This window comes from Mustela lutreola, chromosome X, assembly GCF_030435805.1.
Source record: "Mustela lutreola isolate mMusLut2 chromosome X, mMusLut2.pri, whole genome shotgun sequence".
In the NCBI taxonomy this organism is placed as follows: domain Eukaryota; kingdom Metazoa; phylum Chordata; class Mammalia; order Carnivora; family Mustelidae; genus Mustela; species Mustela lutreola.
This window is the reverse complement of record NC_081308.1, coordinates 95,173,336-95,728,080: the sequence shown is the minus strand read 5'-3', so window position 1 is coordinate 95,728,080 and position 554,745 is coordinate 95,173,336. Positions and strand designations below refer to the sequence as shown.

At 42.0% G+C, this 554,745-nt stretch overlaps 4 protein-coding genes and 2 non-coding genes across 19 annotated transcripts; 4 read left to right on the top strand and 2 right to left on the bottom strand.

The window, feature by feature from the left end:
* Positions 1-28,046: 28,046 nt before the first annotated feature.
* On the top strand, positions 28,047-136,498 carry DCX (doublecortin). Of its 2 annotated transcripts, XM_059158161.1 has the most exons (7): positions 28,047-28,133; positions 29,959-30,344; positions 38,443-38,783; positions 101,554-101,656; positions 103,657-103,794; positions 118,674-118,768; positions 128,431-136,498. In XM_059158161.1, the coding sequence occupies exons 2-7, from the start codon at positions 29,981-29,983 to the stop codon at positions 128,485-128,487; spliced, it is 1,098 nt and encodes a 365-aa protein (XP_059014144.1). In that variant the 5' UTR covers positions 28,047-28,133; positions 29,959-29,980; the 3' UTR covers positions 128,488-136,498. The 2 variants fall into 2 exon arrangements, with proteins under 2 accessions (XP_059014144.1, XP_059014145.1); XM_059158162.1 differs by lacking the exon at positions 28,047-28,133 and having other exon boundaries at positions 29,817-30,344; positions 103,657-103,779.
* On the top strand, positions 81,131-81,274 carry LOC131822260 (U4 spliceosomal RNA). The gene has a single exon (XR_009350144.1). It is a non-coding gene; the product is annotated as a U4 spliceosomal RNA (small nuclear RNA).
* A 24,330-nt stretch (positions 136,499-160,828) lies between the features above and the next one.
* CAPN6 (calpain 6) lies at positions 160,829-183,957 on the top strand. 3 transcript variants are annotated; one of them, XM_059158088.1, is made up of 13 exons: positions 160,829-160,960; positions 167,163-167,342; positions 175,029-175,160; positions 176,149-176,357; positions 176,880-177,072; positions 177,838-178,031; positions 178,252-178,329; positions 178,437-178,623; positions 180,208-180,330; positions 180,492-180,694; positions 181,285-181,406; positions 181,751-181,887; positions 182,269-183,957. In XM_059158088.1, exons 2-13 carry the CDS (start codon positions 167,178-167,180, stop codon positions 182,449-182,451), a joined length of 1,926 nt encoding a protein of 641 aa, XP_059014071.1. In that variant the 5' UTR covers positions 160,829-160,960; positions 167,163-167,177; the 3' UTR covers positions 182,452-183,957. The 3 variants fall into 3 exon arrangements, with proteins under 3 accessions (XP_059014071.1, XP_059014073.1, XP_059014072.1); XM_059158090.1 differs by lacking the exons at positions 160,829-160,960; positions 167,163-167,342 and adding an exon at positions 168,219-168,366; XM_059158089.1 differs by lacking the exons at positions 160,829-160,960; positions 167,163-167,342 and adding an exon at positions 168,219-168,378.
* On the bottom strand, positions 163,183-163,290 carry LOC131822384 (U6 spliceosomal RNA). Its single transcript, XR_009350247.1, has one exon. It is a non-coding gene; the product is annotated as a U6 spliceosomal RNA (small nuclear RNA).
* Positions 183,958-197,236: 13,279 nt separating the features above from the next.
* Positions 197,237-453,844, bottom strand: PAK3 (p21 (RAC1) activated kinase 3). 11 transcript variants are annotated; one of them, XM_059157364.1, is made up of 20 exons: positions 322,775-323,025; positions 321,579-321,688; positions 316,254-316,412; positions 299,427-299,549; positions 296,182-296,383; positions 276,900-277,000; positions 272,620-272,664; positions 271,338-271,491; positions 269,509-269,546; positions 259,935-260,066; positions 258,889-259,054; positions 243,665-243,728; positions 226,942-226,990; positions 226,444-226,556; positions 224,631-224,748; positions 223,078-223,177; positions 222,373-222,569; positions 207,574-207,711; positions 207,112-207,239; positions 203,898-203,977 (listed from the first exon to the last, which is right to left on the bottom strand). In XM_059157364.1, exons 5-19 carry the CDS (start codon positions 296,354-296,356, stop codon positions 207,141-207,143), a joined length of 1,689 nt encoding a protein of 562 aa, XP_059013347.1. In that variant the 5' UTR covers positions 296,357-296,383; positions 299,427-299,549; positions 316,254-316,412; positions 321,579-321,688; positions 322,775-323,025; the 3' UTR covers positions 203,898-203,977; positions 207,112-207,140. The 11 variants fall into 11 exon arrangements, with proteins under 11 accessions (XP_059013354.1, XP_059013356.1, XP_059013347.1 ...); XM_059157366.1 differs by having other exon boundaries at positions 299,427-299,499; positions 316,265-316,412; XM_059157363.1 differs by lacking the exon at positions 299,427-299,549 and having other exon boundaries at positions 316,265-316,412.
* LOC131821337 (small ribosomal subunit protein eS24-like) lies at positions 307,290-307,839 on the top strand. Its single transcript, XM_059157374.1, has one exon. The coding sequence runs from the start codon at positions 307,324-307,326 to the stop codon at positions 307,717-307,719; it is 396 nt and encodes a 131-aa protein (XP_059013357.1). The 5' UTR covers positions 307,290-307,323; the 3' UTR covers positions 307,720-307,839.
* Positions 453,845-554,745: the final 100,901 nt, after the last annotated feature.

Below are 554,745 nucleotides of genomic sequence, written 5' to 3'. Positions count from 1 at the left end.
ACTCCTGAGGTGGCACTCTCTCCTTCCCCTGCTGGAATGGTGTCAGAAAAAGTCCACTAAAACAGAAGGTTTAAATAAGATCCCGAGACTCGGGACATAATGTGAAAATGCACAGGTTTTGAAAAAAAGCCTTCATCCTTCCAAGAACCAGGAAAATGTCGGAGGGAAAAAAGACAGTCAATAGATTTCAATACTGAGATTACAGGGATGTCAGGATTATTTGACAAAGATTTTAAAGAGGTCATTATGGAATTCTCCAAAACAAATTATGAACCCTCATGAGTTAAAAAAAAAAAAAGAAGGGAATACCTCAACAGTGAAACAGAAAATCTACACAAATAAATAGAAGATAAAAGGAAAAAGCAAATGGATATCAACAGCAGAAAGGTGTGGATAGAAGAAAGACTCAGTGAATTGGGAAGTAACACAATAGCAATTACTGTCTGAATAAGGGAGAGAAGGTGACCTGAAAAAAAGTGCCTGAGGGACATGTGTGACTATAACAAATGATCTTACATTTGTGTTGTTGGAGTACCAGAAAAAAAGCATGGCTGGAAAAGTACTTTAAAAAATAACGGCTGAGAACTTCTTAATTTTAGCAAAAAATGTTGACCTACTGATTCAAGAAGTGAACCCCAAGCAGGATAAACTGAAAGTAATCTATGCCAAGATGCATAATAATTAAACTAAAAAATATAGAAACAGAGAGCAGATTAATGATTGTCAGAGGTTAAGTGGGTAGAGGTATGAAGGAAACCCATGAGGCTATAAATGAGCAACGGGAGGAATTCTTGCTGCAGAATCTTACACTGACCTACCTGTTCTGTATCTTGATTGTATCAATGTCAATGTCCCTGTGGTGATAACTGTATGTTAGTTTTGCAGCATGATACCATGGGGGAAAATCTGGATAATGGTTATATGGAAACTTTCAGCATTGTTTCCTATTGAAACAATATCATGTGAATCTCCAGTTAGCTCAAAATAAAAATACAATTTAGAAAATCAGAATGCACACGAAGAAAAAAAGTTATGAATGGAAATATACTATCTCAGGGTGATCGGATCATTGCTGGCTCCCCCCACTCCCTTTGAGCTTTAAATGATTTTTGTGGTTGTCTAATAGGAACTTCAGTATTTGTGTGTTTATTTGTGTTGTTTTGCAGAAGTGTGGGGAATCATCAAAATGGTCTTTGCATCCTCCCTCTTCTCTGCCCTATCCCTGCAAGGCTCCCTCCCTTCCTACCCCACAAGGTCCCTATCTGCATTTAAATCTTGCATTTTTGCTTTAGCTTTCGTGTACCTAGCTGGTATCAAAGCCTTACCTCAAGGCTAGGATCTGTAAGTGGATTTGGGATTTAGATCTAGGGAAAAGGACAAGAATAGGATTTGAAGGGTTAAGAAAGGGAGCAGGAGGGCCTTTGCTACATCCCTGATAAAATACGCAGTACATAACCCAGGAAATGAGAGAAGGACTCCTGGATATTGTGCTTGTTTTTCTGTTCTTTTTTTCTTTGCACTTGCCCACGCAGCTTTACAAATGAATCAGGAAATAGGCACCTGGATCACTTTTTCTTTCCTAGAAATGCTGATTCTTGTCTTCTGAGGAATAAGCCCCCCTCCCCCACACACACAATAAATCAAAGCCCTGAAACTCATTTGAAAAGCACCAAGGTTTACCCTTGATTAATTTCTCATTTCACCTTGCTCTTACCCAGTGCTGAAAGCATGTGGTACAATTCAGTTTTAAATGAAAGCTGCTGACTTGGATTCATGAAGGATCTTCTTTCTTTTCTTCTCTCTCTCTCTTTCCCACTCTCCCTCTGAGGGGAAGATTCCGGTTAAAAATTTTTTTTAACATTTTATTGTGAAGCTTTCAAAGATACAGAGAAGTGGAAAGAATGTTTCAGTGAACACCTGTATACTCACCACCTATTCTACATTTTACAGAACTCCCTTCATAATACACCTTTCCATCTAGCTGTCTTATCTATATATTCATTAAACTTAAGTTGCAGGCTTTGTTACACTTCCCCTAAGCATTTCAGTATGCATGTCATTACCTAGAGTTCCATAACTGACTAACGTTCTTTTCCCTTTTGTTGTGAAATTTACATACGGCAAGGTGTACGCATCTTAAGAGGTACATTGGCTGGGTTTTGACATATACATATAAGTGAGTAATTCAAGCCCCTGTCAAGGTACAGAATGTGATCATCAGAAGTTTCCCTCATGTCCCTTCACGGTCCATATTCACATACAACATACCTTACAGGTAACTAGTGTTCTGGAATCATACAGAATGTACTCTTCATGGAAGGCTTCTTTCACCCAGAATAAAGCATCTGAGAGTCTACCATGTTGGTACATATCATCAGTTCACCTATTTTTATTGCTGAGTAGTATTTCATTGTTTGAGCATACCACCACTTACCCGTTTTTCTACTTGCTCTATTTCTTTCTTTCTTTTTTTTTTTTTTTTTTTTACTATTACCAATTAAGCTGTTGTCCTTGCTTTTTTGTGTTAATAAATGTGTTTCATTTGAGGAAATAACCTATGGTATTTCCATTGTTGGAGTTGGGGTGGGGACTGTCTCCCATATGGTGACTTGGTAAACCGGACCATAGCTTAGGGGTTGGTTCCCAAAGGCCACCCATGTCCCTAGTTCGATTTCCTCTCAACTCATTTTTTTAAAGATTTTGTTTATTTATTTTGAAAGAGAGAGAGTGTGAGCACACACAAGAGGAGGGTAGGGACAGAGGGAGAAGGAGAGGCAGACTCCCCACTGAGCATGAAATCTGACTTGGAGGCTTGATCCCAGGACCCTGGGATCATGACCTGAGCCAAAGGCAGATGCTTCACCCACTGAGCCACTCAGGTGCCCCTCCTCTCAACTCCTAAATTGCTCTGCTAGATTAGGCAGGGCTGCTTTCAAAAATAACTTTCAATGTGTGTCTTCACTGTCAGAAATGCATATCAGTTGGTTTTTCTCATTGTCCATAGGTTCCTCCCTAATACTAATTTCCCCGGTGTTCAGTGTATTCAACTGCAACAGGCTTTTTGGGTCCTCCATTTTCATTCTGGTCACCTATTATTACAAAGTCACCATGGAACAATTCTAATTTTAAAAAAAAATTATGTAATTATTTGAGAGAGAGAGAGAGCATGAGCTGGAACAATTCTAATTTTTAAAAAAATTAAAAATGATCACAAAGTAAAATTGACTTGGGAAGTGTACAGTTCTATGAATTTTAACATATTTGTAGAAAAAATGTGAATCTTAATGGAAAACTATGCATTATCTATAGCACACTGTTCCAGGCTCTCTGATTCAGGCCTATTCATGGTCTTTGAGCAATTTTGCAAAGAGCAAAGTTGTTTTGTAAATTGTAGGTAATTGTTAGACATGCTAACTCTGTCTTACCTAGTTGAGTTTTGATTGGCTTCCCTCCTTACTGTGGGAAAACAAATTTTGCCTGTATTTGCAATTGAATTCTTCTATACAAATTTGTGCTTTTTCCACTTTTCCTTTATACTGGTTTAATATCTGTCTGTGTTCCTCTTTTGAGTAAAATAAATCTTTAAAAAAAATTTTAAAAATATTTTATTTATTTATTTGAGAGAGCGAGAGCATGCGTGCGTACTCACAAGCATGATGGGGAGGAGGAGAGAGGGAGGGGCAGAGGGAGAAGCAGACTTCCCACTGATCAGGGAGCCAGACTCAGGGCTCCATCCTAGGACCCTGAGATCATGACCCGAGCCAAAGGCAGACACTTAACCAAACAAGCCACCTAGGTGCCCCTAAATCTTTGTTTTTAATCTGAAGAAGAACGGACAATGTTGTTAATCAGTTTCAGCTGTACGATATAGTGATTGGATATTCATATACATCACAAAGTGGTCAATACAATAAGCCTAGTTACCATCTATCACTACACAAGGTGGTTTCAATATTACTGACCATATTCCCTATATTGTATGTTGTATCCTCATGTTTTATTTATTTTATAACTGAAAGATTATACCTCTTAATCGCCTTTACCTATTTGGTACATCTTCCTGCCTTTGGCAACCACCAGTTTGTTCTCTGTATTACTGAATTTGTTTCAGTTTTGTTTTGTTTATTTGTTTTGTTTTTCAGATTGCATATGATGTTTGTCTTTTTCTGACTTATCTGACTCAGTGTAATACACTCTAGGTTCATCCATGTTGTTGTAAATGGTCCGAATTCATTCTTTTTTAAAAATATATTTTTTGAAGACTTTATTTTTGAGAGAGAGTGCTCACGCACACAGGAACAGAGGGAGAAGCAGACTCCCCACTGAGCACAGACCACCCCCTCCGCGCCCCGCATCTTCCCCAAGGCAGAACTTGATCCCAGGACCCTGGGATCATGACCTGAGCCAAAGGCAGATGCTTAACTGACTAAGCCACCCAGGTGCCCTCTGAATTCAATCTTTATTATGGCTGGATAATAGTCCACTCTAGATATATGTTGCATCTTCTTTATCCATTCATCTAGTGATGGACATTTAGGTTGTTTCTGTATCTTGGCTAGTGTCCATTAATGCTCTGATGACCATGGGAGTTCATACACCTTTTCAAAGTAGCATTTTCCTTTTCTTCAGATAAATACCTAGAAGTAGGTATCATATAGTAATTCTGTGTTTGATTTATTTTGTGGAAACTCCATATCGATTTCCAGAGTAACTGCACCAATTGATTGTCAAATGTACCAATAGTACACGAGGAGCTCCTTTTTCTCCACATCCTCACCAATACTCTTTATTTCTTGTCTTTTTAATAAAAGTCATTCTGACAGATGGGAGGTGATAGCTCATTGTTATTTTGCTTTGCATTTCCCTGATGGTTAGTGATGTTGAGCATCTTTTCATGTGTCTGTTGGCCATCTGTATGTCTTTGGAAAAACGCCTATTCAGGTCCTCTGCCATTTTTTAATCAGATTATTTATTTTTGTTATATGGAGTTGTATGGGTTCTTGGGTTCTATGGGTTCACAGATTTTGGATGTTTATTCCTTATCAGACATATCATTTGCACACCTCGCTTCCTGCTCAGTAGGTTGCCTTTTCATTTTGTTGATGGTCTCCTTTGCAGTGCAAAACATTTTCAGTCTGATGTAGTCCCATTCGGTTATTTTTGCTTCCTTTGCCTGAAGGAAACTGATCCAAAAAATACAGCTAAGACCAATGTCAAAGAGCTTACTGCCTATGTTTTCTCTGAGGAGTTTTATGGTTTCAGGTCTTACCCTTAAGTCTTTAATAGGTTTCGGGTTTATATGTGTATATGGTGTAAGGAAGTGATCCAGTTTTATTCTTTCTCATATAGCTGTCCAGTTTTCCCAGAACCATGTATTGAAGAAACTGTCTTTTCCCCATTTTATATTCTTGCCTCCTTTGCTGTAGATTAATTGACCATATAATCATAGGTTTATTTCTGGGCTCTCTGTTCTGTTCCATTGATCTATGTGTCTGTTTTTGTGCCAATACCATACTGTTTTGATTACCCTAGCTACGTAGTATAGTTTGAAATCTGGAAGCCTGGCACTTCCACCTTTGTTCTTCTTTCTCAAGATAGCTTTGGCACTTCAGAGTCTTCTGTGGTTCCAAACAAATTTTCAAATTATTTGTTCTAGTTCTGTGAAAGACGCCATTGGTATTTTGATAGGAATTGCGTTGAGTCTGCAGGTTGCTTTGGATAGTGTGGACATGGATAAAATAAATCTTTAACATATGTTCATTTTTATATCTGTATCAGAACCATGATTTTATTTTTTTTGAAAATTGTGGTTTTTTTTTTCTCATTCTTAAACTGAAATACAGGTCTCATACCATAAAATTGATCTTCTTAAAGTATGCAGTTTAGTGGCTTTTTTGTAATTTTGGTATGTTCATGAAGTGCAGCAATTATCCCTAGTTCTACAACATTGACATTTATATTTTAACATACCACTGAGGTTTATCAAAGTTGTCATATGTATCCATAGTTCATTCTTTTATAGTGATGAGCAGTCTTCCACTGTATAGATGTACCATTTAATTTATCCACCACTCATTGGAGGACATTTGTGTTCTTTCCAGGTTTTGGCATTTTTGAAGAGCACTGCCATAAACATTCATGAACAAGAATTTTTTTCCCGGTACTATTATTTAATATTTTATCTCTCAGTTTTAGCATTGCAAAATGTAATTTTTGTTGGATTTTATAATCGATGGTTATTTAGAGTTATACATAGATTAATTCGTTTGTTCCCTGTGGCAGGTCACCTTTTCCAAAGATGGAGGCAATCATATCTCCAATTGCACATGTTCTGCAGTGAGAACTTGCCACACCCCCTTCAAGAGTTAGGGCATAAGTCTTCTGATCTTGAATCTGAGATGGCCTTAGCGACTTATAATCCTCAGTAGAAGGTGGTGGGAGTGACACCATGTGACTTCTGAAATGAGGTCAGAGAAGGTCACACAGCTGCCACCTGGTTCTCTTGGAACGCTCACTCTCTGGACACTCCACTGGAGTGGCCATTTGTAGGTGCTCTAACTATATTCTCCCCTAAGCAATCTTTGACATATCCCAGCTCACATGCCAGATAGATGGGTAAAGAAACCACTAGACACTTCCAGTCCTCAGGCATCTGAGTCATGCGCAGACATTCGAGACTTGCCAGCTAAGGCCTCAGACAACAGAAAACAGAGACAAGCCATTCTTGTCGCGTACACAGGTTTTTGTGTGGACAGAAGTTTTCATTTCTCTAGGGTAAGTATCTGTGAGTGGGTTCTTCAGTTACATAGTAAGGACATGCTCAACTTTATAAGAAGCCACCGAACTCTTTTCAAGAGTGACTGCTTAGTTTTGCATTTCCACTAGTAATATATGAGATTTCCAGTTGCTTGCAATCTTCCCCAGCCTTTGGGCTTGTCATCATTTTTTATTTTAGCCATTCTAATAAGCGTGCAGTGATATCTCCTTGTGGCTTTAATTTGCATTTCCCTAATGGAAAATGATGCAGAACGTTTTTTCATGTTCTTATTTGCCATCTGCATACCCTTTTTAGTAAAATGCTCGAGATTTTTGCTGGTTTTTCTTTTAATCAGTAGCTTCAGACTGACATTAAAAAAAAATCAACTCTGATAATATCCCATGTCTCTCCTTCCTTCCAACATCACTCTTATTTCTCTTTATTTTCCTATCGGTTTTTCTTCTTGGTGAGCCTGTAGCAGGGTTTGACAAATGCCTTCACCTGTGGAAATTAAACTCCTATGAAGTGATACAATATAATCCTCACCCCAGAAATTTCCCTCATGCCCCTTCCAGTTATTCCCTACTCTTCCACCCGCACAAAGTAATCAGTGCTCTGTTTTTTTTTTTTTTCCACCACTGATTTTTGCATGATATAAATGGAATCACACAGAATGTATTCTTTCATGTAGCCCTTCTTTATTTAACGTGGTTTGGAGATTCGTCTATCTTGCCTGTATCAGGACTTCCTCCCTGTTTATTCCCGGGTAGTATTCCATTGTCTGAATAGGACCACAGTTTATTAATCCAGTCCTCTACGGATGAACACCTGGGCTGTTCATTGTGGGCTATTATGAGTATAGCGGCTGCGAATCATCTTGTACAAGTCTTTTACCAGATACCCATTTGCACTTCTCGTGGCTACACACCCAGTCGTTCAATTGCTGGGTCGTAAAGACTGATATGTACGTAACGTATAAACAGCTGCCATATCTTTTTCCAAATGCAGAGAAATCCTTCTGCGGAAGATGCCTTAGGCGCCTCCGAGTCCTGGGTTTCCCAGGAATAGAAGTGCCCTTTGTTGTGGAAATTGTGGAGGTGGAATATTCCCACCCCCTTCCTGGATCCGAATTGATTCAAGACTATATGTGCCTCTCCTCACAGCTCTGCTCTCACAGCTGTCAGCCCTGGTCAGGGGGAGGTTTAATTATAATGCTTCTGACAGTTTCTGAGCAGAAAGCCCAGTGCCTGCTGCACCAACAGCTGAGCTCAGCCTGAAGCTGCCGTGCTGAAAACTCACCTCCCCGTTCCTGGCTCTTCTTCAATAGGGCCGCTTAATGGGCCAAGAATTTCGTGTCTCCACATGCTCCTTACGCCGGTCAGGTGCAGGTTGCCAGCGCTCTCCAGCCCAGGAGGCTCAGATCACTTTCCTCCTCTCACCACTGGGTTAGTTGCCCTGTGGGCAAAAGCTCAACACAGCTCAAGTTCTTGGAGTTCATCACATTGGAACAGGCACCTCCTGGCTGGCTCTGCTCATGTGCCTGTAGGATCCATTTCTGCGGACTCGGACATCTTTCTCCCATGGTCAATTTTAGAGCAGGAGCCCCTAGATGCTGTGGGAGTGGGCGGGGCGGGCGGGGGAGGCACTCCCCCCCCTTCCAGAAATTCTTTTTACTTCCTCTCAGAGCACTTCAGGAGTGTCTCCTTTAGGGCACTGACCTCTTTCGACCCTTTATCATCACATCTTTGAAGTCATTTGTTCACTTAATGCCCCAACTTGTTCCAGCAAGAATTTGAACTGATTTTGAAAGAAAAAATCAATTACAATTAGATATAAATTAAAGTGGAATGGAAGAAAAATGAAGGTGGGGACATAAATGGAACCAGGATTGCTAGTTTTGTATAGTTCTTAACCTTCCTGACAAATAGTGAGTGACATAAGGAAAGTACTATTTCATTCTTCTTTATATTTCTTTTTAAAAATTATTTATTTTTTCTTTTTAAAAAATTATTTATTTTTTCAAAGATTTTTAAAAATTTTATTTGACAGAGGGAGAGAGCGAGAGAGAGTGAATGAGCAGGGGGAGGGACGGAAGGAGAGGGAGCAGCAGGCTTCCTGCTGAAGCCTGATGCAGGGCTCCATCCCAGGACCCCGGGATCATGAACTGAGCTGAAGGCAGATGCTTAACTGACTGAGTGACCCAGGCATCCCCATATTTCTTCTTCTTTTTAAAAAATATTTGTTTATTTATTTGAGAGAGGGAGAGAGAGAGAGAGTGTGCACATGAGTGTTGGGGGTGGGAGTTGCAGAGGGAGAGGGAGAAGCAGACTTCTTGCTGAGCGCAGAGCCTGACATGGGGCTCGATCCCACAACCCTGAGATCATGACCTGAGCTGAAACCAAGAGGCAACTGTCCACCTGACTGAGCCACTAAGGCACCCCTCATCTTTGTATTTCTAACAAGGCTTGACACATTCTTTTTTCTTTAAAAAAAAAAAACAACTTTATTGAGATAAATTTATGTGTTATGAAATTCACCCATTTAAGTGTAAAATTCGACAGATTTTAGTATATCCACAGAGCTGTGCAATTGTCATCCCAATCCATTTTGGAACATTTTAACCACCCCACAAAGAAACCCCATATCCATTAGGAGTCCCTCCCTATTCCCCCTACCCCTAACTCCCGGCAACCGTTAACTTGTTTTCTGTTTCTATGGATTTGCCTATTCTTGATTTTTAATGTAAATGGACACATAAAACATATGGCCTTTTGTGTCCTCCTTGACTTTAGCATAATATTTTCATGGTTTATCCATGTAGAAACATGTCTCAGTACTTGATTTCTTTATGGCCATGTAATATTCCATCATATGGATAGAACACATGTGATTCGTCCATTCACTTGTTGATAAGGATTTAGGTTTTCTCCACCATTTGGCTGTTATGAGTAATGCTGCTATGCACATTTGTGTACAAACGTCTCTGTGTATGTATGTTTTCACTTTTCTTGAGCATATACTTGGAATGTATTCCAGGTATATACCAGGATTATACCTGGTATAATCCAGCAGTGGAATTGCTGGATTATCTAGTAATTCTATGTTTAATTATTTGAGGAACTGCTGGACTGTTTTCCATGTTGGCTGCACCATTTTACATCACCAGTGCATGAGGGTTCCAATTTCTCCACATTTTGGCCAATACTTGTCATTGTCTCTCTTGATGATTCTTCCATCTTAGTGGGCTTGAAGCAGTATCTCATTTTGGTTTTGATTTGCATTTCCCTAATAACCAGTGATGCTGACCGTCTTTTCATGTGCTTATTGGCCATTACTTTATCTTATTTGGAGAAACGTCTATTAGTTCCTTGGCTCACTTTTAACTGGGTTATTTGTTGATTTACTTTTGAGGTGCGAGAGTCATTATACATCCTATCATACCAGTCCCTTGTCAGCTGTATGATTTGCCAATATTTTCTCTTATTCTGCAGGTTGTCTTTTTTTAAAATTTTTATTTTATTTTTATTTTTTTTTAAGATTTTATTTATTTGACAGACAGAGACCACAAGTAGACAGAGAGTTAGGCAGAGAGAGGAGGAAGCAGGCTCCCTACTGAGCAGAGAGCCTGACGCGGGGCTCAATCCCAGGACCCTGAGATCATGACCTGAGCAAAGGCAGAGGCTTAACCCACTGAGCCACCCAGGCGCCCCTGCAGGTTGTCTTTTTACTTGCTCTTCAAATGATGCTGTCATTTGAAGCTTAAATGTTTTTAATTTTGATGAAATCCAAGGTGTATATTTTTTTTCTTTGTCATTTCTGTTTCCAATGTTGCTTATAAGGTTTTGCTTAGGGGTGTCTGGGTGGCTCAGTCAATTAAGTGGCCAACTCTTGATTTTGGGCTCTTGGGGTGGTAAGATGGAGCCTTGCATTACACTCCATGCTCAGTGGGGAGTCAGAACATTCATGCCTGAGATTCTCTCCCTCTCCTTCTGCCCCTCCCTCTGCTTGTGTGTGCTTTTGTTCTAAAATAAATAAATATATCTTTTTTAAGAAAAGGTTTTGTTTAACCAAGATTCACGAAACATCCAACCCTTTCTTTGACAGACCGGACATGCAAATTTTTATTTACAACAACAGCTACCATTTGTTTCGTTCTTGATTTATACTTCACGTTATGCCAGACACTGTCCACAGGGTACTGATGTCAGTAATGGCAACAGTAGTAGCTGACTTCATTGAGCTCATGTGTGAATGGTGTCATTTAATCCTCGCACCAAATCTTTGAGGTAAATAGAAATATGTCTATTTTGCAGATTGAGAAAATGAGGATTATAAACATTATTTGCATATGATGCCTAGAGTTGCTGTATCCATCTTCTGGCCATAAATGAGGCATTGACGTCAAGCTGTGAGGGACAGGAGAATATGGAAAGGACCAGCTCTTGAGGAGATACCAAATTAAAAGCCAAATAACACCAACCACCATATTAATAGCTGACATTTATTGAGCACTTAACAAGAGTTATCTCGTTTACTATCACAGCAGTTCTGGGGCACCTGGGTGGCTCAGTCAGTTAAGCATCTGCCTTCTGCTCAGGTCATGATCCCAGGGTCCTGGGATTGAGTTCTACATTGGGGCTTCTTGCTCAGTGGGGAGTCTGCTTCTCTCTCTACCTCTGCCCCCTGCTCATGATCTCTCTCTCTCTCTCTCAAATAGATAAATGAGTTTTTTTAAAAAATCACAACATTTCTTTGAAGAAAAATGTACTATGACCCCGCTGGAAGGCTCAGAAATGTTAAGTACTAAAGCAAACCTTATTGGTCCTTTCCACACTTCCTCACTAATAGAACCTTGATTTTTTTCCTTAGGGTCGTCACGATTTTTCGGGGGAAGAAGAACTCTTTCCAATCTTGAGGAGGTGAATCATGATTAATTTTAGTCAACCAGGGATCTCATTCCCAATGCCAGTAATTGGTTTCTGCATGGAAATGGAGTTAATCCTAGCCAATGGGACTTGAACAGAGGTCCTCTGAGGAGCTTCTAGGAGAGATTTTCGCTGAGGATAAAAAGACATTCATGGGAAGAATGGTCTTTCCTGTTGCTTAAAGTAGATGCTTCACATGATGCCTAGAACATCTGTAACCTCATGGCTCGTACAAGCGGACATTGAGACAAACTAGGGAATACAGAGGGAATAAATGGAAAACACCAGTTTCCTGATGAGCCACTGAGTTGAGAACACTGTAATTGTCCCCAGATTTGTTGTTTAGATCACTTTTCATCAATTATTCTTTCACTGGCAGCTAAATTCATCCTGTGTATTTATCCAAATATGTAGGTAGTTAATGATAAAACCAGGAATCATACCAAGGTCTGTCTGACTCCAACATTCATGAGCTTACTCACTATATAACATGTCTCTGTTTGAATTTGTAAATTTGCAATGCAGGACTAACAGCCAGTCATATTATATCATATAAGATTCTGTAGAATAGAAATTATTTTGTATTGGCAAAGAGTGTATGCATAAATTTAGAAGAGAAACATAAAATCTTAGATGTCCTGATCCAAACTCCCACTTGGTGTAGGACTTCCCTCTCCAGCATCTCTAACTGATAATCCTTCCAGTCTACTTAAATAGAGGTTATGATTGTAATGGGGAAAAGTTAGACTTTGTAATCTGAGCTGGACCTGAATCTTGATGACTACTACCTTGGCCTTTGGGAGTCTAAATTGTAAAATGGACACAATAATAGTCCATCAAGGTTGTGGTGATGGTCAGTACAATAATACATTCAAAACTTCTGACACAAAATAGATTACAGAGAGGTCATTATCTCCAAAGAAGACATTCTGCTGCTTATTTCTAATGAAAGCAAGTTGAGCTCCTATCCAAATACCTGGGAAGAAGAAAACAAAATCTTTTTTGAGATCTAAAGAATTTTGAAAGGTGCTAGCCAATCCTAAGTGTAGCAATTTTACCTTTCTACGGGCAGAAGAAGCCTTGAGATCCCATCTGACATTTGCTCTTTGAATTTCCAAATTTAGATTAATTGGAAGATTGTAGTTTCCTAGAAAATTGCAACAGAGTCTCTCACCTCATGTGTTCTTAAACTATGATCTCAATACTCCTCCCACTGACGAGGTGGGCTTTATGCCTCTTTCCCTCAAGTCTGGATAAGGGCTTATGACCTCTCCAATCAATTCCATGCAATAGAAGTGAGGTTATGTTATTTCTGAAACTATTTCATCATAAAGATATAGTACATCATAAAGATACAAAAGATCATCATAAAGATACGTCATAAAGATACATCACTGACACAGTTGCAATGCCCAACTAGCCCACATAGGGAGACCACATAGGCTCAATATGGAGGGGACCCGAGGCCCTTAGGTGACAGGCAGCATCGACTACCAGACATGTGTGAGTGAATGAACTTGTCTCAAGTTTGGCTCTGGCTCCTAGCCTCTGGGATTCCAGGGGAGGCCCCAGGTATTATGGAGCATCTCGGCTGGGCCTTGTCCAAATTCCCAACCCATAGAATTCATGGCCATAATACATGGCTGCTTTATGCTTCTAAGTTTTCAGGTAATTAGTTATGTAGCCATAGCAACTGTACTAGGTGACATATACACATAAATTCAATAACATATCTGTAGGGTAATTTTTAACTGTAGCTTTATAAATCGTAGTTAGTATTTAATATCACCACCTATGGGCTCTGAACTTTGTATCTATTATTTCATTTAATTCTTGCAAAATTCCTACAGGGTTGGCCTTATTCGTATTTACATTTTGTAGCTGAGTAAACCAAAGCTCAGTGAGATTCAATAACTTGCTTGGAGTCATGCAGCTAAAGTCTATACTCTTTCCACTATGCCACATGGCTTCTTAAGAGAGAACTGTATTTTAAATATGCAACAAAAGGTAGAATCTCTAGGGTTTGATTACAGAAACCTTACTCTGATTTTCCATGCTTGTCCCTCCCAGCTGCCACAAAGCCACTTTCACTAAATGTCTGTAATGACTGCCTTAGCTTCTTGGTTTCTCTGCTTTCAGATTTTTGGGGTACAATGTCCTCCTGTACTACTGCACTGAGCTTTCTAAAATGCCAATGTGGGTCTGTCCCTCACCTATGTCTTTCACTTACTAGCTTCATCTGAAAGCCCCCTTCTTTTCTGAAGGATTCCATCAGGAATGCCAGATCTTCGAAGACAAGGATTTTCCTTTTCCTTTTTGTTTTTTCTCTTTTTATCCCCCAAAGATTTTACTTATTTATTTGAGAGAGGGAGAGAGAGAGCACAAGCAGGGGAAAGGTCAGAGGGAGAAGAAGAAGCAGACTCCCTGATGAGCAGGGAGCCTGATTTGGGACTTGATTCCAGAACCCCAGGATCCTGACCTGAACTGAAGGCAACGTTTAACCGACTGAGCTACCCCCATCTTTGTCTTTTCAGTGTTTCTCCCTTCAGTGCCTACATAGCCTGGCACAGAGCAGAGGCTCAGGAACTATTTTGTGAAATGAAATCTTTTGGGAAGTGATCTATCATATAGGTCAGTTTTCTGTTTCCTTTCCTTTTGTACCACACAAGGATATTTTAGAGCAGGAATGGATCTCTTTCTAGAATTTGTTTCTTGGAATTTAAATTAGGCCGGTGACCACAGACATCCCTCTTGCCCTTCTAAACTTCTGGAAAAATGACGTAAGCATTCACATTCTCTTTGTTGATGTAGAATGAGAACAAAATGTTTTGCTTGGTTTGAGCAAAATTTGTGCGCAATACCTTTTACTGACCTTACACTTGCCATACTTTCTCCCATGTTGGACATAGGTTACATCTCATATTTTTTACAATAATTTTGTAATTCTATAATGTATACAAATGATTTTGCATTGTTTCCTTAACACCATTACTTTCCACAAATTAAGTTTCTTTTTGCTGACGTATATTCTCTAATAATTATTTCTAAGAGTTTCTGTGGTCGGTAAGTGTTCTGGATTCAACTGTGTCCAAAATGGGAGAGAACTCTCCCAATTATATAATAGTTTGACATGATATTAAATCCAAGGTTCAACATTATTTTCACTCAGCAATTTGAAGATAAATGCTCTATTGCTTTCATGTCTGATGTTGCTAATGGCAAGTCTGATGTCACACTTCTATGTCCCATTGTAGGTGATCTTCATCTTTCAAAGTTTCTAGTATTTTCCTGTTATCCTTGATGCTCCAAAATTACACTGTGATGTGTCTAGGTTTAACGTTTTTGTTTTTTAATTACCACTCTTGTTTTTATAAGTCCTCCTCTTTGTTACTTAAAGGGTCCTTTCAATCTGAGTATTCATGGCTTCAATTCTAGGAAGTGTTTTTGGTTTTTTGTTTGTTTTGTTGTTTATTCTTAAGATACTGATTCCCATCTATCCTCTTAATTTTTATTCAGTGGAACTCCTATTAGACAAATGTGGAAATTTCTTGATTGTTCTGTCCTTCATGCATCTTACCTTTTCTTTACTACTTTCTACCATCCTATCCTTTATCCTATGCTTTAGGAGAATGCATGAGTGCAATTTTCCAGTTCTTTGATTTGATCTCTACTTGTATCTCTTACAAATCTTTATTTAGTCCTTTATTTAAATTTTAATTCTATCCATGATATCTATTTATTTATTTAAGATTTATTTATTTATTTGACACACAGAGATCACAAGTAGGCAGAGAGGCAGGCAGAGAGGAGGAAGCAGGCTCCCCACTGAGCAGAGAGCCTGATGTGGGGTTTCATCCCAGGTCACTGGGATCATGACCTGAGCTGAAGGCAGAGGCTTTAACCCACTGAACCACCCAGACACCCCTCCATGATATTTATTTTTAAAATTTCTTATTTTTTAATATTTACCCATTATTGTTTCAAAAATACTTGTTCTTTTATAGATGTGATACCTTTTTTTACCATTCTAAAATTATGATCATTTTATGCTTACGTTTTGAACAATTTTTCTCTCAAGACCATTTGTCTGATGAAAGTCTTTTTATTTGTTGAGTTTATTGTCTATATTTCATGTTATTTTCTTTAAGTGTTTGATGACTCTCTTATTATATGCTTCTCTCTATAGTTGAGATTTCTTTTTAGACTACCTGTTCCTTCTGTTTGGGCAACCTATTTCAAAGAATGAACAGAATAGATAGAGCTTCTGTTTCCAATCAGAGTGGATGAGCTGGAGAACATACCATGAAAAGCGCACCTTGATAAATCTGTGTGCCTCTCTATTTTTCATAAATGCTGTTTGGCCATTGTCCATCACCCAACATATTATATACTAAGTGTCCATACTCATTGGTTTCACTTGAAGAGAGATCCCTCTGTTACTGCATGTGGTGGCAAAAGTGATGGGCAAAATTCAAGTCTTTTGGCTTTTCTTCCTGGGATACTGAGTAGTTGCTTTAAAGACAACTCTTTCACCTAGTTTTTATCTTTTGGCATGGAGAGCTCATGTGGTGATTTCTTCATCTATAAGAATATTCTAACATTCTCTCCCATGTGTGTCCTAGGCTATGGCTTCCTCCTTTTATCAGAAACCCACCTACTCCCCATCTTTCACACATCCCTCTCAGTTTTTGGCCCATCAAGAGTGATTTCAAACATGACTATGTGTTGAATCATTTTTATTGTTGTATCAGGCAGAATAGAAAAAGGGAAGAAACAGTAAACATCAGTGGCTCAAAAAGATAGAAGCTTTTTTCTCTATTACATAAACAAAGTTTGTAAAGAAGTTTCTCAGGGCTGATATGGTTGCCCCATGATCACCAGGCTCCAGTCTGTCTTGTCATTCTGCTATTCTCAAAACCTGCCTTCCACTTCCAGGTGCAACATGGCTGCTTGCACACAAATGATATTCACATTTCAGCAAGTAGGGAGGAGGAAAGGCAAAGAAGGGTGTCATCCCTCCCTCTATGGATACTTCTTATACATTGTATGTGATATTTCTATATTCTGGGAGTCTGATAAATGTATTTTTACACACACCATGCATACTGCAAGGAACCTTACATATGATGTTTCATTTATTCCTTAAAACAACCCTTATATTATCCCTATTTTATAGATAGACTCCACTAATTTGCTCAAGGTCATACAAGGATTACCTGGATCCCAAGTCAGATATGACTCCAAAGTTTACCTTATTGGGTTCTTTCTGCTCTGCCTGTGATTCTCAACTTTGGCTATACATTAGAATTACTAGGGCAAATTTAGAAAGTACTAATGCTTGGGAACAGTACCAGATCAATTAAATCATAGTCAAGAAGAGTTTCTAAAAGCCTCCCATTTGATTCTATTGTGAAGGCAGAGTTGAGTACCACTGTATTTTCTAACTAGTTTTTTTTTCTTCTTGTCTCTGCCTGTGTATGCTTTTTGTCAAATATTTTGATTACCTGATTGCTAACTCTGCTTATTTTTTTACTTGTCTGTGTAATTTTTCATTATTTTGAAGAAATATTGACAATTCATATTTGATTCAAACTAAAAATCAGTGAGAAATATATCGAATATGTAAAAGTATACAGATTTTGAAAATCTATGTACTCAATCATATTAACAGATTACAGAAGAAAAAATCACATGATCAAATCAATACATGCAGAAAAAATATTTGACAAAATTCAACATTCATTCATAATTTTTTTCAAAGCCTCAGAAAATTCTAGGAATAAAGGAGACATTGCTCTACTTGATACAGAACATCTACAAGAAGAAGAAGAAGGAGGAGGAGGAGGAGGAGGAGGAGGAAAAGAAGGAGGAGAAGAAGAAGAGCTTATAGTTAATATCACACTTAATAATGAGAGGCTAAATGTTTTCCAGCTAAGAATGGGGAACAAGTTAAGGATCTGGCACACAGATTTATCAAGGTGCCCTTTTCATGGTATGTTCTCCAGCTCATCCACTCTGATTGGAAACAGAAGCCCTATCTATTCTGCTCTTCAAAATAGAACCATAGAAGACTTGGTCCCCAGCAATAAGGCAAATAATGAAATAAAAGGTATTCTGTTTGGAAAGGAATAAAGCCATCTTCTTTTTGCAGATGACATGATCTATATAGAAAATCACAAGATAATTACAAAAAAACTTATGGAGCTGGTAAGGGAATTCAGCACATTTGCAAAGTGTCAGGTCAATATACAAAAATCAATTCTATTTCTATTTACTAACAATGAACATGCAGAAAGCAAAATTTTAAGTACAATAGCATATACAATCTTAAAAAAATCCTTAGGTATATATCTAACAAGACATGTATAGGATGTGTATGCTGAAAATTATAAAACACTGAGGAAAGAAATCACAGAAAATATAAATAAATGGAGAGACATATCATGTACATGGATTAGAAAACTGAACGTAGAAATAGAAAAACGTCAATTCTCTTCTAATCGGTAGATAGGTTTAACATAATTCCTATAAAAAATGAGATATTTGATAGATACAGACAAGATTATTATAAAATTTCTATGGAAAGGCAGAGGACCTAGAATAGCCAAAGCAAATCTGAGAAAGCAGAATAAAATGGGGGAAATCAGTTTACCTGATTTCAAAACTTTTTTATAGCTTTGGTAATCAGGATGGTTTGGTATTGGAGAAGGAATAGACACACAAATCCATGGGCTAGAATAGAGAACACAGAAATAGATTCACATAAATATATTCAATTGACTTTTGATGAAGGTGAAAAAGCAACTCAATGGAGGAAAGATAATCTTTTTAACAAATGGTGCTGGAGCAACTACCTATCCACAGACCAAAAAAAAAAAAAAAAAAAAAAAAAAATACCAACTACAATCGAAACTTCACAGTTTAAACAAAAAGGAACACAAAATGGAGCATAGATTTAAATGTAAAGCATACATCTATCAAACTTTTAGAATATAACACAGGAGAAAATTTCAGTACCTAGGCTTCTTGAAGAGTTCTTAGACATGACACCAAAAGCAGAATCCATAAAAAAACAAAAGACTCCAAATAGCCAAAGCAATCTTGAGAAATTGCTGGAGATAAGGATAAAGCTGGAGATAGCATGGTCCTGGATTTTAAACTATATCACATAGCTACCATAATCAAAAGAGTATGGTACTGGCACAAAAACACATAGACTAATGGAACAGAATACGGAGCCCAGAAAGAAACCCATGCTTATATGGTCAATAATCCATGACAAAGGAGGCAAGAATATATGATGGGGAAAAGACAGTCTCTTCAGTATATGGTGCTGGGAAAACAGACAGCTATACGCAAAGGAATGGAACTGGCCCATTTTCTAATACCACACACAAAAGTAAAATCAAAATGGATTAAAGACCTAAATGTGAGATCTGAACCATAAAAATCCTAGAAGAAAACACAGGTAGTAACTTCTCTGACATCGGTAATGTTTTTCTAGATAGGTCTCCTAAAGGCAAGGGAAATAATAATAATAATAAACAAATGAGACTACATCAAAATTAAAAGCTTCTGCACAACAAGGGAAACCATCAACAAGACAAAAAGGCAATCTAATGAATGGGAGAAGATATTTGCAAATGATATATCCAGTGAAGGGGTTAAAATCCAAAATATATAAAGAATTAATGCAACTCAACACCAAACAAAACAAAACAAAACAAAAAAATCCCAAACAAAGAGCTGGAACAAATAATCCAAAAATTTGTATGGAATCAAAAATGACCCTGAATCACTAAGGAAATGTTGAAAAACAAAAATAAAACTGGGGGCATCACGTTACCTGATTTCAAGCTTTATTACAAAGCTGTGATCAACAAGACAGCATGGTACTGGCATAAAAACAGACACATAGACCAGTGGAGCAGAGTAGAGAACTCAGATATGGACCCTCATCTCTATGGTCAATTAATATTCGACAAAACAGAAAAAAATATACAGTGGAAAAAAGACAGTCTCTTCAATAAATGGTGCTGGGAAAACTGGGCAGCTATATGTAGAAGAATGAAACTCGACCATTCTCTTACACTGTACTCAAAGATAAACTCAAAATGGATAAAAGACCTCAATGTGAGACAGGAATCAATCAGACTCCTAGAGGAGAACATAGGCAGTAATCTCTTCGATATCAGCCACAGCAACTTCTTTCAAGATATGTCTCCAAAGGCAAAGGAAACAAAAGTGAAAATAAACTTTTGGGACTTCATCAAAATCAAAAGCTTCTGCACAGCCAAGGAAACAGTCAAAAAACCAAAGAGGCAACCCATGGAATGGGAGAAGATATTTGCAAATGACAGTACAGACAAAAGGTTGATATCCAGGATCTATAATGAACTCCTCAATCTCAACACACATGAAACAGGCGAACATATCAAAAAATGGGCAAAAGATATGAACAGACACTTCTCCAATCAAGACATACAAATGGCTATCAGACACATGAAAAAATGTTCATCATCACTAACCCTCAGGGAGATTCAAATTAAAACGACATTGAGATATCACCTTACACCAGTTAGAATGGCCAAAATTAACAAAACAGGAAACAACATGTGTTGGAGAGGTTGTGGAGAAAGGAGAAGCCTCTTACACTGTTGGTGGGAATGCAAGTTGGTGCAGCCTCTTTGGAGAACAGTGTGGAGATTCCTCAAGAAATTAAAAATAGACCTTCCCTATGACCATGCAATTGCACTACTGGGTATTTACCCCAAAGATACAGATGTCATGAAAAGAAGGGCCATCTGTACCCCAATGTTTATAGCAGCAATGGCCACGGTCACCAAACTATGGAAAGAACCAAGATGCCCTTCAAAAGACGAATGGATAAGGAAGATGTGGTCCATATACACTATGGAGTATTATGCCTCCATCAGAAAGGATGAATACCCAACTTTTGTAGCAACATGGATGGAACTGGAAGAGATTATGCTGAGTGAAATAAGTCAAGCAGAGAGAGTCAATTATCCTATGGTTTCACTTATTTTTAGAGCATAACAAATATCATGGAGGACAAGGGGTGTTAGAGAGGAGAAGGGAGTTGGGGTAAATTGGAAGGGGAGGTGAATCATGAGAGAGTGTGGACTCTGAAAAACAATCTGAGGGGTTTGAAGTGGCAGGGGGGTGGGAGGTCGGGGTACCAGGTGGTGGGTATTATAGAGGGCACGAATTGCATGGAGCACTGGATGTGGTGAAAAAATATGAATACTGTTTTTCTGACAATAAATAAATCAATTTAATAAAACAAAACAAAACAAAAAAACCCAAAACAAACAAACAAAAAAACCCCAAACAATCCCATTAAAAGAAAGGACAGAGGACCTGAATAGAGCTTTTTCCAAAGAAGACATCTAGATGGCCAAAAGACACATGAAAATATGCTCAATGTCACTAACTGTCAAATAAATTCTTTTTTTTTTAAAGGCTTTATTTATTTATTTGAAAGACAGAGATCACAAGTAGGCAGAGAGGCAGAGAGAGAGAGAGGAGGAAGCAGGCTCCCTGCTGAGCAGAGAGCCTGATGCAGGACTCGATCCCGGGACCCCGAGAGCATGACCTGAGCCAAAGACAGCAGCTTAACCCACTGAGTCACCCAGGCGCCCCTGTCAAAGAAATTCAAAGCAAAACCACAGTGAGGTATCACCTTACACCTGTCAGAATGGTTAGAATAAAACAAGCAAACAGGAAATTACAAATTTTGGTGAGGATGTGAAGAAAAAGGAACACTCATGCACTGTTTGTGGGAATGTAAGTTAGTGCAGCCACTGTGGAAAACAGTATGGAGGGACACTTAGGTGGCTCAGTTTGTTAAGCATCTGCCTTCAGCTCAGGTCATGATCCTGGAGTCCCAACAGGATGGAGCAAAACAGGCTCCCTGCTTCTCCCTCTGCCTTTCACCCAGCTTGTGTTCTCTCTCACTCACTCTCACACACACTCTCTCTCAGATAAATAAATAAAATCTTTAAAAAAGAAAACAGTATGGAGTTGCCTCAAAAAATTAAAAATAGATAGAACATATAATCCAGTAATTCTACTACTGGGTATTAACACAAAGAAAATGAAAAGATTTATCTGAAAAAATAGAGGCACCCTTATGTTTATTGCAGCATTATTTATAGTAGCCAAGACGTGGAAACAACCCAAGTGTCCATTGATAGGTGAATGAATGAGGAAGATGTGGTATACACATACACACACACATACACACACACACACACACACCCCTACAAAAAAGGATGAGATCTTGCCATTTACAACAACATGGATAGACCTAGAGGCCAAACTGATGGTTCCCAGAGGGAGGGAGATGGGCAGCTGGACAAAATGGGTAAAGGAGAATGAGAGATAGAGGCTTCCAGTTATGGAATGAATTAGTCATGGGACTAAAAGGCACAGCATAGGGAATACAGTCAGTGACATTGTAATAGGGTTGTATAGTGGCAAATGGTAGCTATACATGTGGTGAGCAGAGCATAACGTATAGAGGTGTTGGATCACTGTATCATACACCTGAAACTAATGTAACCTTGTGTGTGTCAATTATACTCAAATACAACAATCTTTTTAAAAGCACAATCCTTAAAATGAAAAATAAATTAATACTATTGCTCTACGGAAGACCACGTCAAGAGGATGAAAAAGCAAGAAACAGTCGGAGATAATATATTTGCAAACCATGTATTTGACAAAGGGCTTATATCTAAAATATACAAAAAACTCTCAAAACTCGACATTACAAAAATTGGGATGCCTGGCTAGTTCTGTTGGTGGAGCAGAAGACTCTTGATCTCAAAGGTTCTAAGTTTGAGTCCCATGCTGGGTTTAGAGATCACGTAAAAATAAAATCTTAAAACAAACTCGAACAATTCAATTAGAAAATGAGCAAAAGGCAGAGTCATCTCCCTGAACAAGATGCACAGTTGGAAAATGAGCACATGAAAGATACTCAGAACCGTGACACATTGGGGAAAATGCAAATTAAAACCATAGAGCGATATCACGACACATCTATTAGAATGACTAAAATAAAAATCCTGAACACTGGTGAGGATGTACAGGAACTGGATCTCTCATTCACTGCTGGTGAGAAAATAAGATTTTAAGCCATTCGGGAAGAAAATTCAGCAGTTTCTCATAAAATTCAACATACAAGTATCATATGACTCTGAAATTGCTCTCCTGGGCATTTCATTAGCAATGAAATGAAAACTTAGGGCTACACTAGTTTGTGCACCACCAGTTATACTTAACACTCATTTATTCTATTTCACTGTGTATAACATTCCATGTATGAATGACCACTAATCAAATTAGTATGCTGATGATGGGCGTTTGGGTTGTTTCCATTTTTTCACAGATTTCAAATAACACCTTTATAAATATCCTTGTAGTAGTCTCTTTGAACCCATGTGCGAGCATTCTCCTAGCATGGACATCTAGAAATGAAATTTCTGGATTATAGATTGATACACATTTTCTACTTTACTAGCTACTGCCCAAAACTGCTCTACAAAATTGTACCAATTTGTTTCCTCCAACATTGTATGGGAGTTCCAGCTGTTTTTCGTCTTTGTCTATACCCGCTATGCCATATTTTAAAAATTTCTACCAATCTAATGGTTATAAAATATGTAATTTCTGTTTTAACTAGGATTTCCTTAGAGGTTGAGCATATTTTCACAGGTTTACTGGCCATCAAGGTTTCCTCTCCTGTGAACAACCTGGACTAATCCTTTGCTCATTTTTTTTTCTATTGGAGTTTTGCCTTTGCCTTATTGATATAACTTTATATTATATATTTCAGGACATTATTCCTTGTTAGTTACATAAGATTCAAATATCTTTTCTCAATTTGTTACTTATCTTTTAATGTTTGAATGCTTTCTTTCACCTTCAGAAGCTTTACATTTTCATGTAATTAAATTTACAAATATTTCCCTCTGAGATTTCTGCTTTTTGTCTTGGTTTAAAAAAATCTTTTTTTTTTTTTTTTAAACCACAAGGATTTAAAGAGAATCTCCCATATTTTAGTCTAATAATTGTAAAGTTCTGTTCTTTATATTCAGGTCTTTAAGACATCTGGAGTTTATTTTTATGTATGGTGTGAAGCGTGGATCTAATTTATTTTTTTTTCATATGAAAGCTAATTGTCCCAATACTACCTTTTGACTATTCCATGCTTCCCTTACTGAATCCAATTTAAAAATACCCAGACCTACTATGTATTAGACATTGTTCTAGGCATTGAATATAGTATTAAGTGGTGTCTGGGTGGCTAAGTTAGGTGACTATTTTCATTTGGGCCATGATCTCAGAGTCTTGGGATTGAGTCCTGTGTCAGGCTCCCTCCTTCGCAGGAGAGCCTGCTTCTTCTTCTCCCCACCCCCTTTTTGTGATATATCTTTCTCCCTCTCTGTCAAATAAATAAATAATAATAATTTTTAAAAAGAATTATTGAATACAGTATTAAAAATAAAGAGGGGTGCCTTAGTGGCTCAGTTGGTTAAGTACCCGACTCTTGATTTCAGTTCAGGTCATGATCTCAGGTTCCTAAGACTGAGCCCCACATTGGGCTATTCACTCAGCAGGGAGTCTGCTTGAGTCACTCTCCCCCTCCCTCTGCCCTTCCCTCTTCTCATACACACATTCTCTCTCTCAAATAAATAAATAAATCCTAAAAAATAAAAACAAACAAAGATGTTACTACCAGTGTAATCAATTATATTTCATTTAAGCTAATAGAATATTTCTGGCCTTGTGGAACTTATATTCTATTTGGCAAGATAGATAATAAACATAATAAAGAGGTATATTATGTAGTATGTTGGAAGATGATAAATGTTATGGAAAAAATAGAGCAGGATAAAGGAAATTAGGAGTGCTTCCTCAAGAGAGAAAGTTGTGACTTTAAATAGGGTGGTCTGGGTGGGTCTTGTTGAGAAGTTGTTCAGGCAAAGATTTGAAAAAAATGAAGGAGATGCCCTGTGAATATTTTAGGGAAAATAAAAACTAATCCCTGTATCATATATACTATGTGCCAGGGTTTGTTCTGAGCACTTTACATATATTTACTCATTTAAATCTTACAATAACAGGTATTTCATCACAACAGATATTTATGAATTTCACAAAAAATTTCTCTTGCGTTTTTTTTTTAAGATTTTATTTATTTGTTTGAGAGTGAGAGAGGGAGTGAGAGAGAGCGTGAGAGGGGAAAAGGTCAGAGGGAGAAGCAGACTCCCCATAGAGCCGGGAGCCCGACCTGGGACTCGATGCCGGGACTCCAGGATCCTGACTCAAGCCAAAGGCAATGGCTTAGCCGACTGAGCCACCCAGGCGCCCTCTCTTGGGGTTTTTATTTGAATTTCTTCATATATAGATATAGATTACTTTAAGGAGTGTTGATACCTTTACAACATTTCTTCTTGCCATCCATAAACATGGTCTGGTTTTACATTTATTTACAATGTCTGTTATATTCTTCAATCATTTTAGGATTTTCTCAATAAAGGTTTTATACATATTTGTTGGATTTATTCTTATGTACTTTATACTTTTGTGGTTCCTGTAAACAGTTTGTATATATTTTCAGCTTCACTTCCTGTTGCTTACACTGTCCTACTCCAGATCCTACTTTCTGTGTTTTTGATAGGTAATGTACTCTAATTATTGTGTGTGTGTGTGTGTGTGTGTGTGTGTATGATGAATGGTCGTGCTACTTGATCCTGATCTTTAAGCTGAATTTGATTAACCAAGACCATAACATATCAAGAGTGATCTAAGTCTTTCCCCTCATGATTTTTGTCCTGTCTAAATGAGTCTTTAATCTCTCCAGGGACAGTGAGTGTGAGCACATGGGAATTACTCAAAAAGGTCTCACCGCTACTTTTCCCACAATCTTTTCCCTTCAATCTCTTCACTCCATTGAGACCTCAAACATGACCCTCCCTTGATGTCAAAGTTAACTCCCATATATAATGATATACTCTATCCCTGGACTCATGCCTAAGTTCTTCTTTTCTGGCACTGATTCTCCTTTTTTGAGGAAGTGAGAGAAAAATCCTGATGAGTAGCTGAGAGCTCTTTGAGAGGAAGCATATTTGTGAAATGATCTAGCTCATTTTTTGCAAAACATTGATCCACAAAACATTAGTCTATGAGATGCTCTGGAAAAAGGGGTTCTGAGGATTTTTTTAATCATTTTATTTATTTATTTGAGAGATTGAGAGAGAGAGAGCGCGCACAAGCAGGGGGAGTGTCAGAGGGAGATGGAGCTGAGCAGGGAGCCTGATATGGGGCTTGATCCCAGGACCCCGGGAAACTGACCTAAGCCGAAGGCAGATGGTTAACGGACTGAGCTACCCAGGCGCCCCTGAGCTTGCTGGCTTTCGTTCTTTCTTTCTTTCTTTAAAGCAGGAAGCCCTTTATACTGAATTCCTTTTTGGAGACACGTGCCATATTTTATGCATATTAAAGGAGAAATTTTATGGTAAAGAAAACAAATTTAGTTTATCCCCTCACTTAAACATTTTTGACCAAAGAACCATTTTTGTCTGTTTTTAAAGACCACCCATTAACATCCACATACCTCACAAGGGGAAACCTTGATCTTGTTCACCTGTCTGCTCTTTGATGGATATAAACACAAAATCATCTACCTCAGATGGTCTCCTAAAGACAACCTGCAGCTTCCACAGTAATGTTGCAAAGTCTAGATCATGAGGAAATCCCTTCTAAAATCTATTCTAAACCTTTTATGTTTAAGTTTTATCATCGCATCCATTCCTCTATCCTCCCCAGGAAATAAAAAAATATATATATTTGAGTCCTGATACAATACCAATCACCCTATATTTATGAAACACTTATGATGTACAATTTTAAAAAAAATTAAGACATTGACCTTGCTGGACCAGAAAGCTACAACTATTGTCCAGAATTTCCATATTTTCCTGCCCTTATACCTTGTGTCTGCCCTTGACCTGAATAATCCTGATCTTTCTGGAGATGGCCACAATGTAAGGCAGAGACAAATGGAAGAGAACACATCAGACACAGGCGGTTCCCTGAGCTAGATATTTGGCAGCCAGAAGAGCAACAGCAAGGTGGACAACCTTGACTAGGCAGGTTGCACATGGGGGCTGTCTACCCCCTGACATGGACAGCTTAGGCTTCCTTTGCCAACACCTTCCCGAAAAGGAATGTCATTTTTTTTTAATCCTGCTTTGAGGCATCTTATAGTAAAACACATGCATCAAAAAATGCTTACCTAGTCATCAACAGCTATATCTAAAGAGGAGGGTGAATTGTATTAGGAATCATATAGAAGATCATTAAGTAGCCTGCTATTAGCTCTGAGCTTTCTGGAAGCCAAGCAACAATGGAGTCATGGTGTTTCAAGACTCTGCCTGTTAATACACATAGCCTCTGTTAGTGAAGATGATAGCCCGCCCCTCCTTTACTCTCTCACCTTTCCCTTCTTTTTCTTATAGTTTGATTTGATTTAATACATTTAATGTGGTTGCTTCCATCCCTTTTCTAACATATTTGATATAAAGAAGACACTTCATAACCAACAGGAAATTTGAGGAGCCATTAATGTTTATCTTGTAGCCATGGAAAGGTCTCTGGGTTGGATTTGAACTCACAAACTCTCATAGGTAAATGCCACAGATCCTATTAACCAGGTTATTGCAGCAAGCTAAAAGGTCTTTGGGGTTTTTTGCCAACATCATCCCCCATGAAATTCTGGAAATCTTTTCCCTTGTCTTGTCTTTTTTGTTCTTCCTTGTAGTCTACACCACTGACCTTATTTAAAAAAAAAAAAAAACAAAAAAAAAAAAACAAAAAAAAAACAGTTGTTGGATGAACTAAAGATGTCTTCAATCTAACCTTCTAACGAAGGTTAGATTGTTTTGTCTCAAGAAGGTGAGAGGCAGAGAGCTACAATTTCTAAGATGCCTGGTTTGACTGCCTGAGTCTGGTCCCCAGGCAGATTAGGACAAGGTTTTGGCCAAATGAAATTGCCAATTCTCTTTAAAAAAGAGGGTGTGGGGGGGGGGGGTGGGGGGCTAGCACATTGCTCATTAGAACATTCTGCACTTGCCTGTGCAATCTTTTTGCCACCCTGCAATTTCCTGTTGGTTATAAATGAAACCTTTCTAGCTGTTAATGCAGCCTGTGAATTGAAAAAAAAAAAGCATGTAATTAATCATAGGAGTTGGGGGGATTCACTAAGCCTGAGTTATAGGGGAGAAGCTGGACAAGGCACTAGGACCTAGAAGGCATCTATCCACCCTGGCAGGAATTTCTTGCTTGGAGCTCAGACAACAAAGGCATAGAGAGATTGGTTTTCTTTCTCTCAGCATCTCCACCCAACCAGCAGAAAACCGGTGAGTGGGGCTTTCCAGTGATTTTCAGGCAGAATGTAACAGATGCCAAGCGGTAAAAGCACAAGGCAAAGGGCTCGCTCTAGCTCTCTCTCTTTCTCTCCTTCTCCTTTTTTTTTTTCTTCTTAAATTTTATTTTGCCTTATTCTATCGGATTTTTTCCTCAGCCTCTACCTGGGATTTTCCTTTGGAAAAGTGAGTTCGATGTTCATTTGTTTTCACTGTGATGTTGATTTAGAATAATACCACCCGTGATTCTAAAGCAAAGCCAAGTGTTACTGGCATGCCCGGGGAAATGCTTGCTACTTGTCTTGAGGAGGTGGGGTCTCTCACCACTGCAGGTTGTCTGACAGAGACAATGCTGAGCTCAGCACAGGTCATGGTGACATTGGAAGAAAAGGGGGATCAAGCCTGGCAAACCTCCTAGGCACCAGTCCTCCTTTATCTCCTGTCCTCCTGGTCCCTTGCAAATATCTTGATGTGGCAGTGTGTAGCAGCTGAGCCCTGCTTGCTCTGTGAGTCCTTTTATCCCCATCTGTGAGATGCATGTTAATAGTTGGGTTCCTAGGCTGTGGTCACTACCTTTGCTAATGCTCGAGGCTTCTGTTGTGTTTGGTTTCATGTTTGGATTTCTCTCCCTTTTTCTCTGATTCTTTCTCCCTTTCTCTGTTTCTCTCTCGCCCTTTCTCTCTCTCTCTCTTTCTTTTTTTTTTCTTTCTCTCTCTCTCTCTTTCTGGCTCAGCAGAAGGGGATAAAGCAAATCTGACAAATGACCATCTTTTGCCTCAGCTAAAGCACCTGGGCAATAGGCAAGTTTGGAGGTGAATTGCTTCCTTGAGGGGCAAATGCCCCATCGGTCAGCGTAGAAAACCAGAACAATGAAAGGTGTGCTTGTTTCGAAAGGTCCCATATGCTTCCCAGGGACTCACTTGGGAATCTTTCAACGATTGAATTATTCCATTAAGAGGTGCGGCTGCCTTGTTGGGGAGGGATAGAACACATGTTAAAAAAAAATTAAAAAGAAAGGAAAGGATTTTGTGACCAAATGGTACCAGGGAGAAAGCAGAGCTAATAACTTCTTAAATAACTGATTTTTCTAATCCTTTTTTTTCCCCATCTTATTTCTTATGAATGTTGGATAGCTGCCCCAGCTTGGTGGGGAAAGGGTTCGATGAATAGTACAAAGACACCAGCTATTCCCTGGAGGCTGTCCCTTTAAAGGAGAATCCTGGTTTATTCTGGGGGGTCGAGTGGGGAGGGATGCACACATTAGAGTAGGCAAGGGGGTTTGGAATAAAAGAAAAACCTCCCCTTCCGTAGTCCTTTTACTGAGGCACAAAGATTGCTTCCTAAACTGGAGATGTGAACGTCAGCCAGCGCCTTCTATTCTCTTCAAGGGGATTTTGTCGGGCTATGGATTCATTTACAACTGTTAGTCATGTGGGCATGTGTGAGGAAACAGATGCCAGTTTTAATGTATTTAGCCCGAAGTTACAATTTGATAGGAGCCACTGTCAATAAGTCCCAGGATTTCAAGCGATTTCAAAATCCCTCCCTCTCCCCTGTTTGGAACAGCGCCCAGAGTGCCTCCCTCCCTATCTCTCACCCCAACCCCCCACCACAGCAGCACCCCCCAGCCCCTCCTTCTTGTCTATTAAGATCAATATTCCTGCAGGTCAGGGGCAAGCAGCAGATGGGTCACGGGCTTTTTTCAACCAGTTCTTTTTACAAGCAGCAGATTGCAAAATTGGATCTGGCTAATATTTGAATTCTCCCCCTCTTCCCCTTTTTCCTTGCCTCTTTTCACCCCCCTTTGTCCAACACTCAGGTGTCTGAGGTTCCACCGAAATATGGAACTTGATTTTGGACATTTTGATGAAAGAGATAAGACATCCAGGAACATGCGAGGCTCACGAATGAATGGGCTGCCCAGCCCCACTCACAGTGCCCATTGTAGCTTCTACCGAACCAGAACCTTGCAGGCGCTGAGCAATGAGAAGAAAGCCAAGAAGGTACGTTTCTACCGCAATGGGGACCGCTACTTCAAGGGGATTGTGTACGCTGTGTCCTCTGACCGTTTTCGCAGCTTTGACGCTTTGCTGGCTGACCTGACTCGATCTCTGTCTGACAACATCAACCTGCCTCAGGGAGTGCGTTACATTTACACCATTGATGGATCCAGGAAGATCGGAAGCATGGATGAACTGGAGGAAGGTAAAACAAGGGTGGTGGCTTTTGGTGGGGGGTGGGGGTGGCATCCTTGGCCATGCTGACATTTCTTGGAGTGCGCTGAAAAAACGGGGATAGATTTGTTAGAACGCCAAGTTGATGCTGCTACTGCTGAGTCTGTAGGCATTGACAGGGCCATTAGCCATTAGCCTTCCCAGCCTTCGGTCTCTGCTGGCATTGGATAGTGGATGGTGGTAACAATGCATTGTGCTTCTCTGTCGGGGTACAAAGGGAAATCTGAATTGTGTCATTTACTCTAGATCTTGCTCATAATTAATTCTAAGTAGCATTATTGAGGCAGACCACGACTCATTAGGGCTGTAAAAGGAGGAAGGAACCTCGGCTGGGTTCACAGAAAGATAGCCAAATATCCTTTGGACTGCTGAGAGGCTATTTGCACATTGCAACACATGGAAACCTGCCTCCTAAAAACAGGACTTCTTGGTCACATTCACAAAGGATTATACTTTTAGGTAAGTGGTCACTGCTCAGCTGTCGCTTCTAAAAAGCCCACTCTGGGGTGTGTCCCTGAGGCTGAGGTCATTGAGAGAAATACCAAAGAAAGCAGGAGGTATGTCTGGTATTTTAATAAAGACTCTTTCTATTAGAATAGGAACTGACTCACTGTACCTAAATTCCTTTCAAGCGTCTCTAGACTTTGGTTTTACAATTGAATGTTATGATAAGGTTGCTGAGAACTTAGAAATGAGAGAAGTCTCTGCTCTTACCAGAGCCTGCTCACTCACAACACCTTTTTTTTTTTTTTTTTGGTGGTTATTTAGAAAATATTTAGATCTTGGGACACGTGCTTAATATTTTACTTCTTCGAGTCTTTCATATTGTGGATGCCTCCCTATGCCCGCTTTTAAATGGCTATAACATGTAAGCAACTGATCATGCAAATAACCCTCCCCAGACCTCTCTCCGACTCTCTAGCCCTCCCTCCTCCCCCACCCCTTGCTTCCATTCCCCGGCACAGGTGAGCTTAGAGCAGGCAGATCTCTTGGGAAACCAAATTATGAAACAGCCAACAGGGAATAGGAATCAGCACATTAAATGACTTGGTGTGGGAATACCCCGCCTCCTCTTCTCTGCTTCTAGGTTTCTTGTGCTCTCAGACAAAGGAGCGTGAGGGCTTCCGTTGCACGAGACCATGTTCTTACACATAGCTGCTGTTTCTCAAGTCAGGTCAAGTGATTTGGGGCCAGTTACTTCTATACGACAGTGTCCCTACAGCTACTGGATCTGGGTCTCAGGATTCAAGTCTGAGGTTTTGCCACATAGCTGACTTTGAAAAACATTGCTGAGAAGACTTAGACCATGTGGACGGTGTGCTGGATGGCCAGGCAGAGGTTAATCCTAGGATTTTTCTGCACATCCAAGGATTGACTATCCTAGCCCTTGCCTTGAAGGAGAGTCAGGGCAAACTGGGAGAACTCAGAGTGAGGTTAAGGGAGCTGTCCAACATAGTATTGATAGGGTGTGTGTATTGTTACCGTGAGATCCATATCTCGGGTGAATTTGAGGGGTGTCTCTGTAATAATTGTCACAAAGCACTTTGAATCACCCAGTGTGTCCTCATTTTCCCTAGCTGTGATTTTTTAAAGACCATGACAGATGCCAGGGCAGAATTCTGAACCCAGGGACATTGTATTCAGAGTAGGAATTAGAATGTTCTTGTGTCTGATATATGAGAAGTATCATGCACACATCTCCCCCCACAAATCCATTTTTTTAAACATACCTTGCTCAGGGACAAGTCCTTGATACTGCTTTTTCTTCCTGGATGTGTGTGTGTGTGTGTGTGTGTGTGTGTTGTGATAATCTCAGTTCAGTATAGATAATAAATGTAATTTTGAAGACTGCACCATTTCTTCTGACACTTTGGAGTCCTGCTACATTGGATTCCTCCCTTGGATGCATGGTAGTACATCCTGGGTTATATAGAATGTAAATAAGGTTCAGTTGGATTTATTCATATAGCATTTACAACCACAAGCTGTAGTGGCCCTCAACCCCCTCCCAATCCTGAGTACTGCCCATGCAGTCAAGGAAATTCTGAGGTATCCCTAGGCTAGTGTTGAGAAATGTGACCCATTTTCCCACTGTTGCAGAGTCAGATGGGAAAGGGTACTTGGATAAGCAAGGTAAAGAGGGAAGGGTCGTTTCTCTCCTGTTTTGTCCTTTCGAACTTCCCTTCTAGGAAGTGGAGGAGAAAAGTCCCTCGCCTTGTTCACCATTGGAAGAGGTTGAATGAAAGATTAAAGACATTCATACACACTGCTCCCCAAGAGACTTCACACTAGAAAAGTTTGGAAAGATTCCTGATGAAAAGTCTGAGTTAGTTGGTTCAGTCATAGAGGCAGAAGGTTATCACAGGAAAAGAAATCCTTGGAATCAAATTGTCAATCCAAGATCTGCCACTTGCTAGCTCGTGTGATTTTGGGGAAACCATTTAGACTCCTCGAGCCTCAGTTTTTCATCTGTAAAGTGGAAATAACTAATTGAGTATTAAATAAGACTATGAGCATGAAGTGTACTATTATTCCTGGCATAGAGTAACACTCAGTAAAGGGTATCTATGACTGTTGAGTTGTCCTTGTTTATAGCTTGCTAACGACATGACCATAGGTCTGTCCTTTTCATCACTGTGAATAACCTTCTCTTTTTCAAAACAGCATTTTTGAAGAAAACAACCATTTTAAGGTATAATTTGTGTAACATAAAAATCACCAATTGAAGTGTACAATTCAATGATTTTTAGAAAATTTACCAAGTGGTACAACTATCATTGTAATCTAATTTTAGATCATTTTATTCACCCAGATTTTACCAATTAGCTGTCACTGCCCATTTCCCTCATTGTCTCCAACCCTAGGCAATAACCTACCTATTTTATGTCTCTATAGATTTGCCTATTATGGACATTTTATATAAACTGAATTATACATCATGTGGTCTTTTGTGATTGGCTTCCTTCCCTTAGAAAAATGTTTTCAAGGGTTATCTGTGTTGTGCCTTGTATCAGCACTTTTTTCCCTTTTATGGAGGAATAACATTCCATTGCATGTATAGGCCACATCTTGTGTCCCTGTTGTAATACTCTTATATGTAGAAAGAGATTAGTAACACCTGCCTTCATTATCTATCAGGGTGGTTGAGAGGATATAATGAGAAATAGATAGAAAAACATACTGACAAGGTAAAACTATAGCTACAAGGTATTGTTACGATAACTACATTGTAACTATAGCTACAAGGTATTGTTGTTAGTGATGTAAAAAAAAAAAAAGTAATGATGATGCTAGTGAAGGGTTGGAATGGCCAGAGGTTCCCAAACCTGGCTTCCTTTCACAAACTTTCAGAGACTTGGAAAAATACCAATTCCTGGGTCACACCCCAGATCTACTGAATCAAAATCTCCAGGGTTAGGGCTCCCAAATCTGTCTTTTTATAAATGTTCCCAGATGATTCTTATGAGCACTTAAACTTGAGAAATACTGGATTAGGTGATCTTGAGGTTCCTTTCAGATAACTACAGTGGTAGGAGTTCCTAGGAGTACAGAAGGCCTTGTTTTTGTTTTGCTTTTTTGTTTTCTAGATCTTAAAGGAATGATGGAGCATAGAACATACTGTTTTCAAATGGCCGCTTTGTTAAATATTTAGACTAAAATAAAATGAAATAAAAAACAATGGGTTAATAATCACTCTGGCCTGTGATACTCCTTGTCTAATACCTCTAGTCTACTGTCTGTTAGATACTGAAAGTCAAAAGGGGAAAGTTTGGGGCCCAAATCAGGTTATTTACATCAGCTTTTCCACAGCTCCTTGGGTACACAAAGAGTCAGTGAAGCCATGAAGGCTGTGATCATATATGTATTAGTCATATTCCCAGTGGGTCAATGAATGAAACCCACCAGTGACTTTCCCTTTTGTGTTGCTTAGTCTTCCATCTCTAAGTCATTCTCCTTCCTTTCCTGACCAATTCTTTCCCCAGTTCCTTGTTTGTGAGTACCCATATCAATCTTAGGGGTACTGTTTTGAGCATTATTACATGGACCATGGGACAGAATATTTCCAACTGGGACTGTCTTGTTGGAAAATCTGAGTTGAATGGTGACACTAGTTATGATCCAGTTCCTTTGCCATATCTCATTTGAAAAGAGATGAGATGAGATGAAACCACCCTCCCACTAATTTATCCTTTAGCTACTAAAGCAGGCACATCGCCAAGGAGAAGGATTTAAAGATACCTGGGAGAGAGACACATCATTAATAGATATGAGGATACAATAAAGTATCATTTAATATTTTCCTTCTTGAGTGAGGAAACCCTGGCAAAGAGGAGAAAGCCCAGTCAGAAGTGTTTCTGCACTGAGGAAACATGAATGCATTAAATGTTTTTGAAAATGGGGCCTACTGAAAGTGAATGGAGGTAGATATTAGATCATCTTGAGCCCACAGCTTGCTCCCTTCCTGCACTTTCAGCTGTACTTCCATGACTTCATTTCCTTACCCCCTCATCCTGAAGCAGATTGTCAATTCTAGCCAATTGTCGCCTTGCTTGCCTCTGAAGCTAGCTTGCCTTCTAGGCTTTCTATGGGTGGGAAGTGGCCCTTGGATGCTGTGGCAGGATGGGAACCCAGCTGTGTAATGTTGAAACACACCTCATCCAGCTCCAAGTGCCAGGGAGCTGGGCGTGTAGGAAGCATGGAGCTCTGGCAGCAGACATTGCAGATGTTTGCAAAATCAGAACAAGGAGGCCTTGGTCTAGAGAAGGAGTGCCTTTGATGTTTTTCTAGTAGTAGAAGTGGAGAGTCCTCAGTAGTAGACACCTATTTCTTTAACATTTAATGACCGTAATAACTTTACCTTCTACTGCCTTCTGGGGTTGGAAAAGAGAAGAAAATTCCTTCTTATAGACCTTTAGGGCTGGAAGGGGACTGAGATGTCACTTAGTGTAATACCTTCAATTTGATGATGGAAAAGCTGGGACTCAGATATTAAGTGATTTCCCTGAGGTCACATTGCTCATAAAGACCTGATTGGGACCAGAATTCAGGTCTGTCTGATTCTCCAAGATGCTGCCCTCAACTGCCATAAATATCCCGCCCTCTGGTAGGGGCTGCTTGATTACAGGGCAGGCTATGCGTGTGTGAGGACAGGGGTCATGTGGGAAATCTCTGCCCCTTCCCCTTAATTTTGCTGTGAACCTAGAATGGCCCTAAAAAAAATAAAGTCTTACAAAATATCCTGCCCTCAGTGTGCATCGGCAGTGGCAGCAAGTGGCTTCTCTGGGGTTAACCATTGAGCTCCTGGGTATGGCATTTTCAGCAACCAGACACTTCCTCTTAACCAGAAGGAAATCCTTATCTTTAAGGCCTGGGCAGTGGTCATACTATGTAACCATCATAGCTCAGTTCCAAGATGGCTGCCTTTGCTTCTTTCTCTTTTCTTTCCTTGGGCTTTTGCTCCTCCTCTTTTAATTTCCTTTCTCTCAGCCCCTTCTTCCTCCTTTCCTCCTTGCTCTTTCTTTCTTGTTCTCTCTCCATTCCTTCAGATTAGGGGTTTAATGATAACGAGAGGTGGGTCTTATCAAGTGCTTACCGTGCACCAGGCTCTGGGATCAGCACTTGCTAGCCACCATCTGATTTGGGCCTCGCTCCCACCTTGTGAGGTAGGTACTGTTATTATCATTCCCACTTTGCAGACTAGCAACTGAAGCCAGGGGAAGTTAGGTAACTTGCCCAAGGACACACAACTGTGTATTGGAGACCCCATTCCTACTGACATCACATCAGCTGTTCTTTTTCCATTATTCCATATTGGGGCCAAAAGGAGAGAATGGAGAGACTAAAATGTACTGTTGGAAGGACTGCAACATAGATTTGGCTGAGAGCTGGGCCTTCCGGAAAGTTCCTGGTGCCATATGATACTATAGCTGTCTGCCATCATGTTCATTTTCATCTGGGGGTGGTTAATCATACTCATAGTTCAGAGGCTTAAGAGGTTTAAGAGATGGGAGCAAAATACGTCCGGAGTCCCAATAGGGCTACACAGCTGACTCTCTAGAGGAGACTGTAGATGAGTGAAATCATAAATATATAGCCTCACACATTTCTACACTACCAGTTGTCAGAGTCTTAAAGTACTTGACAAGTTATGGAAAACATCTGACTCAAAGGCACTGGCCTCTTGGAAGGTACCTGTGAATCTGGTGGCATGCTAATGTGAGGGGCCATTTCTAGGGTGTAGGGGATATTGGCTGTGAATAGATGAAATTTAAAGGCCCCCTTCACCCTTTTAAGTCACAAACTAAAGACCCTAGCCTCTAATCACTTGGGTTAGGTTGGATTAGCCAGCAAGGGAGCCAGAGAAATTAGGGTTTCTTTTGGCTGAGTTCTTTGACTACTCCATCCCAGAGGGGTGTGTGTGTCTGTGTGTGTGCGTGCACGCGCATGTGCACCAAGTGGGAGAGGATGCCCATGTTCACCTATAAACCATCCCTTGATCCTGTCAAGACAGAAGACTAATAGCCTCTGGGACTCAAGGCGGTGTTGGAAGCCCCTCACCCTTCCCCTTCACACATACACATAAATGTCCACAAAAGTGCCCTAGAGAATCTGACTGAATCTTCTCTCCTCACTAACTGAGAAATTTATTAATTAACACAACTTAAAGGATTTGGTGCTACAGCAAAGCAATCGATATTTGCAAAAGGAGTAAATTATCAACCCAGTGCTTCTGAATGTCCCTGTGTGGTTCTCCTGCTGAGACCAAAGGAAGAGCCATCAGATTATAATTGTATTTAATGCTTTCTTTGCCCTGGCCAGGGTTCTCTTACTTATTTATTTAGAGTTATTACTGATGAGTTAAGCCTGATTAACTCACACTAGTTTTCTGCAGCTCAACCTCTGGATGAACTTCTGTATACCTTGAGGCTAATGTGTTTTACGAAACATTTTCCAATACTCTCTCTCCCCCAGGCTGAGCCTACCTCTCTTCCTCTTTTCTATAGCTTCTAGTTCCAGGTGTCTAATCCCCCGCTCCTGCCCCTTGCCTCTGGCCCCTGTGTTTCTTCCGCTGTATTAGTCATTTCCTCCAGCCCAAGGTAAATGTGAAAATTATACTAGATTCCTCCAATCCATAAATCTGGCTGTATAATGTATCCTCACATCTCCACCTCATTACTTGTGGCAGTCAAGGGTGAGCCCTGGTGAAGATGGCCTTGAACACACAGATTGAGGGTGTAGTGTTTAGGAAAATGGAAAGATGAGGGTTGGGTGGTGGAAACAGAGGAAAGTATTTCTCAAGCAATGACTAGATTTGCAAACACAAGCAGCGGTGTGTATGTGTGTGTGTGTACATGTTGTTATTTAAACAGTTTTTCCACTTGGGTTTGGAGGTGAGCAGTAAAGGACACAACTATACACACATACATAATCACCACACACACATACACACACACATTTCACATTTCAGTATTCTACTACTTAGCCATATACTCTGTGCAAAGGACAACCTGGCTTCTTGACAAATATGAACTCTATGCCCAATATGCAAGGACACTTGGGTCACTTTAACTTGGAATAAACTGTATTCATTCTGAGAGTTCTCTTTGGTTTATACTATAACCATGGAATGGGGCTGTGAGTTCAGAAACAGGACAGGAACATTAAGAAATAGAGACATGTTAAAAACACTCCAGTAATGCCTCCTAGATATTAACAAACATCTGAGAAACTGACATAGGCATTTCAACTGCAATAAAATCCTACAAAGCTTAAGAACCTGGTTTATTCAATTATATTTAGATGTGTTCATTGTCCTTGAAACCCTTAGCTTTATAGCATTTGTCAACTTAGGTATGCCATTGTAATGAAGAATGTTTTGCTGATGACTTGCCCTTGAATTTGAAACGAGGTGAGTTGTTAGAGAGACAGTCCAATTAGAAATTTTGCCTACGGTTGGTTACTATCACCATATATCCAAAAGTCCTACTCCAAGGTCAGTGTGCATTAGTTTGGTTATAATAGTCCAAGTATCTGCTATTCAACTAATTACCACTTATTTCTTCCCTTAGGGGAAAGCTACGTTTGTTCCTCAGACAACTTCTTTAAAAAGGTGGAGTACACCAAGAATGTCAATCCCAACTGGTCTGTCAACGTGAAGACTTCTGCCAATATGAAAGCCCCCCAGTCCTTGGCTAGCAGCAATAGTGCCCAGGCCAGAGAGAACAAGGACTTTGTGCGCCCCAAGCTGGTGACCATCATCCGCAGTGGGGTGAAGCCTCGGAAGGCTGTACGTGTGCTTCTGAACAAGAAGACAGCCCACTCTTTTGAGCAAGTCCTCACTGATATCACTGAAGCCATCAAGCTGGAGACTGGGGTTGTCAAAAAACTCTACACACTGGATGGAAAACAGGTAAGCACTTTTTTTCAAAGTACTCTTCTTCTCAGTTGTGCCAGATACCTGGATGCCCACCCTGTACCTGAGGCATCATTTTTGGGTGGGTTGGGGGGGGGGTCTCTTCCTCCATCTCCATTATCGCTACCTGATATTTTAAATCTCCCTGGGAAGAAAGGTCTTTTCAGCAGACCAAGCAATGGACCATATGTCTGAGCCTTTGAAATTCATTCTGCTTCTGTTTTTTCAAGTTGAATGGTCACTTAACCTCAAATTTCTGGTCTGCTAAGCAGAGGACCTAGAATCTAGGTCCTACACATTCTTATGAATAGTAATGTAGCTATTATGCAATGCAACCTTGATCATCCGATGCATATGATTCAAAATAAGATTTGTTGGCTCCTTTCTTCTGAGGCAGTCTCTTGTTTGTGTCCATTCTGGTGAAAAGAGGTTGAAATAACCCCTCATAGTTGATGAAAGGACTCAGATACAGGGGGAGCACTGAAGTGTTGGGTTCGTTGTCTTTGCCTCACACTAGGCCACGTTTTTTCTTTCTCCCTTTTCCATGTGACATAGCTGTCTTAATTTGGTTCCACTGATGGTTTTGTGTGAGAAAGGGACTATTTCAGGATCCTAAAATTAGCCCAAGAAAGATGCTGCCATCTGTTCTTCTCCAAATCAGGTTCTTCATGTCATTGGTTATGCTACTAAAGTGCCACCTATATTAATATCTGGGAAAGAATGCAGCCAGGCGTCTCCATCAGACAGATGCACCATTCTCTTGAGCATAGGGAGCTGTAATTGTATGACAAAATACGTTCCAAAGGAATTGGAACAGTGGCTGGTTCTGGTGGCTCCAAAGGGAATCCTGGTCTCCCATCAGAGAAGACAACTGTGGATTATTATCAGTCCATACTTTCTACCCCTTAAAATATCTTTGGTGTTTGAACAACTAGATAGATTCTAAAGAAGCAGACTCTATGCATCAGTGTGACTGATGAGTGTTCAAATGCAGAACTATGGCTCCTCCGAAAATTTCTGACATAGACCGTGGTGTTTCAAGATTTTACATTTCTGGTAAAACTCAAACTCAGGTATGTGAGAACATTTCTAAATTTGGGACCTCTATCTGTTCCTCATTTTGTGATCTGAGCAACACCTGGAATCATTGGTTGTATGTAATTTGTGTGTGTTGTACCAAAGCAATGAATTTACCCACAGTGGGAAAAGTCTGAACTCCTCAGCATCTCTCAAAGAGTATCTCTTTCCTGAGGACCAGGTATATAATAAATAGGAGCTTCCCAGGAATAGGTTTAATCACTGGAAACCTCATCTTGGAGAAATAGAACCTAGGAATTTTAGGATCACTGGATATTAGCATTGACAGGGACCTGAGAAGCCATGATATTTAATCTCTTGCTTATGGCAAGGGTATACTCTATAACCATTTCAGCTTAGTCCACTGTTGTAAAGCTGTGAGTTTTAGAAAGATTCACCTTATATTGAGCATAAGTTTACTTCTCTATACTTTCAGTCTCTTGAAGTAATGTATGACAAACACAAATCAAGGACATAAGACTGGGAATCTGAAGACTTGGTTTCTAGTATTAATATTGCAACTTACTGTGTGACCTTGGGCTAATCACTTAACTATCCGAAGCCTTCTGCTTCTCTGTGCAAAGGGGCTGGTCACACCTGCACCACTCAAGCTCGCAGAATTCTCCTGGAGATCAAAAGAAATAATGAATGTGAAAGCACTCTGTAAATTAAAACACAAGATGTAAATATGTATGCATACAATTAATTCATCATTAAATGATACAAAATATGTAAGTTGATAAAGAATTTACATATATATCAATAAACAATATTTCTTTCCCCTCCACTCTACCACTGTCATTCTTAGAATGAATTTCCAATACTTTGTAGCAATATACCACATCTTGGCGTTCTGGGGTTGCTCTCAAGGTTAAATGAAGCAACATCCCTCTCTCCCAGGTGAGCGAGCTCCAGTCCAGTGATGGGTGGATTTTCATCCTACAGCAAGCCACACAGAACAGCACGTTTTCTCCAACTCCTTCAAGCACTGACTCCCATTTCTTTGGGGAGCACATTACAAAATGTCAATGTATGACATAATGTGTGTCTAGAAACATTGTGAAACAGTGCTCAGGGGAGCAGAACAATGTCTTGGCAGGCATCCTTGCCTCTCTATATAGTTCATTCTCATTAAAATATTTCCCTCTGGGGGTGCTTGGGTGTCTCAGTTGGTTAAGAGTCTAACTACTGATTTTTGGGTCAGGTCATGATCTCAGATCGAGCCTTATGTTGGCCTCTGCACTGGGCGTGGAGCCTGCTTAAGATTCTCCCTCTTTCTTTCCCTCTGCCCCTCACCCCTCCCTGAAAAAAAAAGTCTCCCTCTGCCTACTTGGACCCCTGGGGTTATCTTTTAAGGCCTGTTTTTAATATCTTATTATCTCTGTAAGCTCTGTCTTCACTGTGCAAAGTTAAAGCAGTCTCAAACTTTTTTTTTCTTTTTTTTTTTTTTAATGCTCAGCTGCTGGTATGTTGTGGAATCTCTATATGTGATTTTTAAAAAATGTATTTATTTGACAGAGAGAGATCACAAGTAGGCAGAGAGGCAGGCAGAGAGAGAGGGGGAAAGCAGTCTCCCTGCCGAGCAGAGAGCCCCTTGCGGGGTTCGATCCCAGGACCCTGAGATCATGACCTGAGCTGAAGGCAGAGGCTTAACCCACTGAGCCACCCAGGTGCCCCTTGGAATCTCTATATGTGATTGTTGATTGAATGGACTGACAAAGAGTTTCTCATATGGCTCAGATAGATGTTCTGAGATGTCCTGAGAAGCCCTCTGTTCCCAAACACTATCCTTTGTCCATCAGAAAAGATAGGAGACTTCCAAAGGAGTGTGTATTGCCCCTGGGGAGCTCCTTCCTATTTGTTACTTACTTGGAAATCATGGAGGGCAGACCTTTAAGACAACATTTTCCAGAGTATATTCTAAAAATTGTCCCCATCTCCTGCTCCCCAGCAGCTTTTCATAAAACAGTTCTGTGGTCAAATAATGTGGTGAAATGCTGCAAATTATATGCCTTTCTTAGAGATTCACAGTGCTCGTTGGCACATTAAATGTTCTGAGAAGTCCTGCAGGAAGGAAACCCATTTAATTTAGACCCAGGATTTCCCAATTTTATTTAACCACAAACCTTTTTTATAGAATATATATATTATACATATATATATGTGTAATATATATATTCTGCAGAGTACATGAGGAAATGCTGTTTACAGAAGATGCTGAATGATTAGGAACTAACTACCCTAACCTCACTGGTAAGATTGGTATGCATGGGGTAACCCACAAATCAAACATCGTTGTGCGGTTACAGCAAGGACATTAAATAACAAAATTTGGGGGTACAGGGACAAACCTACTAATTACAAAATAGGTGCTGAATATACTGAAAGTTAGCCAAACTCAAAATTTTGGAGCCCAGCCCATTCCCCAATACTGGTAATGACATCTCTAATGTTAACACCTGTCAGTCACTTTGATTACTGGTGGGTATTCTTGCTGCTTGGGAATAAGATCTTCCTCCATGCAGGCTGAAGGCCCATGTGTTGCAATGGCTTGGACTTGCTTGGATAGTCCATGTCTGTATTTGGCTAAATGTGGCACTAGGCAGAAAGGACAATGCACAGTCAAGGCTCTTTGTTATGGAACATTTTAATCATGAAATCAAGACCATCACTTCATTTTGGCCTTGTTCTGATCGGATCCCCAGTAGACAAAAATCACGTGGTTTTCTGCCTCATTGTTTAAATAATGATCAGTTAAAACAGCCCAGTTGATGATTCCAGATTTACTGTTGCTTCTGTCCTTGTGTGTGCCATTTGATTGATGGGCTTACGAGGATTGATGGGGAATCTGAAGACAGGACTGTCATCTCTTTCTCTCTGTTTTTATTTTGTCTGGATGGCTTTTGGAGCCCTTGATCTTTTTAGGGCTTAAGTTTTGTCAGTATGGAAAACAGATTTCCTTACCCATTGCCTCTGAGATATTTGGGTTCTGTGTAGACAGGGAAACTAACCATCATTAATACAAAGGGGTCTCAATTTATTCCTCACCTAAAGGAGTTGCTAATGAAATGAGTAATTGGCAACACCCTTGCTACTCCCGTGGGCTGTAATGGATTTCCAGGAGATCAGGGAAGATATGAAGGTCTAGATGATGATGCATATTTTTAATTCTCTGGTGAGGTTGCTCTTTTATTCTTTGGCAGCTGGAGTGGTTGTTGCAGTGTGTTGACAAAATTATCCAAATATTAATTTCTATAAGCAGGCCACATGTTTATGCTTAAAGGTCATGGGTGCATAAAAACTAGAACCCAAATTCCTGGTTTACTTGATAGCAGTAGCTCTGTAGTCTAACCTTAAATTCATTTCTGTGAAGCACAGAGCATGGTGCTTCCATTAGAGATGCAGAGCTTTAATAATAGACTCTGAGCTTTTTGGTATCTTAAACAGGGGTGCAGCTGGTCCGCACCCCATCCATATTCATGCTACACTTATTGACATCTCTGGTCTCAGTTTTGTCCACATCCAAGGTCTGCGCAGTCAAAGATTTATCATTGCCTCAAGACGCATGCCCAAGTGATAAATATGGCCGTTAGTATGTGTGTTAGCTTTGTTAGGCCAGTTTTAAATTGGGTGAATTTATTTTATGTCTCTGTCTCTGTCTTTCTAGTACCAACTACTTGGATGGGGAATTGTAGGTCTCAGAATAATGTGAAAGGGTTTTAAGCCGATTCCAAGATTACCCATAGCCTTGGAAGCTAGAACAGGAGTTTTACGAAATGTTTTGAACCATAAGATGATGAAAGAGGAAAAATGAGAGCACAGAGGATGTTTGAGTGGCTATTAAGTATTCCAGAAAAAAACTTGCTCCATCTTGCTTAACTAAATAACTGAGTGCTGCAAGCACAAAGGCAATCACAGAAAATACAGGAAGACAAGTTGGATTTAACCTTGAAAATGTTGAGTGCATTTCTCAAGGTGAATATGTCTTTATTTTGCTTGTGTAGCCAATCCCCCATCATCTCTGCCCCCTCCAGCCACATATGGTCTTACTTAGATTCCCTGGCCTCCAACTCCCCCAAAGCCAACCTCTCCCTCCTCCTAGTGTTATGACTTTCAGCCAACATTGGGCTCAATCTAAAAGGCCATGTGGCCATAAATTATGCCCCAAGATGGAGGTCATTTACCCTTGACTTTCTCTTGAGCCAGTGAAGGCTGGAAAGATGATGTTTGTCTTATCAAAAGATCCCCCCTTTCCCAACCTTCCACAGATTCAATTCCTGGAGACAGACTTTGAGAAGACTGGCCTGAGCATGAAGTATAAAAGAGCAAATATGGGAAGCCAGGCTGGGCTCTTTGAAAGGAGACAGTTTGCAAACTACCTTGCCATATGTAGTGTATACATCAAGGTGTCTCACACTGAGGTAGATTCTGTGCTTTAAAAGAGAGCCTGTGATGGTGGTAGCCAAACAACAAATATGCCATCCTTCAGGAAAGAAAGGACTAAGTGTAGCTTGGCAATTGGTTATTTCTTCAGTAATTTATCCTCTTTGAATTTTATTGTTGGTGAGATGCTCTTGGCTCTGAGGAGTGAAGTGGGGCTTGGACATTTCCTTCAAAAGCTTTGGCATAAAATTCCAGTCTCCCACACTGACTAGTCTGTTGATATCCAACATTCAGCTTATGGAAGGAGCCCTAAACTTAGATTCAGAGACCTGAGTTCTCGTAATCACTCAGCTCTCCACTAACCATGTGATATGGGGCCAATCACATCTCTTTTCCAGGTCTTAGGTTTTGAGATATGTACATGACCTTTAAGAGTACTTCTAGCTTCATGAGAACAGAGTATTTATCTCACGGTGTTGTTTCCATCTAGATATTTTTCATCAAGACACTAGTCTTCTCAATGACCTTCAATTCTCTGTGCTCCCAGGATCTCCGATGTGATGTACTACTCACTTGGGTGGGTATGTTGTGTCCTAGGATGATCCCTACAGTATTTGTGCCATTCTCAATTTCAGATCTTTCTTGCAATTTCTGTGATAGCTTGACCAAAGAATATTTTCAAACTTAAAATTTTTGCTTTGACCTCTTTTTCTTTCCAGTGGATGACATGAGGTGTAGAGGGTGGAGGAATCATAAAACAATACAAGCTAAAAGCCAGCCTGCCAAAATTGTGACAGGCATTTGACAGTGCCATGATTAAGGTGTCTCCACCATCGTGGTGCCATTTTCAGTGCTGGATCACTGCTGTTAGGGAAAGTTAACATCAGAGCTATTTCTTGAGTAAACTGAAGAGGATCATCAAGTGGAGATTGACCCAGGGATGAAGATTTTTCTATGGCCAGCCATTGAAGTAACTAGCCTCTTATCATTCATGGCTAGTTTTCATCCTTTTCATCCTTTTCATCCTTTTCATCCTTCTCACTGTTGTCATTTCCTTAAAGTGGGAAGAAAAGCATTGTCTCCAAATGCAGCTTTGAAAATACGCTTACTGAGATAAAATTCCAATACCATACAATTTACCCATTTTAAGTGTACAATCCAGTGGTCTTTAGCATATTCACAGACTTGTGCATTCATTATTACAGTCAGTTTTAGAACAGTTTCATCTCATCACCACACACACACACACACACACACACACACACACAGTACTCCCTGTGGACATCATGCTTCAATCCCCAATTGTCCCATCCCTAGTAAATCTCTTATCTACTTTCTGTCTCTGCAGTTTTGCCCATTCTGGACATTCATTATAAATGGAATCATAAAATAAAGTGATTTATTGTGGTTTACTCCTTAGCATGTTTTCAAGTTTCATCATGTCGTATCATAGCAGTACTCCATTACTTGTTAGGGATGAATAATATTCCATTGTATGAAAATATCTTGTTTTATTTATTAATTCATTAGTTGATGGCCATTTGGGCTGTTTCCGCCTTCTGGTTATTATGAATGATGCTGCTGTGAACATTCATGTTCAGCTTTTTATGTGGACTTCATTTATCTTGGGTAAACATCTAGAAGTGTTATTGCTGGTTTGTATGTTTAGAACTTTAAGGAACTGCCAAAATGTTTTCTAAAGAAGCATCACAATTTTAAATCCTTATCAGCAATGAATGAGAATTCTGTTTTCTCCACATCCTTGCCAACAACACTGTTTATTGTCTGCCTCTATTGGTGTCACCCTAGTGGGTGTGAAGTGGTATCTCATTGTGGTTTTCTTTTGTATTTCCCTAATAACTAATGATACCAAATATGTTTTCACATGCTTATTGGACATTTGTACATCTTCTTTTGAAAAATGTCTATTTAGATCTTTTGACCATTTTTACATTGAGTTATCTGTTTCCTTATTATTGGATTATAAGAATTCTTTATATATTCTGGATACAAGTCCCTTATCACATATGCAATTTGCAAATGTTTTCTCCCAGTCTGTAGCATGTCTTTTTATCTTTTGAATGACTCTCTTAACTTTTCAAGAGCATTTGTTTCATTTTGATGAAGTCTAATTTATAATTTTTTATTAATTTTTCTTTTATGCAGTATGCATTGGTATCATAGCTAATAACTCAAGGTGCTCAAAATTTTCTACCATGTTTTCTTCTAGAAGTTTTACAGTTTTATCTCTTATATTTAGGTATGTGATCCATTTTGAGTTCAGTTTTGTGTATGGTGTGAGGTAAGGGTCAAGGTTCATTTTTGGTGTGTATGTTAGGGGCATTTGTTTATTAATTTGTTTATTAATTAGTATAACTAATTTTTCCAGCATGATCTATTGAAAATAGAAGACAGTTTTTAAAAAACAATTTTGAATTTAATATGATGCCTAGAAATAGCAATAGCCCATATTCTCCTATCTGGGTGGGGGGAGGTGTCCTGTCATCAAAACTTAGCAGCCAACTACTCTGAAGTTTTCTAGAACTTCCAGGAGCTGTGGATGTAAACTAACAGCATGGAAGCTTCTCCTGTACAGATGCTCTGAAATACTAACTCACTCCAAGGCCCCTGCTATAGCAATGAGGCTGACTAAGCCTCATTAAGTAGAAAAAGAAGATAAAAGGAACCATTGTTCTTTGGCAGTGTCTCCTGTCAGTGCTCTAGACTACTGACTTTCACATCCCAGACCCAACCAGACTTACTTTGCCCATGTCCTATTCCTTTAGAGTGGTGCTAAGCAGGATTGGAACAGGAGATGTAGGGAAAGGCCCTGAACTGCTTGGGTTACTTTTTCAGTAATAGATTAATTGAGATATAATTTACATACCATATACTTCACCCATTCAACATGTACAATTCATAAGTTTTAATATATTCATAGATATGTGCAAGCATCACCAGTTAATTTTATTTTATTTTATTTTTTTTTTAAAGATTTTATTTATTTTATTTGACAGAGAGAGATCACAAGTAGGCAGAGAGGCAGGCAGAGACAGAGGGGGAAGCAGGCTCCCTGCTGAGCAGAGAGCCCGATGCGGGGCTCGATCCCAGGACTCTGAGATCATGACCTGAGCCGAAGGCAGCGGCTTAATCCACTGAGCCACCCAGGCGCCCCATCACCAGTTAATTTTAAAACATTTTTATCATCTGGGGCACCTGGGTGGCTCAGTGGGTTAAGCCTTCGGCTCAGGTCATGATCCTGGTCAAGCCCCACATCAGGCTCTCTGCTCAGTGGGAAGCCTGCTTCCTCCTCTCTCTCTCTGCCTGCCTCTCTGCCTACTGTAATCTCTGTCTGTCAAATTAAAAAAAAAAACAACAACATTTTTATCATCTGAAAAAAAATCCTGTACCTTTTAGCTACCCACCCCGTACCCCATAGCCCCACCAGCCCTAAGCAACCTCTAATCTATTTTCTGTATCTCTAGATTTTCCTTTTCTGGACATTTAATATAAATAAGTCATGCAACATGTAGTTTCTTTGGTGACTGGCTTCTTTCACTTAGCATACATTTTCAGGGCCCAGCCATATTGTAGCATGTATCCGGATTTCATTCCTTTTTATGAATGAATAATATTCCATTGCATGGATTTACTGCATTTTATTTATCCATTCACTGGTTGATGAATATTTGAGTTATTTCCATCTTTGGGCTATTTTAATAATGCTGCTATGAACATTTGTGTATAACTTTTTGTGTGGACCTATATCTTCATTTCTTTAAAATACATACCTAGTAATGGAATTATTGGTGCTGGGGTTTCTCCTGTCCCCTAAAAGCCCATGTTCCTAAAACATGTTCTGCAAGGGGTGCTTCAAACAATTCACTCTTCTTTCTGTGTAGAGATTTGGCCCACAGTTCTTGCCTAAACAATATAGAAGGAAACATGAATGTCCCTTTCATAAGTTTTCTTAAAGCTAGAGTAAATACGAAGAAGTCATTTCCATTTATCTTAGTCCCTTCCTAGCCCTTCTAATTCTCCAGAATCAAAGATGTCTTCTAAATAGAAGGGAGTCCTAGTAGCAAGAGTCACAGACTACCCTCAAACCACCAAAATTACTTAACTTTTAAAAGGGTGGTTGGGTGATGGACATTGGGGAGGGTATGTGCTATGATGAGTGCTGTGAAGTGTGTAAGCCTGACAATTCACAGACATGTACCCCTGGGGCTAATAATACATTATATGTTAACAAATATAATTAATAAAAAAATTTAAAAAATAAAAAAAGTATATCAAATGGGATTCCAGAATCCTGGTATATTTTTCCTAGATTTAGAATACTTTTATTCTCCGATATCATAAACCATACCCTTTCCAGCTATTGTGATACCAATCAGTCCCTGAAAAAATACCCAGCTGTGTAGGGAACCACAGCATGTCCCTCATGATCTTCAACCAGGGCAGTTTTCACCCCAGGAGCCATTCAGCAATGTCTAGAGACATTTTTGGTTGTCATGAATTGGTGTTGGGGGCTATTGGCAACTAGTTGGTGGGGGGCAGGGATGCTGCTAAGCATCTTACTTACAATGTACGGAACAGCTCTCCATAGCAAAGAATGATCTGACCCAAAATCTCAGTAGCGTTATGGTTGAGAAACCCTGTGTTGCAGGATAAACAGCAAGGTATGTGTGGCAGAAGATGCAGCTGAGAGGATGTCAAGGTCAAGGTATAAAAACAACCTTGTAAACCATGATACAGAGCTTGGAAGTTATCCTGTAGGGCGAGGAGCCACTGAAGGATTTTATTTATTCATTCATTCATTCATAGATTTTGCTTATTTATTTATTTGAGAGAGACAGAGAACAGGAGTTGGGGGAAGTAACAAAGGGAGAGGGAGAAGCAGACTCTCTGCTAAGTGGGAGCAAGACCCTGGGCTCTATCCCAGGACCCTGAGATCATGACCTGAGCTAGAAGTCAGACACTTAACCAGTTGAGCCACACAGGGGTCCTGCCACTGAAGGATTTTAAGCAAAAGAATGACATAATCAGATTAGCAGTTTGGGTAAATAACTCTTTTGCTTTGGATTTGAGGAAGACAAGGCCAGTAGGGAGGCCAAGTAGGAGGCTGTGTTGCATGGTACAGGAAGGAGAATAGAAGAATCCAAACTCAGGCAGTAGTAATGGACATAGAAAAAGAGAGAACAGATTCAAGAAATATTTGGGAGGTAGTAACTGGAAAGCTTTGTGATTAATTGAATTTGGATACGTATTAATTTTCTACTGCTACGTAATAAATTACCACAAACATAGTAGCTGAGAACAGCATCCATTTATTACTTCACAGTTCTATAGGTCAGAGTTAAAACAGACCTGGTTGGGTTCTCTGATTAGGGTTTCACAGACCTGAAGTCAAGATGTCAGATAGGCTAAGCTTTCATCTGGAGGTTCTTGGGTGAATCCAGTTCCAGGCTCATTCAGTTTTTTATGTCAGAATTAAGTTCCTTGGATCTGTTGGTCTGAGGTCCCCTTTTCCCTGCTGGTTGTTAGCTGGGAGCCATTTCCAGCTTGTAGAAGCTACTCACATCCTTCTCACATAGCTCTCTCCATCTTCAAGCCAGCAAGTATATAGCAAATCCTTCTCATTCTTATAATCTAACTTCCCCTTTTGCACTAGACGATGGGAATATTTACGTTAAAGGGATGGGTAGGAGGAAAAGCCTAGGAACTGTTAGAGCCATGGAGAGCTAGATGAAGATAGGTCCAGAGAAGTTAAGAATTTATGGTAAGAGTGTGCAGCTGTTTTAAACGTGGCAGACAAGGTCTGTTTCAGGTGAATATTTAGGCCATGAAGCCAATCAAATCCAGGTTATCTGATTGTCAGTGATTATTGCCAGAAACAGATCAGAGGGCAGGGCCTGGCTCAGGAAGACCTCAGAGGCAACCAAGCAGATAGTTATGACTGGGTCAGGCTGTGGGATATGATGATTCTTGGTCACTTCCCATGCTTCAGATCTATCATAACTTGCCTGTCCAGTATCCTATCTTCCTAGGGCATTACTCTCTGCTAGCTCTTGTGTTAGACATGGTTGCTAAAATGCCATTCTGAAATAGCTTATGTCATATACGCATTTTACTAGGCAAAGCTAGTCATTTGTCCAATTGTGCTCCAACCTACAGTATAACTTAAAGCTCCATACCCAGATAAATCAGTTCTTTTTTGGAGTCTGATTTTTCTCAGAGCCTTGATCTCAGTTTATGGATTCAATTGGCAAAGCTCTCATAAATCAATCCTCACTATCATGTTAGATCCTATCAGTTTAGAACACATTTCCCAAAACTGTGTCACATGTAATACTAGTCCAATCAAAAGTTCTTTGATCAAATAAGTTTAGTAACATTGCATAGTATATTCCCCTCCTAGGAAAAAACCTCCCATAAACCCTCTGTAAAGAAACCCAATTGATTTTGTGTAGTCCAGTGTTCCCCAAACCTGTCTGAACACCAGACCTTTAAAACAAAAAACCAAACCAAAACAAAAAACAGTGACCATATGGTAGAATGCACTTTGGGAATCATTGCCCTCTGCCTTGGGTATTTATTTGCATTTTAATTAGAAAATCTTGAAAAGAAAAAAAAATCCCTTCAAGGCCCAGAGGGATAATTAAATGGAAAGAAAACAGGCACCATTATATTTTGACAGGGGTGATAAACTGGGCAAGAGGAGCTTTATTGCTAAAGTATCCACAATCACCACCAAAGTAACACCTATTCATTTGTGGTGGTGGCAGGGGGAGGGGTGCCTGTTTGAGAGCAGCTATCCTGATACAGACTTTAGAGAGAAAAGGGGAAACGGATCAGAAGGGGAGATTTCTCTAGCAGATGTTATAAGAGCTGCCCCACCCTCACCCAAGTTGTAAGAGGTTAAGAGAATCCTTTTGACTACAGGCATTAAATTTGGGCTTCTCCAACCACAGTGGTAAGGGTGCAGGAAGGCGAGATGCATTGCCCGTTTAGATCCTTCACAGTAGATTTAGTCCTATGGAAACCAGCACCCCTCCCACTACCCCATGTTGTGCTGTCTCACTGGAGGAATCAGAGACAGGTTTACTAATTAGACTCAACTGCCATAAGTAGTGTTTTCCATAGATGTACACTTCATACTTTCTTTTGCACCAAGTCCAAGCTTCTCCACCTGGTAACAATTTGGTAGACCCTAGGGGTCTGAATGGCTCACCCAGCATGATAATATCCTTTGCAAGAAGTTTTGGGCCAGAGACTAGTACCTATTGAAATCTCATTGTGTCTGCATATGCATGCCTGTGCCCCTGTTTCTTTTAAGTATTGACTGTCTCATCTGATGAAGTCGTATATAAATATTTATATGTCAGGACATTTCTGGTCTTACTCACCAGAGACATTACAGCCTTGATAAAAAGCTTCCCTCTGGCAGTCTTTGACTCCACAGTTTATTTAATATGGCAGTTGATAGGTGAATTTCCTCTTGCTGTTTGCAAAAAGGATGGAGCCTTGCCTTGCTTGGAGTTCCAAGTGTTTGGCTTGTGGACTGCTGGGAATTGATATTTGTGCTTTCCCAGGGGCTCCCCTGATTAAAAGAAGTATGGGTTCTCAAATGGACCATCCTGCCCTATAGATTTTGGATCTTAAGGAATAATTGATATACTTACAGATGCATCATGACTTCTGTTGGCTCTAGGTACTTTTGCCTTTGTGGACCCATTCCTCCACTAAAATAATAATAATAATAATAATAGTAATAATAATAATTTTCTACTGTGTTGGTATAAAGAAGAATATATTAATTTATACATGTAAATGCTTTCTTCGACCTAAGTGTTTTTTTTCTGATTTTAAAAGAAATGAAATCATTTTTATAGGTCCATAGAAGTATGGTGGGCCCCAGACTCTGTGCCACTGTGCATAATGGATAATCTGCAGTGGATATACTGGGTTGTTTCCTGGGCTGGTCATGAGCTCATGGGAGCCAATCAGTGAATAAGAATGCCGTGACTCAGGATTCAGATCAAGAGAGCAGTAGTTACTTAGACTTCACAACGATTAGTTGAGAAGTAGCAAGTAGGACCCTGAATTGGGTTCCAACCAAATTTCATCTCCAGTACAAAGCATGATAAAATGCTGTCAGTAGTTAGGATTTCACCTGGCTTGATGGACTCAGAATTGGGAAGTGGGGTCCGCTTCCTCATCGTCTTCGAGGAGAGACTTCTGGGACTAATGAATGGTATTCATTTCCAGGCTGAAGTTGCAGTTGAGGAAAAAGGGGTATGAAAGCTGATTAGCAATGAGATATATTACTACAGCTCATCCAGAGGAATCAGGGTGGGGGCTTGTTTTAATTCATGTCTGTTTTTAGTGGCAGTTAATATAGACACCTCTACCACAATCTTCTTTAGCAACAGCTAAATGGGGTTCTGAATGCTCCTGTTGCTGTTATGTTGGCTGCTAAAGAGTATGTTGGCTAAAGGTCTACCAATAAGCCTCACCTGGAAGTTGGTAGTGGCTGGAATTGGGGATGAACTGACATAGAAGGTAAAAATACAGAGGGGTCCCCCCCTCATGGGGTTTACTTTACATAGCTACCCTGGTTTTCTGATTTTCCTCCAGCTGAGTCTAGGGCTAGGGCTAGGGCTCTGACTCGAGGGGAAATAGCTGTCACTGGACAGGCTAAAACATTCCCAGACTCCCCCGCCACACCACTTGGCTTAACAGTCCTGGCTTTTGCTCAGTTCACTGAGTGGTATGGGGTTTGGTTACTCCTCAGGGACCTGGTTGAGACCTTGAGGTCAGATTGAGCAATCTTTTTCCCTCCCTTCTTGTAAAGCAAAAAATCTGTTTAAATCAATATGTTTCCTTCCCCCCAGCTGAATGTGGCTTTCAAGGATGACAATATTTGCTCCATACTGCCCTTGCCCTTGTCAAGACCTAGCCTGAAGTAGAACAGAATGGTGTAGGGTAGCTGGGTTTGTGTATGTAACACATACAGCATAAATGCAAAGATACAGACTCTGGAAATCTTCACACAAGGGAGAACTAGTGGGGATACAAAGCAAGAGTGAAATAGCATTAGAATTAAGGCTGATCAGAGTTTGCAGTCTCTAAGAAACTTTCCTTCAGAATACAAAGGAGAACTTGATTTTTTATTACTCAAAATAAAATAGATCAAGGGCCAGAAAACTATGTATATGTCTAAAAAAGAAGAAAAATAAGCAACAGAGACCATTGGGGACCATAAAGCCCAATATATTTATTATATGGCCTGTGTTAGCCAGTGTTTTTTAAAGAAACAGAAGAAAAAGGAGATATATATATAGATCTAGATCTAGATCTATATATCTAGAGAAATATAAAGGAGATATATAAATATAGATATCGATATAGATATATATCAATATATATATATAATATATATATCAATATATAGATATCGATATAAATCTATATCGATATCTATATATCTATATCGATATCTATATATGTATCTCCTTTATATTTCTCTAGATATATAGATATATAGATATCTATATATGTATCTCCTTTATATTTCTCTCTCTATATATATATATCTACATATCTATATACACACACACATACATACACATATATGTATGTATGTGTGTATGTATGTGTATATATATGGGCCCAGGTGATTGTGGGGCCTGTAAAATCTGAACTATGCAGGCAGGCTGGTAGGCAAGAAACCGAAAGGAAGGTTAATGTTTCAGTCTGGAGTCTGAAGGCGTGGTCCTTTATAGAAAATATTTGCTAACTCCTGAAATAAAGGCAGGAATAATGGAGAAGACCTTTGGGCAAGGGACCTAGAGACTCCTTCTCTGCCACTAAATAGCTGGGTAATTTAGAGTAAACCACTGCCCCTCACTGGGTTTTGGTTTCTACTTTTATAGAGCATATTAAGGGTTCCTTTCCACACAGCAAACACTGTATGCACTTTAGTCCTGTCTATATGTAAAGTTCTATGATTCCATAACTCAAATCTGGAAGTTCCCAAATAGGCTAGCTTAAACTGCTTCCTGTTGATGTCTAGAAATAACTCTCCATTAATAAGAATCTCAGATATCAGTAAGTTTTCATAATAACGTATGGAATAAACAAAATGCCCCATCTTTATGATTTATCAGTGTTTCTTAATTGTAGTTTCTGTTAAGGATAACTGACTCTGAGAGTTCTTTATAATCATTAGAGACATTTGTTATTGGTATTATACAAGGCACTTTGGGGCAGAAAACGGAGTATCTAGTCTTGAGGTGCTTATAATCTAGTTAAGAAGACATATGCCATACCTAGAATAAACTCTTTAATCTTGCAGAGAAACATACAAACATCTGTTGGGAGCAGAGGCATTGGCTTGTTTATGGATGTGTCCTCAGGACCTAGAACAGTGCCTAGGATATGTTATGTATCCAATACAGATGTTGAATGAATGGATGAATGAGTGAAGGATAGCTTAGTGAGTAGTAAGTACTAAAAGAAGGCATGCATACTTAGATTAGGGCCATGTTGAGGCTAATTTGGAAAGATCTTCTAATGGACGAGAGTGTATGGTGAACTCAACAGAAGAAGCCCAATAGCTTGAGAGTGATATTTCTGAAATGCTGGATTTCTGAACATAAAGATACACAGGGCAAAGTCTGGGTTAAGGACCATACAGGTTTGGACATTAAACAGACTCAAAGTTGCCTGAAACAGAGGTCTGAGCTGTGGAGTAGAAAGACATAGGCTCTATCTACTACCTTACAACTGACTTAGCATTTCCCATTAAGTTATTAACCTCTCTGTGCCTCTGTTCCCTTATCTGTAAAGTACAAATGACATCTGGATTCAGAATTTGAGGGATGGGAGAGACCTTACACCTCATTTGGTCTGCTGGGTTTCAGTCCTGGATGCCCATTAGAAACACCTGGAGAACTTTTAGAGGGCCCAGTGTTCAGGCCTGACCCCATACCAATTACGTGAAAAATCTTTGAAACTGGACTCCGGCATCCTTTTCAGCATTTACAAAATCTCCCCAGGAAAGTCAGTGTTCAGCCAAGGTTGAAAACCAATGTTATATCACAGCCCTTTCATTTTATAGTGAATTTTATAGACAGATAAACTGAGGCCCAGAGTGGGTTGAGGAACTTTGTTCAACCTATTTCATGGGACCATTAGAAGGATAATACGTGACCACAAAATTTTAGAGGTAAAGGGACCTTAGGTATCAAAATATCTGTGAAAGTGCTTTGTATAACATAGAACATCATTCATTTGTAAGAGATTATCATACCAACAGAACAAGAAAGTATTAATTGGCAACTGGGCAAAACATCCTCTTCATCATGAAATTACGCTAAGAAGGACAATGGATGAAACTTGCATTCTCTTTTATTTTCCAAGTCTCCCCAAGTTAGCAAACAAGTAAGTGTTCCATTCTGAAAGCTAAGATATGGATTATTGGTTTGCATTCTTGGTAAATAAAGGGGGGCCTACATTGCCCTAAAAATTCACATTTTCTTGAGAAGAAACATAAGTGTTTTGTAAATGTGGAGCCATAGCAGGAAGTGTTGTTTAGCATAGTTCTAGCATCTTTCTAGCTACATTATCTATTTGGAGTGTGGTCATGCCTGGAAGCAGATGGATGAGGTTTGGAAATTTCAGTGTGCTACCAGGCATTTTTGCTTACAAGGGTCTTCACTTGCTCCTGGCTTGAGGGACTTTGGCTTGCATTGAACTTAAAGGTGCTTCGCTTTGCAGAGGATGAAAAGCCAGGGTGATTTCGTGATTTCTATTCAAGGCATATTTCCCCAATCCTACCTTTTCGTTATTTATCAGATCCACTCTTTGTCATTGGGCCTTCCAAACAAGCCTGTGAGGTTGGGTATAAAGTGCATATTCTAATTCCCCCATTTACCCTCTATTTTTGACATATGTTTGCTCTTTGTCTGAGAGACAAAAATGCTAGATCATTTTATTATGCAGGCCCACTGCCCACCCCTGTTGTAGGGAAGCTTTCTGGACTACTCCAATTCACATACCTTATTTCAATATTTATTATACTGAGAATACGAGAGTGTTTATTGTTCACTGTTTTGTGATTCTTTTAATGTGTTAGATCTATCTCCCCAGTAGATCCTGTCTGACACTCCTTAGATCTTTTGGCCTACCCCAGGATCTAGAATATTATTTTTTTCAAAAGCAATGCTTGAGTCATGTATCTGAGAAACTACCCATTTCTAAAGGCTTTTTGGAAGCTCAGTAAAATGCTTCTCTCCTGGGTTCATTTGCCCCTTGGGGAAATTGCTGGGAAGATAAGATGTGGGGGTGAGTGTAGAGAAGATGGGGCAGTTGTAATAAAAAATATGTTGGGATAGGGACTCCTGGGTGGCTCAGTTAGTTTAGCACTGGAGTCTTGATTTCAGCCCAGGTCATGATCTGGGGGTTATGAGATTGAGACCCACATCAGGCCCCATGCTGGGTATAGAGGCTGCTTGGGATTCTCTTTCTCCCTCTGCCCCCACCCCCTGTCCATCTCTAAAAAACAAATAAAACAAAACAAAACAAAAACCAAATATGTAAGAATATCAGTAGTCGAGAGCAATGTTTCCCAAAATTGCCTGTGAATCAGAATCACCTGGGAAGTGGAATTTTCAGGGTGAAGGGCCTGAGACTATTTCGAAGCTCCCCCTAATGATTCTGATGAACAACCAGGTCATGAAACAACTAGACTCATTGTTCTCTGGTTCTCCTCAAACTTTATTCAAGATTTTACATTTCTGACAAGCTCACAAGTGGTATTGATGCTGCTGGCCAGAAGACCAAACCAAGCTATAAGGTAGTGGTTCTAAGCATGCAGTCCCTGGGCCACCAATATTGGTATTACCTGGGAACTTGGTAGAAATACAGATTCCTGGTTCACACCCTGAATCTACCAAATCCAAAGCAATCTGGGTCCCAACAATCTTTGTGATCTTTGTCAGGTTCTGAGAACCATTGCTATAAATAACACTAGTAATAAGGTTCAGGAGAGTGGTTCAGTGGATTTGAAAAAGTTCAAATCTCAGCTCTGTCACTGAACCTTAGTTTTTACATCTATAAAATGAGAATAGAAATCATATACATCAATTCAACAAACACTTGTTCTGCCAGACATTTTATTAGGTGTTGGAAATACATTAAGGTGAATAAGATATATAAGGCTATTATAGATCTTAAACAAGATAGTGTGTGTGAAAGTGCTCTGTGAACTATGAGATACGTTTCAAATATGAGTTATGGTTCTAATCAAATCTGCACCCTCCTTTTTTTTAACATCTTGCATTCATAATAGTTCTCAGTGGTCCTTGCGCTTTAGCAGATATTCCACTGGTAAAAGCTGAAAGAAGTGAGTTGAGTAGTAATAAAAATATTTGCTTAGAAGAAAACATGTGTTTTCTAATATTTAATTTTTAATATTTCAATTTATTTAAATAAAATATTTTACACATGCATTTGAAAGCTTTTAGAAGCTTTTAGAACTTCTTTAACTTCTTTTTTATTTTTTTTTATTTTTTATTTTTTATTTTTTTTAGATTTTATTTATTTTGACAGAGAGAAATCACAAGTAGACAGAGAGGCAGCCAGAGAGAGAGAGAGGGAAGCAGGCTCTCTGCCGAGCAGAGAGCCCGATGCGGGACTCGATCCCAGGACTCGGAGACCATGACCCGAGCCGAAGGCAGCAGCTTAACCCACTGAGCCACCCAGGTGCCCCTAACTTCTTTTTTAAAAAGATTTTATTTATTTGAGAGAGAGAGAGAGAGCCTAGCAGGAGATGAGTAGAGGTAGAGGGAGAAATAAATTCCCTACTGAGAAGGGAACGTGATGCGTAGCTCAATCCTGGAACTCTGGGATCATGACCTGAGCTGAAGGCAGACACCTAACTGACCGAGCTACACAGGTGCCCTGAAAAGTTCTTTCACTTTTATTACCCATTTTAATCGTCACCATAACCCTATAAGATAACGTAGATGGATATGATTATCTCCATTTGACAGATGCAGAATCTGGTATTCAGTAAAGTGAAGGGACTCACCCAAGGTCATAGGTCAATGCTCTCTCTCCCATTCCATGCTGACTAATCAACTAAAAGTCCTTTTAGATATTCCCTACAGGCTAATAAGTTTACTGCAAGCATGGATGTGAAACCAGCCGAAGCCCTCTTTCAAAATCTTAAACCTGTCCAGCTTTTACTCATCTGCTTGAGTTAAAGCATACAGCTCCTATCTGAGAAACATAGCTAAACTCCTCTTTTGAATTTCTATCTATCAGGAGCCTTATCAACTGCTGGCAGGCAGTTGGATTACATGTACGTTTCAGGAATCAAAGGCTTGTATTAGATAACTACATTAGGAAACCAGAATAATATTCTTGCATTGCCAAAAGCCCTTTAGAATGGATTATAAACAAGAACTTCTATCTTTTTGTGCAAGCTGAAACTGGAGGCCTCCTCTTTGCTGTTGAGTTTTGTTTTTTTTGACACAGAGCCTAATTTTGGGAGTTAAGTAGATGTTGGGGAGCTTCACCTTTGGACAACCATAGCTACTAGGACTTACATTTAAACATAGACATTTCCTATTGACAAATCAATGCTAGAGCATGAAATATTTTGCTTGAGCAGATAAAACTGAAGGATCAAATATGCTTGTTTTCTTTTTATTATTATTATGTTCAGTTAGCCAACATACAGTACATCATTAGTTGTTTTTTTTTTAAGAATTTATTTATTTAACAGAGAGAGATCACAAGTAGGCAGAGAGGCAGGCAGAGAGAGAGGAGGAAGCAGGCTCCCTGCCGAGCAGAGAGCCCGATGTGGGACTCGATCCCAGGACCCTGGGATCATGACCTGAGCCGAAGGCAGAGGCTTAACCCACTGAGCCACCCAGGCGCCCCCATCATTAGTTTTTGATGTAGTGTTCATTAGTGATTCGTTAGTCGTGTGTAACACCATGTGTTCATCACCACACGTGCCCTCCTTAATACCCAACACTGAACTACCCCATCACCTCACCCCCTCCCTTCCGTAATCCTCAGTTTTTTTCCCAAGTCCACAGGGAAAACTGAATGGGCAGAAATCAGAGAGGGAGACAAACCATGAGAGACTCTGGACTCTGGGAAATATGCTTGTTTTCTAAAGGAGATGGCTGCCTGCTGGTATCTTGAAGGCATTTCTGCATTCTTCCCCAACACCTCCATAAAACCTTACTAAAAGAATGGGGTTTCTTTTAGGGATGATGAGAATGTTCTAAAATTGCTCTGGTGATAGTTGCATACCTCTGTGAATATACTAAAAATTCAATGAATTGGTCACTTTAAATGTTTAAATAATTATTTAAATTTAAATAATTTCAATAATTATATGAAATGTGAATTATAGCTACACAAAGCTTTTTAAAAAATTTCTATTTAAGAAAAATTTAAACTTTTTTTGGGGGGGAGGGGCAAAGAGAGAGAGAGAGAGAAAGAACCTTAAGCAGTCTCTACACCCAGCATGGAGCCTGACACAGGGCTCTATCTCATGACCCCAAAATCATGACCTGAGCTGAGATCAAGAGTCAGATGCTTAACTGATTGAGCCCCCAAGAACCCCTAAAGTTTCTATTTGAAAGATATTCAAATTCAGTAATATAGGTAATGTATGAATTATAATGTACACCTATCAACCAAAAAATTGTATATCACAGCTTGCGATGCTTCCTTGTTTTAAATTTTAAACATGAAGTCTCCAGATGGTCACATAGAATAACCAAATTGGAGAAAAAACTATTACGTAGGGCCGGGGATCAGAGATATGAGAAATCAAAAAGTTTTCTCCTGCTTGTGAGGTTGGGTGTAGAGTGTTGTATGAAGGTGCCTGTTAGTGGGTGGCTTCTAAGTGTTGAGAGTGTCCCTCAGCTGACAGTCAGCAAGAAAATGAGGACCTCAGTCATTTTTTTTTTTTAAGATATTATTTATTTCAATCTCAAGTAGGTGGAGAGGCAGGCAGAGAGAGAGAGAGAGAGGAGGAAGCAGGCTCCCCACTGAGCAGAGAGCCTGATGCAGGGCTCCATCTCAGGACCCTAAGATCATGACCTGAGCCGAAGGCAGAGGTTTAACCCACTGAGCCATCCAGGTGTCCCAAGGACCTCAGTCTTATAAGGAAATGAATTCAGATGACAACCTGAATAAGCTTGGAAGAGAATCCAGAGCCCAAGTGAGAACAGCTTTATAGTTGATACCTTGATTGCTGCCATGTGCAATCTACATCTCTGGAAACCATGAGATAATGATGGATGTTGTTTTAAGCTGTTCAATTTGTTATACCACAGTAGAAAACTTCTACACAAACTTTCTGTGAGAATGGGATGGGGCAGCCACGATGGAGTTAGAGGTTGAGCTCTTTGTTTTGCATCTGAATTTGTGCATTTGTTATAGCTTAAAGGGCTGCAGACTGAATAACCCAAGTGTAACTAACATGAAGTCTCTAAATGAGCAGTGCAGTCAGATATAATCTTTCACCTTTTGCAACATTGGGAAGTGCTTAACACCTGGGATATAAAAAAAAAATACAGATGATAGGTACCTTCATCTGTATTTTTAAAAGTGAGAGAAAGAGGGACATAGATAGATATCTATAGATAGATACATAGAAAAGAAGCAGAAGAAGTAGCAGAATAATAACAAGAGGAAGAAGGAGAAGAGGTGGAGGAGGAGAGGGAAGAGAGAGGAGGGGGAGGGAATGGGTAGAAAGAGGGAGAAAAGAAATACTCAATTATTGAATACGTGTATTGAAGATTAAAGATAAGCTCCATTATCAAAGAATGAAAACCATATGCATCACAGAATATTTGACATCTCTGGGAAGCATCTTCATTCAAACTCCTCCCTCAACCCTACCATTTACACACCAGAGGTGACTGCTAGAGCAGGTGGAGGTGACAGGAAGCTGAGCCCAACCAGCCTGATTTGGCAATTGAATCAAAACAGGAAGGAGGCTTCAATTCCTGCTTATCATCTCTTACTGGAATATAGTATTAGACCTCAAGACAAAGCTCATATTGATGCAGTCCCCACCCCACCCTTCTTCTCCTGGCTTCTTTTCTATAAGTCATGCTTTCAGTGTTTGGAATCTGGCAGCTGCAAGGCTTGGTTGCTAGGTAACAATTTCCCAACACAAAGAACCCTCAGCTGGGTAGGTCAGGTCTGTCAGTGTGAAACAGCTGTACAGAATTTTTATTTGTCTTCCTCTTGTTTTGGTTAATCACAGGGCATGGAACCAGAATCAAACTTTTCATAGAAATGAGAAATGCTGGAGGATACTAGCTCAGCTGCTGCTGCTTTTTTGCTGCTCTTCAAATCACAGCCTTTCTACTCTGGCTCAATAGAGCCACAACAACAAGCCTGGCAGGCTGCAGGTGGAGGAGGGTGGTAAAGGGGTCAGGTGTTTATTAGCCTCTTTAGTATCTGGGTGGTGGAGGGCATAGCTGAACCATGAACTAAGTAGTTAACTCCTGTTCTTCACATTGACCAGCAGGTTCCTAGGATTAGAATTACAGGACTAAGTATAGGACACCCAGTTAAATTTGAGTTGCAGTTAAATGATGAGAAATTGAAATGGAACCAGGCATCTGAACTGGGCATTTGTGTTTGCAAAATCTGGCAACCCTACTTAGTTTGCAACCAATTTGCTGTGAATTTTGTGTGGGGTGGATATGAGTAGTAGAAATAGGGATGGAACCAATTCTGGTGCTGTCATGGAGGATTAAACATCAGCCTTGGCTTGGTATGCTAGAAGTTAAAGTTGGAGGCAGTTTTGTATAGAGTCACACAAAGAAAAGGCTAAACCCATTTCTATTGTTGTCAGCTTTCATTATTATTATCCATCAGATGCTAGTCTAGTGTCTAAACCTGGGTGTTGTGCTATAGGATGGAAAAACACGATTGGAAATCAGGAGGCTTGGGATGTAGGACCTGATGGATGGATGGATTATTAGCCAGCTGTGTGATCTTGAACAAGTCATTGCTAGTTTGGGCCATTGTTGACTTTTCTATAGCCCAAACACGTTGTATTAGAGCATGGTTTTCAAAATGTGCCTCCTCCTCCATCAGCAGCATCAGTATCGCCTGGGATTGTGTTAGAGATGCAGATTACCAGGCCCACACACAACTTCTGAAGCAGAAACTCTGGGGACAGGGCATTGCAATCAGTTTTCTCAAACCCTCCAGGTGATTTTTTCTTAAAACCCTGTTTCCAAGAGGCCCTCTCTTGCCTCATTCCTGTTCTTCCTATAGAACAGTAGAGAACCTCACCGAATTGTCTTCATAAATCTCTGATTACAAAGGGAGGGAAGCAGAATGAAGAGGAGAAACTCAGGGAGCTAATGTAACCTGTAGCCGGTTTCTCGCAATAACTGGCATCCTGTGGTGTTGTCCATGGTGCTGAATGTGGTCATTGAAACTAACCTTGGAAGTCTTGGTGGGAAATGTCCACAAAAGGAGAGGAAGTTGGATTGTTGTAGTAGTCTGACCTCTATTTCATCTCTCACCAGAGACAACCTAATGAATTTGGTAATCCACATTATGCAGTCTGGTTAAGGTGACCAGGGCAGTTATGTTTTATAAGCTAGTGTCTTTCCTCCGGTGTTTTCCTAGTGAACTAGAAAAGAAAGGAGCTTGTAGCTTGGGTAATTATATTTTATTCTAACACAGAGGGCTGTATGTAAAGTGTGTGTTTACTTAAAAGCAATTAATCATTCCCCACATGCGACCCTGTAATTATGAATGAGTGAGGAGAACACTAAGATATGACAGATGTCAATCAAGGGCCTGCAGTAGGACTCACAAATCATTTAACCATCAAGCAACCATAAGGGTAAGAAAACCCAAGAGTGCTGCCTAGGCTAGTCACAGAAAGCTTTTTAAATTTACTCTGGGCTATGCTCAAGTGGATGGATAGCAGGACCCAGATAATTAGAAGGGATTAGCTTAACTCTGACACTCCTTCCAACCTTGCATACTGAGCCTCGGTTTTCTTGATCTCCTTTGGGGTTCTCATTATGGCATGAGATCTACTTTAATAACTTTTGGAGCAAGCTTTTATGCGTTCATTTGCAAGGATGCCTATTCTCAAATTTCAGTTACAGATGGCCTCAAATTACAATGGTTTGACTTCTGATTTTTTGACTTTACAACTGTAAGTGGTATGTGTTCAGTAGAAACTGTACTTCCTGTTTCAAATTTTGATCTTTTCCCAGGCTAGCAATATGTGGTACAATACTCTCTTGTGATGCTCCTAGTCAGCCATATGAATCATGGGGGTACTACCAATATGATTATAATTGTTCTGTTTTTCAGTTTGGTACAGAACTCAGTAAATTACATGAAATATTCAATACTTTATTATTAAATAAGGCTTGTATTAGATGATTTTCCCAACAGTAGGCTAATTTAAGAGTTCTGATCACATTTAAGGTAGGTTAGGGTAAATTATGCTGTTCAGTAGGTTAAATGTATTAACTGCATTTTTTTTTAACTTACAATAGATATTTTCAGCTTATAATAGTCTTACCAAAACATACCTAACCCCACTCTAAGTTAAGGAAGGCCTGTAATTTTATGGACTCTACAATCACTTAGGGAATCAAAGTAGGAAAAGGATAGATGGAGGGAGCCCATAGTTATCACTTTAAGAAGTCTGGGTTTGCCTAGAAGAGATCAAGGCAGGAATGTATCCAATTCCAGATCACTTTAAACTGTCACATGTAATTATAGATTGTGACTCATGTAGGTTAATCTGTCTCTTGGAGCCTTAGTTTTATCATCTATAACATGGATATAGTGATAGTTAATAGGCACTATTTATTGAGTAGTTACTATATGCCAGACACTCTCTACTTCACAAAGTTCTTGTGATAATTAGATATAGTTATAAAGTGCCTAGTAGAGAGTAGGCACTCAAAAAGGACATCAAGTAAAATTATTAATCATTTTTTAAAAGATTTTACTCCACTTCTTAGGGGACCTGGATTCATTTGGGCCATGCATGGTAAATCAGACTCTTTTTGGCCAGGAGTTGATGCTATATAATATTATGTCTTAGCATATCTGACAGATGTGTCCCAGGAACTGCAATTATTCTTAGAAACAAGAATAAATACAACCAATTCTTCCCATTTCTTGTTCAGCAAGCACCATTTTTTTTGTGCATATACCAATAACCCTAAATGAGGACCAGAGCAATCCTTATGATATTTGACTCCTTAGGTTGAGAGTCAAAGTATCCACATGGGAAAAAATTTCCTAAAGGTCTAGGCAAGTCATTGCTGGTTAATATTCACACAATTGTCTTGTGTCTTCTGTGGAATCAGGAACCAAGGAAGGGATTTCTCGTGACTTGAACTTGTTCCCTCTGTTCCTACAGCTCAATACCTAAATGGGATGCTCTGAGGCTAGAAGGATAATGATAGAAAGGCCAACCTTTCTTTGTTTTGTCCATAAGTCCAGTAGCTGATAGCATCAAATAGTAGTGATTACTCTGGTGACATTAACTCCGTGGATGTTGTAATAATGGAGCATTGACCTTCCCAACAGAGAAACTCATTTCATTGCAGGGTATTATCAACTTTCCTCTACTGGAAAGAATCCCTTGATTACTGACTCCATCATAACCCCAGGCTCTTGTTGAGCTGAATTGCCAGCTCGTTCCTTTTCCTGGTGGAAGAGTCCCTAATAGCCTTCACAGGATTTTTAGAAAACCTGGCAGTCTGAGATTCCAAAGGAACTTCAAGGCTCAGCAGCCCTCCCCAACTTGTTCCTACTCTCTTTGCTGCCTGCCTGCTGAACTGAGCTTCCAAAGCTTTGAAATTGATTTACCAGCCATTTGCAGGTTTCCTTATGGTGATAAAAGAAGTACTGTTCTGTTTTCAGCTGTCACCAACACTTCCTCTTAAGGCTCAGCTAGAGAGTTTACTACTAGACACCCATCTGCTGCCCTGCCTAGAGCTTGCCACTTTCTTTCCTTTGCCAACCATCTAGTGTCATCTTTCCTTTGAGGGAAGGCTGTTTGAAATGAGTGGTCCAATAGGGGAGACAGAAGGGTAAGATGGCTCTGTGTGATTGTACCTTACTTAGGAAGAAAATGAACTCTGATGTGCATAAAGAATTACCTCGAAGGGGGTGGTGGTGGATAATTGTCCAATTTAATGGGATTATCATTAGGGGGAAGAGTAACATAATGTAGTTTGAGTGAGCCTTGCCCATTCTCTGGTTCTGTGGCGATGTTAATCATGCTGCTCCTGGCAAATCTGTCAGAGCTGAAGCCCATGATGTAACTGATTTTCCAGCAGGCCCTTTGTCTGAGTGACTGCAGCACAGCTGCTGAACAGAGCACCAGGGAGCTGAATGTGTTAATGGGGAAAATGCGCTTCCCATGGTTTTTTCTTCCAAAGGGATGCTGTCAATGGGAGCTTTGTGTGTTGGTCAGCAAGGTGACTCATCTTACTTCTGGTGTTTCTCAAAGTCAGGGTGGAAGGGGCATTGATAGGAAAGCAATAGACATATATGCTCACGCCAAGGTGTAGACTAGCAACGTTGGACTCTTGTGATTTCAAAGCTTTGTGTCAGAGGTCCCATGGCTTCATTTGGACTTTGTAACCAAATAAGTTATACAAATAACAGGTATACTAATATATATTATCATATATGTTACATATATAATACTATGTATAATACAACATGCATGTAGTAAATGTATGGCATTTTTTAAAGGAACAACAAGTTTTATTTTATTTTTTAGAAAGAGAGAGGGTGAGGGGAGAGGCAGAGGGAGAGAATCTTAAGCTACATGCTCAGCTTGTGAGCCTGACTTGAGGCTAGATCTCACGACCCTGAGATCACAACCTGAGCTGAAATTGAGTCGGATGCTTAACCAACTGAGCCAACCAGGCACCCCAATATATGACATTTTAGAGCTCTTACCATGTGTGTCAGGCACAGAAAAGGAAGTGTGGTAGCAGTATGGATCTTTAGACTCAAACCACCTGGGGATTATATTCTAGTTCTTCCAATTATTAGCTGTGTGATTTGGGGCAAGGTACTTACCCTTTTTAAGCCACTTTCCTTATCTGTCACAGGGATCATTATGGTAGTGTGGATTAGATGAGATAATTCATGTGATTAGCTTAGCACCTAGAATATTGTAAGCACTTACTAAACTTTATCACTAAGTTATTTCTGTCCTCTCATTTAAGTCTCCCAATCAATCTGGTGTGACAGGTACTATTATGATCCCTCTTTTTTAGGTGAGGAACCTGGGGTACATAGATGTTAACTTGCCCTAAATCACATGAATAGCAATTGTTTCAGAATGTTGGGTTCATAGATGTTAACTAGCCCTAAATAATATGAATAGCAATTGTTTCAGCTGGACTTGGCCTAAGGTAGCTGACTCCAGAGCTGTTAACCAACAAGCTCTACAGCCTCAATTACAAAGGGCTGGCAAGTTCAAATTTGTCTCTACCTCTCTTTAAGGGGTTCTTCACCCTGGCTGCAAATTGGAATCATCTGGAAAAAATCAGAACAGAACACTGATTGCCTCTCAGGGGGTGGAGGTTGGTGTTTACTGGGAAGATGCATGAGGGGATTTTTAAATACCTTGATAAGTGTTTGTATTATACAGGTGTATGCACTTGTCAAAACTCATCAAATGGTACACTTAAAATTTATGCATTTCATTATATGTGTTATCTAAAAAAAGAAACCTTAAACAAATATTGAACTCTAATAATATGCCTGCAGAAATGTTTAAAGGCGAAATGTGCAGATGTCTACAACCTATTTTGAAATGTATCAAAAAGAATGTGGGTGGATAGACGGATAGATATGTCATAAACAATATAGCAAATGTTAATTGTAGAATTTGAGTGATACAGACTTAACTGCATGTCTGATAATGTTTAGAATAAAATGTTAGGGAAAGAAATTAGTATCAGTTGGGGAGCTTTTTAAAAATACTGAAGCCTGGGATCCCCTCAGCATTTCAGAAACAAATTAGTCTGGAATAGGGTCCAGGTATGCGTTTTTTTTTTTTTTAAATTTCTTTTTAGTATAACAGAATTCATTGTTTATGCCTCACACCCAGTTCTCCATGCAATACGTGCCCTCCATAATACCCACCACCAGGCCCCCCCACTCTCCCACCCCCCGCCCCTTCAAAACCTTCAGCAGGTATGCGTTTTAAAAATATATATATTTTCAGGTGATTCTAAAGGGTCTTTAAAACAACATAGTATATTCTGGGCTCTCAAAGCCAGTTCACAATTAATGTCCCTAGGTCCCAAACTAAAATGTCCTGATGACATGTCAGACAATGGTAGGCCATCCCTCCTTCTCACCCATACATCTCTATTTCCTACATTTCACCTCTAGCCTCAAACATGTCCTCTAGCTGAAAGCGCGCTAGGAAGAATTGCAATAAACAGTGTCAGCTAAATTATAGGTGGAAGCCACCTCCCTCTCTCACCCAATCCCAGCCAACAGATCATGGCCCCCAGTTCTGACCCACCCAGGCCTCCACTTTGCAGCTCCTGGAGAGGCACACACTCATCTTTTGGCTGAGTGGTTGACCAGATAGCTAGAGCTAAATACACGGAGAGGATCATGGAAGAGAGAGCTCAAGTTTGCCTGGATTTTAGCTTCTGTCTTGTTGCCTCTTGTTTATCAGGAGCAGGTCTGGGATTGTGTTATCAAACAAGCATTATTTAGGTTTCTCCAAGGGGAGCAGAAGCTCCAGGATCCAAGTTTCAGCTTATGGGATCTCCTAAGGGCACTTACCATGCATTTTTTTCCCAACATTACTTAGGATTTCATTCTCTCTCTCTCTCTCCTTCTCTCTATCATTCCTAGTAGATTGCCATAGATCTGTAATGGCTCATATGCAGGAAATAACTCATGCTGTAAATGACCCATAAGTTAAAGTCACATAGAAATTGTTTCTTCTACAATCAATGTGCCAGGGGTCACAGGCTATTGATTCAGCTGATTCATCATCTTTTTATCACTGATGTAACTCATACAAGAGATTGTTTCTTCCCTACATTTGGAAGGCAGCTCTGCCAGGAGAACCAGGGACTCCTTAATTAGACTGACATATGGCCGAAAGAGGGGTTATGTGAGATTTGTGTCAGACTATAGTGGAATCATTTTGGGAATCAGTGCCGTCATCAGCAGTTCAGACTGAGGGGGAAGAAATTAGAGTCATATGCTGGATTAAATTAAAAGGGCTACTCCTGGAGTCTCCAAAATGCAGGTAGTTGCATTGCCCCAATACCCAAACCTACTAACTTGGCCTGGCCAGAAATGAAGTTGGGAGGGAAACTAAAGTTGCTTTTAATGGCTCTATTCCTTTTTAAAAAGGATTATTTATTTGAGAGAGAAGGAGAGAGTATGAATAGGGAGAAGGGCAGAAGAAGAGGGAGAAGCAGACTTCCTGCTGAGCAGGAAGCCCAGTGCTGGGCTGGATCCTAGGACCCTGGGATCATGACCTAAGCCTAAGGCAGATGCTTAACTAACTGAGCCACCCAGGCACCCCTTAATGGCTTTATTCTATTTCCAAGCATCACATATTCAGTTAACATTCCTGACAACCCAGATTCTCTCTGTGGCTTAGGCCTGTCCTGCTCCAGAGCTATACTTTGGGCCAGGGTTCTCGAAAATGTGGTAGATATTCCACCTGTGGCACAAAATTTTTTAAATGAGCTTCCTAGATAAGCGTTTTAAAGGTGTATTTATTTATTTATTTGTGTGTGAGAGAGAGAGCAGGGGAGAGGGAGAGAGAATTACAATCACCCCAATGTGGGGCTCTATCTCACGACCCTGAGATCACAACCTGAGTGGAAACCAAGAGAGGGACACTTAACTGACTGTACCACCCAGGCGTCCCAAGTGTTTCAAGTTCCAATAGTTATGGTTGCTTTTATGTATTGGGAAAAAAGGGCACATCAATCCTATTATTTCATCAATATTACTGCCTAGGATGAGGCTAATTTCTGTAGGTGAAAAGAAAAAAATGATCATTTTTAAAACAAGTATATGAGGTGATGGCAAAAATCATGAAGGTAATACCCAAATGACTAAAAATTAGTAAAGACTGGCCTAGTCTGGTAGTTTTCAATCCAGAGTGATTCCCCCATGCCAGGGAACATTTGGCAGCTTCTGGAGACATTTTGTCATATGTCAAGTTGTCATAGCTTGTGGAGACGGGTGCTACTGACATCCAGTAGGTAAAGGCCAGGAGGCTAATAAACATGTTACATCGCACAGGAGAATTCACCCAACACTCGTGAAGAAAGAATTCTCCATCCCCAAATGTCAGTAGTGCCAAAGTCGAGAAAGCCTGCTATAGACCAACGTATCTCTGAAGCGTGTATGAATCATGTGGGTATCTCATGAAAGCACAGCTTCTGATGCAGGAAGTCTGAGGTGAGGTCTGAGCTCCTGCATTTCTTTTTTTTTTTTTTTTTAAGATTTTATTTATTTACTTGACAGAGACAGAGAGATCACAAGTAGTCAGAGAGGCAGGCAGAGAGAGAGGAAGCAGGCTCCCCGCTGAGCAGAGAGCCAGATGCGGGGCTCCATCCCAGGACCCGGAGATCATGACCCGAGCTGAAGGCAGAGGCTTTAACCCACTGAGCCACCCAGGTGCCCCTGAGCTCCTGCATTTCTGACAGCGATGCCCATGCTGCTGGTCCACGGACCACACACTGAGTAACAAGGACCTATATCTTCCCTCTTTATCTCGTGCCAGATCCTGCCTATCTAGAGTTCCAACCTCTCCAGGCTTTGCCTAAGGTTTGGGTTTTCTGAAAAACTACTAAACAGTGATGATTGAAAAGAGATTAATGTGTTTCTTGCAATTATCTAGGGCCATTGAAGCCTTAAAACAAAGATGAACTTGGATGAGAATTTCAGGAGCTGAACAAAGCCGGGGGAGAGGTGCATTTTTATCTGGGATTCCTTCTGGGGACAAGGCAGAGTTCTCAGTAAAAGCCAGGTGCACCTAGGTTGGGTTTGGAGAAGCTATCTTGTATATTTTCTTATGCCTGGTACCCGGTACAGTGCCTAGTTCAAAGCAGATGCCTAAAACATGTCTGTTGAGCCAACTAATATGTTATCTATAGGGGCACCTGGGAGGCTCTATCAGTTGAGCGTCTGCCTTCACCTCAGGTCATGATCCCAGGGTCCTGGGGTCAATCCCCACGTTGGGCCCCTTGCTCAGCAGGAAGCCTGCTTCTCCCTCTCCCTTTGCCCTTCCACCCTGCTTATGCTGTTTCTCTCTTTCAAATAAATAAATAAATAAAATCTTAAAAAAAATTATCTATAGCCCTTTAGATAGCTGCTAGGGTAGCAAAGCAAGTTGTCTCCTAGGGCAGAACACTGTTATCAACCCCATCAGAGGATAGAAAACAAATGCACTTCTGCAGCTTTCCATTTGAATGGCTAGTACTGAAAGGGTTGCACCTTCCCAGAGTGTTTTGCCCACCGTGGGGTGGCAGCAAGGTCACCAAATAGTTGTGTGTTTTCACTCTTTGTTCAAAGTGAGAAATTGCTGAACTCTACCTCTGAAACTAGTAATACACTCTGTTAATTAACTGCATTTAAATTAAAAAAAAAGAAATCTACAGAGCACGGTGAGTTTGGTACAGTATGTTGGGGCAGGGGGTGATGCTTTAGCTGTTCCTTTATCAGAAAGGAAACTTCGTGGTCAGGATTGAAGACTTCGGCCCTAGAAGGAACTGGGTGGAAGAGGGGAATCATCAGGTGAATACGCTTGGCAGTGTACCTCTTCCCACTACTTCTGACTCATGGAAATGTGTGCTAATAGACTGTGTGATTTGAGGTCTGCCAGTCCTGCCACTGCTCCACATGTTCCCTTTCCTGGGCCTACCACAGAACATGAAAGCATGCCTTCGAGGACTATCATCTTGGATAAGGCACATTTTCTAAAGATTCTTGTTAAAATATATTACTGTAAAAATAATTACTGGGGAACCTGGGTGACTCAGTCAGTTGGGCATCCACCTCTTGGTTTTGGCTCAGGTCGTGATCTCAGGGTTAAGAGACTGAGCCCTGCATCAGGCTCCACGGTCAGTGCAAAATCTGGTTGAAATGCTCTTCCTCTCTTCCGCTTCCACCCTTCCCTCTTCTTGAACACACTCTTGTTGGGTCTCTTTCTTTCTCTCTCTCTCTCTGATAAATAAAATCTCTAGAATATATGGATTACTGTGTGTAGAGAGGATAGATTGGTTGGTTGCCCAGGTCTGGGGAGATAGGAGGGAAATGGGGAGTGACTGCCAATAAGTATGAGATTTCTTTTTGGAGTAATAAAAGTGTCCTGAAATGGATTGTGGTGATGGTCGCACAACTCTGAGAATATATTAAAACCCATTAAATTGTACAATTTAAATGAGTGAATTAGATAGCTTGTGAGTTATATCTCCATAGAGCTATTATAAAAATATATAGGGGCACTGGGTGGCTCAGTTGGTTAAGTGTCTGACTCTTGGTTTCAGCTTAGGTCATGATCTCAAGGTCATGAGATCGAACCCCACCTATGGGGTTAGATGCTCTATGCTCAGTGGGAGTCAGATTGAGATTCTCTCCTTCTCCCTCTGCCCCCTCCTCCCCACTTGCACTCTCTCTCTAAAATAAAATAAATAAATAAAATCTGAAAAACCATAAAAATTAAAGTAAAATAAATATATGGATTAAATTAGGAGATATAAGGTTAATTTTAGAGCTAACTAGAGAAACTCTGGAGTACCACATGGGTGGGGAAAGAGATGGTCCCACCAACAGGGAAGGAAACATTAAAGCAAGAAATACAGAGCAGGAATTGGTAATTGTCCTTAATTTTTCAACTCCCCATAAACCCATTTCTGCTCTTTTGGAATCCAACTGCCAGTGATCCCAGCTGTTATCAAGTTCTTCAACATTAGATTCATTGCCAGGAAATATTTGGATGTCATGAACAAAGAAAGCCAGGTCCCCTAAGATAAAATACCCATGGCATCATTGATAAAGTCTAGGGTTTTGCACTGTCCCCATGGTTCTGGAAGCTCTTTAAATTAGATCAAGCCACTGGGACCATTGCTGCCTCCTACAAAGAGCTGTAAGACCTGAGACTGGAGAAAAATGCCTCTCTTATTCATTGAAATGGAGACATGGTTTTGGTTTTGGAAGAGATGATGTGAAAACCACAATTATCTCATATAGCCTTGTGGCCAAAGGCTCCAAAGCCACAGAGGGAGAACTCTTGTCTCTCCACTGTGGCTTTCTATGAACCCGCTGTAATTTCAGTAGTTTCGAATGGCACATTTGGAAGTTAAATGGCAGGGTGGCAGGGCTACTTCAATAAATCTATTTAACAATCGGAAGTGGCAGGGCCTAGGATCTGGAGCCCCTGTTCCCAGGGCTGAGCTCATGCTTGCTGAACATTCAAGGGGTACAATTTCAAACATAGTAATGCCATCTTTGCCCGCCCTCCAACTTGTGGCTTGAGATGCCTTTTGGGTAGAAAAATGGCGTGTTTAGCTATTGGTCATGTTTATATCTTACTGTGAATGAAGGTCTAAGGAGTGGGACATGGATGGTTTGGTCAACTTGGGAAAAAAAGAGCCCACCACTGGGGGATGGGAGTACCAGCTAGGAGACTGGGGCTAACGAAACAACCTGGTCTTTTTTTTAAAAAGATTTTATCTATTCATTTATTTATTTGAGAGAGACACAGAGAGATAGTGAGAAAGAGCATGAACAAGGGTGGAGGGGAGAGGCAGAAGCAGACTCCATGCTGAGCAGGGAGCCTAATGGGGGCTCCCTCCCAGAACCTTGGGATTGTGACCTGAGCCGAAGGCAGATGCTTAACTAACTGAGCCACCCAGGTGTCCCAAACTGGTCTTTTTTTTCTTTTTTTCAGTTTTGCTCTAGGTTTTCTCTGACGGCAACTATGACCAGCAAGTCCTGGGCTTGCAAATACAAATTGAGATGGGGTTGTCACTGGGACCCAGAATTGTGAATCTTCCCCAAAGGGCCACTGACTATGCTACTACTCAGTGCATCATTTGTGATTTGTCACTCCCTTGGGCACTATTAGTGCCAGAGAAACCCAGGAAAAAGGAAATTCTACAGGAAGACAAAGAGAATAGGTATTCGGTAGAATATTGAATACATATGTATTTCAGAGGGGGTATTATCTCTATTGGATGCCAATTGAAGCCAGTCCAGCATTTGGCCAGTGACTGACCTGGTTGTTAAAACAAAACAAAACAAAACAAAACTCAATTTTCAAGAAAGCATTGTGGAAATTCCTCTGATTGGACTCATCTCATTTTTTAGAGAACAGTGGGTTATTTATAAGGTATAATGATATCCTGCAATGCTCCCTTTCCTGCTAAGAAGAGATTTTATCATCTCCCTAGATTTCACACCAGGGTTTGTCTTACTTGGCTCCACTTTCCTTGTGTCTGCAGATCTCAAATTGTCACGGAACATCTTGTCAGGAAGAGGCCAGATGGGCAGGCGGGGAAGTGATCCAGTCCCCCTCGCTAATTCCCAACCCCCGGCCCTCTGCCCCTGGGAAATAGAGTGCTCAACTTATCTCCACCCCTCAGGGCACTGGGGAGTGAGGGGCCAGAAAGTGATGCACAAGACGGTACCTCCAACTTAGCTTAGAGCTGCAAAAACCGGGGCCAGATGAGCATTTTTGGAGATTAGGGAGCAGGAAATTCAGATTCCCATATTGTAAGTTCACATGATGAAATCTGATACCACCACCTCTGCTGCTCTGGAAATGAACTCAGTCCTTTCCCTGAATCTGGGGTCTCCAAGCCAGGGAAGGTCACGGTGCACTCCAGATTCATGACACATGGTCTAAGCAATCACAGTGTGTGAGTGTGGATCATGATACATGGTCTACGTGTTCAAAATTAGGGGTGTTCTCAATGCATTTAGGTTTTGATTCCCTATAAATGTTCTTCTCTGGCAAATTTTGTGGTAAAGAGATTTTAGATGAAGTCATTCCAGAATCACCTTGGCATCCTCAGCACCTAGCGCAGAGTTCAATAGGTAGTGCTCAGTAAATGTTTCCTTAAAGAGTAAGCCTGATATCCGTCATTAACCTGTCCTTGTCACTTTGGAATTTGAGCAGTAGGGTCTCTGGTCTCTTGATATCCTCAGGCAGATGCTATCCCTTCTGTGGCCTTTGTCTGTCCTCTGGATTAATTATGCCCTGGGAGCCTAGACAATGTCTATGTAAAGCAGTCAGGGAAGAGAGAAGCATTGTTAGCCAAGCGACCATGCTTTGGATTCTTCTGCGAGCTGATCTAGGGTGAGATCTAGTTGGCTTCTTCTTCTTGGCCTTGGCCTTTAGCTTTGTGGCTTTGACCCACAGCTGGACTGATAACTTTCTATAGCCTTATTAGCTTTCCTGATTATTATCCCTCTTCCCTGACCCATGATGTGAACACTAGTCCACAGATGCCAAGGGAAGAGGCTTGGCTCTTACTGTATATTTGCTTTACTGGTGATAAGTCAGAGTCGGAGTATAGCTCTGGGTTGAGGAATTCCAAACCAACTAATCTAGAAAAGGATCAATAAGAAAGCAAGCTCAGGTTATCAAGGCTGGAGTTGAGATACACAGGCCAGGATCTGAAAGTAAAATGGAGACAACATGCTGGCTTACATTTGGAAGCATGGGATAGGTTATGAAGATTCATATTGTAACATTATGCTAACGATGTCTTCAAACAATGGTCCTCAACCAGGGGCAATTTTGCTAGAGGACATTTAACAATGTCCAGAGATATTTTTAATTGTCATAATTGTGAGAATGCTGCTGTCATTTAGTGGGTAGTGACCAGGGATGTTGATAAACATCCTATGATGCACAGAACAGCTCCCCACCCCCGCAAAGAATTACTCAACCCAAAACATCAGTAGTACCAATGTTGAATAATCTTGTATTAAAGACAGATACAAATTATAGATCACAACTATGTAAAATATACAGATGAGAAAAGACTAGAAGGATATACACCACAGTTATAATGGAGAGTGTCTGGGTAGCAGGATAATGCATCTTTTTTTTTCCTCTGGTTTGCAAATTTTCTAATATAAAATCATGTTGCCTTTAATTTAAATTATTTTTCACCTAAAGATATGAACATATTTTGCTGGTCAAGTATTACAGTACTGCAACTAGAGACCTCCTTGACCAATGCAGCTTCTCCCACCTCAGTTCCCTTTCCCAGAGGTAACTAGTTTGTGAACGTTCAGAGCTCTATCTGCACATTTGCATGTAGATTATGTGCAGCTATAGAAAACATATTTTATCTCATTATTTTACAGCTTCATAGTATTTTGCAGTTTATTTTTTTCTCTGCCAATGGACATGTGGCTGCTTCTGATCCAGGGTTATCACAGCAAATGCTGCATTGTACATGCCTCCTTGAGCATACTTGCCAGGGATTTCCAAAAGTAGGTAAGGGAATGAAAATTTCTGGGTTATGGAAAACACACATTTAAAATTTTATCACCAGAGCACCTGGGTGGCTCTGTTGGTTAAGTGGCTGCCTTTGGCTCAGGTCATGACCTCAGGGTCCTGAGATGGAGCTCTGAGTAGGGCTCTCTGCTCAGTACAGAATCTGCTTCTCCTTCTCCCTCTGCCATTCCCTCTTCTTGTTCTCTCTCTTTCTCTCTCTCAAATAAATAAATAACATCTTTAAAAGAAATTTAAAAAAAATTTTTAAAAAATGTTATCACCTACTACCAATTTCCCTCCAAAGAACCCACGTTTTTAATTTTCTGACATCCTTATCAACACTCAATAACTTACTTTGTTTTTCACATTTGCCAATCAGATGTTTATAAAACAATACCTTGTTTTTGTTTTAATCTACATTTCCCTTGTTACAGATGAGGCTGAGCACCTCTCCATATAATTGTTGAACCTGTCACATTTTCTCTTCTGTGAACAGTGGTGTCCATACCCCTTCCTGACTTTTGTATTACAAGACCTTTCCAAAGGTTTTTAAGAACAAAGGAGAGCAGGATTCGGTTGTGTAAAAACAAGGAAGTCATCCTACCCAGCGTCGTGCTTGTCCTTTCTACCTAAGATAGAGCCTGAATCCCACCCAGGCCATAATAACCCTTTCTTGCCATTCCTGAGAACCCAAGAGAGCAGCTGTATTAGGAAACATATTACCCAGGCCCATTCTCACCACTGTTCCCCACTGCCCTGCGCTGTGAGCCTTTGCTCTGCCAGCATCTTGACACTGAGTAACCAGCAGGTACTGCCAATCAGATTCACTCTGGTCAAATACAAATCTGATATGTGATGAGGCATAAAGGACCATGAAAGGCAGCATGTGAATTGAGTGGTATCTGCTGTCCGTGCAAATGGCAATTAGGACCATTAAATTTCAGTTAATCTTCATTAAGAACATCTGTTGTCTAGCCCACATGAAGAAACCAAAGATGGGGTTGGGTAATTGTGACTACTGCAAGTATGTAGTTGCATCAACTAGTTTCCCACCCTGCAAGAATAAACTGAAAGAGATGTGGCAGGAAAATTATAATATGTGATATGTAGTGGCTAAGGAATAAAGCTAGAGAGAAGTCTTCTTCAAGACTCTTAGGCATTATTCAAAACTGGGGTACCTGTAAGCCATGTCCCTTTTTGGTGAAAAACATGATTGATTTCATCCTGGTGAATTTCAAGATCAGAAGAAGGGGCCCCAGAGACCCAACCAGAACTGGCCAGATTGGGTACGGTCAAGTTGGACCTTACCCAATCTGGCCTTTCTGGTCCCATCTGTTTATTTTGGTTGCCCTATCCCACATACCCTCCTGCTCTGTCCCCTTGGGGCTCTGCTCTCTGCTGGGGGACTGTTGATATTAAGCACTTCTTTTTGAAGTGAGTGCAGGGTCAGGTATGACACCTTGGTAGCTTGACCACAGTTACAATTTTACATTTGTTTGGGTGATTATTTTGTCAATATCAGTCTCCGGGGCCAGTCTGTAAGCAACACGGAAGCAAGAACCAGGCCTACTTTTGTTCATCACTGTATCCCCAGCACCTAACCGTGTTTGCCACATAAGTGTGAAATAGAATTTGTTGACTAAAAACACAAATGGTTGTGGCTCTGATGTTCTTAGAATGAAAGACAGCCAGGTGTTCAGGCAAGCGGGTGGGGAGCGGCATTTGTGAGGGGTAGGGAATCTCTCTACCTCTCTTCTGTCACCCCAGGGAGACATCTCACCCTGGGAGTCCACAGTTGATCTTTATATAAGGCTGTCCCCAGCCACAGCCATCCTCTGAATCTGCCAACAGTGCTCTCATCAAGGGAGGTTGGGAATGATTGAGAATGAAGCTTGCCTTTGATAGTTAACTATTTCCTGTGTTCTCAGAGACACTGTCTTTTCCTGGACAGATGCTTATTAGTAGGCACAGGCTCATCTTACTCCTTGGAGCCTAGGGATAAAACTGTTCCAGCAAGCTGTGGAGCTGGGATGATGCTGGGCAACTGAATAGCTCAGGGACAGTGTTTCCACTGAATTTGAAACAAGGACATACTGGTGCATTTCTTGAATCCTCACTACTGCAGGAATCAACCAATGTATCACTCTCTTGCCTCTCAAAGAGAATTGACATGGAAGGAGGAAAGGATGGAGGGTGTTGCAAAGATGCTGGAAATGGAGAAGAGGTAGTGTTGTGAACAAATTTTGACTCAAGCCTTGATTCAATAGAATTCTTATGAACAGAACTAGTGATTCTTTCTCCACCTCTTCTCAGCCATCCCATTTAACCTCTTCAAACCCTGTTCTTTTCCCACAGCCCTTCTCTTGACCTTTTATCTATTGCCCAGAATTCATGCAATGTCTTAATAACCTCTGTTCGTCCACAGCAAAAATAAGAGTTAAACTGAATCCCCAGCCTCTCCTCTATGACTCAGGTCCTTGATGCAGAAATGAGGGGCAAGTGAGGTGTATGAGTACTTTTTCTGCATCAGCTCCTCAGTTGCTAATTTTAAGAGCTCTTGTTCATAAAACTCAGAGATTTCCAGGGAGACCATTGCAAATCCCATAAACTCAAGACATAGATAGAGCAGTTAGCTTGAGTATCACTAATTTCATTTTCATGCTTATGTTTGCCATCATTCATTCAGGGACAAGAACAAGTCAGCTATGATAAGGGTAAACTGTGGATTGGCATTGTGTATCATAGCTGTAAATTTTACTGTAAATGAAACAGACAGATGATTTAAAAACAGTTTTAGAAAAAATAAGAAGGGATAGATGATCCTTTGATGGAACATAACTTCGTCATTTGCTTATCTGGGTATTTGGATTTGTTTATTTTTCACATTTTACAAGGAGGTAGCTCCCAATAGGCCTGAGGATTGGATTTATGATAACAGTTTAGGAGCTTAGGTGAAATTAATAAAACCAAACTTCAAAATATGTTGAAATGAAAGAGTTTGAAGTCTAGATATTTTTTAAAAGATTTATTTACTATTAGAGAGAGAGAGAGAGAGAGCACATGAGCAATGGAAGGGGCAGAGGGAGAGGGAGAATCTCTAGAAGGTTCCCTGCTGAGCTGTGGAACACAATGTAGGGCTCCATCTCACAACCCTGAGATCATGATGTGAGCGTCTGACAAGAGTCAGACATTTAACCAACTGAGCCATCCAGGCACCCTTGAAGTCTAGCTCTTTTAAAGATATTGACAATTTCCCTTTAGAAAGTGATCCTTTCAAATCTGAATATCTCAGAGACATGAAGCTCATTGCTTCTTAGAGTCTTATGAAAATGCGTACGCATAACCTATTCATCTATCATCATTTTTATGTGAGTCAGGCAATCCAAAAGTATAAAGAGAATGTGTGAAAGTCCTTTCTCTTTATGACAAAGAATACAGACCACATATTCAACAAAGGATTACTTTCTAAAATATATCATATCAACGTTTCTTAAAAAGAACAAAGAATCCACTAGGAAAATGGGCAAAGTAAATAAACAGGTAATTAACTGATTAATTAAAAATGGCCAAAATTCTCATTCACTGAATCTTTATAGTCTCAGGGCAATGCAAATTAAAGCAGCAATTATATATTATTTTTACCCATCAGACTAGTAAAAATCTAAAGGACTCATGAACATGTTACAGAAAGTATAAGAAAACAACACTCTTAAAACAGTGGATGGGAGTAAACATTTACAAAGCCTTTTGGGTATGAACAATTGGCAGAATATATCAAAACAGAAAATACATATAATCAAAGACCCAGTGATTATCCTTCTAAGAATCTAATGATATATATACAAAGATGCTTATTATAGTATTGTATGTAACTGCAAAAATTTGAGGCAATGAAACTATCCACCAATAAATGACTATTTCGAAAACTATAATATACCCATACTAGAGAATACCATGCAGCTATTAAAAAGGAATGCAGTGGCAATGTATAGACCCACACAGAAAAACCTCCAAATGGTGCAAAAGCAGACTGTGGAAAAATGGAGATTATGTGAACTTATTTAAGAATAGATTTATTTCAGGACACCTGGGTGGCTCAGTGGGTTAAGGCCTCTGCCTTCAGCTCAGGTCATGATCCCAGGATCCTGGGATCAAGCCCCGCATGGGGCTTTTTGCTCAGCAGGGAGCCTGCTTCCCCCCCTCTCTCTCTGCCTGCCTCTCTGCCTACTTGTGATCTCTGTCTGTCAAATAAATAAATAAATTTTTTTTTAAAAGAATAGATATATTTCTTTCTGCCTCCATCTCTACATGTAAATCAAGGTTTCTCAACCTTGGTACTGTTGACATTTGGGGTCAGATGATTGTTTTTTGTGTTTCTGTTTTTAGATTTTATTTATTCATTTTAAAGAGAGAGTGGGAATGCATGAGTATGCGAGTGGGGAGGGGCAAAGGGTGAGAGAGAAAGAATCTGAGACAAAATCTTGTTGAAGAAGGCCTTCCTTACCTGAAGATGATCAAAACATTCTTCTCTATTTATTCAAACATTCTTATTATTTTTTCCTTTTATCTTCATCTCTATTTTGTGAGTTAGTTGTGAGCTACAGTAAAGTATCTATATTTTTTTGAAAGGGATAGGCAAGGTCTCATCCCAATGTATAAAATAATTAATTCTTTCCTCATTGATTAGAAGTGTCATTTTGACTCTCAATTCATCTATGATCTGTGTTCCATGGATTTATTTCTGCCTGGCATAATACCATTCTTGGCATAATACTACTATGTTTTAAATGTTATAGTTTATTTTGATGTCTGATGTTGTAAATCTCCACTGTCCCCCCCCCAAGATATCATGCACTATTCTTCTTATATATTTTGTCTTTAGAAACAGACTGTCAATTTTCATAAAAGTGCTACTGAGAATATGTGAAAATTCAAGGCATTTGGACTGCCTTGAATTATATCTCTACATTTAAGGAGAAATGACATTTTAAAAACATTTTGAAAATGAAAATATCTTTTATTTTCTTCAGGAAAGACTTATATAGTTTTCACCAACTAGGTCCAAGACATTTTTTATAGATTTATTTCTAGATATCTCATAATTTTTCTTGCTCTTATGAATAGAATATTTTTTCTCTAAATTTTTAATATTAATTTGATTATTGCTAGAGTATAAGAACACTATTATTTTGTATGTTGATTTTGTATGTGGCCATCTTGCTAAACTATCTTATTGGAGCACATGGATTTTTGTTCATTTTCTGCAATTTTCTGAGTAGGCAATCATCCATTATGAGAATAGCAATGATTTAGCCCTGTGAGGGTCAGTATTGCAGCCAATGAGGTTTATCCAAGGCACAATTATTGCTAATTGAAAATGGTGATAATTTTTTCTTCTATTTTGCAAAATTTATACCTCATTTTTTGTTCTTACTGTGAGCTCATTACTTTGTAATGCTGCATGATTAAAAGTTCCTTTGAGTCAAAACCTGTTCTAGATTCCAGCTCAGTGTTCTAGAGCTAAACAGAAAAAGGTAAATCATTTTCTATAAGACAAGCCTTCAAATATTTAAATATGTTTATCACATCCTCTCTTTTCCAGGATAAGCACCTCTATCATCTTCAATATATATGCTTTTCCCATCCTGACTCATCTCTTTCCAAATGCACTCTCTTTTGTAGATGTCCCTCTCAAAACATGGTGCCCAGAGTGGAAGGGAGTTCAGATGTTGTCTGACCAATGCAGAGTACATATAGAGAAACTAATTTTTACTAATTTGCATATAAAACTCCTCTCGATGTCCTGTAAAATTACAATGTTAGAGCTACATGGTTTTAACATATTATTTTTTGCAATGGAATCCTTTTTTTTTTAATTTGAGGGAGAGCATAAGAAAGGAGAGAGGCAGAGGGAGAAGCAGACTCCCCCCTGAGCATGGAGCCCAATGTGGGGCTCAATCCCAGGACCCCAGGATCATGACCCAAGGTGAAGGCAGAAGCATGATTAACTGAGTCACACAGGTGCCCCTGTAATGATTTCTTTTGCAAATGAAATCTTAGCCAGAATCCTAATTCTTAAAACACTTAAAAGTGGAGTTTCCCTTATGGAAAGGAGGGTGGGAGGTCATAGAAACTTCATGTCAGCTTTCTTCTTATTCCCCAAGGTAGCCCAAGAAGCATCCCAAGGATCTGAAAAGTATAGTTGGAAAACCATGAATTGAGTCTGATTTCTTCAGAGGGCAGTGTGGCCTAGAGAGGCAAAGTGACTTGCTGAGGTCACACAGTGACTTAGTGAAATAGATAGAACTAAACTCAGGTCTCTTAACTCCCATTCCAGAGATCTTTTCACTATGTCACTCTATTCCTCACTATTAACTCTCACACCTTAATGACTCATATTAGCCTTGGGATCAACGAAAATCCTAGGGCTGCTGTTAATACTCATCTTGCTCCATCATATATAATTGATTTTCAAAAATCTAAATGTGGAACTTGACATTTATTAAGTGCATTAAATATAATCTCTCCTGGAACACAAAGGAACATTAGAAATCTTTGCTTTTGGCCCATAAGTCCTGCCTTTATAAAAAAAAAAAAAAAAAAAAAAAAAAAAAAAAAAAAAAAAAAACTTTCTAAAACTTTTTTTAAAGATTTTATTTTCAAGTAATCTCTACACCCAACATGGCACTTGAGCTCACAACCCCAGATCGAGTCACATGGTCTACCGACTGAACCATCCAGGTGCCCCAGAAAACTTTCTAAAATCTTGATTCTGTTATTTAACATCATTTGATTTCGTTTGGCATGGCTAGTCAAGTAAAGCTACAATTCATTTCACTGACATTAAACTCCCAGTTCTTCAATTTGGCAATAAATGCATAATCAAAACCTAACTTCAAAAACTTCAGCCTTATATTTTATGGCATTTCTGCTCCTTTACCTGGAGAACTCATGCTCATCCATTGAGACCCAATTTTTGAGGCCATTTCTAATGTCACCTTCTCTGTGAAGTGTTATTATGCCCTCATATCCTCCTCTTAGAAACAGAATTGATGGGTCCCATGTTTATAATATACTAGAATTTTAATGACTAGCATACTTCAGTATTTTATGAATTCTTAAAGGGTCTTATGTATTACCTGCATCTCCAGACAGTGAGCCTGGGATGGCTGGACTACGGTGACTGCCTACTGAGAAGGATTGCACAGCAGGGAGGAACTCAGCACTAGTGTGTTGTGAGGGGTCAATGAGTTCTGCCATGGCCTCAGAAAGGAAGTATTTTGCTAACCCTGGCCCAGGGCATAGTCAGTACACAAAATATGTTTTTGAAACTATATTTTTATATCCCCCACAGATATCTAGATGTTTTATCAAAAGAAAAGGTAGCTGGGCATTTGTGTCTAGTGAACCTAATTTCTCCTGAGTGCTCACAAACAATATTCTAATAGTCCTTTTGCAGTATTTTTCTGGGTATCAGCATCAAGTTAATTATTGGTTTATATTTTCTGAGATAAACTTCTTTTCCTTTTCAAAAAGTAGGACAACATTTTCTTGTCTTTAGCCTTCTGGCGCCTCTTCCATTTTCCAAGAACTTTCCAGGTGGTGGTGACTCATTTGGAGAAAACGGCCCCATTCACTCGGACCTTTCAACAGCATTGTTTGTCATGGTCAGGGGCCATGACTAGGAGAGCTGTTTCTTGGAAAAAGTATATTTGAATTGGGCAAATCAGAGGCTTAAGTCAGGATGGCCAATAAATGTGTTATTGACAGAGGCCTGGCCTAGAACGACAGCCAAGTCTAGGGAGGCAGTTTTCTCTGAACTATGGCCCAGCAAGCATTTCAGATGGCTCTCCCTGTCTCTCTTCCCTTCCCCTTCTTTTGGCTTCATGTTCTCCTCTTGCTGTAGTTTGTCTACTCTGAGCTGAAGTTGGATGGCTAAAGCATAACCTCAGCACAAAAATGACCAGAAGAATGCACATCTGCCCTTGAGTTCCAGATGAGGGCCTAGGTCAGTAACTGTTAATGACAGAGATAATAAGCAAAATAGGAAACAATTTCAAGAAATTGAAGATATTAGGTTAATCACAGATGTACCTTAAGCTGTATGTATGTGAAAGAGAGAGATCAGCTTTGGAGACACACACACACACACACACACACACACAAATACAGTAAAATGGCGATTCGTTAGCATGCTAAAAAGAAATAAATGTTCTGTGAACCTCCTAGATGCCCAGTCCTGTGCTAGCCTGGGAGGGTGCAAAAACACGATCCTAAAGATGTTGCAATAACATGATGATTTTTTTCTACCTTGATAGGGGAATAGCAAACAGTCAGGGGTTGATGTTTAGCTGTTTTTTCCCCCAAATCTTTGCTTGAACGAAATTTGGAACCAAAGTACAAGTGAATTTTTGAAAAGGTTAACCTTTAGTGACTGGAAAATGAAATTCATCCAAATGCTGTGTTCCAACCATGTACTAAATGACCCTTGATCCACTGTAAATGTGGAAAAAATGGGATTCAAGTGACCGTAGCTTGTCTCCCGAACCCCATGCTGGAGCTTGCTTTGTGGAAGCTGCAACAAGCCTGGTCTTCATTGGGTTCTTGTCCCCTCTGTGTGGATCTTACCACTTATTTGAGTAAGAGGGACAGTGAGAAGTGGACCCTCAGCCCTCCAAGGGGTTGTCCTGTTGCTGTCAACCATTGAAAGTCTGATTCCTGAACCCAGCAGCCCATGCAAGGGATGACTGTAAACAGGGGCTGCTTTGCTCTCAGTGGAAAGGTTTGAGTTGAGCTCCTTCCAGGCGATCACACTGGCTGCCATTTTATACAGTCTATTTCTGTCTTCCTGTACACATCCCTCAATTTGCATTCCTGCTTAAACTTGCCACTAGTCCTGCCTCTCTGTGTGGGAGGTGGAATGGATTTAAGAGGGGGAAAAAAAAGGACTTTTTGTGAGGAGGGGGAGAATATAGAAGTTTCACTAGCTGTTCCTCCTGGATGTCTTCAGAGAACGATTTTGTCTCCTGGCCTCCTTGAGAGTTGCCAGAGAAGCTCTCTTTCTCACAGGAATCATCCTAACTTCCTTGTGTATTTGACTTTTAGATGCATTTGAACCAATTTGGCTCATTAAACAAAGTGATTTGAATAATGGGAAGGTGAACTAAAAGAAAGTGGAAATGGAATGTTAAAGATGGTTTACATGAAGAGAGTACTTTGAAAAGATCATCAAAGGCTCTCAGGCATCCTTTATCAAATGTTAAGGGATAGGAGATGTCTGCTATTAGAGCTTTATTTCTTAGGGTTCAGTTATAGTCATCTCTAGGCATTACCTACAACCTTGGGCAGGATGCAGATTAAGCTATGAATACTCTAGCATCTAGAAATTAGTTTTCAGAAATGGGCAATCAACTCATCCTTTCCCAGCAACCAGTTGGACTGGTTGTCAGTATATTGGACTTGGATTATTTCCCCCATTCTTAAGGGAAACTAATTTAATTGTGTAAGTTTTCAATCTTAACAGGCTCAAAAAACAATTGCTGTGATTCAAAACTTGGAACTGTGAGGCAGTTTAGAAGCTTGTGTAAACAAGGTCCCAAAGTCAACTTTTCAGACCATTAAATGTAGGTCAGAGGCAAGAAAAGAATTAAACTGTGACAGAAGGAACTCAACCAAGGAGTTTCCACCAGACTGACAGCTCCTCGAGGACAAGAGCTGTGTCTTATTCCCTGTTACCCAACGGTTACCATGGTGGCTAAATTCTCATAACCACTCAGTGAATGCTGTTCAATGAGTAATTGATTGAGAAAAACTTTGTGACTAAAAGATCGATTCTGGAATTCATTACCAAATCATGTTAGGGAGTCCTTTGCTGTAGAGATTTTATAAAAGGAGATAGGTACAGCTACGCTTAGGATGTAGAAGTAAAGTGTTTTGTAGGAACAGAGAAAAACAGTAGACTTTCCTTTTAGTCCTTGGGTGCTATGAAACACAATGAAGATAGTTCACATGAGATTCTCTGTCTCTCTCTCTATCTCTGGCTCTTTCTCCCTCACTCCTGTGCATCTCTACCTCTTTGTCCTTGTCTTTGTCAAAACCCGATTTACTTTACCACCTTTGTATGGTCCCTCCTTACCCACCTCCATTTCCCCTTAGGTCACACATCTTTTGGAAAATAATTATAATAATTTGCATTCACAGAACACTAATGCTTTTCAACACACTTTTATATGCACTATTGTTTTGTTCCAAGTTGAAAAAAAAATACAGCTATAGTAATATGAGTTCCATTTAAAAGAGGAATAAAGTGTGGGTGACTTGTGCATGATCACATAGCAATGTGTGACTGAACCAGGACAAGGAGCTAGTCCCTTTGCACCAATATCACCCTGAGTCTCAAAATTCAGAAGTAAAAGTTTGTTAGCAATACAGCAGTTACTCCTACTTGCCTCCATGGCTATAATCCTCATACTTTGTGTTGTTGTTCCAAATTCTTTTCTTGTACTCCTTTGTATGCATATGAGACTGACACTTGGGAAAGGACCAAATCAGACATTATCTCAACTATGGGTCTCAGTTTATCCTCAGTGTTTATTGTTTTTTTTTTCCCCCAACATGAAGTACATGCTTGATGAGATTAAAAACAACATTGTGTAGTACGTCTTTCTGTCTCTCCTTAAGCCAACTGACACAGAAGTCTTCTGAAATATGCTTCATCAGAAAGCACCTTCTCCATCTTTTTCTTACAGCTTTTTTTGACAGTCACAGAAGGAGTACCTCTTATACTAGTTGATAGTTCATTGAGTCTTTCCCTTCCTGGGACTGGCAACTTTCTCACACAGATTTAAGAGGCAACTGGTCTAGGGTAATTACCAGCCCAAACTCCATTTGGTGTCCCAGAATGGAATGAGTAAAGCAGTGTTGTACTGAGTACTGAAACCATGGATGAAGTTGGACCTCAGAGCCTGGGAAAGATGCCAGGACTAGAAGAGCCAAGGGCTTTGCAAAACCCAGAGGTCTAGGAAGGCTGTGAGTCATTAACCAGCCAAGCAGTTAGGAACCAGGAAATAAGCTTCTTAGTGGGGTTAAAGTAAGGTGAAAGGTCAAAAACTCAATAGCAATGGACAATGGTAACAACAATAAACCATCCTGAGAAATGAGATGAATTCTGCTTTAGCCCAATAGCCTGCTGACATTGAGCTGGCTCTAGAGAGTTGCCAGTCTACCATCCACAGGTGGAAGCAAGGGGATCATATTTACAGCTGGGGAGCGGAGAATGTTATGGTTGTAGCAAAGGTAACATCTTGACAGTTGACAGATGCCCTAGAGCAGGGTTTCTCCAGCCTGGTGCTATTGATGTTTTGGCCCAGATCTTTCTTTAGTTCTTTGTTGTGTGGCTCTGTTCTGTGCATTGTAAGACATTTAGCAGCAAGTCTGGTCTCTACCCACCAGATGTCAGTAATACCTCCACCACCAGGTTGTGGCAACCCAAAATGTCTCCAGATATTACCCAATGTCTTTAGGGGAGTTAGAGGGAGGCAAAATGGCCCTGGGCTGAGAACTGCTCTGGAATCTATGGATTGTGAAAGCTCATTGGTCTTGAACTTTCTAGGATTCACTGGCTTCTAATTATACTTAGAACAAGGAATTTAAGGTTGCAGGCAGAGGCATCTACAATTCCATCCTTCCCCAATGTCCTTTCACATCTAATGCCTGACTCAGCTCTTCCATTAAGCACTATGTAGTTCCTAAGAACCCTGAACCCTCAGAATTTTCCTCTAGTCTTATTTAATTGCAAACTTAAGGATAGACAGCTCCTGGTTTTCCTTCTTGGTTTGCATGCAAATTGGGATAAGTTTGAAAACACGTTTTTATTTTTTGCAATAGAATTCAAAAGGCATGGTACGTTTCTGTTTTCTTATTTGCCTTGGGCTTTTACTTCTTCATTTCCATTTGTTTCTGACTTTCAAGCTATGGCATCCTCTTCAGTTAAAGTCCGTAGCTGATGAGGTAGGACACCCAGAGGCTAGAAACAAAGGAGAGAGGATGGGGGAAGAACTGAGTCTAGGAATCTCTGCTCTGGATAATAGTTGCGAGAATATTGTACCCACTTATTTATCTTCCAACTCAGCCTGTTTTCTTACCACCACATCATACTGACCCTTTTTTCAAAATGTGAAGAAGCAGTCCATGAAGTTTTGTTCCTCATTGTATCCCTTGTGGTGGATTTTCACATCTATCAGTAGTAGGAGTCTTATAAAGGCCTGTCAGAGCATCTTTGTGGACTGAAACATGACACAGAAAAGACCAAAGGGCATAGTGCAAATAACCATAGATCAGGAGTCCAAATCCACGTTCTATTCCCTGTCTTCCTCTTTATTGACATTTGAGCTTGCAAATTACCTTGCCTTGGCTGAGCTTCAGGTTCCTCATATGTAGGCTGGAACCACCCATTTGCTTACATGGTAATTTTACAGTTCAGATGAGACAGTGAGGTGAAAGCAGCATGAAACATGTAAAAGCTTTTACATATGCAAAATGGTTTCATCATTGCTTAATTGCAGTTCACACCTCTTCATTTATTCTTGCCCAGATGTTACAGGAACCCACTGGGTGGATGGCACATTCAAGGCCATGATAACAGTTCCTTTCTCTTGCCTGCAGTGAGATACCTCCTCCCCAGGCCTTTCTCTTCAGATTTGCTCTCTACTTTCTACCCTGCCCTGTCCTGCTCCATGCCCTAGGAAGCTGACCCATGTCAACAGGCTCCCTTGTCTTCTGAATTCCAGTTGTGTTTAGCTCATGGGGAACACTGGCAGATAGGAGAAAAATAACATTAAGCTATTTATTCCCTGGCCCCTTGCCTAAAAAGTTGTTGGGCGTCTTTTGACTGAAGGTCATAGCTCCAATCAGGGAGTTCTTTTCATATCATTTTTATGCTCTCTCCTTTCTCTGGGTTCTGGTAACTTCCACCTCCCCCCTCTCTCTCAGGAATAAGGGTGATAATGGACCCCACTGTTACTAATCCTGGGATACTGCTGTATCCCCTGTGGCTTCTTTGTACCCTGCCCATACTTTTGTAAGCAATTCCCTTTGTTAAACTACTCGGTTTATCCACTCTGAATGTGACATGGATTTCTTACTGGGACCCTGCCTGGGACACCCAACCAATCTCTTTCTTTTCTTCTCCCCTGATTTTTTTTTTTTTTTAGTACTAAAATCTAGTCTGATAAAGGAGGGACATTATATAAGGAGTGCAGTAGGTTTATGGCCATTAGCATTCGGGGCAGCCATATTGAGAATCAGCTCCTAAGTCACCAGGTTAGAACATTTGCAACTGAGCTATATATTCCTTACCAGTTGGGTAGTCCATGCTCTTGTTCTTGCTCCAACCAACCACTGAGGCACATTTAGAGGCCATGACTCTTATGTCTACTCTCTCCCACAAAGTTCATATCCTTGCTAAATTCCAGCATCCTGGGAGGCAACCATCTGATGCACACTCCAGTCCCTGGTTTGCTGTAAATCAGTTTGCACCCCTTTGCTTCCCTTGGACTTAGTTTGCAGAGAATGAGCTTACATCCTTTTGCTTCCCTTGGACTGGAGTCTCAGGAAGCCTGGGAAGGGGGGGTACAGTTAAGCCTCTGGGATTCCACCACAGCTGCCAGCATTCGGGCCCTGGTGTCTCTGCTCATTAACTGTGTCCAACTTGGAATGTTGCAGAAACTGTCAGAGCTAGAAGAGACCTCGGAAATCAACTAGTCCAGGGGTTCTTAGGATCTATAGATGGGCTTCAGGGAAATATTTAAGCCCTGAAATGATATGAAAAATTAGCTATCTATCTACATATATGCATTTTTCTGAGAAGATCCATAGCTTTTATCAAATTCTCCAAAGGGCTTGTAACACAAAAAAGAAGTCACAGACCTCAAAAGGTTCCAGAGCAGCACCCTCACCTTAACAGCAGGGGAAACTCGGACCCAGAGAGAAAGCAAATTATCTGATTCCACAGTGAGTCAAAGGCAGGATTTCACCCAGGATCTAATAAGATATTAACTTCCTTTTTGAAACAAACTTTTCCTTTCTCTACTGAATTCCAAAGCCATATTCCCACTGTACTTCATGCATAGCAGACACCAGATAACTTGTTAAATGCAACTGATCATTGCAATGGGCTCTACAAGTAAACTCTCTTATTTTAATTGACCCTGCTGAACAGAATCTGGACTTGTGTGGGGCTCAGGGCCAACCTTAGAGCTTAGTGGTGCCAAGGGATCAAGCAGGGTTTTTCCACCCCAGTTCTCTCTGATGAATGGAGTTCTGTCTCGTCCCTGTTTCTCTGAGCCAACTTGTCCCCAGGGCCCTGTGGAAGGGCAGGTGTTGGTCCTGGGCATGGACTCAGCAGCCCAACTCCAGTGCCTCTGCAGCTGTTCTCATCCCTACGAGGCCCCCAGTGGGAGCTGACACAGAGACTCTTGGAAAATGGCAAAGAAAAGCTAAGGAAAAAACACCCTTGAGCATTGAGGGGTTGCCAGGCTTCCAGGGGAGCTGGCACTGCCTAGCTCAGGTTATTAAATCACAACCATCTTCTGGAAAATAGAATAGAAAGTCTTGCTCCTTCCCATCCCCCCTTCTATGCTCTCCCCTCCCCAGGGCATAGATATTTTCATACTACCCAGAGTGCCCTACTGGATTTCCCTACCCAGGTCTCCTCACCTAGGAAATAAATGTTTTTGCTGTGTAACTTAGGTAACCCATGTGTCAGAGTGAAAGAAGGAGTCCTGAGGCCTAGTATCAACTCTGTACTAACCAGCCCTGAGGTCTTGCGCAAGTCATTTAACCTTGATGGGCTTTCATGCTTCGTTAATTAAAAAAAAAATGGGGCTAATGAACCAAATGAGGTAATGGAGGTGAGATCATTTGACAAATGCAAAACAACAAAAGGTCATTATGACCTTTGGCCATTCAGAGATAAGTTGTTTTTAAAGGCAGAAAGAATCATCTGGAGAACTGATAGCCCAGCGGAGATCTGGATTTCAGTTTTGCCAGGGAAATTCCAGAAGGAAGGTGGAAGGAGAGTCACCTTCCAATGGCTCTGCGAAATCTGTTGACAGAAACTCAATCTATTCCTGAAGTTTTACGTGCTATTATACATTCCAGAGACCGATGAGAAGAGCTTCTAAGGACCAGTCACTCTTCACCAGACGAGGAAAAGAATAGCCAAGTCAGGTCTAGTGCTAGGGGATCAGAGGGAGTTAGCCTCACTGTGACGTGACATAGAAATAGGTAGACCAGCTTGCAGAGGGGCATAGAATTCCCAGAGGGTGGTGCAAGACAGTGGGAACAGAATATCCATCTCTCCCCCCACAAGCATCCAGTGGACACTGTTTCCTAAGGCCCTCGGGATGGGTCACATGTTAAAGCTAAGCAAGACAAAGGAAATCAGAGATATGGTCAGTGGCTTCAAGAAGTAGATGCTTTGAAGGATGAAAGAGTGAGATAGGACAAAACTCATAGGGCAACTAAAGTGCTTAATAAATTGTCTTTAGTTGGGGCAGCAGCTTGACAGCTCATTGTTTTATACATATAACTAGAAAGCATTCAGGGATTTTTGGGTGTATTACATTACTAAGGGTTTTTAATTGTGGTAAAATATAGATTACAAAGATTCACCATTTAACCATTTTATATGTGTAATTCAGTGGGATGAATTATACTCACAGTGTTGTTCAACAATCACTACTCACCAGTTCAAGAACTTTTTCATCACCCTTGACAAAAATTATGTAAGTATGAAGTAATAACTACCCAGTCACCCTTTCCCTTAGCTTCTGGGAACTTCTAGTTTACTTTGCATCTCAATGATTTTGTCTCTTCTAGATATCTCATGTAAGTAGAATCAAACAGTGTTTGTCCTTTTGTGTCTGGGTTATTTCATTTGGCATAATGTTTGCAAGGTCCAGGCCACATGTATCAGAGGCATTCCTTTTGTGGTTGGATTGTATGAGTACTGTGTGATTCCTTTGTAAGTATTTAGTTTATCCATCCCTCCATTGCTGGACACTTGGATTGTTTCTACCTTTGGGCTATTGTAAATAATGCTCTAATGAACATGGCATACAAGGATCTATTCAGTTCACTACTTTAAATTTTTTTTTTTTGTATATACCTAGAAGTGGAAGTGCTGGGTCTTATGTTGTGATAATGCTATTTATACGAAATATATATATTTGGTCTTTGTCCTGTTTCTCTCAAAGAGTGCCTAAAAATTACTTTAGATATTAAATATAATATAATATTAGATACCGTAAATATCCTAAGGGATGAGTGACAAATGTGTCTTTTCTTATGTTAATGAGGAGACTTTGGGAAACCACCTAAGGATATGGGCTGGTTGAGGAGAGAATCAACCCAGTGATTTGTAGTGGAAATTTTAGTCCCACCTCCGATCTCTGGAGAGGGGAGAGGGGCTGGATATTGAATGGATCACCAATGGCCAATGATGTAATCAATCATGCCTGTGTAAAGAAGCCTCCATAAAAAAACAAAAAAAGAAAATTTTAGGAGAGCTTCTCCCTTGGTGAACACACAGAGAGGCAGGGAGAGCGACACACTCAGAAGGCTTGGAAGCTATGTGTCCTTTCCCCATTCCTTGCCCTAAGCATCTCTAAGGAAGTGCAAGCTAATAAGAGAAGGCAAAATATTCAGTCCCTTGGCTATGACTATATATAATAGATAAACTAAAAGTAAAAGACGAAAGTGTGTCACACCATGATGCTTGGCCAAATGCAGATTTCTGTGAGTCTGAGCTTGGGCCACTAGCCTCAAAGCTGCTGCCACCCCTGCAAAGTAAACATTGTGCAGGGGCCACAGAAAGTCCTTTTAAGATCTCTGATCACCAAGAAGGTAGTCAATGTGGGGGAAGGACCAAACAAATAAACTACTGGAACCAGGGAGTGTAGTGTGAAGGAATTGTTTCATTTTGTGGATCATTCATTTTGTCTCATCAGCTTCATTGAGGAGCTTTTATTGAAATGGATTATGAGAGTGACTAATTTAGGGTCTGTGTCTTTGGGTGTGAATGCTGCAGAGTGGAACAGCCTTCCTTTGAGAGTTTGCAGCACAAAGCTTGTTCTAACACAGGTCTGGAGTTCAAATCTATGGTCTTCATGTCACGAGGGAAAGCACTACTGAGAAAGGTGGCCCCATATTGTTAGTGCCTCTTGGCACCTGGCAGAAGCAAATTTACATCTTTTTTGGAGGAAAGCAACCCAAATCTAGACCCCTCAATATTCCTTAAGACCTAGTTCAACCAAATAGCTCACGATAAGAAAAAAAAAAAAATGTATCTATCAAACATATAAGAAAACAAGCCACCACAAGGGAGAGTTAGCTCAAACAACAGTTTTGGATTCCCAAGGACTTTAGATACTAGAATTAATCAGATAGAGGACATAAAACAACTCCAGATGGATTGTTTCAAGAAACAAAACATGTAATCAAAATGGGATAAGAAAGAGATTATCAGCTATGACCAGGCAAATTTTGGGGAAAAATTAAATAGAATTCAGTGAGTGGGCCAAACAGCAAATTAAACACATCTGAAGAGAGAAAGAGTGAACTGGCAGATATGAAGATTTTTTTTTTCCAGAATGAAATACTGAGAGATAAGAAGGTGGAAAATATAAAGGTGAGGTTGAGGCATGAAAGAAAGACTAGGAGGGCCTACCACATGCTGGATTTGGACATGACCCTGGGGGATGATCTAATATGTAACAAGGAATGGTGAGCAAATAAACTGGTAAATATGTAGGTAAATCTGAACAGTATTAACTGTATAAAGTCACACAATAATGACTAATTTGTGGAGTGAAATAAAAGAACTAAGAGTGGGCGCCTGTGTGGCTGAGTGGGTTAAGCCTGGGATCGAGTCCCACATCAGGCTCTCTGCTCAGCGGGGAGCCTGCTTCCCTTCCTCTCTCTCTGCCTGCCTCTCTGCCTACTTGTGATCTCTCTCTGTCAAATAAATAAATAAAATCTTAAAAAAAAATAAAAGAACTAAGAGTCTAAGCAACAACAGCACATAAATTGAGGGTTGCACAGACTTATATACGTGATTCTTTAGATCTGATTGTCAAGAGGCAGCTAGCTCTGTGAACATCCTGGAAGATATTCCATTCTCCAGGTACAGGGAGCTTTCAGAGTGAAGGCCCAGGAGGAGGAAAGGTCTTGATATGTTTGAGTGGCAGAAAGCAGGTAGTCTGACTGGAGCTGGCCAGCATGTTTGGTATAAGACATAGGTATAAAAGTATAGGTATAAATGTATAAAAGTAGAGCCAAGGCCAAAAGCTCAGAGTTTATTCTCTCTAAAATGGACAGGCTGAAGGATTTTAAACAGAAGAGTGATATGACTGATTAAAATTATGAAGTACAGGGGTGCCTGGGTGGCTTAGTCTTTAAGTGTCTGTCTTCGTCTTAGGTCATGGTCCCAGAACCCTGGGATCAAACCCCACATTGGGCTCCCTCTTCAGTGGGGAAGCCTGCCTGCTTCTCCCTCTCCCACTCTCCCTGCTTGTGTTCCTTCTCTCGCTGTCTCTCTCTCTCTCTCTCTCACTCTGTGTCAAATAAATAAATAAGTAATCTTTTTTAAATGAATTTTTTAAAAGTTTTTTTTTTATTATTTATTTGACAGATCACAAGTAGGCAGAGAGGCAGGCAGAGAGAGAGGAGGAAGCAGGCTCCCCGCTGAGCAGAGAGCCCGATGTGGGGCTCGACCCCAGGACCCTGGGATCACGACCTGAGCCGAAGGCATAGGCTTTAACCCACTGAGCCACCCAGGCGCCCCAAATAATCTTTTTTAAAAAGTATTTAAAATTTGTCAGAGAGAGAGAGAGAGAGAGGAGCACAGGCAGACAGAATGGCAGACAGAGGCAGAAGGAGAAGCAGGCTCCCTGCTGAACAAGGAGCTCGATGTGGGACTCGATCCCAGGATGCTGGGATCATGACCTGAGCCAAAGTCAGTCTCTTAACCAACTGAGCCACCCAGATGTCCCAATAAATAATCTTTTAAAAAATAAGAGCAAAATAAAATTGTGAAGTACAGTCTTGGCCATGGTAGGGAGAGCCATATGAGTGTATGTGTTTGGGGTTGTGAGGATGTGCTGCTAAGACACCAGTTATGAGGCTATTGTACTAGGCTATTGTACTGGCTATTGTACCAGTTATGGGGCTATTGTACTTAACCCGCTGGACTAGGCCAGTGACAACACGGAGGGGGAAATATAACCACTAGTAACAAATGACTTTTAAGTTTTAGATTTGGGCAACTGGAGGAATTGTGGTACCATTTAGAGGAGGAGGAGAAATGAGTTTAGTCTTGGACAGATTTAAATTTGGGATGCCCATTCCTCCATCTTGGTTAAGTGGAGCTCTCAAGAAGGCAGTTGAATATGAGTCTTGAGTTCAATGATAAGAAGGGCCTAGTGATATTAATGTGTGAGTCATCAGTATATAGATAGTATGTAAAGCCTCGGGGGCTGGACATGATGACCTAGTAAATAAACGGAAATAAAGAAGAGAGGGGAAGAAAAAGAAGAAAGGATATCTGAGAACTGAGTACTGGGGCTTTCAAAAATGGAGCAGTCTGGAAGAAAAAGAGAATCCAGCAAAGGTGGTTGAGGTGGGAGAAAACCCAGAACGCTGTGGGATCACAGAAGTGGAGAGAGGTAAGTATTTAAGGATGAGGACTTGCTCAACTTATGCCCGGTATTGCTAGGAGGTTGAGTAAGATGAATCCAGAGATGTGACTGTGGGCTCTGACAACATGGAAATCATTGTTGACTTTGACAAGAGCAGCCTTGTAGAGTGAGGGAGATGGAAGCCTGGTCGGATTGGGTCAAGGGGAGAACTGGAAGTGTGGAAGAGAACATAAGATACTATAAATATAGAGGTAATTTGAAAATGGTAAAAATATTTTACAAATGCAAGTGGCATTGTTATTTTGTCACCAGAGATTTTAGGGAAGTTCAAGGCATTGAATAAACATATCTGTGCCAATGGAGGTCCTGCAGAACCAAGGAGCTGTTTACCAAGGCAAAAATGCTGTCATGAGAAACCACAAGTAAGACTTCAAGATAACTATAGGAAAACAACGTTGATAAAAAAGCCACCGTGGTCTCAGAAACATTGTCTCAGCTCACCAAGCCAACCCTATGCCAACCTCTGGAGCCCCACCAGGGCTGCAGGCAGGAAATGTTCCAGAATAAGAATGGTGGTAACTTTTAGAAAAAGCTGCATCTGTAATGTTTACTGAATATTTCATTAACTCATTTTGCAAAGCTTGCCAGCCACTCTCTCCATGCACTGGGCACACTGTTGGCAAGACTGGAGAATCAGTGTGGTTTGTCTTCCTTGCCACAAGATTCCCTCTTCTTCACCACTGAGGCCACACCTCTTCCCATAGGCACTCTCTGCCCTTCCCTTCACTCTGCATCTCACCAGTAGGCAACTGTATGCTTTGTTTGCAAGGCTGGTGGATGGGTCCAGGCACTTGTGCTTTGGAGAGTTAAAATCTCTGGGACCATAGCTGATGAGATGCAGGTCTTCTTTTCTAGGGCTATTGAGAAAAGACCAGTTCCTGCCTTGATGAAGTTACCTAGAATATCCTTTACTCCTATCTCCATCCACCTGTATTCTACACATCCCTCAAGACTCAGATTCTTTGGAATCTTCTCCTCTGTCACCTTCTTTCCAACTTCTCATGATTAGAATTGTTTTCTTTGTCTTCTGTGCTCCCCTTGATCTTCATGTCTCTGTAATAGGGCTAACAGCCTACCTCATATTCCAATTATTTGTGTGGTTCTGACTTGCTTATTATGCTGGTGACTCCAAAAGCAGGGTACTTTTATTGTCCATGTGTGTATCTCTCACAGAGTTCTTTGCCATAGTAAGAACTTCATGAATGAATATTAGTGGACTTGAACTTTCAGTGAAAATATTTGGCATGTTGAAAGTGAGTTGCATACATATATAAGACCTTACTTCCTGAGATAGCATTTCTTGCTGCATACTTAGATCATGAAATAGAGAATCTACTCTAGAAGACCTAACTTCCAGGGGCACCTGTATGGCTCAGCCAGTTAAGGTGTCCAACTCTTGGTTTCAGCTCAGGTGGTAAGCTCAGGGTCGTGATCTCTGGATCATGAGATTGAGTCCTGTGTTTGGTTCTGTGCTCAGTGGAGAGTCTGCTTAAGATTCTCTCTCTCCCTCTCTCCCTCTGTCCCACACCCCAACCTCAAAATAAATAAATTTGTCTTTAAGAACTAACTGCCAGTATCTGGATATGTGGAGAGTCTAATCAAGCTGAAAATTGAGTTACAGAGTGAATTTGTCTTTTGCAGCTAATATGCCTGCCAGTCTTTCTTTCTTTTTTTTTTCTTTAAATGAAGAACACTTGAATTAATGGTTCCATGTTAGTATGGGTTGATTTTATTGATTTTGTGCTGACAGTTGATTAATTACAAATACAGGCATCATGCTTTTTTGTTCTTGTCCCTGACTTAAAAACGCAGGTGTGACTCATACAAAAGCTGATGTCACAAAGACCCTTGATTTCTGAGGATGCTGTAAGTGGTATCATAATGATTATTAGATTTACCACTTCTTTTGCCACCTCATGACAGAAATGTTATCTCAAAAAACTCAGTTGCAAAATTTTTCATTTGCCACGTAAGTGAAGCTGGACTTTCTGTCACCTTACCTCCATGGAATTTTACAAAGCAGGTGTGAGTGTGAGTTTCATTTGGAAATTATTTCTTACACTCCATTCTTCTCCTTATCCTCCTTTTTCTCCTTGTCATCCTTCCCTGCCACATACTCGGTTGCCAGTTACAGCACTGAATAGGAATCTTCTTATCTTGGGACCCTTGGGTGGCTCAGTCAGTTGAGCATCTGCCTTCAGCTCAGATCATGATCCTAGGGTCCTGGGATTGAGTCCTTCATCTGGCTCCCTGCTCAGTGTGGAACCTGCTTCTTTCTCTGTCTGCCATTCTCTCTCTCTCTCTCTCTGACAAATAAATAAAATTTTAAAAAGGGAATCTCCTTGTCTGTAGACTCATACAGTACATATAGATGCTTTCTCTTTTCTATCTAGTAAAGTGTTCTATTGAGTATCCAGCACTGATTAGGACAAAGGGGGACTCTCCTGTTTTAGGCTCTGTGTAAGCATTTGACATCAGGGCTTTAGGAAAAGCACCCCCTCTCAGGCAATTGAATTGCTTTGTCCTGAATTGACTCAAGACAGCCTGAGCACTAGTCTCGACTCTGCCATGAGCCATCTCTGTACCCTTGGGCCACTTTGACTCTTTGTGTTTTGGGTTCCTCATATTTAGGATGGAGAGCCTTCTATTTCCTCAACTTTGTAACAAAGGCAGGGAGAGCTGTTGTGTCTCAGCATCCAAGGCCTTTGGAAAAGCTGGGTATTCACAGGCACACTGTGAACTTGTCTACATTTGGGAGCCGGTAAAATGTAGGGAGGGATCACACAAGAAACCTGATGCTGAACAGCTGGATTGCAAAATACATGTTTTAGAAGCCAGCCACACCATTATGAGTTTGTCAGAAGCATAGGGGGCTTTGCCTTTCTTAGAATCTCCCCAAAGGAGGGGTTATCCAAAAGCCTTTCCCAGAGCCTGGGTGGGGGCAAAAAGGCTTGGGGTTTAAGGAGGGTGGGTCATGGTAACAGCAATGCCCAGAGCAATCTGTGAGGGCTTTGTTGTCTTACAGTAGGATATCATGGCGTGTCACTGCAATGACTGCTTTTTGAGCTTTTGGATTTTCTTCTTGGGAAGGAATTTCCACAAACACCTCCAAAATGAATGTTCTGGTGCCTTTTTGGGGCAGGGTGGACTTTTGAAGCGTTTGCTCAATTCTTTTCATGGCTAGGTGTTGGTTGAAATTTTTTCTAGTTCTTCTGGAGTCACTCTCATTATTTACATTTTCCTTTAAAATCATTCATTTCATCTAAATTTTCAAGCTAATTAGCATATTTCTGCAAAGAAGAACTTCTGAATGTATAATCATTATTCCTTTCTTATTCCTAAATTTGTGTATTAGTGTTACCTTTCAAAACCTTTCAATGTTAGCTCCTGTTGTCTGCCAACAAAAAATTTCTTTTTTTGTTCCAACATTTTTTGCCTTTGTATGTCCTTACAAAGTCTGCCTCTTATTTTCTTTACATTTGGTTGAGGCAAAAACAGCCCTTGCTAAATTCTCACTATGTGATAAGCACTCCACCAGGAACCATGGAGAGATATAGAAAAAGGGATAAACTTGATTGTTAGATTCAGGAAACTTGGGAAGGATGAGGGGAATACTCATAAGAATATAGGCAGGTCTTGAAACAAAGTGCTACTTCCTGGAGGCTACTACCAGAGTGATACTCAAGGATGAGGTTTCCCTAAACCCATAACTAAAACTTAAGTCAGGTCCAGGGCCAACCGTGAGCACGGGGACTTTGCAGAGATCTTCAGGGTCAAGGAGGCACCAGGCGGTAAACAGTTTGGAGACACACAATGTATCAGAATTAGGGGCTTCAGATTTTCTTGAGCCAAGGTCCAAGATATCAGCTGGAGTCGGCAGCAGGGTGCAAAGCCATGTAACTTCTGTCATTGGCTTTGCCACCAGGGCAATTTGGAGGATGCTGACTGAACTAACAGTGCCAGCCAATAACTGTGTCGTTTGGATATGGTACTAAGAAGTTCCCACTGTACCTACAGATACTCCTATCCTAGTATTCATGACACTACATTGAGATGCTACATCCTAGCATTCATGGCACTCTGTTGAGTATCTCACTCCATCAGACTGTGAACTCCATGAAGTCATGGACTGAGGCTTACACATCTGTGTCTCCCCAGTGCCTGAAATATGCATGAGTACTTTGTATTACTGCATGGCCCAAAGCACAGTCTTTGGAGTTGGATGGATCTGCTTTTGTTCAGCTTCATTACTTTCCACCTGAGTCATCCATGTATTGTCTCTGGGCCTCAGTTTTCTCATCTGTGAGACAGCGATGACAATAATATCAACCTCTAGAATTTGGGGTGGGAGTAAAATGAGATGAAAGATTTGGAAGTACTTAGCAGACTGCCTGTCACAGAATAAATATTCAGTTAGTGGTAGCTCTTAATTGTCATTATGTGATCACAGGATGAATGGGTGAGGGACAAGTGGGTTGAAGAGGGATGTTGGCCTGTTTGATGAGGTCAGGACTCAGGGCTGGGAAGAGGCTTAATGGTAGCAACACTGGCAATCCTCCAAGTCTCCCTCCCTTATCTTGGCATCTCCTGGATGATTGGGAGGCTGAGATAATGGGGATAATCTAAGCATCTCTCACTTTGTGTAAATCTTGCAATCATCTTGGCTGGGTGGGCAAGGATAGAATAGACCCTGGGTGGGGGATGATGTTACTAATATAAACATTTTTTCAAATGTGAAATATTGCTCTCTGCCCCGAGAAAGCTGTTATTAGTTTGTGAGCACTGTGCCTTTGGAAAGCCATTGCTGGCAGCTTGAATGGGCAGCTTAGAACAATTAGGAGCTTTGAACACTTTTAAGTTAAGGATTGGGATAAGAATGTTTTGACTCTATGGTTTCTCCTGGGATTTCCCTGGTGTGCTGGACTAATTATCAGATGTAATTAGGAAGCTGAGAAGTGGAGAAACTGCAGGGAGGAGCATACTTTCCCAGGGACCCTCATTTCTTTGTACAGAAAACGGGTTAGGGAGACTATCACTCTGTTGTGGAGAAGCAGCAATGCATAGGGCACTAGAGGGCAGGAAGGATCCTGGGAACATGGCTTTACCAGCAGAGCCTCAAACCTATGGTGACTCATTGCTCTTGATTAATTTTTAAGTGGTCAGGGCAGCTTTCCCAATTGTTCTTGAGGGAGGAATGGTGTTCTGGGCCACATCCATGTTCTTGATCTATTTTTAGCAAAATTCCAATTTCCTGGGTCCAAATCAGTAAGGAAATGGTACCCTTCTTTCAAAACTCATGGAGATGAAGAGAGGAACTTCCACATTTTGGTCAGCCAGAGGGTCTGTCTATGTGGCTCAGAAGAACTTTCTCATCTGACTTGGCTTACACCTTTGGCCCCAGAGTTGGGCTAGGAGCTATGTCTTTGAAGCTCTGAGAAAAGTAACATTTGCAGGTCCAGATACTTGTGAACCTTTATTCAAAAACAGAGACATTCCCTTTGGACATGGTCTTGAAATTTTTGTTGTTGTTGTTTTTCTTCTTCAGTGGAGACACATGAGTGGGGAAGGACAGAAGGAGAGGGAGAGAGAACCTTAAACAGGCCCAGTGCCCAACATGGAGCCCGACTTGGGGTTCAATCTCATGAACCTGAGATCATGACCAGAGCTGAAACCAAGAATCAGATGCTTAAATGACTGAGCCACCCAGGAACCCTAGTCTTGAAGTTATTCTTAAGGCAGTGGAAACAAGACTACCACATATGAAACATGGAAAGACAATAGCATTCCTCTGTATCTTTATTCACTGGGGGTTATAATGGAGACCGTGAGCCTGGTAGTTTGAAAAATGAAGATCCCTGGGGCTTAATATGATGGCCCAGATGTGAAGCTTCTCCCCCACCCCGCCCCACCAAAATGATATTAAGTTTATTGTCACAAGATTATACATATAAATCCAATGTCTCTGCTCTCTCCACAGGTAACCTGTCTCCATGATTTCTTTGGTGATGACGATGTGTTTATTGCCTGTGGTCCTGAAAAGTTTCGCTATGCTCAGGATGACTTTTCTCTGGATGAAAATGGTAAGCACAACCACTGGACTTTGTTGCTCCATTGTTCACCCTCCTTCTATCCCTTAGTATTTCCATGGGTTCATATGGCCCAGAGAACATTCATGCACAGACCCTCAAGGGCAAATATTGTTATTCATTCTCCTGTATGTTGGGCTACATGAGTCACTAAGTGAAATGTTGACTAAATGTCCCAGATTCCCAGCCTCCAAACTCAATAAAACTCACTCTCAGCCCCAATAGTGACCATATTTCTCAAACCATATATTGTGTCACATGGGCTGACAGGTGCAATCAAACTATGGGAAGGAACATTTGGAGTCAGAACTTGGATATTATATGTATAACTTTTTTCTAGTCAACATCCTCCAGTGACTTGGCTCATATCGATGGTTCCATTTTAGAAAGATTTTCCACTGTGTTCTTAGTGTCAGTCTTTCCCCTCTTCCTGCTTTCTGGCTTGCTGCCCCATTCCCCCTGCTTTGTGACTCAAGATTCCAGAGGTTGTTAATCTCAGGAAGGAGGTAAACATCTGCCCACCTCCCTTTGCTTGAGTCCAAGTTCCATGTGGAAGTTAATGGTGAATTAGCTCATACAGCAACAAGGTTAGGATATGATCCTGATGGGAAGACACATCCAAAACATCTTCCCAATTATGAGGGTAACATGTGAGAAAAACAAACTGAATTGTATTAATATAGACTTTACCAACAGCTTGAGTGACAAGGACCCTGACCGAGGTGGCATTTCTGCTGTGTTCACTTTGAGAAGAGACAAATAGCCATAAAACAGCTAAGCAAATCCCAGGATATCTCCCATTTCCTATACCTTTTATATCTGCAGCTCTGGACAGTGATCCCTGAAGTTCATCAACCAAAACAAGAAGTAAAACAAACAAAAATGAGCTTTCTACTTAACTTAGTTTCCCCCAAAAAACTCAGTTTGTCAGAAAGGATTCCCTAATCTTTGTGGGTAATTGATATTTCAATATATCTTCAAGTAGGAAGTGACAAGGAAGTGTCCAAAGAAAAGACTGCCCTCTACCTAGCCGTGTGGTTCCATGTTGAGCATCATGGCACAAGGCTGGAAAAACTACACTGTAAAGAACACTAGATTGGGACTTAGGAGACTTGGTTGCTAGTCCTAGTTCTGCTGTTTCCTTGCTTCGTGGCCCTAAGCAAGAGGCTTACACTCTTTACAGTCTCATCAGCAAAGCAAGTATGATAATTATCCTAATGCATTAGCACGATCAGTGTCCCCAAATTACCACAGTAGGGACTCTGAGTGACCTGCATAGGAAAGGTACCCCAAGCATGGCAGACTGAAGTTGAGGCAAGTAGCAGAAACATTTGGCAGATGCCCCTATACACCCAAGAGCTTTCTATAAGCTCTGAGCGACAGAGTCACTGCTGAATCTTTGATTTATTAAACCAACACAGGGATTTATGATCATGCACATTGAAAATCAAAAAAAGATCTGCAAATGCATGGTGGTAGTGGTGTTAGTGCCTAGTTATAAAGTGACATGACATCCCTAATATGCCTATTACAATAGATGGCATGTAATAAACAGTAAATGGCAACTCCCTCTTCTTCCTTTAAATTACTCATGAATGTTTCATCTGTGTGGCTGCAGCCTCAGAGCTGTCAATCTCTTCTTCAAGGAAATTAATTCATTATGTCAACAGGTGCTATTCTAAGACGTGGCCTGGGTGCCCACTAATGATCGAGTTGACTATTTAATAACCCACCCAACCTGCTTTTCAACTTCTTCCCTTGTTTCCATAATCCAGGGATTTAAACACCTGGCTTGGCCCAGATGAATTCTGAAAGTTTCTCCCATGCCTCCTCGCTCAGGGCCATCATTCCTACCAACAATGAGGACCACCTCATAGTCCTGAACCATTGGGTACTTTGGCCCATGCTGGTTATTCTAGTTTCTAGAAGTTGGTAATATGCCAAAGGCTCATTTCTCCCCTGGCTTTACTGCACCGTCTGTTCTTTTCTACCAGAATGCCGAGTCATGAAGGGAAACCCATCGGCCACAGCGGGCCCAAAGGCATCTCCAACACCTCAGAAGAGTTCAGCTAAGAGCCCCGGCCCTATGCGCCGGAGCAAGTCTCCAGCTGACTCAGGTAACGACCAAGACGGTGAGTGCTCTTCTCCTAACTGTGCACGCTAACTTCATTTACGGAGGCCCACACCCTCTGCATGCAGGGGAATGAGTTCCTCATGAACACCATTGTGTCTCCATGATACCAGCTCTCTCAGTTCAGAGACTATCCAGCCAAATTTGTTTGGAGTCATGGAGACACAGCTATGACCCCCAATTCTACTCAGATGGGTTCAGACCAGAAATCTGGCCTTTTTGTCATGCTTGCTGTAATGCTTATTGTCATGTTTGTTTTCATAGTCATCATCTTCAACATCATCCCACAAAAGCAGAGTCAAGGAAATAATCAAGTCAAGCATAAACTTGAAATAGAAAATCAAAATCGGGGGCGCCTGGGTGGCTCAGTGGGTTAAGCCGCTGCCTTCGGCTCAGGTCATGATCTCAGGGTCCTGGGATCGAGTCCCGCATCGGGCTTTCTGCTCAGCAGGGAGCCTGCTTCCTCCTCTCTCTCTGCCTGCCTCTCTGCCTACTTGTGATCTCTCTCTGTCAAATAAATAAATAAAATCTTTTAAAAAAAAAAAAGAAAAAAGAAAATCAAAATCGAAAACAAAAATGTAAAAAAAATATTGCCACCCTGAAGTGTCAACAGAGTTGACACGCTTGAGCTTCAAATTTGACTTTGAACTTTGTAGAAGTCAAAACAGAAAGAGAAAAGAAATCATTTGCATCATTCTCACAATGAGAAAAAAAAATTACATAGGCCAGGTTCTGAAAGGAAACACAGAGATTTGTCACACAGGATTTTAATTAGTGGATAGTGAGTGATCAAAAAAAAAAAATGTGGTCTATGGATCACTGCCAATGCATGAACTATTTATCAGTCTGTGACAAGACTAGAAGCTTGTGCCAAATGCAAATTATGCCACTAAGCAAACATTTACTTCAGCTGACTTTTTTTTTTTTTTTTTTTTAAGAAAAGCAGCAGTGTGTTCTTTTAAGTTTGGGTGCAAAAGCTTGCACCCACAGTTTGAGTGACACTGATCTGAAAGGTAAAAGGACACAGAAGTTGAAGTTTAGAAACTTAGTAAAGTCAGGGGCAGACAGTGTGAATTCTTCATGGGAAGGCAATTGTACAGTCCAGAGGACTCACATTCTTCACCCCAAGCCTCAACTGACCATGAAAATTCTTCTAGCCTGGGAGTCTGGGAGCTTTGGGGCAAAGAGCACAAATGCCCTTTCTCTCTTCTTCGGTTTGAGGCAGCTTGAGCAGCCTGTTCGCTTTGAAATGCTCATGGCCTAGAAAAACAGCCTGTCCTGCTGGCCTCATGCTGCCAGGAACATGCACAGCACCAGCCATATTTTTTTCCACTCGGGCAGAAGGAACTAAACTGTGAAGAGGAGGCAGCTTGAGATTTTCATACTTCCATGTCTTTGCTCATCCCATTTCCCTGCTCCTTGAATGCTGTCCCTAGAGCCGACCACTCCTCTCTGCTTGAAAATGTCTGTTCATCATTCAACACATCAAATAGAAATAGTTCCCATTCTGTGCACTATCAGAGCATGTTCTTCATGTATCTGGGGTAGTATTAACCACACTGTGTTGTAAAGTCTGTATTTACCTGTCTACTATCCCCTCCCCCGACTAAATACTGGGCCCCTCAAGGGCAAGATGTCATGTTCATTTTGTATCCTCAGTGCTGTGTACAGTGCCTGGGTCCTAGCCGATGCTCAAATAATGTTGTGAATGAGGAGATGTGTAAGAGTGCCTAATTCACCCAGTGTGGTGCTAGAGACTTAGTTGGCTTTTAGGGAATATTTGCTAGAGGAACAAAAGTGCATGTGTTTGGTGATATTTTGGTGAAGTGTACAAAACAACAAATGAATCTATTTAAGTTAATTTATATGGGTTACACTATGAAGACCTAGGTTTTAACACTTGGGTTAAAAATGAAATTATTTGTACAAATTCTAGGCAGGGCTTTGAAAAAAAAATAGACTTTAAACACTTGGTCAAGATTCATAAACTCTGACAATAACTGCTTAACCAATCATTTTTTTCAGAAATATCACTGACCACTTCTGCGATTTCTAATCTATATTATTTATCTCTTGCTATGAAACAAATTACCCCCAAACTTAATGGCTTAAGACAACAAACACTTATTATTTTATCATTTCTGTGGGTTAGGAATTTTGGATTGCTTAACTTTGCAGTTCCCTCTGGCTCAGGATCTGTCATAAGTTGAGGTCAAAGTGTCAGTGGGGGCCGCAGTCATCTGAAGGTTCAATGGGGACTGTGGGATCTGCTTCCAAGATAGCCGTGAACAGGATCTTCTCCCAGAGAGTGATTCAGGAGAGTGAACAAGGAATATGTAGTGCCTTTCATGATCTAGTTTCCAAGGCCACATACTATCACTTTTGTTTTAGTCTATTCATTAAAAGCAGTCATTAAGTCTGGCCCATAGTCAAGGAAAGAATAATCAGTCTTCACCTCTTGAGGGAAGGTGGACTTGTTTTTAGACTGCCAACAATTTGTGGACCTATTTTTAAACCACCACGTAACTTATTAGTTAAAAATGCTGAGACGGCAGCAGCTTGAAGTCAGTAGATTCTCTGCAGACTGTATCCAGGTGGGTTATCCAGCACATGTGAACACAACCACCTGTAATTAAACACAGCTTAAACATATGTCAAGTTATTGATCATCAGCACTGCCTGCAGAATTTCCCTTCTAGAAACTATGTACCTCACTGACTCTAAGATACTAGAGACCAAGAAAGAATACATTAGGACTCAATGGATAATTGTCAAATTAAAAGGAGTTATAATAGATTCCAACCCAGACAAAGGCAAGCAAGATCTGCTTTTGCTCCTCAGAACTCCCTTGCCGAAAAGAAGGAATGAGTAGAGATTTACATATACAAGATAAAAAGAGTAACCCAATTTGAGGCAGGGAAAGGAGACTTGACTTGGTGGATACCAAAACCACAAACAGCTCTTGCTCCCTATCAGCAAAAAATCCAAAGTGGTATTCTCATGAGAGAGAATATAAATCTTTATTTCAGATAGTTCATGAACAGAAATGAAGCCAAACTCTAGTCTAGCCAGCCTTAATGGAAATTTCCAGAATGTTTGAGCTCATCACAGATGATGTGTCCAGATCTTCTGCATGATTTGAGGCCCAATGCATAAAAGGATCTTTATAACATGACCTTGTCCATTCCATGGCAGTTTAGAGCCATGTCCAGGCCATCCATTTAGTGAACATTCCACAGGGCCAAAGCTGATCTCAGGCAAAACAGTACTTTAGGTAAGGTTTGGATTTGACATACCCATTTTCCCCTTCCCACCTCCATGTCACTCAGGACCATTTCAAGCTTCAAAATGGAGGGGGAGAGGATATGGAAGAGGAGAGAGAGGCCTCTGTGTAGAAAGGCCCAATGACATCATTTCCCAGCTTTTTTACTTGGGACAAATTTCTCACCTTGTCTAAGACTTGGTTTCCCATTTGGTTAAGACAGAATTCACATGTCTAATAGGCAAAAATCATTTTCCAGTATTATCAATTATTTCCAATTTATAGAGTTGTGCAATAGCTTCCACGGAATCAGAATTGAATAGCTAGAAGGATGAGCTATAGACAATGCATAATTTTGCATCAGGAAGTGTAAGGTATTCCTGAGCTCTCAGCAAGGGATGTAGGCAGGTTAATACACATTTAACTGAAGAATAATGGTGTGGAGTGGGGCTGAAATTCTCTGTTCTTTTCTAGGACATGGCAATGCTGCCCTGTTTCCATCCTGGGTTTGTCTGTCTTGGATCTGGGACTTGTGGGATGGATTCACATTTTTTTCATTCAACCTGAGTAACCCAAGGTTAAGGAAGATAGGCCATTTCCAGGGAATTTTAACTACCTTCCTTTGAAGGCAAACAACAGCCAAAAATGTTCCACTGCAGCAGGGACTCAAACCAAACGAAACATTGGCTCAGTTCAGGTTCAGCTAAAGGAATGTTTTGATGTTCTAGTTCATTAGAAAATATATAGGTTTGAACAAGTTTGCTAGATTTTCAAATATTTTTTAAGAAGAACAGAGCAATGGAATTGGGAGAAAGCAAATATTTATTTAAAGCTATAAAATAAAACAAATCTTTCAGAAGAGAATACTAGTGAGTGAATAAGAGCAATGAGTCGATTACACATCCATCCATATATATGTGTGTACATTTGGTCCAATTCATGGTTCAGTTAATATCTGGGTTCGGTTTGTCTTGAGGTTTAGTAAATTGATGTGATCTGGTCTGTAATTTGCATCATAATTTGATTCCTTGGTTCTTAAGTTATCTTTTTTTTCTGCTCTTCCCATGAATAAATCAAACTCTGTATACTTTATTCCCTTTGAGTTCAATTCCCACTCCTGCCAATACTGAGGGCACCCCAAATGGAATCTGTCTGCTGCTAAGCCTTACACGTCAGTTAAGGAAGGATTTGGTTGTCTATACAATATTGCTAGAAGGAGCTCTCATTCTCCCTGGGCAGAGCTGATGGACTTTTAGAATCCAAGTCCCATTAGCCATTTCTGCCTTTAAAGTAGGACAGGGAACTGTGGTAAGCAGATCAAATCTGAGCCCAGAGGTCTCCTTTGGGGGGTTTGAAGAAAGCTTGTATAGTACCCCCATTTGGATTAACTCAGGAGTTGCCATTTTGGTGGGCAAAAAGACAAGCCCAGCCTGAGAGCTGCAGGAAGACCTTTCTGGGCCATCTCTTGCTGTTTCCATTTCAGCCATGAACATGTTAACTTTTCCTTTTTTGCAACTACCCCCAATTGAACTGAATTGAATTAAAAGGACAAAGTAGCTAGTTGCTGGGAAGGAATCTTTTCTTTTTCTTTCTCTCTCCCCACCACACCCCCCTTCCTTTTTTTTTTTTTTTTTTTTTTTTTTATTCCGAAGGAGCCTCCAAGGAAGCTAATTACCAACCCTGGTAGGCTGAGAGAATTGTAATGTGATAATTAGTTCGCTGTTGTTCAGCAGTAAGTCATTGTTGTAGCAATTCAATATTCCCCACCCTCCTTCCCCCAACCTATGCATACCTAGTCCTGAAAGTCAAATCTTCCCTATTCCCAAAGCCCCAAGGAAGAATGGATTCACTACCAAAATATACAGCCTTTGTAAGGGGAGGTCAAGGGACACAAAACAGCGGTGAAGCAGGGGGGGGGGCGGTGTCCATGGGAGAATTGTATCCAGGAGTATTTCTCTTCTGAACCCAGGAGGCTGCTTTGAGTTGCCTAAAGAAGGACCTGGCTGTTCTGCCCTTCCTGAATGTGTCCATCTGGATCAACTCTGTCCAGTAGAAATATAATGTGAGCCTTGTAGATCATTTTCAATTTTCTAATAGCCAGAGTTAAAAAGGTCAAAAGAACAGGTGAAACCTGTTTTGATAATATATTTTATTCAACTCAATATATCCAAAATATTATCATTTCAACATGCAATCGAACTAAAAAAAAAAAAACTAAGGAGATTATTTTCCATTCTTTAAAATCAGGTTGTATCTTATACTGAGCGCACATCTCAATTCTGGCTAGTCCTGCTTCAGATGCTCAAAAGCAACATGTGACTAGTAGTTAGTGTAATGGACAGCACAATAAATTTCCTCTCCGTCTCAGAGAGGCCCAAGGTAACAATCTTCGACATAGATGAGATGCTTTGCACTTTGCAAAATACTTCTGAGTCTATCACCTTCGCTGTCACGCATAATAGCACCATGAATGAGGTTGGGAAAGGAAAATTAGACTGGGAGACTAAGATGTAAAGATGTTCAGTATCTTGTAGTCTTCTCAATGCCATGCAGCCACTTGGTGACCAAGAGCTAGAGTCCAGCGGTCCTGACTTCCAGGCAGGCAATCCTCACACTGTCCTTAAGGCAAGGAATGGAAACTCCAGAGTAGTAAATAGAAAGATCTCTGTTGGCTAGTCCTTGCTTCTCTGCTTCCTTCACCTCCGGGCAAGGGATGTGGGGAAGCTGGGGAGTGGAGTGGGCTCGGTGTCACTCTTTTTGCTGTATCGAGCATAGCTATAAGGAATTAGGCAGCTCTGTTTCCAGTGCCTGGTCCTAGATTTCCATCACCTCCCCTATTGTCACTCTAAGGGGAAGTGGTGCCCTTGGCAAAACTGTGGGAAGAGAAAAGTGTCCCTTGCCTTTCACCCACTCTGATTCTTTCTAAAACCACAGTTTATGTCTAGCTCCAGTGAAAGAACTGCCTTACGTCTAAGGCAACATTTCCGTCATCGCTGGAGAACCACTTAAGAAATTGTTGAAGCAAGCAATATAATGGGGGTCTCTGAGCACACTGTGGGGCATGGTATGTGGTGGTGTCGACCCATCTCCCTATAGTAGGGGTTCTATCAACCTGCTACAGTCTGGAACTTGTGTTTAAATACGACTGAATCTCTAGAGTTTGGGTGCGATACCTAGTAGTGCTAGATGCTACAGAGAAAAGGAGTAAGACAAATTTTCACTAAGAATTGGGGAACCAGGAGATATATAAATTTGATAAAAAAAATTTACTTACAAATATTTATATAGTTCTTATGAGCCAAGCAACTGTTCTCATCACTTTATATGTATTAGCCAATTTAATCTTTACAACAACCTTGCGAGGTAAGCACAATTACCCCCATTTTGCAGCTGAAAAAGCTAGAGCACATGAAAGCTAAGTGACCTGCCCAAGACCATACAGCTAATTGGTGGGAGAGCTGGGGTTTGAACCCAGGCAATTTGGCTCCACAGTCCACAGTTTAACCATCGCACCACAGTGCTGAATGGGAATTAATAGTAATGGTTTGTTTAAGTGCCCAGTGAATGGGAGATGAGACCAGTAAGTGCTAAGGGAAGTCTTCCTGGAAATACTGGGGCTTGTAGGAGGGTTATTTCAATTGATAAGGAAATTGATTATTTCTGACAGGTGGGAAAAGCATGAACAAAAGAGCAGGGAAGATGATAAATATAGCATATGATGGCATAGGGAGGCGGCTGTTAAATCTACATCTTTAACCCCAACCTTCCTTCCGTATGTTAATCCCATGAATGCCTTCCAGACAATCCTACTTACACTACCAAATACAATGTGTCTAAAAACCAAAAACATTTCCTCCCCCAACTCCCTGCCTGACAATAGAATCAATTCTATTCTGTTCCCCGGGTCCAACATCTTCACGTTATCTTAATTCTTCCTATGTTTTTACTCCTTCAAGTCCACCATACGCTCCTGTTGTGGAACCTTTGAAACATCACCACATCACTCACACAGGAATTCCTTCCTTTCCCTCATCACCTGACACGAGGGTTGCTCCACAGACTCCGAAGTAGCATCTCTATTTCAAATCTCGGTCCCTTGATGCATCTGGTGTGGTGCCACCATATTCTCACCCTAAAATGCATTCCCATCATGTGACACCTCCCCCTCCCCCCACTGCTTCAGAGCCTTCAGTGGCTGCACACAGTATGCATGGATCACCTCCATGGTAATGGCGGAGAGAGTAAAAAAGAGAAATGCAGGGGGCTGAGTGCAAAGACAATGTTTTTGGGATAATTAAAATGCAACAAAATGCAGAAACTAAAAAGCAATGGGCTTCACTTGGAAAAACTTCAGTCCTCTAATGCCTGACTTGCCAGCCAAAGAAAGTCCTCTGTCCGTGGAGATTGATAAATCATCCCTTGTAAAAGGGGGTTTCCTTACTCAGTGCCTATAGGTTGCATAGTTATTCATGTCCTTCCATTTCTAGTTGTGGCAGTATTAAGATGTCATTATGAAGCCTTTTCTATGCGCTAAGGCACTTAGCTAAGGATTTCATGTATAGACTGCCGTGTAATCCTCAAAACAACAACGATTGAGTTAAGCAGTCTTTTCATTCAAATGTTACGGATATGGCAGTGGGGACCTACAGAGGTTAGGGAACACCCGAGATCACACATATCCACGCTGAGCCATGATTTAGAACCTTGACTGACTCCGAAAGCATGTGTTCTTTTTGCAGATTAAGAACTGTGCTGTGTTTTCTAGTTTCTACCCTATGAAAACAGTAGTGAGCATAGACAGCAGGCTCGCTCCACCAAATACATGCTCTCAGCAAAACCACCTTCAACAGGAAACAAATGTTGTCAGCATTATCAACTCAGAGAAAACAATCCTGGCACTCCAGCAGCCTCCTTACAGATGTCCTCTTCTTGTGGGACATTGATCTGTGTCAAAATATTGCAGGAATGGGTGTCCATATTTGTTTTGCAAATTCTTCTCTCCTGATTTAGAAGATTCAAAGCTGCATGCTGCCCAAGACTCTATAGGAAATAGATTTAGAATTCCACTTCCAGCTCCCGAAGTGACGGTATCTCACAATCTGTGACTTAATTTGGCCTGGGAATCAGCCCTCTGCTGGGATCCGTGAGGAACTATTCCTGTGCCCTCAGTTCTGGGCATCTCTTGTGGATGGGTCTGGGGATAGAGACACAATTTTTCCACTGAGAAGGAACAATTAGCTAAACCAGTCCAGACACCCATACCAAGGGTGTTTTTGGAATGAATGTGTAAAAACCACAGGCTCTGTCTCTTGGCCTTGTTCGAAGTAAGTTGAAACCACCTTGGTTCTACTTGAATGGCTTTCCAGAAAAACTCCCTGTATATGTAGGGAGAAAAGAGGGTATGTTTGAACTGGAATGAAAGAACATTTAGAGCATCTCAATATGAGGAAAATAAGGAAGTGGCTGAGTTATGTATTGAAATCTCCTGCAAGGCATTAGGGTATGAGAGCAGACAAGACAGAGAACCAATCACTACAAGGTTGCAGTGGGAGGCATATGATGTGGAAACCCCAGAGGCCATCATCCATTAAAGATAAGCAATTTTTCCCCTTTAATCAAGTCCTACTCTCTCTGAACCTCTATATTCTTGTGATTAAAAGGAGACCACTAATTCCTGGCCATCATTTCTTGGGTTTATCAGGAGAATCATGTGAACTCATATATGGTAAAATGGTTTGAAAACAATTGTAGAAATACAACTGCAATTGTTAAGACAGCTCTTAAATTATTGTCATGGCTTTTTTTTTCTCTTTTTTTTTTAGACTGGGGTTATTTTTAGTGAGCAATGTTTCAAAATTACATCCAACCAAAACCAATAGGCTTGATTTTGAGTTGAGGTCAAGTGTTGAGATTAGAATGGGAGAAAAAGCCAGAGCTAAGTGAATGAGCATTATTAATTTGGTCTCCTGGAAAAGGTTGGGTAAAAAGTAGATGCCAAGCCCCTCCCCCACCCGCCTTTCTTTTCTGTGCCACTCTGGCCATCCAAACTTGAATCCATAAAGTATAATGACTTGTCTAACTCACTGCCCAGACAGTTTTATAATTGCCACACCTGGACTACTTAAACCCACCTTACACACAGCTGCATCCCAATTTCCAGGGATCAATTCAGCCTCCAGACAAGGGAATCCATAGTCTAGGAGCTCAGGATCAACGCTGCTTGCCTGGTGACCATACTCTGTCCTTGGCTGCCCATGCCAGAAATTAGACTCTCTCCTTATTCTTTGGGAACTAACTCAACCTGTCTTATTCCTCACTCCTGGGAACCCATTTTCTACCATACACGTAAATCCCTGTGAATAGGTATGTCAGCCTAGTTACCTGACCAGCCATCTTTTGTTTGGGTTCGTCCTGCTCCATTCTGACAGAGCCAAGGTTTTGAAGATGAGCACTGGGGCAAGGGCAGGCATAATGATTCAGAGAAGCTAGGGAGACAAGACTGTATGCCAAGCCAAGCCTGGCCATCGTGCTGCATAGTTGAGGGACAGCAGCTGAAGGGAGTAATGGTGTGACGTGTGGTGTGACAGAAGTTACATGCCATGCTGGCTGCTCTGTCTGCTAGTGTTTCATGACATTGTCTATCATACCCAGTCATTTTGGCAAATAAAAGAAGTTTCTTGCTAAATACTTTCTAATCTTTTTTTTTTTATTATGTTATGTCGGTTACCATACAGTACACCAATGAATTTTGATGTAGTGTTCCATGATTCATTGTTTGCATATAACACCCAGTGATCCATGCAATATGTGCCCTCCTTAATACCCATCACCAGGCTCACCCATCCCCCCACCCCCCTCCTCTAAAACCCTCAGTTTGATTCCCAAAGTCTATAGTCTCTCATGGTTTGTCTCCCCCTTTGATTCCCCACCCCCACTTCATTTTTCCCTTCCTTCTCCTAATGTCCTCCTTTCTAATCTAAACTAGTAAGTAGAATAAAATCTGGTACATGTATGTAAGTTCTGGTGTCTATTTCTACCTTGTCCTATTCCTCTCTTTTTTCTCTACCACAACTTTCCTGCCCCCTTCTTTCCTCCATCAGAAGAGTTGTCATAGGACATAGGAAGGAGTCCCAGAAGCAATTAATTTATAAAAGCAAGAGTGGTGGAGCAAAAACCAAAAACAAACCGAAACACACATAGGATTTGGAATCAGAGGGATGTGTGTTCAAATCCTGACTTTACTATCTCCAGCTGGAACAAGCCTCTCTTTCCTCATTGGAAATGAAAATACAACTAAAAGAGACTGTATTTGGGGGGGTTGGGTAGGTGGGTGTGTGCATGCACAGTGAGTGCTGGCCTATCAGACACTGAATAAGTGCTAAATATTATCTTGTGTTTTATTGATAACATTGATAAGATGGCCTAGGAGACTGAGAAGTCCTCAATGTACCTTGTTATATAGAGAAAAAACTGCCCTGTACAATGAGGAAAAAAGGAATGAAAGGATTTGGACTCTGAGGAAATAAAAGTAACCATAGTGAGAGAAGACAGTAGTTCTGAGCAGGGAAAGGAGAAAGATAATTCAAAGGGGGTAAAGTCTCCTTGCGTGCATCCCCAAATTGCAGCTGAGAATTAGAAGCTCAGAGACAAGATCTGAGGGTATTTAGTAAAGAAAAATGAAGGACAATAACAGATGTCAAGGAGTGGTGTTATTTCTGGCCACTGTCTCAATGAACTGTCATGGCCGTCCACATGGATTGGCCAGTGTCAGACCATGCACAGTTTTTCAGACCCTATTTGCACTTTTTTCCTGCTCCTTCTCTTACTTGACATTTATATGAATTGGCTTTAGAGTCCATATCAAATAGCACCCTCCCAGGTATATTTTCCCACGTGTGAATGTATTTTTAATCTAGTCTGTAAACATAGGGACTCTTTCAGCTTGTGAAGACTTGACATCTGCTTGTGTGTGTCTACATTCTCTCATGTCTTCATGTCCATCTTTGGGTTTTAGTCCATCAGGACATCTGGTGGGGGGAAAGAAGTCTGGGCAAGTGTTTGCATTTTCCAACACTGAAGTGAGTGGCAGTTAAGGTATTAAGAAACTGATTTTCAAAATGCTTGGTGAATGTGGATGACAAAATAAAGACTTTTATTATAGGTAGCTTAAGATTAATTAGTCGGGGAGTGGCAGAGAATCAACATAGACACATACACAGAGACTAGACAGAGAGGTATTGATAACATATGGGTTTATGTATTACCTCTAAAGTGTTTGAGGGAGAGCGTTTCCAAAAATATTGAGAAAAGTACTGGAAGTTGCACAAGAACCTGTCTGTGCAGGTCTATGGCCAACAAGTGGGTGGAAACTCCCTTACAGACATGCTTGTGGTTCACAATTTTCTCCATTTTGGCAAGACCAGTGGGCTCACCCTCAGTTCGATAAGAGTGTAGGTGAAAAATATCATTTTTACACGGGGAGTATGGCCACCACCACTGTGTAGCATGGCTGACAAATGCTGGGGAACTACAATCCGTTGTTGCCAAAGGATGCATCGATCCCACGGAACAAAATGCCAGAACTTACCTGGGGATGCCCACATCTGTGAGACCATGGTTGAGGTCAGGGCTCTTTGGGAAGACTTGCATTATTATGTCAGCTCAGACCCACCTCCAAGATTGTTCTTTAGCTTGTATACTACAGGTCAGGTCCTGCTAGGGAGGCCTTCGGGCACTGTAGGTGGCCTTGCAACTCCTTCCTTTTCCTGTAATGGACTACTGTACCCCACTGTAGCTCCACACACTCTTGCCTTTTCCACAGTGCTTCTTCCTTCATTCACCAGAAAGCCTAGTGCCCTGGCCAAGCCAGCACCCAACATCTCCATGATGGTTGGCACAGATCACCTTCTTCTTGGCATGGCTTATCAGTTCATGGACATAACACTCTAAGCTTATTTCTCTAGGTCTCTATCTTCTGCCTTGTCCCTTCTCTCTCTCTCCATTGCTTTAAGTCATCATCCCCTCTCACCTGGACTCATGCAATGTCTTCTTTAAAAAAAAATTATTTTAAATAAGAATTTAAAGAGAGTGGGGGAGGGGCAGAGCGAGAGAGAGAATCCCAAGCACGTTACACGCCCAGTGTGGAGCCCAATGCTAAAATCAAGAGAAAGACACTTAACTGACTGAGCCACTCAGATGCCCCTGGACTAGTGCATTGTCTTCTAACCGGTCTCTTTGTTTCTACCCTTACCTCAGCCCATCCCACTCGACCCCAACTTTATCACAGTAACCGGAGTATTAATTTTAAAATGCAAAATTGGGAGTATCACTCTCAGATTTCTTTCACAAGTGAAATTCAAACAGCCCCACAAAAGGCCCCCACAGCCCAAGTCATCTCTCATCTCATGTCCTGGAACTCAGTATTGGCACCTTGTTTTTGAGCCATTTTAAGCTATTTGTACTCTATAAATGTACAGTATTCTTTTACACTCGCATGTCCTTTCCCCTACTGGTACAATCTTAAAGGCTAGAATACCCTTTCTAGAAAAAAATGGAATACCCTTTCTGCCCTCTGCCTAAGGAGTTCCAATTCATCTTTTCATAATGGCTTTATTGAGATACAATTCACATGAGAAGTGACTCCTTTAGAATGTACAGTTCAATGAATTTTAGTTTAGCCATAGAGTTGTGCAGTGGTCACCACAATTGCCAAAACACCTTTATCCCTCTAAAAGGAACTCTGTACTTAGTAGCAGACACTTTTAATTTCTCCCCAACTACCCACTTCAACCCTGGCCAGGCCCTGGCATCCATTAATCTACTTTCTGTCTCCACAGATTTTTCTCCCATTATTCCAGAGTCATCTTTCAAGGTTTTTTTTTTTTGTTTGTTTTGTTTTTCAGGCATTACCTCCTCCTGTGTGCCTCCCAGTCCCCTGATTTCAAAGCCTCTTCCCTGGGGTCTAATAATCCCCCTGTGTGGGTCTGCTGTAGTACTTAGCCCACCATATTCTTGCTTGGGTCACTACAGGAAGTGAGTTACTCATCTCTAAAACCCCAGTGTCTAATACTTGGCCTGGTTTAGAGAAAGCACACTGTTACTACTGGCTAAATGAATGAATGACTTTCAGGAAGCCTTGACAGGGAGAAAGACCTCTCCGTAAGTGGGTGAGAGAGACATTCACTAATACACAACTCAAGCCAGTGGATACCTATGTGCCCAGTTTTCAGCTTACTTGCACTTGGATAGACTTAGCAAACTCCCCACTGGTGTGTCTTCCATCTCTACAGTTGATACACAGGTTCCAGAGCCCAAGGAAAACATTATCCTATGTGGAGGAGAGGAACTATATATCCTCAGGAAATATTCACGATACAATAGTTTAAGCAACATTCTCAGGCCATCCTGCTGCTTAACTTTCAGTATTTTCTGTTCTCTCTCTCTCTCTCTTTCTGCCCTTCCTTCTTGTTTCTCTACTCCTCTCCCTCTGCCCCCACATGCTTTGGGATATTTTTTAAAAATCCCTTTATTTTTAAAGCATGTTTCAGAATATCTCTGCTTAACAATGTTGGTCTTTAGATTTTTAAAAAAATTAACTTTAACATGAGATGTCTAAACACAAATCCATTCAAAAGCTGTTTAATTGTTTCATTTCCATGCACAGCATTTTTTTCACATGATTAGATCTTGAAAAGCTCATTAACAAAGGGAATATAAAAACAACTTGCAAACACAATGGAATATCAAAATGTTACATACTTAACCATCTCTCTTCCAGCCTTTTGTTGGCCTAGAGAGAAATGGGGGTGCACCCTGACTCTGGCCATGGCTGTCTGCCTTCCTCAGTCTCTGTGCCTTTCTCCTGGTTTCAAACTTCCTCATTCTTTTCTTCTCCTAACCTCTTATCCCCCTCTTCCTCGTCTCCCCTCTCGACTCCTGATCTCTTTCTCTCCCTCATTTTTGATTCCCTCCTCTGCCCATCTTGGTCTACAGGCCTTTAGTGTCTCACACAATTTCTTTTTTATTCTTCTTCCTGAGTAGTTCCCTTTCTTTTTCCTTTCCTTCCCTTCTTTTCAGCCAGGATGAGGCAGGGAAGAGAGAGTGGGGCCTGGTGGGTGGGGGAGTGGGGAGAAACTGACCATGGGGCTGTCTTGTACCTGCCACATCAGCTGCCCAGAGGGGATGTATCCCTGGTCTCAGTCACCCATTGTCCCTTCCCCTTTAAGGTAAGGCACAGAACCTCTTTTGCCTCACTTTTTTCCCTGCCTTGTAACATTGAAACAAAATCATATGTTCCCAGACTACCTCCTGGAGATGGTGTTAGGGTCAAATTTGGGAATGAATATATGAGAAAGATTTGAAAAGTACCAGAGCCCTGTAATTGGAAGCACTCGGGGGAGAGGTGGGAGGATTACTGCTCCAGGATCTAATTAACTGAGGATTGTAGTTCTGGCCTTTCTGAGGAATGTGTTTCTTCTCACCTTTGTTCCGTTCATCAAATCACTTGGTTGTCTGTGTGCCTTGCCTGAATGTTCTTAGTGTCTTTGGAGGGGAAGGAAAACTGGTTCCTTTGTATGCTGTTGATTCTTATCCCTTCCTTTTCTCTTGCCTTGGGCTAGCAAACGGGACCTCCAGCAGCCAGCTCTCTACCCCCAAGTCTAAACAGTCACCCATCTCCACGCCCACCAGTCCTGGCAGCCTCCGGAAGCACAAGGTATTATGTCTCTTATACCTTACTAAACCCCTTTGCACTCCAACTTCTTTGAGTGGCTGGGTGAGGGTCTGCTCAGCCAGCTACTTCAGCAATGCATCAAGGCCGAAATTTCCCTTCCTCTGGTCCTTGAGCTTGAAGCCCTGGGAATCACAGCAGGGCCCAAATTTCCAGTCACTTTCATTTATTCCTCTGACTGCCCACCCCTCACATTTACCTATTTCCAGTTACACTTACCCAAAAGGAAGAGGTAATGAAGGTCCCAAATACCCATTCTGAGTTCATGGAGTCCCCAAATGATGTCTCGAAGGATGAGCTAAATGCTTTTCACTCCAATTCAGAGGCACAGCAAAGAGGAGATTGAGGGCAATTTATTTCCCCAGGCACCAGTCGGTAGAAGGGACAAAGACAGCAGTTAAAGAAAGTTAGCACTGAGTGACTTCCTTTAGATTTGCTGGACATCAAGATATGAACAGACCCAAGTTTCCCCCTGTATGCTTCATTCCCAGGCAGACTCTGGATCAGTGCCGAGGAGAGGGAACGTATACACCGTGTTGGCCCTGCCTGGGCACAGTTGACACTTCCAAGTCATCCCAAATCAATATCCTGCTAAAATAGGGGAAATTTGTAAACTCATTAGCCCCACTTTTCAAGCAGATTCCCACCCAGCAATCTCTTCTGTATAGAAAATCTGGAGTGGGAGTGGTCACAGCCTTGAACCTCATCCCTGAGGCCACGTGAACGTGGTTTCTGCTCCGACAGCCACACTCTGGAGCAGCTTCCTCTAGAATTCTTTTGTCTTCTCCCTGCTCCTAAGACTCAAAATGAGATGGAAAAAGGCAAAAGGCCATGAGTGTGGCCAGTTCCATCATGGAACCACTGATGTTCAAGCTGAAAGAGGTTTTAGATAAAGATAAATTACTGTCATTTGATTCTCTCGATCATCTTGTGAGGTTGACCTTTTGCAGGTGAGGAAATGAAGCTCCAGGAGGGTTAAGTGACAAGGGTGACATTGCTAGGTGGTGGTAGACATAGGACTGGTGCCCAGGTTACCGCCACCAGTATGCCCGAGCCAGTTCATGTTAGCTCATGAGAGCTGATTGTGCACATCCCTTCCCTGCTCTGTGTTCAGTGACGCCATGTTGGTACCTAGAACTCAGCCATGATGGGAATATTTGCATCACAGAAATCAGCACACACTACACATCAAGGCTGTTGTTTTTTCCCCCAGAAAATCAACTGTTAAACATGTAATAGGACACTACTGCCCCACATCCATTTTCATTTCTCTACATTAGGATTTTATTTCCTGGTTAATCCAACCATTACCTCTTCCACTGTCCCTACTTCCTGTTCCATTCCTGTAATGTTTCAGTTTCTGGCACTGACCCTGACCAGAACCTTCCTGCTCAGCTATTTGGTTTCCCCAGAGGACGATATGCTGCACTGTTTGTATGGCTAGTGTTGCCTAGAGGTTGTAGCATGGATGAAAACTACTCAGTTATTCTTCTGGGAAAATCTTGTTAAGATGGACACTCCAAGATGGAGAGTAGCCTACTTCGGCTGTTCCACTCTCTAGCAGAAGCTGCTGGGTCTTCGCCCTATGCATTTATGTCCTTGCTGTTTTTCTGAGAAGACTGATCTTCCCCAGCACCTTCCATTGGCACCTTCCTAAAAGAATGGGGCAGTTGGGCCTTTATTTGGCCTGCTGTCTTGAGTCGTTCAGCTTAACGATTGACATGTTCAGTTCATTTAGGCTGAGGACCCATTGTCCATAAGCCTGTTGAGGTGAGTGCTGGCATTGTTAAACTGTTTCTCCTGGTTGGGTTTGCAAACTTTGTGTGGGTGTTTCATTTTCTTTTGACTCAATTCTACAAACCAATTTAACCACTGAAGAACAAGCTATAGGTGGCAGCACCGTCAGAGACTCACTGTGGGATTTTCAGTGTATACTTTTATTTTTTAAAGGACTCTTTTTTATGACAGTGAAGCAAGTAAACATTATATGATTTCCTATGATTTAAAGCAAATAAGCAAATAAACATTATATAATTTCCTATATGATTTAAAAGCAAACTTTTAAAAACTATTTGGATTTTGGTACACTTTTTACTAATTTTTTAACTTCTTCCTCTGCTATCATTTTAAATTTATGTAAGATTTGCAGGAAAAATATAAAGAAGTCCTGTATACTCTTGGCAAATATTGACCAGTTGTTTAGATTTTTGCCCCATTTACTTTATTTTTTTGTGTTCTCTCTCACACCACACACACACAGACTTCAACATTTTTTTTAACCATTTGAGACTAAGTTGAAGACATCATACACTTTTACCTCTAAAAGCTTGCATGTATTTCCTAACAATAAGGATATTTTCAGTCCTGACAATAGCACGATGATCAAAATCAGGAAATTTGCACTGTTAAGACACTATTATATGCTCCAAAGCCCATACTCAAACTTTATCAATTGCCCCAGCAACATCCTTTTTCTGGTCCAGGATCCAATCCAGAACCACACATCATCTGTGGCTTTTATGTCTTTTTGGTCTTCTTTAATCTAGAAAAGTTCTTCAGTCTTTCATTTTGATGGTGCATTATAGAAATGGAGAGTACAGCCCAGTTCTTTAGTAGAATGTCCTTTGATTTAGATGTGTCTGATGTTTCCTTGTGATTAAGTCCATATGACACCTTTGGAGCAGAATTGTCATAGAAGTAATGTCGTGTCTCTCTTAGTGTATCCAATCCAGAGGCAACAGCCTCATACTTAACCCTACTAATGATGCAGGGTGAACTGTTTTTTCTGAATAAGCTAAAAATGTCATGACCTTGGCTTAGTCCTCCTGGGCCTCAGGACTCAGCTTCTTGCTCTTCTTTTTACATAGTTACCTGAGCCTTAGTTAGCACCGTCAAGGTCCTTGGGCAGTGGGCCCAAGCAGTTCTCATTTGAACTCCAATCCAAGTGGACCTGAAAGGTGTGAGTCATGGTGGAGACAGGAAGCAGGTGGCTGAGGCCATGACTTTCCTCCTGCGCAGTTGGAAACAAACTTGAAGTCCCAGCATCCCTTTGGTAACTTTTGATGGCTGTGGCAGGGCCCTAAGCTGTAATCAGCCTCTTGGCTTCCCCTCTTAAGCAGCTCATGGAGAATCTTCTTTAATGCAGCTGTGAGGGGGTTAGCCAAAGTCCGCATACTCAAGTGCTACAATATGGACACAAAGTAAGTCCTTGGATAGTTAATGAGAACAACATTGTGCATTCCCATACTGCTTTATCCTTTTGCACATTTTCCTATTTACCCTTGTGATAACACTGTGACAGAGATAAGGAGGTGGCATTTCCATTTTAGAAATGAGGAAAAGGGGGTGCCGAGGGCAAAGACAACCCTAGTATGGTTCAACAATTTGGAGAAGGCAGCACATTAAAGATGTTTGAAAAGCCTAGAAATATAGGGAAACCCTTTTGTTTATTTAAAAATGTTTTCTAGATCAGTGATTGCACTCATGCCTTTAATGTGGAGGCATTTGGCTTGCAAAGTTATCCAGAGATCGGAGGGATATACATTGGACATATTATTTGAAAATATAACTAACATTATTTAAATACACATTTTCCTCTATGTTTCTAGACCTTCTCTCTGTTGTCCTGTAAGTGCTTGGAGAGATAGTTTGATGAATAAAGCAGGGTACTGATCCTTAAATCACAGACACCACTCTAAGTGGATTTTGGTAGTGTAATCAAGAACGGACAAAAGGGTGGGAAAGTCCTCTGCCTGGGAGACAGTGGGAGATGGGGAAAGTTTTGCAGACTAGGTGACATTTAAGTGGGGCATTGAAGCCTGGGTAGGCTTTTGATGGCTGGTGAAGAAAATGGGCATGCCATCATTAAAAAACTAATAATAATAAATCAACAAGAACAAAGCCACACCATCAGAAAAGTGCAGGGCACATTTGGGAAAAAGCAAACCCAAACCAGAAGCCAGGTTTCTCAAAACTCCTCTCTGACTTCCTTTGGACTATAAGCTCCTTGGACCAGAAACCAAGATTTTGTTTTCTCTAACGCAATAGTATCGCCAGCACAGCTGTATTTGTTACAAACATTTTGTTCTGTAGGGCTCCAGGGGACTCAGCAAATGAATTTCAGGTGCAAATTATTTGTATTGTTAAGCAATATGTGTGTTTCTGTATTTCTACATATCGATCAACAAAAACACAGAGTTGAGATAATTCCTTTTCCTGAACATTGTTCTACCCACACAAGAAAATATCTTTTGAATATCAAATAAGTGGATGGAGGACAGACTTACAGAAGTTCATTCCCAAGCCTAATCCTATGGATTCCCTCCACAGCCTGACTCTCACTGTATCCATCCCAAGTCATAGCGGCTACAAGAGCAGTTTCCTTCTGATTCTAACCCTAGGCCTTCCTCTGAAATATAAGTCTGAAATAATCTTCTCCTATAATTATTTCCACCAGCCAACCAACCACAATGAAGGTTCTGTTACATGAATAATCAAGAGCAAGGGTGAATGCTGAAACCCAGGGTTCCGTGTGGTAGGACTCAAAGTGGCCTCCATAATGAAAAGACCCTTAAAATTCCCAAGGAGTTCATGAACTTGGCAGTGTCTAGCTCATTTCTCTTGCTTTGGTCTAACTAATAAAAAACAAAATGCAATGATCTGACCTAGAGAATTTTAGAACCAGAAGGAAACTGAAAGATCTTCTAGTCTGCATCTTCCCCAACTTACAGATAGAGAAGCAAAGACCCTGTAAGGGGAAGTTAAATAGCCAGGATAGGCCTGGGATATAGGTCTCCCATACTACATTGCTTCTTGTTGTGTCTTTGTCCTATGCATTTCTGCCCTTATCCGTCCTTCTGAGAATTTTGACCTGCCCCAGCACCTTCCACTGGTACCTTCCCAAATGAATGGGGCAGCTTGGGAATTTATTTGGCCTGCTCTCTTGAGTTGTTCAGCTTTTTCTCCCCCTGTTATTAGTATAGCCTGTCCAGCTCTCTTTTGATTACTATTTGTATGATAAGTCTTTTTCCATCCTTTTGTGTTCAACCTATGTGTGTCTTTGAATTATGTCTCTTTCAGGCAGCAGAGAGCTAGATCATGGTTTTTGTTTGTTTGTTTGTTTGCTTTTTGTTTTAAAAATTCATTCTGCTAACCTCTACCTTTTAATTTGGTTGCTTATTCTATTTATGTTTAATGTAATTACTGATAAGGTAGAAATTACATCTGCCATTTTGTTATTTTCTACATGTCTTATGTTTTTTGGTTCCCTTATTCTTCAATTTTTGCTCTTTTTTGTGTTAGATGTTTTTTCTAATGTACAATTTTAATCTCCTTGTTTGTTTGTTTTTTTTAACTAATTTTGAGTTATGTTTGTGGCTACCCTGGAGAGTACGATTGACATCTTAGTGCAATCTATTTTGAAATAATATCAACTTAATTTCAATTGAATATAAAAATAGTTACCATAGTATGGACTTGACCCTCCTCCCTTCCCCTCCTTTTGGGCTCCTATTAACATACAAATTACCTCTTTATGCATAATAAGTCCATCAGCACCCATATATAATTACCATTCCACGCAGTTGTCTTTTGAACTGGATAATAGAAGAGAAGAGTTACAAAAATAAACTTGTGTCTTTTGTATTTACCTCTGTATTTACCTTTACCAAGTGTTCTTTCTTTATGTGGATTTGAATTACTGTCCATTGTCCTTTCATTTCCCCCCTGAAAGCTTCTCTTTAGTATTTCTTGGATATGTCTGCTAGCAATGAATGCCCTGTCTTTGTTTATCTGAGAATGTCTTGTTTCCTCCTTCATTCTTGAAAGAAAATTTTACTAGATTTCCTTAAATGCCTTGATCCAATAAGGCTCCCTGCCTTGGCTTAGATGCTGTGTGTGTGTGTGTGTGTGTGTGTGTGTGTGTGTTGGGGCATGATTTCAATGCTCTTTCAGGCAGTTTATAATTTTGCCTTAGCCTTCGTTTGCTGCTTGTGCAGGGCCTCAAGGCCAACCAGAGATGAGAGATTAGGACCGTCTTAGGTCTTTTCTCAGAATACACCCAGTTTTGAAAATGTGCCATGTCACAGAGATTCCTGGGAGCATGCGAATATGTTGGAACTTTTCAAACTCTCCTATGGACACTAATTCTCTAGCTTTTCCTTTTAATGTTTGGAGCAGCTTCATTTGCCCTAACAGTTTCCTCTTCTTTAGGCAGCTGTGATTTTAAACATCTGAAAAGGCGGCTCACAGTGAGTGTGCTCTGCATTAGGTCAAATAAAGAGTGTATGAATGGGAGTTTCCAAGGACTACCAAACAGGCCAAATAGTGACAATTCTCTGTGAATGGGGCTTTATTTTTGTGGGCGGGGGGGGGGGGGGCTCTTAATTCATTCTGCACCATCTCACTACTAGTTTGCTGTTTTCCAGATACTGGAATTGGGAGGCTGTTGGCTTTCAAGGCTACCTTGAAGTTGGGGAGAGGGAGAAGGGAAAGAGAATAAGCTAAAGCACTACAAATTTTGGTATTCTTATATTCAGCCATTTTTCTTGAATAAACACTCTTCGGATTACTGAAAACTTTTTGTTAATTTCCAGAGTTCTGAAAATGTTGGTTTTAACAATTTTTCCAGTGTCACTGTTGGAGCAGATTTTCAAAGAGTCTTTCTTTGCCATTCTGGAAGTCTAGAGCTCGAAGATACTTTTGACTACATTCAATTTTCACTTTATTCAAGTACAAGAGAGGCAAAATCCCTTCAGAGATGTGACCAGATTGTATACCACTTTGCCCGAGTTCGATTTTACAAATTTTTGTTAAACTTCTATTGTTTCCTCAGCCTTCTACTTCCTGTTTATCAGTTTTATAAGAGATTGTGTTTGGTAGTTTAGAACAAGGGTGCCAAATACTGCCTATGACCTCGTTGTTTGGGGATGGCCCCCCAATATGAAAAAAGAAATGTTTTTTAATATCTTTAAAGAGTTGTAAAACAAAGTGCAAACAAACAAGACTGCATGACAGAGACCATATGTGACCAGCAAAGAAAGCACAAAATATTTATTATCTAGCCTTTTACAAAAAAGTTTGTAAGCCCCTGATTTACCATGAAGGGAAGCCGGGTTGGTGAGAAGTGAGTCTATTGCTATACTTGCCTTTCTTTTGTTTTTTAATGATTGTAGTCCCTTGAGGGTCCTAAATAACAGTCAAAGAGGTGAGAGACTTTACATATCGCCTTTCCAATACTGAATTTTCTTGATGAAGACACCAAGGTTCAAAGACTTGTTCAAAGTCATAGTAGTACTAATTCCAGGACTAAAAGCTCAGGTTTCTGAATATACTTTGTTCCTCTTTCCATTGAAGTTGCCTAAAAATTTTCTTTTTTCTTACCCCTTCCTTCTAAGCAAAAAAAAAAAAAAAAAAAAAAAAAAAAAATCTTTTTTAAAACATCAAGAAGGATCTCTTGAATATCCAGAGTTGACCCTAAATGTTTTGGTTCCCTTTAGTATCTTGCTGATAATGCAAATGATAACAGTGGTTTTCAAACTGCTTCATTTGGAGATGGGTGAGATTCTGCCCCCCCAATGTCTGAATCAACTACAACAGCTACACTTGTATTTATTTTATGTATTGGGCTCCCGAACAAAATCTCATTTAACTAGAGGACTTAGAAGAAGAAGAAGAGAGAGAGATATTAAGAGAGAGACAGAGACAGAGATTTGAAAATTGCTGATTTAGATTATGGGTGAAGTATGTCCAAGAAGAATCACAAGTATCTCCAACACTACATTGGAAAAACCAATGCCATGTCCTCTTTCCATCTCCTCCTCCTGCTCCTTCACCTCAAGATGCAGACAAGTCTTGGGCAGTACTGGAGCCATGGACTGTAATTCCTGGTGCAAGTAGGCAGATGGGGTACATTTTCTCGGTTAAGCATTTGTTCAGGACCTGGCAGTTCTCTGGGAGCCTGAGATGAACTGACATATATATTCACAACTGATTTTTGACAAGGGCACAGATTCAATCAAAAGAGGAAAGATAGCCTTTTCAATAAGTGGTGCTGGAACATTGAATATTCATAGAACAAAAAAATGACCCCTAACTTAAACCTCATGTCTTATGCAGAAATTAACTCTAAAAAGAAAAAAAGAAATTAACTTAAAAATGGACAATAGATATAAGTGTAAAAGAGGTAAAAAGGAAACCTAGGAGAAGATCTTGTGATCTTTGGCTAAGCAGAGAGTTCTCAGGTTTGACAACAAAACTATCATCTATAAAGTAAAAAGAATAATAAACTGGACCTCATCAAAATTAAAAACTTTTGCTTTGTCAAAGACCACGCAAAAGGTATGGAAAGACAAGCAACAGAATGGGAGAAAATAGTTGTAAGCCACATAGCTAGCCAAAGACATACATAAAAGATAAAAACATCTTAAAACTCAACAGTAAGAAAGAAAAAAAGAAAAAAAAAACAAGTTAGAAAATGAACAAAAGATCTGAAGAGGGGTGCCTGGGTGACCCAGCTGGTTAAGTGTCTGACTCTTGATTTTAGCTCAGGTCGGGTCTTGGGATGGTGAGATCGAGCTCCTTGTCATGCTCCCTCCTCAGCGTGGAGTCTGCTTGAGATTCTCTCCTTCTCCCTGTCCCATCCCCTGCTCATACTCTGAGAAATAAGCAAATAAACAGACAATATGAGAAGTTGTTCAATACCAGTAACCACCAGGAAAATTCAAATTAAAACCGTAATGAGATACCACTTAAAACCCCCAAAATTAGATAAATAAAAAGGAGAGAAAACACCAAATACTGGCGAAGATGTAGACAAACTGGATCCCTAATACTTGTCTGATGAAAAAGTAAAGAGTACCCCCACTCTGGAAAACAATACTGCAGTCTTTACAAACTTAATGTGCAATGGCCGTACGACTCAGCAGTAGTACTCTTGAGCATTTATCCCAGAGAAACGTAAACTTATGTTAATACAAAAACCCGTATAAGAATTTTTAGAGCAAGCTTAAGTTGTAATAGCCCGCAATGCCCTTCAATGGGTGAATAGTTAACCAAACTGTGGCATAATGGCACCATGGAATGCTGTCAGCAATCTAAAGGAGTGAACCTGCTGACATGTGCAACAGCTTGCATGAATCCCTAGAGAATTATGCTAAATGGGAAAGGCCAGTCCTGAAAGGTTACATACCGTATGGTTCCATTTATATAATAGTCTTGGTATGACAAAACTGTAGAGATGGGAAACAGATCATTGGTTGCCATGGGGGGTTTAGATGTGGGACACAGGGTTTTATAGCTCTGACTGGGGCAGTGTAAGGGAGCCCACTGATGAGGGTACAGGTCTGTATCTCAGCTGTGGTGATGGGCACACGAATACACACATGGTAAAATTGCATAGAACTATGCACACATTTGTGCAACACAAGTGCATGGAAAATGGCAAGATGTTACCACTGGGGGAAGTTGAGTGAAGGGTACATCATCACAAATATTCCTCCTGATACTTCAGCTTCCTCTGAATCTGTCACTAGTTCAAAATAAGAATTAGATAAAATACTAATTAAAACAACCCAGTCATCTGATGTTGCCCATTTCAGAGCCCAGTATGTCAAGAAAAGGAGTTAACTTTACCTCTTATCTTCTTACAGGATCTGTACCTGCCTCTGTCCTTGGATGACTCGGACTCACTTGGTGATTCCATGTGAAGAAGAGAATGCTCGGAGTCCAGAGTACAAATCCAAACTCACCGTTACAATAGGGTACTTCTGCTCAAGGGTCCAACAGGGCTATTGGTGCTTTCAAATTTTAATTTTTCATTGTTTTACTTTTAAAAACACACTGTAATATGTTGGGTTTATGTTCCTGTGATTTCTCCTCTGGGCCACTGATCCACAGTTACCAATTATAAGAGATAGATCGATTAACCATTCTTCGGGGTGACTTTCCGGGGATGCAAAATGTGCTAGTCCATGACCTTTCTATTGAAAACTTAGGCGCCTGCGTTATTTCTCCCCCATCTCACTTTGCCCATACAGGACAGTCTTCCTTCTGTAGAGGGTTGTTTACATACATAGCCCTTAAAATGCGTATGTGGGAAAGAAACTCATTGGCAAATCCAAGAGTGACAAACACAAGTGCCCCTTGTCTCCTGATCTCAAGAATGCTGGAAGATCCTGGGAGGGCGGCAAGGCAGCTCCCCAGCCTTGCTCTTCCCTCCCGACGGAGCCCCCAGTTTGTCGTCTAGCACCAGTTCTGGCTGTCAAGGGGGAGAAACACCAGCAATTTGTAATTCTGACAGCAGATGCTTAGGACCCCGGTGCAGGGCAAGTGAAAATGAGACTAGGCAGAATTGAGAAACGCTGTCGTCGTTTCGGTAGCATTTCTAAAGCACAGCAAATTTCTTGTCGAGCTCTCCAGTGGGGCAATTTGGAATCAATAAGCAATTAAGGGTTGGCGGTGAGGGACTTCGTATGCCCGATTCCTCTAGGAGGCTGTCTAACATAGCGAGTTATTACACAAACTGTATGGTATCCATCTGTCTCTGTTCTATTGAATGCCTTGTAAACAGCCAACACTGAAAACACTGTGAGAATTTGTTTTCAGGTCTGACACCTTTTGGTCGCTTTTTATAGCAAGAAAACCAATATCCTTTTTATAAAACTTCGTGTCTGTACTTCGGGAGCAAACTCTTCAGGCTCCTTTTTTATAAACTGGTGATTTTTCTTTTGTCTAAAAAACACATACAGAAAATTTACCAAAAAAAAAAAAATGCAGAAGAATAACATAGTTTAGAAATCATGCTGTCACTGCCAAACAGAAACCTCCGGGAGGAAAAAAAAAATGAGTAGCAGAGGCCAATTCAATAGAATCAGTCTTTTGATAACTTTATAACAGTTATGCTTACATTAATAATTTCAACGTGGACCAGACATTCTAATTATATTTTAAGGGAAATGTTACGGCATATTTTCAGCAAGTCTTTTTTATCTGCGATCCTGATATTTCATACTGAAGACACAGAGACCTTTCACTTGTCTTTCACGCTAGAAAGGATTTCTCTTTACTAAGGACTGATCATTCGAAATAGCTCTCAGTCTTTGAGGTACCGGTTCATAACACTGCTTTTTGTCTGTAACCATAGCCCATAATGGCAAAGATGACTAAATTTAAGGGAAAGCCATGCATGCCAGTTCTGTGTTTGCTTTTAGCAGATAAGAAGTTTTTTTTCCCCCTTATTTCTTTGTAAATGTTCGGATAGTGTGTGAGGGGCAGCACTCAAAGCCAAGCTGTTGGTTGTTCAAGAGTTGTCCAAGAGTTGCAGTTGTTCCTCCTCTTGAACTGGAATGAGCTTGGGAGGTGTGTGCGTATGTGTGTGTATACCCTCAGTGGCTTCAGAACTGGGAGATACTGCAGGATACCCCAGATCCGTGGCAACTTGGTGGCATTGCTGATGTGGAAGGGAACTTGGTGGCGTAAGGGGTAGCTCAGATACCTCTAGACAAGCTTCAGAGGACCTTAGCTACAAGAAATATCTTTGGCTCAAGAAAAGTCCTGATGATAATAATACTGATTCCTGGTTCAATGGGTCTCCAAAGAACCCCAAATCATGAGAATATTTCTTTGTCTCTCTCCTTTATGTGTAGGCCTCTTGGAAACCATGACAGAGACCATTTTCTTTACTCCCTACTTTCTTCTGGAAGCTCAAGGTTTTTCCTTAGTGCCTCCCAGAACAATTTGTAGTTAATTGGGAAAAACTGGTACTTGGGATGGTGAGGAGGGGGGAGGGGGCAGTGTAGAGAGAGTAGCAGGTCTATTTTTAATCTTCAGGCCAGACCCCCAAAGATTCCACTCTCTCCGGATCTCATTTAGCCCAGTTCCTTCCATTTAAGATGAGACGGAGGCTGAGGCCACTAACGGACAGGCTGGTGAGGAGCAAGACCAGAGGAGTTTAGATTCTCTCCTATCCTGGGCCCTGTGCTACCTTCTTGAGCATTTCCTCGCTGGTGGCAGGTGTACTAAATGGACACATTCTCCTGAGAGTGACCTTTGATCCAACAGTCTTCAATCATAAAAGTAGATTTTCCATCTTTCTTTTAATCAATTATAAGAGAACATGTCTGTACTGCCACTTCAGGGGGCTTGGTCTTGTTCCAAAATCTAAGCCTTTAACGATGGCATTTTAAATTAGCCTATTTTCAAAGCAGAAGAAAAAATCATAACTGTGCGCCTTCACCCTTGTCATTCATGCCAGATTTTGCCCAATCCGGTTTTACCACTAAAGTCCCATTGTATTACCTTCTGCACACTCAGCAAATATCAAGTCATTCAGCAAACATCTACCACCACTCCCCTATCCTCCCTTCCTCTTTTACGCACGTGCATGCCCACGCGCACGCATGCACACACACACACAATCCATCTGTTGCTTGTTCCTACCTCCTGATTTTTCTCCCTTACAGAAATAGAAATAGGGACAAAGAAGGGGAAAATGTATATATGGGGCTGGGCTGAACAACTTCTTAAGTAGTGTTAACTAGGGGTAAATTGAGAGAAAATTTCCTTTTCTCTTCACTGTTTTGGAAAGGATAGCCATTAGCATGACTGCTTTGTGTCCTTAAGGACTTTAGTATTAGCCTAGATTGAATCATAGAGCTTTCTAGCTGGAAGGAACCTTAGGATCACATGACCTACTCCAAATTCCTCCTTTTCAGGCCAGGAACGAGATGCAGAGGTAATTTCCCCAAGGTCACACAGCTGGCTAGGGGCAGAGCTGGGATTAGAACCCACATCTATTGGCTCTTATTCCAGGGCCTTTTCCCACTGAACTGTATTGCCTTCCATGAGACTCCTGAGAATTCTTTCCCAGGGTCATGTTGCATCTTGGAGCCATATGCTGCTGCCCTGAGCTCAGTGGGGAATCCACACAGCAATCTCATACGGCTCTTTCTCCCTGTGTTCACATGGTTCCCATCCACATGGACTGCAGATGTCCCCAAAGGAGGAGGAGGCATTGAGGACCCACAGGAACAATGAGGTGCCTGACCTTGTCCACCCAACACAGAGAATCACTGTCCCACCTTGAGGAGCCCTTGGCTCTCTGAGCTCCTGCCCTGTCCAGCTGAAATGGGGGAAGGCTGATTTTTCCCTGTCAGCTCACCTCATCACGTCTCCTATTGGCTGGGTCTTCAGAGGCTGAGGGAAATGATTCCTGTCCCTAGAGCAGGGAAAGGAAGGAAGAAATAGAACCATAGCTTTGTTCCCCATAAATTTCCGAGATGGCTTTTCAGTATTTTTTGAATGACTGTGGCTGCCACTCACTGGCAATGATTTCTTTTAAAATATGGGAGAGAGGCTAGCTAGAGAGAATAACCTGGTCTTGCTGTGGTGGTTCTCATCCACAATGCTCCCATACCCATCCTGCCCCAATGGGGATAATTTCCAGATATAAGCAAGGGGCTTCATAACTAAAATTCACCTCAGCTGGTGGTAAACATTGGCTCCTAGCGTTTGCACTAAAAAGCAAGCTCTGTGCTCTACATGCCATACTCACCTTCTTGTGTGTGCTGCTTGCTCCTGTGGCCTTCCATGGCAGAAACCAGGGCAACAAGGTCTGAACCCATGGTTTGGCTCCTAGTAAGTCTCCTTCTGGGATTGAAGGGTTATTCATTAGTTCAGGTCCAAGAGACTTCCTTCTGGGCTTACCCTGCTTCTCAGGAAGTTCTCTCTTCTTCCTGTTTCTCCTCCCCAATTGGAAGGATCCAAGGAACCTTAAAGTGTATGTATAGTTCTAAGAAGAAGGAAAATATAAGGGGTCTGAGCCCCCTTGATCCTTCTTTGAATCAACCAGCCCAAGTCTTAGAGCAGCAATGCAGTGCTTGCCTTGGACAAAATGACATCTACTTCTTTAGTCCCTTTAATAATGGCAGGACATGTCCTCAATCCCCCTCAGATATGGTTCTAAGTAGCTTTTCTTTTTTTAAAAAAACACATCTCCCTGGGACAAGGGAATAAGCATGCCCATGTACCTCAGAGGAGCTCTAGCACACTGATGAGAGTGTTTTCAGAGATCAGCCTACCTCCAAAACATCTTTGCCAACATACATCTCTGGATAGCTGCCCCAGGACAGTGGGGTTTGAATGACCTCTTTTGCTACCCAAGTCACTATGGAGACTAAAAGGCATTGGAGATTAATTTTTTGAAGCAGGTCTTTGGAACCTCTCCTTGGCCGCAAAGGGCCACTTGAATCTCCAAGGCCAGGCCACAATCATGCATTGTCCTTATGGCATCCAGGGATTTGGCTCTTAGGCCTAGGCTGGTTTCATCAGTAAACTGTAAGTATTTTGAAGCTCATATGAAATGAGGGGACATCAAGGGTCCTATGTTTTGGGACCTGGAATCCAGAGAGAATGAAGTCCCAGACATTGATATGCCAGAAGTGATCTGAGACCTCTTACGTAGCAAGAGAGCTGTCACACTTCTGCCATTGCCCTAGGAAGGAAACCTCTTATGTAGTATTGTCCAATGGAACATTCAGTGATTCCATATGGTGTTTCCTCTTCCTTATCTGTGTGGCCACGTGGAGCAAGAATACTGCATTGATTCCCCATGCCTACCTTCTGGCGGGGGAGAGATATCTCCAACAGACTCTTTGGCTCTTGGTGCCCTAGACCCAGTGTAGTGCTGTTAATATTCAGTGGATTGCCCTAAAGGCTGTGATTATGGACCAAGACAACACAGGCCATTCATTTCTTAAAAGTGAATTCCCAATTTTATTCTTCTATTTCTTCAGGAAAAAGAGACTTTTTCCTCTGTCTCTCCCATCCTGGTTCCCAGAGCTTATCTCCATCCTCAAAGATGTAGTGTGGCCTTGACATTCAACCACTTGGTGTTGCTATTGTTTCCTGCTTGTTTCTCATTAAAGATCCATGCAGACCTCCCACTTTGGCCCAGGTGGTGTGACGCTGGCTATCACAGGACAAGACTCTGGAACCTGCTTCTAACTGCCTACACTTTGACATCTTCTGGAATCAGATGCAATCTCGTCTTACCTTAGATGCCTGGGTTTGGGGTGGGGGGATATAGAATTCATCTTGGGAATTAAAGCATCTTCTTGCTCCTGATTAGAAGGGACAGCCTAGTGGGGAGAGTAGGTGGCACAGTGGAAGTCAGAGCAAACACCTTGTGAACTAAGGCACACGTGGGGACCTGGAAACTTCTCATTTCTGGGTTAATAATAACCTGAGGAAGCAATGTCTTTTTGCCAATGTCTACCTCCCCTGTGTATTTCTTTGTCTTGTCTTTCTCTCTCTAGTTCATTATAATTGCTCTCATTTTTATACTCTCTTATCACTCTCTTCTTTCAGAGTACAAATGCCCATCTCTTGTCCTCTGCAATTCCCTCTCTTGTTTGTTGTCTCCCATTTTATTCCTTCCTTCCTCCATGTCTAAGTATTGGGCACATACCTCTTCTTAGCCCTGAAGTTTTGCCTTGGTGATGTGAAGTTATTTCTGGACTTGACCAGCGCTGATCGTACCCCAGTCCAGTCAGAAGTATGGTGGTTGAAATCAATCTGATCCTGGCTCTTTGTTCTCCATTTTCAGTTGCCCTTCCCCAAAGCAGATCTTTATAAGCAGTTTCCTTACAGCTCATGTATCTTTGGGTCTTTGCCTTCCATGCACTGTACAGAGCACTCTGTGGTTCTTTTTTAGTCTGCCATTTTGTGGAGCAGTGAAGTGTGCTCAGAGAAATAATCAGCTGAACAGAAAAGTCCACCCATGGATTCTTATCAGCTAAATACTATTAACTGATTTCATTTGCTTTGCTCATAGTTTTAAAAGCTGCAATATAATATCATGAGAGACCATAGGTCATCTCTGCTGTCATTTGGTTTGGCCGGCTGGGGGCGTTGGGTGTCGGGTGGAGCAACTGGGTTCAAGTTCTACCCCCTGATACATTAAATTGTCTGTAACAACCTTATATTTGGGGTTTGCCAGCTGTTGAACTGTTTTAGCTAAACTGATAGGCAGTTGTGGTTGATTTAATGGAAAGGGTAATGAACAAACCCCTACCACAGAACAAAACATTCACTCAATTAATATCTATTTGTCCTTCTATTACTAAATTCACCTAAATGTTTATTCTTAACTCCAGCTGTTCGCATCCCTGTGCAGGCAGTCCACATAGAGTAATCAGTGGGCCTCAAGAAGTCAGCTTGTAGGTGCTAATTTATTCCACAGGGTACACAGCCCTTGGGGACGTCATGGCTTGGCAATGCCATATGGAATGCCCTTTCTGATGGCTTTTCTTTATAACTTCTCTTAAAGGGATTTGAACAAGTAAGAAGTTATACCAAAACGTCTCCCATGTATGGTCCTGCAATATATTGCAGCTTGAAGCCAATGATCCCTTATGACTTGTATACAACTAATGCATGTTTTGATTGAAGTTTGCATTTCTCATGTGTGGTAAGTTCTTTAAAAAAATAAAAAAAGGTTCGGGTCACCTTTTTGTGCCATTAAACTTGTACAGAAAATGCTTTTATGGCCATTTTCAAAGGGAGAAAGTTAAAAATGGAAACAGCCTACCCTTTCTGCCCTGTTGCTGTAGTTAGAACTCAGTAAGTGTAGCAAAAACAGCTGTAATTGGTGGTTGTAGTATTAGAGGCGTTAGCTTGCTAGTGACTAGCTTTGGAGAGTAAATGCATGGTATTATACATCCCGTTTCTTAAATAACTCATTTTAACCTCTGAAAAGAATATATTCTTCCCTGTGGTCCCTCTTCCCTGCCCGCTCCCTTCCCCTGCTCCCAGGTGTCTCATAGTTGTAAAGAACTGATTTGGGGGCCGACGTCTTTTGCCAAGTCAAGTCAGCAAGAAACAAGCAGGCCAAAAAGGGGGGAAAGGCATTTCTCAACATTCTCTTCAGCAGCTAGTGACCATTTCTCAAGGAATGACGTTATGATCAAACACTCAACTTCCCTTTGCATGAAAAAAAAAAAAAATCGGTGGCAGCTCGAGAATGTGTTTGACCGTTTGCTTACATAGTGGAGTTGAAGAGTTCTCAGAATCGTGTGCAATTGAAAGACATTGGACAATGATGTTCCTTTACCCCTGCAGCAGTTTTGAGGTATTTGGAAACCTCACAAGGCTCTGCTTGACTGAGCCATACTTATTAAGAAAGAATGAAAAAAAAAAACAAAACAGAAAATGACAATAGATAACTTAGGGACTTTTTAGCTGCCCCTGTAGAAGAGTTGTAGCCGTAAAAGATGAGGACATGCACAGAGAAGCATTGCCCCTGGTTGCCCAGGCAATGTCCAGCTTTGCTTTCTGACTGTGTTTCTAAAGTACTGTTCCATGAAAGCACTCTCTCCTTTTTGGTTTGCTGTTCCCACTTGGACTGGTAGGTTTGATGAGGCTTATGTAAAACCAGCTGGAGCAGACCTTTTTCATCTCCTGTGCCTGTTAATATCCCTCTCCCTCCCTCCATGATTTCATGAGGGCTTTCTTTGGTTAGAGGACTTCAAAGTCTAGAGAAGTTCCCCATGTGTGTAATGTGTTGTGAACTGTGAATGCTGCAGCTTCACGGCATTCGATACCAGGAGGCTGGAGAGCTGCTCTTGCAATCATTTTGGCTCTCGAGCTCTGTTCTTCATCTCATTCTCATTTCTGTGTACATTTGCAAGATGTGTGTAATGCCATTTTCCAAAAATAAAATTCAATTTCAATATTTTTGGCTGACAGTGTCTTTCTTTCTTTCTTTCTTTCTTTTTTTTTTTTTTTTTAACATTGAACCAATGCTCATATAACCCCAAAATGTCCGAGCTGGAAGAAAACTTCGATGTTCATCAGTCTGATCCCTTAATTATATAGATGGGGAAGCTGATTATCGATATATGATGGAAATGCCATAATTAAGAGCACAGCACATTTTTACACCATATAAGATCCCAATCTCCCAGAGTGAGCGGGAATCAAACGGCCTCTTTTTATGTATAAGATGCTTTGACCAAGGTCAGTCTTGATCATCAGAATAGGAGGTTGCTTCTAGTCCTGTGTTTGCAGAAAAAAGACTCCACGTGGGTTCTGGCAAATACTTCTACCTACAGTCTCTACCTGCAAATTTCCAATCCCTTTAAGGTTGCCGCTGCTCCTGGGAGAAGGGACACCTAAAAATCTTACTCACCCTCAAACATAAATGACTAAATATTGTTCTCAGATAAGACTTTATTAATAGTGAGAATGCAAGGCGCTGGGCTTGTGAAGAGGTTGATTGAAAGGGAGGAAGGAAAGTTTACAGAAAGAGGAGGCTGAGTTCTCGGAAAACAGCATGAACAGTCTTATGGTGAGAGCCAAGCCTGAAGCTCCCACCTGAGCTGTGTTTAAAGAAGCAAAGCCTTGAGATGGTTAGGAATTTTCCTTTCTTCTGCACGGCATTTCATCAACTAGCCCCATGCCATTACACTGGTTGAGACAAAAAAAAATAAGAAAGTAAATGGAGATGGGAATTCTTAGTGTTCCTAATCCATAATTTATATATATATATATATATATATATATATATATATGTGTGTGTGTGTGTGTATACATATATATATATACACACACACACATATTCTCTCTCTCTCTCTCTCTATATATATATATATATATATATATATATAAACAATCAGACTGGCCAGGTTAACCTTCCTGATCACTATGGCCAGACTCTCTTTCTCACTGATCTTTAAGGTGTCGCTTTCTCCCAACTTAGTCTCCCCTGGTCTCCACTACAAGCAGATTCTTTCTAAAAGATCGTTTTGATGTTGTCATTTCTCTGACTGGGCATTTATGACAGTTGTCTATTGCCCATCAGATCAAGTCCAACTCGTCCATGTGGTTTTCATTAAGACATCTCTGGAGTGCTATGTTCCAGGTACTCTGCCAATTCTTGGGCCTTGGGTTTCAGAGTTTCAGTCCAGGGAAGGCAGACCTGTAAATAAATGAGTCCGGTGCCAAGGAGCAAGTACTACAGGAACACCAATGATGGGATAATTAATATTTTGGGATGGTGAAGGTCAGGAAAACTTCACAGAACTGCCTGCATTTGAGAGCAGACTCAAGAGTTTTCGAGGTGGGTAGGGAGTGTTCCCAGCAGAGGGAAGAGCACGAGGAATGGCAAAAAAAAGCAAGACCCTTTCTGAGAACTGAAAATTACCTGAGGCAGAAAGGCTATAGGTCCAGTATATAGAGTTCTGGGAGGCAAATACAAGGGCATAGTCTGGAATTACAGTTTGGGCAGTTGACCAGTGGTTCCCAAGTGTTGGTATAACAACCAATGACAGTCTGTAATAAGGGTTTTTTTTTTTTTTTTTTTTTTTAACCAGATCGTGATGAAAAGAGAGAACTGAGGAAAATATAGTGTGAGTTGGTTTTTTTTTTTTTCGTAGAAATAAATTACTCCATGTAGAGGACAAGAAGACAGGTGCGTGCTGCATTTTAATGTCCTCGCAAGGTGGAGTAAAAAGTGAGTAAAACCGGGAGGGGCTCAAATCCAGTCTAGCTCTCTTTATTTCATTTCTTTTATAATTTTGATCATCTGTGAAATTTGGCAGTATGGCAGCCATTGGTTTAGACTAAAAGAATGGACAAACAGAGAAACCAGTGGGAGCTGAGTTGTAAGGAAAAGGGCGTGTTGCATTTGAAGCAAGTTCTTTCTTGGAGCCTAAATATTCTCTCCTGTTCGCCCTCCACCCTCCCCACCCTCCCTTCCTCCCTCTCCCTTCTTCCCTCAGTCCTCCCCACCTCCCTCTCTTTTTCCTCTTTTTAGGATTCCCTTCTTTCAGCTCTGCAGATGCAGAGATGAAACAGGCTTTTCTGGGCCATTTGAATTCAAGTTTGCATCATGCCCAGAAGAACAAAGACTCGAGAGGCTAGTAATTCTGGTCAGATCTCTGTATGTTCAGTTTTTGGATGAAAGACATCCTTTTCAAGCTTGAGAAAAATCTTACATAGGTAAAGACATGCTGAGAATGAGTCTTTGCAGCTGTTGCAAGAGTCTGGATGGAGATAGGAGACCCAGAACTAAGGCCAGATCAGGGATGGGGTGGGGAGTATGGAGCCAATGTGCTATTGATGCAGGAGTGTCAGGAGGTGGTGGGCCGGCTGGATACATTGAGATGTGAGAGCAGGAAAGCCCCAGCTTGACTTGAGTAATTCTCTTCCATCTTCCCCTGTTCCTAGACATGGTCCTGCACTCCAGACAGCTTAGTAGCCTCCCTCTTACCCACCTCCTCCCCTGACTTGGGCCCTGGCTACACCATGCTCATTCACACTTCACTCTAGCTGACAGAGTCTACCCCTTCTCTCTCTGCCCAGAAAAATACCCTCTGACTGCCCTTCCACATTCTCTCCACCTGTCTAAATCTCAGAGGTAGCCAAAACCTACCAGCAACGGAACTTAAGGCATATTTATAAGAAAAACAAACCCAAACATGGAGGGAAACTGGCAACTTTTCTCTCCTGAACTTTCCAGGGCAGTCCTGATCTTATGTAATTTTTTTTTCCTTTTTCAAATAAAGGTGATTTGTTAAACATGTAACTACATGTGATTTTATTTTTTAGAACTTTCTTTAAAAATTTATATAAATACACTCGCAAATTGGAAAACATCCCTTGTCAGGACACATCCGCACTGAGGGTTTGGAAATTCTGATTCCTTTCTGGGAGAGGCTTTTCCTAGGCTTCCTTGTCAACTTGTCTGGCCCTCCTCGCCTCCATTCTCTTGCCAGTTAGAAGAGACACTGCTCTTCCATCTTTAATCTTTGCTTTTCCATACTCCAAAAGGGTCTTTCAGATCCTCTGATTATATCAAGCTTGATTGCATCAAGGAGACAGTCTTGAGTAAGCAGATAATTTTTCTTTGAACCCCGGAGACTGCTGATTTTTTCCAATCAAGAAGATTTGGCTTGAGTTGTTGTAATTCCTTTTCCTTTCCCCCCACCTGCATGATTCTGAAAATACTTTGCCCAATTTAGAGAGGGAAAAGTCCTGGAGGTCTGTATTATGTACCACTCTTTACTCTCGCCAGTAATGAACAAGATACGCACAGAATTGCAGAATGTCAAAGGTGGAAGGGCCTGCAGAAACCACTTTTCCAATGTTTCCCAAACTTCCCTAGGGATTTGAGTCAATTGGGCTACTTGGTACAAATACGAGTTCTGGGACCCCATCCCACTCCCACTTCATTAGCCTCTCCAGGACAGCAGCCAGGCAAATTGTACGTTTAACAAGAACTTTAATGATTCTTTCATCTGGGAAGTTCACAGCGCTCCCCCAGACTTTACAGTCGATGGAATCACCTGAAGATCTTGTTAAAATGCAGCTTCTGATTTACAAGGTTTGGGGTGGGACTCTGATTCTGCATTTCCAGGAAGCCACCTGCTAATGCCCCATGCTCCTAGCCCACAGACCATGTTTTCAGTAGCAAAACCTTGTGTTCATCATTCAGAAGAGGAGGAAACTGAGGCCCAGGGCAAGAAAGAAAGTTGTGCACATGCAGATACTGAACCAAGGTCGACTAGCTCTGAGGGCTCCAGACTCCTAGGCCAGTGCTTTTTCCCTCTGACCAGGCTGCCTATCTCCAGCAGCCACTAAAAGCAGCCCAGCTGCAGTAATACTGTTTCCAATCAAAGGCTAATTGGAAAAATGATGTTTCCTGAAAGGGGGGCAGCCCTGGCTTGTCTCAGTAATGAGTGGGCACACTGGCAGGGTGTGGGGGAAGACAAAGGGTGGGGGAGGGGAGAGAATTTACGTCTCATTATAATTGAAGAAATGAGCAAAGTTCCCCTCCCGAGGAGCCCAAGGGTTTAAGGTCACACAATGTCCTCCACCGGCCTTCAGGAAAAGTACTAAACTTAACTAAACTACACCGAACCACCCAACCAAGCAAAAACCTATCATCTAGAGCCTCGGGAAAGGGCCATAACGGAGGTCCGGCAAGGAGTCGGGAGAGCCCAGAGGAGGGGCAGTCTGAATGCTGGGCTGGAGTGATGAAGGCTGCTAGATATTAGAGTTAGTATAATAAAGCATTAATGATGAAAAATGAGCTAAGAATTACCCTGCCTGGAATAAATCTTCATTTTAATGGTCCCCTTCAGGCACAGGCTTCACTGAGGGGATGTAACATGAGCTGGAGCTTAAACAAGTTGGAGTTTGTTAGGTGAGGAGTGGGGGAGGGGAGGACGGGGACATGGCAGCCAGAAAGGCCAGTCTGAACAAAAGCAATGAGGTGTGAGCCCTGTCCACTGTGTCCGGAATCAGAAAGTCCTCCAAGGAGGTGGACGGACCCTTGAGGCGCAGAGGCCAGGGTTGAGAGTGGATGACGACCATGTTGGGAAGGTGAAGTGGGGTTGGGTCTTTTGACAGCCACACCAAGTGGTCTCTGCCAGCCACCATCCTGGGCTCCGGTGGGGAAGTAGACAGGGTCCCCAACCTCCCAGAGCTCCAAGGCTATAACTGAGGAAGGCGGTAATTCTAACAGGGCACAAAGTGCTGTGACCTGAGGAGGAACAAAATGGCAGAGGAAGAATGTGGTCACCTAATTCAGCCTGGGAAGGTGGGGTAGGGGTCGTTGAGGAGAATCTTCCCGGAGGAAGTAACATCTTCACTGAGGCTTAAAGTGAGGGGGGAGGAATATTGCAGGTCAGAGGAAGAGCATATGTTAAGGGCCCCGAGAGGAAACACTGTTTTGTGGAGTAACAAAAAGAAAGCCGATATGGCGCAAGTGTGGAGTGTGATGGAGGAGAGGTGGTGAGAGATGACACCTGAGGGGCAGGCAGAGGCCAGACTGCGTGGGGCCTGTAAGCCACATTAAGGAGTTTGAGCTTTCCTCCTGAAGAGCACCAGGGAGTCATTAAAGAGTTTTAAGCAGGAGAGTGAGATGACCAGATAAAGTTGTGGCTGGACAAGAGGGACGCAAGAGCAAGAGATGAGGAGAGTGTGGGGGTGGGGGTGGCAGGCAGGGTTATCCCGATCCATGCAAGAACTGATGGCAGCTTGGACAGGGGCAGGTGGCATTATAGACTAGAAGGAGGGAAAAACTGGCTCTCTCAAGAGGTCTACAGGCTTGGTGAAGGATTCCATCTGTGGGAAGGATTTAGGGAGAAAGGTTTTAGTTCTGGACAGAAGGAGGTGAGTAGGAGAATGGGAAGAACTCTGGGCCAGGAGGAGCTAAGGGTTTCTGAAAGGAGTCCCTGAGGGAGGCACATTTGGGGAGGTCCTGGCTCCTTCTTTGGGCACAGGTCTACAGAGGTCAGGGGCCAGGGAACGACTTTTGTTTTTGAAGCCCCTCAGTGCTGTGTGGCCTCTGAGTAGAATGGGCCCCTGCTGGGCATGCCTCCTTCTGGCTGAAAAGTCTGGGCCCAGAGTTAGGAACCACCACCCATCGCCGGCCTCTCCCATGGTGTGTCAGTCTTGGCACCATGCATACTTTAGTCCAAACAAGGTTCACCAAAACCCAGTAGGGTCGGGGGGGTGCTCTCCTCATGTTTACAGATAGGAAGCTGGCTCAGAGAGGTTAAGTGACTTGTCAACAATCACACAGCTGGGAAGTGGTGCTCTGACTGTCTTTCCATTAGACCAAATTGCTTCCAGTGGACTGTATGCTCAGTCCTGCCACTGTGGCTACTCCAGAAGTAGGGTTTAAATGTATCTCTGCTCAGGACAGCAAAGGGGTTGCAAGTGGATTTGAGGCTGCCGTATCACAATACCCAAGGCGGGCGATGCTGTGGGCTGAAAAGTCAGACCTCACAGGCATGAAGAAAACAGCAAGAAAGTTGTGGGGTGTTAGAGATGGATGCCGCTTAGGGTAGAACATGTTCTCTGTAGAAGCATCCTGGAGCAAATAAGGTAAAGACCGCGCAGTGGACACAAAGCTTGGATGCTTAAGAGCATCGCTGGGAGGGTGGGAACCATGTGATGTGGCCCCCAACCTATTAGCATCATTTTTGCTGGGTCCTTTCTCCGTTTCAGCACATTTTTCTTGTCTTTCAAAATGTGAGCTGGAGCACTGAAGGACACAACCTAGAGCATGGGAGAAAATATTCGCAAGTGATGTATGTGATAAAGGGTTAATATCTGGGACACATAAAGAACTCCTACACCTTGAGGATGGCCACAACAGAATGATCCAGCAATGGGGCGCCTGGGTGGCTCGGTGGGTTAAAGCCTCTGCCTTTGGCTCAGGTCATGATCCCAGGGTCCTGGGATCGAGCCCTACGTTGGGCTCTCTGCTCAGCAGGGAGCCTGCTTCCCTTCCTCTTTCTCTGCCTGCCTCTCTGCCTACTTGTGATCTCTGTCAAATAAATAAATTTTTTTTTTTAAAAAAAGAATGATCCAGCAAAAAATGGGGAAAGGACGTGAATACACACTTCTCTAAGAAGATATATTAATAGCCAATGAGCATGTGAAAAGCTGTTTGACTTCACTCATCAGGGAAATGCAAATGCAAAATGCAATGAGCTATCCTTTCACACCTATTAGGATGGCTACTCTCAAAACACCCCAGCTAGTAACAAACTGTGACAAGGATGTGAGGAAATTAGACCCCTTGTGTGTTGCTGGAGGGCATGGAAAATGGTGTGGCTTCTACGGAACATGGACAGGCAGTTCCTCAAAAATTAAAAATAGAATGACCACGTGATGCAGCAATACCATTTATGGGTATGTACCCCAAAGAATTGAAAGCAGAGTCTCCACAAGATATTTGCACACCCATGTCCACAGCAGCAGTATTTACAAGAGCCAAGAAGGTGGAGCAACCCAAGTGCCCACTGACAGACAAATGGATAAACAAAATATGGGATCTAGGGGAAATGGAATATTATTCAGCCTTTAAAAAGAAGAGGGCGCCTGGGTGGCTCAGTGGGTTAAGCAGCTGCCTTCGGCTCAGGTCATGATCTCGGGGTCCTGGGATCGAGTTCTGCATCGGGATCTCTGCTCAGCAGGGAGCCTGCTTCCTCCCCTCTCTCTCTCTCTCTCTCTGCCTGCCTCTCTGCCTACTTGTGATGTCTCTCTGTCAGATAAATAAATAAATAAATAAATGAATGAATAAAAAGAAGAAAATCCTGGTGCATGCTACAAAAATGGATATGCCAGGAGGACATTACGCTAAATGAAAGAAGCCAGCCATAAAAAGGCAAATACGGCATGATTCCATTTATATGACATATCTAAAGTTGTCGAATTCACAGAAGCAGAAAGGAGCACGGCGGTTACCAGGGGCTGGGGGAGTTGTTGTTTATGGGTGCAGAGTTTCAGATAGGCATGATGAAAAATTGCTGGTGACCTGTTTCACAACAGTGTGAATATACTGAGCATTGTCAAACTGCAGGCTTAAAAATGGCGAAGATGATAAATCTGATGTGTATGTGATCACAATTCTAATTTTAAAAAGATTTTAAATGCAAGCTGGGAGACCAATACCTCTGGGACTTGCTTCTCTGTCTAGAAACCTCAGCTCCCCTCTCTTCTAAGTTTTTCAGAGCTCTCCCCTCAACCACCTCCAGAAAACTTTTTCAGACAGTTGGAAGAGTGGAAGTGATTCTCAGACCAGGCCACTTTCAAACTTCCTCCTCCATCCCTCCCCAGCCTACAGGATCCCTCCTCCTTTGCTTATACCCATTGGTTGTCCTTAGCCTATTTCCAGCCTGTTCATGGAACATGTGTTCTCAGAGTTCTGGGATGAAGGCTATTGACGAGAAGGAGAAAGGTGAGGACAGCTTGTTCCAGCCCTTTAAGTTACAAGGAGCTGTGCGCCTGTCCAGCAATAGCATAACTTCGTAGATTTCAAGCAAGCCTATGCTTCCTCTGAAGTGTTCTTTCACTACAGGTACAACAACACAGCAAACCGCCATCCAAAAAAACCCTGTCCACCCGTGAATGGCGCTTTGTAAGCCGGTTAATGTATAACACTTTAGAAAGCCGGGCAGGGAGCATGTTTGCTTTTCCAACAGGAACCACATCAGGGGTGTCAGATGCCAATAATCCCAGGATTCTGTGGTCATAGGCTTTGATTCTGCAGCCAAACTTTGGCATCCAGACGTGGAGGCCAGTGATTTCCAACCTTTTCACCACCAAGGATCCCTTTTATTACTTTTTCCCCTGTGGGCCCCATGTTTGGAAAGATTTTTATCTAGCAAAGCTATTTTATTATGGAATAATTCATTTTCCCAATTTTTTACTCCGTCGGAGCTTCTGATCCACATGAGATAACCACACTGAGCTAATAGCATTTCAATCAAAAGCAAAGAAACATGATATTGTACTTAGCTCTTTGTGGCTTTGTCTTGGCTGAATGTATAGTTTCTATTAGCTTTTTCTTAATATTGAAATACATTTTAAGGGCACCAGTCACTACTTTTAAAGTCCTCTGGATTGAGAACTGCCAGTACTAGTTAGTGGAGGTACTGACAAGAGAACTATCAGCTTAAGAAGCTATGAAGCCTATGAACCACAAATAGGACAGAATCTGTTCATCAGAAAGCCTCCCTGCATTATTTCACTCATATTTCACTAGCTTAAGTGGGTTTTTTTGTTTGTTTGTTTGTTTGTTTTTGTTTTTTTGCCATGTAAGTAGAATGATGAGATTGTTCCCCAAACAGAAATAACAAATATTTGCGAAGCCCCTACCTAGGTACCTGGCATTGTGATGGGATAAGTCCCAGACACAAGAATCTGCCTCCCTGCCAGGCCCTCTGCTTCCCAATTCCAGTCACGCTCCCTCCAGATCAAAGATCTTTGGTGATAGGGTGTGTTAGAGGCTCATCTAAGCCAAATGTCTCTTACCACACTGAATACAAATGGACGTATCTACGTGTCTGTCTACGCTACTATATGGAATGCTCTTAAGGTCACGGATCTTGTCCTATTTTTCTCTGTATCTCTGTGTCTCTGCCAAACAGTGAAATGCAGTGCCTGGCAATTAACAGGTGCTAGGGGAATGAATGACAAGTTCTAGGCTGGATGAATAGTTGAACAACTGAGAATGGAAATGAGACCATGAACTCCTTAAGGGCAGGCACTGCGTCACATTTACTTCTGTGTCCCCACTGCCTGAAGCAGTGAATGGCACAGTGTGGCCACCCAACAAATACCTGAGTAAATGAATGAATGAATGGGTGGGTGGATTCCATAAGGTGAGAGCTGGTCCCCTGGGCCTGGACACTATGTAATGATGCATAGACCAGTTATTACAACACACAAGTAGAAGCCTCTTCACACCATTGATTTTTTTTTAAGCCGTTGCCCAGTGCCTCCATGCCTCTGGCTAATTCTTGGCTACCACACTCCCTCCTGCAAGGCTCAGTACCTCTCCCCTGCTCCCTCCTACCTCCCTACCCTCCCACCTTGCTGTTGATCGCCTATATAAATCCACACACACTCATCTGATAAAGGAAATGGTTCAGAACCCTGGCACCCCATTTGGAAAGGGCAATGACTCCCGCTATAAAAAAAATCTCAGAAAAGACAGAGAATGAATGCAGCCGAGACATGTCTCTCCCTGTGGTGTCACTGGGTGTAATTTAAGCAGAGGCATTCCTGCAGTTGTTACACCCAGGCAAGTGTGGGGAATGAAGCAGTTGTCTGTGACTGATTTAAACTGTGGTTTTTGACAACTGTGCCCTGGATTGAAGTGTCCCATCTGTTAAATTTAGTGTCCAAGGGAGCTGTGAACATGAGCTCTAAGAGGAGCAGCCTCAGTTCTATGGGGTCCTTGACAACTCAGGAAGAGTTTCTATCCCCAAACCAAATTGGGCATTTTCTCTGCATCTCAGGGCTGTTTAATTAATACAGTTATTCCTGGCAGGATCCTGGAATGCAGGAATAAGGTGGGCAGAACATGAAGGGGCTAGTGAGGGAATGGCGGAGGGGGCTGAGTGGGGAAGAAGCCTCTTTTCAGATATTTAAGAAATAACCAGGACTATTCTCAGGCAAAGGTCACTGAAAATGCTCCCTTCTCAAATTCCCACCTCTACCCCCATCTTCACTCTTCCCCTGTTACCCTGTTCTCTAAGCCCGAAGTCCCCTGATAGCCCCTGCTTCTAACAAAGCCATTGTAGGCTCCCATTCCAATTTAAACATTATTAAGATTTGCCTATCAGATTTATACTAGTGACATGATAGAGCCTTGAGAAAAAGCCATGTGGTTTGGATGGGGGAAGGAAAAGGGAATGGTAGGAGAGGAAAAGATGCCTCCTGGTTCAGACTTTGCTAGTAATGCAAGGTGCATGCTTCAGGCAGGACGGAGCTGTTGAAGTCAAGGAGAAGAGAGGATGGAAGCGGCAGGTGAAGAGACTCAAGATGCACAGTTTTGCTGTTGGGCGGGCCCTGGCTCACCATCTCCATTCCAGAGGAGCTTGATATGAAAGAACTTTCAATGATATTACCCATCCCCGGGGGCGGCCTTCCCAGCTGCCCCAGTCAACTAATCCATGACTGTCTCTACCGCTATATTTGGCCAGGCAGACTCCTGTGTCTACACATACCAGCTTTCGGAACTCACGTAAACTCCTAACTCCTCCAGATTTAGGCTCTACGCGGTCTGCTCTCTCACTGCTTGCTAACATGAACTCGGAAACCTAGCCCCACCAGTCCTCTTCCTTGTTCTTCCCTAAAGCACATTCCCAGCACACACATTTCCACTGGACTGACCCGAGTTCTTAAATCTCTGTGGATCGCTTCCCCGCTCCCGACCCCAAATGCCGACTTGCTCTCAGAGTGTCATTATTCTTCCAGGCCTAGCCAGTCTCACCGATGGCACAAAGAAGTTCTTGACAACTCGAAATTCTACAAAACAGAAACAGAAATGCAAAGTGCAACATCTAATGGAGGATATGAACAAAAAAGATAGGCAATTAATATAAAATTATGATCAGTGGAGGACCTGGGCTCAAAGCCTGGTCCTGCTACTTCTTAGCTGTAAAAGTAGAAAGACATCATTCAACTTTTTTGAACCTGTATCCTCATCTGTAAAATGGGGCAGTTAGCAGTACTTACATCACTGGGCTAATGGAAAAATTCAATGAAATAATGCATGTGAAGCATCTGGCATAGCTCTACTCCCTTCTGCTCTGGGGCCTTAGACATGATCCAAAGGGCAATAAGGGATTATGGAGGGAGGGTTTATCTCTGTTTGGTGAGGGTGAATATTCTTCTCAGACAAGCTTTGACAGAGAAGCAAAAATACAACTCCTAAGCAAAGCACCTCTGAGGTGGAGGAGAAGAGAGAGTGTCCATAGGAATTTGAGGGAAAGGAAGAGTGCTGACTTCCTGGTGGAGATGAGACCACGGGGTCTCTTTGCAAAGGAACAGTGGGAGCATGATATTGGTTGAAGGCCAAGCAGGGTGAAGTACCAATTGGTAGACAGCAATAACTCTCAGCTTTTGGAAAGGGGGAGGGAGCGGGGGAGAGAGAGAGGGAGAGAGACAGAGAGGAAGAGAGAGAGAGATACCCCAACTTCTCCTCCTCCACACTCATTCTGTAAGGCACAGACTACAGAGGGCTTTTAAGGGTATTTCCTACTGAGGGACAAGAACTACCAGTCACCACAAGGAAAGCAAGAAACTCATTGTAGACCCTCATGAGAAGAGAGTCCCCAGAATACATTTTCTCCTGGACTGTTCCACTGGGAAGCCCTTGGTGCCCCCTTTCACTCCTGCCAGCCTCACCACCTCGTCCCAGGAATTGATGTGTTCAATCATATTAAAAGTCAGCACGTAGAAGAGCAATTTAAGTCCAGGACCACAGAAAGTAGCAAGCTCCTTAGCTGCCTTCAAAAACTGATAATCCCCACTATAAGGACTTGTCTTCTCAAATGCTCTTGTTTCTTGGCGACCTATCTTCTCCTCGTGGTTCCCTGGCTTCAGAAGGTTTAATTCTCCAAGTTGCATTCTAGTTAAATAGGAACAACTCTGCCAAGAATCTTTTAGTCAGAGGAAGTGGTAACATCACCTATCCTTGAAACCTACAACTTGACCTCTTTCATGGCCCCTGTCCTTGGGCACAGCCACGGAGCAGCACCAAGGCACCAAGAAAACCTCCCTGGCATAGAACTTCACCTGACACCACACAACTGAGCTTCACTTGGCTCCTGAGTGGTGAGCACCAGCTGGTTGCAGCCAGTTCCCTGGCAGCCCTCTGGAGGAGTCCTTGTATCTGGGTAAAATTATCTCACCAATCTTGGAAGTGTTTGTGGATGCCCCATTCTTGGGGGTTGTCTGTGCTCTTCTCAGTGCAACATCTCAGGAGCAGACATCTACAGAGGAAAGAAGGGAAGAAAGGAAGAAGCTCACTAAGAATGCTTCTGGTCCCAAAACTTGGGCCCAGTCAGACATGGCACATAAGACAGAATTGACATGGCCAGGCCTATGCTGTCAGAAAGCTTGGATTTGGATCTCAGCTCTGCTGCAGAAAGGCCCATCTTACTGTTATGAAAGCAAAACATGACACTATATAGGAAGTACATTGCACATACTAGGTGCTCCATCAAGGGTAGCTGAATTGGAGGTGTTGAGGGAAAATTTGCCTCCCGCGTTTGGAATATCAGCTCATTTGGCGTGTAGTGTGCCAGCGTTCATTCTCTAAACCCACTAATACTTCCTCTCTCTAGTAGTCCATCACTTGTACTCCTTTCCCTTTACTACCTTTATTTATTTATTTAGTATCTATTTATTTATTTACTATTATGTTCAGTTAGCCAACATACAGTACATCAGTAGTTCTTGATGTAGTGTTCAGTGATTCATTTGTTATGCATAACACCCAGTGCTCATCACCACACTTGCCCTCAATACCCATCACCCAGTTACCCAATCCCCCACTCCTTTCTGTGATGCTCTGTTTATTTACCAGAGTACAGAGTTTCTCATCGTTCATCTTCTTCTCTGATTTCTCCCTCTTCAGTTTTCCCTCCCTTCCTCTGTGGTCCTCTGCATTATTCCTTATGTTCCAAATATGAGAGAAACCATATGATATTTGTCTCTCTCTGCTTGACTTATTTCACTCAGCGTAATCCCCTCCAGTTCCATCTGTGTCAATGCAAATGGTGGGTATTCATCCTTCCTGATGGCAGAGTAATATTCCACTGTTTACAGGAACGGCATCTTCTTTATCCATTCATCTGTTGAAGGGCATCTCGGCTCCATTCACAGTTCAGCTCTTGTGGAAATTGCCGCTATGAACACTGGGAGGCATGCCCAGCAACTGCACTACTAGGTATTTACCCCTTTGCTACCTTCTTAAAGGAGCCAAGATCCAGCCCAACCTCAGACAGAGTGGGAGCAGACCTCTGTTCACCATGAGGCAGGTCTCAGGTCTACACTCTTTGGGCTTCGGTTTTGTCACTGCCTAATGAGTGTACTTTGCTCCCCTATCTTTTTTCCATCTCCCTTCACTCCTCTTAGCCACTCCTCTCCCCCTGTTATTTTCAAGCCAGGCTTATTTTTCAAGGCCCAATGCAAACTCCTCATCCCATAAATCCTCCCGCCATGCACTTTCATTAATGTGGCCCGCACTTAACAAACCAGTTGTAGGAAATGTCTGTTTCATTTCTGTTTGGCTTGCACCCCTCCCCCGGCAGAATGAAGACAATCCGAGAGCTAGAGCCAGTCATTCTTTCTCTCTTCTTTTCTTCTTTTTTCCCCCCAAATTTTATTTATTTATTTCAGAGAGACAGAATGTGCATGCTCAATCATGAGGCACGAGTTGCGGGGGTGGTCCAGAGGGAGAAGCAGACTTCCTGCTGAGCAGGGAGCCCAATGTGAGGCTCAATCCCAGGAACCTGAGATCATGACCTGAGCCAAAGGCAGAGGCCCAACGACTGAGCCACCCAGGCGCCCCTTACCTTCTCTCTTCTTCTGTATTGTTGCATTCCTTCCAGAAGGAAGCATTATGCTAGATGCTGGTGCTACAGAGATCAACTTGACACAGTCCCTCTTCTCAAAGCAAGGAAGCACCGTGAAGAAAGATTTGAGAGGAATGCTATGCCGTTTGAAGTAGTTGGGCAGGGGAAAGTGAGCAAGGTAAAGAAAAGAGCCCGTGGAAGGGTCTGGGGAAAAGACAAAGACGTGTCTTGTTTTGGAATGATCTGAATGCTGTATAGTGAGAGTTTGGATATACAGCTGGAAGTGGAGAGTGAAGTCCCCTCTGAAGGGCCTGGTTTTTTTTGTTTGTTTGTTTAAGATTTTATTTATTTATTGGACTGAGAGAGATCACAAGTAGGCAGAGAGGTAGGCAGAGAGAGAGGAGGAAGAAGGCTCCCCACTGAGCCACCCAGGTGCCCCAAGGGCCTGGTTTTTGAAAGGAGTCTTAAACTCCTTAAATGGAAAGGAGTCTTAATGCTATAACGGGAGCCGAGGGCGCTTTCCCCATCTTCGCAGTGAACACATGTCATATCAACTCTGTCCACTCGTCCATTTATGTTACAACAGTGTTTATCAACCTGGGTGCTTTTGCCTCCTAGAAAGTATTTGGCCATGTCTGGATATTTTTGGTTGTTGTGACTTGGAGGATGCTCCTGGCATCCAGTCAGGAGAAGCCAGGGATGTTGCTAAACATGGTACAATGTCCAGACCAAGCCTCCACAACAAGGAATTATCCAGCCCCAAATGCCACTAGTGCCACGGATGAGAAATCCTGTCCTATAAGAATGACTATTGTCTGTATGTCTAAGGCCCAGCAGGTTCTCAGACATCATGAGTGCTTGAGCGCTTAATAAATATTGAATGAATGAATGCACGGCTGATGTAAGATCCTTTTCTGGGACAAGTATGTATCTAAATAGATACTGGTCTATTTAATTACTCTCTTTCCCAGCACATTCGGTGTGTGTCTGTCTCTGTCTATCAGAGAAGGTACCCCTCAGGGACTCTGGCTTGTCCACTGTCGTCTCCCCAGCAGGTAGCCGAATGCCTGGCAAATATTAAGTGCTCATAAATGTCAAGTCCACAAATGGTAGCTTTATGTCTTTTGACAAATTTGGAAAGACTCTCAGCCATTCTTTCTTCAAATATTTTTTTCAGTCCCATTCTCTTACTGCGTCCTTCTGGAACCCCAAGGATATGCGTATTAACTCTCCTGTTGTTTTGTTTCCACGAACAATTTTTTAATTAACTCTCCTGTAATTGTTTCACAGGGCCCTGAGGCCCTGTCAGCTTACTTTTTTCAGGCTATCTTGTCTCTGTTACTCAGGTTGGGTAATTTCTATTGATCTGTCTTCCCGATTCACTGAGTCTATCCTACCTCCACTCTACTGTTGAGCCCATCCGTGGAGTATTTATTTTTTTTTCAATGACTCCTTCTCAGTTTTGTAACTTCCTAATGGTTCTTCTTTACATTTTCTGTGTCCTTGCTAAGATTTTCCTTTTTTTTTTTTTTTTCTGGTTTCACGAGAACACGGAATTGCTGGTTGAAGCTGAGGAGCCTCGCCTTGCATTGCCTTGTTCAGTGTCCTTGAGGCAGTCTGAGGGTGGCGTCTCAGCACACCACTGCCCTGCTCTGATGAGGCCATTGGAGCACTCACTGTCTCTGCCAGGCAGAGCATGGAAGATCAGCTCCCCACTCAGCCTCTCAGAAGCCCCAGGGGAGTGGTGTTGTATAGTGTGGTTCTGTTGATGTTTCATGGCAGTAGGGTGGGTACTGCCCCGCCCCCAAATGTGTTCTATTGTTAGGTGACCATTTTCTTAGTTCTTTGGCTAGGGGGAACGGGTTTCCTTGAAACTTTTTTTTTTGTCTGTTCCTGTTGGATGTTCTGGGTTGCGGGTTTCTGCAGTGAGATACTAAGAGAACCCAGAGAACACAGGCAATGTTGTTCCTCAGATGCCAAGGTGCTTAGTTTGTCTGCCTTCTTCCCGCCTTTCAGTCTTTCTATGACTGTTTATTGTGTCAAGGCTAGGGTTTATTAGTTGTAGGAGGGAGGATCTGGGAGGGAAGAATGGGACTTCCCTATCTTGGCCAGAATTGGAGGTCTGAGGCATGATTTTTAAAGATTTTGTTTATTTATTTGTCAGAAAGAGAGAAAGAGAGAGTGCAAATACAAGCAGGGGAGTGGCAGGCAGATGGAGAATCAGGCTCCCTGCTGAGTGACAAGCCTGACACAGGATTCTATCCTGGGACCCTGGGATCATGATCTGAACGGAAGGCAGATGCTTAACCGACTGAGCCACCCAGATGTCCCTGGGGCATGAATTTTACCCTTATTTCTTATTCGGGGCATTAGATTAAGTCAGTCACCACCAGTTAGGAGAAACTTTGGGCTGTGTGTGTCATGATCATGTCTTACACTTCTGGAACTCAAAAGAGCTTTCAGAGTGTGTTCACAGCCACAATTTCATCTGGCCCTCACAATTCAGTGAGATAAGTACTGCTGCTACGAGGTCCATTTTATAGATGAGGAAACAGACACACATAGAGGTTCATTCATTGCTCCAAGAATAGCAGATCTGGTGTTTGCACCCAGGCCTCCAGGCCATAGTTTAGCATTCCCTTCACCGCACACAGCCACCAGCCTGATCTGCTTCTCACTGGCTGGCCTCCCTGGGGCTGCTGGCACCCAGGGCTTTCCAACCCACCTTCTGCTTCTGGACTCCCTTGCTCTATCTAGTCTAAGCCACAGCAATGCAAGCAACCAGATCAGTGGGGATTTTCCAAGTGTGCAGTTCTGTGACTTTATGATGAATTAGTCCCCAAAGGCTACTTGAGCCTCAGTCATCTCCGTCAGTCCAGGCCAGCAGTGAGGTGGCAGAAGGGGGTGTTGTCTGAATTTTCTAGATGTTGAAAGTGTGAAGATTTAGCAGCAATGTTTCCTGGGGCCAGGACATGGACACCCCACCCTCTACCCCCGCCGAGGGAGGCCCAGTGCCTGGTTTCATGTTTTGCAGTCACTGCCTCAAAATTTCTTGTAGGTTTTGAACAAGAGGCCCCTCATTTTCACAAATTATGTGGCCATTTCTAGCTGAGGTCCTTCGTTGGCAGGTCTCTGGGAGCAGGGTTCAGTCTCCCAGAAAAGAGCAGAGGAACCTGCAAAGTTATGGCCTTGAATGAAAGGCCTCCAAGCGTGAGATCTGTTCCTTCAAATTTCCCACCACACTCCCACTCTTTTGCACTTGGTCAGGCTCAGCGACCTGTGTGAACTTTCTCCCTGAGCTGAGAGTCTCACCACCTCCAAATCTTAGCTGCACTTCTCTGATCTCCCGGGGTCACTGCAACTTCATTTCCAAAGCAGTTCCTGTGTGATTAGAGAGAATATATTTGATGGGCCTACCAACATTCCTGCTACACATACTTCTTTTTTATATTGAAATATTTGAGATCATTGTTGATTCTCCTGTAGTTGTAAGAAGTAGTACAGAGACATCCTGCTGATCACTACCCGGTCTTCCCCAAAAGGAACATTTTGCAAAATTCTAGTATAGCCCAACTAGGATATTGATGTGGATCCAACCCACCCATCTTATTCAGACTTCCTGTTTTACTCATGCTCATCGGTGTGTAGGTTCATGCAGTCACCATCACGATCAAAATTATGAACAGTACTGTCACCTCGAGGAAACTTTGTGGTAGGAGCCTTTCACACCCACCTCCCTCCTGTGACCCCTCTTCCCCACCTGTGACCCACATCAGTCTGGTCTCCATTCTGAACTTAGGGTATCTGGGCTGGTTGCAGGTCTTCCTATCACAAAATCACCTGTTTTGGCCACTTGTGTTCTTCCCACGAATCCATGGTCATTTAAATGAGTTAACAAGGCAAGACATATTAAGAAAATTCTTCACAGCCCCTATCAGTCAATGGTTCTTTTCAATTTGAGAGGCAACACCATCCAAGAGAAAGCTGGAGGACTTTACGGTTGGAAGAACTGTTGTTGCAAAACCAAACAAAACCAAACAACAAAACAGGGATCTGTTATTTCCTTCCTGTGTGGCTTGAGGCTGGATACTTAACAGCCCCCCACCATCACCCATGCTCCACCCAGCATCTCCCTTACCTCCACTATCCCGGAAGAACAATCTTTTGCTTTTGTGAAGATTAAATGAGATAGCCCATGAAAGCTCTCAGTCCCTTCTTCTTTGGCACCAGTTGAGGAGGGGGAATGGTTCTATAATAGTGAGAAGTCAAAATGGTTGTTTTTCTAAATGCAGTTTTAATACTTAAAAACTTTTATTTACAACAAGGGAAAAACAGGACAAGAATGACTATACAGCTGGGACTTATAATTAGCTTAATGAGACTTCTAAAGAGCTCTCAGAGGGAACTGGGAAAACTCTTTTTAACTAAGTCAAACAAGACTTCATCCCATCCCCCACTCCCTCTTCCAACATCGAGGAGGGCTTAATTAGTTTAGCAGCTCTTTTCTTTCAAGATCTGCCTATAACAAGCTACAGCCTCCCTTAGTTCAATTTTTTTTTTTTTTTCAAAAATCCTAAATTAGCGGAGGCCAGATGAATGACATTTTCCTGGGATTGAAAAAGATTCCTTTCCCCCATTTTGGAAATGCTTCATAGTTGTTTATTTCCAACCCCCCTCTCAATCTTTTACTTCACTCTCAGGCTCAGTGACAGTTCGAGGCTGTCTCTGCCCTTTTTGTTCTAATTCTATAAGCCTTCCCAGCACTTAAAAGGCTGTTTATGGATGTGTAGCTCTGACAAAGAGATACTATCATTTCCTTCAGACCTCCCCTGTGTCTCAAATTTTGAAATCCCAGAAGACAGTTCTGCTTGCTTCTCTAAGCACTTTGTGTGAGTGGGGGATAGATCCAGCTCGGGGTCTCTTGGTAAGATGTGACTGACTTCCATTCGGAACACCTCTGGAATCCACTGACAAGTGTTTCCCGCACTGTGTTTTACACCAGCAAGTGTGCAAAAGCCAGAGTGGCTGCCCTCAAGGAGTTCGCAATTTGAGAAAACTTAAGTGTACACATGAAACAATTGGCTTGTGATCAACTAGAGTCCCGTGTGATAGGACGCTCAGTCCAAATGAGATGATTGTTTGGTGGTTGCAGACCAATCCATGAGGGAGGAAGGAGGTGTCACAGAGAAAGTAGGGGCTGGAGAATCAAAGGATAAGCAAGACTTGGATGGATGGAGGGGCTGGAAAAGATAGTCCCTCGATTTGGAAGACATTTTGAGTAAAAACATGGGTGTAGAATTGAATCATTCCAGGCATCCAACACCCCTTTAGAGTGAGTAGCTGATCTCTGGCTTGGCTTTCAGCCTTTGCCTTGCATTATTTGGCTGCATTCACCTTATACAATGCTCCCCGGTTTGTGAGCTCTGGATCACCTCAGTTCCTGACCCCTTGCCTTGCCTCCTGTCCGAAACCTTGTCTACTCTCACTTTGGTACCCAATGCTCAGTTCTCTGGGGGCTTAAGTCTTGGATGGTGTCTATATCCAAAGCATCATCCCAAGCCAAACTTCCCCCGCCCCAACTTTCCTATCCCAGCACCAACAAGTTGTGGTTGCGTTCCTGAAAATTTTGTCCAGCCCTAGGAAATGGAGCACAGAGGCCAACTAGACCAGCGCCAAGGAGTAGTGGTGAAACTAATCATGGTAAATGGCTAAAATGATGTCCCTCGGTGGAGGAAGGGCCTCGGGGACCAAGCAGACGAGTATAGATTTGATATAGTCAGAGATTAGGAACCACTGTAATCATTTATTTAGGGACAGAGGTTTCCTTTGACTAATATTGAGAAACTAGAGCCTTTTAGTTGACAAGGAAAATGAGTTGCTTCCTTTAATTAAAGGAAGTTCTGCCGACAGCCCAGTGAAACATATTTTTGTGTTTACCAGGCCAACAGGGAAGATGTCCAATTTACCCGCCCCCCCCCAAAGTCTTGGTTGAACTCCACCCCACACTGGCCCAAGGCTATTTGGTTTGGAAGCTGCTGGTCCATCCACTTCCGTGGCTTCTGTTCACACTCTCACTGGCCTTGGGGGATTGTAATGTCAGAATAGGCAAGGGCTGCAGTTAACTGGCCAAAACCAAATGGTGCTGCCCTGTACTGCTGCCCTATGCCACACTAATGGGCAGCACCCACCTCCTCACCCCCTACCCTCCACTACTACATACACACACACACTGGGTGCCACTGACTTTTCCCCTCAATGGAACCCAATTTTACAATCTAGGGTTGGAAAATGCCCAAGACGAGAGAAATTATTAGGCTGGGAATGTGGTCGGAGGATAAAAAAGGCAGAACCCAAGACTTATGTGAACACTGAGATGGAATTAGTCAGAATCTATAGCATTTTGGAGAGAGTAGCCAGCAGCTTGTTCCACAAATCCTGGGCTCATGGATCAAAGGCTTCTTATCACTGTCCCCACAAACTTTTGAAGGAGGTCAAAACTTCTGAAGAAGTAAAATGTACCACTTTACCCAGAATAGGAACCCCCCCGCAAAATAGCACAAACAGAAAACTTTCACAATGTCTACAGATGGCAGACTTCTAACTCACTGAGGGCTGAGATCATGTTTCTTATTGTTCACCATTATGTCCCAGGACCTAACATCCTATCCAGCACACAGTAGGAGCTCAGTTGATGAAAAATGAATCTCAGTAATAATGATAATGAAAATAATATTAATAATAATAATAATAACAGCATTAAGTATTCCTTGAGTCTTAACTATACACCAGGCGGTATTCTAAGTACTTTACACATGTTAACTAGTTGATGGAATCTTCACGACAACCCTCTGAAGTAGGCCTACCATTATTCCTATTTTCTGGAGCAGGAAAGCAAGGCTCAGGGGGACTGGGCCTTGCCCAAGGGTACACAACTAGTAAGCACAGAGCTTGAAGGAACGGCTATTTACTCAGGGAAAGAAGGAACATCTTGGCTATCTCTTGACCTTTTGTGGTCTCTTACTGTTTATAACGATCAACCAAGTGCACTATGATACAAGACCCTAAGTAACTATTCTTTATTATTTATTATTTATTATCCTGGGATGCTCTCCTCAATCTCCTCTTCTCATCCTACCACAAATGCTTGCATCACTCCCTTCTTCCTATTCAAATCCTACTCATTCTTCAAGATCCTGCTCAAATCTCACCTCTTTTCCTAAGCTTGTGCTGAGGACAGGCTTGCTAGAAGAGCTCTCTCCCACTTTGGAACACATATAACACCCATGGGCCACACCACTCATTTGGTCCTTGAAAGATCTGTAGCATGCTGGTTAAGAGCCAGACTTTAGAATCAGACAGAGCAGGATTTAAATTCCAGCTCAGCCAATTTACTAGGTGTGCGACTGTGGGCAAGTTACTTAACCTCTCCATCCAGGAGCATGATCTTTGAACTGGAAAGAGAATTACAGCCGAGATAGATGAGGAGATAATAAGGGAGTACTTAGCTGCCTTCAATGAGTTCAAGTTTCCAGGCCCAGACAAATTACCTCCGAGGCTACTGAGAGAATGTGCAGATGTGATCACAGAGCCAGTCTTACTAACCTTTGAGAAATTATGGCAAAAGGAAGAGGTGAGAGATGCAAAGGGGCAGGCAAAGTTTCCGATTTTCAGCGAAGAGGGGAGCAGTGCTTCGGGGCTCAAGATGTAGATCCTGGAAACTGCAGATCAGTGAGCATGGCATTGGTCTTTGGTGCAAGTATAGAATGCACTATTAAGCAGGTGACTTTTTAAGGCTTTAGAAAGGGAGCGGAAATCATCAGGGGGTAAGCATGAACTCACTAAAAGCAAGTCATGCTTCACTAAACCCATTTCCTTTTTTGAATGGTTATCTAAAAGGGTAGACGAAGGGCATACTGTAGCGTAATGTATTTGAATTTCAGTGAGACATTTGAGAAAGTCTTATGATATCCTCATGGAGAATATGAGAAAATAGTATGTCTGGACAATCTTACTAAAAGTGCTTGTTAAGAAGGGGAAGAGGCCAAGGTGCAGTGTTCTGTCCTGGACCCGACCTCATTCAGTAATTGTATTAGTGGTTGATCAAATATGTTGATAAAAGATTCTTAGTGCTATAGAGTGTGTACTCGCAGTGGGGGTGATAGTGCCCATAAGAGGACAAAAATTCCTTCTTGGGGAGTGAAAAAATTTTTTATATATAGAGCACAGATATGCATAAAGTAAGTACATAAATACATGTACAGCATATCTGTGCTATGAAAATCCCATGGGAAAATATTAAGAAAATAATGTCTTGAAAAGTTCTTTAGAGATGTGATTATGAAAAAAAGGTTTGAGGAACAGTGATAAAGAGAATATGTTTTACTTGAAAGACTCAAGATCTAAAAAAATTCCAAGGGATACACTGAAATAAAAAGTAAACAAGGCGATGGTTCTTGGAAAGGCATGTAAACCCCAGCATCTAGGTTAAAATAAAAGTCAGTTGTGTAAGCACAGAATCAGGCAAATAATAGGAGTGCATTCAAGGAACAGAAGTCAGACTTAATTGAGCTGCAGGATCTGCTTAGAAGACAACCAGATTGGCAAAGATCTGGAAACTGTGTCCGATTAAGCATGCTTTAAGTAAACTATTTAGCCTGGAAGACAGAAGGCTTGGGGTGATATGACAAATATGGCAGGAGTCGGTCATGTGAGAGAGGAATTCGAAAAGGTTTGTGCGAAGCTGAGTTTTGCTCAACCGAGGGAATACGTTTTAAATGATTAGGGGTGCTCAAATGCGGAACAAGCTGCTTTACAGAGCTTCTCAGATGCTCTGATTCCCTACTTAAAAATTATGGTGGAAACGAAGCGGAAGAAGATGACCCCAAACAAAACACTGCCACCCCCCACCCCCTGCTTGGTTTCAAAGCTCAAATCCTACAACGTGGGGGCATACTTGCTTGAGAATTCTGTCACTCAGGAACCAAATTGGGTTAGGACTTCGGTGTTTTGTATTGCCCCCTACCTCTGGCTCAGGTTCCATCTTGGCATAAAGGAGGAGCAGGCGCAGAGGGCATTATGGGGAAATGCCAAGAGGAAGTTCTCAGAGACCAGAGTCACAGAATTGCTCTGATCCGTTTCCAGGGAGTAGAGAGTACACTTTCTTTCCCTCTTGGAGTCCTCGCTCACTTGTTTTCTCTCTCTCTCTTTCCCTTCTCCCGTCTCTCTCTCTCCCTCTTCCTCTGTCTCCCTCCCTCCCTTCAACTAGCCAGGGGGAGAGTCGGTCTAGGGACAGGGGCAGAGAGTGATAATTTAAGGTTAAAAGTTGACACCCCATCGGTTAGGCAAGCTGGGGAAGGAAAGAGATGATGAGTCTTCACTGGTTGTGAACATCGAAACAAACAAACACAACTGGGGAATGGCGTCCCAGGGACTGGGTCCCAGTGAATGTCTCAGGGAACAGGGCCTTGACTGGACACAGCAGAGGCTTTTACAGGCATTGCCCTGAAGTAGCCCCCTGAAGCCTCTTGGTTTGGCCCTTCAGAGCAGACACTTATTTGCTCTGCTTTTTGCCTCACAGGGCCAGGCATAATCACCAGGGCCTCCTTGCTTGAAATCAGGCTTCCTAAACTAACTGCCTTGGAATCAAACTCCACTCCTTTCCCTCTACACACTCCCTTCTCTCTGCCTCCGGCCAAAAGTAACCTGTGGCTTCACAAAGCAATCTTTTTCTTCCCTGTGTCCCATCAGCTCCGCTTTCTCTCCCACTCACTTGCAGGAGCCCTCTCCACCCTCCGAGATCCGTACACAAGGGCCATGTCTGCAGCCTGGCCCCTAAGAACTTTGTCGACGCTTCCCGATTATTGTCTCCATGTCCCCTCTCAAGTCATCTGCACTCTTCACCCCAGGACAGAAAAGTCCGAAATCTATCAGACCCCTCCCTGAAAGTCCTCTTTCTCCTTGGAACAGAGAGAGCTTTCAAACGTGGCTTCCTGAGTTTTCCAGTTTGCTGGTGGGTGGATCTGGAGTGGGCATCCCGTCTGCACATCTGGCAGGGGGAGCTTTCCAGATTTTCCTCATGACTCAGGATCAGTTTCTGACTGCGAGGCGGGGCAAAGGCTCCTGAAGTTTCTGCGAGGCACCTCCCCCTGTGAGCAGAGCTTGGTACAGCCCAAATAGTTTTCAGGTTAAGAAAGCCAGAATCTTTGTTCAGCTGCACTGACTGGACAGACTTTGTAGGGGTTACCTGGCCAAGAGCGGCGGCGCCAGCAGCAGCAAAGCTCCTGGGATAACTCAGGTGAGCAGAGAGGACATTTGCACATTTTTCTTTGCTGGATAACTTGGAGGCTAGAGGAGGTGAAGCAACTTGAACTTTATAGTTGATCAAACTCTGCAGCTGTAATTTTTATGAGTTGTCGGAATCCAATAGGCGTGAGGAATAGTTTGAAAACTTCAAAGTGGATGGGACACTCTCTGATCGGGGGGGATTGTGGTTGTCTGGCAATGAGATTTTTCCGGTGATATCTGGTCAGTTGTGTGTGGGGTTGTTCTTTTTTGTTGTTGTTTTTGTCTTCTTGTGACCCAAAGTACCTGATAAGGAAGAACGAACCTGGACGGGAGGTGTGGAGGGAGAAACCCTCTCAAGGCTGACAGGGCTTCCTTCTGGCATCTGCTGACCCACAGCTGTGGGCAAATTATTGAAATGCAGGCATGATCGTGGATCTACACTGTGTACAAAAGGTCTTTAAAAACCCTGGAATTGGGGTGCGTGTGCCCTGCGCTCTTGCACAAGACGGAGTGGCAGCGAAGGCTGTCCCGTCTGCTTGGTTGGGGGTAGGGGGGTCCTCCTGCCCCGGTGACAGGTTGATCTTCTTCTCTGATTTTCCCTCTAGCTTAAACTTTGATTTGCAGCCGGGGCTCTATCCCCTTCCTCCCCACTCTGCTGCCACTCACGGTCCAGGAGCTACTTGGCCAGAGTGGGGTGGAGGGGGGGAGGGCAATGAAAGGATCCACGTAATGCAATTGAAAATTGAAAATTGGTTCTGAGGATTTGGAGCCTGCGGTTCAGGGAGAATCTTCTCAGAAAATGAAACAAATTCTAGCATCCCAACAGTCTCCTCTGGCTTCAGGATAGAGCATTGTGGTTTGTATACATGTTTTACTGAAATATGGCTAACGTCTCATTTGTTAATCTCGGTTGTGAAATTAAGGACATTGTATAGTGTGGGGGAATTTAAAAAAAGATTCTTCGGTTGAGGGGGTGGGGGGCTGCTAATTAACTCCCCTACCAGTTTGTCTACATGTGCGCGTGTACGCGTGTGATACTGGGTATTTGAATACTGTTCTTTATTTATCCTTACAGAATCCCTAGCAGGCCAGGGATAAGGCTAAACACTTGTGTTGTGAGGAATAGGTTTAAAAAAAAAAAATCTTACCCACATCCTTGGGTGTTTTCAGTTCCTAAATTAAAAGCAGGAAAAAAAAAACCCTTTGTGACCCGCAGACAGTGTTTCTTTGATTAGCCTTGATTTGAAATCATCTCACCTTCTGACAGCTTGCAATTCAAGCGCAAACTCTTGCATGCATTCTTGTGAGAAGAAGACAATGAGAATTCTCACAAGCAGGAGGTCTGAGTTTTTGGGCCAGCTCTGTCATTAACTGTGTATGTCACCTTGGACCCGGGCTTTCACCTTCCTGTGAAAGCCAGGAGCTGGGTGTCATGATTTCTAAGGGTCCTTCCAGGTTAACATTCTATGAAAATTGGAAGCGGATTCTCTCAAGGCTGTAAAATGCGAGTTATAGGATGGGCTTATTCATCCAAGAGGGGGAAAACGTGTAGTGGGGCAAGCCGGTCAAGAAGAAGAGGTGGAAGAGAGAGGAGGTATCGAATGGCAGAGGGGCCATTTTATATCGGTCTTTTAAAGGTCACTGAGTATCTTAGTTAAGGCAGGTGATTACATCTCATTTTCCCCTAAGGACAGAGATGAGATTTAATGTGCTAAAAATGAATGTTTTCTAATACCGCTGCTGGACATTGGTCTTATGTTTAACAGTTAAAAGTATGTTTGCATGCTTAATTTTATTAGATTCCTCCCCCCACCCCCACCAGCGTGATACCCTGAGGTATACGAAAGAGCCACAGTATTTCCGTTGTGCTGCTGACGGTGAAACTGAGGGACAGAGCTGTTATCTACACTAAACGGTGGTATTTGGGACTTGATCCTGAATCCTCTGACCACTTGTGCTCTTTTTATGATTCCAAATTGTTTTGTATTCTTTGATAAATTTCTTCAATAATGGAATTAAAGGGAATTGTGCACTCTTTTTTTTTCCTTCCAATTTCTTTGAACAGTCTTCTCTCTGGATGGAGTAGATGTGTCCCAGATAAGGCTGGATCCGAGGACATTTATGTTCCCATTCCAACCCCAGGATATCTGGCCAACCATTGGAATCTGGTCAGCCATATGTTCCCTGGTAGAGGCGGGTGCATAGATGTGGGCTATGACTGCCTGTGAAGCCATGGGAAGCACTATTCTCTGGGGAGCATGCCTGTCATCCTTGCGTGGGGGCCACACTAATCTTCTCAGTATCATCCCATTTTAGTGTCTGTGCTGCTGAAGCCAGCACTCTGTGGAACGTGCATGCTGAGTTTTTATTGCTTCTGCCTCTCCACAGCACCCCTGCCTGTGAGGCTAAAGTGCTGCCTACTTCATGCCTGGACAGAGTTACGTCTCCTGCATTTGGTTTGCTCTGAAAACTCCTAATAGCTGTTCCCTCCTATCTGCTTTGAGTACAGCACAGAGGGGGAAACTGGGGGTGGCGCGGGGAGGAGGGAAGCCAGCCGAGGACGCCACCTCGGGAGCCATGCTTTCCCGCTCTCTCCCCCCTAAATGCCTGCCCTTCCTCTCCCACTCACCCTGGGCAAAAGCAGCCTGTAGCCTGCAGACCAGATTTCCTCTATCAGAGAACAGTCCTCTTTAAGAAACTGAGGCAGATTTCCCGTTTTAGAGCAAAATCTGGTTTCTGTGTTAAGGCTGACCCACAGGTGAGGAACGAGTGATTTTCTTCTTAGGAGTTTGCCCAGTACCGCACCCCCCGCGATTTCCAGTCCAGTATGTAGCAAAAACTCCATCCTCCAACTACAGTCCTTGTATTATTCTACGTGGCAAGCTCCCCCAACTTCCCCTGGCAATTTCTCACTTTCCATCCTCTGGACCCACCCCTCCCACTTGCCTGCATCCACACAGCCTTCCTCATGCTCTATCTCTAGACAGTACATCCTCATTGAAATCGTACTGCTTGCCACCGTCGTCTCAATGCAAAAGCCCACACTCGGCTTCACCCAATCACCCATGATATGTACGACCCTCAGGACACGGGGTCCCTTTGTTAGCCAGAGGCTGTGTTTGGTTGCTACCCTAAGCCCTAGCTTTGTTTCTGTTTACTGACTTTCTGAATATGCCATCTTTAACTTAAAGGCCCTCCTGTTTTCGCAGTTGGGTGCAGTAAGATAACCAAGAAGGAGCGCTCCCTTCCCCACTATCCTGCGCTCTGGCAGGGCAAATTGTTTGCGACAAACTTGACAAACCCGACTTACAAATTTCTGGGTTTCCAGAAGTTTTTTTTTTTTTTTTTCCTCCAGACTTCTCTAATGAACCCTCCGAGGTGAAGGGTTCTGATTCTCCCATGATCATCAGACCGAGGACATAAAGAATCTTTTCAATATTCACCATGGCAATAAATTCTAGGCAGAATGCCTCCAAGTTAGGTATCATGTTTGCTTTGGAGGGTTTCCCTCATTTGAGCTTAAAAAAAAAAAAAAAAGTCCCTTTGGTGACCAAAAGAAGCAGTGTGGTGTGAGGGAACGCTGCACGCTGAATCTGACATTACACAGACCTGGGCTAGAGTCAGTTTTACGTTTCTAGCTGTCCCTTCTGTAAGTTGCCATTTCTGCAGATACAAAATAAAGGGCTCAGATAATGCCTCCTAAACATGGCTGCTGGGAAGAGAACATGAACTAAAATGCATGTTTCAGATGATACATGCAAACATTAATTGTCTGTGTAAGACCATTTGTCCATTCAACATATATTTCCTGGACAGCGGGTTGTGCGCCCAGCTCCGTGCCAGGCCATGAGAGCACTGATGATGTGTATCTTGCCTTTCCGGAGCCCTTTCCACTTGTTCAAAGCACTTTTACTCTAACCATCTCATTAGGTACAGCCACAGGGTAAGGAGGGCAAGAGAGATAACCCCACTACCCTGATGAGAAAACAGAGGCACAGAGGAACCAAGCCAGAAATGGCTTGGTCTGATGGTCCAACGGGACTTGAGGCTACGATTTTATTCAAATGAAAGCCTGTCAAATTTCAGGCTGATAGCCTGCTATTCCATATTTACTGTGCACCCCCCCAAATGCAAGTGCCCGCACCTGAAGCCTTGCCCTATACACATCAGCTGGATATTGTACTTCTGAAAGGGTCTACTGGGATCATACTGGTTTTTCAAATCAAACCTGATTTCCTTTTCAATTGATGTGGTTTCTGTCTGTGGACAAGCCTTCCTTATATAACAGGGACTCGCCCGTTGACTAAGCAGCAAGGGAGGCATGGGGGCAGAGGGCCTTCGTAAGAACAGGAAATACCCAGTTATCCAAAATGTTCAAGGACTAGGAGGTTCTGGAAAACTAAATACCCTAATTGCCCCAGACTATCCCCCATTTACAATCCCCAGCTTCTGGCAGTCCACCAAACCTTCCAGGGAAAGCCAGAGGCACAGTAGCGTTTGCTATAAGTTAGAGCACACATGAAAATTGGGGTCCAGTTGTAACGGGCCCCAAAAAGGAAACTGAGTATACATTCAGTTGGCTCTGATGCTACTTAACAGAAAATTATTACTGATACCACCCATGCCTCCAAATACAATGAGATACACTTTAATATTTAAAATATGTGAACAGAATTGAATCTAATGACTAAAGACATTTTGGTATTTTGCAGTGTCCTGTATGTAACCTTCAATTTGAAAAACAATGGTCAATAAATAAGGCTATATATTAGTTTAAAAAAAAAAAAAAACTATGGTTCTTTTCAGCTTCTTATTCTTTGAATTCAGAGAAGGGATAAGTTTGTTTTTATATATTGTAGTTTGCAACTAACGTCAAATTCATTTTTTTTTAATGGTTTTCAAATAGGAAGTCTTCCTTACCAGTAAGACATCTCAATGTAATACTGAAAGGACATGAAATAAGATCGTAGAGAGGTCTGATTATTATTTCACTTTTCATAAAATAGTGGCTCCCTCTTTATTAATTGGATTTTGAGCTGTGTGACCTACACAGACACTCTTTAAAGTGCTAATTAGTTTTTTTTTTCAAACTTCGCCAACTTTTCAGCAGATACTTGGACCTTAGATTTGCCTGCTCTGACCCTCATGCAATCACGAAATATAGACATTTATCCTTAAAATGTATTTTTAAAATAATTGGCACCATGTAAATTTCACAGCCCTCCTCTTACTAACCATTGAACATCGAGAATCATTAAAATCATTACAAATTTATCTTTGTAAATCAAGAAAGGGGATTGAGAACCTTATTATCACCCCAAAACTACTTAAAATCAAAGTTGTCTTTCAAATTATCCCCTAAAAAATCAGTTGTGAAGGACATTTGAGTGTGGGGCACTCAGACCATTGCTTGAAGAGCCACTATATTAATTCTCTATATAACCATGTGAGATTTTTTTTTAAAGCAAAGAAAACAACAATGTATTGCCATGGGATAAAAATATATAGTCCATCAAATTAGTGTAATTGAATTTCAGAGTCTTGCTTTTAAAGCGGGCAGATGATTGCATGTTAGACTTTGAAGAAGAAAGTCACAAACAATCTTTCTATCTTCCCTTGTATTTGGAGGCCATCTGCTGAGCTCTACTGCCTGCATTAGCCTTATTGGCCAGTAATAAAAAAATGCAAAGCTCTTTAAATGATAAAAGGGAAGGAATTGTGTAAAGGGGCTCCGTAAAAGTGAAAGGGTCTGCTTCTCCCCGGAAGCACAAAGTGTGTGGCCCTCAGGGCACCAACTTATTCCGAATCTAATAAAATGACTTTTTTCTTTTATCTTTGAATTTAACATTGTCCTTTGTTTGAAAGCCTCTCTATGTAAAATGGAAGATAGCCCTTTAAATGTTAATGACTCACATTTAATGAGCAATCTTGACATTTATTTTATATTTTTTCGATAATATTGTTCAGGCCTATATTGCCCCATTTGGCAGAGGAAGAAACTGAGGCCCCCAAATGTCTTAGGCACCTTAGGCAAAGCCCCATGCTGAGCCTGGACCCTACTTTCCCTGAATATCTTCACTTTTCTTCTTCTAAAGCCAAGCTCCACATTCCTAGCTCCAGGAATAAGTCACTGGGGTGACTACTCTTTGTCTAATTTCAGGTAATCTTCAAAAGAATTCTTCCTCCAATGACCACAATTTTTCTCATTCTAGACATAGTTCAGCAGTATGGGTCCTCCTCTGAAGGTCTTCAAAAACCAGAAGTACCAGGAACTGAAGCAGGAATGCATTAAGGATGGCAGACTGTTCTGTGACCCGACCTTTCTGCCTGAGAATGACTCACTTTTCTACAACCGGCTGCTTCCTGGGAAGGTGGTGTGGAAACGTCCCCAGGTAACTTTGTCCTTAGTTTGTTGGTTGCTTTGCTTTTTACTTTCTGTCTCCTTCTCGATCTCTTTCATCATAACTCTGCCTGGTGCCCTGTTTCTCTCACACAGCCTACCACATGCAAAGGGGTTTAGGAGACAGCTTTAATATGGCAAGGGTTACGGATCGGTGCTTCTGACTCTAGCTTGAGGTATCTTCAATTTCAGTCATATTTGGTCAGACAGCAAATTTAAAAGAAGAACAACAAAACTCTTGATAGGACCAGCATAAATGAAATGAACTCTACAAGGACAAGATGGAGTTTGCATGGGGGGGAGGAAGGGAGACTTCTCGGTTACTCTTTGGATACTGTCACCTGGATGCCCCCCCCCGCCCCCGCCCGCCATCAGCCAGGTGGGATCTAAGTAGGAGTGTAGCTCTTTTTACCACCTATCAATAGTTATTATGGTTCTCTGTGAAACAGCTGTATATTATGTCTCTAAAGCAAATCTCAGGACCACTTCACCAGCCCTGTGTGAGAGGGAGCTCAGTGTATACAATGATAGAATGATGGACTCCGTAGAATAAATGGCCGGCAACCTCGCCCTCTCTAAAGCGTGTAACTGGAGGAAGGATATTACACCTGAGCTCCTTCCCGAAGTGGCTTCCCAAAGGCCATAGAGGGCTGTTAGGAAATGTACAGGCTTTTTGGTTGCAACTTTTTAGTTGGAATTTCCAGGGCTTGCGCTCCAAAATGGACTTCTCACGAGAGCCATTGCAGTTGCCGTAGGTTGCCAGCAGGTGGTGCCAAGATACATTGGTCCCTTTAAGGCTCTTGCGTCTCCTATATGACTGGAAGGACAGGTCTCAGTGTTTGCCTGCAAAGTATGATAGTCATTGAGAGTATGAGACTGGGAGAAGTCCTCTCCATCGGAAGGAAGATGACAGTCCTCCTGACTTTCTGCGCCTGCAGTTGTTGACATCCCTACAGATCACTGACCTGCAATAAAAATCCGGGAAATGTGAGCAGAATTCACTAGCCACTAAATCGGTATGCAGAGGGGTAAGTTTTATTTTGTTTTGTTTGGGCAGAAATGCACGGAGCAAATAAAGATATGTAGTCTCAGTGCCACTCTTGTGAATGGCTGATGATAGATATCGATAGGGCAGAAATAGCTGAAAAGGAGGCAGGAAATTGAGGAAGGTTTTTTTGTGGGGGTGGGGGTGGAGAGGATATCTTTTTAAAATAGGACAGACTTGAATGTATTTCTAGGCCAAAGAGTAAAAAGTAAAGAAGAAGAGTTTGAAGACACAGGAGAGGGAAGGAATGATTGATGAGGAAGAGGTCCTGGGGGAGATAGGAGGAGACCCAACCAACGGGTGGCAAAGTTGAAAGCCAACTCGAAGCCATTTCCCAGATGTGAACCAAGCTGAAAATGCTTTCTGTACTGGCTGGGTCTTGAGACACATGCTCCCTCCTCTCTCTTGGCTCAGTCCTTTGTCCTTTGCCGCCTTCTTCCAAATTCTGTGGACTGAATCCTAGATCGATTAGCAGGGAAGGGAAAAACTTGATAACCAGGGCAAGAATCCATCTCGCCTCTGAAGCAAGCAATATCCCTTCCAGGGTCAGGGGTATCAGAAAGAGGTGAATTGGGGTGGGTAGGAAAAAGAATCAGCTTTATGTCATGCCTACCACGGGCCTAGAGACTCTGTTTAGACTTTTCTGTACATTTTTTTTTTTTCATTTCCTCTTCATTCGCCATGGCTTGGCAAGGTAGGTATTATATACATTTCTCCAATGTGATTCTTTTTTCTGGTTTGAAAACTAGAGGTAGTTGTCCATTTTACTGATGATGATACTGGGTCTCAGAGACAAGGTAAGAATTTGCCTGGGGTCCAACTGCTGACACCCTGGGATTTGAATCCAGGTTTGACCCCAAAGTCCACACTGCCTTGCTGTGTGGCATGGGACACAGAGCTAATTGGGTCCCCTCCTTTGCTAAGATTTGTAATTTTCCCCCAGTCGGTTCCCACATTCCTCCTCCCTGGGTCGATGCTGTACATCTGTTAAATTACCCATACTCTCCCTTCTGAGAACATACTGTGAGCTTAGTCTTAAGCCCAAAGGGAGCGTCTTGAAAAACATTTATGGAGCACCTACTCTGTGTACCCTCTGTGCAATTAACAAACACAACCTGGGATGAGGTGCTCCCATTCTAGTGGGAGAGATGGCTATTGAGCTATCAAAGAGTTAAATAATAAATGAATGCCTGATATAAGGAATGTTATCTTCAGACATACAGACAGTAAATCCTGAAGGGTTTTGAAGAAGGGGGAGATCAGTGGTTGGGGAAGGGGCCTCTTGTGGGAAGGAGGGAAAAACAAGGTTCTGGACCACCATCTGAGTCTCCTCAAAAGGCTCTGGATTCCTTTCCAGCCAGAGTGGAGGCCAAGCCTGTGGTCAAGAACCACGTCAAAGTTCTCTGGCCTCCCATCAGGAAAGCAGAGAGACAGCCCTGGGCCTCTCTGAATTGGCTCAGGAAGACCAGATGGGTCGCTGGCCTCACCCGCTTCGTTGGCAAGGTTGAGAGCCCGGTTTGTAGGAAAGCTCACAGACATCTTGTCCCTTGGCATGCCACACAGCCTCATCCTGAAACAGGGCTGTTTTCTGAAGTCTCTAAAATGGAAGACGCATGATTAAACTGATAGTCTCTGTTTCTTTCCTTTCCCATGTTTGAAAGCTTCCGCCTTTATAAGCCTTCATGCCTGTAAACCCCACTGCTAGTTGAACCAAATGACTTCAGTTAAGCCCCCAGTATCCTCGGGCAGGATTAAGTGTCCCCTTCTTCCCAACTGCCCCTCCCTTGCTGTGTCCTAAGGAGCCACTTTAGATAGGCAGGGATTATGGGAATGTTTTGCAGTTACTCAGGGCTGGCTTATCTGCCATACCCTCCAGAGAAAAATTTTTCTCTTTAACTCCTCCAGGGGTCTGCTGGCCCCAGCTTTTGGCTCAGCTTCCTGGGTACACTGGTTTATGGCTTGAGACCTGTGTTCCTGAACTTTCCTGTCCTTCTGGAGCTTCATCGTATACAGTCAAAGTAAATTCTAAACTATGCCGATTTATACTGACTAACAGTGTGATTGTCAGGCTTCAGGTAGAATCTTTAGGGCTGAAATCTGGCTGCCAAATTCCCATTAAAAAAAAATCTCTTCTCCAGCCACTTTCCCCTTCTACCCCACTCTGGCTTTTTTTCCTGACTGACTCATACCCAGCTACAGTAGTGTCTAAGAGTCAGACACATCTAATCCCGGACTAAAGAGGTTCAAACCCTCATGGGGATTTGTGCCGCAGCTGTGGGGGAAGGGAGGGCCACCTGCACAAGATCTTCTGTCCGCTCTGGTAGAGTTTTGAGCTCTGTCCCTACTTATCATTTCCTTTGCTCAGGCTCTTCCATGAGGAATACCTTCCCCAGGGGCCATTTCACTACCCCAGTTCATTGAGGGGCAACATCAGAAGCAGAATACACAGCCCTCAGTGACAGATTGCCTGGCAGGAAAGAGTAAACGGGAAACACTTTCCTCTGTGCTAATAGACACTTCCAGCTCCCTGCTGAAGGCGGCACCTCCATGCAGTAGTTTTGGCCTAGGCTGGTCATAAAGTTCTTATCCTTCCCAGAGATCATGTCCCCCCAACCTGACTTGTCCTCATGTTTCCACCGGTGACACAGTCGAAGAGAGTTGGATGGGTCAATCCCACTTATCTCCATTGGTCCTGCTTATGTTCAATTGTGCCATTGGCCAGCTTTCCCACAGCACAATTTAGAGACTGTAAAATTTACCTGCTGGAAGAGTACGAGGCAATGATTTTTAGTGAATTCACCAAGTTGCAAAAACTTCACAGTAGAACAGTCACATCATCCCCATGAGACCCTTTGGACCCATTTGCAGTGAGTAACACCCCTCACCCCCATCACAGGCACTCACTCATCTGCTTTGGGTTTCTATCTAGATTTGCCTGGCTCTGGAGACTTTACTTGGAACTGAAAAGTAGCTTCTTTGGCTTAGCATAACATTTTCAAGGCTCATTCATGGGACAGCATGTAATCAGTTTGTCCCTCCGATGGCTGAACAGTATTTCATTTCATGGATGTGTACATTTTTCCCAATTAAAGCAGTTTGAGACTTATACTTGGAGTCTTCTAAGCCAAAGCCTGAAGGCTCAAATAAGATAATTATGTTGTGACTTGGGTGTCTGGACCCGTAGCCCCTCAGCATGGCAAGCCTGGAGCTCTCTTGGAAATGCTCCAAGCCTGATAATCCTATGTCTCCCTCCCTAGTCTTCCAGAGGTCTCTGGGGACAATGGCAAGGACTCTCAGTGCTCAGCTAAGAGAACATATTTCCTAGAGAAGCTGTTTTGCTTATAGAGGGCTTTGACTCAGGGATGGGGATATGCAGGGACCATTCCTGGCTTTACTCTTGGTGTCCAGCTTTCTAGTTGTGTGTGTTTCCTCCTAAGAAATTATTTTGCCTTGACAAACGATCCAGTTCAAGGAACACAGCAACTGTGCCAACACAGCTGGGAGCCATTAGGGGCCCAGCATCACCCTCCCTCTCAAGCCACCCAAATATGCGAATATGTGAGCTGTGACCTCTCCCCAACTCCATTCCTTACCAGTCCAGCAGAGCTCAGGCCACAATAGCCCCCTCTTCACTCTCCCATCTTACTTCCTTACTTCCAACATGAAGACACCCCATTGTCCGAGACTAGGGAAAAAAATCAATAAACAGCCATTTCATTATTTTCAAATGTGTCACCAAAAAAGTCCATTTGTCCGTTAAGTTTGCACTGGCTTATTACCCTTTACCTTCCTGAAAGAGGTAGAGGTTGTAGCATAATAAAGACTTTCTCCTTTTCGTGTCACGTTGCTGACATACACCAGAGATTGATTCCCATTGAGTGAATTAAATTGAAGAGTTTAAAGCTGATTGGTGATATTTAGCCTGGAACCAAAAGCTGAAATATAACTTAAGTAATTCTTTCCAGAACAATGAAGAGCTACTAGGCGAGTGTTCAGCAGAGAGGCATGAAGCATATTCGCTAACTATATGTCTTATTGAAGAATCTAAAACTTTAGTCCTAGTTTTCCTACTAACTAGCTGCCTGCCTGGAAGGGCAAGTTGCTGCCTTTTCCTGCCTTTCCTGCCTTTTCCTGAGCCTTTTTCTCCTTTGCAAAATAAACAAGTTGAGTAAATAATCCCTAAGATTTTTTTTTAGCTTTGACAATCTATGGCTGTTAATTTATCATATTTTAAAATCCATTATTAAGTGGCCATCCATCATGCATGAAGAGTGGTAAAGGAAAACTGGGCCATGGGCCAGTTTATAAGAGGAAATAGAAAATAAAAGATTTGGGTGGGGCCCAAATTTATATTCTTTCATGATTTTACACACACACACACACACACACACACACACACACACAATAACCACATTCAGCTTGGATCTACAGGAGAATAATTACCCAGTTTCTCAATTTGAGTTCTGTTTACAGGTATTTGTTCATTTATGTGACCCTTTAAGTCTTGAATAAAAGCTGGCATGACAAGAGTGTTGGCTGAGCCTGGATCCCTGTTGTGAAATGAGAGCTTCGTGGCAATCCAAGACACTGTAATGTAACCCAAACCACTAACAACTTTATGTGAAATCAGCAAATAATTTGCCTTAATAATCTAAAAGCACACTTTTCTATACATCAGTGTTCACTTTATTGTTTTTCCATGCTAGGCAACAATTATTTGCATAATCTAAACCCAAGAAATCATTATATAAGTTTATGTCTTGCTCCAAATAAAATGATAACACCTGGCCCACAAGAAAAAGCTGTGTTTAGTTTCATCTTAGAAAGGGCAAAGAAACAATTGGGAGAAAAAGAATATCAGGGCCTAATTCACCCAAAATACCTACTCTATAATCAATAAGTGAAAAAACAGACAAGTCCCAAACCATAAAAAGATATTAAGATAGAAGTATTCTTCTAAGACAAAACAAGTAATGTCGAGACACTAGGTATGCATCTTAAATAAATAAATAAATAAATAAAAGACCAGAAAATCTCAAACTGAAAACCCTCCTAACCCTCTCTTTTTGGCAGAGGGATGCCCAATTAATTTTTATTTTGGATTTGTCCCTGCCTAGGACGTTTATTCCTTTCCAGAGTGATTTTGGCTTTTAAAGAATACATGGAATGTTTCATTCTGTAGACCAGACCCTTCATCAAGGAGAATTATGTCCATTTAAAAAAAAAGAGGTTTGAGAACCAGAAAAATATAGCTGTCTCTATTTAATAAATTTTAAAAAGATATATGTCTATATTTTCTTTCCATTTGAGACTAAGATTTATTTCTGCTGGGTAAGCAGAATCTCAAGGTACCGGCCAACGGCTTCCTCCATGAAGCTTTCTCCAGCTACTCAAGACTTCATTGGTATTTCCTGCTTTTGAACTCTGCAAGTGCTGATTCTCTGAGTCACACAATCATGTCTTCAATTATGGGATATTATGGAGGCAGCGATGTTTTTGTCTATGCCTCTCTACCCATTGTGCCTCCATACCTCTCTCTTGTCAAACTGCCTCATGCTAGTAATCCCTAAAGCTTCAACTCAAGTGTCACTACGGCTATTCAGTCTTTTCTATCTACCACCAGGGAAACTTTGGGGATCCTTCCTCTAGACACTGATTATACTTTGAAAATAACTTTAGTGTGCCCTCAAACATTGTGTTGTCATTGTATAATTTGGGTCTCATTTTCCTACTTGCCGTGGGAATAGCACAGCTGTTGACATATTGGGAAAACATAAATAGTGCCCCTCACCTCTGTCTGGTTTCTCTCAGAGCAACCTCTGTGGGAAAAGAGTGTGTTGAAGTGCTTCTGTGAGTGGTCAATTACCACCTGCTATTAGTACTGCCACCATCTATATTCATCCAAAGATGTGGAAAAATCTAGTTGCCATGGAGACTGCTCTTGCCTTTGCTTTTTGTTGGGGAAAGGGCTTTCTGTATAAGGTCTTCTAACTCATTTTCCCAGGGAGGGAGAAGCATTCACCACTATCCAGCCTTGTCTTTTGAAATGCAATTACCCTTCCAGGCACAGGTGCTTCAGAAAATCTCCTCGTGACCAACAGGACCAGAATGCAATGTGCTAATCTCTAGTTCCCTTCAAAAGCTCACTGCTCCCTCCCAATCCGGGGTTGGGGAGAAGGGGGTGGGATTATGGACATTGGGGAGGGTATGTGATTTGGTGAGTGCTGTGAAGTGTGTAAACCTGGTGATTCACAGACCTGGGGATAAAAATATATGTATATAAAAAATATATGTTTATAAAAAATAAAAAAAAAAAAAAAAAAAAAAAACTCACTGCTTAAGGGAAAACTCTTCTGAACCACAATGCTAATTCTAAGCGCCACCACCAGCCTATCTCGACCTGTCTCATTGGATCCTTTCCTCTCATTTCTCCTGCCACTTCCCCTCATAACCCTATCTCTGCTCCAGATGATTGACTGCTTTGTATTTGTCCTCACAAACCCCCCCACCCCCAACCTTCTCTTTATCCCTTTTATGGAAGTCCTAGTCACTATCTTTGTCCTGCCTACCTCAGCTCACGCTGACTCTTGGGAAACACTTTCCACCCCTTAGAACCAATTGTTGTATCCATAGGACATCTGTGACGACCCCCGTCTGATTGTGGGCAACATCAGCAACCACCAGCTGATCCAAGGGAGACTGGGGCACAAGCCGATGGTCTCCGCGTTTTCCTGTTTGGCTGTTCAGGAGTCTCACTGGACAAAGGTATCCCCCCCTCTTGTGAGACCTCACTCAATTTCCACCTTTTTGTCTTCCTTAGTAATTTGGGAAAAATCAGGTTGTAAGGTTTTTAGATTGTTCAATTCTTGAATTATGAGGATTTTTTTTTAACCAATACAGAAAGTTGAAAGAATTTTACAGGGAGAACCTCTATGTTCACCTAGATTCTTACCATAAACATTTTATTCTGTTGGCTTTGTCACACATTAGTTGACCTTTTGTCACTTGTAGCCCTTTGATGTAGTAGCTCTGCGTACTGGTGTTCTCTGCACCGATTGGAGGATCGAGCCAGCAGGGGCCAGGAAGTCATAGATAAGAATAACAGAAAAGACAAGAAAGATGGAAATAGTTCTTTGAGAAGGTTCTAATAAATTCTCAAGTAAAAAAATTCCTTCAGCATTTAGGTCAAGTTGAAGGCATTGAAATGTTGACTTGATTTGACTTTTCTTCAGAAAAAGAATTTTCAAAGAGCAATTTGTAACTGAATATATAAAGAGGGTTTCTTCAACATAATTTTGTTCAAGGTGTGAATCAAATCCATATAGAATCTACATGAAATCTCTAGGACAGAACTTGGAAACCCGAAAGTACAGGGGTCTTGTATTTTCAGTGATTTTGTCTTTTAAAATGCCTTATTTAGGTGGTTAAACACACAACTGTGAATGTTTAGATAGTTTCTCATGATCAAGTTTGTAAATTATCTGTGGGAAATAACTGAATCCCTAACTGGCTTCCCCTCAGTCACCCCATGTATATTCGGGGCCTGCACAGTAATATTATCCTCAACAAAACTGACCTAGGGAAGCAAAATTTGAGCAAAAAATGCCCACATTAAGACTTCCCAACCTAGACCCAAACCAAGTTATTTGGTGTGCTTCCTACTGCCATATATCTTTGCTGGAAGTCAAATGCAACTCAGTATTCGGGTGTAGTCTGGCAAATAACACTTGTACGACTGTTCTTATATTTCCAGACAATTCCCAACCATAAGGAACAGGAATGGGACCCTCGAAAACTCGATAAATATGCTGGGATATTTCGCTTCCGTTTCTGGCATTTTGGAGAATGGACTGAGGTGGTGATCGATGACTTGCTGCCCACCATCAATGGAGATCTGGTTTTTTCCTTCTCCACCTCCATGAATGAGTTTTGGAATGCTCTACTGGAAAAAGCTTATGCAAAGTAAGGAGCAGGGTTGACCGGTCAGTGTTCGTGGTCAGGATAGACGAGGGAGGGAAGGCCATATTTATCCTTGGAAGATCATTCTCACCCAGCCGAGCTCTTGAGTTTAAATGGGGTAGGATACCAGTCAGATCTAAGGCATTGCTTTGGGCCTAGGCTTGGTCCTCAAAAATCCTGGAAGATAAAGAAATGAGCTCTTCTGGACTCCATTAAACCCCCTCCCTACTCCTAGGTGCTCCTTCCTGCTGCTAATCAGTGGATCACATAGAGTGATGGCCTCACTTTTTCTCCTTCCCTAATATTTACCTAGACAAGGAAGCTTCTTCATGGACTATCTTTGATCAACATAACCTAAGCTTAGAAATCTCTGACTATAATCTCAGAATATTTCTCATTTCATACCTTGAGAAAAGCCAGCTGGTAAATGCTGGCTGGGTGAGAACTGTTCTAGTTTTGGGGAACAAGATGTTATCGACCTGGAAAAATCAGCTTACTGAGATAACCTTGCATATTTGTGCCCAGGCTGCTTGGTTGCTATGAAGCCCTTGATGGTTTGACCACCACTGATATCATCGTGGACTTCACTGGCACACTGGCTGAGACTGTTGACATGCAGAAGGGAAGATACACTGAGCTGGTTGAGGAGAAGTACAAGCTGTTCGGGGAGTTGTACAAAACATTTACCAAAGGAGGACTGATCTGTTGCACCATTGAGGTTTGTTGTCTCTCCAAAACAACTATTCTTTGCTCACACTACAAAATTAGTAGGGAATGTCACTCTTCCCCAGAAATTCAGGAGAAGGCATTATGGTGTCCAGAAAATTAATAATATACATTGAGTCCTCGATCAGAGGCCACAGAGTTTTAACTTTCTTTATTTTTTAAGAATTTATTTCAGACAGAGAGTAAGAGAGAGAGAGCATGAGCCAGGGGTTGGGGAGGGGCAGAAGGAGAAGCAGACTCCCCGCTGAACAGGGAGCCTGATGCAGGACTCGATCCCAGGACCCTGGGATCATGACTTGAGCCGAGGCCAGGCACTCAACAGACTGAGCCACCCAGGTGCCCCAGATCTTTAACTTTTTATCCTTCTGTACCAACTATCAAACTGGGGGCCAGTGTAGTGTTTGAACTGGTATAAGTAACCTCTGCTAAATTATTCTTCCTGCCTCTGCCCCTGGTGGTAGAAGTTATAGCTGTTTGTTCACACAATAAACCAGGCCCACCAAATTTTTAAGCTGCTTGTATCAGTATAAAATTGTGGGTAGTTTCAATCTGAACTGTTTAAGTGGGTTATTATATTAAATTCTTTATTTCCTTTCTTTCGTTTGCTTTGTGTCCAGTCAGGTGTCTGGATAAAATTTCTATCGGCTCAGGGAGAACTGGCTTCGACCATACTGGGATAAACCGATCAAGGAAGAGTTGGAACCAGGCCTTGGGTCTTTCAATTCTTGTGGCTTTATGTATTTTCCTTTATTCTCAGTCTCCCAATCAGGAGGAGCAAGAAGTTGAAACTGACTGGGGTCTCCTGAAGGGCCATACATACACCATGACTGATATTCGCAAGATCCGTCTTGGAGAGAGACTGCTGGAAGTCTTCAGTACTGAGAAGCTCTATATGGTTCGCCTGAGGAACCCCCTGGGGCGTCAGGAATGGAGTGGTCCCTGGAGCGAGATGTGAGTGACATTTCACTTGGACAGCCCTGTAGTTCTCTCAATGCATCCCTCCAGATTGCTAGCAGGCTATCATTGCTTAGTGACATCTGTGGGGTCTATCACCCAGCCAGAGGTGAAATAAAGCAGGCCCAATCCCCACCACTTCCGGTCCTTTGGTGTGCTTCCTGTAGGAAGTCAATGGTAAACCTAAGTGCTTATCTCTTCATTTGATCGCTTTTAGTTCTGAAGAGTGGCAGCAGCTGACTGTGGCAGACCGCAAGAACCTGGGGCTTGTTATGTCTGATGATGGAGAGTTCTGGTGAGTGGCTGGTTTCTGTGCTGAGGGCACTGGGGTTCCCTACATGGAACTACCACGGTAGGTTTTCAGCACCATGTTCATTTCTTTTGGGCCCTCCTTCTGTTCAGGATGAGCCTGGAGGACTTTTGCCGCAACTTTCACGAACTGAATGTCTGCCGCAATGTGAACAACCCTCTTTTTGGCCGCAAGGAGCTGGAATCAGTGGTCGGATGCTGGACTGTGGATGATGACCCCCTGATGAACCGGTCAGGAGGCTGCTATAACAATCGTGATACCTTCCTGCAGAATCCCCAGGTTTGAATTAATTTGCTTTACCTCCAACTTCTCAAGGCCATAGGAACTCAGGTCTCACCTTGCAGTATTTCCTTGATATCGGTTTTTCAGTTTGCAGCTATTGTGTAATATTCATCAACCGAGGCGTCTAGGGATTGGCTCAGATGCTGTAAGTCACTGCAGATTGTGTCTACTGCAGCGATGTATGTGGGCAATACTATTAAATCAGAGCCATCTCCTCTGGCTGCCTCTCTCTTGGCACCATATTGCTTGACGTGGCTCTTTGTGATGGTCTCTCATCAGACAAAAGGGATCTGCTTCCAGACACTCTCTCAATACTTGTTCATTTCTTGACTTTTCTCTGAATTCCATCATTATGCCTCCCTTTTCTCACCCAGAGATCTAAGGTCATTCTGCCCAGGATCCGAAGCACTTCCCCATCAGTAACCCCATCCCATCCATCCTCCATTTCAATGCTCTTCCACATGATCCATTGGAGTCAAGCCCTGGCACGCCCCAAAGCACAGAATCCAAACATCCAAAAGCCTGAAACTATAATAATCTTGATGGTATTGCCCCCAGATGTGTTGATGAGATACCCATACGGGAGGCCAGAATTCTGACTGACCTTATGTGGGTCTTTTCTATCCATGGGCCTCATTGGCAAGGCATTTAGAAGGACACTAAGATGAGTAGGAAGATTTTTTTTAACTCATACTGCCCCTTGCCCATTCTTTCCATCTTAATTGTCCTTAAAGAAAGGAAAGCTCTCATTACCGCCCTGCTCCCTACCTGACATCATCCCCATGTACAACCCTGGAAATGTTTCAAGTATCAGGCACATCGAGCTAGAGAAATGGGCTTTTGGCTTCAATCTTAACTGTCCGTACAAGATTGATCTTTATGGGTCTTGCAAACCTATGGTTCTGAATTTGTTTTCTGTTTCTTGCTGGAGGGAGAGAAAAAGCAGAGAGAGAGGGAGAGAGGGAGAGAGGAAGAGAGAGAGAGAGAGAGAGACTGGCACTGAGGGAACAATCAGATACCTTTTAGTTTTACTGCCCAATGGCACGATGATGCCCTGAGATGATGTTTCCAAGTCTCAGGCACAGGTCTGCAGCTTTCCTGCAGAGGGTGGCAAAGAATCAATCAGTTCTCCAAGGAAGTGGATCCAGCCCCACCCCAAGCCACATATCTGGGCTGGCTGTAGGAGGCTAGCTGAGGGGGATGCTATAGTATCAGGCTAAGCCAAACAAAAGTGCCTCTTGCCTTTATGGATTCTGGAATTTTTTAGTGGGCAGCTTTTTGAAGCAAGGGAAAATTTAAAATAAACCCAATATCTTACCAAGAAGAATAATCCCTTTGGCATCAAAGACCCAGGCATGAAGTTGTCTCTCAATCCATGCCAAATGCCATAGGGAAGAATGATATATAATCTGCACTTAGCAAGCCCATGAGTTAGCCAAGGCCTCAGAGTCTGATCCATAGCAAAGCCCAGAAAATAATCGGAGTCTCTGCTCCTCAATGTAGTTACCTTCCCTGAAATCTGAGCTGGCTTAGCTGAAACGGAAGTGCTAACTAAAGTCCTTGGTGGCCTCTTTCCCTTAGTACATCTTCACTGTGCCCGAGGATGGGCACAAGGTCATTATGTCACTGCAGCAGAAGGACCTGCGTACTTACCGCCGCATGGGAAGACCTGACAATTACATCATTGGCTTTGAGCTCTTCAAGGTAAGATTGGGCATGTGGAGCAGAGAGAATAATGACAGAGTCACAGCGGGGAGAGGAATGAAGATAGGTCCAAGGATAAAGAAAACAGAGGACCTAGGATCTCCTAACACAAACACTGTGATTCGAGTGGGATGGAGAATTTTGTCCTGTCTCATTTCCAGGTAGAGGTGAACCGCAAGTTCCGTCTCCACCATCTCTACATCCAAGAGCGTGCTGGAACTTCCACCTACATTGACACCCGCACCGTGTTTCTGAGCAAGTACCTGAAGAAAGGCAACTACGTGCTTGTCCCAACCATGTTCCAACATGGCCGCACCAGCGAGTTTCTCCTGAGAATCTTCTCTGAAGTGCCTGTCCAGCTCAGGTTCAGCTCCTGTGGCCAGCCCTGCAAACTCCTAGTCTCCGCTTTGCCTCCAGTTCTGACCCCCCACCAACCTCCCTTGACCCTGTTCCTCCTATGCAGACATGCAAAAGGACAACCTGTCTGAGTCAGACTTCACTGACATGACAGTGGTAGAACTGTTTCTCAAAATGGTTATTTTTGTAACCATGAAAAATTCCCCGGGAGAGGTCTGAGCTTCAGAGCTCTGGGCTGCCATTTCAGGGGAATAGGCCTATAGCCCAAGCTTTTCGAGGTACATCTTTTCTTCCATTTTCTGGCTGGCTCTATTCTTCTCTTAAGTAGCTGACATTCCTCACTGCTCCTTTATTATATTCTGAGTGCTGGGTCACCAAAGCTACCTTTTCGCCCCAACCCTTTCTACTCTGATCTTTATCTGTTGGTCCTTAATGCCAAGGGAAAAGAAAACAGACTCATAAAATATAAGCCATGTCTGAGGAATGAGCTGGGTCACTCAACATTTCATGCTTTTCAGCAACAATGGCTGCCTTAGCAGGCTGATCTCATCAGAGGGCATTCATCATCAGTAACGTGTCTTCTCTTCGATGTTCCAGGGAACTGACTCTGGACATGCCCAAGATGTCCTGCTGGAACCTGGCTCGTGGCTACCCAAAGGTGGTGACCCAGATCACTGTTCATAGTGCAGAGGGCCTGGAGAAGAAGTATGCCAATGAAAGTAAGAACTGCAGAGGTGTCTTGGAAAGCAAACTTCAGTTTCATTTATTGCACATATGTTTAGAAAAGGTGGTCATGAACGATTCTCTCCAGGGGTATTTTCAGCCTTGGAAAGTCAGGATGGCTGTTGAACTCGACAGAGAATGGGATGTGAACTTCCTTGGGCAAGGCCTACATACTCTTCATTTTTATAAAGGATGGGGAAGAAAAGGGAATTGGGAACCAGGGTTCGAGGTCACCTGGTACCCAGGTGTTAGGCTGAAAAGTCCCTGTGAACTAGTTTCTCGACTGTCTAGAAAGGGTACTGTAATCATTTGGCTAAATGCAACTGTCGCTTTGTTCCAGCCGTAAATCCATATTTGATCATCAAGTGTGGCAAGGAGGAAGTCCGTTCTCCTATCCAGAAGAATACTGTTCATGCCATTTTTGACACCCAGGCTATCTTCTATAGAAGGACCACTGACATTCCTATTATAGTGCAGGTAAGACTGTGAACAAGTAACAACCCCCCCCACCCCCCCACCCACAAACACGCCCTGCCTCCTGGATGGCTCCCATTCCATTCCAGGTGCTAGATTATCCCAAGTATCTAGGATACTTTGCTGTTTTTCTGACTTAGCGCCTCTGCCCAGCTGCCTTTACAAAGCCTTCACATAGCTTGATGCTGACCTTGAGCCCTCCTGGCTGGCTTGTCACCACTCCTCTTTGAGGTAGCTTTCTGTTAGCCAGAGCCCATTATCAGGAGAGTTTCTCAGTTTTAAAGCTGAGCTTTCCAAGTTCAGCACTGGGTTCTAGATGCCATTGGGCCAAGTCTGGTCTCACAGAGGGTGGTTCATATTTGCTTTCTTGATTTGTCTCTCCAGGTGTGGAACAGCCGGAAATTCTGTGATCAGTTCCTGGGTCAAGTTACTCTGGATGCTGACCCCAGCGACTGCCGTGATCTGAAGTCTCTGTACCTGCGTAAGAAGGGTGGCCCTACTGCCAAAGTCAAGCAGGGCCACATCAGCTTCAAGGTCATTTCCAGCGATGATCTCACTGAGCTCTAAATCTTCAGCTCTAGGGAATCCTGACAGAGCTTTCCAGCCTTCCCTTTTCTGTCAGGTGCCAGATCTTACCTAATCCATATTCCTTTCAAAGAAAGAAACTCACAGTAACTAACTTTCCCTTTCCTCTGATAAATTCCCCATACCTCCCGATCCAGGTAGCATCAGTAGCTACATAACCTATATACCTCCAGCAGCTGGACAGGGGGAGGTGACAGTCCTATGTGGAGATCATACAGATGTTTTCCAACAAAAAGATCTCTGGGGCTTCCGGGGGTGTGATCTAAGCAGGACAACAACGGCCTGGATACCCTACAGAAGGCTTTGCTGCTTTCAGGCACCCAACGTTCTCTCCCCTGTAGGGCGTGTTGAGGAGGGAGGAGGGGTGATCAAGGCCAAGCTGGTCTAGCCTGATATCCCAGCTCCTGACTGAACACTACAGACTTGCCAGCAGCATTTTAGTCAGTGGCCAGAGCCTGCTTCTGAGTCCCCAGCCCTTATCACCACCAGCATTCATTGCCACCTCCGCCGCCACCACCATCAAACACCACCCAACATCACCACCCCCGGAAAGTGTTGTCCTGCCCTCACCCAAGTCACCCCCCACAGTAGGTTTTACCTTCATGTTGAGGAAGCTTCCTAGGTGCTTAATGACGAGCTGGAGTTCAGTGAGGTTGAGACAGTGAGTAGGAAGGGCCTGAGCTCCAGCTCGATGGAAGCCAGCTGTGTGCCCCAAAGAGGGAAACGTGGAAGAAGCTGCAGTGGGAGACAAAGCCTCGGTCCCCCACCCATCCACACACACCTACACTCACACACGCGCATGTGGGCGCGCACGAACTACCATTCAGGCAGTCAGCGGGCAAGAGGAAGGACGAATAAGTATCACACACCCCCGAAAAGATGAGAAAACCCACCCAGGCATATTGTACAGCCAATCTGGGGCCCCTGACTGCAATGTGAAACCTCCTGCTGCTGCTAGGTTTACAAACAAGCCCATTGTCCTGTGCCTCCTAATATCATTGGGACTGAAGACCCCACCTGGGGGCTTGAGATTTTGGGTCCCAACCCTAGGCCTCCCGGTTGGGAAGGTTTGCTCCCTGGGGGCATTTTTTTTGCCCTCTTGTTTTTTTCAGTATTTCTAAGGAATTTTCTCTAGAGTCAGTCCTTCTGAAATGTTCTTCCCTCCGTCTCATCTATCAACATTCTACTCTTCTTTCAAGGTCCAGCATAGATATCGCCTCCTCCATGAAGCCTTCCCTAACCTCTCCCAACCCCCACTTCTGACAATATTTCAATGCTTCTGCAATTATGAAGAAAGAACATAGTTGTAGTACTTAGTCTAGTCCAGCACGCACTCATTTAAAAATATATTTTGTAGGTTTCTTTTTTTTTTTTTTAGCTCACTCATTTCTTACCATGTTTTCCAGTCTGTGTAACTTCTGCAGTGCCTTCCCACCACACTGCCTTACATAATCCAAACCACAATAAAGTTCACATTCAATAAACTGACCGGTCTTGACTTGATTTGTTGGCCCAGGAAAGATGGCAGGAGAGACCATCTCTTGAGACTCATTTTGGAGCCATTAGAGTTGGTAGTGGGGATAGGGGAATCTGTGCGACCTGATGCTAATCGGGGGGGAGGTTGGGAGAACAGAGGGGGAGCTCTTCCATTCCACATTTAAGGATATTTACATGGTATTTGGGATTACATGATTTTTGAAACCCCTATGGGATTGGACTCCAGGCCAAAGATCTTTCAAGTGCAGACTTCCCAACAGAAGAAAATACCATCTCCTTTCTCCATCAGCCAAATGGATGAGAAGACTTCATGTACTTGTTTCCACACTCAATATGTCATCTGCCCATCTCAGGGTAATGTATGGGGAAGCTCCTCTCTGTTTTCCTTGATCCCTGCCTCTTGACAGGCAAGGCTATCTAGGCAAGGGAGGGGTCTCCAAGCTAAGCAGAACAGTCCTTCCTTTAATAAAGCCCTCAATCCCCATCCCTACAGCACTAGTTCTGACCACACTGGAGAGGACATTTTAACTACAGGTGTCCAGACGTGGTAGGGCTTTGTCAGAAATGAACTCTACAGTACAAGTAATGTAATAGTTCTATATGGTCCACAGATGGCACTATGATATTACAATTAAGCTCAAAGAAGCTATTACCTTTTTTTTTTTTTTTTCCCCAGCAGGGTGAGAATTTCTTTTCCTCCTACAAATCCAATGGTAAAAAGGAAAAGGAACGGACACTGTTTTTGATTGTTTGCTATGTGTCAATTTCCATGCCCAGTGTTTTACACTATTCACCTCATTTTAAAGCCCATAACAACCTTATAATGTGCGATCATTATCCCCTTTTACTCAAAAACAAGGAATTTCAGTCACTGAGAGGCTAAATACCCTACTCAAGATGGTTCAGTTAATAATCATACCATGATTATTAGTTAGGCAATCATATCTATTGACTCCTAGACCTCAACCTTTTCCAGGAAAATATGCCATCCCTCAGAAAGTGGAAATATCTTCCCTACATTTATAATACCAGCTGTATATCCACAGTGCTATACCAGGCATACATACAAAATGTGTCTCTCTGAATCTTTACCTCTCTCACTTAGTCACGCACATTAGTACTTACACTCACACATGTATAATTTGTCAGTACACTTGGATTTCCCAAAGGGAATCCAATGCACTAATACACACCACTACGTATTTGACCACACCAACACGAGTCTATCTCAATATCATTATGCTGAGTGAAAGAAGCCAGAAAAGAGGATACAACCTGCCTGGTTCCATTCATAGGAAATCCTGAAAATGCAAAAGCCTCTCCAATAACATGAAACTTACCACTGATTGCCTAGGGAAGTGTGGAGGGGAGAAATAAAAATAGTACGACGTGGCCTGAGTCAACTTTGGGGAGTAATGACCACATTCATTATTTTCGAACTACTCTGTGTTGTGACCATTATATTGGTTCCACAACTGTGTGAATTTTTCAAAACACAATTGGCTTTTGCTGTAAATAAATTTTTTAAAGATTTATTGGAGACAGAGAAAGAGAGAGAGAGAGAGAGTGTGTGTGTGTGTGTGTGTGTGTGTGAGCAGGGGGAAGGGCAGAGGGAGAGGGATAGAGAGAATCTCAAGCCGACTCCCGGTTGAGTGTGAAGCCTGATGCAGGGCTCAATCCCAAACCCTGAGATCATGACCTGAGCCAAAATCAGGAGTCAGACACGTAATCGACTGAGCCACCCAGGTGTGCCACTATAAATACATTTTTAAAAAGTAAAGTCCTTACAATCACTTCACCCCAAAACTGATCCTTTAAATTTTTGTAGGTATTATATCTAAATACATTAGAAACTCCTCCAGACAATATTATAATTTTTTTGTTTCAATGGTCATACATATTTTTTTTTAAAGCTAAGAGGAGGAAAACAGTCTTTTATATTTGCCATTTCTGTTTCTCTTTATTCCCAAAGTTCCAAGATTCTCCCTGGTATGATTTTATGTTTAGCCTGAAGAACTTCCTTTGGTATTTCTTAAAGAGTTGTTGGCAAATTCTCTTTGTTTTTCTTCATCCGAGCATGTCTTTATTTTGCCTTCATTCCTGAAGGGTACTTTCAATGGATATAGAATTCTGGTTTGGCTGTTCCTTCAGCAATTTATTTTTTTAAAGTAAACTCTACTCCCAAAGGGGGCTTGAACTCATGGTCCCAAGATCAAGAGTCACATGTCGGTAGACTGAGCCAGCTAGGTGCCCCACTCTCTCGGCAATTTAAAGTGATTCCTTCATCTTCTGCCTTTCATGGTTTCTGATGAGAAATCTGCAGTATTTCAAATTTATGTCATTTTTTTTCTCTAGCTGCTCTCAAGATTTTTGTCTATGTGATTTTCTTTAAGTTTATACAGTTTGGAGTTCACAGAGTTCTTAAATCTATAAATTGATGTCTTTGATCAAATTTTGGGAAATTTGAGGTGATTATTCATTCAAAAGTTACTTTCTGCACCAATCTCTTTTCTGCTCCTTCTGTGCCTTTAATGTCATGAATTTTGGACCTTCTGATATTGTCCCAGAGATCATGAAAGTCTCTTTCGTATTTATTTCCTTTTTCAGTTGGTATATATGTTTTTAATTTAAATTTTTCATCTTAGAAATGTACATAGTGTAAATGATTTGATACACCTTATCTTCTGGGGCCAGGAAAAGATGGTGGAAGTGATGTCTAAGCCAATCCTAATGGGTGAAAACAACCCAATGAAGAAAAGAGGTACCAACAATCACAGACAGGAGAATGATGTGTGTATGTCACTTGCAAGAGAACATGGAATGTTTGGAGAAAAACAGTTTGTTACAGTTGACACATATGGAATCAACTTGTGAATGATGAAAGATGGTGCTGGAGAAGTAAATGGAATGAATCATGGAAGATCTTATACTTCAGGATAAGCACCTTTGACTCAATCAACCCTAAGAAAACTCTAAGGAGTCAGGATTGTCCTGAGGACAATTGGAAAATGGAAAGATTTTTTTAAATGTGAATTGAGTTTCTTTTTCTTCTTTTTGATTTTCTGATGTTTTCCCATTTTAATGAAAATGTATCACTTTTGTATTATAATGGTTTTAAGTGAATTCCCTTATCATATGATTCATCAATTTGAAATGTGCAATCCAATGGCTTTTAGTGTATTTACAGAGTTGAGCAACCATCACTGCAAGTAATTTTAGAACATGTTTATCCATTCCAAAAAGAAACCCTGTACACTTCAGCAGTCACTTCTGACTTCCTCCCAATCCTCTTCCCTTCCACTCTAGGAAACCACTAATCTACTTTCTGTCTATGGATTTGCCTATTCTAGACATTTCATATAAATGGGATCATACATGTGGCGTTTTTTGGTCTGACTTCTTTCATTCAGCACAATATTTTTAAGTTTCATCCATATTGTAGCATGAATCAATACTTCATTTATTTTTATTGCCAGATAATATTCCATTGTATGCCTATACCATGTGTTGTTTATTCACTCACCAATTGATGGAAACTTGAGTTGTTTCCACTTTTTGCCTATTATGAATAATGCTGTTGTGAACATTCATGTACAAGTTTTTGTGCAGACATATGTTTTTAATCTTCTTGGGTATATATAAGTAGGAGTGGAATCACTGGATCACATGGTAACTCTATGCTTAACTGAGTAGATTATTTTCCAGAGCAGCTGCACCATTTTGAATTCATACCAGCAATATATAAGGGTTCCAGTGTCTCTACTTCCTTGCCAATACTTGTTATCTCTCTTCTTTTTTTCCAGTTTATCCAGAAATAATGGACATACTTTACTGTATATGTTTAAGGTATATAGCTTGATGATTTCATAATGTTTAAGATATACAGTGTGATTGATTTCCACCTACTGTGAAATTATTAGCACAATAGGTTCAGTTAACAACCATAGTCACATATAGATACAGTAAAAAGAAAAAAATTATTTCTCTTTGTGATGAGAACTCCTAGAAACTACTCTTTAAACAACTTTCCTATATATTATATAGCAGAAATTAACTATAGTCTCTGTATTGTACATCCCATCCCTTAGTTCTCTCATAACTGGAAATCTGTACCTTTTGACCACCTTCATCTGATGCCCTCTCCTCCACCCATTGTCTCTGGTAACCATAATCTGATTTATTTTTCTTTTCTTTCTTTTTTTTTTTTTTAATTCATGACAGATAGACAAACGTAGAATATGTGTTGTTGAAGCGAGCAGCAGATAGACAAACATAGAGAGAAAGAGGCAGAAGAAGAAACAGGTTCCTCATGGAGCAGGGAGTCTGATGCAGGACTCGATCCCAGGATCCTGGGGTCATGACCTGAGCTGAAGGCAGATACCTAATCAACTGAACCACACAGGCGCCCTACTATTCTTTTTTTTTTTTTTTTAAGATTTTATTTATTCATTGGAGAGAGAGAAAGAGAAAGAGAGAGGTGGGGTGGGGGGAGGAGCAGAAGGAGAGGGAGAGGGATTCTCAAGCAGACTATGCTGAATGCAGGGGGATTGATCTCATGACCCTGAGATCATGACTTGAGCCAAAACCAAGAGTCAGACACCTAACTGACTGAGCCACCTAGGCGTCCCTTATCTATTTTTCTATGAGTTTTGTTTTCTTGATAATTTGCACCCTGTGTGAAGTGATGTCCCATTATAGTTTTGATTTGCATTTCTCAGATGGACAATAATGCTGAACATCTTTCTATGTGCTTATGGGACTTTGTACATCTTTTTTTTTTTTTTTTTTGGAAAAAAAATGTCTATTTAGATCTGAGACTTCCAATTCCATTCTTCCCTTTCAAAATTGTTTTGGCTATTCAGGGCCACTTACACTTCCATATATATTTTAGAATAAGCTTGCAATTTCTGTAAAGAAGCCTTCTGGGATTTTGCTAAGGACTGCATTTGCATTGCATTTATACATCAGTTTAGGGAATATTGCCATCATATTATTAAATAGCACTTAATTTATCATAATGAGCACAGGACATATATTAATTTTTAGATAAAAGTAACACTAATATTATTTATTTACAATATGGTACACTACCCCCTTTGAAGGTCCCCTCTCTCAATGAGAACCCCATATCTCCTTATTGTATTGCTTCTAGTTGGTCCATTAGAAAAGGAAATTAGAACTGGGCCATATCAAAAAAGGGTAGCTCCAATCCTAAGGATTCTTGGTTTTGCAGACTCATTTTTCATGCAGTCTCAAGCTGGACCAGAGTAGAGTAAAACTATCTTTGATTAGGAAGATACTGTTCACCCAGTCTTACACCCTGCATTTCTTCACAACATGGTCTCAATCAATCCTCATAAAAACATTTTACAGGGGTATAACTATTTCAGTTTAATAGATAAAGAAGTGGAATCCTGGGGGTTTCACAGAATTGGATCAAACTCACAGGACAGTTAGGTGTCAGAAGTGGGATTGGAATCAAAGTTGTCATAACTTCGAAGCCTTTGATATGCTCACTGCTCTCATGACCCCAGACCACCAACAGTAAGAAAGCATCTGTCCAAATACTTTTCTAACCCTGCTGCCCAGAGCTGGAACAGGGTTTCTTCTTTCTCTGGACTCTCTTGGAATATTGAGTTGTTGCCAGATGCTCTTTAGAGATGTTGAGAGTCACAAGAAAAGTTCATAGTCTGTGCCAGGGTCCTCATCCAAGTTGACCTGGTCCCTGGCACACTCCATCTTTCTGCAGGAGCTCTACCCAGAGAAGGGCATTACTTATTATTCAGGACTGAACTTATTACCCAGCAACCTTCCTACTTTGGGATTTCTGCACAGACCTTCTCATCTGGTAAATCATTTAGGATGAAGCTCTCAGTGATAATTGTGTAAGAAGATTTTAAATTGTGTAAAAACATTTTACTACCTAGTAGAATATTTCTGTGTTTATGTAGTTTATGTAGACCACTACAGAGTTATTTCCCCAAAATTCTGAACATATCAAACCCATCCAGAAGGCTCATGCCTTCTCAGAGCATCAAAATAAGGGGAGAGTCAGCTTACTTTTGGGGAGGAAGGTTAACCTGCAGCAACAAGAAGGATAAATCCAAACACTGTGGAATGGGGAACTGTATGATTCCCCTGAATGATGCCCACTGTAAAAATGTCTTCCCTTCTTCCTAATCAATTTCTGAGTTCTCAGACACAGAACTAATGACATTCTCGGGCTTATATACGCTTCCTATGGGATTATAGCAAGGAAGAGTTTACTTACAGTCACAAACTATACCAATGCTCTTAGCCATTTTTTTTTTTACTTCCTAGTGGCTTAGGGATCAATAATATTGATGTCTTGATGTGAATTTCATATGTGGTTCTCATATCTCTCCAGGGATTTTTGATCCAAGATCATGGTTTCTGTTCAGGAAGTATTAGACAAGCTCTTGAACTTTTTTTAAATAAATGATTTTATTTATATATTTGAGAGAAAGAGAGAGGGAATGACTGCGGGATAGGGGCAGTAAAGGGAAAATCAGACTCCCCACTGAGCAGGGAGCCCAATGCAGGGTTCAATCCCAGGACTGTGGGATCATGACCCAAGCTGAAGAAGGATGTTTAACCAATGAGCCACCCAGGTGCCCTGACAAGCTCTTGAACTTTGAATAAGGATCCACATAAAGGGGTTACCCTGAAGAGCAAGAGTTCCATCCTGATGATGGCAGAGAGTCCATGGAAAGGATTTAAAATGGGTTATGACCTAGTCAGATTTACTTGTTAGGAAAAAACCTTTTAGCCACAACATGAATTAGAAGAATGCCAAGAGTGGAAGCTGACTGACCAGTTCCTAAGGGCTTCATTATTTATTTTCCTGGATTGTTGCAATAGTTCCCAGAGGTTGTGAGGGTAAAAAGTAAGGGAGAGTTTAGAATATACTTAACAGAAAGAATCAAGAGAACTTCATAACTGAGAAAAATAGCAGGGATAAATAAGAAGAGGAGAAATTTAAGGATGATGCCTAGGTTTCTGACATGGGTGGTGATGAGAAAGAGAAGGTAAGGAGAGGATCTGACATGATGAATATGTGATAATGCATTCAATTTGATGCACATTGAGTATCGAATGCTTTTGGGACAAATCAGTACAGATTTCAAGTAGGCAGATGGATTTATTATTAGGGTATGAAGTTAAGAGGAGACATATGGATTAGAGATAATTATTTGGGAGTTATGGTATAGGTGAGAGCTGGAGACATGGGTGTGAATTTTTTTTAAAAGATTTTATTTATTTAGGGACACCTGGGTGGCTGAGTGGGTTACGCCTCTGCCTTCAGCTCAGGTCATGATCTCAGGGTCCTGGGATTGAGCCCCGCATCGGGCTCTCTGTTCAACAGGGAGCCTGCTTCCCCCTCTCTCTCTGCCTACCTCTCTGCCTACTTGTGCTCTCTCTCTGCCCAATAAATAAACAAAAAATTTTTAAAAATATATTTTATTTATTTATTTGACAGAGAGAGAGAGAGAGAGATCACAAGTAGGCAGAGAGGCGGGCGGGAAGCAGGCTCTCTGCTCAGAGAGCCTGATCCTGATGTAGGGCACCATCCCAGAACCTGGGATCACGACCTGAGCCGAAGGCAGAGGCTTTAACCCACTGAGCCAGCCAGGCGCCCTATGGGTGTGAATTTTAAAAGACCATGAAAGGGGCACCTGGGTGGCTCAGTGGGTTAAGCCTCTGCCCTTGGCTCAGGTGATGATCTCAGGGTCCTGGGATCGAGCCCCACATCGGGCTCTGCTTGGTGGGGAACCTGCTTCCCCCTTCCTCTCTGCCTGCTGCTCTGCCTACTTGTGATCTCTCTCTCTTTCAAATACATAAATAAAGTTTTAAAAAAAGAAAAGACCATGAAGGAATCCTGGGGGACACATACATGTAAAAATGGCTAAAAAGAGGATTCTGGAAAAGGAACTGGAAATTTCGCAAACAGGTGAGAGAATGATGAGTAGAGAGCAGTTACAGAACCAAGAAAAGATAAGAGTTCCAAGAAGAGAGGAACAGCCAGCCACATGGGTGGCTCAAGTCAGTTGAGCCTCCAACTCTTTGCTTTGGCACAGGTCATGATCTCAGGATACCATAATCAAGCCCCATGTTGGGCTCTGCACACAGACAGAGTCTGCTTGTCCCTTTCCCTCCCCCTCAGCTCCTCCTCTGACTCACAGACACACGTGCACATGTTCTCATTCTCTCTCAAATAAATAAATAAAATCTTAAAAAAAAAGAAGAAAGGAAAAGCCAACATTCGCTGAGTCAACTGAAGTTTCTTCAGTGCCTATTCTGTGCCTGGAGATGTTTCAAGGAATCAAAAAAAGGATACTTGCCCCGGTGGAGTTTACATTCAACTGGGAAGAATTAGACAATGGACAAAATAAACAAACAAGTGGTAAAGTGTGAAAGAATTTGATTGATATTAAGGAAGAAAGGACTAGAGAAAGCATATCAGGAGTTCTGGTCAGGGAAGTGTGGTTGAAATGGGTTAATCAGGGTAGGCGTCATTGAAAAAGAAATATTTGAGAAAATACTTGAAGGAAGTGAGACGTGAGACACGTGGATATCTGAAGGAAGAGTTTTTCAGTTCGAGAGCAGCCATCACAGAGACTCTGCTTGAAATATTTGTGGAATAGTGAGAAACCACTGTGTGTGGAGCTGAATGAGTGAAGGAGAGAATAGGATGGGATAAAAAGGTAAGAGGGTGGTCCACGCCCTGAAAGTAATTAGAAGGATCTTGTCTCTAAGAGGAATGTGGAGCCATTAGAAAGTGTTGATTTATGTTGAATCTCATGTCAAGACTCTAGTTAGGCATGCAAGAGGGTAGAAACAAAAAGACTGGTTGAGAGGCTATTGCAACAATCCAAGAAAGAGATAAAGATGACTTGAATCTGATTGGTAGCAATGAAATTAGTGGGAAGTGATCTGATTTTGTATACATACATACACACACACATGCTCACTCACAGTCATGTAGTTTCTTTTTTTTTTTTATAGAAAGAGAGAGATAGTAGGGGGAGGGGCAGAGGGGGAAAGAGAGAGAGAAAGAGAGAATCTTAAGCAGGCTCCATGCCCAGTGCAGAGCCAGACTTGGGGCTCGACCTCATGACCTCATGACCCTGAGATCATGACTTGAAACAAAATCAAGAGACAGACACTTAACAGACTGAGCCATCCAGGCGCCCCAATGTAGTTTCTTTTTAATCAGCTTCATTGAAGTATAATTTAGACACAATAAAATTGCCTGATTTTAATTGCACAATTCAATTACGGGTCAACCATGTCTTAGATGGGTGCTATAATGTCTCCTGCTAAAATAAGTTTAAATAGCTGGGTTTTCCCCAAGAGTACTGTCCTAAGGTTTTAAGAGTATTACACAAACTCTTTGGCAATATAAGAAGGGACTTGGTAATTATAAAAACAAAAACTGGTTATTTCAGCCAAAGATGGATGAGGGCTTGAAATACAAATGTCAGGCATGGGCTTGCTTTGCACAGCACAAAACTTCAGCAATACAGAGAGCATAACTGGCTGCTATACCCAGATACAAGCTACTGGTGTTAGTGAGCAAAGATGTCTTGCTTTTGGATATAGATTGGAGAAAAATTGGAATGCATAGTCACTGTCTGCACACTTCAACTAGAACCTGCTCAATCCTATCCTCCACAGGACCAGAAGGTCTCTCATAAAGGCTACGGTGTTATGGAAGAAACATTTCTCTGCGTTTGAATGGCCAACGAAAATTCACTCGGAGTAGTGGCTCCTATTGAAGGTTTTCTGGTTGGCCAGAATTTGTTTTGAAGGCTAATGTTAAGAGCTACCATTTATTGAGCACCTGCTCTATGACCAAATAAACATTTTGATAAGTTAACTTTTTTATTCTTCACCACTTTGTGATGTATTTTTGTCTTCTTTAAAAAAACATGTATTTATTTATCTGAGGTGGGGGGCAGGGTGCAGATAGAATCCCAAGCTGACGCCCCACTGAGTGAGACTCCAAAGCAGGGCTTAATTTCAGGACCCTGAGATCATGGCCTGAGTCAAAATCAAGAGTCAGTCATTGAACTGACTGAGCCACACAAGTACCCTTATTTTTGTCCTCTTTTCATAATTGAACTTAATGCTTAGAGAGAAGTGAAATATAGTTCTAGCTCTGAAACCTAATCCCCTATGAGCCTAAGGGGGATCCATCATTTAAAAGATTCACATGACTTAACAGCACATGACTGATTTCTTGCTGAGGCAAGAGCAAGAGAGGTGGTGGGAGCCAGGATGGAACTTTTTGGGTACAGGGTTATGATTCTACTAAGAATGATGATTTTACTCTCATTATTTTATTTTTGGTGGGAAAACCTGCTGCCCAGAGACTTCTTCTATGGGGGCAGGAAGTAGGAGGTCTGAAGATTTAGGAAGCTGATATAATATGTAGCTAGATTGAAATGGGAACTATTAAAAGCACAACTTGGTATCCCAAGTCATTTTGCAGCAAACTTGAATGGAACCAGCACCAACGCAATGTTAGGGAGTGATGACGGGAGCTTCATGAAGGGGCTCTGAGTGGTGCTGAGGAATGGGGGCAGTGCTGGTGAGCCCAAAATGACTACCCTGTCTATGGACAGGGAGACAAATGGGGTAAACCTATCAGAGAGGGCCACCATGTATACTCTAGTCAATAGGTAATTAAGGGAAAGTCCCTGGACCTGTGTCCATATGTTGGCAGACAGAAGTAAATATCATCTTGGGCAGGGCTTATTCTTTTACTCGATAGACACTTAGAGGCTGAAAAGCCGAACCTGTACTTGGCCTGGATCCTACAGCTGTCTCAGGGGTAACCAAGTACCATGAGGTTGACAAGGTACCAACCAGGAATCCTGGTTGACTAGGAGCAACAGGATTTGGAAGTTATTCATTACAAGGTGGTGGGGGGGGCAGGGCAGAAGGCTCCTTCAATTGTGATGCCCAAATGGTGAAGGAAAAGTTGGTGGTAAACCCGAGGATCTGAGAAAGTGAGGAAAACTGAAATGTGTCTATGCCATCTTAATAAATCATTAAGCCTATGACCATGTGCCGAGCCTTGCTTTTACCATCAGAGGAATAGTGATTCCTGAAAGGTCTAGTACAACCGACATTGTGCCTCGCATAGTGTAGATATTAGTGCAGATGACATCAAACCTAAGGTTTCTTTAATAACTTATAAAAAGCTATCGTTGAGATACCATTTGATGGAGGGCCTAAGGTAGGTGTTAATAACGCTCACACTTATACAGATAATGAGTTAGGAAAGATCACAGGAATGTACCATGGAGCTAAAAAAAAAGGGGTTTCATTGACCCTGGAATCGATGCTTTTGCTACTCCTATGAACACTAATAAAAGGGGAATGTTCTAGATTACAGAACCAGAGGCTAACTCTGGTATCCATCCACATGCCTATGACATTGGTAAACACATGAGTCCAAGTAGAATCCATGTAACTCTGCCATGGGAGAGGCATCATTCACAGAATTGAAAAATTCATAAACATAGCTTCTGGCATGAACCTCTTGAGACTGTCTTCTAATTTGGGAAACCAAAGCTTTTACTGTTCAGGATTTGGCAATATGGGTCTGCACACTATGCTGTATTTATATTGTTTTGATGTTCGATGGGTTAGTGTTGGTAAGACTGGTGGTCACACACAGGATCCAGATAGTATTTATCCAAGAGGGTTAGAAGACTCCAAATTATAAACGAACAAGATTGGACAAGATCATTTTTTCCAGTCAGGTACTATGAAAGAAATATCCTGAAAGCAGATTATGACATATGCACTTTTGCTTCAGGTAAAAAAATTACCAAACACGACACACCTAATATCAGAAAAGAAACATTGCTGAAGGCAGCAATGGACCAGTAACACTGGGGATAAAAATCTTCCTGAATGGGAACAGTTCAGTAATTCCGGCTCTCTACTTGAATGCTAGGGGAGTGACTGTATCATTTTAAGTGATTAAAAATTTTTTTGAATTATGTCATACAACCACTTAAACATGAATGGGATTTTAACTGCCATTGCTAATGTCTGCTCAAAAATTTAGAAAAAGGATGTGGAAAGTGCAGTGGAGTTAATCATTTGTGCCCTATTGCAGGGTTTCAGGACACAATGTCAAGAGCCTTTTTCTGTACTGTAGCATGGTAAGAACATGGCACCCCCTCCTGTATTTTAAAGTACAGCAATTCAGTTTTGTCTGCTGTAAAGTTAAAAGTTGTTTCTTGTCAAGTATTTTATTCTCATGTGACACCATAGGCTGATGAGCCAACTGACACCCTATGGGGAAGAACTCATAAGCAATGACAGTTGAGTTCCCAGCATTCCCAGTGAGGCCTCAGAAGTACCTAGAAGAGAGAGTGGGCAGTCTTACTACCCAAATTGAAATGAAGTTGGGGAGCAACTTCTTGATACCAAAGCGATTGATAGCTGGTGGTGGAGGTGGGTTAGGGTACAATATCCCTCCCACATCCTACCTCCTTGCCATGACCTCTGAAATGTGACGATGGAGGTATCATGTAGTCCATTGTTTTTCTTATTGGAAATTTTATCAAGATCATCGAAGAGCCACATGCAGTTGTAAGAACTAACATAGAGAGATCCTGTGCACATTTTATCCATCTCTCCCGCTAATGGTAGCAGAGTCTGTTACTTTTAACTTTGTGGGAATGTATATCCTTTGGAAGGATATACAAGTAAGACGAGACTCCTCTAGTTAAAACATTCACTCCAAGCTGAGCCACTTGGGAGAACACAGGAACTTACAAGCGCGATTCCAAGTAAAAACCATGTTCTGAGCTATTCCATGGGACACCCTATGGAACCCCCCTGAGTTACTTAGTGGCAGAATCCACAGGATGTTTCCTGCTTGGCTTATGAAGGCTGGGCATTTCCCCATGAGCTTGTAAAGCAGCCAGTGCCAAGGGTGTGGGCAGGATGGTGAAAGAACAGAGAAGCACCAGTTTGTTGATGTTTGTCATTTTTATTTGCAATACTTTAGGTCCAAGTTTCAAACTGCAATATTTTTACACTCAAGACACAGTCATGCACAATCCATATTTCAATTTTCTATTGCTTCAACCACAATTTAAAATAACGATATTGGAAACAAAAGTCCTTAAAAAAAGTCAGAAGCTGAGGTCAGAAGGATGGGACCACACCATCAGCAGGTCTACAAAAGAAATAACTTTCTGAAAAAAATCAAACAAACAAAAAGACCATAAATACCTTTAATTCAAAGTTACAGAAGAATTTCACTACACATGGGTTTACAGGGAACACATTTGAACAAAAGTAATACACAACCAAATGAGATACAACTCTGATAAAAAATGAAAATATAGATCCTCCTCAACTTGTTTTGTCTGGATATCATGAATATAATCCCAGTAGACATCAGTTCCCTGTGATCAGACTCCTCCCAGCTGATGCCCCGAGATTTAAAACTCAACCCACACTAATGGTTATAGGATTCTGTGAAAGGTCTTATCATCACTAATGAATATAGTATATGCGGGTCCATAAAGCACACCACACACAAGCACACACACTGAACTTGAATTTCGCACTCAGGGCTGGTTGGCACTCTGCTAGCAGGCATGGCATTGGGACTAACTGACTTCCAGTGTACCCTCTCTCCAGCAATGTAGTCCTACAACTGGCCGATCACCATGGAGTTGTCATCAGAAACGCTATCTTTGGTTCCCAACAAGTGGATTTGTCAACACTCCTCAATGCTAATAACATGCACTTCTATTTTCATTTCTTTCTCTGCAACCTGCAAGTGCTTATGTTCGCTCTCAATAGTCCCAGCCGTTTAAATGCATGAGTTCTGCCATCTTGTGCCATTCACAAAGTAAAGTCTACAAAGCCCAGCATCACTTCATAGGAAAAGAGAGGCCCAAACATAGTTTCGTTCTAGCAAGTGTGACAGTGTATTTCTGTTCTAGTAGCAAATACTGGCCACAGTTTAATGAAAACCAGACTACATACAGAGCATATGGAAAATAGAAACTGGGAACACACCACAGAAAAAAGACATTAAAACAACAACAAAACAAAAGAACTGTGAGGATTGGGAAGGCTGCCACAAGTTTTATCAACATTCCCTAGTGTTATGTTCATTTACTTGAGGGTTATTTCCACCCCCCTCATCATCTTACATGTTTCTATTATTTAGCGGCAACACAAGAAACCCAGGCTTAAGCATGCGATATTTGCCATCCATCACTATAGCAGGCTGGATTTGCAAGGCAAGCTTCGGTACCAGAAAAGGATAGAACTTGTGGAAAGACCTCAAATGTCATCTTGCCCAATACCCTTATTTTACAGATGAAGGAACAGCTATGAAAAGTGAGCAAAAAAATAATTAAATAATAAAATTAAATAAACATATAAATATATTTCATTACTTAAAAAAAGAAATGGAAGTGACATTACAAACAAACTCAGTGTCAATTTTAGTGGAGTTCTGGTTCAGAAAAACAGCTATCCATGACATTTTGGAGGCAATTAGGATAATTTCAATATGTATCAGACATTGCAAGTTATTATGAAATTTTTATTAATTTTCTTGGGTATAGTAATAGTATTGTGATTATATAGAGAACATTCCTTGAATTCTCAAATATTTGTTGAAGGAAGATTGAAGGATGAAGTGTCATGATGTCTACCACTGAGTATCATATGTTTTAGCAAGACAATGTATCCATGTGTGGAAATAAATTGAGAAAAGTGTTTTAATGTAAAAAAAAAAAAAAAGTGAGCAACAGACCCTATATTAGAATCCAGGTCTCCTTGTTCCTAGTCTCATACTCCTTCCACTTTGTCTGCCAGCTTCTTTATAATTGTTGATTTCCTCTCAGGTACTAAACCGCGTGAACACGGTACCTCCCTCACTGCTGGTTGCAGTCACCTGATGGCAGCTTCCAAGGAAACTCTGAGAGCACTAACCAGTTTCTATCAGTTTATCCCGCAAGTCTGACTGTACTACATGGCAGGAAATGCTACTTGTAACGTAGGCTTGCACATGGAAGTATGCACATGGAGATGCTAGCTACATTCCCGCATTTGCAGATTCAGTGAGATATTGTGTAATATCAAGCAGACATCCCAATGCATGAGGAGTTGGGTAATATTCATTTGGTCAGTAAAGGGTCAGAAAAGGAGTGAGACAATTAAAGCTAACCAACAGAAAGGATTATATTGGAACCAAATCTCTTATGAAAAATTCTTTCTTAGGAAAAATATTTCCATTTCTTCCAAGGTACCATGTCTTTCCTTCCCAAGCCACATGCAAATATATGTTCAGAATTGCATGTAAAGTTCACTTGAAATCCCAGGCCTATTAGATCATCCATTTACAAATGCTGAGTTTCAGTCCTCTTGCTCTTGCTCAGAGACTGGGAGAAGCTTGTATCACTGGCCATGCCTGTGTATACCTGAATATCAACTGTAAGTAGCTCAGAAAAGGACCATGAAGATTTGAGTGGGGAAGGCAGGGATCAGAACTCCTGGAAGCATTTTTATGTTGAGGATGGTCAATGAAAAGTGGGTTCTCCAGGTATAAAGTCGGCTCTTGGGGAAAGTGAGTAACATCTGAGACCGCTATCTCATTATAAAACTCATCACCTACAATTACTTTGGTGAGTTAGAGAAAAATTCCTCTCTTGGGATAGATGGTCTCCCTCTTGCTCTTTAAAAACGACAGTAGTCACTGCTCACAACCTATAAATCAGATGACATGAAAAGCACATGGAGGCCATCTCCGGCCAAAGCTAACAGGTACTGAGGCCCAACAGACAAAGGTGGCTCAAAATATTTGTCTTCATGTTTTCACAGTTAGCTTTTAATTGCAAGTCATAACTTCTATTGAAATCAAAGGGACTTGCCCACTGGTCACTAACAGGAGAACCCTACCTGAATGATACAAGACAAGGACATGGTGGGAGCTAGGGGATACATCCTTCTCTGCTTCTAAAATTCAACCTGAAAATCTGCTAACATGAGCCAGAGGGGGGATGCCCGAACCAGATGTTTTCAAGGGGGTGAATAAAATGTCATCCCACCCAATCTACAGTAACCTAAACAGAAATCTCCTTGCCACGCCCAAGTGAAAGGCGGCCACTTTTAAAGCAGAAGGATGTGTCGGGAGTTCGAAAAGCAACATCTCCCTAGGTTCCACTTAGAGATAAGAGTCCCCTAAGAAAGCATGTGCCATACCTGAGTGTGTGCCAACCTCAGCACCCAGGCAAATATGAAGGCTATGGAATTAATTGTAACTAGCAAATATCTGTGCCCTGCATGCTCTGGGCTCTGGCCAGAAGACATCTGCTTCTGGCGTCTTCTCTATGTCTCTATAGCCCCCTTTCTGCTGTTTATTTATTATAAAGCAATATGATAACAACACCAAATGAAATTTTAAGAGGAAAAAAAATGTTTTTGCATAATTCCACCACCCTAACACAACTGATTTCAACAACCTGTGTTCCCAGTCTTTGTCCGTTATGCGCACTTAGTTTGACAAAGTTGTAATCCCTGTTTATGTTATTTAAAAGTGATCTGATAGATTCTGAGAACTGGCAGCCTCATTAGAAATAACCCACTGAGCAAAGGAATATAGTTATTTACACGATCTTTGAGCTGAGAAATAACCTTTATAGACAAACATCTCAAACTATCAAAAACAGTTATACAGAAGACAGGAAGCAATTTCATATTTCTTTTTCTTTTAGCAATGGAATGTGCTTCATAGGGGAGGGATAGATGTGGGGGATCAGGTGGTTAAAACTCAACATTGGGGGTGCAATCCACAAGCCTGAAGAAATCTGAGTAACACAATTAAAGAATAAATACTTGAGTTAAATCTTCTTACATGACTTGGCCAACCAGTAGCCAAAACGGAACATGGACACACAAATATTTACAGTGACACATAGACGAGATCAGCAAGAACGAAGTCATTACCCAGCATGGTGACTGATTTGAGGGGATTGTGTCATCCAAAAAAATCCTTGTGGGATTATGACAACGTACCGGATCCTTGCTACAACATGAATGTTCTTTCTTAAATAAATAATCTCTACTGTGCTTCTCACCCTTCCCTGACTTTCCCACTGCCCTATCCCTATCTCAGGACATTTTGGAATCAACATTCCACAAAGTGCCCTCATTATCTCTGGGCACCCTAGCAACTTTAAAGATCTGGAGAGACTCATCTGTGTCAAGATGAGCTTAAAAAAAAAATCCAGAGAAAGGGAATAAACGATTAACCACCTGGAGTCCAAGTTGTTCAAGTGTACCCAATATGAATCCTTCACCACCATTTTGGCAGGAGAAACAGCTTCTCACTAATACTTATTAGAAATATACAAAACTCTCCAACATGGGGGAGGGGCTTTAGAAGCTGTTCTCATTTAAAAATTACATAGATACAAATCTTTAAGGATAAATCCTACTGCACTATATTACCATAGAATCTTGGTACAATGGGGATATGGTGAAGAAGTCTCTGGCTCCTCATTGTTAATATGCAAAACTGAAGGCATCAAAGAGCAACCATTTTTCTGGAACACTGCTCCAGGTCTCTCCCTGCCAAAAAGGCCTTTTTGACATAAGGGTCACTAATCAAAAACTAGGTTCTCCTGACAAGCTTTGTGGTTATCTCCACTGGCAAGGTGGAGTTAGTGTACTGAATTCTATTCACACCCCAGGTATTATTTCATCGAATTCCCTGGCACTAGGAATGAAACATTAAAAAAATATTTAACTTTAAATGAAATAAAAACTAAGGCCTCTCTCTCTCTCTCTCTCTCATTAGAACAGTGAGGCATTAAAAATTTCAGGCCCAACTACCTTTTTGCAAAGTAGAACACAGCATGCTTCAAATGAATGTTGCCATTTAATTTTTTTTCCCATCTGTTTTCTTTCACTGTGGATGTTTTCTGGGGGGGGGGGGGTCAAGTTCCTCTCAACTTTTATCATCAAAAAAAAGAAAATAGGAAATCCACCAGTGGTGCCATTTCCTAAACATAAACACGTGTACTGTATGGTTAGCAGAAACTCTTTAAAGAAACTGCTTGCATTTTAAGGAATGGATGGATGGTTAGATGGACAGATGTACCTTAGCAGAGAAGAAGAGAGGCCCAGGCCATTGATCTCTTTCTCTCTCTTGCTGAATGTAGATATGTTCTTATTCAGATTCTTGTATGTTACAAATCAAGAAGCCTTCTATCGCATCAACTGTCAGCTTCTCCAAGGCTTAGAGAGGCTACTTTGCAGAATTTACAAAAGTGAAAATACATTTAAAGAGAAGCTTATCCTTTTTCTATGCAGCCACCCTCCAGATATTTTTCTGCTCTCAGAAGATTCAGGAAGTGCCAACCATTAGATTTTTAATAAGTATATACATGGTTGGACTGCTACTTCTTGAGATCTATGAGTACAAACCCTAATTATTTTTTACTGGAGAATTTCCAGATCTGTCTGAACATGTTTTTGAAATTCAAAAGCTCAGAGGATGATGGCTGACCATGCTATATCCTGAAATAGAAATCAGTGAGACAGAGGGAAAATGGGAGCAAATACTTGGAGCCAAATGTTGACTGGGATATAGTTTTCACAGACCTCTCATTCCTGACAGGGCCGAATACTTACAAAATCTCTGTTCTCCAGGTCTTTTAAGATATTTAAAAAATGTTATAACATGTCACATGATTCTGATCATAAGCAAATGTTGGCTAATGGGTCTATGTCTTCCTAATGTGCCTATTTGACAATGCCTATGTCCCACAAGCACAAGAGAGGACTAAATTAGGTCTCTTGATTTTTGTTTCTTTCTGTCCAACAAAGATCTCAGTATTGCACACTCCTCTTGCATTCCTTTTAGTTCCCAGAGAAAGTCCCAGCTTTAAGAATGGTTTCTCCTATCAGGGTTTCCAAGGTTGAGGACCTGGACTCACCCAATAGGAAGGCCATAAGTTTTAGTGTGTCCTTTGTCAGGCATCACAAAGATGAACAAGCTGGTTTACAGAAATGATACGTCAACTATCTTAAGCATCGTCATGAAAATGTGACAGGATCTCACCATTTGAGCATTATTTGGGTGGACAGTTTTTAAAAGCCCTTCCTGAACATACATATTCCTCTCTGCTTTTGGAAAAATGCCTGAAAAGAAACCTTTTCCAATACAAATGCAGAAAAACAGGTACACAAACCAAGCCACCACTATAGAAGAAGAATAAAAAATTGCAACTCTATTAGGGGCATGGACTTCCACATGTTCACACAGTACTTGCTCTGGGGTATTTTTTGTTTGTTTGTTTCATTTTGTTTTTTGTGGGTTTTTTTTGGTTTTGTTTTTGCTTTTTGCTTTTTGCTTTCTTTTAAAAAAAAAAGTTTTGACATTTTTTTTTCTGGACATCTAATGACAATGCAAGTGAAAAACATCACATTAGGTAAGGAGTTTTGAAGGAGGTTCAAATGCAAGAGGGACTACTCTCTAACTTAAAAACGAACACGACACTATGAAGAGGGAGTGTGCATCTTTGAGAAACCCTTTTTTTCTTCAAAGTGAATGCACAAAATGAAGGGATTCACTACTGGCTCTTTCGCTTCACGGTAGAAGGGACCACTTGACGGCCACTTCGACATTGCTGCCCTGGTCGGGCTGCGATTCAGGCTTACAAATAAATTACATAATCTGAGGGAGTAGGAAAAAGGGTTATAAGAAGTTTCTATTCATTTGAAAGTTAAAGATCCCCGCCCCCCACCCCAGTTGACTGTCTTTTCTTCCATCTTTTCCTGCAGCAGAGTTTCAGTTCAGTCTTACTCAAGAGGGAGATGGTGTGGGGTAAGGCTCGCAGTCCTAGCGGCTGCTGTTCTTAATTGCTTCTTTTGCAGCGATAATCAGAGGAGTCAGGCTGGAGAGAGGCTTGGCTAATTTTAAAAATGGATGCTACAAAAGGAAAAAAAAAAAGAAGAGGAGGAATTACTGGGATCCTTTCCTCCAACAAGTATATTACTTTACATTGTCAAGCAACCCTTTTTTCACTCAGATAAATGTATCTTGAGCATCTGATTAAACATGATTTTATTAAAAACAGTGCCAGCTTTTGACCTTCAGATGTTCTTGTCATTCAGGGTCATGAAATCCTATGGCAGCTGATTGGCAGAGCCAGAAACTCAGAGTCGAGGGTCTTATGAAAAGTCCACTATGTTTGCAACCATCTCATTTGCTGATTGTCTCAAACCGAGACATTTAACTGGGGCAGCTCTCATGCTTTGGGGGCCCTTGACCCTGAAGCCAATGGCTTCTCAAATGCTAAAACCCAGAGCTGTGCTTCCACCATTTCTCTTTTGGCCCCTCTGTAGTATGTAATACAAATGAATACCCCTTCCTTTTTGGAAAAGTTTTCCTCGTTGGGAACCTGTGACATTCTACAGCTTGGTTCTCTTGCCCATGCACACTCACTGACTCCTCTCCTTCTAGCTTCTTCCCTGCTTACCCTTCCTTCTCCCACCTTCCAGAGCTCAGTGCTCATCCTGTTCTTTTTCCAACTTAATTCCTCTGAGTGCTCACTTTGATTCATGGTTTTTTTTTTTTTTAAGATTTTTATTTATTTATTTGATAGAGAGAGATCACAAGTAGGCAGAGAGGCAGGCAGAGGGAGAGGGGGAAGCAGGCTCCCCGCTGAGCGGAGAGCCCGACGTGGGGCTCGATCCCAGGACCCTGAGATCATGACCTGAGCCGAAGGCAGAGGCTTAAACCACTGAGCCACCCAGGTGCCCCATGATTCATGGTTTTGATCTCTCATCAGCTTTACAGGGATGACTCCCAAATCAATATGGTGTGACCTAATCCCTTTCCTGGAGTCTGGTCCTAGTTCTCCATTTGCCTAGTGGGTATCTCCTTCCCAAATGTCCTTCTGTCCTCTTGAAGTCAACATTTAAAAAAGGTATGTTAAAAAGGCTCCCAAACAGGGCACTCGTGTGATGTAAGCTACAGAGGCTTCGGAACCTATATTTAAATCTCTCTTCTGCTTATGACAATGGTTAGATGAGGTAAGTGACAGTTCCTTATAAGCTATACAGAGGCCAAGAAATATTAGCCATGGTAGTTATCCTTCATCATTTTTGCTTCTACTGCATGCTACCATTGGTTTGATATTCTGAAGTCACTTTTGTCTTCTTCTCCCTTAGGTTCTACATGTAATCACCTATCGAGTACCTTCTTCTCAATGCTTTCTACCATTATCTCTTGCCTTCCCTAGGTCAGCCCAAATCACTTGAACCCTTGACTACAACCATAAGTCCTTCTTGATCTTTCTGCCGCCATTTTGTCCTGTTGTTAATTCTTATTGTATTCCACCAGATTCACCTTCCTAAACAAAGCTGTTGCCAGGTCGTCCCTCAGATATGTTCAGGGTTTCCCACTGGCTACAGCCCCTCCAGTTCTATAGCCTGGTGTTCAAGACCCTCTATGGCCCTATCTCTTACAGTCTCCTGACTGCACCTCTTTGCTTTGGCTGTCTGCTTTATTTTCTGTGACCTTCAACCTTGCCTCAACCTATGCCTTAGGTCACACTATAATCCTTCCATCTGAAATCTCTTCCCTTGTTTACCTCAACCAGTTAAAGCTGCTTTGTCCTTCAAGACTAAGCAGAACTCTTCCCCATTTGTAGACACTTTCTGATCACCATCACCTATAGAAGTATTTCTCTAATCAACCATGGTCTTTATTGTAGGATTAGCCCCTGGGTTTGAAGAATCTTTAAAAAACCTTGTGTTGTTTTTTTCATATACCCAAGGACATTGTGAACTTCCAGAGAGTAGGAATCATGCCTCTAGGGTTTGTATTGTCCACTGCAGTGAGCCTTGCTCATTGAAGTTGCTCAAAAAACGTCAGTTGATGGACAGAGACTTGACTTAGGCCATACAGAAAGGCACATGAACACTCAAGACCTGTGTCTTTTCTCAGTTCTTCTAGGGAGGGCAGAGGAATGTCATGCATTCCTCTGTTTTCTAGCCCCTGAAATGGGCAGTGATAGGCTGGAGTCAGTTCTATGGACTTTGGGCAATACACAGGTTATTGTTAACATGTAAATGGAAAGAGGCAACAAACAAACTATTCAATTTAGACTCAGAATATAGTTTTGCCCATTACTTAGCTGACTGTTTCAGATCAAAGTGCTGCTGGGAAAGGAACCAACTCAATGATCTATATAACTGTGTAACTGCATTGAGAGAACCCATCTCATCACTTCTCCTTGGAACGTGTACCAGGGTGTGTCTCTGGTGGTGGGAGCGGTGAAGAGGTGGGAGTGAGGCACTCTGAAGTTCAGGTTTTTTCATTTGAGATTTGAAGCTGGCTTAAAGAGAGGATCAATGAAGGGCCATTGCAGATTTGAAATTCAAGCCCCTGGAACAGCCTGTGAAATGCTCACAGCAGAAAAGTGAAGGTGTAGCCCTTTTGATTCCTGGAACTCAGTTTATCCCAGGTGTGATTTGGGTTGGGATGGGTTATTTTTGACCTGGGGGTTGGCTTTCCATCTCTGGAGGGGTTTCAGAAGCAGTAAGAATGATTTTTTTTTCTCTTTTTTGCCTGGAACAGACTGAGCTTGGGGTTAATACCCTAAGTAACCAAATAGCTCCTTGTGTTTAACTGGATTAAGTGTTCAAAGTCACAGAGAGAATATGCAGTCTTGGAGGGTCCAGGGCTTGACACATGTTCCGAAGAATGGTCCCCAGCACTGGAGTTCTATGTGTCATCCTGGGCATGTGTTAATTTATCCATGTAAGTATATATTTTTTTCTCTAAATCAGTTTGCGGGTTTGTGCGGGGGTGAGTCAGACAATCCGGGGCTCAAATTCCAGTTTTGCCACTCGATGGCTGTGTAAGCCTCAATTTCTACATCTGTAACACTGGATAATCCCACCTACCCTACAGAGTTGTTTTCAGAATTCGAGGAGATAATGTGTGTAAGGAATTTGACACACAATTGGTACTCATGATCATCAGCTAGACGAATCCCTGAGAGCCATGAAAAGGACAAATGGTTACAGAGGCACTCACCACTGGATGGTACTCACCCAGGCAAGCAGGTGCCTGCCATTTGGCATCACAAGCAAAGGGGCTTTGACCAGTAAAGCATTAGAGTAGCAAATGCCATGGAAATAATTGCATAGTTATGTAGAGAATTACCTCCGGCCAAGAACACCTGCACACAACATCCAGGGGCACAAGTAAAGTTTAGAACAAAACAGCAACACCAGAGGTTTCATAGTTTTCTTTTTTCCTTGCAAAATAAGACTCCAGGAAGAACAAAAAAGATTTATAGATTAAACCGCCAGCTTCTCAGAAGAAGGGCAACATGCCAATCAATCATGTCTTAGACGCATGCCCCTACTTAGGTGCCTGTGGCCTAAAATCAAATGGGTACAGCCCAACTCAAACTAGACATCTCTTGGCACAGCTCTCTTACTGTCACACGCTGAGATGGAAAAGCTCAATATAATCGCTCTGTCTTTGTAATTGTCCTATTTTATTTTCACCTGCAAAAGCTCCTTGGCAGATCCTCGCCTGTCCACATCCATCTCAAGACAACGATTTAAAAAGTCACGGAACACAGCTGACAGTCTCTCGGGATTCTGGAGCTCTGGGGTTCCATTAGTGGCTATCAGATATAATGCCTACAGGAAAGAAAAAAAAGAGGAAAAAGAAAAAACAGAAAAATCCATTCAGCACACACAAATTAGGATCGTGAGTTGGCACAGAAGGTACAAATCCAGTTTCTTCCAGTTTAGACTCTGGGTCTTAAAAGTTCCATTTTAGAGAATGACACTGGCATATATTTCAAAGTGTCTATAACATTTAGAAATCATTCATTTTGGCAGTAACTGAGGTGACATTGAGGGGCCCCACCATGAAAATGTTGGAAATAAAGTTATAAGGTTGTCCTTTTGAGAGTTAAGGCAGTACAAAGCCACTTATAATGAATGAGTGATTAACCACCTAGGAAATTAAGCCTAGGGATTGCCTGTGCATCTGTGACTCTGAAGATTTGGGGAACATGGGTACACCCAATCATGTTGACCTGCGTACAACCTCCAGAGGGCATGGTGACGAAAGTGATTGTAATTTACTAAGTGTTTATCTTGTTTGAAGAATGCCGGTGAGCCGACCAGGGATGAACAGAGTACATTACAGAATTAGAGAAGCACAAAGAACCAGAGGATCGTAGGGCCTGGATGAAAAGTAACCTGTGAGACCCAAGGACTCAAGTACTTTTGTCCTGTGGCAGATGTATCCCTATAGATTAGAAGTAGATTTCTCATGAAAGTCTACCTATACTAAGAGAAAACATGAGAAAAGTTGATATTAGGAGTCTTGAAACCTGACAAGTATGCATCCTCTGTAAAAATAACCAGTTGCTAATAGATCTCTGAGATTTTTGTTCTGTAGGGCTGGCCCCTGAGAGACTAATGGACTCACTGCGTGCTGATGGAATCCAGGGTCCTTGCCTTCAGGGGCGAGAGAGGGATCCAGGTCCCTGATTAATTCACAAAGGTAAACCCATCTTTTGAAGGCTCATGATGGCCAAAATAAGATAGATACCCAAAGATGAGTAAGAGGATGCCCTGCTTTCAAAGAGCACACAATTGAGTGAGGGAGCGAGACATAAGTAGCTATAATACAGTGAGACAAGAGCTAATGGAAGGATAGAGTAAGTGTTCAATACAAGGAGGAAGCCATTTACCCTAGAGCTCAGAGGAAGCTTCACAGAGGAGGTTGGCATCTGAAAAGGGTTTTGAAGGATAAGTAAGAGTTTTCCCTACAGGTACTGCCACCAGGGTTATGTCTGCCTAGATGAACAGTGCCTTAACTGTTATGAAGCCATGCTCCCTCCTGAATTTGCCTGGGTTTTGTAGCCAATTATTCTGCCCCCTACCCCAACCCTTTTCCCCTTTGCCCACAATGGCTCCTACTATTATTATTATAAGTATTTCTATCAAAGTCCTTTCCTGGACCAGTTTTCATCAGCTGATACAGACTTGTCTCCTCCCTCCTGGGAATTTCCACAGGTGTACGTTAGAAAAGGTTAGGAAGGGCTGTTTTGTCCAGTGGCTGTCAACCTCTAGGATGAATCAGAATCATCTAGAAGGCTTGTTAAAACAAATTCCTAGGTCACCCATAGAATTTCTGAGTCTGTAAATTTGAAGAGGGGCCCAAAGGATTTGTATTCAAGCAAATTCCCTGTTAATGTGGAAGCTGCTGGTTCCAGGACCACACTTGAGAACCGGTTTAATCCACCTAGGTAATTAAAACAATGGACCAAACTAAAGGTCCTCAGAATTGCTTGCACATAGGAATCACCTGGGGAAATTTAAAAGACCCATGTGCCCAGTTTCTCACCCTAAACCAATGAAGTGGAAACCTTTGAGGATGGAAGGCAGGCATCGGTGATTTTTAAGTTCTCCAGGAGATTCCAATTCATAGCCAACATTGAGAACCACTATCCCAGGACTTGGGGCCCACTTAACCCAGAATCTCTGCATTGTAAGCTCACCAGACACAAGAGCCCCAGAATCTCATAGAGGGAGATTCTCTAATGTGGTGATGGCTGAGAACTCCAATGTCGTAGGTTTCTATAGAGTACGATGAAACTTTCTGGTTTTTCCCCCAGCACATTAAAAACAAAACAAAACAAAACAAAAAAACCCAACACATGTAAACACAGCCTCCTCCAAACCAATACCTTCTTCCTTCTACCCCTCCTTTGTGATTTTTCAATTCCTTTGCTGATGTACAGCAAATGTACAGGGTGGCTATTGGGACTTCCAAGCCAAGATATAAGTCAGTTGTGCATCTAGTCTTGACTTTAAAAAACAAAAACAAAAACAAAACCAGAACAGTATGAAATAGGAATGCATTTATAAACTGCTTTTAGGAAATCATCGATTAGGCTGAAGTCAAGTGGTGCATGATCATAGCAGATATATTACATTAAGTTCAAACAGGGTGTTTCTGTTCTTGGACGATTAGCATGCGAAGCACCTGTCCTCACAAACCATCTTTGTTTCCTTATTTAAAAGAAAATCACTTGATGTGCTTATTACATTTGTTGCCTCCTGCTGAAACTGTCTTATTTCCACTGGCCACAATTCCACCATGTTCACTGTCCTTCACTTGCTTTTTTTTTTTTTTTTCTGCTCTGTAGCTGTGCCCAGTCCTAAGCACCCACACCCACAGCCACATCCCCTTCTTTTCTCCTTCTCCACGCTCCCTGGGTCCGCCTGCATGCTTACGTGCTTTCATTTCCCTACCTTCCTTTCAGCATTGTGGCTCAATACATTCTCCTCCACGTAATCTCATTCCTCATGAGTACGCATAGTCCTCCTCACCTTTCTTCAGCTCATGCCTCATTACCTCAGGAAATGCATGCCCCTCTTTCCATTCCATTTAGGAATTTACAAATGACCTTCGTCAGAGTTGTGCAGCCTGAGTAGGGCTGGGGCCACACGGGAGCACGGGAGCAGAAAGCTCTGTGATCTGAAGGGGAATCAGCATATGGAGCCAATGCCATGAACCTCTATAGTGCTTCACAGAGAACGCATGTCCTCTTCTGAATTTCTACCAAAAGAATGACTCTGGTGTTTGCTGGGCTTGATATTTTCCCAGGGGTTCTCTCTGGGTGGAAGGATTACTTGTGACTTTAGGTTTCAAACATATTTTTTGATTTTCCAAATTTTCTACAATGGACGTGATAGCATTTATTATTATTAAAAAAAAAAAAAGCCCTCCAAAACATTACTGAAAAAATAAATGTAAGAAGCTATGCCAGCCAAACTTGACACAGAACTCCTCATCTATGTTTTTTGTCTTCCAAGGATTAAACCTGCTTTTCATCAAGTTCTACCCCTTGAGGGAAACAAAAACCCAGACGATTTTTTTTCCAGCTATTGTTTTCGTTTTAATTGCAACAGTATTATTTCCAACTAATTTCCATTGCAAAAAATCCACACTTTCAGTTATATTAGGGGCTAAACTGGCCTTTGTGGAATCGCCTGGGAATATACTCACCACGCATAATGCCGCTTCTATGGGAAAATGAACTCTGAGTTCCAAATGATTAACTGAAAAATGAACTTTTGGAACAAGGCCTGTGCGTAAGCTGGGTACTATCTTTGTAAAAAGAAAATTGCTACCCACTGCCTTGCTAATGGGAGACAAACACAGTTGTGGCTACTACAACAGTCACAGCAGAAAGGGTTTTCCTAACAAAGTCAAGTCGTACAGAAGGGAAGATTGAGGGAAAAGAGAGGCTTGAGGGATCACGTTTGGGTTTTATCTGAGTTAGGGAAAACACTCAAAGAAAATGAGCTGGCTGTTATAAGAGCTCTTTGTTGGCTACCCCTCCCCAACTGGGATCCACACATGTGGTTTTCCAACTCGACTCCCCCAAAATTCCCCTTGAGAACAGCTGAGAAGGAAAAGAGGCAGGACGGGGAGATACACTGTAAAGACATTGAGAGTCTGTGCCCCCACGTATAGGTTTCAATCTAGACAGTTTTCTTTTTTTCTCTATTTCTTTAGGCTTCCAAGCAAGGCTTTATTTGAACCTAGGGCTTGCTGCTGTTGTCCGAAAACCAGCAGTCCACAGGACATAGTAAGGATCTTGCGGCGTGGCGTGCACGGTCCTCCATGATTGGGCCCCTTGCCACCTTTGTCGCCCTCAGTGTGTGCCCTTCTTTCCTCGAACTCACCTAGGTACACACATTGGCCAAAGCTCACATACCATGCAAGGCAGTTTCACTGTCCTATTAAATCTGCCTACGACACTGGCCCCATTTCCCTGAAATGCCTGGTGAAATTCTCTTTGCCCTTTAAGCTCTAGTTCACATGGCATTTCCTCTTTAAAGGAAAGGCTTCTCCCTCTCTCCCAGACCCAGAGGGTGACCAACACCTTGGTTTTCTGGGGACTGTTCTGGGCTGTAGTAGTGAACCCAAGCAAACCAGGAGCGTGGGTAACCCTGCAGATAGAGTTAGCCATTTGTCCCCTCCTTTCAGCCACCATAGCTGTTCAGACATCCATTTTCCCATTGTATTGTAAACACCTGTTGCTTGTTCCCAGGCCTGCCTTCCTGGACTGTGAAAGAAGGAATTGTGTCATGGGTATCTCTGGATTTTATGGCTGCTAGCTCCCAAACGGATGCCCAGTAAATGTTTTTGTTGCTGAACGAAATGAGAGCCAAAATATTTGAATCAATTTCACCGAGCTGGGAATGTCCCAGACTTGGCTACACAGCGTATTATAGCTCAGAGCCTAAAGGGAACTATTAAACATATAAGAAGACACACAGGAAAAAAAACAAAACAAAACAAAACAAAAAAAGAAGATACACAGAGAATGAGCAAAGGCACCTTTTCTGAGTCGCACAGGCCTGGCACGTGGTAACTTCTGATGACCTGCCCCTCAGTGTGGCAGAAGGAAAAGAGCTCCAGGAGCAGAGTATGGAAGGGGATGGCATCAAAGGGAGGGAAAACTGGAAAAAGATGGCCACAACATGGTAATCTGTGGGGCGGGTAAACCCAGAGAGAAAGGGGAGAGAATTATGGTCTCTGGAACTTGAAACATAGTTCAGAACTGAAGTCTTCTCTGACTGATCTTGCACAGAGATAGTGCTCTTGATTAATCTTTTGCTACATCATTAAACAAGATCTGCCTGATTCCCTCAGTGAGGCAATGCAGGCCTTGTGACCTACTGACCTTTTTTGATAATGTGACAAAGTCCACCTTAGGGCCAAAAATGGTGACTTTCTTCATGGTGATATCTATGTTACCTGTAAGTTTCTGATGTTTTGGAATTTTTTTTTAAAGATATATTTATCTATTTATTTGAGAGAGAGAAAGAGCATGTGCACATGAACAGGAGGGGCAGAGGGAGATGGAGAGAGACAATCTCCAGCAGACTCCCCGTTGAGCATGGAGCCCGACACAAGGCTCGAACTCACAATCCTGAGAACATGACCTGAGCCCTAAACCAAGAGTTAGGCGCTCAACCGACTGAGCCACCCAGGCATCCCTGATGTTCTAGAATTCTTAATAACTCTAAATCTCTTGGCAATCACACACAAACATCACAATTTTCACTGACCCCTATGTGCAACTAAAATTTACCTAAGTCTTCAGAGAAAACTACCCTACCCAGTTGAAGGAATAATTCAATTGACTTTGTTGGCAATCTCCTCAGTTAAAAAAGATCAATGCTGTCATCTTAGAAGTTACCACATTTCTCCAAAGAGGACCCCAAACAAACCATATGTACCCAATAAATTTTCATTAAGGCAGTTTGCAACAGGACTAACCATTTAATTAAAAAGCTTCAGTTTGTGACTTAAGTTCATTATAACACTTTATAAAGTTTGGATTAAGATGCTAGAAAACAAACCAGAGGACTTAACATGGCAATGTGTTAGTAACCATGAGAGTCTCCGGCACTGATCTAAAGAATCAATTTACAAAGACGACGGGGTGTGGTACAAACATTTCTTTCTAAGTTCAACATTTGGGACCCAAAACACATTTTCCCATGGAAATTATGTTATGCGTGGTGAAAGGCTCCCAGCCTAGCTGACAAAAATCTAACAAAACACTCTAACTGAACTATAAGACCAAGAGGGCTTTTCATCTGTGTCTCAGTATCTCTATAAATACTATGTCCATCTAAAGTATTAAAAGGTAACATTTATTCAGTGATTCCTATCAGGTGATTTAATCCACACAACAATCCCCTGAGATAGACTTGATTATGACTCCTAATAGACAGATGAAGGGACTGAGGGCTGTGGGATTATTATAACTTGTCCAGTATCGCACAACTACCAATGAGGGAGCCAATATTTGAATCCAGGGAATATGAGCTCAGAGTCTGTGCTTTTGCCACTGCAAATACCACCTCACACTGTTCCCAGTCTCTGAGGAAAGAATTCTCCTAGCAGAGGCAGACAAGGGCTCTTCAAGAAATGAGGCATGGTCAGCAACTTCACCTCTACCTCTACAGAGGAAATGGACTCTCTTGAGGTCATTCTTCACTTGTTTGGAAATGGGGAGAAAGGGCAGGTCCCCACTTAGAAGGTTTCACACTATATTCCCCGGGGTCTATAGCCATGTTGAGAGTTTATAAGCAGCTCGTACTCTTGTTGTTGCCTAGAGCCTCCTGTTATCCTGGTTCCTTTCTCATTTTAGAATTTCCAACTACCTTTGAGTGTTTTACGAGAGTGATTTAGCAATGAGTGACTTGACAGCTTATGGCTTAGTTTACTCATGACCTGGGATTTCAGAGGTCAAAGGCCAGAGCATACTGCTGCTTCTGATGTGTTTATGGATTTCATGAAAGGTCCTGACACTTCCTTCTCTTTCTTTTCTTCCATTTCCTTCTCTCCTTCCTTTCTTCCTTGCTTTCTCTCTTCCTTCCTTATGTTTTCTTCTTTCTAAGAAGAAAGTGAATGGGACCAAATGTGTAAAAAGAAGTGATTACTTTATAACTGATGTTTTCTTCCATAGGTTGACTTATTTATCCCAACAGTCCAGTGTGATAACTGAATAAGCATTATGCCATAATTTTGTTACCTACTTGTCTTGCATAGTAGTTCTAATCTGTCACCAAAATACAGTGGTGGTGGTGATGGTGGTGGGGCTTGTTGTTGTTTAATCCTTAAAAAGTCCTTTAAAATCAACCTATTAAAGACCTTTTCCCTTACAGGTTGATGGCAAAAAGTAATTGGGTAACACTGACTGATTAGGTGTCGGCCTTGCTTTAGAGCTCTCCCTTCAAACATCAAGGACTGACTATGGCCAGAAAATAAAGACCAGATGACTCTGACAATGGGTGTGCTCGTTCTAATCTCTCAGGATTAATAGTGCTTATCAAGAAACACGGAGCAAGCAATGTGTGCTCAGGATGAAACCCTGGGCAGCCTGAGTGGCAACCCGAGGTTGAGAACCAGAGGGGATCTGGAAGTGGGGATGGGGGTAAGTATAAACACAGACAAGAAGTGAAGCAAAATGGAGCTAGACATGGAGAAGAAAAGCTGCAAGAAGCAGAAGGAGGAGACGAACAGAGGGCAAGTACAGGGGCCAAATGACAATGGGCAGAGAAGGTGGCTGGTGGGACACTGGGGAAGGGAAATGAAGACAAAGCCTAAAGAACTGGGGAGGCCCAGGGCACCTGATCCTCACTCTGCTGCTATTGCCCCACTTCTCTGGTCTTTCCAGATAAAATTTCTCAAAGCATTATATACAGTTTTGCTGTACCAACTTTCCCACCTCCTATTTTCTCTTCAACCCACATTGAATTTCTGGTTCTAAGGTACCACTGAACACTATAAATTTGCTCACATTTCATTTCAGAACATGAGAGCTGGTAGGGACCAACTCCCCATTTCTTTGGGGCTTTTCCAAATGACCGTATTAGGATCAAAATGGCTCGAATGTGGCATGATCTGTGAGCCAAACATTAGATTGCTCACATAAACTGGTTTCAACTGCTACTTCATATGCAGTTCGTCAGCTGAACAGCCCTTCACCCAATAGAATGGGATTGATTCTTCCCCTGTCACACCCAAGAGTACAGTGTAGATCATGGATCGCTGGAGCATTTCTATCACCATGATGCTTTTTCCAGGTTTCTCACCCAAGAGTCCTGTCAGAGTGGGGCAGCCTGGTTTCCTCTACAGTAGATTTCATTCCCATCCTGATCAAGTGTCTTCACTTAGTAGGAAAAGGGGGATCTTCCTTCTTTATGGGACACATATTTATTCAGGAGGTGATGAAACACCTCTGAGCTCTTTCCTGGAGATCACTTCCCTGAAAGCACTCCTAAAGACAATACCCACTCAAACCACAGCTCTTCTGACAGTCAAGGAAGGCTGGAGTTTATCTATAGCCTAAGAACACAGAGTTAAGAGACCCGTGAATTTCTCCTTTCCATTTAAGTCATGCTTATGTGGAAGACTAATACGGAAAACAAATGAAAGAGGACCTGTGTTGGTGGAATCAAGAGCCACATGACCTCCCCCTTGGGCCCTTTAAACCCAAGGAGCTCCACAGAATTCTAGGGCCTTGTGAAGTCCACTGGTGACCAATAATTTCATCAACTTCCACTTGTTTGGAGTGCTGAGGAGATGGAGGTCCAACAGGAAGTAACCCATGCAAGATCATGGAGCTCCTGACTGGCAGACCAGGGAATAGGATTCACTCTTCAAGTCACATAATGTGTACAGCTGGTAGAGACAACAGAAAGATCTTTGTCTCATCCTGTCACATTTATCGGCCACTCCTGGATGAAAAGTGATGCTGAGGGGCGCCTGGGTGGCTCAGTGGGTTAAGCCGCTGCCTTCGGCTCAGGTCATGATCTCAGGGTCCTGGGATTGAGTCCCACATCGGGCTCTCTGCTCAGCAGGGAGCCTGCTTCCTTCTCTCTCTGCCTGCCTCTCAGTGTACTTGTAATTTCTCTCTGTCAAATAAATAAATAAAATCTTTAAAAAAAAAAGTGATGCTGAATTTTGCCATCTAAGCACTGAGGCAATTCCTTATGGAAGGAGAAGGAGAAGGAGAGGAGGGTCAAGAAGAAGAAGAGGAGTTGGAAGAAAAGGGAGGAAGGAGCAAGAAGCACCAAAAAGATCAGGCTGGTTGGGATGATGTTAGCACTTTGCTTCTCCCAGCTACAGAGGTAAGACTGGCTTTGTCAAGTTAAACTTTCTCTGCTGAGAGGTTTGGATAAGATACCTCAGAGTATCCTTTTACCAGAATGCAAAAGGTCTTCTAAAATGATGCTGAAGCCAGGTTAGAAAAAGTCAGAAATGCTCTTTAGTTATGAAGAAAACTCAGATTTTTCTGGGGGAAGTAATTTTCCCTTGGCAAAAACACAGATTTAAAAGGCCATAGAATCAGGTATGCCAATGTACATTTCACTAGGCAGATGCCCAACATCACACTCCATGATTCGTCTATTTAGAAGGGACTTTGATTTCAAGGGACCTAACTAATTTGTTCAAGGTCTGGTACCTATTAGGGCAAAAGGCATATGCATCCTTGGCTTATTCCCAAGTTATGCTTTGAGGATACTGAGGAATGATAAGATGATATTAGGATAAGGGCATATCAGTCTTGGCCAATAGTAGGCCCCGGTCACCCGATTTTTTAATCTTTGTTTCCCTCCCCTTTGCCTGGCCAGAGTCTCAGGTTTTAGCTTGCTGTGGAATCAATTTCTTCTTTGGCTGTCTTCTAGGTCGTAACTCACCAGTTTGAGCTGTCTGCTTCTGAATTACAATCTAAATGAGACTTGCAGCTTTCCTATGGCTAGGTCCCATTTTCCTATGCTAAATTCCTGACAACCAGTGATTCTTAAGAGCTGTCTATCCTTTGACAGGCAATATTTTTTTATGATTAAAAAGAAACCCTGTTACTGTTCTATAATTATTTTAGTTGCAGTTGTCCCAACTGCCCCCTCCTCTCAGGCATAGGTTTGTCCTCAAAGTAGGAGGAGTGTCAACAAACCATCAATAAACCTTGCTGTTCCATAGTGGTTTACGGAAAAAGAAGGGAATGCTCCCAGCTCTTCCTGAAATACATTCAAAACAATATTGACTGAGTGTTAGCAAAGTATGCTTGCTTCCCTGGTGCTCAGGAAGTTTATGTCTGACTTTAATTCCAAATGAGCACGCGCCATCAAACCCAGACATTCCAATCCACAACACAGGTTCCAGTGGTTGGAGGAGCTAGAAGCACTTTGGCCCTTAGTTGCTGTTTTTTAGTTGCTAGAGATTCCCTTTTGCTTAACTCCCTTCTCTAGACATATAAACGAACCAGAATTTCCTTAGCTCTATAGTAAAAGAAATAACGAATATTTGTGTAGTGCTTTAAGTGTGCGGAAAGTGAGACTAAGAAGTCTCGCAGTGAAGACAACAGGGCTGATTTTAGATTGCCTTCTCTCTGGCCACACAGGTAATTCACTCCTGATCATGGGTAGTCAGACTGATAGCTTTATCATCACCAATATGTGCTATATACTCAGCAGCTAGCACATTTTAAAGATAAACTCCACATTTTAGGAGAAGTAAAACTGAAAAAGAAATGGCATATCATGAATGTACCTGCTGAGCTAATGCCATTTCTTTTTTTAATAGTGTTCCTGGACTGGTAAGCCAGAAAATGCCAGAGTGCACCAGGATTTCAACAAGGCTTTGACAGAGTAATATTGATATAAATATAGATACAGATATCAATATATAGATGTACCTATATATCTATATCTATACTAGGGTAAATGGAAACATGTAGACAAAGTAAGAGTGTGTTCTTTTTTGGTTAGACAACCATGTTCAAAGAGGGTTGATGAAGAAGAATTGTTTTCCAGCTTAGACGGGATTCTAGAAAGTGCTTGCCACAGAGCTTTGTTTCTGGTTCAGTCCTTGGTGGGAGAAGCTGATACCATTTGTTCTTAAAGCTCCATAAGTGATTCCAATGCACAACCAAGGAGTAGACCAACTGTTACAAGGTCAGTGGTTCACATCATACACTACTGGTTTGAACATTCAGATGTTTCTTAACACCAGGAACTGTCTTCCAAATAGCCAATGCTTGCTACCATTTCATCGATGCTTAAAGCAAGGGCTGAAAGACAAGCCTGAATGTTCATTTCAAGTAGGGTGAAGGTTTGGAAAAGTACACATAGTAAAGGGATCCACCCACAGTCCAGTAGGGACTTCAACTGGATGTCACTGAGACATTTCACAAAAGTCAGATTCCATTAAAATCCATTGACAGGAACAGCCCAATTACCTGTGAATACAAAGTTCATAAAGAGACACTCTTTTGGTGCTGAAAAAAACAAATCAAAGATTTGTTTTATCTAGATGATTGTTTCTCTTTACTTAGAATCAGGTCATTATAAGCACAGGTTTTAGAGTACATATCTCCAATCGACAAAAAAAGTTGGGAAGATGAGCAGAATGCTAACACTGATTTGTATATCCACAGGGGACTTTTGATTTCAACCCTGATCACTTTGGCAAACAGAAAGAACAAGGCACTTTATTATTGGAGACCACTCTAAAAATGTCCATGGGTCACAGAACAACATGTTCAAGGCCAATTATGTCGAATGCAAAGACTTCAGGCAGTGGGGAACGGTAAGAAGCTTGTCTCCTTTCTGTCTCTGGAAGGGTACCAACCTCATAACATCAGTACAGTTAATAACTCTATGACCTTTAAAAGGCATTTTATGAGCAAATTAGGTCAATTAGCACTGAACAATTTACATTAAAAAAATCCCAACCACTTTGTAACTAGGGGGGAAGTAGCTAATTCCTTGCATCAGTGATATGTTAACTGGCAACATTCACAAAGGGCTTGTTCCGTTTCAACAGACACAACAAAGACACACGCAAAAAACCCAAATGAAAGGTGAATAGCCTTCAAACATATAGCCTGTCTTCACCTTTAACCTGTTCCGTTCAGTGTTATCTGTTCATTGTAATTTTACAGGACTCTGCAGAGCCCTCTGCTCTTTGCAGTGATCAGAGTGTAGCCAGTGTGAAGGGGAAGTTTTTGCAGAAGTGGGGAGTCCAATCTCCCTTTATGAATGTGTAAAAACCACTCAATGGATCATTTCTCACCTTCCTATTCGTATAATCTCTCTCTGCGCACACAAACACACACAATACATATACACATATTTCCTACAATGAGCTAGACAGTGTGCTAAGTGATTTACATGTATTATTGTATTTAATTTTCACACTAACTCTGCAAGACAGGTATTATCCTCATTTTATACAAAAGAAACAGGTTTATAAAAGTTTTAAGTGACTTGTTGAAAGTCCCTACAAGAGTTTGTAGGCTGTGAAGCTAGGACACACCAGATCTACCTGACTATAGGGGCCGAATTTTTTCACGACGACGTGCTACCCTCTATTCTACCCACGCTGTCTTCCTTCCACTTAATTCCTTCTTACCTCCTCAAAGCCCAAAGGGGTGGATGGGTGGATGGTAGTATTGGAAGGATCTCAGAGAAAGAAGGACTAACCTACCTCTCTTTTCTACCTCTCCCGAAGCTCTACAATTTTCCAATCCTCCACACATAGCCTGGCCATTAGGATCCAAAAAAATACAGGCTCCTTATGAGCTCCTGTTGGATCTTTTTCTCTCCAACTCCTCTATGGTTTCGGTGACTACATTTTTTAAATCCCAAATAAGGGCATACGACCTGAGATGCTGTGTTGTCTTTAAGCGAACACGAGGGCAACATATCTGAAATCAAAACTAAGAAAGTACTTGTGGTGCCTGGCAGAGAGTGAGAGGGCTGGGTCAATATGGACCTGTTGATTGATTGAGTCATTGGAGGCTGATCACACACTGAGAGTAATGAACAAAGTTAGTCCAAGTCCTTATCAGTGGAATTCAACAGGGTGGTCTTTCTGACAGGTCTTTTTGTTATAGCCTTAATGTAGGCTTCCTGAACCTGGTGGCTTGTTGTCTGCAAGTACTTGTTTAGCTATAAGGCTGTGGATTCCAAGAGACAAGCTGTTCATTATGAGTTCTAATCCTAGGCTAGAAGATGCCTATAAAGATTAAAACTTGTTTCCTTTTTTTCTAACAATTAATGGCCCCGCTAAAGAGTGATCAGTTGTAATTGGGGAACTGAAGAAGGTAATAAATGCATTACTGAGACCAGCTGCTTTACAGCGCCATTTATTTAATCCTCAAATTTTGCAGGTTGTAAATTACTCATTAGAAGACAGAAAGCAAAATAGCTATAATCCGTTTAGTGCCTCCAAACTCCGAAGACTTAGAGGAGGAAATCCATGGAAACAAGAGGCCTGATGTGTTCTTTCACTGCTATTCCTTAATGGACAAAGGTGGTTAAACAATAAGGATAAGCCTCAGTAATTATCCTGATGCACTTGGTCCATAGGTCAGGGGTGGGCTTGATTAAATTCATGGAGGGCCGACCCACAGACGGTGGGAAAATGCCCCTTCTCTTCCACTCAGCCCTGCAGGCAGCTAATCAATGCGCACATCTCACTTCCAGATTGTTTCATGAGACCAGAGCAATAGCGCGGAGCATTCATTAGGGCACTCACTCCTATCTGTTGTTTCCCAATCAGTACACGGACAGGACAAGAGGCAGAGTGTCAGAGAGGACTTAGGAGATGGTGAGGGGAGGCTGTCCCCCACTGCATACACGAGGGGCTGCAGCTCCCAATTACAAAAGGTTCAACTGTGAAAACAACTAGATAGTGAGTGTGTAGGTTGCATGACATATACAGAAAGCCACATACATTTGGCGTGAATATGGATTTTATAAGCTGACCATGCAAAGACTTCACCATTTACCAAGGCCGATTCTTTTTATACTGAGGGGAAAACTCAGTTTTAGACTCAGTGGTAAGGATGCAAATAATATGCAAGAAGCCATCAGCACTGGAATACTATGTGTGTTTCGAGCTTCGAATGTGAACCTGTGCATATTTCCTTTTTCGGTAATGGAATGCCCTTTAAAAACGCAACACAGCTTCTGGCTCACCCTTAGGCAATGCACAACAGGAGAGCTACTGGCTCACTCCTGTGCTGAGCAAGCATTTCTTCCATACCCCTTGGCCTTTTACTCTCATGATCTGTGGCTCATCTCTGAATAAAGATGGTGGGCTTAGGCTCTGATATGGAGCTTCTCTCTTGGCGAGGTAACCTGACTACATAAGGATCAAACCTCTGTTTCCACAGGAGCTAACCTGAGTTCCCCAATGCCAACTATTTCCATTCATTTTCTACCAGACAGTCTAATTACGTTTGCAACTCCGCCATGCTGGCGCTGTGTCTATCTCCCGCTCCATTCAATACCCAGCTGCTGCTGCTCAATAAATCATTACTGACAATGAGACAAAATCTAATTTAAAAATTATAGGTGTTCTGGAAATGCATTTATTCACTTTGTTAAAGTGATTATAAAGCAAGTGTTTCCTAGATAGATCATTTAAGCATGGCTTGCGATAAAAATACTTTTCTTCCCACATCTAGTTATGCTTTATTTTTTAACAGCAGAAAACTGTAGTAAAGAATTTTAAAGACCACTGCCATTAGGAATACTGATCTACAAGCACTTGGAAAACTGCTGGAACACTATTGAAGATATTGAGAATAACTCAGAGTAATTTTGAGAATCATAACTTGGAGCTTCTATGTCACTTATCCCAGGAAAGAGCCCATTCTGGCCCCTTTTGGTAGAGACAAGAAATGACACTTTGCCCTCTTCCAAGGGAGGACATACATGAGTTTTCTCCTGACTTACCCTGAGTGGATTTTCATTAAGGTAAGGGGGTTCACCTTCCACCATTTCAATTGCCATAATCCCCAGAGACCAGATATCAACTTTCGGACCATAAGCTTTTCGAGTTACAACCTCAGGTGCCATCCAGTATGGAGTTCCCACCATAGTGCTCCGTTTACTTTGTTCAGGGGTGATCTGGGCACAGAACCCAAAATCAGCTGCGGAAGAAAAGTCAGTTACAATCAATTCAATTTCTTCTTCTTTTTTTTTTTTTCCAGAATAGGTCACTTTCATAAATGGCCATACCTTCCTCCATTTGACAGAGTTTCCATAACGCCCTAGCTCCTATCCATTATTACCAAATCCCTCCAGTGGCCCTGATTTTAAAAGGGTCTGAGATAACTGATTAACATGATGTCATTTTTACTAGTCCTCAATCTGGCTCCCTCCCCATTACTGTCCCCTCCAACTTACAGGATCTTTCAGTTTTCTAGTTGGGTATTTGTCATCTAGCAGATGGAAGACCCAAGAAATTCTGAATGTTAAACCCTCAGAATCTGGCCATGATCTACAGGAACATGGCATTAGAAAAAAAATTCTTTACTTCAAACGGGGCTCTAAATGCTTTCAAACCAATCACATTCAATAGCCACTTTCTTCTCAGACAGGAAATAAGCAGAAATCCCCTGATACTCTTTCAAATACCATCTGAACAAAAATACCTACTCAATTTAACAGAGCCATCCATCCCAAGAAGAATATTGTCACTCTTTATGTCTCTGTGGATCACTTGGTTTGAGTGTAAAAAGTCCAGCGCTTGGAGGCACTATTAAATCAGAAAAGCAAGTTCTAATTATATCACAAAGAATTTAAAACCAGGTAAGTTTCATTTTTTAGATAAACATGGGGCAAAGGTATAAGTTTACAAGTGAAATAGGTTACTGTTGTCTTACCAGTTTAAACTCACATTCCCATTTACATTAATGCTATAAGTTAGCATTACACATTATAAAAGCTCCCAAGTCAGACTAGGACATGAAGAGTGGGGATGTGATAAATAGCGGTAAATCCTTAATACAGCCAGACTAGCCAGTTAAGAATCATACTTTGACCTAGTCATCTGGAGGGTGTGGATTCGGCTTGGTCCTACATAAGCACAGTAAGACTCTGCCTCCACAGGATTTGATTCAGGAGGCTGGAAGGGGGACCCAGGAATCTGCATTGAAAACGAGGGCCCCAAGCTACCTCTGATGGACAGCCATGGTTGGGAACCATCTCTAGGTTACAAAGTAGCTATAGTCACTTGTTGGGAAGTGGCTTTGCATCATGCAACATGGAAACTACAGGCTCAGGGTGGAAGGGTCTCCTGTATATTAAAAGTTTGATTCATTGCATGAATAGAAAATACTTATGTTTGGTGGATACATCTACATGCTGGGGCTGGAGAAAATGGGGACCAAAGGAGAGCAAGGCAGGAAGAAATTTAAGTGAACAACTGAAAATAAAGAACAAAGACTAGCTGTAGTTATTTGGTTTTGTCTTCCTGTCACTGGCTTTCAAGTTTCAGTGGGTCAGAGTTCCTAATTGTATCTGCAGACAGCCTCACCACAATGAATGGGGTAGATGGTGAGGCCCAAGATGAGATTCCAAAAAGGAGTGTGTTTTTAAGTACTGAGAAAATTGTAGTAAAATGTCCTCAGTTTTGCATGAAACTAGGGATACGACATTGTTATTGGATGAGAGGCAGACACTCAGACCCACTGGAGGGTTTTGGGAGACATCCAGATTGTACTGGGAAAGCAACTACTATCTGGGCTAAGGGAGAATCTTGCTTGAATTGCCTTCTCGAAAATGATAGGATTGTAATGGTTTATATTTTACAAGGCTCTCGTTGTATATGCAGGGCAAAGTGATTATCATGTAAAAATCCTCCCAAATCAGGAAGAACTTCCATGCCGCCATTACTGTTTCCCAGGCTCACTGAAACTACAGCATGCAGGCCTAGATGCAGCACTTTGTAAATGGCGTAATAGAGCTCAAAATATCCAGAGCAAAGGGACTAAAATACACAACAGGCTAGGAAGAGAGGGGAAGGAAAGTGCTATTAGGAAAGGATCTGAATTGAAGTTAAGCTCTCCCTTTTCTTTTCTTTTTTTTTTTTTTTTTCATAGAAAAGATGTGCTATTATTACTTTGGTGTTAAGCGCATTCTGGATAATCAGAGATAAAAGGCTGCCAGTTCTGGTGATCTCATCAGCTAGAAACTCTCTATTTTCTTACCTCTCTGCAGACAGCTGCTATCTGGCCTTCATCCATACAGGTCTCTGTGACCACATCAGTCAGAGAGCCACCAGCCAAGTACTCCATGACTACCCATAGTTCATCACCCACTAAGTAGCTACAAGAAGAGAAGAAAAAGACATTGATTCAGGCCTAAGAAAGTGGGGACTTGCCTATATTCCCATTAAGAAGGTAGTTTGCAGGTAGTGTCTGCATTTGGCCATATTCTATAATGGGAGGAAAATATCAATGACTGGGATAAGAGGAAACTTCCCTAGCATTATAAGAGAATATGCAGGAAAATCAAAGGATCATCAGATCTCACTGTGTGCCATGGAAGAAGGAAATGAAGCAGAAGTCCTCTGGCGACTGACTACTGGCAGTCATTCCACTGTAAAAGCTACTTTCATTGAACAGGATCAGTGACTAGCCATTTTGGTAACTTGAGCCATTGTGTTGATGTCTTGGACTGAACTGGACCATGGCACAGAGATATAGAAAAGATATTTATTCATATCTCAGCATTATTTTTGATTCTACTGAATTATTTTCAAGCAGTATTGGAATCAAAGAGACTCATGTTTGCAAAGGATTTTGCAAAGGTCTCGGTCCTATTAGAAGTTAGTAGCAATGTGCCCATTTTCTTTAGGTAGTTGTTGAGAGAACACACAACAAGTGATCAAACATGGGGAGGAAGGTCATCAAAGTCTGACCACTGGACCAATTCAAAATATCTGGAACCACTTGAAGGCACATTAGCAGCCAGGTTCAGCAAGAGAGGAATTACAGTGAACGGAATGACCCCAATGATTCCATCCTGCCCTAAGTTCCACATCAGTATGAAGCAAGACTTTCAATTCAGTGGCGCTCCAACTGCAATGCCCGTGAGAGTCACCTGGGAAGCCTATTAAAAATGAACATTCACAGGCTCTACCTCATTAGGAAAGAAAGCATCCAAGAAATCTACATTTTTTTTTTTTTTTGCAAAGGCAATTTTTTTTCAAAATTAAAAAAGCAGTGTCGAGTCACTTTACTGCAGATAGCCTATAAGTGGCATTTTATGAAGCTCAGGTTTCGGCTGTAAAATTTGACTCCTTTTTTTTTTTTTTCCTCCCTCTTCCCCCTCTTTCTCTGGTCCACCTGGCACAAAACACAGAAAGCAAGATTTTAAGCTCACTGAGGTTGGAGACCTCATCTTATTTCCTTTATAGCCCCCCAGAGTACACAGCACAGTGGTGCTAAGCAAACACTTACTGAAATTGAATGAAACACGATGTTAACCACAAGTGAAGAGTTAGAGCTGTCTTTAAACGCCTATTTATAACCCGCTGCTAATACCACTGATGAAAGAGACATTAATTACCTGGTCCAAGAAAAAGGCTTGAGATTAAAGTCTCAATTCCCTAGACCTCACTGTCAGCTAATCACAAAGCACCCATTAAAGTGGGGCTGCTGCAGCCAGTCCTCTTCACTCAGACACCCAGAGACGGCACTCCCTCCAAACACTCAGTGAAATGTTTAAAACATCGCAGCTCTCCCCTGTACGCAACAGTCTATTTCTTGCCAACGTGGTCATGATCCGTGAAAGGAAATTACACATACTGCTCACACTTAGAAGCAGGACCATAAAGTGTGTCTTCCAACGTTTGATGGGTGGGCAAAGTTCAGCAATAGATGTGAGGCTCCCTATTCCGTAGCACTTGAGAAGTATTTGTAGAAGGGTTGCTACATGACTAGATCCTAAACAAAATACTTGGCCAAGCAAATGACATCGCATAAAGAAAACCAGTATGTAATGAGAGAAAACACTTACCTATCTAAATAATTAACAATATTGGGGTTCTTATTTTCCCTCATGACCAGAATTTCATTAATAATTAATTCCTTTTTGGGCTGCTGTTGAAGGTTCATCTGCTTTATGGCCACCTGAAGGATGATTGAAATGCAAAAATGAGTTACAGTCATTACACACACAGCCATTGTTTTTTGGGGGAGGGAGTTGGTTTTGGGTTTATTTATTTTTTGGCTTGGGATTTTTGTTTTGTTTTTTTTTTTGTTGTTGTTGTTGTTTTTTGTACACGGGGTAAGAAATAAATATTCTTTATCTTCCTAGGCTCGCTCCTAGCACCGCAAACTCGTGCTCTTTTCTTTGGTCAGTCAGGAGCAAATCACCCACTTCAGAAACTTTGGACACTGATGAAATTGAGTCCCACGTCAACCCAGTGCCACCCATTCTGTCAGGATAGAAGAAGAGATGTGATCGATATGAATGAAAAGACAGTAAAAATAAGGGTTGAATGTGAGCACTCACCTCTTGTCCAGTGGCAATGTCCAGCGCTGTGTACACTGTACCTGACGCCCTGCGAAGGTGAAAGTTATCAAATGAATAAGCAATCCAAATGTTATCTGTATATTTTATTTGAAATAAGACATAGTTATTTCTAGGAGAGGGAAATCGGCCAGCTTAAGATACATGGATGAAATAACAAAGGAACAACTCCTTTCTGTGGTAATTCTACCTGAGACAGCTTCCGTGTATCCCTTTTGGTGGGCTAGGAACTCCAGTCAGACCTTCTGCAGCAATGAACTGAGCAAAATAGCCTGGATGCTGCAACAACTGCAGTCCTCTGAATAAACTGAAGTACCGCTTAGGAAAGAATGTATCATCTCTTGCTTAGGCAACTATATATATCAATATATATATATATTGATATATATATCAATCCTTTAGCATATGGACAGAATGGCTTTTTTCCCATATATTTCTAATATATATATTTCCCATATATTTCTAATTTCCAAGAATATTTTCACCTATGGGTCCCTAGGTGGCTCAGTCAGTGAAGTGTCTGCCTTCAGCTCAAGTCATGATCCCAGGGTTCTGGGATCAAGCCCCACATCAGGCTCCAGGCTTAATGGGGAGTCTGCTTCTGCCTTTTCCTCTGTGTACTCCCTCTTAAATAAATAAATAAATAATCTTTAAAAAAAGAATATTTTCACCTAACAAATCAATCACACTCAGTGCTGTATTTACTTAGTGCTGTCACTGCACAGAGCAATGAACAACTTGACTTTACTGTTTTTTCCCTGTTTTTCTAAACTTTTCAGCAGCTTCTACTAAAAGGTTTCCTTCCAGTCCATCATCCTTTAAAAATCTATCATTCCTTAGGCCTTGGAAGGACTCCCACTTCATTCTAACCTCAATCATATGGGTCCTTTGTTGTGCAAATAGCAATTGTCTGGTGAGGCTGAAGTCACAGTAAGGTTCTGTGAAACACACAGGTACTCCGAACCACCTCCGCACCTCCACCCCAAGCAAAAGGAAAGGTCTCATCAATTCCATTGAGCTGTTTGTAGTAAATAAAGGTATAAGGATGGAGAAGAGTCCTTATGATTCACCGGACATTATAATGCTCCAATATTGCTACTCAAAAATTTCTAGAAACAATGTGCAGCATTGGTGGTATAGTGGTGAGCATAGCTGCCTTCTAAAATTTCTAGAAACAACTTCTATTGCTTCTCCTTTGCTCTTCATTTATCTCTTGCTACTTTTTTATCTGGGTCCAGGAATTCTTTTCTTTCTTTTGTTTGTTTAATGATTTATTTGCTTATTTATTTGGGGGGTGGGCAGAGGGAGAGAGAGAGAGAGAACCTCAAGCAGACTCCGCACTGAGCACAGAGCCTGACATGGGGCTCGATCCCATGACCCTGAGATCGTGACCTGATCTGAAATCAAGAGTTGAATGCTTAATTGACTGAACCAATCAGGAGCCCCTTGAATTCTTTTCTTATGTCGGCCATTTCTTTGCCATGCTTCTCCCTCCTACTTGGATGAAGCAAAATATTTCTAACAAGCCTAGGAGGTTTACATTACCTGCTCCAAAGGAACAAAATGAGTGGGGTGGTATGAGGAGTATTTGACTATTAAAAGAGATCTGAGTTCTAATATTTGTCCTAACATCAACAAGTTGTGTGATCTTGGGCTAGTCACTTCCCCTCTCTGGGTTTCAGTCCCCTCGACTCGGAAAATAGTAATCACAATAACAGTAAAATATATTGAGTGTGTTAGACACTGCACTGAGAACTTCATATAAATCACCTTATGTAATCCTTACCATATTTCTATAAGGCAACCGCTACTACCCCCACATTACCTATGAAGAAACTGAGACTCAGAGAGATTAAGTGACCTGCCTTAGGTTAAACAGTTTACAATCTAAGTATGTCTGACTCTCTGACCAGCAAAATACAGCACATGGGCCACTTTATTTCTAAGGTTCGTTATTTTTTAATAAAAAAAAAATAAGACTTTTCCCATAAGCTCCACACCCAACATGGGGCTTGAGATCAAGCTGAGATCAAAAGTCCCATGCTCCACCAACTGAGCCAGTCAGGCACCCCGATTTCTAAGGTTCTTTAAGTCCATGATGTACAAGCTACAAATTCCACTGCTTTATTTGTTCTGGATAGGTATTTAAATATCCATTGGAACTAGACTAAAAAAAATCGCCCTCACTCCATAGGTGCCTCCTAAAGCAGGGCTTGCAAGTTTCAGAAATTCCTCAGGGTTGAAGCTTATGTTAAATCAGCTTCCCAATTTTGTACGTTTGAGATTCGGGGCTCAGAGCACGTGGTTGGGGCTCATTAAGTATTTGCTGAACGAACAAATTAATAAAAGTCTTTTCAAGCAAACATGCAATTGCAATAAAACCTTTCCTTTCTGTGAAGGAAATGTGTCGTCTTCTACTTAAATCAACATAAAACACTTCCTGCTTGGAATAAGCTCTCAGACATTCCTGATTGGTCCTTTTGTACTCAGGATCTCCTGGGCTCAAAGGAACAGATAACTGGACCCCACGTGTGCTTCAGCTGCAACTGTCTAACTCTGCAGAATTAGATTCTTAACTGCTTTAACTTGGTGTACTCTTATATATGTAGGCTACTCATACATTTCCGCCAGCTGCTGAAAAAGAGACAGTATCTGCAAAATGAGATAATAGCATCTACCCCATGGGACCTCAGAGAATCAAATGGCACTATGTAGCATTTAGCCCTGGGCCCAGATCTGAGCTGAGAATCGACATGGGAAATGCTATTATCATTTGTTGCTGTTGCTGTTACTGGTTTCTTGGTAGAGAATGCCTAATTTACTAGGTGTTAGTTGGTCCTTCCCAATCTCCCAGTCAAACATCCTTGATAGTGTCTGTCCCTCTTTTCAAAAAGGCCAAAAGCCAAAGGGGTCACCTTTTAGAGATTCCACATCCTCTTCTTTCCCCTAGTGGTTTTTCTTTTTTCTTTTCTTTCAGTTTGGAATGCCTTTATTGAAAAAGACCGTATATAAAAACCCTCCATATAAAATGGCAGCTGTTCCAGTTAAAGCTAGGGAGGTAGGCCCCAAATTCCTGCTTCGGTGACCTCCCCCTTAATCACTCCCCCCCCACACCGTCCCCATCCACCAATCCCATTTCCACTGTTCCAGGGGCTAAAATTGTGATCGACTTGGAGTGCAGAGGGGATTAGTGTTTAACATCTCCAGAGATTAACCTTTCAAATCCTTGGGTTTAAGGCCCCCAACATCCCTCAGCATTTCATTGTCTTGAACTGCTAGAGTCCTAACCCTGGAATCCCAATATCCTGGGTTTTGTGACATTCTGTGGTATAGAATTGCCACAAATCCCTACTCCACAAAGGTTTAAAGGCCCTGAAATTCTAGTAGAACATCAGTTATTAACTCAAAAATTAGCTTTTCTCCTCACTCTCCCTTCCCCTGCCTTATCATATATATGTAACTGTCTAGTGGGAGCCATTTCCCCCTTCTTCAACTCTTATTCCCAGCCTTAAAATGGTGATATCATCCTCTACTCCACTTCCTACACCCCCCACCCCAACCAAACAGGTTAGGCACAAACTTGGGGACTAACCTGCAGAGCACACTGTCTCCAACTCTATCTTTGCACCTCAAATGTTTCTCCACACCACAGCTCTGACTCCTTCTCATACTCTAACAATTTAAGATAACTGTCAATGCCTATCTTTCTCTTATTCATTTACCAAAGCATTCTTTGCCCACTAATAGGTTATATGAACAGTAGTCCTCACCCCCAACTTCTCAAACCTTCCAAGGTTCAAATACAATGAGCTCCTAGTTGTGTGACCCTGGGTAAGTAATTTTACCTCTCTGTGGCTCAGGAATAAAGGATTAAATGCATACAGTGGTTAAAGCCAGGTCTGGTATACACATCGCCAATAAACACTAGCAATAACAACCATCATCATCATCATCCACAGACTATAATTTGAGAGGTTAATGCATATATTAGGGAACAGTTACCCTTAATAATAACTTATATAACCGTAAGTATTATTGGGTTGACTGTTCCCTAATATATGCACTAAGCTCCCAAACTGTAGTCTGTGGCTCACCAGGAATCTCTTTTAAGCATCTGGAAGTTTCCAAGATACTTGATTTCTAAATTCTTAACAGAAGTTTTACATTTACCTAAGGCAGAGCTAATTAAAATACCACATACATTTCTTTTTAGCCAGAATGATACCGACTTTTGATTACATGGCATAGCTCACTGATCAGAAGCTCCGAGTAGTGGTTAAACACTCTTTGCTTCACTGAGTTTGAGAAATAAGCTATTATTTAGTAAATATAGCTTAATCGTTGTAATTCTTCATAACCCAGAATTCATAAAGACAAATAATTGAAAAGATCCTTGGTGGTGAAGCTGGGAAACCCTCTCCTTGTAATAAGTGAAACACAGTGGTGTCTACTTCTAAAGAAATGATCTTTGAGCCAACAACATGTCACATTGATTCCCCCAAAACTGGGCCTTGTGACTGCCTGGGATATGTCAAAGGATCTTAATTACAATCTTGACAAAATTAATCACTTTAATTTAAAAAATCAGTATCATGCAGCACTTTAAAACATAAGGATGGCAGGAATCAAACTCCAAACTGTGAAAGTTAAAACTCCCAATTGTCTAGTAGTTTGGGCTGGTGTGTTAAAATGGTCAACGTTGTTGATTTGATTTTTATGCCACTTAATTATATTGATCTCTATTATCTCTCCATTCCAGTTCTATTGAAGCTAAATTGCTGTAGGGGAGAACACTTGTTTACAATGGGGATTTTGTTTATTCCAGACCTCAGTCACTCTGATGGTATAAAGAAATGCCTTATCGGGACTCCAGGAAAAACAGAGATCATCCAGTTTAATCTCATTACAAATGAGACATCTGAAGCCAAGAGAAGAGGAGGAATGTGCCCCAAGTTCACACAGCTAGTAAGTAACAAAGCCTCTTAATTTTGAGTGAGAGATATTTCAGTGGACCTATGCTACGGTTCAAGAGTATTAAACCAAGAGATTGCTCAACTGTTGGGCCTCATCGTCAATTACAGCATGATGAGTACTGCTGGGTTCTTGGCATCACATTAGATGCTTTATCAACAATTTCTTCTTGACCTGGCCAAGCACTTAATACTCAAATGGAAACACTGGCTTCTAGCCTAAAGGGTCTAGAAAGAAACAAATAATTCACTATTTCTCCCTTTTCCTCCCAAGACAAGCCCATTTAATTATCAGCAATCTTCATCAGGTTTTGATATTTCCTGCTAAAAGCCAATGTCAAGCTATGATAATGAGTAGTTGCCAAGGCAGCAATGCAGTAAAACTTACACTTTCTATAAATCACTATGATTTCAGCATCGAAGTAGATTATAGGAGGGAAAGAAAGCAGGCAAGTGAGGCGAGGAGCAAGCTCACAGGCTGAGAGAAAAGAGAAGTGGACGAGAGGACCAGAGGGCTCTATGAGGTCCAAAGGAGAGCCTCGTGGTAATAAGTGTGAGGAAGTCAGAAGGGATGGGGCAGTATTCACATTTAAGGTTTTCTAAGCATCAGTCTGGTGCTGATGAGGTCATAGTCAAGGATTTAATCCACACTGAGGATGGCTGTGTTTTAGATCTACTCTTTCTTCTTCTGCTGCTGCTAGAAGAGGCTGTCTCATTTATGGACATGACTTCCTTCCCGTCCACCCTCTCTAAATGGGTGAGCTCACTTGCTGGTCACCCTATACCCTATACAATTTGACAAATGAAGACACTGGAAGCGGGATGTGGGAAATTAACCTGCCCAAGGATACACAGTTTGTCAGCAGCTGAACTCGAAACTGCATGAGTCTGACTCCACAGCCCATGCACTTAACCATGTCATGTTCCATTACAGACCTTTATCATTTTTTACATCAATGCTAAGTGCAAGTGTGGCACTTCCAGATGCCCACGTTTGTATCTATTGCACTATAAAGTTCCTCCCTGAAATACTGCTCTGGCCTCTCATTTCCTGCTTAACTTAGTCCACTTGCCCCTTGGTAAGGCATTTACTTTGTCCCTGGACATGGTCCGGTTGACTCCTTTGACCGTCAGGAGCTGGATCTTCTGTTTTCTGACTCAGTTAAGCTTGCTCACATGGCCAAGAGTAGACTAGTTCTTAGGACTGGACTTTATGTTCTGCTGAGTATTTAAGATATGGTTACTACTTGTAGGCCCTTATCTTGCTATATTAATGCACCTGACATAAAGGTACCTGGATATCATATCATCCAATACTACCATGCCTCTATTCACCTTGTGGGGGCCTATGCCCTCTGGGCTTCAGGAAAGGTGATGGACAGTGTCCTTTGCAAGCAGTAACCTTTCAGAGAGAGTCCCAGGGTTTCCTTCTTGTGTAATCAGCCTCTTAAAAAAATGTATCACTAAATTAAAACAAATAATAATATTATGTAAAAAGCACATTCTCAAAGTATCAGGATGTGGTACTGTCTTTAATTACTGGGATGATAAATCGGAACACAGGATTTTCTGTTCTTTAGCGAGGGCATGATTTGCCCCAAGGTGTCCAGGGTCCTCTGATTTTAAAAAGAGCTGTAACATGTTATGGGTGTGGGGCCAGGGAGCTCAGTGGGTTAGAGTCCCTTGATAATGAGGCCACGGTTATAGGCCTTAATCCCTGGAAAGGCCAGATAACTCAACAACTCACTCCAACACGAAGTCGAAGCAGCTGTTTCACAGTGTGTGCCACTGGTTTCAAGAGACAGGCAATGGGTGGGGTGGAGGGCAGGCAGCTTAATACAAGGTCATTAATATGGCTTGAAAAAACAAAATGCAAACTCTGCTAATGGTGGTTGATTGAATGGCACCATCTTTCTTCGCAAGGGACGGTACACAGCACAGTGCATTTAAGAGCATTAAGTAGAACATAGAACTACTCTTGGCCACGTGAGCAAGCTTAACTGAGTCAGAAAACAGAAAAGCCGGCTCCTGATGATTATATTAGTGCCTTGTAGGAGTGCTCTACCTTATATGGCCCAAAATAAGATCTGATAAGGAAGCAAATACTTTTGGGGTGGGTGGTCCCACTCGAAGCATCACCGCTATGAGCACACTAGACACCACTTCTGCTCTTGCCCATAGTTTCCTGAACAAAGAGAAACGAGTCAGAGGTTTTATTCTCAGCACTTCTCCCTGAGTTCCATGCTGTACACTGCTTTATCGGGTTCTCTAAACAAGCTGTTATTCATTGAGCCCTTTAACCAGTTTCAAAACTATTCATCTTCAATATGGGAACTTCATCTTGCCATAAGAAGAGGGTTCCCCACTGAGTAGCCAAGAGAATTCTGAAAAATACCTAACAGGATAGATTAAATTTCTCAAGCCTGAAAACTAAAACTAATTTAAAGGACAGGGACTGAAGGTTTGCAAAAAATGTTTGTCCAAAATTATGGATGGATTGATCATATCCTCATTCCATAGAATTATATGATTGGCAAAGATCCAGATGGTAGACAAAATGCCCTTGGCCAAACATGTTATCTTTAAGTGCAGGAGGAAAAAGATTTCAAGAAATGCTCCCACTTGTCATTTCTGACAAATTTAGCCATACAGTTGGTCTAAACTATGAAGAAATGCGACATACAACCAAGATACTTGGGCATAACACACCCATGGACTATGTTGACCAAGAGATCCTTCAGGAGAGCCTTTTGTTTACCATATAATTTCTTGTTAGGGCTCAGGGCTCAGGGTTCTTTTTTTTAAAACATTTTCCCTTCTGTTTCTAGAATTGCTGTTCTTCTCTTTGATCTCCCGTTGGATTTGTAGGTGTTTGCAATGTTTAGATAAGTTATCTAGCTCATCTCCTGCTACCTGATGTAGCCTCAGCCTGCTACTTCTCCGTTATCTTGATTCCTCCTCAAACATTTTCCCTTCTGAAAATCAGCATGGTGATGACTTTTTAGTATAATAATAGAATCCCAAATAAATGAAGATGGCTGTTTCCATGAGGGTGTGGGCAAATAGGCATTCTCATGCACTGTTAGCAGACAATGTCAAGTGGAACAAACTCTATGGAGGGCAACTTGGACATTAAAAATGCCCAAATACTTTCACGTAACAATTCCGCTTTCAGCAGTTTAACCTAATGATCAATTTGCATATGTATGAAGTCATTTGTTCGTGAAGATCTCAACTGAAGCCCTGTTCATGCAAGCAAAATATTGGAAAGAAACTAAATGTGTATTAGTGTGGGCCTGATTAAATACATTATGATCCATCCAAACAAACAAACAAAAACCACTTCATCTGTTAAAAGAAAGAGGTACTGATATAGAATCATCTCTTAGACACAGGCAAATAACAAAATAGGAGATTTATAGTATGTTACCACTCATCTTAAAAGTAGAGTTATGACACAGACACACAGACACACACAAATACACACATACCCAGAGATGGTACAATTGCCCAAATACAAGGTACATATACAATATATGTGCCCAAATAAACAAGGTAAGGTATTACTCCTCCCCACCTGACCCCCGCCAATTTCTCTCTCAGGAAAAAGGGGAAGTGCCTTATATTCAAATCCTTATAAAATCTCTCATGCACTATGGTAATTCTCCATATTCATTTATTTTTATCCATGGAGTACTGTATGGGAAAGACAAATTAGGATGAAGTATTCTTAGTCAATGCCAGTTTGGGATGCTCATAGAGACTATCTGTCAGGATTGGATAGGATGTAAATAAATTACTTCTGCAGGTATGATCAGAACTGCAAGTGTTAGATGTCATAAACAAGCTTTTTAAAGGTCACTTTTGAAATTAATGCAGTGAAAAGGGCACCTGTTAGCCCAAGATATGATAGTACGACTATCAAATACAACAGTGAATACAACTGATTGAAACCTACTCAAAATACAAAGACCTGTGACCTATAACAAGTTTTTTTTTTTTTTTTAATAAAAGAGAATGCCTCCTCCCACCACTTGGAATAAACTCAAAACACCCTTCTTTGGACTATTTTGGAAGTAAGTTGGGTGTTAACTCCTAACAATGAAATTGGCAATTTCATTTGATTTGCCTGTATAAACTATATTTCAGGGTAACCAAAGACCTTAAGAAGATGAGAGGTAAAGTTCTTTTCAGCAAAAGCATTGTAGTTAATAAAGTGTGGGAGGTAATTTTTAGAAAAGATAAGTTTTAGAAAATCACTATTTACTAGTCCCTAATTTAATTATTGATTTGGGCAATATAGTCATCAATGGATGAAACATTACATGAAAGACTGATGAGGAACTTTGCATTGAAGGGGACAGGGAGGAGTCCCCACTGAAGCTTCTGATCAATCTACTCAGCACTACACAATGGGACAAGCAGTGCCTTCTGATATAATATGAAATACTCATATGAAGACATCTTGCCAAAAGTTGCACCTGAATCTTATTAAGCCTTTAGAACCAACTTTTTCCATTTAAAGGAAATACAGGGAATAGAGATGCAACTTACATTGACATTGAATGAAACTAACAGGCAAATCCAGAAAGTGGTACATTCTACAAAACAATGACTAGTTTCTTCAGTAAGTCAATGGTAATGGAAAAAGAAGGGGGCCTGCTTTAGAGTGGAGAGATTTAATAGACACGACCCAATGCCATATGTGGATCTTCTTTGGATACTGATTTGAAGGGATCAACTATAATGCATTTTTTTAGACAACTGGGGAACTCTGATAATATCAAGTCACTGTTGAATTTTGTAGGTGTTATTATGGTATTGTAATTATATTAAAATATTGATCAATGTTGAACCAGGGTGATAAGAATAACACAATTCTGTACCATTCTCTCTACTCTTGTGTACATTTTGAAAATTTGTAACAGAATTTTTAAAAAGTGATAGAGGAGAGAGTTATATTGTGAAGATGTAAATATACACTTATAAAATAGATTCAGAAAGCAATCATCTTAATATTATAAGAATGTGTAATTGCAACCAGAAATAAAATATCCAGGGGCAGAATAATATGTGAACTCAAAAATATTCAAAATATATATGGATATAATATGTGGATTCAAAAATATTTATATCTATTTTTGAATCCACATATTATATCCATATATATTTTGAATATTTTTGAAAAGATGTTAGATGAAATTCAAATGGTCTACTTGGATAACCACTGGCTGTTTCAAAAGGGGGCTCTAATGATTACAAAAACAGTGATATTAAGATGCATAAGAAGATTTTGAATTATGCTCCTCATGAAATAGAGTAGAAAAATTTCTCCCAATGCACACATTATATAATGTGGCTTTATATATATAAATGAAAGTGATTAACAAGTTAAATATCAGAAATAGATATTCACCATTTGTGTATCCAACAGTTTACATATTCAGGTAAGTAAAACACCTGTTTTAAAAATTATATCACTGTGTGACCTCATATTCACACATATGCGGCATGTGTGTGCATGTGTGCCTGCATGCCCAGAGAACCCGTGGAAGCTTAATGTAAGAATCCCATAACATATCCTTTCTGGAGCTTTCCTTTGTACAAGATAACAAGGAGACTAAGGCACAAGGCTTGGAGGGACATTTGCTTTTCACTTTCTACTCCTGTAAACCTCCTGGTTACACCATGCCCAAATATTACCTACTTAGAAAAAAATCATACAAATAAAAATTACAGTGCAGTTTGTATCTCTCACTATGTTTCATGACACAGTCCCAACAGATCTTTTTTAGCATTATTTCCTGTTAAGTCCCCTGCTAAACTGGAGGTTTGTCCATGAGACTGATTTCACTCTTACCCCTGATTTCACTCTTCTGGTCATTCTCTGTTTCTTTCTCTCTCTCTCTCTCTCTCTCTCTGTCTTTTAAAGATTATATTTATTCATTTATTTGACAGAGAGATAGAGACAGAGAGCACAAGCAAGCAAGCAGAGTGGCAGGCAGAGGGAGAGGGAGAAGCAGACTCTCTACTAAGCAGGGAGCCTGATGCAGGGCTTGATACAGGACCCTGCCATCATCTTCTGGTCTTTCTGATATTCATTCATCAGATAGTTGTTAAGGATTTCCTTTATGCCAGACACTGTTGCGGGCCCTAGGGATACCAAAGCAAATACAAACTAGAGTCTTAATCCAGTGTTCCTTTGGTTTCCTTCCAGCGACACTGCCCATAATCCCCACATGTTAAATCCTACACTTTCTCAAGTCATGATTCAAACGCACCCTTCTCTAAGGATCCTTCATTTTACCTTCTCCCTGGCTCTAAATGGTCTGCCCCTCCTCTCTTTCCATCCCCGTGGCTTTTGTAATTATGTCATGCTACCTGCCCTATTCTGCTCAACAGAATAACAACTGTAGGTGTCTTTCATCTCTAATGATACCTAGTACTGAGCCCTTCACTATGTGCCATGTTGTGCTAAGCACTTAAAATTTTGTTAGTTAACATGGGGTGCAATAATGGTTTCTGGAGTAGAATTCAGTAATTCATCACCTACACACACAATACCCAGTGCTCATCACAAGTGCCCTCTTTAAAGATTTTTTAAAAGATTTTATTTATTTATTTATTTGACACAGAGAGAGAGAGATCACAAGTAGGCAGAGAGGCAGGCAGAGATAGAGAGGGGGAAGCAGGCTCCCTGCTGAGCAGAGATCAGACCTGAAATCAGACCGGAGCCAAAGGCAGAGGCTTTAACCCACTGAGCCACCCAGGTGCCCCAGCCCCAGTTTATTTCTTGATACAACTTTCCTTCTCTCCCTGTTGGATGTTCTGAAAGACTGTGAGCCTAGAGGTCATTGTGACTCTCAGAACCTGGTTCTTTTTTTTTTTTAAATTTATTTTTTATTTATTTTCAGCATAACAGTATTCATTATTTTTGCACCACACCCAGTGCTCCATGCAATCCGTGCCCTCTATAATACCCACCACCTGGTACCCCAACCTCCCACCCCCGCCCCTTCAAACCCCTCAGATTGTTTTTCATGGGAAGTTAGAGAGGAGAAGGGAGCTGGGGGAAATTGGAAGGGGAGGTGAACTATGAGAGACTATGGACTCTGAAAAACAAGCAGAACCTGGTTCTTAATGACGAAGCTGTTTTAGGTGCATTAAACGAAGCATGCACTCAGGGAAACTTCGCCAAATTAAGTAAGTCATTCGTTAAACAGGATCCAAACCATCTCTGAGTTGCATCCTCAAAAATACTTGTCTATTACAATGTTGAAGTGAGAGCAAACATGAAAGCGAAAGAGAAAAGGGGTCTGTTTTTCAGTGCATTCTTATGTAAGAAAAGGCTTTAAAAATGAATTCACATATATTAATGAGAAATCGGTGAGGCCAGCTGCTGACGTCAGTGAACTCAGCCCTCTGTAATCACACGGCTACTGCTTCTGTGAGAATTCTGCAAGAATTCCAGGCGTTGCCAGATAATTTCTGACAAACGCATGTTGTTAATGATAATTTAGAGGATGCCAGGCCTTTTCTCTTTCTTCCTTTCCTTTTTTTTAAACTTTACATACATCTGCTCAAAATATCTAAATTCAGTGGCCAAGTATAGAAGCCGTTTCACAGAAATCTGGTGAAATAATGTCATTTTTAGCCTTCACTCTCAGCGATGGCCTCAAATGATTAGACATGCAGTTCTGAACTTGATTTATGGAAGATGGAGGCCAATTCTCTGGCCCTGGGCCTGAACGCTGGGATGGCAGAAACCCATACTGGAAAATTTTAGTTTTCCAAGTAGATGAGGGTGATTAATGGAGAGGTTCTTCTCAAATTGGGCTCCTAAGAGTAAGCTGCTGTGCTCCCTGAAGCTGAAAATGGAATACAGGGACTGATTATTCCTAGCACCAAATGATTACAGACACTGGCTTGAATTTCACCATCATAATAGGTAAAGCAAAACAATAAAAAACACCCAGACTTAATGAAAAGAAAATACAAACTCTATACACTGAGAGCAGAGACGAGTTTGTCTAACTTACGCCACTAATTCATGGAAAAATCCATTGAGAGCAATTTAAGTAAAAGGAAAATTAAGTTAAGTGGTTTTCATTTTTTGGTCTACAGAGAAATAAATCAATATTTTGCTCACTGACTTTAGAAATTAAGAACAGAGAGCAAAAATCTACAAAAACATTAAACCAAAATTAGTAAATTAAATACAAGCTAAAATCACAGTAAATAAGTAGATTTCAGTTACTAGATTATATCTTAAAAGCTCTTTATAAGTACATCTTGATTTTATATTACTACCATTTGGGTTGAGTGTATGTGCGAAAATGGACAGTACAAGATGAAGCCAGCACAAATGAAAAAGACAGCCGTGTAGCAACCACAAGTGCCCAAGAGATAAGGCATCAGATCAAGTTATTATGAGAACAAAGAGATGAAGACACATCAAGAAAGAGAAAGAGATAGGGAAATAGAACAGAAAGTGCAAAACAGACAGGTATATACACATAAAAAGAGAGACAGAAGAAGGAGAGCTAGAAAGACAAACATTTTCTTGCTTGTTTCACAAATATTTACTGAGGCAAAAACAGATCCAGAAAATGGGAGAAGCAGGCAGGAGAAGCTCCGTAGGTCTTTGACCTTGACCATGTAAACTCTTGCTGTTGACCGAAATTGTACAAAATTGTTTCCTTTGTTTTTTGGAGTGGGGGGGCTACTAAGCACTAAAGCCCTGTGCCAGATACCAAGGGAGACAAAGGGAGGAATAAGATAGACTGACTCCCTACCCTCTAAGGACTTATTTAAAAGCTGAACTGGGCATATGAGTGAACTAGATACTGGTTTCAACATTCTTTGAAATGATGAACTAGCCGGGAATTTAAAACAGACCTTTCCACAGTGGCAGGCAGGATTTCTGCTTTGACTTTTCAATTTAGAGTATAAAGGTTTTACAGAATTATGGAGAAATACAGAACTTTCCTTTTGCACCTTCAGACATCAGAGGCATAAATAACCAGGAGGGGAAATCTCTTTGGTATGCAAAGTTGCTTGGTGGCCTAATCTTTGTCCTTGGAGAAATCAGCCTTGCTTCATTACCTGGTATCTGGGAGATATTTGAAACCATTTCTTACTTTTTTTCTTTTTTAAATTCAATGCTATTTTTGGCTCAGTTGGGTCTTAGTGGGAAAGAACAATCAAAACAAAATTGTAACATCTTTCACTTCCCACTCCCCAAAAAACCAACTCCTGAAACAAACCTACTTTTTTGAAAAAAATAAACAAATAACTCCCATTTAGACCTACAACTAAAGCAGCCCTGCCCTTTAGAAATAGAAGGAGAGCCTGTTTTAAATTTGGGGGGGGGGGGAGCTATACTCTAAAAAGATTAAAAGATAAAATTAATTTTGATAACACACTATGGGTATGTAAATACAAAATACTACATTGTATGCATGTAAAATACCACTTCAACATGTAACCAATATATAATTTATTGAGATATTTTGTATCATTTTTTCCTCCTAAGTTTTTGAAATCAGTGGGTATTTTAGACTTGTAGCATATCTCAATTTGGACTAGCCACACTTCAAGTGCTCAGATGGTCAGATGGTTACCATACTGGATGGCAATGATCTGAAATGCAGCTTTTCTGTGGATTGTGTATCCATTCCAATTATTAGCTCCACCAAAACCCAACCAGATTACAGCAAAATCTAAAAGGCAATTTTTGCTTTCTAAGCTCCCTGAATACTGTGTTTTAACTGGCCTTGAGGTGTTCACCTTTTGGGCATTAAGAAAGCAAGTTGAAGTGTGTGTGTCTGGAGAAGGTATGGCTTCCTTACTTAAGTAAAACAACCAGTTCATGAGAAGTTAAGAAGGAAAATTCTAGGTGGGAAATAATGGCTACAAAAGCCAGCCCTGCCCTGCACTCAGGTGAGGGAGACTTGTCTCAGTGTGTTCCCTGTATGCTAATGAATGAACCCCTCTATCAAGCATTTACTACTATAGAATTTAAGTTCTTTGCAGGCCCACATCATTACCTATCTCTGTCTCTCCAGCCCTTAGAGAAGTATCTGGCACACAGTTGGCACTCAATAAATGTGGGATAAACAAATAAATTAATTTAAATACATATAGTTTTCCATTTGCATCAGACATGTTTCAAGTGCTCCACTGCCACCTGTACTACTGGCTATTGTATGGGACAGCACAAATAGAGAACATCTCCATCATCACAGAAAGTTCTGTTTAGATAACAGCGGTCTAGAGCAATTGGCAGAAATACTATTTGACTGGTTAGGTGACAGTGGTCGCCAGAGACTATAAAACTCTTCTTTTTTCCTCCATGAGCAAGTAAGAATACCAGTGATATCAAATGACAAAGCAAAATAAAAAGCACAAATATTTTAACCCCTAAAAATTTCAAATGCAACAGCATTATGGTTTCCACTGGAAGAAGAAACTTGGCCATCTGTTTCTGCCTGAGTTTCTGCCTCCCTCTTCTGGTTTTCTTATCATAAGAAAGAAACCAGCACGTTCCCCACAAGTGCCACAAGACTCTTACGCCCTAGCCAAAATATCTAATGAATGCTTTCCCTTATTTTCCGAGATAAGTTGGCAATTTCAAAAGAAACGTTAGTACAGAAGCTAAAGGGGGAAAGTAAATAAAAAATAAAAATCATGAAAAATTGTCAAGCTTATGTACAACATACAATTTTCTGAACCTAAGAATCCAAGGAAAAGCAGTGAATTACCTGAAGAAGAAACTGTCCATTCCCTTATCTGAAAATAGACTCCACTGGCTGAAGGGCTAGCATAATTCTGTAGGCACATTAGCTGTATCCCTTTCTTTTCAGCCAGGAGACCTCTGGGGTGCCATCTTGGTTCCTGGCATATAGTAGTTGACGCATCTAAATATCTTGTCTCCTTCCCCATTTAAGGATAACTCTTAAGAACACTTCATTTGACTTTAAACAAAACATTTCCCTGTTTCAAACATTGTAGCCCACTCAGTTTCACACTAAGATCTGAGAAACATACCTAATTACAGTTGACTTAGAGAACAGATGACCCCCATCTTTAGCTCTAGTGAATGATCTGGTCCTGTGGTTCTCTTTTCTAGGTGAGGATCAGGATTTCTGAGGATCTTTCCCAAAGTTCAGATTCTTAAGTCCCCACTCCAGACTTCTGAATCAAATCTCTGACAACCAGGCCTGGGGATCTTTATTCTTAATAAGCATGCTAAGTGAAAATTCTGTACTCCATCTCCTTTAGGGATTGTTAATCTCTTTCCTCCTTACTTGCAGAGTCAACTCTGCCCCCCTCTGGACTATTAGGTTAAGGAGTTCTTCTGCCTCCACTCTGTCACTGTATAGTTTCACAATGAAACAGGATTGGAAGCCCAATATCCATACAGATGTAAGGGGGACAGGGATAAAGGAGTTTTCATGTGAGTCAGAGGTTTCTATAACTCTACTGCTTTTCCAGAGAAATCAGTTTGGATCTTCTAACTCTATGGGATTCAAATGTCCCAAAACAAATAGCTCTCAGCCCGACATTAATGCAGATTCCAGCAAGAGGTCTTGCTATATTAATTAACAGTCAGTCTGTCAACTAGAAAGACCAATATTGAGAATGCAGAACTTGAAATAACCCAGGTTTTCTATTGAATATGAATGTATATCTCTGGTGCTTATCTTTTGATATTTTAAATAACAATCACTTACCCTTGACCTATTTTTTCAAATCTTGTGTATTTTTTCTTTGGGTCACCAACACTCACAATGCTTCCTGAGTATGGGGGTGGGGGGAGAGGAAGAAAGAGAGAGAGAGAGAGAAGATTTAAATTGGGTGGTTGATTTCCCTTTATTTAATACTAAAAATTACAATGCCACAGTCAATGACAAACAAAACATCAGAGCAATATTTTCATGTATTTTCTATAATTTTTATGGCTAATAATATGTTTTAAGTTAAAGTAACAAACAGTAATATATTAATTAAAATAGTAGTAATAACCTGTGCTGTTTTATATTCAAAATTGATGATGTTTGAGAAACAAAAAGGACTGGACACAACTCAACATTTATAAAAAGTTCACATAAAAGGATACTGTAGATCAGGAGATACAAACATCTAAGAACTTGCATGAACTATTTGATAAAATCACTATCTTCTCTGAATTGGAGAGAAATTGAGTGCTACACTATATTCAGTTCTGCTGGACAAATATCTCTTGAGCCATGACTATGTACCCAGTACTGCGCTAAGAGTGATGGGGTCTAATAAAGAACAAAGTTGACTCATAAAGCAACGAGATCATGCTTTCTGAAATCCTACACCCCCAAACCCAGAACCCTCCCTGCACTCCACTTTTTAGTAATAACTTTACTGGAATATGACTTCCATACCATAAAAGCTCACTCATTTAAAGGGTGCAATTCATCGGTGCTCCCAAATGTATGAAGCAAACACTGACAAGAGTGAAGGGAGCTATTGACAGCAACACAATAATGGTGGGAGACTTTAATTAATAGCTTGCTTTCAATAATGGATTGAACAACCTTAGAGAAGATCGGCAAGGAAATGGAGGACACAAACAACACTATGGATCCATTAGAGCTAATACATTGATGGAACTCCTCACTCAGCAACTGAGGAATACACATTTCTTTCAAGTGTACATGGAACATTCTCCAGGATAGAGCACATGTTAGGCAGCAAAGCAAGCCTTAGCAAATTTTACGAGGTTGAAATCGTACACAATGCCTTTTCTAATCATAATGGATACAAACTAAAAATCAATAGCAGAAAGACAACGGGAAAATCCCAAGATATTTAACTAAGACATGCGTGAAAGAAGATACCTCAAGAGAAATTTAAAAATACTTTGAACTAAATGAAAATTAAATACAATCTATCAAATTACGTGGGATGTAGCAAAAGCAGTGCCCAGTATTTTTTTTTTAAAGGAAAAAATTAAGTGTACAATTCAATGGATTTTCATAACTTTTTTGAGTTACGAAAATTTATTTAATTTCACCATAATCTCATTTTAGGAGGTTTTGATCATCCCAGAAAGAAACCATGTACCTGTTCGCAGTCACTGTTCATCCATCCCTCCCCCTAGGCAACCACCAATCTACTTTGTGTTTCTATAGACTGTTCTAAACATTGGAGAATAAGGTGGTTTATAACCATGCAAGAAAAACATTAAATTTATCATGTTTGGCTATGGGAAACAAATATTGGGTTTTTTTTTTTTTATTTCACAATACCAAATTCAGTACTCAGAGGATGAATACACCACTACCGCTCAAAACAAATCTAAAAGAAGTGCCATTGGCCCTTCAATGCAGGGCTTGAATGAATGCAGAAAAATTCTGGACCTTAACAGCATCATGGGAATACAGGTTTAGGTTTTCAAGTGGATTATCTTGAACAGAATCATTTATCTGGATGTCTCTGCCCCCCCCTCCTTTTTTTTTTTAAAGCAAACATATTGGTACCATTACCTTTGACTTATATCTAACTATCATGGCTCTATTCCAAAGAAGTGTAGTGTCAATAGGATAAGATTTACAGCATGAACTATTTAAGAGAAGGTCTCTACATTCTATCTCCTAATGTCTTCTCTTATTCATTCCCTCCTCTTCATGCCCAAGGCCAGTGCCATTGTTCAGGCCCTTAACACCTCTTTTCCAAACAATTGCACTAGTCCTTAGCTACCTCAACACTCAACCTTCTTTATCTTCCACAATGCTTTAGGAATAGGGCCACCATATAGTTCACAAACCAAGACTTTCCTGGGCAAGCTGATATGTACAGTTGCCCTTCTTCAGAATGATTTCACTCTTCCTTACAATGCCTCAAAATATCCTCCTTGCTACATAATCAAGTCCAAATTTCTTAGTCTGGCATAGAATGCTCTTTACTGTCTAGCACCAACCAATGCCTACCTAACAAGACTAATCTCATATAATTCCTCTACTCTCCATCCCTCCCACTTTAAATCCTAGTAATGCTATCACTATCAAAGGCTTAGGTCTTTGCAGATGCTCCCCCTTTTCCTTTTCTATCTAACCCACAAATTCCTATTTATTACTTAAACATTATCTCAAGTCATCCTAATTTTTTAATTCTTCTCTGATCCCTCTAATAAGATTCTCATGTTTCTTCTTGAGGGCAAAAACCTTGTCTTTTCTTCTCTATAACTTCAGTGTCTAGAACAATGGCTGTCACTGAACAGATATTTATTGACCAAATGAATGAGGACAAGAAAGTATATATTTGAGTGCTAAACTGTGTGCTATAAACAATACCTAGTGTTCAGACCTACCAGTAGATGGTATACCTTGAAATAAAAATAAATGTTTCAGTCCTGGACTGTTTATCAAGCTGTTAGATTTGTTGGTGGTGGGGGTGGTGGTTTGTTTTTTCATAACACAAGTCCATGTTTCAGTGAAGTTAAATAAGACATACATGATATGTGAGTAGTTATAATGCTTTTTCTCTTGCATTTCCAATCTCAGTCCACTGAACTACTGTCTATCCACTCAGTAGCCCAAATCACAAATCTGGGAGTCCGATCTGACTCATTCCTCTCATTCACTACCTCCATGCGGCTGTCCTCCAAGTTCTGAGCCTGCATCTGTTTACCTCCCAGAGACCTTGTCAATCTGTCCCTTCCTCATTCCTACTGTTCTAGTTGGGCCCTCATTGTTTTTGTCTGGGCTATTCTAACAGCCTCCTCACTGGACTCCCAACTGCTAGCCTCGTCACACTCCAATCTGGGCTCCACACTTCAATCTGGCAGGGTGCTCTAAGTGCAAATGCAATCATGTGATTCCCTGGTTCAGAAGTCCTCAAAGCTCCCCCTGATGCCTACAGGGTAAATTTCAAACTCCTTGGCAGGGAGCACAAGGCCCTTCATATCTGACTTTTGCTTCATTCTCCATCTCTTTTCCACCACTTCCCTACTCAGGCCTCATTGCTTTGACCATAACAAACTGCAGGTAACAGTGAGCTCTTGCTTAACAGGTAAGCTTCCTTTCTTAAGACTCTAATCCTTCTACCTACCACCAATGATATAATTAAGTGACATTGAATAAGTTAGCATTCCTGGGCATATGCCTTCCTACCATCTAAACTTGCTATTCTCCTGCCTGGAATGTCCTTCTTAAATTTTCAAGCTCCTATTCATGCTTCAGTTTAGCTTTGATGGCGCCTCTTCTAGGAAGACTTCCCTGATTTTTTTTCAAATAAAATTAGTAATTCCCCTTTATTCTACTGTATCTCCTCTCTCTCTTTCTGTCTCTCTTGCCTTTGCACTTACAGTACTTCTCTATACTAAATACACCATGTATCCATCTTTATATATTTGACATCCCCTTATAAACTATGTCTAAAGGACAAGAGTCAGATCTCAATCATTTGTGTATCCTTAGCACCTCCCCAAATAATGTTGTGTGAGAAATACATTAGTTACTCAATTACTGTCTGTTGCATTGAACTCAAATGCAATTAGGCATTTTCTTTTGTGAATGCCCCATATTTTAAGAAAGGGGTTGGAGAATGTATTTTACTTGAGTTACATCTACAGAATGCCACCTTAATTTAACAATTTCTGAATTGCCACTTCACCTTTCAAATCGTCTTACAGATTTCTATATCACTGAGAACTATCCTTATTCAAGTCAGCTGTTAATGGATAAAGGCCTGGACTTGCTTCTTTTTTTCTTTTCTTTCTTTCTTTCTTTTTTTTTTTTGTAATGAAATGACAATTTGAAAGTCACTTGAAACCATCATTTTATTAAGGAGTTTATAGTCTTCTAAGAAAGTTATACTATTAAGTTGCTGAGCAAACTCTTTTCCATAGACTGAACAAAAGCAAATAAGCTTCAGCCCAAGCCACTTTCTGAATTATGACCAATTTCAATTGGCAGGGTTCAGTTAATGAGGTTTTATGGTAGTAAATTACTCAACCTTTATTTCCTTGGAATGCAGAGTTTAAAAAAAAAAACAACTGGAAATAAATCCTTTCATGAGGATTTCCAAAAGACAGCCATTTTGATGAGCTCCTGCCTCTGGATTGAACTGCTGTTCAAATAAAATGGCGTCTCCACACCCACTACCCTTCACAGGAGAGTGTGTGCTGCCATCTACTGATGTGAGGCAAGTGCACAGGAGGTCTTGTTTATGATTCCCAATCACAAAACAAGCTTTTCAAGTGACCTCTTTCATCAGAGCCACTGTAATCGGTTTTTATAAATTACGCTAAGGAAAGGGAAGAAAAACCCCACTGTGACACGACAGGGGAAAACAGTGACAAAAATGAGCAACTCAAAATCAAAAGGATAAAAAAAAAAAAAGCCGCACCAAAACAATTTTCCTACCAGGGCAATTTCTTAAATAAGAAGCCAACTATTAATTTGAAAGTATGAGGACTTAAGAAATGACTAAATAGTAGTATTTGAAAATAGGGTTGATGGTGTGGTTTCAGTGACAAAAAATCTTACCAGGGTATTTACCTACATATTAAGCTAAGTTGAACTCTGACCATTGAAAAGATTATTCCTTTAGCATACCGAGGAGGTTTGGATTCCTGAGAAAAAAGCAAAAATAATTCTCTAAATTAATATTAGTCCATCTGAGGGGGAAATTAGAAGAGTTTTGAGTGGGGAACACTGGAGAAGGGGAGGGACAAGAAGAGGAGGTGATGGTGGGGCCCAAAATAAATTTCCTGCCTTGTACCATTTTGCTGACAGTGCCTTTTGGAAATTTTCTCTAAAATGTAGGGGTTTCTTTATTTTCCAACAGATTCAGACAGACCACAATGAACAAGCCAGACCCAGGCTATCTGTCTGTGTAAAACTGAAAGATGATCTGTTTATTTCAGCTATTAATGATCCCATAGTCTGGCCCCCACAATCAGCAACTGTGTAGAAGAGGAATAGTCTGGCGGCTCTGTGGTCTGGGCTGCCCACCTCACAGTAATTGGATCCCTGAGCCCAAAGATGGCTGTCCTCCCTCCTTCCCCATGCTTTTGGTGGGATCTGCTCTGGTATGGGCTATAGGCTCTTCCTTGAACTCTCTGGCTCCCAGCCTCCTCTCCTTTGCCTCTTAGCACAGGCTCATTGACTCCTTCCCTAAGCTCCAAAGGGGGCCTTGATTCTCTCAATCACTTCTGTATAAGGACCATGCATCTTAGCTCATTGCTGGTTTCAAACATTCTGTCCCACTGGGCGACCCCCACTTTTTTATGTTGCAAAATATGGTGGCTCTCATTTGACAAAAATAATATGATTAAATGTGTACTATTATTTATTGTGTTAGGTGTCTTACATACTTTACCTTGTTTAGTCCTCACCAAATCCCTATCACATTGGTACTAGTACTACTTCCATTTTTCCAATGAAGAAACTGAAATTCAGAGGAGTTGACTGACTGGCCTAAGGACACACAGCTAGTCTGGGCCTATGACTCAGACTCCCTTATGATTCATTCCAAAGCCCGGTCTAGTGTACGATCTTACTAAGGCTTTGCATTCATGTAATAAAATGGTAATTACCATTTACTGAGCACCTACTGTGTACGAGGGACTGTGGCTGTGGTTTTTATATGCCTGATTCTCATTTAATTATTATTATTATGCCATGACATTGGTACTATTGATATCTCCATATTTTTCTTTTTAAAAGATGAGGAAAAAGAGGTCAAGGAAAGTTAAATCACTTGCCCAGAGGAGCACAAGAAAGGGGCTTGTCATTTCTGACTCCAATACTTGTCTTCTTAGTCACAGGTTGAGTTACATAAAATCCATCCTACAGGGGTATCTAGGTGGCTCAGTCATTAAGCATCTGCCTTCTTCTCAGGTCATAATCCCAGGGTCCTGGGATTGAGCCCTGTGTCAGTCTCCCTGAGCCTGCTTCTCCCTCTGCCTCTTGTTTCCCTCTTTCTTTCTGTGTGTCAAATAAATAAATAAATAAAATCTTTAAAAAAAAAAATCCATCCTAGGGAGGAGTCAAGATGGCGGAGAAGTAGCAAGCTGAGACTGCTTCAGCTAGCCGGAGATCAGCTAGATAGCTTATCTAAAGATTGCAAACACCTGAAAATCCATCGGCAGATCGAAGAGAAGAAGAACAGCAATTCTGGAAACAGAAAAACAACCACTTTCTGAAAGGTAGGACCGGCGGAGAAGTGAATCCAAAGCGACGGGAAGATAGACCCCGGGGGGAGGGGCCGGCTCCCGGCAAGCGGCGGAGCAACCGCGCACAAAATCAGGACTTTTAAAAGTCTGTTCCGCGGAGGGACATCGCTCCAGAGGCTAAACCGGAGCGAAGCCCACGCGGGGTCAGCGTGGCCTCAGGTCCCGCAGGGTCACAGAAGGATCGGGGGTGTCTGAGTGTCGCAGAGCTTGCGGGTATTGGAACGGGAAAGCCGGCTACAGAGACAGAGCCGACAGTAAGCTCGCAGCTCCGTGTTACCTTGAACCGGTCGCAGGCTCGGTGAGCTCGGAGCGCGGCCGGAGGTCAGGCAGACGGGAGTAACTGGGCGCTGTTCTCTGAGGGCGCACTGAGGAGTGGGGCCCTGGGCTCTCGGCTCCTCCGGGCCGGAGACCAGGAGGCCGCCATTTGTATTCCCGTCCTCTGGAACTCTACGGAAAGCGCTCAGGGAACAAAAGCTCCTGAAAGCAAACCCGAGCGGATTACTCACCCCGGCCCCGGGTAAGGGCGGTGTAATTCCGCCTGGGGCAAAGACACTTGAAAATCACTACAACAGGCCCCTCCCCCAGAAGATCAACAAGAAATCCAGCCTAGACCAAGCTCACCTACCAAGGAGTGCGGTTTCAATACCAAGGAGAGCAGCAGAATTCCAGAGGAGGAGAAAGCCAAGCACGGAACTCATGGCTTTTTTCCTGTGATTTTTTTTAGTCTTGCAGTTAATTTAATTTTTTCTTTTTCATTTTTTTTTTTTTTTTTTTCTCGCCTTCGGGTAAAATTTTTTTTTTTTTTTTAACTGTTACCTTTTTCTTTTTTAACGATTTTTTACTAGTTTATCTAATATATATATATATTTTTTTACATTTTTCTTAGGTGTTTTCTTTTTAAAAAAAAAAATTCTTTTCTTTTTTTTTTTTTTTTTTTTTTTTTTTTTCTTTTTTCTTTCTTCCTTTTTGAACCTCTTTTTATCCCCTTTCTCCCCACTCACGATTTTGGATCTCTTCTAATTTGGCTAAAGCATATTTTCCTGGGGTTGTTGCCACCCTTTTAGTATTTTACTTGCCCCTTCATTTACTCTTATCTGGACAAAATGACAAGACGTAAAAATTCACCACAAAAAAAAGAACAAGAGGCAGTACCGAAGGCTAGGGACCTAATCAATACAGACATCGGTAATATGTCAGATCTAGAGTTCAGAATGACAATTCTCAAGGTTCTAGCCGGGCTCGAAAAAGGCATGGAAGATATTAGAGAAACCCTCTCGAGAGATATAAAAGCCCTTTCTGGAGAAATAAAAGAACTAAAATCTAACCAAGTTGAAATCAAAAAAGCTATTAATGAGGTGCAATCAAAAATGGAGGCTCTCACTGCTAGGATAAATGAGGCAGAAGAAAGAATTAGTGATATAGAAGACCAAATGACAGAGAATAAAGAAGCTGATCAAAAGAGGGACAAACAGCTACTGGACCACGAGGGGAGAATTCGAGAAATAAGTGACACCATAAGACGAAACAACATTAGAATAATTGGGATTCCAGAAGAAGAAGAAAGTGAGAGGGGAGCAGAAGGTATACTGGAGAGAATTATTGGGGAGAATTTCCCCAATATGGCAAAGGGAACAAGCATCAAAATTCAGGAGGTTCAGAGAATGCCCCTCAAAATAAATAAGAATAGGCCCACACCCCGTCACATAATAGTAAAATTTACAAGTCTCAATGACAAAGAGAAAATCCTGAAAGCAGCCCGGGAAAAGAAGTCTGTAACATACAATGGTAAAAATATTAGATTGGCAGCTGACTTATCCACAGAGACCTGGCAGGCCAGAAAGAGCTGGCATGATATTTTCAGAGCACTAAACGAGAAAAACATGCAGCCAAGAATACTATATCCAGCTAGGCTATCATTGAAAATAGAAGGAGAGATTAAAAGCTTCCAGGACAAACAACAACTGAAAGAATTTGCAAATACCAAACCAGCTCTACAGGAAATATTGAAAGGGGTCCTCTAAGCAAAGAGAGAGCCTACAAGTGGTAGATCAGAAAGGAACAGAGACCATATACAGTAACAGTCACCTTACAGGCAATACAATGGCACTAAATTCATATCTCTCAATAGTTACCCTGAATGTGAATGGGCTAAATGCCCCTGTCAAAAGACACAGGGTATCAGAATGGATAAAAAAACAAAACCCATCTATATGTTGCCTCCAAGAAACACATTTTAAGCCCGAAGACACCTCCAGATTTAAAGTGAGGGGGTGGAAAAGAATTTACCATGCTAATGGACATCAGAAGAAAGCAGGAGTGGCAATCCTTATATCAGATCAATTAGATTTTAAGCCAAAGACTGTAATAAGAGATGAGGAAGGACACTATATCATACTCAAAGGGTCTGTCCAACAAGAAGATTTAACAATTTTAAATATCTATGCCCCCAACGTGGGAGCAGCCAACTATATAAACCAATTAATAACAAAATCAAAGAAACACATAAACAACAATACAATAATAGTAGGGGACTTTAATATTCCCCTCACTGAAATGGACAGGTCATCCAAGCAAAAGATCAGCAAGGAAATAAAGGCCTTAAATGACACACTGGACCAGATGGACATCACAGATATATTCAGAATATTTCATCCCAAAGCAACAGAATACACATTCTTCTCTAGTGCACATGGTACATTCTCCAGAATAGATCACATCCTCGGTCCTAAATCAGGACTCAACCGGTATCAAAAGATTGGGATCATTCCCTGCATATTTTCAGACCACAATGCTCTAAAGCTAGAACTCAACCACAAAAGGAAGTTTGGAAAGAACCCAAATACATGGAGACTAAAGAGTATCCTTCTAAAGAATGAATGGGTCAACCGGGAAATTAAAGAAGAATTGAAAAAAATCATGGAAACAAATGATAATGAAAATACAACGGTTCAAAATCTGTGGGACACAACAAAGGCAGTCCTGAGAGGAAAATATATAGCGGTACAAGCCTTTCTCAAGAAACAAGAAAGGTCTCAGGTACACAACCTAACCCTACACCTAAAGGAGCTGGAGAAGGAACAAGAAAGAAACCCTAAGCCCAGCAGGAGAAGAGAAATCATAAAGATCAGAGCAGAAATCAATGAAATAGAAACCAAAAAAACAATAGAACAAATCAACGAAACTAGGAGCTGGTTCTTTGAAAGAATTAATAAAATTGATAAACCCCTGGCCCGACTTATCAAAAAGAAAAGAGAAAGGACCCAAATAAATAAAATCATGAATGAAAGAGGAGAGATCACAACTAACACCAAGGAAATACAAACTATTATAAGAACATACTATGAGCAACTCTACGGCAATAAATTTGACAATCTGGAAGAAATGGATGCATTCCTAGAAACATATAAACTACCACAACTGAACCATGAAGAAATAGAAAGCCTGAACAGACCCATAACCAGTAAGGAGATTGAAACAGTCATTAAAAATCTCCAAACAAACAAAAGCCCAGGGCCAGACGGCTTCCCGGGGGAATTCTACCAAACATTTAAAGAAGAACTAATTCCTATTCTCCTGAAACTGTTCCAAAAAATAGAAATGGAAGGAAAACTTCCAAACTCATTTTATGAGGCCAGCATCACCTTGATCCCAAAACCAGACAAGGATCCCACCAAAAAAGAGAGCTATAGACCGATATCCTTGATGAACACAGATGCGAAAATACTCAACAAAATACTAGCCAATCGGATTCAACAGTACATTAAAAAGATTATTCACCACGACCAAGTGGGATTTATTCCAGGGCTGCAAGGTTGGTTCAACATCCGCAAATCAGTCAATGTGATACAACACATCAATAAAAGTAAGAACAAGAACCATATGATACTCTCAATAGATGCTGAAAAAGCATTTGACAAAGTACAACATCCCTTCCTGATCAAAACTCTTCAAAGTGTAGGGATAGAGGGCACATACCTCAATATCATCAAAGCCATCTATGAAAAACCCACCGCAAATATCATTCTCAATGGAGAAAAACTGAAAGCTTTTCCGCTAAGGTCAGGAACACGGCAGGGATGTCCATTATCACCACTGCTATTCAACATCGTACTAGAGGTCCTAGCCTCAGCAATCAGACAACAAAAGGAAATTAAAGGCATCCAAATCGGCAAAGAAGAAGTCAAATTATCACTCTTCGCAGATGATATGATACTATATGTGGAAAACCCAAAAGACTCCACTCCAAAACTGCTAGAACTTATACAGGAATTCAGTAAAGTGTCAGGATATAAAATCAATGCACAGAAATCAGTTGCATTTCTCTACACCAACAGCAAGACAGAAGAAAGAGATATTAAGGAGTCAATCCCATTTACAATTGCATCCAAAACCATAAGATACCTAGGAATAAACCTAACCAAAGAGACACAGAATCTATACTCAGAAAACTATAAAGTACTCATGAAAGAAATTGAGGAAGACACAAAGAAATGGAAAAATGTTCCATGCTCCTGGATTGGAAGAATAAATATTGTGAAAATGTCTATGCTACCTAAAGCAATCTACACATTTAATGCAATTCCTATCAAAGTACCATCCATCTTTTTCAAAGAAATGGAACAAATAATTCTAAAATTTATATGGAACCAGAAAAGACCTCGAATAGCCAAAGGGATATTGAAAAAGAAAGCCAACGTTGGTGGCATCACAATTCCGGACTTCAAGCTCTATTACAAAGCTGTCATCATCAAGACAGCATGGTACTGGCACAAAAACAGACACATAGATCAATGGAACAGAATAGAGAGCCCAGAAATAGACCCTCAACTCTATGGTCAACTAATCTTCGACAAAGCAGGAAAGAATGTCCAATGGAAAAAAGACAGCCTTTTCAATAAATGGTGCTGGGAAAATTGGACAGCCACATGCAGAAAAATGAAATTGGACCATTTCCTTACACCACACACAAAAATAGACTCAAAATGGATGAAGGACCTCAATGTACGAAAGGAATCCATCAAAATCCTTGAGGAGAACACGGGCAGCAACCTCTTCGACCTCTGCCGCAGCAACATCTTCCTAGGAACAACGCAAAAGGCAAGGGAAGCAAGGGAAAAAATGAACTACTGGGATTTCATCAAGATCAAAAGCTTTTGCACAGCAAAGGAAACAGTTAACAAAATCAAAAGACAACTGACAGAATGGGAGAAGATATTTGCAAACGACATATCAGATAAAGGACTAGTGTCCAGAATCTATAAAGAACTTAGCAAACTCAACACCCAAAGAACAAATAATCCAATCAAGAAATGGGCAGAAGACATGAACAGACATTTCTGCAAAGAAGACATCCAGATGGCCAACAGACACATGAAAAAGTGCTCCATATCACTTGGCATCAGGGAAATACAAATCAAAACCACAATGAGATATCACCTCACACCAGTCAGAATGGCTAAAATCAACAAGTCAGGAAATGACAGATGCTGGCGAGGATGCGGAGAAAGGGGAACCCTCCTACACTGTTGGTGGGAATGCAAGCTGGTGCAGCCACTCTGGAAAACAGCATGGAGGTTCCTCAAAATGTTGAAAATAGAACTGCCCTATGACCCAGCAATTGCACTATTGGGTATTTACCCTAAAGATACAAATGTAGTGATCCAAAGGGACACATGCACCCGAATGTTTATAGCAGCAATGTCCACAATAGCCAAACTATGGAAAGAACCTAGATGTCCATCAACAGATGAATGGATCAAGAAGATGTGGTATATATACACAATGGAATACTATGCAGCCATCAAAAGAAATGAAATCTTGCCATTTGCAACAACATGGATGGAACTAGAGCGTATCATGCTTAGCGAAATAAGTCAAGCAGAGAAAGACAACTATCATATGATCTCCCTGATATGAGGAAGTGGTGATGCAACATGGAGGCTTAAGTGGGTAGAAGAATAAATGAAACAAGATGGGATTGGGAGGGAGACAAACCATAAGTGACTCTTAATCTCACAAAACAAACTGAGGGTTGCCGGGGGGAGGGGGTTGGGGAGAAGGGGGTGGGATTATGGACATTGGGGAGGGTATGTGATTTGGTGAGTGCTGTGAAGTGTGTAAACCTGGTGATTCACAGACCTGGGGATAAAAATATATGTATATAAAAAATATATGTTTATAAAAAATAAAAAATAAAAAAAAAATAAAAAAAATAAAAATAAATAAAATAAAATAAAAAAAAAAAAATCCATCCTATAGACAGAATCCTCAAATGCCATTATGATTCTTATCTCTGATGCTCAGAGGTGTGAAATAAATCATCTGAACTTATAGAGTGAGGCTGTGGCAGAGAGAGAAGGCACATAGGGGGTGCATGTCCACAGATGCAGCAGAAGTAGGAAAGACCCACTTTGCAGACTTTGCAGTAGAGCTCAGCCTGGACCCGCTTCATGAAAAGCATTCTACCATTTCTCTGTAGGTTCTCCCTGCCAAGATCTGGAAGCATGAAGTCAGATTGGCAGTTACAGGTGGCCTACAGACCAGAGAGAAAGTGAGTCTCCCAAAGCCCGAGCAGTTTCAAGTTGAGAAGAAAACACCCAGTCCTTCATTTATAAATGTAATCAAAGGCAGCTTACTCCTCTTCATCATGTTGCTCAGGGCAGGGCAGAATACACAAGCAATAACAGTGACCATGGTTCAGGCACCATTACAGTCTGCAAGGAAAGCCACATTTTGGCACAAGAGAAGAATGTTCGTCTCTCTGTCAGTAAGTATAAGAAACCTAAAAATGCATCTGCATTCTCATAAATCAATTAAGATTTGAAACAAAGACCCATCATAGTCTTTTTTTTTAATGAAAGCAAAGCTGTCAGATTTTAAAAATCTAATAAAATCTCACAGGGTCATATCTACATGTATGAAATAAAGAAAAGATTTGAGGTAACTGTCTGAATAATTAAATAGGAATTATTCAGAAAAGTCTTTCTTTTACCTTCCCTCTTCTATATATAGAGAGTTGGGATATGCAGAAGCAAAGTGGGTTAATAGAACTAGTGTAACCTTTGAAGGCAAACAGAGTTGAGTTCAAACTCGGGTTCCACCACTCATTTTAGTTTGGTAACCTGGTCTCTTTATTTTTTTGAGGCTTAATTTCAGCGATCTATCAAATGAGGGTATTTAAATCTACCCCAAGATATTATGAAAATTAAACCTTACCATGTATGTAAAGTGGCCAGCACTGAGAAATCTCAATAGATGCAAATTATTACTACTGTTATTACAGCAAATAGTAGGTATTAGCACCAGAGGCATATTTAATCATGTATAGTAAAGTCAGATGGCTGAAGTCCCAGTGATTCCGGTTCCAAACGCTCACTGCCAGCCTTTGCCTTTCCAAATACATCTAGCTCAGAATGTCTCAACCTCAACACTACTGACATTCGGGGCTGAATAATTCTTTGTCACAGAAGGGAAAGGAGCAGCATGTCTTTAGCAATGTAGACATTTTCGAAACATACCTAGCCTCTATCCACTACAGGCCAGTAGCCTTCCCTGTGCTGTGACTATAAACATGTCTCTGGATATTGCCAAGTATTTCCTGGAGGGGCAAGATGGCCCCACAAGCACTTATGCAGAGTTTCCCTGAGGTATCCAGTGGGAACCACTCTCTTCCTTCCCTGAGGTGAGATGGAAATTTGCATGAAACCAGACAGCTTCCTTTTCTCTAATTGTATTACATTATTGAATCTTATTATCCAAATAAAATTGTAAGTTTCCTGATGGCAGGAAATTGTTTTTCTATGGTTTCCTCCAAAGCTTCTTACATAGAAAAGACAAGCAGGGACTCAGTCAAGGTACATGTTTTTTTGCTCACTCTTTCATTCATTCACTCAAAAAGCATCTGTTAAATACCTTTATGTACCAAGCACCTTTTTTTAAAGAGCTGGACATTCAGGGAAAGGAGACACAGTCCTCTCCCATTTGAGTTGGGGTTCGAAGGATGAAGAGGAGTTAGTAAGACTGAGGGCACTGATTGTAGATAACCAGAAATGTGTTAGATGCTTCTGGATCATGAGTTTAATGACTGTGCTTCACAGACCTTTGGCTCTTCTCAGCAGACAATGTCTTTTTCTTAAATCTCCTCGATACAGAAAGCTAACTGATAGAGGATTGTTTTGTGAAACTGGAGTGAGTGTGTATGCACAAGTGTGTACGCAATCATGACACCATGGGAGGGAGTTTGGGAGCATTTGCTGGCCCTGTTCCCCTTTTCCACATAGAAATGCTCCTAAGTTAAGGGAAAAGACTATATTACTATGGCTGCTGGTTTTGATTGACTGCAATGAGCCCTGAGCTTGCCTTATCTATTGTGATGGATCATTTGGGAGACCTCGGGGGATGATCAAAAGATATGTCATCAGATTATTTTATTCTTTTTGGGAGCATCATTTTAAAGTAAAACACTGTTTAATTCATCATGTCAAGTTTTCACCTTAATTGATTTTATCAAGCGAAAATATTTAGTTTCTGTCAAATTTGGAGCATGGGGGAAGGAGTGATTTGGAATACAGAGCAAGTTCAAACTTTTACATCTTTTGACTTCAGGGAGTCTAGAGTTCATGCAAGGAGGCCCAAACTTTGAAAAGATCAGTACCCACTTTAAGTGTTTTACAAGAGACCATCCCATGAAGAAATGATGGCAGAAAACAAAAGAAATCAAAACAAAATACTCCCCAAACTCACTTAGCTTCTCTAGGATCTCCTCGTCTGTCATCTTAGATTTTTTCCTTTGCCGATCCGTGTTTCTGTACAAAGTACTGGAGTTGGCATTCTCAGCAGAAGGTGGTGTGACCTCTTTATTTGGTGCTGCTGGTGAAGCAATGGATTCCAGCACAGAACGAGTGTAGATCTTAAAGATAAGAAAACAATTCTACGATGAAAACAGTAGGCCAGGAAAAGGGTTATGAAGTCAAGATGTTGTCATGGCAATGAGGTTTTATTTTTTTTCATTAACACAAAATTTTAAAGCAGTTTTTGGTTCACAGTCAAGTTGAGAGGAAGGTACAGATTTCCCAACTGCCCTCTGTGCCCACACATCATAGCCTCCCCCATTGCCAACACCCCCTGCCCAGTGTAGGACATTCCTGACAACTGATGAACCTACACTGATGTGTCATAATCACCCAAAGTCCATGGTTTACATACAGTTCTCTCTTAGGGTATACATTCTATAGGTTTGGACAAATGTATAATGATGTGTATCCACCACAATGGCAATGGAGTTTTGTTATTTCCCCAAGAATCCTCTGTGCCTTGACTATTCATTCCACCTCCATGCCCCAACCCCGACCCCTGGTGAGTTTTTAAAGTCAAGTGATTAATTAATCATTAAGCAAGAGCTTCAAGTTGCTTCAAATATACTGTTCTTGAAAGCTCTCAGGATCCCACTTTCTGAGGTTCCCCATATATGCTGTGCTAATTCTGACCTTGGTGCCCCTGCTTAGGCAGTTCTTCTTACTTGATTCACATGGATTTCCTTCTCTAATTTAACTTCGGTAGCAATCTTATAACTTAGCACTTATTTGCATGTTGTTTGGTATCATTCTCTAATTATCACATACCATCTTGTATCCCCAAAAAGCAACCTCAATCAAGGTTGTACCTGATATTCTAGTTCAGGGAACACAGTAGATACTCAATAGGTAGGCGTGGATGGACTAGATTCTGACTCTACAGTTGTTCCAGAGGACATCTTTTGAGTCATTTAGAAACAGTCATTCGTGACTTACTGATTTTGTATGCTCGGGTCTCGGTGCGATAACTGGTGGGGGCTCGTTGTCGTCTTCTTCTTCTTCCTCTTCTTCATCTTCTTCTTCAGACACTGGAGGAGCCAAAGGAGGCTCTGATGCTGTTTTTGTACTCTTATGACAAAAACAAAGGTTAGAGACCAGGTATTAACATCCCATTGTTTTTCTCAGAAATGAGAAAAGGGAAATGGAATATTGGATCACATAGGGATATGAAAAAAAAAAAACTGCACCTTTTACAAATTAGCAGAGCCTCTACATTTTGGTGACCGGGACTGCCCACATTCCGAGGTAAATTCAGGTCATGGTTTTAAACATCATGACATTTTTTAAAAAAAATCTTTCTTATTTTCCACTGAGCTCAGAAACAGTGAGCTATTCATTTAGTATTTGAGAGTTCAATGTTTTGGAAATCAATGAATAATATATTTAAAAAATGTTATTAAAGCCTTGAATTTGTACTGGGCCGATTGTCAATTTGTTGATTGATAATTTGTCGACCAGAAAAGGGCTGTTTTGTGCCTAAAGATCAGAGCATGCATATGGATATGGTATTAATACAGCTCTGCAAATACTCACTAAGTACAAGCAAGCCCATAAATGTTGCTTCCCTGTTCAGCCTCCTGGAAAGAAGCACTCAGAAAATAACAGACATGAAGATCTAAGGAATATTCATCAACATAAATAATTATTCAGTCTTAACCAACAGGTATAAATGGTGCTTTGCAATGTTAAAAACTGCAATACCACCACCAAAAACAACTATCATCGTATCTAGCATTGGTTCTTCATCATTCATGTCAATGCAGGGGTAAAAATGGTTCCAAAGCTGAATTTTGAAAGCACCTTGACCGTGGTTCTCAAATTGTGGTCCCCAGGCCAGCATCATCACCAGGAACTTGTTAGAAATGCAAATTCTTGGACTCTACCCACACTAATGAATCATAACTCTGGGAGTGGGGCATAATAGTGTGTTATGACAAGCCTTCCAGGTGATTCTGGTTCAGGCTCAAGTTTAAAAATCACTGAATAATGATAGAGGTCTGTGTTGTCCATGGCTAATGAACAATTCCAATGTGACTAGTCTGAATTGAGGTGTGTTGTAAGTGTAACATATATATTGCATGTTGAATATATTACATGAAAAAAACTGTAAAATAGTTCCGTGGTGAAAGACATTTCCTTTTATGTTGTGTATATGCTGAAATGATAATATTTTGAATACATTTGGCTAAGTAAAATGTCATTAAAAATTTCATCTATTTCTTTTTTTTTTCTATGTGGTTACTAGAAAATTTAAAGTTACATATATGGCTTTTATGACATTCATTTCTATTGGAAAGCATTACTATGGATGGTTTTTTATTTTTTGGTGTGTGTGTATGTATTGGTTTTTGGTTGATGCCTTTGGGTATACTGGCTCAAACTAGTCCTAAAAAATAATTTTCATTTCTTGAGGACAAAACTCCTAAGTTAAATGCAGAGAGCCTAATAATAGACTGTAACATCAAAGGACCTCAGCCTATGGTTGAAATTCAACTCGGGTCTTCTACAATCATGTATAAATTGATGGTAGAGCTATAAGATTCAATCATATATCTGATCAGAGATGGCAAGATTTATCTACTGTGCAAAGGAAGACAACTTAGAATTTATAAGAAAGTATTTGAAAGAATATCTGCTTGCCCTGATACACATAATGAGTGGCTCATAGACTGAAATTTATATGCTTAGTTGATATTGGTTTTCTTATTTATACACCTGTAATTTAGTCCTAATTTGTCCAAAAGAGCTAAGCTATTATGTTGTACTATAGCTGTGTGGAAAGTGACATGTGTTAATGACATTAAATTGCCAGAAAAAAAAATCAGTTTCTTCTTGTAAAAGACTAATTCTTCAAGGCACTTCAGTGGGGAAAGTTAGAAATTGTTTCTAGTTTATCGGTGTTTGCTTTGAGATTATTTTGTTTCAGAAAGTTCTGCTCTACCTTACGCCAGCTGGGATCAAGAATGCACCCAATCATTGTTCACTGGCAGAAGGGTAGAACTGCATATAAATGGACTACTTGTTATATGGCAAATGAAGCTATCTAATCTATCAGGCAATATGAACTATGGTTAGGAACAGTAAGCTTTCCATGAGCCTATGAAAATATCTAAAGTCAGAAATAAGTCATTGCCTCCAAAATGTAACAAAAAACTATTAAAATCTAAAGTAAGTAATGTCTAATGACTTGTCTATGAAGTATATATGTCAACTTCACGTAGTGACTTCAAGTTAGTAGTTACAGACATTTCACTGCATTAAAAACCAAACTGTAGATTAGATTGTCTTTAGAAACCACTGCTGAGTAGTCATAATGACTTCCAATAAATGATACCTAACCAAAAATTCAGTGTTACTTGTAATCACATAATTTCAAAATCAATATTTTAAAAATATCACTTTAAAGAGTTTACAGCAAAAAAAAATTATATGGGGCAGAGGTGCCCTTTAATATATTTGATATAACACACCATGTAGTCTCCATAAATGAGAATGTATATACAGCCTACAAGGATCTAAAAATGCCCTTTGCCAAATAAAATGGGCCTAGGTCTAGATTTCTCAGACTGGTACAAAGACTAAGCAGTACTACTGACCAAGAGGTAACCATGTACATCTCAATGGTGACTGTTTAACTAAAGAAGAGCTGTCTGCAAAATGTCACTGTTTCTTAACATTCATTACTAACCTCACTATTCCTGTTTCATATGGGGGGCACTCCCCATCTCTGAGGACAGAAAAAGGGCTGTTAGGAAACCTAAAGTTTTTCACCTTCTGAAGGTATGTGGGGGAGGAAGAAGACCAATGTTTCTGTTTATCTGGGACCAGACACTATACTATTATGTTGGCTGGTTGGTTAGATAGAATGTGTAGCTTTCAGGGGACATTGTTTTTGTTTGTTTGTTTTTAGATTTTATTTATTTACTTGACATACAGAGAGAGAGGGGGGGGAGAGAGAGAGCATGCACAAGCAGGGGGAGCGGCAGGCAGAGAGAGAGGGAGAAGCAGGCTTCCCCTGAGCAAAGAACCCAATGTGGGGCTCGATCCAGGATCCCAGGATCATGACCTGAGCTAAAGGCAGACACTTAACCAACTGAGCAATGCAAGCGCCCCAGGGGACATTATTTTTTGCATGACAGATGGGCCAGGGAACATGAGCTGACCCAGAACATAGCTAGAACACCAGGTGTTGGTCCTGAGGACTGAAATCAACATAATTTCCTGGCCCCACGTTAAGTAAGAATAGGACCAGGCATACTTACCCATCCCTGTGTAAAGAATACTGGGGCTGGGCCTACTTTCTTTTCCCTGTGTTAAACAGCATCAGGTGAGAGCATATTTTCCTGTTCTTATGTTAAACACTATGAGAACAAGCAAAACTAGCAGTTTCTTACTTCAAGAAATGCTTATTCTTAGAATATAAGACTGAACCAACTGAAGCATTTTACTTAGTAAGAATAACAGCTTGTTCACCAAGACTCTTTTGAAGACTCTCACTTCACCAACCTAAAGCTATTTAATCACAAACACTGCACAATCCTAACCTGTACCTTGCCTTGTAAGACATGCTTTAAAATCACACAGCCATGAGGTGCCTGGGTGGCTCAGTGGGTTAAGTGTCAGGCTCTGGATTTATGCTCCGGTCATGATCTCAGGGAACTGAGACTGAGCCCCACATAGGGCCCATCAGGAAGTCTGCCTCTCTCTCTCTCTCCCTCTGCCCCTCTCCCCCTCAAACAAATAAATAGATGTTTAAAAATAAAATCAAGGCTACTTAGGTGACTTAGTCAGGTTACTGTCTGCCTTTAGCGCAGGTCATGATCCCAGGGTCTGGGTACTGAGTCCTAGGTCAGGCTCCCTTTTTATCACAGTCTGCTTCTTCCTCTCTCTCTCTGCCTCCCTCTCTCATGTGTGTACTCTCACTCTCCAATAAATAAATAAAATCTTAAAATGAAATAAAATAAAATCATATAGCCATGCTCTAAAACCCTATAAATGTTCTTTCCTGACATCCCCTTTTTAATACACTGCAAAACTCTATAAAGGGAGGGCTCTTTCTTGCTGCTAGAGTTTAATAAACAGCTTGGCTTACTAACAGGTTTTGCTAGTAATGTTTTTGCAGATCACAGGTATAATGTTGGTACGCTCTCCCTTCTAGGCTGAGAGTAACTATGTCTGTCTAAACTTGAAAAAGAGGGGTGCCTGGGTGGTTCAGCCATTGAATGTCTGCCTTTGGCTCAGGTCATGATCCCAGGGTCCTGGGATCAAGCCCCACATCAGGCTTCCTGTTCTGCAGGAAGCCTACTTTTCCCTATCTCAATCCCCCTGTGTTCCCTCTCTCACGGTGTCTCTGTCAAATAATAAAAAAAAAAAAAAAAATACTTGAAAAAGAATGTCGATAGATATTCTGGTTTCTCTTCAGATGATAACTGGAGGGGAGGTGTGTGGGGTGTTGGGTGAAATAGGGGATGGGGATTCAAAAGGGCACTTGCTGTGATGAGAGCCGGGTGTCTTATGGAAGTGTGGAAACCACACTGTACACTTGAAATTCATATTAATTACAACGTATGTTAACTAGCTGGAATTAAACCAGTGAGTAAAGAATGTTTTTGTCTTACTGAAAATTTGTGATACTATTCTTGTGCCCATGGTGGGGCAAGGGAGGTGATTATTGACATAAACGGGGTCCTGGAGGCTTTTAGAACTCTGAAGCCTTTGGCCGAAAGATACAGGTAGGTATGCACTTTTCCATATAAATTCTATTTTATTCTCTTCTATTCTATTCCATTCCATATAAATTCACAGAGATCTTATGAAGCCAATCCCTATGGACTCTAAGCTATAAACCCTGCTCTAGATAATACCTCAGATAGAGGAACTGCCTTAGGAAATTTTTCTTTCTTTGAGCTTCCTTGTTAAAGGTCAAAGGAATTAGAAGTAGAGACTTTGGAGACTCCAAATCATGCTAAGTGTGGTCTATGGGCCATTTCTGGTGCTTGCTTAAGATGCGGATTTCGGGGTTCCATTCCATTTTGACTTGCACCTTCTCCAGGCAGATCTGATACACACTGAAGTACAGGGACCACTAATCTAGATGAACAAAATAAACCAGTACTTCGAATTGAAAGCTCAGTCTGTGTCAACTGAACAAATCAGGCATGACATTCTTGGGACAAATCATGACACAGTCACAGTATTTCTCTGGGCACAAATCACGACATAGTTGCAGTATTGTTGCTATTCTACTCAAGATACTAGTCCAGGATTCTAAACGCATTTCTTTCCTCTCAATAGTCCAATACAAATATAAGATTTTAAAGTAGTCTTAAACTGAAGAGTAGGTCCCTGAACAGTATTTAGCATTTAATACACTCACATCAAAGAAGCTACCATAAGTGAGTAGTAAAGCAGATGTCACAGGACTAAGGGAGGGACTTCTGAATTCAATATTAATGAGATAGTCAATTGTTTAAAATATTTAGTGACTACAACACTTCTTCCATGGTAATTCCCACCCAGGCTATTAGAGGATGCCAAAACTGGTGATCAGTTTAGGCTCTGTCGATAAGGGATTGTCCAATTCCATTAAATCAGATCTTAAAGAGTAGTCAGGTCTACTTGGGAGTGTTTCTAATGCAAGAAAGCCTAAGGACCATCAAGGCAATCTCCCCCTGGAATTATAAGGAGAGCACAGGATGCTCTCAATTCCCCATTCCTAAGTAACTGAGTTCCACTGAAGGGATCCAACCTAAACTTAAGGGTCTAATCCAGCTCATTCAATCAATAGAAACCCAGCCTCAGTTACATGGTTTAATTAGTATCTCCACCTGGGAGTCCTACCAGCTCTTCAGACTCCAAACTATCCAATAGGAAACTCAGCATGTGCTCATGGAAATTTGTAACTCCCAAAAGATGGCATCTTCACCCTTCTGCCCACCCATGTATCACTTGAAGCCTATAATCACCTTTGACCTTGACCTTTCCTCCAACATCCAATTAATAACCTTAACATTTGAACCTCATCTCCATTCCCGCTACCACCATCTCCATTAGGCCCTTGTTACCTATGGCCTGGATGCTTACGGGACTCCTCCAACTGACCTCCCCTTCATCCAGCCTCACCTTCCGCCCTTAATTCACTCTGGATGTTTGCTGTCAGGTAACCGTTCCCAAAGCGTAAGCTTTCATTGCCTAATTCTCCTGTTCCAAAAAACTCCAAAAACTTCCCAATGTATACTGGAAAAGGCCAGATTTCTCCCTCCCTCCCTCCCTTCCTTTTTAATTTAAAGTTTTTGTAGTGAACATACAGTGCAATATTGGTTTCTGGAGTAGAATTTAGTGCTTCATCACTTACAACACCCAGTGTTCATCATGACAAGTGCCCTCCTTACTACCCTTCACCCCTATAGCCCATCCCCCTCCCTGCCTCCCTCCATCAACCCTCAGTTTGTTTTCTACCATTAAGAGTCTCTCATGGTTGGTTTCCCTCTCTTCCTTTCCCTGCCCCCTTCCTATACATTCATCTCTTCTGTTTCTTAAATTCCACATATGAGTGACATCATATGTTTGTCTTTCTCTGACTGACTGACTTCACTTAGCATCACACACTCTAGCTCCATCCACATTGTTGCAAATAGGCCAGGTTTCTTGGAATACCATTTTAAGGGCCCCAATGATTTGGCTCCAACTTAATATTCAAGGCTTAATTCCTATGATTCTTTTTCTTGCAACTTTCTTCATTCAAAACCACACCATTTTGTCCCCATGCTCTCCTCATTACTGTTCCCTTTCTTATGTTTTTCCTTTTGCTTAGAATGTCTTTCCCCATCTTTACAGATCCAATCCCACCAGACCTTCACAATCTAGCTCAAATGCAGCCTTTTTTATGAAGCATTTTCCAACTCAACATTCAACAAATATGTACCAAGTACCTACAGAGCTTTAAGCCCTTTGAGACAATGGCCTACTTCCTTTTTCCTACCCAGCTGAAAATAATCTCTTTTCTCTGAGTTCTCATAGCAAATGGACATATTTTATGGCATGTAACATGGTCCATATTGTATTTTGTTTCTTGACATGCATACTTCTCTTCCCTTACCAGAATAAGCTCCAGATTTCCTAGTGCTTGTAAGAGGGCACTTGATAAATATATGTGAAAAAAGTAAATATCCAGTTGTTTGATCTCCAAACAGTGAGAACATCATTTTTTTTCTGATTTGGTGGAATATTTTGATCATTATGTAGATGTAGTTTGAATTCCACAAGCAAAACCAGTAGAAGCAAGCTCAAAAGAAAGGGACAGTAATTCAGGAGATATAAACCATTGACAAAAATAAAAACCATTCTACTAACCATCCTAATAGGTTAGCATTTAGAATAACTGACCTACCTACCTAAAAAAATACCAACTATTTCTTTGCCAGAATACCCAGGTCATATTTATTATATAATAATGATATTAAGTAAATCAAGGGAGGAAAGGTAAGTTTGATCAAGGAAGACTGGCATTTTTGCTTTAGCTTATATTTAATAAACATATAGTATGCACTAGGTAGTATACTAAATATTTTATATGCATTATCATATCACATTCAGTATTCATACAATAAGACTAAACACCTAATGTCCAGAGACTTCATCTTTTCTTTTCTTTTTATGTTTAATTGTGGTAAAATATACATGACATAAAATTTACCATCTTAGCCATTTTTAAATGTACAGTTCAGTAGTGCTAAGTATATACACATTGTTGTGCAAGCAATCTCCAGAACACTTTTCATCTTGCAAAAATCAAACTCAGTATACAGAGTACCCTGTATCTCCTGAGTAGAACCATATAGCATTTGTCTTTTCATGACTGGATTATTTCACTTGGCATAATGTCCTCAAGGTTCATTCATGTGGTAGCATGTTCAATGTGTCAGAATGTCCTTTTTTTTTTTTTTTTTAAGGAGGCTCCATTCTCAGCAGAGAGTGCAAAATGAGGCTTGAACTTATGACCCTGAGCTCAACACCTGAGACAAGATCAAGACCTGAGCCAATATCAAAAGTTGGACACCCAACCGACTGAGCCACCCAGGCACCCCAGATTGTCCTTCCTTTTTAAGGCTGAATAATATTCTATGGCATGAATATATCACCTTTATTAATCCATTCATCTGTTGATGGGCAAATGGGTTGCTCCCACCTTTCATATATTGTGAATAATGCCACTATGAACATGGGTATAGATATAAAAAATCTGTGTGAAAACCTGCTGTCAATTCTTTTGGGAATCAACCCAGTAGTGGGCTTGCTGGATCACATGGCAATTCCATTTTTAATTGCCACACTATTTCATAGTCTTTACTCATTACCACTATTGATTTATTGCTATCACCCTTATTGCCCAGGGTGACATGAAGCAGGCCAGAATCTGTCCTCTATAAAAGGTTGATCATCCAGTACTCTTTGAAGCAACAGTTAGGAAACTCATTAATGTTATTTATTTCAAAATAAAATCATGTAAAGGTAAGCCTTGTCTAAGATAATTTTCTGTCTAATGCCTATGGGTATTCTTGCTGCTGTTCTATCACTTCTAAGCACTTTGAACTAGGTTACTTATTTTCTAGTCACTTCTCTAAGACTATCTATGTGAGCTTGGGCAAAGTCACCTCCCCCACCACATCACAGTTTATTGGAACAGGTGATGTCCAGAGGTATAGCAGTATGACCTCAGTTGAGTTATTTCATGTCTCTGAACCTCATCTGTAAAATGCAGACAATGGTAAGACCTACCTAATCTGGTTGTCAAGAAAGGCTAAGTGAATGCAAAATGTTATCCTCCCAGTGCCTGGCACATTGTAAGTGCTGAGTCAAGAGAAGTCACTGTCATGACGATTATTATTTTCAAGATTGTTTGCATAAGAGAAATAGAAACATCTGTCTACATAAAGATTTATACATGCATGTTCATAGTAGCTTTATCTACAACAGCCAAAGCCTGGCAAGGCTCCAGAGAGACTTCAGTGGGTAAACTGTGAAACAAACAGTGGTACAGCCATACTATGGAAGACTACTTGGCAATAAAAAGGAACAAACTACTGAGAACATGTGACTAGGATGAACTGTAAGAGCATTATGCTGAGCATTAAGCCATTCACCAGTGGTCATATACTATATGATTCTGTGTTCATGAAATGTCCAGAAAGACAAATCCATAATACCAGACCAGTGACTGCCTGGGGCTAAGGTGGGAATGGGATGGGGAATAACCATAAGCAGGCATAAGGGATCTTAGGAGGTGATGGAAATATTCTAAAACTGGATTAAGGCAATGGTAGGGCTGGTATACACATTTACCTAAACTCACCAAACTGTACACTTAAAAATGGGTGAATTTTATAGATCTAAATTATACCTTTAAAAGACTATTTAAAAAGAGAAGAGATATCTAAACTGAATATGTGTGATGGTATTCTGTTGGACTGTCAGAAACACTGAAAATTGACATTTTCAAGTTTTCACTTACCGAGGGATGGGCTGCTATGTATCCATGTGCGCTTTTATCTGAAAAGTAAAGATAAGGAAGTCACCTTTATTTCATGAGGCCTGCCTCCCTTAGAGACCAGAGTTAATAAAAAATTAACCTGCATGCCTTTGACCAGAAGGAAATTCTACAGTTTGCTATTGCACAGATACTATGACAAATGACTTTGTTGTTCTGAAAATAGCTCACACCACTGCCCCCCTCACATGTCATTTTATAGACCTTAGTACGGGCCTCTGGTGAATCTCATCTATATAGACGACTATCGATATTACATACTACTTTCTTTAAAAAAAAGATTTTATTTATTTGAGAGCGAGAGAAAGAGAGTGCAAACATGTGTGCAAACAAGGGGAAGGGCAGAGGGAAAGGGAGAGAGAAGCCTCAAGCAGAGTCCCTACTGAGCACAGTGATTTGAGCTGAAGTCAAGAGCTGGATGCTTAACCAACTAAGCCACCCAGGTGCCTGGAGATTACCTACTCCTGAGGTATGAATCTATGCATCTATATCCAGAATTTCTCCCCTATTTCCTCCCTCCCTTCTCTTCCGCCCTCCCTTCCACCCTGCCTTCCTTCTTTTCTCTTTCTCCTCCCCCACCCCCACCTCCTCTCATCCCATTCCTTGGTCTCAACTCTAGAGCATCTCAGAATGTCTGGTGAGTTTCACTCAGCTCAGACAAATACTAGAATAAGCATTTTTCGTTCTGGTAGCCTTGTGGCTCCCTAGTGAACCTGGAGGACAGCTCTAGACTTCCTCACATTAATTAAGCACTGTTTGATGTGTCACTAGGATCTCTGAGGCCTATCATGTATGTGGAAGACTAAATATCATAAAACCTCTCCTTGCTGGCCTTTTTTCCTTTTCAGTGTTCTGCCCTGGAGAATAGCAGTTAAGCTATCTTCTCAGTTAAAAACGTCCCATGGAGCTTGTGAATTACTACATGCCTTAAGTTTGGGCTTTGACATGTGTTATGACCAAAGGAGACACTCCTCCCCTTCCAAGTGTCCCCTTGCACCATCCCTGAAGATATTTTAAGCCTGGCCTATGTTAAAACCATTGCCAAGAGGTAGGGGCTCTTTACAGCTGGACCACTAATGATAGGATTCTCTTCTTTTTTTAGATGTTAAATAATAAGTTTTTCTAGATAGGCACCCTAGATTAACTTTCTCAAAACAAAAATATTGTTTGGCATATATTTTTCAGTTGCTTATAGTGCAAATGTGAACCTTAAAGTTTCAAACAAAGGCTCAGTCTATGTGCTAGCAAATGAAGTCAATATTTGGCAGGAACATGACCATTTCAATTTCTTATAAATAGCCAGATGTGATTTCTTTCTTTAAGCCTGATTTTGAAGTTAGATTAAAATAACCTGGCAACCACAAAATGAATGCTGTATCATCAGGGTCCAATTCAATGAATTGGAGGGAAAAAATAAACTTTAGGAGACCATGGTTGGACCCATATGCCTCTTATCTCATGGACACATCACAAGGCCTGATCCTACGTGACTAAGGAAATGTCTTCTTCATGCCAGTGCAGAGACCAAACACTTGTGATTGCTGATTCAAAGTGACAACTGCTGCTTCACTGAGCAATTAATTCCCCCTACTCGAGTTCTAAAAATAGCCAAGTCATAAACTGCCTCACATCAACTTTACCTTCCAGCCTATCTTTCCATTTACTGTCACTGAAGTCATTTGGAGAAGGTACTAGAAACTGACTTCAGATGCCCTACAGGCATTCTGGTCTAATCCTGAGGCTCTGAGATGAGAATTCCTTCTTCTCTCTTTGATACCTTGGAATCCTCTTACCTCCCGATGTAAAGCTCATGTATTTCTGGTTGTTGACCGTTTCTTTGGAATCGTAGAATTTGAGAACATCCAGGACGGCTTGTGGGTTCTTCTTCTGTTCCAGTTTTGTTATGTTGGAGGTTTGGAGTAACCGTGCCCACTGCTCAGGGATTCCCTGTGGACAACCAGAGGGAAAGAATGGCAGCTCAGAACATTCAGCAGCTGCATTTTCATGTTCCAGTAAAGTTCTTCACCAAGAAGCCCATGCTACCTGTAGGATTACACTTGGGAAACTGGAGTGACACTCTAGATTTAAAGTTAGTAACTTAATAATGCAATCATTCTCTTCTCTAATTAAAACACATAGGTAAAACTAGGATCCAACTTAAAAAGGGTGGGTGGGAGTATGACTGTGATAGAAAAAAAAAAGCGCATGAAAATCACCTCCATATTAATTCTGCTCATCCATGAAATGATGTTTACGGCTTAGCTTATTTTTTCTGGCGACTCAGGGCAGACATAGCAAGACTTCTCTAAATTTGTGCACAGTATAGTATAGTGCAGATCAATGGATTTTATATGACTAGAATCACATAAGCTCTTTCTGGGCATGTAGTAATCGGAAGATCTTTCCGAATGGAAGAAAAGCCTCACCCTTGGGCAGTTTCCGCTTTACGATTACAAAATGTAATTTTGGGGGGTGGGTGCTCTAGGGCTTTAATACAGAGGGAGATTGAGGGGAGGCAAAAATAGAATAGAGGAGGAGCAACAGCCAGGAGGTGCTAAATAGTTTCTCCTCACCTCCCTCCATCCCCTCCTTCCCACTTTGCTCATTGGCCACATAGAACCTGGGGACTGTGACACCCGTGGCAAAGCCTTGTGAGAATTGGCAATACTCTAAAGGATTTAGAGCAGAGAGGAGGGAGCGTTTGGAACTCGAACCTGGGACAATTGCACCAATTACGCTGAAAGATTAGCTTCGCGTTGAGCGTTGAGCCTTCTTTCCTACATGTTCAGCCTACGGATGCCCCCATTTTGTAATTGTCCAGCCTCCAAGGGCAACTTGGAGTGAGAGACAGACACACTGTTCCTGGAGTGCATCTAGACACAATTTGCGTGGCCTTGCCCTCCGAAGTCTCGGCAAAACAATGTGTGACGTGGGCCTCCAGAGTTTGGGAATGACAACGAAAAAGTGAGATAAGCCAAGCAACAACTCTACTGCACACACATGAACCTGCTGCGCAGTGCTATGACATCTCAAAGAAGCACTTTGATGCAAGCTTCTTTTGGGCCTGTGACGCACCTCTGGGAGCTTCCCTGGGCACATCTGTGAGCCATAGAGATCTGGCTGTAATGGACGTAAATAAAGAAAGAAAAGAAAGTTAAAACAGAATGTGGGACAACTTAGAAGGTGGGAGGAGATGAAACCAATGGGTCTGAATGGGGGGGGGTCATCCCTTCTCAAATGGGGCGGTTATGAAAATCGAGAGGTCTTAACTCCATCAGGGGCAGGACAGGTTAGGGCAACAGATTGCAGGAAACAGAGGGGGAGAAAAAAGACAACGTTCTCAAGTTGGGACGCATAATTCCACTTGGGGCCAGGTGTTTCCTCCATAAATACACAATAGTAAGAATTACAGTTAAAGGACTGGAGAAATTACCAGAAGGCAGAAACATGACTTTGGAGGGAAGAAGGATGGCATCATGAAAAGCTTTGGCAATAATTTGTAAGTCTGTGTTTACGACTGGGTGATCACAGGTAGCCAATGGCCATGTGATGAACTTACAAATTTCAGTTCCCAATTCTGGGTAACAATTTCCAGTTTCACAGTGGAAGTGTCTGTGTGGCTAAAATGGACAGGATGGTGACACAGGGATGCTAAATTTCACTGCATTCTCATTGATGCGATTCTTCTGCAAGATGCAGTGAGAAAGTCATGACTGGTTTAGGGAAAACTAGATTAAGGATTTCCCACACAGTCAGACTCTACCTTTGAGTTTCTTTAGACCAGGGGAAAAAGGGAAACCATTTCATTTCAAAGCATATATGAACAATTTCCATTTTAGTGCTACAGTTCTGAAGTCCTGGCTTCCCACAAAATGAGTTCAGATATAAGGTAATGACTTTGTCTAAATTAAGAGATTGTCTCCAAAGCTACAGAAACATGCTTCGACCCAACTGGTTTGATTTGGGATACAGGTCTTTGATTCCTGGTATTTGGGGTTACTCCAAGCACAGTGAAACGACACTTTGACATGCATTAATCACGCAATTCGATGCTAAAGCCTTAAGCCACATATTTGAATTCAGGAGCCCATGCATGATCCCAGTTCTGATTCTAAGTGCAATTAATAGCATTTGGTTAATACTGTCATGGCCAAAGGAGTTATTAAGTGTTACAAAACCAGGTATGCATTGCACATAACCACTAGGGCAGACATCACTGGCATGACCATTACCGTAATTATCAGAATATTCTCAATTATAATACATTCTGATGGCACTTCCAAACTTTTGTGATAAATCAATGTCTTGTGATCACTAGACAGCAGGGAAACATGCTGTCAATTGCAGAAGATCCTTCAGACAACTATACTTACCCCATGACTACCCTGCTGACATCATTTCTTGTTTCTTTGAGAAGTTGAGATAAACTAGTCGATCAATGAGACCTTACATTTAAATTTGAATGTATGCCTCAAAGGCACATCATCAGAAAGCCATCTCATTACTCCAGATTGAGGAACAAATCCCAAAAGTTAAGACAGCTAATGGAGACCTAGAAGTATGAGCATCAGAAGCAGGAGCACATTTCAATGCCTGACCACGTGTACAAAAACAACCAGATGTACAACAAGCTGGGGATTGTCTGGTGTAGCCCAGGAAAATGGCAGCATGATACAACAGGCCAAGCATTTATCTTATAAGAAATGATCATGTATATCACTCATACCATTTTTCCCTCTGATTCACTGGAAGCGACCGTCACAGGTCTAGAGGTCTGGAAGGGGGAGTTCTGAAGTATTTGGGACAAAAATGGCAATATAAAGGGTAAGGACTTTTCATAGTTTAATAACCCAAATCTCACCTCCCAACCGAATTTGAATCTCAAGGTCCCAGCGTATAACCAGGTGTAAAGGTTATATGGACCAACTAGCCATAGGACAATCAGCAAGGGGCACACCAAATCAGCATCCAAGCATTCATAATGACAGACCCTTGGAAGACAACTGAACAAGACAGTTCAACAAATTGCTCAAAATTCAACCTAAGCAACAACAATAATCAAATTTGGCAATATGCCCCCCACCACACGTGCCTGTGCACATACGCAAGCACACACGCAATACATTAGTGATACTGTGGCAAACAGGGCCCAATTTTAAATGCTACCACCAAAATGATTTTAAAAGCTTATTATCATTGGGCAGTTTTTAAAGTTGGTAAACGTAAACCATAGGTGAAAAGAATTAAAAAGGACAGAATTTGGTGTCTTTAAATACAATGTGTGGACAAATAGTTTCAAAAGACCACAAGAGGACAATAAATGCATCAGATTTCCAAATTTAGCCCATTGACTGTCCATATCTTCAAAGGATTTCCAACAACTGCTTGCATCCAAAAAGATGTTTTATTTTAAATTGGGTGCTGGGGAGGTGTTGGGGGGGGGCAGGTGTTGGTTTGATTGGGTTCAGTTGTATCAATCTGTTGGCCAAAATTGAAAAGAGTGCCTGTCGTATATCCCACCCCCAGCCCTCACTGGTGGGTTCTTTGGGTTCTAACCAATGGCCAAGTGATAATGCAGTCAGCCAAATGATGGTGATTCACTTTTTTTCATTTCCATTCAGAACCCCAAAAGAACAAAGAAAGAGCTCAAGATAGATGGTATCATAAGATGTCAAGCAAGTTGGAAAGTGCAGAAAAAATTTAAAAATCAAATTAGAAAGGAACCAGAATGTCACATGAGAATAGCGGAGGAGAAAGCATTCACGTCAGACCATAAAAAGGAAGGAAAAAAAAAAAAAAAAACATGGCATGAGAGCAATAAAACATAAGAAAAGTTAATGCAGAAGAAAAGCACACAGAAAACAAAACAGGTCAAAACTGGAAGCATAACATTTTTAAAATAAAAAGAGGGAACAGTTATTAGACCACATTTATAAAGTTGAAGTGCTTTGACTATTTCAAATGTCAAAAAAGTTGTAGTATTTTTGTTTAGATTACAAAAATCATTATGATTGTTTTTGGGGGGTGGTGACAGTAGAAATGGTATGGTGACAGCAGTCAAGGCCATTTGAATAATGTCTCTGACTCCAGGGATGAAATTGGTTAAATGCTACCAGTGTCTCAACTTTAGCAACATCTGTATTTCTTTACGCTCTCTTCTACTTTGTATTGAGAGTACAGAAATAATCAGCTCATGTCACTTTGCAAGGCCAAGATGTTTACTCCATTTTGATTTTATTTTCATATTGCGTACTTCCAGAATTGGAAAAAAAAGGGGGGGGGCAATTTGGCTGTCAATTCAGAGACATGGTTTGCTTCTCCAAATCCAGTTAATTTGTCCCCCACCTCTTTTTGGTTCACTCAGTCATATAAGTTTACTTATTAACCATCAAGTTACGAAACAGAAAATTTGATTATTTAACCTCTAAAATTATTGGTTTTAGAACCCAAGATTCAGGGGTGATGATATCATAAAAGACTTTTTTTCTGAATGCATTCAAAAGTACTCATTATCTCAGAATGTACATTTTTATTGAGCTCCTTACTAGTACAGAAAAAGGTAGTTGATCTTCCTGGGGACATATTTCTAGCCACATCTTTTCCTTCATTCATCTAAAAACAAAGATGCCAGATCTTGGAGAAAAAAAAAGTACAAAATGACAGATCTTGTGTTATTTGAACACTACAAATATCCAAAGAAAGGCTGAGTCTATAGCTCTGGTCTTTCTGGAGAATTTGTATTGGTATTTATTGTGGATAGCATATATTTAAAGCACATAACCACTAAAGCACACAAGATATATTCATAAATATTCTTCCTGAAACATGGGGTTTGCTGTTTTGAAGGCCTTTGAAATATACCTGTTAATAAGCCTAAAAATAAGCCATGTTCTTGAAATCAAAAGGAAGACCAGGTCAGTTGTACAGAGATTTTTGGTTAGTGTGGTTAGCTTATCTGAGTAATCCAGGTTCTAATGTCAAGCCTGAATTATTCAGATGGACTGTCTTCACTGGCCAAGTTAAATCAGCTGATTCTCTGATTCACTTCAAACAATAAAGAACAGACTCAAAAGAGTCTCTACCAGGACTACATCTCCTGTGCCATAGAAAATTCACATTTCCAATCACATTGAAGATTAACTGCGATTAGACATTTTTACGATGGATAAAATAATTTTTCCCAATACTCTTGCCACTCTCTAGTTCCAATGGGGATTGGCTCGGTATAGTCCATCTTCCTTGAAATCATCCAAAGCATCAAGCCTGACATTCTGGGACATGGGCAGGCTTTCTTGAAACCTATTTTCACAAAGGAATTTTTTCATGGCTTGCAAAACAATAAGGAGCTTACTTACAGTGAACTCCCCGGTGACAGCGTCAAACCCCACATGAATCGTATGTTCAAAGTCTGAAGGAAGAGAGATCTCTGGGCGTTCTTTCTCCTTCTTCTTATTGGCTAAAGGCAAAATGTTAACAGGTATTTATTGGGGACATAGTTTTGTCATCTCTAAGTTGTACAATTAGGTTCATCAAAAACAACTACAAAGCTGAAAGACAACTGAATCCAACACAAGCTTAATAGGATTTAGCTCCAGAAATTATAATTTCATCTGCAGAAGTAGCTGAGAGTTTGACAAAAAGTATTACATCCAGATGATTTACAAATTACCCAAATCCAGTTCCAACAAAACTTGCAGTCCCATTGATTTATGTCCTTTACCAGCCTAAAAATGTAACCAACAGATATCTAGGTATATTGTGGTCAACTGGCTTTGTTGGATTGAATAGGACTTACTAAAGAAGCAATTCATTATGATCAGGTCAAGCTAAGTCTTACTATTAGAAAAAAAAAAGAACACAAAAGTGCTAAAGCTGTCTATAAAAGCATAAATGAATTGTTTCCATGTTAACCATAGCGAAATAGAACTTATTTAATTTATGTTTACATTATGAAGCATATTTTAATACACTCTTTGTCTTCTTTCAGTGAGAACACTACTGCAAACCATTAATGTTACACATCTTTATCATTAAAAATGTTTGTAATCATTTACTCCCCAGAACTTTGCTAGTAAGAAAATATAAATGGCTGCTTTTTACTGAATTAATTTTACTTAGTTCTTAGTAACCTCAAATCAATGCCTTGGCTCAGTCATTCCAGTTTGTAGCTATTTCTCCATATTCCTAATTTTTTTTGTCATATTAGCCATTCAAAATCATTGTCCTCAAGTAGCGGATTTTTCATAGTGACACAACTATGAAGAAACACGTCCACAGTTAATATGTCAAAACCTTTAAAGATATTATCACTGGAGAAATTAAGTTGGGAACTGTAATGAAATTAGTTTATCTTGGAATAGATTCCATAAGGAAGTTGCCCTGGAAATGTAAAATGGCATTAGGTAGGTTCCATAATAGCCACATAAGCATATCAGAGCACGTATCTCTGATTGGGGTGCATTTTACACTCAAAAGATAATAAAAATACTCACCCTCCTAATAATGGGAAAGTCAGCATGATTTGCCCAATTGAAACCAGTCAACCTCAGAATTGCCAGGGAGGCCAACTTAGAACACTCTGGTTCAAATAGATGTTTCCTTGGCCTGAATTTTAGACAACATTCAATTAACCACATACGGATTACTGGTTTTATGGGTTACCCAGGATAAATTTTCAATTCAAAACCTTTCACGTTCAAATGTCATTCTCATTGTTTCTTTTCTCTTTCTACCCTCTCTCACTACTCCCTATCTCCAGCCAGAGGACAGAGAGATGGTGCAGAAATACAGACATTCAAGGAGTAAGAAGATTAAGATACAGGATTAGGGACGAAAGATTGGAGGTGGGGGTGGGGGGTGGGGAAACAAGGGTCACTCAAAGCCTTTGTCTGGCCACAGAACACATTAGGACTCATTTTGAAAAGTATATATGTGCCATTAAACTTGACTTCAGCTTGGATGCTGTGTTTACAGCAAGTCTGCTTTATTGAATATGAAGCTTAGACCTTTTTATGTGGGTAGCTACTTCTGCTGTGTGTTTTGGTCCCATAGCTACCACTCATACTTGCTTGGCCACCAGGCCATTATCCAAGTCACTCCTCTGATTGTGTCCTTGTTTTTCCTCTTCCCTGCTCTCCCATCCATGTTGGGTGTAGCTGACTATCTCTCTTTTTACTTCCTTCACAGTGTGGTCTGATTCTCCTCCTCCATGGGTGACCATTCTTTATTTGATTGGCACTGCTTCCCCTTCTGCCTTTTCTAATGCAGTCTTTGGCCTTTAACAGTCCTTTCTTTGCACTTGTCCCTCTTGGATGGTATCTGATGCCAGAAACTAACCCATACCGGGTAACTTCCTGATCCGTGGGTGGCTAGGGATGATCTGGGTATTGTGTGAACAAATGGTTTACACAATTCAAGAGGAATGCTCCCTTTAAGGAAAAACACACTACAAAGGCTTCCAGGGTCCCTCCTAGGGCCTTGGAAGAGTCCCAAGACAGTGAGGAACTCTAAAGAAGTGTTATTCGCTTCATAGTTAATCTACTCCTAGTGACAGGTGACTCTCTCGGGGTCAAAGACTGCTCTGAAAATCTGAAGAAGGCTGTGGAACTTCTGCCCATAATTACACTGTACACATCTAAACAATTTTGCATATAATTTCAAAGGTTTAAAACTCTCCCGACTCTAGGTTGAGAACCCATAGTTCAATCCATGTCTCCAATCACTGTATCAACTTGCATTCATGACCTCTCTTGCTAGCAGTCTCTCCTTACTTTCCGTTAGTATTGGCCGAATGTTTGAGGACTATTGACTTAGCCCTGACCACCTCACTTGGGCTGAGCTATATGAATTGGTCTTGTGGAGTCTCTCTAGAAGGCTACCCAGTTGCCAGTCCCTCACCAGCCTGATCATGCCCTTCCCTTCACTCAGGGCTAAGCCTAACAAAGGCAGGAAGCCCAAACTTGCTCTTCCTCCAAGTCCATGTTCTCTCAGTGAAATGATACCACTAACCACTCAGATCAGAAAGGATTCAGGCTTTAGACACCAACTCTTTTGGGAGGCCCTGAGCAATGAAAAGATTATGAAACCCCACTCCAATATGTAATTCAAATAAAAACAATAGTAAAGCATAAAAAGTTTAAAAAGTCCAAAAAATTCTGCTACTCCTAAGGTGATGAAGTCTTTCTAAAAACTACAGATACAGACTAAAAATGTGGCCAGGTTTTGGGGGCCCCTGATTTGTGGGGCCTGCAGCCCCTGCTTACTCTTGTTACTGGGTAATTCAGCACTGGCCCAACTTCCCAAGCCATAAATTTGGCAGCTTCTTTGATTGCCACTGTATTTCTACCTTAATTGGTCACCAAATTCTAGTGTATCTCCCACACTCATCTTGAATCTATGTTCTTCCTTTCTTCCCCACAAACCATCACCTTAACCTAAGGTACCGATATTTCTCACCTGGTCTTATTGCCTCCAATCTTGCCTCCTGCTCTTCATTACTTTATAATGAACACAAATCTGACCACATCCCTGTCATTAAGATCCTTAAATGCCACCCATTGCCCATATGGTAGAAGTTCATGCTCATTAACATGCTACCCAGGGGCCTGCGCAATCTGCCCCAAGCTTACCTCTCTGGTCTATTCTTGCCATAACCCCCACTGCCCCATACCCACATCATGCTCCCTAAATGGCTAGATTTTTCTCTTACTGCCAAGACTTTCATGCTAGGCCAAGTCCTGGCAACTCTTCTATCTTACCAAGATCCCTCACCCCACACTTTGAATGGATAACTCCCATTAGTCCCTATTCTTGAAGACTCACTCACTCTTGGGCTTCCTCTTCTTTGGGAAGTCTTGTTCTGTCTTCCCTTTGCAGATGAAGTTAAATGCCCTTCTCTTCAGGCTTCCATAGAACTGTCCAGTGCGTACTCAGATCTTGGCATGGATCAATACTGGATTGTTATTTCTTCTTTATATACCTGTCTCTCTAGATAAAATTGGAGATACTTGACAGAAAAGACTATATCTTATTCATTCTCACATCCCTTAGCACCTGGCTTATGTCTGCACACTTAATGATTTTAATTTAGGGAACAGTCACCATGTGCAAAAAGTGCTTCCAGGGTCATCTCATTTAATTTCCATCACAGTCTCATTAGGTAAACCTTATTAGTATTGTATTATTGTTCTGTAGATGAGGAAAGTGCGTGTAAGGTTCAACCACATACCCAGGATTATAGAGCTAGCAGGTGTCAGATCCAGAATTTGAACCTAGGTCCCAACCATATCTACAGAGCTCACGTTCTTAACAGCTACACCATTTATTATTCAGTATCACTTAAAAAAAAAACAACAACATTTTTGAGTCCTAGTCTTCAGTAAATATGATTAAATGTGCTTAGATGAAAATTTTTTGTCTCTTTTCTTTTACACTAAATTGTCTGTCTGTATATCCTTCCAGAAAATTCTACTGAGTATTGGTTATTTACGTTAAGATGCAGTCTAACCTGAATCTTGGCCCAGTAAGACTCAGCCTGATAAGCTCTGGGATGATGTCTGCAGAGAGCAGAAGCCCAAATGAGTACCACTTTCTAAGTGTATCATCCATACCCTACTGGAACATAGAACTAAGGCCACAGGTTGCCAACTAGACTACAATCTACAAAGTGTTTGGCCTTGGGACCCTCTGGGTGTGCAAGAATTCTGGCTATAACTCCAGGGGCCAGTGAACCTCCAGAGAGTCACTCATCTTGACACCTTTCTCCATCTCACGTACATGTTAAAGAAAGAAAAGCCTCCTAGTCATCCATCATCTCCTCTATGCCCTACCCCAATCAATGTCCTGTATTTTCCCCAGTAGCTACAGCTTATTCCATTACCAATTCCCTAAACCTTCAACCTCTTCATTAAATGCTCTCTTCACTTCTTGCCTCAGGTTTCAAACTGCACTGTGCATCACTCTCATTGGGAAAATTTAGAGAGAGGAAGGTATCCGAACCTCACCCTGAGAGATTCAGATTCAGTTAGTCTGGGGCAGAGCCCAGCACCTTTAATTTGTAAAGCTCTTCAGCTTTCTCCATTAAGCAACTGGGGTGGAGAAGAACTTCCAATTCTACTCTCTAAAGGGGGTATCACTTCCTCAGATAATCCTGATGGACACTGCTCATTCTTCCTCACCCCAAGTTCTTAGGTGTGGAGGAATGAGGCAGGGCGGCTTTTCCCCTTTTATTTCAAAGCTGTTGATCTGAGATCAGTACTTCTGCACTTGCCTACAAAAGCCCCTTCTTTGAGGTTACTGCCATTCAGTGCTCTTGGCCAAGTTGCCTTATCCACTGAGGACTCAGGCTCCTGGTCTTCCTTCCTACCCTCAGTGCTGCCATCACTCTGTGAAATGTGATATATATAAATGGACATCTTTTCCACACTCTTTCCTTTTAACTCCTTGACCTCCCTCAACACTAACCAATTTCAGCTCCCTTCTAGTTCAATCTGCTCCTATGGCCACCAGTAACTTAGTGGTTGTCAACCAGGGCCACTCATTAGAATAATCTGTAGAGTTCTATAAAAGACCAATGCCCAGGGCCCACCCAGAAGTTACTATAGCAGGATTTGTGGGGGTGAGACCTGGACAAATGATTTTCTAAGCTCCACAGATCATGCACAGAGTGGAGGATGACAGGTACCCCAGGCCTTTTCATTATCCAGAATGATCATTTCTTTGAAATATTAAACCCCATTATCCCAGCCTCCCAAAATGTTAGCTCTCTTTCCAGCCCTTAATCTTTTTTTTAATTGTTCTTTGGTCTCAACAAAAATACTAGTCCCTGGATCCCTCCATTCTTGACAAGTTACCAGCTTCCTTATAGCCTAGACTCTTTGGTGCATCATTTAAATTACTCTTAAACCACTGGTCTGGAAGCAATGCCACTCTCTGACTTACTCTTGCCATTCTCCTGCAAAAATCTACTCTAATAGAATGCCACCATGGAACCTCCAATTCTAGACTGAGGCTGACAAGCTATTAGCGGGGAAAAAAATCACACAGCTACGTAGATTGGCTCATACTATAAAAGTCAGAGACCATAGTTGGGTCATCAGTGTGCTTGACAATATTCTTCTTGTTTGTTGCCAACTTCCTTTCCCACTTCTTTTACTGAATATTCAAGAACTTTCCCACTTTTGCACAAGCTTCTGTTTCACCCTCTCCTCCTTGACTTTCTGCATACGAAATTCCTTCACTTCACTGAGAAAAATGGAGGCCATCAGTTTGGAACTCCTTTGACTTGGCTTTCTGTCCCACTCCAATGGCATTTTTCTCCATCAGTAATATCTCATGTCTCACCGGAAGCAGTGTCCGCACCCCCTCTGCCTGAGGTTTCTCTCTCCACTGATGCTCCAGATACCAGTCCCTTTCACTTCTCCAGGGCTCTCACACCACCAACTATTTTGTTTATTTCTTCTTGTATCTTCAATCTCTCCTTTCTTACTGACACTTCCTGTCTTGCTTGTGAGACCTGCTGAGATCCCTTTCATCCTTAAAAATTAAAACCCTCTGACACCTCACATATTTCTCTCCCTGCTATAGCTTCACCTTTCCTTCTGGAGCTTAAACTTCTTGAAAAGGCAACCCAGACTTCTTCAACCTTCACTTCTCAAACCAGTGCAATGAGTCCCTGAGGTCCTGAATGAATCTCCTACTTGAAAATGCCCACTTTCAGTCCTTAAAACTGTTGACCTTTCAGTCTAAACTGATATTGCTGACCCTGAACTTCATGAAATGAAATCCTTCCTGCCTTCTTTCATGCAGTCCTTTCCTAGAGCCTGTTGCTGAATTTCTGGGTCTTCTGTTGACTCTTTAAACAGTATTTCCCAGGAGCTGTCTTAGGTCCTCATCTCTTCTTAGCAATACACCTCTCCCTTTGGCCACCTCACCTACTTGTATGGTTCCTCTTCCCAGCTACATTAGTGGTTTACCATATGGATGTCAAGTCTGACCTCTCTGTTCTACCCTGACCCCATGGAGTTGCATTCTGAACACCTCTATTTTGATATTTTCAAAAGTAAATGAATTTTCCACTGCCTTCTCCCACATAAAACAAGAAATGACAAATCATCCCATGTTCCCTACCTCACCCTTCTCTTCTCCTCATCCTCTTAGTTGCCTAGCTCTGCTAATGCTTTCTCATAAATATTCCCTCTGTGTTGTCCTCTTCTGTTCTGATACTGGCCGTTAGGCCAGGCCACTGTCATTTCTCAGCCACATAACTCCATTTGTCTCCTTCCTCTTACCCCCCCCCCAGCCCCCGCCCCCATAGTTTACTCTTCTCCTGTGGCTGGAGTGATATTCTGAAACACAAATCTGATAATGTTCTGCATCATTGCTTCCCCAATGCCTTCAAAATCAAATTCAAAGCCCTCAGTTTGGCATATATAAGCCCTCCAGGCTCCTCTCCCCAATTACTTCCATGGTTCCATCTCCCACCCCCCTCACTAACTCATGCTCTATGCACTAGCTATTCGGAAATACTTGTAGTTGTATTCATAGAACTCCAGCTAATAATGTGTCATGCCTCCAGCCTTCACAATGCTGCTCCTTCTATCTGGAATGCCACCCATCCCTGACATGACTAGCTCTCTTTTTTAAGACTCACCTCAGTTCAGTGTTCACTTCGTCCAGGAAGACTTTCCTAACTTCCCCTCGGTCTTGAATAGTTGCCTCTCCTCAGTGCCCAGTTCTGTACCACACTTACCACAGTAAACTCTAATTGATGACTGACTTGTCCGTGTCCCTCACTAGGCCGTCAGTTCCTTAAAGTCAGGAACTGGGACTTAGCTACCTCTGTATCCCAAAATCTATCTAACACAGTAACCGATTCAACAAATACTTGATGAATAAGCACATGAATAAATGAATGAATGGATGAATGACCTTCATTACATGAAATGAGACCTTATAAGATGGAGACAAGTCATGCCTATGTACCTGTATGTGTTCATGGGTGAGGAGACTAGGATTCAGGTTCCCTATAAAGGCTGTGAGGTGGGAGGGTATGTTTTAAAGTTCTTGTTACAGTTGAAGATGTTGGTGGCAGCAGTGGGGCTGTTCTTCTTCAATGGCAGGGATGAGTCCAAACTCATTCAGACATACCTCTTGCCAGGTACCACTCTGGGGCCAAAAGCATATATTGGCAACAGAGTTGGACAGGGTACAAGGTACAGCAAAGTGACCAATTCTCCCCCACATGGAATTCCTGGATGATGATGCTATGCTTGCCTTCTGAAAGCGTTCTAGAAAATGGTCACCAGGATCTTCCTCATTGTAGGAATTCCACTCATCTTCCCCTATAGTTCCTGGAAGTTTTGTTGGGCTTTCTCATTGGATAATGTCATATGGTTACATCCAGAATTCTATTGTAGAGCACTTTTTAGCTCCTTGAAAATAGAGCATGTAGGAGAAGAAAGGGAATGGCCGTGAACAGACATAGGAAAATGTTTTCCTACATAAACGGAGCCTAAAGGCACAGAAAAATAATCATTTCTTTGAAAGCATGAGGTTATGGCATGGGGCATAGGAAAAATAAGTGACATTTAAAGCCAAGTTAATAGAGAAAGCTAAAAGCAAAATATGATGTAGAAAGCAGAAATAATTTTTCCAAAGAAACACACACACACACACACTCAGGCTGGCTAGTTCCAAGCAGAAAGCATTTCACAACTGTGGCTCTAAAAGGAACAGTTCTGTCTTGCTACTGTCCCACTTTTCTTTCCTTTGACAGTGTACACAGCCTTGTGGATCAGTGTAGTGACAGACTGTGCTAGGTCGCTCATTAGGAACTGAAGTAATATTCTAGACTTGCAATCTGACTGGGGAAGCACACTTAGCAAATAAAAAATAGTGATCAATACTACCAGACCAAAGACAGTCAGGTGGTAGGTTGAAAAGAACAGAGTGTAAATGACGTAGTATATGAAAAGGGGACAGAAGGCTGTGGTGAGAGCTCACCAGAAGAGGTAGGACTTGAGAGATGGTCTTTAAAAATGGCTAGGCACAGGTCATGATGTCAGGGTCCTGGGATGGAGCCCCACATTGCATCGGGCTCCCTGCTCAGTGTGGAGTCTGCTTCTCCCTCTCCTCTGCCCCCGCTCATATTCTCTCTCTCTCTCTCAAATAAATAAAATCTTAAAAAAAAAATCGACAGGCAGGAAAGGGTAAGGCACCCTAAGTAGAACAAAAACAGGAGAAGCAAGGCTTGTAAGTAGGAATGTATACAGCATATTGATGAGGAAGTGGGATGACACACAGGTAAAGAGATAGGGTATAGCCTTGGAAAGTAAGAAGGAAGACGAAATCGGAGATGGTAATAAAGAATGTGCTAGAAAAGATTTTTGAGCAGGTGGATGATATAATAGAGAAGGTACTTTCTGGAAGACAACTCGGGGAGCTATCTGCTGCTAGCAAGATACACAAGGCATGGTGGGGGCGGGCTTCCAAATGGTAGATTACTTCACACCAGCTGAGAAGAAAAATATACAGGGGGGATGGAATAGGGAGAACTTCTGTGTAACTGCATCTGTTTATTTGTTGCCTCTAAGATCACCTACTAGGCATTTCCTATAAACTGTGTGTGTGTGTGTGTGTGTGTGTGTGAACTCTGCAACCAGACTGAAAGTTACAAATCTATAGGAGGGGACAGGGAACCCTGTCTTCTGTGTATTATGCCCCATAACACTCAGCATGGAGCTAGGCACATAAAGAGCAGATACAAATCTTTTCTGAGTGAAGTATATCAGGAAACTATAAACAGTGCTCCAGGGAAGCCTCTATTCACATCCAATTCTGGTCCATCTCATTTTTAAACTGAGACAGATAGCAAGCTCGATCTGGGCTTCAAGTTAGCATGCAGCCTAGCTTTCTACTTACACATCTCTGTCCTGTGATGTTCCCTGAACTCCTTTGAGATACAGGAGGCCTATCAAGATATGTTGCAAGGGGGGCACCTGGGTGGCTCAGTGGGTTAAAGCCTCTGCCTTCAGCTCAGGTCATGATCCCAGTGTCCTGGGATCGAGCCCCACATCGGGCTCTCTGCTCCATGCGGAGCCTGCTTCCTCCTCTCTCTCTCTCTGCCTGCCTCTCTTCCTGTCAAATAAATAAAATCTTAAAAAAAAATAAAATAAAATAAAATTGCCTTTAAAAAAAAAAAAAAGATATGTTGCAAGGAGGCTTGTACTGAAGTTGCTAGGGTTGGAGCTCTCCCAGGAGGGACCTGCACCCTGAAACCCTCAGCTTGACACTAGAAACCCACCTCCCTTCTCCCTGCTCAGGTGTAATCTGTACTCAAATGATTCGTGTTCCTGAAAGCCAAACAGTTTGTGCAGATGTAAAAAACATTTCCAGCAGGAGCAGAGGGGATAGCTAAGTTAGAGATCTGTCATACCAGAATGCCTGTTTCTCATCTCAATATTCCCAGCTTCACTCTGTGAAAGCCACGTTAGGAAGAAATGTAAGGATTTTTAAAGGGCCATCTACCTCCTGTAGGCAACAACTTCTACTTCTCCTAAGAGATTATCCTCAGTGACTCGGTCACTCTTTAGCTGGGTGATAGGTGTTTCCTGTGGTTCATTCATTTCTCCCATTCACTAAGAGGCTGTGAGTCAATGCCTCACAAAGATCATTTACAGAATGTTGCCCTTGTGGCCTTTAAGAATTAAAATGGCTTCGTGTCTACTTAACTACCAGGAAAGTACATTAGGTAGTGGAGTTGTTGTGTTTTTTTTTTTTAATTCAAAAACAAAACAAAACACAACAACTCCACTACCTAATGTTCTGCTCCAGCCTTTGATGTGTGGGTCACAGCGTACACTGTGCCATATAATCACCCCCTCCCCCTGAGGGAAATGTTCTGAAGCCTTATACTTGGGTAAGAAGAAGTGTTCCCGAGCAGTTCTGGGTTATAGGTCCTCCTATGGCAACAGCAGCCTTGAACGTGGTGTCAAAGAGAGAAGAGAGCCAGAGGGACTGATTTCTACAAAGATGGTTCTCATCTCTGACGCTTCTGCTCTGTAAACAAATATGGTTTAGGGGGACAGGATAAGCAGGGATCCGCGAGAATTTCTTATTCATTTCATGAAATGTGAATTTTCCCTTACACAGGGGAGGGAATAATTCTCTAGTTTTCCTCTATTTTGGGCGGTGGTAGCATAGAAAGAACATCATTTGCAGGTCTTCAAATTTATTTTTCCCACTGGAAATACTTGAAGGTACTACATGGTGACTACACAGGAAAGTAAGACACAAAAATAGATTTGATTTTTGGTGCTAAGTATTTAAAGAAATTGACAGTGTAAGGTGGGTAAAATATTTAAAAACAGGTTCTATGTCACATGTATTTTTGGCTTCAACCTAACATCTTGAGCAAAATATATACAGATTCCAAGCAGAAAAGGAAATTGGTATTTATTTAATGAGGAAAAAGACCCAAATCCTTAAATACTGGATTATAAGTGAATCTGAGAGAAGGAATGAGAGGCGACTGTCATGTTCTATTTCCTATGGTTCTTTCATAGTTTAACTGCAAAAGCATGAGTAATTTTTGAACAGAAAAAAAAGATTTAAAAGCCTCCAGAATCACATTGGAATCAGGGAGAAATAATTAATAATTAACATTTTTTTTTTTTACCAAAGCTATTGCCTTTTGCTAGCCAGTCAGACTTTTAGGAGTCACTTGTAAAGACAAAGGTAAGGCCCTGTTGTCACTGCAGCCTGAGAAAGGGGGTGAGATTCACCTGGGTGTCACTTGCTTCTGTAAAAATTCCATTTTTGCATATGCTATGGGCTAAAACCCTATTTGCAAAACAAGTTAGATGGCCATCATTTTATGACAAGCAGTGGGATATTCAGCCACCACTGGACTACAGGTCAGGGGGGATCTAAAGTCCAGGTCTGCCTTGCTTTGTAACCCACAGTGGGACAACTTTGTGGACTTAACTTCTGAGTCCCTAACCTTTTGCCTTCCTCTACGAAATGGGGGCTAATCCTTGCTTCCGCCATAAGAGATCTGAAGGAGGCAACTGGAATGAAACCACCTTGAACACCGTTATCTCTGCCATCCCAAATACATCATTTCATTAGCAGTATACTCAGCAACAGGTGACTCTCTTTGCTGGAGATCTAATCTGCCACTTTTTTACTCAGCACTTCCCATCCTATGAGTGATGTCTATGAAAATATAACTACTGAGAAAGAGGATTATAATGGGATGTTTTAAACACTCTGTGCTCTTATAATCTTTTATTATGTTAGCAAATCCCTAAGTATTTAGTTGAGAAGGCCCAGGGTGGAAGGTTCTACCTCCTTCAGGTAGAACCTGTGAAAGCCATGAGCCCCCCAACAGAAGAACCTAGAAAATTTCGCTCTCAATAATTCATAGTCCCTAATCAGCATATCTGGAATTTCTTCATGCTTAGTTCATCCCCTCTGGTGAAAGAGTAAGCCCATGTCTTCCTGCCAGGTCTTCAGGGGCTATGGAAAACCATATGTATTCTCCAAATGTTAGCAGCCTTTAATGTGCAGATAAAAACTCAAAAGTGGTACTTCATTCTGCAAGAGCAGCTCCAGGCCCAATGTGAATGTTTGGTGTTCCACGGGGATGCTGGAGGAAAGGAAATGATGGTCCCATGTGATTCCTTCTAGTGATCTCCACTCATGCACAGATAGCCCTCACCTGCAGGGGTATCATCTTCAAAAATACTCAGCAACAACAATCATTCTGGCAAATCATTAGGACTCTTAACCATCTCCTGCCAGGAAACACACACTGGTTCTGCTCTCATTTACACCTAGTCCACACATGCAACAATTTTATTGGAAAATGTTTGAAAACAAAAGAAATCAAAACAAGGCAATGAAGCAATGTCCTAAGCCAGATACTCCTGTTCAAAGGATAATTATATAAGGCATGAGTTTGAGAGACAGAAAAAAGAAGACCTAATTTGCTTTAAGACGGAAAGCAACTGCATATTCCCTAGCTAGTGTCCATTTTCCTCTGCTTGCAACACTTCACTTTCATGTTTGAAACAACTCTCTTCTGCCTTCCCCCCCTTCTCATTCATCCCCAGTATCGTCACTACCCCCTAACCTCCCCCTCACACACTGTTTCCTCTCTTGATTTAGATCTCCCTGTTGCTTCTTCCATTTCATGTATACATCTCCCAATCCAGAATTCCATACTTCTCTTGAATTTGACCATCTGCTCATTTTAGCGGGCCACCATATTGGCACCCAATTTCCCTCTTTATTGGCCTTGACATAGAAATGAAGGCCCTAGCAGACAGAGGAAATCACTATCCCACCTTCTTCCCATTTCAACCACAGGGCAAGGTGGTTCTACTTCTGGAGCATGGCACTGACCTTGGAGGACAGGCAAGATGCCACATCCTTGAGGCTTCCCAATGGCTAAGGTCTTTTATCTCCAAAGAGCACTCTGCTGAGCTGTATGGTTTACATTTGAAGAACCAAGAAGAATGTAAAAACCATTCAGGATTTAGCAGTCTCTGACATCTGGCTGTCTGATAATTAATTTTGACTCCCAATCATTGCTAGTGCAATGATAACAACCTTGGGCTACTGCAAGATCCCAAAGGGTCTTTAGCATCACCAAAGAAAGACTGCATACTGTTCAGTCTAGTTATCACACTAAGTATTTTTTATTGTGCATTAATTAGATGAAAGTTAATAAAGTGCATTGACCAGAACATTTGATTAACACGACCATAAAGGATCAGTGAGTCTTCTTTAATATTATTGTTGCACAGCAAAGCCTTCCTGTATAGTGTATAGAGAAAAGAGCACATGCCAGGAATCAAAACAACTATATATATGCAATATAATAACAAAACTATATGGCGCTTGAAGAACTTTTTCACATATATGAACACCCTCATGCACAGCCTCGACTTTTTCAAGTAAGCAATATTTAAGCCTGCCAAGTACACACACCAAATGAGAATCGAACCCACAGAATGCCCAAATCCAATGTTAGCACATCTCTATTTTCAAAATTTTTTCTCACCGTCATTTCTTAAGAAAAAAAATGAAAAATTTTTTTTCTTCCCTTTTGAGTGGTGATGAAAAAATGGCTCCCTCTCCTGAAATTCAAATATGCTTCAAAGTACACCACCATCTTAAGGGAAAATGGGAGCCACCGCTGGCTTCTGGAGGCAAGGAGCAAACCAGAGTTTACCACGTATTCCCTTTGGCCTGTTGCAAGGTAGTGTGATGAAGCAGAACACTCACAGGGCCAGGAGTCAGAGAGACCTTCCATTGGCTGCTATGTGATTCTAGGCTGCCTACGTAAATGCTTTGAACTTAAGTGACCTCATCTGCAAAAAGGGGATAATACAGAGTAGTTGTGAGGATGAAAAGACTCAATACATATAAAGTGCCTGGCACATTTGGGCACCTGGGAATTAGTGAGTAAATGGTAGATAACCTCTTGTTCGTCTTGAGTTGACTTCTATCTACTTATCCCCTCGTACTCCTCCAGGGAGAGGGCCCTTCACTTCAATCCCAAGCTCATCAGCTCCCAAATCTCTCTTGGTCCCCCGCGAACAAAGGGCACATAAACCGTGCTCTCTAAAGATACAGCTCTTGATACAGCATCGCATGTCCTCTGAAACCCGCCTAATGCTCCAGTGTGGCACATGACACGGGACACATAAAGCGCTCATCAGAAGACACAGACGTCACACAGAACACGTCACCTCCAAATGCAGCCTCACCTGCTTCTCTCCCACATGTTCCTCCAAGCTTCACATCCTTAACATTGATTATTTTTAGAGGCCCTATGCCGTCTGCAGGGTCCTGGCTGATTCATTTGCTTCATTGCATTTGCCCTACTGGTTTATTTATCGATGTAGTTTCTCAGATTCATTCATCCATGTACTTAGTCCCCTCCTTGTTCCCAAATGCGTATAAGGCGGCTTACAAGAAGACACAAAATACAGTATGATAGCATAAATTCAAAGTAGGTAAGAAAAGTAAAAGGGAAAAAATACCCAGTACAGAGACAGAAACATAAAATGGCGCCTGGAAGAAAGCCAATACAAAGTGCATACATACCGTGCGGTCCCATTATGAGTGCTCTGCATGGGCCACACATTGGGCTCCAAGCTCTTTAGCAGCCGAGAAACCGGATCGGTCTCACCTTTCTCGGGGACCGTACAATCAAATCAAAGCACTTGTTCAGGATGTCCTTTTCCTGCTCTACATCTTGAAAACTTTTCTATGATAAAGTATCATGGTGGGAAAATGTCTCTCTTAATTCGTTCTAATGCCAAGCTCCAGCTCCTGAAACAGTCTCTAACAAAGATAGATCCTTAATTTGGAAACTACAGCTGCTGCTTTTTATTTTGTTTCTTCCTTATCTCTTGAACTCCATTTGGTCAATGGAATGTAGCTATTAAAAAGACTTCTTCAATGAGCAAAAATCTCTGCTTTCATTTAACTCAAGAGATAGACAATATAATGATATTTATAACAAAAATTTGAGAAGGACCCCAAATATCCAACAAAATAACTGGTCAAATAAACCACGATGCCACTGTATGGTGAAATATTACACACCATTAAAAATGGTATTTAGGAAAACTTATTAAAAATGTAGGAAAATATCTGTGATAAAACTTTTAAGTACATATTAAGTAAAAAATGAAAAAATAAAACTGCACTCTTAGGATTTTAATTATGTAAAAAAGCTGTATATGAGAATTTTATATATATAACCTGTATCTATAGCTATATAATCTATATCTATATCCATATCCATATATAATAACACCACAAAAAATCTGGAGAGAAATCTTCTAAAATGTTATCATTTCTGAGATTTGTGAATACGGGCTACTTTTATTTTTTCTGTTTGTCATTAGTTTCCATCTTTTTATATATTGATAAACAAGTTCCATATGATATGAGGAAAGAGGATGAGGAGGAAAAGTACCAACCCAGTGGTTATTTTTAGCTTGTAAAATTATGGGCAATTTTCATTTTCTTTAAAGTTTTCTATAATCAACATATAAGTTCTAGTTAGACACAAAAGTACTTCAACCAAAAAAAAAAAAAGGAAAGAAAGAAACAAGAGTTCTAAAAAATCTGATTGTTTTGTTGTTTTGTTTTTAAGGTCCAGAATGATACAAATGTAATACCATCTCACCATATTGTAGCACTTTTTAATTTTAACAGCTCTCTAATACTTAGGATTGCATTTGGCTACCAGAAGGAGGTAGCCCGGGTATCACTCCCTGCATTTAACAGGTATTGAAACTTGGTGACTGGCCCAAAGTCACCATAATCAGTGGCTGAGCTGAACTCCAATCCAGGTTCTTCAGAGCCCAAATCCAGTATTCTTCCCATTCATTTGCAACTGATCATGCTATAACCCAAGGAGTCACCAAGAGGCAGAAAACAGGGAAACAGCGACCCCTCCTTACCTCTGAGGGTCAACTTCCCCTGCAACCCTCAAGGTAGTAGAGTTTAGGTGAGGAAAGTATGATTTTAGGAGGTTTCCCAAAAAGTGGAGGGGGCAGGGAAAGTGAGGTCACATGCAAACTCTTGAAAGCTTTCATGGATAATTTTTTGCATAGTGAAACAAAACAGTAACAGCACATTACCTAAAGAGAATAATGAGAGTTTACATAGCTTAAATTTGTAAAAATGATAGGCTCTACAGCATTTCCATTTAGATCTTAAGAGGATTCCCAGAGGTGATGAGGATGTCGTGCTCATTATGGTAGAGAGACAAATGGGGGTGACAGTGAAATGATGAACAGGGGTGCACTGTTAGCTCAAATCATGGGTTTTCATATTCTCCCAAATCATTGGAATCCACTCCTGAAATTGGAACAACTTGCTTGTGATTTTTGCCCTATCCAAGCAAGTGGCTTAAAGTAGTAAAACTTCATGACTCGCTCTTCTGAAGATGCTGTCTCCTCAAGTCTTTCCTGAAGATACTTTAGCACTTCTGGACAGAGTTCAAATTGAATTGTTCAAGCTTTGTCTAAAAGTGGCCTACCAAGTGTCTATTATGCATACTTAAGTGGTCTGCCTTCATGATTTAGGCTCATCTGTGGGTGGTTTTTTTCCTAATATCGTAGTGTAATAAGACTCTTAGCACCTCTTTATAGAGAATTCAATGAAATCATTCACACTTGGTCTGAGGGCAGCTTATCAGCTGTCCAGTAATGATATTAAATGGTTCTCCTTGATGACTGAAGTTCTGTGGAAGATGCTTTCTCTCCAAAGTGATATCTTGAAGGCATCATAGCACCTCCTTGCAGAGTTCTTCTAAACCACTCAATCTTTGAACAGGTTACGATTTGATGTATAAGTGTATCAATTTCTATTACTTTCTTGGAGAGGGTTTAATCATGTTCTGAAGACTCTGCACCTGTTGCTTCTAATTGTGTTTGTCTCCAGTCCCACAGCTTCCCAAATATCTTCATCATCACTTATGATAATCATCCCTGGGGTACCGGAAGCTTCCTGAGAGTCATCCTCTAGCGGCATCAACAGGTTCAGTTTCAGCCAATGAGTGCTCTTGGACCAAATGTTCCGCCTCATCTATAGGTTCTTCTTAGCTAAAGACTCTGTTCGGAACAGATTGTTGAAAGTTATGTCACCATCTCTACCCAGATTTTTTTTTTTTTTTGTCAGCTTGTATTACTGAAAGGCTCTGTTAAATATCTACTGTTTCTTTTATTAAGAAGACAACATTAGTGATAGTGTCAGAACCCCATGCATTAAGATCTTCAGACAGAGGAGGCTTTGTGAGATTCTGAACAACAAATGTATGCATTAGTTTGGCCTAAGTCTTCTTGAATGGCTGGATCACTGATCTAAGGGCTCAAGGATCTGAGACAAGCAACTCGTTATAAAGATAACCTTAACATGAAGAGGATACACTGGCAAATGCAGACACCAGAAGGACTGGGAAGAATCAGCAGGCTCTGAATTCAAGATTTTTCTTTTCTTTTTTTTTTTTTTTTCAGTTCTGAACTTCCACAAGAAAGCACTGTTCAAACCATTCCTTAAGGAGAGAAGGAGTTATCCAGGCTTTTCTCTTTGTGTGCCAGTACACCAGAAACTTGGCTTGGCTCCCCCCTCCCCCAACCCTGAGAAGATTTGGACATAGGTTTGTGTCAGGCAGCAATGGTTTCACCATGAGGTCACTCCCAGGTTTTGGCATAAAACAGAAATGTCAGCCTCTCTGTTTTTGCTGAGCTCGTGTAGGCACTGGTTGGCTCTTTTTTCTTCAAAAGGACAAGTGGTATTATTCAAAGGCTTCCAAAGCATGGCAGTCTCAACCATGAAGATTCGGGTAGGCACACAGTCCCCTGCTTCAGTCGCTTCCTGCACTTGTGGCAGATGCAACACAGGAGCGGCAGGGTCTCATGGTTCTTTCTTCTGCACCACGCTCGCTGAGGACTTGGTCTCCTAGGCATAGCACACCAGAAATTTCTCAAACCATCCCTTGCTCTGGGCAGCTTTTTTTTCCCCCCTGGAACCCACTTCGGTATCTTAAAACACACCTTTGGCCATTCCTTGTGCGTGTTTGCAGACCCCTTGTGCGGAAAGTGCTTCATTGTCCTTTTGCTTGTCTTCACACACAGGGGTTTGACATTTCTATCCTCCTTTCCATATGGGTCACCAGAAATAAAGCTCCTTTTCAGTGACAGTGGCATACAAGAGGCAATCCTGGTCCTACTAAGAGTGCTGGCTTTCCTTACAGTATGAATTGTGGGGCTCATTCACACCACGTAAGTGACTTGCGAAGCTATTTGTTTTAACTCAAAGGAGTGGATGGCAAGTGTCCCTTTTCTAAAGATACCCCCTTTTTTTTTCCTTTTTGGCAGTTTGCTGTGGTGCTTGCTTCACCCTTTTCCAGCTCAATAGTCACACTTTTAGAAGCCATATTTAAGTTTATGCTTATTAATGCAACCTGACCCCTATTTACCAGAGATTCTCTAGCCCCTCAGTATCACAAATGGTTTTATGAACAGCACAAGGATAAATGTCAATACATTGTTGTGATGCTCGTGCAAATGGGGCTGATGGTGGAGGAATGAGAGAGGGAACAAAGGACTCAGAAGTGTCTTCCCACCTCATGACAGAGCCAGAGAGACAATCATGTGACAACTCGGGCTGCCTCCCGCATACACAATTGAGAATTTTCACCGTTGTCAGAAAGGTATATAGAATTAAATCCACCTACACTCAAACTTCCAAAAAGGACAACTTACAGTTGGAAAGGAATTAAAACTCCCCTCTAAGTTAACGGAAAGAAAGTCACTATTCATATATTCAAGACAGTGCTGTTGTTATGACTTCCCTTGTTTGAACACCATAAATTCAATTTTACATGAGATGCAAACACGGCCTAAGTGTATTTTCTGTAAACCCACAGTTAAGTCAATCACATGTTATCCTCTGACAAAACGCAACCTCTGAAGGTGTAGACGGAAAGGTCAGGCAGGCAGGCCCCACACAGCCAATGCTCCAGAAAGGACTACCCAAGAAAGAAAGTGACAATGAAAGAAAAAAAAACACTAGCCCCTTTACAATGCCCGGCCACTGATACTTTACTTTTATCCCCTCCTCCTGGGAAGATAGAGCGAAGCCTGGCTTTCTTATTCTTCTCTTCCGGGGCCATGGGAAGTGGTTTGGAGCTGTGGTTGAGTGCTGAAGAATCTCGGTTGTTACTGTTCATCCTCAGCGGGGGAGCTGGGGGTTTCTCTTCATTATCCAGACTGTCAGACATTTTCAGTGACAATTGATTGCACAGCTCCTACAGAACAGGAGGAGAAAACAGGAATTGAGAAAGAAGCGGCCTTAAAAAAAATTATCCAGTAAAATGGGGATTCCACCATCTTAGACACAAGAGCACTGGTCTCGCGTGGTCTCAGGTTTTGTGATGACCTTTTGGGGAAGCTTCTTTTCTAAAGGGGAGGGAGCTGCCTCCCTAAAGACAAATGACACCATTTTCCAAAGAAGATGAAGGTAATAATTAATGGCTCTTCAGTACCTACACACAAACCTATCAAATCCCTTCCTATTTTCTGCTGTCCACTCACAGTCTTTTAATGAACAATTTACGATCTTCTTTAAAAATTGTACTCTGGGGGTGCCTGGGTGGCTCAGTGGGTTAAGCCGCTGCCTTTGGCTCAGGTCATGATCCCAGGGTCCTGGGATCGAGCCCCGCATTGGGCTCTCTGCTCAGCCGGGAGCCTGCTTCCTTCTCTCTCTCTCTGCTTGCCTCTCTGCCTGCTTGTGATCTCTCTCTGTCAAATAAATAAATAAATCTTTAAAAAAAATTCTACTCTGATTTTGGTGACACTCAGGAAGCACAACCTCTTCAAAGTCTGGGGTTCACACGAGTTTGGTTGTTGATTGTTAATGGCCCCAAATAAGGATGTGTTAGCTGCTTTGACACTGGGATGCCGCTGGCATCAGATTCTTACCTGTGTGTACCTGATGTACAAAACACACTCTACTATTCTTTGAGAAATAACTGGGGCACAATCTAGTAGGCCTGACAGTGTTAGCTGACTTTGGGTGTACTGATGGGGAAACAATGCCTCATCTTCAGGTAGCAGGTAGGAGATAAAGCTGAGCCAGATACCACCACAAGAAAAGAGGAGCTAGCTCCAAGGAGAGGACCAGTTCCTGAGGAGACATTATACTTTCAACCTTGTCATGTTTTATGTCCTGAAATGGGGAATGAGGGCATTGGCCTGAGTAACAGGGTTGAAAGAACCAGTTGGGGTTTTGGCGACTTACCTGCTCTTAATTTATTACTTGTTAGTATCTTGTGCTAAGGGCTGAATGTGTTCAAGTTTCATCCCACTGGAAGGTAAAGTGACCTGGAAAAGCATGGACTCCCCGAGGAAGTGTTCCTGCTTGCAACTGTTTTCCTATTCTAATTCAAGTCCCTCTGCTAGGACCCCAGTGGAGGCTTGCCATCTCAAGTCATGCCTTTAGAGTATCTTCCAAGTGCATCTCCTGGTTGAATGCAAGATAAGTCAAATCCCAGTGCAACAGAATCTGTGTAAATTCGAGTATTAACTGGAGCTACTTTAGGAGTATAAGAGCTATCAAAAAATGACTTAGCAGATCACTTTATTCCAACAACATTTACTATAAACAAACAACGACCAGGGTCTCCTCGTCACCTGTTGTAATGAGAAAGAATCTTTCATAATTATTTTTATCCCTTTAGTGGGTACAATGTGTTTATTATTCGCAGTCATGAACTCTGATGTCACGTGATGTGGAAGATTTTTAAAATTTTACCATGTCCTAAATTTTCTCTTATTTACGTATTCAAGAACAGGTGAGTACCAATTAATAGTTTCTCCATCTGCACAGGTGACTGCCAATGAACAATGACTGGCTTGATCTTAATCTGGGCAAGAGATCTTTTTTCTTTTCCTTTGCCAAAGTGTCACATCTTGCATTATCTTAACGAATTTAAGACCCATTCTGTAGTTTTTTCAGTAATCATGCAAGGGGAAACACTCCGTAATAAAAGCTTGATCACCAATGACAACTTGATTAACCCTGCTTTTTCCTATATAGGTGAAACCATAGCACAAGATAAAGTGAAAAGCTATGATTTTAAGGATATACTCTATTAAATATTTTGATTAATATGTGGAACTCTTGCTAATGCATCTGCATTCCCTCTTGCATTTATGTGGTTCTTCTAAATTCACTGTTTCTCCAGAAGAAAAGCAAATTGAACACTGACTTTACCAGCAGCCATACTCTGTAGTGGACAGGTTCCCAGTTTTCATTTAGTCAGTGAGAATTTGCCACAGAAAGCACTCTTTTTTGTGTTTTTGTTTGTTTTACTTTTGGGGGTTTAAAAATAACGCTTGAGTATGGGGTGATTATTACATAAAGCTCAGATACACAAAATATAGCTTGGTAAAAATAATGAAATTTGAAAGCCATTGCAAAAAAACAATGACACCCCCCCCAAAAAAAACCCCAAACATCTAAGGATTTAAATAGAAATCAGAAATCACAGAGGGAGAAGGGATAATACATATTTTCTGATAACCTATTACATAACTTAAGATGATGAAAGTTGGAGAAACAGGCATGGCCTCTGAAATATGATATATGAAGCTGGCCTTACATAATAAGGTAAGCAAGAGTCTGGGCCAGAGTTCTAGTACACCTACGTCATTCAAAATACTAGGCTCCTTTGTTCTTGATCAATTAGGTGTGGCTAACGGACTGGTGTTTTTTGTTCCTAATTACTCTCTGGCTAGTGACTCAACAGGTAGGTGCCCTGCTTCTTTTCAAGCTGCCTGATTATTCTGACCTCATTTGACCAGGTATGTTTTTACCTGGGAAAAAAGAGGGGCAGAAAACCCTAACTATACTCCCCTATGTTACAGTTGAAATCACAGATCAAAAACTTGCCCACTACATGCTTGCTGTGGTCTGTAACACAGGCATCTGTGAGGGACCTAGCTTATAATCCACACCTTTCTATTGCCCAGCAAACTGGAATTGCTTTAGCTCTATTCAACTCATCCAGGGATTGTAAGAGGAACTGGAATCCACCTCTCACAGGGATAGAAAAGAACCTGAGAAATCCTTGTCTAGTTAAACACTAAAAATGGCAAGCCTGGAGCAAACCATCGTTCAGTTTTACCTAGACATTTCCGATTTGGTTTTGCTTGAGTTGTCCTGATATTACTTCAGTTCCTTATTTCCCACTCCCAGGCACAACTAACCTTCATCTCCTAATTATTCCAGAGAATTCTGATTTGGTGACAAAAGGATAGTGTAGGAGGCTCTTGTTATCTCTAACTCACCTTCAAAGCAAGTGCTTCAAAGCAAGTGCTTCAAAGCAAGCTTTCAGAAGACCGATGGAAGAAGGGTCTGGGCCTGTGAGGAAGCTCAGCTGTTAATATGTTTGTTTCCCAAGTGGAAAGTGTCTCTGATTATTCCAGAAATGTAGAAGAATGGGGGATTCGATTATTTTATGTTTGTAAACAATGACAATTTACTAAACCAGGTCCCTCCCCTGAGACAGCTTTCTACAAAGGATACTATTAATGGATTGCTGGTTCAATCTGCCTATGATGTCATTATTTCCAAGATCTTGAAAGAGACTATTTTGTTTGGGGTGGCTGTAGGCTCTATTTCAAGAATTGTACAAAAGTGCCATTATTCTCTAGGAACCCAATCAAAAAACTGTTTATCTTTAAAGTTTAACTGTTGTTGTTCACTTCTGCAACAGAACAGAAACTGGCAAGTGAGTGGCACCCTGGATTTAGCCCCAGCCCATTCATTTCACTTTTAGAACTTGGCCCTTTGCATCGTGGAGAAGGAGCTAACTTTAATGGACAACCAGCAACAGTTTATATCTGCTCATAACTTGATTTACTATTTGGCTACTGGGATTTTCAGAGAGAATGCAAGCGGCTCCTCCGGATGGTGTACATTTTTGATCTGGCCCTTGGGACTTCATGTAGCTTACTGATGCTCTGTAATTATAAGTGAAATTTATCAGCAATAACAAATGAGCCTCTTGTTTCAGGATAACCAAGGAGGCTGGACATCCCTTTCTTCAGAGTACTAGAAACTATTACTTCTCTCTTCCCCTTCCTCCTTAGCTTTTTTCTTCTCTCTATTCCACACTCCATCCAACCCCACCCCCAAGTGTGAGGGCAGGCATGCACACACAGGCACATACACAAACATGCATACACAGACACCCCCCCACAGCTTTTCACTGACTTGTGTTTTATTTTTTCTTAATTTTTGAAAGGTTTTATTTATTTATTTGAGAGACAGAGAGCATGAGAGCAGAGAGAGAGAGAGAGAGAGAGAGAGAGCAAGTAGGAGAATGGGGGAGAGGCAAAGGAAGAGAGAGAAGCAGACTCCCCACTGAGCAAGGAGTCTGATGTGGGGCCTGATCCCAGGACCCTGGGATCAAGACCTGAGTTGAAGGCAGCCATTTCACTGACTGAGCCACCCTCACACCCCTGACTTGCGTTTTAACACAAATATTTAGTGCAAAGAATTTTAGAGGAAAACTTTAATCAAGATCTATGGCAGCTTTCAATGAAATGATTAGGCATTATACACAACTGTCATTATTCGCTCATTCCTCAAAAATGAGCTCACCCAGCACAGTGCCACACCAGACACTCAGTGAGTGCTCAGTAGATTAAAAGAGAAAGCCACCAACTTACATGTTGCAGGAGTCAAGAGGACAGAGAAATGAGCCCTTGTACTCCAGCTAGCATGGTAAAAATTCATACTACGGCATCAGTGTTGAATTGGATATAATAAAAATGCCCATCGTGCCCATTTGCTACAGGTGTGTGAAGGGTGAGAATCCAGAAACACTGGCCCTATGATTTTCAAGGCCTCCTATTAAGTCACAAGCAACTGAAAGAAATGTTTTAATCAGACCTCATGCCATCAGAGACAACCCACATGTCTGTATCATTCTGTCTGCTTTCAAAATCAAAATAATTGTTTATTTGCATATTTCCCCAACGAGAAACAAACTAATACTGGCCTCCTTTCAAAAACAAAAGCCCAGGCCAGCAGATGCACAGCCATGATTAAAAAAAAAAAAAAAAAAAAGCTAGAGGCAGAGCACACCAATATTGCTTAACACCCTCTTCCTACTGAACTAGAGCATGTAACACAGAAAGGAGATGTAGCCTAGGGGGAACTTCCAGGGGAAACTTCCTAATGTTTCTGAGATACTACACAAAGAATAGGGTTGCAAGACACCTTGAGCTTATCAAATGACAGCCAAACTGACAAGAGCACCTATGAAAGGATATGGATTTTAGGATCTCAAAAATAGAGTAAACAAGTCACAGAGCTCTATGTTAAAACATGTAACAACATAGAAGAGTCTTTCAAATTTCTAGAAATTAGGAGACCTTGATTAACAAGAGCTAGCTCTAAAGATCACGGAATAATTGAGCTTTTAATGATAGCCTCCAGACTTGGAGGTGTTATGTAAATATAGATGTAAAATCAGCCAAAGTGTCTCCTGAGACAATGTTGTCAGTACTGGGCTGTTCTTAGTATTTGAGGACGAAGAGAACAATGGACACACTGAATTATACTTTGGTGGTGGGAAAAAAAGGATCCAAGAGCTTCCTGCTGGCTCCTTCCTTGGCTCCTTTGTAAACAAAGCCACCCATTTTCAAGATGGCTCACTGACCTTCCATGTATCCTTTGCTAGCCTACGCTGATACAAAACCCACTCATCCTGGACACATTATTGGCAACTGAAACAACCAGCTTATGACTGACAATGCAAGAAGATGTAGGGGACTGTTTTCAATAGCCAAACCCCCCCCCAAAACAACCACCGAGTCATTCCAAAGGGAACAGCATATTATAATTGGGAAGACATTGCTTTGCATTTCAACAGCAACCCCGCATCCGAAGATATCTAGCGGCTTGTTGGAAAGTAAGTCCCATAGTATGCTTAGATGCCAAAGAGGAGGGAAAGAACATTCACCTCATTTGACAGAGAGAATGAGTCAGGTCCGAGTCTCCCAGCAGCTCCAAACCTGCACTCCTCGCATTCCCAAGCTAGGTGGACGAGGGACAGCTAATGACAGGCAGCCAGATGGGCCCAGCTCGGCAGATCTGTCACCTCGTCTCATACCACACATAGTTCTTATACATGCCATGCCTCCCGCTGTATCATAAGCTCCTTGAAGGCAAGGACCCCTCCTCAGTCTTAACTGTATGCTTTCACACTGCCTCATATGGTGCCTCGTTCCCAGCCGGCATTAAATACACACATGAAGTAGTGAACAGAATTCTATACGTTCTGTGCATTTATCGCCGCTCTGAGTACGTTTTTCACCATGTTGCAAAAGCCTGTATGCCTACTCAAAGCAGATCTGAGCCAAGAAGCCATGTTTGGAAAAACCGGCCATAGTCTAACTGCCAAGCCAGTGGGCACAGCATAGAAGTCAGCTACCAGCTGATGAGCAAGACCTCATCTTTTTGTTTATTCCACAAATTTGTAACATCCCAAGAGCTTCCACCCTCATTTGAGCTAAACACCACCATATGAAGAAGGGAGTAGCAGCCCTGTCTCCACCATGAGGAATTTATAGAGCACCGAGGCTGACTTACCCAGGGTCACAAAGTGTGAGAGGGGAGATGAGAATCTCAGATGCTCCTCAGTTTCCCTTCCAGGACACCCACGCAATGTGCACCCAAGGAAACCAGCCCCACACGCATACTCCTTATATATACACTCCTATCATCTCCACATACTCCTAAGACAGTTCTAGTTTTCTCATTTCAACCCACTGGGGGCTGGTACTTACTGGTTTCACCTGTTGTTCTCATCCAAAGACCCAAGGCTAGGTGATTAACTGACAGGACTCCAACAGGTTGCGTTGGCCAGGAGAACCAATTCTTAGACGGCCTTGTTTTGGAGCCTGTCTGTTCTGGGGCACTCACCGAGGGGACTCTGCTATCAGAGACAGGGGTGTGCTGTTTCAGAGAGCCTTGCCTGGGAGATACCATTACAGTGTGTAATGGAGGGAAGCCATTTCTAAGATCATTTGATCAGGAAGAACTGAGCTCCTTGTTAGGTGGATTTGCAGAAGCAGCCGGACAAGCAAGGGAGGTACTGGCTCTTTTTACAGCCGCCTGGTTTCAATCTTAGATCCTGTGGACGATAGCTCGCTACTGACATACATACAGCCACGGTCACACAGAATACATTCGTGTTCGCTCTCATCCACACAGGCAAATGAGGTCAGTTCTGCCGTAGTTCTGTTCTCTGCTAACGTCTTTAATGAGTGACTTCCATTGTTTGCGGCAGGAACTTGACATTAATTAAATCCAATAAGCCAACCTATTATAGTTGCAAATTTCAAAGACAGGCTGCAAATGAGGAAATCAATAGGTAGACCCAGGCATCCAGACCTCATATACTGCATGTATTATGTAGAACCAATAGTCCTTATTGGAACTTCTCAAGCTTCTAAATGTATGCAGCACCACACATTTAATATTCATTGTGTATGCTGCCATGAGCTAATGCCAAGAAAATGCTAATGATCATCTGATGTGTATTTATATTTGCAAACTGATGCATTATTACGGGTTTCAGCTTTTACATTTCCAACACTGATGCTTCTGAGAAGAGAAAATAAGATGTGTAAAGAACAGAGGTAGATGATTTCTTAAGCAATAAATCAGCCACCACCACCACCACCACCACCACCACCCCCCCCAAGGTGAATACTCAGATACCTCAAAGAAATGTGTGGGAAAAGGAAAAGGGAAGCAAAGATTAGCAATAAAACATTTCCTAATTCTCAAAACAGACTGTGGTGTCCTTGGAGGCATTCAGATGGGAAAAATTAGATGCAGACGGACAGCCCCAGTGAACAGGATATGGTAAGCCAACATCTGGAGTCTCTGGGGTTTTAGCTGCTCTCTGTTACTATGCATGGGTGATAATTACACCCTTCCCTGACCCACTCCAGTGAAAAAAATCACAAATTTCCGCAAATTCCCGAATTTGCTAAGGTTTTTGGTACACCAAGCAGATGCCTGGATGTTGTTTTCCGACCCGTGTCCTGCAGCTCATCGTCCTACGTTCTTGCTCTGTTCTCACTCTGTCCCCAAATCAGTTTTCTGCAAGTAGGTGGCAGCTGCAGTTGGAAGAGGGGAGATGCATGGGGTCGACGGAGACCTTCCTATGATTTCTGAAGCATTTCTAAAGCAGGAATTTGGATGGATTTGCAAAGTTCGTATTTCATCCAAATGAATGAACAAATGAATGAATGGCATCTTGTCAGAACTGGAGGTCAAAGAAGATGAGCTGGCATAAAATGCAGCCACTCCTTTTCAAGCTTCTGCCCTTGACCTAAGTTTCTGTGCCCACATTTGAAGAGAGCTGTGCGTGTATCTCAACATCTTATTTGGGGACTATGGTTAAAGAAGAGGAAATACTACCTACTTAAAAAAAAAATGCTTCCCTCCAATACTAAAGGAAGAATGGGGTGTGACAACACCTACTTTCCATCTATCCCACTTCACAGATGGTAGGAGATTATGATTCAGTTGGCCAGAGCTTTGGTGGCTGGAATCCCCGCTCTCCACCCCCAACCAAAGACAAAGTTTTGGTCTTCATCAAACTGGCCCAGGGTCAATGAAAAGATCATACCCCACTCAGAGAAATCCTCTGAGAATCCAAAAACCTGATCTGATGAATGACCTCACAACGGAGTGTGCTGGTTTTCCCAGCTTACACAAGTTCTTCATTTGCAAGGTGTTGGAGCTACCAGGTGGTCTGTTCCCCTTGCTACACCTTACTCCACTGACTGGGGAGAGCTGCCACTGTCCACTTACAGAAGACATGGCTCACCACTGGTTCTTGCGGGGGGGCGGATCTGCCCTCCAGCACACAGTGTCAGCTTTGCTTCCCCAGCACTCTTTCTCTCTCTTTCTCTCTCTCTCACACACACACAGGACAGAAAGACAGCCCTGTAAGACTTTCTGTAGCCCTGGGAATCCCCTGGGTTGAGATCACAGTGCCTGGACCTCACCTCAAGGGAAGACTTGGTGCCCCGCAGGGGAACTGCTGATAAAACAGAAGCAGGGTTTGGTGCCAGGAGCTGGAGTCAGCAGGCCTGAGTAGGGATCCATCGGCAGGTTCTAAATTCCTCCCATGGAGCCTGGACCGTGGCCTGGCACATAGCCCGACAAAAACTCGGGTAGGAAAAAGGAGAGGAAAGCCGGTGTTCATAATAAATTATCTAACTCTGGATTATAACTCTGCATCAGACAATGTCCATCTCAGAGTGCTCTTTCTGCTTTAAGACTGAGCCCAATACGCTGCCTTGTCCCTACGGTCACATAAGCCAACCACCAGCTGCTTCTGGCCTTTTGACGGTTCCCTCGGCATACCCTATCCTCTTCTGCCCTGATAGAGAATGAGAGGTTGCAAGTTATACTGCTGTGTAAAGAGAGGACAAGAGAAGATCTTCCTTCAGACTGACTTTGACTTTTCTAGAGAAAGAAACCAACTGCATGGGTTCTTCTTGTTGATTTTTGGTTGACTCTTGGTTCAAAGAATTCTGAGACTGATACAGAAATATACTGCCCTCTGAGGTGTCCAACAGTAATTCTAAAAATATGCCTCTTAAGTAACCCATCTGTGCCTGCATCCACACACTCAAACAACAAATACTGACTTAAGCTTATGTGCCAGGTGACATACTAGGCACTGGAAAGGAGATTATAGATTTGAGAAGTGGGTTTCATCTCTGGCTGCATAAAAATACAGATAAAATACAGATAAAAGTACAACTACAACTACAAAACAAGTCAGGGCATGTGCATTGTGGAATGAAGGGTACTAAAAAAAAAGAGAGGGACTGCAACAGTTCACAAGAGGGTAAGACTCTCTGACTGCGCTCTTACTTGATGAGAAATCAGGGCCAATAACCATACACCCATCTCTACATAAGAGGAGTACTGAACATTGTTCCAAAGAACATCATTGACTTGCCTTTCATTCCCATGCTACCAACACCCAGAGGCCTCAGGTGCTGGGTCAGGTACAGAGGACATACAAAGAGAGATGAAGGGCAGTCCTTATCTTCAAAGAGCTCACAGTCTAGTGAGGATGACAGACATACACAGTAGGAAATGTAGTACAATGAGACCCTCGGCATAGGAAGCTTTGGAGGGACACAGCAGGGAGGATGATATGTCCCGAGAGGGGTGAGAGGACACAGCACTGGAGCAGGGTATTGAAGGATGAGTAGGAGTTCCCTAGGTTCTAGGCAAGCCGTGAATAAGGTACAGTCTGCCCTTGAAGAGAATTAAAGTATAATCAGTGATGGCCACAGATGTTGGCCATCCTTGTAGTGATTACAAGGATGGAGTAGGTTGCTACTGAAGGTGAGAGTCAGGGTCCTTTTCAGAGTCAGAGTCCTTTCCTTTGCAAAGGAAGTACACTTGAGCTGAATTCAGCAGAACAACTAACCACACCATGGCGAGGATATGTCTTGGCACAAGGAACGTGATGTGTTAGGTAGGGCCCAGAGATGAGAAATCATGTAGTGTACTAGAGGAGCTACCGGTAACTTGGCTGGACCACAGTAAAGAAGACAGATAGAAAAAATAACACCAGTAGAGACCAAATGAAGACGGGTCTTGTATGCCCTTTTTCTGGGGTTTGGCCTCTTCCTGTCTAGGTGAAGAGGCCTCAAGCCATGGGATGGCATGACTAACTGTGAACTTCAGAATATTTACTTGGGTGAGAAGGTGGCAGATGTCCAATGCTGAAGACTCAGTTAATTTTTCCGCCATAGGGTGCAATATTCTAGGTAACAACATAGAAATAATTTGGAAGAAACAGTACTGAACAGGTGAGCTGGGGGAGAAAGGCAAGCACAGGCACCAGGGGATTGGAAAGACAGCAGGAAGGATATTTCAAGAGGGGTCTCTGTTTTGGGCACTGGCCAAAGATAGCAGGGATGTTAGGCCTGGTGGGATTAACTGGTCCAAGGATCATGAATGGAAATATAGTTCTAGGGGTGCCTGGGTGGCTCAGTTGTTAAGCATCTGCCTTCGGCTCAGGACATGATTCCAGGGTCCTGGGATCGAGCCCCAAGTCAGGCTCCCTGCTTTGCAAGAAACCTGCTTCTCGCTCTTTTCTTCTCGGCTGCTTGAAGCTCGGCCGCCATCATGAACGACACAGTAACTATCCGGACCAGGAAGTTCATGACCAACCGACAACTTCAGCGCAAACAAACGGTTATTAATGTCCTTCATCCTGGAAAGGCAATAGTACCTAAGACAGAAATTCGGGAAAAACTAGGCAAAATGTACAAGACCACACCAGATGTCATATTTGTATTTGGATTCAGAACCCATTTTGGTGGCGGCAAGACAACTGGCTTTGGCATGATTTATGATTCCTTGGATTATGCAAAGAAAAATGAGCCCAAACACAGACTTGCAAGACATGGTCTGTATGAGAAGAAAAAGACCTCAAGAAAACAGCAAAAAGAACACAAGAACAGAATGAAGAAAGTCAGGGGGACTGCGAAAGCCAATGTTGGTGCTGGCAAAAAGAAGTGAGCTAGAGATTGGACAACAGAAGGAGTAAAGATGCTGCAGTGGCTTTATCTGTCGTGATTGTGCAGATTTTTCATGAAAGGATTAATAAACTAAGAATGTTAATGTGGAAAAAAAAAAGAAGCCTGCTTCTCCCTTTCCCACTCTCCGTGCTGGTGTTCCCTGTTCTTGCTCTCTCTTTCTCTGTCAAATAAATAAATAAAATCTTAAAAAAAAAAAAAAAAAAAAAGAAATACAGTTCTATCCCAAAAGGCCCAAAACAATGTGGGAGGCCAAATTCTTTTTTTTTTTTTTTAAGTCTTTGGGTTTTTTCCAGCTTTCCTGGGGTATAATTAACAAATAAGAATTGTATATGCTTAAGGTATACCATGTAAAGTTCTGAGATATGTATACACCGTGAAGTGGTTACAATTCAACTTAAGTGATACAGCCAGCACCTTACACAGTTACTTTTTTTTTTTTTTTTTTTTGGTATGGTGAGAACATGCAGGATCTTCACTCAGCAAATTTCAAGTACACAATATGATATGATTAACTATAGTCACTGTGCTATGTATTAGGTCCCTGGTTTAACCTTTAGTTTCTGTTGGGGATTCCAAATAGAACTGTGTCTCAGTTTCAGTTTTGTTTCGGTTTTATCTGTTTCTCGGGGTCTTTTCAAACAAGAGTAAATGACTAGCTTAGAATGGTGGGAGGAAAAACTATAGATTATGTTGGAAGCCTCTCATGTCAGCAGTCATTAAAGCACCAATAATCACTGTATTCCCATAAGAACAATAAGGACAAATTGTTCTAATGATTTTAGCCAATTTAACAGTATTTATGACTTTTAGGGAAAATACCTTTCAACTTTTATATAGACTCTACTAACATAAAAATTCTACAAAGACTAGTTAGTACCCACAAAGGGACCTCGAATGGGTCACTTTTATAAAAGCCAAAATACAAAGAAAAGAGCATATGCACAGGGACATGGTATATATCTCTGCAAAAATTAAACTAGGACTATCTGATGGGAAGCACAACAAATATCTAAGCATCTTGACTTTGAGAGGTAGAAAACCACATATCAAGTCATAAAAAGCAGGAGGAAACATCAGTTCACAGGTGGCGGGGAAAAAATCTCTTTTCAGCTATCTAGCCCTCTCAACAGAGACACCGAGATTAGAGACAATAAATACAAATGTAACAGCTGCTCTAACATGTGGATCTGGCATCATGAAATGGTTCAAGAGAGATGGACATGTGCACTGTAGATATGAACCTGAAGAGGCACACAGCTGCCCAGGTAAGTGTACAGAGTAAGAGAGAAGAAAAGACTGCTGGGGAACACCAACATCTAGGGGCTAGAAGAGGAAAAAGAACCAGAGACCCCTGAGGAATGTGGTTAAAGAAGTGGAGGAACTTGCTAGATGTCTTGGAAACTAAGAGAGGAGTACTTCACTTTGAGTATGGGTATGAGGCAGGCACCTACACACATACACACAAGAGAAAGAAAAAGCCACACAGAGGTAAAAAACGCTCCACGTTGTGTCCTTCCATCCTTGCGCTAGAGTTGACTAAGGTTGATGTCATGTCACTTTCATGTCAAGAAAAACAGCCATGTGGCACCAGCGGTCTGTGGATGTGCTTCAGAATGCTTTAAGGAATTCCACACTCTGTGGACATCTGGTGTTGCTTGAGCAGCCTGAACAAAACCACATAGCATGCCTGGAGAAAGACCTTCCTTTTGGTAAAGAATACCACGGTGGCCACTTATCACTCAGCCTTGTTGCAAAGCACACTCTTGAGAGGTCGTATTTGTTGCACTCCAGCACTGTATCAGACATTGCACAGGATACAAAGAAAAATACAATAGGGTGGGGCTAGCAAATGAATCGTGGCTAGTATTCAATTTTCTTTTTCCACAAGAAGGATTATGCTCAGTTCAAACAGCTCTTATTTGTTCAATGTAGTCCCGAAAGGCATTGCCAAGCCAAGACACAAATGTTCAGTGTGGCTGGGTCCCACCTCAGTCTAGTACTGCTGCTAATGAGATTCATGACCTTGGATACATCCGTGACCCTTTGAACCTGTTTCCTCATGTATGAAAGGGGACTACATTGCCAAGAGGTTGTGAGAACCAAAGAATCCAAAGGTGGGAAATATGTGGAAGCAATTCTAGATATTCTACCCAGAGAAGACGCTTATGATTATGACCTTAGTTTTCACGAGCCATAAAAAAAATCACCAGCATTGGGATCTCATGTTACTTACTCCTGCCCAAGTTCATGCCACTTGTGTAACTATATTAGGTATTATTATTTCCATTTTACAGATGAAATGGACCTCCAGAGACATCAAATCACCAGCTAAGAACATAGAGTGGAAGAGTAAGACTACAACCCTATGTCTGTGGGGCTCCAAAGCCCATGCTTTGATATCTGCCTCCTCAGCCACACAACAGTTCCATGGGACATAATGTGTTCTCAGTTACTCATAGCCTTTGCATGAACACGGATGTCCTGAGGGCTTCACAGTGAACTGTTTCTCCACTGTGCCACTTAGGACCAAAGCCAGGAAATGGGCAAACCCTCTGCCCTCAAAACAGACATTTCAACATTAGAATCAAGGGCAGAGGTGTGTGTATAGTTAGATACCAAACTTCTGTCTCCCCCAGGATAGGGAGTCTGCCTCTCCTGTTCTCCTCTACGAAGGTTCTACACCAGCAAATAAAGGTGACATCACTGGGGACTTCCTGCTTTCAAGGGAAAAGTTGTAGGACTAGAAGAGACAGGTACATGAACAAGAAACACTGTTTCAATGTCCAGAGAAGCATGTCCCAGAAGAACCCAGGAATGGTGGCAACTCTCCATAGGTTAGTTCTGTTCTTCCCTCAGCTTCTTAGGTGGGGTTGAACACTGCCTCCTAGCTTATGGTAAGCAGAAATGTAAAGAAAGCAGGCAACCAAACCTGTGAAAATCAGCTTGTTGGCTGCAAAGAACCATCTTCTTTCTCTGCTGTCTTCGGGTTCTGTCCCTCTGAAGGCACCCACCTCAGAGGGCTGTGGTAAGGGTAAGAAGGTCTATCATTTGTTGAGCACATACTGTTGGCTGGACAGTGGGCTACATGCTTATGCACACTGGCTCATTCCATCCTCATTACAACTCAGTGAGGGAGAAGATATTAGCGTCCCTCCCATTTTACAGATGAGGAAATTGAGCTTTAAGAGGGATGAGTAATTGACTCAAACCAGGTTCTGCAGCTAGGAAGCAGCCAAACTGGGATTCAAGTGCCTGTCTTTGGACTCTAGAGCTGGTGTTCCTAATTTCTCTATTGTAATGGATGAATGGGTTATTAACTGTTTTGGAAAGTCTAAGATACCATATAAATCCATGGGGATGGGTTGGTTCACTTAGTACTTCACAAGGCATCCAAGTGAATTCAGGCAGGTGCATTTTTTTCCTTCCTAAAATTCACCCAGTCCTGTAAAATTACATAAATTGCTTTTGGTGACTCTCAGCATATCCACAGAAATGGTCAAATGTAAATTTGCCAGGCTATTTCTCTAAAGCCATCTCTTGGAGGAGGTGGTGACTAAATTTTAACTCAGTATAAAATTTCCATTGATGTCTATAGCTCACTTTCCTTCCTCTACCTTAGGCACAGTTGATAAAGGGCCCTGCTACACCATCTTCTGGAAAGATGGCACATCTTGGGACGAGGCAAGAGGTCTACAAAGAGGTTTGCTTTGGGAAATGACTACCCCACATCCTGGCTGCTGTTCCCAACCACCCATGAGCTCTCAAGGCCTTGGGAGCCTGAAGACCACTGGCTGATAAAGAATGCCTCAATCCCAAGCTTCAAGACTGTTAACTTGTGGTACTGTTGCATGGTGTGATTATCTTTTCCATTGGAATGATGGTACCTCAAGGGCAGGGTATGTTTCTTTCCTCCATCTGAATCTCTTTCTGGGTCTAGCACTCGATAGGGCCCCTAGGACATCCTCAATCTACACTGAGTAATGTCACTGAGTAATGGCATTGGATCTGTCCTGACACATTGCTGTCCACCCACGTCTTTCAGTTTCTTACTGGAGTTTCACAAGTAGCTGCTCTGGACCTGGCATCACACTAGACTGTGGGAATCCAAAATAAGTTAGATGATGTGGTCTCTGCTTTCCAAGAAGGCCTCAGTCTAATCGCAGGTGTAGAGGGTAATGTGTGGTATTTCAGAGTACAGGCTTTTCCCCATGGTGCTAGAGTCCATTATCAAAGGGCAGCTTGGGCCTAGTTTGCCCTCATCTTTCCTCCAGAAAGATTCCAGTAGGGGAAGCCACAGATTAAGGAGGCCCCTACAAGGTGCTTTCATGTTTCTAAATCTCTCGTCAGGAATTGGGATGGCACAGGATTCTGGCACCATGCCCCCCCCCCCCGATTTACTGGTTGGTTCATTCCTGGGATTTGCACTTCTTTTTACCCTCTTGCAGGGAAATCTACAGTCTGTCTGGAACACAAGGAAGTTTCTTCAGCTTGCCTTTATCCACGCCTACTGAGAAATTTCCTCTGTTAACTTGTCAGTAGCAGCTGTTGAAATTCCAGTGGGGTCTATGTGTGCACATACAGAAACTTGAATACCACGTTCCAAGGCTAACAGGGGAAGAGTAGACCTTGCTGGCTAGAGGTGCCTACTGGAAACAGTAGAGAATTCCAGATCAGAAACATAAAATCAGAGACCTACACTTTTGCCTAGGGAACGAGTGTGAGTACATAAAGAAACATGCATTACCTTGCCCCCCAACCCTTGGGAGAGAAAGGAAGTGGCAAGTTAGGCCATAAACTTCCAGAAAATAAACCATCTGAACCCCAACCCTTTTGGGTAAACCAGCTAAGATCTATTAGGGATGACTCATGTAAAATAAAATTATGGCAAAAGGACGTAAGAGTTGATCTGTGGGATTGAGCTTTCTCTTTTTAATCCTAGACATAAATTGCACTCCTTTCTGCTCTGGAAATATCTGGTCCCATGGGTGACCTGGCTGAGACCAACACTTTTTCATCAGCCACAGGTGGCTGAAAAACCTTCCAGCAGGGGTGAGGGGAGGAGGATCCAGTGGGGGAGGATAAAAAAAAAAAGTGACAACTGTGACTATGAACTCCTCACGTGGGGTGTGTGATGGGGTGTGTGTCAGTGAAAAAGTACGTGGCTGTGGCAATATCCATATAGGGCCATATGTATGTTTGGGGATGTGGGGTGTGTACCTGAGGGTGGGGTCACTGTAAACCATGTGTGAGTTGCAGATGTGGGTGAGTGAGATCATTCCAGGGAGGGGGTATAAGTCCATGTCCATGTGAGTAGGTGTCAGCATCAATGCATCCATGTGAGAGTCCCCAGAAGAGCCCGTGACCATTCAGGCGAGTTCGCTGAGCTAGAGGCAATGCATTTATGCTTCAGTGACTGTGTGGATATGTCGGCCAATGTGAGCAAGTATATCCACCTCAGGGGAAATGCTGTAGGGGGACTGAGAATCTGAGTGAGTGTGAGTCTGCGTGGCCATCCACGGCATCACCAGCAGTCCATGTGTGAGTGCACAAACACATTTACAGGAATTGAGGGCAACCATGTAGATTGTGTGGGTTGGAGCGGGTGTGCCAGCGTAAATGCAGGTCACTGACTGTGCAGGTCCCCACGTGTGTACTGGAGGGAATGTGTGTGGCGGTGTGAGGGTATGCCAGTATGAGAGGACGAGAGTGAGAGCGGGCAAGAATGTGATCTTGTGGGGAACTTGCTGGTGTGAATGTGTATGATACGGAAATGGTCGTGGGAGAGGGTGTACACGTGAAAGCACATGCGCGTGACAGAGTGTGATGGTGTAGAATTCAGTGTGCATGGCTGTGAACATGAGAGTATGGAAGACTGTGAAAATGTGCAAACATCAGTATCGAGGCAGGGGTGTGCCGTAAGTGTGACTGTATGTTGACATGAACTAGCGTGAGTACTGAATGCGAGCGAGCGGATGGATGTGTTGGTGTGTGTCAGTGTGAATGCATCTTTGCGATGACTCTGAGTATGAGGGCAGGGTGATGTGTGTCAGAGAAAGTGGAAGTGTGTGTGCCTATATCTGATGATCAAGTCTCAGCATGAAGGTGAGCAAATGAATGTGAATGGGTGTCAAAATGAGTGTGTTTCCCTGTGGAAGCATGATTTTGTGTGAATGTGATGGAGGTGGCGAGGTTGTGTCCGTGCCAAGTCGTAGCCCCAGAGCATGTAATACTGAGGGTAAGACTGTAAGATGGTATAGCAGCTGAAACGGGGGAGAATGTATTTATGGTGGGAACGTGCATGCATGTGCGTGTGTCCCTGCGAGGAGTTAGGAGCTGTGTCATTGTTTTACGGTGAGCAGGAAACCGTGTGTTAGAATGTATAAAATCGAGGGTAATTATGGTTATATAAGCAGCGGACAAGGGAAAATTGGTGTGGGTCTGTGTGTAGACTGTGTGTGAGCACAGAGGAATTTGAGGGTCAAATGTGATTCTACCTTCAGTGTGGATATAGGTTAGAAGGTGGACTGTGAGTGTGTGAGCATGTAAGAAGAGGTAAAGTCGTGAGTGGGTAAGAACATGAGGGGCTGTATGGCAAGTGTGGAGCGTGTGCCACTACAAGCGCATGAACACAAAAATGTACAAGGCAGTGTTCGGCCATGTGAGTGTGGGCCCTCATGCAGCATGTCTGTAAATACGTGGAGGATGAGGGGGTGGATGTGACTGTCACTATGAATGTGTCCAGTAGGAAAAGTGTGAGCCAAGGAAGGATAAGGATTATGTGAAGGTCCGAGAGTACACAAGTGTGCTCCCGAGTGTGTGTGTGTGTGTGTGTGTGTGAGAGAGAGAGAGAGAGAGAGAGAGAGAGAGCACTGAAGTATTTGGGATGCTGAGAAACTCTTGAGGAAGCCTCTTTCCTCCTAAAGCCACAGCACATGTCCAGTTATATACAGCACATTACTTAGCCCCTCTCAACCCTGGTCTCCTGGTGGGCAAAACCATGATTGTAGTACCTACCTCGAGCTAGTCTCACTTTTATAATCAGAAACAAAAGCAGTAACTAGTAGGAATAAGATACCTACCTTGCAGAGTTACTGTGGGATCAAACAGTCTTGTGCAAGAAAAATGCCCATCCCAGTGCTGGCAACCGTACACAATAAATACACGTTATTATTGGAACTGTCACAGAACACCCAGGAGAGACCCCTGGGCTCACTTCTGACTTGAGTGAGTTCTAGCTACCGTCTGTCACTCAAGGTCTGTAGAAGATACCCTACCGCAGCATCTCTAGGATGCTGAATACATCAGTATCAGCAGGGCTGTAATTTCACACCCTCAAGATCCAGCCGAACCTCTGGAGTTTTCCCTTCACCAAGAGGCGCCATTGAAACACCTACTGCTGAGCGGCACTTTTCCTTTGTCCCATCAGACCCAGGGCGAGCTCCGTGGGAAGAGGAACTACACTGTGTATTCCTTGTTTGTTTTCTCTTTGTTTCTGTTGTGGGTTTTTTTTGGGGGGGGGAGGTTGTTGTTTGTTTGTTTGTTGTTGTTCTTGCTTTTTTAAAAAGTTTGATTGGTTGCTTGCTTTTGACTTGGATGTTAGGAGAGGTGCCAGGATAACTGACAAATAGAAGTGCAGACAAAGAGAGGGAGACATGTAAGATACAAACAGGTAGCTGGACGGCAGCATATGGCAACAGAAGGCTAGACGGGTAGCTGACAGCAGAAGCCCTACTGGCTGCCTGAAGGGAAAGAAGGACATGGCCAAGGAACCTGAAAGAAGTGGAGAGGAAGAGAGGGGCCCAAATCGAAATGCTGCTGGGGAATTTTGGGCACTTGGGAGAGAGACGTAGACTTGTGAAATCAGGTCCCTACCCCTAATTTATGGTCTAGTTTACCTGCCAAGATGAATACTCTAGAAATCGTGCAAGAATGATCAAAGGTTGAAGAGAAGCAAGGGCTATGCCGTATACTATGGGCTCAAGTGTTGTTGGACCTGTTTTTGGGGGGAGTGCTCCCTGTTTGGTTGAGAAGGTAGAGGGAAGGTTCTGGAAGGTTTCAGCCCTTGAGGCCCGGAAGCTAGGATAGATGGGGTGGGGATACGTCTTGAATAAGAAGGTAAAATGAAGGTCGTAGAGGAGGAGAAATTTCAGGAACTGATTGGTCAGTCAGTGACATGTGGCTGAAATGCCACTTTGACATCCAGAAAGCATGAGAAAAGGAAATGCCAGCTTGAAGGGAAGCATGTCAGTGGTTACATGGAAGTTCTTACATGGAGCCTGACAACTGCAAAGGTTTTCGCCATGACCGTTTGGTTGCTTGTCCTACTCACACCATGATGTAGGTCATGGCTATCATCCCCGTATTAGAGATGGAGCAAACTGAGAGACCAGAAAGAAGGGGCTGTGCTCTGAGGCCTGGCTCATAAGGCCCAGCCAGGGTCTTTAATACTGAGAGCTCTGGTGGAAAGGTGGCCTTCACCTGGATTTGGAGATCCCTGACTCCCTGCTCTGGAACCCATTACTCACCTCTTATTGCCACGGCTGCAGGACCTCAGCACAGGTAGGCACTGCCCATGAGAAGGGGCCAGGCTGCCTTCAGCTCCCACAAACTCAGTGTTGGGCACACCAGTTGCCACAAGATGCAAGGACTCAGCTGCTTTTTCTTGGGGGTAACCTGCCAAGAGAAGCATCGTGGGGGCGCAGGAACCTCTTGCTATACCCGCTACTACTCCCTCAGCCAACCCCCCCAAACATCACATACACGTGCTATGGTGGATTTCAGAAAACTGCTCGAGGAGGCAGAGAATCGGAGGGGAGAAACATAAAAAGGGCTTTGTGGGGTCAGAGTCCAGAAAGGGCGCTGAACTGGGAGTTTCAGGTCGAGAACTGCTGTCACCTTGCCACTCACTCTGGCTCTGCCTGCTAGCTCATGGAGAAGACCTGCTCAGCCGCCCTGGACAAGACTCAGGACAACTAGATCGCTTGGAACAGATGGGAAGGAGCCACATATTTGCAGGTGGTGGTCCAGCACAGCGATCATGGCAAATGCACGTTGGCTCTGGAGACACCTAAGCTTCCCGAAGACCTAGCCATGCTTTCTATGTCACTTACAGGTCCCCACCTACTTCCCTTCTCAGCAACCTCCTTCACTGGGTGGTGGGGGGAAGCACTTGGAGGGTCCCTAATTTGCTATCATCTCGCAGCGCTGAAGGCTTCAGCCTCTGATCCTAACTGGAACCTCCTTCTGGCTTCCCCCACCCCAATCTCCACTACAGGGAGGCCCTCGACAGTCTTTCTCAGATTTCTTAGGGCGAATATATCCTGGGGCTTTTCAGGGTGACTCTTTACCCTATCTTCCCCCCAGAGGTTCCCATGTCCAACCGTGGAGGCAAGATCTTTAACCCCTCTCTTTTCCACCTTGCGCCACAATTGCTTGAGCCTCTCAAGGTGACGGATACTCCCTCTGCAATCATTCCTACCCTGCCCCCACCTTTGCTCCATGTGTCTGTCCTCTAAGAAGAGCAGCAACTATATGGGAAATTCCATCAAAGCAAAGGACCCAGGCTAGCACCTGTCAGCAGATGCTGGAATGCACCAGGTCCGAATCCAAAGACACAGACGCAGGGGTAGCTAAAGGTGGAGCTAGTAAAACTGAACCCTTGGGGAGCCATGAAAAGCCCCAGGATTCCCAACTTCCCCTTGGTGAACAAGAAGATCAAGCCATACCCCAGGTCTGCCACTTGCTCCTGGTGAGATTCCAGGGCCCAGCTGCCCGTGCGTCCCTCAGGGGCCCTGGCATTCCCTGAGTGCTTCCCACTCACACACTCCCAGCTGCCTTTCCAGATCCCACCCACTGGGCCACTAAGTGGTGTGCACCCACTCCCTCCCTGGCTGTGTGAGCTCATCCTTCAAGGGAGCAGGGTGGGGGTCGGTGAGTGATGGCTGCCAAAGCTCCAGAGAGGGGCAAGGCTGGAAGGGGGCTCAAGGACGGCCACAAAAAGTCCCCTGAGCCCCGGGTGGGGGATGGCAGCAAGCACCCATGGGGGTGGGGAAGAGTGCTAGAGGGTGACATCGAGGTGGGGGGCAGTAGAGGCCCCAGCCTGGACCAACTGAGCACCTCTGGGTTCCTGTGTGAGATTGAGAGCTTTCCACAGGCCTAACTCCACCTTGCTTCAGCCTCTGATGAACTGCACAGCAGCCCGCTTCAAATACACCAGTTGCACCACTGGAACCAGCGCGCGGAGCCTGGCAGGACACAGCACTCCACCTGGAGGGCACACTCCCCTCTCCTGTCCGGGGCGGGGGTGGGGGGTGTTTATTGGGAGTGTGGAGATGTATTCCGTGTGCGAGTACACACTGAGGGGGTGTATCTGTGCTGCTTCTTGTACCCCCTTGGTATCTGGGTACCTGTACTTGGTCAGATGTATGCCTTGTTTTATCTATGCTATTTTGTGGGTATCACGTCTGTATCACGTCAGGGGGTGCAGTCCTGTTTATAGCAAGTGTATGGATACAGTGTCTATACTGCTGTCTATACACTGTGTATGTGCTGCCCATCTGCCCTGCGTGGTCCATGCCTTGGATGTGTGTGACACGTATCTAATCCTTACTCTGTATCACGTGGCTCTGCCATATTCTGTGTCTGTGTCCTGTTGTGTATTTATACTGTCCTGTGTCTTCACCTGGGGCTTAGCCTCTTCCTGGAGGCTGCGGGTATGGTTCACTGTACCCATTTTCTGCCTACCAGCACCCTAGCTTTGCTGCATTCTGGCTTCCTGCCAGTACCTCTGTCTGGGGACTAGGTGACCACTTTGTTGTTGGCGGGGGGGGGGGGGCTTGTGTGTGGACGTGGGTTGGGGGGAAGCTGTGGCCAACCATTCTCTCTACCACAGGATCTTCCCATGGCAGGTGCCCAGCCCAGCACTAAAGACAACAGGGAAAAGAGTTCTGGAACCTTTTTCAGGCCCAAAGGAGGAAACTAAGCGCTAGAGAGATGGCACTCTTGCTCAACCCCCAGTCCCATCCATATAGAAGAAGGGCCTGCAGGGAGTTGCAGCTGCCTCAGTTTCTCCTTCAGGCCACCTGGAAGCACTGGAGCCCTTCTCCAAGGGAGTTAACAGCTGCACAAGGGATTAGCACTGGCAAAGGGAGCTGGGCCATGGGATGCAGTTCTGCCAAAGGTGTCCCCGCTGTGGTCACTAGAGGGCGCAATTGTGCCGGCAGTTAGGGGTAGCGTCTTGAGGGTGCAGAATTCCAAAAAGTCCACCTCGCTCAGACAGAGATGAGGGAGAAAGGTGAAGGATAGACACCCTAAGCAGGCCTCCCTTGACCCTCATCCCAGGCCCTTCAGTTCTGAGGCTGAGTTAGGGAGTTGGCGCCACGACTGCCTATCAGCCTCCACCCAACTGCGTAAGATTTGTATAAAATCCCCAAAGAGCTTCTCAGGAGCTTGGTTTTAGGGTCTCTAGCAGATTCTCTACTTGGGCTTCTCTTCTCCCTCCTGTTTCCATTCACATGAAATAAAAATAAAAACAATGCTGCTCAAAAAGATGAAATGTATGTAGTGGCTAGGGGTTTGTTTTGTACTGTTTTCCCCCAAATGAAAGGGCATACCAAAAAGTGTGATTTAAAAGGGTAAATTTGGGGGGGGGAGGCGGGGGATGTTGTCCTATGGTAGATCTGCTTCATGACCAAGAACAAATGGACCCACTTCCTAAAATGTCATGATCATGTCAGAAACCACCTCATCCAATCCCATCATTCAAAAGACAAGGAGACTAAGGCTCGGAGAGGGGCAGAAGCAGACCACAACACCTCACTTCTGGCTTCCAGGGTTGGTTCCACCCCAGCTCCGTGTCCTCTAGTCTCTAAAACACCTTCCTTCTCCAAATCCAGCATCTTCCCAGCTCAGGACAAAACCCTGCCCTTCCTCCCTGCTGTGTCTGCTCCAAGATGGTCCTGTTCTTAGTCGGTCTCAGTGATCACCTGCCCAGGCTCTGCTGTGACCACACCTTAGGAATGGTCCCCATTCCCCACCAGTGAACTGTTCCTCTCTTTCCAGTCTTCCAGATCCATCCATCTACAAACCCAGCGGATAGTTATGCCATTTTGCCCTCACCATGTCCCATGGGTGTAGCACAGATTGCCCCAACCTGCAATTAGTCGGTCGATAATCGATAATTGACCGAATGTGCAAATCAGACATGGATCCATTGTACTGATTAACATTTCCAATTAAACTCTGGGTGAGGCTGTGTGTATTAGTGACCAGGGTAATCATTGAGCTGTATGTAAACACAAATGCCTTCCAAGGTCCTGGGGCACAGGAGGAAGCGACACATTTCAGGAGGGAATGGAAACAGACCACCAGACTCCAGGGGTTCCTTTGGTTCTCTGGTACCCCTAAATCAGATTTTAAACATATGGCTATGACTTGATCCCAAGGTTCCAGTTTCACACTGGAAATGGAGGACTCTGGCCCTGCCCACTGCTGCACACCCTTTCCTGCCCCCTGCTGGAGAAGCTGCAGAGTGCGGAGTTGGCAGGGAAGTCCACCCCAAGGCCTTGCAGAGGGAACCGCCCAGCCTCTGGCAGGTGGGGAGCTTGGGGGACATCAGTGAGCCCCAGAAGCCTTAACAGCTGCACTTACATTCTAGGACAGGGGTTTTCACCATTCCTCGCCTACCCAGAGTCCCATGGGCCCTGGGGAAAAAGGGCATTTTTGGAGCTCAGGCAGACACCCGTGCCTGCAGCAGGGATCCCAGACCTGGCCCTGGCCCTCCCGTTGTAGAAAACAGTCAACCTACCTATCTTGGGGGGATATGAAGCTCCCCCTGCAATCCCCTTTGGGACCCTGCCCACCCCCCTCTTCCTTCTCCTTACCCAGGAGGAAAGAGCCATTGTGGAGTCTGCTGTTCATGGAATTTCTTCTCCTTCCTATGACCAAAGCTACTAGCTCCTGAAGGCAGGTTACGTGGATGGAAATGCTATTGAGTCCCTAGATATCAAGAAATTGTTTCCCTAAGTCTGGGCTGAGCCATACGTGCCTGGACAACCACCATTTCTCTATCTCACCAGGAAAATCGGGGCCTTAGGACTCCTGGTTAAGACCATCGCTTTTTTCTTGTTCTATCTCTCTATGGCTTTGTTCCTACCTGCTCCATCTGAGCTTACCTGCGTCTAGACTTCTAGCCCTTATTTCTTTTGCCTTGGCCACCCTCTTTGACTTCACAGTAGCTTCGTCTCTGACCTCACAAAAGCAGAGTCTCTGATGGGGGCGGCACCCCTCATCTCACTGCCCCCCCAGTTATTCCTCATTTTTCTTGCTTGTCACGTCTACCACCTTCTCCCCCAAAGACCTCGCATGCTTGTTTGCTTAGTATGCTAGTTCGGCCTCTAACCAGACAACCTGTAACCTGCAGCAGTGGTCGGAGCCTTTGGGGTGTTATGGCCCCTTTTCCTGCATCTGTATTACAAATGACCCTTCCGTTTCCTGTTCAGTCTCTCCTACAAGGCCCACTTGCCTGCCTGGAGGCTTGGAGAGTCCACTCTTTGACACTGCAAGGTCCCTCTGGCCTCAAGATTCTCAGCTGCTGGCTTTTACCCAGCATTCATGCCCGTCTCTTCTCATTTTGCCTTTTTCATGGAGGAGGGAAGTATGACATTTGTATCCAGAAACGGAGGCTGATACGACTCTCCCTCCAAGCCCTGGCCTCTTAGTCATCCATTATCAGATTAAGCCCCTTTACCCAAAGGTGCCCCTGGTTAGGGGCCTCAAGTACCAAATCACAGACCTACCCAATTACAATTTTGCAAATGGCCCAGTGAAAACCACACTGACCTTTATACCTCGGTCATCCCAGAACAGGGCCACAGTGTTGTCACCAACGGGAATGGACTTCCTTCTGTTCCAACACCTCAGACAGGCATACAGTTGGCCTGGATTTGAGTCTGCAAAACCATGGGAGGAGCAAGACTAACATGGCTAAAGGCTTCCCTGCTGAAAGCCATTTAAAAAAAATAACACTGCAACCACCCCCTTTCATGCTTCCCCAAGCCAAGCCACTCACCCTTCTCTCCTCTGCTTCTACAGACCACAGCCTAGAACCCTCAAGTCCAGAGTCTGCCACTGGATTCTGGAAGGTGGGACCAAAAAATCAAGTGGGGCCTTTGGTTCTCTCCCTGCTGGCAGCGCCCTCACACCCCGACCCTCAACCACCACCCAGAGAAGGAAAGCCTGCCAGAGCAAGAATCTAAAATATTCAATTCACCCCAAAGTGTGGCAGTCATTTCGCCAGAGCCAGTTCACAAACTGAGGGAAAGGCCCTCTGTGTGCTGAGGAGAGGGTAGGGGGGCCATGGACCTAATGACCCCTAGTGACCCCTGCCCTCTCTCCCCGACCAAGACAAAGGCCAACAGAGGCGCCCCAGGCTTTTTAGGGATAGTACTGCATCATGCCAACCTCCACATGACAAGAAATGAGTAGTCCTGTCATTACCCTCCCCCGACCAAATAAGGGGAGGAGGGTAAGGAAAAATAAAAGGGCGCCCCATAGAAGAAAATCGTCACTTTTTCTGTTACCCCGGACTTGTCCCAGACACGGCCACACCTCCTCCCCTTGGTGGTTTTTTTTTTTTTTTTTGGCGGGGGGCGGGGGGAACTGCCGTCGCTTCTGTGGCTGGGGGAGGGGGCGGGAAGATACTGTAGGACTAACGGGCTGACGTTGCTTTGGGGGCGGCTTTGGCCTCCAGCGGCCCAGGCCCCAGTTGGCGAGCCTAGGGCTTGCCCCAGTGCACCGGGGTCCAGGCCCTCCGAGAGTGGCCCTGACACACCCACTCGTCCGCGTCCGCCCAGCGCGAGCCGGAGAACTGCGCGCCGGGTCTCCCGGCTCCAGGGGCGCCACGGAGGGGACCCGAAGCTGGGGCGCCGTGAGAACAGGAGCGGGTGGGGGCGGTAGGCCCGGAAAGGCAGAAAATCTGCCCAGCAGCGCCACACCCTTCCCTGAGCGAGCCGGGCGCCGTGAGTCGCGGGATTTACCTGCCACGGGTCCAGCCACCCTGTCCAGACCTTTCCTCTCTACCTCCGAGCGCTCAGGCTGGCGGGGCTGGGGGGGGGGGCGCAGCCGCAGCCGCAGCCCCGGGCCCGGCCCGCTCTCCCCGGCTCTCCTCCCGGCCTCGCACACCTGCTCCGGGCCGGGAAAAGCCGCAGCCCCCCGCGCGAGCCCCCAGACAGTGCGCTGCCGACAGCTGCCCGCCCGCGGCAGAGCCCGGCTCGGCAACCGCTCCCTAGCTCCTGTCGGCTATGACGTCACCCGGGCTCTGCACCGCACGCGGGCCAATCAGAGGGTGAGCAGAAAACTAAAATCGCCCTGAGTGGGCTGCTGGGGACCAATCTTTTGTTTCCAGGCAGGAAGCGCCTGGGAGGGGGGAAAAAACTGAAGGGGAGGGAACAGAGAGAGGGCAAGGAACAGGAGATGGAAACTTCTACACTGTCAGGGTTGTCTAGACAGAGGTGGGGCCATCAAGAGAGAGGCGCACCTGGAGAGGCGGGGGCATTTCATGGATCTTCATTAACTGGCCTCCCTTGGGCAGACTGGAATTTCAGATAAATTTCCAGGGGAGGAAATCCGTCCAGCTACACCCGCACTCTTTACTGGGCGAAATGGTTTGGATTTGGGACACCACCTGTCAGGCCAACAGGTTATGCTGATGGAGTCTCTGGACTACGCTGTAGACTCTGGCAGATATTGCAGTGGCATTCAGAGATGACAAGCTAGATAGGGAAACTCTCTGTCCGTGAAACACACATTTCAAAACACGGAGCATTATTCAATCAATCAATCAATCAATCAAGTACCTCAATTAGTTTAGATACATAGATATATAGATATATTTAATTTCATTAAAATGTGGCTCTCCCTAAAACCTTCCGTGGCCTCTCACCTTTAAGAAAAAGTTCAAATTTTCCCCCATGTGCAAAAATTAAAATATAACTCCAAAAATCATCCCTTGCTACTTCGAAATCCATTCCCCCCCCCAAGGATTTGTCTAGATTATATAAACTACGGTAAATCCCAGCAAGGAGACAGTAAACTGTCATAAAAAATGACAAAGAATGCAAAGTACTGAGTACCTTTGAATTACAGTGATGTAAAATACACCCACAGATATAACTAGAAGAGAACATTAAATTATCACGGTCAGGTAAAAGTTTATGGGTGATTTGTCCCTCTCCACTTTCAAACTTATTTTTATGAAGACAAATATATCCTGACATACTTCAATAATCAAAATGGGTTATGACCCTCCACAGTACACTTTTCTCCAATTTACTCAACACCCCATGACATCTGGCCATCATTTCTCCATAATGGTAGCAAAACAAGTTTTAGGACAGAGAGTGAACTAATACATATTTGCTAAGTTCCTTTTAGGAAAAGTCACACAACAGTCCTCTAGAGTCACAGAGACAACATATGGAGAATACGAGAGAATGGGATACCTCTTTGGAGTAACTCATTTAAAATTATGATCATGCTGGAAGTTGAAAAAAGAACAACGAAGACCTTTCCAACCTAGGATCAGGCAGGAAAGAGTCAAAGACTAAGTAAACTACATACTTCAGATTTTTTAAAGGATCACTTTGCATTTTTAAAAAAATTTTCTTTAATTAAAAGATATATTTATGCATACATGACTATTATATGAACACTGTAGTAAGTCCCAGAGATGGAGTTTGTACCTAGATCTGAGTCCAAGGCCCGTGTTTTTTTCTAATATAATACATGATATTATTGGCTCTGTTAAAATACATATTCGCTTGAGAAAAAAAAAGTATACTGGATTGGTGTTTTTTTTTTTTTTAAATCAGGCATTTTAAATAGTTCTGTGTGTGTGTGCTTGGTGGTTGTCTTCCTAATGCAAAAACACGCTTCACCCTCCTCCTCAAATCCCTGATGAATAGGTTGAGATCACAAGGGTTCTGCTTTCAGTGATTTTACAGATATCTTTTTAATTAACTTGGGGGTTAAAGAAAGTAGCTCATCACATTGATTTTTTTTGTTTTTGCTTCATGGTAAACGTAATCTAAAAATCACTGACCTAAATGAATGAATATATACTTAATGTTACATCTCTGATTTGTAAAATGCACTTATTTTGGGTTATTTTAAAGAATAAGAACATCTTATTTTTTAAGAAATAAAGAAAACTGGATTTTTTTCTGGCTAATGATTTCACTTATTCTTCTGGGCTATTGATTTAAATTGTAATTAAAAGGTATTTGATTTCACTCTAATCCTTCCCTATACCTCAGCTATAACTCAGAGCTCTTTATGCAGTCACTGCACATGGTTATTTAAGCATTTCATGGGTGTGTTTCTTCTCTCACTGGTGATTATAGAAAGTAGCATGGGGCCAAAATCCTATTAGGTGCCTGAAAAATTAAAGCATAGGAGACTTCAGTGTTCGCATGAAAGGGCAATGACCTATATCCTTCTTTTTGTTTTTTTTTAAGATTCATTTATTTATTCTGGGGAGGGGGATGTGCAAGCCCACAAGAGTGGGGGAAGGGGCCAAGGGAAAGAATCTTCAAGCAGACTCTCACTGAGCACAGAACTGGACTAGAGGGCTCTATCTCGGGACCCACGAGATCATGACCTGACCTGAAACCCAGTTAGACGCTTAACAAACTGAGCCCCCCAGATGCACCAATTCTTCTTGATACCATAAAGCAATCTTTACTACCAACATGGTTTGTTCACCAAGAATACAGGACGACTGCTTGAGAACTTTCAGGGAAGCTGAGAATGTCTTAAAGATTTCATCTGTGTAATTTTTCCCACTCAACTCCCACTTCCCCGTTTCCTTCTCTGAGCTCATTGATTTAAGGGTATAATAACCACACTACAGGAATAACCACTTGGCACATGTATCTTGCTTCTCGGGTTACAAACCACTTTCACACCTCCCCATTTGATCCTCACAACAACCACAACGTGTATTGTGGCAATTATGAACTGCATTTCATAGATGAGTCAATGGACACTCAGAGGTTTAAAGTGGCTTGTCCAATGTCTCAGAGAGATGGTCCTAGAAGTCAGGTCTCCTACCTTCAGTTGTGGTGTTCTTTCTTGTTTTGTGTTTGTTGTATTGCTCTTCGGGCTCTCACCAAACCTACCAGCCCCTAGATTCACAGGGGAAGTGACAGGCTCCAGGATGGGACTTAGAGCAACAGAAGTAAAAAAAAAAAAAAAAAAAAAAAAAGCCTTCCAGTCAAATCCCAGAAAAAAAGAGCACTGCTCGCACTCATGTACCACGGATGGGAGTGAAAACTGGCAGTGCCTTTTTGGAGGGCAAGCTGGGAATACCTAGGAAATTTGAAGTACGTGTTCCACTTGACCAAGCTATTTCAACTCAAGGAATTTGATTATGGAAACACTCCTAAAAACACACCAACACATATTCAAGTGTGTTTCTTGTTGACTCTTATACAGGAAAAGAACCCCTCATTATATAAAAGCTGACCTAAATGTCCCTTGATAAAGGAACTGGTAAATAAAATAGAGTATATGCATATTTTAGAATATTAGACACCAGGGGTGCCTGGGTGGCTCAGTCTGTTAAGCGTCTGCGTTTGGCTCAGGTCATGATCTCAGGGTCCTAGGATCCAGTCCCCTGTCTCCCTGCTCAGCAGGGAGGCTGCTTCTCCTTCTCCCTCTGTACTCTTTCCTTCTCTCACTCTCTCTCAAATAAATAAATAAAATCTTTAAAAAAGAATATTAGAGGCCAACTAAAAAGAATCAAGTGGATTCTTATGTACTGAAATAGAAACACGTCTTGACACATTCTTGAATGAAAAAAGTTGCAGAACAGCCCGTGTACTACTATGCTATTCTTGTTAAAAAATGTGCGCACACGTGCACATGTGTTTGTGTCTGTGTGTGTCTTTCAGCCGGAATCATACACACAAAACTGCTAACAGGGTAACTCTGGGAATTCAAAAGGAAGGAAGACATGCGGGTATGTGTGCTTGATAGTGGTCATTAACTGTTTTCTTTATATACTTCCGCATCGTCTGTACATGTTTTTGTAATAAACATACCGAACGTGTAAGAACCCTCACAAGTGAAAACAGAGCTTTCTTTGGATGGAGACAGAAACAAAAACAAAACAAGCAAACAGAACAAATACACTGCTCTCCTAAAAGAGGTCTGAACGCGAGGCCAGGCTGCGCTGAGCCATACCTGGGCAGGCACGGAAGGCAGACATGTACAACCCATTGGGTAAAAGCCGCCTGGATATCAGGGTTCCCTTCCCTTCCCTGTCTCAAGTTCTACAGCCAGAAATCATTCCCCATGGTGGACTCCTGTCTTCACAGCTTTTGCTAAAGCAGCTGCACTTAAAATAAAACAAAAACAAAAACAAAAAACTCCCCCTCCTGCTCTGAATACAAAAGAACCCAGCTGGGCAGCTAGTGCAAAAGGCGTTAGTTAGCTGAGAGCACTGCGCCCACCCCTCGTTCACTGGGGTCCGCTTATAGCACCTTGTGGTCAGCACTGCGGTCAGATCCAACTGTGCCCCCTTCCTTCTTGGCCCCCAACTCCCACAATTAGGGGCTCCAGCTTTTCTGTAGGAGTGGTGGGGAGGCTGTTAGTGCCAAAAGGCTCATCCTAGTTCCCTTAAAACCCAGAGGCTGAGGGAAGAGGGAAGCCCATGGCCAGGTAATCAACTCTCGGGGCTTCAGAGTTCGGGCCAAGGAAGGAGGAGACCCAGATTCCAGTCCAGCTTCTGGTCAGGAAATCCTGAGCCAGACTCAAATTTCCCTGGACTTTGGATTTTCTCCTCTGTGAAACTTGACTTGCTATCTCCCTAGACTCTTGTATGGATGCGAACAGGCTAATGGAACAACAGTGGATTTAACAGACTTCAGAGCTACACACCTCCTTAACTGACTTGAGGAGTCTCCATTTGCATATGTTCCCTGTATTGCGGGACCTTGGGAATGGGGTGGGGGGCATACACGTCTCTTCTCACCTTCTTTCACTCTAATGAGCACCCATTAGGGACCTGCCCTGCAGAACCTACAAGCTTTCACGAATACACAGCCTCTGCCCTCCTCCCTTCCACCAGGGAGTTAGCAAAGGAAAGGGAGAAAACAATTAAATGGAGGTGGCTCTGGATGAATTAATAGGAGAATTAGGAAGTTCCTCTCCTCTGACTTGGTTTTAATTAGCCCCACTTCCACCATGGTCCTACATAACAAACCACATTATTTAATTGAGCTGATGCTCTGTTTGATTTTGCTCCTAAGTGAATCACATTACACATTCCTTCCCCTCACTCTCCAGATCACTGCACACAGCCTGAGCCTAAGTCAAACTAGAGAATAAAGTGAATTTGGAAAGTTGCTTTTTCAGATCTCCTTGTTTCACCAGGGGGGAAAAAAAAGAGAGTGAGAAAGAAGGAGAAAGTGGAGGACAAAAATCTAGGGGAAAAAGAACCAAGGGGAAAAACGGAAAACCAAATCTTAATTTTTTGGACCGGCTGGACTATGATGTCATGCTTTCCAGCGCACCTGTGATTGGCTTCTCAGCTCAGCATCTGCTGAGTGCTAAAGGCTGATTATTTGCCAGAGATACAGACCTTTCACAGAAGCTTTGAATCATTGCTGGTTGTCGTGACAACCTGGGCAGTGTCTGTTCCTGATAACCACATAATGAGGTTGTCAGGAACAGAAGTGCCCCTGTCCCCACTCCTGGCCATCCAAGGTGGTGAGCAATGCAACATTTCCTTCAGGAAGTGAAAGGGGGGAAAAAATCACCAACAAGCATGGTGGAGATCCCCTTCCATAACATAGGTCAACCAAGTCTTGGAGAAATTCTCCTTGTCGAAGAGTTCCTTACCTACCATCTTCGGGTCCCGTCAGAGCCACTGTATTCGCTGTAATTCAGAAAACTGAAGAACAGGTGGTGGAGAGATAAGTCATCTCTGCAGCCCCCCAGCAAAGCTAAACAGAGGAAAGTGTGAGTGGTATGCTAAATCGATTAGGGCAAGGCACATTACCTCTTTTCAAAGGAGACCATCATGGTCCAGTCCAGGAGCAATGGGGGACATGTGTCAAAGATGACAGGGCATTGCCATACCGATCATCAAAACCAGACACAGAGAGCCTGAGGGACATGGGCTGTGTGGTTTTCTGTGGGCTACTTTCACTGCGCCATGGGTAGACACCTCACCCAATGTTACTTTGGAGCTCCAGATGTCATTGAGAGTGACTATCAATTACATCTCCGTGATATGTTATTCCTTCTTAGGATAATTTTATGAGCACCTACTAGGTGCAAAATGCAAAGCTAGATGCTACAGATGCTATACAGATGAACCAAACTTGGCTTACCTCCCTAAGGAACTTGGAATCTAGTTGGGGAGAAAAGATACATACCCAAGCAACTAGGCCACAGGGCAGATATAGCAAGTACTACAAATCAAGTCCAAAGCCCTTAGTTTCACAGAGAGGAAAATCAGACACAGACTGTCACATTCCAGCTCCATCCGATCTTTCCAGGTTGTTCTTCTTTCAGTCCTCCAATATACCCCAACCATCAGCCTCATCAAACTGTGATTTCCCTGATATTCCTTGACTTTTCTATCTCTCTGCCTTTCTTCCTGCTCTTCCCTTTGCCTAGCACAACTTTCTCCTTCCTTTCCCTACCTGGTGATTTAATTCAAGTGTAATTAACATACACTTGTTAAATTAGTTACCCATGTACAATGTAATGATTCAACACATCTATGATTATTGCAGCATTGTTTACAACAGCCAAAATAGGTAAGCAGTCCAAGTGTCCATCCACAGTTAAATAGATTAAAAAGATATGATATATATAATATATATTATATACCATATATATTATGTATCATATATATGTATATATCATGTACATATTATGTATATATACATATATACACACATACATATGCATGTGATGGAATATTACTCAGCCACAAAAAAGAATGAAATCTTGCCATTTATAACATGAATGGAGCTAGAGTATTATGCTAAGTGAAATAAGTCAGCCAGAGAGAGACAAATACCATATGCTTTCACTCATATGGGCAGCCTACTTGGTGATATCAATGCATACTTTCCAGACTCTACTCAAAAGGCATCTTGTGGATGCACAAACTGGTCCCAAACTAATAAGCCCTCAGGGATCTGTACCTGGTAGACATGGATATTGATTGATAACACCACTGGCTGATGTACTCAAATCCAGTGGATTTAAATCCAGCAATACATAATAGAACATTGGTACAATTAATTTTGGATTATTGGGGGAAGAGCATAGGTAAAGTCAGACTGTTTTTAAAAAGTTTTATTTAGATCATCAACACAAACCTGTTCTCCCACCGAACATCTTCTGTATTTTTTTTTTCAAAAATAGTTCCAGGCTCACAAGAAGCTACAGAAATAGTATAGAGAATCCCTAGGTATCTTCCTCCAGTTTTCCCCAATATTTTGATACACTGTATTACTTACTTTTCACAGCTACAGTACATCATCACAACCCTAGAAATTGACATTATCGTAAGACGCTAACTGAACTACAGGCTTTATTCAGAATCCACCAGTTTTATGTATACTCTTCCATTAAAGAATTACCAACACAGCTGAAAATGAGCAAAACTATTCATAGTTGATCTGAGCACCAATATATATTTTTTCCCTCATGCCCATCTCTGCTGAAAAAGGCCCAAACCTGAAAGAGTCAAAACTGGCCCAGGACTGAAGGAGAGAAAATCAGCTCGGACTGAGAATTAGCAGCCCTGTGATTAATCAGGCTCAGAGAGCCGACTGACAAAGCCAGCTGCAAAGTGAGCAGAAGACACTTTCTCCCAAGGTCACACAGCAGTTGCAAAATGCCAGGACAACCCTTACTTCCTCTGAGAGTCCACTGCTCTTTTCCCGGGGATGCCCTAGACCTGCTTTGCTTCTTCATGTATCCTGGGGAATACCCAAATACCAGACACCCCCACTTCAAGATAGTCCCCAATTCCTGGTCAATATCCCCTTCAAGGATGATATCATCCCTGGAACTGCCATTAACCCAGAGCTTACCCCTGCTTCTTTAGACACTCCTCAGAATCCTTCAGTGGTAACTCACATGTTACAAAAAATGGTCCTCTTCCCTCTTTTTCAAGAGCAGCATCCTATGGTTTCTCTGGAATGTACTTCCTTGACGCATCAGGTCAATGAATTTGACTCTGTCCAACTACAGTTTTGTCTCTGGTTGTCTTTGGCTGGTTAAGCTTTGATATAATTGACAACCAGCCTACAGGTATCTGGAAAGCCCTTTTAATTATCTGGGTTTAGCCATGTTTCCTTGATCTATGGAGAATCACACAGTGTGTCTGCAACTGTGATTTACATAGTAGATGCCAAATATATTCTCACTGACTTGATGTTGGATTACTCGATTGGATTTGTTGGAACGGTGCCAGATACGGAGACAAAAGCCCTGAGAGACAGTACTGTGTGGGCGTTCTACATGCAGACTCTGAAATTAAACTGCTGGTATTCAAATCCCAGAGTCGCTGTTTAACAGCTTTGGGAACTTGGGCAATTTATTTAACCTCTCTGGACCTCAGTTTTCCCATCTGTGAGATGGGGATCTAATAACACCTCCTTCTTAGGGTAATTGGGAAGATTAGGTTAAATGCCTATGAAGCAGGAAAGACTTAAGGCAGTGCTGTTCCCAATTTGCTACGCTAACAAATCACCTTGTGATTTTATAAAAGGCAGGTGACTCGCCCCGCCGCCATAGACATCCTGATTTCATTGTATGGTTTGAATCTGGGCATGAGTTAAAGAATCTCCTCAGGTTGGGGCGCCAGGGTGGCTCAGTCTGTTAAGTGTCCGACTCTTGATTTCAGCTCAAGTCATGATCTCAGGGTTCTGAGATTGAGTCCTGCATTGAGCTCCACACACAGTGGGGAATCTGCTGGAGACTCCTTCTTCCTCTGCCTACCCGCCCCCTTAAACAAATAAATCTTTCAAAAAAATCTCTTCAGGTTTTAGACTCCTCCAGATTGTAATGTGCAGCAAAATTTGGGAACTAGATTAGGAAATTCATTACTTAAAGATTATTTTTTTTCTCCTCAGGTTTGTGCAAAGTAAAATCGGGAAACCGAGGCTTCACCCGGTTTTTTCCTGCAATCCTCACCCCATGGGCCATATGGTTTGTTCAACTTGTACAAGAACATAGCTTTTTTCTTCCACAAGCATAGCAAAATGAAGATGACTTTGGGTATTTGAGTAAAACTGCAGCTGTATTCATCTCTCTCCTTTTTCCCCCTTTCTAAACATAACTCGGTCACACTTGGAATTAACTGGTCTCAAGTGTGAATTTAAGAACAGTTAATACGTGCACGCAAGACTGGCTGACCATCACAGACGTGTTTAATAGATGCAGATCTCAATGTGCTTTTGTTCCATTTAATTAAGCACCTGTTGAGCCTCATAATCAATCCTTATTTTCTTATCATCCAGGAACTCGTTACATTCAATGTTCCCTGGTGTTCACTGGATCAGGTCACTTATGGGGGTGGAATATTCCAAAACAGCCTTCCTGTCTTCCTGTTTTTGAAGATTTTCTTTATTTATTTGAGAGAGAGAGTGTGTGTGTGTGCTTGAGGGGCAGAGAGGTAGAGGGAGAGGGAGAAAGAGACTCCTTAAGCAGACTCCCCACTGAGCAGGGAGTCCAACAGGGGGCTTGATAGCAGAACCCTGAGATCATGACCTGAGCCAAAACGAAGAGCTGACTGCCCTACGGATTGAGCCACCCAGGAGCCCCCACCCCACCCCTCTTCCCCTTTTGAATCATCCTAGTGAATACATCCCCTCCTCAGTAAATAACAGAAATAAATTCACTGATGAGTTTTATTTTTTTTTAAAGATTTTATTTATTTATTTGACAGAGATCACAAGTAGGCAGAGTCAGGCAGAGAGAGAGGAGGAAGCAGGCTCCCTGCTGAGCTGAGAGCCCGATGTGGGACTCGATCCCAGGATCCTGGGATCATGACCTGAGCCAAAGGCAGAGGCTTTAACCCACTGAGCCACCCAGGTGCCCCCACTGATGAGTTTTAAAATTAACTTCTAGTTAAATAGAAGTTTAAAATATGGTCATGTTGAGTTTTACAAGGAGCTCACCACCACCCCTGAGCCCCTCCCCTCATTATTCATTCCAGCTGCTAATATGGAAAATTGAACAGATTCTGACGTGCTGGGGTAAAATTTACTGCCAAAAAGGAATGCAGGCAGGTTGCTAGGCAAATTAATACTATAAACATATGAAAGTGACAGCCTGCTAGGGGAATGTGTGAACACGCAATTTTAAGGCCACTCTAACTGCTCTTTGCATTCAAATGACCAATATGCTAATTATAGTCCTTATCTGTTTGTTCAAGGCCTTAAGAGTCTCAGTGGCTCAGAGCACAGACCCCAGCCAGAAGTGTGACTGCAGGTCTTTGGAAATAATAACATAGCATTTCTTTAAACATATTTTTAAATTCAAGCTTCTTACAAATCAAGATTGGCCTTTCCCCCATTCAGGGAATTAGTGAGGCTTAACTGTGTTCACTATGGTGCGGGAGGGCCCCCACAAAACCCAGCTCATGCTCACGAAGTCTCTGACTCCTACTTGAGCACTGCCTGTTGGGGGCAGATTCCCATGGTAATTTGCTGGCTCTCTTGAAAGATGTGGTGCATCTCTGTAAATGGGAGGGAGGTGTACATTCCCACTAATCCTGGGATCGTCATTGACCCTTTTTAATATTCCCCACCCACATCAGGCCAGAAAGAATGCTCATCCTGGCTTTTCTGTAATTTAAAGCAAACGCCCCCCCCCCCAATTCTGTTCTTACCAGAGAGAAGTAGAAAGAGCAGCATTCTCTCTACACTCCAGATGAAATTTTCAGACATTTATCAAAGCGAACTATCGGGAGAGGGAGGAGCTAAGGATTCATGGCTCTTCTCTCGCTGCACCCCTCCACTCCCAGTAAGTATTTGGATTTCCCTGGTGAAGGGGGTCGACGGTGAAACTTTCCTGTTCCAGTTATACCCTGCAGCTTTCAAACTCCTTACATTTTGAATAAGACCTAAATGATCTAGAATCTCAAAAACAGCAGCCTCAAGTAACGGTTTTTTAAAATTCTATTCCACTTTTCAGCATCCCCATACACAGGCACGCGCATGCTGACATCTGAGTCTTCTCTCTACAGTTTATGACAATGATCCATGAGACAATTATACATTCATATACATGTAAACAAGACTTTCCATGAACTCCAAGAAGCTTAAGAGAAAAAAACAAAACAGAAAAACCACAAGGCTTTTCCTTAAACAGAAATGTAAAATGCCTTGTAGTCGTGTTGACACTCAACTCTGGTTAAATGTAATCGGACCACGTTAAGGAGTCAAGTCCAGTCTCCGCCTCAGAGCATCTTTCTTGGTTGCCATGCATTATATGCACGTTGATTTAGAAGGCTGGGGGTGACAGGGAGTTGGGGAGCAATGTCATGGCTACTTTAGCCTCATTTAGCCTAGGTTATCTAGGATAACCTAGATTAAAACAGACTGGCTAAATTGAAAAACTATTTCCTGTTCTGGGATGTTGTTTGGCTACAATGCACTTGCTTTGTTTTTCATTTTTAAACAATCATACTCTCTTGTTTTAAAAATGACATTTAAAGATAATTCAGCATTTGAAGATAAGTTGGATGCTTTCTCCAACTTTCGGAAAACCTGCTTGTGCTATCACCACTAGTATTACTACTACTACTAATCAAATATGTTTTCCTCTAGAAAGGTTCTCTCTGGCCCCTTCTGGATGAACTGTGAGCCCAAAGCTACTTCTACGCTGGCTCCAAGAAACAGACCAGGTCATTTACCCAATGGGTCATATGCAAACCTCCTAGAGAAAGGAGTAGTAGTTTTTCAAATAATTTACTATGCCAAAACACACAAAAAAGAAAGGCGCAAAAGCCAAAATAAAACCTCCCACATCCCCGTGAGTTAGCAAAGAGATCGTTTCAGCGTTTCTGAATCAGAAAGACAAACAAATTTTAGAAAGACTTAGAAGCTCAGTAACTCAGCAGGGGGTGGGGAGGCTCCTGCATGGCTCAGGCAGTTAAGTGGCTGATTTTCGAATTTGGCTCCAATCATGATGTCATGGTCCTGGGATCGAGCCCCTAGTTGGGCTTCCCGCTCAGTGAGGGGAGTTGGCTTGGGGATTCTCTCTCCCTCTGCCCTTCCCCCCCGCATAGGTAAATAAATTAAAATATATATATATATATATATATATATATATATATATATATGTTCCTGGACAACATAGTTTGAAGCTACCCTGGGCATGAACCATCCTCAAGCTAGACACCAGGGTTTACCATTTCCTCTGCCCAACTAGAAAACATGGGTACCAGCCATCCACATCATAGCATGGGAGGCAGACCCCAAGGAAGCAACCTGGAGGAGAAAATGATATCTGACCCATAGCTTGAGGTGAGGGGAGAATATTTAATTCCAGAAAGACTGAAGACAGAAGGGAAACAGCCATGTTTAGAAGCCACCTTACCTTACCATTGGGGCTAAATACATGCCACATGTGATTAGTTTTATTTTATTTCATTTCATTTCATTTCATTTCATTTCACAGTCACTACTTCTCTTAGAAAGTACAGAAAAACATCTGAAACTAATGCTATACTATATGATGGCTAATTGAATTTAATACAAAATTAGAAAAAAAAAGAAAGTACAGAAAAAGAAAATGAATTAAATCAAGTAAATCAGTAAACTCTTGCACCCATTATTTTATATGCAACAGAGTGACTGAGCTAGTTTCTCTACCAGTCAAATCAAGCAGGTCTAGTTCCTGCCCTCTGGATGCTCACAAAGATGGATAATCCAAGAAGCAATAGAAATGCATGTGCAGGAAATATTGGACAAACATTAGGCAGTATCCCTCTAGCCCCTTATGAACATTTCATGGACAATTGGACAGAAGGGACCAACCAGTCAGTTCTCCAGCACACCAGAGGGCTGTTGAATGCTCTACCTTAAGAAATGCAAATTGATTTGTAGCATGGGATTGATCAGACTAGGTACGTCTGCAATCAAAAAGATAAAACATGATTTTGAAGTTGCCTTTATCCATGTAATGGGTTGAAGAGTTGAATGTCCATCAGTGAAATAAATAAATAAGCTCAATGCTAGGTGGTAAGGTCATGTTCACTGCTATGTATCCAGTGCCTAGCACTCTGCAAGGCATCAGGAGGTGTGCAGTATTTATGAATCAAGTGAAAGACATGCTGTGTACAGAAAAGAGTGGTAAGAGCTGAAACTATAAAATTCCTAAAAAGGACATAGGCAGTTAGCTCTTTAACATAGGTCTTTGTGATTTTTTTTTCTATTGCTCTCCACAAGGCAAGGAGAACACAAGAAAAAATAAATGGGACTACATCAAACTAAAAAGCTTTTGCAGAGTGAAGGAAACCATTAACAAAACACAAAGGCAACCTACTGAATGGGAGATGTTTGCAAATCTTACATCTGATAAGGGGTTAACATCTAAAATATATAAGTTCACACAACTCAGTATTGAAAACACCAAACAATCCAATTAAAAAAATGGGCAGAGGACCTAAGTAGACATCTTTCCAAAGAAGACATCCAGATGGCCATCAGGCCCACAAAAACATGCTTAACACCTCATCATCAGGGAAATGCAAATCAAAACCACAAATAAGATATCACCTCACACCTGTCAGAATAGCTAGTATCAAAAAGACAAAAAATAACAAGTACTGGCAAAGCACTGGTGCACTGTTGGTGGGAATGTAAATTGGTGCAGCCTGTATGGAAAACAGTATGGAAGTTTCTCAAAAAAATTAAAAATAGAACTACCATATGATCCAGCAATTCCACTTCTAGGTATTTAACCAAAGAAAATAAAAACACCAATTCAAAAAGACATATGTGCCCCTATGTTCATTACAGCATTATTTACAACAGTCAAGATACAGAAGCAACCTAAATGTCCATTGATAGATCTATAAAGAAGATATATCTCTCTCTCCCTGTCTCACACAGACACACACACACAGGAATATTACTCAACCATTAAAAATGAATGAGATCTTGCCCTTTGTGATAACACAGATGGACCTAGAGGGTATCATGACAAGTGAAATAAGTCCGACAGAGAAAGATGAATACTGTGTGACTACACTTATATGTGGAATCTAAAAAACAAAACAAATAATACAAAACAGAAAAGGACTCTAATTCAGAGAAAAAAGCTGATGGCTGTCAGTGGTGGGGGCAGTGGAAGGATGGATGAAATACTTGAAGGGGATTAAGAGGAGCAATCTTCTAGCTATAAATAAATAAAACACAGAAATGGAATGTACAGCATGGGGAATACAGCCAATAATACTGTAACAGCTTTGTATGGTGATAGGTGATAACTAGACTTACTGTAGTGACAATTTCATAATGAATATAATACTGAATCACTATGTTCTACATCTGAAACTGATACAATATTGTATGTCAATTATTCTTCAATTGAAAAGACAAAAATTTAAAAAAATTAAAAGTAAAGCAAAAAAAAAAAAAATAGAGTTGATGCGTATAGTAGGGAAAGCACAGGGTCGGAATGCATACTGCCGGGATGGGGAATCCCTCTCTCACTCACCCTCAAGAACGTAGTGCTGCACCTTCCAGAATGAAAAATTCAGAGATGAAGTCTTTGGTGCAGCCACTGATCGAAAAGGTCAAGAGTCGGCTGGATGAAATAAAAGGAGGAAGGACACAAACAGGAATATAATTCATCAGTTCAAATGTTTAGACTATAGTGAGGGTGGCAAAGGAAGAAGGAAAGGCTCCACTTAAGAGGTCAGGGAGAACAAAGGATTCATGTGAATAAGTCAGGGAAAAGAGAAAGAAACCAAAAACGAGCCTTGTAACAAGTGAGAGAGGATATGGAGCGAATAATGATTCAAGCCTACAAGAGTGGAGCCTTTTTTAAAAAGTCCATTTGCAGACACATATATACACTAATTTAGGCAAGTGGCAAGTCACAAAGGCCTCCTAAAAAGAGCCAGCAACCAGGATGAGGTGAAGGACTAGATAGGAAGTGTGAGCTCACTGAAGCCAGCAGCCATGATATACCAAATCGTATAAAGGAAAGGCTTGGTTTATCTTCTCTGTGCTGCCTTCTGATTTTTAAGAAAGTGATGTCAAAAGGCATGACAAGAAAAATGGGACAACCCCATTCATTTGGTTCCAGCCAATTCAGTTTCATGATACTCCAGCCCTAGGATAAAATAAAATTATCCTTTGCATTTCCTACTGAAGAACTGTTTGTTAAGCAAATTATGAGTGTTGATGTCTGATTAAACCAGTTTGGGAGAAAATAATTTCCTTTTTTTTTTTAATCACACTGGGCGTGGAGCCCAACATGGGGCTTGAACTCATGAGCCTGACATCAAGATCTGAGGTAAAGGCTGGATGTTTAACTGAGTGAGCCACGCAGGCACCCTGGAGAAAATAATTTCTTTTAATTATTTCTGTAGCATTGATTTGTGTATCTGTGTCCTATTATCAATGTGTCTCATTCATTCAGTGGACAACTTTCTTTTTTTTTTTAATTAACAAATAATATGTGTCAGGAATCATGCTAGACATCAAAGAAACACAGAGAGAACTGTACCTCCATTCTCAGCCCTCAAGAAGTTCATAGTCAGGGATCAGAGACAGAGAGGGATTAGATGGAATTATCATCCATTTAAAAATCACTACTAAATGTCTACCATACATCACAAAAAATGCTGTATATTCAAGATACATTCAACTTGCATTTCCCTACATTTAGCCAGCTCATGAGCGCAAATGAATTCACCTTAAGTGTAATAACTCAAGTAAAACTGGTCTCCTCTCTGTACAGTGGAGAACAACAAAAAATCTTTTCTCTTTTCCTTCCCCCCCTCCCCAACCAATTACTAAACTAGTAGCATAAGGGCCACTGGAGTAGCAAATTCCCAAAAAGAACCTGCCAGAAACAACCCCTGTTCCTCCACCTTCATCCTACCTTGAAGGTCTTCTTTATAATGAGAAACTTTCCAAAAGCCACTTGGTGTCTAATTACATAATGCCCAGAATGCTCCCTAAAACACTTTGAGCATTTCTAAAATGGTAGGTCTCAGTGTGGTGGGGGTTCGAGGCCATAACTGACCTTGACTAAAAGTGAAATCACAGGCTCTTTACCAACCCACATGTCACTGACTTGTGTCCCCACCTGCTCAACCGAGGGCCTCAGTTCCTCCAAACGTCTCCTTGGTTATTTCTGAGAATCCTCAAGAACAGTCCTTTCATGATGTTCTGCTACTCCCTCTCTCCTCGTGCATGTCAACTGCCAACACAATAACTTAACAAATGTTTCTTAGGCATAGACTATGTGCTAGAGTCCCTTTTCTTGGGGGAGCTTCTACTTCCAATGAAAGACCATCCATGGAAGCCCCTCTGCAAATCCCCAAAGGGCCTAAATGGTGCTGCCCTCCCTGTAGGAAGCTTCAGCTGAAGCAACCCATGGGTCTACCCAGAAGGGTGGGAATGTCCCCTTCCTGTTCTCTGCCACACCTTGTCACTTTGTCCGCTGAAGCCACACTGCTTCTACCTTGTGGCTCAGGGATGCCCCGTGGAATAAGAGCAGCTTCAGCTTCTTCCTGCTTCCCCCCACTTAGAGCCCCCACCACACTGGTTCAGATTTTCCAATTTGGTTGTTGTGCTTCGAGAACAACCACCCTCATGTCCTATCAGATTGTTCGCCCTCCCCTACAGCCCTGGGTTTCTGATACAGCCCTCCTCATAGTACCTCTTCCTTTCCTTGGAGCTTCTCCAGCAAACAGACATATAGGTATCTTCACACACAAGGATATGTCTGAAGCTCAATTTGGGTCCAGAGGACCCCATCTTACATGGACTGTATGTCACATAACCCTTACAGTAATCTCATGGGGTCAGGTACAAGTACAATTTTTCAGTCCATTATCAAATAAGTTGCAGATTCTAGAAAGCTCTGAAAACCAGTATTTTTATAAGTTGTCTACTGAAACTTATCTTTTTTACTTATTTATTAGACTGAGAGACAGAGAGGGAATGTAAGTTGGGGGGATGGACAGAGGAAAAGGGAGACAAGCAGACTCCCTGCTAAGTGGGGAGCCCCACACGGGGCTCAATCCCAGGACCCTAAGACCTGAGCCAAGATCAAGAGTTGGATGCTCAACCAACTGAGCCACCCAGGTTCCCCTGTCTACTGAAACTTACATGGTGACAAACCCTGTGATGCTCTCTCAATGAAAATATCCATTTGCTATCTCACAGCAGAAATATTGATGTGGTTGATTAATGGGTTCTGTTTCAGACTCCACTGAAGGTATCACTATGCATCGTACTGTATTTTTTAAAAGAAAAAAGTACTGAATTATGAAACTTACGTGGTCCCAAAGCTTTTGGACAAGAGGTCAGGAAACTTAGATCAGAAAACTTAAATCAGGAAACTGATACTGGAAGACCTGGCAAAGGTCACAGAAACAGAACTGGCAAGTGGTGAAGCCTTTAGTAGAATCAAGGTCTTTCTGACTCTGGAGTAGAATCAAGGTCTTTCTGACTCTTACCCCCTTGCAATTTCCAGTACACAAGTCTGGCTGTGTGTTTATGTAGGAGGTATGGTATGTGGGTGGATGCTGAAATCAAAGAAAGGTTGAGAACGAGTAATCAGAGCACATGTCAAAATTCTGCCTTGCAAAATTTGTGTATCCATTAGTCACTTTTGTCATATCACTTGTCACGATTCTACTCACAAAAGAAATTATTTTCTGAGAGTACGTTTGGTACTGTTTTTAGAGAGGGTTAAGGGAGGAAAACTCGGAAACAGGATCCATTTCCAAAGGATTCCCCAGCCTTTACCACTCTGTTCTCTGGCAGGGACATGTGAATGTGCATCTAAAAAAATTTTTTTTGAATGATGTTATTTGCTCAAGGTAAACTAACAGTATGACCAAAAAAGCCATCTCTAGCCATGTGACAGTTTCATGGTATGCTCCCAGCACCTTAATAACCATAATCGTCAGAGTTGCTATTTTGGGGACTCTATGAGGAATGAGAAATTCTGCTGCATAATTTGTATCCTTTTATTGAATAATCTTATGACATCTCTCAAGTGTAGTTAGAGACGGTGACGATGATGATGGGGATGGTGGTAACAACAATAGCTTTGTATTAAGTCTTCACATCTTGGCAGGCCTTGTGTGGGTGAAATTCTCTATGTAGATGATCTCAATCCTCACAGCAAACTTGTGAGACAGGTACTATGATTATCCATTATCCCATTAAAGATAAAGAAATTAAGGTGCAGAAAGCTTATAATAACACATTACTAGAAGCTAGTTAGGTAGTCACCAGGCTTAGAATCCAGTTCTATCGATCTCCAAAGACCAACATGACCTCAGTGAACTATTTTTCTCAATGGTGTTTATGAGAACTCCCTAAAACACTTTAACATGGATCTAAATGGTATAAATGCAATGGGCTGTCCCTTAAGTCGGCCACTTATGTGGATTCTGGAGCCTAATACACAGTCACTCATTAACTCTGACAGTCACCTGATAACCACATGCACCCTAGGAGGGATCACTGGAAAGAATATTCTAATACAGACACGAAAAGTTTGCCCAAATGGCAAGCTGCACATGAACAAATCACATATGGCTCAGGAGCCGAGGGAGAGCATCACTGCATTAAAGGATACAAGGATTCTCTACAGGCAAATGAGAGTGGTCAGATTTGCCCTCAATTACATGAGTTGGGAGTGAAAATTTTCCCCACTAGGTGTCCAGAATGTTAACAACATGGTCAGACTCTTTGGAGAGCATCTTCAGATCAAAGCAGTGACCAAGACAGAAGATCACAAAGTAGGCAAAGTGCAGATTGTGGCAGGGTTACATCTAATGTCTTCAGATGCTCCTGGGATTACAGACTGATGTTTTCTGTGGGCCTCATTCCCTCACCTATAAAATGGGCATCATACTAGCATCCAAGCTGTAGGAAGTTCCATGTGTCCCTCCATCAGATAGCTGCGGGGGCTGTTCTGGCTCTAAGCTCTGTGATTCATTCAAAAGAGCCATTTGTGAGACACAGTGATGACTATAAGTACACAAAAGCCTGAACATTTGATTAGAACATTCTTGTCCTGCCTCCCAGCTTAACATGCATTACAAAGATTTCTCAGCAGTGACAGAATCGTGAAAATTTTTCTGCAGCGAACAAACAGAGCTCAGCCTCAAAATGGCAAGATGTCTCCATTGGAGGTATGCCCTGACCTAGACATGTTGATAGGAACCATTTTGAAGTCACGGAGTACTGGTCCCCTCCCTCGGAAGCACACCCGGTTCAAGACTAACCTGCTTTGTCCACGTAGGTGATGACATTCAGCAACGAAAAAGATAGGGGGTCTCACAATCACAAGAGCTCTCAGAGCTCTGGGTGGGTGCAACTCCCCTGGCATCTCAGCCAATTTGTTCCTTTGTTTCAGGGTTACCTGGTGCTCACAGAATGCCACATCATTTTGTAATGGCTTGCATGAGTAGAAAATTGATCAGAAAAAGAGAGCTAATAGATAATCTAGTGCACTGCATAGGGGTACCCGGCAGGGAGATGAGCAGAATATAGTGTCAGGTCCCATTTTATCGTACAATATCAATAATGATACAGAAGGTGGGGGAAAGACAGTTGCACTGGGTCTGTAGAAGAGCCCAATTAAGGGTCATCAAGGAAGTGGGGACATGAAAAACAATGGATGCGGGAAAGAAGACAAAACACACTGTGTTGGGCTCTAGTGGGGAGGAATCGGCCCTATTTGTCTGGAAAACAAATTAAAAGCCACCATTCTCAGGATGTATGGATCAGGCAGCAGTGGGGGATGGACAGTAGCTGTGGGAGGAGGGAAAGACCGTGCATGCAGTCTGAAGGAGGCTCCTGTCCAGAGAGATGATATACAGACCAGTGTCGCAAGGCAATGAGACTGTGTTCCTGTAGATAAGGTACAGAAAGAGATGAGACACCCATGCAGACTGTTAAGCAGGAAAAAGATGCACAAAAAGATTTTGCTAAGACTCTCAGCTCTGTATCCATCTATTCCATTTATTCTTCTAACAAACATTTACTGACGCGTGTTTTGCTGAGCTCTGTAGAAGTACTTGAGGAACTACTGTGGAGAGAGGTAAGGTGTGGTCCTTGCCCTCAAGAAGCTTAGAAGGTAAGTGGGGAGATAAGACAACCACCCATGAGTTATAAATATAAGCAAAGAAACACCACAGGTTACGAGGAACATACAAATTATCCCCTTTGCTCTGAACACCATGGGTTTGAGGAGCAAGGAAGGCAGTGATGTTGAGTAGAACAAAAACTAATGAGGAGTCCTAGCCTTTGTGGACAGATGGATTGTTTCTTAGGACAGGGCTTTGAAGATTCTACCTCCTCAATCCCACATGACCTATAGGATGTGCTCATAACCATAATCAGCCAGGCAGGACTTTTTTCAACATAGCTACAAACCACCAGGCTTGGTTGAGTTAATATGACAAAGTCTATTCTGCCTGGCAAAGAGAGCTCATAAGGCAAATCCCTACTCTCCAACCCTGAAGAGAAAGCTTTAGCTTTCCTGCCCTTCTCTCTGTGGATCAACTGATTTTTTGGAGCTGACATCCAGCCTCATTTCTCACATACCCAAGTGCTCACTCCTAGGTGGTACTGAATATAAAATAGCCAATATCACACTGCCTTCAGATTGAGAAACAGGCAGAGACACACACTGGGACAGACAATTACTGCTTGTATTGATTGAGAGTACAGACTCAAAATCCAGCCATGCGGGACTCAAAAGTAATTAAAAATCTACAATAAAAAAATAATCAACCGGCCCACTCCCATCAAAGAGACCCAACACAGTGCACACCTATAAATAAAAAACAAACACACTTCTAAATAAGCCTTGAATAAAAGAGAAATTTAAATTGATATTATAAATGCTTTAGGACTGAATGATAATGAGAGCAATCAAAGTATGTCAGATTCAGTCAAGATAATAGAGAAAAACATAGGGCCTTAAATTCACATATTACAAAATAAAACCAAATGAAAAATCAATAAATTAAGCTATCAACTTCAGAAGAAGTGGAAGATAAAATCAGAAACTGATAAAATGGAAAACAAATAAATTTAGAAAACAAACTTTTTAAAAGTCTAACCTTCATTCAATAAGTACTAAGAAGAAAAAAGTTAGAGGGCATAAATAAATACCACCAGGAAGCCAAACAGGATCATGAATACAGGTACCAAGGCAATACTAAAAATATAATACTGAAGAAAAAAAAAACAATACTATGTAACATTTCAAACTAATAATTTTCAATGAGAAAATTTCTAGGAAAAGACAAATTAGTAAAATATACCCAATAAGAAGTAGAAAGTCATAGACAAATAACATAGAATGGATTGAAAGGATAAGAAATTTTATCTTTCCAAGGCTTTTTTAAAAAGATTTTGTTTATTTATTCAAGAGACAGAAAGTACACAGTGGGGGGAGGGGCAGAGGGAGAAACAGATTCCCTGCTGAGTAGGGAGCCTGACCCTTTCTAGGCTGTATCCCAAGACCCTGAGATCATGATCTGAGCCAAAGACAGATGCTTAATCAACTGAGCTACCCAGGTGCCCCAGTCCTTCCGAGTCTTTATTCACCAGCAAATCCCATTTTGTACAAATGGTTCCATAGTATGGGAAAAAATGAGCTGCTCCCACAGATCAGACAGACAGAACTGGAAAGGAAAAAAAAATTGACTAATATCACTTGTGGATATAAATATAAAAATCTTAAGACAAATGGAACTTAGCAGCTTATTAAAATGACACACTCTGCCCAAGTAGGGTTTATGCCAGGAATGTAAGGATAGGTCAACATTAGCCAATTATTCATGTAATTCACTACAAAGATAGATTAAAAGAGACAAACTAAACAATCATCTTAACAAATGCAGAAAAAAAAATCTGACAAAATTGATAATACCCACTCATGACAAAAACCCATAGCACGCAAGGAATAGAACTTCCTCAACAAACCTTTAAAAAAACCTACCAGGGTATAATCTTGGCTATGAGCACAAGAAGATAGGGAGTCAGACCGTTCAGGTTTGGATCTTTGTTCCACCATATATACTGTGTATGCTCTTGGGCAAATTATTTAAACTCTCTGAGCTTCACTGTACTCATCCACAAAAATGAGGGCAATAATAGCACCTCCCTCATAGTATTGGTATGAGGATTAAATAACATAAGATATATAAAGACACTTAACAGAGTGCCGGGCAATATTAAGTACTCAATAAACCTTAGTTATTATTGGTAGTACTTACTGAGAAAACATTAAGATGAGAAATAAGACAAGGATGGCCACTATTCCTCTTTACTATTCAACACTCTCATGTCCTAACCCATACAATAAATGAGGAAAAATAAATAAGAGAATAAGTATTAGAGAGCCAAAGACAAATTTGCTATTATTTGCAAACAATACAGCTATATAGAAATCTGAGATAGTTAACCGATAAAATATCAGGACCCATATGGAAGTCCAGGAGGGTGGTTAGATAAAATATCAGCTTAATAAAATCAGTAGCTTTCTTATACATTAGAAATAATTATTAGGATATTTGAGAGAAAAATACCTCATTTACAATAGAAATAGCAACAGAAATAATAAAACACTAGTTAGGAGTTCCTGAGCAAGTTATTTAATAACCTCTTTGGGCCTCCTCTTTTTTTTTTTTTAAGATTTTGTTTATTTGTCAGATAGAGAGCACACACAAGCAAGGGGAGCAGGAGGCAGAGGGAGAAGCTGGCTCCCAGCTGTGTAGGGAGCCTGATGAGGGACTGGATCCCAGGACCCCGGGATTAGACTTAAGCCAAAGGCAGGCACTTAACTGACTAAGCCGCCTCCATTTGCTTTTATGTCACAAAAATAAACAATAGTACCTGCTTTGTAGGGTTCTTGTAAGGACTGAATAGGCCAAGCCATGCAGAGTACTCAGCAGCGTTCTCCCTGACAGACTATGTACTCGTTAAATGGTAGCATTACTACTACTGTTGTTATTGTTGTTGTTGTTTCAAAATCTGTCCAATCCTCTTCCTCACGAGTCCCAGTGGAAGAGATCTGACTCACAGTGTCATTCTCTTTCCACAAGTACGAAATTGTTCATACCGAGTAGGGGAATGGCTTAGCCAAAGCAGGAGCATGTCAGAGCCCAAATTAGATACACCATCTGGTTTTCCCTTTAAACAACCAAGGCACTCTGATGTTAAGAGCAGTAAACAGACAAGCATGGTTCAGGGTACGTGGGAGGGATCCAGAGCCTTGAGCAGTCCTGGAATTGTGCTCTTCACCTTGCTAACAAAACCCCTGGGAGACAAGAGCAAATTGTGTTATTCAGGGATGACATCAAGGTGGTCCCAAGGAATCTTGAGCAGTGTTGAGGGCTTTAGAGCTTCTGTTCAGGTCTAAGGAGTCACTGCTGTTGCAATGAATGCCCAGTTTCATGGGTTCACACTTCCCATGAAGAAATAGCGAGTCTACAAGCGGGAGCTCCTGAAAGCCTCTTTGGGGGAATCTTGGTTCTCTTTAGTTAGGTTCAAATAATTTAGTGAGTGACTGCTTGCAAGTCACTGGAGAGAGACGAGTGTGGAATAAGACAGTGTCTCTCCCCTTTCACTCTGAGGCTTTTCACTATTTCATTCAGTACTTCCTTCCTACAGACAGCATTCAGAACACTGAATATTGCCAGATTCTGCGCTAAGCATCTTATACCTATCTCTAATCATCACAAGGCTCTTTGAGATAGATACTATTTTTAATCTTCCTTTGGCAGACAGGAAACTGAGGCAGAAAGAAATTAAATGATCTGTGCCAGCTCATAGAGCAAAGGAGTAAAGGGGCTAATATTAGAATCCACGTCTGTGGACACCTAGCTCCTCCCACTTGCCCATGACCTGACTGAAGAATACTTCATTCCATTGTACTTTCCAGGTATTTCCCAAAAGTGTGAGGGAGAGATGTTCTTTTGAGGAAAGCACCTGTTAGGCATTTGACTTCAGCCGCCAGTCCTTCTAAGCTAGGGTAAGAAGCCTGAGTTTTGCTCTTGTTGTTGTTGGCTTTTTTTTTTTATCCCCCCAGGTAGCAGGAGCTGAAGCTGTCATACAGCACTGCAAATAATACAGCAGGGAAAGAACGAAGTCAGTTAGCGCAAAGGGGTGGCTGCCACAGTAACACAAAGACAGTCTTCAAGGTAATAGCAGCCTTTCTCTCCCAAGGCAGTAGCAAACAAACAAAAATAAAAACAAAAACAAAAGCCAAGATAATTTCCAGACCCAAGGGCTCTATACTCTGATGGTGTAACAAATCACAGTTCCCCATTCTCTTCTGTTCCCAATTGGCTTGGTAACTAAGGCAGGCAGGCAATAGTATCTGAGAAGAAACTCTGATCTGCTGGGCTTGTCATTGTGTTGCTTTTATAAGATTACTTTTGTAAGAATTTGGATCCTCAGCCTCATGTCTTACATCTAAAAGCAGGTCCTTTTTTAGGTTGTTCAGTAAAGTTGCATAGTTTTCTCCATTAAAATTTTGATCATTTTGGGGGTCAGATTTATTCCTACTTATATCTGTCTTTTTATCTATTACAAATGAGATTTTTTCTATTATGTTTTCTAATTGGATACTGCTGATATACAGAAAACTATTAATTTGAGCCTGCGAACCATATACCCCATCAGTGTAAAAAGTGCTATGAGCTCTAAATAGAAACTCTGATCTGCTGGGCCAGTCTCTTTTGCCTCTCTTGTGCCAGGCAAGATCCTGTTTCCTCGCGAGCCTGAGGTTGCATGGTATGTACAGAGCCTTCCTTCTGGATTTTTTTTTTCATTTCTAGGAGATTCTACAGATGGCTAGCTTCAATATGCAGGGTCCATCTGCCCAGAGTTCAGTTCAACCCAAGCCAATGTTCTATAGTCCTGAGAAGTCCATGCTGCCTACTTAGCTCTTTTCTACTGAAGGGGGATTTGGTCTCAAGCGTGGAACTACATTCAGTAAATTATATGTTTATGATTTAACAGATATTCTAGTAAATTAGGAACTCATCTACTAAAAACCTACAGCAAGCATGCTTTACTAGAGGAAGTTGAGAAGCATTTTCATTGAAATGCTAAAGAAGAAAATCATGATCACTAGCAACCACTATTCCATATGGTACTAGATATCCTGGTGTCAAAATGGAGATAAAGAGAAAACAGGTTTAAAAACAAAGTAAAAAGTAAACTATTTAGAGCTCATAGCACTTTTTAAATTGATGGGGTATATGGTTCACAGGCTCAAATTAATAGTTTTCTGTATATCAGCAGTAACCAATTAGAAAACATAATAGAAAAAATCTCATTTGTAATAGATAAAAAGACAGATATAAGTAGGAATAAATCTGAACCCCAGAATGATCAAAATTTTAATGGAGAAAACTATGCAACTTTACTGAACAACCTAAAAAAGGACCTGCTTTTAGATGTAAGACATGAGGCTGAGGATCCAAATTCTTACAAAAGTAATCTTATATTTATTGCCGTAGAGTTGCTCATAGTATGTTCTTATAATAGTTTGTATTTCTTTGGTGTTAGTTGTGATCTCTCCTCTTTCATTCATGATTTTATTTATTTGGGTCCTTTCTCTTTTCTTTTTGATAAGTCGGGCCAGGGGTTTATCAATTTTATTAATTCTTTCAAAGAACCAGCTCCTAGTTTCGTTGATTTGTTCTATTGTTTTTTTGGTTTCTATTTCATTGATTTCTGCTCTGATCTTTATGATTTCTCTTCTCCTGCTGGGCTTAGGGTTTCTTTCTTGTTCTTTCTCCAGCTCCTTTAGGTGTAGGGTTAGGTTGTGTACCTGAGACCTTTCTTGTTTCTTGAGAAAGGCTTGTACCGCTATATATTTTCCTCTCAGGACTGCCTTTGTTGTGTCCCACAGATTTTGAACCGTTGTATTTTCATTATCATTTGTTTCCATGTTTTTTTTCAATTCTTCTTTAATTTCCCGGTTGACCCATTCATTCTTTAGAAGGATACTGTTTAGTCTCCATGTATTTGGGTTCTTTCCAAACTTCCTTTTGTGGTTGAGTTCTAGCTTTAGAGCATTGTGGTCTGAAAATATGCAGGGAATGATCCCAATCTTTTGATACCAGTTGAGTCCTGATTTAGGACCGAGGATGTGATCTATTCTGGATAATGTTCCATGTGCACTAGAGAAGAATGTGTATTCTGTTGCTTTGGGATGAAATATTCTGAATATATCTGTGATGTCCATCTGGTCCAGTGTGTCGTTTAAGGCCTTTATTTCCTTGCTGATCTTTTGCTTGGATGACCTGTCCATTTCAGTCAGGGGAGTGTTAAAGTCCCCTACTATTATTGTATTATTGTTGATGTGTTTCTTTGATTTTGTTATTAATTGGTTTATATAGTTGGCTGCTCCCACATTGGGGGCATAGATATTTAAAATTGTTAAATCTTCTTGTTGGACAGACCCTTTGAGTATGATATAATTTGACAATCTGGAAGAAATGGATGCATTCCTAGAAACATATAAACTACCACAACTGAGCCAGGAAGAAATAGAAAGCCTGAACAGACCCATAAGCAGTAAGGAGATTGAAACAGTCATTAAAAATCTCCAAACAAACAAAAGCCCAGGGCCAGACGGCTTCCCGGGGGAATTCTACCAAACATTTAAAGAAGAACTAATTCCTATTCTCCTGAAACTGTTCCAAAAAATAGAAATGGAAGGAAAACTTCCAAACTCATTTTATGAGGCCAGCATCACCTTGATCCCAAAACCAGACAAGGATCCCACCAAAAAAGAGAGCTATAGACCGATATCCTTGATGAACACAGATGCGAAAATACTCAACAAAATACTAGCCAATAGGATTCAACAGTACATTAAAAGGATTATTCACCACGACCAAGTGGGATTTATTCCAGGGCTGCAAGGTTGGTTCAACATCCGCAAATCAGTCAATGTGATACAACACATCAATAAAAGAAAGAACAAGAACCATATGATACTCTCAATAGATGCTGAAAAAGCATTTGACAAAGTACAACATCCCTTCCTGATCAAAACTCTTCAAAGTGTAGGGATAGAGGGCACATACCTCAATATCATCAAAGCCATCTATGAAAAACCCACCGCAAATATCATTCTCAATGGAGAAAAACTGAAAGCTTTTCCGCTAAGGTCAGGAACACGGCAGGGATGTCCATTATCACCACTGCTTTTCAACATCGTACTAGAGGTCCTAGCCTCAGCAATCAGACAACAAAAGGAAATTAAAGGCATCCAAATCGGCAAAGAAGAAGTCAAATTATCACTCTTCGCAGATGATATGATACTATATGTGGAAAACCCAAAAGACTCCACTCCAAAACTGCTAGAACTTATACAGGAATTCAGTAAAGTGTCAGGATATAAAATCAATGCACAGAAATCAGTTGCATTTCTCTACACCAAGAGCAAGACAGAAGAAAGAGATATTAAGGAGTCAATCCCATTTACAATTGCATCCAAAACCATAAGATACCTAGGAATAAACCTAACCAAAGAGACACAGAATCTATACTCAGAAAACTATAAAGTACTCAGGAAAGAAATTGAGGAAGACACCAAGAAATGGAAAAATGTTCCATGCTCCTGGATTGGAAGAATAAATATTGTGAAAATGTCTATGCTACCTAAAGCAATCTACACATTTAATGCAATTCCTATCAAAGTACCATCCATATTTTTCAAAGAAATGGAACAAATAATGCTAAAATTTATATGGAACCAGAAAAGACCTCGAATAGCCAAAGGGATATTGAAAAAGAAAGCCAACGTTGGTGGCATCACAATTCCGGACTTCAGGCTCTATTACAAAGCTGTCATCATCAAGACAGCATGGTACTGGCACAAAAACAGACACATAGATCAATGGAACAGAATAGAGAGCCCAGAAATAGACCCTCAAATCTATGGTCAACTAATCTTCGACAAAGCAGGAAAGAATGTCCAATGGAAAAAAGACAGCCTTTTCAATAAATGGTGCTGGGAAAATTGGACAGCCACATGCAGAAAAATGAAATTGGACCATTCCCTTACACCACACACAAAAATAGACTCAAAATGGATGAAGGACCTCAATGTACGAAAGGAATCCATCAAAATCCTTGAGGAGAACACGGGCAGCAACCTCTTCGACCTCTGCCGCAGCAACATCTTCCTAGGAACAACGCAAAAGGCAAGGGAAGCAAGGGAAAAAATGAACTACTGGGATTTCATCAAGATCAAAAGCTTTTGCACAGCAAAGGAAACAGTTAACAAAATCAAAAGACAACTGACAGAATGGGAGAAGATATTTGCAAACGACATATCAGATAAAGGACTAGTGTCCAGAATCTATAAAGAACTTAGCAAACTCAACACCCAAAGAACAAATAATCCAATCAAGAAATGGGCAGAGGACATGAACAGACATTTCTGCAAAGAAGACATCCAGATGGCGAACAGACACATGAAAAAGTGCTCCATATCACTCGGCATCAGGGAAATACAAATCAAAACCACAATGAGATATCACCTCACACCAGTCAGAATGACTAAAATCAACAAGTCAGGAAATGACAGATGCTGGAGAGGATGCGGAGAAAGGGGAACCCTCCTACACTGTTGGTGGGAATGCAAGCTGGTGCAGCCACTCTGGAAAACAGCATGGAGGTTCCTCAAAATGTTGAAAATAGAACTGCCCTATGACCCAGCAATTGCACTATTGGGTATTTACCCTAAATATACAAATGTAGTGATCCAAAGGGGCACATGCACCCGAATGTTTATAGCAGCAATGTCCACAATAGCCAAACTATGGAAAGAACCTAGATGCCCATCAACAGATGAATGGATCAAGAAGATGTGGTATATATACACAATGGAATACTATGCAGCCATCAAAAGAAATGAAATCTTGCCATTTGCAACAACATGGATGGAACTAGAGCGTATCATGCTTAGCGAAATAAGTCAAGCAGAGAAAGACAACTATCATATGATCTCCCTGATATGAGGAAGTGGTGATACAACATGGAGGCTTAAGTGGGTAGAAGAAGAATAAATGAAACAAGATGGGATTGGGAGGGAGACAAACCATAAGTGACTCTTAATCTCACAAAACAAACTGAGGGTTGCCGGGGGGGAGGGGGTTTGGGAGAAGGGGGTGGGATTATGGACATTGGGGAGGGTATGTGATTTGGTGAGTGCTGTGAAGTGTGTAAACCTGGTGATTCACAGACCTGTACCCCTGGGGATAAAAATATATGTTTATAAAAAAATAAAAAATTTAAAAAAAAAAAAAGTAATCTTATAAAAGCAACACAATGACAATCTAAATCCCAAAAGATATTTAATAAGATTTGACAAGCTGAGTCTCAAATTTAAAAATAAAGTGAATATGCAAAAAATAGCCAAGATGGTTTATTTTCTTCTTTTTATCTTTTTAAGATTTTATTTTTAAGTAATTTCTGTAGCCAGTATGGGGCACAAACTCACAACCCTGAAATCAAGGGTCACATGTACCATTGACTGAGTTATCCAGGTGGCTCTAGCCAAAATAAGTTTTAAAAGACATAGACAAGATATTAGCCCTAAGAGATATCAACGCATATGATACATCTGAGTAATTAAAAATGTATTTGCATAGCACTGGATAAAAATAAATCAGTACAACAAAAAAATCAATAAACTGATTCATGTATAGATGGGAACTTAGATTATGATTAAAGTGGCATCTCAATGAAAAGCCTGACTGTGACAAACTGCATCTGGACAACTAGTTATCAAGTTAAATAAATAGCATACTTCTCTAAAATACATCATTTGAAAAAAATAAATTTCAGATGAATTAAAGACCTAAATTAAAAAAATATATATGATCATTTAGAATATGTAATAAATACCTACAAATCAACAAGACAGAGATAATCAACACAATAGCAAAATGGGCAAAGAATAAGAAACACTTCGGAATAGTAAGCCCAAGTGGCCATTGCATCTGAAAATATATCCAATTTTCTTAGTAATTAATGAGATCCCATGATTATCCATCAGACTGTCAAAATGTAAATTTTTTACAACATTGAATGTTGGCACAAAAATGTATAACTGGACCATCAGATGTAACTTCCAGGTGTGAAGAAATACAAAGGAAAGAAGAACATGTTAAATGACACCATGATAAAAACAATCACACACATATAGACTATAGAGACAAGACAACAAACTGGGTGTCTTTAAAAATCAAGGTCATAGGGAAAAAAGAAGGGAATACAGTTCTAGAATAAAAAGCTTAAAGAGCCATAACAAAATGTAAAGTGTTGCACAAATGACCAAACTGACTATAAAAAAGAAATTTAAAATCCTGAATAGACCTGTATAAAGAGATTGAGTGAGTAATCAAAAACTTTCTACAAAGAAAAGCTCAGGACAAGAAGATTTCACTGGTGAATTCTACAAAATGTTAAAAGAAGAAATAACTCTGACACTTCATAAACGCTTCCAAAATTAAGAAAGGAGAGAACACTTCCTAATCTTTTCTATGGGACCAGTGTCACCCTTAAACCAATAAAGACGTCATAAGAAAACAACAGACCAACACCCTTCACAAATATAGATGTAAAAATCTCAACAATGTAGTAGGGAAGCAGAGCTAAAAGCATATGAAAAATATTATACACCATGACCTATGGGATTTGTCCCCAAAATTGCAAGAGTTGTTCAACATATGAAAATCAATATTGTGTAATACACAATATTAATAGAATAAAGAATATCCCACATGATCATCTCAATAGATACAGAAAAAACATTTGATAAAACTCAAAATTCCTTCATGATGAAAACACTCAACAAACTAGAGATAAAAGGAAACTTGCCCAACCGGATAAAGGGCATCTATGAAATACCTACAGCTAACATCACAATAATGAAAGACTAGAAGTTTCTCCCTAGGATCACAAGACACGAATGTTAACTCTCCATATTCCTATTCAACATTGTATTGGAGGTTCTAGCCAAGGCAATTAGTCCAGAAAAAAAAATAAATGGTGTCTAGATTGAAAAGAAAGAAGTAAATCCACCCCTATTTAAAGATGACATGCCCTTACAATCAGAAAACCTTAGGGAACCCACTAAAAAGACTATCAGAAAAAATAAATGAGTTCAGCAAAATTGCAGAATATGAGGACAACATAAAAATTCTATTTTTACACATTAGGGATAGAAAATCTGAAAATGAAATTAAGAAATCATTTCCATTTACAGTAGGATCAAAAAGAATAAAATACTTAAGATTGACTTTAACCAAAGAAGTGAAAACATTACAACATTGTTGATAGAAATTTAAAAATAAAAGGAAAAACCTCCCATGTTTATGGACTGAAAGACTTAATATGATTAAGATGGTATCACTCCCCCAAATGATCTATAGATTCAATGCAATCCCTTCCAAAACTCTATGGTTTTTTTTTTTTTTTTTTGCAGAAATTGAAGCTGATTCTAAAATTCATATGGAAATGCAAGAGTCCCAGAATAGCCAAATGGTCTTGAAAAAAGAACTAAGTTGAAAGACTCTCACACTTCTTAGTTTCAAAACTTACTACGCAACTAGAGTAATCAAGACACTGTGGTACTGACATAAGTGTAGATGTATAGATCAATAGGATAGAATTGGGAGTCCAAGACCATTTAAAAAGAAAAGAACAGTCTCTTCAACTAATGGTTTTAGGACAGCTGGATATCCAGGTGCAAAATAAGAAATTTTAACAGCAATCTTACATCACACAAAAAATTTAACTCAAAATGGTTCAAAGCCTTAAATAAAAGAGCTGAAACTGTAGAACGCAGAACTCTTAGAAGGAAATAGAGGGATTGATCTTCATGTGTTTGGACTAGGCAATGTTTTCTTGTATATGACAACAAAGTATAAGCAACCAAAGGGGGAAAAATAGATAAACTGACCTCATAAAAATTTAAAAGTTTTGTGTGTCAAAGGGCACTATGAAGAAGGTGAAAAGACAATGTAGAAAATAGAAGAAAATATTTATAAATCATATATATGATGAGGAACTTATATCTAGAATATATGAGAAACTTCTACAACACAATAATAAAAATTAATAGAGGATTAAAATGGTAAAGAATTTTAAAATGATAAAGGATTTAAACAGAAATTTCTTCAAATAGGATATACAAACAAACAAACAAAATACAGGAGGAGTCTCAGTAATATATTAGGGAAATTCAAATCAAAACCACAATTAGATACTATCTCATACCCAATAGGATGGCTATAATTTTTTAAAGGTAAATAACAAATGTTGACAAGTATTTGGGGATATTGGAACACTTATACATTGCTGGTGCAAATGTAAAATTGTTGTTGAAAACAATTTGACTATTCCTCAAAATGTTAAACATGGAGTTACTATATGACTCAACAATTTCACTCCAAGGTATATGTCCAAGAGAAATAAAAACATACGTCCACACACAAAAAATTTATATAGAAATGTTCATGGCAGGGTGCCTGGGTGGCTCAGACAGTTAGGCATCCAATTCTTGGTTTCAGCTCAGTTCATGATCTTGGAGTTGTGGGATTGAGTCCTGTGATGGGCTTCTCGCTGAGCTTGGAGTCTGCTTAAGATTCTCTCACTGCCCCTCTACCCTTCCCCATGCATTCTCTCTCTCTCAAACAAATAAATAAAATCTTTAAAAAACTGTTCATGGCAGCATTATTTATAAAGGCCCCAAGTGGAAACAACCCAAATGTCCATCAGTGCATGAACAGGATAAACAAAATGTGGAAAATCAATCCAATGTATTTTCATACACTTTAGTGGAATTTAAATTTGGAAAATCCACTTAAGTGTTCACTTTTGCAATATTTTTGCAATGAAAAAGTCAGGGAGCATTCTCTATGATGCAGTGATTCCCAGTTTCAAAGCTGCATAATTGTAGTGTACACTCTGGTGGAAAGCAGACTTGTCTCAGTATGTATCACAGCTGAGTTGTGACCTCAAAAAAAAACCCTCTTATTCCAAGCATTGTTAGAGTATGACTTCTCATGTGAGCAAGGGCTGCCCATGAAGTGGTACATGAAGCATGCGTGGTACATGAAGCATGCGTGGGAGCCAAGAGGGCTGCCTTGGGATATGCTCTATCATGGTATGGGCCTTGGTCTGAGAAGGTGCTTTTTGGGATTATCCTGATTGGTGGACAAGGACCCTGAAAGGATGTGTCAAGGAGAGAAGAAAGGGCTCTGGGTTGGATGGGGCCTGCCCGATGTGGTATGGTGCTGTCATGAGAGTTTCAAGTGGGGTAAGAGTTATCCTACTATATGTAGCTTGGTCTGAGGGTCTCCATCTTGGCTTGATTTCACCTAATCATATGTAGGGTGTCAACATTGCCTGGGCCTAAAATGGACCTTCGAGCAAATGATAGCCATACAATTAGAACGCATAGGGAACTAACATTCTAGAAAGGTTGCCAACTGGTGACTACTCAATGGCCCATAACTTTCCATCAGTTACTCTGTGTAGATAAAGAAACAAAGACAACCTGACACTTCTAATGTCAGTTCAACCTGACATATCCAATCTCGGAATCATAAACTGATACAGCTTTGTAATCTGGGAGACATGGAGCTTTCACCACCCCCCCAACATCTGCACTGGCAGAAACTGGTAGTTAGCTGAGAAAGAGTACCGAGAACCTCAAGATTTAGAACTTATTGGGACCCCCAACTCTCTCATCTGCTACTGAACCACTGATAGCAACTTATTGGGACCCCCAACTCTCTCATCTGCTACTGAACCACTGATAGCAACTCATTCTTCAACTAGACACAGCTCACTCCATCAAGTGTATCTGAAGCTGGGATGTCAGGGTGGCTCAGTCAGCGAAGCATCTGCCTTCAACGTAAGTCATGATCCCAGGGTCCTGGGATCGAGCCGCGAGTCAGGCTTTCTGCTCAGTGGGGAAGCTACTACTCTATCTCCCTTGGCCTGCCTCTCCCCCTGTTTGTGCTAGCTCTCTCTCTCTCTGTCAAACAAATAAATAAAATCTTTAAAAAATAAAATAATATAAAATAAAAATAAAATAAAATAAAGTAAAATAAATAGATAATGCCAGGGCGCCTGGGTATCTCAGTTGGTTAAGCATCTACCTTTGGCTCAGCTCATTCTCTCTGGGTCTTGGGTCCTACTCTCTGTCTCTCTCAAATAAATAAATGAGATCTTGTTTATAAAAACACATCTGAAGCCTACATTTCACTATATTCTAATCTCAGTTCCCTCTGGAAGTTAATACGTAGGAAAGCCCTGCTTCAGATATTCTTCACCTCAGTTACATGGGGGTATGTTCCTGAATATGTCACACATCTCAGAAGAACCTACATGAACTTAATATATCTGTGTGTATGAGACACCTGTGCTCTGCCCCTATGAGAAGTTTCCACAGTGAAAGCCACCACTGTCTAATCACAGTTTAATAGTATCTACAATATGGTTTACTGTTTAACCAAAGGCTTAAAATATACCTCAGTACCCTTATCTTTTGAGTTTCTCTGACATAAAAAGGGGTTATGGCAATGTTGTGAAATCCCTTATTCCACAAAAGAAGTCAAAAACTTTACAAAATCATCCATGTACTGGGCTCCTGAGTGGCTCAGTTGGCTGAGCATCTGACTCTTAATTTCAGCTCAGGTCATGATCTCAGGGTTGTGAGATTGAACCCCGCATTGGGCTCCATGCTCGGTGGTGAGTCTGCTCAGGATTTTCTCTCTCTCTCTCTCTCTCTCTCTCTCTCTCTCTCTCCACCTGCCCCTCCTTTCTCTCTCTCAAGTAAATAAATAAATGAATCTTTTAAAAAAAACCGTCAATCATCCACTTCTATTGCCACTGCATCAGCTTAAGACTTTATAAAATTATCACATATTGTTAAAGGGTCAAAGGAAGGAACACATCTTTGATAATGTGTTGGTTAACATATTTGGCTCTGAAGTTAGAGAGCCTTGTTTCCAATCTTGCCTCTATGACTCAGTAGCTTTTGATCCAGGAAAACTTATTCACCACTCAAAGCCCCAGCTTCATCATCTAAAAAACTGGTAATAGCATTAATAGTACCCAATTTCGTGGGAATCACTGACGATGAAATAAAGTTGTGAGATAATGTGCTTTGGCGAATTAAAGCACTGTTGGGCACACAATAAACAATAAATGTTAGCTTCTGTTCTTAGTAACACCACATAGTAGAAGGACTGAAAACAGAAATTGTTGACCATGACTTTAAATTCTCTGTAAGACAAAATAGAGAAAAATTTTACACTACCAGGCTAAGTGAACGATTTCCTGGGGGGGCCTTCTAGTTCATGTTCCAGTATTTTGTTTCCTTGAGTAACTCGTTCTCCAGTGTTGCTGACCTAGAGAGATTGTTCATGACCTCTGACACTTGCCCACTCCTTCAGGTCTTGCCTAGTCTCTAATAAGGAACCTGACAGTGTAGATTTCACTCCCCCAGCCATTTCTGGAGACGGTGGGAGGAACTGGGAGGAGGGTTGAGAGGATGGGGCTCCAGTTTCTGAATTAGACAGCATGAAGAACTTGGCTCAGCCTGGGCCAGGGGAGTGGAATAGATGGTACTTCCTGCCCCCAACACTCTCCTCTCAGGTTGACATACTTTTTTACAGCCATGGGCCTGCTTGGCATCCATGCTTCCCAGTCCCCTACTGTACCATGACCTTGGAACCACCAAGAGTTAGTGGAGTAACCATCCATGTGATTTTGGAAGGTCAATCACTACCTTAAACTGTGAGATCTTTACCTTAGGATCTATTTGAGACTTGGTACCTAATGAGGTATCTTCCTGTCTAGTGCTTCTAATGGATCTAGTGACAGTCTGAGAGGGTGTGAATCGTCAGCCTTCATTGTCCTTCTTAGTTCTTTTCCTTCTCCCAAGCACTGAAAATTTGCTTACACATATGCATGCGGGTGCACACGGACACATGCATTTTCCATAATGACCTCACTGATGTCATTCAGAACAGAAATCAGCATGAAAATGGAAATCCAAGTGGCCAGATCCTCAGATTTTGGCCCCAAACCAGTGACAGGGGGAGGAAAAATGGGAGCTTACACCGATTATTAGCCCAAGAGAAAAAAAAAATCTGAAAATGGTCAATATGGAACATTAGGTCTAGAGAGAAACACGAAAAGGAGGAAATGGGCACAAGACCATTTTTTAAAAGCACTCTCTATGGGCTTTCGGCTTATTGCCTAGAATGTTACACAAATTAAATTCTTCCACTGAAAGCTAGGGAGATTTTTCCACTGGGCAAGCTGAGTTTGTCAATAAAATTCTAAGACTGGGGATTCACATTCAAATCTTTCTTGCCTCTACTCACAAATGTTTATTGTGCATCTACTATGTGCCAGGTACTCTTCTGGGCCCTGTGGACATAGAGGCAAAGAAGTCATACACTGTCACTTCTTCCAGGGAGCATTCTTTTTTTTTTTTTTTTCCCCAAATGCGAGTAGAATTTTTTTCTGGAATCCAAATTCACAATATCTGGTGTTGCAATAAAAGAAAACTCACCTCTCTTTCTGCTTAAGCTCAGAACCCAAGGCCCAGAATGAAGTTCTAGGTTTAGTTTCTGTAGCAGCTGAAAGGCTTGGCTCACCTGCTGCCTTGTCCTGTGAGTCTGTGTTTTAGAGTATTCTCCTCTCCTACTAACCTCCCCCACCACACACTGGCCACAGGTTTGCCTTGTGCCATCTAGACACAGACAAATAGGCCCTTCAACAAAACAAAACCCTCATTGTCATGTCCTTATTAGGAACCCTGTTATATCCTGTCTGTACAAGCCCACCAGGGGCTCAAGAGGCAGCCCAGCATGGAGGATGAGACCTTGCTTAGTGGCAAAGGGAGAGGATAAGGTCACAGACTGAGACTATCACCCACAGCTCCTTCTGAACGGAGGGGCTAGGCCTAGAGACCTGAGGACCTTATCCCAGTCCTGCTACTCAGATGACCTCTGTCCTCTTGCCAAGCCACGCATTGGCAGTGAATAAAAATTAGGACAGTGCTTCAACTGATGACATTAGATATAAAAAAACTATGTGACTGGGTGAGATTGTTGATGCCCGGACCACTGACTGCGTTGTTTGTGGTGTGGAAGAGAACAGAAGGTGCATTTGTATGGGCACAACAAAATAGTGCCAATGACTTTACAGCCAGGCCTTTTCCCCAACCGATCTCCGTCATTCCAAGATATTCTCCATTGCTAATCCCGCTGTCTGTCCCTGTGAATAGTGAGGAGCATATGCTAAGAAGCTGACATCCGGGAGGATGACAGTGCCTCCCCACAGCCCACGTCTGGGGCCCCCTGCCTGGGAAAGAATTCACAGAACTGTTCATAGAGGGGGTGGACGGCATTGGTAGGGGGTCCAGGGAAAAGGTTGGGGAAAATTGGAGATTACTATAATCCACACATTCTGCTTGTACTTCCTGAGAGCTATGAGATGTGATAAACAGATCCCTGGAAATAAGAATTTCCTTTACCCTTCAGTTGCTTTGGACTCCTCAAGGACCCCTGCTCCCATGACTTTAGACTCTCCATCTCTGTGCTGGAGATACCCTCAATTTCTATCTCTTCCCAAGTCCTTGCTGCAGAATTCTAGACCCACATTGAGAGGCTCTGCCAGATACCTCAGGGGATGAGTAAAAATCAGCCTGCTGTAAACTGAACCTGTCATCCTCCCTTTCCGCCCACCAGCAATTTCCCCAAACTCTCGACTTTGTTTTAATGGAAAGAAATCATGGAAGCATCATTTATCTCTCTTGTCCCCTCCTATAATTTCCAGATAGCAATTTCTACTGATCTGGTCCTTTATTTCTCTCTCTCTATCTCTCTTCGATTAATGAGTGGATATGACTTATCACTTAATTGATTTGTGGTTCCAGTTTTGCTACTCTGTAATAGAAACCCTGACCCAGGAAGAGTCTTCTGGTGTTTCCAGTATTAAATACCCTTTGGTGAAATCTGGGTGGGTTTGGTCCAGTATCGATTTTTTTTTCCTCCACTTTGCTTCTTACTGCCCCCACTTTAATTAAAGGTTTTATAACATGTTGTCCATATTACTGCAATGTCCATAGTACTGCCACTTAATTTACTCAACATTTGCTCGATACATATTTATTGTGTGTCTACTACATGCCAGATACTGTTCCAGGCATATGGGATACAGCAGCAAACAGGCCAGAAAATCTTCCTGCCCTCATGGAACTTACCTTCAGGTTGGGTGGTAGGGAGCAGCCAATGCTTTAAGAATGACCTTTGACACTTACTAAGCCTTTAACAAATTATCTTGATAAAGATAAATACTACGAAGAAAATAAGGGCTCCTGGGTGGCTCAGTCAGTTAAGTGTCTGCCTTCAGCTCAGGTCATGATCCCAGGTTCCTGGGATGGAGCCTCGCATCAGGCTCTGCACTCAGCAGGGAGCCTGCTTCTCCCGCTCTCTCTGCCCCTTCCACTCCTGTGTTCTCTCTCTTTCTCAAATAAATTAAATCTTTTTTTTTCTAAAGAAAGAAAGAAAAGGAAACATCCTAATGTATTACCAAGTGGTAGCAAGGAAGGGAGGCTATTTTAGGTTGTCCAGATGGGCCTTTCTGAGGAGGTCACCTGCTGGAGACCTAAGTGACATGAAGCAGCCCATTGCATGCTAAGAATCAGGGGAACATCATCCTAAGAAGAGAGAAGAGCTTGTGCAGAGATTTTGTGTTTTTTTTTTTAAATCTTATTTATTTATTTGAGAGAGAGAGAGAGAACATGAGCAGGGGGAGAAGCAGACAGAGGGAGAAGCAGGATCCCACTGAGTAGGGAGCCCAATGCAGGGCTTGATCCCAGGACCCCCGGATCATGACCTGAGCTGAAGGTTCTAATTGGCTTGTTTCTTGTTCTGTACTATAATACAGAAAAGACAGCCAGCCTGTAATACAGTGAGCAAGTGGGTGTTTGGCACAAGATGAGGCTCAAGAAACATGCAGGGGCCAGAGCCTCTAGGGCCCTCGTAAGCTGCAGTTGGGAGTTTGGATTTTATTGTAAGCACAAGGGGAAGATATTTCGTGGTTTCAAGCTGGTGAGTGACGTGATCTTAGTTACATTTTTTAAAAACTTCTCTCTGGAGGCTCTGTGGAGAATTCATTATACCCTATAACTAATAATTATATAATAATGATATATAATAACACAGAGGAGCAAAAGTACAAGTGGGAAGACTAGTTAGGAAACTATTATCATTGCCTAGGCAAGAAATGATGATGGTTTAGACCCGGATGAGAACAGTGGGGACAGAATGGAGAGATTTTTAAAATATGCTTTGGAGGTGAAACCAGTAATATTTGTTGATAAATACATGAACAGGACATGTTGGGGGACAGAATGTAAGATCAAGAATGAGGTTTTGGTTTTGGTCTTGGACAAATGGTACCACTTACTCGGATGGGGAAGCATGAGGTGGGAACAATTTCATGGTGAGGGTGAGAAGGGCAGGGATCAAGAAGTTTGAGGGGCCATGACAAGATTCTGAGATGCTAGTGGACCTCTAAGTGGAGATATAAATAGATGTTAGGATATAAGGGTCCAAAGCTCAATGGAGAGGTGAGAGCTAACTATATAAATGGGAGCCTCATCAGCACGTAGAGAATTTTTAAAATATTTTATTTATTTATTTGTCAGAGAGAGTGAGCACAAGCAAGGGGAGTGGCAGAAGAAGAAGCAGGCCCCCTGCTGAGGAGGGAGCCTGATATGAGATTCGATCCCAGGACCCTGGGATCACGACCTGAGCCAAAGACAGACACTTAACCAACTGAGTCACCAAGGTGCTCCATCATGTAGAGAATTTTTAAAACCATGAAACTGGGTGAGGTCCTTTTATGAGAGACTATTGATACAGAGGGCCTAGAGCTGATGTGTGGGGCACAGGTAGAGAAGAAATGGTCAGCCAGGGTGCCTGGCAAGGGATGGGTGGAGAGATCTGAGGAAAACTTGAGAGTGTAGAGTTGTGAAAAGCAAGAGAAGATAGCATTGTAGAAAGAGGACAGAGACATGACTATTGGCTGTGACTCTGTGGAGGTCATTAGTGACCTTGACAGGAGTGACCATCACATATTGGGGGAGAGAAAGCTGTCTAGAGCAAGCTGAGATGTTGAGAGGAGTGTAAGTGAGGAAGCGGAAACAAGAGTATAGATGTCTATTTTTTTTTTTTTTTCCTAGTTCTGCTATCAGGGCAGTAGAGAAATATGGGAGGGAGGCTGGAGGGGAGTTTGGAGTTAGAGGAGGTTTTCATTTGTTTAATTTTCTTTTCTTTTCTTTTTCGTTCTCTCTTTCTTTCTTTCGGAAAGCAGCAGGATCTCATTACATATCCGTAGAGAGAGAAAGATAGATGATGCATGACAGAGAGACCATGGCAAGACAGAAGTCCTTGAAGTGGCCAGAGGGGGTGGCATTTCCTGTGCCCCACTGTCTGAGTGCCTCCCAAAAGGGCAATCTGATGATGCAGTTACTCTGTTCCAAAACTCCCTATGGCTCTCCACTGCCTGCTATACAAACCGAACTTTCTAGAATGGCATCTCAGCCTAGCCCCAATCACACTTTTCAGCTTGGCTATCCCTCAGCAAACCTATGTACATATCCTACATGCAAACCAACACCAGCTACTCACTGGTGCCTTCATAATCTGTGTGCTCTCCTCTCCAAGGCTTTGCTGGTATGCTTTGCCTTCAGTTCTGCCTGTTGGAAGCCTCATGCTTCCGTGCCTTCTCCAATGCCCCAGCAAGAAATGATCCTTGGTGCCTATGGCACTTTGCAATTCTTAAACCTGTACAAAAAACTGCAACCACTAGCATTTAGATAATTTCAGCTTATAAAGGGTATGGGTACCTTCTCCTTTCACCTTGTAATTAACACTGTCCTGTCTTGCAACATGTTGAGTAGGAGGGTGTGTCTTCTCTCTACCACTAAACCATCACCTCTCTGAAATCAGAGACCAGACCTCAATCCCCTTTGTATCTCCCAAATGGCACAAGGTAGGTGCTCACTAAATGCTTCAGAGTAATGAAAGCCGGGAGGAGGGGCAAAAAGAGAGGGAGAAGTAGACTCCTCGCTGAGCAAGGAACCCCATGTGAGGCTTGATCTCAGGACCAAAGGATCATGAGCTGAGCCGAAGGCAGACTCTTAACCGACTGAGCCACCGAGGTACCCCTGAACTTTGAATTTATGTAAGGGAATCCTTTTTGACATTCACCCCCAGGACTGTCAGTTTTAAAGTGGCCTGCCTCTCATTCACTAGGGAATATTGATCTTCCACCCCCTTATAGCCAGCTGCTGCAGCGCATTTATGTTCTAGGGCATGGTTATGCATTACGGCCTAGCACATTGATAACTACATATGGTATATCTGGGATTGCAACATTAGCCAAGTCCTGTCGCTTTAAGGGTTATTAACACTGGGAGAGTGCACATGGGAAAGACAGGGGAACAGGATAACTTATAGTATCTCCTATTTGTAATAATAAATAGTACTACATAGCACTTACTGCATGTTAGAACTACTCTCAATGTTTTTTATATATTATCTCATCTTCTTTTACAAAACCTCAATGAAGAACTACTATCTATATCTTCATTTACAGATGTGGAAACTAAGGCACGTAGAGGTTAAGCTACTTTCCCAAGCCACCCTGATGGCAGGTTGCTGGGCTGAGATTTGGAATCCCCTACCCCATCGGGATTCTGGCTCTGTATGGGGCACATGATTTTATACAATATTGCATACCTGTCTTTTTAAAAAATTTTATTTGAGAGAGAGAGATCACGAGAGAGAGCATAAGCAGGGGGTGGAAGAAGCAGGCTCCCCACTGAGCAGGGAGCTAGATATAGGGCTTGATCCCAGGACCCTAGGATCATAACCTGAGCCAAAGGCAGATGCCTAACAGACTGAGTCACCCAGGTGCCCCACATAAGAGTCGTGTGTGATAAAGCTGTGCCCCCATAAGAGTCGTGTGTGATAAAGCTGAGCAAAGACTATGAGGCCATTTTACAGAGGAGTAAACTGAAGCCCAGTGAAGAGAAATGGCTCATTTAAAGTCATATGCTTGCCTGACCACAAAGCTCTTTACTCCTCCCAGAGTAATCCCTCCCCAACACAGTACCACCCCATCTGTTGTAGGGAAGACAAGTGGGCCTCCCACCCTTTAGGACTGAGCCATTTCGACCCTTCCTTTTGTGGACGGCAAGTTCTGAATGTGATGCATGTATATGAAGCACTCCAAATGGTGCCCAGCACATAGTAAGCCCTTAGGAAAGGACAATTCCCTCCCTGCCTTCCTCTGTCTCTGCTCCCATACAGCTCTGTTTCTTAAGGCTCTCTTTTGGCCTGAGATTGAGCAAGTCAGCCAGGGTGGCCCTGGTTAGAAGCAGGACATAAAGTTACAGAGGGAAACGAAGATCAGGAGATAAGAAGGCTAGGTTACTGCAGTTTCATGGTCCAGCCATGGCAGAAACAAAAGCCCGAAAGTTGGGTCAAATGGAGGTGACCAGTGATGAAAAGTCTCTGCCCACTAGAGCCCTAGACCAGTATCACAGTGCCACCTGTTATAGGAGACTCACCCTCCTCCCCAACTCCCAGCCCATCAGACTAGCCCAGGTCTGGCTCATGGAAACAGTAGCTGGGATGGAGTACAATCGGCCATGGAGGCCATTGTCTAGAATCATGAGACCTTCACTTCCTAGAGGAAAATTAACACTGATCATTCCAACAGAGCCTCCAGAGCTGAAGGTGTGTGACTTGACATGACTGTTGGTGGGACACACGGCGCCCACTTAACAGAAGAGATTCAACTTCTGTTTAGTGAATCCTGCTTTCCAATTACCTTCCTTTCTCAACTTTACAATTATCTTCCTTCTCATTATCCTGGGAAAACATCATGCATTCAGTGCAATCACATCACACTGGGGCAGATAGCAAGTTTAGTGAAATCTCTTATTTAAATGAAAGAGAAATCCATAACCATATGCTAAATCATCCACAGTTCTTCTCAAATATCAATAACAACACTGTGCTCAAAATGTCAGAAAATATAACATTTGAAAATAAAAATATAACATAATCCTGGCAAACTGGCAGTATCTGCCCAGAGCATACTGGAAAGCTTTATAGGTTTGGGGCATTTTTCCCATTGCTTGCCCTTGTTGGCCCCTTTCCAGACACTTGTGCCTGACTTTACCTGTAGCATCTGCTGAGGATCCTTGGGAAGAAGAACAAATGGCACTTGAGTTCTGAGATGGAAGTCAATTTCACTGGGGAGGGGAGGAGAGGAGGAAAGGTCCAGGCAGGTCTGGGACTGAGGTGTCTATACACTGGTCTTCCCTTGCAAAGGCTGTGACCACTGAGAGATTTCGTGTCATAGACCACGGCCTGAATCTTCCATTTCCATTCGAGTCTCCTCTGCAAGCACCCCTCCCCGCCACCGGCCCACAAAAGGCATAATTTCAATGATCCAGCTTAGGTGGGCAATGCCAGAATGGCAGGCTTTCTGGGTGTTTTTGTTCCACTAACCTGCTTAAACACATTCCAAGATCAACTTCTGCTAGTCACAGATGACGGCACAGATGGAGAAATTAACACACATGTGTAAATACACTTCAGAATTCTGATACGTAGATTCTCCAGAGATGCACCTGAGGGACTGTGACTACAGTGTGAGAGGGGACGGTCGACCAGAGTCAGGCCACCATAGTAACCAAGAAGGCACCCAAGTATCTGCCAATGATCAGGCCCCGCTCTGACCCCGGTCTCCCTATTTCTAAGGCAACAACCATGGTGTGACCAGGGTACTTGGACAGGAGGGAAAGGAAAGGTCCAGGAACCTTGACATCATGGCTTCGGAAGAGTTGCCAACCTTTTTTCTAGGGCTCCCTATACGAAGCACGGTGGCCAAAGACTAAATGAAGAAAGCACATCTCGCCCTTGGGGAATGTTGCAGGGGCGGGGTGGGGGGGTTGTTGGCAGTAGCCACTGAAGGAAAAGCAGACACCACCATGGGCCATCCTCCTGGCATTTATCAAGAGTAGGGGGGAGCATGTCGGGGGGAATAACACTCCTCCATTGTTCGGTAATGTGATAGTGAGACAGCAATGTGATATCTGGTGGAAACCCAGGTTCTCCTTGGAGCTATGTCATTAATATACTGTGTGGCTCTGGGCAAGCAAATTCAAGAAGTTTCCTCATCCACAAAGTATATGTAGCTTTAGCCTTCCAGTCTACCTGTCAATTTCAAAGCATGACGACAGAATTGCATGCCATACACTTTAGTTTCTTGTAAGTGTTGAAATGACCCAAAATCTCTGTACGGATTATGTTGTTGGAAGTCTTCTTCAAGCCAATAAATAATTAACAAGGTAGTGAGTATTCTAGGACATAACTCAAGTGATAATGGGAACCTAGAAATATGACTAAGAAGAGAGGAATCTTCTTTTGCCCTAAGGGTATTTTCCAGGGCCTGAAAATTGTAACTTTCCTGTTGAAAGCCCAGAGAAACAAACCTTCAAGGGGAGCAGAAATGAAAGCACACAGACAGTGAGGAATCTGGTAGGAAACTCTCCCCCAAAGAAATTGAGGGCTCCAAATAATTCTACTTGCAGGGTAAGGGTGAACCACATAGGACCCATGTGGACTTGTAGCCTGAGTTCATTATTGTCCAGGAAGGCTCAAGTCTCAAGATTAAATGGTTGCAGATGAGCAGCACCCCAAGATCCTGGCCAAAGCAAACACAGATTCCCTCTCCTAAGAAAGAGAACATTATCTTGGACCTCTAATGATTCCTCCAAATAATTTTTCAAGTACAATGACTGGCACAGGAAGATGACCAGATACATACAGAAATAAGGTACCATGTCCACAAAGCTGCTAGAAAATAAAGCAAATGGACCTACAGAGACTTCAGATATTGGACATATCAGAGACAGACTGTAAAATGATTCTACCTTTAAAGAAATGTCAGACTGTTCTAAGGTTCCGATGTTATCCATGAACAGCATAAAAATATAATTAAAAAAAAAAACTATGACACATTAAAGAGGCACGCTCTAATCTTCAGGTAACGACTAAACGAATATAAAGAGTGTTGAACTTCCAGGGGTGCTTGGGTGGCTCAGTAGGTCAATTGTCTGAATCTTGATCTTGGCTCAGGTGGTTATCTCAGAGTTGTGAGATTGAACCTCATGTTGGGCTCTCTGCTCAGCCCAGAATCTGCGGGGGATTCTCCTCTCTCCTTCTCTCTATACCCTTCTCCCCACTCCCTCTAAATAAATACAAGGAAAAAAAGGAGTGGTTATCTTCCAAACAAGTAGAGGGAGGGATAAAGTGATAAAAAATAAAATTAATGCCAAAATAGACAAGAAGAAAGGAGAAAAGAGACAGAAGGACAAGTAGAAAGCACAGACTAAGTTGGTAGGTAGTCACAATGGATAGGGTACACCCAAGCGCTAGGGAAAAGTCCACGATGTTTAATGAATGGAAGAGATTCTCTTTATTTGGAAACCTTATCCACAGTAAACACTGAAGCATCCTTTACTTTGAGCTTTTCTTCTTGAATGTTCTGTGAGTGGGATGTGGGGTGGCAGAGTGGCTGTTCACTGTGAGCTTCAATAGAAACCATGACTGATTCAAAACAAATCAGAACCACAAAAAATAGATGCAGCCTTTCTTCTTTGGTCCAGTTTCCTGAGACCCAGGGGAGAACAATGCTGGAGAGCATGGACCCAGGTACAGTCAGGGGTCTGGGCAGGGTCTGGGCAGGGGGAGGGGTAAGGTGGGACAAAATTAAAACTACCACCAATATCATAATTTGCTCGTTTGGACACGTGGCCATTCAGTAATTTAACATTCAATAAATTCATTTTTGGAGAACTGGCTTTCAGTACATGACTCTAGAACCATTTGCTATAGACTGGCAACGTGTGGATTTCCTTTTCTCTTATTCCAGGGACATGGGGAGCAGCACAAAGGACTAGGGATGACTAGCAGGGCTGGCTTCATAGGTGTGCCTGCATGGTGCAGCTCTGCTCTCACTGCCTTGAAATTCTTGATTTTTAAGACAGCAGCCTCATATTTCTATTTTACACTCAGCCCTGCAAATTATGCAGCTGGTCCCAAGAGCTCTAGTGGTTAAGTGGGCAACAGCCAAAGGTGAGGATAAGGCCAAGGGCCACTCACAGAGCTCTTCCAATGTAATGGCTCATGAAAACTCCAAGCCTAAGGCTCAAAAGATGCCCCATGGGTGACAGAAGCAACTCAGGATGTGTTGAGCAGAAGTGGTGACTCAGGCACCAGGGCATCCATAAGGAACTCTTTGAGGGGTATTTTACTAAGACCGCAAGTCTCATCAGCACTGTTTCTAGACCGGGAACTGGGCTAAGCCCTTTGTATATATTATCTAATTAATTCCTTAACCACGAGCAGGGTACTATCCTAGGTGCTGTGGGAAAAACAGAAACTCTTTTTTAAATTCCCTTTCAGGAGCAGCTGGATGGCTCAGTAGGTTAAGCATCTGCCTCCAGCTCAGGTCATGATCTAAGGGTCCTGGGATCGAGTCCCGCATTGGGTTCCCTGCTCAGCAGGGAGTCTGCTTCTCCCTCTCTCTCTCTCTGCCCCTCTCCCCTGTTCATGCCCTCTCTTTTTCTCTCTCAAATAAATAAATAAAACCTTTTTTTAAAAAATCGCTTTCAGGGAGGAACTTACAGTCCAGTTGGATGGAGGCATCTAAGCAGTGGTAACACTTGAAAAGGCCGATGTGTTTAAGTGTTTCAGTGAGTGATGGGTCTGTGCAGTAATGCAACTGGAGTTCAAAGAAAGAGAGTCCATTGAGTTGGGGTGGTCAGAGAACGTTTCTTGAAGAAACTGAGGCACGAGATGGGTCTTGAAGGAAAGGAAATTCCTCGATGAATGGGTAAGGGGGTCAGGAACTCTGAGCAAGGAGAACCAACTGTATGGGAGAGAGGCAGGGAGTAGACACACTCTCGGTATAACAGGAACTGGAGGTAGGATGAGATTGAACAGTCTTGTTGAAACAGACGGAACAGAGGGTAGGGTGAAGAGAACAGCCAGAGCTTCTGCAAAGAGAAAGGTGCAGAAGGTCACCAATACCATGATTTTGAGTTGATCTATAGATCACGGGAGGGGAAAAGCAGCAAAGGTTTTGGGCAGCAGAGGAGTGGCACAGGAAGGGCTATTTGGGGAAGCTGGACCTAGTGCCAAAGACATGGGGTATAGGGCGAGGTGAGCGGTTCTGGGGCTTCCAGAGGAGAGTTCAAAGTCTCTCTGAGAGTGTCTGGCCACACTGTGCCCCAAACATTCCCCCAGCACTGACCCTGGGGGCTACCACCCAATAGGACAAAGTGAGAACAACTCTGTACACTCCAGGCCCCTCTGCTCCTCATCCCTTCCCAGCAAGGGCCCGTCTGGACCCTTGCTCTTGCCTCAGTGCCGACGCAAACACTAATAAGTGCCAAAGTGTTGCCATAGAAACCATTGCTTCATCTTTTTTACGAAATGCTCTGCAGCCGTGAGGCTTCCTACTCTGGGAAGCTTTTTTGGAAATGTTTGAAGAAAGTGGCAAATGCGTCAGCCATGAGTGTATGTGTAGGACTGGCTGGAGGGGTGGGGTGGGGGGGGCTGAAGGAAGAGGCCATGTCATGGTACAGGCTCCAGCAGGGAACTGACTCATCCATGGGGCCCCTGGAAAACAATTGCATTTTGTTCTTCTAAGGTTTTATCTCTTTTAAGAGCAAGATAAAGAACGGGAGCAGAGGGAGGGGCAGAGGGAGAAAGAGAGGATATTGCAAGCAGGCACCCCACTGAGTATGGAACCAGACAAGGGGCTTGATCTCATGACCTTGAGATCTTGATCTGAGCTGAAATCAAGAGCTTAATGAACTGAGCAACCCAGGTGCCCCAAGACAATTACCTTTTAAAGCCACAGTGTCTTTAGGTCCTAGGCGGGGCTCCCAATACGCCTCACCTCTTTTCACTACCACCGGTTTATACCCCAGGGCCATACTGTCTCAATCCCATCCACCCATCTTGGGAGATCACTGGTGACACTCCAGACTTGCCTATGATACAGCTTGGAATGACGGGAATAAAAGCTACTAGAATCGCATGGAACACAACAGGGCTGAGAGTTGCAGAGGGGAAGACATCCATAAGGATAATAACCAGAAATAAATTCTTGTTTATTCTGTGCAGGGCACTACCCTAAGCACTTTAGAGGAGTTTCCTTATTTAATTTGCACAATACCCTCCAAGTTTGGTCCTATGAGCCTCACAGGGCTAAATGACTTTTCCAGACACTCAGAGGAAATAGGTCATAGAACTGGGAGGGTGAGCCGGGATGTGTATATTCCTAATCACCCTGCCACACCAATTTTCTTTTTTCTCTTTTTAATAATGGTTTTATTGTGTAATATAGTATGCACTGAAAAGTGTATGGAAGGGGTGCCTGGGTGGCTTAGTCGCTTATGTGTCTGCCTTCAGCTCAGGTCATGATCACAAGGTCCTGGGATCGAGTGCCACATCAGGATCCCTGCTCAGTGGGGAGTCTGCTTCTTCCTCTGCCTGCCACTCCCCCTCCCTCTGCCTCTTCCCTCACTCGTGCTCTCTCTCTTGCTCTCTCTCTCTTTCTCAAATAAATAAATGAAATATTTTTTTAAAAAGCGTATGGATATATTTCCCTGATGCCAAGTGATGTTGAGCATTTGTTCATGTGTCTGGGGTGTGTGTGTGTGTGTATGTTTTAAATAGTTATAACTATTTGCTTCTGGTAATTGATCTGAAATGACAGCAATGATGATTATAATAGTTAACATTCACTAGGCAATTAGTTTTTGCCCAGATGAGTGCTAAGTGCTTTACCTACATTCTATCTTATGTGATTCTCAGAATAATTAGGGACTTTTATCATTTCTATTTCCAAGAAGAGGAAAATGAGGGTTGGAGCGGTTAAGTAACTCATCTGATGGAACTTGGCGAAGCAGGGACACGGACCCAGACCACTCAGATTCCGAGGTCATCCTGCCATTTGCTGGGGCTGAGTAGCCTTCTCTTTGGACCTAGGCTGAGGTATCTAGTGCAGGCAAACCTCCACTCTCCACAACTCTGGTGGCGTCTTGAAGACAATTTTTCCTACACCCCTTTTCCTGGACTGGTTATGAACTCTTGGGGGCCCGGCCCTACTGTAGCATGCAGGATGGTCCCCTGGATTCTCAGGGTCTGCAGGTTTGCCTCAGCCAAAACCCTAGCAATTATGAGCCTCCCAGGACCCCTTTTTAACCCGCAGTGCTCCCCACCCGGGGCTTAGCTGCTTTGGCTACTTTAGGGAAATTCATTCACCTATGTCCTCATACCTTGCCTTGCCTTCCCACTTGTGTTTAGGCCCAGGTCAGGGCTGGGGAGACTGACACTCAACCTCCAATCATGCAGAAGCCACATCTATGTGGGCTGCAATATAACCTGGTTCTCCAAGTGAGAAATCTTCTCTGCCCCAGCTCTCCCATGGCCCTTGGCCTACGTGGTCTATGAAAGCATGAGCCTGGTGTGCTGAGCTGAGGAGCTCCAGCATCTGCTGAGCAAACATCTACTGGAAGCGTACCTCTTCTGGGCTTTAGTGAGTGGCAGCTGGTGGAAGGTGGATGAATGGATGCTATTTCCTGCCCAAATAAGAGGCTAAAGTCAAATGGCAGATGCAGATACAGCTAGGTCAGATATAAAACTGACAAGCTAACTGGGCATCAGTTTTATGACACGAAGAGTTCTCTCATTGAATAGCAGCAGGAAACTTACAAAGGAAAAGACTGTAAATCGTCAAGGGACATCCAGCCCCTTAAATGAAACAGTTTCACCAAAAACCTCTTGTCGATCACAGCTGTCCATGATCTTACCAGGTGACTGAAAATAAAACCAGCTTTCAGAGTAGCAGTTGCTCTGCGAGCATGGGAAGGATGGCTGGTTGAGTCTGCCCTTCCTGCTGCTGAATTTTTTGGAGTGATTTAAGAATATCATCCAAGGAAACACAAGCTTAAAAGAGAATGAGAGGTGTAACAGGAAGAAAACTCTCCTAAATTCTGGCATCACCTGAGTTAATCCCAGGTTTTCCTGGCCCCTAGCTGGGTGACCCAGGAGGCAAGTCACAGAACTTCTGATCAGAAACTGATGGTCAAGTCCACCATGTCCAGTCTTCTCCTGGTGTTTCAATATATTTAATACCACCTGCCTCTATTGGCATCCTGGAAGTGACAGGAAAGTTGCTAATCATCAAAGCATTTCTTCTAATTCTATTTTTATTTATTTATTTATATCAGAAAGAGAGAGAGAGCACAAGCACCAGGAGGGGGGTGTATAGAGAGGCGAAGAGAGAGAGAATCCCAAGCAGACTCTGTGCTGAGTGAGGAGTCCAATGCGGGGCTTTATCTTCCGACCCTGAGATCACAACCTGAGCAGAAACGAACAGTCAGATGCTTAACTGACTCAGCCACCTAGAGCCCCCATTTCCTCTAATTCTTAATGAGGTCTCAATTTTATCAGTTTTGTTTACTTAATAAGCACTTATATTGTGCTTCATATATCTCAGATACTGATCTAAGCAAATCACAAGTATTAAACGATTTTGTCTTTAGAACAACCCTATGATGTAGGTGCTATTATTATTTCCGTGTTTCAGGGGAGGAGGCTGAGTGTCAGAGAGGCTAAAATATTCAAAGTCATGCAGCTAGAATATGGCAGAGTCAGGACTCTTACCCAGACAATGTGGCTTCTGGCTGTAGGTGCTTAACCACTATACTATGGGAAGATCTTTTATTGGGCTGAAACCCATTTACCTTTTTGTGATTTGCACCACATTGGTCCCAGGACTTACGCTTTCTGGAGCCCCACATATTCAACCTCAGAAAGACCTCTTAATATGCTTGAGTACAAAGAAGGTTAGGTTGCTGGGGCCACTGCTCTACCAATGATGGGGCTAGTACTCCAGCCCAAGCAGGCAGAGGATGGCAGGCTACTTGACCATCAAAGAACCAGACCCACAGAAGGAAAGGAATTCCTCCAAAGTCAAAGAGTTTGAACTTGATTCTGTGTTTAGATTGCATGTCAATGTCCTTTGTGTTACTGTCCCTAAGGCTACTTTGATCCTTGCCTCCTGCCCCCAACACATATATTATTATCGTTGATATAATCATAGCTATCATCCAACAAGTGCTTACCTATTCTGTGCCTCATACTATGCATATATTATGTCACTTAATCCTGAAAACCACCTCTACCCTGTGAGATAGGTACAACTGTCATCTTTTTTTTTCCAGAAATAGAAGTGGAAGCATAGGGGGAAGGGTCCAATAATTTGCCAGCTGCCAAACAACTAGTAAGCTGCAGAACTTGGATTTGAAATCAGATCTTTCTGTCACCAGAATCTAGACTCTTAATCACTGTCTTAAAGGTCTCTACAGAATAGTCACAAGAAACCTAGGATACCTTGTAAACCCCTTGTTGAAAGGGAGATTATTAAGGCATAAGACCTATGAATACCTATAGATATACCATTTCTGATATAATCAGGTAATTTTTTAAAATAGTAAAGAAGAGTTTGAAAGAAAAAAAAAAGAAAGAAGGTAGTCAGCCTCCTAACTTGGGTAATAAAAAATTGGCTATAACCATGTAATGCATAATTCTCAGCAGGAGAGTCATTAATATTACTACTAAGTGTTTGTTTCTCAGCACCTACTATGTGCCAAGCACTATATTAGGAATACAGCAGACTTATACTGTCTGCTACTTGATGTTTCTGGCCAGAGTTATGCTGAGCCTCAGTGATGAACAGGAAGACAATATCCACTTTACTTCTGCCCAGAACTGAAATACCTGCTTTTCCTTGAGTGGTAAAAGCCACAATACCAAGGAAAGACCAGTCTTTTAATAAACAAGGGATGTGGGAAGATTTTAAAAGCCATCCACAGCAACCCAAACCCTAAGTGGAAATCCTCTCATTTTCAAAAACACTTGCAAGGAATAAACAAGATGAAAAAAAAAAAAAAAAGAAAAACAGTCACAACAAATATCACAGGGGGTTGAAAGCTTGCATATATAAAAAGTGTGCACATTGGTTAAGAAAATACTAAGACTGTAACGGTTAAATGGGTAAAAGATACACTTTTCGAAGGAGAATCTATAAATGACCAGCAAATTCATGAAAAGGATCAATCTCGCCTACCAAGAAAATGCATAAGGATGAAGCAACAGTCAGATACAAATTTTGCTCATCAAATAAACATGAATTTTGTTCTATTTTTTTTTTTAGCAGAGGACTCAGTGTTGGTATAAGTGTCCTATGGACACCCATACACGGCTGGTAAGAGCTGGACAAGCTTTCTGGAAAGAAATTTGATAATAAGGGGGGCACCTGGGTGGCTCAGTGGGTTAAGCCACTGCCTTCGGCTCAGGTCATGATCTCAGGGTCCTGGGATCGAGTCCCACATCGGGCTCTCTGCTCAGCAGGGAGCCTGCTTCCTCCTCTCTCTCTCTCTGCCTGCCTCTCTGCCTACTTGTGATCAAATATATAAATAAATATATAAATAAAATCTTTTAAAAAATTTAAAAAAATTAAAAAAAAAGAAATTTGATAATAAGTATCATAAGCCTACAACATGTGTAGATCTTACCATCTAACGGTTTGCTTTAGGTGTATGGGAGGAAGCTGCTATGGCTTAAAGGCCCACCTACCTATTCAAACACACTCAGCACAGATTTGGACAGTCAAGCTTAGCCTTGCTTAACTCTTGGTGTCCCAACCAAATTTGACTGTGGTCAATGTCTACGGCCACCTCCTTCAGCAAGTGTCCTGCAGTGAGTAAGTGTTCAAGGAATGGCTGCCTAGAGATCACTGAACTCATGCAGACGGTGATACAGTGGGAGCACAAGCTCCATGTTTTATGTTGTGCTGGGAGAAAGCATGGGCTCTGGCATTAGTTCTTCCACTGACCATTGATGGCTATTTGGCTTTGGGGAGTTACTTAACTCTGTTTCAATCTCCTGACCTGTGACTCAGAACTGGTTTCATTCACCTCTCAAGATGACTTGAGACTGAGGCTCTGCCAGTTCCAAGCTGTTGGCTGCATTCATCTCGTTGATCGTGAGAAAGCTACTTAAGCCTCTCTTGGGACTTTGGTTCATCAACTATTTAATACTTCCCTCATAGGCCTGAAGTAAAGACAGAATGACAGGCTGCACGGAAAGAGCTTAGTACTGTGCCCAATGGAGAGTAAGAGTAATAATAAATGAGGGAGGCTAAAACATAAAGTCTTAGAGTTGCACTGCATTGAAAATTCTATTTTTAAAGCATTTTCTTTCCATTTTTTCCCTGTCTTTCTAGGAAAGCCTGAAAACATCTAGCTAATAATGTCTCACAGCTGTGACCACAACCTCCGCCTGCTGGCACACCACACCATCTCCGCCCCACTTGCATGCCAGGCACTGTTTAGTCCCCAGCACAGCGTCAGCCATCCACAGTAAAGAACAATAGATAGCTTGAGAAAATTCAGCCAACGGCTTGTAAGGCCCTCTGGGCATCAGAGTGGTTATTTAATGGTGAATAACCTGAGGCTTAGAGATTTAGACAATTCCCTGCTGAGTGCAGAAGCTGGAATGAGAGGTGGAAATCCCTGCCCCTTTTTGACCACAATTCCCGACATTAGCATAGCACTCTGTGTGTCAGGATGGTTTCCTGATATGAGCCTCTCAACAAGGCTATGTGGTTGGCAAGGCAGATACCACTACTGCCAATGAAAAGGTGAGTGAGTAATGCTTAGAGAAGGACAGCCTTGCCTAAGTCAGATGATTAGTTAGCAACAGAGGAGAAATTAGAACCTAGGTCTCTGCTCCAGTAGTCTGGAGTTCTTTCTACTACACTCTAAGTCCCGGCATAGCTGTCAAAGTCAATTTCTTTCTTTCTTTCTTTCTTTCTTTCTTTCTTTCTTTCTTTCTTTTTTTTTTTTTAAAGAGAGAGACTGTGTGCACAAGATGGGGAGGGGCAGAAGGAGCAGGAGAGAGAAAGAATCGCAAGCAGGCTTCATGCTCAGCACAGAGCCTGGCGTGGGGCTCAGTCTCATGACCCCGAGATCATGATCTGAGACGAAACCAAGAGTCAGACCCTTACCGACTGAGCCACCCAGGAGCCCCTCAAGGTCAATTTCAAAAGAGTGCAGCACCTCATATAGGTCATCCACAGAAAAGGAGTAAATCACTGGTGATAGTAAGCCCACACGTTGGCCCCACTCTAATCTATTCACCTTAACCTAAGAAATGGCCAAAGAACTGAAATGGAGAGATCCATGGCATAACAAGTGGTTGTCCAAAAGATCAGCCAAAGAAGCTTATGTAAAAATTGGATTTTATACATTGTTGGAAAGGGGATAGTGGAGAAATGACAATGTGATCATTGAAGCATCAGCTTATGGAACGTGACCTCCAATTGCTCACAGGATCATTTTCAAAAAATCTCTGGCCTTTCTGCTTTCTCTCCATCTTCTTAAAGGCTTTCTTTTGTATGTGTGCTTGCACGCACTGTCTCTCTTTCTCTTTCTCTCTGCTAAATGTTCTATAAATATTATTTTACTATTCCTTATGACTCTGTGAGGTAAGTATTATCATCATTCCCGTTTTACAGATTGGCAAAATGATGCTTAGAGCGATTAAATAAGTAGACCATGGCCACCTAGTTAATGTCACAGCCCAGACTGAACCAAAATTTCCAGCTCCAGAGCCCATGACTTAAACATTACACTACATTCTCCTGAATGGATACAGGAAAATGGACACCCCCCAACCCCTGCCAAATATGGTATAATTACTAACACTTCAGAGTATTTTTATACTTTTCACTTTGTTTCATCATTATAGCAGGTATTTTTAGACCCCATCCTATGGTAAGGAAAGAGAAAGGAAAATTCCTCAAGTTTCCACAGCTAGCTAACAGCAGAGCCAAAATTAGAAGACAAAATTCTAGACTCCCAGTAACATGCTCTTTCCATTATACTATGTTCAACAGCCCCAGACATGGATCCTGATGCTCCTTAGTATCCCTAACAAACGCAGCATGGGCTGGACTTGGTGACTTGCTTCTGCCTTTTTTTTTTTTTTTAAAGATTTTATGTATTTATTTGGGATAGAGAGCACAGGTAAGAGAGAGAGCACAAGCCGGGGAAGGTGCAGAGGGAAAGGGAGAAGCAGACTCCCTGCTGAGCAGGGAAGCCCAATGCGGGGTTCAATCCCAGGACCCCGGGATCATGACTTGAACCAAAGGCAGACACTTAACTGAGCCACCCAGGTGCCACTGGACCTAGGGACTTGCTTCTAAGGGACAGAATATGGCAAAAGTGATGGGATGTCACTTCAGTGATTAGGTTACCAAAGACTTAATACATCTTGCCAGTGCTCTCTCTCCATTGCCTTTTTGACTTGGACATGTTGGTGAAGTAAACTGCCACACCAAAGAAGTCACACAGCAGGGAACTATGGGCAGCCTCTGGCCAGAAGCTGGAAAAGAGCTGAGGCCCTCAGTAAAACAACCCGCAAGGAACTGAATCCTCCTAACAACCACGTGAGTGAGCTTAAAAGTGGACCCTTTCCTCGTTGAGCTGTGACTTGACTACACCCCTGGCTGACACCTTGTCTATAGCCTTGTTAGGGACCCTGCTAAATTACACCTGGGTTCCTGACCCACAGAAACTTGGAGATGATACATGTGTGTCATGTGAAGCCACAAAGTTTTGAGGTGATTTGCTACACTGTAATAGGTAATTAATACAATATGATTCCAGCTAGCAGCTTCATCCAACTTCTGCTTATTCACAGCCAAACAAATCCATGGCACAGACCTTGAGAGGGCTGAGAAAAAAAGTTCTAGGCAAGCTTTGGAAATCCAGAGTAGAGCTGTGAATCTGAGTCCTACCTCTTGGCCTGCTTCAGTGTTTCCTCTGCCCATAAGTTCTGATCGCCATGGTCTAAGGTGGTACACAGTAATCTAGGGCTTCTCCTTCTCCACTGGACACCGAGTCCTGAATTTCTCAGTGCCCAGCTCATGTTCAAACCAAGTGGTTGGCAACATCAGGTCAGGTTCTCTTCACTGTCAGCTCGGGAAGCCCCATAATTCCCCCCGCTTAGGGGTTCCCACAGAACCCAAACTACCACACCAAGCTGTCTCCATCCTCACAACGGTAGCTGCTTCCCCAGCCACTGCCCCAACCACAGTGCTATTTTGGAATTTCTAACTGAGTGTGGGCTGGAGTTAGTGAGGGGTTTTGACAGACTCCCTAAAAGCAATTAGCCAAATGGGAATCACTTACGCTCAATTTTCAAATGGCTAATTTGGTGTCGGGGAATCTTCCTCAAAAGGCGTGGGTGGCAGACATCCCAGCATGTCCTGGAACTACTTAGCTAGATAGCTTAGCCAAGGGAGTTGCAGTCCCATGTGCTGGGAAAAGTCTTACCAAGGGGATCTACCCAACGTCTTCCTCTGCCGGCTCAGGGGTCTCTAAAATATTCGAGACAAACCAGGATGAATTACTTTTCATAATGTCAGTAGAAACAGAAAGGTACTTGCAGGCCAATGAGGGTCCTTACAGATCGCCAGCAGTGCCTGCAAGGTAAGGGCCTGTGTGTCATGAATGCCTGTGTGTGTGTTAGTGTCCATAGTTATGGGGAGAGAAGGAGGGAAAGAAGGGCTATAGCACATTTGTGAATGTGCACTCCCCACAGACACGCATGCTGGACCAAGTACCGCCTCTCCCAAGAAGAAGGGGATGTGTATAAAGATTGTACTCTTCAGAGTCTGTGTGACATGCATGTGTCAAGGGCGGTGGCCATGAAGACTGTGGATATGTGTGCAGAGGGAGGCTGTGAATAAGAGTTCCATCAAGCTCTCCCTACACAGATTTGGGATATTTCAGGGTCAACATACTTAAATCTGGTGATAATAAACCAAGTCACATATGTATAGCAAGTCTCAGATTCTCAGGGTGAGTCATTCACTGACGTGTGTATGCATCAGTGCACCTTCTTGCCCATTAGTAATGAGGGAAAAGAAGACAAGTACATGAGCACAGAAGACAGAAACTGACAATGAGGCCATGAAGAGCCCTTTAAGAAGAGGATAAGGAAGAAGATCTGGCTCATTAAGTATCTACCTCATTAGGGCCTGAGCTGTCAGGGAGCTGAACCAAACCACTTCATTTCCTTAACAGTTGAGCCAATCTCCCTCCCTTCTCCCTTGGTTTGGTAATCAGGAGAAAGGGAACTGGAGCAAAAGTCCATACCCCCACCCCACCGTGTGAAATATACATGTCCTCCATGCCTCCTTCTTTTCTAACACGCATCTGTGAATACCTGCCTAGCCTGGGCTCAACACTGGGGAGTCCTGTGTTTGTTTTTCACTATCTTCACTTGATCTACCTGAGTACAGTGTTCACAAAGGCATCCAGGAAGAAGAATGGTTAAATGAAATATGGTCAGCCACCCAAATCTCAATTTCTGACTGTTCCCACAATAACAAGAGCATTGGCTACAAGTCAAGCAATAAATGGATTATCTTGTACCCAGAGGTCTGGCGTCCTAAAAAAAAAAAAAAAAAAAAATCAGGCTTGGCTGAAAACCACAGTTGCTCACATAATGTTCCTTTTTTGCCTCTAGTTACACAAATGCAACCCAGTTTTAATGGTCTTCAGGAGCACTGATTCAAACATTTACAAACCCAGGCAAGTTTCTGGATAAAAGACACAAACATGGTGGCCAAAAAGAAATGTGTTACTCCTTACTTTTTAGAATAATCAATTACAGCAAATCCAATGTTGGGCCAATTTATCATTTTTGGGCCACAGACTTCCATGGCAGTCTGATGAAACCTATGGATCCCTCCAAGAAACAATGTTTTTAAATGTGTAAAATTAAACACATAGGATTACCAAGGAAACCAACAATATTGAAATATATTATAAATATATTACTATAATACTCTTTAAAAATGTATATATACTCATATATGTGTACATATACTCATATATACATATATGTATATATACTCATATACTCATATAACTCTATATGGGTTACGTCATATATGTGCTTCTTCATTAACACACTGAATGAGGTTTTGCTGCCAGTCTCATAACTAACGTAATTGCAGAAAAAGTTAACTTTCAGTTAGAGATTAATGAAAATAATCCAAGTTCACGGACCCCTGAATTATTCTAACCACACATCACTTCTTTTGGGGGAGGGGGATAGAGGGAAGAAGAGAAGGAGAGAGAGAAAGAGAACACTGAAGCTGAAAATGAGGTTGTGTTAGCAACCCCTAAATAAGAGAATGTTCTCACCACTGCTGAAAAGTCAAAGGAGGCTGAGAATGACAGCTGTTGCACTAGAGGAAAAAAGAAATGACAGCAAGGAAAAAACAACAACAACAAAGGAAAAGTTGACCCCAATTCTGATTTGGTTCACCAAATGTTTGGGAATCAGAAGTGCTTCAGTCATAGATATTTATAGCCATAACAGTAACTGAGCAAGATGATGGACCAGCGTCAATGGGAAAAGGTTAAAATATATTATGCTAATTTGTTCTCTACTGAGTGAAACCTTTCATTGTTTACCCTCTCTTTACTTACAGGAGGAAGCTTCATACTCTTGGATTGGCCTCCAGGGATTCCTAGTACTTCCCTCCTAATAGGAGCCTTCTCTGACTTAGAAAAGTTCATTACCCACTCTAGGCTCCTCCAGCCCTTTCTATCTACTTGAATCTAGTACTCACTGACTGTATTGCAGTTTCCTGTTACACATATGTATCTCTCCCACTGGACTGTGAGCTCCCAAAATATTGGAGCTTTTGCTATATTTGTCTCACAGTAGGTATCAATTTGTATAAGTTGCACAGGTATGCTAATAAGTGAAATGTCTTATTTCCAATGGATGAGCCATTTCAAACAGTTTCTTTGACCATATCACTAGTTCATTTTGCAATCTATTTGGGGAAAAGGTGAAGATGGATTCTATGGAGTTAGTTTTTTACCAGTCACCCAAATTACAGGACAATGGAGAGTTCGGCTGACCACAAAATGACTTGTAATTTAGCTTAAACATTCACAGTAAGAATTAATGTCATTCAAATGTATTGAAAATAAGTTAAGATGCAGCATTTGCACCACTGTTGGGCGCTTTTAAAACCTAATGAAGAGTGGCAAATGACCAGGAAGTGTTTCATGTCTTGAGGCAGGTCTACCTGAACTTCAGAAACAATCAGGAAAGAAGCAGATCAACTTAAGATTTTTGTCCTGTCTCAGTCCAGTTCTCATCCATCCATCCAACATCTCTTCAGCTCTATTTCTAACATCTATCCATCCATTCATCCAAGATCTATCCACATGTCCAATATCCCTTCATTCATCCACCTGTCCATCTATTTATTTAGCCAACAGAGGCAGCCAGGAAGTTTAATCTTCTTAGAATCTTAAAGGCAAATGAACTCTACAATGAATCTAGCTCTTAAACTGAGCATCATGTAAAATTCTGGTGGGGAGTATGGAAATCTAATATTTTTTTAAGATTTTATTTATTTATTTGAGAAAGAGAGAATGGTAGAAAGAGAGCAAAAGAGCGGGGAGGGCCAGAGGGAAAAGCAGACTCCCCACCAAGCAAGGAGGCTGATACGGGACTCAATCCTGGGACTCCAGGATCATGACTTGAACCAAAAGCAGTTGCTTAACCAACTGAGTCACCCAGGTGCCCTGGAAATCTAATTTTAGCAACTGTTTAGTAGAAATAAGCAACCCCTCTCTTAAAAAGCTTCCTGGATCTTGTCAGTCTTGCTCTTCAGTCTCACTGCAGATTCTCAATAATTCTCATACATCATTCCTGTCACTCTTCTACACAAGGTTTCTTCTCAGTGAACACTGGTAAGGATTTGGGGAGGGGGTAGAGAGATTTTCTCCTCAACATGAAGGTGGGAATTCTGCTATGGTCTTTCGATAGATGTGGAGAAAAGAGAAGGAGTTTTTAGGGAGAATTTGAAAAAAAAAACAAACCTTGCCCTAAAACTCAGCTCTTCCCCAGGGTGCCTGGGTGGCTCAGTCAGTTAAGTGTCTATCTCTTGATTTCAGCTCTCAGGCCATGATCTCAGGTTTGTGAAGTTGAGCCCCACATCAGGCTCTCTTTGCTGAGCATGGAGTCTGCTTGGGATTCTCTCCCTGCCCCTTCTCCCACCCCTCCCTCTTTAAGGAAAAATAAATAAAATAATAAATCCTTTAGAAAATATAGAGTGGAGCTACAAATCAAAATTACAGCAATAATTTTTTTTTTTTTACTTGTCCATGTGTTTACTTTTACTGGAGATCTTTCTATTTTTCTATGGCTTCAAACTGCTGTCTAGCATTCTTTCATTTCAACTTAAAAGACTTCCTTTAACAGTTCTTTTAGGTCAGGTCTAGTGAGAATAAATTCCCTCAGCTTTTGTTTGTCTTGGGCATGTCATAATATGGTCCCCATTTTTGAAGGACAGTTTTGCTGGATATAGAAATATCAGCTGAGAGTTTATTTTTCTTCCAGCATATTAAATATAGCATCCCTTAATCTTCTGGCCTATGATATTTCTGCTGAGAAATCTGCTGATAGTCTAATGGGAAATCCCTTATATATTATGTCACTATTCTCTTGCTACTTTCAAGAATCTCTTTATCATTCTCTTTTTGCTGTTTGAATATAATGTACCTCCATATGGGTCTTTTGGGGTTTATCCTACTTGGAGTTTATTTGGACTCTTGGATTTGTATATCTATGCCCTTCATCAAATTTGGGAAACTTTTTAGCCATTATTTCTTCAAATAATTTCTCTGTCCCTTTCATTCTCTCTTCTCCTTCAGGGATGCCCATAATGTACATACTGGTCTGTTTTGGGTAGCCCAATAGTCCTTTAGACTTTGATTACTTTTATTCATTCTTTTTTTTTCCCTTTGTTCTCCTCAGACTTTTTTTTTTCTTTTCCTTTTATTTATTTACTATTATTATTTTTATTTATTTTATTTTTTTTTTTAGTAATCTCTGTGCCCAGTGTGGGGCTCAAGTTCATGACCCTGAGATCAAGAGTGATATGCTCTACTGACTGAGCCAGCCAGGTGCCTCCTCAGACTTTTCAAATAACACAAAATAATCTTTGAGTTTGATGATTCTTTCATCTGCCTATTTGAATCTGCTTTTGAATTTTTCAATTCATTTATTTCATTTTTCAGCTTCAGAATTTCTTTTTGGTTCTTTTTCATAATTGCTATATCTTTGTTCTTATTCTCATGTTGTTCATATATTGTTTTACTGATGTTTAAGTCTGTTCATGTTGCCTTAATTAAATGCAATAGAATTAGTGCCTTAAAGAGTAGAAATTTATTTTCTCACACCTCTGGAGGTTGCAAGTTTGAGATCATGGTGCCAGGAAGGTTGGGTTCTGATGAAAACTATCTCTGTGACCTGCCTTCTTGCTGTGTACATACATGGCAGAGAGATGGAGAGAGAAAGCATAAACAAGCCTCTGGTGTCTTTTCTTATGAAGGCACTAATCCCAGTGTGAGGCCCACACACATGATTTCATAAACCTAATTGCCACCCAAATGCTATGTCTCTGAATATTATCACATTGGGGATTAGGATTTCAATATATGAATGCAAGAGAGGGGACACAATTCAGTCCCTAACACTTTATTTCTTCTATTTCTTTGTTTTTCCTTTAGCTCTTTAAGCACATTTAAGATAGCTGTTTTAAATTTTCTGTCTAGGAAGCCCAGTGTGTGTGCATTTATTCAGGGACAGTTTCTAGACATTTATTTTGCTCCTTTTAACAGGCCAATGTTTCCTTTGTTTTGTATTATTTGTGAACTTTGTTTGAAAGCTGGGCCATTGAGGGGCATGTCAATGGCTCGGTCAGTTAAGTATCTGCCTTCAGCATGGGGCATGACCTTGGGGTCTTTGGATCGAGGCCTGCATCAGGTCTCTGCTAAGTGGGGATTCTGCTTCCCCCCTCCCTCTGCCTCCTTCCCACTGCTCAGCTCATGCTGTCTCTCTCTCAAAAATAAATAAATAAATAAATAAATTCATTTAAAAAATGGAAGAAAAAAAAATTGAGCATTTGAAAAGGCAACCACCTTGTCCAGTCTCTGAAGACTAACATGGAAGACCTTCACTAAGTAGCAGCTCCCTGAGTCTTGGAATCAGTCCAAGGTGAAGGCTTTTAGGTTCTTTTCAGGTTTATTCTGGGCATGCATCCTGTCTGGGCTTGTGTATGTGTATGGCTTTATTTTTTTATTTCTTCTGGGTGCTTTTAAATGTCTTAATTTCTCAAGGAATCTCATCTCTGCTTCTTCTTGGGCCCTTAGATATTCACTATATTTCTCTGCCCATAATCTCTTGTTACTAGACATTCGCAGGTCTGCAGTGCTTCTTTAATTTTCACAGCAATTATTATTGCATCCAGGATAGAAGCCATCCTGTGATCCAAACTACGCTACAGTGTCCCATCTGAACTCTGAGTCAGGTGAGACGGGAATCAGCTCCTTGGGTAGCCTACAGGCATGCTAGGACATTGTAAACAGTTCTACTCTGCTCCTACTGCCACAAGGGAGGGACCTGGGAATTGGGCTGATTCCTCCTGACCATGCTGCACTTCACTGGGGGGTAGGTGGGGGATGTGGCAACGGTGAGTAAAATGAAATTTCCTACCACCACATTTCCATGTCATGAAATTTCCTACAATTTTGACTGTAGCTTTTTTTTCTTGATTGGGCCTTTGCTTGGTTGCTATTGATCTCTGACTGATTTATGAATTCCTATAAAGTTATTTTAGTTAGTTCTTAGGTGCTTATTTGACATTACCATGAGGCCTGGAGCTTCCTAGTCCATTATCTTGCTGACATCACATGTTTCTACTTATTATTAATTGTTGAATCTACAATGCCTGGCACATAGCAAGTGCTTAACAAGTGTTTGATGGACTGAATTTTAATCTGACTTGCATTATTCATTATAGCTTTAGGTATATTAGCCTGGAGTTCTCACCTAGACTGTAAGCTCCCTGGGGTAAGGAACCATTTATATCTTCTGCTGTGTTTACACAGAGTAGGTACTCAACATTTGCTTATTTTGCTCAAAGTAGGTGTTTAATAAATATTTATTGGTTTTATATGCCTGAATTGGCTTTTAGCTCTTATTCTTGTCTTGTCTTTACTCAGAAGAGCAGACTTGGATCTCATTAGATGGTACATAAAATGAATGGATTGGAGCCATACACCACCCTCATCTCACTCTTAGGAGGTAAAAATAAATCTAGGTCTAGCCTCTACTCTTTCCCATGCCAAACTCCTATTCATTTCCAGCCCAAAGCAAGGACCACTATCTTTGTTGAATTTTCACTATTCAATACCATGCTTCCCAAAAGAAACACCAATTTCAGAATAAAAGTAAGAAGTCATAAACTCCTATTTATCTCTAAGAGTTCCTGGGGCAGATGCTTTTATCATCATAATTCTCCCATCCTTCTTTCCTTCCCTAACTATACATGAAACAACTACTATTGAACAAGAACTGATAATGTGCGCGCAAAATGGGTAATGGCCTTTTGCCCCAAAAGAGTTCATTGAATAGTAATATCTGTGACCCTCCTTTCTCTCTGTAATAATGCTTATTCATTGAAAGAACTCATAGAGCTAATTATCTCCCAACAAAACCAATCTGGATCTTGTGACCTCTCCCTTTGTACACTAGCACATGCACATGCACAGAGGCACGTGTGTGTACACACGCTTTTTAAAACACACACAATGTATTAACACACAATGTATTATTAACACACAATGTATTATTTGCTTCAGAGGTACAGGTCTGTAAACACACTTTTAAGTAGGCAAACTATCAAAGTTTCCCTTTTGGCTTTTCCATGCCTCCCTTAAGTTATCATGGCATTCCTTCTCCCTGCCCCAAGCTGCCAATATTCTCTTAATGATACCAGCTAATATTTATAGATATTTTATGCTCTGCCTGGCACAATGCCCCCACCTGGTGCCAGAGAGGTTCCTCTTCCTAAAAGGGCCTCATTCACCCCTCCAACACATTCTGTCTTATGGCCCAATCCTAATGGCTATCTGTTACCTCCTAGGTAACTGCAAAAAGGATTTTGCTAAGGTACTTGTAGTTGCTAAATGTGATTACTGAACCCAGTGAGAATTGAACCTTCATGATTGGAGCCTTGGGGGAAACCACCTCACAGGGCTCCTTCCCTACCTGGTGATGGAGCAACTGTTTTCCACTGGTGTATGTACTCATCTATCTTATTCTGTGTATGATTCCCTACCTTTAGTCCTCCCAACAGTTCTACCCTCAGTAGCTACCCCACTGCCTCTTCCTTAGCTCAGACCTTCATCACCTCATGTCTAGGCTTGCCTATAAGGCTAATATTTATCGGCTTACTGACTAATATTTATCAAGGGCCAAACACTGTGCTAGGAGCTTAAGACAATTTAATCCTTATATGACCCTCTGAGATGAGTACTATTACTGTTCTCATTTTACAGATGAGGTACTAGAGGCATGTTAACTATAATCATACTACTAACAAGTAGCAGAGCCAGGACACAAGATCAGGGAACTTTGGTCCCACATTTAATGATCACACCATATGGCTTCTTTAGCTGAACAACGTCTGTCTCCATTTTTTTGTTTGGAAGATCAAGTCATCTTAGCCCCAGGAAGCAAGTCTCTGTGAAACAAGGTAGCCCAGGAAGGTTTCATGAAGTAAACAGGACTAGAGTGGGTGCTCAAAGGATGAATGCAATCTAGACAGGAAGAGAACAGCAGTGGGCATTTCAGGCATGGTGGCATAACGTGCACAAAAGGTAAAGAGCAGGGACTGCCTAGTCGTAGGCAAGATATAGAGCAAATCAAACTGCTGGAGGAGAGGTTTCCTTTGGGGAGGAGCTGGAAGTCTGATGGGAAAGGCAAGTCAGGGTCATGTTAGTGCAGTCTTGAGTGCCAAGGCCAGGGGTCTGAACCTTATAAGTAGACCAGTGGTCTTCATGCTGTGCATCCCGAGGCCCTTGAAAGAAGGGAGGCTCTGGGTCCTCCCTCCTCACTTCAACTGAAGCATATCTATATTTTTAAAAATATTCATTTACTTATTTATTTATTTTAGAGAGAGAACATGTGTGTGAGCACGGTGCAGAGGCAGAGGGAGAGAGAGAGAGCAGACTCTCCACTGTGCCTGACATAAGACTCGATCCCAGGACCCTGAGATCATGACCTGAGCCAAAAATCAACAGACGGACACTTGACAGACTGCACTACCCAGGCACCCTAGAAGCACATCTACATTTTTAAAAGCATGTCTAGTACTATCTGTTTTTCATTTTGGGGTTTTTAACTACCTAATATTTTGCTTGAAAAAGCATCCCGCTGCTACCTGGAAAACAAAGAACAAATAAACAAATGGACTGTAAAAAGGACTTCTCCAAGAAATGGCAGTGGGAATGGTTAAAAGAAGAATAGATGTTCAAAACATTTCAAAAAACATACACAGAGTATGGTCAACATAGCATAACTGACAGGATGTGAAGGTCAAAAAAGATTCAAGGGGTCACATCTCTGAAAAGGGAATTTCAGTTGATAAGGAAAATTGTGGGGCCAGAGAGACGAATCCAATGTGCCTCAAACCACTCCATGTTGGGATGGTGAGCTGCTCTTCTGATTCCTCAGAAGAGAAAACTGGCCTCTATTTGTTATTCTGGAAGAAAACACAAACCGACACATTCATCTTTAAGAGAGCAAGCTGGGCAAAATATGGAGCTATTTTTCAGGACTACTCAAAGACCAGTTACCAGATATTCCTGTCTGACAACAAGAAATTCCCTTGGGGGTCCTAAGGAAAAATGACAAGAAACAAGCTTAGAGGAGAGAAATGTTCTCATAAGACTGTACTGTCTGAGCGGAGCAATAAGTATTTTAGATTGGGATCCAACAAATTGAGATTGGGAGCTATAGGGCAGCAACTGGATTTAATTCAATCGTCTCGAGAGCACCTAGCACATTACTAGTGCTCAATCAGTGTTAAATCAGCCATGGGAAGAAGCACAGATCTGTATACCTAAGGTAAAAGAGAAATTGTGGTGTGCTAAATAAGACTCAAGCAGAGGCCTAATGAGAAATGCTATACTCCCCTCATCCCCAAGGGCAGTGAACACTGGACGGGGATTCCCAAATTCAAGGCTTAACCCTGCTGCCAATTATCTGTGTGACTTTAAACAAGTCATTTACTTCTCCAGACCTAATTCTCTCTGTTGACAGATGAGGATAGTGGTTCCTGCCATACAAAGGCTGCTAGAAGGCTGGGATTAAATAAACTGCTTCAAACAGCATCAAGTATCAGATACATGCCAAAGTATTTTGATACAGACCTTATATGCCTTGAAAATGGTATGGGCCTTGCAGGAGCTTTCTAAAACAAAACCACCCCTGGCCTGGGATCAGATGACTACTCTTTACAAATCTCTTCGAATTCATACCCTTTACTATGTGGCAAGACTTTAACTATTGAGAAAGCAAAGGAAATCTGCTTAACAGATGAACAATTCACTTTTCAATAATAAAACAAGAGAATCAGAATGCTATTTATGAATATGAGCCCAGCAATCTTCCTATAGGTAAATTAAAATCCTGTGACCTAGCAATCTTCCCCCTCCACACTGGTAAATATGCACCGATTAATGAGGATGCTGCCCTTTTTCAGGGTAATGACCACAAAGTTCTATGCCATCTGAGGACTTATCCATAGGTGAACGGCTGAGTAAATCCTGGTATATTCATGTTAGGGACTATCACGCAGCCACCTAGAAGAAATGAACCAGATCTATTACTACTGATGCGCTGTGAGCTTTGTGATGTGCACTTAAGAGCAAAGGCCAAACTGCAGAGAAACATGTATCTCACGATACCATTGGAGGACAGACAGCACAATCCCCAACTGATATGTTCCGCGCCTGCTCATATTTGCATGTGCACAGGAAGGCTGTGGGAGTTTTCAGACCCAGGCCTACTCCTGCCTACTCTCTGCAGGGAGAGAAGATAGAGGAGCATGCTTCTCACTCTCCTTTGTATGGCTGTCCACTATTTCACCGATGGCACTGAGCATGCACAATGTTTATAAACTATGACTACGTCAAGTTTTGAAAACTTCGTATGGGACCTCAAAGACTGTTCCCTTCCACCGCTTCCCTGGCTTTTCTGGTCCCCCTGTCCTTCATGTCTCCATTGCGAGATAAAAAAGGTCATTTCTTGCTCAGAGGTGTTTGCCTGCTTTGCCACTCAGCTTTTGGAATGCCAGACTGCTAAGAGGTTAAGGGGGATGGAATCAGAAGGCCTTGAACTAGGCTTTCTCTCCTTGCCCCTCCCAACATTTCTGGGACATGCAAGTAACTTTCTTGGGAAGTCAGACTCTTGGATGAATATGAGGCAGCCATGTTTCAAAATCATGCCTTCATGTTAAGGAATTGGGAAATTGGCAAGCCCCGTGGCGGAGGAGTCCCAGCTGCCTAAACACCTGCCTCCTGCTGTGACTGCACTCCCCTTTTTCATTCTGTCCCCACCCCACCTGCAGAATAACAACCCCAAAATCCCAAAAAGTCATCACCATCTTTGGAGCATCTACTTAAGAGGCAGGCACAGCCTGGCACTGTGCCAGGCATTTTCAGACCTATTGTCTCAAGCTAATCTGCACCGCAGCCTCTGTGATAGGAACGCTGTGAAAATATGGAAGAGGCTACAGACTTCTCCTTGGGAGAAAGCAGTCCTTGGGAATCTTTAATCCCTTGATGGAGCAAAGGCAGAGGATTCCCCCAGTGCTACTCCAACTGTACTTGAAAGACACAGAGACAGAGTTCAGGTAAGGTGGCTGGTACTTGAATGCTCCCACAGCCATGAAGAACAGAAATGAGAATGGCTTGTCCAAGATCTGAGTTAGCCAGAGGAACTTGCCACTTCCCATGGTTATCGTGCCCATGAAGCCATTCTGCATGATATCAATTCTTGACATTGGCATGGAAGTTTACATTTTGCAGAAATATCTCTGTATGATTACCTTATACCCATGAACCGGAGGGAGATAAGACAAGAAAGCTGCCCACAGTATAGTTTCAGAGGGGTTAGATGACTTGTCCAAAATCATAAAGCTAAGCACTTCATGAGCCATGACTAAAATCCAGATAAAGAATGAAGGAAGCAAAAGTATGTATGTATGTGTATATATATATATATATATATATATATATATATATACACATTATATATGGATAATGCCATACATTACAATTTTCCATTCAACCAACTAATTAACATCCACACTGACACTGATGGGGACACAATATTACTTAGTGAGGTAGAATGTGCCTTTTGTTACTGACACACTATGTGGTCTTGGCCAAGTCACTGACTGCCCTGGGCCTCAGTTTATTCACCTACAAAAAGTACGTAACAACAATGTCTACCTCCCAGAGACACTGTAAGAACTCTTTGATGAGATAAAACAGTGCTTGGTGTGCAGGAAGAATTCAATACCTATAAACTATTCTCCTCTTTGAAACTACTGATGATGTGGCTCTTGCTTCTAAGTACAAGTACAAAGTAGATCTTTGTGAGGGAGTGGAGCCTGCCAAGGTTATTCTGTAATAGATGCTTTGATACAGAGCAAATTTATTCATGAGGGCAAAGAGCCCAAAGATGGAAAAGGTGGTAACAAAAGGGAGTGCGGTCCTTAGAGGCCATAATTGGTCATAATCCCTTTCATGTTGTCTGGTACCCCTGGGGCCATCAGAAGGCAAAGCAACAATGCACAGTTGCCACTGGGCTTTTGCTTGGTTTCAGCTGTGGCAAAAAGTGGCTTCGCCAGCCCCGACCCACACCCCACCAGTGCCACCCTTTGGGTCTGGCATCTTCCCAGTGGGCCAACACATCCACTCTCCCTAAATATATATCCCAGTCAGAGACACTTGCCCCATTGCTCTATGGAGCAGAGGGGCAGAGAAAGAGGGAGCAACTGGAATGAAGAGCAATGAATGAAGAGCAGCTTGATCTTATGGTAGCAGAACATCATGAAGATACTAAATGTCACTGAGTTGTTCACTTCAAAATGGGTAAGTATATGTTATATGAATTATACCTCGTTATAAAAAAGAACTCAGGGGCACACAGCACCACAGTTACAGAATGTACTACAAACACTGGTCGTGGCCTGGGGTTCACAGAGCTTCTCATAAGCAATGAATGTTTATGTGTGTCTCCCTTATAACCTGTCTTCTCTCGGTGGTGGTCACAGTGTATATGTGTGACATATACACAGTGTATATGTATATATGTATATGTGTGTAATGAGTGGACGCGTGTGTGTGAGAGATTTCTTAGAATAATTCCTGTGATCCTTGGCCACAGGAAATTTCTCGGACAATAATGAGAGTAATAACCCCTAGTCCTTATTAGGTTCCTACTAGATGGGGGATTTAATCCCCACAGCGAACCCCAGAGGTAGGAATTACTATCCCACACATATTACAGATGAGAGAATGGAGGCTCAACACATTCCAGGAGTTGCTACGAAGTTACTCGGTGAGCAAGAAAAACGGATCTGCTGAAACTCAAACCCAGGCAGTAAAGCCAGCCGATGGCTGTGCTTGCTTGCAGAATGTGCTCTGTTTCATGCATGAAACACCTCCTCTCCACCAGGTGCCATGGAGACACCAGAACAGTAGAAAGGATATAGCCTCTGCCCTTGCGGCCATGATAATGCAGATTGGGGAAGGTCTGCAAAGGACCATGTTAAGAGTGGCTGGTAAGTGAAGTAACTCATAATAAGAAGGCGCTCCGAGGGGTGCCTGGGTGGCTCAGTTGGTTAAGCGGCTGCCTTGGGCTTGGTCATAATCTCAGAGTCCCGGGATTGAGTCCCACATTGGGCTCCCAGCTCCATGGGGAGTCTGCTTCTCCCTCTGAACTTCTCCCCGCTCGTGCTCTCTTTCACCCTCTCTCTCTCTCTCTCAAATAAATAAATAAAATCTTTAAAAAAAAAAAAAGGAAGGCATTCCAAGAAGAGCTGATAGTGATAGTAACCACAGCAATTACAATAATTCACTTTGGCCAAGCACTTTCTATGTGCTCAATGTGTGTTATGTCTTGTCCTTATTTCTTCCTTACAGCAATCCTTCAAGTAACTAATTTAAACCAGCTTCACTGAGGAACAAGGGAAGTCAAGAGACCCAGAGAGGTCAAACGAAGTTACTTGTCCAAGGTTTGGAACAAACAGCACGTAGGGCCAGACTGGATTTGAACTGCTCTTCGACTATACATAGAAGAAACTCAATATTCATTATATTCAATGAATGAATGGCTATCTTCTACCTATTGCACATCTGCGAAGCTCTCTGTCTCCTTTAATGCTCACACCCCTCCGAATTTCATACGAATATTGGCCCCATCTTACAGCTGAGGAACCTAAAACTCAGAGATGTTAAGTAGCTTGCCTATGCTCACACAGCCATTCAGAGGCACAACTATGATCCAGCCCAGGTCTGACCAATTTCAGTGCCTAGAATTCTCATTTGTCTTCCAGAGTTTCCTGTGGGGCTGGGTGCTTGGGAAAGCCCTATTCCCTCTTGCTGGGCATCTATGTCAGCTGGCCTTGATTTGGACACAAATAAGGGTTACAAACAACAAGCTAGCCTTTAATTCAACGTCTGGAAAAAACACTACCATAGCATGCAGGCAGAGGGGAAAGGAGCTAACACCGGGAAGGGAGGGAGGTAAGGTCTAGAAAATTCTGATGGAGGCAGGGGCTGTCCTCCATCTGCTCCCATCAGGGGAGAGACATTTGGGCTCCTCTCACAGCAGAAGCAACAAACTCAAAGCTTGTCACAACCAGCAGCCTGTACCTTGACACCACGTCAGAATTACATTGTCCTCTGTGAAAGCCTTAGCTCGGGAGCTAGATGCCACCAGCCGGGAGGGGCTGAACTTCTCCCCTGACCTGTATCAGGAGCTGGCTTTTGAAGAGACGGCCTCAAACTTCCCCATTCCCTTTGCCACAAGCCTTTGTTTTTGCTTCTTGTGTTCTACAGATCAGAGTGACTCTCACAAGGACCAGAACACGGGGCTGACAGGGAATTGCCATGATCAAGAGGTCCAGATGGATGATGGGTTGCCAATCCATGGTCCTTTGCATGCTCACCTGGAAAATTTCTCCACAGCATGGAGCTCCAGGTACGGGGTTCCAAAACAGTTGCCAATGGACTGACAGATTTATGCCTGGTTAATTCAGTCCTCAAGCTTTGTCACACCAACGGTGGCCAGTGAACCAGGGACAGTGGCTCAGAAAAGCCTTTATTGTCACCTGTCATAGGTCCCCGTTACCTCTGTTTTTCTGAATCCATGGGTTTCCAAATCTGGTTGTACATTATTTCATCTGGGGAGCTGGGCTTTTTGGGTTATGTTTTGTTGTTGTTGTTGTTTTACAATTTTTTATTCAGAAATACTCTGAAACTAACAGAAGAGTTCCAAGAATAGTACAAAGAACTCTTGTTAGCAGGGTGAGCCCTCACCCAGATTCACCAAATGTTAGCATTTGCCATATTTGTATTATGCCTCCCTCCTTACATTTCCTTGTGAGTTTTCTTTTTTTTATTCCTAATTCATTTGAGTAAGTTGCAGGCACCATGCCCTTCACCTCTAAAAACTTAGGTGTGCATTTCCTAAGAACAAGGACTGTCTCTTACCTAATCGTAGCACAGTTATCAAGTTGAGAAATTTTAACACTGATACAATACTATCCAATAAACAGCCCATATTCCAATGCGGCCGATTGGCTCAATGATGTCCTTTATGGCGATGTTGTTTCCCATCTGGAGAGCTTTTCAAAAGTACCAGTGCTGGGGTCCTAACACCAATTACGCCAGACCCTCTGAGGGTGAGGGCTGTGTATATACACTCTGAGGGCTGAGGACCCACATGCTCTAGGCTTTCTCTGTAAGCCTCGTGTGTCATAGGGGTAGGAACCCTTGCTGTGCAGTGAGCCCCGGCGTCTCCTTTAATCTGGTTCTGACATCACTAATCGCCCATACAGTTTGCCTGCGCCTTTCCCCACTGTTTTCCAACACCACCTCTTGAATGGAAACAAAACATTCCTTTTTCCATCCTCCTATGTCTCCTACAGCTGCTCAGCACAGCCCCTTTCTCTTTAGGAAAAAAACTAAACCTTGAATGGTATACACACTGTGCCGTGTTCTCCACACAGCTTCATCTGACAAGTGGGCTACAGCCCCTGAGACTGCAGAGGAGAGGAGCCTGGGCGGATGGTGAAGAAAGGACACCAGGATTACAGCAGATCAATGAAGGTGAAGGCCGCATCTCTCCGTTGGTCTGGCCACTAAGTTTCTCTTGGGCAGGCTGACTGCTTTCTCCTAACCAGACTGTTCTCAAATTCTCTTGGCTCAGAAAGCCAGCTGCCAAGGTGAGCAGCTGTAGCAAGCTGGGGCTGCCATGGACAAGAAGGTAATGTGCAGATGTGGAGCAAAAGCGAAGCTAATCCCACGAGCCTGCAGGCTTTTGCATTTCCTCAAAGAATCTGGGTCAGTCCAACTGGTCAGTTTAACTGCTTCCGTGGATCTGTTTCTGTTAGCATCGGGTAGCAGACCAAGGGGAAAGCCCGGCAGGTCTGCTAGGCAACTGAGCAACAGTTCATGATATCTTGCCGGGCTTAGTGCAAAACTGTTTCCCCAGCACAGAACAGGCGTGGCACCTGGCGCTCCTGCACCAGCTCCCGCCCAAACATCTGTTCCCCGCAGCCCAAGAAAGCTTTATCTGAGAAGGCTCCAACAGAGGAGGCTGATTCCACACTTGGATGTGTTGGTGCATCTATTCTGGAAGAAAGGTGAAGCCAGGAAGGGGATCATTTGGCTTCAAAGCTGCTTTGTAAATGCCTGACAAATTGACTCCTTTTAGCTGGTATCGATATTCTTTAATATTTGAGGGAACGAGCCTGCTCCAATGGATTGCTTTAACAGATGCATCTTTGCAGTTAGTCAATGGCAAAATATTTGTGAGCGGTTAGTGACTTTCCTCTTTGCAGGCACTCAGTAATGTGCCAAATGAGATCATTCCCTCTGGCCTGGGACTCAACAACGTTCTGAAGTGTGTTCATCTTGATTGGGAGCTAAAGAAGACTCCTGTTATCACCAAGGCCCAAGTGGAAGGTACTTGTATCCCTGGACAGCTGTTAGAAAAGTCCTTAAATTTGGACACTGTGGGAACTGCCATTGAGGCTTCTAATCATCTGTCATCAGAGGACTCTGTGTCTTATTGCAGATTTCTGTCCCTGCCAGTAAGACAGAATGTGCTTAAATTTATCAAGTATGTGTGAATTGCACAGATCTCAAGTTTTCTCATGAAAAGGCCAGCTTTGGGAAATGTTTTCATCGAATATGATGTTTCACATAGCTTAACTCAAGCTAACAAAGAGATTGTCTTTCACATTAAAATTATTTTTTAAATTGGCTAATATTCTCTCCAGCCATCACTTTTCACTTTCTAGTTACTTTATACATATATTCAATATATGTACAGATACACATTTTGCACATTTTTTGAAAGAGTTATTTATTTTTCTGAGAGAGAGAAAGCGCACAAGAACATGCACAAGCAGAAGGGGTAGAGGGTAAGGGAGAGAGCTGAGCTTAGAGCCTGACTCAGGGCTCAATCCCACAACCCTGAGATCACAACCCAAGCCAAAACCAAGAGTGGGATGCTTAACTGACCACACCACCCAGCTCCCCATACACTGGTGCAGTTTAAAACAAATACATATATACTCACACACACATTTGCACATTTCAGGCTCCATCAACCCTAACTCAGGTTTATATGTAGTAGAGGAATTCAGACATTTACTAATTCAAATATCTCCGCTCTGAACCTGGTTCTTCCAGCATCGACAGCCCTCTGACTCCCCTCTCCCCATCACCCTGCTCTAATTTAATCCTCCAAACACACAGATCCCCTGCCTTCAGAATAAAAGCCCCAAATCCTTCACTTGGCATTCAAAGCCCTTGCCACAACCTGATCCCGAAGATTAGCTCCACCAATCCCAGGCTTACACCCAGTTCTCCAGGCAAACCATCTCATTTGCTATTCTGTATATATTCTGTATATTCAGCAAGGTAGTCCCTGATGCTTTGGAGTTCTTGCTACGAACCAGCCATTGTGCTAGCTACTTCATATCATCATCTTATTTATTCCTTCCCATAACTCGACAACACAGATTACTTTTATTTTCCAAGTAGGGAGAAGAAATAGAGGCGGAGAGATGTAACTTGCCCAAGGTCAGGGTCAAGCAGTTGGCAAGAAGTATGTCCCCTTCACTAGGCCTGTCTAAATATATTTCGTAGAACGTGTCTGGCATTTTTGTGCCTCTGTTCATGGCATTGTGGCCACAGGCCTCTTTCCTCTCCGCTGACACTGCTTGCTGGGATCTTGTCCAGCTCAAATAGCACCTCCTCCATAAAGCCTTCCCTGACTTCCCAGTGCTGAAATTCATTCCTTCCAGCTCAGGGTTCTCATGGCATGGGCTCTAGTGCTTATATTCCATTTTATTATTGTAGTTACTTGTATGCGTGTCCTCCTCCTACTCACCTCTGCCCTCTCTTCCAGGAAACAGAACTCACTATTATTGTGGCCCTGTAATGCAGAAGCCAAAAGAGTGCCAGTCAGGTGTATCGCCAGGGAGGTGGCAGAGGTGGGGGAAACGGTTGGTCATCTCTGAGCTTCCTCCGAGCTCAGAGGTTCTATGAACCTGTATGGTGGGTCCCCAAAGGGCAGGGACACACCCTCCATAGCAGCGAGCGGAGAAGCTAGCAGGACTCCAGAACTGCTGAGTTGGCAAAACTCGGAAGCACGTGCAGATGAACTAGAGCTGGTTACACTCACCCTCCTGGTCTGTGTCTATCTGACACTGTCATATGTGTTGCAAGGCGACACTGCTTTGCAGGTGTGGCTTGGGAGCTGTGGGCCTTATCTTATTCGCTTTCTATGAAGACGACCCTCAGTGATTTACCAGCTGATGCTCTGAATGCATATCGATGTCTGTAGCACTTGGTTTGCCTTTCTGTCTAGACCAGTGGTTTTCAAACTTGCAAGTGCACTGGGATCACCAAGAGGGCATGATAAGGTGCACCTTACTGGGCCCTGGCCCCAGGACATCCAGGGTAAGACCTGAGAATTGGCGCTTCTAACAGGTGCACAGTGAGGCTGGAGCTGCAGGTTCCAGGGCCACATAAAGAGCCACTATCCAGACAGCAGCTCCATTCTTTGAGAGCTGCCCAAGGAATCTGGGGGGCCAGTGGGGGTGGGCTAGAGGGTGGGGGAAGCTCTGAACTGGGAGCCTAAAGGTCAGGGTTCCGCAGCAGCTGCCAGGCTCTAATGAGCTGTGTGACCTTTGGCGAGTCTCAGCATAGCTCTGGATCTCTAGTTTCCTTGTCCTGGCACAAGGACAAGGTGAAGCTGGTGACAGCTACCCTGGGTATTTTTAGAATTCAGTGTTGGTCTGTCACTCTTGTCCCTGGCCCAGTCTTTCAAGCTGGGAAGGTAGATACTGCCACAGGGCCTCTTCAAACAACCAAGGCCCACTCCTGCCCAGCACCACTGCAAGCTGGAGTGATCCACTTGTGTGAGGTTCTCCTTCTACAGCCACCCTTGTGTGTAGAACCTAAAGAATGAAGTTGATGCTCTCCCTCTTGGAAACCCAAACCTGCCACATTGGAGCATGTGTACCTTGAATTTAAAAGGCACTTGAAGGCAGAGAGAAGGATCCAGAATCCCAGTGTGGGTCTCCTGCACAGAAGTGGCTCTCCCCACTTACTGTGCAGCCTTGCGTAAGTTGTGTAAGTTAACATCTCTGAGCCTCCTTTAGCCAACTTTTAAATGAAACAGCAGTACTTACTTCATGGGCTTGTGGTGAGGACTGAAAGAAAGAATATGCCCAAGGAACATATCAGAGTGCCTGGCATGTCCTAAGTGCTCCAAATGGTAAGTATTGATTCTAAAAGGAAGGTGACTGTCCTTCTAACACTAGACTAGAAGGGAACCAGTGAACAAACACTATCGCCATAGGTCTCATTTCTTTATACCCAGCACCCCCCCTCTGTGGTACACAACAATACTAGTAACACCTTACATGTATGCAATGTCTTGCACTTTGTAGGATCCTATCCGCTACGTCTTCTCTTCCAGTTTTTGTAACACTGAAAGGTGCTCGCTTAGGCAGCACATATACTAAAATTGTAACACTGAAAGGACAGGCCAACACACATGTGCAGACCTCCTGCTGGCTTGAAATGTTGCCCAAACATGAGTACTATCTACCAGCCTCCCCTGTCATTCAGGCTGGCCTTCCCTGTGTGCATTTCTGCTTCTGCACAGTTGGAAGCAGCCTGGCCAGGGCTACAAGCTGAGGAGTTTCCAGGAAACCCCTCTGGTATTGGCCTGTCTTCTGCAGGCACACATCAGACCAGGGGCCTGTTTCCCACGCACCATCCCTGCCTGTGTTCTGCTCAGTGCATATCCAAACATCCAAATGACGTGAACGGAATGACTCGGGGACATTCAATAATAAACATACACCAAACCAGAACGAGGTTCTGGATTTTTCCTCAGTCCCACTTGTTACTCCAAGAAAAATCAGCCCACCCCTCTCCGCTACCAATTATCCCTCTCATTAAGATGACATCGTAAAGATGTCTCAGGCTGTGGTATGACTGCCACACTCAGCATTAATTAGAGTTCCGTGATTGGAGAGGAGTGAAGCACGGGAGACTCAGAGCCTTATTATGGAGATTACTAATAATTTGGTTCCTCACCAGAAATTGGACAGGCAATTGCTCTTCCCTTCCCTTCAGGTTTCTATCCTCTGTGACTCTGCTGGAAACCTCTATTTGATGTCTATTTTTTTAACTCCCCTGACTTTTGCCCTGTGGCCACTTTCTTTCTGTTATCTTTACAGACCCCAGAAGGAAGCACACTGACCTTGCGCACTCTGCTCTAGCTCCACGGGGTTTCCTACTGTTCCTTAAAACCGGTCAGGCCTTAGGGCCTTTGCACTGGCCACTCCCTCTGACTGATGCACTCCTTGGAGCTCTTGCTTCTTTAAAGTCTTTTCTTCAAATGACCCTTTTAAAGCTGCCCCTCTCCTCCTCCCTGCCTTTTCCTGTTTCTTTCTCTTCATAGAACTCCCTGCCTTCTAATACATGATAAAATTAACTGATTGCCTTATTTATTATCTCCCGTCCCTCTTTCTCACTCTCTCTCCCTCTCTCCCCCTCTCCTTCCCTAAAGGTAAACCCAAGGAAGGGAGGGATATTTTTAACTTTTCATTTTTAAATAATTTTGTTAAATAATTTTTCTTTCTGGAGGATGAAGTGATGATCTTTTCATTTCTTTGTAGCTTCTATCACAAAACGGAATGTTTAGGGCTTACATTTCTCTAATACTTCAAAAGCAGGCTCCCCTGAGAATTCTTTAATAAGGAGAATCAGGAGTAATACATAACTATTAGGCCTAAATGACAGAGGAGGACCCTGAGATGCAGGAAGTGTAGCACAGACTGTCAATGTCCTACATCTATCCTTCTGGCATTTATCATTTCTGTGCCTGCCAACTTGCTTTCAAATGGCCTGAAACACTTTTAGACCTTAAAGGAAAATTGTAAACCCAACCCAGAGTCTCTCTATCCCCTTTACCCGACTTCCCCTCATATTAACAGCTTACATAATAGTGAGAAAACTTTTAGGGTGTCTGGCTGGCTCAGTCGGTGGAGTGTCTGATTCTTGCTTTCAGCCCAGACCATGATCTGAGGGTTGTGAGATCAAGCTCCATGTTGGGCTCCATGCTCAGCACAGAGTTTGCTTGGGGATTCTCTCCCTCTGCCCCTCCTGTGCGCGCTCTCTCTCTCTCTCTCTCAAAGTAAATAAATAAAATCTTTCAAAAAAAATAATGGTAAAAGTATCAAAGCCAGGAAATTAATAGTGATATAACATTATTAAAGAATGCACGAAACTTTTTCAAATGTCCCCCATTTCCTCACTAGTGTCCTTCTGCTATGCCACGATCCAATTCAGGAGCGCAGACTATATTTGTTTCCACGTCTCCTTAGCTTCCTCTAATCTACAACAGCTCCTCGGGCTTTGTCTTCCATAACCTTGACAATTTGACAACTCCAGGCCAATTAAGTGATCGTTTCCTTTAACCGAAGTTTGTCTGCTATTATCGCATGGTGAGATTAAAACTGTGTGGTAGGGCAAAAATACAACAGAAGCAATGTTGTGGAGGCTGGGGTGTGTGTGTGTGTGTGTGTGTGTGTGTAGGCATGCGCGCGCGCACGTGCACTGTGGGATCACCAGTTGACTAGAACAGGGCCGAACACATTGGAGGTGTTCAATATTTGTGAAGACACAAAGGGACCAGACCACCAGGCATTCACACTCTTTTCTGGACATGGGAAGATTACGTTTTGTGGACTATTATCTATGTGGGAAACTCTGGTGGCTTCAAGGAGGAGGAAGGTATCACAATTGAGGTAGGTGAGAGTCTGCTACCCCAAAACTAAACAGTAACATGCAAAGGAACCCAAGTAGCTTATAGCCCAGTGGAGGCAAAATGGTATAAGACTTGCACAAAATAGTAGCAATACTTTTTTACTTGAAAAAAATACTACCCTCCCTTCCTGCTAGAGACGGAACATCTGTATCCACACCAAATTCCTATTTTGAAAACTATTCTCCAGCGTGATGGCATTTAGATGTGACACCTTTGGGAGGTGATCAGTTCATGAGACTGGGGTCATCCGCTTAGAGGAGAGACTCCACAGAATTTCTTTGCCCCCTCTTGCCATGTGATGCTCTAGTAATAAGATGACCATCTACAAACCAGGGAGAAGTTCTAATCCGACACTGAGTCTATCAGCACCTTGGTCTTGGACCTTCCCAACCTCCACAGTGGCAAAACATACATTTCTGTTGTTTCTAAGCACTCCCAGTCTCTGGTGTTCTGTTATAGGAGCGGGAACAGACTAGGACACAGCCCCATTAAAACCCATTACCTTACATACGTAAGTCAGGGGCTCAGGCCACGGGCTCTGGAGCCAGACTGCTCGCATTCACAATCTGGCTCTGCCATTTTGCCACCGGGCAACAATGAACAAATCCCTTAACCTCTCTGGGCCTCAATTTTCTCATCTGTAAAGTGGAGATACTATTAACAATAACATGCTTGGGTCTTGTCTGAGGATTGATGCAGAGAGAATACACGTGAGGAGCTTGGAGCAGTATCCGGAATATATTAAGCACTTACTAGGCATTATGCAAATTTCTGTACCTTCCAGAACACTATCCAATAAATCATCTCAAGATACTCAAAGCAATCCCTTAGGGGCAGAGACTATTACTTTCATTGACTGATAAGGAAATCAAGGCGTAGAGAATTAGAAAGATTTATCTAAGGTCTCCCAGCTAGCGAGTGAGAGAGCTCCACAGAGCAGTGATTCATATGTGTCCTGGTCTATTGCAGTTCCCGTCCTCCCCTAGCCATACGGCACTGTCTCCTCAAATACCAGCAGTCACAGAATGAGAATTTGGGCTTTAGTTCACCTCTGAGCATCACATGCTTCTTGATACCAGACAAGGTCTGGGGCGCAGTCAAGCTTCTACGATCTTACAGTACAAATGACACAGGCATCCCTAAGCTAACCCAACCCCTCGAACAACGGGTGTGCTGACAATCATGAGGCAGCTCCCACCTTTTGATACAGGGCTTCTGGGATGGTTGTTTGGACAGTGGGTGGTGTTTTCCAAGGGAAATACCCCTGGAAGCAAGAGTAAACACCCAAGCCAGCCTACCAGATGTACTGAGAACAGAACACTGCTACAGATCAAGAGGCTTCTCCATAGGTCTCACAGGGGCAAGGGGAGAAGAGAATGAAACACGACCAAAGAGGCAGGCAAAGGCTGGATACTGCCAGGCCCTGGTGGCCTAGGAAAAAAGCTGGATTAAATTCTCCACGTGATGGGAAGACTCTGGAGGCTTTGAAGCCACAGCATGAGATTATCTATGTTTCTCAGAGAGGTGCTGTCATAGAGACCCATGAAGAATGTGATTCTGCAGTCACACAGAATCAGACTTGAGTCTCAACTCTTCCCCTGCGTGGCTTGAATCTCTCCTATTCACTAGCAACGGGAGTAGTATTCACCTCACCCGGCTGCGGTGAGAACTATGACTGACATCGTATACAAAGTGCTTAGCTCAGTACCTGGCCCAGAGTTGGCGCTCGGTCTGTGTTAGCTGCAATCAGGAGGAGGATGAGGAAGAGGAGGAGGAATTGTAATATTTAGTATAGTTGCAACTTTGAGAAAACACACAGGATGTGGCCCGGATCAGGTATGAGGTCAATGCTGTTTGAAGTCAACTTTTTGGACTTGTAAGACTGTACTCAGTGGTGTCATCTCTGAGCGCCAGGTGAGGAGATGGAAAAGGTCTGCTTGGGGTTGCTGCCAATTCACTACAGGGGTTTCTCTGTGTCTTCCTTCAAGTCCAGGACATGCACCTGCCACCGGCCACCCTCACCGAGCTGAGCTTAAAGCATGGTGGCAAGGGAGGTATGGAAAGGAAGCATTCTCTCTTCACCCTTTGTGTCAATTCCCAGAGTCCCCAGGGCTTCCTTCATCCAAAAGCTGCCAAGTGCCTCCTGTGTGTTCATGCAGGACTGGGCCATGCCGTCTCTTCCTGACAACAGCAGAGTCACTGGCCCCAGGGGGAAGCCGCACTGGGCTGAAATGTCACCTGACACTATGTGGGTTACGCCACACAGAGACTGAGATGAGCAAGGTGCCAAGGCCACTGAGCACTGCACAGGCAGGGGCTTCTCCTGCCCAGACTCTGGTTTTGCTGCTCCTTGGGCTGAGCTTCAAGAGACTATAAATGCTCCTGACAGACCACGCCTGGGGAACAGCCATGACACAATGTGCCCTAACCCTCCTGAGCTCTGTGGTCTTGTCCGGCCACACATTGTTCTCACAGCTCCAAAGCCTGTCCTCTCCCTAGAACACATGACTATAGGGACATTGCATGCCCTCTTGGCAGAGGGAGTCTGGCCCTGTGGTGAGCTTGGTGCACCAGGAGTGGGGCGGGAATGAGGGGAGCTGAAGGCAGGGTGCTCCTCCATTCACCTGCCACTCAACTCTGATATTTATTTACTCCCACAGCCGTCTGCAATCATTTGATCAGGCACTGACTCAACAATACTTGGCAAATGCCTACTCTGTGCTGGGCACTGTGGGAGGTGAGGGGAATGCCCCACACCAAGTCCCTGCCCTCAACCGCTCACCTCCTAAATCAAGAACATGGGTCATTCTCATTAGAATATGATTTCTCCCATCCCCCAAATTAATAAAACCTTCTCTCAAGGCGAATCTCCCCTCAGATACTGCTTCTGCCTCATCTGTCCTCCTTTTAGTACTAAAATGTCGGGGCAATTGTTTATACCCATTGTCTCCCAATTCTCTCCTTTTCCCTCTTGAACTCACTTTCATCACTATTCTGACCAAGATCACCCAGTGACATACATGTTCCAAAATCCAGTGGTTAGCTCTCCATCCTCACCTTACTCGAGCTTCTTGGCTATGCCTGACATGAAGTGACCACTCACTCTTCCTTAAATCAGTTTCTTCTCTTGGCTCCAAGGAAACCACTTTCTATTGGTTTTCTTCCATCTGCTCTGGCTATTTCTGCTCAGTCCCCTTTGCTATTGCTCTGTAACTCAACCTCTAATCTCTGGAGTGTTTTAGGTCTCAGTCCCTGGGCTTCTGCTCTTTTCTACCTGAGCTTACCATCTAGGAGATTTCATCTAATTTTATGGCTTCCAAAGTTCTATCTCCAGGCCAGACCTCTCCTATATACTCCAGGATTGTATATCTACCTCTCTACTTGACATCCCCAGCTGAAGAAGGGCTAATGGGCATTTCATACTTACCAAGTTCAAAACTAAGCCCTTGACATCTCCTCCTGAAACCGATTCTTCCCACTGTCCTGCCCATCTCAGTGTAATGGCACTCCATTCTTCTGGATACTCAGTCCTCCTTGACTGTGTGCTGTGTCTTCCGCCCAAAACACACTCTGTCAGCAAATTCTGTATATCCTAACCCACAAAGTACATCCAGATTTGGACCATTTCTCTTGTGTTCTGCTGTTTCTACTATCCTTCTCCAAGCCACCATCGCCTCTCACTTAGATCACTGCGGTGACGTCCTAGCTGGTTTTGTTCCTGCCACCATTTCCCCCTTTGAGTTCTCTATGGCAGGTAGAGTGAACCTCTTAAAATCTCAGTCAGATTATTCTACCCTCTGCTAGAAAATCCTCAGTGATAACCCTTCTCACTCAGAGTAAAAGCCAAAGCGCTTACAATAACCTTTAAGGCTCCACATTATCTGCTCCCTAGAGGGAGTAGTAATAGAGTAATAGAGTTACTTCTCTGAATGTATCTCCTACCATTCTATGCCCCTTGTTCACAACTCTCCAGCCAAGCTGCCCCCCTCACTGTTCCTCAAAGACACCAGGTATAATCCAGCCCCAGGGCCTTCGCACTTCCTCTTCTTCTTCTTCTTCTTCTTTTTTAAGATTTTATTTATGTATTTGACAGAGAGAGATCAAAAGTAGACAGAGAGGCAGGCAGAGGGAGAGGGGGAAGCAGGCTCCCTGCTGAGCAGAGAGCCCTATGCGGGGCTCAATCCCAGGGCCCTGAGACTATAACCTGAGCCAAAGGCAGAGGCTTAACCCACTGAGCCACCCAGGCACCCCTGTACTCCCTCTTCTGTGCCTTAAATGCTCTATATTCAGATACCTGCAGATCTGGATCTCTCATTTCTTTCAAATCTTTACTCCAGATTCACCATTCCAGTCCACTCTATCACAACCTTTTCTCCCTCTCCTGCCCCCCCCCAAATTGTATCTCCATTTTATGTTTTTTTTTTTTTTAATCCTTAGCATTTATCATAGTCTAACATAACATACATCTTAATCTGCTCAGGCTGCCATAACACAATACCATAGACTGGGAGGCAGAAATTTATTTCTCATAGTTCTAGAGGTCAGAAAGTCCAAGTTCAAAGTTCTGGCAAGGTAGATTTCATTCTAAGGTCTCCTGTCTTGTCTTGTAGGTAGTTGTCATCTTGCTGTGTGCTCACAGGAACTGTAAGTTTGTGTGTGTGTGTGTATGTGTGTGTGTGTGTGTGTGTGTGTGTGTGGCAGGGAGGTGGAATGGCAAGAGAGTAAGCTCTGTGGTCTCTCTTCCTATAAGGGCACTAATCTCATCAGACCAGGGTCCTATCCTCATGAGCTCATCGAACCCTAGCCACCTCTCAAAGGCCCATCTTCAAATATCATCACATTGGAGGGTAGGGTTGAAAAATATGAATTTGGTATGGGGGGAGACACAATCAATCCATAATACTATGCACACACATACACACACACACACAGAATTTCCTACATATATATATCAAGCTGTATAAATATGTATAGTTGCTGATCTTATTTATTGTTTGCCATTTCCACCAGAATGGAAGTTTCATAAAAGGTTAGAATTTGTGGTTTTTTGTGTTCACAATTTTAATCCCTGTGTTTCAAGTAGAGCCAGGCACATGGTAGGAGCTCAATAAATACTTATTAAATGAATGAGTGAAAAGAATTACATCTGGTGATAAGTACCAGGAAGAGAATCAACAAGCCCATATATTAGAACAGAGCCTGCCAACCTTGCCCACACATTACAATTACTAGGGGAACATTTAAAAATACAGCTGACCTAAGCCTTGTCCCCAGAGATTCTGATTTCCTTGGTCTAGAAGGAGCCTGGTCATTTTTTTTTAACATTCTCTGGGTAATTCTTAAGGTGAAGTGAGGGCTGAGAACCAAAGAGTTTGAGATTAACAAGGGAGCATGGCACATGAACCAATGGGAAGCTACTTGAGATAGGGTGTGCGGGGAAGGCCTAGGGGAATGATCCCATTCTGAGATGGTATCATCAGGTGGAAACCTGAAAGGCAAGAGGAAGCCTGGAGAAGCTGGGGCATGGATGGGATCCAATTCCTGGGGGCAGACAGAATGAGAACAAAGGCACCATAGCAGGAATGAGCTTGGCATGTTCTCACACCAGAAGACCAATGTGGGTGGTGCAGAGTGGGCAAGGGGAAGAGTGCAACAAGATAAGTTTGGAGATATGCAGGGGGCCAGATTACACAGGGCCTTGCGGACCACAGGAAGATGGCTGGACCTGATGCTACATGAAACGGGAGCCACTGAAGGGTCTTGAGGAGGGGAATGATGTAATCTCACTTCATTACTTTCTAGAGACCTCTCTTGCTGCTACATGGACAGCATGGGTGAAAGTAAGAAAACGACTAGAAGACTACATTGTGGTAGTCTAAGGGGGACTTGGTGGCGTCCTGAACTAAGCTCATGTCCAATATCCTTTTCTGTGCAGACAGCAGAAGCCTGGGAGTGGTACACAAGCCCAGTTTGCTCAAATGAATGTACACACCAGGCCACTGTTTTCTGGAAAACTTTCCAAAGCTAAGATACTGTGATCAGTGGCTCAGTGGTTGGAACATGTATGCTGTGGCATGCCCTAGGGAAAAGGTCCCATTGATCAGTTAATGGGGGAAATCTTTTCAAACTAGAAAACAATACTATGATCAAGGGGCTTAGAAAAAGTGAGGGCAACATTGACTCCTCTAAATGTTCAAGAGCCCCCCTAGTCCCCAGCACTGGGTCTTTTCTGCTTCCTAGGCAGAGAGGAAGAGAGACAGGAAGACAGAGAAAGAGAGAGAGAAAGAACTCTCCTCTTGAGGGAACTTAGAAATTAGAGGAAGGGATCAAGACATGAACACAAATAGAAATAACATAAGGCATAATGAGCTAAGTATCCAAGAGGTACTTGATATAAATATATTTGATAAGTGCCCTCAGTTATTTAGTCCTCAACTAATGCTGAGCATCGCTTTGGATGGTTTATGTACATTCTCAGTTCATCTCCACGACCCTGCAGAGTCAGCCATATGGTCATCTATAATGGTGATGATGATGATGACAAATGACAGCAGCTAACAGGAAGTGTTTCCTATTGGCCAGGCACTGGGTTTGGTGCTCCGAAATCTCTTCCACAGGAATATCTTCATTCTCTAGGTGAGGAGAACTAGGCCCAACAAGGGTCAGTGACATATCCATGATCACAGAGCTGGGCAGGTACAGCTTTGATATTGAAACGCATCTTTGCTGTCTAGACCAAGTTCAGAAAGTGTTCTAGTAGTTCAGAAGAGGCTGGTCCTATCTTGTTCTAAGAGGTGCACATGTGCAGGGAAGGAGACACCCCCCCCCCCATGGAGGAGGACAGGTGTGAAGGTGAGAAAGGAGGGGCCTACTGAGGCTCAGTAAATGGCCCTACTGGCCAGAGCTTGTGTGTGATGGGGAATAATGGCTCAATGACAAGGCAGTTCTTCCCTTTTAGGCTCTTAGCAACCTCACCTGTGCCAGTCAGGGGAGGAGCCTCCTATCAAGCCTGTCACTCAGGGTTTGATCTTGAGGTGTCTCAGTCCTCTCGAGGCCCCCGGGAGCTCCAACAGGTTTAACTCCACTCCAAGGGAGGACAAGGTATAGATTTTCAAACACAAACCAGGATGAGTACGGAGTTGGAAACCCACTCTCTAGTTCTTCTCTCTTTGGTAGAAAGTATCCCATGGAATTTACAACATTCACAAGATCCGAAAAGGATGGGGAATCGTGAGGACCCAGAAAACAGCACCCAATACAACATCTCAAGCCAGCAAAGAAAGCTGATCTTGGGGTGCCTCGGTCCTTTTAACAAGCTTATAGCAGGCAACATGGCAAAAATCTGCCAACAATGTAAATGTCCATCAATATGGGATTGATGAGGTAAATTAGGAAACATCTCCAGAAAAGAACACTAGGTTGTCATTAAAAAGGATGAAGTCAAACTATATGTTCTGACAGGGAAAGATGTTTCCAAAAGATTGTAAGTGAAAAAAGCAGGTCATGCAACATTCTCTATAGTATGATCTCATTTAAATCACAGATCTCTGTTTCTGTCTGCACAAAATCGTTAACCACAGTTATCTGGTAGGGTGTTGGCACAAAGAATTACAGAGGGACTCACACTGTCTAATTCGTACACCTTGGTGTGCCGTTGGACTGTACAACAAGCCAATACTACTTTCATATTTGTGAAAAAAAAAGTAACAGTTTCCATTTTACAAACCAAAGTGTGCTGTCAGATCATCACTTATCCACCTGCCTTTTGTAACCACAACATATCTTGGATTCAGCAGTGCATCTGAAATCATTTCTCAGATCTTTCTCATGAATGGACTGAGACAAGACAGGACCATATTAACCAGATTATATCACAAGTCAAATGGATGGAAAATTGAAAGAATTTTACCCAAAGCATAGGTGACAACCAACAGAAAAGTTTCAAAAGGCCATGGGGCTTTTCCACACTTGTTTATAACTTTGATGACACAGAAAATACACTTACCAAGTCTGAAGACAACCCAAAACTGGCAGGGATATCAAATACGTTGAAGAACAAAGCTGGGATTCAAAACGAGTTCAGATGGGCTGAAATGCCAAGCTAAAATGAAAAAAAAAAAAAAAAAAAAAGTAAAACATGTAAGGTAAAGCAAAGCTTCTCAGTTAAAATTCTGAAAGTCCTTCCTGCGAAGCCAGAGTAAGGGAAGCATGGCTTGGCAGCAGATCACATAAAAACAAGCAATTCCAAAAAGATCGAGGGGTTTGAGTTGGCCCACAGCATAATTCAAGCCAACAGTTAGTTTACGGTAGCTTAATTATTTAGTAGTTAAAAACAGAGCACAAGTTTTGGTCATATTCATCCGAGGTTCTAGATTCCTGAATATTAATGTTGCCCTGTGATCTCTGCTGCTCCCTCCCGAAGCCTCCTTTTCAGTTCCCGACACTACATTTCAAGAGGGTCACTGAGAGAGTGGACCACCTCCAGAGGAGGGTCACAAGAGTGACGAAGGGATTGGAAACCATCCCAGAACAGGAGTGGCTCTTGAAAGGACCAGACATACGGGGCCCAAAAAAGAGAAATGCCAGGGAATATATAGGATTCCCGGACTGCCTTCGCATCTCCAAAGTGTTTTTCTATGGGAAGTATGCACAGATTCTGGAACACTCAGGTGACAGAACTCAGACTACTGCCACCTCGTGGTGGTGAGAAGGCAGACTTTCCATAAACGCATCAGGAGGCTTTCTGACCTTGACGGGGTCCTGCAGGAGGCAGAACAGGCTGGTGGGGGCGGTGCAGGGAATTCAAGGCTGGGGGAACAGATGCCCAAGGGCAGAATCACAGGAACTGTGTCCCAGGAGCTGTGACCACAGGAACTGGGTCACTTCACGCGCTAAGAGATCCCACTGCTTTATCCTACTCTCTGTGCCATCACCTCCGCCCCGTGTTCCCCTCTGGACCAAAGAGCCTTCTCTCTGCAGTCTACAGAGTGGTAAAGACAACTCTGCAGGGACAGCTGGGACTGCCACCTCTTGTTTAGTATTGTCCAAGGCCTGTGGAGGAAAAACCCGCTGCTGAGGGGAGGGACAAATGGCTGGCGGAAGTCAGATTAAGAAACGCCTCTCCCTGGACAAGATCCTCCAATGCTTTTCCATCTTTCTCCCTGCAAATGGCAGTCATCGCGAAGGCCTACAAAGCCCTACACAGCCACAGCTGCGAGCTCTCTGACCTCCTATCTATTACCCTTCCCCTTGTTCACTCCACTCTTGCCACAGGGCTTCCCGGCTGTTTCTTAAATGCCAAGCATGATCCTAACTCAGGGACTTGGCTCTTGCTGTTTGTCTGCCTGGGCAGCTCTTCCCTGACAGATGCGCATGGCCCGCTCCCTCACTTCTTTTGGGGGTGGACTCGAAGATCACCTATAGGCCTTGCACGCTTCCCTCCCTCATTACCCCTCCCCATTTCAGAACTCTTTATCACCCCAGCTTTGTTTTTTTCCTGAAGATTTTTTATTTGAAAGAGAAAGAGCAAGCACAAGCAGTGGGGAGAAGCAGAGGGAGAGGGAGAAGCCGACTCCTTGCTGAGCAGGGAGCCCGATGTGGGGCTCGATCCCAGGACCCTGGGACCATGACCCAAGCCGAAGGCAGATGCTTAACAACTGAGCCCCCTAGGCGTCCCCTTACCACCCCATCTTAAGGGTTTTATTTCCCATAGTACTTTACATCATGCAACATACTATTTTATACTTTTATTTTGCTCTTCTGTCTCCTTCCATGGGCCAATATGTTGTTTAAATGCAGGGATCCTGCTTGGTGTGGTTGGCGTGGTTGGTGTGGTTGGTGTGGTGTGGTGTGGTGTGTGTTGAAACCTGGTGTGGTTGAAACCCTGCCCATGGAGCACTGGCCAGCCCCGAAGAGACACTCAGTGAAGGTTTCATGCAATGATCTCTGCATTCCCAGATCCCCGCCATTTTCTTCAGTCTTGGTTTTCTCGACAGGAGAAGTTTCCGATTTAAGACCTGAATCTCAAAGTAATAACAAGGACTGGTATCTTAGTAGTAAGACTTGGGGTGTCCTCATGATCTTATGTTTCTGGAGTTTCTGTGGCCATACTACATTGGCAATTACATAGCTTTAGGAGCTGGAGTGGCTGACATCCAACGTGGGCTTACTCTGTGCCAGGCATTGGGATAAGCACTGGACTTACATTCATTCATTTAATCCCCAAGGCAGCCCTAGTACTAATCCCTCATGGAAGACCAGGAAACTGAGAAACAGTAGGTGATCTGACTTGCCAAAGGTAACGCGACTACTCTCAGGCAGATTCCCAAACAACCTGACTTCACTTTAAGATGGAAACAGACGATGATAATGGCGACTAACACGTCTTTAGCACTCACCATATGAAAACATACCACAACCTGGGGTGCCTGGGTGGCTCAGTCGTTAGGTGTCTGCCTTCAGCTCAGGTCATGATCCCGGGATCCTGAGATCAAGCCCCACTTGTGGGCGGGGGTGGGGGGTGTCCCTGCTCAGCAGGGAGTCTGTTTCTCCCTCTCCCTCTGTCCCTCTCCCTTGCTCATGTTCTCTCTCTCTCTCTCTCTAATAAATAAATAAAATCTTAAAAATAAATTAAAAAAATAAAACATATCACTATCCACAGGCTCAGAACAGGCCTCTGAGGTGGGAACTGTTGTCAGGGCCAGAAGCAGACTCCCCAACAAGCAAGGAGCCCAATGTAGGGCTCTGATCCCAGGACCCTGGGATCATGACCCGAACCAAAGGCAGACGCCTAACCATCTGAGCCACCCAGGAGTCCCAAATCTTCTCTTTTCGAAGGGTGCTTGTATGTATTATCTCAGTTTTACCTCACAGCCGCTCTGGGAGATAAGAAAGGCACATCGCATTTCTCTGTTTTACAGTGAAGGAAATTGAGGGCGAGGAAGGTTAAGTAAGTTGTCTCAGGGCCGTGGAGCCCCACCCTGGGAACTCTGAGCCCCAGATGCTTTGCACCAGCCCACATCCACTCTACCTGAGGGCATCCGCTGGCTGGGAACAATGCTAATAACACTCCTATAAAGACCTCATCTTGATTCTATCACTGGAGCAAAAGCAATAAAGAACACCAAGAGGCAATATCCAAGGTTGAGATGGGGAAGGCAGGTAAATGCATACACTCTGTGGTGAGAAGTGCCTGGGGCTTATCAGATGGGTGCTGATGACTCTGTTAGGTTCTTTGTAAGGAGGGCAGGGGGACTGAACTGAATGCTGGCTTCCATGTGGGGCAGAGGAGCTCTACCCCAGTAGAAGAGAGACGAGCCTCGTAGGCAGCCTGGTGGCTCTGAGAGAGCACTGGGAGGCCAGAGAGCCGGGTTCAAGGTCCAGTTCTGCTACAGGCTAGCCTGTGACCTTGTGGCGAGTACTTGACCCCAGGCTGCACTTCCTCAATAGAAAAACATCCATTTTCAAGAGTTCACATTGCCCAACGGTCTGTAGATCTATGACAGATGCCCCAAACCGGTGATCTGCAGACCAAATCTGGGCCACAGACGTATTCTCTTTGGCCTAAATAGCGTTGGATTTTTTTTTTTTCTTTTTGATCTTGTGACCAAGACGTTTATAACGCCAAAGGTTTTACATAAATATTTAGAATCCCGGGCTTTCCAGAAAAATCAGAAGATCTAGCCACATTTCAAATTTGGAAAGCTTCACATAAAATTTGACTTCCAACTCTTTCTTAAAAAAAAGGATCTGGAGATAAGGAGTTATTTTTCTCTTTATGTTTATTATTTACAATATTGTGTGTTAGGTTGTGATAAGCACCATGGGGCAACATAAAGATGGGGGGGGGGTTCTGAAGTGGTGGGGTAGGCAGATCACCAAGGCCTACAGTTTATAGAGGTGGTCTGAGAAGGTCTTTCTGACGAGGTGACCTCATCCCCACAGGACCACAGTGGCCTGAAGCCCCGGAGTGGCTGCTCCCTTTGGATGGGGCACAGCCATTCCTTTTCAGAGTTTCAATGCAGGTCACTACCCACTAAATTAGCTTCCCAAGCAGTAGGTAATTGGCAGCTTGAAAAAATACTGCTTGAGACCCTTCGTTCCCAAACCTGACCTCACATCAGAATCCCTTGGAGTGGGGCGCCTGGGTGGCTCAGTGGGTTAAAGCCTCTGCCTTCGGCTCAGGTCATGATCCCAGAGTCCTGGGATCGAGCCCCACATCCCCACATCGGGCTCTCTGCTCAGCAGGGAGCCTGCTTCCTCCTCTCTCTCTGCCTGCCTCTCTGCCTACTTGTGATCTCTGTCTGTCAAATAAATAAATAAACAAAATCTTAAAATAAAAAAAAAAGAATCCCTTGGAGTCCTTTTTTAAGTACATATTTTTTTTTAAAGATTTTATTTATTTATTTGACAGAGATCACAAGTAGGCAGAGAGGCAGGTAGAGGGGTGGGGGGAAGCAGGCTCCCCACTGAGCAGAGAGCCTGATGCGGGGCTCCATCCCAGGATGCTGGGATCGTGACCTGAGCTGAAGGCAGAGGTTTTAACCCACTGAGCCACCCAGGCACCCCTAAATACATACTCTTAAGCTCCATTCTAAACCCATGAAATCAGAATTCCTTGGGAATGAAGCCCAGGAAGGTTTAGGAGTGCTAATATCCTCCGCATACCAAGTGGAGAGTCAAAAGACACTGACATGGGTTGACGTGCAATGGAACAGTTTTACGTTTATTATGTGATTTCACAAAGGGCAACAAAAGTGTTTCAAAAGTGAATATGAATACCAAAGTCTGGGACAAGGAGGGGCATCTGGGTAGTTTACTCAGTTGAGAGTCAGACCCTTGAATTCAGCTCAGGACATGATCTCAGGGTTGTGAGATCGAACCCCCTGTGGGACCCCACCCCAAGCAAGTGGGGAGTCTGCTTGTGATTCTCTCCCTCCACCCCTCCCCTTCCTCTCATATAAATAAATAAAATCCTCAAGAAGAAAGTCTGGGAGAAGGAGAAGAACGAAATGAGTTTACAAGGCGTTCACTTACCAAGACCAACTGTCTAATGGGGTCAACACAATTAGCCTGATACCTGTAGCAACACCCTCACTTGCCCTTCATCTCAGGCCAGGTTCATTACACGGTAAGAAAATTCACTCTAATTAGAGAACAAGCCAATTCTGTCGACCCAAGCATAGCAGAGGACAGATGGGGAGAGAAGAGAAATGGATCCTACTCCATTCTCTTGCTGGTCATTTCTTCTTGTCTGGGCTGGGACCTGAGAGATTATTTCTCTGGACATCTGTGTCTCCAAATGGAAGATAGTGTTCTCTGTTGTATTTCAAATATTTTTTCACAATGACTTACTGTAAGAAATACATTTGCCATGCATACAGAGTACCTTACTGAATTATATATATAAGCATACAGCCAGCATTTCATGAAGCAATACTTATTTACCCTTACTGTGTGAAAAGCACACTGTTTTTTTTCCCTATTCCATTCCTTTTCTGTTTTTTCAGTGCAGGTCACTACCCACTAAATTGATTTCCCAAGGGGTAGGTAATAATTGGCAGCTTGAAAAAACACTGCTCGAGACCCTTGGTTCCCAAACCTGGCCTCACATCAGAATCCTTTGAAGTCCTTGTTAAATACATATTCTTGGGCTCCATTCCAAACCCATGGAATCAGAATTCCTTGGGGATGAGGCTCAGAAATATATATATATTTTACCAAGGACTAGCCATGCCCTGGCATTAAGGAATTCAGATTCTCAATGCCCAGAAGTAAGTAACATCGCTAACAATAATAATAATTATCAAAAGTCTATTTCACACTAGAGTTGCCGGCAACAGAGCTTTCCATTTCTTATATGGCTTATTATCTTCATAACCATCCTGCTTTAGTGATGAGAAAACAGGCTCAGAGAAGTCCATTAAGCTGTTGCAAGACATATAGGCAGAGAAGATTAAGGAAGGGTGAGGGGGTGATTTCCTGAGGGTGAGGGGTCTGTTCCTATGCTTCCAGACTCTTCCCACCCTCTCTCCTCTGTAATTCCTGGCACCTTGGACCTCTCTCGGAGTCTTCTTTACCAATTCAAATTCCAAGTCATACACCAAGTTGGTCCAACCACCAGAGGCAAAGAGCAGACAAAACCCAACAATAATACTTTGCATTCATATGGAGTTTTAACTTTTTCCAAAAAAAAAAAAAGTGTCTGTTTTTTCCACATTTATACCTTCTGGGTATCCTGTGAGGCAGGAGAGGCAGATGAAAAACCAGAGACCCAAAGAGGGTAAGTGACAGACCCCCGGTCTCACAGCAGATTCAAGCCAGGCTGCAGTACTCTGACTCTGTCGGGCAGGGGCTACTGTTGCACTTAAGCTGGCTTTCTCCAGAGCTTCCAGCACCGCTCTGCTTCAAGTCTACCTTCCTTTAAGGAAGGAGAGGAAGAGAGGGCTGGTTTTCTGCCTCCCTCCCTACAGGATTACAACCCAGTTCTGAAAGGAGCACGTTCTGGATACACACTACCTGAGGGGAAAGTTGCCCTAAACCTCCTCCACGTGCTGCATTTCTATTTTTGCCATGCAATTTGTAAAAAGCTCTGCACTGTGTTTGAAAGAAAAATAATGGATTCCATGATGAAAGAAAAAAGCCCTATCCCTCCCACGGAGGTTACATGTCACCAGCCACTAGCGAAGCCGTTTTTGAAAGTATCTCCCCAGCAAAATGTTGAGCGCCCACAGAAAGCCTAGGTGGTGAACTGGGCTAGTCTTGGCCATGGCAGAAAGGGGCTGGAGGGATGAATGACCCTCATTTAGCCTCCTCAGCTGAGGCCCTCCCTCTCTTGAGAACAACCCCTCTGTTTCTGCCACAGAGAGGGGTGTTGTTTGCAATGTGTATATATTTATGTGACAAATGACTGGCTATTTATCAAACACTGTATCAATTCTAACATTTTTCTTCACCCTTTCCCCCTTGACAGTGAAGGTCATTCTGTCTCTCCTCTTAACAGCTCCTGAGGCAAATGTACACCCGCCCCCTCCCACACACACACACACACACACACACACACTCACACACCGGTGGCGGCTTGGTGAAAATAAAAGCAAGATACTCTTCTCTCGGCCAGAAGATACTCTTCTCTGTCCAGAAAGTGAACGGGTTGAACAAAATGTTCTGTTAGGTCTTTCTTCGGTCCTAGGATTCTGATATGATAAGGTAGGGAAAGCCCCAAGTATAGCCCACAACGTTGTGCTTCAGGCTCTGAGCCTGAAGAGGCAAACTAACTCCACATTGTGGTTGGTTTGTTTCTGTGTTTGTTTTCCACATTGTGGAGGAGGAGAAGGAGGAAGAGCGAGCCTTTTGCCTTTTCTGCTTTAGTTCTCATTTACTGTTCCTGTGGTCTGGGCTACAAAGCCCGCCTCTTCAGTTGCCTCCCCCGCCCCCCAGTCAATTTCTCTTCTGGCGTGAAGGCAGTGTACGCAATCTAGCCCTGTAACCCTGGAGGTTTTGGCCCCAAGGAGCTTCAAGCTAATGCCATTCTCACCTCGCTGGAAGCGCTCCTCTGTATGTCAGAAAAATGGGAAGAGGTGTTAAATTTGCTTTGTGACTGCAACCCCTTCTAGTTCCATGAGGCTGGCTGAGGATTTAATGGTTTTGTAGATTTCAATAACAAGAAAGTACAAAATATCTCAGCTTTTTAATTCATATTGTCAATCACCAAAGTGGCTCCTGCCAATGGGGCCCGCTAACTAGATCCGCTCTTGAAGCTGCTGGGTGAAGTGGCTGGCGTCCCTCTCCTACCTGCTTTCCCAGGGCTGGGTTCAAGACCAGGAGAGTGCGCAGGGGAAAGAGGAAAACTCCCTGGCACTGCCAAAAAAGAAGCCAGGAGGAAATGAGTATTCTCACTCTTCCACAGTATGGCAGAGAGATTCTTGTCAAACTGCCTGAGTTTAAATCAAGTTACTGACTCTCCTGGGTCTCGGTTTGCTCATCGTGGAACGGGAACCGTAGGAGACTATACCTCATAAGGTTCCTGGGGAGATTAATCAAGGAAGTGCCAAGAGCAGTGACCACCCCATGCTAATATCTCAATAACTGCCGGCCAGGCTCACTACCATTCCTCCTTGCCAAACCGGTCTTGCAACTTTCTGATGGGCAGCAGTCTGCATTTTCTGGCCATCTCAATCCACCAGATGATCTCAGAAAGCAGAAAGATGAGGCTGAGCTGAGGTTCATCTTAGAGCCCTTAGAGCCCTTCAGGAGGGTTGAACTTTCCCATTGCCCTGTTCGTCTATTTATTCAGTCAGCAAATATTTACTGACTGCCTTTTACACTGCAGGCACTGCGCTAAGTGATGAAAATACAATAGTGAACAAGACAAAGTTCCTGCTTAATAGAACTAATGCTCTAGCAGGGGATGGGAATTCTGGATAGACAGAAAAAAAAAATACAGTGAAGGAGATAGGAATGAGCTTGAGTGTTCCAGGGACAGAAGGTCAGTGTGGCTGGGGTGGGGAGCGGGACATGAGAGACGGTGGTATAGACATGAGGTTGCCGAGGAAGGTGGGGGCCAGATCGTTCGAGATGTGTGGGCCAGTTAAGGAGGCTTGTCTTCCTCCTAAGAACATTGGGAAATAAATGAAAGGCTCCCAGCAAAGAATCAATACACTGAATGTTAAGGTTCTTGCTGACTGCTATATGGAGTTGAGGTTGTTGGGGGCCAGGGCTGCCACTCTCTGATACAGTGTCTTTGTGTGCATTACAGAAAGATGCCTCTTCCTTGAGTTAAAAACTTGCATTCTCCAGAGTCTCTACAAGACGCTGCACACCGATACAGGTTTTTGTAGGAGTAGGCTCTCTTCCTCTGCTCTCAGACTTAGAGCCAAGAAGACATGAATGTGTGCACCCATCTGCATACTGTCTTATGTAAGTTGGTACATGTCTGTGATAAAAAAATGGCACATCCATAGCTATGGTGCCCTTGTGTAGTATACAACTTGAACATCCATACATGGCAGCCCTGGCAGCAAAAATTCGGCTCAAGGAGACCAACTAGGAGGCTGTTACCTTGGTCCAAGACAGACAGGATGGTGGCTCACACCAAGTAACAGCTGAGGAATTGGCAGGAAGTCGGCAAAATCAGGATGTATTTTGAAGGTGGATCCACAGGATTTGCTTATGGCTAGGAGGTGACCTGTGAGCGAATGAGGGGAACTCAGGATAATGACTAGAGGCCTGACTGAAGCAAGCAGGTGAGTGGTATTGCCTTAACTAGGTGGAACTGACGGGTAAGAGGAACGCCTTAAGGGGAAAATCACAAATCCTTCGGGCAGTTTGCATCAACTCCAGCTGTCCCTCTAAGTGCCAAATCTATCAGTCTCTGTATCTTTAAGTTCCTTCCCACTGAGGATCTCAAAGCACAAGAGCCCTCTGGAAAATCCGTAATCGCTGATACTTATCTTTGCCTCAGGACGTTGTTTCTTTCTCTGTCTCCTTTGACCTGGGATGAAATAATGATTTCAATTTGTTCCTACCAATTTTTCAAGATTCTTCATTTATTTACAGGATTGTAATACCTCTCGTTGAATCTCAATCTGAACCTCTCTTTCTCTCTCACTCTTTCTCTCTTTCTCTCTCTCTCTCTCTCACACACACACACACATACAGACACACACCATTTCCAAATATTCCTTTCTGAGATCGATTTTTATCAAAACCCCAAAACTTTCCTCTTTGGGGAGCATGCCTTCATTCAAGGCCAGGGAGTCTCCATCTGCCACCACCAGGCAGCCCAGACCCCTGCCATTTGACCAAATCCTCTCCCCAGTGCAGGAAAAAGGTCCTTGGAGCATGGAGCAAGGCCAAGTGAGTGGAGAAAATGAGCCAAACACTGAGAAATTAAAGTAAGAAATGCTGCCTGGGGATGTGGGGGGTAGGAATGAATCAGGAAATCTTAAGGTCATTGTGATCTCGTTGATTGCATTTACATCTAGCAGCAGAAAACAACAGATTGATTAATGCCACTGGGGCAGCGAGGAAGATGGGAATTAAGCTAAAAGTGTAGCACCCAGGGTGTATCTTCTGTAGGGGGAATTAATGCCAGTGGGTGAAGTCAAGTCTCCTCATTTCCTGGGTCAGCATGTTCCTCCTGTAGAACCCACTTTTTCCCTAGATACATACCAGGCAGTCTAGGCACCCCCAACTTTTTATAAGTATAAACTGCCTCCCTGCACACCATGGCCACCTTTCACACTTGATCGCCCCATCCCTCTCCCCCAAATATCCCTTTCTTGGGCTGGCCCAGGGGAGGCTAAGGAGGAATGAATCACTCCTGGTGATCTCCAGGCAGGCCTTTGGGGCCTGCCCTTCCTCCAACAGTCCCAGCCCTGACTCTCACTTCCTTGCGCCTTCTTCTTAAATCTGTCCATGTTGGCAGAAGAGGAAAGAAGTCCTCCCCTTCCAGGGATTGGTGATGGGCCTGCCCTCCATCATGGTGCAAAAGACACCTGTTAGCCTTGCCTCATTCTGGCCAGCAAAATGTGGTAATCCGAAGTGCGTGGGGCCTAATCCAGCTGAGCACATGAAAGGAAATAGCCATCAATAACAACCACAGCTCTAATTTCTTCAGCTCTGTGTGCTCAGCTAAGTGCTTTATATGGCTGATCTCGTCCAATCCTTGAAGCAACGGGCAGGTGTGACGAGCATCCCCACTTCATAGCTTTAAAAAACTAAGCTCTGTAGACATTCAGGGACCTGTTTAAGGTCACACAGCTAGAAATGAGCAAAACCAGGATCTCAAATCCAGACCTGATCGCAGAGCAAGTGCTCATCACCACCTGGTAGTGGTGTAGCAGGTGCTCCAAATATCTCCAACACCATTGTGATGACTCCCCAGAGTCTGGCTCCAGCCTTGACCTCTTTCGCCAGCTTCAATACTTAGCCAGCTCCTCTCCACTCACTATTCTTCTTTCTACTCATGGGCCCTCTTCACTCAAACTTAACACACCTAGCACTTTTATTTCCCCCCCTCTCAACCAGCTCTCCCTCTAGATTTGCCTTTTTCTGAAAACATTATCCCAATTTTCAGGCTCCTACCTTTAGAACCATCCCCAATTCTTCTCTCTCTGGCCACACCTATCCAGTAAGGCACCAAATTGTGGTGATTTTTCTCTCCTTTCTTCCATTTCAGATGTTTCTTACACACCTTTTAGCTCACTTTAAACACACACACACACATACACACACACACAGACATTTACTATCTCACAAGTCCCACTGCTCAGAAGTCCAGGCACAGTAAGCCTGAATCAGGGACTCACCAGGCTGAAATCAATGTGTCCACCAGGACTGTGATTCTTATGTGAAGCTGTTAATTTAAAACATACAAATATAGGACAAAGAATGTACATATGCCCTTCACTCACATTTCCAAAATGTTATTTTCTATTTACTTCATCTTTTTTTTTCATGTTCCTAGCTACATATACACACACTATTAGTTTTTTTTTCTTTTTCTGAATCCTTTGAGGGTAAGCTAAATATCCTTATCCCCAGATAACTCAGTGTATATTTCCTAAAAAAACAAGAGCATTCTCTTACATAAGCTATAGTAGAGTTCTCAAAACCAGGAAGTTAATATTGATATAACACTACTCTCTATCAAAAGCTTCTTTCAAATTTCACCAATATCCCAATTAACATCCTTTAGAATGACAACAACAAATTTATCTGGCATAGGACTCAAACATAGATTAATCCTTGAGTTTAGTTATCATGTCTCTTTAGTCCCTCTCTTTTTAAAAAGATTTTATTTATTGACACACACAGAGAGAGAGAGGGGGAGATCACAAGCAGGAGGAGCAGCAGACAGAAGGAGAGGGAGAAGCAGACTCTCCACTGAGCAGGGAGCCAGACATGGGACTCAAACCCAAGACCCTGGGATCATGACCTGAGCCAAAGGAAGATGCTTAACGGACTGAGCCACCCAGGTGCCCCTCTTTAGTCTATTTTAATTGGAAACAGTTCCTTAGTCTTTCTTGTCTTTCATGTCCTTGATGTTTTTGAGGAATACAGTGGCTTCTGACTTTATATGCTTTACCTCATAGCAGGCAGACAAGCAGACTATTCCATGACTTCTTAGCTACAGAATCACAGAATATGGAAGGCACCTAAAAATGAACTACTCTACCACATCCCACACAGTTTCTAGGCACTCCTCAAAATTTTGGCCATACCATTTACTCAATATTTTTCTTTAAATTAGCTCACTTTTTTAAACTTAATGACTGTGGTTGGCAAAATTCTGGAATATGACCTCCAATGATCCTGGCTTTTGTATAATCCCCTCCCCTCTGAGTGTTGGAGGAACTCAACAATATGATAAGTAATCACTCCAATAATTGTATTACATTATATGGCAAAAGGGAAATTATCTGGGCGAGCCTAATCTTTTTCTTTAAAGATTTATTTATTTTACAGAGAGAGTGCACGTGCCACACAAGTGAGTGAGGGAGCAGGGAAAAGGGTAGAGGGAGAGAATCTTCAGACAGACTCCCCACTGAGCATGGAACCTGCCAGAAGGTTTGATCACACAATCCCAAGACCCCTGAGATCACGACCTTAGCCAAAACCTAGAGTGGAACACCTAACCGGCTGAGCCACCCAGGAACCCCTGGGTGAGCCTAATCTAATCACATGAGTCCTTTAACAACAGAGTTTTCTCTGGCTAGTAAGCAGAAGAGGAAGTTAGAAAGATTTGAAACATGAGAATCTGATGTGCCCACTGACTCTGAAGATGGAGGGGCCACATAACAATGTTGTAGGTGGCTGGCCTATAAGAGCAGAGAGCGACCACTGGCTGTCAACCACCTAGGAAATGGAGACTTCAGAATATACCCCTGAGAAGGTGATTTCTGCCAAAAACCTGAATGAGCGTGGAAGTAAACTCATTCTCACGACGTCTAGATAAGGGGACACCTTAAACAGAAAACTTTATTAAGTGTACCAGAACTTCTGACCTACAGAACAGAATGAAAATGAAAATTCAACAGGCTACACTGAAAATCAACTTAGCATGGGCTACATGAGAAAAATGATATGATTTTAACACTGATGCAGGAACACACTTGATAATATTCAACACCCTTTCATGATTAAAAAAAGATGTCTCAGAAAACTGGGAATAGTGGGGAATTTACCCAAGTTGACAAAGAACATCTACAAAAACAAAAAATAAACAAATAGGACTCCCACAACTAGCAAACTGAACCAAGGAATATCTAAAAAGGATTATAAACCATGACCAATTGAGATTTATTCCAAGAGCACAGAATTGGCCTAACATCCAAAAGTCAATTACTGTAATATACTACTTCAAGAGAGTAAGGTACAAAGACTCGTGTTCATCTCAAAAGACACAGAAAGAAGCATATGACAAAATTTAATACCCCATCATCAAAACACTCAACAAACTATAAATAGAAAGGAATTTCCTCAACCTAGTAAAGAACATCTATTAATGAGCAACAGCTAACATCATACTTAACAATGAAAGACTAAAATCTTTCCCCCAAGATCAGGAGCAAGATAAAGATGTCCACTTTTGCTATTTCTATTCAACATTGTACTGTAGGTCATAGTCAAGGCAATCAAGCAAGAAATGTTTTTAAAAAGTCATCCCAAGTGGAAAAGAAGAAATAAAACTATATCTAATCACAGATGACATGACCTACATCTAGAAAATTCTAAGAAATCTACAAAAAATTAGAACTAAAGAACAAGTTCTGCAAGGTTGCAAAACACAAGATCAATATACAAAATACCAATCTTATTTCCACGCAGTAGCAATAAGCAAATCAAAAAGAAAATCAAGAAATCTATTCCATTTATAATAGTGCCAAAACCAATAAAGTGTTTAGGATTCAATTTAACAAAAGCAATATAAAACTTGGGGCACCTGGGTAGCTCAGTGGGTTAAAGCCTCTGCCTTCAGCTCAGGTCATGATCCCAGGGTCCTGGGATAGAGCTCCACATCAGGCTCCCTGCTTGGCAGGGGGCCTGCTTCCTCCTCTCTCTATCTCTCCGCCTGCCCCTCTGCCTACTGGTGGTCTCTCTGTGTCAAATAAATAAATAAAATCCTAAAACAAAAGAAATACAAAACTTATGGTCTGAAAAATACAAAACATTGTTGTAAGAAATTAAAAACATAAGTAAATGGAACAAATAAATTGGACCTAACCTAAATAAATGAAAAGACATCTCATGTTCATGGATTGGAAGCCTTGATATTGTGAACTTGGCAGTAATCCAAAAATTCGATCTATCGACTCAACACAATCTAATCAAAATCCCAGTTGCTTCTTTTATAAAAATTGACTTGATAATACTAAACTTCATATGGAAATGCCAGGGTCCTCCAAGAGCCAAACAATTTTGAAAAAGGACAACAAATGTAGAGGACAAATGCTTCCCAATTTCAAACCCTACTACAAAGCTGTGGTAATCAAGATAGGTATAGTACTGCCATAAATACACACATATAGACAAATGGAACAGAATCAAGAGACCAGAAATAAACCCTCACATTTATGGTTAATTGATTTTTGACAAGTGTGTCAAGAAGTTTCAATGGGGAAAGATTAGTCTTTTCAAAAATGGTGCTGAGACAACTGTGTGCCTGCATGTAAAAGAATGAAGTCAGACTCCTACCTCACACCATATAAAATATTAACTCAAATGGGTCAAAGACATAAACGTAAAACTAAAACTATATAACTTAAAAGATAACATAGGTGTGAATCTTAGTGACCTTGGATAAAGCAATGGTTTCTTAGCTATGACACTAAAAATACAAGCAACAAAAGAAAATAAAACCAAATAAACTGAACATTATTAAAATTAAAAACTTTAGTACTTCACAGGACACCACCAAGAAAGTGAAAAGGCAATCCACCATATGGAAGAAAACATTTGCAATTCATATACTCATATATCTGATAAGAGACTTATATCTGTAATATATAAAGAACACTTACCCAATAATAAAAAGACAACTATGACTATGACAGTGAAGAAGTGAAAACAACCTAAATGTCCATCAACTGATGAACAGATAAACAAAACACGGCATGTGCGTAATGGCATATAATTTAGCAATAAAAAGAGACAGAAGTGTGAATACATGCTACAACAATGGGTGAACCTTGAAAACATTATGCTAAGTGAAAGAAACCGTGTCAAAAGACCACAAGTTGTATGATTCCATTTATATGAAATGTCCTGAACAGGCAAATCTAGTGACAGAATGTAGACTTGGGGTTGCCTAGGGCTGGGAGAGATAGGAGGTTGGGTAGTGACAGCTAGGGGGCATATGGTTTCTTTTGGGGTAATGAAAATATTCTAAAATTGATTGTGGGGAACTTGGGTGGCTCAGTCAGTTAAGCGTCTGTCTTCCACTCAGGTCATGATCTCAGGATCCTGAGATTGAGCCCAGCGTTGTTCCCCACTCAGCAAGGAGTCTCCTTATCCCTCTCCCTGTCTTTCTGCCTCTCCCACATCTTCTGCTCTGTCTCAAATAAATAAATAAAATATTTAAATATTGTAGTAATGAATTCAAAATTCTGTGAATATACTAAAAGTCAATGAACTGTAGAGTCTAAGTGGTTGAATTGGATGGCATGTGAATTTTATCTCAATAAAGCTGATAAAAAGATAAAGCTTATAGCTAACATCATACTTAATGATGAAAGACTAAATGTTTTTCCCTTAAGATTGGGAACAAGGCAAGGATTTCTATTCTCATTGCTACTATTCAACAAAGAACTACCCAGCGCAATAAGGCAAGAAAGGAAATAAAAGGCTTACAAATGAGCAAAGAAAAAAAAATCTGTCTCTATTTCTGATTACATGATCATTTACATAGAAAATATCAGAGAACTGGGTCTCTGGGTGGCCCAGTCATTTAAGTGTATGGCTTTGGCTCAGGTTATGATCGCAGGGTCATTGGATGGAGCCCCGCTCAATGGGGAGCCTGCTTCTCTCTCCCCCTCTGCATTCCTCCTGCTTATGCTCACTCTCTCTCTAATAAATAAAATATTTCAAAAAAAAAGAAAATATTAAAGAACCTATAAAAAATTCTCTTTGATTTAATAATGGACTTTAGAAAGGTCATGGGATACAATATCATTACACAAAATAACAATTGTATTTTTATATACTAGCAATGAATATGTGAAAACTGAAGTTAAGACTACAATACCATTTATAATCACTCAAAAAAATGAAGTACTTAGGGGCGCCTGAGTGCCTCAGTCAATTGAACATCCTACTCTTGGTTTCTGCTCGGGTCATGGTCTCGGGGTTATCGAATGGAGCCCTGCATCAGGCTCCCACCTTGGCTGCTTGAGAGTCGTTTCCTCCTCCCTTTGCCCCTCCCCTCACTGGTGCGTGTACACTCTCTCTGTCTCTCTCTAAAAATAAATAAATCTTTTTTTAAAAAAATGAATTACTCAGGTTTAAATCTAACAAAACTTGTACAGGACTTGTATGCTGAAAACTTAAGAAGTCAAAGTTCTAAATAAATGTGTAGACATACTGTGCTTATAGATTAGGAAATTTAATGTAAGTAAAAATGTTAATTCTCCCTAAACTGTTTAATGCAATTCCTATCAAAGCCCCCAGAAAGACTTCTGTGGATTTAGGCAGTCTTATTCTACAATATATTTGGAAAGATAAATGACTTAGAATAGTTAAACAATTCTGAAAAAGAATGAAGTGAGAGTAATTGCTTTACCTAATGTTAAACCTTGCTATATGTAACTACAGTAAGCAAGACAGCATAATATTGGTAGAGATTAGATACAGAGATTAATGGAACAGGACAGATAACCCAGAAATGGACTCCCACAATCATACTCAACTGATTTTTGACAGAGGTACAAAAGCAGTTAAAGAAAGACAGCCTTTTCAACAAATGATAATGGAGTCACGTGACATTCATAGAACTTTGACCTAACCTCACGCTTTATGCAAAAATTAACTCAAAATAGATCATAGATTCAAATGTAGAACTATACATAGGTATAGTTTTATAAACTATGTATAGCTTATAGAAGACTTCTGGAAGAAAACATACAGGAGAAAATCTTAGGGACCTTTGGTGAAGAGCTCTTAGGCATGACACCAGAAGCACAATTCATAGAAAAATAAATTAACAAATTGGACTTCACAAAAAATGAAAACGTTGCTCCATTAAAGATTTTGTTAAAAGGGTGAAAAGACAAGTTAAATAGTGAGAGAAAACATTTGCAAAATATGAACCTGTCAAAGGGCTAGTATCTAGAATATATAAAGAACTCTCAATATTCAGTAGTAAAAGACTTAGTTCAATTAGAAAATGGTCACAAAGCATGAATAAGTATTTCATTGAAGAGGATATGGAGATATCAAATAAGCACAGGAAAAAGTGTGTTCAGTGTTCAACATCATTAGCTCTTAGGAAAATGTAAATTAAAACTACAATATATCACTACATACCTGTGAGATTGGCTAAAGTAAAAACTTAATGAGAACACTAGATGTTGGCAAGGATGAAGAGAAATGATTGCTCATACATTGCTCATGAGAATGTAAAATGGTTCAGCCACTCTAGAAAACCTTTTGGCCATTTTTCATAAAGCTAACCATGCACTCATCTTACGACCCAGCAATCAACCCCCTGGACATTTATCTTACAGATGAAAACATCCATCCACATAAAGTCCTGTACACAATTGTTCACAACAACTTTATTTGTAATACCCCAAACGGGAAGCAACAGACCTATCCTCGATAGGTAAATACTTAATCTCTGGTCTGTCCATACCTCGAAATACTACTCAGCACTAAAAAGAAAATATTTTTTAAATATTTTATTTATTTATTTGAGAAAGAGAGAGAGAGAGAGAGCATGAGAGAGAGAACATGAGAGGAGAGAGGTCACAGGGAGAAGCAGACTCCCCACCGAGCAGAAAACCTGATGTGGGACTCGATCCCGGGACTCCAGGATCATGACCAACTGAGCCACCCAGGCACCCCTCAAAAAGAAAGTATTACTGGGGCACCTGGATGGCTCAGTCAGTTAAGCATCTGACTCTCGATCTCAGCTCAGGTCTTGATCTCAGGGTGTGAGTTCAAGCTCCACACTGGGCTTCATGCTGGGTGTTAAGCCTACTTATAAACAAACAAACAAACAGATAAGTAAGTAAATAAAAAAATAAATAAGAAGTTAAGAAGTATTTTTAATATATGCAGCAACTTGGATGGGTCTCTAGGGCATTATTCTGATTTAAAAAAGCGAATATCTAAAGTTTGCATGTTATATTACTTCATTTATATAACATATTTGAAACGATAAAATTATAGAAATGGAGAATAGGTTAGTAGTTGCCAGGGGTTAGGGATGGTGGGGAGAGGAACATCAGTGTGACCGTTCTGGGGTAGCAGGAGTAAGATCTCTGCAGTAATGAGTATTTCTGCATCTGAGTGTGGTGTTGGATATGGAAACCCACACATGTGATAAACTGACACAGAGCTGCTCCCACACATTATGTCAATGTCTGCTTCCTGGTTTAAATGATGTTGTACAATGGTTCAGTAAGATGGAACCATTGTGGAAAACTGGGTGAACGATATGTTTTATCCTTTATCCTTTATCCCTTCCATAACATTTTTACCACTTCCTGGGAATCTGTAATGATCTAAAAATAAGCAATCTAAAAAGCTGTGGCTCTCATAATTAATTTGCCCCGTGGTGTCATGGCATTAAAAAAAAAAAAAAGAGTTGGGAGATTTTATGTAAATATCTGGATGTCTAGCTTCTCTTTCCAAGTCCTGAGTAAGACATGGAAACCTGGGACCCCTATTCCCAAGTTTCCTGCTGCTTTTTTACTTGGCAATTGCTCTCTCCAGCCATCACAGTCCCCCTGACCCAGGTCCCTGTGGTCATTTATGACACCAGCCTAGCCCTCAGGTATTTGAGTTTGTCCCCAACCCTATGCCTGCCTGAACTTTTTTTTAAACCCAATTCCAACATAGCCAAGCCCTCAAAGAGCATAAGCAAGCATAAGAACCTTTCAGCTTAGGGAAGAACACTAGGTCTCTACCCTTCCATTATCACCTCTGACCACTCTTACTCATTAGTCCCTGATCTGTCTGCTTTTATCCCCCCAGTCCTGTTCCAGGTTTTGCCCCATAGGGCAAGCCTTTGGGATGTTAACTGTACTATGAGTTTCTTTATCCACGGTCAAGAACACAGGGGGTCCTAAGTGGGCACATCAGAGGGCAGGGCTCTCCGCTTCTACCTACATTTATGAGCAGGAAGGTCAGACCTTCCCATAGCTGGCTGAGAACTGAGCATCCACCTCAAAGCTCTGAGACCCTGTTGAGTAGACTCACTTTGCTTTGTCCAGAGGGAGTGCAGGGCACGCACAGGACACTTGCTTCTGTCTAGGACTGGGCATTCTAGGGAGCAAGTACCACCCCAGACACAGACCGCACAGGCAGATCCTGTACCTACTTTGTTCTGTTTCTTAGAACTTGATTTAATTACAAAAGTTATTCATATTTTAGAATTCTGATGAAATTGCCAAAAAAAAAAACATTTTTAAGGAAACAAACTGCAATTCACCACCTACAGATAATTACCATTTAACATTGTGGTGTGTTTCCTTGCGGTCATTTTTCTCGATTTGTATACTGGCACACATACTCCAAAATGGTGTCATCCTTGGTAGATTTCATCACACTGCTTTTCTCACTTGATCTTATGTAATGGACATGTTTCCTTGTCACTAAATCTTATAAAACAGCTGATGAAGATTCGATTTCAATTGGCCTGTTGGTCTTATTTTTTTTTCTCCTCATTTTTTAAAAGAGAGTCTCTCTTTGATTTCTCTTTCTCTTTCCCTCTCTTTCTGTGTCTCACTTTCCCTTCTTCCTTCTCTTTCCCTCCTGCTCTCCTTCTCTCTTTTTGACAAATTTTTTTGACCAAATTGACAGGGATAGATGTGTAAGAGGCAAGCAATGGGCCTCGGGAAGGTGTAGACTGAAGAGGAGGAGGTTTGGCGGGTAGAGAGGCAAAGCTCCTTTGGGAATTAAAACTGGGCTGTTGAGCCAAATGGCAAAAGGAATTGTCCTACCCTCCTTTGTGTGCCAGTGAGTGGAGCTGGAGTCCTGGGACCAACCAAAACCACCCTTCTTTCCATTCTGGAGACTTCAGCTGTGGAAACCCACTCTCCATATTAGAAAAATATATCCCTTTTTTTTCTTAGGTGTCGTAGATTTAGCCATTTGTTTGAACAGTGAAGCTACATCAGATTAGTGAACCATAACCGCCCTCACCTACCAAGGGCTTCCATGTGCCCAGCACTGTGCTCGCCACTCCACTAACAGGAGTTTGCAGGGAAATAAAGCACAGGGCTTAAGAGGTGGCCTCGGGAGGGCTCGATTCTCAGCTCTGCCACTTCTGAGCTGAGGTGCCCTTGGGCAAGTGCCTTATCCCTTTGGCTCCTTGGGTCCCACATCTATAAAATGGGGATGAAAGTACCGATCACGTAGGGTTGTGTTGAGGATTTCACAAATTCCAGCCTGTGAAGGGCTGAGAAGACTGCCTCATCCACAGCAGGTGCGTTTCAATGTTAGCGAGCATTATTAATACTTAATCCTCATGATAGCCACTCACACACACACACACACCCCTCCCGTGGAGGTATTGTTATTCTTCTATGAGAGGCGACCATATCTTAGAGAAAGCAAGTGGTGACTGGATATCAGGCTGCCTCACAGAGGAGCAGGGCTTCCTTTTTCTTTCTTTCTTTCTTTTTTTTTTTTTTTTAGATTTTATTTCTTTATTTAAGACACACACACACACACACACACATACAGAGAGAGAGAGAGAAGCAGAATCCCCACTGAGCAGGGAGCCAGACGTGGGGCTCCATCCCAGGACCCCGAAATCATGACCCCAGCCAAAGGCAGACGCTTAAGTGACTGAGCCACCCAGGCGCCCCTGGAGCTGGGCTTCTTAACAACAATGCCCTAAGGTCTCCTGCCTTTCTGTGACTAAAAGCTGATGCCCTTGATCCCAAAGCCTGGTGCTGAGGCTGAGAAGAGGAGGAAGGGGACCCCTGATAGACCGCTGGCCTTCCCGGGCCCTTGGCCACTGCAGCAGACCTCAGACAGGGGGCTCACGGCAGCAGTCCCCCAACCAGAGGAGGGGAGTTTGGAGGATATCTCAATAGCTTCTGATCTCCCACCTGGGGACTGGGGGCTTAAGCCCCCAGCTCTCTGACTCTCAGACATTTTGACTCATCTCAAAAGAACTGCTACCTGGATCTGATTTTCCTGTTCCATTTCCATTTCAATCTCACCTCCCCGAGGTCCCCATGGCCTACAGGGCAAGTCCCGGCCTCACTCTGGCCAGAAGAGACAGCTGTCTCGAGGCCGGCCCCTTTGTTCAGGAGAAGCTGGTAAATGAGCAGTAAGCCCTGATTCGCAGTGATAATCAGCTCCCTGTCTGGAGGGGGAGGGCTGTCCAAAATAACGAGCGGGGCCGCACCTGTTCTGGGGGTCTGGCACTCGGAAAGCAAGCTGCTCTGAATGGCCTGAGCCTCTGCCCAGGCAGCAGCTGCAGCCTGGAATCAGGGCTTTGTTAGCATAAGAATGGAGCTGGCCACGCCAGCCAGCCAGCCAGCCAGCCAGCCAGCCAGCTTCGTTTTCAACCCCCTCCCTATCTTGCCTCGAACACCAAATGGGCCACCCTCATTGTAGCAGACGGGCTTTGCATTTCTTTTCTCAACAGCATCGATCAATTTTTCATTCGTGGGAGAAAGGGCACTCTCTTTTCTTCAGACTTGGCCCAAGTGGAAGAGGAGTGTGTGGATCGACTCGCTATTTACCAAGTTCTCACTCTGGGGAGGAGCGGGGGGGGGGGGGGTGGTGGCCCACAGAACACAACTCCCAGGAAGCAGGCTACACAGAGAATATAAAGCAAATGGTGTCCCTTGGAGTTGTGCAGGGCACAGCCCATGTGGCCCTGCTCCAGGGGCAAATGTAGACCAGGGGATTCCTATAGAAAGGCCCTGAACCCCTTGCCCTCTTGCTGCCTAAAGTATAGGGTCCATGGACTTGCTACCTTAGCATCTGGGAGCCTGTTAGAACTGCAGAAGCTAGGGGGCTCCTGGGTGGCTCAGTTGGTTAAGTGACTGCTTTGGGCTCAGGTCATGATCGGGGGTCCCGAGATAGAGCCTCGCTTCAGGGCTCCCTGCTCAGTGGGAGTCTGCTTCTGCCTCTGCCTCTCCCTCCGTGCTCACCCTCTCTCTAAAATGAGTAAATAAAATTGAAAAGAAAAGAAATGCAAAAGCTCAAGCCCGACACCAGACCTAGGAATCAGCAATCTGATTCTAGCAAAATCTGGTCATTCATCTGCACATTAAAGTTGGAGAAGTACTGGGTTACAAAACAGGGCCCTGAGTCTCAAATTTTCACATACTAGAGCGAGCTCACGCTGTTGAATCAGAAACTCACAGCTCAAATGTTAGCTTCTCTCAATCCCTAGCTATATGACCTCAACCAAGTCTCTTAACCTCCCTGAGTCTCAGTTTCCCCATCTGTAAAAGGGCAAAAATAATGATAATGATAGGTCTACTATGAAGCTGAATAATGAATGTTAATGGAAGTTACTAGCAGGCTGCTGGCATATGGTCGCGTCTCAAGAAATAATAGCTTATTATTTTGCTCCCTGGTAAACAACACTATTCTGCCAATTCAGATGACTCAGGTGTTGACATGCCCAGTTGTACTGGAATCAGGAAGGTCCCTCTATTTCTCCTTTTTTAAAAGATTTTATTTATTTGAGAGAGAGAGAGAGAGCACATGAGAAGGAGAAGGGGCAAGGGAGAGGGAAAAGCAGACTCCCTCTGAGCAGGGAGCCCAATCCCAGGACCCTGAGACCATGACCTGAGCCAAAGGCAGACACCTAACTGACTGAGCCACCCAGGTGCCCTCTCTTCCTTCTGCTGCTATGAGAACTGAAAGCAGTGGGTTTAATTACTAGCACCCCACATCCATATAACACTGTGAACTTTTCAAAGCATTTTCACCCCTGTGATCTCTCCACATCGATGACTCAGAGTAGCAGAGCTGAAGGGGACCCTGGAGATCTGGTCCAACACCCTCCTTATTCAGATGAGGATCCTTCAGTGACTTGCCCAAGGTCACACGCAGTAAACATTAACACCCAATTCCCAGTTCAGTGCTTTTACTTAATAGTACTTTTGACAGGAGTGTTTGCGTAGGGAGAGATGATACTAGAGACCCAGGTCAAGCCAGGGCATAGATGGCTACAGATGACTCACCCATGAACATTCCTCTAAACTGGACAAATTAAGACCAGCCTGGGACTCAGAACCACCAGATCGGTCATTGCCAAAGTTTGGTTTTCATAAGTGAAAGCGTGCATTGACCCCTTTCCTGAATGCAGATGAAAAGCCTACGGGCTGGTCGGGGCCTTATAAGGTCCTCCCAGTTCCAAGAAATGGACCAGAATATGTAACAATCTTTGATTCAGTAGACTGTTCTGACACTCTCAAGAAGAATCTTAAATCACTTGGAAGGATATCAGAGATATTTCAAATAGAGAAAGTAATGCAAGTCACAGACAGTGGATAGCTTGGTATTTAAGGCTAACTCGGGATGATGCTGTCATCAAGGCCATGGGTGTTCTTTAGGCAAAGTTCTTCGATCTTCATGTCTATGACAGGGACAAGCAACCACAAAGGAAAGAAGGGCCTTATAATGCTCCCAGAAATGCACATCAGATTGTGAGGGCCCTCAGTCTGGGCCCTGGCAACGAAATGTACCCATCTGGAGGGGACATAGTTCCTAAACACAAGCTCTCTGAAGCTTTCCCCCTCTTGATATAAGAAATGCTCTTCTATTCTTGATAAACAGTGACCTTATTGGAGTTTGTTGTGAAGACAGAGGTCAATGGTATTCAAATTTTTCATCCGGTTTCAGAATTTTCACTCCAGTGGAAAATGTCCTCAGACACCCAGGATGATAAGCAGACACAAAGCCCAAGAGTCCTAGTTATATCAAGGAGTTTGGTCCCGAGGCATAGTCTGACCTGAGCTGAAGGCAGACGCTTAATCGACTGAGGCATCCAGGTGCCCTGAAAAGGTTTTTATTTTATTCTTATTCTTATTTTTATTTTATTTATTTATTTGACAGAAAGAGACAGGGCTATCCTTATTGAAATTCCTTCTCTCATATGTAAACTTAATTCCTTCCTCCTAGCCTTCCCTACCTTGACCTCTGTTTAAACACAAGCAGGGCCAATGGGAGAAAGAGAAGCAGGCTTCTCGCTGAGCAGGGAGCCTGATGTAGGGCTCGATCCCAGGACTCAGGATCATGACCTGAGCTGAAGGCAGACGCCCAAGGACTGATCCACCCAGGCACCTGTGAAGAGAAAGTTTTTAAAGAGAAAAGGGGCTGCAGGCATTTTGAAGGGAGCCAATGATAAAGTAAGAATTTGAAGAGCCGCAAACAGAGGAAAGTTTTGGAAGAGGAAAAAGGAGAGATGAGAATGAAAATGGACGCGCAGACATCGAGGTCTGAGGCAGCAGGCAGAAGGATGAGGCCCCGGGCATCTCTATTTTCTCGAGAGAATAGAAAATGAAGCCATATTCTAAAAGAGACAGGGACAGAATTGGGGTTGGAGGTGGGGGAGGGCGATGAAGTTTGGTTTAAGCCCTGAGAGGCGTATGAGACGTAGCTCACTGACTAAGGTCACCTGGTAAGATTTCCAAACAGTGTAAAGGGAGCAACTAAGATTCCAGAAAGATTCCAGATTCTCAGCTTTAGGTCTCCACAGGAGAGGTAGAGGGCAGGGGGAGTGGGGAGCAGATTCCAGAAAGGGAAGAGGCAGATGCATGTTCATCCAGGAGGTCTCTATCTGGTTTCTCATTAGAATTACTGAAGGGGCTTTAAGAATATCTACATGATGTGGGCCCCATCCTACACCAACGAAATCAATCACCTACAGATTTTAAAGTGTCCCAGGTGATTCTAATGTGCAGCCAGGACTCGGATCCCCTGGACTGTCTATAGTTTGGGCTTTGCTGAGCTACTGTAGTAGAAGAAAACCAGGCAAGGAGTTTAGGAGAGAGAGGGAAGGAAGAGAAACCAGAAGGACTGATATCAATGAAAGGCCTCAACAGAGTCAAGAAATGAGAGATTTAGAGGAGGGAGAAAGAGAAAGTATAAGTAGAATGAAGGAGCGGGTTGCACAAGCTCTTGTTATCCCAATACCCGAGTTTACAATTTCGGAGGTGAAGCAGGTTGAGGCAGTGACAAAATAAAGGGGTTAGCAATAGGGACAGGGGACAAAACTGGGGCAGAGATGAAGGTGAATGAAGATAAGCAAGACCAAGGAAAATTCAAATAGAAGTCAGACTCAATTCTGTACTCTAGACAGACTCTCCCCTCTAGTGGATCACCATTTCATTCAGTTACGTAGGAGTGGGACTCCTTACAATTTCCCACCAGGCCCAATAAGACCTGGTGAAGTCATGCCTCCCTGACCTCATCCACACCTCTTCCCTAACTCAGCTACAGCCATACTACCTTCCTTCCCACCAGGCACATGCCTGCCCCAGGACATTTGCACTTGCTGTTCTCTCTATCTGTAATACTCTCCCATGAGATATTTACATGGTGGCTTCCTCTCTTTCTCCAGGTCTTTGCTCAAATCCATCTGCTCAATGAGGGCTATCCTTGTTGAAATTCCTTCTCTCATAAGTAAACTTAATTCCTTTCTCCTAGCTTTCCCTACCTTGACCCCTGATTAAATTTCTTTCAAACAGCATTTGACATCCTATTATATTATTACTTGTTTACTATTTGATTGATCATCTCTCCCAACCCTGCCCTCTTGAGCATAACCTTCTTTGAGGGCAGGGATTTCTGTCCATTTCTTCATTGCTATACCTCCCACACCACACCTAAAACTGTGTCTGGCACACAGTGAGTACTCCATAACTCTTCGTCAAGAGAATGATTGAGTCCAGGATATAGAATGGATTGTACATAGAGGCACTAAAGTCACCCAACAAGAAGAGCAGGACTCAGGCTGGAGAAGAACACGGTAAACCAGGTATAAGAAATCCAGGGAAAGTGTGGGTGAATGAGGAGGACAGGAGCTGATGAAAGGAAGAGTGGGTGATACATATGCCTCAAGAATCATTTATTTAATTTTACTTAGTTTCATTTAATTTCATTTTTACAGCAATCACTTTTTTAAAAGTTTATTCATTTGAGAAAGAGAAAGCACATGAGTGGGAGAAGGGGCAGAGGGAGAGGGAGAAGCAGACTCCCCGCTGAGCAGGAAGCCCGATGCAGGTCTCGATGCCATGTCCCTGGGATCAGGACCTGAGTTGAAGGCAGACACTTAACCCACTCAGCCTCCCCGATGCCCCACAATCTTTTTATTTCATTTTGTTACATGTTGTGCTTTTCTTTTCTTTTCCTTTTTCTTTTCTTAGGATGGACACAAAAGGCCTAAAAATAGTGCCAAAGAATAGAAGAAGGTGGCCATCAGTCGTCAGCTCTGTGGCATGTGCACCCTGGGAGAACGAGCATTTGATAAAGTTGCTTGAGAAATCGTGTGTCTGTTAAGACAAGCAGCAGGTGTCAGAGGTTCCTAAATCTGGCTAAACATTAGCATTGCCTGTCCCAGCTCTTAAGGTCAGGCCAGGGGCCCCCGGGTGGCTCAGTCATTTAAGCTTTCAACTCTTGGTTTAGGCTCAGTTCATGATCTCAGGGTCGTGGAATTGAGCCCCATGTTGGGCTCCATACTCAGCACGGAGTCAGCTTGAGATGATCTCTCTCTTTCCCTTTCCCTCTCTCTCTGTTCCTCCAACTCCGCACGCTCACATGCACTTGCTCACTCTCTCTGTCACTCTAAAATAAATAACTAAATCTTCAAAAGAAAGATGTTCAGGCTGGTTGAATCAGAATCTCCGGGGACAGGGTCCAGGCTTTAGCACTTGTTAAAAAGCTCCCCAGTGGATGCCACCATGTGGCCGGCACTGCAAAGTGCTGAGGCAGATGACGCTGCAAGAAGGGAAGAGCCAGGGGAGTTTGTTGAAAGCGACGTGGGCCTCAAAGGACACGGAAGAAAAGCCTGGGAGACAAGACCGGGTGTGATGACAATGCAGAAACATGTATAGGGATAGAACTCGGCGGGAGATGGAAGGTGCTTCCCCATCTTGGGTGGTGGCCAAGGATGGCCTGAATGGAGAGGCATGAAGAAGAATGAAGATATCTCAAAAGTCTGAGTAGAACCCCTCTGGAAGGACTCCACTGGGGTGAAGCTGTCCTAGAGTCAAAACTGGATGGGGAAGTACCGGTTGCCAGCACAGGCTGGGTCCAGATTTGGGAGATTCAGGAGGTACAACTGGGCCTAAGGGAGTGGAGATGTGATTATTGAATGCAGGTTTCTCTTGGTGGCCTTGGAAGTGAACAGGAAGTGAAGTGGACTGCTAAGGTGCATTGCTGCACACTCTACGTGTTCTGCCACTGCTGACCAGGTCAGTCTTAGGTCTCCGCAGGAGACATAGAGGGCAGGGGGAGTGGTGAGCATAATGATGGAGCTGCTTAGAATTAACTCCCCGGACAGATTCCTGGAAGAGAGCTGTCCAGATTCCTGGGGGAGGATGCAGAGCAAAGTTTGGTTAAGAAGGCAACTGGGCTGGCTAGACCAGGATCGGGTCCCTTACAAGGTGAACCTGGAGACAGGGAACGGTTTGGTACCCTTAATTCCACTGAGATGCGAAATCCATACCCATCCCCCTTCAACACCCCTGGCTGGGTGCTAGAGGATGGGGTAAAGCCCAGCTGGCCCCAAATAGCCAAAGCAATCCTGAGAAAGAAAAGCAAAACTGGAGGGGTCACTGTTCCGGGCTTCCAGTTACATTTCAGAGCTGCACTGATCAAAACAGCATCATCCTGGCATAAAAACAGACACACAGATTAATAGAACAGAACAGAAAACTCAGAAATGAAACCACGATTGTATGGTCAATAAGGAGGAATGAATATACAATGGGAAAATGAAAGCGTCTTCAACACATGGTATTGGGAAACCTGGACAGCTACATGCAAAAGAATGAAACTGGACAACTTCCTTACACCACACACAAAATAAACTCGAAATGGATTAAAGATCTAAATGTGAGACCAGAAACAATCAAAACCCCAGAAGTGCACACAGACAGTCATGTCTCTGACATCGACCGTAGCAACATTTTTCCTGTCTCCTAAGGCCAGGAAACAAAAGCAAAGAGAAACTATTGGGACTTCATCAAAACAAAAAGCTTCTGGGCAGCAAAAGAAACAACCAACAAAACTAAAAGGCAACCCACTGGATGGGAGAAGATATTTGCAAATGACATATCCAATAAAGGGTTAGTATCCACACTTATGGAAGGAACTGGTACATCCCAATTCAGTTCCTCTTTTAAAAGCAACCTCAGAGGCGCCTGGGTGGCTCAGTGGGTTAAGCCACTGCCTTTGGCTCAGGTCATGATCCCAGGGTCCTGGAATCGAGTCCCGCATCGGGCTCTCTGCTCAGCGGGGAGCCTGCTTCCTCCTCTCTCTCTCTGACTGCCTCTCTGCCTACTTGTGATCTCTCTCTGTCAAATAAATAAATAAATTCTTTAAAAAAAAAAAAAAAAAGCAACCTCAGAAGTTAAAGGGTGCTGGGCAAGGTGCCACCTCTGCAGACTAAGTCATCACACAGCGCCCCCTTGAGGCCTTTCCTAAAATGGCCCTCTAGTGTCTGTCCGCTCCCAAGTGCTGCTGGAAGGTTATGGACTCTCCTTGCACTTGCCCTTCCACTCTGCTAGTGAGGACTGTCACATCTCTTTTTTAGTGATTCATCTGAGCATCCCTGCGTGTTTACAACTGTATGTGAAGTTCCCTGGGTACCTGAGAATGATTCTGGACTTTCCCCTGAGAAGGGAGCAGGTCTGGGCTGGGTAGTACTCAGGAGCAAGTTGTATCTGATTTTGTTCCAGGGCTGATCTCTGAAGCCAGGATGTCTTGAAGTGTGATCGTGGGTCACCTGCATCACCTGCATCAGCGTTTCCCGGGATGCTTGTAAAAATTCAGAGTCTGAGGCTCCTACCTCAGCACTGCAGGATCGGACAGCTCTCTGTGGAACTGAAAGAATCCCCCCAAAATGGCTGTAGGGACACCTCCCTTTAGTTTTATCTCATTTGGACATGGTCACCAGCTATATTTTGTCTGTTTTGTGACTGAATCTAAGGTTCTATAACATGTTATCCAGAATCTGAGTTTTCATTTATTTATTTGAGAGAGAGAAAGAGATAGTGCGAGCATGAGCGGGGGGGGGGGGGCGCAGAGGGAGAAGCAGACTCCCCGCTGAGCAGGAAGCCCATTGTGGGGGCTACAGGACCTGAGTTGAAGGCAGACGCTTCACTGACTGAGCCACCCAGGCGTCCCCAGTCTGTGTTTTCAGATGCCACATGTAAAAAGCCACAAAAGCTCACACCTGCCTGAACAACTGAGGCTGTGAGGCCACTTCTCATCTTCCCCTTTGCCCATCCTGAGCTAGCCGCCACACACCCATGAAGCCGTTCTACGAACACAGAACCTTTCCCTGCACTGCTAAAGGATGCTCCAGGGACCAAGGTTGGGGTGCACAGCGTATCCTGAGAACACGGCAGCAATTTCTCTAAAGGTGATTCATGGTCGAATGTGGCTCCAAGTCTATATCAAAGCCCCTGTCTCTCCGAGGGTATGCCATTTTTTTTTTTTAAAGAGCTTAATCCAGAGTCACGTCTGAAGCCTTAGCGAGAAGAGTAAAGTTGAAAGCAGGAGTTCCTTCCCTTAATTGTTCCATCCATCAGTCTTCAATACATCATGGCTTGGATGCTTTGGGGAATACACACATAAGTAAGACATAGCCAGTGTCGTCAAAGAGTTTAAAGCCTACCTAGGGAGACAATAAACACACTCTCTTGTTAACTATCACCAAAACAAAGAAGTACAAGATCCATGCTGAAAGTGCATTAGAGATGAACACGTGGCGCGGAAGGGCTGATATAGGAATCTGCTTCAAAAGACACCCCCCACGCCCCTCGGCAGTGCTGCCAGACATCTCCCTCAAGCCAGACACACGGAAGTCTTCCTAGATGGCTCCCATCCCTCAGCCCCTCCCCCACCCAAACCCAGTGCCTTTGCAAGTCCTTTGGCTCTGGCTGTGAAATGGATCCCAAATCCGCTTGCTATTCTCTATGGCCACTGCTACCCGCCTAGCCCAGGCCACCGGCAATCTCTTTGCCTGGTGTCCTCTCCTGACCTCCTAGCTCGCTCCCCCGCCCCCCGCCACCCCGTGTGTTTCTTATTACCACTCTCCGGTCCAATTTTGTGTAGCAGTCAGAGTGCTATTTTAAAAGTATAAATTAGATTACTTTGATCCCTCACTTAAACATGTCAGTGACTACCTCCTGCGCTCCGCATAGGGACAAAACTCGTTCCCATGGCCTGCCAGACCCAGCCTGGCCTCCGACCTCACTGAGTACCACTTTCTCCCCAGCTCACTGGGCTCTTGGAGTCGCTTGAAGATGGTGAGACTCCACCTCAGGGTGTCCACGCAAGCTGTTTTCCTCTGCACGGAACACTGTTAATATTTATCCATCTTTTGGATCTCAGCTTGGATGCCACTTGCCCCAGAAAGGCCTTTTGTGATTCCCCACCCATCTAAATTAAGTCTCTCTCATTATGGTCTCTCCTGCTGCACTATTGTTCCCCTGCATGGCCCTCACCGCAATTGATTATAGGTGCCTGGGTTTTTGTGTAATGTCCATCTCCTCCTTTAGACTGTGAGTTTTGTGAGGGCAGGGCATAGGTCTATTTTGCTTAAAACCACGTTCTAAGTGCCTAGCACAACATCTGATATGTAATAGAGGCTCAAGGGAACCCCTGGGTGGCTGAGTCAGTTAAGCATCTGGTTCTTGGTTTCTGCTCAGGTTGTGATCTCAGGGTCATGAGATCAAGCCCCACCTCAGGCTCTGTACTCTGTGCACTCTGCTTGGGATTCTCTCTCCCTCTCCCTTTGCCCCTCTGCCCTGTACTCCATCTCTCTCTCTCTCTAAAATAAATAAATAAATATTTAAAAAAAAATAGATGCTCAGTATGTGTCCTTGTTCGAAAGGATGAAAGAATAAATGCATAAGGAAGTGAGGTGGTCTGAGCAGGCTTTCTGGAGAAGAACCAGCAAGACAATACCCAGAGCAAAGCCCTGGAAATGAGTATTCATGCACAAAATATGTTCTGGGGATGGAGCAGGTATGAGTAGAGTGTGGGGTCTGTGTGAAAGCAATACTATCGGAAATGCATGTTAGAATCCTTTGTAGTCATATAGTAAGAAGTCTGAAAATCCAGGCTAAGCAGCAGGACCTTGATTTGGTACTTTCCACCATGCCACTACCCTAATCTGGTCCCATGGGTCCCCCAAAACAGCCCAGAGTGGGCAGAGGTGGTGTGGGCCATCCTACTCCCATCTCCAGCCACAGCCAAGGGCCCTACAGGACTGGGAATGGGCAAGGAAAGGGATGATGAGGAAGGACTTGTCGTCAATGGACATGCAAACCTTTGGGTCCTCCTGGGTCATGCAAACCCTTCCGATTATTCTGCGTCCTCCTAGGTCATCCAAACCTTTCCAAATATTCTGTAGGGGTCTCACTTCCCATCTAGACCCTTCCTATTCAAGGCCACAGAGACATCTAGTAGCAATAATGGGGCTGGCCTCAAAAGGTTATCACAAGGATTAAAAAGGTTACCACATGGCAGGTCCTTAGCTTAGTGCCCAGCGCACAGTAAGCACTCACTGAATGCTAGATGTTATGATTCCTCTTCTGTGAAGTGAGACTAATAATAGTACCTATGCCCCCACGGGATTGTTGTTGCTATTAAATGAGATAACACATGGAAATGCCTGGCACATAATCAGCACCCAGTAAGTGTGAGCTATTCCTGCTGTTATTAATAGCACGATGGCAGTGGCAATAATACTCAATAGTTCAGGGAAGGAATAGCAAGGGCTGAGCTAAGGCACAGACATTGGGGAATCCGCTGAAGGCGGTGCATACCTGAAATGGTCACTCCGGGGCCCCAGAGGTGGGGATTCATTTAGAGAGAAAAGATCAGAGACTAATACACAGCCAGCGCGGTGGGGCGGGGCGGGGGGTGGGAACACGTTGCTTGGTCACCAGGTTGAGGCAGGTGATGCCCTGGGAGGTGGCCCCCCTCAAGGCAGGCCCTGTCACCAGGGCCCAATTCCCAGCTCCATTGATCAGGTAGGAACTGTCACTATGGCAGCATCTGGTTGCCGTACCTGATGTATTACTTGGGGAGGAGAGGCGCAGGCTCTCCGGCCTGCTGTCTTGGAGGAATGCCAGAAGGAAATACATGCTGGCTGGGGCTGCCACGGGAGGCGAGGGGGGGGCAAGCAGCAGAACCCCTGCTCTCCCTGCTCCTGAGGACATTGCCCAGCAGGCCTCCTCCCTATTTTTGTTACTTTATGAACCACAGGGTCCACCTCATCAACATTTTTGTTACTCTGTGAGCCATTTCAGGGCCTGGGAATCAGAAGCTGTCCAGGAGGCCCACGGGTGCTTTGGGGGTACTGTTGCAGCAAGCCCTGTCAGCATCAGGACGTCCCCACACAAAAAGGTCCTGTCCCTGCTTGTCCCAAACAATGTGTACCGCATGGGCATGAGCAACCTCTGCTGGGCCAGATGCGAGGCCCAAGGATGACCAGACACTGAGAAACCAGGGACCAAAGGGCCCACAAGGATCACTGAAGTTGGCAACCGGCTGACAGTAAGGATACCTTTCGAGCACTTCTATGTACCAGGCACTGTGCTGAGAAATTTGTGAGAATTATCTTGTTTATTCCTGAATGTGTGGAGGGGAGACCTTAATAAGTACCTACTCTTTTATCTCCATTATACAGCTTAAGAGACTGAAGTTTAGAGAGGGTCAGCCACTTGTCCAAAGTGCCTGGGCCAGGACCCACACCTCTCCAGAGGGCTATGTGTACACCTAATAATAGTGATGATAATAATAATAAGCTGTTAGGGCACCTGGGTAGCTAAGTCGGTTATAATGCCTCTGACTTGGGCTCAGGTCATGATCCCAGAGTCCTGAGATAGAGTCCCACATTTCGCTCCCCGCTCAGGGGGGAGCCTGCTTCATCCTCTGCCTCTGCCCCCCCACCCCCCAGCTCGTGCTTGCTCCTCCTCTCTCTCACTCTCCCTCTCCTTCAAATAAATGAATAAGATCTTAAAAAAATAAGCTGCCAATGTGCCAACAGCAAAGCCTGTTTCCTGGCCCCAGCCTTCCAATGATACATGACCCTGGCCACATCACTCTGCCCTTAAAATGAACTCGCCTCTCTTCCCTGGTATCTGAAGTTATTCAAAGTCTTTGGGGCTGAGTCTTCACAGCCAAGAAAATCTCTTGCTGCACACACTTGCCTTCGGCATAACTGCCTTATTACCGCGGGGGAACGGTTCATTTAACCATTCAGGCCCCAGGACCAGGCAGCCAGACCCGCTGCGCCACTCACCAGCCGAATGAACTTAGTGTGCAAGTCACTTAGCGGCTCTGGGACTCAGTTTCCTCCTCTGAAAGATGAGTAGACGGCTAGTCCCTACCCTCGACAGAGTTGTGGGAGGGCATAGATTCGACAACTCGTGCCACCATGAGAGCAGCGCAGGGCCTGGCACACGGCTCAATAAATGGTAGCGATATATAAAAGGAAGTCTTGCTGTCTCTGAAAATTTGCCTTAGAGAGGCATGTCTCTGGCTCCAATTTCCCCTGCAATGAAATGAATGTAAGAATGTAAGTTGGGTAAATGGGTGGACGTTGATGCTGACTCCTTTCCTGTGGGCATTTAGTGAACAGGAGGGCACTGAGGCCGTGCTTTGGGTTGGAAGAAATACAATCAGTGCTATGACAGAGGGAGGGCTGAGGGGTGCAGTGGAAGCTGGGGCAAGGTTAGGGCCTAACCTAATCCCATGAGACGAGGGAACCCACTGACACGCTGGGAGTTTGAGGAAGGCAAGAGAAATTAAAGTTTTAAAAAGTCACAAGAGGGGTAGAACCGTCAAAAGAGATTTGGGGGAGAGCTTGGACAGAAAGGGTCTGAGCTCTGGAAACCACTTTGTCCTTTCTCAGAAATGCTGCTACTGAAGATTTTGTGCCAAAGGGCCTGAAATATGCTCATTACTGAAGAGCTGGTCAGTCTGTTCATCGAGGCCTGCTCTTATTCAAAACAGCGTTCTGTTCTCCGCTTACCTAGGCAGAAACCAGCCCCAGGGAACTAGGTCAAAAACCAACCTCCTTGAATGCAGTCTTCTGTCACAGGTTTCTTTCTTTCTTTCCTTTTTTTTTTTTTAAAGATTTTTAAAAATTTTTAAGTAATCTCTATACCCAGGGTGGGGCTCGAACTCACAACTCCGAAACCAAGAGTTACATGCTCTACCAACAGAGCCAGCCAGGCACCCCTGGTGTCTTGGGTTTGTAAGCCAGAGCTACTGGGAGGCCGGGACTTTCTCACTTTGGGAAAAGGCTTTCATTTCCTCAGGCCAGAAAACCCAAGGGTTCTCGTCTCCTGAAATATACCACAGGAGGGGGTTCCTGCCTTCTCTGAATCACCTAAGAAGCTGGTTAAGACATAAGACTTGCTGGGTCCCCTCTTGGAGTTGCAGATTCAGGGGCTTGAGGTCGGGACTCTAGCTTTGAATGTGTGCCAAGTGGTTGTGTCACAAAAGCACGCTCCGACTTTGGACATGAGCTTGCTTTATTTAAATGAAAGGCACTGCAAAATAGATCTGTAATTCCTAGGTCCTCATTTTATATGTGAGGAACCAGATTCCCAGAGACATTTAAGCCCTTGTTCAAGGTCATGCAGCTAATCTGTACCAAAACCAGAATCAGAACCTGGGTCTTCTACCTCCGCATTCACTGTATGCTCCATTTATCAACTACCTTTGCCTCTCAGCAAGAATTTTCCTTTCCAGTTTAAGTACGCAGAAGGGTTTCCTTCCTGGTTTTAATCAGAGTTCAAAAGCAATGCTACCTTTGGGGAATAATTTAGTAAAAACAAAACACGATGATTCCAAATTCTACTAAAAGCATCAAACATGGTTTTAAAAAGAAAAGAAAACCTGGCCTTTCCCCTTATGATCATCCATAAGGAGAAACAGGACACATGATTTATGTGGAGAGACCGTATTTGTGGCTACAATGCTTCAGTTTTAAATTATTCAGCACTGAAGAAGAGATACCCTAGCTTTAAGATGGTACACTCGTGAGCTTAACAACGAAAAGTATTTCTTTTTCAAGGCTGCAAAGATGAACAATTATATTATCTGGTCATCAGTTCCCTGGTGAATTCTCCTTACGCTATTCCAAACCTTTAAAAGAAAGAAAAAAAGCCCAACAAATATTAGATAGGACCTAGAGCCATTTGCCAAATACCAAGATTTTGAGGTAAGTGGGAAACCACAAATCATAAATGTCAATAGTTCAAATAATCTGAATGATTCCTTTGGGTACCATAACCCCCCCATCTTCTGACAACTCAAAAGCATCCCAGGGACAGGCTGTGTGTGTGCCACTCTAGGTAAAGAGGACTACAGGTAAGTACAAAGGGTGTTCTTAAATCTATCTGATTGGAAAACAGCACCTCAAAGGCACTGAGGTCCATCCCTAGAGGAGATCAGGTGCCAGATTTTTAGCTAGCAAGCAGTGCTGGTAGGTCAGGAGCCTTTCCCAGCAACGTCCAACTCTGAGAGCACTGACTTCTCTCCAGCTGAGTCTTCACCATCTGTAAAATGGGTAACCATCGTCACCATCCGTTTGTGGGCCTCACGCTGCTCTGCCACCCCCCAAGGAGACAAAAGAGAGTTCTCAAACCACACAACCAACCCCCGTGACTTCTATCTTCTCCTAATCCTCAGACCTATTGGTGGCCTAGAGCAGACACCAAATTCCCCAGGGCCATATGTGGACATGGACAGAAAGGAGAGGCAAAAGATGAAGGAAGCGTTGACGGAGTGAGGGGAGAAACTACACCTGTCCCTGTTTGCCACTGTTCCCTTTGCAGAGGGTGACATCACTGTTTATTTCTGTGAGAATAACTTCTCATGGGAGGGCCTCAAACTTGTCCTCTTTGCAGGAAGTCAAGTTGGATAGAAGCTGACTCCTACTCAGCACTCAGCCTCTGGAAAATTCTGGAACCAATCTAGCTGACCTCAGAGGTTGGTGAAGATGCGGCAGTAGCTTTTTTCCCAAGTGTCTTACAAGGTAGATCTCTGAAGTCAATTTGCCATTGTCCGCTGCCGCAGCTGCTGCCAACAGAAATGACCCTAAATGGCCATTCATTTCACAGCAAATTTGGAGGGGCTTGATGTCAGGAAAATGCGTTCGACACAGTTCTAGTTGGAAATGAATTAAAAAACCTGTTTGCTTAAATAATTGAAGGTGAACCATGTATTACATATGTTTCATGTGCAGTTAGGGATTTCTGCTCCAAGCCTTTCTGGTGCCAAATATGAATTCTTCCCAATACTTGATTTAAGAGCCGAAATCTTAATTATGGGAAGGAGGAGTAAAGTATACTTTTATATTCTGTGGTTGGAATGTAAATTGGTAAAAAAAAAAAAAAAAAAAAAGAAAAGAAAAGAAAAAAAGAAAGAAAAGAAAAAGAAGGAAAAAAAGAAAAAAAGAACACTTCAGAGAACAATTTGGCAAGATCTAGGGGAAAAAATTACCTGAACAAAGCCAGTCCTTGGAATTTATCTTAAGGAAATAATGAGCCCAATGCATATGATACAGTCCAAGGACATTCACTGTGGCCTTGATTGAGTGCTCATAAAAGAACAGAGGGTCAATTGGGACTTTTCAAGTTTGAAACACTTCTGTACCACTGAAAGACACTTTAAAATCTAAGAGAAAAAGTAAACAACAAACCTCTTAAACTACTTACGACAGAGGTAAGTGTTAACTGATGTCAGAAATATGCAAAGAGATTGCAGTTACTGAGATGAGAAGGTACAACAGAATAGAAAAATAGGCCAATACACACACCAAAAGGTATTCGACCTCTCTGGTACCCCCCCAAAAGCAAAGAAAATGGGGATTATTTTTAGCTACTACATTGTCAAAGATTCTAAAGCCCAGAGTATCTGAAATTGGTGAGGAAGAGCCGAGCTAGAGACATGGCCATTGTTGGTGGGAAGATAAGTGGCTATAATCTTCCTAGAAGGCAATTTGGGCAGGGCTCTATTAAAATCAAGGATGTGCTAACCGAAGTCTTTGAACCACCGGTTTCACAACTGGGCATTTATTCTACAAAAACCCTTGCAAGAGTATGCAGGGGTGCAAGTAAAAGGAAGTCGCCTGCCCCAATATTTAGTAATTCTTTTTAAAAATTAGAAATAATATAAAAATTCACAAAAGAAAGTTGTATTAAAGACATTATGTCCCAACCACAGAAATTAGAGTACTATGCAGCTCTTAAAAAGAATGAGACAGCTCTAGGCATACTAGCAGGAAAAGACATCCAGACAAAGAGGTCCATGAAAAGCATGATGGAGAACAGTATTCAGAATGCTGGTCACATCCTTTGTTATTTCATGCACAGGAATACATGTAGGAATATTCATAAAAACATGCACAGATGATAAATGCCAAATGGTGAAGAGGGTAGGGATCAGGTGGCGGAGAGGCCCAGAACATTCTATCTACTCCAGACTTCTATTTTTACAGGCATAAGCGTGTATTATTTTATTTTTTTAAGATTTTATTTATTTATTTGATAGAGAGAGAGAGAGCACAAGTAGGAAGAGTGGCAGGCAGAGGTAGAGGAGAAGCAGACTCCCTGCTGAGCAGGGAGCCTGATGTGCAACTCGATGCCAGGACCCTGGGTTCATGACCTGAGCCGAAAGCAGACACTTAACCAACTGAGCCACCCAGGCACTCCAAGCGTGTATTATTTTAATCATGAAAGAGCTTTTTTGAAACAAGAAATAAGACAAGCTGTGCCACTCCCCCACAATCTCCCAGCCTCTAAAAATCTCTTCTTCAAATACATTGGTGTTACTGCATCTAAGATAATTTCTAATATCCAAGCTAAGGGCTTTTGCTACTTAGAAATTACAAAACACCAGAAAGAAGTGAAAGGGGTTCCCCCAACATTTTAAGAGAGTTTCCTTTCATGCTATTAGGGTGAAATGGATACCCTCTCCCATGTTTTCACATCTCCCGCCATTCTTCCTGCCCTGCCTCCTTTGTCTCACAGGTTTTCCATAATCTTGGGAGAAGAAGACATGCTCATTCACTTCAGTGTTTTTACCTCAGGAACTGAATCCATTCCCTCCCCCAGTCTATTCAGCACAAGGCTCACCCCAGTATTTCCAATCCCCACCACACAACCACCGCCACCCCCAGTTAAGGCTGACAAGTCCAACTCTGGGAATCTTTTGTATTTAGGGAGCATCTACAGGTGACCCTAGGCTGTGTACCAACACCAACAGCTGGCAGAGTGGGAGTCCTGCACCTACACCACCCTCAAATTCCATGCCCTTTTATGGGGGAGTTCATCAGTGGCCTTCATCAAACTTTCAAGGAGGTCATGGGTCCACAAAAAAAGTGAATCATCACCAAGGAAGAAGGACTTGGTAATTGAATCTTCCACTGAACATTGACCCAGAATACCCGGTCCCGAGGTTTCCATCTGGCCGCTTGACTGGATGAATCTGACAACCGGACACTCAAAAGGAACGGAAAGAGACAGGGGAACATGCATGGCCTTTTCGGGCTCCACTAGAAAACTGTCTTTCCACTAAAGTGGCCACACGAGAGCCCACACAACTCAGACCTGGAGGTGACCTTCAAGTCCCACTGAATGAGCCAACCCGCACTCCCCTGAAGTACACAAGATGACGGCTGGGTCTAGTGAGTGGAAAGAGAATTAGGAGGGAGCAGATCTGAGTTTAGGCTCTAGAATGACTTCTCTTCTGTCACGTGATAGCTGTGGGAGCCTAGAGAACTCACTGCACTTCTCTAGCATTTTGCTTGTCCAAAACAGAAGCTTTGCACCACATGAACTTGGAAAAGCATTTGCAGTGCTACCATTATGAACCTCCCCTACTGGACACGTATTTCTGCCAAACTCTCCAGAAAAGAGGAGGACTTTGCTCTCGCTGTCCAGTAGTGCAGGCTTAAAGTCACAGTGTCCCCTCTCATGGCTAACCTAAACCTTTCCTACTGCCACTGAAGCTCGTTGTTTTCATTCGGAGAGTGGCCAGTTGTGTGTAAGGTGCACAGTGGAATGGGCAACTCTAAGGTCTCCCTGTCGGTCTCTACCCCCGACATGGCTGGCAATGGTTATTAGCTCTTAATTCTCAAGAAAGGCACTCTTCCTTCAAGGCAGCTTAAAAGAAGAGAGGTTGAGGGCATTAATGAAGAGCCAAGGGAATCAGAGAGGGTCAATAGTCACACGAGGGCTTTTTCTTCTGCCTTTAAATTTCCTTAAAGCTGGCCACACCTTCCTATTGACCACACGGTCCGGGCACAGGGGCCACTGAACATGAACCCAACAGTGTCTGCGTCCAAGGTGGCCCTCCGGAACTACTTCTGCAGGGGAATGAGTCTGAAGGATAAAAGCAACTTTCCAACTCAACTTAATTTCCACCTCCAGGGTTCTCTGGTCAGCAGGGTGTGTTCAAATTGTTGGGATTTTTTTTTAAGGCTGTGCTGATGATACCCCGGCCCAGGAAATGAGAGGCCATGCTGGAACATTCAGGAAGTGAAAGGAAGTAAGCGCAAAGAACTGAGTCACCCAAGGTTGAATGAGGATAGGTCTTTGCAGTCAAAGCCGAGCAGAGAATTGAGGCAGTCTGCCCGACAGTGCAGCAGAAAAACAGGCTTTGGGCCTGAATTATCAGGGTAATTGCCTTAATTCTGCACTTCCCTTTCATAATAACCTCGAGTTTATATAGAGCCTTTCTTCTAAAGAGCTCAAAATACTTGCACAGATATTATCTCGGTTGTCATCACACCATCACAGACGGTGAGAGCAATGATTATGATCAGCCTCATTTGACGCATGGGGGAAGGAAGGCCTAGAGGGCGAAGCAAGGTGTCCAAGTTTACCTAGTAAGATATGGACAGCCTCCGAACTCTGTGGGAAAGGCCCTTGCCTGGCATCGCCCAGCGAATATTCTTCTCAACAGCAGTCCAGCCAAATACCTGTCAGAACACTGGGTTCTGTGGGCAGACACATCTAGGAAAGGCTGCAGATTCTCTTCTCCTGGCGACTCACAATATACAAGAGCCTGGGGATGGCTTTTAAGGAGCCCTGAAGTAAACAAACCTGTTTTTGTTTAAGCAAGAATTTCCCAAATTTAACTTGACCACAAAAATCTGTGTCTGGATGTGAGTGTGTAACACCTACTGACATCCGGTGGAGCTAGGCTTCTTCAGCTTCCACACTGGCAAGCCCGTGGTCCAGCCACTAGACTTACCTGAGCACAGACACAGCAGACACGTCCTCTCCCTTCCAGCCTGAGCCGTGGGGGAATGTACCTTAGAGATGCTGCCTGATACTTGCTGCTACTGACAGCCAATGAGCAAAGGACCTTGGTGCACCCAAAGGACCCCAGGCCGTCATCTCCTCTGCCTGGGGGCATTGGCCAGGCTAGGTGTGGGGAGGGGGATTCAAGAGGGGGTAGTCAATTCAAACTCAACTGTTTCTGCTTGCATTCCTTTCAAACAGAACCCAGGGCTATTTTTGGTCTTCATTTCAGGGACGCGATTCTCAGGATGCTGGTCCAAGCCCTCAGAGCCCACACGCTTAACTGCCGTGATTGTATGCCCACCAGGTACTTCCAGCAGAAATCATTAATCTTTTAGGTTCATTTCCAGTGCCATTTATCAGCCTGTGTCATCGACCCCAACACAACAAAACGGGAGACTCAGAACGGGCCCCTATTCTCGACTAACTACAGGCGTGTTAAAGTCAGTCCTCACACAGCCGTTCCTGACTATACACCTAACATTCAGGACGGAAATCCTAGGCTATTATTAATTACCAGTGACACCACTAAGAGTATCTAAAATGTAAAAGTCCCTGAAGACCCTGTCCTGGTTAATTTGCATTTTACATATAATCCAAATGAAAAGAGAACAGATAATGGATTTCATATTTATTGCTACTATTTCCATGCTTTCAGTAGTCAGTGTTTCTCAAACACCCAAACCATGAGAAAAGGTACCCACACCGACACTGGTAACTTTTTGTGCACAAAGCAAATGCAGTGCAGTGTATCTCTCCTTATCTACCCACTGGCTACATAAAAGATTCTGTATAAATGGCTTTGGGGTAAAAATCTTCACTGTAAAGGTCAGAGGGGCACTGTTATTTAAAATGATTTGATTATGAAGCCTTTTGTAAAGCAACACATTCTGCGATGTGAATACTGTCCATCTAGGTCATTTGCCTTGTAAATACATACTTACCCATAAAAGATTTGCTTAAAGCAAAACACTAATATTTTTCAATGAGCTGGACCTTTCTTAAGATGGGGAGGTATGCTGATCCTTATCAATCTGCAATACTGACTTCTTTTGGATTCACCATTAATCACCATCCCACTCCACGGAGACTCATTCTGAGTTTGTGATAGTAATACTTCAGAGGACTCCCAGCAGTCTTGCTTAACCATGACCCCTCTACCTTTGTAGATGCCCGTACTTCAACTTGACCACCTGGTGAAATAATTCTTCAAGACTCACTCAAATGTTACATCCCCCATGAAGCCAGCCTCCCTATCTAACTGTTTTTCTTTCTTTCTTAAAAGATTTTATTGAGAAAGAGAGAATGCGCACAGGCACACGGAAGCTGGGGGGACGGGCAGAGGGAGAGAGAGAATCTCAAGCAGTCTCCCTGCTGAGTGTGGAGCCTGACCCTGAGATCATGACCTGAGCCGAAATCAAGAGTTGGACGCCTAGCTGACTGAGTCACCCAGGTGCCCTGGATCCTCTCCTGATCACACTTCCCACTCCCAGCCAGGCACCCCTCCTCTGTGCTCTCACAGTATCCGGCCTATCTCTTGTCATACTCTACTGTAATCATCTGCTTACACACTTCTACCTTGCCTTCCTGACGGTGTACTCCCTGAGAGCTGAAATGATGTTTTAGTCATTTATTCATTTTTATACTTCCAATACCTAGCATTACCACTGGCACATAGCCGGTGTTTAATAAATGTCGGTTGTTTGACTGAACAATCACTACCCTTAACTGTACATTTTTGGCCTCAGACAAATAATGCTTTCTTAAAACTTCAGATAAAACATACAAGAGAAGGCCTAGCAGTTTTGTTCATGTTTGTTGATTTCTTCTTTCTTTGATTTAAAAAAAAAGACAATACTAATTCACATCTTACAGTTCCAGGAGAAAAAAATAAACCCTCTAACCCAAATTCACTACTAATTCATAGGTGCGCCCAGTATATTCACTTTTCTCCAAACATACAGCTACATCCTAGCTCAAAAGTAACATCACTGCAGTAAAGAGGACATGAGCATCCACTAATTAAAGGGGTTCTGGGGGAGGCACTGCAGGGATTACTGTAAGAGCTTTGGATCCTCATTGGCTGACAGAGGGAAACCTGCTAAGAAAGTTGGGCATCTTTGGGGGAACAATAATGATGTCCAGTAGGACTTGGTCAATCTGGCTGGAAATTCCACAAGCAGAATGTCCTAAGCAACAGCCCCAAGCTGGGGGGATTTCCATCACCCTGAAACCATCATTATCCTTCCAATGTGGGCAGAACAGGTTGGACCTGATCTGCCTGCGTGTTACTGCAATCTGGCTTGGCATGGGATGATACCCAAGGACATGTAATGCCAGGAGTAACCCAGCCCCATGGCACAGACACACACACACAAACACACTACACCCCACACTCCAACTCATACTCAACTGCATCCCACACAAAACCCGCACCATCCCCCCCCCACACACACACACACATGCCACCGCATTCCTGTGTGTCCAGTCACACACACAGGGAGTGCCCCCTCTCATTCTCTCACTTCCCCAGTGTGCCCGGCCCACACCCCACACCGCTGGCAGACTGCAGCCTAGCCTGGAACTGGAAGCTGGTGCGGACTGGTTTTTGTTGTATGTAACAAAGCCCCATGCACCCAGGTGCCCAGCTGGATCAGCTCCATCCATCTCTCCCCGCCCCCATCCACGAGCTCCCAGAACAAGAGAAAGCTCAGCTCTGGGAAGTGATGCGGGGAGTGGGGGTGCACAGAAAGAGAGCTTGAGGGACGGACGGGGGGGGCGGGAGTCCATGCAGCTTCGGGGCTCCCTCGCCCCGAAGTCGGAGGGACGGCGAACTGGCCAAGGGACGGAGCTGCCCTTCCGTCCCATCGCACCCCGTCTATTCATAGAAAAAAAAAAAAAAAACCAACGCGGAGAAATCGTCGATCCCCGCTCCCGCCGCGCGCCCTCCCGGCGACTCTGGGAGCCAGGGGTGCTCCAACTGCCCGCAACAAAGCGCCCCCCGAACAGACCTGTTCCAGGCTCTCGGCGGCCCGAGCGCAGGCAGCCGCTGCTCAGGGTTCTGCCCTTCGCTGCTGAGGACGGGAGGAGGAGCAGGAACCAGGAACCGGGGGAGGAAGGAGGAGGAGAGGGGAGAGGAGACGGTGGCGGCGGCGGCGGCGCGAGGAGGACTAGGACTAGGAGGAGGAGGAGGAGGAGGAGGAGGAGGAGGAGGCGGCTGCGTCTGCGGCCGCTGCCTAGGATGCTCCAGCGGGAGGCAGGGCCGGGCGCGCGGGGCGTGGGCTCACGTGCGCCCCGCGGCCCCGGGATGCGCGCGCGGCTGGGTGTGTGAGAGCATCTGGGTGGTTTTGACTGTGATTATTCCAATTCCGACCTAGTCTGGAACTTGTGGTTCCTGCAGCCAGGCGGAAGTGAAACCCTTTCACACTCCCAAGCCTGATTGTGCCGACCCAGCGATGGGGGTGGGGGGTGAAGGAGCAAGGGCGGGGAGAAGGGGTTCATACCAGGGCTCAGGGCCTGCCGTCAACGCCCGCACCTCCTTTTTCAGTCTTCTTTCTGGGTGCTGATGGCTCGCGTCCGCAAGCGTCTCTGGCAAGCCTAGGGCCAAAGAGAATAACAGATAGAGACCAGGAGACCGAGGACAGTCCTTATCCATGTCACATTGTGTTGAGCAAGCACTCACGCTGTGCTGGGCCTGCTATTTCCATTACCCAGAAGGCAATTTTCCGTTCTAACTTGGGATTGACTTTCATGAGTTTGAGGTGCCCATAACTTCTTCATACAAGATCCACCTACATTCCACCCTTCCTCCTGTGTCTCATTCCAGTGCAACATCTCTGCACTTGTAACCACGGTGACATCCCAATCAGTTCTGTACTTTTTAGTCTGCTTACCTAGGCAGCATTATCCAGGTCCCTAGCTTCCCTGGTGTCAAGGGTCATTTAATTCTCATGCCAGTCCCCCTCTAGGACTGGGATATTCAGTTTCACTGAGAACCAAGACTGGTTTCCTGGAGGTCATACAGTTGAAGATCATCATAGACCCAGCTGGAGACCCCATTTGAATTCGGACCCCTAACGCTAAGATAAGGGGAAACCAATTGTGAGAAGCACAACTTTTCCACATGGTTCAATCCTTTTTGAAATCCTTGCTTAGAACTCTGCTGAAAGTCTTCCTGCTGGTCCCTTTCTAAGGCTTTCCCTTCGTCTTGCCCATGGTTTATGCTTGTAGAGTACTTTGGAGTTTACAAAGCACTTCCCAATAACAGGATCCCTACCATACCATCTCTGTGAATTAGACAAGGAAAATATCATTATTCATATTTTACGCATGAGGAAACAGATTCAGCAAGATTAAGTGGTTTTGCTTGACATTATAGGCTAAGAAGTGGCACATCAGGAACTGGGACCCAGATCTTCGGGTTTCCAGGCCAAAGTTCCTTTTTAAAATTACATCTTGGAGAAACATTTCAAACTCATCTATCTATCTCCATGTTGGAGGTAAATGGCTTTGTGCCTTCACTAAGTTGAAATTGTTAATTAAAATATTTCAAGAAAGTATTTTCACTTAGATGCATACATTTATGTACAACTCACAAGCTAGTGGGCAAAAACAAGTCAAAGACTTTAGGGCCTCAGTTTCCAGTCAGCAGACATAATTATTCCTTTGCTTCTGTTGCCAGCTGTCATAATCATAATTTTTTTTAAAGATTTTATTTATTCATTTGACAGACAGAGATCACAAGTAGTCAGAGAGGCAGGCAGAGGGAGAGGAAGGGAAGCAGGATCCCGGCTGAGCAGAGAGTCCGATGCGGGGCTGGATCCCAGGACCCTGGGATCATGACCTGAGCCAAAGGCAGAGGCCTTAACCCACTGAGCCACCCAGGAGCCCCTCATAATCATAATTTGAAATGAAGGTAGAGCAAGGACACTCCAAAGAGGGCTTATTTGCATTTCCTGGGGTGATAATCTTGTGGATGTTCCCCCCCACATGCTAGATCTGCATCCTCTAAGTCATGAGAATGAATCATTGTTTGCCACCAAGGGAGGAAACCTATCTCCCACACAGCAGCCTGGGCAGTCCCGGGAGTGTACAGGTGGATACAAGCAAAAGAAGCTGGTGAATGGAACCGGCAAAAAGCTCCGTTCTGGAGTCAGACAGATCCAGCTGGAAAATCTTGGGGAATGACTCCATATCAATGACCCACCTGTCAAATAGTTGGAGAGGTGTGAGAACAAAATGCAGTGGAACAAGTGCCATAGGCAGAGTGAGGCTCCATACACAATAGGTATTATTATTTGAGAAAAGCGACAACTGTCTTCATGGGTCTTTGTCCATTAAAGTCAGAACTCCTTTATTGCTAGTAGGACCTCAACATCGAGCGAACACAGAGAAAGAGATTTCTGTGCTCCAGGATAGGAGAGATCAAGCACTGATTGATGGGAGGTAGGCATGATAAATAAATAGAGATGAGGAATTCTCTGTAACTACTGAGACCAGCAGGGAACAGAGAAAAGATGAGGATCCATCCAAAGAGGATGATGAAGAGGCCATTTAGGATTGCGCAGGGAAGTGTGACACAGATTCTTGCTATACCCATGGTTATTGGGACAGGTTGAGAGTACATGCCTGCTAGCGGTTTTGTAAGAATGTACATGACTTACTCGGAAGGGAAGTTTGGGGTCCTTTACACAAGTTCCTGTTTATCAAAAGACCTAGCAAAGAACTCCATTCAGAATATATCAGAGATACCTGGATCTTCCATTCAGCCAAGGACTCCTGTTCTGATTTGATACTAGAGACTATCCTTGTTTGACTATCCTTTGCCAAGCACAGAGAAGTTGAGTCATAACAATGCTCAGAGCCAAGTTGTGGGAAAATGGTGAAGGAGATGAAATCTGCCTCCAACACGCTTCTAGTCTCTCGGTGTTGCACGCTTTCCTTTGCACTTCTAATAACTGGACATCAAAATCCCTGCCTTTCCCAACTGGGGAAAAAGTGACCTGACCCCCTCGTTTACAAGAAAGTGCCTTTGTGTGTTTCTCTTAGCAAAAGGAAGATTAGTGGGCGGAGACAACACTAAGGCCAGTGAAATGGGTCACTGTTGCTATATAGAAGTTTAGGCATTCTGGGAAGTAAAAATACCTTGGGTGCCCTCAAATTATTCAGTTCTCTCTCCACAGATAATTTTGTCCCTGATAACCACGTCACACAAGACAAATATGCGGAATGATCTGTGTGATGCCAAGCACCTAAAACTGAAAATGAAATTCAAAGTATGATGCAACTGATGAATCATTGAACACTGCTTCTGAAACTAATGATGTATCTAGTATATGCTGGCTAATTGAATTTAATTTGAAGAATTAGAGGTATGAGACTATTCTAGGGGGTGGACAGTTCCAGGTTGCTCCCTGAAGCTTTTTCTTTCCTATTGTGGTAAGAACCTTTAACGGGAGATATACCCTCTTGACACATTTTTAAGTGTACCATACAGTGTTGTTAACTAGAGGCACAATGTTGTAAAGAGGATATCTGGAATTGAGTCATCCTGATAACTGAAACTTTATATCCACTGAATAGCACACCTCCTTTGCCCCTCCTCCCCAGTCCCCAGCAACCACCACTCTATTCACTGCTTCTATGAGTTTGGCCATTTTAGATACCTTATGTAAGTGAAATCATGTGGTATTTGTCCTTCTGTGACTGGCTTATTTCACTTTGAGTAATGTCCCCCCAAATTCATCTACATCCCATATGGCAGGATTTCCTTTATTTTTTAAGGGTGAATAATAGTCCACTTTATGGGGGTGACTGGGTGGTTCAGTCGGTTAAGCAGCTGCCTTCGGCTCGGGTCATGATCCCAAAGCCCTGGGATCAAGCTCTGCATCAGGCTCCCTGCTCAGCGGGGAGTCGGCTGCTCCCTCTTGCTCTGCCTGCTCCTCCCCCTGCTTGTGCTCTCTCTCTCTCTCAAATAAATAAATAAAATCTTAAAAAAATAGTCTACTGTGTGTATAGTTCATCCATCCATTAATGGACATTTAGGTTGTTTCCACATTTTGGTTAAAGTGAATGATACTGCAATGGACATGGGAGCACAAGAATTTCTTCAAGATTGTGATTTCAATTCTTTCTGATAAACACCCAGAAGCAGGATTACTGTAAATTTTTAAGGAAATGCCATATTGGTTCCCAGAGCAGTGGTACAATTTATACTCCCACCAACAGTGTACAAGGGTTCCAGTTTCTCCACATTCTCATCAACACTTTTTATCTTTTGGTTTGGTTTGGTATGGTTTTCATTTTCATTTTGGCTTGGTAATAGCCATCCCAACAGGTATCAGGTGATAGTTCATTGTGGTTTTGATCTGCATTTCTCTGATGATTAGTGACATTGAGCATCTTTTTATTTACTTGTTGGCCATTTGCATGTCGTCTTTGGTGAAATGTCTACTCAGGTCCTTTGCCCATTTTATAAAATTAGGTGTTGTTGTTTTTTGCTCTTGAGTTGTAGGAGTTCCTTACGTATTTTGGATATTAACCCCTTATCAGATACAGAATTCAGAAATATTTCCTCCTATTCTCTAAGTTGCCTTTTCACTCTATTGTTTCCTGTGCAGAAGCCTCTTAGTTTGATTCAGTCCCATCTATCTGTTTTTGTTGCCTCTGTTTTTGGTATTATATACAAGAAATAATTGCCAAGACCAACATCCTGAAGCTCTTCCTCCATGTTTTCATTCTAAGAGTTACCTAGTTTCAGGCCTTATGTTTAAGTCTTTCATCCATTCTGAGCTGATTTTTAGGCATGAAGCATGATAAGGATCCAATTTCTTTTGCATCTGGATATCCAATTTTACCAATGCCATTTGTTGAAGAGACTGTTCTTTCCTCATTGTGTATTCTAGACACCCTTGTTGAAGATCAGTTCACCATACATTCATGAGTTTATTTCTGGACTCTCTGTTCTGTTCCATTGATCTCTATGTCTCTCTTCATGCCAGTGCTATACTGTTTTAATTACTGTAGTTTTGTAATATAGTTTGAAGTTAGAAAGTGTGATGCCTCCAGCTTTTGTTCTAGGCCTTTGTGATTCCATATGAATTTTTGGATTGTTTTTTCTAGTTCTGTAAAAAATACCATTGGGATTTGAATCTGTAGATAACTTTGGGTATATGGACATTTTAACAATATTGAGTCTCCTAATTCATAAACATGGGATGTCTTTCCATTTATTTATGTCTTTTTAAATTTCTTTCTTTAATGACTTGTAGCTTTCAATGTATATATCTTCGACTTCTTGGGTTAAGTTTATTACTAACGCTTTTATTCTTTTCGTTGTTACTGTACATGTTTTTTTTCCCTTAAATTCCTTTTGGAATTGTTAGGTGTTGAAATGCAACCAATCTCCATATATTGATTACGTATACTTCAGTTTTACGGAATTTGTTTATTAGTTCTGACAGTTTGGGAGGAATCCTTAGGGTTTTCTAAATACAAAATCATATCATCTGCAAACAGAAAAAATTTTGCTTCCTCCCTTCCAATTCAGAAGTCTTTTTTTTTCTCTTGCCTAATTGCTCTGACTAGGCTTACCTGTATTATGTTGAATAAAAGTGGTGAGAGTGGGCATACTTGCCTTGTTCCTGATCTTAGAAGAAAAGCCTTCCATTTTTTACCACTGAGTATGATGTCAGCTATGGACTTTTCATATATGTCTTCTATTATGTTGAGATGATGTCCCTCTTTTTTCCAGCTTTACTGAAGTATAATCTGAAGTAAATTTTATCTATTTAAGGTATAAAATATTATGTTTTGATATATGTATACTTTGTGAAATTATTACCACAATAAAGCTAATTAAAACATCAATTAGGATGCCTACTGTGTCAGTCAGTACAGCATGTGACTCTTGATCTTGGGGTGATGAGTTTAAGCCCCACCCCATGTTGGGTAGAGAGGTTACTTAAAATAAGTCTATCACCACACACAGTTATTTTTTTGTTTCTGTGTGATGAGAACACTTAAGATCTACTCTCTTAACAAATGTCAAGAATTATTAACTATACTCACCATACTATATATTACATGGCCAGAACTTATTCCTCCTGCATAACTGAAATTTCATACCCATTTATTCCTAGTTTGTGAGGAGATTTTTTAATCATGAAAGGATTTTGAATTTTGTTAAATTTTGTTAAATGTGTTTTTTCTGTATCGATTGAGATGATCATGGGATTTTTATCTTTCATTCTTTTAAATTTTTCTTCCAATTTTTTATTTAAATTCCAGTTAGCTAACATATAGTGTAATATTAGTTTCAAGCGTAGGATTTAGTGATTCATCACCTACATACAACACCTGGTGCTCATCACAACAGGTGCCCTCCTTAATACTCATCACCCATTTAACCCATCCCCCTACGCACCCACCTCCCCTCTAGCAGCCCGCAGTTTGTTCTACAGTTAAGAGTCTGTTTTATAGTTTGTCTCTCTCTTTTTTTCCCACCTGTGTTTATCTGCTACGTTTCTTAAATTCCACATATGAGTGAAATCATATGGTATTTGTCTTTCTCTGACTGACTTATTTCATTTAGTATAATACTCTCTAGCTCTATCCATGTCATTGTAAATGACAATTTTCATTCTTTTGATGGCTGAGTAATGTTCCATTGTGTGTATATATACCACCTCTTCCTATCCATTCATCAATTTTTAAATATGATATATAGCATGAATTGATTTGTATGTGTTGAATCAACTTGGTATCTCAGGAATAAATCCCAATTTATCATGGTATATGATCCTTTTAATGTGTTGTTGAATTCAGTGGGCTAGTATTTTGTTGAGGGTTTTTGCATCTATGCTCATCAGGGATATTGGCCTGTAGTTTTCTTTTCTTGTAGTATCTTTGTCTAGCTTTGATACCAGGGAAATGCTGGCTTTATAACATGAATTTGGAAGTGATTCCTCCTCTTAAATTTTTTGACAGACTTGGAGAAGGATTGGCATTAATTTTTCTTTAAATCTTTCATAGAATTCATCTGTAAAACCAACTTGTCCTGGGCTTTTCGGTTGTCGTTGTAAGGTTTTCAGTTACTGATTCAATCTCTTTACTAGTTAGCAGTCTGTTCAGATTTTCTATCTTTTCATGAATCAGCCTTAGTAAGGTGTATGTTTCTAGGAATTTAGTTGATTTTTCTATGTTATCCAATTTGTTGACATATAAATGCTCACAGTGCTCTATTGTGATCCTTTTTATTTTTGTTGTATCAGTTGTAATGCCTTGTTTTTCATTTCCTACTTTATTTGAGTTCTGTTTTGTTCTTAGTTTAGCTAAAATTTGTCAATTTTATCTTCTAAAAAACAACTCTTAGTTTCATTTATTTTTTCTACTGTGCTTATACTCTCCATTTTGTTTATTTCTGCTCAGATCTTTATTATTTCCTTCCCTCTGTTAATTTCAGGCTTGGTTTGTCTTCTATTTTTAGTTCTTTGAAGTATAAAGTTAGATTGTTTATTTGAATTAATCTTTTTTATTATAGTCACTCATCACTAAAACTTTCCTCTTAATATTGCTTTCACTACATCTAATACGTTGTTACATTGTGTTTTCCTTTTCATTTGTCTCAAGATACTTTCTAATTTACCACTTGATTTATTCTTTGACTTATTTGTTGTTCAGCAATCATTCCATGAATCTTGTGTTTTTAGAATAAACCTTTCTTATGAGCATATTATAATGAGCCTCTACTCAAAGTAGAATACCAAGAAATAATCTAGTCAGTGAAGGTTTCCAGTTTGTTGGGGTCCTGTTTATTAAGCTTTACTATAATCCCAAAATACAGAAAGGATTTAAAATAATCTGACCCTATAAAAATAGAACATAAAACCTAACCCTATTTAATCTTGCTTTTCTCTGATTTATTGTCATGCTTCCTGCCTATGAAGTTTCCACAAGATTTATTAACTAGTCTCTCTATTTTCATAAAGGTTTAACATTTCCTATAATACAAGTGTAAAAAAAGGTGTGGTCCCTGTCCTCTAAGAACTGGAAGGAACTAAGTATTTAATTGATCATGGATTTCAATTACTGCTGTATGTATATTAGTATAAGTTCTTTGGAGGGCCAGGTGGCAAAATCAAAATTTTGAACAATTACATGTGGAAAAAAGTTTTCCCAAGCAATCTTCTTAATTTCATAACTGGAAAAATAGGAGGACTGGTTTTCCTCCTGATTAGATAGATGAGTTATTTCTATGGACTTTTTTGTTGTTGTTGTTTCAGGGCCCAATTTCTTGATCTACAAAATCAGGTAGTAATTTTTTAACATACGTTTCCTTGCAAAACTGGGAAAGACTGAAGGCTTGTGGGGATAGTGCTACATAATCCATGGCTTTCAGATATTGATGCTGAAGGCAATACATGGTGAATATGGGAAATGTAGCCCCTTTGAAAGTTAAGTTATTAAAGAAATAGAAAAGGATTAATTTAAGACTTTTTGCAGCATGCAAGTTAAAATAGCAAAAATAATTAACAAAAGTATATACATGAAATATATAACTTTCAAATCAGCAGAGAGAAAAATGAAATTTTAAAAAGTTTAACCCAAAAGACCTCAAGAAAGAGAGAGGAGAGGGGTCACTTGGGTGGCTCAGTCAGCTAAGCATCTGCCTTTGGCTCAGGTCATGATCCCAGCATCCTGGGACTCAGTCTCACATGAGGCCCCTTGCTCAGTAGGGAGCCTACTTCTTCCTCTGCCTGCCACTCCCCCTGCTTGTGCTCTCTCCCTTTCTCTGACAAATAAACAAATAAAAATCTTTTATAAAGAGAGATAGAGGAAAATGAAACCGTAAAAGAGACAAAGAAAAAGCGCATAATAAGATGGTAGGGATAGATCCAAATATTATCAGTAATCACTCTAAATATAAATGGACTAAAGTCCTCAGTTAAAATTTCAAGGATTGTCAGAATGAATAAAAGAACAAACTCCAGTTATATACTTTCTATAAGAGAATACCTTCATATATATTTTAATGTAAGAACACAGAAAGACTAATGGTAAAAGGACAAATACATACATACATATGTGTGTGTATATATATATATATATATATATATATATAGAGAGAGAGAGAGAGAGAGAGAGGGGTAATAATTTCACAAAGTACACATATATCAAAACATAATATTTTATACCTTAAATACATACAATTTACTTTCGATTATACTTCAGTAAAGCTGGAAAAAAGAGGGACATCATCTCAACATAATAGAAGACATCAAGATCTCTGCTCAGCAAGGAGCCTGCTTTGCCCCCCAACCCTGCTCCCCACCTGCCTCTCTGCCTACTTGTGATCTCTGTCTGTCAAATAAATAAATCAAATCTGAAAAAAAAAGCAGTCCCTCCGTTAACTGGGAATGGGTAAATTAGTATAGGAAGATAGGATGAAGGGCATCTCTACCAATAAGTACAGCAGACATTATATCCTTAAAGTATTTTCTTGAAGTATTCCCTTTAAGATCAGAAACAAGAGAATGATGCCCCCTAGAATAACTTCTGTTCATCATTATACTAAAGGTTCCAACCTGTGCAATGAAACAAGAAAAAAAAAAGGATTAGAAAAAATAGAAATAAATGGTAATTATTTGAAGTTTGTGCATATATTTTGTGGCACTCATACCTCAATAAAAGAGTTTTTTAAAGATTTTATTTATTTGTCTGCCAGAGAGAGGCGGGACACAAGCAAAGGGAGCAGCAGGCAGAAGGAGAAGCAGGCAGAGCGAGATGAAGGCTCCCTACTGAACAAGGAGCCTTATGCGGGACTTGATCGAAGGACCCTGGGATCATGTTCCGAGCTGAACACAGATGCTTAACGGAATGAACCACCCAGGCATCCCAATAAAGCAGTTTTAAAAAACATTTTTGTCTTGATCCTGGCCTAACCTAAGCCAACTGGTTTTATGTAATTTGAACTGACGCCTCCAATAATGAGGTACAAGTGATCCTATGACAAGAAGACCACAGCCCAGGCACTTTCACCCATATGCCTCCCTCTTTGGGAAAATGGCCCGGGTTGAAGTTAACTACATGTTGTAGGGATAACAACTGCTGGTAATCAGGAGTACCTTTAAGGTGGGGGCTGGGGGGTGTCTCTGCACCTGTAATGATATAGCACACACTGTGCATCATAATGCTGTTGAAGTGAAGCTAAAAGCTCAGTTTTTCAGGTGAAATGTTGTTGTTCTAGAAAAGGTAGAATTTTCACATACATGGTGTCCCATTGAGTAGATGCCCAATCACATATGTATGGGAGCAGCCAAGGCCCCACCATAAGAAATCCTCTGACTTGGGAGCTTTACTGTCATTAGTCGACTGCACCTGATTGAGACAAGTGAAACAGACACACGCAGATGCCTCTAGTCAGGAACCCTGGCAAAGGGCTGGAATATTCTAATGCAGGGGAAATAGAGGATAACTATAGGCTGAAAATATAACCTGGTAGAAGTATTGACTCTTCCACAGTAGTCTATATAAACCTTGAGTACAGGGACTTATGGAGGCCCCACATCTGCCACAATGGCATCCCATGATCCAGCCCCTGGAGCCCTTGCACTCTGATCAAAAATTGATCTGGAAGGTCCAACAGACTAATTTACCCATTACCAACCCTCCAACCCACTCCTGAAACCATTATTTGATTGATCATAAACATTGTCCCTGTTTTGTAATCCTAATACTATCTTGGTTACAGGGAATACCCTTACCAGAAGGCCATCACAATTGGCAGTCCAGTGTGATGATTAAGAGACTGGGCTTTGGAGCTTGACAGCAGTTGTTTGAATCTAAGCTCTCTCCTTTATCCTATCTCCTGAGCTATCTCCTAAGCTGTGATCTTGGATGAGCCACTTAACTTTCCTAAGCCTGGTTTCCTCATCTGTAAAATGCAGACAACAATAGTCCCACCCTCATAGAGTTGCATATAATAGTATGTGTAAGGCACACTTTATTGCATGTTTGATTTTTTGGCAAATAATATATGGATATATTTTCATTATAAAAAAATTAGAAAAGTTAAAATATACATAGCAGATGCACACAAATGTGTATCTAAATATTTATGGCAACATTATTCATGATAGCTAAAAAGGGAAAATAACCCAAATGCCAATCAAGTGATGAATGAATAAAAAGTGGTATATCTATAAAATGGAATATTATTTAGCAATATAAGTAAATTACATACTGATTCATAGATAAGACATGAAGACATTAGGCTAAGTGAAAGAAGCTGGTAATGAAGGACCACATATTATATAATTCTATTCATATGAAATGTTTCAAATAGCCAAGCCCATAGAGACTGGAAATAGGGAGTGACTGCTAACAGACAGAGTTTCTTCTTGAGGTGATGATAATATTCTGAAATCAGTGGTGAATATACTAAAAACCATTGAATTGCACACTGACATGTGTGAACTGTACTTTATGTGAACTATATCTCAATAAAGCTGTACTTTATGTGAACTATATCTCAATAAAGCTGTTATAAAAAGCATATAATGTAAATGTCCCTTTCCCTCCTTTTTGTAGGACCTCTAATAGTTATCACCTCAGATCCTTTAAATGAGATTTCATCCATATGGGTACATATACAAATATATGGTTTTTATTTTATTTTAGAATAACATCGTGCATTCGTTCTGTAACTTGCTTTATTTATTTACCAATGGCACTCAAATTCTTTTCATGTCAGGACACATAGCTCTACCTCATTCACTTAATTGCTGAATTACAGCTCAGCGTAATGAGGATGATGGATGAATCATGGTGTATTCACCAGCCTTCTTTGCTGGACACTTAGATTATGTCCAATTTTTTGCTATTTTAAATAAGGTTTCAGCAACATCTGTGTACATGCCTATTTGTGCACACAGAAAGTAATTTTTTCTAGGAAAAATACAGTACTTCTAAAAGACTTGCTGTATTGAAGAGTGAAGTACATTAAAATTTCTTTCAGTTCTGCCAAATTGGCCTCCAAATGGGTAATATCAAATTACATATGAATAAGCAGTTTATAAGAATATAAATTTCTCCTCACCCATTGTCCATTTTGGAAATGAGTGATGGTTTCTCATCCTTGACTTGCGAGTTCTCTATGTATCCTGGACACAAGTTATTTCTTAGATATATGATTTGCTAAGATTTTTTTCCCATTCTCTTAAGAATGTTATTTTGAGGGGGGCTTCGCTGGCTCAGTTGGTGGAGCATGTGACTTCATCTTGGGGTTGTAGGTTCAAGCCTCATGTTGGGTGTAGAGACTACTTTAAACAAATAAAATCTTCTTAAAAAGGACTGTTTTTTGAAAAGCAGAAGTCTTAAATTTTGATGAAGATTAATTTACTAATCTGTTCTATTTGGGATCATGTCTTTGGTGCTGTATCCAGAAACTCTTCGCCTAACCCAAGATCACAAAGATTTTCTCTTATGTCTTCTTTTATAAAGCTTATATGTTTAGATTTTACATTTAGGTTTGTGATACACTCTTAATTTTTGTATATGGTTTGAACTTCATGTTTTGCAAGTAATATCCTATTATTTCAGTACCCTCGGTTGAAAAGACTACCCTTTGTCCCTGTAATGGCCTTTGCACCTTTGTAAAAAATATGTATATCTATATATACACATATATATACGTATATAATAAAATAGATATATAAATATATGTACATATGTATGTATATATACGTATATATATGTATTTATACATATATATAGGTAGCTAATATATATATATATATTATTATACCTATATATAGGTATATATATGTTGTATATGTATTTATACCTATATATATATACATACCTATATATATATATATTAGGTAGCTAATATATATATATTATTATTATACCTATATATAAGTATATATACATATGTATATGTATTTATACCTATATATGTAGGTAGCTAATATATATATTATTATTATACCTATATATATATTAGCTACCTACATATATAGGTATAAATACATATACATACGTATATATACCTATATATGTACATATATTTACATATCTATTTATTTTTTTATATATATCTATTTGTTATTTTATTTATTTATTATCTATTATTAGGTATAATAATAATATATATATATTAGCTACCTACATATATATAGGTATAATAATACATATACATACATATGTATATGTGTGTGTATATATATATATATATATATATATATATATATATATTAGCTACCTATAAACATGTGGGCTCTAGATCTGGACTCATTCTGTTACATTGCTCTATCTTTCTTTATTCCAATACCACATTGTTTGGATTAATATAGTTTAATAATAAGTCTTGGAATCATTTAGGGTTAACCCCTCAACTTTTTCATTTTTCAAAGTTATTTTTCCTATATTCAATCCTTTAGACTTCTGTATCAACTTTAGAATCAGCCTGTCGATTTCTACCAAACAAAAACTCTGCTGGAATTTTGATTGGAATTGCATTTAACCTATAAATCCGCTTAGGAAGACTTGACATCTTAACAATCTTAAGACTTCAAATCAATGAAGAAGTTATATTTCTTCATTTAGTTAATAATCTTTATTTTCTCTCCACAGTGATTTGTAGTTTATGGTTGTACAGTTCTTTCATGACTTTTATCAGCTTCATCTCTAGGCATTTCATATTTTTGTTCTATTGTAGATATATATCTTTGAATTTTTAATTACTGATTGATTTACTTGATTTCTTTATATTGATTCTCTACCTAGCAACATTGCAAAGTGTGTTAAGTTCTAATAGATTTTTAGAATGTTTTCTTTTTTTAATTATTTTTTAAATTTTCAGCATAACAGTATTCATTGTTTTTGCACCACACCCAGTGCTCCATGCAATCTGTGCCCTCTCTAATACCCACCACCTGGTACCCCAACCTCCCACCCCCCGCCACTTCAAAACCCTCAGATTGTTTTTCAGAGTCCATAGTCTCTCATGATTCACCTCCTCTTCCAATTTACCCCAACCCCCTTCTCTCTACCTCCCCATGTCCTCCATGCTATTTGTTATGCTCCACAAATAAGTGAAACCATAGGATAATTGACTCTCTCTGCTTGACTTATTTCACTCAACATAATAGATTTTTGTAGATTTTATTGAATTTTCTAAACAGATAATCATATCATTTTCCAATCTAGATATCTTATATATCTTTTTTTCACTATCTGCACTATCCAGAGCACCAGTACAATGTTGAATAGAAGTGGTGAAAACGGACATCCTTTCCTCATTCCTGATCTCATGGAAAAAACATTGCCTTTCATCATTACATGTGATGTTGTATGTAGACTTTTTAGATGCACTTTTTCAGGTTGAGGAAGTTCACTTTTATTCCTGGTTTTATTGGAAATTTTTTTTAAAACATCAGGAATGGTTGTTGGATTTTGTCAAGTGCTTTTTTTTTTTTTTTCATTTATTGAGATGATTGTGTGGCTTTCTCCCTTAGTTTATTAATATGGCAAATTACATTTATTTTTAAAATGTTAAACCAACCCTGCATTCTTGGATTAAATCCCACTTGGCAATGACGTTTATACTGCTAATATAATGTTGGATTTGATTTGCAAACTTTTTAAAGACATTTTTCTGTCTATATTAATGAAGAATAGTGATTGGTAGTGGGTCTTTTTTAAAACATCTTTATTCTGGTTTCAGTATCAGTGTAATACTTATAGAATGATGATTTGAGAAACAGTACTTCCTCTTCAATTTTCTTGAAGAAAATTTATAGTGGATTTGGTATTATTTCTTCCTTAAATATATAGTTGAAGCGAAGGCATCTGGGTCTGGAAATATATTTATGAAAAGGCTTTTAACTACAAATTTGATTTTTTTAAATAGATGAATGACCAATCAGATTGTGTCTTCTTGAGGGAGCTTTGATAGTTTGTGTCTTTTAAAAAAGATTTTTAAAAGTAATCTCTATACCCAACATGGAGCTTGAAGTCACAACCCCGAGATCATACTCTCCATGGACTGAGCTAGGCAGGTAACGCTAGTTTGTGTGTTTTAAGAAGCTTATCCATTTCATCTAAGTTGTCAAGTTTATCAGCACAAAGTTATTCATAATAATCCCTTATTGCATTTTTAACATTGGCAGAGTCTGTATTTCTATGCCCTTTCTCATTTTTGATATTAGCAATTTGTGTCCTTTTTTTCTGAAAAGTTTGGCTAGAGATTTATTAATTTCTTTGATTTTTACAGAGGACCACCTTTTGTTTTATTGTTTTTTGCTGTCTTTTTCCTCTTTACTGATTTACAGTTTAATCTTCATGATTACTTTGTTTCTAATTAATTTGCTTTTATTTTTCCAGTTTTTTTTTAAATTTTTTAAATTTATTTTCAGCATAACAGTATTCATTGTTTTTGCACCACACCCAGTGCTCCATGCAATATGTGCCCTCTCTAATACCCACCACCTGGTTCCCCCAACCTCCCATCCCCCACCCCTTCAAAACCCTCAGATTGCTTTTCAGAGTCCATAGTCTCTCATGGTTCACCTCCCCTTCCAATTTCCCCCAACTCCCTTCTCCTCTCCATCTCCCCTTGTCCTCCATGCTATTTGTCAGACTCCACGAATAAGTGAAACCAGGTTTGTTTGTTTGTTTGTTTGTTTTAGTGGAAACTGAAGTCATTGATTTGAGATCTTTCTAATGCACTTCCAGCTACAAACCACAAATTCTGATATGTTGTGTTTTTATTTTCACTCAGTTCAAAATATTTTTAAATTTCCCTTTTGATGTCTTTGACTCATGGGTTATTTAGGAGTGTTTTGTTCAGTTTTTAAATACATGTGAAATTTTCTCAAATGCCTTTCTTATTAAATTTTAATTTAATTACATTGTGCTCAGGGAATATATATTGTGTCATTTGATTCTTTTAAATTTTATTGAGACTTGTTTTATGTTCAAGAATATGATCTATCTTAATAAATGTTCCATCTGCACTTGAGAAAAATGTGTCATCTGCTGTTGTTGAGTGGACTGCTCTATGTATGTCAATCAAGTCAAGTTCATTGATAGTGTTGCTCCAGTCTCTTACGTCTTTGCTGATTTTCAGTCTACTTTTTCTATTAATTATTGAGAGAATATTGAACTCTTTAACAGTGTTTATAGATTTTCCTATTTCTCCTTATAGTTCTATCACTTTTTGTTTCATATATTAAGGGCTGTCATGCCCTCTTGAAGAATTAACCCCTTTATCATTATGAAATGACCTTCTGTATCACTGATAATAGTATTCTTCACTTTGAAATTCATTTTGTTTAATGTTAACACAGCTGTGTCAGTTTTCCTTTGTCTAGAGTTAGCATAGTATGATAGTATGCTTTATTTCACCGTTTTACTTTTAACCTATTTGCATTTTTATATTTAAAGTGTGTATGTTGAACACGGCATATAACTGCATCTTGCCTTTTTAAGTTCATTCTGACAATCTCTGTCTTTTAGTTTGTAAGATTAAACCATTTACTTCTAATATGATTATTGATCCAGTTGGTTTTAATGTATCAGATTATTTGTTTTCTAATTGTCTCTTCTGTTCTTTGTTCCACTTTTCCTCTTTTTCAACCTTGTTCTGAACTCATTATACATTTTTAGTTATCATATTTTATCTCCTTTGTTGGTTTTTAATTTTTTTTATTTTTTATTTTTTTTTAAAGATTTTATTTATTTATTTGACAGACAGAGATCACAAGTAGGCAGAGAGAGAGAGGGAAGCAGGCTCCCCGCTGAGCAGAGAGCCCGACACGGGACTCGATCCCAGGACCCTGAGATCATGACCTGAGCCGAAGGCAGCGGCTTAGCCCACTGAGCCACCCAGGCGCCCCTTTGTTGGCTTTTTAGCTATAGCTTTTGTTTTGTTATTTTAGAGATTGATTCAGGTTTTATAGAAAATATTTTTTAAGTTATGCTGTCTACCCTCAAGTGAATTTATACCACTAACATTTTATTTCTTCCCTCCCAGCCTTTATGCTATTGTTATCATACATTTGACTTTTGCTTTCTTATAAACCCAACAATTAGTTTTTACTATATTTAATTAAAGAATCAGTTATCCTTTAAAGAGATTTAAATAATATAAAAAACATATATATTTACCCAGGTACTCATCATTTCCAGTACTCTCATGCTTTTGTGTAGATCCATATTTGCATCTGGTGTCATTTTCTTCTACTTGAAAGACATTCTCGAACATTTGCTATAATGTGGATTGCTGGTGATAAAATCTTTCAAATTTCTGTATTTTTTAAAAGATTTTATTTATTTGACAGACAGAGATCACAAGTATGCAGAGAGGCAGGCAGAGAGAGGAGGAAGCAGGCTCCCTGCCGAGCAGAAAGCCCAATGCAGGCTCAATCCCAGGACCCCGGGATCATGACCCAAGCCGAAGGCAGAGGCTTTAACCCACTGAGCCACCCAGGTGCCCCTCAAATTCTATATGTTTTAAAAGGCTTTTTATATCAACATCCCTTTTAAAGGATACATTCTCTTGATATAGAACTTTAGGTTGACAGTTCTTTTCTTTCACTTCTTTTCTTCAGTAGGAGATATTACTAGACAGTGCAGTCAGTTAAGCATCTTACTCTTGGTTTTGGCTCAGGTTCTGATCTCAGGGCCATGGGATCAAGCCTCAAGTTGGACTCCGCACTCCACAGAGTCTGCTTGAGATTCGCTATCTCTCTCTCCCTCTGCCTCTCCCACTCATGCTCGTTCTCTCTCTCAAACAAGTAAGTAAATCCTTAAAACAATTTTAAGAATAAAGATACTGCTCTATTCTCTTCTCAATTGTACCATTTCCTCTTTTTTTTTTCTTAAGTAGGGGCTTGAACTTAAGACTGTTAGATTAAAACTTGAGCTGAGATCAAGAGTTGGGTGCTCAACCAACCAAGCCACCTAGGCACCCCTCACCTGTATTATTTCCAATGAGAAATCTACTATCATCCTTGGTTTTGTTCCTCAGTACATTACTGGTCTTTCTTCTCTGGCTACTTTTAAGATTTTCTCTTTATCACTTGTTTTCACCATTTTAATTAGCATGTGGCTTTGTATAGTTTTCTTCATGTTCTTTGTGGGGGTGATTTTTCTGAGCTACTTGAATCCATGGTTTTATTTTTTTAAAGATTTATTTGTTTATTTATTTGGGGAGAGAGAGAGCGAGAGAGAGAGAAAGTCCACAGGAGTAGGGGATGGGGAGAGAGAGAAGCAGACTCCCCAATGAGCAGGGAGCCCAACACAGGTCTCAATCTCAGGACTCCAAGATCATGACCTGAGCTGAAGGCAGATGTTAACAGACTGAGCCACCCAAGGCACGCCAAATCCATGGGTTTATACAGTTCATCAAGGTTGGAAATTTTTCAACCATTGTTTCCTCAAATGATTTTTCTGTTGTCTCTTTGCTCTCCTTTGGGGGACTCCAATTACTCATGCATTTGACTGCCTGAAGTTGTCTCATGGCTCACTGATGTGTCTTGCATTATACTGATTCTTTTTCCCCCTGTTTTTTTTTTTTCATTGTAGATAGTTTATATTGCTGTATTTTTTAGTTTAATAATCTTTTCTCCTATAACATGTAATCTGCTATAAATCCCATCTAGGACATTTTTAATCTCACATATTATGCTTTACATCTCTGAAGTTCTGTTTAAGTCATTAAAAAAAAAATCTTCCATGTCTCCAACTAACACTTTGAACATACAATCTACAGTTGAAATAACCGTTTTTAATGTCTTTGCTAATTGCAATGTCTGTGTCACTTTTGGTTTGGTTTTCAATCGATTTGTTATTCTCTTTAGTGATTGAATAATATTACTTTGTATGAATGTACCATAATTTATTTAGCCAATCCAGCATTGATAGACATTCTGTTCTTTCTAGTCTTTTACTAATACAATTAATGCTGCAGTGGACATCTTCATATTGATGCTGTTATGCAAGTATATCAATAGGATAAATTTCTGAAGTCACATTGCTGAAGTAGAGAGTATGTGCACTTTTAAAAATTATTTATTTCATTCATTTGAATGTTTAATTTGATAGTCATTCTTGCTTCTATAAAGGATTTGGCTCCATTTGTGCAAGTAATATCTGGAGCAGGTGTAATCCTAACATCTGTCCCTGGGTACCTTTGGTATCCATTCAGACACCATGTATTTGATTTGTACACTCTGACCTGCTTGATGGTATTCCTCTTGCCTTTCATAGTTCTCCCTATTTGGCACTGCCCCTTGACTTCTACTGCTTTTCTAAGACTCCCATGCATGACCACTCCTTTTAGATAAAAGTTTTCCTTTGGACATCATTTTGCTATTTCCTTTCTCAAGATCTATGACCAGGGACATTGGGAAGAAGTATCTCTGGTTTCTGATCCTTGTCTTGCCAGACTAACTTCCTGGGCTACTCTCCTTTCCAGGCTCCACATTATGGGAAGGGCATCAAGCAGTATTTAGAGGGCAACTTTCTTCTTATGCATCGATTCACAACTAAATGCTTATCTACCAGTTACCAGGAGGAAGCTTTGGTTACTGTGTTGGCACATGCCCTATCTTGATAGAGATCCATGCTACCAACTTTGGGATCCAAATTCTGCTATATATGAAGACACTCAAATGATCCAGCATGGTGGAATCACAGAAAGCTGCTTTTTATGCCTTCTTTGTCTCCTGCATGCCTATAGACATGGGTGAGTGAGGTTAATGCCTCTTGTAAATTCAGAAATTACCTGGTCTCTTCACTAATCTGAGAAATATATTTGGTGGTTCATCTTGCAAAGGGGAGCCAATGCACTCTGCCACTATATTGAGGGTAGAATAAACTCAGGGCCCTTAAATTGTAGTAGACCAAATCCCAGTCAAATGAACCCAGATGCCCACTCAATCCATATGAATCAGTAGAGACACTCATCAGTATGAGCTGAACCACCACCAATGTATTTTTCTAATTGGTACATCCATGACCCTTAAGATCAACTCATACATAAGTATATAGGAGGGTGTAACTGGACACTGCTGCCTATCACCCACTGTGCAACCCAACTTGGTTCTTGACTTCGCTTTCCTGGAACATGAAGACCTAGCCATTGATACAGGGAGAAGTCTCAATGGGTTAGCTATATAAAAGAATGGTGGCATATGGGGTGGATTCACACAAAGTGGGTAGCTGGAGTAAAAAACTTACAATATTGATAATGTTCATTACTTTAAAGTGTCTTATAAGGTCGTGTTTGGCTGTGTGCCTTTGTCTCCCATGTTGATGCTTTCCTCAAGGACCCAGAATTTTTCAGCATACATCATGTCCTGACCTTCAGCATTCTGGTAGCTTACAGCTCCTTATGTCCACATGGCATGGGGGGAGTATAGAAAACAGTAGGCTGGAAGTAATAACTACTGTAAAAATATGTATTTCTAGCTGGATAAATGTGATGAGTTGTGGGAAAACTTAGGTATAGTAAGGATAGTAAGGGGAACCACTGTAATATTCACAAATTAAGTTTGTTTAAAAAAAAAAGGTAAAACAGTGGAGGTACTCCTTTAGTTAGTATTTGGTTGATATTCTTAATCTTACCTCTATATCTACCAACAGTAGGCAGTTGACAAATATATACTAATGTGAAGGGTCTTGAGCAGGGCCCTCCAATACTGGGATGACAATTGAAGGCAATAATCAGAGACCAAATAGCTGGATAATTTAGAACCAGAATATTCTTTTGAAAAAATTATTATAGCTGTGGGGTGCACCTGGGTGGCTCAGTGGGTTGAAACCTCTGCCTTCAGCTCAGGTCATGATCCCAGAGTCCTGGGATCAAGCCCCGCATCGGCTCTCTGCTCAGCGGGAAGCCTGCTTCCCTTCCTCTCTCTCTGCCTGCCTCTCTGCCTACCTGTGATCTCTGTCTGTCAAATAAATAAATAAATAAAAATTGTCTTATCTGGAGTAGATATGGAACTGGTGCTGAGTATGCAATGAATTATATTTTTTTCAGGACATCTGTCACTATTAGGACTTTGTGGAGTTATGAAAGAGAATATGCTAGAAATAGTTTATTGTAAAATGGTATCTTGGAGGTGTTTGGAGATCTGAAGTGGATGAAGAATTCTCTTGGAATTCTCTCTACTAGTCTAGTCTTTGTGTTGGAAGTAGCTATCATAAGTGATGACTCATTGAAGATGTGTCAGAGAGGGAGCCACTAATAAAAACCATGTTCAAGGTCTTGACTTCAGTAGACCACACTTCCCAGCAGGGTGGGGTCACAGTATAAGAGAAATACTTGTGTGTGAGCCTCTCCATCTGAGAAATACAGTCACCCACTCTAATACAGTAGGCGATTCCAATATTCTCTGCCTCTTGGGGCTGTCACTACAGGGGCCTGAATCTCACCCAAGTGCTGCCATAAGTAGGCATCCATCTGAAGCCTGGTCTGGATCATGCTAGTTAGTTGTAGAGTATAGTAATATAGGGCTTGATGTCTAAGAGATCTGAATCCAACACCGAATTCTTCAAACTTCGACAAGCCACTATCTCTTCAAACATTAGTTTCCTTATGACTAAAATGGTGATAATAGTACTGACTTCAAAGAATTTTTCTGAGTATTAAATGAAACACTTTGTGTAAAGCATTTATCCCAGTATTTGGAGAACAGGTTTAACGTTAGTTATTATTCTGCTTTAGGCTTGATTAACCAGAAGGTCTGTTAAAGAATCTACCAGAGTGAGGCTCCCTCCATCTTTCTGCCTTATTCCGGTTCTTTCTGAGGTGATGTTGGATCCCTCCTTCTAAGCAAATGGAACTCTAGAGGACTGCGTTTAAACTAGAATGTAGTGCCACTGGAAACTGCATTGTCCACAGGGATAAAACCGAGCTGAACTGCAGCCTGGGGAGAATGGAACACAGTTGAGCAATTAAAAATGCAGCTTTCTGTGGAGAAATTGAAACCAAAGCCACAAGAAGAGTCAAATAAATCTAGATGTCAGTCCAAATAGAGTAGAGCAAAGGAACCTGTGATCCAGGCTACCAAGTGGAAAGTGGGGGAATTACTTAAGAGCTAGAGAGGACTTGGTTACAATTTGACTCCACCATATACAAGGTGAATGGCCTTGATATCTTAATTAAACCTGGTTTATATTTTGACTCAACCATTTCCTTAGCTGATGGCCTTGAATGAATTACTTATATTTCTGTTCTACAGTTTCCTCATCTGTGACAATAGAGATGAAAAGAACATGTTGAGTCTTAGAGTGTTTGCAAGAATGAAATACTTTAATCTTTATATAAAGTGCTTAGTATATATAGTGCCTGGTGCACAATAAGTTCTCAATGAATATTAGTCATTGCTGTTAAACAGAGGGTAGAGGAGGAGCCTGGAAGAATTCCCTGAGCTGTGGAACATTCACACAAACAAGTTTTATAGGCTGCCTTTGACCATGGCATAAGCATAAGGGGCTAGAAAGGGCATTGACTTAGCTCATATAGAGAGTATCCTCCTAGCTTTCCTGGCTGCCTAATATATAAAAACTACAGATAGGAAAAGTTCAAAATGGGGCCCACTATATCCACCATGGAGAGGATGAACTACTCAAAAAAGATAACCCACTTCCTCTTGGAAGGCTGAGCTGCTGGGTCTGTCTCAGTTGCTCTAGCCTGTTGTAGTAAATGAATATCTATTGTGGGTATTGGATACCCTTAAAGTAAAGTCTCTATGTTTTTAGGTACCTTGATGGCTAATGGTCCTTACATCTTCACAAAGTTGGTGAAACCCAGGCAGGGATGCTTCTTTCCTGGAGAAGCAGGCATAGAAAAGAACAGTGATGTAGCCAAGGTCCTCTTAAGTTAGACAGGTATCTATAGTTGTTTTTGATCACATTGGTTTCATTGGTGTAGGGCCATCTAGGCTTAGTGTGTCAGGGTGAAGTCAGAAATGAAAAGTGGCTCCAGTTGCTAGACTATGATCTTGATAAGAACCAGATAAACTCTTTCTCTCCTGAGAAGGCTGATCTGGAGGTGAGTGTGGTAAAAAGGGGTAGAAGGCAGCAGTGATCCTCCAGAAACTTCAGATAGCAACTGACCACTTTGGTTGACCTGAGGGGTCCCAATCTGGTATAGATGGCACTTCATTAGATACCATGTAGACAACTTGGGTGGCCAGGCCTTGGTTTAAAAAAGTTACTTCTGGACTTTTAAAGGTCTTCTCTGAGGTGGTACTGCCTCGATGTCTCAGAACTGCCCAGACCTGAAGTTCTGGGTCAGATCGTGGGTCAGATCATGGGAATAAATTAGGATATCCTCCAGGTAGATAACAAACCTCCTGCTGGAAAAGTCATGCAAAATCAAGGGTCAGCAAATTGTGTCTTGTGGGTCAAGATCAAGCCATTCCTCATTTTTATTTGGCCCACAAGCTAAGGATGGCTTTTATAGACAAATATTTGCAGTTGATTTAATGGTAGGAAATGTTATGTTAACTTTGAAACCCAATGAAGTAAAATGTCATTCCAAAAAAGATTTCCAATTTCTCACTGGTAGGTCTGTATTATAAAAAATTATACTCAATCACTATTATGTTTAGAATTTCGTCAGTAAAAATTCATAGAAATTCTTTTCCTTTATTATTATAAAAGCATCTATATAATATCTTAAATTTTCTCTTGGCCCATAAAGCTTAAAGTATTGACTATCTGACCCTTCACAGAAGAAAAAGGTTGCTGACCCTTGTGTGAGAGAATAAAAGTAAAAATAAATATTGCTAGCTAATATTTACTGTTTATTATATGCTCAGGCAACATTCAGAGTTTACATGGATTATCACATTTATTCCTCATAGTAACCCAACGCCATTATTATAATTATGTTCATTTTATAGTCATCAATATAAAAGAGGAGAAAATTTATGTGTTCTGACCAAGAATGCACAGGTGGTGGGCCCAGAATCTGAATTCACAGCCTACCTCTGGAATCTATGCTGTTTAGCACCGATCTATTTACATAATGGATCAGGCATCACTCAGGTCAAAAGCAAAGTAGTGCATTCAGACTGGTCAAGGCACGTGGAGAAAGGTGGCCTCCATTTCTCAATCTCTCTGTCAAAGATGTAGGCCTCCCAAAGGGCAGCCTTGGGCTCTGAGACATCAGTGATCAGAAGAATAAGCATCTTATAGCCATAGGAATCCTGGCAACAATGTAGCTGCCTGTTTTTCTTCCTCACATGGATCACCAAAGCTTTTGTGGGAGTTAGGAGGCTTGGCATATCTCTCTCACAAATTAGCTTCTATAGACATTCAGGAGTCCTGGGTGTTGGAATCTCAGGGTTATGTGTTTGCCAGAGAATGAGCCTTGGATACTGGGATGATCTCCCAGTCACATTCATAAGACAGCAATTATTCTTCTTTCATGCTCCCAAATGCTTCTTGGCCCACATGTTCAGGTGATGGATGACTTAGGCCCAGAGGGTACAAACAGCATAACACAGAGTCAATGCAGAGGGTATGGATTTTCCAAGTGACAGGAGTGAGATGGTGGTTGGGAAAGTGGGATATGGTTTTCCAGCCAGCAGAAGACAAGAACCAAGGGTAATTCTCTGAGAAGCTGAATTAGCAGAGGAGCAATACCTCTGGCCTAAGACATTTCTTTCTAGGCTTTCTAGGCCCGCTGTAGTTACTGGAGACAACCTGGCAGAAACAGCAGGTCAGAGTTTTGAGGAATGCCCCTGGATCTCTTAAGGTGAAGGAAGACTTGTCTTTAAGTCTTATCTATAATGGATTTTAATATTTTTGAGTCAGAGAGACACAACTTCAGGTCCTTAAGGCTACTCCAGCAGATTTCAGTAGCTCATTCAATGCCCCAAACACAACCTATATGGCTTTCTTCTGGCATCATGTCCAAACCAGCAGCCATCAGTATTCCTTTACAGCAACAACTATGCCTAGCAGCCTTCAGTATTCCCTTTATAGCAACAACTATGCCCAGGAGGGAGAGATCTGCACATCTTGTGTCACTGTTACCATGGACTTCAACTCTGATCCACTTTCCTCATAGGACCCCAACACAACACCAATACTAACAACAAAGGTTTGGTAGAATACTTAGTATGTCCCATGCACTGTTTTAAGTAACGTGTATGTGTGTGTGTGTTCTAACACCATCTTACAAAACTGGTTCATTGCTTTTCTGTCTCAGGGGCCCACCTGGCATAACTACCACTACTCTGTCTACCCTTGGATCTTCTATCTTTACAGACTACCTGGAATACAGATTTGGAACCAGACACATTTGTATCTGAGTCCCAGCTTAGTTACTTTATTGGCTGTGTGACTTTGGGCAACTTACATAAGCACTCTGAACATGTTTCTTCATCTAGCAAAGTAGTAGCTCCTACTGCATAGGGTTGTTGTAAGTATTGGATTAAAGATGTTAATATTGGGGCACCTGGGTGGCTCAGTGGGTTAATGCCTCTGCCTTCAGCTCAGGTCATGATCTCAGGGTCCCGGGATTGAGCCCCAAATCGGGTTCTCTGCTCAGTGAGGAGCCTGCTTCCTCCTCTCTCTCTGCCTGCCTCTCTGCCTACTTGGATCTCCGTCTGTCAAATAAATAAAATCTTAAAAAAAAAAAGATGTTAATATTTACAGCACTCAGGGGATGCCTGGGTGGCTCAGTTGGTTAAACATCTGCCTTCGACTGGATTATGATCTCAGGGTCTTGGGATCAAGTCCTGCATTGGGATCCTTGCTCAGCAGGGAGCCTGCTTCTTCCTTTGCCTGCCACTCCCCGTTTGTGCTCTCTCTCTCTCTCTCTGTTAAATAAATTAAAAAAATCTTTTTTAAAAAAGCTTTAAAAATAAAATAAAGCACTCAGAACAGTGCCTGGTACATGGAAGATCTCAACACTACTAGCTCTTGCTAATACCATGTATATGATACTATATCAGGCATAGATACTAGCGAATTTCCTTGAAAGTATTTCCTACCAGACTGTAAGTAATAATGTGTGGAGAAATGCTTAACAATGAGCTCTCCTGGGAAAGGGAAGGTGGGGGTGGGAAGGCCCTGATTTAGAGTTTCCTGATGTATGTGAAATGAGTACTTTGAGCATGGACAATGTCAGGTTATTAACATGATGTCACTGAACCAGAGCCAGGGAGGAATGTTATCATAAGTGATTTGAAGGGAGAGCCCAGTGTTTAGCGCTGAGAGTTTTGGAACCCAGTGTCCCACATCTGGAGTAAAACTAAACTGGGATGGTAGGTCACTCTAGGCTAACTCTAGTCATTTAAGTAGTAGACCTAGTTCCTAGCACAGTGCTGGACAGAGTAGCTGTTCAAGAAATTTGGATGAATTACATGACTGCAGGGCGTTTTGTGAGAGACAGAGCCACAGGTACTCCCTGCTCTGGTAGCCCAGCCCATGGAGCTGAGCTTCAGACAATGGCTTTGCCACTGAATAGCTGCTCTTAGCCTCAATTTCCCCATTTGTGAAATCAAGACAAAAGGACTCACCTCCCTATGGGTGCTGGGGGTGGTAAATAAGGTGAGGAGTGAGAAAGTGCCAAGGGCACTTTTTGATTCCTGGTAATTTCTCAGTAAATGCTAATTAACAAACAGCTCCCAACAGTGTCCTTCTTCTTAATTCCTTCAGGCCTTACCTCTGGTGGTTTCTTTCACTCTTCTAGTTTCTTTGGACTCATGGCACTTGGATTTAAAAGGAAAAAATGAGGTACAGTCAAGGACTGGAGAGGGATAACAAGCTAGAAGGCCCAGAGTGGAATTTGCTCTGGGAGTAAAAGTCCTGCATGGCTTTGGCAGAGTGGGCAAGACCCAGGGTAATCTGTGGGGCCTCCCTCCCAGACCCGAGGGCACCCGTGGGCACACAGAATCCTTATCACAGATCTCTCTCATCGGCTGCCAAGTTCTATGGGAAAACAGGTCTTAAAGGGGCCACACCTTAAAATTTGTATTCCCGAGGGTGCCTGGGTGGCTCAGTCTGTTAAGTGACTGACTCTTGGTTTTGGCCAAAGTCATGATCTCCGGGGTCATGCGATCCAGCCCCACATCCGGCACTGTGTTCAGTGCTCAGTCTGCTTGAGATTCTCTGCCTCTGCCCCTCCCGCTCAAAAAAAATAAAATCTTAAAAAAAATTTGTAAGCCTGCACCATAGGTTTTTTAAAAAGTGAACAAAGATTAAGGACTTGTGGAAATAAACCATGGGATCCCAGAATTTAGGAGAGAGGAGAGAAATGGAAAGAGAAAATGAAAAGCAGCCAAAGACACACTTCTCAACTAACTCTCAGCTTTGCTGAAAGCTGGCCCTGTTGACACAAATACAGAGCTTTCGTTTCTTAGCAAGAAATACTTTTTGAAGAGTGAAAGAGAAAAAAAATTCTCAACTCTCCAGAGTTAGCAGACTGCACTGCTGAAATGAGATCTGACATGTGACTCATACCCAAGCTAGGGGAACATCTGGAAATCAGCTTGCCACTCTTTCTTTGCTAGAGCAAATGCCTACCAAGCGAGGAGACCCCAGCCCAGAAGAAGAAGAAAGACTTTTCTCAAATCCAATCCTCCTCACCCTACTGCCTGCCATATGGCACGTGCTAACTGAAGTGAGAGCATGTCCTGTTTGAGGATATGACATGGAGACTTCTCTCTAGCCTCTGCCTGTCAGTTCCCGGGGTCCTCTGGGATGAAAATATAACAGTCACTGCAAAAGTAGCAGTGCCTTATTGTGTAATGTCAGAAGAAATTGCAGAGCAGGAACAACAGCTAACACTGCTCCCATCTACTGAGCGCTCGCTGTACCCTGGGCACCTTAGAGTGGGTCTGATTCAATCCCTACAACAACCCTAGGAGATCCTATTCCCATTTTACAGAAGAAAATGAGGCTCAGTGGAGGGAGAATGGTAAAGCTGTTTAAGGTTATATCGCGGGCAAGGACTGAATGTGGGATTTGAACACTGGCCAGTCTGACCCTAAATTCTAGCTAGAAGCTCTCCTTCTCCACCATGTCAACCCGGGGAGCTCTCTTCCCCATGCTTCCTGGGGGCCTGGTCCTACTCTTCATATATGGTGCTAACAATGTACTCTCCTGGGCACAGAGGAAAGAATTAACATTCTTCACCTTCTTTCTGGATGAGCTTCCATGGCTAAAAATAAGGCTGGGAAAGTCCCAGCATCTGCACTCTGGGCTACTGGCTAGCCAGGGCCACCACAAATAGATGAGCATTTCTTGCATTCCCCAAATGCCCCCAGTCAAGTGGGAACAGCGGGCTAGTTGGAACAGAAAGCCTGTCCTCTACTTGTCAGGCTAGTGCAAAGGGGTTCTTCGGCAATTTGCCAGAGGAAGCTTCTCTGTCATTTGCACGAAGGTGCACTATGGGTTCACGTGGAAAACAAAACTAAACAAAACAGAAACAACTCGGTGACATGCTGATATTTGTTCTGTCAGAATGAAGCCCTGGTGTTAGAAAGCAGCTCACATGGGGCTCTTCCCCTTTTGACTTGCAGGTACACTTCCTGTATTTGAGAACTAGAAAATGGATTACTTTGAAATCGGGCCTGGATTATTCTTCAACTACATATTATGGCTATTGGGAGCAAGATTGACCAGGGATCTATTTCTATACTCCTCACAAGCCCTAGCACTGGTCTGGGTGTCTAGGAACCTGTCAACAAACACATAGAGAAACAAGACTGTGGGGTGTGTGTGTGGGAGGGATGTGTGTGTGTATGGGTGAGGGGATGGGGTGGCGGTGACCACACAAAACCTGGAATTGTTTCTGCCCTGAAATGATGCTGCAGGCCCATTCAGGAGAATCCTGCAGAAAAATATCTTTCTATTCCACCCCATTGCACCCATTACACAACACCTTGCTGCCCAACCTTTTTCTACAACCTAAGTCTCCCCATTTTGTGGGGGACCCCCCAACCCATTTAAAGGCATGGTCTGCCTGAAAACCACAGAGGCTAGGGTCTGGCCCCACTTTTACCAAGTGGATTTGAGTGTCCTTTGCTGTTCTCTTTGGAGCCCACATATGAGTGATTGGCATTTTGTTACTATCCAAAGATGCCTCTGCCTGCCATGGCCCATGTAAGGCTACTGCTTCTGCCTGTGTTCACTGTAGCAGGAAACACAGGCTGCTGTCTATAAAACAGGAGAACACCTCAGGGAAATGAATCCTCCTGAGAATGGCAAGGTTTATATTTTGAACTACATTTGCAAACACTGAGGAAATCTATATTAATCAGCTGAAATGGAAGGCCATTTTATTTCAGTTACCCTGTAGTCAATAGCTAGAAGGATGGTCAAACAATGCATTCTATTAAACACTGAATGAGTTACCCATGTGCTAGAGGATGGTGGGGGTACATAGTGCTGCTAGGTGAGAAAGAGCCATAGAGCATTACTAGGTGTTTAAAGTACCGCTGAGGAAAAGAGAAGAAAACCCTAAGGCTTTCCACCTCTAATCTATGTTAAGATTCTTCCTTCCTAGGGATTTAAAAAAAATTGACAAAAGGCACATAATCTAAATATACTATCATCACCATTTTTAAAAAAGATTTTATTTATTTGACAGAGAAAGAGAGAGAGAGATCACAAGTAGGCAGAGAGGCAGGCAGAGAGAGGGGGAAGCAGGCTCCCTGCTGAGCAGAGAGCCCAGTGTGGAGCTCGATCCCAGGACCCTGAGATCATGACCCCAGCGAGGGCAAAGGCTCAACCCACTGAACAATCCAGGTGCCCCCATCATCACCGTTTTTAAGTGCATAGTTCAGTAGTGTTAAGTAAGTCACACTGCTATACAGCCAATATCTAGAACTCTCTCCCTCTTCCTAAATTGAAACCCTGTGCCCATAAACCCTCACTCCCCACTCCTCCCTCTCCCCAGGCCCTGGCAACCAACATCTACTTTCTGTCTCTCTGAATTTGATCGCTCTAAGTACTTTATATTAGTGGAGCCTAGGCTTCTTAAGGTTTATACACACGACAGAGAACATTTCTCATAAACATTGCTGGTTGCAGTGCCCAAATCTGAGTCATAAAAAGACTGCATTTGGCCTATCCCTAGCCCCTAATAGATCCTGCCTCTAAGACTTTCTTCTTCTGTCTCTTAAGTGTCAGTAATCCTTGGGCCTCTGTCTTCGGCACTCTGTTCTTCCCACTCTAAACAGTCTTTCTGAACAATTTCACTTACTCCCATGTATCCATGTGCTAAAGCCTCCCAAATTCATATTCTCTACCCCAGATCTCTCTCCTCCTGTGTTCTACACCAGGATATTCAACTGCCTACTTGGCATCTACACTTGGATGTCTCCTTGGCACCTCAGATTCAGTATGTCCAAAACTGAACTCTTTCCCCACGCCATTGGCTTCTCATTCTCTGTTCCCTAGGTAAGTGAATGGCACTACCATCCACTTGACTGAATTCTTGCTTAAAACCATCCTTTTCTCCCACTGTTCTACCAACCCGAGCACACGCTCAACCACCAAGACCTATAGATTCTGTCTTCTCCAAAGTCTTGCTTATCTGCAGCATTGAAGAATGATGACACCAGGGATAATATAATTCACTCTGCATGGGAAGTAGGCAGAGAAAATCTCACAGATACTTCAGCCAAGTATTGAAGAATGAGTAAGAATATCTCAGGAAAACAGGGGGCTGGATCATTCTAGGCAAACTAGCGCCTGTGAAAGTACATGGAGAAGAAACAGCACTTAGGGAGAACTTCGAAGAGTTAGGTCAGTATCCCTGGAGCACAGAGAAAAAGTTGAGAAACATAAAGAGAAAGGCTAGCATGGGGGTTCATAGAGAGCTTTGCACATGGTGCAATGGAGTCACATTTTGCAATGGAGCAATAGGTAAATGTTTTACAGAGCATACTCGGAATGGTGATTACAGATTTCTGAAGGTAGTGTGGGGCATGAGTTGGAGGGTAACATCATGAAACTAACACTCAATAAATAATGACATCATGCATCCCTGATGTTTTCACTCCCACATCCTGAAGGACTTCTCTATGACCTGTGCTACGCTTCACTTCTGAACCTGTGCCACATCTCCTCGACTCCTACCTCCTTGTCTTGTCTCTTATTTAGAACCTCTCACAATGTCCTTAAACCTGAGCTTGATAATCTCCCTCAGGTACTGGATTTGACTTTTTTATTAGGACTAGCATTCCCACTTTTTGAAATCAACCCCAACCCCAACATAGACTCAAGCACAGGAAAGTCTGGGGCTAGGCTGACTGGGGTGCCCACCAAGTGGCTGACATACATAAACACCAAGTCCAAAGGGGCAGAGTTAGGTTGGAAGGAGGTTTACAAAGAAAGGGTTTCAAAATTAGCCTGAAATGACAGCAAAGATAGAGTAGTTGAAACATAATTGGGTGGATGTTTGGGGAATAATAATGACTGATTTTTTTTTCTTGGTGTTGGGCCTTCATTTTAATCTGGTTGGTGACTGGAATGTGAGCAAGATGGGTGAATTTAAAAGGCAGGAAGCAGTGCAAATCCTTCCCCGTAACCAAACCCCTTTGCTAATAAGGGCTAGGGCTTCCTTGGGTATATGTGGTGGAAGGTAGGGCAGTACATTGACACTTCAGGTCGCTCTTTGTTTCTTTTCTTCCCTCTGCACAGCCCTTTAAGCCAACCTAACCCATCCATACACTGCTGTCCCACTTCCTCAGTTAAAAGTAAATCACAAACCCCTACTAGTTTACATAGAAATCATGCTTTAGTCCTGATTATTCACTTCAAACCTTGTCCTTGATTTTTTTAAATTTATTTTTTATTTTCAGCATAACAGTATTCATTATTTTTGCACCACACCCAGTGCTCCGTGCAATCCGTGCCCTCTCTAATACCCACCACCTGGTACCCCGACCTCCCATCCCTCTGTCCCTTCAAAACCCTCAGATTGTTTGTCAGAGTCCATAGTCCCTCATGGTTGTCCTTGATTTTAATTCTACTTCTACCAGTTCTGAACTTTTATTGGAACCACTGTCTTGATTTCTGCTAAGCATCAGGCCTGGTCTCTATGGCATTAAACTTTCAACTCTTCCTAGTGAATGGTGGTTTACCTGTCCCTCTAGTTCTTGGGACACTGGGTTAGCTATAAAAGATTTCATTTAGGGCACCTGGGTGGCTCAGTCAGTTAAGTGTTTGCCTTCAGCTCAGGTCATGATCCCAGGGTCCTGTGATGGAGTCTCACATAGTCCGGTTCCTTGTTCACCACGGAGTTTGCCTCTCCCTCTCCCCTGACCCTCCCCCCTGTTTATGCACTCTCTCTCCCTCTCTCTCTCAAAATAAAAATAAATAAAATCTTAAGAAAAAGACTCTCTTATACTTTGGCCCTGCAGACCCCAACCCAATCCTGATCACAGCTACCTTATAAAATGGACCAGGTACATATTATTTCTCCATTTGACCCCCCAGTAAAGGAGAATTTGAGTAAAATTTGAATAAAACAGACCCACTGTTAGAGCTCATAGGGTCAACAAGAGTCTACGATCTTCAGATCTCAGTATTAGTTGGGAGAATATGAGTGTGTGTGTGTGTGTGTGTGTGTGTGTGTGTGTGTGTTGGTGGGGGAAATTTATAGGAATAAAGAGTGGAAAGAGAATTCTTGATAAGCAAGGAATATATGAAAAAGATAGAAGATAGGGTGAATGTGCACAAGCCATGATCAAGACTGAATGGCACAATGCTGAATAATTTCATGATATTAAGAAGCCTAGAAAAAGGGGTGCCTGGGTGGTTCAGTTGGTTAAGCATCTGCCTTTGACTCAGGTCATGATCCCAGGGTCCTGGAATCAAGTCCCACTTCTGGCTCCCTGCTCAACAGAGGAGTCTGCTTTTCACTCCCCCCTGCTCTTGCACTCTCGCTCACTCTCTCTCTCCCTCTCAAATAAATAAATAAATAAATAAATAATAAAATATTTTTAAAAAGAAACCCTAGAAAAAGAAATTAATTTGGGTGGTTGTACAGCTATAGCAGGAGGAGAAGCAAACAGTGTCTCAAGCTTGATTATCTCTCCAGGTGCCCACGATGGCTTAGGATTTGTAACACTCCTTGGAATGTTAGAGGTTGTCCCATGGTTCTATGGTTCTGCCCAGGTATTCAGAGGTAGTAGATGTAGAAACTGTGGTTGCTGTGGAACAGCTTGTTCCTTTTTTCAGAGACAACTTTACTGAGGTATAACTTTCATATAGGAAATATAACCATATATATTACATATGTCACATAAGTAATATAATAAAATGTGCCTGTTTTAGACATACAGTTTGATATTTTGACCAAAGTACACATCTGTGTAACCACCACCAAAACCAAAACAAAACATAAAACATTTCCATCATCCTAAAAGGTTCCCTCATGCCAATTTTCAGTTATCCCTAGGCAATCAGTAATCTACTATCTAGACAATAGATTATATGTGTCTTTTCTAGAGTTTCACATGAATGGTATCAAACATCTGTGGCTTTCTGTTTTTTTTTTTTAAATCAGCATAATACTTCTGAAGATCATCCATGTAGCATGTATCAGTATTACATTGTATCTTATTGCTGAGCAGCATTCTATTGTATGGATGCACCAGTTTGTTTTTCCATTCACATGTTGTTGGACATTAAAGCTATTTCCAGTTTTTGGCTATTATAAATAAAGCTGCTATAGACATTCATGTACAAGTCTTTGTGTGGACATATCTTTTTACTCCTCTTGGATAAATACTTAGAATTACTGGACCAAACAGTAAGTGTATGTTTAAGTTTGTAAGGAACTGCCAGATTGTTTCATAAAATGGTTATACTATTTACATTTCTACCAGCAATGAGTTCTGGTTGCTCCATAGTCTCACCAACACGGTATTACTGGTCTTTTATTTTTTTTTTTATTTATTTATTTTTAAATTTTTTATTTTTTATAAACATATATTTTTATCCCCAAGGGTACAGGTCTGTGAATCACCAGGTTTACACACTTCACAGCACTCACCAAATCACATACCCTCCCCAATGTCCATAATCCCACCCCCTTCTCCCAAACCCCCTCCCCCCGGCAACCCTCAGTTTGTTTTGTGAGATTAAGAGTCACTTATGGTTTGTCTCCCTCCCAATCCCATCTTGTTTCATTTCTTCTTCTTCTACCCACTTAAGCCTCCATGTTGCATCACCACTTCCTCATATCAGGGAGATCATATGATAGTTGTCTTTCTCTGCTTGACTTATTTCGCTAAGCATGATACGCTCTAGTTCCATCCATGTTGTTGCAAATGGCAAGATTTCATTTCTTTTGATGGCTGCATAGTATTCTATTGTGTATATATACAAATTATAACCATTCTTTGGGTGTGAAGTGTTATCTCAGTGTGGATTTAATTTTTATGTCTCATAACAAATGTTACTGAGCATTGTTTCATATGCTTAATGTTCATTTGTATTTTTTTTCTTGGTTTCTGTTCCACTCTTTTGCTTGTTTTTTAAATCAATTTGTCTTCTTATTTGAATTTTAGAAGTTAACATACACTTTGCATATAGTATAAGAACTTTCTAATAGTAAACTACTGGTTCTCCCATTTCTGTTTTTAGGCTATTATTGTCATGAACTTTTCTTATACATATGTTATAAACCCATAGCATGTTTTTTTATCATAATATGTTGCTATTATTGTGTAAATAGTCGATTATCTTTTAAAACAATTTAAGGAGTTTTCAACACTTTTTCTATTTGCACATATGGCGACCAATCTTGGGCTCTTCAGTGTGAATTTGTATTTCCATCTGCTGTCATTTTTCTTTTGCCTGAAAGAGTTAAGGATGATGTTACCTGTGGGTTTTTCTTAGGTGGCATTTTTCATGTTGAGGTATATTGCCTCTAAACACCCTTTGATGAGGATTTTTTTTATCATGAGTGGATGTTATACTTCATCAAATGCTTTTCCTGCATCTATTGGAAGGATCATATGGTTCTTATCCTTTCTTATTGATGTGATGCATCACATTGACTGATTTGTGAATATTGAATCACCCTTGTAACCCAGGAGTAAATCCCATTTGATCATGGTAAATGATTTTTCATAATGTATTGTTGAATTCAGTTTGCTAGTATTCTGTTGAGGAGTTTTGCATCTAAGTTCATCAGGGATACTGGCCTGTAGTTCTCTTTATTAGTGGTATCTTTATCTGGTTTTGGTATCAAGGTATGACCGCCTCATAGAATGAATTTGAAAGTTTTCTTTCCTTTTCCATTTTTTGGAATAGTTTGAGAAGAATAGGTATTTACTTAAAAAAAGGAATAGGTATTCGTTCATCTTTAAATGTTTGATGGAATTTGTCTGTGAAGCTGTCTGCTGTTGGACTTTTGTTTGTTGGGAGTTTTTGATTACTCATTCAAATTTTTGCTGGTTACTGATCTGTTCAAATTTTTTATTTCTTTCTGTTTCAGTTTTAGTAGTTTATATGTTTATAGAAATTTATCCATTTCTTCTACATTGTCCAGTGTGTTGGCATATCATTTTTCATATTCTCTTGTAATCATTTGTGTTTCTGTGGTGTTGGTTTTTCTTTCTCCTCTCTCATTTGTAATTTTATTTGAGTCCTTTATCTTTTTTGCTTGATAAGTCTTGCTAGAGGTTTATCAATTTTATTGTGTTTTCTTTTTCAAAGAACCAGCTCCTCATTTCATTGATCTGTTCTATTTTTTTTTTTTTTTAGTTTCTATGTTATTCATTTCTGCTTTAATCATCATTTTCTTTCTTCTGCTCATTGTAGTTTTTGTTTGTTGTTCTTTTTCTAGCTCCTTTAAGTGTAAACCTAGGTTGTTTATTTGAGAGGTTTTTTTTTGTTTCATGAGGTAGGCCTGTATTGTTATATACTTACCTCCTAGAACTGCTTTTGCTGCATCCCAAAGGTTTTGGATCACTGTGTTTTTGTCTTCATTTGTGTCCTTTTTTATTCCCGCTTGACCCATTCATTGTTTAGTAGCATGTTATCTAACCTCCATGTGTTCATGGTCTTTCCGGATTTGTTTCTTGTGGTTGACTTCTAGTTTCATAGTAATGTGGTCAGAAAAGATGCATGGTATGACTTTGATCTTGAATTTGTTCAGGCTAGTTTGGGGGGCTAATATGTGATTGCCTGTTCTGTGTGCACTTGAGAAGAATGTGCACTCTGCTGTTTTAGGATGAAATGTTCTAAATATATCTATTAAATCCATCTATTCCAGTGTGTTGTTCAAAGCCATTGTTTCCTTGTTGATTTTCTGTTTAGATGATCTGTTCATTGATGTAAGTGGGGTGTTAAAGTCCCCCACTATTATTGTAGTATTAATTCCTTTGTGTTAGTTATTACTGTTTTATGTATTTAGCCCTCCCATTTTGGGTGCAAAAATAGTTATAATTGTTATATCTTCTTGTTGAATTGTCCCTTTTATTATTATATACAGTTCTTTGTCTCTTGTTACAATCTTTGTTTTGAAGTCCATTTCGTCAGATAAAAGTATTTCTACTCTGGTTTTCTTTTGACATCTGTTTGCATGATAGGTATTTTTCCATCCCCTCACTTTCAATCTGCAGGTGCCTTTAGGTCAAAAATGAGTTTCTTTAGGTTGAAAATGAGTAGGCAGTATATACATGGGTCTAGTTTTTAAAATTCCTTCTGTCACCATATTTCTTTTTATTGGAGCATTTAGTCCATTTATTTTCAAAGTAATTATTGACAGCTATGTATTCATTGTCATTTTATTATTTGTGGTTGTTTCTGAAGGTTTTCTCTGATCCTTATTTGTCTTTCTTTCTTTCATGGTTTGCTTGTTTTCTTTAGTGATATATTTGAATTTCTTTCTTTGTTTTTTTGCATATATATTAGTGGTTTTTGATTTGTGGTTAACATTAGCTTTGTACATAACCTCTTCTGCATATTGCAGTCTATATTAAATTGATGGTCATTTGGGTTTGAGCCCATTCTTTTGTTTTCAACTCCCCATTTCGGGTAAATGCTTTCATACTTTACATCTTTTTATTTTGTGTGTTCTTTTACTGATTTTTTTACAGAAATATTAATTTTTCCTTCTTTTATGTTTCCTACTTTCATACTGTCATTTTGGTTTCTCCTTTCCACTCAAGGAGTCTATTTTAATATTTCTTGCAGGACTGGTTTAGTGGTCATGAAACTCTTTTAAATTTTATTTGTCTGGAAAAGTTTTTATCTCTTCTATTCTGAATGATAGCCTTTCTGGATAAGGAATGTTTTTAGCTATTATTCCTTCAAATAAATTTTCTGTCCCCTTTCCCTCTCTTCTTTTTCTGGGACTCCTATAATATGAATGTTATTATGTTTGATGGAGTCAGTGAGTTCCCTGAGTCTATTCTTGTTTTGCATAATTTTCTTTTCTATCTTTTGTTCAGCTTGATTACTTTCCATTACTTGCTCTTCTAGGTCACTATTTTGTTCTTCTGCTTCTTCCATCCTGCTGTTCATCCCATCAAGCATGTATGTCATTTTCTTCTTTTACTGCTTTATCTCTACTATGTTATTCCTTATCTCTGTGTTATGGGTCTCATGTCTTCCACTCTTTTCTCAAGTTCAGTGAGTATTCTTATACTTTAAATTCTTCATCAGGCATAGTACTTATATCTGTTTTGCTTAGTTATCTGGCTATAGACCTGTTTTTTCATTTGGGACGAATTTCTGTCTTCTCATTTTGTCTAAGGCTCTGTGCCTTTTTTTCTGTGTTCAAAATGTCAGCTATGTCTCTTCTTCTTAAGGGTAATTATCTTATAAAGAAGAACTCCTAGTTCCTTGCAGTGTAGTATCCCCTGTTCCCCAGGGTCTGATGCTTCAGGAAGTATCTCCAATACGTGCTGCATATGCTCTGCTGTTATGTCTTCGCTGCTTTATCCTTCAGGACAGTTGTCTGCAGAAGCTCTCTTTGCCTTTTGTGGGCAGTATTTAGTCCCTGGCCCAAATGTGGCACATTTTAACTAGATGTGCTCTGGTCTGCTTTTGAAATGAGACTTACTGCCACTGCCACCTGAACCAGTGCCTTGCAAAACTCCTGGGAGAGTAGATGTGGTGTTGGTAGGGCTTTGGGCCAGTCTTCTTGGAGAGGAGTCCTGCCCTGCTGGGACTGAGGCAAGCATGACTGGGAGGGCCAATTCCACTGGAGTGGGGTGGGAGACAGGACTTGGTGTAAACAGGTTAGGTAGTGTGTGTCTGTGCTGCACTGGTTCCTGCAGGTGGCCCTGTGCTTATGCTTAAAGGCAGGGAAGGGAAATGGTGTCTGCCAGTTCCTTTGTTCCCAGAGGGATCTCTCTGTGAATGGTGCTTCTCTGGGACATGCTCCAAGAGAAGAAGCTAACCTCCTTACTATGTGTCCTAGGTGCTCTTCAGATCATATTTCCATGCTGTATGTCTGTAGGTTGTTTGCTTGCCTTCTTTCCAAGAGCAGCCCCAATGCCTTTGGGTTCACCCCAAGCCAAGCCTACTGACCTTTAGAACTCCAGGCTTTAAGCCTTGCTGGTTGCAAGAACTCACAAAATGTGGCCTTTCTCACTTTCCAAGCCAATTGTTATGGGGATTAATTTTCCCCATTTTCTCCCCTGTGTGCTAATCTGTCTCTCATCTTTCCCTGAGACCATGGCTCCCTCCCCACAGTGGCCATAATCTGTTTCTCTCCCAAACTGCTATTCCTCACTTCCTACCTTCTTCAATGTGGTCTCTTCTCTACCTTTAGTAATGTAATTTGTTCTGCCAGTCCTCATGTCATTTTCTAGGGTATTTAGGATGATTTGGCAATTATCTAGTTGTATTTGTGGGATGAGATGAGCCTCAGGTCCTCTTATTCTTTAACTATTTTCCTGTATCTCCAAAAACATGTAGATACTCTTAATCTGTTAAATTTCAGCATCATAATCTACTAACTCTGTCTAGAATGAAAGGGAGAATACTTTCAATAATCTCATACCCAAGTGAATTTTTGTTCCTAAGTAATTAAAATAGCTTACAAAGAAGGTTCAGTTCTAGGAAGTTCTCATTGGGCTGCCCAATGGATAGAACATGTACTCAAGTTTCTCAGCCTCTTGGGAATTCAGACTTTAACATGGTAGCTTTTTTTTGGCCCATTAATAACTTTTCACTATAGTCACAATACCTACTAAAAGAGTGGGCAGGAGATGGGCTACAATGTAAAACAGTTGGAGGAACCGTATTAGCCTATGGGATTGGTTGGGCGTAATTCTTTAACATTTCTGCACCCTGCTTTGATTTTGTAGACTTGTGAGCAGTGGCACCTCCCTTCATGACTGGGCAAATTTATAAATGAAAACTTGATCCAGCTAACCACACAGTCCAAGTCAATCTTGAGTTGTCATTAATACTCCTTTGCTGTAGGAGCCAGTTTCTTTTGAGACCTCACTATTGAACAGGGACTGGGGAATAATTCTAACAGCAAAGAATGCTATTATTCAAGTGGTGTGTATTACTCACTGCCTTTGTATAGTATCCCAGCTGTACCAAGCACTCTTACCAAAATTATGAAGAAAACTTTCTGTCCCAAAGGACTTAACATCCACCCGATCTCTCATTAGAAAGCCAAGTTTGGATTCCTGCCTTGGGGGTGCTATTCAAAGCTCTCCACATTTGCATCTACCTGTCATCATCTGCAGACTTGCGGCCAAGTGCATCCTTTAAATGAGCTCTTGGAGGCATCCCTCTGTGCTACATTTCCTACACACAGCAAGTACATTTGTTTTCCAACTTAGTGGGCATGAGATTTACATAGAGAAAGCCACTGCACATCTTCCAGAGGCACATCCCCTTTCAGAGCACTTAGTTCTTTCAATTTAGCATTTCTGTAACTCCAGTTGCTGGCCAGAATCTAAAGGATATATATACTAACCAACAGAACTTCTAGGCTCCCCCTCTGGCGGGCGGATGGTGAAAACAAGAGGAACATTGTCCAGTTTCTGAGTCCAAAGGATCTTTCCCATTGTCTGTATCTCCAACTGAAGGATGGCTACCTGAAGCCCTTAAAAGAGATGGTCAGCTTTATAGCATTTCTACACTGCTCCCCTTCACATTTTTACCATTCTCATTTCCTTCTGGGTTGCTGCTCAACTGGCCCAATGACCCAAGGCAGAAAACAGGATGTGTTGTGGAAAAGGTAATTGCCCACTCTGTTGTTTTGTCCTTTAAAAGCTTCTTGCAGGAATGCCTGGGTGGCTCAGTCAGTTAAGCATCTGCCTTTGGCTCAAGTCATGATCCCAGGGTTCTAGGACCAAGTCCCACATCAGGCTCCTTGCTTAGTGGGGAGCATGCTTTTCCCAACTCTGCCTGCCACTCCACCTGCTTGTACTTTGCTTTCTCTATCCCACTCTCCCTCTCTCTAGCAAATAAATAAATACAATCTTTTATAAAAATAAAAATAAAACTTCTTGCATGGCCATAATACTGTAGTTCCGTGTCTTAGAACTTGGGAACAAGTCTATATTTTACCACCAGCTCTGAATCTCTCTTCTACTTGGCTATTTTCAGACTACATTATTATTGAGTGGAACCAGGTATTCAATAGAGTGCACATATCTCTTCAGCTCTGCATTTAGTGGTGTCACATTTGTGTCTTTAAGTTATCCACAATAGGTGTATTTATACCATGAAAATTAAAAAAAAAAAAACTACAAATCAGAGCCCTACCTCCCCCAAAGGGCCAGTTACACAATGACCAGCAAACCATTGCTTGTACCTTACCTTCCTAACTTTGCCAAATCTTATTTGGTTTTATGGTCTGGAAAAGATACTTTTTTATGAACCTACAATTTTTGAGGTAGCTGCTTCAGGGAACTGCTTTTTGATTTGAAATGATCATACCAAGGGACAAAGGGCATCCCATCCCTTTGGCCTGTCTAGGTATAAGGAACTTCCCTCTGATCAGAACTACAATAATTCCTCGGGCTCAACTTGCCAGAAGCAGTGTATAAGACAAGTTTTAGAATCCATCTGGCTTCTTGGGGTTTCTATTTGCATTTGCCAGATGAGGGCTGTGGCAGTGGTATACATAGAAACCCTGCCAAGTGACAAACCAGCATCAGAACTATGGAGTTTCGGTATCCAACCCTGAGCCTTTGTTGCCAAAACTCCCACTCCTGTACAAAATCACTGGTGATTGAGAGTGGTAGTCCTATTTTGCACGGAAGACATTCTGTTCTAGGTTTGCAGGGAATGTGGGACATATTATATAATTTGTCTCTTGACTGGCAGATAACAAAAATGATAACACATGCTCACATAGTACTTACTATGTACTAATCATTATTCTAGGTGTTTTACATATGTTAACTAATTTAATTCTCATGTCAACCCTAAAATGGGTACTACTATACCACCATTTTACAGATGAAGAAGACACTGGAGGCATAAGAAGGTTAAGTAACTTCCTTGAGGTCACAAAGCCTGCAGTTTGTAGAATCAAAAGGCAGACCCATACCACCAATCTCTAGATGTTATGCTGTTAACCACTACATTAAGCACTATATAACTAATAGTTGCCTACTAACACAATAAAGTTAGAAGTCTCCTGCTATAGCATGATGGTTGACCCCTCAACAGAGCCAAAAAGTGCTTGGCACTTGTATTCAGGAAGATCTTTTCTGGGCAATGCATTTCTGTTCTGGTAGTGAGTTTCAGTTCCTGGTTTAGGGCTGGTATGAAATGATTTTTCCTCCTGAACACAGTTCTGAGATGATCTCAAGGGTACAGATCCCAAATCCCAACCCTTGAATTTCAAATCTGGCATACCCAAGGATAGAACCCATTAAAAGGTGACCTGCATTTTCCAGTATTCCCCATCAAACACACACTAAAATCAGCTGCTCTCTCATATCACTCATTGGCAACTGTGAAGTATGTGTGTCCAAAGGCTGGGGAAAGCAGGTATGTATGTTTTCCAGAGGGTCTGGTCCAGTCGTGTACTAGAGCTTCCTTGTACTTGCTTATGAGAGTCACTGTTGGAGTTTTAGGAATGTCCCAAATTGGCTCTGAGAATAGTCAGCATTAAAAACTGAATCATACAAACTTTCAGCTAAAATACCTAAACACAAAGGTAATAAATACTCAAAACTTACCACTTTCTAATTATTTCGCAACATTTTCCACCATCTGTGCTCTGGAGATTGTATATGGCTAGTGTATCGGTATGGTAGAAATAGATTATAATAGCATTATATTGCTTCCTAACTCCACATGTACTGATGCCATGTTGGTAGCTTGAAGCACAATGACTCAAAATTGACCATAGTCAGAATACTTACAACATGAAAATGAGCAAACACAACAAATTGGGGATTTTCCTTCAGGAAAGCTAGTTATTAGACATTTACTAAGACACCACTCATCCTTGTTTTCTGATCTACAGCAGTACTGCCCTCTCCCACCAGAGACATGTTCAATCCAACAGTACAGAACCTTCCAGGTATAGCATCCCCTTGGGTCAGTCAAGGTTGTTTATAAATGTTTGAAGTTTACCCGGTTCTTCTGAGCATTTATCTACCATTTCTCTGTCTTGACATTGCTAATTGTGGACCTTTATCTAAGGGGAATGGGTTCCTCTAATCTTTGATCATAGTCATGGCCATAAAGGCTCTGTTCACCTCTGCACAGGTTCTGGGCTATCCAACTAGACCGTACATACCCTAGTGAAGCTGATTCTGTCAGTATCAATAGGGGACCATTCTATCACAGAAGAATCTCAGTACCAGTGCCCCTTTTCCCTGTCTTATTCTCTAGGAGGCTCATTGTGGACACCATTAATGTCCTTGCAAAAGAAATCTACTAACCATCAAAACTCTTTAAGAAGTATGTTGTCACATCCTCAAGGGTCTCAGTGTTTGGTGACAGAATACTCAGATCGTGAAAGTCTAGAACAACTTACACAGAGTGGCTTCTTACTGCTGGTTTACCCTCTGGGCACATGAGGTATGAACTTAGGATAGAGGCAGAGGTTCCAATAAACTAAGGACTATATTTGGAAAACTTCTGATACTAAACAAAGCACCAAAATAGCATCTCAAGAAAAATAACTTTGCACTTCTCTAATACCTATTTACAGTTTAGCATTGTTTGTATTTTCAATTATAGAAGCAAAGTATATAAATTTCTGTGCTTAGGCCTCTTAAAGGTTTACAATCTAGCTGCCATGTGTCACATTACTCAAGTGGTTAGAGCCTGCCATCTGCTATATCCTAAGTAGCCAGAATTCCTAAAGGGATCCTAGAATCTGGAGTACTATGAGATGGGAAGGCAACTTCACCCAAGAAGATTTAGGTAACAAGGAATTTTGTTGTTGTCAAGACCCAGCCACAACTAGCAGAAGCGGTTTAGCAGGAGTCACAAAAAATTGACTATGTAGAATGGCACCTCACTGAGATTCAGAGTCACTCATACTTGGCCTTTGGTGGTTCCTACTTCCTGACACTATTCCAGCTATCCAGATGTTTGTGGCTCATCCCAATCCTCAAGTATGGGGTCTATGGAAATCCTGAACCCTCTCCAGAACACTGTGAACTCTGATACCTGTATCCAGGTCACAGGTAAGTCCAGGCAACCTTAAGACAAGTATCTTCCATTCCTGATACCAGTATGCTCATGGGACACCATCAGATTCAAATTCATTCCCATTCTGGCCTTTCTCCATAGTTAAAAAGCCATCCTTGTGATGGCAGTAGGTATCTTAACAAAAAGTTTCATGTTTATCTCCTGACTCCATCCATAGCATCCATTCATTTATTAGCTCAATAAATATGTGTTAATTGCCTAGTATTCTGAATATTGTGGAAATGGTATTGAAAAGGAGCAATAAGGTCCTTGACCACAAGGTGTAATAGTCTGGGAAAGAGGAGACAATAACAAGTAAAGAGATAGCTAAATCAATCAATCCAATCTGTGGATGTTGATAAATTCCACCAAGAAAATTAATGAAATAATATGAAACAAAGTCATTGGTAAGAGTCAGCGCTAGACAATGAAATCAGAAAAGACTTCTTCTAGAAGGTAAGACTGGAAAGACAAAAAAAACCCAACCTGTTCAAGGGACATGAAGGCAGAAGGAAGAGCAAATACCAAGGCCTAATGGCAGGAAAGTGCCTCAGTTTCAGAAACAGAAAGAAAAAACTGAAGTATGGTGAATTGGAAGACTGGTTCAAAATGAAGATGTAAAGGTAGGCACTGTCCACCACCATCTTATTTATCTTACAAGATCCCCTGCCTCTGTGGACTTCCCAGCCATCTGGCCCAGCTTCATCCATCTGTGTACCATCCACCCACAGACTGAGTCAAAGAGTTTAATCAGCCCAATGCTAGAAGAATTTCCCTGCTGCTATACCGCCTACCAGCCACATGACCAAACCACCTACTCCGCCATGGCAGAAATTGCCTGTAACATCTCACTGTACTCGTGCTTTGCAAACACCTCATTTCATAGCAACTGTAGCCTTCGCCTCACTATTTTTTTCCACTTTTAGTATCACGGACATCCTTGCTGCCAGTTTGCACCCCAGGAGAGCTACAGGATGCCCAGAAAACCCCCTAAGGCACCTTCTGGTGAGCCAAACACCAATCCAAAAGATAGACTTACTGGTGCTGGGCACGGGGTGGAGGAAAATTAATGGGAAACTCGATATGGAAGACAATGTCTGGGTTGCCTCTAGGCACATATGCACCACAGAAGCTCAGGGATCGCTGCCTGGGAATGTTTAAGATCTCTGTCACCAACCCTGGAGGTCTCTGACACTAGCATCTCTCTGACTCCAAGCCCTTTGGTGAACATCGACCCTCATGTTCCCTGCTACACCTGACCCACTAAGATCTCATCTTCCATTCGGCACTTGAGTGGTCCTCCCAGATGACCTAGGCTGAAAAAGATGAGTATGTCATAGAACTGGTAGAAGGCTCATGTTGATAGTAAAGCTAGATCTATGCCTGCCCTGATGGGAGGGTAACAGCCAAAGGACTTGCCTTGGGAATTTACCTCTCACTTTTGGACAGCAATAGGTCTTCATAAGACAAAGAAAATCCCAGAATTCACCACTTGTCAATGAATTTGGAAGGGAATAGTGTTTGCTCTGTTGTCACCTGTATTAATGCTTCCCCACTTCAGTGGTCATGGGACCTGGATGAAAATCCACTGAAGTCACCTGCATTCTGACATAGTCATTACTCCAGGCCTTTCCCTCCTCTCCATATGCTACCCCTTCCTCTGGCTCTATAACATCTCTTGCTCATTCAGTTTTGATCTCCCTCAAATTCATCCCTTCACTCTACAGCTTGGTTTAGACCCATGTAGATTAGAAATTTGATTATGGACTCTATCCATAGCTTTAATCTGGAATTTCCTTAGGACAGTATTTCAAGTAACTTCCCCTGGACTCCATTCAATGCAACAATCACAATGGGGAAGAACAAAAGTGGGAGAGGAAGAGTTAAATTTATGGAGTTATTATTATGTATCAGGCATTGTGCTAAACCTATGTTCATTATCTACTTAATGCTTGAAAAACTCTGAAATACTATCATTATTGTCATTTTCTAGATGAGACATGTAAAGTTCAATAAAGTTTAGTGGCTTGTCAAGATCATACTGATAGACACACACAGAGCTAGGATGCCAACCAAATTCATTTGACTCCAGAAGCCCTACTCTTAACTCTTCTGTCCCTGCCACATGCCAAGTGAGGTTGGCAGCAGAGGAGGGGAGTCAGGCACACCCCAGCGACTCTTAATATCATGTCCCCTCTAAATGTAGCCAGCATGATTCTACCCAAGGCCATATGCACTGCATGTAAAGCTGCTACTGAATGAGTGAAGAAAAATTCTTCCAGGCTTGCCTTCTTCCCAATTTTGCAAACCTCTTGTCTCTGCCCCTATTCTTGCTACCTATGTGTCTTGAGTTCCAGCTTTCATCCAGAATAATTTGTGTTAGTTACCTTGCAGCACTAGATATTACCACTTCCAGTCCAGCTGAAGACTACACATTTTTTTTTAATTTTTTCAATTTATTTATTTTCAGAAAAACAGTATTCATTATTTTTTCACCACACCCAGTGCTCCATGCAATCCGTGCCCTCTATAATACCCACCACCTGGTACCCCAACCTCCCACCCCCCCCGCCACTTCAAACCCCTCAGATTGTTTTTCAGAGTCCATAGTCTCTCGTGATTCACCTCCCCTTCCAATTTACCCCAACTCCCTTCTCCTCTCTAACTCCCCATGTCCTCCATGATATTTGTTATGCTCCACAAATAAGTGAAACCATATGATAATTGACTCTCTCTGCTTGACTTATTTCACTCAGCATAATCTCTTCCAGTTCCATCCATTTTGCTACAAAAGACTATACCTTTTTAAAACATAGGTGACAAGCATTTTTTTTTTTAATTTTTTTATTTTTATAAACATATATTTTTATCCCCAGGGGTACAGGTCTGTGAATCACCAGGTTTACACACTTCACAGCACTCACCAAATCACATACCCTCCCCAATGTCCATAATCCCACCCCCTTCTCCCAAACCCCCTCCACCCGGCAACCCTCAGTTTGTTTTGTGAGATTAAGAGTCACTTATGGTTTGTCTCCCTCCCAATCCCATCTTGTTTCATTTATTCTTCTACCCACTTAAGCCTCCATGTTGCATCACCACTTCCTCATATCAGGGAGATCATATGATAGTTGTCTTTCTCTGCTTGACTTATTTCGCTAAGCATGATACGCTCTAGTTCCATCCATGTTGTTGCAAATGGCAAGATTTCATTTCTTTTGATGGCTGCATAGTATTCCATTGTGTATATATACCACATCTTCTTGATCCATTCATCTGTTGATGGACATCTAGGTTCTTTCCATAGTTTGGCTATTGTGGACATTGCTGCTATAAACATTCGGGTGCATGTGTCCCTTTGGATCACTACATTTGTATCTTTAGGGTAAATACCCAATAGTGCAATTGCTGGGTCATAGGGCAGTTCTATTTTCAACATTTTGAGGAACCTCCATGCTGTTTTCCAGAGTGGCTGCACCAGCTTGCATTCCCACCAACAGTGTAGGAGGGTTCCCCTTTCTCCGCATCCTCGCCAGCATCTGTCATTTCCTGACTTGTTGATTTTAGCCATTCTGACTGGTGTGAGGTGATATCTCATTGTGGTTTTGATTTGTATTTCCCTGATGCCGAGTGATATGGAGCACTTTTTCATGTGTCTGTTGGCCATCTGGATGTCTTCTTTGCAGAAATGTCTGTTCATGTCTTCTGCCCATTTCTTGATTGGATTATTTGTTCTTTGGGTGTTGAGTTTGCTAAGTTCTTTATAGATTCTGGACACTAGTCCTTTATCTGATATGTCGTTTGCAAATATCTTCTCCCATTCTGTCAGTTTTCTTTTGATTTTGTTAACTGTTTCCTTTGCTGTGCAAAAGCTTTTGATCTTGATGAAATCCCAGTAGTTCATTTTTTCCCTTGCTTCCCTTGCCTTTTGCGTTGTTCCTAGGAGGATGTTGCTGCGGCAGAGGTCGAAGAGGTTGCTGCCCGTGTTCTCAAGGATTTTGATGGATTCCTTTCGTACATTGAGGTCCTTCATCCATTTTGAGTCTATTTTTGTGTGTGGTGTAAGGAAATGGTCCAATTTCATTTTTCTGCATGTGGCTGTCCAATTTTCCCAGCACCATTTATTGAAAAGGCTGTCTTTTTTCCATTGGACATTCTTTCCTGCTTTGTCGAAGATTAGTTGACCATAGATTTGAGGGTCTATTTCTGGGCTCTCTATTCTGTTCCATTGATCTATGTGTCTGTTTTTGTGCCAGTACCATGCTGTCTTGATGATGACAGCTTTGTAATAGAGCTTGAAGTCCGGAATTGTGATGCCACCAACGTTGGCTTTCTTTTTCAATATCCCTTTGGCTATTCGAGGTCTTTTCTGGTTCCATATAAATTTTAGAATTATTTGTTCCATTTCTTTGAAAAAGATGGATGGTACTTTGATAGGAATTGCATTAAATGTGTAGATTGCTTTAGGTAGCATAGACATTTTCACAATATTTATTCTTCCAATCCAGGAGCATGGAACATTTTTCCATTTCTTTGTGTCTTCCTCAATTTCTTTCATGAGTACTTTATAGTTTTCTGAGTATAGATTCTGTGTCTCTTTGGTTAGGTTTATTCCTAGGTATCTTATGGTTTTGGATGCAATTGTAAATGGGATTGACTCCTTAATATCTCTTTCTTCTGTCTTGCTGTTGGTGTAGAGAAATGCAACTGATTTCTGTGCATTGATTTTATATCCTGACACTTTACTGAATTCCTGTATAAGTTCTAGCAGTTTTGGAGTGCATTCTTTTGGGTTTTCCACATATAGTATCATATCATCTGCGAAGAGTGATAATTTGACTTCTTCTTTGCCGATTTGGATGCCTTTAATTTCCTTTTGTTGTCTGATTGCTGAGGCTAGGACCTCTAGTACAATGTTGAATAGCAGTGGTGATAATGGACATCCCTGCCGTGTTCCTGACCTTAGCGGAAAAGCTTTCAGTTTTTCTCCATTGAGAATGATATTTGCGGTGGGTTTTTCATAGATGGCTTTGATGATATTGAGGTATGTGCCCTCTATCCCTACACTTTGAAGAGTTTTGATCAGGAAGGGATGTTGTACTTTGTCAAATGCTTTTTCAGCATCTATTGAGAGTATCATATGGTTCTTGTTCTTTCTTTTATTGATGTGTTGTATCACATTGACTGATTTGCGGATGTTGAACCAACCTTGCAGCCCTGGAATAAATCCCACTTGGTCGTGGTGAATAATCTTTTTAATGTACTGTTGAATCCTATTGGCTAGTATTTTGTTGAGTATTTTCGCATCTGTGTTCATCAAGGATATCGGTCTATAGCTCTCTTTTTTGGTGGGATCCTTGTCTGGTTTTGGGATCAAGGTGATGCTGGCCTCATAAAATGAGTTTGGAAGTTTTCCTTCCATTTCTATTTTTTGGAACAGTTTCAGGAGAATAGGAATTAGTTCTTCTTTAAATGTTTGGTAGAATTCCCCCGGAAAGCCGTCTGGCCCTGGGCTTTTGTTTGTTTGGAGATTTTTAATGACTGTTTCAATCTCCTTACTGGTTATGGGTCTGTTCAGGCTTTCTATTTCTTCCTGGTTCAGTTGTGGTAGTTTATATGTTTCTAGGAATGCATCCATTTCTTCCAGATTGTCAAATTTATTGCCGTAGAGTTGCTCATAGTATGTTCTTATAATAGTTTGTATTTCTTTGGTGTTAGTTGTGATCTCTCCTCTTTCATTCATGATTTTATTTATTTGGGTCCTTTCTCTTTTCTTTTTGATAAGTCGGGCCATGGGTTTATCAATTTTATTAATTCTTTCAAAGAACCAGCTCCTAGTTTCGTTGATTTGTTCTATTGTTTTTTTGGTTTCTATTTCATTGATTTCTGCTCTGATCTTTATGATTTCTCTTCTCCTGCTGGGCTTAGGGTTTCTTTCTTGTTCTTTCTCCAGCTCCTTTAGGTGTAGGGTTAGGTTGTGTACCTGAGACCTTTCTTGTTTCTTGAGAAAGGCTTGTACCGCTATATATTTTCCTCTCAGGACTGCCTTTGTTGTGTCCCACAGATTTTGAACCGTTGTGTTTTCATTATCATTTGTTTCCATGATTTTTTTCAATTCTTCTTTAATTTCCCGGTTGACCCATTCATTCTTTAGAAGGATACTGTTTAGTCTCCATGTATTTGGGTTCTTTCCAAACTTCCTTTTGTGGTTGAGTTCTAGCTTTAGAGCATTGTGGTCTGAAAATATGCAGGGAATGATCCCAATCTTTTGATACCGGTTGAGTCCTGATTTAGGACCGAGGATGTGATCTATTCTGGAGAATGTTCCATGTGCACTAGAGAAGAATGTGTATTCTGTTGCTTTGGGATGAAATATTCTGAATATATCTGTGATGTCCATCTGGTCCAGTGTGTCATTTAAGGCCTTTATATCCTTGCTGATCTTTTGCTTGGATGACCTGTCCATTTCAGTGAGGGGAGTGTTAAAGTCCCCTACTATCATTGTATTATTGTTGATGTGTTTCTTTGATTTTGTTATTAATTGGTTTATATAGTTGGCTGCTCCCACATTGGGGGCATAGATATTTAAAATTGTTAAATCTTCTTGTTGGACAGACCCTTTGAGTATGATATAGTGTCCTTCCTCATCTCTTATTATAGTCTTTGGCTTAAAATCTAATTGATCTGATATAAGGATTGCCACTCCTGCTTTCTTCTGATGTCCATTAGCATGGTAAATTCTTTTCCACCCCCTCACTTTAAATCTGGAGGTGTCTTCGGGCTTAAAATGTGTTTCTTGGAGGCAACATATAGATGGGTTTTGTTTTTTTATCCATTCTGATACCCTGTGTCTTTTGACAGGGGCATTTAGCCCATTCACATTCAGGGTAACTATTGAGAGATATGAATTTAGTGCCATTGTATTGCCCATAAGGTGACTGTTACTGTATATGGTCTCTGTTCCTTTCTGATCTACCACTTGTAGGCTCTCTCTTTGCTTAGAGGACCCCTTTCAAGATTTCCTGTAGAGCTGGTTTGGTATTTGCAAATTCTTTCAGTTGTTGTTTGTCCTGGAAGCTTTTAATCTCTCCTTCTATTTTCAATGATAGCCTAGCTGGATATAGTATTCTTGGCTGCATGTTTTTCTCGTTTAGTGCTCTGAAAATATCATGCCAGCTCTTTCTGGCCTGCCAGGTCTCTGTGGATAAGTCAGCTGCCAATCTAATATTTTTACCATTGTATGTTACAGACTTCTTTTCCCGGGCTGCTTTCAGGATTTTCTCTTTGTCATTGAGATTTGTAAATTTTACTATTAGGTGACGAGGTGTGGGCCTATTCTTATTGATTTTGAGGGGCATTCTCTGAACCTCCTGAATTTTGATGCTCGTTCCCTTTGCCATATTGGGGAAATTCTCCCCAATAATTCTCTCCAGTATACCTTCTGCTCCCCTCTCACTTTCTTCTTCTTCTGGAATCCCAATTATTCTAATGTTGTTTCGTCTTATGGTGTCACTTATCTCTCGAATTCTCCCCTCGTGGTCCAGTAGCTGTTTGTCCCTCTTTTGATCAGCTTCTTTATTCTCTGTCATTTGGTCTTCTATATCACTAATTCTGTCTTCTGCCTCATTTATCCTAGCAGTGAGAGCCTCCATTTTTGATTGCACCTCATTAATAGCTTTTTTGATTTCAACTTGGTTAGATTTTAGTTCTTTTATTTCTCCAGAAAGGGCTTTTATATCTCTCGAGAGGGTTTCTCTAATATCTTCCATGCCTTTTTCGAGCCCGGCTAGAACCTTGAGAATTGTCATTCTGAACTCTAGATCTGACATATTACCGATGTCTGTATTGATTAGGTCCCTAGCCTTCGGTACTGCCTCTTGTTCTTTTTTTTGTGTTGAATTTTTCCGTCTTGTCATTTTGTCCAGATAAGAGTAAATGAAGGGGCAAGTAAAATACTAAAAGGGTGGCAACAACCCCAGGAAAATATGCTTTAACCAAATTAGAAGAGATCCAAAATCGTGAGTGGGGAGAAAGGGGATAAAAAGAGGTTCAAAAAGGAAGAGAGAAAAAAGAAAAGAAAAAAAAAAAAAGAAAAAGAAAAGAAAAGAATTTTAAAAAAAGAAAACACCTAAGAAAAATGTAAAAAATATATATATATATATTAGATAAACTAGTAAAAAATCGTTAAAAAAGAAAAAGGTAACAGTTAAAAAAAAAAAATTTTACCCGAAGGCGAGAAAAAAAAAAAAAATGAAAAAGAAAAAATTAAATTAACTGCAAGACTAAAAAAAATCACAGGAAAAAAGCTATGAGTTCCGTGCTTGGCTTTCTCCTCCTCTGGAATTCTGCTGCTCTCCTTGGTATTGAAACCGCACTCCTTGGTAGGTGAACTTGGTCTCGGCTGGATTTCTTGTTGTTCTTCTGGGGGAGGGGCCTGTTGTAGTGATTCTCAAGTGTCTTTGCCCCAGGCGGAATTACACCGCCCTTACCCGGGGCCGGGGTGAGTAATCCGCTCGGGTTTGCTTTCAGGAGCTTTTGTTCCCTGAGCGCTTTCCGTAGAGTTCCAGAGGACGGGAATACAAATGGCGGCCTCCTGGTCTCCGGCCCGGAGGAGCCGAGAGCCCAGGGCCCCACTCCTCAGTGCGCCCTCAGAGAACAGCGCCCAGTTACTCCCGTCTGCCTGACCTCTGGCCGCGCTCCGAGCTCACCGAGCCTGCGACCGGTTCAAGGTAACACGGAGCTGCGAGCTTACTGTCGGCTCTGTCTCTGTAGCCGGCTTTCCCGTTCCAATACCCGCAAGCTCTGCGACACTCAGACACCCCCGATCCTTCTGTGACCCTGCGGGACCTGAGGCCACGCTGACCCCGCGTGGGCTTCGCCCCGGTTTAGCCTCTGGAGCGATGTCCCTCAGCGGAACAGACTTTTAAAAGTCCTGATTTTGTGCGCGGTTGCTCCGCCGCTTGCCGGGAGCCGGCCCCTCCCCCCGGGGTCTATCTTCCCGTCGCTTTGGATTCACTTCTCCGCTGGTCCTACCTTTCAGAAAGTGGCTGATTTTCTGTTTCCAGAATTGCTGTTCTTCTTCTCTTCGATCTGCCGATGGATTTTCAGGTGTTTGCAATCTTTAGATAAGCTATCTAGCTGATCTCCGGCTAGCTGAAGCAGTCTCAGCTTGCTACTTCTCCGCCATCTTGACTCCCCTCTCCGACAAGCATTTTTTTAAAGATTTTATTTATTTATTTGTCAAAGAGAGAGCGAGAGCGAGCACAAGCAGACAGAGTGGAAGGCAGAGTCAGAGGGAGAAGCAGGCTCCCTGCGGAGCAAGGAGCCCGATGTGGGACTCGATCCCAGGATGCTAGGATCATGACCTGAGCCGAAGGTAGCTGCTTAACCAACTGAGCCACCCAGGCGTCCCGACAAGCATTTTTGTCCCAGCATCTTGCCTAGGTATAGAGAGAAGATGGCACTCACACACATATTCAAGGATACCAGAATTTGCCCCACCAGAAGCAGGGACATTGTGTGGCTTCTGCCAGCACTCACTGAGATGAGAGTCTGTGCTTGTCTCTTCATGTCTTCTGCATGTACCTAGAGCATGGCTTTCATTTCTACTAGCTGTAAATTAATGACCTATTCCTCCAGCCACCTTATAAGGGAATAACAATGACAAATAACTCTTGATGGCCAAGCCTGTGAACCACAAGATGGCCATATCAAGGAGGAATGTAGGGGAGCACATCAAAAGACATTTTTCTTGTATAATTTTTATCAAATATGGTAAAACTTTTAATGAAACACAAATCGGATTACCTACCACTCTGCTTATATCTATTAATAGCTCACCATTTCTTATGTGGGAATGTCAAAATGAGTTAACACAGCTTCCAAGGCCTTTTATGATGTAGCTTTCAAATGTTTTTCAGGATCAACAGTGAAAACAATATTTTATCCAGTGTCTACCTTTCCCCCTTGGTCCTTTGGGGTTTTAGTGCTGGAAGCCCACAACTCTCAGCCACTTTCTGGAAACACCACATTCTTGCCTTTGTATCATTAGCCCTTCTTCTTGGCTCTATCCCGTCTGTCCATCCTAGGTGCAGAACCCAAGAAGCATTTTTACTATGAACACTGACCTGTCTCTGGAGCTCAGGTGCCTATCAACTATCCATATCCCCCTCTAAGCCAAAGATCTAGGCTTTCTTTATTGTGGGCAACAGGTACTATATTGCTTGATTGTTCAGCACAGAAGTTTGGAGGTAGTTAGACCAGAGTTTGAATCTTGGCTCTGCCCCCCCTCATTAGCTATGTGACACAATCTGCCTCAATTTCCTTCTGTAAAATAGGGATAATAATTATGAGAGACTGCTGTCATAATGTTGTTCCAAGAATCGTATGAACTAATTCATATAACTCACTTAGGGTCCTACCGGTCATTTGGCTTAATGCCCTGCTATTTAGAAGTGAGAGTGAAGCCTCTGCAATCAGACAGATCTGGATTCAGATTCAAACCTTCCATTTGTCACCACTTTCAGCAAATTACTTACCCTCTGATTCCTTCTCTTCGCCTGTGAAGTGAATGTAGAAACAGAGTTGGTGGGAGAATTACATGAGTCACAGGAAAGAGCTTAGCATAATTTCTGGTACATAAAAAACCCTCAATAAATGCTAGATATTAGTCTAGTATTATTACTACCATTATTATTGCCATCGTTGGTAGTAGTATGGTGATGTATTGGGGAAGTCATAAAGCACTCCACTTCCACAAATGAAGGCTCAGTGCTCCCTCCTTTTTATTTCTATTTTTATTATGGTAAAATGTGCCAAAATTTTACCCCATTAACCAATTGAAAATGGCCTTAAGTATACTCATAATGATGTGCAACTATCACCACTACCTAGTTCCAGAACTTTTTCATCACCCCAAACAAAACCTCTACACCCATTAAGCAATCACTCCCCATTCCCTCCTCCCTTAGCTCTTGGCTAACTCTAAAATGTTTTCTGTTTATATTAATTTGTTTATTCTAGATATTTCATAGAAATGGAATCACAAAATGTGTCCTTTTGTGACTCCCTTCTTTCATACTGTTTTAAAGATTCAGCCACGCAGCAGGGATTAGTACTTCATTCCTTTTTAAAGTTGAATAATATTGCAGTGTATGGATATACCACAATCTGTTTATCTATCTATGACCATTGGGGCTGCTTCCACCTTTTGGCTATTGTGGATAGTGTTACTATGACCATTTGTGGACAAGTATGTGTAAGGTACCTATTTTCAATTCCTTTGAAAGTAGCATTACTGAGTCATGGTCATTCTACATTTAATTTATTGAGGAGCCATCCAACTGTCTTCTGCAGCAGCTATGTTATTTTATATTCCCACCAGCAATGAATGAGGATTTCAATTTTTTCAACATCTTCACCAATACTTCTTGTTTTCTGTTCGTTATTTTTAAAATTATAGCCACGGAGTGCCTGGGTGGCTCAGTGGGTTAAGCCTCTGCCTTCAGCTCAGGTCATGATCCCAGGCTCCTGGGATGGAGGCTCACATCGGGCTCTCTGCTCGGTGGGGAGTCTGCTTCCCCCTCTCTCTCTGCCTGCGTCTCTGCCTACTTGTGATCTCTGTCTGTCAAATAATATAAATAAAATCTTTTAAAAAACTTAAAAAATAAAATTATAGCCACTTAGTGGGTGTGAAATAGTATCTTATCATGGTTGTGATTTGCATTTCTCTAGTAACTACTGCTGTTGAAAAACCTTTGATGTGTTTGTTGGCCATTCGTTTAACATCTTTGGAGAAATGTTGATCCAAATCCTTTGTCCATCTTTTATTTTATTTTGTTTTCTAGTTGTAAGAACTTCATTTTAAAATTAGCACATAATGTATTACTACTTTCAGAGGCGGAATTTTGTGATTCATAAGTTGCATATGACACCAGTGCTCATTACTTCAAGTGCCCTCCCTTGATGCCCATCACCCAGCACCCCATCCCCCAACTCACCCCCATCAACCCTCAGTTTGTTTCCTAGAGCTAAGAGTCTCTTCATTTTTAAAAAAAAAATATTTAAATACTATTTGGTTAACACACAGTGTAATATTAGTTTCAAGTGTACAATAAAGTGATTCAACTCTTCCCTACCTCACCTAGTGCTCATCATCATAAGTGCCCTCCTTAATCCCCATCTCTGTTTTTATTTTAAATGAGTTGCTTTTTTGGAGGGGGGGAGTTGTAAGAGTTCTTTCTATATTCTGCATAAAAGACTCTAGTCAGATGTAATTTACAAATACTCTCTCCCATTCTGTAGCTCTTCTTTCATTCTGTCGATAGCATGTTTTTTGCACAAAAGTGTTAATTTTGATGAAATCCAGGTTATCTATTTTTTTTTCATTGCTTGTAATTTTGGTGTCTAATCTCAGAAAAGATTACCAAACCCAAGGACATGAGTGTTTATCTCTGTGTTCTCTTCAAGAGTTTTATAGTTTGAGCTCTTATATTTAGGTCTTTGATCCATTTTGAATTGATGTTTGTATATAGTATAAGATAAAGACCCACTTCATGCTTTTGTACATGACATTCTTTGGTCTTCAGTTGTCTCAGTGCTATTTGTTGAAGATTACACTTCCCCCATTGTATGATGTGGCACCAATACAGAAAAATCAATTGACCATAGATGTATGAATTTGTCTTTGGATTCTCAATTCTATCCCATTGATTTACATGTCTTCCTCATGCCAGTACCACACTGGTTTGATTTACTGTAGCTTTCCAGTAAGTTGCAAATAAAGAAGTGTGTGCTCACCTATTTTGTTCTTTTTTTTTTTTTTCAAGATTGTTTGGCTATTTGGGGCCCCTTAGAAGTTCATATGAATTGGAGGATCAGCTTTCCCATTTCTGAAAAACAAAAAAACTATTGGGATTTTGGCAGGGATGATATTGAATCTGTATATCACTTTTGGAGAGTATTGACATCTTAACAATATTGTCTTCCGATACATGAATACATTATGCCTTTTCATTTATTTAGATCTTTCATTTCTTTCAGCAATATCTTATACTTTTGACAGTACAAGTCTTGTTCTTATATGGTTAAATTTATTTCTAAGCATTTTGTCCTTTCTGGTGGTATTGTAAATATAACTGTTTTCTTAATTTCCTTTTTACATTGTCCTTTGTTAGTGTATAGAAATCCAATGGTCTCTTGAAGAAAAACAGAGAGGGACACAAACCATAAGAAATTCTTAACCATAGAGAACAAACTGATAGTTGATGGAGGGAGGTGAGTGGGAGATGGACTAAATGGGTGACGGGTATTAAGGAGGACACTTGTTACGATGAGCACTGAGTATTATATGTAAGTGATGAATCACTGCATTCTATTGCTGAAACCAATATTATACTATATATTAACTAACTAGAATTTAAATGAAACTTTAAAAAAATACTTCAAAACTTTGCCTCTTCCATGACTGCCTTGATTCTAATATTGTTGCCTATAATCTCATCTGTGTTAGGAAAGTCAACATGGAAGGGATAGCCTATAAGAATCTCCCAGCTGGTCTTAGTATACAACCATGCCTTTTGATCTTTGTAATACCCAGCTGTTCTCCATCAATAAATAACCAATATTCTACACCACTACCTGGGCAGAATGTTATTGTCTAGTTGGATGACATTCTCAACTCTCCCTCCTTTTGGAACAATCATGACAGGTACTTATTTAGAAGCTCTGAATTCTAATTCCTTAGCCAAGATTTATTTGACCACATTGTCAGAGTTAAATGTGTCAGCCTTTATGGACTTCAACTCACTTAAGACAACACTCATTCCACGGGATTTCTTGGATAGTAGGTTCAATCTTTATTTGTTCATCATGGTTCCCTAGCTAACCAGACTCATCAAAGAACAGAGGACCCTATCTGTATCCTGACCTTTTGCATCCATCCCTATTATCCTGTCCACTTTTGTTATCACCTGACCCTAGGCAGATAAAAGAATTACATATTGCAGTGAGAGTAACCCTGTTCAAAAGGACTTAGTGACCCCCCCCCCATGCTTATTTCTTTGAGGAGCTTCTTTTGGAGTCAAAGCTGTTTGACCACCAAGGCCACCTGATGTTGGTGTGTTAGACCGCTGCATCCTGGAGCATAAGAGAGTTAAGCCTGAGTTTACTATGCAATTGTTTCTGGGTTCAAGGAAAGCTTTAGAAATTGACACCCAGAAATAATCAAAGAACCTAAACAGTGCCCTCAGAGTTGGGCAGTGGATGGCATGACTTAACAATTTGCAGGGGGAAGCTCTGGATCTTCGGGGATACTTTAGAACCTTCTACTAGGCAAATTCCAAGGGAATGATGGCTCATTCCACCTGGAGCAGAAATCTGTAAAGACTGAATGGTGTTCTTTCCACATGAATCACTTTAACTGCTCCCAGGATACCCATGCCAAAGACCTTGGGAAGTATTAAAACGCAAGCCAATTCTTCCAGCTACTATTCTGCCTATTACCTGCTTCAAGTCGCACAAGCTGTCCTTCCCTGGTCCTACTTTTGCTCATCATACTCTGACCCCAGTAGTCTCCTTTCTGTCCTTGGACAGGCCATACTCATTTTTTCCTTTCCTTTTATTCTTTCTTTTCGTTTCATTTTGTTTTGTTTTTCTTTTCTTTTTTCCTCCAGGTAAAAACAACAACAAGGTCTTTGAGCTTGTTGTTTTTTTTTTCCCAAGATGCCATTTCCCCCAAATACTTCACTTCTAATGCCTATTCATCCTTAATGACTCAGTTTATTTTTTTCAGGTTTTATTTATTTACTTGAGAGAGAAAGACAGAGACAGAAACAGAGATAGCAAGAGAGAGCATGAGCAGGGAGGAGGGGGAGAAGCAGGCTCTCCACTGAGCAGAGAGCCCAGGAGATCAGGTCTTGATCCCAGGACCCTAGGATCATGAGCTGAGCCAAAGCCAGATGCCTAACCAACTGAGCCACCCAGGATCCCCATGACTCAGTTTAAAGATTACCTCCTCAGAGCCTAAACTTGACCCACAGAGTAAATCACTATTCTCCCCGCTACCCCCTCTCCATTCTTCTCTCTCATAGCACCCTGTAACCTTCCCTGTGGCACTTAATCCCACTCAGTTGGGTTTGTTGGTTTACTATTTCTTTCACTAAGTTGAGCTCCAGGAAGGAGGGGGCGATTTTTGTTCACCATTGTATTGTATCCTCAGGGCCTAGCCCAGTGCCTGACACATGCTAAGCTCTCCAAAATGTTTTTTCCAATAAATGAATGTGTACAATTTGAAGTGTCTCCCTTATGACACATAGATTAAATGAGCTTGAACATTTAATTTTGAAAAGATCAGCTGTCAATCTGCACTTAATTTGGTTCTAACACCTTTTCCATGGCTAATTTGATCTAAGGTGGCTAAACCTTTGATGAAACACAAATTGGATCATGTCATTATCTTGCTTAAAATCCTTCAGCAGCTTGCCATGGCCTATCGGAAAATGTCTAAACATGTTAGCAAGGTTGACAAGCTGTACTTTGACAGTGGCTTTCCAACATTTTTGACTGTGACCCACAGTACAGAATACATTTTACACTACAATCCAGTATCCACCTGTATAAATATGGATATAAGTAACCTAAATTTTTTTGACAAAAAAAAAACCCTGTAACCGTAATGTGTTGTGTTTTCTATTCTCTTACAGTCCATATCATTTAATAAAATGTTGTTCATAATGCACCAAATCTATTTCACAGCATAGCAATGAAAGGAAGGTTGTAAGCTGTGTGATTTGACCTCCATCTCTAGACTCTCAGGCTATGTTGAACTCCTTATAGCTCCCCTCAAGGGCCATACGGTTGTACCTCTATTCATATTGCCCCCACCGCCTGTAGGGCACTTACTTGTTTTTCAAAACTTAGATTAAGACCCAGTGAAGCATCCAGGAATCCCCAAGAAGTGATAAGACCTTCCTCTGGATCTGTCCTATCCCATGCTTTAGCACCCTATATCAGCATCCTTTATCAGAATCCTTATCAAAATGTGCTACTTGCCTTTACTTATCTGGTTCCTCTTCAGCACCAAGTGTACAAGGTGCAAGTACAAATACATTGAATAATGGAAGGTTCTTGGTCCTTTCTTGTGAAGCAAAGATGCTCAGTGATCCCTACAACCTTGTTCATGAACCACTCATGAAAGGTACAGACTCTGTTTTGGTTCCAGTGGAAGAACTTATGGAGTTTTCACGCATTGTTGGAATGGCAGGTGAGTTCCTGTGCTTTTTCTTCCATATTATACATTTATTGTTGAGTCTGGTATTCTTCCCCAGATGGTTAAGAGGTGGAGAGAAGATATGACAGACCCAGATGGTGGTGTCCTGGAGGCTTGGATTGGACAGTATGGTTGGCTCAAGTTTGCTAGGTCAGTACTATTTTGACTTTGGATGCTATTTCTTGGTTTTGGTTCCATTCTTACCCTTGTGACTGAAGTCTGTACCTGATTTTCTTGGTTTTACCTTTTGTATTCTATAGGTTTTTATTCTCTGTTTTGGCCCTTTACATTCCTGGCTGTCTCAGGGTGAGAAAGATAGTGTCTTCTGCTCTACTTGACACCCTTGCACTGGCTTACTTGGTTAAAATGCTCTAGGCTGTGTTCACCCCAGCATGCTGAGAGTGGAGGCTCACAGATACGAACATGACTAAGACTCAGTTCTTATCCTCAAGAAGCATATGCTTTAGAGAACATGTTGAGCATCTAGAACTATCCTTAATCCAACAACTCTGCTTTTGCTAATTGACTTTTCCTAACCAGAAGTTATTGTCACTAAAAGATCCTAGGCTTGTGGACCTTCAGCTTTTTGCCATGGGCTGTGCACACAAGTCCCCCATGGTGGTCAGAGTCTACTTAGCCAGGTAGAAATGCAGTTACCCAGCGACCCCCTTGGAATAGCAGCAGTAAGCTCCCATAGCCCTTCTCTCTGTCTGGAGATTAGGTATTATACCCATCCTTTCTAAGGTAGTACAGCATCTGGACCTACGGTTTTGGAATAATTAAAGTAAATCTATGAATGAGACTCTCTACTTTCCCTCACCAAATACTAATACTTCTTATGAAAAAGAGCAGGGTGTGCTAAAATTCTTAGAAAATGAAAGCAGTGATGAGATCACAACTTTTTGCTCAGCTCCAGAGTTTCCAATCAACTTAGAAGGCTGTGTATTTACAGTCCTGAACCCACTGGGGAGCACAAGATCACATCTCAATCAGGGAGAAAATGAATGAAAGACAAAATTTTTGGACTTTCTTAGAGATAATTTCATTATTTGATGATTTCTTTGAAATACGCAATGTCCCAATGACATACCCACACCTTACAGTCCAAAGTCTCATCCATGAGACTATAACCAATTGGTTTCTTCAGGAACATACTGATAAACTCCCAAGATCTGCTCTCCCATGAGATGCTGGTGTAGGCAGTTCTGTAGGCCGAAGGCCCCAAATACATGGGAGACAAGATGACATCATTACACTCATACTTTGATGAGATCATCCATTATAGTAGCTTCTTTTCTTTTTTAAGATTTTATTTATGTATTTGACATAGAGAGAGAGAGCACACAAATTGGGGAGTGGCAGAGGGAGAAGCAGTTTCCTCAAGAGGCAGGAACATGACATGGGGCTCTATCCCAGGACCCTGGGATCATGACTCGAGAGGAAGGCAGATGCCTAACCAACTGAGCTATCCAGGCACCCCTCTAAGCAGCTTCTAATTCTGTCTCTGTGCTATTGACTCTCAAATTCATGTCTGCAGCCTGGACTTTTCTTGTCAACACCAGATTCACATTTCTAATCACTTCCTTGACTATTTACTTGGATGTCTAAAGAGCATCTCAAACTTAATATGTCCAAAATAGAACTCAATCTCTCTCTCTAAAAATCTGATCCTCCCATATGCTTCCCCATATTGATTAATGGCAACTTTCAAGTTGCTCATGCAAAAAAAAACCACTTTAGGCTTACCTTTCATTCTGTTCTTTTTCACCCCACATCCAGCATATCAGCCAACCCTGCCTACTTTGCCCTCAAAGTATATCCACAGTCAAATTATTTCTCACCACCTCTACTATTTTCATCATGGTCCAAACCTCCATTATCTTCCATTTATAAAACAGCTTTATTGATACAATCCATAGACTAAACAATTCACACACTAAAAGTACAGATTTTAATTTTTTTTAATGTGTCCAGTCATTAGTTAACCATAACCAACATCAATTTTAGAACATTTTCATTAACCCCCAAAGAAATCCTGTACCCTTTGGCTATCACCCACCTGTTTGCCTATCCCCCCACCTCCCATGGCCTTAAACAACCACTAATCTACTTTCCATGTTTATGGATTTGCTTGTTCTGAACTTTTCATATAGAGTCATACACTATGTGGTCTTTTGTGATTGGCTTCTCTTTTTAGCAATATATTTTCAAGATTCAGCCATATACACCATGAATTAGTACTTAAATTCTTTTCATGCCTGAGTAATATTCCACCATATTCTAATATAGCTAGACCACATTTTGTTTATCCATTCAACAGTCAGGGACAACTGGCGGCTCTGTTGGTTAACCGTCCAACTCTTGATTTTGGCTCGGGTCATGATCTCACGGTCATGAGATCAAGCCTCATGTTTGGCTCTGTGCTGGGCATGGAGCCAGTCAGCTTAAGATTCTCTCTCCTTCTCTCTTTGCACCTCTCCCAACCTCTCCTGCTCTTTCTCTCCGAAAAAAAAAAAAAAATTGCATCCATTCAACAGTCGATGACATCAGGGTTGTTTCCACTTTTTGACTGTTGTGAATTACACTGTTACAAACATTCAGGTAAAAGTTTTTGTGTGAACATACACTTTCATTTCTCTTGGGTGTCCACCTAGGAGTGGAATTCCTGGGTCATGTGGTAAGTCTGAGGTTAGTCTTTTGAGGAAGTGCCAGGCTGCTTTCCAACTCCATCCTCTTTCACCTGAATTGTTTCAATAGCTTCCTAATTGTTTTCTCCCCTTCTGCCTATACTCTCCCTCAGTTTATCCTTGCACAGCAACCAGGGCCATTCAAATAATGGCATTCAGTTGGTATTTCTTAGTCTCTCACAGAGTAAAAGACAAAGTCTTGGAAGCTCTATATGGTCTGGTCCCTCAGTTACTTCTCTCCCTTGCATCCACTCTGCCGCAGTCGCAATGGCTACATCCTTACTCTTGTAACTTAGCAGCTCTCCCCACACCTCAGCTTTCTTGCACTCGCTGTCCCCTAGGGCAGTGCTTTTGCAGGAAAGCTCCTGGGCTGTTCCACCACTTCCTTCTGGCCATTGCTGAAATGTCACTTTTTCTATGAGACCTTTCCTAGCCACCTGCTTTTTACCTACAAACACATCAGATCACCGCTGCTCTGCTTAATTATTTTCCCTTTGGCACTTAAAATGATCTTACATCCTATACGCTTCTTCTAGCTGATTGACCATCTCCTGTGTTAGAGTGAAAATTCCAAAACGGGAGGGATTTTTATCTGTTTTGATCATGTTAACTGCTGCCCACCCAAGAAGCAGACTGCGTCTGTTCTGTACCATAGTATGAATGGATATAACAAATATGGGAATTAATAAATTAATGAATGATGGAGTGAATGAATGAATGGTTCAGAGCATGAGCTTTGGAGTCAGATGAGCCTGGTTTTAAATCTCAGTACTGCCACTTGTTAGCAGTGTCACCTTGGGCAAGTTTCTCTGAGCCTCAATTTCTTGCATGACTTATAGGGCTGATGTAAGAATTTTAATGACATAATCTATGTAAAGCCCATAGTGTAGTTCTTGGCATATAGAAAGTGTAAGTGGCATGTAAAACCAATAATTATGAAATATCATCTAAGGTGCAATTTGAAAACCCAGATGATGAACTAAGCCATGTGTGCTTGAGGGTGGACATGGCATTCTCAGATATAACATGGCAAGATTCCCGAACCAGCGAAGGCATGAAAGATTCTTGGGGCGGGGGAGGTGATAAGTATCACCAGGGATCTTGTCCATTTTCCCAGCTTAAATGGATGACCTCTATAAGAAGAGATGAGAGGGGAGCCTGGTGGCTCAGTTGGTTAAGGGTCCAACTCTTTGTTTCAGCTCAGGTCGTAAACTCAAGTTTGTGAGATTCAGCTACACATTAGGCTCTGCGTGAAGTGTGAAGTCTGCACGAGATTCTCTCTCTCTCTCTCTCCCTCTGCCCCTCCTGCTTGTGCTTTCTCTCTCTCCTAAAATAAATAAATAAATTTTCTAAAAAAATGTAAAGATGAGGCTTTCTCTGACTCCAGGTCTCCAAGAATGTTTGAAGCCTAGACCCCTCTACATAATCCTTGCACACCCTGACTTGGCTCATCCATGAATCATTCACCCATTGCTACAGCGGCCAGTCTGGTATAAGAGAATTCCTGAGAAGAAGCAGCCCAGAAAAAGTTATACGTCTAACTCTGTTGGAATCTCATCAGGAGGCAGCAGAAACTGACTTCTATGGCCAGCAGTGACCAGTGAGAGCTCGGCATCACAATGGTGTGGCACTTCATGGATAGAATGAGGAGGTGGTGATGCCCTAGCACAGGGACTCTCAAACTTGAATCTGAATCAGAATCACATGGAGCGCTGATGATCAGGCTGGGAAAAGCCCAAGTGATCAAGCTCCACACCTAAAGTTCTTGATTCAGTAGGTTTGAGCTAAGGCCCAAGGTTGTGCATTTCTGACAAGTTCTCAGATGATACAATGCTGTGGGGAATGTGGGGGAAACACTTTGAGAATCACTGCTCTGGTCCAACCACACAACCATCCCTAAGCCCAAGAATCTGGGGCCCAATCTAGGAATCTTCATTTTAAGCAAGCAGTTCAGGTAATTCTGATGCAGGTGTTCTGTGGACTGACCACACTTTGTGATGCCTATGCAGACCCTACGCCTGGATACTGGTTGAGTAAGTTCTGTGGTGGAGCCTGAGAATCCATGAGTTGAGCCAGCCCTCAGGTGGCTCTTAGGCAAATTACGGTTTAGAAGCCATTGGCTTGTCTAGTTAGCTGAACTGATAAAACAGCTCTCACCTGTCCTTTGTTAAGGCACATCCAGGAGACAGAAAAGGTAAAAGGGATATCTGCATCTGTTTGTGAGGCCTTGCTTGGAAAGGATGTTTGAGAGAACTGCTTTTGGGAATCAGGGTCATTGTGTAGGTTGGGATCAAGGGGAAGAGAATGCAGTTAAATAGCTGCAAAGTGCAAGCAAGGTGTGCACGGGGGCCAACTTTTGGTCACTTGAGTAAGAGCTGCTCTGACAGCAGTATATGCAGGCTGAATCTTACTCATTCTTCAACACTCTGCTCTGAAGCATCTGTTGCCTGCCTCAGCAGCTTCCCTAAGGCTAACTCAAAGTTGTTCTTGGGACAATTCCTCATGGAGAATTCTAAAATGGTGGAGCCAAGAAGGATCTCAGAGATCATGGCCCTAACTTCCCTTTCATGGCACTGGGAATGTGGAGATAGGCCCAGAGAGAAGAAATGGGATCCTGCACATAATCTAATTGCAGTAGCTAGGAATGGTGCTAGGCATTTTATATACATGACCTCATGCAATAATCCCAACAATCTCATTAACTGAGCACTCTTATTATACCCCTTTATACTGCCCCCTACACCTTGAGACCTAGAGAAGCTTGTGCCCCTGAGTGTATGTGTACACTTGAGTAGAGATTGCTACAAGGGCATGAGCTGGAGAAAGCAATAACCAAGTAAACATTATCAGCTCCCTGATTGGTCAGAGGGGCAAATTTCAAACACAGCAGCCATGTTTGGCAGCTCTTTCATGACAGGGGCCTGGGGAGGAAAGGAGGAAAAATGGCTGTCCACCTGATTACTGTACATGTGCAGTAAGGGGGGAGAGGGAAACAGTTACACACACAGAAGAGGACTTTCTTCTGCCTGCAGCTGGGTAAGAGGCAGCTATACAACTGAGCCTGTGCTGTTGGGCCGGGGATATGTAACAGGGGATCCTGGGACCCAAGAAGCAAGTTGGCAATGACACCAGTTAGGGGTAGAGGCTTCAACACAGCTAAGGAGTAGCTGGACTGGGGGTTGAGCTAAGATCTGTCTGAAATAAAAGCTTCTACTCTTAACTTTTACATCAGTGGATCTCACAAGTTACTCTGCCTCAGAAAGATCTGGAGAGCTAGTTATAAATACAGGTCCCTGGGCCAAACCCAAAGAAACTCCAAACCTGAGGGTCCTGGGAGGTTCAACTAGGACCTCTAGATTTTGCAACAGCAGATCCACAGCCCATCATTTGAAATTTACTACTTTGAACATCATAATAGACCAAGCCATTTCTCGGCCACAAAAACAGTGGTTATCGTCCACATCCACACAAAGACTACCCACATCTTCCTTTGCACGCAGATATCTTCAGGACTGGTCACTACCACACTGCCTTCTGAAGAGGGCTGCATCTCAGTCCTCAGCACCAAATTCTCTGGTCATGGGTCCTGATTCATGGTCTTTCCCCCTTAATAAAAAGGTATAAAGTGATCACAGATGGTCCGTAATTATTGACACCCTTTAGTATTTCTTGAACTTTGTAATTCATGCAGGGTAATAAAAAAAATACAAGAAGATTAAAGCACAAAATTCATTGTAGGGACATCTTTCTCACCTTCTGCCCCTTATCCCTAGTCATTCCCACTAAAGGAAACCACTATCAATAATATTTTGTGTTTTCTTCCAATTTCTTTTAATCAAGTACTGACTTTGGGGGCCACTCTTAAATCTACCTGTTTGCAATCCACAGGTCAATACTTCAAGTTAACACTGAGAGAATCCTACGTTTATGTCAGTCACTTTACACTTAGTATCTCATGTAATCCTCACAACGATCCTGGGATGTTAGATAGTATTATTCCCATCTCACAGATAAGGAAACTGAGGCTCAGAGAGAATGAGAAGTTTCCCTAAAATTGAACAGAAAATGCATGGCGGAGCGCTAGGACCTAACTTTCTCGAAGGCCAGAGCCTACATGTTTAACTACACAGCCCTCCTGCCTTTGGCAGGATATTATAATAAAAGATAATATGTACTGAATTCATACTGTCTGCCAGGCACTGTCCCAGGCACATTACCTGCCTTGCCTAATTTTAACTTTCACAGTAACCTAGGAAGTTGGGTATTATTTTCATCCCCATTTTATAGATAAGGCAGGAGAGGAGCAGAGAGGTTGAATAACTTCCCCAAGACCACACAGTTGGTAAGAAGCAGGGCTGGAACACATGCTGGGCAGTGTGGCTTCAGTACCTGCATGCTCATACACCTTGCTGTGTGTCTTTCTTGGACAGGAGGAGCACTTAATTGAGTCTAAAAACCTCAGGTTTCATACTGCTGAATTCACACAGAATGACTCTGGGTGATGCTCTGGCTGTTCAGATCCCTTGATTGGCTTCTTGGGCAATCCCTGGACCTTAAACTTTGGTCTGAGACTGCATCTTTCTCTAGCATCCCACCTTTATTCTTCTTCGAAAAAATCTGCCTTGGATGGCCCTCCAGGTTTTGTGGTCTGGCAAGTCTCAGGAAGAATGCCCCATCTTCCTCTCATCCTGCAGGACCAAACCTCAACTTCAGCTGCTTTTTCCTCTTCTGGCTGGGCCATCCTTGGTCTCCAGACTCTGAGGGGTGGGGAGTCTCCAACAGGTTGTCTCCAACTCAGGACTGCTCCGCAGAGCCATCACCTGCTGTCTGGGGACAGGAAAAGGCTGATTGTTCTTGGCAGGTGCTTATTCTGGCAGCTAAGTCAGCCACAGATTGGCCAGAGCTGCTCCTCTGTGGGTGATGACGCCTCGGGGTGCGAATGCCAAGGGATCTCCAGCCCTGCCTCTACGCCACCCTCTGGAGAGAAGAGGAAATGGCCTCAGAAAAAAAGAAAACCCTGAGAATTACTACTGTTCCTGGCCCCCCTCCCCCTCCCCACCCCTGCAATTCCTCTTTGTACAAGAGCCTGAGCACAGGGGAGCAGGAGGCAGAGAAGGGGCACTGTTCTAGCAGCCTGTCAGTTCCCTCTCAGGATCTTCTAGGCATGTCCTGACGGCTCTCAGAGGGGTTAGCCAGAGCAGCCATTTCCAGCCCCCACTGGCCCAGAGATGCTCTAATGCAGGGCTCCCTAGCCCAGCGTCCACCGATGGGGTTTATCTGTAGAGAGGATATGGAAACTCAGATGCAGAAAAGCACATCCTTGTCTTGACTAAGTTCTAACTTCAGTTTCTTTCCATTCAGTGTACCGTTTCCTCCAGTTAGAAGCATAAGCAACAGCCCACAGTGGTCTAAGCAGTACCTCTGACTTTGTCATCGGTAGAAGTCACAGATGGTTGCATTGCATATCACATTGAAACAGCCGCCCCCATCTCCAAGTAATGTTCCTGCTCGTCGCTGCTATGAAGTGATGGCAGTAATGAGATCTGCCACTAGATCTTGTCATTTTACCTGTGATCAAGCAGCACATAAATTGCTCTACCACAAATTCACTTTTAATATTTTGAGAACTGTGCTTCAATATAATGTGTTTCCCTTTTATTCCTACTTAGCTTGTTTGATTCATTTAAAAACGTGCTTCTAAAAATGGGTTCTGTCCACTTCGTGGATCTTCCTATTATTCCTACTTAGCTTGTTTGATTCATCTTCCTAAGGTCTCCATGTGGCCCGGAGTCAAGAATCCTAGCTCTTAGGAGTTCTCTCTAGCTCTGGCCCAGGAAACTGGAGAGATGGTCTGCATTGGGGGCCTATGCTGGGAAGGCTGGGTTTCTGGAATGCTTAAACTACAAGCAGGATAAAACAGAAATGTAGGTAGAAGCTGTCATATCATGAAGCCAGCCCTCACCTTTGCTGCAGGAGCCCACCCTTCCTCTCCCAGGAGACTGGAACAGCTCTGCTTGGGCTGAAAACGCCACAGTACAAGCATGCACCACCAGATGGCACCATTGTACGAGTTGGTGGCCAGGAGGGGACTCCACTCCAAAGGAGCCCATCACAGTAAAGGTCACTATTCTGAGATTGGGGTGTCTGTTGGCATGGCCCCACTAGAACCCTCAAAAGCCTGAGAACACTGAAAAGACTAGGTGTCCCCCTCACATGAAACTGAAAATAAAAGTAAAACTGAAGTGTATGTGATTTTGCTGAATTTCCAGGGACTTATTTCTAGGTTTCCTGATTGCAGAGTTCTGGATAATGCCGTTGAAGTTAAACATTCTCCGTGCCTCTTATGTGTATTTAGTCAGTCTGCCCATCAAGAAGCCCAGCACTGCTTTCTGATAAAAGGGTAACTACATAAAAAAAAAAAAATCCTGCTCTAGACCCTAACTGAACCCCAATCTCCCCCATCCCACCTCCAGTCACAGTGTGTTGGACCCTGGCAAAACCCAGGACGTGTGGTAACAACTTCCAGACTCCTGGTAGGCTAAGAGGCTTTGAAGAACTCTGGGGACCTTTCCCCAGCCAATGCACATGGCTCAAGGCAACCCCGACATGAGCAGTCCCCAGAAGGTGATTCGGAACATGAACAACCCCTGAGGCACACAGAAGAGTCCACCATGGGAATGTTCTGGGAAGATATAATGCTGCCCACAAACCTTACCTCTCAGCTTCACCTTGCCTCTTTCAGCCTGTACATCTCAGGATTTTGCCAGCAGTTGCCTCTACAACCATTCCTGCACGAAGTCCTGGCCAAGCTTCATCAACCCAGCTACCTGTCCCGCTAACCCCACTGGCAGGGACCCAGTACTCTGTAGAAAGTAAAATTGAGAACTCTAGGTCTGCCAGGACTCTGCCATATCACTTCCGTGACCATATGGAACCCTTCACAATTCCAGTATTTCCCCACATCTTGGATGAACCCCTAGGGAACTCAGGGCAGTGCAAAGTGGGACTTCCACATCAGGTACATCCCTGATCAAATTCAGGAGCAGGACCAAAGCCAACTCTGCCATTTTATACATGTTGCAGACAGTTTCTGTGTCTGATAACGGCCTGCGGTTTGCACCACATCTCAGCTTTTCAGACAGCGACTGCTCCAGATCCTATGAGACCCTCTGTCTCTGGGCTTCACTGTGATCATTCCTGTACTCCCATCTGTGGTTCAGCTGTTTCCAGACCTGCTGCAGAGGTACTTACACTGCTAAATGAACATTCTAGAAACGGAGGGTTCCTTGGCCTCTCTCTCCCTGTCTGGATCATTGGCATGGAGTCAGGTGAGAAAGGAATCCACTAATCTGGAAAAGGATCCCTCCAGGGCCCTTCAGGATATACAGCAATTCCTGCTTTCCACTGGGCACTGTTCTAGTCCTCTGCACTTGCTGTCCTGCTGCTGCTAAGCCCCAGGGAGCAAGCAATTCCTTTGGAAGGAAGGTGCACTGCCGAGGGCTGTAGCCTTCTGTCACACTAACCTGAAAAAGGCTGCCCTTAGGATGGCTGAAGTTGGTTGGGTGGGGGTGGGGTGAGTCGTGGCAAGAGCGCCATCGAGCCTATTCCAACAGGGTGCCTCCAAGCCAGCTGGCTGCTGTTGCCCCGTGTGGGGCCACCATCACCCATCAGAAATACGATCCTGGGCCCATACTTTGTTCACAGTCCAGGCTTAACTCTCTCTTAAATTTCTCTGTCTTCTAACAAATACTTTTCACAATGACTATGTGCCAAGCACCCTTCTAAGCTATTTGCATATAATAAATTATGGAATCTTCACAGCAACTCTGACATAGGTACTATTTTAAGTTCCAGTTTAGAGATGAGGGAACTGAGGCACTGAGAGAGAAAGTCACTTGCCCAAGGTCAAACAGCTGGCAAGAAGCAGAGTCTGAATTTAGACCCAGGAAGGCTGACCCCGCAGTCCATGGCCTTAGTCACTGCTCGAGCCTGCTCTGTCATGCAATACCTCTGACTATTCCCTGGGCTTCTCTTTTAAGTTTTAGTCCATAGTCTTCTCTGTTTAGAATAGAATCCCAAGCGGACTCCATGCCTACTGCGGAGCCCGACGTCCAGCCATTCCCATGATCCTGAGATCCCGACCCCAAGCTGAAACCAAGAGTCGCATGTGTAACTGACTGAGCCACCCAGGGGCCTCTCTGCTGTGTTTCATTTCCTCCCACCCATTCAGGATCAATGTCCCACCTATCACCACCCAGGCACCAAGACTTCACTGGAGCAGAATCCCAGAACTAGTTGTCGCTACCTCCCCAGGTATAGCCATGCTCCCCAGATGGGCTCCAAAAACAGGTGATGGGGGGGTCTTTATCAGGGATAGAAATAGAAAGCCCAGCAGTGGGGATGAAGGACAAGTTGCAGATGCCAAAGAAATTTCTAAGGCAAAATCAGCGGGATTTTGAGGCGTGAGGAAGAGGAAGTCAGAGCCCATTTCCAGACTTCTTCAAAGATAGTCATCTGGCTTGGGTGGCTGAGCAGGTGGATGATGAGGCCACTCGGTGAGGTTGAGGCACAGAAGGAAGAGCAGGTTGGCAGGGGAAGGTAATAATAACAGCTGGCATTCAGGACACGCGCACCAGGCGAGTGAGGAAGCGGGAGCTGATCAGTATGCTCACTTTAGAGATGAGGGAATGTGAGCCTCTGAGAGTTGAAGGAATTATCCTCAAGTCACTCAGTAAGTAGCAGGGCCGGGATTTGGACCCAGAACTGTCTGCCTCCAAGTCCGTGCTTTTAATCGGCTGGATGGAAGACAAACTGTTCGCAGACCCTCTTCCCTTGTTCTCCCTGCGGTTTCAATTCTGGTTGTCGTACCTCTTTACGCTTCCTGTTTTGCTGCCTTTCCAGAGGGTTCATTTTGGCTTAGGCCCTGATTCTGGCCCTGGATGCCCACCCAGCAGTGACTCCCAGACTTTCTCCAATCATCAGTGCCGCTGTCCCCTCCCCAGACCCCTCGAGCCCCACGGCGCCCTGATCCCTGCAGGGCTCATCCAGGCTCTTGACTCTAAATCTGCGGGTTTAAAGACCCTTCTCCCCGTCCTACCCACAGCTGAGCGTTCATCCCCAAATTACTGTCTTCCAGACTAGCCCTGTAACGTATATCAGGCCTCTCAGTTTCGCCCTTGAAGCTTGGTGTCTGTATCAGAGTTTTTCCAGAATGCAAGTGGTGTATAAGGCAAGGATCGGTTTCCACAGAGGGGCACTCTGCTGACATTTAGTGGGTAGAAGGCTTGACCTTCCCAATATGCTAAATGGTTTTAGACGGTGAAGAATGCCCTGTATTCTGCCCAAGTTTTGAATGCCCCACTCCACACAGTTATTTATGTAGGTTAAAAAAAAAAAATCTGTTTGTAGTGATCTGTGCCTAGAACTTCACTCTGCCTTGCACATTGACACAAAGTTTTGTTTGTTTGTTTGTTTTTGGCCTAGTCTTAGTATATGCTGAAATTTTGAGGACGAAATTTCTAGGACTGTGACCAACATGTAAACGGAAGGAAAATTGTATGCTGTTTTGCTCAGAACTCTTCCAAGAGTTGTTATACAGTTTTGAAGACCCCGTGGCCGACAGTAACACTGCCTGTAGTAATTAAATCAATGCCCCCGTATGGGTGTGCATTTGTAGCATTTGTTTTCCTGGAGTTTCCTGCAGGTTCAGGCCTGTTGCCTTAGGTCTTCTAGCATGGTATGGCCTCAAGCTCTCCACAGATGGACTCATGATTAATCATAAATACTTTTATTTCTCCTTTGCACTACAGCTAGGCCTTTCTCTGTCTCGTACACACATCCACACATGCACACACACATAGACAGATATATAAAATTATGTGTAGGGTGGGTACATTATACTGTCTAAGGGTTTCCTTTTTCATTTCAGGGTAGTAAGGGAGTCACGGAAATTATTTGTTCGAAATGCAAGTAGTTGCAAACTGTAAATGGTGAGGTTTTAGGTTCATTATTATGTATGCTTTCCTTAATGCTCACAAAAACAGAATGAGATGGGGATCATTTCACTTGTACTTTGCAGATGAAGACACTGAGGCACAGAGAAGCTAAGAAATTTGCCCAAGGTCACACAACTAGTAAGCGAACAGCAATACCAACCTAAGTCTGTTTGACTCCAAATGCAGTACACATTCGGCTACACATATGTGGTAGATTATAATATTTCTTAGAACAGGTTCAGGATGATTCCAAGGGCGACATATTTTTAAAATATTTCAGGGTTCATAGAAAAAGTGTACACAGCTCCAGGATGACTGCAGACTCTCATGCATACATTTGGATATGTTTCTTTAACACATATGACAGCCAATCAAATTACTTGAGTCAAATTTAATGGTGTCTTATTCCTTCACTGCTTTGTGCAGCCAATCAGATTGCATAAGGCCTGAAAGCAGCTCTTTGGCAACCGTGCTTTCATTTGAAAAAATAAGGTATGTTATCTGACACTGATTGTGGCCGGGAGACCCAAACAGTTTCCATCTGGACTCTCCTGGAAAACTCCCCGCTTTGCTTCATCAGCAACCAACCACATTCATAGGACTTGATGTGACTACCAAGTGAGATACCCAGATCTTGATTGTTCCCAATTAACGAGATCTATCAGGTGAAAATGCACATCACACACCTGCCTTGGCCCTAGAAACTGGCCATTTATCTTGGCTCTGTGTAGGGGTCAGTCTTGGTGGATAGTGGCGGGTCGCATTCTCCAGCATTTCTAAATTCCGGTCACAAGGTGGCAGCCTTCTCAAGGTTTTGAGTAGTCAGAGAGGCCAGTTCGGTTTAATGCCACTTTTTTTCTCCCCCATGAATCATAGGTCAAGTTAACCATTGTCTCTGCCGCAGGAAGAATGCCCAGATGTTTTCCACGCTGTACTTTCAGGAAAGGTAACTTGTCTTTGGCCACTTGTGGACATTTTAACGATAATCTTAAGCCTGTTTGGTTATAGCTGGATGTCCTCTATGGGGTTTGTATAGTTGTTGAGACAATATTCTGTAATAAGCGCCGATACTCTGTCATGCTAGGTGCCAGGGGTACAATGCTGAAGCCAAAAAGGCTTGGCTCTAAAGAAAGGCACGGTCTAAGGGGAAACTGATGTCTAAATAAAAACAACGACAAAACCCTATATGACAATATCCTAAGCACTGTGATGGGGTGAGCACAGGATAGGACACCCATTTCAATCCAGCTGCTCAGGGAAGTCCTGGATCTGGTGGCAGCAATAGCTGAGTCTTGATGAATGGGCCGGTATGGTTCAGGAAAGAATGGAGGGGAGGGGGTTTCAGGCAGAGGAAACGGACTGAGCAGAAAGCTTATTAACAGTGTAGTGAGTGCTGGGAAACTAGGTGCGAACTGTTGAGCATAGTAAGAGAAGGAGGTGCAAGGGGTAGGTTAAGGTCAAGTCCAGGGACGCGAGAATCAATCACAAGCAGGAACCGATAGATAAACCATCGAGTCCTCCCAATGACTTCCAGAGATAAAGGCATCTTGATCTTACCTGGAGAAGGAACGATCTCTCTGCTTCTTACAGTCCCATGGTGGCAAGTGAAAATAACCCTCGCAAACATTTACCGAGCCTCCCCAAGTACTGAGCCCTGTGCTAAGAGCTTCTTCAGATGCTGCCTTCTCTCCTAGGCCACTGTATTATAGGCCTGAAACTAATACCACACTGTCTGTTAACTACACTGGAATGAAAATAGAAACTTAACCCCCAAAATGTCACCTCACTTAATCCTTCTAACAGCCCTGTGAAGAAGGGACTATTATTATTCCCATTTCACAGATGAGGACATGAGGACACTGAGGCACAGAGCTCATCAACTGGCCCAAGATCACTTGGTCAGTAAATGGCAGAGCTGGGATTTGAATCCAGGTAGTCTGGCTCAGGAGCAAGGAGGACCTGAGTGGGGACCTTTCAGGCAGGGGAGACAGCCACCGGGATGAAGCAGGTGGAAGACTGGGAACTCAGAGCCGCTGGAGATTGTGGGATTGTAAAGTGGAGAAGCGGATAGGTCCAGACGGTGAGTCTGGAGAGGCTCACAGGGGCCAGGAGGTGAAGGACCTTGGATGCCCTGGAGCCAAAGGGAGGCAAACACTGCAAAGTTGTAAGCGGGGGAGAGACTTAATGCTACTGGTCCCCTGATGGGCTCCCTTTCGCCACCTCCTTCAGGTAAACCAGCTCCTCCTGCAACACAGACATCACCATATGGCTCATACTTTTCCTAAGTGTGAGTCACTCACTGTACTTCCGGCAGCTCCAGCAGCAGATGCGCTCTGTGACAGCTGTGTTGGAAGACGCAGTCTCCCCCTGAGGTTCCTGGTCAGCAGTATCAGCACCGGCGCCGTGAACTTGCTAGAAAGAGCGTTTCTCTGGCCCTATCCGGGACCCACTGAACTGGAAATTCTCGAGGCCGATTTGTGTTGTGGTAAACCTCCCCGAGATTCTGAGGCACGCTGATGCTTGAAAACCGCGGCCTGAAACTGTCGCTTGGATATGGCGAACGCGCGTGCGCAGGTGCCTGTGTGTGACAGATCTTGTTCTTTTCCCAGATCACTAGGACAGGAACCCAATCTTCTCTTTCAGCACCCTGCCTGCCCCCTCTACCTCCTGCCCCTGGCACAGAACACCATGCAGATCTCAGCTCTGGCATTGGCTAGCTGCGTGAATGTCCCTCATTCTTTCTATGCCTCCGGTTGATCCTCTGTAAAATGGGAAGGATAGTAATAATAGCTACCTTCTTCCGTTATTATATCAAGAGTTAATGTAAGACATGCCTGGCTGGCTCGGTGGGTTAAGTGATGGACTCTTGTTTCCGCTCAGGTTATGATCCCGGGGTGGTGAGATCGAGCCCCAAGTCAGGCTCCGTGCCCACTGTGGAATCTGTCTGAGATTCTCTCCCTCTGCCCCTCTGCCTACTCTCTCTCTCTCTCTCTAAAAAGAATTAATGTTAGTAAAGCTATGAGCACAGCTCCTCTTGATGCATATTATTTCATATATTATTTTATGTATTTTTATATTCTTTTATGAATTGTATATCTGCATGCTGTATTTTTATATAAAACTATTATATATTATATGTATAGATAAAGTTATATAATTATAATTATATATTAGTTAAATAATTATTATAAAATAATTTTAAGGGGCGCCTGGGTGGCTCAGTGGGTTAAGCCGCTGCCTTCGGCTCAGGTCATGATCTCAGGGTCCTGGGATCGAGTCCCGCATTGGGCTCTCTGCTCAGCAGGGAGCCTGCTTCCTCCTCTCTCTCTGCCTGGCTCTCTGCCTACTTGTGATCTCTCTCTGTCAAATAAATAAATAAAATCTTAAAAAAATAAAATAAAATAATTTTAAAATAATAATATAATTACAATTATCCTACATGGCTGTTCTAGCACTCCAGGAGACTGACTTTGCAGGGAGTCAGAGAGGAAGAAGGGTGAAGGGGAAAAGAGACAAAATATTCCTGGTCCCATTATGTGACACGTCCAGAAGAGGCAAATCTCTAGAGACAAAGTAGATTAGTGGTTGCCAGGGGGTGAGGTGGGTGGGAATGGAATGTGGGTGTGAGGATTTCTTTGAGGGGTGATGAAATTGTTCTGGAATTATATAATGGGGATGGTTGCACAGCTCTGCGAATATACTAAAAACCACTGAATTGGGCACATTTTATGCTATGTGAATTCTATCTCAAATTTTCAAAGCTTAAAAAGAAAAACCCACTCTGAGTCAATAAGATTGGTCAATCTGAGAAGTCGAGACCTTTGGTTTTTTTTTTTTTTTTCTTCCATTAAGCCCCAGGAAACTAGGCATAGAGCAGGTGCAGGCAAAGAAAGAGTCTTTGCTGGATTTGTTCTAATTTATTTGCTTGCCACATAGGGGGACCTAACTCATTTCCTGTGTCATTATTTCGAAAGACATAAAAAAAAAGTGTGACGTTTTCATTAAGAACCACCATGTCAATGGCATAAAATTAAATTGCAAGACAAAGTGCAAACCTGGACTAGCAAATAATGGGGAATCTTGCAAATATGTGTATCACATGCATGAGTTCAACTTGGGTGAAAACATCAACCTTTTTTTTTCTCCTAAGTCCTCAGGCAATATAACCTATTCAAATGGTGCTGGAAGATCTAATTATATCCCCAAATGGCCCAAACCACTTAATTTTCCCTCCCAGCTTTTAGAGTTTCCAAGAAAATCGTTCAGTGATTATTTTACGGAGTGATAAAAGCAGCCTTGTACCTTTGTAATACGGAATGGATGAATCAGGGCTTGAGGAATTGTAAGGTTTAAGTAGATACTCACCCTTGTTAATTATGGGGGGAGGCCACTTTATTTTATTAAAGATAGTCTAAACATGTCTGCCTTAGAGAATCTCCCTGTGACAAGCCTGCTTACTGCCAAGAGAGTTCTACCAGGAAACAATCTAGACAAAAAACAAACTAAATATGCATGAAGCCATGACTGCTGGCAAAAGTAATTTATATGAAGGCAAAAAGGAGGAGATACATCTATCTAGTGGTTAGAGGCAAGGATGCTACATGCCACAGACCTAACTTTATTAGGTCTCAAAGAGCAAGCCAAACTAAAGAATTTGGCTGTGTATAGTACAATGGTTGAGCATGCAAGTTCTAGAACTAGGCTGCTTGGGTTCGATTTATTGACTCTATTCTTGGTGCTCCTGGCTTCCCTAAGACATTATTTTATTTCTCTTATAGTATTTTCTACAGTCTTTACTGTTATGCCTTGACTCCCTCCAGATTATAAATTTTATAAATAAGGCAAGGAGCCATATCTGGCTTGACATACAGGAGGTTCTCAATAAATATTTGTAGAATTGACTAGAACCCTCAGCTTTGTGTTCTTGGGCAACTTGCCTCTCTAAGCCTCAGGCTCCGCCCCCTCCCCCTGCTTATTTGTTAACTGAGGATAGTGTTAATATCCACTTAAAGGGGTTGTTGAGAGGAACCTACATAAAAGTACAGTGCCTGGCACCTAGCAAAAGATCCAAAAATGATACCTGTCATAATTCTCCTCCTCCCTCCTCCTTCTCTTCCTCCTTCTCCCCCCTTCCTCTTCCTCTTCTTCCTCTCCCTCCTCCTCCTTCTTCTGGAGAATTCTGGATAAGAAGCATGCAGATACTGAACCAGGCAACTCAATATGCTGTCTCCTTTCTTTAAAATGGACATTTCATTGGTTTAAAAAAATCATCTGAAATAAACCTAGCAAGAATATCAGTGCATACATTTTGGTTCATGGGATACTTGGGTGTTTTGTATTACTCCCTATATTTTTATATGTGTGGTGGTCTTAAAACTTGGCCGCACAATCATTGGCACTTTTCCTATACATAGGTGGGGTCTCTGTCCCCTGTGGCTGAATTTTTTATTGTTGGTATTTCGTCCCCCCCCACTGGCTTTATAGAAGTATAATTGACCAATGACATTGTATACGTCTCAAGCATACAAAGGTAATTATTTGATCTACAGATGCATTGTGACATGATGACCACAATCAAATTAACACATCCATCACTCACATAGTTACCATTTATGTGTGTGTGTGTGTGTGTGTTGTGTGAACACTTAAGATCACCTCTCTCAGCAAATCCATATGTCTTTCTCTGTCTGCTTATTTTACTTAGCATAATGTCCTCCAATTGCATCCATGTTGTCATAGATGTTGGGTTTTCCTTTTTCATGGCTAAACAATATTCCATTGAGAGACAGAGAGAGGGAGAGAGAGAGTTTTTTTTAATAAAAAGAAAGTTTATTTTTATAGCACTCTTAATCCAATCCTTAGGTACATTTTCTTCTTTCTACTCTTTTTAAAAAAGATTTTATTTATTTATTTGACACAAAGGGAGAGCAAGCACAAGCAGGGGGAGTGGCAGGTAGAGGGAGAAGAAAGCTCTCCACAAAGCAGGGAATCTGATGTGGGTCTTGATCTCAGGACCCCAGGATCATGACCTGAGCCAAAGGCAGTTGCCCAACCAACTGAGCCACTCAGGTGCCCTCTCTACTCTTTTTTTAACAAGAAAATTTGTTAATCTGACATTTACCCACTGTTGAATATTGGCAAGTGTTTGGCTGACACAGACAAAGTCTATAGCTGGGCGTTTGCAATTTCCTGGTTTGCATTTTAAGTGTTTCCCATGAACATCTACTTATATTTGCTATAAATCCTTTCTTATTTTTTAATTATTATTTTAAAAATTAACATAGAATACATTATCTGTTTTGGGGGTACAGGTCTATGAGTCTTACAAAACACCCACTGCTTACCACAACACATATCTTCCCCAAGCCCATCGCCCTGCCACCCCATCCTCCTACCCCCCTCCCCTCCAGCAACCCTCAGTTTGTTTCCTAAGATTAAGAGTCTCTTATGGTTTGTCTCCCTCTCTCGTTTTATCTTTTTTCATTTTTTCCCTCTCTTCCCCTATGATCCTCTGCGTTGTTTCTTAAATTCTGCCTATCAGAGAAGTCAAATGATACTTGTCTTTCTCTGATTGACTTATTTCATTTAGCATGATACCCTCTAGTTCCATCCCCGTCGTTGCAAATGGCAAGATTTCATTTTTGATAGCTGCATAATATGTATGCACAAACACATACATACATACATATACACATACACACACATCTTCTTTATCCATTCATCTGTCGATGGATATTTGGAGTCTTTCCACAGTTTGGCTATTGTGGACATTGCTGCTGTAAACATTCAGGTTCATATGCCCCTTTGGATCACTACATTTGTATCTTTGGGGTAAATACCCAGTCGTGCCATTGCTGGGTCATGGGAGAGAGAGATTTTTCTTTGTGCATTCTTTTAACAACAGACACTTAGGCAGTTTCCATTCTTTGGCTATTGTGAATAAATCTGCAATAAACATAGGTGTACAGATATCTCTTTGAGAAACTGATTTTGCTTCCTTTGGATATATACCCAGAAGTGGAAATGCCCTCATGGGAGTAGGTCTTTTTTTTTAAGATTATATTTATTTATTTGACAAAGAGAGAGAGAGAGAACACAAGTAGGCAAAGTGGAAGGCAGAGGGAGAGGGATAAGCAGGCTCTCCGCTGAGCTGGGAGCCCCACGTATGGCTTGATCCCAGGACCCTGGGTTCATGACCTGAACCAAAGGAAGCCGCTTTAACTGACTGAGCCACCCAGGCACCCTGCACGAAGGTAGTTCTATTTTTAATTTTTTGAGGAACCTCCATACTGTTTTCTTTAGTGGCTGCACCAGTTGATATTCCCTCCAACAGGGTTTGAGAGTTCCCTTTTCTCCACACTCTTACCAACTCTTATTATTTCTTGTCTCTTTTGCTAATAGCCACTCTGACAGGTGTGATTTGTATTTCCCTGATGTGTGGTGTTGAGCCTTTTTTCATGTACCTGTTGGCTATCTGCATGTCTTCTTTGGGAAAATATCTATTCAGGTCCATTGCCTCCCTTTGAATCCGATTAATTTTGGCTGTTGATTTGAATGAGTTCTTTATGTATTTTGGATATTTCTCTCTTATCAGGTATATGGTTTGGAAATACTATCTCTCATTCAATAAGTTCCCCCTTTGTTCTATTGCTTGTTTCCTTTGCTGGGCAGAAGCTTTTCAGTTTGAAATGGGTCCAATACTCTATTTTTACTTTTGTTACTTCTGCTTTTGGTGTCATATCCAAATGTCAGAGAGTTTTCTTCTGGGTTTTCTTCTGGGAGTTTTGTGTTTTTAGTCTTATATTTAAAAGCCTTTAACTCATTTTGAGTTAATTTTTGCAAGTGGTATATAGGTCCTATTTCATTCTTTTTCATGTGGCTGTCCAGCTTCCCCAATATGATTTAGTGAAGAAACTGTCCTTTTTCTATTGTGTATTCTTGGTGCCCTTGTCACAGATTAACCATATATGTATGGGTTTATTTTTGGAGTCTCTCTTCTGTTCTATTGGTCTATGTGTCTGTTTTTAGTGCCAATACCAAACTGTTTTGATTACCATAGCTTCATAATATGCTTTACAGTCAGGAAGTGTGATACCTCCAACTCTGTTCTTTCTCCAGATTGCTTTGGCTCTTTGAGATCTTTTTGCAGTTCCATACAAGTTTTAGGATTCTTGCTGGATCTTGCAAGCTCACTTGTACCCCCATAGGGTGTTTTAGGAGTGACACTATGAATTCTGAGGCCAGATGAGGAAAGGTGATTTCTGTTTTCACTGTGCTTGCTGGGACACTCACTCTTGGAGCCCTGAGCCACCATGTGAGAATTTTGACCACCCTAAAGTAACTGGACAGTGAGGAAACCAGTCGTGTGGACAGGCCACATATAGGATTTCTAGTCTTTGAGTTCCTCTAGGCACCTGGCATGTGGGTGAACAAGACTTCTGATGAGTCCCACCCTTGGGTATCAAGTCATGCCCGGCCTTCAAGTTTTCCCAGTGGAGTGACCAAAGGAGCAGAGACAGCTCTCCCCGTGGTGCCTTTCCAATATTTCTGACCCAGTGATTCCATGGGCATAAAATCAGGATTGTTTAAAGCTGTTAGATGGGGCTGTCATTTATAACAGTATGTTTGAAATATTTCATCGTTTTTTTCCCAATTTGTATTTATTTTTTAAATTGAGATATAATTAACAAAAGTGTTATATTAGTTTTAGGTATGCAATTTAAGGATCCAATATTTGTGTATACGTAAAAAGATCACCACAATGAACCTAGTTAATGTCCGTACCCACATATCCTCAGAAAAGATTTTTTTCTTCTAAGGAGAACTTTTAAGATCTACTCTCTTGGCAACTCTCAAATATGCAACACAGTATTATAGCTATAGTCACCATGTTGTACATTACATTCCCATGAGATATGTATTTTATAACTGGAAATTTGTACATTTGGACCCCCCTTCATGCATTTCACCTATCCCTGACCTCCTGTCCCTCACAACCACTCATTAGTTCTTTGTATCTATAAGCTCAGATTTTTAAATCATTTCATAATTTTAAAGAAAGATCACTAAAAGGGCCAGTCATGCTCACAGGCCCCATAATTTAGATTTGGGCAAGAGCTAGGATGTGCCTCAAGACTACGTAACCATGCCGTGATGTCTTTTGAAGGTCCCTAAGCCCATCACCCCATTTTATTGTCTATGATCCCATGGATCAAGATTTGTTTGAAGCTATTTATTTCCAAGGGTCCACTATTAAAAAAGTAAATAATCCTCCAAAAGGCATGGAGGTGGGGGACAAGAAACGGACGATATTCAATCTGGGGCATCATACTCAGAAAAGGTTTCAATTTTAGACTTCCAGACTTATAATCTAGTGAGCTTCTTGATGTACATTGTGCAGTGATGTGACAAAAAGAAGATATTCATCACACAATCTTGCAGTTCTGGCTCATCCCCATGCCCACTACCTGTACTGTACTATGAATTATTTTTTTATATAAACCTGGAAATCACCTCATTATTAGCAGAAATAAATTGTAGAGCATAGCTGTTTGTAGTGGAAAGTTTAAATTAGAATTAAGCGATAGATGGTCATCAGCCAAACCTTTAATTGGCACAGCAGTCTCTGGTCTTGATCAAACATCCTGTGACATTAGTTAATGGTGAAGCTTCTGAAATTCTGCCTCAATCCAAAAGTACCTTCATCAATAGCTCTTTGTGAACAGATAGAAACAAATTAGTGCAAATGTTGTAGTTTAAAGTGTAATTTTGTGCAGTGTAAACACTGAAGATAAATCACAATCTGAGAAACCCGTTCAGTTGCTAAAATACATATTTTAACATACATGTGGAGAATCTAGTCCCCAGAAATGGCTCCTGTCAGTCTGGCTCTCTGCGAAGCCCCTGGGTGATACTAAAAACTATCATTTGGGGAGGCGTGGGGATAAAATTTAATGATGGAGTTTTATGCAGGAATTATCTTTGAAATCCTTTCTAACCTTTTGAGGTCTGGTGACTGTTTGACCTGATAAAGCATCCTGTGGGAGACACGTGGGGCCCAGACTGGAGACTACAGCATCTATTCTGTGGAATATTCTGTAGGGCCCTCACCTTCTGAGGGGCCTCACCTTTTGCTGCTACTACCACTGCCTCTCCTTTATGTCCTGGAAGGGGGAACAATTGCTTCCTGAGGGAACAGCTCCACCTCTCCTAACCCATGGGATGGCCTTTTTTTTTTTTTTTTTTTTGCTTTTGATTTGATCCTTCACTTTTTAGTTGCTTCCTTTTTTTAAAGTTATTATCTATCTATCTTTCTATCTATCTATTTGAGGTGGGGAGGGGCAGAGGGAGAGGGAGATAGAAAATCTCAAGCTGACTCTGCACTGAGTGTGGAGCTGCTATGGATCTCCCTCCCATGACCCTGAGAATCATGGCCTGAGCCCAAACCAAGAGCCTGAAGCTTATCCCACTGAGCCAGCCAGGTGCTCCTGGTTGTTTCTTTTTTTAAATCTTTCTCATTTTCTTCTGCTTTCTCTTTTCTTCTCTTTCTTGCTCACTGATTCATTATCTCTCTCTTCTTCCTTTTTGGTCTGCAATCTGCTCTTTTTAATCAGAGGTTGGAAACTGGTGGCACATGAGCCAAATCCAGCCCATGATTGGGTTTTGCTTGGCCTACAAGGTAGTTTTTTCCTTATATAGTTTTTGCTAACATCAAATAATCATGAGATTTCCTTTTTTAAAAAATCTGAATTTCAAGCTTTACTTGAAAAACAGTATCTGGTAAACGTGATACCCATTTCTACAAGACAATAATCAATGGGAGCAGAGTTGCACTGCCTTTGACAAAGCCCAGAAGCCTCTTCTCCCCACATATACTACCCGTTTGGCCTGGACAGGTGTGAGGATTTCAGCTCCCTTCCCCATCTCTTTTCTTTGTTCTTCTCATGGCTTTTTATGGGAGGTAGTGAACCCACTGGTTAAGCTCTCAACCTTTGGGGTCATTCAGATCTGGGGCCAAATTTCAGTTTATCAAGCTGTGTGACCTCATGTAAGTCTCTCAAGTTCTCTGAAGCTCGTCTTTTTTATCTGTAGAATATGGGCCTGTCAATGTCTATCTCATGGGTTGACTGGTGGGGGGAGTAAATTAGATAATCCTTATAAAGCAGGGAAAGGGTAGGCCCTCAATTAATGGTATTTACTGTCTTTCTGCTCTTATTTACATCTTTTTGACTGCCTTTCAATCTCCCTTCTTCATTTTTCCTTATATCGTTCTTTCTTTTTCTATCTTGCTTCTAAGTCCATTAGTGTGTGTATCTATGTGTCTAGACCCTATTATTCTCCTTATTTTTTGCTCTTATTTCCTCTTATTCTTCTTTCTTCCCCTTCTCTTGAGTTTTGCTTATTTAAGTATTGACTCTTCCTCCAGGCTTTCTTTCTTTCTTACCCTACCCCGGTTCCCGAACTTGCTCCCCCATATACACATAACAATTCCTCATAGGTTTAAAAATATGAAGTTCCAGGGGTACCTGGAAAGTGTCTGCCTTTGGTTCAGGTCATGATCCTGGGGTCCTGGGACCAAGACCTGAGCTGGGTTCCCTGCTCAGCAGGGAGACTGCTTCTCTCCCTGCCTCTGCCTGCTGTTCCCCCTGCTTGTGCGCTCTCTCTCTTTCGCTCTCTCTCTCTCTCTCAAATAAATAATGCCCCTAAATACAAGCTTTCAATTAGTAATAATGAAGGGCAATTGCTATGTAATGAAGGTGGGAACTTTTGGACTTTGACTTCAACCAAGAGAGGCTTCAGCTATATATTGAGTGGTTGCTGAGACTCCAAATGGGAGGAGACATTTCATGGGTCAGGTTGAAACGGATCCAAAGGAAGAGTAGTTATTTGAGACATACAACTGGTACCTTACAAAGATGTTTAATTCTTGCAAAAGAATTTCTGCAGAACCCTTCAAATTTCCTTCTAAGGGTGTCTTTCTGATAAGGGCTTGGAGATTGTGTTTTAAAAAGATGATGCTCTGGGGCACCTAGGTGGTTCAATCCGTTAAGTGTCTGTCTTTGTCTCAGGTTGTGGTCTTGGGGGTTGTAGGATCAAGCCCTACATGAGGGTCCCTGCTCAGTGGGGAGTCTGCTTCTCCCTCTGACTCTCCCTTCACTCATGCTCGCTCTTTCTCAGTCTCCTTCAAATAAATATATAAAATCTTTTTTTAAGCTGATGGTGTGATAATGTCTATGCAATGATAACAAAACAAGCTTTAACCTATCACCCTTTACTTCTCTTGGAAAAAAAATTCATCCATAAACAACAGCAAAAATAGAAACAGTGGATTCATCCTAATTCTTTGCTGTGGACTTTGAGGTTTGATTCTGAGATCCGGAGAGTATGGTGGTGTCCCTGATGTACACAGAAAAGTAGACACAAGGAAGCAAGTGAGAGACACAAGAAAGACTCTATGTTTAGATACACTAAAATGAAAATTATGGATTATATAAGTGGAAATGCTCTCTGAGCAGCCCTGTAAAATAGGAAGGCGGTTGCCCATTTGTTAATTGAAGAAATAAAGTTCAGGTAAACAAAGTCATTTGCTCAACATAAAGAGCAGTAGTTCTTTGATTTTTAGGCTGTCTCCCTTTGCCTTGATAGGGCTCAGGAATCACATTTTAAACAGTATGGCAGGTGGCTCTGTTACAGGTGGTGTTTGTACAGCGCACACTGGAAATTTCTGATACATGCTGTGAGGGAGAGAGTTTCATGTGGAGAAGAGGATCTAGTCCCAGAATGAAGCAAAGGCAGGGAAGTCAAAGACCTATCTGGTCAGCTCTTCACAAGCATTTGCCAAGGAGCAGCCCAGCCCAACCAGGCCTCTCATTGATAAATGGGTCCAGATCCTTCCTTCCATTCTAATTCAGTCCCCTCTGCCCTGACTGGGTAATAGATCATATACCTCCTTGCACTGTTATATAATAGTCTTTTTTTTAAGATTTTATTTATTTATTTGACAGAGAGAGATCACAAGTAGGCAGAGAGGCAGGGAGAGAGAGGGAGAGGAGGAAGCAGGCTCCCTGCTGAGCAGAGAGCCCGATGCGGGACTCGATCCCGGGACGTGAGATCATGACCTGAGCCGAAGGCAGCGGCTCAACCCACTGAGCCACCCAGGTGCCCCTATAATAGTCTTATCTTCGATTGTTGATATCTGGCTTCAGGGACATGGGACAATTCAGTAGTGGGGCATGGAGGACCATTGTGTGCTTTGGGATAGGGTAATTGGGGGGCACACAGAGATGAAGGCTCGGAGTTTTACACTGAAGTTTCACAATACAACAGAAGTTGAGCTTACTCCTTTGAAAGATATTGGCCCAAGACATGGGGCAAAAAGACCTGTTCTAGAAAGGTACATTCCAGAGTCATGAGTGTAGATCAGGCACACCTCTGCTGTGCAAATTGAAGTGATTCAGGAAGTATGCTGACTACTTGTCAGCATACACAAGTGATCTTGGCTATATTCCAGCCATCTACAATGACTGCATGAACTACCTAATTGCCAACTTACCATCTCACTTGGGACTATTGTAAACAAGGTTCCAGTTACCATTTGGGAAACTTGCCTTGGGAAAGATCAAGAGAAAAGAGAAAAGATCCAGATAAAGCGAGCTGTGCTTGAACAGCCATGGAACTGAGAATTGCTTTGTGACTAAAAAGCTAAAGGAACACTTGGCCAAAAGAGGCATAGACTGGGAGAGGACAGCTTGAAGCTGTTTAAATGTCTGGAGAGACCAATAAAGACCAACTGACTCTTTTCTCCCCTCTAATCCACAAACAAGTGTTACTCAATGAAGCCAATGGCAAATAAACATGGGACAAGTAAAGTGGATAATGTCTTCCTGCAGTATGTCACGTCTTTGTGGAAATCACTACTGCAAGGAGCTGTAAATCGAAATGGTGAGGCCATCCTTTCAAAGTGGACGGGGCTAATTTCATAAGCAGTTCTACTACCATTGGCATCTTTGGCCTCAGTTAGGAAGAATTCATCTTTATGCTTCAGGTTCGAAGCCCATATAACTTGGTGGGTGGGAGTATAGCTTCACGAAGGATTCGTGCCTCCTAAGAAGAGCCACATAAATTAACACACACTGGGGGGTTTTCTTTGGCTGGTTTGGATCGGCTTATGAAAGGCTGGTTCCATTTGGCTCTCCCTTCTCTTGGAGCATTTTTTTAAAGCTTTGCCTAATTCATGATTCACAGAATCACAGTATCCCACAATTCAGGGTTGGAAGCATGCTTTAAAAGGACCTATTTTAGCCGTGTAATTTTTCAGATGGGATTTGGAGCCAGGAAATGACTTGCTTAAGGTCACAAGCCTAGTTATGTGCACAGAAACATGGAAATGTAATCAAACTGGCTATTTGATGAGGTACAGATGAAATACTCAGAGGCCTGTCAGAATTGACTAGATCAGTGGCTTTCAACGCTGGCTGCAGAAGTGGTATTCAAAATATTTAATAATGGGTACAGTGCTGGGCACTGACTAATGAGAATGGAATCTGACTAACTGCTGAAGCAGGGTTCTGGAGGACTCCTGCTGTGCCAGGCATTAACCATTTAGTTACTGACTGTAGGGAAACTGGGGGTTCTGGCTGGAAAAGAGGAAGTGTCCAGGACACTTGTGTCTCATGGTATTTACCAACATCACTGAAAGCATCCTCAATATCATCCCAACTGGTATGGCTATGCCAGTGGATCCTGATTTAATTATCTGTCTTGCTGGGCCTACACACTAGAATCATCTGGGGAGACTTTGAAAAATACCAGTGCCTGGGTAATGTGCAGTCAAGGGTGAGAATCACTGGGCTAGATGTCCTGACATCAGGTCTGGAGGATTTGGAGACCTATTTCCTTTCAAGCTTAGCTCACAATCTTTACTCGAGAAACTAACTAGAATGTGTACCAGTGCTCAAGCTAGTTGGACTTCTTCTAAGATCTCTGGACTTCTTTTGTTTTCCAAACAAACATATGCTGTCAGGGAAAGCCTTGATGACGCTGCCTGGGCCCCACTTTTTGTGCAAACTGTCTTTGCAATAAACTGAGGTCATCACATTTGATCTGAAGGGAAGGTAAGACAAAAACTCCATAGAAGGCCATGTTCAGCTGTGCAAGCCCGGATGGATACCTTTGTGTGTCTACCTGTAATTCCCCCTGTTCTGTGAGCTTATATCTCTCTAAATGATGAGCCTAGAAGCTAATCCTTTTCAGTGGAAGTCAGAGAGGTATTCTGGGTCCTGAGATGGGAGGTTCAATCAGTTGGCACAAGGCCATTAAAGAAGTTTAATGGGCAAGCAAACTGCATCCCTTATCAGAGGGCAGTATGAAATGGAGTTGTGGTAGAAATGGGAGTTAGAGGATCGGCGGGGGGGGGGGGGGGGGGGGGGTGCATAAGAAGTGTGAGGAGATAAACTATAACCCAGAGAACAAAATTGGAGAGGGCAAGTCAAATGCTAAATATGGGTGAGAATGGGGAAATCAGACACAGGAAGAGATGTGGGGAGAAAAATATATTTCTAGATGATCATAACAACCATCATTTTTGTTTTCCAACATTTTGTTATCAGTATTTTAAAACATACAGAAACTTGAAAGAATTTCATAGTGAACACCCAGAAACCAAATACCTAGATTCTACAGTTTACATTTTATTGTACTTGGCATTACCATGCACTTCACCTCCCCTTCCCTCCATGCACGTTCATCATCTTATCATTTTGATACATGGCAAAGTAAATGGCAGACAGTAAACTTTTCCCTGAATACTTTATCATGCCTATCATGAGCTAGAGTTCAGAATTTGTTTATGGCACGTTTTTCTTTTGAGGTTGAAGTCACATAAAACGAGATGTACAAATCTTGATAGAAACACCAGTGAGTTACGCAAAATTAATAAACATATGTAACCCAAACCCCTTTCCACATACACACCACCACCATCACCTCAGAAAATTTCTCGTGTCCCTTTACAGTCAGTCCCTACCCTAAGCCCTGCCTCAGGCAACCACTGTTCTTTTTTTTTTCTTACCATAGATTAATCTTGCCTGTTCTAGAAATTTCTATAAATGGAACCATACAGTTCATACTTGTTTATGTAAAGATCCTTTCATTCAGCATAATATTTTTAAGATTCATCCATGTCGTTGTATTAGTGATTCATTCCCTTCTATTGCTGAGTAGATAACGTTCCATTGTATGATTATCCCATGGTTATTTTTTTTTTCACTTTCAAATTTTTTATTTTTTATAAATATATATTTTTATCCCCAGGGGTACAGGTCTGTGAATCGCCAGGTTTACACACTTCACAGCACTCACCAAAGCACATACCCTCCCCAATGTCCATAACCCCACCCCCCTTCTCCCAACCCCCTCCCCCCAGCAACCCTCAGTTTTTTTTGTGAGATTAAGAGTCACTTATGGTTTGTCTCCCTCCCAACCCCATCCATGGTTATTTTTTTTAACCATTCACTTATTAATGGACAAATGAACTGTTTTCAATTTGGAGATATTATAAATAAAGATGTTATGAGCATTCATATACAAGTTTTCATGTGGACAAATGATTTAATTTCTCTTGGGAATATCTCATTCTCTTGGGAATACTAAGGAATAGAATTTTTAGGTATTAGGGTTGCTGTATATTTCGTTTTATAAATAACCGCAAGATATTTTTTCCGAAGTGGTTATACCATTTTACACTCCCAGCAAAAATCTATGCAAGTTCTAGTTGTTCCACATGCTTGCTAATATTTGGTAGTGTTATTCTGTTTAATTTTAGCCATCCTTTTGAATGCGTGGTGGTATTTCATTATGAACTTATTTTGCAATTCCCTAATGACTTAATGATTTTGAGTACATATTCATGCATTCATTGGCCATTCATGTATCTTATTTTGTGAAAATTCTGCTGAGATATTTTGTCCATTTTAATTAGATTATTTGTCTCTATATATCCTGAATACCAGTCCTTTATTAGATATATGCTTTGTGAGTATTTTCTCCTATTATGTGGTTAATGTACTTATTTTCTTAATGGCGTCGTTTGATAAAGAGCTGATTTTAATTTTGGTGGTCTAATTTATCAATATTTTTATTATATGATTATTCTTTTCTGTGTCCTATCCTTTTTTATTGTGTTGTTCAGAGTGTTCTTGTAGATAATTAGCTCACTTTAGGGGACTGGTTGAAACAAGGTCTCCTACTTCTCCGCCATCTTGCCCCTCCCCTGTGTCCTATCTAAGAAACCTTCATCTACCCCCAGGTGATAGACATATGATCTTGTGTTTTCTTCTAAAAGATTTATGGCTTAAGCTTTAAATTAGGTATATGATCCTGCTTAAATTAATTTTTGTGTATGATTTGAGATAGGAATGAAGGTCATTTTTTTTTCTTGTTTAGATAATCCAGTTTTATAGCATCATTTATTGAAAAGACTATTTTCCCTATTGGATTGTGTGGCACTTTTGTCAAAAATCAAGTGACCAGGGGCGCTTGGGTGGTTCAGTGATTGGGCATCTGCCTTTGGCTCGGGTTATGATCCCAGATCATAACCCTCTCCCGCTCCCCCTGCTTGTGTTCCCTCTCTTGCTGTGTCTCTCTCTGTCAAAAAAAAAAAAAAATAGACAAAACCTTTTTAAAAATCTTTAAAAAAAAACCCATATAAGTGTGGGTCTATTTCTGGGTTTTATCATTTTCTTCCATTGCTCTATGTGTCAATCCTTATGTCAATACCATACGGTCTAGATTATGGTGGTTTTACCGTAAGCACTGAAGTCAAGTAATGCATGTTTTCTGACTTCATTTTTTTCAAGCTTGCTTTAGATATCTATATTCTTTCTGTTTTGAGATAAATTTTAGAATTAGCTTGTACATTTCTATCAAATGCCAGAGGAGAATATTTTTGCAATTCCATTCTAAATTAAAATCTATCCATTGACATTTTAGTTGTTATATTTTCCTTGTGTTACACCTTAAGTGGTTGTTCAAGGGATTACAATATGTATCCTTTACTTTTCTTCATCTACCTAGAGTTCATCTCTTACCTTCTCACATAAAATATAGAACTCTCTCAGCTGTTTAAGTCAATTTACCTCCCTTCCTATCTGTGTGCTATAGCTCTCAGAGACATTATATCTATGTACAATTTATTTTTAAAAATTTTTAGGGAGAGAGAGAGCGCACATATGTGAGTTGGGAGGCAGAGGGAGAGGGAGAGAGATTCCTAAAGAGGCCTCATACACAGGGCAGAGCCCTATGTGGGGGGCCCGATAGCACAATCCTGAGATCATGACCTGAGCCAAAATCAAGAGTCAGAGCCTTAAATGACTGAGCCACTCAGGTGCCTCATATCTCTGTACACTTTAAATCCAATGTGATAATGTTATAATCTTTGCTTTAAAAGATTATATGTATTTTAAAGAAATTCAGAGAAAAATCTTTTTTTTTCTATTTACTGGATATGTAACCATTTCAGATAGTTTCTGTTCCTGAAGATTCCAGTTTTCATCTGGCATCATTTTCTTTCAGCCTAAATAACTCCCTTTGTCATGTTTTGTTGTACAGATTTACTGGACACAAAGTCTCCTATTTCCTTTCTATGTAAAGCCATTTTCATTTCAATTTCATTTTTGATGGATTTCTCTGATACAGAATTCTAGGTTAAGAGGTGCTTTTTTTTTTTTTTTGTCAGAGAGAGAGAGAGAGAGAGAGAGCACAGGCAGACAGAGTGGCAGGCAGAGTCAGAGGGAGAAGCAGGCTCCCTGCGGAGCAAGGGACTAGATCCCAGGGCACTGGGATCATGACCTGAGCCAAAGGCAGCTAGCTGCCCAACCAACTGAGCCACGCAGGCGTCCCTGTTTTTTTACTTTTCAGCACTTTAAAGATATTACTCCACTGTTTTCGGCATTTCCTTTTTTTCCCCTACTCATGTCAACATTTGGGTCATTTCTAGATTATTTGAATCATTGTTCCCCTGCATAATGTCTCATTTTCTCTTTTCTTTTTTTGGTTTTCATCAATTTGACTGTGATTTGCCTAAGTGTGGCTTTCTTTGTATTTATCCTGCTTGGGATTCACTGAGATTCCTGAATCTGTAAATGTGTATCTTCCATCAAAATTGGAATATTTTCAGGCATTATTTCTTCAGAAAGTTTTTCTTCTGCTTCAGTCGCTTCCTTTCTCCTTTCCTTCTGGAACTTCAGTTGCACATGAATTAAGACTTTTGATATTGCCCCCACAGTTCCTCGAGGATACATATTAGTCTTAGGGGTTTTTCCCCCTATTTTTTCTTTTTTCTTCAGATTGGATCAATTCTATGGATTTGCCTTCAAGTCTACTGCCTCATTTTGTCATCAACATTTTGCTATGAAGTCCATTTGGTATTTTTTAAAATTTCAGATATTATATTTTTCAGTGTGAAAATTTTCATTTGTTTCATTTTTGTGTGTGTGAGAGAGAGAACAAACTCATGTGAGTTGGGGGAGAGGGGAAAAGGGGGAGACAGAATCCTAAGCAGGCTCCATGTCCAGCATGGAGCCTGATGCAGGGCTTGATTTCATGACTCTGAGATCATGACCCTAGCGGAAATGAAGAGTCAGACCCTAGGGACGCATGGGTAGTTCAGTCAGTTAAATGTCTGCCTTCAGCTCAGGTCATGATCCCAGGGTCCTGAGATATTGAGCCCCACATTGGGCTCCTTGCTTAGCTGGAAGGCTGCTTCTCCCTCTCCCTCTGAACCTCCCCCAGCTTGTGCTTTCTCTGTCAAATAAATAAATAAAATCTTTAAAAGAGAGAGAGAGAGAGAGAGAGAGAGAGAGAGAGAGAGAGACGCTCAACTGACTGAGCCACCCAGGTTCCCCTCAACTGTTTCCTTTCTATAGTTTCTATTTCTCTGCAAAGTTTCCCAATATTCACATTCATTTTAGGTATATTCCTTCATTGAGCACATTTACCTACATAGTAGGTAGCACATAGTAAGCAATATAATTATAATAGCAGCTTAGAGAACCCTTGTCTGCTAATTCCAACACGAATCATGTCAGAGTTGCTCTTCATTAAATGTTTGTTCTTTATAGACTGGGACATCGTTTCCTGATACTTTCCCTATCACATAAGTTTTGGACTGAAACATGGACTTCATGAAGATTACATTGTGGGAACTCTGGGTAGTGTTGTACTTCCCTGGGGAGTGTTGATATTTTTGTTTTAGGGAGCTAAATTTGTTGGACTTAAACTGCCATCTCTGATTCCTGGGAGACAGCTTGATCTCAGATCAATTGTTTTATCCTTAGCTAAACTTCTTGGAGTCCACTCTGCACCTCCAAATTTCAGTGGTCAACAAAGATTTGGGAAGAATTTATAGACAGAATTCATACCTTCTCCTCTTTGCTGATTTTCTTTCTCAGAGTTTTCCTTCACTCCCTAGCAGCCATGGTTGCCCCAAATCCTATCCTATGGTTATTCAATCCAGAAAAATTGTCAGTTTGCTATCAGAGCATTAGCTGCCTCCACATGGCAAGGACAAGGGCCTGTCCTTGGCCAAAATATTGTGAAAAAAAGGAAACTTGCTGTATGCCATTCTCTTTGACTAAGTGTTGACTCCACTCCAGAACCTGCCTGCATTCTGTTGCTTTTCTGTCTCTTAAAGGAGTTGTTTTTCAAATTTTGTCCAGAGTTTACATTTTTATCTGCAGGAGGGTTGGTCTGGCAGGTGCTATATTGGCCATTATCAGAAATCGAAATCAATAGCTTCTTTTGAAAATATTTTAAGTTACAGAAATAACACATAGCTATATTCTTTATTTTCCTTATTAATATTTCAAATCACATAAATGAGTTAAGGTGTCTCTTGGCCGACATCATCTCACTCCTCTGCCCCACAATAATCATATGATATATAACTTACTGCATAAGTCACTATTATCAGTTTGAAACACATCCTTCCAGATCATTGTCTTTGAAATAAAATATGTGTACATATATACTAATACAAAATTAGGGAGGGCTTTAGTTATGTAATGAGATAGGTGGTATTATATGGAGATTAAAATGATAAGTTCTAGAGTCAAACTGCCTTAATTCAAATCCCCATCTTAGCACTTACTATGTGTCCTTAGAGAATTTTCTTAAACATTCTCTGCCTCAGTTTTATCATCTGTAATATGGGGATAATGATATTACCTACCTCATAGGTAGGGTTGAAATGGTGGTTATAATCAGTTAATATGTATGAAAAACTTGGGATAATGTCTAGCATATAACAAGTCCTCAATAAATGCTAGCCATCATTATTATTCTACAAGTCACTTTTCCCCTTTATTAATGTCCTGAATATATCTATAAATTTGTATAATTTTACCCTACTCATAAAATAACTGTGGCATCATCTAGAAATTTTTTGCCCATTTATCTACTGATGGACATTTTCTTACTCTTCTCCCTCTTTGACAAAGTACACCACAAAGAATATCCTGTTAGTTGTTGTTTTATGACCATAGAGGACCACTCCTCTAAGAATAAATACCTAAATGTGAAATTGCTAGGCCAAAAATATCTGTACAGTTCAGTTTTGAACGTAATGTGGAATAAAGCAGATGGGTAAATGAGTTAATACTCTATCTCAACACTGCTATCCTTGAGAAAGTATTTCCAGTGTGGGAGAAGGGAGATAGAGATATAGGGTAAAAAGAGGCTAATAAAGTCCTACATCATCCTGAGTATGAATTGGAATGGTCAGCATAACCTGATAGGGCATTTTACTTAAACCAAAGACACCATAATGACTCCAGTAGCAAGAAACAATTTTAGTGCTCAGAGAATGATTGTGAGATAACATTTTTGTGTGGGAAATTGGGCTCCTTGGAGAAACAGCTATCAATGACATTTCAGTGGCCTGCAAGGCCCAGCACGATATGGTCTCAACATAGTCATTAGCCCGCATAGTACTTTCCCCATCCCTCACTCTGCTCATGTCACACTGATCATTCTATTTAATATGGCATGTCACTCCTCGACTTGAGCACTCCTGGTTTCCCTTACACTTTTACTGCATTTTTCCATATGTGTATGTTTTCCAAATATATATAGTATGTGAGTGTGTGCTCATGCTGATACAATATATAATTTACTATATAAGTCAAATACTGACAAAATAATTCTGTGTTAATGGACTATCCCAAATCTCAAAGGCTTCAAAAAACAAGTATTTCTTCTCCATTACCATTACCAAATATTTCTTCTCCAGTATCTCTGGGTGGCCTGTGGGTTGGCTCCAAGTTGCAATTCAGGTCTGGTTTTCCTCCATTTGCCTCTCATCTTCTTTGGATCAGGAGGTGACCGGGGCCATATCCTTCTCAAGCCTGCAGCAGGAGCACAAGAAAGTGAGGCCAACAGTACAGGCACATTTCAACTCTGTTCACATCACCACCAACATGCCAATGGCTAATGCAAGTCTTGTGCTCAAAATCAACATTAATGGGCTCATATAAACTAGTAATATACTCTGTCCCTAGTAGGAGAAATAACAGAGTCACTTGGCAGAGAGTACAGATGTGGGGCATGGTGCAAATTGGAAGAGAAATATTTACTTTAACACACTAATGGTGTTTATTGTTTATCTTCAGCCTTCCATCAATTGGGATAAGTTCTACAAAGGCACGTTTTGTTCATTGATGTATTCCAAGTGCCTAGAACAGTACCTGTCACCTAATAAGTGTTCAGTAACCATTTATTGAAAGAATATGTGAACGAATTATCCCTGTCGGAATGAATGGCTCCTTCTTCCTTGCTTCCACGGCGCCTGGTTTAGACCTCTCAGGTGATACTTGGTGCCTCTGTCTTGAATGTGGCTTCTTCAGAGGACACTGTGGGACTCTGTATCTACTAGTACATCCACACTACCAGTGGTGAGGGGCAAAGGGCAGAGACCTCAAGCTTCAACCTCCAACCCTGAACTGTGAGAAGGCACTGTAGCTGAGAGAAGGCCTGCTGCTCCTCCAGCGTATGCTGTATTCTTGCAATGACAAGTGAAAAGCAAAGGACGCTTACGAGTCAAAGAGAACAACTATTATCATGATGTAAAATCAAAGGAATGAGAAATGCAGATTTCTCTCCCCGAGCAAAAATGATCTGTGCCTTCTCATCCCTTCCAGGTCCTGTATGGCACTGACAAATGTCTAGAAAATCTCCTCCAAGATGTTATTTAATGATGATGGCATAGTATTTTGCCCTCTTTGCAAATGAACAGGACAGGGCTTTAACCCTAAGGATCTAAAAGGTGGGAAAGAAGCTAGATGGGACAAATGACTTCTCTGGTGCTCCCTGAATCATCAAACAGGGGGCCTGGCCAATAATAGTAATAGTTTTACACACACACTCACACACACACACACACACACACACACACACACAAGTATGCACACACACACGCACAGATCGAAGCAAAATAAGTCAATTGGAGAAAGACAACTATCATATGATCTCTCTGATATGAGGAAGTGGTGATGCAACATGGGGGCTTAAGTGGGTAGGAGAAGAATCAATGAAGCAAGATGGGATTGGGAGGGAGACAAACCATAAGTGACTCTTAATCTCACAAAACAAACTGAGGGTTGCTGGGGGGAGGGGGATTGGGAGAAGGGGGTGGGGTTATGGACATTGAGGAGGGTATGTGCTATGGTGAGTGCTGTGAAGTGTGTAAACCTGGCGATTCACAGACCTGTACCACTGGGGACAAAAATATATGTTTATTTAAAAAAAAAAGAAATTCTGATTTAATTGATCTGGGCATTGAGATTTTAAAAGGAGAAGCTCCCCCAAGTAATTGTAACATGTGATAAAGCTTCAGAACCACTGCTCATGGGTTGGTATGTTTGTTACAAGTTAGTAAACACCTGATCGATGGGGATATGAAGAAATTTCTCTCTACTAGATCTTTCCCAATGACATGAAAACATCTTACTACCCCCATCTTTAAACTGAAAACCCTTCTCAACTCCACTCCTGAAAAGGATTCTCCATACTCTAATTTCCCCACTTCCTTCTTCCCACTGTCTTGTGAACCTGCTTTCATCAAGTGTTGGTTTTCCACCACTTCTCCAAAGATGCTCTTATCAAGGTCATGAGTGACATCCACATGAGTAGTCCAAGGATCAGTTCAAAGTCTTCAACCTATTGGACCCATCAGCATACGTTTTCACAGCTGATCACTCACTCCTTGAAATACTTTCTTCACTCTGCTTCTAAGATGCTACATTCACTTCTTCAGACTCTTATCTCTATAGCCACTTCTTCTCAGTCTCCTTTGCTAATTCGTCCTCATCTTCCTGTACTCTAAATGTTGGAGTATCCAGGGCTCAGTCCTAGTACCTCTTCTTCTATGTACATCCAGTCCTTAAAGGATCACATTCAGGTCTTCATATTTATAATATTATATTTAAAGAGGCATTTGAGTGCTCTTTTTTTTTTTTTTTTGAGAGAGGGAGAGAGAGAGATACTGAAAGAGAGAGTATGCACATGTGTGAGTGAAGTGCAGGAGGGGCAGAGGAAGAGAGACTCTTAAGCAAGTGGCATGGCAAGTGCAGAACTCCGCACGGTGCTAGATCCAGAAATCACGACCTGAGCCGATATCAAGTGTCAGATGTCTAACGGACTGAGCCACCCGGGCACCCCTTGCTGTCTGTTAGGTATTTTAAACATTAACCCAACCGTGACCTTCAAAGTCCTATGTGATCTGGCCCTGTTCCCTCTCTAACCCCATCTCTTTACCACTCTCTTCCTCATTCCATCCCCTCCAGCCACCCTGCTCTCCATGCTGTTTGTCGACCACACCTGGCGCCATTCCACCTTAGGGCCTTTGAAATTGTTGTTCCTTCTGCTAGGAACACTTCTCTTCCAGATATCCACATGGTTTACTTCCTTGGTCCTTTCCAATGTCTCCTTCTCAGTGAGGTCACCCTATTCCAGAATTGCAAAGCCCATTCCCACCTTCGTAATATATACTCCCTACCTCCCTCTGTTTCGTCTAACATAGTCTATACTGCAAGCTAGCATATTCTATATTTTGCTTATCTTTCTCTCCAACCCCCACAAAAATGTGTACTCTGTAAGGGCAATTTTTGTCCCTTCCATTCTCTTCGGTTAGCTGATGTTCTGCAGAGCCTGTGACAATGTTTGGCATGTAGGTGGTGCCCAATAAATACTTGTGGAAAGGATGAATGAACGAAAGTAGAGGCTAAGTTATTTAGTGATAACATTCGATTATTACAGAATGAACTAGCTCAAACCTAGGATCTCATTGCAATTTTGAATCAAGGCAGTTATCAAAACGGTTAAAGGCCTGGGTGCTAGAGTGTGACAGTCTGTATTTACAAGTTGTATGTCTTTCGACAAGCACTTAACTTTCCTGAGGTTCAGTTTTCTATAGAGACAAATGTACCTCAAGTGAGACACATCATTGAAGTGTTCAGTTTATCTGCAAAATGGGTCAAAGTAGGCTTTGCCTGAGTCCACATATACGAGGTATTTAAAATAGTCAAACTCACAGAAGTAGAGGATAAGGAATCAATAGGTATAATATTTCAGTAACACAAGATGAGAAAGTTCTAGAAATCTGCAGTACAACATCATGCCTATACTTAACAGTATTGCTACTATAGACTTAAAAATCTGTTAAGAAGACAGGTCTCATGCTAAGTGTTCTTGCCCCAATAAAGTAAAAAACTTAAATTAAGAAAAAGACCCAACTAAAAAACCCCCAAATTGAAGAGCCTCCCAACTATGAAATAAGTTGATTTCTTAATTAAAACGGCCCCCAATCGCACACAAAACACAGGCTTTCCGAGCATGAAGAAACTAAGCACTCAAGGAGGTTCAAAAACCATTAGGATCTTAGGAGTTCACTGCCAGGTTCAATGCCAGGTTGAATGAACAGCTGTCTGAACTGGAACTAGGTATGCTGACTGATTCATTGAAAGTCAAGTACTTGAAGTTTATATGTGAAGTAGTGAACAATGCAGAAATTTTTTACCAATGATCTGGATTCAAATCTTAGCTTCATCATTATACGACCTTGACTCAGTGATTACTTAGCCCTTTTAAGACTTAATTTTCTCATCCATTAAATGGGGATAAAAAAACAGCACCCTGCTCCTGAGGTTGCCATGATGAGTAAATGAGATAAATTGGGCTTAGTTTGATATGTGTGTGGCACATATTACTATTATAATTATAATTATTTCAATCACCATCACTCATTGATTTTGGTTTTCTAAATTATTGTTATTATTTTTGGTTTGGGTTTTAAAGAACTTTAAAGCCTAATAAATATTAGATGCTGCGTAAATGTTTATTTAATACTTGAATGAATTTGAATCTGAACCAGGTTCATCTGCTTCTTAACATGTACCTAGAGCCCATCCACAGATTATTTTATTTTGCACTTAAGAACTACAAAGAAGACACCAAATGCACCATTTGAGAGCATCAGAGGGCAGGGGAGTGATTACGATCATATAGTTAGCTTTTTAAAAAAAATATTTTTATTTATTTGTCAGTGGGGGGTGTGTGGAAACTGAGCAAGCAGGGGAAGTGGCAGGCAGACTGAGAAGTAGGCTCCCCAATGAGCCTGATGCAGAATTCTATCCCAGTACCCTGGGATTATGAACTGTGCTGAAGGCAGACACTTAACCCACTGAGCCACCCAGCCATCCTTTATAGTTAGCTTTTGTATTTATGCTTCCGAAGTAAAAGAGTACTTTAAAAAAGATTTTATTTATTTATTTGAGAGAGACTAAGATAGTGAGAAAGAGCACAAGTGGGAAGGAGAGGGAGAAGAATGCACCCAGCTGAGCAGGGAGCCTGACAAGGAGTTTGATCCCAGGACCCCAGGATCATGACCTGAGCTGAAGGCAGATGCTTAAGTGACTGAGCCACCCAGACACACATTATCGTTAGCTTTTGTATTTACACTTCTGAAGCAGCTGAAAAATGAATGAAATCTCAAACGTTTCAGGAAAAGAGGTAAGACTGAGAAAGTACAGAGAAGGATTAAATGGGTTTTAATAATTGTGATTTTTAAAATTAAACTGAAATCTATGGGTGCCTGGGTGGCTCAGAGGGTTAAGCCGCTGCCTTCAGCTCAGGTTATGATCTCAGGGTCCTGGGATCGAGTCCCGCATCCGGCTCTCTGCTCAGCAGGGAGCCTGCTTCTTCCTCTCTCTCTCTGCCTGCCTCTCTGCCTACTTGTGATCTCCCTCTGTCAAATAAATAAATAAAATCTTTAAAAAAAAAAAATAAAAAAATAAAATAAAATTAAACTGAAATCTATATAACATCAAATATACGTTGAGAATAGGAGAGGGGTAGGTGGAGTTCATTTTCACTGGGAATTCTTAGTGTCCGCTCACTGTGTTAATATACAACCAGTACACAAATGCAAAAATTGATATAAAATTGCTTCTGAAGCTGCCTTCGTTATGCCCAGCTCCTAGGGTATCTAGACAATGCAATGAAAAAATCACTTAGAACTCAGCTTGATTACACAGTTGAAACATCTGGTTGGTTTAATTTTTCACTTCTCACTAGGTTCCTTGGGTGACATTTAGACAAAGCCCAAATTCGCACTTTTTTCTTTTCATTTTTTAAAAAATCTGATATCATGCTTTTAGAAATGGAAACATCTGAGCCTCAGTAGGTCCGGATCAATTTGTCACTGAAACACAAAGAACATGTAGAAAGCTAGAAACATTTTGTACAAAACCAAGAACACTAAGCTTCAACTTTGAGAACGGGTCTTGATGGAAAGTCCGCTGACTCTGATTTTCACACAATCACCTTCTTATTTTTATGAGTAAGTGGACCTTGCACATGAGTCGCTTCTCGTCCACTCTTCCCCCAAAGGACATTATTTCCTTTGCTCCTCCAAACAAGTCCTTGAGATGAATGAGGTTAAGTAAAACTCTGTTTTCATTTTAGTGATAAGAAAACAGAGGGAGAGAACTGGTTAGTGAATTTCAGGTCACATAAATGACGAACGACTGTGTTTAGGCTGGAACCCAAATTTCTCACTGAGGGTCTGAAACTTTCATGATATCACAGTGCTTCCTTCTGCCCTCACTGCTTTACACATTTTCCTGAAGCCATCCATCATGGTGAGCCTCATGAAAAGAAAAAGCTCTTCGGACAAAACCATCCAAAATTATTGGAATCTTCTAAAAGCCTCCTTAAGTTGAAATGTATTTGTCATCTCAAACTCCCACCACCTTCCCTTCCATCTTGTCATTCCCTCCAAAACTCATAATGCAACTGCAAAATCTAATAAGGAATTTGCTTTGGGCATTAAGGGCCTTTTCTCAAATGTCTAGTTTGTTTGGTTCTCCCCAATTAAAGGATAATTCCCTAAATACAGTGTTATATTCTGGGTTAAGCTTGGGATGGAAAAAGGATGTTAGAAAAACTGGTGAAAACTGAATAAAGCCCAGAGTTTTGTTAATACTAATGTACCAGGTGTTAATCCTTCATTTTGAAAAGTGTGCTATAGTTATGTGAGATGCTAACGCGATATGTAACTGGGTGAAAGATATATGAGAACCCTCCATATAGCTTTT

Excerpts from the sequence above, each read along its gene's own strand:
- DCX (XM_059158161.1), top strand. The coding sequence starts at position 29,981 with ATGGAACTTGATTTTGGACATTTTGATGAAAGAGATAAGACATCCAGG. Across the intron at positions 30,345-38,442 it reads CATGGATGAACTGGAGGAAG|GGGAAAGCTACGTTTGTTCC; the intron begins GTAAAACAAGGG and ends TTCTTCCCTTAG. Across the intron at positions 101,657-103,656 it reads CTTTTCTCTGGATGAAAATG|AATGCCGAGTCATGAAGGGA; the intron begins GTAAGCACAACC and ends CTTTTCTACCAG.
- CAPN6 (XM_059158088.1), top strand. The coding sequence starts at position 167,178 with ATGGGTCCTCCTCTGAAGGTCTTCAAAAACCAGAAGTACCAGGAACTG. Across the intron at positions 180,331-180,491 it reads TTGGCTTTGAGCTCTTCAAG|GTAGAGGTGAACCGCAAGTT; the intron begins GTAAGATTGGGC and ends TCTCATTTCCAG. Across the intron at positions 181,407-181,750 it reads GAAGAAGTATGCCAATGAAA|CCGTAAATCCATATTTGATC; the intron begins GTAAGAACTGCA and ends GCTTTGTTCCAG.
- PAK3 (XM_059157369.1), bottom strand. The coding sequence starts at position 296,356 with ATGTCTGACAGTCTGGATAATGAAGAGAAACCCCCAGCTCCCCCGCTG. Across the intron at positions 226,557-226,941 it reads ACATTGCCACTGGACAAGAG|GTGGCCATAAAGCAGATGAA; the intron begins GTGAGTGCTCAC and ends ATCATCCTTCAG. Across the intron at positions 222,570-223,077 it reads GGATGGCTCTGTTAAATTGA|CTGATTTTGGGTTCTGTGCC; the intron begins GTAGGTATTTTT and ends TTTCTTCCGCAG.
- LOC131821337 (XM_059157374.1), top strand. The coding sequence starts at position 307,324 with ATGAACGACACAGTAACTATCCGGACCAGGAAGTTCATGACCAACCGA.